We start from the raw sequence: 576,020 nt of genomic DNA, 5'->3' as shown, positions 1-576,020 counted from the left end.
TTTAAGACAATTTCACTTAAAATTAAAGGAATTCAGCTTTCCTGTTATCAACTGGGAAGGAGGTTTGGGAAGGCAAAGACCATGAAGGCTAAGGTTAAATCCTCAGGCCTCTGCCGATATAAGACAATGGCTAGAAAATACATAAAATCTAAATTGTGAGATCTTATAAAACAATTAAATATATGAAATGGATATTGGATAATGGATATAAACACAAGAAGGCTCCAGCCTATGACCACTGTAGTACAATGCTCAGAAATACTGTACTGTATGTGCTTGAATAAGTAGTCTGCCACCTCAGAAAAGCACATACTAACACCTCAGGCTAAGTCGCCTCTGCAGTAATGACATGGATTTTCAGAACCAAGCACTCAAAATGTATTCTTTATTCATCAACAGAGGATATCCTACCCATGTTATTGATAGGGCCCTCACCTGGGCCAAAAACAGCCCCTGGATCATCAACTCAACCAGGAACACCTGGTCTCACAACTGCATTCCTTTGGTGCTTCCACACCACTCTAACACACTTTCTGTCCCCAGGACAATTTATTAACAACTATTCAATTTTTACAGGGCAATTCCTCCATCAGTACCCTTTTTTCTAACCACCCAATCATCTCATACCACTGACCACCCAATCTACAGTACATAAACTTCTGGCTCACAGCTCCCTTGACCGCACTCGGCAATCATCCCCACCAGGCACCTTCCCCTTCAACATCTTCCCTCTGTGCTATTTCGAAGGCTTCACAGACGAAACGTTGTGTTTTCTCTCTTCTCTTTTCAGCATGGAATAAATCTACAGTGGTGTGAAACAGTGTTTGCCCCCTTCCGGATTTCTTTTTTTTGCATGTTTGTCACACGGAAATGATTCAGATCATCAAACAAATTGAAATATTAGACAAAGATAACACAAGTAAACACAAAATGCAGTTTTTAAATGAAGGTTTTTATTATTAAGGGGAAAAAAAATCCAAACCTACATGGCCCTGTGTGAAAAAGTGATTGCCCCCACTGTTAAAACATAAATCAACTGTGGTTTATCACATCTTTGAAAAGCTGAGTTCAATTTCTCTAGCCACACCCAGCCCTGATTACTGCCACACCTGTTCTCAATCAAGTAATCACTTAAATAGGACCTGCCTGACAAAGTGAAGTAGACCAAAAGTCCTCAAAAGCTAGACATCATACTGCGATCCAAAGAAATTCAGGAACAAATGAGAAACAGAGTAATTGAGATTTATCAGTCTGGAAAAGGTTATAAAGCCATTTCTTAAGCTTTGGGACTCCAGTGAACCACAGTGAGAGCCATTAACCACAAATGACGAAAACATGGAACCTTCCCAGTAGTGGCCAGCCGACAAAAATTACCTCAAGAGTGCAGCAACGACTCATCCAAGAGGTCACAAAAAACCCCACAACAACATCCAAAGAACTGCAGGCTTCACTTGCCTCAGTTAAGGTCAGTGCTCATGACTCCACCAAAAGAAAGATACTTTTTTGCTGAGCAAAAAGAACATAAAGGCTCATCTCAGTTTTGCCAGAAAACATCTTGATGATCCCCAAAACTTGGGAAAATACTCTGTGGCTGACAAGACAAAAGTTGAACTTTTTGGAAGGTGTGTGTCCCATTACATCTGGCGTAAAAGTAACACAGCATTTCAGAAAAGGAACATCAAACCAACAGTAAAATATGGTGGTGGTAGTGTGATGGTCTGGGGCTGTTTTGCTTCTTCAGGAGCTGGAAGACTTTCTGTGGTAAATGGAACCATGAATTCTGCTGTCTACCAAAAAATCCTGAAGGAGAATGTCCAGCCATCTGTTCATGACCTCAAGCTGAAGCGCACTTGGGTTCTGCAGCAGGACAATGATATAAAACACACCAGCAAGTCCACCTCTGAATGGCTTAAGAAAAACAAAATGAAGACTTTGGAGTGGCCTAGTCAAAGTCCTGACCTGAAGCTGATTGAGATGTTGTGGCATGACCTTAAAATTGCGGTAAAGGCTCAAAAACCCTCCAATGTGGCTGAATTACAACAATTCTGCAAAGATGAGTGGGCCAAAATTCCGTCACAGCGCTGTAAAAGACTCATTGCCAGTTATCCCAAACGCTTGATTGCAGTTGTTGCTGCTAAGGGTGGCCCAACCAGTTATTAGGTTTAGGGGGCAATCACTTTTTCACACAGGGCCATGTAGGTTTGGATTTTTTTTCCCCTTAATAATAAAACTCTTCATTTAAAAACTGCATTTCGTGTTTATGTGTGTTATCTTTATCTAATATTTCAATTTGTTTGATGATCTGAAACATTTCAGTGTGACAAACATGCAAAAAATAAGAAATCAGGAAGGGGGCAAACACTTTTTCACACCACTGTATTACTTATTCCTTTGCAGACTTTGCTTGCTGACGCAGCTGCCCACCTGCTAACACCTGTGCTTTCTTCCTTTCCATGAAAGCCTTAATTAAGCTTAGAAATACAACTAATAATGAAAGACATGAAATGCATATCATTTAGATCAGAAATAACTTCCACAGTCTTGAAAGATGGCTAGTGAGCTGATATAAAAGAGTTCTTAACATCACAGAATATGCTAATCCTCGCAGAATTGTTGAAAACTATATAATCATATAGAGAAATACAAAATCAACAAGAACAGACAAAACATTTAAGAGATCAAATATGTACAGTATATTGATTGGATGTCTGGTTTAATACAGTATGTGATCAAAAACAAGTATAGAATGTAAATTGTGCATAAATATATACACACATGTACTCTTTTATCTTTCCAAGGATATCCAATCATCTCTCTGTTTTTATTTAGTGTTCTCTGTTTCACTCAACGTGGAATGACAGCAACCCTACAATTAACAGCTGTGGTACTTTAAGATTAAAAAAACATATGCTGTTTAGTTTCTAAAAAAGTAATTTGCATTGTGAGGATTGTCCATTAATGTATATGTAAAGATATTTTCTCAGATATTGTTTCCACATACAGTACATACAATAGGTAAGTATGTCTACACACAAAATCAGCTTCTTTTCAACTTCTAAACCCATCACCACCACAATAAACACCAGGAAAGCCTTTTGTATACCCTAATGCATCACTAATTAACACCTATGTGAGAATGCGTGAACTTCTCTCTGATAATATAACCATTAATTGAACTATTTACAAGTGACAGAGACCTTTGACAGCCTCTTCTGTCAAGTTGGCTGTTATCCCCTCAGAGAACAACCTGCCACAGTAGCTTTTTGATAATTGATGGATGGCTGAATGCTAATCGCAATCCAAGTATAGAACATGAGTGGTTGCATGCAAGCTATTAGAAGTGCTATTGATGATGTTAGTTACTACGTTGAGTAGTGCTGGTAAGGGACCATTTGAAATATATCCCAATTCTTATCTCTCTCAAAAAATTATCCTCTTTAAAATGATGCAATGCCTGCTGTTCAGTGATTAATTTCTACATTTTAGTTTTACATCTATACTACTAGAGTAAACCTGATGAAGGAACAGCCCAATATATTTTAAAATCCCTTCCAACTCCAAAAAAGAAATGTTAGCATCTGTCACCACTCACAAACATGTTTATGGCTTGTCTGAAAGGATAAGAATTGTCATTACTCATTACTGGTTCATTTCAGTAAGTTTTTGAAGAGTTTGTTTTTCGGTCTTTTGCAATTAAACAAAGTTAAAATGTATTAAAACTCCCCTGAATTTTAGTGCAGCCTGCATCCATTTTGCTTAAGTGGATCAGAAATCAATTGCCAGAAATTGCCAATTTTATCAAAAACAGCCTACTGCACAATATTTAAAAAAAAAAATTATGCAGCACAAAACGGATATTAAAATAACTAATTGAGTCACTTATTATTTTACAATATAAAATAGCAACATCCAAATGCAAATAATACCAAGCTTAGACACCTGTACTCTGTTTCCAATAATATTACATTAAACCTCATTTGTACTAAACATCAAAAACATCTTGGTAGAACTTCTCTTTACTCATACCACAAGCTATAATTTCTCCACCCAAAATATCCATCTTGTTTGGAATGACGTGAAATCTAAAGCACACAGTTCAATCATTTAGTTTTCTATTTATTAATGATTTCAAAATAATTAAAAAAATAGTGACAAGAGACACACAAATATCTAAGACATTAGTGCAAATAAATACATTGTAAATATTCATTATGAACCTTTTCTAAGTACACAAAACAATGTAAATGAAGCTTCAAATTGCATAATATTTAATGGAGAATAAAGATGATTTAATCTCTTAGTCCATCATTATAATTTTAAAATTGAAATTGATCCAAAACAATACTAAGTAAAAGGTCATCGATAGTGACATATGGCCTTGACTGCAGGGCAAAGACAGCCTGTGGGCATTTACAGAAGGTGAGCTACTGTATGTATGAAGGTGAGCTACTGTATGTTTTATTACTGTATGTAATAAAATTAAGGAACACTTGTTTTAAACTGTGTTTTAATTTTTATAGACACAAAGCAGGTATGTTTTGTATCCTTTTACATTTTTCTAAGTCACTTTCTTTCCTTAGTCATAGGCAAAAATTACATTTTCAGGACACTTTGATCATTACAACATCAATGAAAAGGTATGAAATCCTCATCAGTCCATATACAGTACTGTATAATTACATATATTATTTAATTAACCTTAATTTTAAACTAGCATAAAAAAGTGAAGCAATGGTGTTAAGGGGAAAGAAACTTTTAGTATTGTAAGTGTTTTACTGCGCAAGTTGACTAGCACTCATTTCTTTGAAAGCTTTTCGCACTTGCAGATGAAACCTGCTCAGCCTATATGTGTGAGTCAAAGGTACACTTGGTTTACTCAGTTTGATAGAGACAAATCATAATGACAACTTTATGAGCTTCCTTTCTGACTGAAACAAGCCAGTTAAAAATGAGCTCTTGTTCTTCCAATATGCAGGTACATATTTACTTTCTGAAATGTTTCAATATTTACTGTGGAGTAAATATTCATATACAAGCATACACAGGGTAAGCAAACAAAGGTGTGTATCATTTCAAATCCTTGAGATCATAATGCTGAAGTAGTTGATCACCATAAACTAAGTATGTTTCAATAAAGCACACTCTGTATAAAACAATTAAACTTATACAAAAATAGCCTACAATAGAAAGATTAATACCATATCAATAGATAACAGAAGTACATAGGCTGGATGACAGTGGAGCAGATGTTACCATGTTGTCTTGTAGGTCTGTAACCCTGGGTTCAATTCCTGGGGTGCTATCTGTGTGGAGTTTATATATCACCATGTTTCCTCCCATGGTCCAAGTTAATTAGCTTCTGGGAAAATAGGTCTTGGTGTCTATTTGTGTCAGTGTGTGCACTGTGATGGACTGGTGTCCCGACCAGGGTGTATTCTTCCATGACCCTTTACTGATAAAGTGGTTTGAAAATGGATATATATGATATACAGTATAGGCTATATAGGTAAAAAAATATATGTATACTTTTCCAGATATACACAGTTTCTATCGTTAATACAAATGTGAGCTTCATAAAAGATCAGCAACAGATCAGTAACAACATTCTTGAGAACAGCTGCCAATATTTCCTGGTCATGCCTTTTTTTAAAATTCTACAATCCAGATTTTTGTTTTTGTAGACAAAAATATTGTTGAATTGAAATGAAACTTAACTACATAATTAAACATTGGCATCTGCGATTTGACAAAATTCAAGATAGATTAATTGAAGACTTACTGTACCTCCATGACAGTCCTCCAGAGATTTCCATTATATTGTAACGCTTACGGCCGACAAGCACTGTGTGTAAGAGCCGGCGTACCAGAGCGGGTGACGTCACCGCCCTTCCCTGTGATAGCAGGACCACAGCTACTGAGAGCTAAAGCTAAAGCTCTCTCTTTAGCTCACGGGGCTAGGTCGCTGCAGAGAGACGCGGAAGTCCCGGGTTCGAGCCCCAGACGGTGCAGGGGCCGACCTAATGCGGCAAGGGCGCCCGCCTGAGCCCCCGTTGCGTTACATTGGTGTCAGAAGCAGGGTGGGATAGCCCTTCGCCGGGGACGGCGATTTAAGCGGGGGAGAGTGTAACGCTTACGGCCGACAAGCACTGTGTGTAAGAGCCGGCGTACCAGAGCGGGTGACGGCACCGCCCTTCCCTGTGATAGCAGGACCACAGCTACTGGGCTGTGGAGAGATCTCTCTTTAGCTCACGAGGCTAGGTCGCTGCAGAGAGACGCGGAAGTCCCGGGTTCGAGCCTTCAGTCGGGATGGGGCCGACCAGATGCGGCAAGGGCGCCCGCCTGAGCCCCAGTTGCGTTACAATATAATAAATACTGGTTTTTCAATGGAGTTTAATTTTTCAAATTTTAATTTTTACAATCTTGTAGCTGTCTTATCTTGCATCTGTATCACCATGTATCAACTGAACTGCAAACAGTTGGGAGAAGTAGACTGGTTCACATGTTAAAGCCTTGAAAGCCTTGTATCATTCCTGGGTTGGCATTTAAAGTTTTTATTTTTGGTTTTGTGAATTTAATTTCTTGATATTTTAGCTCCAAGTCAAGGTCATCTAGACTGGTAAATAAGGCCCTTTGGATTCCATTTCCTTTTTCACTTATTGGTTTTTTATAAAAAATCGTATACTACTATGTGTAGCTTATTGAGACACAACATGTGTCTTTCAGAGATTGAGATCATCTACATTTTGTCTTAATGCAAATTTCAGGAACGAGTTATTGGGAAACAAATTAACTAATTTTTTAATATGAAAATGTAATTCACATACTGTACTTTTCACATATAAAACCATACAGTATCATTCTGTATATACAGCATATTTATAAAGTACGCTCGCACTACAGTTCATTAATGTGCTACTGTTTTGGTATATCTATGGATATGACTTCATGGGATTCACATGTGTAGAACGTAGTACCTTTTGAGAAGTTGTGTACTGCTTGCAAAGTAGCTGCAAACTTAAACTTAAACAGCTAAGTTTGCTTGAAGAATTTAAAATGTTTGCTTGAGTAGAAAGTCGCCTTGCTCTTACTGTAAGCAGATGAGTTTGTGTAAACACACTGCACCCTTTTGACTGAATTTGTACCTTTATCTCCTTTGTCTGACTGGGGGTTGGGAGCTTGGAATATAGCTATTGTCTCCCTTTGTCTTTTTCTCAATAATATTTAGAAATCCTTGATTTTTATCCTTCTATCCTACTTCTTCCTTCATGCTCATACTCTGATTAGATCAGTGATTCCCATCCTCCTCCTGGTTACCAACAGATCTACTGATTTTCATCCCATCCCAATATAATTAGATAATTGAAGCCTTACTCAATCTAAGACATTGTTTTCATTGTTTTAATCTGTATTTTGTTTCTAGTCACAAGTTTAGGGTTATATTTAACTTACAACATACAACAGTTAAAGCTCCAACATGTTTAAGAGTTGGCTCCAAACTAGTCAATGAAGAGTTTGATTGTGTAACTGAGGATTCAGCTGGAACAAAGACCAACAGGTGTGTGGGTCACCAGGATCAGGATTGAGAACTGTTGTGTTAGACCCTCTCTGCTCCAGGCACAAACAGCTAATAGACTATGCCTGTGCTATCTAGACTCACTTCATTAGTTTCTGAGCTCTCCCTCTCTTCCACTCGTGCAGGAAAATAGATTCAGCTGCTAGCTCTTGTCCTTCTGGTTGCTAATATACAACAGATTTTTAATCTACTGCAGTGGCCAAATGCCCATAGAGCAAATCAGACATGCACTTTTCCACCTGTGGAATTTCCTACACACTGAATACCAATTAGTCAATTAAGATAGGTGTGTCTGTTTTTCACCCCAATAAGCCGCTTTAAATAAAACCCATATATTCCCACCAAAAAAGAAAAAATAGAAAAAGAAACATAATAATAAATCCCAAAAGCATTTAAGCTCTCTATTATAAACATTGGAGATATGTTCTGTGTAATGAAATGCACAATGTAACAGGTCATACATTTATACATTTCGTTTAATTTTTCTCATCAATAATCCAGGTCAGGGTCAGGCTTGGAGCCCATCCTGGCAAATGTGCACAAGGCAGGGTACCCTGGACAGGACATCAGTCAATTGCAGAGTAGACACAGATACACAGACAAGCACACTCTAAAAACAGGGCCAATTTTCCCAGAAACCAATTAACCTACCAGCACTTCTTAGAACTGTGGGAAGAAACCGAAGCACCTGGAAATAACACACAAGAGCATATTTGATTATGTACTGTGCATAGCTTTAAACAAAGCCCTGTGAACCCATTGCCGCAGACCTGCAAGGTAGCAATGCTAACCACTGTGCCACCGTGTACTGTAGCTTGTAAACAGAAATTTGAAAGTTTAAATTATTTAAAATGTATTTTTTCATGGCTTTTAATTCATAATTATGATTTTGATCAATATTTTTAAAATGTTGTGTTATTTAAATACTTTACATCATTTCAGGTTGCTGCTCTTACTTGCATTCGGCATGTACTGTATGTATTTCTTTCATAGTTTCCATGGCACATTTCATCCATATACAGTACAGTACCTTTACTCCTGCGACTGATTATGCACTCAAACCTAAAAAGTACTGCAAGTAGAAGTGAAACATTTTGATAATAACCCTGTCATGTGTAACAATATTAAAACATAAAATTGTAAGCAGTTCACAAAGCCTTAATTTTACATGTTGTAACATGATAGTTTATAAAAAATAATTTTAGGAAATTATTTCAAACATGTCCGTAGCCAGTGGTTTTCATTGCTGTCTCAGTTCTTGGAACCTAGGTTTTTTCTCCCATGAAGAGAAATCCAGATTTAGGAATAGAGAAAAATCCGGAGTTTGAAACTTACAATACAAATTATCTGAAGCTCTACAGTATGCCTACAGAGAAAATCTTTAAATTGGTGACCTGAAATTTAGCTGTTGTTTTGGTAGGCATGTTTAATGCATCTGAGACAAAACCTCAGCATATCAGAACTGAGTTGTGCAGTAGCCCACCCACTAACTCTGTACTGAGACGATTATAATAATCCATTTAAGACTATTTAAGTATAACTAATTTGCGAGCAGTCTTTAATTTTATCTTATTATGATTAATTTTGGTAATTTTTGCAAACACCACAGTTCCGTACTTCATACTTTTTAATTGCAAGTATGATTCCCTTTGAATTCCAGCAGACTGTAACAGTGAAAACAAGACAGGGAAACAGAATACCAGCCCATTCTTTTTTATGGTATTTACTGTAATGCCTCCATGAAGGCAACTTATACTGATGTTTGTTGTCAGTATCATAAAAACATCAGCAGAGTAAACTTAATTCACTTAACTCTTAGAGAACAACACATGGTTTTAAAACTGACAGGCTATTTTCAGTAGCCCTTTACCTTAACCCAGTTAGCTGTAATGCTATTTTAACCTCATGATTAATATTAACCCCTGGTAAAGATGGAGGTCTTAAGCTGGAGAAAAATATTTGATTGTAGCCCTGTCTGGTTCCCAGTTACAATCTCTGCTGTTTCTACTGTGTGTGTATAGCTGATATGAGGGACAGCATTGATGACTGAAGAGGCCTGCTGGTTAAAAAGCTGTAGCTGTTAAAAACTGAAAGTCTCTTCAGGAGGGAAAACAGGCATAAACTCTTAAAGCTGGTGGGGCAGGTTTGGTCCTTGGAGACCCTGTACTCTACATTTTTATTACTGTGTAATTACAGTATGTACACATTATTAGATAGTAGATCTAATAACTTAACTTGTATATAAAAATACATGCACTTGATCTATTACTTATTATAATGTACTGTATACTGTATGTATTATCATGTTCTTCAGCCTGTTTACTGCATTGCTAGGTGATTCTTTCACAGGAAGGGTGAAGCAAATCATTTGATGTGTACAGACATTCACCAAATTGACTGATATAAATGTCTTGATTTCCAAAGTTACAACAGGTGTCCCTGTTGTTTGTTTTTTCTTGCAGTTCTATATTAAATATACAAATATGTGCTATAGTGTATATACAGTATGAATATTGATCTTAATAAGACAAATCATATTTCCCAAAGTTTGAAAAAATAACCTAAAAGTTACCCTAAAAGCTCAGAATGTATACATAACTTATACACATTTGAAATTCAGTGCATGAATACAGTATTCATGTATTTGTATAGCTGTGTATTTGTTTTGTGGGTTCTAAACCATGGATCATCAAAACACATCTGTCTCTTTATATTCATTTTTATGCTTCTGACAGAACATCCATGTTGCTCATGTTTCACACTCCTCTTGGTTCAACAGTCTTCCAGTGCAAGATCTGTTGAAGGTATTATTAATAGCACATCTTCAAAATTAAATATGAATTACTCTAATCTTCCAACTGCAGTATCTGGTAAATAAGAAATACAATCAGATTTCTACACTACATGGTGACTCAGCCTGAGTAATCATGAATTATTCATATAGAGAGAGCAAAATTCCAAAGCTAAACCAATTAACAGATGCTGGCCGCATGCCTGCCCACCTGCTGAAGTAAATGATTTGATAAATTAGCCATGATTACAAAATTCATAGTACTCTCACACTCTTTACAGAACTACTGGATAATATATTTCTATTCAAAACAAACTTCAGTATAACCAATTAACATTATTATTTTCTATCCTGAACATTTTAGGATAGGGGCTCTCTAGACAATTCAAGACAACTGAAAAAAATGTTTTCTTTAGAGCAATATTAGTAAGAAATTCAAACAGCCTGTCAGAATACAAAAAAAAAGTTCAAAGACCTTCAGTGCTCCGAAAATGCTTTTATTTTAAGCAATCTTATATAAGATATAACAGTGCCACAGTACTGTGCCTGATTGGACAGGATTGCTGGAGAGACTATGAGCATTAATTACCTCTCCATCCAGGTTGCACTTGGATGAGATTGGGGGTTTATCTGTGGGATCTCATAATGGTTATTTAGGCCCTTGCAATTGCCCCTTTTCACCACTGGACACCATGTTGTTGTGGCTATTGACCTAAAAGACTTCTATTGGGCATTACAGCTGCCCATCATGTAAACATGTAAGCTCCGATCTTTGAAAGTCAGAGAGGCTTATCTCTACTGTGCTTGCAAAAAACATGAACAACTCATAGCTTATGGTGCACAGGGTAAATGTTATCACAGTCTTCAAACCCAATTCATCATCCACATCTACTCTGTCCAGTTCATGCAACAGACATTTACAGCGGTATGTGACATACAATACCATGTCATCCCAATCCTGAAACTCCATGTTCAGCAATTTCACAGGTAAAATAGTTGGATAAGAGAACAGTACCCATCACCCATGATCATAGAAACCATCTGTTTACAGTAGCTATCACAGGCCTCTCACAAGGTTTTGCTTCTGTTTAGATTGGATGCCAGATGTCCAACTGCAATAAAATTCTTAGTCCATCATTAAAATAAAAGGCTTTTTTATTTACAGCACAGGGTTCTCTGATGCCCAGGATATGGCAGTGAGTCCCAAAATAAATACTGAAGCAATAAGCTGTAAATGAATAATAGAAGCAGAATGTCAATAGGGAATCAGCAGTTCTTCCTCTGGAACTCTGTCACAGCAGTGCCATACCTGCAGTTGGTGTCAGTCTTTTATTGCTGAAACCTCTTTCCCTTTTCAACAATACATTTTTAAAGATCCAGTTACCAAAATAGCAAACCCAAAAGTCTCTTGTCTCTTGTTTACAACTAAACATCACAAATACCTTTCATAATTTATTTTGTAAAACCTAATGGGTAAAATGTCTATTATATATTTATTTTATTAAATAGAGTACAGAGTTTACATTGTTGACAACAGCATTCTTGGGAATGTGGTTTAGACCAAGATCTCCATTTGTTCATGAAGTCACTGTCCTTTTACAGTCGGTAAGTGGCTTAGCCACACGGCTGAGTTTATAGAGGTTTTTGTGATTGGGATTTTTGTTTCACAAAACAATTGGACAGTTCTCAAGACATATCAATGTGCCAGGACACACTGGTCAAAAACCACTATCATATGAAGGATTTGCTTTTTTATCCTCATTTGGTGGGAGATAAAACAGGAATTCAATGGAAACCCAAAGACAATAAAAATAAATAGCAAAACATTACTTTATTTTTCTTTTAAGAGTGATTTTTTAAGTCATAGAAAAATGTATTGATGTTAAATATTTAAATATATAATATTTAACATTCCTGTCATTTTTTAAAGCAAAAATGCAGAAATTAGCGATTCTAATAAATGTAATTTTATCTTAAAGGTTATGGCTAAAGGACTCAACTGTGATTAAAGCAAGTGATTTACAATTCATTGTAAATCCAATTAAAATATACTTCTTCCTCTTTAGAGTGCTTTAGTTGTAATTGCTTTTCCATATGAATATGTAAATGTGAGTGTGGCATTTTGTGCTAAGTATGACTGCAATTTTATTTTAACTAATTTAATTTATATAATGTTTCTGTAGATATTGTTTATGATTGAGAATCTGAAATGGAAAATTATAGTTATTTTTCAGCTTTTCTTATTTGTAGAAGCATGTGACTGCATGTAGCAAAAACCCAACAGAAAGTGTAGCAGATTTCTGTTTTACCACTGTACTGTACATTTTATAGATCGAACCTGGGAAAAAAAAAACTTCAGTGTTTTTTGTCAAATACTGAGCGTTGAGATGATATAAGCTGGAATTCTAATTTCTGTAAATCAAATGTCACTTTTTCCTTCATCTCCTATTTGCTATCATTATTAAATCTTCTTAAATGTGCATAACTCACTTAGAACGTGAGAAAAAAAAGTTACGGACAAGAAGAGGCCTTTGCAGGTATAAAGGTAAGGTATTTGGGTGCAGGTTTTGGCTTGTGGATCCTAACACTCACTTCATCTTTTGCTGAAGTTGTATTTGTCACTGCACACCTCTCTGTAAATGCTTTTGTAGCATTTAAATTAATTATCTTCTCTCCAATTCATACAGAATTTGAAAAACCTACTGAAAATACTGGTTGAGATGCATTCTGTGAACATGGATGGTGTCAGATTGGTTGATGATAAAAAAATGGATTTGAATCTGAAGCAAGCCTTTTTTTTCTGGTTTTCAACTGTATTATACAGTTCCTATTTTATTTATTCTTATCTCTTTAGATCTCACAGAATTATTTTATGCTTCACTCTACTCCCACACACATTATCTCACATCTCTGCACAATACGTAGCAGAAATTTGTGCTGGGGATATTAATTGTATGCAAGTAATATCAATATAAATTTGTATATATTCTGTATATAACATGAATACATAATTAAAATACACAGACTGTGTTAGTTACTGCTCTACTACCTTACAGGTCTTGGGGCCAGGGTTTCATTGTCACGCCCGACATCCCTCCCTAGAGGGCGCTCCACTGCTCTCATTATTGTTCGTGTCATTTAGCTCTCCAGGTGTACCCTTTTAGTGTTATTATTTAAAGACCAGCTCCTCCAGTCCTCGGGGCTCATCATTAGGGTAAGATGTCGCGAGGCTCGCTTAGCACCAGGAAACCATACGTCCGTCTCCTGAGGGCATAGGCCTCATCCCCGACACCTCCCGTTTCCTGAGCCCGGGGTCTGGAGGATCTCACCCCATCACCCTTGGACCTCCATGTTTCGTTTGTCCGTGTGCTCCCCCCTCCCGGGGATTTTAACTTTGTCGCGTACCAGGATGGATTTCCAGTTGATGGACTTTCGGACCGTGCTTTGACCTGCCCTTGGACCTGTTTGGATTTGTATGCCGTTTTGTCTTCCCCGTACACTGTCTCTCCGATTGTCACTATTATTTTGTGTACTATTAAACCCCTGTGTGTTCCTTTTTACCACGCCTCCTGTTTTCTCCAGCTCTTACCGCATCGCATAAGGTCTTCTACAAGATCTGACACGGATTCCAGTCCGTGTCCGTTACAGAATGATGAGCCTACGCTAGACCCCGCGAGCGGTAATCTGGAACACCCGGACCCTCATCTGGACCTTTTTCTTTTCAAGATGCCCTTCCTGTTTTCCTGTCAAGATCCATTCCTGTTTCGCTGGACAAGTTATTGTTTGTGGATTTTTTTTTTAAAGGAACTCTTGAATTTTTTTTCCTGGACCGTTTTGTTTCTCCGTTTTTTTTTCTTTCCCCGCTGGAACTATTTTGAGAGTGGACAGCCCTACCGTTTTGTATATAGTATTCTCCGGTTTTATCTTTTGTGTATATAGTGATTCTGAATTTCCTTCTCTGGTTGTATATAGTCTGTGCTTGTGATATTCTTGTTGATAGTATTGCCCTTATTTTTAATTGTGTAGGGCGTCTGGAGCCGCCCTTGAAGGGGGGGGTACTGTCACGCCCGACATCCCTCCCTAGAGGGCACTCCACTGCTCTCATTATTGTTCGTGTCATTTAGCTCTGCAGGTGTACCCTTTTAGTGTTATTATTTAAAGACCAGCTCCTCCAGTCCTCGGGGCTCATCATTAGGGTAAGATGTCGCGAGGCTTGCCTAGCACCAGGAAACCCTACGTCCGTCTCCTGAGGGCATAGGCCTCATCCCCGACACCTCCCGTTTCCTGAGCCTGGGGTCTGGAGGATCTCGCCCCGTCACCCTTGGACCTCCATGTTTCGTTTGTCCGTGTGCTCCCCCCTCCAGGGGATTTTAACTTTGTCGCGTCCCAGGATGGATTTCCAGTTGATGGACTTTCGGACCGTGCTTTGACCTGCCCTTGGACCCGTTTGGATTTGGATGCCGTTTTGTCTTCCCCGTACACTTTCTCACGGACTGTCACTATTATTTTGTGCACTATTAAACCCCTGTGTGTTCCTTTTTACCACGCCTCCTGTTTTCTCCAGCTTTTACCGCATCGCATAGGGTCTTCTACAAGATCTGACACGGATTCCAGTCCGTGTCCGTTACATTCATGACCCATACCAGAAATAAGAGATTTTCTGGAAGTGGATGGGTGAACTTTTCTGGGGTTTTTTTTTCCATTTACAGGCATTGTATTACATATTCTTATTAGGGTCTGTGAGTGAGCAGACAATATGAAGAATTAAAATAATGTCAGCAGCTCCTCATAATTAAAGAGATATTTTGCACTTTACAAACTTTTTTGAATCTCCATTTGTGTACTTTTTTAAAAAAAAAATTGGATTAAAACTTGAACTTGAACTTTATTGCCATATGTAACCGGTACTGGTACAATGGAATTCTTACTCACAGAAAGTCTCTCGATTGTAAAACAAGTGTAAAAAACAAAACAAAGTGCAAACAGTGCATCAAGACAATGTACAAACAAACAATAGACAATGTGCAAGTAAACATGCAGACAGTTTGAATGTAAACAATACAGACGTGTAAACAATGACTGGAGACGTACAATAAATAAATTACAATGAGGTAGATGGTGATGGTGTAGATGTGTTCAATTGTTTACTATGTCATTAGTAAATTCCACCAAATGAAATAGAGTAAATAGTTGAGTGGAATGAATAGAGCTTTCACTGCCCTTTTCCAACAACCTTTCTGTATACAGGTACTTCATCTCAACTTGACATTAGTTACTTTGGTCAAACCCTACTGAAATTAGAAATATATATATAAGAAAAAGTCTGGGAGGAGGTCAGACTCTAATCTCATTGCTGCTTTCCCACGTATACTGGAAATGCCACACCTTTAGAATGGGTTATGCATTATTTTTCTTGCATCTCCTCTTTGCTCTTGTTGGATTTCCCTGGGTCTTTTAGAAGCAAATAGAGTTCCTGTCAGCCTAATCCTCAAAATCAGGCTGCTGTTCCCTAAACCAGGTGAGGTACTCCAAATAAACTTTCAATGTATTTTGTCTAACCCTAGATTATGGGTTGACCTGACTACTGAATTGTATGTAGTTTTCCTTGAAAGAAAAAAAAAAGTGGTGCTTCAAATGTGGTAGCAGAAGTATTTCTCAGTTCATAATATCTCAATAGGAAAGCACATTAAAGTTACATTTGGCAGGAAAAAGATGATCCAATGATTCCTTAATGGGAGAAAACAATTTTTTTCAAAATGCAAAGAAGCCATTTCATAAGTCAGAGGCCTGATAATGTCCCCCATTATATAGGAAAGCTAGGTGTTGAAATCATTCATTGCCCAATCACTCATCATCTGTAACATAGGGAATGTAAAAATGGATCATTCATGAATCCCAGATCTCAAACACAGAATTATTTTCTCAGTTTGGTTATCAAATACCTGAACCTTTATAAATACATTTAAATTTTAATTTTGTGTGTTCAGTTGAGCAAATACATGGTCTTATCTCTAAATGGCTTCTTGTTAACGCTTTTATTTTTTTTCATGTAATTGCTTAAATAATTTAGACAGGTTGACATACTGTACACGTGTATTGTAAATACAACCTTCAGGATAACCAAAATAAGCATGTACAAATGGAACTGCATTAGGTTTTAAAGTAAAATAATACTAATATCATATATGTAGCACCACATCTTCGGTGTAACAGGCAGATCCTGTTTGGCCATGGACCGCTCTTTGTAACAAACATGTTCATCCCCAATATAGCAATAGCCAAGTTCACAGTTTCAATCTGGTCTCTTTTTTTTCAGTCTCAGAGACCACCCATCTACAGATGCAGCCATTCAAAATGCGCGGGCGATAACCCATTGTTTTGCTGTGTGCTTTACGCAGTCTACTGCGAGTTACCGTAAATTCTCCTAGAATACCGCAAGCAAAATAATAGTATCCGGAATTTCCGCAAGGTGGAGCTAATAAAGCTCAACCTCTCATGTTAGAGCTGTCGCCATCAAAGTCTTTAACGAAAATATTACTAATAGTATTAATAATGAATGACCTTGGACAAGCTGTAATCTCAAAATATTGCCCTGGTCCACATTCTTTTTTTCATTGACCGTCTTTGTAAAAGTAATACCACAGCATTTCGCAATCACGCCTTTGTTTCCAATCATGCAAAGAACAGCAATTTTTGAGAATCAATTCACCATGCCTTTCACATGCTCATAAAAGAGATTGATTTAGGAACATAAACATATTACCGTATGCAAACTGTACTGTATACAGTACATATGTATATTTAATGTCTTAACTGTGCCCATTTAAGTATTGAATATTTATATGGAATTTTACCACTGAAAGGAAATCTTAGTATCTGAGCATAAAAAGAATAGCAGCATACTGTAACGCGTGTGAAGGCCATAAACTATATTAATTTTGGAACTTAAACATACAGTATATGGCTGGTCTCGGTACTTTAAAGAAAACATACACACCAGTATTCCATTTCTCCCTAAACATTTTAAGCATCGGAGTCTTTAACTAACGTGATACCGGAGTCAACAAGCATACTTTTTGAATTTGATTAAAAGGGAATATAATATAGAATCATGTATCTAAAGAAATTAATAACGATATAATTATATTCATGTACCACAACACAAGAATAGCACACGCTGTACATTGTCTGTTGATAATGTTTCTCTAGTGCTTTTTCAGCACTCTGCATGTGACCTTGCCGGTGGCGCTGTGGGTTAGGTTCCTGACTCCCATGTCACACGGTCTGTGATTGAATCCCGCTGGAGCCATGAATTTCCTTTAACAAACATTTCTTTGAAAAAATGAAACGTTTCCCTGAGTCAGAGATTAGAGTAATTAAAACCTTAATCGCACCAAACAAATTTATATTTCTAAATATCACAACATGATCGAATTTAAGTCATTTTAATAACAATGAATAGTCACCTTGGTGTTACAATATAAACATTTATATTGATTTAAATTGCGTTTTGATTTAAATCGCAAACGCGGGTTTAAATATATGTGTTTTTTGATTCACGATCAGACAAATGCAACATAAATTGATTTCTTTGTCTTCTAAGTATCTTAATAAACTTTCAGCATAGCTTTCTCCCCATTTAGATTTATTTTTCTTGGGATCTTGGGATCAAACGTGGAAAGATTAGATTGTAATCGTTTTTATTTTTAAAATATATTTTAGAAAAGTGTAATCTATACTTAAAAGCTGTACACCACCTGCTATAAAGATACATATTGTAATACTTTCGAGTTCGGATAGGACAGACACGAGAACTCAGACCTGCGGAGTTAAAGCCTTGATTTTATATATCACCTTTAAAAGTGGCATCTCAAAGCAAAGTAAATACCCAACACTGATTGTACCCATTTGTCATGCTAATAAAGGACCTTGAATTGAATTGAATTGAGGGAGAGAGGGGGGGAGGGTGAGCGAGAGAGCCAGGACAGACAGGCAAATAAGATACACTCCACAGACATTCTCAACAGCGACATATCATAAAACATTTGCACATATAGTTAAGTTATTACTTGGTTTTCAAAGTACAATGAAATACAATATTGTTGTTGTTGCTGTTATTGTTGTTTTTATCCTGTAAAGCATTTTGAGAAGCCACCTTTAAAGGCGATGATATAAATGATATAAAAGCACTGATTCTTATGGAATGTGTTCCGCCGGGGATTCAAAACATTTTTTTTAATCGTGTATTTAAGGAAATAGCTGTATAACCTTGTTCATGCACAAACAGTGGCATGTTACATTATTAATTTGGGTGTCTCCTCTTGCCAGAAAGCTCGAAATTGCATTTTGAGTGTGGTTTTTGACTTTTTTTAAATTGTAACCCATAAATAAAGCTGATACCGTTTAGAGTTTTAATTATTTTAAACTGTATTACAGCAGCACAATGGACAATGCAAGTAAATTGCAAAAATGCACTTGGAATCTGTCCAAGCCCTACTCTGTCAGGCATTTTCTTTTACTTGACGGACACAAAAACTCCCTTGCTTTTAACAGAGCATTTCATAATTTCCAACTATGAAAATTATTTAAACTGCGACACTTATCATTCAACCAGAGCTCGAAATATCACAATGATCCTCTAGAGCACAGCAAAGACTGTATTAAAAGTATACATTAGATATTTTTTTCTTAACCGGGGAAAATCTGATCATGTTTCTCTATAACAATAATAAAAAACATTTTTTTACATATCACCTTTATGTGATATCACCTTAAGGACAGCACATACAAGGGTTAATTGCACAATGGACCACGCAAAGAAATTTAAAATAGTCTTCTTTAGGTGTGAGGGCAGGAGTGGATCGCAGAAGGCATAATCAGCAAATTAGGAAAACAAAGAACAGGACAGGTGAGACGTTTATCCAGAGAGCGAGTGATCAGAAAAAGGAACAGCTGTTACGCCCAGGTTTTACGCTCTCTCTCTGCTGAATGAATAAAAGCATTTTATTAAAAACGCGTTTGCGTTTGTCTGGGTACTTACTTTGTAATCTGTGGTTTACATCTACTGTATTGCTTTGAGATGCCACTTTTAAAGGTGATATGTAAAATAAAGTTTTTTATTATTGTTATAGAGAAACATGATCAGATTTTCCCTGGTTCAGAAAAAAAGACGATTAAAATCTGTAATCTTTCCATTTGTATGTCATCGGAAAATACAAGAAGTTTCTGCTTTGTGTAAGGATGGTATCAAAAAGTAATCTAAGTGGCGAGAAAGGTGTGCTCCTCAAAGCGCTTTACAGGATAAAAACAATAACAACATTAGTGTTAGGCTGGGCAAACGATATTTTTATAGAAATACAAAATGAGATATAATGATGTGTTCCGGCTAAGACATTAACGAGTACAACCCCCCTCTCTGCGGGAGTGCTGGCTGTGACAATTTAAACCAGTTTCACAGGTATTTTCAAAGTAGGAGGGGGCGAGATTTCCAGCGAAAGACACCTCCCCTCTCCAAAACCAAGGAAGTACAGTACTTACTAGTTAAGAAAGCTAGGCTCCTCAATGAAATCGCTTTAGCATGCTAATGCATTGGTGTAACAGTCCGGGAGTGGCAAGCTTCTAATGTCAACTCGACTCGATCGGAAGACAATGAACATATTCTAGCCCTAAATAAATTAATAGCAAACATGGTTTACATAAAATACATTTTTCCAAGAAAGTTTATAATAATACGATCTATAGTTGAAACCTGAGCCTAAATAAAAAGAAAAAGCATTTTCAGAGAGCAATTACGCTGTGTTTAATTGCTTCTTTTAATTGTGGCAAGCTTCTAATGTCAACTCGACTCAATTGGAAGACAATGAACATATTCTAGCCCTAAATGAATTAATAGCAAACATGGTTTACATAAAATACATTTTTCTAAGAAAGTTTATAATAATACGATCTATAGTTGAAATCTGAGCCTAAATAAAAAGAAAAAGCATTTTCAGAGAGCAATTATTTTGTGTTTGTGTAGAAAAAGTGATTAGGTTTATGAGCAATCTAATTACTTATTCGTTACAAACACTATATAAAATAAAGCTTATTATTAATTTGCTGGACAGAGCGGTGAACATTATTATGGATAAGACAAAGATAATGATCCTGATCAGTTTAGAAATCTGTGTACGCTGTAAAGTTTTTACTTCTTAAACTTTTAAAATACACGTTTCAAGTAGAAAGAAATCATCTTCCTGGTACAGTATGTATAGCAAACCAGCACGTCTTTTTTCTCCAATCAGAGGGGTTAGACGCTCGGTTAAAAGCAAAGGAGATTGTCTGTTATAGTGGACAAAAAAACAAGAGTTCGCTGGCATTATACCCTAGAAGACACAGACCGGCGCCAGACCGGGAGAATGCCCGCAGCGTAAAAGAAAATGCCCAATGAACTAGGGATTGCACAGTTTCCAGGTGCTTGTACAATCGATGGAAATGTTCAAATAAATGTGCAAAAGAAATAAACAAAATAATCATTTATTTCTTTATCGTATTGGCTAGCTAATGTCCTCTCTTTGCTAGTTAGTGGCTGTGTTTCTGCATTGGGTAGCAACGGGTGACTGTTCTCAGGCGGAAGATGTAAACAGCTTAATTTTCGTGTTAAATAATTTTTTAAAATTAAAATTCATTCTATACAGCAATCGCATATTTGGGTACCGTTTCATAAAACTTTCATGCTTAAAATGTTTAGGGAGCAATGGAAGACTGGTGTGTATTTTTTCTTTAAACTACCAAGACCAGCCATACACAATACAGTTTACGTACATACAGTAATGTTTATGTTCCTAAATTAATATCGTTTATGACCTTCAGATGAGTTATGCTCCTCTTCTTTTTTTGCTCAGCTACTAAAATTTCCCTTTAGTGGTAAAATTCCATTCCAAACTAAGCGGATTAAAATGTGCACAGTAAAGAAATTAAATGATTAAATCTTTTCACTACCAACCAATGCACCACGAATGCCCCTGTCGGTCATTTTGGCCAGCCAATCACTTACCGCGGTGCCCTACGGTGCCCCGCGGTGGCTTGTGGGTAGTTTACCGTACCGCGGGTTTGTACCGCGCATTTCGAATGGCTGCATCTGTATTTACTGATGGTAAGACAGGGAGTATTTAGAACTCAACCTAAGCCATCTTGTCTTCTCCCTACCTGCTGTTGGAGATGTTACAATGCTAGCTTCTTACTTTCCTGTATGCTAAAGCTTCCAGTTAGCTCTGGCTCAGGCCGACTCTGTCAATGGTAAAACACTTCATCCCCATTGTACATAGCCAACAAACTACTACACAAACCACCTCTCCATTCCCTTTGGCCCTTAATATAACCTGAGCTATATCTTTTCAAGCCTGGCTATTTTTCTGTCCCACAGGCCTGTAATCCAACACAATCCATTATTAGCCCAGATAGTGTGAAAACTTAGTTAACCCAGAGGAGTGTCCAGTTCCAAACAGTGTCTGTTGTGACAGATTTCCCTCATGTGGACTCTCACTCCCTTTGACTGCTAATTATCATTGAGAACACCTGTTCCTCATTCTTCAGATTTTCCCAATTAACTGGTGGCAATCTTGGCTCAAATCACACCACTGGACATGAGTTTTGAGCAAAGACATTCACACAAAATCACCTCTCAGGCATTATAATACTTTTTTCATGGACATGTTATAATTCCCCAGGACTGGTCAAAAAACATCTCGAGTATGTGAAATCCTATGATCAGGACGGTACTACCTGATAACTGAACTGAAGATTCTGCTCACTTGTATATTTGTTCAATATTTAAGAAAGGTAACTTAAAAGTGAGTTATTTTTTACCATAAAAAAACCTCACTGTGTTTTTAAATTATTTAAATTAGAAGAACACCAAACTTTGAAATTATTGCACTATTCTCCATAATTACTTAACTTTAACTCCATTTAAATGTGATAGAATGAAATTTAGAGGTAAGAGCTAAAAGTGTAAGGATGCTTCACTCTTTAATGAAGAATGAGCCAGAACGTTGCTGCTGGGAAGTGAAAATAAAACATGCATAAAGGGAGCAAAAGATATCAATAATGTGTAGGTAGGCAGAGTGGGCAAAACCAGGGTTTGACTTCCTCTTGAAATTCTGATTTAAATTCTGCCATAAAGTGTTCTGATCTTGTTATGATGTAACAGAAATATAGTCTCCAGAGAGTGTTGGTAAACAATACAGCAATATTGGATAAGCAGTATTCCAGTAAGACAGGAACGATGGAAGAACATAAATATCACAAGTAAGGAGGGGCCAATTGATTAAATGTTATTCATCTAAGGGTAATTAGCCATTTCTTTAAAGAAGCTAAAATATAAGCTTTAACAAAATGGTCCATTCTTTGAAGAAAGGGAAGCAGTTGTGTGAGACATCTTCATCCTTTTAAAAAGTGATAGAAGATTTCACATACTGTAGTTCCCAGTTGTGTCCTCTGATTGGTGCTTCATTGTTGATTCTGAAGAAGTCCACACAACCTGATTTTCACACAGGTTCCTCTTCTTCTTAGTGTTCTTTCCCTGCTTCGTAGTTATAAGTCTTTGCCTTTTAGACATTGCTCAGGTGACTGAGTGTGGCAGATTTGCCAGTTTTCTGTTATCTTGCCTGAACCTGCAATCCTCACCCTTAATGTAAGATAGATATCTACTTTATTAATCCTTAAAGGGAAATTGCAGTGCAACAGCAGCCTGGCAGTCAACACAGCACAGTGTAATTGTCACACTGTGGTGGATCAACCTATTGCTGAACATGCTCTTCATCCTCACAAGCATGTCATAGAGGAGATGGGAGGTGTTGTCCATGATGGCCATTAATTTGGACACCATTCTTCTCTCAGCCACTACCTCCAAGGGGTCTAGATCAGAGCCAATGACAGAATTTTGTTGTTTTTTGATAAACTTGTTCAGCCTGTTAGCATCCCCTGCTCTAATCCCAGAGCCCCAGCACACCACCGCATAGAACATGGCACTCGCTACAGCTGACTGATAGAACACATCTTACTACAAACATTGAAGAACCTGAGCCTCCTCAAGAGGTAAAGTCAGCTCTGGCCCTTCATGTAGATGGCCTCAGTGCTCTTGGTTGATTCCAGTCTATCAATGATATGAACGCCCAGGTACTTGTATGAGTCAACTCTCCATGCCACTCCCATGGATGCAGACAGGAGTAAGTTGGACCCTCTTCCTCCTGAAGTATATCACCTACTCCTTCATTTTTGCCATGATCAATTCTAGGTGGTTCTCCCCACACCACTCCACGAAGCTATTAATCAGTCCTTTATACTCTTCCTCCTGCCCACCCTCAATACATCCTACAATTGCAGAGTTGTCTGAGAACGTCTGCAGGTGGCACGAGTTTGAGTTGTACTTAAATCCCAAGTATAGACGGTGAAGAGGAACGGAGAAAGAACTGTCTCATGAGGAGCCCCTGTGTTGCTCACTAGCTGCTCAAACACACAGTTCTGCAGTCTCAACAACTGTGGTTTGCCTGTCATATAGTCGGTGATTCATGAGCTCATGGAAACATCCACTTGCATCTACTCCAGCTTCCTTCCTAACAATAAGGGCTAGGTAGTGTTGAAGGCACTGGAGAAATCAAAAAACGTATTCCTCAAAGTGCTGCCAGCCTTGTCCAGGTGGGTGTAGGCCCTTTGCAGCATGTAGATGATTGCATCTTCTTGTATTGAATTCGTCTTGTATTGAATTGTACTATTTTAACATAACATTGCTTAAACTTAAGTCCATGATTTTAAAGTACACAGTATCCTGATTTTTTGTTTAATTACTTTCTTACATTGTTTAGAAGTAAATGATGCATCAACATAAATGCCCAAGTGTTTTTCATAAGTAACTCTAAAAAAAAGCTATAATAATGTTTCCAATTTTGTGTCCTTTTTTGCTATGTGTACGTAATATTCTGTACATTAAATATCTGCCAGGCATTTGTTGATTTTTCAGCTCCATCTTAATCTTTTGGATTTCATTATCTATTCTCTCTGCTTTATATCCATTAATCAGTTCTCAATGCAAACACACACCTCTTGCCTGCAATTTGAAAAATACTATATACTGTATATACAGTATATTTTATGGAGAACATTATCAAAAGCCTTCAGAAGTTCTAAATATAGCAATATATAATATAGCAATGTAATAGTAGTTATGTGTAAAAAGCAATGCCCATTACTCTTTTTGTTTCTTCAAAGAACCCTAATTATCTAGTAAAACAAGATAAGATCACTTTATTGGCCATAGACAGTCTTTTGTACTAGGAATTTGTCTTTTCACATACCCCAACTTGCTCTTCTTGAGACACACAGACAGGGAGAGAAGCTTGGGGTCAGAGCACAGGGTCAGCCATTTATATGGCACCCCTGGAGCAGTTGAGATTAAGGACCTTGCTCTGGGGCCCAAAAGAGCAGGATTCCTCTGCCAGCCATGGGATACAAACAGGCAACCTCCCAGCCACAGGCGCAGATCCTATGCCACAGAGCCACTGCCCTGCCCCAGACCGATTATTTCTAAATCCATACTATCCCCAAGGATCATATTTCCATTTAGATGTTTTAGTGCTAATTATCATTTTCATAGCCTTACATGTAATAGAAATTAGACTTATTAGTGCATACTTATTTGATTCAGTCTTGTTACCTTTCATTGAATTTTACATTAGCAGATTTTGCAGTTCATAGGTATTACTCATCTTAAATGAGTTTTGGCAGAGGTGTGCAAAAAAGTCTGTGAATACTGTCTAATATGAGATGTACAGTATTGATCTTGTTTCTAGTGTATATAGCTTTTCTGCCTCATTTATGCCAAAAATACTTTTTTAAGTCTCCACTGACATTTCCTTTCTATTTCTTTTCTTTGTCCATTACCCTTTTCCCTAAGTGAGTCATGTTCATTTTAGAAACCTTGTAAAGTGTGTTATTTCTCCTTATATATTATTGTTAGAAATGCAGCTGCATTTCAGTTTTTTTCATTTACTGGGTGCAGGACAGTTGGTATTGGATGTTTTAAAAGTAGACTTCATACACTGATCATAATTTAAAATTAGAATTGTAGCTTTCCCCTCTCTTTATTCACTCCCAACTGAGTGGTGGAATGACAATATCATTGACACACCCTGGGGTGGAGTGTCATAAACAGGAACGCTGATAGGCAGATATAGGTACAACAGACAAAGAAGCTGTAAAGGTAAAGAGAAAGTGTTCTTTTATGTACAGCTCAAAGGAAAATAGTCAAAAACCAAACAAAAACCTAAGCCCCTCTTTAAGCTTCTTGCTAGGCAGGCAGCTAAGCTGCTTATTTTTTCATTGAAACTTTCAAATTTACAGAGTCCATGGCTGTTGAAAAGATGCTTCCTTCCCTCCTTTCTTCTGGTGCAGATTGCATAACAGATTATCTACTTTCTGTCTCTGGACATCATATAAAAGGCCAACACTGGAAGCCTCTGCTGTCAACTATCAACAAGCCAACTGTTAATTTACACAAGTATGTTTTGTGTGTATTAGAAGAAGAACTTGTTGAATACTGTGACATGACTGGAGACAGGGACAGGTAGTAAGTAGGGAGATTCCTCTGATTAAATAATAAAGAGATCTTGTATTTATGGTGTTATTAGAACTTTTGTGCCTCGCCGGTGTTATCCCAAAAGAAATCATTAGATATTAATATCTAATTAGACAATGTATTTCTAATCCAAACAAAATATAGAGGCATATTTCTGGCAAAGGGGAGGCCCTCACAGTAATATTGGTATTACTATCTTATAATAATCAGCATTACTGATTGTTACAGCATTACAGCAAGAAATCAGCATTACTGATGTTATCAGTGATATCAGTCATCATTATGATCAGATGCCATTACACCTTGAAGCTCAAAACATTTCCAATAAGAATCAGTGGAACAGTGTCAGGTTAGGGACCACAAATTAGATAACATGTGTGTTGCACTTGTAGCTAAACAAATAAAGTACAGAAGGTGCCTTAATAAAACCAGATTACATTTCTAAATAATGCAACTAATAGCCTAATAACTTAGAAAGGCAAATTCATATAATTAAGGAATAACGTAATTAGCTTGAGATACATAGATATGGATTTCTAACACGCAGTTCAGACACACATATACATTTTATGCATGTATAACCCATACAAATCCCAAATAGAAATAGATAGTGTCACGTACTTCTTTTAAATCTCCTAATCTCAGCTACTGCTTTTTGGTCTCATCTAAACCAACAAAGTCATTTGCTGCTTCGATGTACATTTTTTTCTACACTGAACATTTAAATTTAACAATCACACCTTAGTCCAATTATTTTGATCAGCATTGTTGTGTGCTTGTACAAATTCAGGTTTAATGTGGGAGCATAACCGGTCATAAAATCAAGTCTAAATCAAGTGCAGCAACATTGTCAAAAGATTTTTAATGTGTGATTCTGCTCTTCACTACATTTTTCAATTTCTGGAAAAAAGAATACACAAGCCACCTATTTTGATGGTGTTTGGTGCCTTGAAAAATGACATTCTGTAAATGTGAGGAATTTTTACATTTCTTAATACATCAATAACGTACTGTATAGTGGGGTGAGATAGTATATCAGAAACTGTTAAAATGTAACCCCTCAACCAGAGAACCTGGCTAAAAAATTATACTCCACTATTAACTTAATTTTGTGCCTCAAACATTTTTTCTGTGATGCTGAATACTATATAACCCATGTTTCTATCAGAGCATGGTGCCAGTTTTTGCAGAATTGTATTAATTGATACACATATGCCTTGCTGCCATTTATTATACCATGAAATTCCAAAATTGCAAATTTGGGTGCAGTTTAAAGCTAAATTGATTTTTAACACTGTCTCTATCAATTCTATCTATAAAATGCAAACAAAGAGTTCATTAAATACAAGTCTACTATATTGGTCCTACTATTACTAAATCACATTTTATTTAGATTACTGAATTAGAACCCAAAATGGCTTTACTAGAACATGCATAACAATTCAATTGAGCCCTTTTTCTGAATCTACTGCACAGTAAATCAACTTTATTAGACAAGAATTCAAGTTGAACCAGCTGCTTACTAGCTTTTAGACTGTGTAGCAATTAACACTTTACAGATATTCCTGCTATTATTTTGGAAAAGGAGCTACTTCCATCAGATCCAATGTAGATTAGCTCCAGATTTCAAATAGCATATTCTTAAGTAAATATGTTTACATCTTATATACAGTATATCTTATTATTAATCATATTGTTTGGACATTCAGATATGATTGGGATAATTGTATGCATTTTCTCTTAACTCTTCATTTACTTAGTCTCCTGCAGAGAATGCTGCACTTATGGCACCTACTGTATGTCACCGTTTGTGGTAAAAAAGGCAGGTTAGATTATGGCTGAGGATGAGTCACCTGACTTTGATGGTTTCTCAACAGCTCCAATGGAGGTATGTATGATCAGCTCTAAACCATACTGTATATACTGTACATGAAGTAAGTTTGAGTTCTTATCTTATTTATATAGTTTTTTTTTACTCTCCAGTCCTTTAGCAACAGTGGTAACAGGCAATGAGTACTCTTCCCATTTTGCAATTTCAAGGATCACACATCAGTAATGCCTACTTTCATTTTTGTTGTTTGCCATACTTTTGAAACCATTAGCAAATCTCAATACTATTCAATGCCCATAATATGTTGTAGATAACGTCTCTTAATCCTTAACATCTTATCTGATACCTATATTAAATATCTGTTGCATTTTCAGGATATAATACTAGTTATATTTACCATGTGGTGGGGAGAGCTGGCATATTTCTGACTGGTACAGGATATATTAACTTTTTTTGGTAACCTCAGGAAATGTTCTAGATGTTGAGCACTGTAAAACAAAGAGATACGCCGAAGTTTTCATTCCTTTAGAAATGGTTTGTTGATTCGCCAGTTGAACCTTTCAAGAAAAAAGATACAGAAATAAAACCATTGTGATTGTCACTGATTGCTGCTGGATAAAAGTTCTAAATTTGAGTGATTCTTTAATGTCCAGCTACTCAACCAAGCAGAAACCCCTGGTTTATGGTTAACAGTGAAGTAAAGTGACCATCCCCACAGCACTTCCTAAGGGCAGAATAAATGCTCAGTCTGCATGTCAAGACAATTCTGCTCACTTTAAAGACATGCAGCTGTGTTAATGCTTATATGCCTTTGTGACTTTGTACAACTTCACTTGTCAATATACTATTCTTTATTTATAGGTTTACTATGATCACACATGATTACTTTAGAAGAGGAATAAATTATCTTTTTTTCTTTAAACCTATCATCACAATTAATGTGTCCCAACACAAAAAATCTGTACAGGCATAAAACCTATAACAAGTAAAAAAACATTGTTATTTAATAAGGAAATCATATTCATGGAAATTGTAAAAAAAAAACTATAATTGTAATTTAGGAAAACTTATGAATACATTGTATTTTCCATATAATATTAATGTTCTTTATTTAATAACATGCATTCTAATAACATAAGCAGTGCTTTGCTGTTTAATATGTGTTCCTACAAAGATTGGAATCTTGGTGTTAGAAGCTAATAATAATACATGTTTTGTGATCATAAGTTTCATTGTACAATGAGTTTGTTAGCAAACGTCCAAGCAGAAATGTACACATTGGTTTAGGAATGTTCCCAAATGGGCTAGAATATCTACTCGTAATTACAGTAGCAGCCCCAGTTTGGAAATGTCGTCCATTCTGGCTACAAGTTATTACCCAATGGTACATCAAAATACTTGCGGCCACAATGGCCCTATGTAAATTTATATGATGGCTGAACTGGATACCTCAAATTGGGCTAACAAACTGGAGAACACAGAAACAGAATAGCCAGGATAAGAATAAGTTCATATTAAAGCTGATTGATCATACAACATCATCAGAAGAAAATATTTAATATTTGACACAAATACCTTAACAAAAGCATTTTGTGAAATTTGAATTGATAAACACTGTTATAATTCCATCACAAACACTACACAATAGGATACAGCACTTTATAACCACACATAATTGTTTGCAACCAATAGTGTAAATTATATTACAGGCACAAGATTGTTTGTAGTGATTCATACAGTTTCATACAGCAGGGACACAGTTTCATCCACAGCTAAGAGCAGAACTTCAGGAGAGAACTTAAGTGTAAATGATGGAAAACAATTCATCCTCTTACACCCTCAAGAAATGTTATTTTCTAAAACAATAAATTATAGTCATTATTTTAGAAATATGAGAATAAGTAATAGGTTTATTCCATGCTGAAAAGAAAACACTTTTCATCTGTGAAGCCTTCGTTTTTCATGCATTGTAGGCTATCATGCCAAATTAAAACCAAGACTCCATTGGTGTTACATGGACAGAAAATGGCTGTAATAAATTTGACATTTTACAGCACATATCACATATTTAATGCTGAGTATTTTCTATTTCTTGCAAATTAAGATACAATACATTATCCCTTTATCCATAGAGTTGACGTCTTACACGTCATTATTCTTTTGTAGTCTTCTTGCTTTGGACTTGGTTCGAGCAACTGCAAAATGATTTTTTAAAAATATTCTCTGGCACATTTTTGAGTAGAAGAACAGAGCTGACAGTTAAATGTTGAAAACATTACTCAAATGTATCACCTACTGTATAGAAAAAAAATAAGACAGAAGAAATGCAAGTGCCATGATGTAGAAAATACAGTATATTCAGTGACTTGGAGAACTATGTTCAGTGATTCAGCCACCGTCAGGGCAAACAGAAATATTCTTTTGATTTTATAAGGAAAAGAAAATCCAATATGTACTACCATAGCTAGGCAGTGCAGTACCAATGACTTTTGTTGCTCCCAGGCAATTGTAATATTGAGATGACAAAAAAAAATCATATCAAGTGGCCATGCTTCCTATATCTTCTGATTTCAGAGGGAATGCATTATATGATATGAATAAATACAGCAGAAAATCATAATTTTACTATCTCTTCAAAAACCTCTCAAATAAGAATTATATAAACTTTTTAAGGGATGCAGAACATTAATTGTACCTTGAATATCTTGTTTCATTAATGTATTAGGCCTGCAGCCAAATCACCCTGCAGCTCTCAACTGGCTACCCACTGAAGCTAAGCATGGTTAAGCCTGGGCAGTACCTGGATGGGAGACCACTTGGGAAGCTATGGTGGCTGCCTGAAGTGGTGTTAGTGTGACCAGCAGGAGGCACCCACCCTGCAGTCTGTGTGGGTCCTAATACCCCAGTATAGTGGCGGGGACACTATGCTGTAGTGGGTGCCGTCTTTCGGATGAAACATTAAACCGCGGTCCTGACACAGAGGTCATTAAAGATACCAGGGCATTTCTCGTTGAGAGTAGGGAGTTATCCCAGTGTCCAGGCCACATTTCCTCTCCCTTTACCATGGCCTCCAAATTCTCCCCATGTATGATTGGCTTGCACTTGCCCTGCGATGGACTGGCGCCCTGTCCAGGTTGTACCCTGCCTTGCGTTCATTGCTTGCCAGGTAGGCTCTGGCTTCCCGCGACATTGTATGGTATAAAGCGGTTTGGTAAATTACATGACATTAATGTATTAGAAGTGTGATGTTTCAGTTATGCAGATATTATATTTAAAATAATATAATCGTGTTGATATACAAAATATCTCTTGCTAATTTCTCTTTAATGGACATTTGCAACCCGATCAGATTGAACTCCTCAGTATCTATAATTATTTATATACTGTACCTTATATGGTTATCAGAACTGACAAGGATTCATCTAAGTTTAATAGTGATTTGTTTCTCAGATGCATACTCATTTTATAGCTATTAAATGGACTACCTTTACTCTGTTATAGTTAGAAGTCCACAAAAAATGCATTCAATGTATGTGCTGTTTGTCTTCTTCTGGTAAATACTGTATATATATATTAATTTCATCACAATGTTTACAAAAAATCAAAAGAAACATTTTCATCTTTCTGTTCTAACAAGTCTCTTTAAATCTGTACTGTATATATACCTGTATTTTCTATTTCCCACCACCAATAAAAATGTTTTTTTTTGTTTTATGGATTTTAAAAACTGTTTGGGAGAAGGTCTTACCCTAATCTTTCCTACTGTTGCCTGCATACACTGTACAAATAAACACATTCAAGCAAGTAAGCAAGAAATATTTAATTTTCACATTTGACATATTGCTTACACCTTTTTGTGCAATTCTTTTTCGTCAACTGTTCTAAGGAAATCAAAATCCAGTCAGGGTCTCATGAAAAGTGATATTGTTTTTGTATCTTGTGTCTGATTTCCCTACATAAAGTGGTAATAGGGACTTTGGCTGATTGTCCAAGGCTGACCACAGTTAAACTGTTTAAACTGTCTGACCAATCATTAAAATGAATGTTTTGTGTGGAAATTTTCAAAATCAAGGTCCAAGCTACAGAGGAGCTGATTCAGAATAAGAAAATAATGTCCTTGCCATTCAAATGTCTGAAGTGAATACTATTGAGAATTTGTAGAAAGACTTCTGTCCATAAGCAATCCTCAAGCAGCCTGAGAAAGCTTGAACAAATGTGTTAAGAAGGATGGGCAAAGTAGAATGGGCAGCTGTTAAAGTATGTATTTTATATTTTTCAGTTTTTTTCTGACATTTACTGTAGCTGATTTTAACCATAGAAGCTTTCAGTTTGAGCAATCAGGTTTTTAATAAAATGTTAAATTGAAAAAAAAACTAGTATGAATCATTTTATGATTTTCCAAAATGGGACATCATAGGAAGGTTCCGTAGGCTTTTTCAGAGCAGATCTTTTCTTATTAATTTGGCTGACAATTATATCCATTGTAATTTATGTTTGTACTTATTTATACAGCCAGACATGTTAATGAAGGTACTGTATCTTAGTGAAGTATCCTGCTTGTGCCATACCCAGGACTTGAACCCACAATCTTCCTGTTTAAAGTACAAAGCCTAAACAGCTCCTTCACACTACAACATAGAAGAAGCTTGACATGATGTCTAAATAATGACTTGTTGAGATTTGTAAAGAAATTCCAGCTAATTTTTCTGAGATAGGATTTCTTAGATTGTAAGGCAAAAAGTAGAATTATCCTGAATGAAGCTTTTCACTACATCCCGTAGTGGAATGTGGGAGTCAACTGAATTATAGTTAAAAATTCAAGGAAGTAATCTAATATAGTGTGAAACAGAAACTGAAATATAGGTGAGTAGTATTAAATGTATAAAATGGTCATACCACCACTGTAGGGATCTAATATTTAAATGGGTCATACAGTATCTCCACATTGTGAAAAAAAATATTTTAATATACATACATAATATACATACTTTTGGAATGAATATCATGCTAGTTTGAAAAAATATATAATCTAGGTATCTATCTGTATATATATATATCATTCCCAGATCAGGCATAACATTTCTTAATTTTGAAGATTCTTGAGACTGAACATTTGATTTTTAAAGTATGTAATTTTAAGGAGTATTCATATCTGTGCCCAGAATAATATCAAAGTCAGAGATATCTTGTATTTTTACTTAATCTAGCCTACTAAATAGTGATGGTGTGAAAGCAACTTACTTTTGATAAGTGGATATGTTGGTTCCTTTTATTGGTTTCTTCTTGGTTTTCACCTGGCCTGGCATACAACAGGATGAATCACCTGGGCCCAATCATCTATAACTAATCAGGTGATTTACTGCTTACGCAAAGTCAGTCAAAGTCATTCAAATGTATCATTCATGATCAATTAATCAAAATGTATACTTTATCTTTCTACAAATATACTGGAAATACATGTCAATCACTTATAACTTATCAGATATGTTTAACATACTGCATATAAGAGTGACAAGTTTAATTAGATGCTCTATATACAGTACCATATACTGTACTTGTATGTTGTTACTCTTTCTGCACACTAAAATAAGGAAAAAAGAACTAACCAAAACAAACTCTGAGCATGATCTGAAATTCCATTGCAGCTTTGATATGTATCAGATAAATTTATCCTATTTTAAAGGTGGAGGGTTTTAAAATGGCCAAAAAAGCAGTAATCCAAAAGAGGTCTTTAGTATTATTATAATGTGGTATTCATTGGTGCCAGGTGGGGCTGAAATCAAGCATGAAATTCAACTATCTTTATTAAAGTGTGCTGCACAAAGGTATCAGTTGTCCAGCTGTCTACACTGTCATCATCTAAATCAAAAGCAGACTAAATGCACTGACACTCACCTCCCTAACTGCTTACACAACAGGGCAGGAGACATGGTACCATCTGTCTCAGGTTCTGCATTGACTCAGTCATATGACACAATAGGACAAGACAGACAACTAGACACCCACAGGGCAAGGGAACTGTGCAGAACATGAAAAGAATTACAGGTACAACTATTTACAAGTCTTTCCCAGTCCAGAGTCCTGTCGTACATGCAACTTAAATTCTCATATAAACCAAAATTACGATAGCCACAGCATACAAGTAACCACTGAAGGCTGAAATGGAATACTATTTTATGGTTAAAAGAGTAGTTTGAATTAGTTCAGAGCGTTTTCTCACTTTGAAAGTTAAATAGAAACTGCAGCAGTTGAGAATGAAAACTTAAATAGTGTGGAAAAATAGGTGTACAATGTTTCTTTTTCACATTTAAATCTTGTCATTATAATCCTTATTGTCAGTATTCATTATGATCTGTATTCTGTACAGTTCCAGTGTTTTTTGACATGCAAGAAATGGAGGAGCAGCTTGCCAAGTAGCTGAATGGAGTTATATACACATGGAATTGAGCAAGTGAAGTAGAAAACCACCAGAAAGCTCGGAAGCTGAGGCACCTGCAGTGACTGCAGCTCTGCGAGCCCACTGCCTTGTGTGATTAAATGCTGTTCCTATTGAGATTTTAAATAAGGGAATTAAACCTGCTTCAACCCTGGCCATGAGCAATTCAAAGTTTATCTCTGCATCATCTCCCATTATTTGGCATCTTACATAGTCTCCAAGGTCGCATACCAAAGCAAGAGCTAAATTATTGCTGAACATCGTTTGATAAAACATCTCATAAAAATGCCAGCATAATAAAATACATCCCTTGTCCATATCATATGAAAAAATTTAACCAATCGTTAGAGGAATGTTTGTCTGCCTGATGTTACAATAATAATGACTACTATCCATCAGCCTCTATGGAAAGATACTACTGAACCTGCATTTAATTAGGTTTATAACAAATGCACTCTCTTTATAATTAAACTCTAAAAGCTGCAGAAAGACAAAGGACTCCATTAGTGGGATTGTTCTCAACCTTACTAAGCAATACAATCATCTTTGAACCCTAAAAAGAACTATTCAATACAAAGTCCCATTAGGGGTTCTGATCAATATCATATTTAAAATCTCCCGAAACAAGATTTTCCAGTGAGTTTACAACCTACAAATGAAACCAATAACATTTGTATGTGCTGTCCAAAGCAAACATTTATTTAAGTGTACATTTTAAAATTAAATTTAGGAAATAAATTGAGTACAGAATAAAACTTAACAGTCCTGGTTACTTTTATTACTACAGAATAATCTTCATACCTGTATACTGTATATTTCTATATTTGCAGTACCTTTGTAATACTACATTCACCAAATCTTAAAGAATAGAGTTGAACCCCTATCCTAAATATGCTGAAGAATCAAGACACTACACATAAATGAAGAGAGAAGAGACAGAGGTGCAATTCAAATAATCAGTTTTTGTTTGTCTTTAAAACAGTTAAGCTTCAATTTCACTGAACCAGGGGAACAAGGGGGGCAGATGGGAAGCCTGCACAACAGTAGAAAAAGGATAATATAATTCTGTCTCATAATAAAATAACCAGTGATGTACCAGAAGGTGAACAAAAAAACTATGTTTCTACTAAGACAGAATTGATAAAGATTACATGTATGTCACGTATCACAATTATCTCTAGGTAAAGTTCAAATATCAGCAATAAATATCAATGTTGAATGAAGAAATAAATACAACGGGTACTTTGACAATAAAACAAATACATTGTACATTGTACAGCCTGTACGTTGAGATTTCTACCTTAAATGTTTTTAAGTTACTTTTTTGATACTATCAGCTTTTTATTCAAGAAAAACAAATCTAAAAAAGGACTCTTGACTTGCTCTTACTCTGACATGCTTTTCATACTGTACATTTGTAGCTATACTGAGCATCAGAGTAACATTATTGTTTTTTTGTGCATTTATGTTTTTTATAAAATTTAAGTATATAGACTTTCTATACTGATTAAATCTTTGTTTAATGGATCATTCATGACTGACCGTGACACAGCTGAGTGACTGTTGCATTAGCACTGAATCGCCACATTAGTGGGAATGTTGATTGACCAGAGATAAATGTCTGAAGTTATTTAATAGGTGATTTAACTCATTAAATGTCATGCCTGGTATAAAAAAATGAGAAAAAAAACACACAAAGAAATCAATATTCCGTTCTTTTCAAGAGAATAATGTCGATCATTGGTCTATTGGAAGAAGGACATCCTCCCTCCAAGTCAGTGTCCATACCAGCCTGGCGAGTTCACAGGCACAATATCTAACCTTGAAAGACATTAAAACAGATATTACAGTCTGTCAATGGCACAATGCCACAGTTTTGGAGATCTAGAGTCATTCACTTTTTAAAATTGATGGGGGGTCCAAGTGTGATAGTCTCACTGGGATTGCTTTTTGCAACAGATCTTACAGTAACTTGTAGTGATAGATGGACTGTGTGACAGTACTTGCCCAGGTCTTGGGAATGCACTTGTTGCCCTTCCTGTGGCAGAAACTCAATCTTATTTAATTTTAGAAGCTAAGCAAGCCTGGGCCTTAATAACTTTTCTTTCAGCCCTTGGTGCTCAGATACTGTAGGTGACCATTAGGAACAAACAGGTTGGTTTTTAAGTGCTGTTGTTGGATTATTCCTTCTAGATCACACCATATGACAGGAGGTGATATAGTTAGTTAAAACTGAGGTAATGATTATAGCCATTAAACATCCCATGGCAATAATTGTATGAATATTTTTTAACCCAGGTTTTTCTTTGCTTTTTATTTCAGCGCATGAAGCAGTTCTTTGCTTTGATGTATAGTGGGGCTATTTTTGCAGTATGTCTGTAGTGAATGAAATGGTGGTCTTCACCTGTAAATTAAGTACATTGGGATCCTTCCAGATTTGAAGAGCTATATACAGTAAATGCAAGCATTTATAACCATAATTACTATTTTATTGTAATAAATTGTTTGAAGGAGATGAGGGCCAAGTGCACTGATGTCAAGGGGAATTACATTGAATAGTTATATGGCTAGAACCATTTTCAACACCCTTTTCTGTAACGTTTTATAACATTTTTCACCAAGAGAGGTCTTAAAATTGTAATAGCTGTAGCTGATTTTGATAGCCTTTAATGCCAAGAAAGGTGAATTATTAGCGCTGAAAATATGAGTGTTTCACAGCTGTTGCTTTAATTGTTTCACAGATGTACAGTAAAATAAGGTTTTCAATTTAAGTCGTATTATAAATTTGTGTGGAAATGTGGGATCATTAACACAAATTTGCTTTGTACTTCACTACCTTTCTTATGTAGTTGAAAAAATATTTTTTCATTGAAATTAAATATTGGCAATGTGAATTGACACAGCTTAATGAAAACTAATAGTACTTATTTTAGTAATGCAATTTGATGATTGGTCAGTATTTGGTCATATTTTTTGCTGGTGTTAATTTACATTAACAGTGTTCAAGTAAAATAAACCATCTGCTTTTTGTAGTTTTATCACTATGTCACGCTTTGTCAGAATGTAAATGAGAAAAAATATTCTGTAATAAAATCCTAAACAGCTTCATAAGCTGAGGAAGAAAAAATGCATAGAACAAAACCAAAACAACCAGCTAACTCAAAATCATGTCACGTTCTCCCTACAGCAAACCCCTTAATTTAAAATGTAACTCACAAATTGTGATTGACACAAGCTTTCTCTTTAGATGTGTCCAATTTTTGTTTTCATGTCATTGATTATGTGTGGTCCTTGTGTGTGAGGAAAACTGACACACAAATTAACACATACAGTAGCATGTATGTTCTGTGCAAAACTGATGTTGAAGTTGAATGATATTGCCTAGATGGCTTCAAATTCAGAATACTGCATTGATTTTCCATTACGGTGACAACCACATGCCTTAAGCGAAAGTAATTAAGAAGGTATTGAATCCACTAATGCTATATTTTACATGATATAATTAAATATAGACCAGCATCTGCAGGTCAAGCATGATTATGTGATCCTCTATTCTTGCAGCCATCTGGTATTAAGAAGTAAATATTAATGTGTCTTCACAGTGATTTTCCCAAGGTTAAGACTTATTTTTTTTTCTGTGTAGGGAGGGACTTTGTTTGTTGGAGTTGTATGCATCAAATCAAAGTTGTATTCAAAATGTTTCTTCATAAATAAAAGGTAAGTAAAGATAGGGTTCTTCTACATTACAAGAAGAATAGTTTTTCTATTTTAGGGATCATGTATATGAAAAAAACAACTGCTGGCCTAAATCATTCTGGAAAAGTCAGTTAATTTTCCTGATTTAATTATTGACTTGTGCAACATTTTTATTTATAGTTATTGAAAGACTACCTTTGATAAGAGATGGATACGGAATGACTTTTCCTTTGCAAAGTAACTACAAGAGTAACCTTTAATGGTAATGTAGTACCTATATTTTAAAAACACAACAGAAGTTTAAGATCCTCAGTCTTTTTTATGTTTATTCTTGCCACCTAATGCAGCAATACAGTTCCTAGCAATTCTAGAATTTTTAAATCCCTATTGCATTTTTCTCTAACCCCTCACGAATTGTAGACAAACCATCTTCTTTAATCAGTCTAATCTGAAATTCCCTGATGCACAGCCAAGCACCTGTAATAGATCTTACAGTTTAACCTTTGAAACTGTTTCTCTCACAGATAACAATAAATCCAGTTTACTTGTACAGTATTTTCTTTCTGAGACGACCTCCACAAATAGAGAAAAAAGAGCTCAATCAATACTCTGCACCATCTGGATCATAACAGGATTAAAATAAAAATAATTATTACTTTTTCAGACATTTTAATACTATAATAATTTAATTATTATAATTACAGAGCATTATGCAAATGTGACAACTCACAATATTGTAACGCAACGGGGGCTCAGGCGGGCGCCCTTGCCGCATCTGGTCGGCCCCATCCCGAGATCTCTCTTTAGCTCACGGGGCTAGGTCGCTGCAAAGAGACGCGGAAGTCCCGGGTTCGAGCCCCGGACGGTGCAGGGGCCGACCTAATGCGGCAAGGGCGCCCGCCTGAGCCTCCGTTGCGTTACATTGGTGTCAGAGCGGGGTGGGATAGCCCTTCGCCGGGGACGGCGATTTAAGCGGGGGAGAGTGTAACGCTTACGGAGGTTCAGGCGGGCGCCCTTGCCGCATTAGGTCGGCCCCTGCACCGTCCGGGGCTCGAACCCGGGACTTCCGCGTCTCTCTGCAGCGACCTAGCCCCGTGAGCTAAAGAGAGATCTCTCTACAGCCCAGTAGCTGTGGTCCTGCTATCACAGGGAAGGGCGGTGACGTCACCCGCTCTGGTACGCCGGCTCTTACACACAGTGCTTGTCGGCCGTAAGCGTTACACTCTCCCCCGCTTAAATCGCCGTCCCCGGCGAAGGGCTATCCCACCCCGCTTCTGACACCAATGTAACGCAACGGGGGCTCAGGCGGGCGCCCTTGCCGCATCTGGTCGGCCCCATCCCGACTGGAGGCTCGAACCCGGGACTTCCGCGTCTCTCTGCAGCGACCTAGCCCCGTGAGCTAAAGAGAGATCTCTCCACAGCCCAGTAGCTGTAGTCCTGCTATCACAGGGAAGGGCAGTGACGTCACCCGCTCTGGTACGCCGGCTCTTACACACAGTGCTTGTCGGCCGTAAGCGTTACAATATATTTGCATTGTATATCAACCAGTAAAATTTTACAACATTATTACTGCTATTTATCTTTGTTTAAAATTAATTCTATTATCAATATTTTGTACTATGCATCGAAAGGTTACAAATCAGAGAAGGCCATGTCTCACATCAGGCTTGTTTGGCTGTTAGTGGGGAATTGATTCCATCAAGACATTTCTTTAAAGAACACAGTATCAGCTTCAACAACACAACAAGGTACAGATGCAGCCATTCAAAATGCGCGGGCGATACCACATTATTTTGCGGTGCCCTGTACACAGTCTACCGTGAGTTACTGCTAAATACCGCTAGTTACCGTAAATTCTCCTATAATACCGCAAGCAAAATAATAGTATCCAGAATATCCACAAGGTGGAGCTAATAAAGCTCAACCTCTCAGGTTTGAGCTGTCGCCATCAAAGTCTTTAATGAAGATATTACTAATAGTATTAATAATGAATGACCTTGGACAAGCTGTAAACTCAAAGTATTGCCCTGGTCCACATTCTTTTTTTCATTGACCGTCTTTGTAAAAGTAACACCACAGCATTTCGCAATCACGCATTTGTTTCCAATCATGCAAAGTACAGTAATTTTTGAGAATCGATTCACCATGCCTTTCACATGCTCATAAAAGAGATTGATTTAGGAACATAAACATATCACCGTATGCAAACTGTACTGTATACAGTATGTATATGTATTATTAAAGTCTTAGCTGTGCCCGTTTAAGTATTGAATATTTATATGGAATTTTACCACTGAAGGGAAATCTTAGTGCCTGAGTATAAAAAGAATAGGAGCATACTCTAACGCCTGTGAAGGCCATAAACTATATTAATTTTGGAACTTAAACATACAGTATATGGCTGGTCTCAGTACTTTAAAGAAAACATACACACCAGTATTCCATTTCTCCCTATGAGAGGTTGAGCTTTATTAGCTCCACCTTGCGGAAATTCCGGATACTATTATTTTGCTTGCAGTATTATAGGAGAATTTACGGTAACTAGCAGTATTTACCGGTAACTCGCAGCACCGCAAAATAATACGGTATCGCCCGCGCATTTTGAATGGCTGCATCTGTACAACTTAAGTGTAAAGACAGTACAGTCTTTCTAGTCTTTCAGTTTGAAGATACTCTCACTTGTTTTCTCAACTATTGACCAGACTTTCTATACAATAAAAGATCATCTGCAGGAAAGTCTTCTCTAAACCAGATGCCAATGAGAAACAGAAACTGTTTCTCTAATCAGACAGTACATCTTAAATATACAAACTCAGCCTTGAAGATACTAAAGGGAAATAAATCTTCCCACAAATATATAGTAATCAACACATAACCCTAAATTTACTTACTTTCTTTTCTGAGTTCAGAGAGATCAATATTGTCTCAGTCCTCAAAGAGGAGGCTGGTGCTTCAAATCTATAAAAATATGGAACTCACTTACTGTACATTGTCTTGCTTCTTCCACTCAATAAGATGCCAGTGCCAGTTATGACCAATTGGTATAAAGCTGGTCTACTTGAGATCAACCTTTCATATCTTTTACAAAGATTTATACCTAATTTTAGCTCCTCCCCGCAGGGTCAGCATGTACACCTTTTTAGGCAATATCAATACCATGATCTCCCTTTGTGAGAGACTTCCCATTGGTGGGTAGTAGTTTAGAGGACATAACCTGACCAGGGGCTCTGCAAAAAACCTGTCTCTCTATATTTAGTGAAGTCACTGAGCAGGTGGCTTCAGTGAGCTATCTATGTGACCTCATCATTTAATGGGCTGTGTTGGCTAAATGGTACAGAATGTCATCATCAAAATGGGTATAAATTATAAACCCCATCGAAAAAAACGATATAACATAGAACAAATATTGTCTTTTCCTTTTATATTTGTTTAAAATCCAGACTACTCCCATCACTTTACGTACTTCAGTTTTCTCTATTATATTTTTATTTAAGTTTCTCTAATAGATGCAGCAATTCTGTATGCATTTTCAACTTTCTATGATTTGTTCTTCTATAGTACATTCGATCTTTTGTTGATCTGTTACCTAAGAACATATGGTCAGTTAGTAATGAGAGGAGGCCAATTAGCCCATATGCGTGATCTGAGGAAGTATCTAGGTTCAACAACATATACTAGGCAGCATGCTCCATTCTGATAACAAGTGAATCCCCTCTATAGTAGTGAATAAAGTGCCACATTTAGAATAATCTGCTGTAATGAATAATCTTCAATGTAATGAAAGTTGATTTTAAACTGCAATTCTTCAATAAATCCAGATATACTTTGAAAATTGTTTGAGGTCATTAAAAAAGATTAAATGTCACAGGTCACCTCATAGACCCCAACATGGCCACTTGATAATTAAAACATTCTAATGAGATAAAATGAGTGCCGTTTATGGCAACAGCTGCTTGTGTAAAGGGCAACAGTTCATCCAGAGAAATGACAAAGAGAGAAGTCAATGATTTTACTGACAAATGTGAAACAATAGCTCGGGAAACCTAATTTAATAATGAGGTAACTGATTATTTTAATTCTCCAGAATGTAATGACAAAAAAAGTGTAGTCGCTACTTTGAAATCATGCTATAATAAAATCTGGAAAACACAAGAATACTCTTGGTTTTTGTTAATAAAATTTATAATAATCATAATAATTATGGATCATAAGGGCCGAATGATCTTCTCTCATTTGTAACATTTCTTAGTATTTGTAATAATTTCTTCATTGTCCATCACAGGTGTGAAAACATTATCAGTTTTATTCCATCATGCCATTTCCGTCAAGAATGACCCACTGAGCAATCAGGAGGATGGACCCTGTGCGGTACCTTAGGTTATCAGGAGACAAACAAGTAGCTTCCAGGGCAAACGAGGGCTAGGCGAGAGACGTGGTCAGTGGCAAGTTCCATGGTTCATATCGTGAAGAGCGACGAGAGGGCATCCGATCCAGGAGAGGTCTAGGCAAGAGATGTGGTCAAAGGCAGGTTCCATGGTTCCTATCATTAAAAGCAAAGAGAAGGTTTAGAGGTAGGAGCTCCAAAGAATGACCAATACCAGGTGAGGAGCAGAGGGTTTTGGAGGGTTTAAATATTGTGAGAGGAGGAAGGTGTGCTGATTGATGGAGTGTTGTGGTTGGATGACTGGCAGGAGCGGTGTCATTTGGCAGAAGTGCTCGGGGCTGGAGTAATTAGCGTTAGTACACTTCTATGTGAGAATCTGGTGGGATGAGGGCGTAACAATTTCAAAACAAGACAGAAGAGATATGATTTCTATAGTCCAGTCTGGACAGCTCTGTGCAAAGTGGAGTGCTTCCTTCTTTTTTCTGTTTTTGCTAACCTCACACTGGTGCCTCTGCCCCTTCAAATGGGGCATCGACTTTTACCGATGTTCGCCGTGGCTCCTCCCACCCCAGCATTGTTATGGAATGTTCTTCATTATTCTTTTCTGAACTGATTCCATTGCAGCAATCTTTTTTGTGAACACATTTACAATATAGCATTATACATTAAGTAGGTCTTTCCTAAGTACTATGCTTTCCTAAATGAGACCCCATCTCTCTTTCTCAGACACCACAGAGAAGCTATTCATGCAGTTCTGATTTAGGGTGTTTTCTCTCAGATAAGGAGCAGATCCCAAGTGGGGATGCACCCAGCCATGCTTGGCTATCATTATCAATGGTTATTTCTGGCGCCTATGTATCTGTGAGATTCTTGAGAACATTTGGATTGCAGTCCTGTCAGAAGTCATTGTGACTCATCTCTCACCTTGACCAACAAATCAGGAACCCGTAGGGCATGGTAACCCCAAGTGGGTCTGAAATGCCCGCTAAACTTTCGACCAATCACCACCTGTCTTGGTTCTGGTTTAAAAGACACTGCACAGCTCTTAAACTTTGCTTCTCTGGCCACTTTTCACACCCTCAGAGACAATCACATGATGGCCGGTGTTGTCTGTATAGGGACTGGTACCTTGTTTCATTAAAGTGTCGGCTCGGGGAATGCCCGTACGTAAATTGCTAGCCAGTCCCAACGTGGACACTTCGATTGATCGACTCCAAACGAGTATATGTTTGGACTGTTGTCGACAACCTGAATAAGTTTTTATTCAGCAACAGTGCTACACCGGAAGCAAACCGAGTTTCTTCCGCCTAAAGAGTGACTTGCTCGGACCCGTGGTCACCCTCTGTGCATAGAGACTTCCTACTAGTCAGCCTGACTACTAGTAGATCCCTGAGAGAGACATTGTCGACACGTTGCCACAGCAGAAATGTCTCTACCTAATTCGTCCACTCCGAGCTGCACCCCGCCTGGTTGGCTAGGAGCCAGAGGGTGCCAGGATGACGTCTATTGAACAGCGATTGGATACAGCCGCTATCTGGTCTTTGGTGCCCGTGACGGGAAATACGAATCCATATCTGAATAAGTAAACCCAATGTTCTACATTGCATCTCAGGAATTCAATTGTTGCCTCAACACAAGTGGATATTAATTCAATTCACATGAGTATTGTATTTACTTTTGAGTAGCTAATGCAGACTGATTTACAATAGTATAGCCGCACGGTATACTGAAGCATATTCTTTTAATCTCTTTGTGTTTTGCATCTCTTCATGAGTACCTTGCACTTTGATAACCCTCACAGTAAGATCTGCCACCTGTATCCAGGCAGATTATTATATATTTTATGTACAATTTATGTATAAATAAATGTATCTCGTTTATTGAATCCGTGTGTGTGTGTAATAAAATTATTATTTTAATAATAGCAAGCTTTTCAAGAAATATTAGGCAACAACATGCATTTTTGTCCTCAGAAATAATTTTACCTATAATTTCCCCAAGCATTCTTTTAAATAGGTAAAGCAGATAGAAATCAATTTTCAATTTGTTGAAGTGGATATGTTTTATCTGATTTTTCCATTTTTATTTTAAAATAAAATTGTTTGCCTGTCATGTGTTTTTCAAAATAATACTTCAAAAAATCAATTAGGACCGCAACTTCAGAAAAGCAAGGATTTTAAAGCCAGTCAGTGCAATTTGAAACAGTCAATTGTTTTTAATAAAGAAGTAAGGTTTAGAATTGATTCATTGGATAGTCTGCCTTTAAAGGTTATTAATTGCTTCATAATAGCAAAGTAACCTCTGTATGATATGAGGTAAAGCAGTAACATGCCTATAGATAATGTTAAACTCACAATAACTTTAACACCACCTCCGATAGGAAAAGCGTGTTTGTGCATTTTCATATGCAAGGAACAAGTGTGCACGCAAAAGTTTGAGTGTCATTACAATAGTTTACAAACACTGGAAAATCACTTTCACAGTAAAGGACTATACTATATAGCATACCCTTATCATTCATATTCTTTTCATATCCTCTCACTGGGGAGCAAAAAGAATGACTTAATGGGTGGTTTCACACTAAACAAACATTTTAAAATAGCATGTAAACTGCAGGGAACTCAAGATCTGATGTCTGATTAAACTTACATTACTTCCCAGTAAAACGGCAAATAAGAGATTTAATTAGTTAACTAATTAATGAATTAAGTAGGATTAGAGACTCGATTTGAGACTTCTATACCAAACATAAAAGATCATTTGAATGAGGCTAAAATTAAAAGAGAATGATGGCTACCACTCTAAAAACTCAACATGAAAAAAAACTGAATACTGTGAATAACACAAGTTCTATCACTAGCTTCTTCTATAAATATAAAAGCCCTGATATCTTACTAAATAGCAAAAATCAGATTAAGTATCACAGTATGATAAAAAATTAATAAACATTATCAAGATAATACTTAGAGTTAAAGTATTTCAAACAGTTCAGCCTTTCAATATTCAACAAGTGACAAGTGACTTTTATTAAAAAAACGTGATAGATCAACGTATTCAGCATAAACAGCAAACTTGTCTACAGTACATAAGCCAGCCTTTGAAGCAAATTCACAACAAATAAAGAAAGTAGCAAGTCTAAAGAATTTTAACAGAATTTTGTTGTACGAAAATGCATAAAAAAATACTAGTCAAAGCTTTTAACTTACAATTTGCAAAGAAAACAAAGAAGTAACTAACTTAATAACCTAATAAAAGTAAATAATTTTAAATGTAACGTCACATTTTAAATTTAATTGTTTAAAGGCATGAATGCTGATTTTATGTGCAAGCCCATCTGCAATAATAAGAACTTTATTTGACATTCAACTTCAGCAAATAGTGCTGGCCCAGCTTTTTAAGATATTCTTTCCAGATAAAAATGTATTTTTAGTATTTGTACTTAAACATTTTCCAGTGTATAACAGCTATCAAATTTAAGTAAAACAACATATGTACACTACGTGTTTACTTAAATACTGTACACTTTTAACAACTGCTACCCTTGGTCAGTAGTTTTCAAACTATGGCTGCCAAAGTAACATCCCAGCAGTAAGCTGAGGAATGTAAAGTATTGGCTCAGACGAACCTAGGCACATGTCAGTAATCTGGACCATTTTCTATTAAGGTCCACCTAGTCAATAGAACAGTTCCTGCATCTGAGCATCCTGTCTCCAAAGAGCATGTAATTAACAAAACTTTACTGCAGCCCATCACAGACTTTAATCCTGGCCACAGTTAGGACTCTTTTTATCAATTGGCTAACCATGCACAAGCAAAGTATGATTGACAAATGACATCCTGTCACAGTGGTAGCTACTGCATGTAGAGAAAATATTGAATGTTTGGAGTTAAGGGAGACTAGAATTATTCTGTTTTCAAGAATTATGTCTCAGGCACTTTTCAACAATCTATCCTGAAAACTGCTGGGTTTTATTTCTCTTTATGTGTAATCTATTCTATGATAATAATTTACCAATATTTTTTAACTGTTCATTCTGAAAGTTTGTAATTTTGTTGTATGAATGTGTAATGGTGCGAGAAACAGTTCCTAAAAAAACAAAATTTGCCCCTACATACGACTAGACCCTAAAAATGAGATTTTCAAAAATTATAATTGGAAACATTGAAACATTTTGGGAGAAAACAATACTCCTTAACAAATTTACTTCAGGTATACCCTTTTTTATAGAAAAACATTATCTCAAACGTTTACAAAACAACTGATAGAAATCACACTATAATTGCAATTCACTTATCACAACTAACAGTTCACCCAATTCTGGGTTTTAACTTTCTGGATTTTAGGGAATTAATGGCAACTGTAAGCACTAATATCCTCTTTCCTCTTCTTCCCCCGACTGACTGACTGTCAATTAGTGGGATTTAAATCCCCCATTCCCCTCAGGTGGAAGATACCACTGTGTTCTATAAAGGGGGCTGCAGATCTACTGAGACAACCCTTTAAATATTCTTGAGACTAATTGGGATATTTAAAAGCACCTTTAAATCATAGTGTGTTGTAATATCTAGCTTTTAACATGTAAACATGACAATAGACCCATCAAACTGTGATGTGATCTTCAGGACACGTTTGCTGCTGGAGGTGTATCCACTGGCATGACCCACTGGGGAGGACTCAGGACATGCTGGAGGGATTATATCTCTCTGCTGGCCTGGGAACTCCTGGGAGTCCCTCAGAAGGAGCTGGAGACTGTTGCGGGGGAAAGGGAAGTCTGGTCTACTCTGCTCAGCCTGTTACCAAGATGTGATGATATTTTCAGGTATGTGTTGTGTCTATGGTTTAAAATTATCAGTTTCTCATGTTTGTATGGCAGAAGTATGATTAGAAAACCTCTCATATGGGTTACTCTTCAATTGGGTTTGTATGACAAATGCACTGTTTGTGACATTATCATTTCACAAACATGAAATGAGGCTGTGCGATGGCTCTGTGGCTAAAGATCTGCACCTGTGGCTTGAAAGTTGCTGGTTTGTATCCCGTGACCGGCAGAGAAATCCTACTTCATAGGGGCCCTGAGCAAGGCCCTTAACCCCAACTGCTCCAGGGGCACGTATGAATGGCTGACCCTGCACTCTGACCCCAAGCTTCTCTCCCTGTCTGTGTGTCTCATGGAGAGCAAGTTGGGGTATTTGAAAAGACAAATTCCTAATACAAGAAATTGTATGTGGCCAATGAAGTGATGATTTGTTCCAATATGGACAACATGTGGGTCTTCACCTGCTTTTTCTAGGAGCTTGTTTTTTTTCTAGAGGATAGTACCCACCTTGGGAAGAGAATCAGTTTTCTTGTTGATGCTCAGTGATTCTGAAGCTACTTTTCTTTCTTGAATTCTTGGTGACACTGGCACTGTGGTATTTTTGGGAACTGATGGCTTGAACTTCCACATCTTGACTATCAGTTTTTAAATCAGCAGCATCCAAACCCTGGAGTACATTTATCACAGAGAAGGGCAAAAGCAATTCCAGTTTTTTTTTAATTACAGATATTTAGAAAATAAACTACAAATATGGGATATTTTAATTTGCTCACATGGCATCAGTATCAACAGATTTCTGGACACAAGGAGACAAGGTGTTGAAAGTGCCGTAACTCCTAAAAGGAATCTACAGTTTTCACAGATGTATCTTAGCTGCAGGAAGTTGTCTAGGATGCTCCATATCCTGCACAAATAAGAAATTGCATGCCATTTATAATTTATATATTATAATTGGGAATCAATGCGAGTGCAATCAACACTTCTCTCTACTAGATTGCTGAGTTTGATTTTTGCATTTAATTTCTAAACTATGCCTCCTAATTTCAATCTAAATCACCATCCAAAGCCCATCATTCAATACAAACTAAAAGTAATTTAGCAACAGAATGGATTCCCAACTGATAAAATCAGATAACTTAATAAACTGGATGTCTTTCTCTAGGAAAGCAAGTACTCATAACTATAAACCCATCCCTACTAACAGTACTGTACATCTTAGCATTTTGGTGATTAAATACAGTACATCATTTCCAAAGCCAGCTTAATTATCAAACAATAAAGAACATCTGTATCAGCTTAGTCCTAATTTGCAAAGTACTTAGCTGGTGATAAGGTAATTTAATGTGCTAGTCTGTTGACAAAATGTGCTATTTAATGTAGAAGTAAAACTAGTTTTACTAGACAGCAAAAAAATCATGAATGCCTGAAAAAACTCAAAAGTGTCCATAAATTATCAAGTTTACCTGTAGTATAAACTAGTAAATTGTTCTGTTTTCTCAAAGACGGTTAAGCAAAGCCTATGCATTGACAGTGTTAATTTGGACAGGAAGTAGTTCATACACTGGTCAAAAATATATTACAAAGGCCAATTCTAGCCTGACCACTCCACTGTAGGTCTCGATGGGAACCCCACAATGGCCTTATCCAATAATTGATATTCTTGGACTGAGAAAACACATCATGCACCAGGTCTGAATATACAGTAATGTAGTATTCATAGTGTACCATTAGGTAGCCATAGTCGGACCAGCAAATTGAGCAGCTTTTCACAGATAGTATGGGCTCCAGCATGTGGAGAACATAACCAAAGCATCACTTCTTTATCCACTCAATGTTTATTCATGGAAAAAATGTTCTTGGAGTTAGGCCATGATTGATCCAAATAGCCAGAAATGCAAATGTATTCCACCTCAACTTCTGATGTGCTAAGTAGTCTCCGAGCTGGAACTGGAGTTCCTGTAATCCTTTTTTCTTACTATTACTATTTACAGATGGCAAATTCTAGATGTACTAGAAAAATAATGGTAATACATGTCATTTGTCCACAAATGGATTAACTAAGATTTTTGTGCAAAATCTAAAACAAAGTTTGGTCCATGAACATGATATTTGATCACTGCCTCATAAGCTTCACCAATGCTGTTCCATGGAGGTATTGTATGATCCCATTTATTGAAGTCAAGATAGGAAGCTACTTAGTTGATTAAAAGTAAATTACTGCAAGAATGAAGGGAACATTATAAAATATGTCTGATATTACACTGGTTTTTGGTGTTGCCATGTTGTTCAGAATCTACTGCATTCTAAGATGAGTTTTGGATGCTTTTGTAGCTCATCCTAATTTGGTTAAAAATCACTCATGAATGAATGACACATGAGTCATTTAAAATAATATAGATACAAGGACCCTCTGTGTCTAGATATTTGATTTCTACTAAAGGTTTAGTAGCATAGTTTGACGCTAAAGCACAGGCGAATTTCCATACAACTAAAACTGCCTGATATTGCTCTTAAACTATTTTTATACTGTATAAATTCAATATGATTTACAATTACTTTCTTTTGAGAATTCGGAGAAAGGACAAATTCTACAATAAAATGTATCTCCAAATATCACCTTGTACTGTTGCAGAATAATACAACATAAAGTTAATAAAATATTAGAAAAAAAAGTGATTGACATATTTTTGTTTTATATCATAGGAGTATCCTTGTGTTTTTCAAACATGAACAGTTCAATTTCAGCAGAATCTTTTATGCACTTTGTGGTTGTGCACAGATATTTACCATATTTCATTTAGGATTTTGTGTTTGGTGTACCTTTTACACAAGTTGGAATAATTTTCAAATGTGAAAATGTGTCTCTGAGGGAGCCACTGCTTAATGACTTGCTTTATTAGGCTGATAATGTCAGTGCTTGAGGGTCTGAAGATGACTGAAAGATAGTGAGTACCATGAGTACCATGCTGTATCAGAAAAAAAAAACAAAGAGATCTTCATACTGCAATCAGTAATGTAAAATGTTTTTTTTCCTGCAAAAAGTACACAAAAATAAGACTGTAAAGGCATCCAGTTGACATGTTAGTAATGCTAACATTTCTTCTAATGTGGTGGTAGACCTTTAAAACCATCTTGTTCTTTCAACACTACATTACGCTACAATGTTTTTTTTGGGGTAAATGTCACAGCACATATCCACTCACCTTGAAAATCAGACCTTGCTATTCAGTGGTTTGGAAGTCTTTTACTCTTATATAACCGACTTGTTTAAGTAATGTAAAGCATGGTTTTGGTTGGACACTGAAAAATAGTCTTCTGAACAACATAAATACTGTAACACTTTTGTGATCCTGAGCTTTTGCAGAAATAATCTTGAATAGAAATGTTTAAGTGGCTTATATTTACTATAGTGATTTTGTTTGCTATAGTTTTGTACCTTTCTTCAGATATACAGTACTTCTGCTAAACTGCAACCTAGTCAACACATCCATTCATATTCACCTCTACTCCGCTAACCTTCCCGAGACCCATGTTTGAAGGTTAGGGATATCAGGTATCATTAATATAGCGTTTTCAATGATGAACTCATATGTGCAAGTTGGAATAATTGGTGTAATAGTATAGTGGTGTAATGGTCAAAAACCGCTGCCACTCATCTACACTTCTGATTTGTTTTTTTTTAAAGCATACTGTAGGTAGACAGTAATTTTTGTCTCATGACAACATGACCCAGTAACATAGCTAGAACTTTTAAAAGAACAACAGAACTATAGTCAGAAACAACTGTCAAATATTAAAATTGAATGTGGGTGGGGTGTTGTTATTTTTATTCTATTTTAAGAAAATAAGAATAGTTGGAAATGAGTGAGGGCCATTCATCCCATTTTGCCTGCTTGATAGGTTAATAGAGTGAATAGTAGTAGTGAATCTACAATTTCTTCATGTTTTGTAAAAGATCTCAGATTTTGGTCTCAACTACCTGGCATGGGAAGCCTGTTCCAGTTACTAGCAACTGTTTGCATTAAGATCATTTGCTATTCTGAGTACACTATATTATGCCTTTTTAGTTTTGTTTAATTGTGGATCCATGTTCTTGTTTCAATACTACTGTATATGTGAAACATAAAATCGATGTTCCCTGTGTTTTAGCTGGAAAATTTTGAAACATTCACGGAATTTATCATTTTCCTTTGAGAGACATAAGAGACAAAAAACATATAAATTATCATTGTTGGTGCTTAGTACATTATTTGCTACCTTAATAAAAGGCATTGGTGGATCTTTAAAAGCTTCACTAAAGTTCATGTTTATTTTGGTTCTCTGCTTTCTTTCTCATTTCTTCTTCTATTAATTGAGATAATTATGTACCGTATGGTTTAAATAGTGCTTTGGTTATTCAAATCAGTCTCTTTCTACAAGCTTCATTGAAGCTTATATGGCGACGAAGAGAGCTTGTTAGACCATTTTCACATGCACTCTACTGAGTACAGGAGTTCTTGGAGGAGATTCCAATGTGCAAATGTAGATTCTGTTTATACCATATCAGCTTTTTTCTATAAGTGCCATATTTGAACTTCATAAATTCAGATGAGGCTTGTAAAACTTTCATTCAGATGTGTCTAAGCTTTCAAAGTATTTATTAAGAATTAAGATTAAGGCCACAGGGTGGCACAATGGATGACACTGCTGCCTTTGCAGCATTCGATTCCTGGGTTCAGTTCCTTGGCTGCTATTTGCATGGATTTTGGATGTTCTCCCCGGTTTTGTATGTTGATTTCCACCCACAGTCCAAAAACATACTGGTAGCTTAATTGGATTCTGGGTGTGAGTGTATACATGTCTGTGTTTTTGTCAGCATAGGCTCCAGTTACTGCTTCCTAAACTGGAAGAAGCAGTTAAAAAATAGGTGGTTTAAAGGCAAGAAGTTATTTATCATATCTGTCTACATAAACAATCTGACATCATGGGTAGGACCATTCATTTTGCACTCAATTTGTTTTGGCTTGATTTAGCACTTTCCTGTTTTGGTGGGATATCTTTGATAAATTTAAAGAAAACTAATCCATCCAATCTAATCCAACTAATCCATTTTTACTGTACCTGTACATGGTTTGTTAAATCTTTTTAACAATAATAGAGTAATGCTCATGTTAATAATAATTGCTTACACTTATATAGCACTTTTCTGGACACTCCACTCAAAGCGCTTTACATATCTATGCTGCACCAATGTGCAGCATCCACCTGAATGATGCGACAGCAGCCATAGTGCGCCAGAATGCTCACAACACATCAGCTATCAGTGGGGAGGAGAGCAGAGTCATGAAGCCAATTCATAGATGGGAATTATTAGGAGGCCATGATTGGTAAGGGCCAATGGGAAATTTTGGCCAGGACGCCGGGGTTATACCCCTTCTCTTTTCGAGGAACGCCCTGGGATTTTTAATGACCACAGAGAGTCAGGACCTCAGTTTCACGTCTCATCCGTAGGACGGCACTTACAGTATATTGTACCTGTCACTATACTGGGGCATTAGGACCCACATGGACCACAGGGTGAGCACCCCCCGCTGGCCACTAACACCTCTTCCAGCAGCGAACTTAGTTTTTCCCAGGAGGTCTCACATCCAGGTACTGACCAGGCTCACACCTGCTTAGCTTCAGTGGGTTGCCAGTTGTGAGTTGCAGGGTGATATGGCTGCTGGCTTTCATTCCTTTTGCATTTTACCACTGAAAGCTCATATGGCTTTGACATTTTTTGTCAGTGTGTTTAATCAATACTTTAAAACTTCTACTCAATTTAATAAAGGAAAGGACCAGGTGCTATGATTACTTTCATACATATATGTCTCAAAAAATGTCTGACAGCTCTTTTGTCTGTAAGAGTGTGAAAAAAAGAAGTTAAAATGTTGCCACAACAGAAGAGACACCAGAAAATATCTAGGATGTCAAATCAAAAGGGCATTGAGAGGGAGTTATTAGTCAAGAAGCTTTCAGTTTCATGGTGAGATAAATCACAAACTGTCTGTACAATGCCCCTAATTATAATACAATACTATGTCACCCTTTTTAACTCTCTGCTACAAAGAAAATTAAAATTCAACACATTATTCATGTATTTCAGCACAAGATAAGGTTTTATTTGTTGATGTGCTAATTCATTCATGTTTATCTGTAGATGGCTCTGTACTTGTGCTTCAATCAAAATTGAAAAACCTTGGGGTTATATTCGATTCTGGCTTAACATTCGACCCACATGTACAGCATATTGTCAAAACATCTTTTTTTCACCTTAGAAATATCGCAAGACTACGCCCTATGCTATCATTAACTGTGGCTGAAAAGCTGATCAACATATTTGTATTCTCTCGAATTGACTACTGCAATGCTCTACTCGCTGGGGTATCTAAATCTACTCTGAACAAACTTCAGCAGCCAGAATCCTGACCAGGTCTAGTGCAAGTGTTCACATTACTCCTATCCTGGAGTCCTTGCACTGGCTTCCGGCCAAATTCCACATAGACTTTAAAATCCTCATGCTCACCTATAAGGCTTTACATGGCTTGGCACCTCAATACCTGTCTGAACTATTATCACCCTACTCCCCACCTCACAACCTCCGCTCTTCAAATTCTGCACTCCTTACTGTCCCCCAAGCCCGTCTACATTGTATGTGCGACAGGGCCTTCTCCTGCTATGCCCCCAAGCTCTGGAACTCTTTGCCTAAGGATATCAGAGAGTCACCTTCTCTAAACTCCTTCAAATCCAGACTCAAAACCTTCTTCTTCAGAAAAGCCTTTACTTAACTGGTTCTATTCTTCACCCCTCTGCTCTTCTTAGTACCACCTTCCACGGTCTCCTCTTTTGTTATTGTTGTAATTGTAATTGTGTCTTATCTTGTGAAATCTTCTTATTTATTGTTGTAGTCTTCTTATTTATTGTTATTGTCATCCTGTAAAGTGCTTTGAGAAGCCACCTTTAAAGGCGCTATATAAAATAAAGTTTATTATTATTATTATTATTATTATTATTATTATTATTTATCAATGACATATCAGTTTGTGAGGTGGAAAGATTATATGATTTAAAAAACGCAGCAACAACTTACGTCAGTGTTTATCATGTATGCTTAATATTTTTCATTATACAATTTAAATGTTCACTATACAGACTTCACAAGACCTATACACACTGATGGACCAAAACAAAAGGAGGTTCAATGGACTTGTAATTTAGAATGTAAATAGATTTCATCAGTGGAAAGATAAACTTTATCTTTGTTTATCCATTAGTAGAGTGGCCATTAGTTCTCTAAAAACATTTCCCAAGAAAAGATGACCTGAGCTGTATGTAGTATTCAACTTAATAGACACCCAAGGTACAAGTAATAGGTTTATTCCATGCTGAAAAAAAGGTGCTGGATGACCTCCAGAATGAAGTTAATGTTGAATGAGGCTTCCCTACAGCATAGTGTAAAGCAATGTTGAGGAAATGGGTCATTCTCTCCTATGTCCTTAATGTACATTATTGTAAAGTATTGTTGAAAATGATATACAATGGGGGCAAATGGTGTTGCAAAATCAAAGGGATTTAAAACTTTTCATAGAATTTACACAATAAGAAATAGGTGATACAAATGTGTCATTTCGTATTAATGAAACAACAGGTTTAAAATATATTGTTGACAAATGATTTATTAACATTGACTTATTTTTGTGAATGTCATTATTTTTGTTTTAACTTTTATTCTACAGTAACAGAGCAAATAAACTTAGCCATCATTGAATGTTATTTAATGTTTCAATGAGCCCTCATGATATACTCTAGATAAGTACAGACAACAGTAGGTTCTCATTCTCTTTCTGTTCCTTATGCCAACAGGTTATCCAAATTCCTGTCTCTTGCTAGGCTTTGGATGGTGCACTAGATGTGATTTTTTCCCTCAATTCTGCCCACTCTCTTCTGGGCCATGTTGGACCCTTTTCCTATCTCAAGGATGCCTGGCCATCTCTGGTGTCTCTCTGGGTGAGATGCTCCTGCCTCTTATTTAGAAGAATTGCAAGATTTTTCTAAGGTGTGATAGAAAGGCAGATAGAGTCTCAGTCTTATTCTGACTGATTGTGTAGCCCAACTCGCAGGCTAAGGTTGTGAAGTCAACTGTTTTGCTGCATGTTGTAGACAAGAGCAAGATCATTTGTAAAATCAAAGCCCTCAAGTATATTTAAAAAAATGAACTTGATTCCTCTTGGCTGGCTCTCAGTGCATCAGTTTTAGCCTAAAAGCTCATTTAACTCTGATCAACACTGCAACAAAAGTTTAAATAAATAACCTGATTATTTTTATGATGCAGAGCTTTCCAATATGCGCAAAGTATCTTTCAGAGACTATTCTTGTGAATGCTCTCTAATGCCTCATAAAATTGACTCACATTACTGCTCTGCACACTGTAACGTTTTGAAGAGCAATATTCTGATTCATGCACCAGTTCCACTTTAAAATCTGTTTTTTTCTTAGCACCTCATCTATGGCTTCTGTGATCACTTGAAATCTTGCACAGAATTTGTATTGGCAGAAATATTATCCCACACCTGTTGTTACAATAACAGTGTTCCTTTGTTTGGTACCTTTATCATAATTATCACACATTTGACTCATTTAGTTAGTTCTTCCAATGTTACAGTAAACAAACATATAAGTATTTATCTGTGTGCTCTAGGCTAGGCAATTATCTACCATGACTACAGTTAAGACATAATTAGGGATTTTTTGCTTTTTTGTCTGTAGGTTTAACTTTTACTTCAACATACAGATAATACAGATTTCCCCATGTGATTACTTCATGTATTAATAATTACCTAGTCTAATGGGTATTCTGTAATACATTGAGTTGTTTCTGGATTTCATTGCATCATCATATAATGGAACAAGTACAGGAAAAGAGAAGAAAACAAACACAAATTTTCTTTTTTTGGCATGGAGTAAACCTTTACTTGTTTCTTTGCAGCCTACACATGTTGACGCAGCTACCCACATATGAACTATCATCATAAACTGTAACTATTACTACATTATACTGTGACAATATTCTGAAATCTAGAAAGAGATAAATAGCAATGTAGACTGAAAGAGCACAACTCCTGAGCAAAAAGAAATCTAGGGCTTCCAGGTATGAAATGGAAATCATTGGTCCCCATAACGAAAAACACTGAGACACTTCTTCTCATTACCTCTTATTCAGCCTTGAAATGTTCCAAGTACTGTCTACAAGACATGATGAAACACATTCCTCAGAAATGATTATATAAAACTTAGAAACAATTAGAAAAAATAAGTCACCAATAAAAAATCACTATTTTATTATGATTTATTGTAAACATCGGCATTCAAAAAATACTTATTTTGTTAAAGTAACTTGTTAAGCATTTACTGTAAATCTTATCAATATTTACCAATATTTCCTGAGGAATAATCAAGTAATTCATCTAGTAAAATACTAAATCATAAAACTTGCAGGGTAGTGTTTTGATTTCTGGAATCTGGTTTTGGAAAGATTTTCAGTCATTCGTTTGGTGCTTCTAAACTTTAGTGGGTGAACCTATAATTTTGCATTTTATTAGCAGAAATACAGAGCTGTAAGTGTCTCAAAAGCCACATGAAATAAAATGGTCAGAATTTCCACATTTAAATATACAGATGCCAATAGAAATCGTTTGTTTTGTAATAATTGAGTTATACAATAAACATTTACTATTTGATTAGTAGTTACTATTGACACTTAGAATGATTCATTAGAATGGCAATGTTAGCATACATTTTGTTTAATTATACTTCTGGTTAAGATTGTCAATGCAGTCAGGACATTTTATGAAAAAAAGTTTCTGTTTCAATAATACTATTAACATTAGGGCAGTGCTTAAATAAGATGTCCATATTAGAGAATGTTTATTACACTATTGATACATACTCATCACTTTGTATTGCAATATCATAAACCATTTAGTAGTCCGACTCCCTTCTTTCTTTCCAGTATCTTGTAAACCTCAAAACCCAACAGAAAGTGAAAAGGTGTTTGAATTAGCACCTACCCTTGTTTCCATTACTAAACCATCTTAGGTGAAAAAGAACCATAGAAACATTTGATCCTCTTTTTATAGTCATTGCAGTAAAGTACTTCATCATCCAGGCATTACAAACAAGGTTATGTTCAACAGCACAGCATTCAATATTTGCTTTTAGGTAGCTTGTTTAAAACATCCTGTATAATTAATGATAAGAGTGCATTCTGGCACTTGTTGACAAGCTGGACTTTTGTTAGCCTTTGAAACTGTGGAATAGTGAGTCCAGATTCCTTTTTCATCAACCAGAATTCTAAGCTATTTATAGTGCCACTTCCCACCTCTGTCCTACAAAACCAAAGGTACTGTGCGAAGCTTTGTTATCAAAGACTTGGCTTTTTGTTACATGACAAACTTTTTGCTACCATATATGACAAACACAGCTGTGTTTTGACAGTTCAGAATATAGATAAACAGTTGTCGAATATCTTTTGGTGATGTTCTATAACGCAACAATATAATTTATGATTTACATGGCATAAAAAATGAATTAGGTTAGACATTTAACATTGGTTTTACTAGTGAAATGTATTGTTTGTAACTAGTGCTAATGTAGTGAAAATATATGTATTTCTTTGTATCACAAAATTTGAATTTTGAGATTAAACTTTAAATGGACTAAATTTTGTTGTGTTTGATATCAGCAATAAATTATTGGTTACTTTGATAGCCTCTGATAAGTCAGAATCCATTCCAGACTTTTAAGAATACCATGTTAGGATGTAAATAAATAATAAATATGTATATAAGAATAGTCAATCTATCAAACCGCCAATGAAAATCATGTTCATATTTCTAGACATGGCAGAATACAGTTGAATATTCACAACTTACCTTGGCAATTCATAACTCTCCAATAGACCCATCAGGGTCAATTTATTGCCAAGGCTACCTTGCCCTTCTAGTCCTTTATTGGATCATATCCAATCCACCATCCTATTATTGGTGTCTATAAAGTAATGATTTGCAAGATTCAAGATAAACATGAGTTAGGATAAAGATATACAGTACTTGTTCTAAGAAATGTTCTGATGTTCTCATAATTTAGAAACATATCCAGTTATGTGTGTCACTATGTACACACAAGACAATTGCTTGAGATTATACAGTAGCTGGTATCACCATTGCTGATAATAGCTTGTTTCTATACAGTTACCTTGAATAAAACCTAACCCGAAATGAATACACTAAGATACAGTTACAGCTTAATGTACAGTAGTATTTAGTTTATACCGCATCTGATGTGTGTCTATAACACTCTGCAGTAAGGACATCTTATAAAATTAGCATTAGTGGCTCCACACATCTTTGCAATACCACAATAAGAAGTACTAACTATACTTAAGGAGGAGATGCTGAATCACAATGTTGTAGAGTTGCACAGTATTTACTGATAGGTTACCTTAGCAGTAGTACTGTAGTTGCTGTCACATGGAAATCATCCATCAAGTAGTTTGAAGAACTTACTATTGAATTATAACACATAATTCACTGTTTATGAGTTGATCTTGGATACTTCCATTAGCTGACAGATATACAGGAGCTTGATGGTGTAAGACTGAACATAGAATACACTAGCAACCTCATGTTACCATATTCCCGGCAGAAATATTCCTACACATCATTTCCTGTTTCTTTCATAGTACTGTTGCAACGTGTTGCAACATGATTAAGCACTAGGTCTTTCAGGTCTTTTTGTATATCCAGTACCTAACAATCTTCAAAAAGTGATTAACGTGAGCCAGTTCAACCAACAATTAGATCAATAAAGCTGAAGCTAATAGTCCATGCTGAATGAAAATGTTCATGTGATGTTGCTCTCCTGGCCAAGATGTACAGTACACCCCTGTCATAATCTCATAAACACACTAATTAATCAATTGTGTATGGTTGCATAAGTAATGATTGAGATATACATATTTATTGTGTTTCTACAGATCGCCAGTCTGAATATATACAAAAATACTGTAAGTGTATACAGTGCTTCAAATTGGCCATATACAGATGCAGCCATTCAAAGTGCGCGGTACAAACACGTACCGGAGGTAATTGGCTACGGCGTCGCGCATCGTGACGCAAGATGACGCGGGGTACCGCGGTACGTGATTGGTTGACCGACAGGGGCACTCGTGGTCCGTTGGTCTGTCGTAGAAAGACTTACAGTACAGTAAACTTCTTTACTGTGCCCGTTGTAGATATTGAATTTTACCACTGAAGGGAAATCTTAGTAGCTGAGCATAAAAAGAATAGGAGCATACTGTAACACGTGTGAAGGCCATAAACGATATTAATTTTGGAACATAAACATACAGTATATAGCTGGTCTTGGTACTTTAAAGAAAAAATGCACACCAGTATTCCATTTCTCCCTAAACATTTTAAGCATCGAAGTCTTTAACTAAAGAGATACCGGAGTCAACAAGCATACTTTTAGAATTTGATTAAAAGGGAATATAATACGGAATCGTGTATCTAAAGAATTTAATAACGATATGATTATATTAGTGTACTGCGACAGGGCTGTGTAGGGCTGTTTCGCCTCACTCTTCATGTGACTTCCTTTGTAGCCTACTGGTCTACGTGCCTGATTACTAACTCACGGGTTGTGTGTTCAAATCCAGCTGGTGCTGGACTTTTCTTTTAACAAACATTTCTTCGAAAAAATAGAATAGCAATATTATGGACAATCAATTGACTTTTATATTTCAAAATATCACAACATGATCGATTCTAAGTCATTTTTGATAACAATGAATAGTCACCTTCTTCCTTTCTGACAACGGTCCCTGCTTCTGCTTCCTGCTTCTATTGTGTGTGTGTGTAATAGAGTACATTTTTATAGAGAAATGGAGGCTGGACAGTATGCGTTACAATATAAACATTTATATTGATTTAAATCGCAAACGCATGTTTAATTATATGTGTTTTTTTAATCATAATCAGGCTAATGCAACATAAATTGATACAGTATCTTTGTCTTCTAAGTATCTTAATAAACTTTCAGCATAGCTTTCTACCCATTTAGATTTATATTTCTTGGGATTTTGGGATCAAACATGGAAGGATTAGATTGTAATCGTTTTTATTTTTCAAATACGTTTTAAAAAGTGTAATCTATACCTGCCCAGACTGTACGCCTTCCTATACCCCGCCTTTCGATCCTGTCCTGCTCATCCCCACGCACCCCAGCTGGGCGCTCTTTGGCCTCTGCCCGGGACGAATGTATATTTTAATATTTACACCCGGTGCGGCACCGAGGGATTTATAACTGCATTTATAACTTAGTTTTTAAAATAAGTCAAGCAATATGAAGCATCTCCTTTTACTTTTAAGTCCCTTAAATACATTGAGCACAGCTTTCTCACCACTTAAGATTACTTTTTGATACCATCCTTACACAAAGCAGAAACTTTCCGATGACATACAGTACAAGTGGAAAGATTTTAATCGTCTTTAATTTTGTTACGTTATACGTTTTAGGAACGTTTCATCTAAACAAACACCACAAAACTATTCTCGATTGTATTTCTGAATGTTATGTTACACCTACAGTAGTTCACTGCTTTAAATACATCAAATTAAGAAAGTTAGGTGTAGCACTTTAGATCTTTTTTTCTGAACCAGGGAAAATCTGATCATGTTTCTCTATAAGAATAATAAAAAACTTTATTTTACATATCACCTTTAAAAGTGGCATCTCAAAGCAATACAGTAGATCGAAAAACAGTTAAAGGGCACCAAAGTAAATACCAGACAAACGCAAACGCGTTTTTAATAAAATGCTTTTATTCATTCAGCAGAGAGTGAGAGAGACATCCAGCAGAGAGAGACACACACCGGTTTCCATTGACAAAATTGTTTTTTTTCAATTCCTCTTGTCTAACAGGAATGTTTTGTTTGTGGACAGACTGTTAGACTAGAGGAAAAGAGCGCCTCCTTCTACGAAGCATTTTGTTGATCCGATCACAAATTATTTTCCAGTCGCACGAAGTAAGGGTTGTAAAGCGCGAAGTAAAGCTTTGATTCTTATGGAATGTGTTCCGCCGGGGATTCAAAAAATTTTTTTTTAATCGCGTATCTAAGGAAAATTGCAGTATAACTTTGTTCATGCACATCATTATACAGTATCTCATTTTGTATTTCTATAAAAAAAATTGTTTGCCCAGCCACTATTGTTGTTATTGTTTTTATCCTGTAAAGTGCTTTGAGGAGCACAGCTTTCTCACCACTTAGATTACTTTTTGACACCATCCTTACACAAAGCAGAAACTGATTGTATTTTCTGATGACATACAAGTGCAAAGATTACAGATTTTAATCATCTTTTTTCTGAACCAGGGAAAATCTGATCATGTTTCTCTATAACAATAATAAAAAACTTTATTTTACATATCACCTTTAAAAGTGGCATCTCAAAACAATACAGTAGATGTAAACCACAGGTTACAAAGTAAATACCCAGACAAACGCAAACGCGTTTTTAATAAAATGCTTTCATTCATTCAACAGAGAGAGAGCGTAAAACCTGGGTGTAACAGCTGTTCCTTTTTCTGATCACTCGCTCTCTGGATAAACGTCTCGCCTATCCAGTTCTTTGTTTTCCTAATTTGCCGATTATGCCTGCTCCGATCCACTCCTGCCCTCACACCTAAAGAAGACTATTTTAAATTTTTTTTGCGCATCCTTAAGGTGATATGACATAAAGGTGATATGTAAAATAATGTTTTTTTTATTGTTGTTATAGAGAAACATGATCAGATTTTCCCCGGTTCAGAAAAAAAGATCTAAAGTTTACTAGTTAAGGAAAATAAATTGGGGAGAAAGCTATGCTGAAAGTTTATTAAGATACTTAGAAGACAAAGATATCAATTTATTTTAGTCAAAATTGTATACATTACCTTTAAAAGTGGAATCTCAAAGCAAAGTAAATACCCAACACTGATTGTACCCATCTGTCATGCTAATAAAACACCTTGAATTGAATTGAATTGAGGGAGAGAGGGGGGGAGGGTGAGATAACCAGGACACAAGGCAAATAAGATACACCCCACAGGCATTCACAACAGCAATATATGAAAAGTTTGCACATATAGTTAAGTTATTACTTGGTTTTCAAAGTGCAATGAAATACAATATTGTTGTTGTTGCTGTTCTTCTTGTTTTTATTCTGTAAAGCGTTTTGAGAAGCCACCTTTAAAGGCGATATATACTGTAAAAGCGCTGATTCTTATGGAATGTGTTCCGCCGGGGATTCAAATTTTTTTTAATTTTTTTTTTAATCGCGTATCTAAGGAAATCTCAGTATAACTTTGTTCATGAACAAACAGTGGCATGTTACATTATGTAGAGAAAACCGGTTCAGGGACGCCAAATATGTAATCATAGTGGCTCTCTGAAGGCACCAGTTCTGTAGGGTTTGGGCATTTACTGAGACAATTATTAATTGTAGCAGTAAATCACAAAGTTGATTCTTTTGGTGGCTTTAGAATCCAACCATGCGACATAACTCAAACAACGCACACACACAGGTACTAATACACGAGGATACATTTATTAATACATAGAATATGCCTTAAACTAACAGATCTTATCGAGAGGGTTATCAGAATACAAAAGATATATATTCAATCAGTTACGAAATGTTACACATCAAGAGGACATACGTTCAGTATATCATTCATTAAGACCATTTTGTAAAGTGAACTTGGTTACAACTTCTACATTAGATAATCAAACAAGTACATAACTCTTAGGAATTAAATTGATATCAACTGGTTGGGATAACAATTGAATTCTCGAGCTGTAATGCATTGAAGTTGAATACTCATCCAATCTCTGGGGATTCAGATCTCCTGCGGGCACAAAGAAACAGTTGCGCTCTCTGGCTCCGTGCCAGGCTGTGCTGTGCGGCTTGCGACGGTGCGCTGCTGATGCTCACTGTTGGCTTTAACTAGCAAAGTTTGTGCACAGGAGAAAAGATGACTGTGGGTCCCAGCAAGTCAGGAAGAGGACCGGTTTGTCCCTGATGAAGAGCTAGTTCTGAATAGTGATTCAGCTGTCCACAGTTCCGACCTGTTCACGAGGCCTGCTGCTGGTTACTCTCTGGCAACCTCCACTCTAGACTCTTAGAACAAAGGAAAGTTCTGGCACTCGGACACACTGGCCGTTCCGTGGTTGTCCGGGCTGAGTCTCAGGATGGTCAGGAGGCGCGCTGCGAGAATGTCCTGCCCTTGGGAGCCTTCTGCTCCTGGGCCGTCCTGCCCTGGAATTCTCCTTTGAATTCCCTTTAGAATTGTTGGATCTGAATCTGAATCTGAATCTCACAGGCTCTCTGTGTTGCCTGTTTTTACCTGGAGGAACTTCAACTCATTGATTGGCTGAAAGTTCCATGGGCATCAGAGTCCCAAGTGGGTTACTCGGCCCTACCAGTCCCTGATTGGTTGATCAAGGTGAGATATGAGTCACTTAGTCCTGACACTTAGGAATGCAATCCAGATGTCCAACTCGCACTCCCTAGACAGATAGGCGCCAATGGATGACCATTGATCATGATAGCCAGGCTTAGCTAAGTGCATCCCCCTTTGGGAGCTGTCCTTGGACCTTAAATCACCTTGCATGAATGGTTTCTCTGTGGCTGCACCACAGAGATGAACAGAGAAATGAGGCCTAATTTGGGAAAGCTCAGAAACACTTAATTCTGCCTTATTATTAAGCCTCGCCGCTACATATCCCCCCTTTTTGAAGGCCACGAGGTCCCGAGGCATTGTTGCCTTCAAAACAAAACATAGTTAAGTGATGTCCCTTGCCATTAGAACATTAACCTTAAATGTCCACATTACTCCTCGAGAATTCATACCGGAACCAGCATTGGGTACAAACAGGATGAATAACATCTGGAGTATGTATAAACATGGTAGGAGACATTATCTAAGTCTAGGAATTACACATCAGGAAGTTCACTGTCAATATCTGATACCTCTGTGGTAGATATTTGGGGAGAAGTCACTTCCTTTCTTTTGACATGCTACCTTTGACTCATTCGTGCTACCCAGAGTACATCTTGATGTGAGAGTACAGCATTCAGAGTACAAGGTGATCAAGGTGAGATATGAGTCACTTAGTCCTGACACTTAGGAATGCAATCCAGATGTCCAACTCGCACTCCCTAGACAGATAGGCGCCAATGGATGACCATTGATCATGATAGCCAGGCTTAGCTAAGTGCATCCCCCTTTGGGAGCTGTCCTTGGACCTTAAATCACCTTGCATGAATGGTTTCTCTGTGGCTTCACCACAGAGATGAACAGAGAAATGAGGCCTAATTTGGGAAAGCTCAGAAACATTTAATTCTGCCTTATTATTAAGCCTCGCCGCTACAATTATTATTAGTTTTTTTGTTAACAAGGCTCGCCAGCTAATGTGAATCGAAACCTGTCTTTCTAGCTTTTAAAGTTGTGCGATGTGTAAGCCACAATTCAAATAGAGAAAAAAGAGCTGACTGACAAGATTTAAGATGTGGCTGTCAATGTTGGATTAAAAAAAAACACATTGCCCGACGTTTGTTGCATTGCTTGAAAAATAACTTTATTTCGAGAGACTAGATAAGTAATTCAAGTGTTTTTTTTAACTTCCTGAAAAATAACTAATAATTTAACTATATGTGCAAACGTTTTATGATATGTTGCTGTTGTGAATGTCTGTGGACATGTGCTGGCTGGACAGGAGGCTCTACTGTACACAGAGAGGGGCGGGAGGAGGGGACAAGCCGAAACATACTCTTAGAGTTTGATTAATAGGGAATATAATACAAAAATATAGTACTAAAAATAAGATACACTCTACAGACATTCACAACGGTGACTGTCAGAAGATAGGACACAGCGGCTCAGGCACCCACTGAATGGAAAAGGGGCACTTTAATGTTCTGTAAGGCTAATACTAAAGCCAATACTAATATTCAATACTTTAATATTCTTTTCTGTATGTTTAACAATAGTGGGTACTGGCCTAATTCGTCCCTGCTCCCGTTGTTAGGTGTTAATGTGTTGTTAAGTGTGAATTTGTACCTGTTTCCCTGAGGTCTGGCTTTTTTTCTGGAAAACCATAACTCTGGTCTTGTCCAGATTGACTGTCGGCGCCCAGGTCTGACAGTGCTGCTCCAGGAGTGCCAGGTTCTGGCGCAGCCTCTGTTCTGTGGGCGACAACGGGACCAGGTCGTCTGCAAAGAGCAGGAACTCGATTTCCATAATTAATGCAGATCAGTAAATCAAGGGACAAAAACAACTATTGCGCCCGGGTCCTCAATGGGCTTTGATGTGCTAATGCATTGGTTTAACAGTCCGGGTGTGGCAAGCCTCTAATGTTTAACCTTTAACTGTTTTTCCATCTACTGTATTGCTTTGAGATGCCACTTTTAAAGGTGATATGTAAAATAAAGTTTTTTATTATTGTTATAGAGAAACATGATCAGATTCTCCCTGGTTCAGAAAAAAAGATCTAAAGTGCTACACCTAACTTTCTTAATTCGATGTATTTAAAGCAGTGAACTACTGTAGGTGTAGCATAATATTCAGAAATACAATCGAGAATAGTTTTGTGGTGTTTGTTTAGATGAAACGTTCCTAAAACGTATAACGTAACAAAATTAAAGACGATTAAAATCTGTAATCTTTCCACTTGTACTGTATGTCATCGGAAAGTTTCTGCTTTGTGTAAGGATGGTATCAAAAAGTAATCTTAAGTGGTGAGAAAGCTGTGCTCAATGTATTTAAGGGACTTAAAAGTAAAAGGAGATGCTTCATATTGCTTGACTAATTTTAAAAACTAAGTTATAAATGCAGTTATAAATCCCTCGGTGCCGCGCCGGGTGTAAATATCAAAATATACATTCGTCCCGGGCAGAGGCCAAAGAGCGCCCAACTGGGGTGCGTGGGGAAGAGCAGGACAGGAATGAAAGGCGGGGTATAGGAACGTACAGTCTGGGCAGGTATAGATTACACTTTTCTAAAACGTATTTGAAAAATAAAAACGATTACAATCTAATCCTTCCATGTTTGATCCCAAAATCCCAAGAAGTATATATCTAAATGGGTAGAAAGCTATGCTGAAAGTTTATTAAGATACTTAGAAGACAAAGATACTGTATCAATTTATGTTGCATTACCCTGATTATGATTAAAAAAACACATATAATTAAACACGCGTTTGCGATTTAAATCAAAACACGATTTAAATCAATATAAATGTTTATATTGTAACGCATACTGTCCAGCCTCCATTTCTCTATAAAAATTTACTCTATTACACACTCTATTACACATTCCGCAAAATACCCCACCCATTTTGAATGGCTGCATCTGTACAACCACATATGACAAAACACACTTCTTGAGACATCAAAATTATAATGGAACATTTTAGAAAATTTAAATTTAAGCAAACCTAGTCTTTTTTGCACCTAGTGCACCTAGAAATTTGCTAAATTATTTATTTATGATACTATTACATAAAAAGCAAAGTATAAAATTTGCATGTAATAGTTTTATGATGCCACATTTCCTTAGTGTACTTCTACTTACAGGTATTTGTTTACACCTTAGTGCAATTGGATCTTTAATGGGATTTCAGATGAGCATGTTGTCATCTAAAGGATAACACTCCCTACAGTATCCTGGTCTCCAATCACCATTCTGTAAAATTGGTGTTGGGCCAATGACAGAGATGAAAGAATGCCACCTTCTGGTTCACCAAAACCACCTACAATACAAACAAGATGTTCCTTGGAGGTCTCCCTTCCAAATATTGACAGTGTGCAGCCTTGCTCACCTGAGATCTGATAAAATTAGGCATTCAAAATAGCAATGCTTATTTTGTAAATCTGGTTTCTGTCTGTGTTTCTTTTCTTAAGGCAGAAATAAAATTCTATTACAGTAATCCAATGAAGTTTTAGCTAATCTGAAAGCTAACAGTGAACCCAGATAGTTCCGTGTTTTCAAGTGTCAAATGTATTCTTAAATATATTTGAGTCAATTAGACTTGATTGATGAGTGCAACGGATTAGGCAATGCAACACTTCATATTGGCTGCCTGTGTATAATTTACCTTGAGTGAATGTAATAATGTTACAAAGATTTTTAATCAATGTGAATAAAGTGGGCTAAATGACAAGTTTGGTTATCACCCACACATGACTGTAATATTAATCATCCACATGTGACTGTAATATTAACATTTAAAAGTAGAAAATACTAGTGGATTCCTTGGGTATATACAATGCCTTTTAAAAGTATTCACCCCTACCAATGATGTTCCCTTTTGTTGAATTACAAATGAGGTCTGGACATGTTTTTAAATCTGACTGCTGATTTTTATGGGTGAAAGAAATTAAATGTCCACAAATTACAAGTTAAAATATTTTGATTGAATATGTTTAGTAAAGTTTTTAAGTATCATTTAAAAATATCTATCCTGTGTTGTTCAAAGATATATGGTTCAATCCCTGGTGGCATCAGATCCCACTGACCTGCATGTCCTGGTTGTGAGTCATGACTAATTCCATATTTGAGGAAAATATTATCTACATATTCAGATTGTTGCACCATGCTGGGAGACACTGTGTCAGATATCTTTTAAATGGGCAGATCTACAGAAGATAGACAGTCACTGTCAAGATAAAGCCATAACTTTTTTGCAGTGCAGAGGAAATACAAAAGAAAAAATCATAGCTTGCTTTGAGCTATATCTAAACTTTAAACTACTTACGAAAAGAATCACAGCAAATTCTGCCTGTTATTGAGTCACACAATCATACATTTACTAGTATAGATGCAGCTGATACATTTTCTGTATGCTGTTTCACCTGTGTACTGCAGACATTTTATGAGCGAAGTGTGGGGTCATTTGTAACAAAAGAAATACTGTACAGAATGTTCTGTCCTTCTAGTTGATTTGGTTGTTATGAGCTAATTGATCCTAAGATCTAATTTACTTGTTTCTAAAAAGAAGCCAGGGTCAGCAGTGACGAAATGGCAGGTTAGCTTGTTCCAGTCTTACATAACCTTTTGTGTAAAAACATTGCTCCTGTTCTCTGTTTTAAATGGCATTTTATGCAACATTTATAGTACAGAAGCTTAATACTAAGCTTAGCACTGCATACAGAATGCACACATATAAGGACATGATTCATTATAATAAATTCATTTGCTTCAGATATTTAACCTGAAAGGCCATCCTCTGCACTCATATTTCTGATACTGTACTGTAATGACTGATGGTTTGATACTGTATGAAGATCTAAAATTCAGTATTATGTTGTTACAGTATATTGATACCAAAAAATATTTTTAAATTTATTTAAAAATAAATTTGAATAATACAACTAGTCCACTTCTCAAAGTACCAATTAAACTTTCATATGCTACAATTATTAAGAAAAACTAACAAAATGCAAAGTCACAAGAAATAGAAAAACCAAAATTCTGTAACAAAATGAGTGATAGAATTGTCATTTATAATATTTAAGATGTTGTTTTGACTTATTATTAAGTTATATTATTACCATTATACGTTATAATTAAGTCTTAATTGTAAGTGACAGTTTTTAACTGATGCTTTCCCTACTTTACACCTTTTTTAGACTAAGGGGATGTTTCGTGTTCTGGTAGGAAGATTATAACAGAGTACCTTTTGTTATGTAAAAGTGTTTTATTTAGGGAGAGTATATGGTTCATTTAGTGCCGGTCTGAACTCCATAAACCCCAGATTCAATGAAGACAAATGGCTCTGTCTAAATGTCACCGTTTGCTGTAGTCCCATATATCATAGTTAATGACAGTACAAAAGGTACAGTAAGTACCCTCTTAAAAGACAACTTGAAGGATGTGGGAAATAATACAGAAGGAGTAAAAAAGTGAGATGTAATTTTATTGTAAGAATTTACGTTTTCCTATTTCCTATGTCAAAATTAATATTCAAAATAAATTACAAAGTTAAAATTTTGAATTTTCAGATGGACACAACCATGTATTTGCAAACATCTTAAACAAATTTCTCTAATTCATTTTAAATTTGTTGGGTTAGACAGCCTGATAATAAAATGTTTATATTCCATGTGAGATTGAACAAATTCTTACTTGAGTTGTAGTGTTGCTACCAAAATTTTGAAATTTCATAAACAATTGTGCCTCAAATCTGAAAGAACGATAAAACATCATGTCCTAGTGCAGTGGTTCTCAGTTTTGGTCCCCTGTGTCTGCTGGTTTTTGTTTTAACTTGGCCCTTAATTACAAGTGCTGATTGGTCCCTGTAACCGATCTGCTTGCTGCTTGCAGGACTGAAAACCACTGCCCTATTGTACAATGAAATATAAAAGAATAAAAGAATATAGAAGACGTACGATGGTGACATTTATGTATCAGCAGCAGAACAGCAGCCCTTGAAACTACTGCCCTGCAAGGTCACACTAGCACAGCTTGGGGCTTAGGGGCAGAATAACGGCAATCAGTGAAAACAGCCACTGGGCAACCCTCCACTTAGAACCCTTATCATTAATAATCATCTAGAGCAGTGGTTCTCAAACTTTTTGGACCAAGTACCACCCCTTATCCAACCAAAGCATCCAAGTACCACCTACAAGTCATCAAGTCATCATCTCATAGGAACCCCAGAAATTCTCAATGACCAACATGAGCGCGCGTGCACACACTCACACATACATATAATAAATATTATAATAATAAACTTTATTTGATATAGCGCCTTTAAAGGTGGCTTCTCAAAGTGTTTTACAAAAAAAAACATTAACAACAACTAATAAAAAAGCACCATTTCAGTGAGAGGGGTGAGTCTTTTTAGTTGAGCAGATGTGAATTAATTTTTCGAGCCTTGATACAATTCACAACAGAGTCTAACAGATATTAAATAGTCAGGCATTTTCTTGACGGCAAAGGTCTCGCGGTGGATGTTGTAATGCGTACATTAATTTCTGGAGCAACCTATCTAATTCGTGCAACTACACCATTATGTCGTCTTGTCATTGCTCTAGCACCGTCTGTACAAACTCAGACGCATTTTATCCAGTCGAGGCCATTCTCTTCGATAAATTCATTCAGAAGCTGAAGTATGTGCTCTCCTGTAGTTCCTGTTGGTAGCGGTTTACAGAACAGAAAGTCTTCATGGGACATGCCCTCAAACTTGTATCTAACGTAAACGAGCAAATTGGCCAAATCGACTACAGACTCATCTAATTGCAGTGAAAAACATCTGCTCATCTTACCGCGCTCTATCAGTGTACTTTTGATATAATCCTTCATTTCAATATTTCTATGAATGTCTGTGTCTTTCAGGGGGAGGGGGGCAGCAGGTCGAGCTGTTTAGCAGCTTTTTCTCTACACATAATGTGTCAGCTCTTTTGCCAACGGTAAATAAGGTTCTTCAAAAATAGTGTAGCTTACCTGCTTTAGCAATCCGCAAGCTTGCATTTTTCCGTGTTTTCGTTTTTTTTTCTGTATTTATTTAAAGTTTTTATTTCATGTGCATGGGAGCTAAACACAGAGACGCTCTGCGTATTTTTCTCAAATTATAACAGTTCTTAAATATTTTTCTGTTATCACGCTTTCGTGTGCTCACAAGATTACCTGCGTTCGTAGCACGTATTTCTATGCATTCCTGTGTTTACAACGTTAGCATTGTTCCAAAATCACGCACATTCTCCTTTCTCCCTATTTGCTGGAGATACAGTAGCTTTTTTAAATACAATTGGTCACTTGCATCCGTAGCACGCATTCCTATAGAGTGGTATAGAATTACAGAGTATCTCTTGTGTCCACTGAAATATTAGCGCGCACTGTATCGTAGTACGTAGGCTGCGTATTTCGACACGTATTAAAATACTGCCGGTACGCGTACCACAATTTGAGAACCACTGATCTAGAGAACAACAGCAGGAGCCAAGTCTTTGCAGGCCAATAAAGTAAGTAAAGGAGCAATCTCACTTCAGACAGAAGCAAGAAGCACTTGAGTCAGGGGCTCTTTGGACAAAGAGCGTCTAGGCTGGTGTGTGATGACAGCACTACAAACTGAGAAGCATTTAAGGATGAATTTTCTGTTGATGCCACAACTGGGGTGACTGCCAAGGGGTTCAGATCAGCAAGAGCCCTACTAGACCCATTACACCCATTTGGATTCTAAAGGGCTGAACAAGCTCATCAGGAGAGCAAGCTCTGTCATTGGGTCTGACCTGGACCCCTTGGAGGTAGTGGCTGAGAGGAGAATGGTGTCCAAACTAGTGGCCATCATGGACAACATCTCCCATCCCCTCTATGACAGGCTTGCAGAAATGAAGAGCACGTTTAGCAATAGACTGATTCATCCACGGTGAGACAGGGAGCGCTACAGGAGGTCATTCTTGCCTTCTGCCATAAGACTGTACAACGCATCCACCTTGCGTCTGGGCAGAGGCAACATTGACAGTGACCTGTTTCTGGACTGAACGCATCTACACATCTACTACTACATCTGTTCTCTTTCTTTTTCTTTTCCCGTCTACAACCATTTTTTGTGCAATATATGCCAGGGACCTGTGCAATACATTTATATCTATATTTATATCTATATCTATATTTACATCTATATTTATATTCATATGTGTGATACGATTTTTCTCTGTACTGTTCTGTTCTAGTTTGTTCTTTGTGTGTCCAGACTGTGAATAACTCTTTTAGTGCACCTCTCACTGTACTGATTGTATTGTATGTATTGTACTATTATTATTATTGTATCATTCATTACACTGTGACTGTGTTGTCTGTGTTAAGCTGCTGTTGCACTGCAATTTCCCTCATGGGATCAATAAAGAATCTATCTATCATCTACACTATGATACAGCAATATGACATGCTTACTTGTCTAAAGCACAAATAAGCATATTAACTGATATTTTATATCTACTGAAATTACAGCTACAATTAAAAAATATTCTTTACTAAATATAGTGTAAATCAAATAACTTTCTCTTTTGAAACATTCTACAGGTGGATTATAACCCGAGACTGCAAAAGAACTTTAGAATTTTACTTTTGACTCATACTGACAAGTACCGTATAACCTCATTGGTACCTTGATCATTCAATTTTTACTTTGACTTCACAAATGTATTAAAAAATATTTGCAATTTTTGATTGGTACATCTAATTTTTCAAGGTACCACAACACTTTTTTAAACATACAGTATTTTTTAGGACCGCTTCATTTGTACTGGAATACAATATTTACATTTTTCATATTTTATACCTGTCATCTTGAAGAGGGAAAGAATGAAAGAAGGAAAAGGTCAATTGTTTAAACTGATGTTTATCATTAAATGCAAAATGAGTGTTTTGGTGCAACAATTTTGTAACAGGTGGTTGTTTCTTGGTAAGAACCTTAAATAGATTCTTACCAAGGACCTTGCTATATGAGGACCTTGAAGGACACTTATCCACTGTCTGCTTCTGAAATAACACACAGGTGAGAGAATGGGTTTATCAAATGGCCAGTGTAATTTATATGTAACATTTAATGTAGTCCATGGGGTTCTGTTTTTCAGTAAGGTGAGGAAGACTGTAGACATTTCATCAGACAGTGAATTTACCATCTTGTAGCCTGATCTTGTCAGATATTGTATAAAATAAATACATTTCAGTATTGAAATAGGATACCTCTATTACAGTGGTTCTTTACCCTGGTCCTGGGGGACCCTGTGTCTTATTACAGTATGTTGTTCCAGTTGAGTTTTTAATCATATAGCAGTTTTGCTTTATGCTTTTACAAAAAGGTAAAAGGGACATGTAGTTAGTATGAACTTACAGTACAGTATATGCCAGCTCAAAGCCACAGCATTCCCCTCAATAAGCTGTGTTACTGAAAGGTAATACATTGAACACCTGCAGAAGTACAAAACACATTCAATGTGAGAATTTGCAACATATCTTGTACTTTCCACCTGTCTGTTCATCATAAACAGATCACACACTAAGAGCTGTGTAGACAGAAATTAAGAAGTAAACTTAAAATTGAAGGAGAAACTGCATCTAGGTCTGCATGCTGACATTCTAGTAATTGAATATAGATATGCAGTAGGTAAACACAAGTTTAAAAAAGCAAGCAGATCATTTCAAGATATGAATTAGGAATGTCAACTTAGGTGGCATAAAAAACAGCGGGCACAAGATGCCTCAGATCCTGGGAAACATTGCTCTTAGGAAAAATCTTCTCTTGTTTCTAACATGCTATCAATGGACCAGTAACTGGTTCTGTGACTGCCCCTTTGTTTTCCTACTATATTCTAAACCCCTATTTAATGGTGTACTTTTGCTGTTTCCTCTCATTGTGTACCTTTTATTCTTACTGTGAAGCACTTTTAAAAGCCACTTTTAAAGATGCTATATAAAATAAAGTTTTTTTATTATATTATTACTTGGTCATGTAAAATCCTCTTGGCACTTTTCAAAGTATGTGGGTGTTAATCTCAGTGCACTGACTATAATTCACTTTGGAGATGCACTGCCTTGCCCTTTAAAAGGTGTCTATTAATTCAACTGATGAAGTACAGTACTTTGTCACTTCTCTATTCTGTTGTACAGTTTGCTATGGTGTATAATAGCTCTCACACATCACCCAGAATGGTGCTGGGCTTTAAAGGTGAATATGATCCTCGTTAATATGAATGAGGTGCTTTGGGATCCTATGGAATGAACTTTTATCATTATAATTATAATTGCTATCATTGTTATTATTAGTAAATCAAAACTTCATAAGGTGATTTACATGGAAACACTCTTTACTCAAAGTAAACTATGCCCTACAGTAGAACTCAAAGAAAGCTGTTTCTGGTTGCTTTTTTTTACCCTGTCTCTACAGTGATGTTTCTAATGATGGTTGTAGCCAACCCTGGAAACCTCAGCCTCCTGGTCTTTAAAATATCACCAATCAATTATTGTACACCAGTTGGTCAGGTAACTGGGGATGGCAGGTCACCCCACAACTTCCTGGAGAATGTACTTCAGACAAGAGTCTACATATTGATTGCATCAGTATTCAAGTCACTACTTGGTAGAAGCTGCTTTTGCAACAATTATGGCTCTGAGGATTTTTGGATATGTGTACACCAACTTTGCACTCCAAGATGACAAAATTTTCCACTCATTGTCCTTTGAAAACTTTTTTTAAACACTGCCAATTAGTTCATTGATGTCAGTTTTGAATTCTTACCACAAATTTTCAAGTTACGACTTGAACTGTACCACACAAATACATTCACCACCTATAAAAGATTCCTGTTATTGTACCCTTTTCCCATACTGTACATGACACCTCAAGTAATAAGCCCTCTTCCTGGCAGAATTTCTGAATAAATGTAGAGGACACTGCATATATACTTGGGATCTCAACACTGATATACATATACAGTGCCTTGCGAAAGTATTCGGCCCCCTTGAACTTTTCAACCTTTTGCCACATTTCAGGCTTCAAACATAAAGATATAAATTTTTTATTTTATGTGAAGAATCACCAACAAGTGGGACACAATTGTGAAGTGGAACGAAATCTATTGGATTTTTGAAACTTTTTTAACTAATAAAAAAATGAAAAGTGGGTCGTGCAAAATTATTCGGCCCCTTTACTTTCAGTGCAGCAAACTCACTCCAGAAGTTCAGCGAGGATCTCTGAATGATCCAATGTTGTCCTAAATGACTGATGGTGATAAATAGAATCCACCTGTGTGTAATCAAGTCTCTGTATAAATGCACCTGCTCTGTGATAGTCTCAAGGTTCTGTTGAAAGCGCAGAGAGCATCATGAAGACCAAGGAACACACCAGGCAGGTCTGTAATACTGTTGTGGAGAAGTTTAAAGCCGGATTTGGATACAAAAAGATTTCCCAAGCTTCAAACATCCCAAGGAGCACTGTGCAAGCGATCATCTTGAAAAGGAAGGAGTATCAGACCACTACAAATCTACCAAGACCTGGCCGTCCCTCTAAACTTTCAGCTCAGACAAGGAGAAGACTGATCAGAGATGCAGCCAAGAGGCCCATGATCACTCTGGATGAACTGCAGAGAACTACAGCTGAGGTGGGAGAGTCTGTCCATAGGACAACAATCAGTCTTACACTGCACAAATCTGGCCTTTATGGAAGAGTGGCAAGAAGAAAGCCATTTCTCAAAGATATCGATAAAAAGTCTTGTCTAAAGTTTGCCACAAGCCACCTGGGAGACACCCCAAACATGTGGAAGAAGGTGCTCTGGTCAGATTAAACCAAAATCGAACTTTTTGGCCACAATGCAAAATGATATGTTTGGCGTAAAAGCAACACAGCTCATCACCCTCAACACACCATCCCCACTGTCAAACATGGTGGTGGCAGCATCATGGTTTGGGCCTGCTTTTCTTCAGCAGGGACAGGGAAGATGGTTAAAATTGAGGGGAAGATGGATGCAGCCAAATACAGGACCATTCTGGATGAAAACCTGTTGGAGTCTGCAAAAGACCTGAAACTGGGACGGAGATTTATCTTCCAACAAGACAATGATCCCAAACATACAGCAAAATCTACAAAGGAATGGTTCACAAATAAACGTATCCAGGTGTTTGAATGGCCAAGTCAAAGTCCAGACCTGAATCCAGTCGAGAATCTGTGGAAAGAGCTGAAAACTGCTGTTCACAAACGCTCTCCATCCAACCTCACTGAGCTCGAGCTGTTTTGCAAGGAAGAATGGGCAAGAATTTCAGTCTCTCGATGTGCAAAACTGATAGAGACATACCCCAAGTGACTTGCAGCTGTAATCGCAGCAAAAGGTGGCTCTACAAAGTATTAACGCAAGGGGGCCGAATAATTTTGCACGCCCCACTTTTCATTTTTTTATTAGTTAAAAAAGTTTCAAAAATCCAATAGATTTCGTTCCACTTTACAATTGTGTCCCACTTGTTGGTGATTCTTCACATAAAATAAAAAATTTATATCTTTATGTTTGAAGCCTGAAATGTGGCAAAAGGTTGAAAAGTTCAAGGGGGCCGAATACTTTCGCAAGGCACTGTATACCGTATGGTATACAGTATATGGGAATGTGAAATTAATAAGTCCTCATTATTTCATAACACTGAATTATTAGTACCACCCAGACTGTAGGGTGAGTGCCCCCTATTGGCCTTACTAACATCTCTTCCAGGAGGTCTCCCATCCGGGTACTGACCAGGCTCACACCTTAACACCAGACTTACGTAGCTTCAGTGGGTTGGCAGTTGTGAGTTGTAGGGTGATATGGCTGCTGGCAAAACACAAAATGTTCCTGGACAGATTCAAACTGGGGACCTTTTGCATGTAAAGCAAATGTAATAACCACTACACTACAGTATTGTGATAAAAATGGCCTCTTTTGTGTGTGTAGCAGCAATGCTTGTTAATAAGGCAGAATTAAGTGTTGCTGTGCTTTCCCAAATGAGGCCCCATCTCTCTCTTCATCTCTGTGGTGCAGCCACAGAGAAGCTATTCATGCAGGCTGATTTAAAGATGTTTTCTTTTGATAAGGGAAAGCTCCCAAATGGGGATGCACTTAGCTAAGCCTGGCTATCATGATCAATGGTCATCCATTGGCGCCTATCTGTCTAAGGAGTGCCAGATGGACATCTGGACTGCATTCCTAGGTGTCAGGAGTAAGTGACTCATATCTCACCTTGATCAACCAATCAGGGACTGGTAGGGCCGAGTAACCCATGTGGGACTCTGATGCCCATAAAACTTTCAGCCAATGAACGAGCTGAAGTTCCTCCAGGTAAAAACAGGCAACACAGAGCTCCAAGACTATTCTGAAAGGGGGAATTCTAGAGATTATTCTTAAGGAGAATTCCAGGGGTGCGAGACAACTCCAGGCCAGGACGGCCCAGGAGCAGAAAGGCTCCCAAGGGCAGGACATTCTTGCAGCGCGCCTCCTGACCATCCTGAGACTCAGACTCGGACAACCACAGAATGGCCAGTGTGTCCGAGTGCCAGAACTTTCCTTTGTTCTAAGAATCTAGAGCGGAGGTTGCCAGAGAGTAACCAGAGGATCCACCCGAGGTAAGCATCAGCAGCAAGCCTCGTGAACAAGTCGGAACTGTGGACAGCTGAATCACTATTCAGAACTAGTGCTTCATCAGGAACGAACCGGTCCTCTTCCTGACCTGCTGGAACCCACAGTCATCTTTTCTCCTGTGCACAAACTCTTTCTAGTTTCAGCCAAAACTAACTAGCTGGTCTTCAGAGAGCATCGCAGAGCATCAGCAGCGCACCGTCGCAAGCCGCACGGCACAGCCTAGCACGGAGCCAAAGAGCCCGCAGGAGATCTGAATCCCCAGAGATTGGATGAGTATTCAACTTCACTGCATTACAGCTTGAGAATTCAATTGTTATCCCAACCACTTGATATCAATTTAATTCCTAAGAGTTATGTACTTGTTTTGAGTATCTTATGTAGAAGTTATAACCAAGTTCATTTACGAAACAGTCTAAATGAATGATATACCGAACGTATGTCCTCTTGATATGTGCAACACTTCGTAACTGACTGAATATATATCTCTTGTAATCTGATAACCCTCACGATAAGATCTGTTAGGTTTACATGCATATTCTATGTATTAATAAATGTATCCTTGTGTATTAGTACCTGTGTGTGTGCATTGTTTGAGTTATATCGCATGGTTGGATTCTAAGGCCATTAAAAGAATCAATTTTGTGATTTACTGCTATAATTAATAATTGTCCCAGTAAATGCCCAAACCCTACAGAACTGGTGCCTTCAGAGAGCACACTACATGTGCAATAATTGTGATACACATGATGTTAGAATAAATACACTATAGAGTTCAAAGAGATAGGAGTAAATGTCCACAAGTCAAGAAAATCCCTGCCACTCCACCAAGCTGGCCAGCATGGTAGAGTGGCAATAAGGATGACAAAAACAGTCACAAAATTTGAGTGATACTGCACATATTTCTCAGAAGGTTTTATTAGCGGATTACTTTTTGGTCCTAATTCAAAGCATTACAAAACTTCCATAAGTCCAACACTGTAAAACAGACACAGAAACGTAGGCTTATAAAAGGATTATTCCTAAAACTACATTCAATGCACTAGCTAAACTTTTTCATGTACTCTCTCCAGATGACCAGACAGATAAACTACCATATTGGCTCCAAAAATCAAACTTTTCAGAAATAAGTAAGTAAAACATATAATACATAACAAATATCACTAAGTAAAACATATTTACCTGTTGAATTTTCAAAAGGAGTATTTGCATGATAGTAGGCTGGGCAAACGATTTTTAATTTTTTTTAAAAAGAAATAAAAAATGAGATATAATGATGTGTTCCTGCTTAACTTAGACATTGCACGACTTTAAAACCTATAAAAATGGGTTACGAGAGTTAAAAACCACTTTTTATGCGCGAAAAATGGGTGATTTTTCTTCCTCGTGATCAGCTCAGAATCTCTGTGTACGCTGTAAGGTTTTTACTTCTTAATTAAACGTTTAAAATACACGAATTTCATAAAGACAACACACGTTTCGAAGAGAAAAAATCCCATTCTTTTCTCTTCCTGTTGTGTGAAACTCATCAGCAGGTCTTTTTTTCCCAATCAGAGGCTCTGAAAATAGCGTACCGCCCACTGCGCTCCGTCAGAGAGGGGCGCGGCACCGAGAGAGGGAGGAGGCGCGGAGCGCAGCAGTACAGAACGAACGTTCTACTGCCTGGAGCGCTTATGGCAGCGATCGCGTCTGCATTTATAACTTAGTTTTTAAAATTAATCAAGCAATATGAAGCATCTCTTTTTACTTTTAAGTCACTTAATTATCATTAAGCACAGCTTTCTCACCACCTAGACTACTTTTTGATACCATCCTTAGACAAAGCAGAAACTTCTTGTTCTGTCTAATGACATTACAAGTGGAAAGATTACAGAATTTAATCGTCTTTAAATTTGTTACCTTATACATTTTAGAAACGTTTCATCCATACAAACACCACAAAACTATTCTCGATTGTATTTCTGAATGGTATGTTACACTTAGTTCAGTTTTAATTACACCTAATTAAGAAAGTTAGGTGTTAGCATAAACTATTAGCAATCAATATTAAATTTAGCACTGTAATAAGTTGTTGCACTTTCCCCCGCATCTTGTAAAAATATATTTTCATTGTTCAAATATACATTAAATCTGACTAATTAAATATAATTCAAAATATTTTGCTAACAATGTTAACTGTTTATAAATAATAAATTGTATTAACTAAAGAGTAGGATGGCACAGTTGTTAGTATGCTTTTTGTTTTGTTTCTTTTTCATAAATACAACAGTAGTACCTGATGTCTCAGTGCCTTTCAAAATTAAATTATGCATGCAAACCTGTGAACTAGAAAGATAACTAAGATATCCATCCATTTATAATGGTGGCAAAGTGGTTAGCATTGCTATCTTGGAGCACTGGGGTCCTAGATTCAATTCCTGCCATCCTGTGTGTGTGGGGTTTGCATGTTCTCTCTGGGTTACATGGTTTTTCTCCATATGTGTGATATGACTCCCTCTCGCACTCCAAAACATACTGGTAAGTTAATTGGTTTATGGGAAAACTGGCCCTGGTGTGTGTGTGTTTGTATCTGTCTGTCCTGTGATGGACTGGCGCTATGTCCAGGGTGTATTCTGCCTTGTGTCCGTTGCTTACTGGGATAGGCTCCTAATAATAATTATAATAATAATTGCTTACATTTATATAGCGCTTTTCTGGACACTCCACTCAAAGCGCTTTACAGGTAATGGGGACTCCCCTCCACCACCACCAATGTGCAGCATCCGCCAGAACGCTCACCACACATCAGCTATCAGTGGGGAGGAGAGCAGAGTAATGTAGCCAATTCATAGAGGGGGATTATTAGGAGGCCATGATGGGGTAAAGGCCAGGGGGGAAATTTGGCCAGGACACCGGGGTTACACCCCTACTCTTTTCGAGAAGCGCCCTGGGATTTTTAATGACCGCAGAGAGTCAGGACCTCGGTTTTACGTCTCATCCGAAGGACGGCGCCTGTTTACAGTATAGTGTCCCCGTCACTATACTGGGGCATTAGGACCCACATGGACCGCAGGGTGAGCGCCCCCTGCTGGCCCCACTAACACCTCTTCCTAATCTTCTAATCCTCTGTACTGGATAGAGATTAGAAATGGATGGAAGTAAAGGCACTGTGTGGATTGAACTATACACAGTGTTAGAAACCCACTATGAAATGGCAGCATCTCACTGAGAATAAAATATTTTATAGTGCTGGCTTAAGTAAACAGCCTTTCCACCTCTCTTGCACATCAGTATCCATACCTAGTTATTTAAACAAATTGCCTCTAATTATAAACATCTTAATATGCTGGCTCTGTGGATCCGCATCAGCGATGTTTGCCCATTCCTTCAATTCATGTGCATCCAACACACAGTTCATGTGTAAATACTGTCCATATAATACTCTGCATTGTGGAATAATAGTTTATTTTAAAGGGAACTAGAGAAACTAAGAACTAGAGAAATCAAGAAAGGCTTTTTTTTCTAGAATTAATAAATGCACATCCTGTTCACTGGGGAAATTAAATCCACACTGAGCAATCTTCAATATGTTCAGAATATGACAGCGAGAATCCTATCAGGGATGCATTACACCTGTTTTCAAGTCCTTGCATTGGTTACCTATCAGGTTTCGAGTCAACTTCAAAATCCTCATCCTCATTCAGTACCTACAGTATATGGCTTATTATCTGTCTACTCCCCACCTTTGTCCGTCTGACTCTGGTCTTCTAGCTGTCCTCAAGAACATCTACATTCTGTGGGTGACAGGGTCTTCTCTAGCTGCACCCCAGAGCTCTCAATTTGTATTCCGAGTGATATCAGTCACGTACCCTGAGTGCATTTAAATCTAACCTCAGAACCTTTCTTTTCAGAAGACTTAGTGTCTGTATCTGCTTCATTTTCTAATTTTGGTAGCACCTCTAACTGCTTTTCTTTCTTATATGTATTTACTTTGTAATCTGTGGTCCTTTTATCTGTTTTTATATCTACTGTATTGCTTTGAGATGCCACTTTTAAAGGTGATATATAAAATAAAGTTTTTTATTATTGTTATAGAGAAACATGATCAGTTTTCCCTGGTCCAGATAAAAAGATCTAAAGCATACTAGTTTGTCACTCTTCTCATTCCCTTTGCTAAATAACTTTTCATACTAATCTGATCAATCTAACTGCCTGTTTTCTGTGCTTTCTCTATCCTGCTAGATTTGCAATTATTCTGAACATTTTCTTCTTGAAATAACTCATTTCTAAATACCTTTTTTCAATGTTATCATCTTGCAGCAAAGCTGCGACAAAATATACACTTAGCACAGTTCATCCTGCTACCAACATTGAATAACAAAATCTTAAGATTTCTATATTTATGTCTTTATTTAGTGGTTTCATTAGTGACAAAGGCTAAACTTTCTTGGAAAAATGTCTTTTATGTGTTGCAGAAAAAACTGACTTGCTTTAACAAAGTATGTTTACAAATCCTTTCACCTGGCAATCTACCTGAATGCCCAACTATCTGAGAAGCCCTCCATGAAACCATGGTTGCTATTAATTCATTTAGGGCTTATTGACAGAATTGCTGTTTTTTATGCATGCTAATTTTCTGATTCCTCACTCTGTTTCATGTTTATAGATAAGACTTTATTGATCGTGAAGGGAAATTGATGTACATGATGAACATGTTTGCATGTTCTTTTGTAACATACACCTTTTTGTGATTTTTTTTGTATATCTAAGCAAGTGTTCCTGCATCCCTCTTCTGCACTTTAGTCATGGCTTTTTTTCTGTTTGCTTATTTCAAAGCAACACCTGCTCCATTTCTAAAACTTTTTACTCATGTGCATTTTTGTATTTTTTACACCTCTAGCACTTTAACATCCTGAATTTTCATTTGCCTTAATTTGTAGAATGAACTTGAGTTTTAGCCTAAAGAAGTTTTCATTATCTTTTGTTTCTTTTCCTACAACTGTTATTATTGATCAGCGAATTATTGTTCTTAACATGACTTCATTCAGCCTTTCCTGAACGTCTATGACAGGCAGAGAGAGTGCTGTTTCTGGTGCGATCTTTTGCAGCTGACATTTCACTGTTTTAAACGAACAAGAAATTAGATTGCTCATAGATCACTTATCCTATATAAACACAGCGTAATTGCCCTCCGAAAATCCTCTTTTTCTTGTTCGTTTTAGAGACCTTGATCGAAACTGATTTTAGATGTCAGAAAGGATTTCTTTTCTCTGTATTTCCTACATTGCTTTGTCGAAATTTTAACTTTATATCTAACTTTATATCTAGGCTCAGATTTCAACTATAAATCGTACAGTAATTAATAGCAGTAAATACTGATGTTTTGCGCCCTCTTATCACAAAAATATATATGTTTTGTAGCTGGGATGAACCTTATTTCGTACGCGTAGCTACTGCGATTCGGACACGGACGGTTAAACATGGCGGCAAATCAGACACCCAGAGAGGGGGGGGGGGGGGGGCGTCTTCTCGCCTCCATAACTAAAATGCCAAATAGGAGTGGCTTAAGCGACATACACAGTCGTGTAACTGACAGTTTGAGGTAGCCTATCGTGTAAATTTCGCTTTGTTGCTGATAGGTTAAGCTTTCGAAACTCTGCCCCAAAGTCATGTGACTGATTTTTCGCCCTGTTTCGTTGGTTAAACGCAATGATCACAAGCACCACCATGGTAACTGGGATGTGTAGTTTTTAATTCCGTTTGAATTATAACTGTACGTACTGTCTTCGTATTTGGCCAGGGCTTTAAAGAGAGGGCGCGCCAAAAATTTTCGGTGCCGTCGTCTCCGCTTTAAAGGTACCCCTGTCGCGGAAGAATTCGATCTCGGGACGTTTGCCCAGCGTAAATGATAGTTGGGAGGAAAATACTGCATGGAGTACTGCTATCTAGCAATTGCAGAATCCCAAGTTCAGTTCTGGGCTCAGCGGCTGCATGGGTTTCCTGTTTGAAAACTAGAATTATACCAATTGAGAAGTCAGTGATACTACCTGGACAGCAAATTATTTTATTTGCAGGACACAACAAAATGTAAATACATAAATCTCTTTAAAGTAATCTAGAGTTCTAATTTATCCCTGCAGCAATATAAAAATGTGCATTTGATATAAGCTGATAATGGAAAAAATAAATGCCCTTATTATCATGCACACAATGTCCACACCCTGTCTGTCAACATTACTAAGGCTTTGCACCTTACAGCACTTTTTATTCTAAAGAATCCCAAAGCACTTTATATATAGGAGGGTAAAGAAAAATTAAAAGCTACTGATAAGTAGGGTCCCCTCAGGCTGGAGTTTGATAATTAGTGGAGTACTATTGTTCTAATAAATCAGTAAATTAATTCATGCATTTATATAACACTTTTTATCCCAAAGGATCCCAAAGCTCTACACATAGGAGGGAACTCAATTAATTTATCAATGAAGCACAAAATCCACCTGGGTGATGCACAGCACCCATAATAGACCAGCAATGCCATTTCCAAAGAAGGTTAGGTAAAGAATAAAAACACTTTACCAATTGAATTACATATGAACTAGAAGTCTAGAGCAGTTTAATCAGGAATCTGGGGTTAATACTTTATATCTTGCGAAAAGACCAATGGGATTTTAAAGTAGTCAGGACATTGGTTTAATATCTCATCCAGAGAAAGACACAGAATTCTTACAAAATACTGTCCCTATTCAATGTGCTGGGCATTGGTTTTTGAAATTATGTTCCATAGGGAAGAATGTCATCTACTGATCCACACAGCACATATAGAAGCAATTTGTTTTTCTTTAGAGGCTTCCCAAACCAGGCTTGATTTTTTATTCTTCACTACTGAAATCTGACAAGATCCACCTAGAAGGTGATAATGTCTTTTTAATAGTTACTGTATTTAGAAAAGTAATTAATTTGTCTTGCATATATTAATTGCATTTGATAAATATGGTGACAATATCAGACATTGCATAACAACACTTACAAATGCCCTAAAGGAAATAATCATACAATATTGTCTTCATCAAAAACAAAAAAGAAGTTAGTCTTGGTTAAAAATATTTTGCAAACTACAGGTCAGTAGTGTCATGGTTATCGTGGGATTTCATAAAATGATTGAGGAATAGATAGTGATTAAACTAATGGAGTTTATTTAATGGAAGTTCGGGATGGATGACAACAACCATGCTCAATCTTTCCCAGCCGTCAGTAAATAGCAATCACTCCCTTCGTCTTCCTCCACCGAACGCTAAAAATACCAAATGCGATATCTCTCTTCCTCATGTGTGACTTTTGCATTTTCGGGTAAGTCTTTTCGCGTTGCACAAGCCTGTGTTTTTTCTCTTGGGTTTCGATTGCCTTAGGACCTGTAACTTTTCTGCTCCAACGAAGAAACCTTCAGCAGCACAGAGGATTCCCCTACACTCCTCGACCAGCCCGTTCCTCCTGCTTTTCGTTCCAGCTCCCCGTCACCTCCATCCCCTGCCTTTCTACCAGCAGCACTCATCTCCAGCCAGCTCCCTCAAGATTCAGCTCCGCGCTGAAGTCCGCATTCTGCATTTATTGACCCCCGCTTCACCACCAATCCAGCTCTCCTGCCTCCGTGGCGAATTCACCGAGCAGCACCTGCCTCATATGTAAACGTTACCACCGCAGTTGTGTATATCCGCTCCTCATTTTCTCCGGTTTCTTCCACGATTACAGACCTGACACCATGATCTGAAGGCTTACGACAGTCCAGCTAAAAGAAACGCTTCCAAATTTTCCGGTGCCCTCTGCAGCCATTCTCCAGCCTATGCTAGAACTTGCTCTGCAGTAGCTACAGAGTGGAGACAGTTAGTCGGTTTCTCATCATTTCCGAGACATTAAACAGCTTCATTAACCCAGTTTTACATGGGTTCCCCAGTGAAAGGGTTAGCAGCCATTATAGCAGCCCACTCTATACCCAGCCTCCTCTATAAACTCTGGTGCTGTCCCCCACAGGCCCTCGCACAGCCTGCATAAATGGCCACGCTCACTGCCACGTTTGCAAATCCCTGGCATTCAATTCAGCCCCAGTTTCCCATTTCTGCTGCTACTGGGGCCACTTCCTCGGCCATGGGTCTGTCCAGCATCCTACCTCTGGCCCAGTCAGCAATCATCTCATGTCCCCATACCTCGCGTTCAATTTAGCCCCGGGCCCGTTACTCCCGTCTCCGCTGCTGCTACAGCCATCTCCTGGACCCCGGGTCTGTCCGGCATCCTGTTTCTAGCCCAGCCAGCAGGTTTCCCATCTCGTGTCCCCATACCCGGCATTTAATTTAGCCCCGGAGTCCGCTGCTACTGCGGCCACCTCCTTGGCGTCGTGTCTATCCAGCGTCCTATCTCTGGCCCAGTCAGCAGTTGTCCCGCATCTCGTGTCCCTGTCCTATTTGTGTTCTGTCCAACCCAACCCTTATGTTTTGTGTCCGCATCTCGTTGTCTTGATCCCCCGATGTTCCGTTTTATAAAAAACAAAACACATTCCAGGCTGCCGTGCAACTGCATTTCTCCCAGGCTCAGACAGAACTGCTCACGGAGTCGGGTCTTTGTCTTGGAAGCGTGCATGTCCAAAATCTGTGTCCCATTTTCCCTATCCCCGGCCTTCAATTTGGCCCCGGATCTAATTGTTTAGTTTTTGCTGCTACTGCGGCCATCTCCTTGGCCCCGGATCTGTCTGGCATCCTACCTCCGGCCCAGTCCGTAACTGTCACAAATCTAGTCTGTTCAGCCCCACCATCACCCGCACCACCTCTTTAATGTCCATACAGATAAATCCCACGTCTCGCGTCTCAGTCTTGACTTGTGTTTTTTCTCTCGCCCTTTCTGCCACTGGTACCACCTCATCAACAGGTAAGTCCTTTGTCCCATGTCCCCATTTCATCCCTGTCCTTTACCCCCCACCCCAACATGTCCAATCTGCTCCTCCTTCGTTTGCTTCCCCATTCCCAGTATCCAGTTCAGGCTCCAAGTTCATTTCTCTTACCAATCTCCCTACGTTTCGTATCCCTGTCTCATCGCATCTTTATCCCTCTTCCCTAACTCAGCCCCAGTCTCATCTCTCCTCTGTTGCTACCAAAGCCACCCCCCTCAATGTCCGCACAGGTAAGTCCCTCATTTCATTCCCCCATCTCATGTGTGTTTTATCCCTGGCATCCAATCTGACTCCAGGCCCATTTCTCTTCCTCTCATCCTTCCCGGCTGCCGCCACCACCTCTTGGCCCTGGGTCCGCCCAGCCTCCTACCTCTGTCTACTCAACAATCGCCCCTCGACACAAGTCCCTATCCCCAACGTCCAATTCAGCACTAAGATAATTTCTCCTACTCCGCACTGTTACTTCTTGGATCCAGTACTGCTCTCACTTCACGTAACATCCACTCACGTAAATTCCATGAGCTACAGTACCACAGCTGAGTCCAGAGTTATCCAAAAAATGCCTAGCTGCCCAGAGTGGGGGGGAACCATTGGGCTGGGACCCCCAGAGGTTTATTTTCTCCCAATGGGAGTTTTTGTTTTCCTCTCCACAGTGCCCACATTGATCTGTCATAAGGCCATCAATGCTCGTCATCCAGTCCCAGAGTCCATAAGAGTCCCAGCAGTTAGCTCCTTACACTTAATTTATTGTCGGATAGCAAAGGTGTCACTTGCCATAAGGTTTACACGCCTCCGCATTTCCTTCGAGCCGGCAATGCCGTCCGTCCAGGAAACCCTCAAAGTTAACGGCTATAAAAAGCCTAGTTACTACTGTCTACCTCCATCTATCCTCCTGATCAATGTGCGCATCAAGTACAGGAGTCTTCAATTTCCATTGCTGCTTTTGGGGGACACAATCACAAACACAGGCCGTACCCATCCAGATAACACCGGCACCACTAACCCAATCCAATAATAGCAGCGATTTCCTTTCCCATCTACCAAGAGCTTACACGGTTTCTCATCATTTAGACACCGTGTTTGTTCGAATTCCCTTCTGTCAACACCTCAACACGTACTCATAATAAGCGACTTGCCTAGGCCAACGGAAGCAGATTTCCTTACAGTAAAGCTATACAGAACGCAGGCAGGCACTCCGACTGCCCTACCACCGCAACATCTTAAGTGTCACAGATCACACCTTCTCTCCTTCTTCAGGCCCTTCCAAATTCTGCATTGGTGGTTTGGGGTCGTACTTGGTTCTTTTTGGGGGTCCTGGCCTCCTCGTCCTATGGCCAGGAGGTCGGCCCTCAGCCAAGCGGGTTAAGCCAAATATTCGCTCCACTACAATTCATTCCGCTTTAATCTTGAACGTTGTCAGTCGTTGTGAAATGGAGTTTATTTAATGAAAATTTGGAAGGGATGACAACAATCACGCTCAATCATTCACAGCTGTCAGTAATTAGCAATCACTCCCTTCGTCCTTCCTCCACCGAACGCTATAAATACCAAATGCGATATCTCTTTTCCTCGTGTGAGACTTTCGCATCCCACCTCCACCCCAACTCCACCTCTGCAGCTACCCCTTGGTTACCTCTCAGGGGGTCCATGCCTTCTCGTCCTATGGCCAGGAAATCGGCCCTCAGCCAAGCGGGTTCAGCCAAATATTTGGTCCACTACACTTCATTACATTTTGATCTTGGGCGTTGTCATTCCTTGTGAATTAATAACAGCTATATTAAACAATAAAATCAAGTATGACGAGTGACTTTCAAATACAGTATGTAGTGTTGCTGACATGTATTGACATCCTATATGTATGGTTATTCAGTCAATTATTAACAGCACTACATATCTTTTAAAGCTGTACATAAAGTATTTGTCAATGACCACAGGGCATATTTTAAACTAGATTTTATTTTCAACAAATATAGATACATTTCTATCTTTTAAAATGCTGTGTTTTTGTATTTTCTCTGTACTTATCAGACTATTTCTTGTTAAGAACAAAATAAACAAATAAAAGAAACCCTTAATACTATTATGTCTGAAAATATGAGTCTCTGTGGTAATGAATATATACTGTATATAGCAGTATACAATGCACATTACACAACTATTATAGTAAGAACAGTAGAAGACGTAAAAAAAAGAGACTATACTTGAGGTTCAAAGTCAAATGGAGGAGAGACATGAGACAACACACAAACTAATGTTGAAAAGGATAAGTCATGTTTCATAAGCAACTCATGATTAGAAGATATAGAGTATTTCTCCATATCATCACGCTCTCTCCAGCAAAAGTCTAAGATTGTTAAAGCTAGGAAGAACAAGGAACACATTTTACATTTCTATTGCTACACTATTGCTGTTGGAAATGAGCAGAAGTCTAGAAGGAATTGTAATAAATCAGGAATTTTCATTAAGAGAATTGAAGAGGAACAAATGTACAAGTGTATGCAGAATGTTCGTTTTATTCACCTGATCACTATATGCAGGGTGGTATGTTGTACACAAACTGGTTTTAAACAGTAATTTACCTGTCAGCATCAGAATATAGCCTCAGATCAAGATATGTAATTAGTAATCAGGAAACAATCATTCCACTGTTACTTTAATCACTTTAATCTCTTCTCATTCCCCAAAAATATGTGATTAGCAAGTAGCACTATAGATAGTTCCATATTTATTTAACCCTTAGATGTTTATAATATGTACAGTGCAATAAAATAGTCTATGTCTATTTCTTTCAAATAAAGATAAATGAAATGATGACATTGGTTCCATCTTGCCAATGTTATTGCTAGTAGTTTAGTGATAAAAAAATACTGTTGTTTACAACTAAATGACTAGGCATTTGGTTTACGGTTTCCCTAAATCCTCTATGTAAAGAGGTGTTGTCCATTCTAAAAGGTCCTAAATGTCATGTCCTCTTGTTCATCCTGGTCCCAACATTATTGCTGATCTTAAAGAAGTTCTCTTAGTTGCATCGTCCAATTTCAGACCTTTTGGTCTATTTCAATGGTCTGAATAATACTTTGCTTTCTAGAGAAAAAAGGTTTGGCTGCTCTCCTTTGTATTATCTCTACATACTGTATATACTTTTTGTAGTGTGGGAATAAAAACAGAGGACAATACTGCATGATATCTAATTAATATATTATATAATGATATTATTAATAATTAGATCAGGTGGGTAGCTGCGTCAGCATGCGTAGGCTGCAAAGGAACAAGTGATAGGTTTATTCCATGCTGAAAAGAGAAAAAAGAAAACAATGTTTTGGCCGTGGAGCCTACTTCAGGTATGAAGGTGTGATTATTAATAATTATATAATGTATCGTTGTACAGTTATAGTTTATGACTATAATTAAACTTCTCTTTATTAAAAGTCTACACTCTTGATTATAGTGTATGCCCAGGCATATTATTTGCCTGTTTACTCTAGAAGATGAAGAAAGTTGAGCTAACTTTGATTTTCATATTTTTCTCATACTGTATATTTCATATATTATATACTGTTGTGGCTCACATATACTGCGTCAGCTCCTGAATTTTCTTTAGGTTTTATTGTATTACAACTGTTGTCTGCAACTCTGTCTACTTTAGTATTATTTACAAAACCTACAATTTTACTCAAGTATATCATATTCTAGATTAGTAATTAACTCCTATAATACTCACTCAAATGTATGAGTTTAGTTAATGACAATAACTATTTATTTGTCTTCAAGAATATGAATATTGTTTAACTATATGAGACTGATTTTAATTGCAAGGATGACCATAATGAATAACCTTAAAAGATTTCATTTTTTTAAATCCGTGAGAGAATGAGCCATTTTTATCAGGACAACTCACATATATTAATACTTTTACTTTAACTTTTGCTTTTTTGTTGTAGTACTGACAAATTACAGTATATACTGATGGAAAAAAGAAACGCAACATTTTCTGGAATGAGAATACTATAGTTAAAGTTTATGTAATTTCACAAAAAGTTGTCAATTTGTTGCAGACGGGAGGGCCAGAGTGTGGAGGAAAAGGTGTTGCATTTCTTTTTTCCATCAGTATATATTGTAAATTTTAAATCTGTATGGTGATATTGGTTTTTACTTTGGTCATTTATATTGGTCATTTTAAAACAATTCAAGCAGTTGAAAACCAGAACCAATAATACATTTAGAACAATATAAGTATATGTGAAGTATATCCAGTATAATCATGGTAAAGTCTAAGTTAAGATTTTAAGAAACATACGACAATATAATTAGTTCAAAAGATTGATTATGGGGGTAAATGAGCTACAGTTGATGCATCTGAAAGAAGGTTGTCACTATGATCTTCCCTCAAGACAGTAAATCTTAATAATAACATTGTAATTGTTGTCACACAAAGGTTAAGTTTGTTTTGGTATATTTATAAGAACCATTGAAGAATGTACATCATATTGTTTATCAATATTTCCCTATTAGTATTAAACTATCGTTGTATAAAAATGGAGCAAGATAAGAATCCAAATGCCCTAATTATACAGACACTCAGGTACATTTGAGTAATTCTTTGGTAGTACCAATTAGGGACAGTTCCAGCCAGCAGCCATTTACATTGTCTAATATTTTATTATGTTTCTTCTAACTTTTTACAAAGTTATTTGATTTGCTACTTCAGTGATAATGCATATCCAGAGTATCAAAGCTGTGAAAGGTGGTAAAACGTTAGCATTACATTAAAGTTTAAGCTATACTGTAAGTATTTTGGTGTTTATTTTCAATTACAATTGTTTTACATTTTCTGTAAGAGTGTCTTGGTTTTCTTTCAAACTATTACATTATCAGTGATATTGTTCAGTAAAACATTTTGTTAGGTATAGTACATTAAAAGAAAGAACATTGAAGAAATTTAAAACATTTGGGATTAAGGGCAACACAGTGGTACAGTGGTTATCATTGCTGTCTTGCAATGCTGGTGTTCTGGGATGTTATCTGAGTGGAGTTTATATATTCTCCCATGTTCCCGTGCTTTAGGTTTGGTCGAAGTCTCTGCTTTCCTCTCACAATCCAAAGACATACAGTGCCTACTGTATGTCTGTGGATTATGTGTGCCCTGCAATGAGCTGGCATCCTTTCTAGAATGCCTTGTGCTAATTGTTTGCCGGGATAGGCTCTGGTGCCCCTGTGACCCTGAATAGGATAAAACAGTTAGAAAATAGATAGATGAATGGGTTGGATAAGTAATAGTATAAGGCAGTTTACAAAAAGATCTATCCCATCATTCTCATTTGCTAGCAACTTAATGATTAGAGAATTCCATCAAGTGTTTTTTTGAGGGGTCCTTTGGGATCAACATATACAATGTCACTAAAGATTTGATTCTGGACTCCTAAACCTAAAACATTCACTGTGGTAACCTTACAACCTTAAGGTTTGGTAACCTTAATACACAGAAAAAAAAGACATAGCGGTATTGTGAAAGTAGCCACCAAAATTATTGGCACACAGCTACAACAGCTCTTAGACATCAACATCAAACAAATAGCACAGAAGGCCAAAATAATTATGAACTGTCATGCCCACCCCTAACAGTCAATTTGAGGTCAATCCTCCTGAGCATCAATTTACCTAGATTCAAAAGCAAAAGAACTGCTTTAAGATATCTTTTAGTCCTGCAGCTATTAACCTGTTTAATTTGGAAAATTACATAATGTACTTTAGATATTTTTTTCTTTCCCATCATACATGTGTCTTTTATTTGTTTGACTATGGTTTCATGTTGAGTACAGAATGTCTTTTACCTGCCTGCAAAGCAAATTTCCCATCTCTGAAAAGAAAGTAAGTAAGCCAGATTTTGACACAGGGGGCCAGAGTGTTTACTTAGACATTTTCTATTCTCAAAGTTTATTATGCCTGATCAAATTGGCTCCAGGGCTGTGAACAATTTACTGCAACTCAAAACACACTTATTGTAAATCAGTGAGGCATGGAATTAGGCTATACAGGGTGAAGAACACAGATAAAATGGAGGACGATCAAAGTGTGCACAAACTTCAGAGAAAATGAAAACTGTAGGTGCAATGATAAATTTAGGTATATTACTTATATTTTAAATAAAATGAAGATGCATAATCTGAGATTATACAGTATTACAAGAAAGAACCATGTACCTCATGATATGCAGTACATTATTTCAGTAACAGGCACATAATATTTTAAATATTCTTATATAAACTCCCTTGAAACATATTATGAAGTGCATGTTGATGCCACTGGATTAATATGTACTGTGTAATTATTGTAAATGTTTCTGTTTACTGAATTGCTGTGTCTGGGTAGCTGTGTTTATTGCTTGAAGTGTAAGCATAGAGCAAACAAAGTTTTTTTTTGGGACTGATACTCTACATCACTGAGTAACTGATCCAAATTGTAAAATGTATGCTAAAAGCAGCATGAATATAAAGCAAGTATGAGTTTAGTCAGCAAAATGTACACACATTGCAAATAATTTAGTGAACAAAGATCGTATTACATTTCAATTTAAGGTTTATGTTTTAGAGCCACACTGCTCTACAATGAACAATTGTAACTGACTTAATTTGAGCATTTTTGTTTAAAATGAATGTTTACTTCCTCATATTGGCTTCCTGTGGATTTCAAAATAAAATAAAAAAGATTGCTGCTCAACTTCAAGTATTTGAACAGTTTGAACATTTGAACAGCTCCTGCCTACATCAATGAATTACCATCTCCCATACTGTACATACTGTTTATTTTGCACTTTTTTATTCTTTCAGTTCCAATAAGAGACAATGAGAGACCCTGATTTCTCTTCTGTTGCTCTAACTGTGGAATTATATCCTAACAAGTCAGTCAGCACTTTAGAAGCCTCTGTTAAAACTCATTGTTATATTCCAGCTTTTATTTCTGTGAAATCAACTGTACAAGTATTAATTTCTGTATTTTTTCACATTTGGTTTATTGTAAAGTTCCTTGAGATGATGTACCGCCAAAATTTGATATATCAAATAAAAATAAAGTCATTACAAGAAGGTAAAATATCAGGAAAGTGCCAAGGCCAAGTTCTTCATTAAATTAAAAGTGCGTTCCCTCAGAATTAAATAATTTTCTATATTTTTCATTATTCTTAATATTTAAAACATAATTTTATTGGAAGATCAATGACACAAACCAGAAAGATTAAGTCTTTCACTTGTTTTTTTATGTTATATACAATACATACTGTATATACAGTAAAAGCTTTTATGTAACTAGTTTGAAATCTCAAGTTATTTAAACACTCAGTTCCCTGGCAGTGGTCCCACTCATACTCAGGATGGAATGAGATGCATAGATACCCAACTCTAGCACACATACAGATGCAGCCATTCAAAACAAGCGGGGTACACTGCGGTATAACGTTGTGGGCGTGTTGCATCAAAACGTGTTATAAAAGTTCATTCTACGTCATACCGCAAATTACCATATGCAAATCAGATTATGTTAATAGTATCCGGAATCACCTTGTAAAACCACCAGGAGGAGCTAATAAAGCTTAACCTCTCCTGTACAGCATTTGAGCTGTCACCAGAGAATGCCGGTTTCGAATCCCGATCACTGCTGAGAGACAATCTTTAATCAATTAAGAATTTAAGTTGCATACTCTTTAGACTATTAAATTTAAACTGTGTATTACAGCATGTTAATCATCATACATTAAAAAGTTAGTATATTTTATGAAAGCAAGATCGCTCAGTTGGGCAAAACTACACAACCTACCTTAATCATAAATATTTTATGCATCAAAGTCTTTACCGAAGATATTACTAATAGTATTAATAATGAATGACCCTGGACAAGCAGTAAACTCAAAGTATTACCCTGGTTCACATTCTTTGTAACCGTCTTTGTAAACTAAAAGAGTTTAATAAAGGTTTATAAAGCTATCACTTCACCAAGTCTTATACTACTGTTTGTGCAACAGTATATGAATATAGTTAGACCGTTATTAATTTATGTAGATACGTGAATGCATATTATATTCCCTATTAATCCAATTCTAAAAGTATGCTTTTGTTTAATCCGATAATGAGCGTATTTGCAGAAAAGGTTAAAAGGATCAATTTTCACAAAGTATATAAACGTACAGTAATATGGTCAGAAGGAGCATGTAAAACATTTTGAAATAACCACATGTCAGACTTTGATGCTTAAAATGTTTAGGGAGAAATGGAATACTGGTGTGCATTTTTTCTTTAAATTACCAATACCAGCAATATACAGTTTACATAATATGTTTATGTTCCTAAATTAATATCGTTTATGACCTTCAGATGCTCCTATTCTTTTTATGCTCAGCTACTAAAATTTCCCTTTAGTGGCAAAATTCCATATAAATATTTAATACTAAGCGGATTAAAATGTGCACAGTAAAGAGATTAAATGATTAAATCTTTTCACTACTGAGCAATGCACTACAAGTGCCCCTGTTGGTCATTTTGGCCAGCCAATCACATACCGTGATATGGCGCGGTGGCACACGCATAGTTGCCCACGGTACAGGGTTGTACTGCGCATTTTGAATGGCTGCATCTGTACTCACATAGTCACTGCCTATTTGATTTGGACATGTTGCCCTACACTTCCTTACCATGGCATTGCAGATGTGCATCATCACTCTGGAACTCTTGGTCACAGTCAGCTGGTGACATGGTCCAGACAGCTCAGACTAGAACGTCAGGAGTGATCTCTTTTCGTGGTTGATCACTCTGCTGCCCAGTGTCTGATTCTTTTTATATAATCATTTGACTTAAGGGATACATTTTTACAATGTGCTTCACTCAAAGAACCGTTTCACAAAACTACTGCTAGACATCTGCTCAGTGGTTTTTGACACTTCAGATAAAATTTCACTGTACAGCACAATTTCACTCAATGGCTCAACATTCTTGACTCTCTTTATCACTGGAGAGTACACTGTGTATTGAACAATATATTTAAATTATTTGTAACTGGTGTTGTGTATTAACAATGAAAGTTAACTATTCATGAATAAAAACCCATCCACCCACTTTCCTACTTCTTATCCAATACAAGATAGTAGGGAGCTGGAGCCTAAACCTGGTAAGCAAATGACACAAAGCGTAACGCTGCATAGAACAGGACCCCATGCAGATGGTATAATCTGGAAGCGAGTGGAGTAGAACAACGGGGAAGAGACGAGGATCAGGGCAGATTGACAAACAGACGACAGTGAACTGGTGCCCAGGGGGCATGACCATGGCAAAGTTCAAAAGTCCAAAAACTAGGAAGTCCAAACTAGATGAAAACAAGACACAGTTAAAAACCGGAACAGGATCCAGTGCAGGGATAGGGAATAAAAGCAGGATCCTGAGCTCCAGACTCAGCAGGGTCAGAACACCGATCGGAGGCCTATGCCCTCAAGCCGAAGACATAGGCGACTTGGTAGTAGGCAGGCCTCCAGGCATCCGTCTTTCAATGCAGAGCTGGGAGTAGTGAGAACGTCTGGCTAAAATAAGGCGGGGCAGGATGGAGGGCAGGTGCATGGAATCAGCCAAAATGTGAAAAGAGCCGGAATGCCTTTAAGAGGAGGGATACTGTCGTGACAGTAGAACATGGAATATACTCTGGGTGTGATGCCAGTCCATCACAGGCACACTCAGACATAGAGACACACACATTCACACCAGGGCCAATTTTCCCAGAAGCCATTTATCCTACTAGTCTTTAACTGTGGGAGGAAACTGTTTTACCTTACTTTTACAGTAATTGCTTACATCTGTAAGCATTGTTCTATTACTCTAAAGCATTTTCTATTTGAATAATATTTCATCCTGCCCCACAAGTATTTTTTGTGACATACCAGGTTGCACAAAAATGAGCTATGATGACATTTATATTTGATTTAGTATTTCAAGTTCCATGGTTTTCTATGTTTAAAGCATCCATTTAATAATGTTTTGGGATGAATACATCAGTGTCAATTCTGAGAAAGATCACTGTGTTTTAGGGGTGTGAAATGTCATTTGTAATAAAGATATTTCAAGGAGGAGCTTGAGAACTTAGTGTAAATAGCCAGGGTCATGGATATTTGCTCAGCAGTTGAGGTGACCATAAAAGGGGGAAAAAAAGCCTGCAAAGTGCAGTGACACAAAGAGGGAAATCCACAATTTGTCAACTGCCACAAAAGGTTTGTTTTATAAATGTACCTGTCAGAATTGGTTAGAGAAACAAGTCTGGTCTTTAGCATTATGTCTTACCCAGCTTACTTGCCCATTATAACTTGCTCCAGGTTTGCTGCAGGTAAAATATATAGCTTGCTTAATATTATGTGACAGGTAATTAAAATGCTGTTAACAAAATGGCTAAAAAAGTAGTAGTTTTCTGTAATATTGTAACATTTTAGTAACACCAATGATTCCAGTGCCAATAACAACACAGTAATAATGATGAAACATTGCACAGTAACTGGGACTGCTCTATCAACAAAGCATTGAGCACAAGAATGACAGAAGAGGTAGGAAACAATAGGTGAATGTAATTTGTGAGCTCACCAAAAAGTTATACCTGTCCAGATTTAGAGCTCATTTATTTAATATACTCATTCTTCAGAATATAGATTACAAAAAGGTTTATGTAAATAAATACATACATGTGATTAAATGAAAATAGGCTTTTTAAATGTTATTTTCCAAAGACACATATCAATTTAACCTGCACATTACAATCTATCACAATAGTGATTTTTATCCTGTGGTTCCTGCCCTGCACGTTCTTATATAGTATCTCCTTTTTTATTTCCTTTTATTTAACGTGTTTTCAGGGACTTTACAGTCACTTCCAAAGGCACAGTAGTATAAAATGTGCCTTTATACCAGAATAACAACAGTGGCAAACAATTACAAACAATAACAAACAATAACCTGTGTAGGGCTGGATTTTAAATGGGTTTTACTCAAACTAAAAGAGGAACAACAGTTGGATGGATAGAACAATTGCAGGTTAAGAAAATTGTTTCTTGAACTTTAATAAATTGTGTATTTTTTTACAGTTGAATTCGAATTTAATTGAATAGAAAGTGTAATCTGAAGTTGACCCCAGCCACAGCTAACTACCAAATACACAGTATATTATTCCAATTTAATTCTAATCAAACTCATTTAATATTTTCAGGTTGCTTTTTAAACAATGATAAAGTTAAAGGGAACAAAACATGCAGAATGCACAGTATTTAAGGTTCACTGATATGACTAAATACAGCAAATGACAGCAGATGACTGTTGTTTGTGCAGCAGACAGCATGGTGTTTCGTTCAGGTACTGTAGTTTAACTGACCGATCTGCATATCAGAGATCACTTGCCTATGGCTTTAAATAGTGTACTAAGCTCTTATTTGCAATTAGCTATTTTCTCAAAGTATTTAAATTATACTGTACCTTGTGTTTATCTCATGTCTTTATCAACATAATACATTTGTACTGTATGCTTTTGTTAAAATCATTATCCGACATCTGTTAAATGCCGATTTTAGATGGGATTTGGAGACAGCACAATCATTTAATTTAAAATGAATCTTTCAATTAGCCATTCTAATTGTGTTTATCTTTTTAATCTAAATTATTAGTTTCATAACACTCTAGGCAGAGAAATGCAAATGTATCTTTATAATACTGTTTATAGTGTGATCTTTTAAATTAGAAACAAAGGAGATGATTGTTAAATCCAACTCTAACATGAATATATGAAATTTACAGGAATCCTAATCCATCAAAGGCTTGTTATTGGCTTTTGGCAGACAGAAAAGTTGTATGTGCTTAATCATTCTGATGTGCTGGATAATAAATAGGCTTAAATGATCAATGTAAGATTAAAAGGCTGGTGTTTTTTTAAATAATTTCCATGTAAAAAAAATGTAATTTCTATGTAATACATTTGATCACTTAATAAAAGGGAAAATCCTCATTATTTAACTGAATCTAAAACCTTTGGAAAATAATTGGAAAATTTGAAAATTCATCAATTTCCCTATGGGAACAATAAAGTATTATCATAATTCCTTTTTAACTTATTTGAAGCATTGATGTTGCCAACACATTACTTTGGCTTGTTTTGTAGCCAGCAACAACTGATAGCAATATTTACTATTAGCTATTGTAAGAAAATAATTGCCAGTTTTCTCTAATTGCTTGCAATGTGTAATATTTTTTTTACAATTTCATTTCTTTCTACCCAATTCTGTTTCTATTCATCATTTTTATTACCAAGGACCATGTAAAGCCACAGCCGAAAATGTTTCTTTTCGTCTGTTTTCAGCATGGAATAAACCTTTACTTGTTCCTTTGCAGCCTATGCATAATGACGCAGTTACCTATTCCAGCTACTTCATCTTTATTAACATCTTTCTTTCATTGCTTTTTGGAGAGCCTGTCCCACAGTGATCTTTGTATGATATGCAGTACCTCACACCTAATTCAAATTGTGGCATGAGGCTGTTTCTACTGTATAGGCATTTCACAGAATGCAAAAAACATTATCATCTATCTATTAAATTGTATAACTAATCTTATTTTTATAATATCATTTAAAATACACAATCACATTTTACCTGTGTCACAACTGTAATCCCTCCCCCTTAAGGGCGCTCCGGCACATTTTAGTTGATTTTGTGCACCTGCTCCCTGTTCCAGTCTCCCTACAAAAGCCCGACACTCACTCTGTTCGAAGCTCTGCATTGGAACACGGACGCCAGGAGGCCTGCCTACCACCGAGTCGCCCTATGTCCGCGGCCTCCTATCAGCATCCTGAACCAGCCGAGTCCGGGACTTGGAGTGCCTGGTCTTGTTCCCCCTTTTTCTCCCTGACCCTTTGTCTTGTCTCTTGGATTGGACCACCCGGCTCTGGACTTTTGCCTGTACTGGATTTCCCTTCGGACTCCCTTTGGATTGTTTGCCTGAACCACGCCCCCCCCCCCCCAGCACCTTCGTCACGCCCCCGTTTGTCTACCAGCCCAGTTCCTCGTCTTTTTCCCGTGTCTGTTCGCGCCCTTCCGGATTGTGCTGTCTGCATAGGGTCCTGAAAGACGCTTCATGACAACCTGAGCCCGTGTTTCAGCAGCCATTTTTCTATTATGACTACAATATCCATAAATGCAAATTAAGGTAATCTTGGACACTTTATTTAGGATAGTCAGTAATTTCTAGCCAGAATGTATTTGGGAAATGGAAATGCAAGTACACTATATGTAGAAAATCTGAATAAACATAAGCAGAAAATGTAAACCCTACACAGAGAGACACCTTGGTTTACTGTGTAATTTAAGTGGTAATATAATTTCTCAACACTCAAACTTACTCACTGTGTTGTAGGTTTCCTGGTGCATTATGGCTGCTTGCTCAACCACTTGGAAGCTGCACTTCATTGATGACTGATCTTTCTGAAAGTCTAAATACACTCTACCAATACACTGTCCATTGAATTAGTTAGTAACTTAGTTTAAGAAAAGGCTGCATGTGATCCTCAGATCAGTTAGCCACTAGCATCCAAAGGAGTTAGGGGAAAGGGGAACGCCCATTTGTGACCTTTCTCATGTTCTCAAAGCCTTGCTTTATTACAATTATCCTTTGTTTCAATACTTTCCTTACTGTGAATGTATATTTAGATGCATTGGAACAGGTATTAGGTTTATACCATGCCAGAAAGAGAAGAAAGAAAATGCAACGTTTTGGCCTTGGAGCCTTCTTCAGCTGTCAGACCTGAAGAAAGGTCGATGGCCGAAACGTTGTTTCTTTCTTCTCTTTTCAGCATGGAATAAACCTATTACTTTTTCCTTTGCAGCCTACGCATGCTGATGCAGCTACCCAGCTGAACTACTGTATTTAGATGTATTCTTTCCCTTTCTAATTTACAGGTACAAATGGACTAAATAGATATTTAAATATATTATTAGCTTCATAGTAGTTTTGATATTCTGCCTGGCTTTATTTTTATATGAAAGCCCAGCACAATTTTTAAATGTTTGAGAATAAAATAAAGTCTCTTGGATATCATGGTTAATAAGACAGTAAATGTCCATTATTTTATAATCATATTGCTTTTTTCAGTTTATATTAGAAATTGGATTAGTAATTAACTACTTGTGAATCTTAAGTCATACTTTTTCAAATTTTGTCAGTTATTTTATTTTTATACCCTTTTATCTTAATGAATGATAGATGAATTGTAGTTAATTTGAAATTTGTTTAATAGCAGTTTTATATGGTTCCATCAGTGCTGAGTATCAGCCATCAGCTGATTTATGATGACTCATTTCCTTTCTCACATCCATATGCATGCATGAAAGTAATTTGAAATTTCAATAATAACCTCTCCTATTAATAATGAAATCTACAGTAGGAGTAGAACTGCTGTAACATGATGCTGTAACATTCCAAAATGGAACTTGTAATTATTGTAAAGAGAACAGATACTGTAGCATGAACGAAGTAATAAAATAGCCATAATGAGGTCACACACACTATTTCCTGGAAGGACACATACTTTCATGGTACTGTGTAAGAGGATTGACAATCGAAGCAGATCACAAAGGTTTCCTGATGCTAAACTGTTTTGCACAGAAAAAAAAGCTTTCAGATTTGGTGGATATTGCTTCAGTTTTACAGTACCTGCAAAATTCCACTCTGACATAATATCCTGAAATTCTACAGAAGAGGACAAGATTTTCCATGTTGGCTGCTTTTAAACTTAAATCATTTAAACCCAGAGAGGGTTTTAAAACACACTTAACAAGTATTATTTAGAAAAATAAATACTTGAATAATATGACTCAGTGCCTTAAGGTATTAATAGTAGATTATCACACCATTTTGTTCAAGGGTTTTTTTGGTAATATTTGTCTCCTGGGATCTATTTCCATGTTCCCCTGATGACATGATGTATCTTTAATAGTTCACTCCTAAAGTTATTTTGTATCCTCATACTGGTCCTGACATTTCATTTTATTCAGTTTGTTTCCTTTTTTTATCTGTCTTGCAATGGACTGGTGTCCCATCTGGAGTGTATCCTGCCTTGCTCCCATTGCTGCCAGGATAGACTCAAGCTCCCCTGCAACCCTGAGTTGGAAGAAAATGGATTAGATAAAATGGTTTGAAAATGGATCAGTGGATGTTTTACTTTTACTCTGTTTGTTATTCATAATCTTTATCTTTTCATGCTTCATTCATCTGTTTGTAGTTTTTATCATTTTTGGTATCTAGGGTCCAGATTTCACATGCATACAGTCTGAACTAAGAATGAGAAACCATGGGAGACATTTATATTAATAACCTAATTTTCCATATAAATATTTGTTTCATGAAACAATTTTAAAATATAAAACTTTTTTTTCCTGTTAGGTACTTTTGGCTATGATTGCTAATTACATCAGTTAAAAGCTTTCCTGGTAAAGTGCATGAACTGATTAATAAAGCAAAAAACAAAATGCAATAGCACAATACCCTAGTATGTAAGCATTTGGTCATTGTTATCTTTGAGTAAGTGTTATTGAACCGTTTCAAGCCATATTTGCATTATGAAATTATTCTTACATTTATTCTTTGTGCTAAAACCATTTATTTATCCCATGAACTTTCATTCACAAGGGTGAATCTTGTGTGGATGTACAGTAACATGCTTTTGTATCTAAAAAATCTAAATACATCTTCAGATAAAAGATTGTTTGCTTAGTACTGTATACTAGCCTTTTAGTACTGCACTAATTAATCTTACCTCTGAACACTGGATTTTCTGTATATCTATTTATGTATATATAATATATAGAATGCAAAATCACATTTAGAATTTCTATCAAAACATCTTAATAATGTGGCATAAATGAATGTAAGCTTCTGGAAAGTCATAGTTTTATGCTGATTTTATAACCCACAATTATATTACATGCTTAGAAATGATTTAGTTGATTGTGCGCTTCATTAATTTCAGACTACTGAGTTTTGCATTTTAAAGAAACAAGTATTAATATGGGACAGTACAGTAGTGTGAAGGTTGAATCCTTGGTTTAATTCTGGCCTGTGGTTGTTTCTATTTGAAGTTTGCATGTCTTCCCCATGGCTGTGTAAGTGCTTCAGTTTCCTCCCACAACCCAAAGACTGTGTAAGTTAACTGGTATCTCTAACTTCTCCCCTGTATATATTTACCCAGCTCTTTAAAGAACAATTAAACTGATCTGAACCACGGAAATGTGATACAAATGTTGTAGAGGGAAAGATTCAGTTAATAAATTTATGAAACTGACATGAACCAACATATTCTACTTGAGATAGAGCCTGTGTTCCTCTGTCTTATGCAGACATAAAAATTTAGACATACATATTTTCGTTGCATATTAAAACAAAAAGCTCAGTCTTACTCATATGCCATATTCCTATTTCTATTTCCGATATTTGGTCATATTATATGAATTAAAGACAGGAAGTGTGAGTAATTAAAAATTACAAAGATGGTACCACATTTGCATAATTATCATAGTCAGGATATACTTGAAAAAAAAATCACTTAATCAAAAAATTATAACCTGGCATCAATAATTAAAAAGTTAAGTTAATTACTCATTATTCCTAATAGCAATCTAGCAGCAATTATATTAATGCTAGTCCCATGAAACAATGAGCAATAATCTAATGAACAGCATGGAATGAACAAATGTAAAAAAGAATTATTAAGATACATCCAGGAGTGAAAATAGTTTGGTTTGATAGTTTATTAAACAAAAATGGTTGCCTAATTCAGATCTGGTTCACTACCTAAAAAAATCTCTTCCTTTACATTGTTCTCTAAATGTTGGATTTGAATTCCTTTTATGAATTATAAAAACGTTTCACAAAACTTAACTCCTGAGTCCATGTCCAACTCATATCTTAAGGGTTGACATTTCTAAGACAAATCACAACATGCGCATGAATCAGATATTTTAACTTAACTAGCTTAATTATTACATACTTTGCATGATTGATAAAATTATCAAACTACACATATGTTCACTACATCCTCCAAAGATTTAAGCCAGAAGGCATGTTCAGTCACTTAACTTAGCAAAAAATGAAATGAGTCACACAATTATTTTCTTAATTTTAATTCAGAGGTGGGGGTTGGGATTCCTACATTCCTAAATTAAGAAAGATGTATTTATTATTTAAGGCTCATCTCTCTAACCCTGGTCTTGGAGATTCTGAATCTAGTTACTGTATATTACTTTTCTAAAGTCTTTCTAAAGCCCATACTTTATCAATAACATAAACTAAGCTGTTTTTTTAGTTAAAAGAAACTTTGAGTCTTTGATCATAACTGATTGCTGATGTTTACTTTAACACATCACATGTTTATTCGATCAAATTTCAGTGGTTATCTTGAACTTCATCATGGATTTCTCCTTATGTATTGGTCCTGGGTGAGTGAGGGGCTCAAAATAGGTCTTGGAATTGTAAAAAATAATTAGATGGAGAAATACCTTAATGAATATATGGTGTTTTTTCTGATCTTAACTCATGCTATTATATTTGTATTATTTAAACGGAAAATGTAAAAGTAGATCATTTCCTTATACAAAAGAGAGACATTCTATATTTTCTAAAATATCATGAATACTGTACAATGATAACGTAAAAACTGATACGCTATAAAGACCACATAATGCTTTTCTATCTATAGCCTAAACAAGTTTCACTAATAAATTACCTCAAACTACTTAATATAACTGCAATGCATAATTGTCTTACACTAGGTTGTGTATATAAGGTTATGCATAATATAGTTTGCCTACTTAGTGGTATACTGTATGTATATGTAAACTCAGTAAATGTATTGTTTATGAATAGAAAAGCAATTAATGGCACTAGCATTGCTTCATGAATGACAAGTTACATAACTTTTGCTACTGTATCTGGTACAGTACAGGTACTTGTTGACTTTGGGATGATTGTACAGTAGCAAAGTAATGTTAGGAAAACAGTTGAATTATGCAACATGTCAGTCTTCACTTTCTCATTGTCCTCTATCACACTGTATTATGCATTGTATTATGTGTTTATGTTCTTCCTTTATCCTGACCTACTTCAAAGACAAAACTAGCATAATTCTGTGGCTGCATTTACAAACTAAATCAGACTACTTTCCTTGATATTTGGTTGCAACATGGACCATCAAGACCACTGGATCCATCCCAGCTTTTACTAAGAACCTGTCTGCTTCCTCAGTGACGTCTGTAACCTGGACACCAGTTAGGCAACACACCATATAATATCCACTGTACCTCTTGCACACAACACTGTCTTTATCTGTATAATTGAATCTCCAACTATAACCTCCTACCTCCTTTTGCTCTGGGGAATGAGCTCTGGAGTGCCCTGGGGTTTGTTCTTTCATTTTATCTCAAAGCTGTCAGTGCCCAAATATCTAATAAGTCTCTAATAAGAAGTTGGAATCTCTTTGGGATGCTGCCCTAAAAAGTGCAGTGTGCATTCAGTTTCTTGCAGGTGTAACCTATGGTTTCCAACTCTCTATTTTGACACATCCAGCACCCCTGTCAGTAACACACAAGAGCTCTAATAGGACATTCTGACAAATTTCTTCCTACACAAAGTTTACTAAATAGATTAAGGTGCTTAAGCAGATGACAGCTATCAAAGAACAACTCTTCCTAGATGTCTACAGTATATCTAGACAACCTATCTTCATGAAAATTCCATTCTGCAGTGGTCTCATACTGCTATTTTGTACTTGTTATTCTTTTTTAACACTGCATGAGTCTTAAACAATGGACAAGAAACAGACTACAGACTATAAACAGTTAATACCAGGCTATTAACACCCAATAAAATACATTTCAATTAAAATGTAGTAGTTTTAAGAACACAGACATCTCTTCAAAATTGGGACAGGAACTGATGAGAATCATTAAGATAATAGCACAAGAATAATTGAGGATTAATGATGATGAATTCTTTATTTTTCCACATAATGTAAGTGAGGCATAATTGTTAAAATCAACTTAATTTTTTTACTAAAAGGTAAATTCCTGCTTTAACAGCTTTTATAAGCACAATGTCCACAAACCACCACTCCTTAATCATAATTATTTTAAAAATCAATTTCTACAGGAAAAACAGAAAACATCATTAAACAATGTAAAACTTTGGCTTTGTCTTCTCTAAATATATTCTTTCCACAGTCTCTTCCAAGACTGCTGCTCTCCTGTCTGTCCTCTTACTGGGGTCCACTGGCACATATTCTCTCCTCAATATGCTCACTCAATCTCCCCCGAGATTGGAGCTCTCGTTCTCTTCCCCTTATCGGAGTTCTAGTACTGTTATGTTCCTTTTTATTTTTCCACAGCCATGTTTTAACACAGTGTGAATCTCCAGTGTGAATGTTATGTCATATAATTTGCCAAACCGCTTTATAATATATATATGACAGTATGGTGTCACGGGAAGCCGGAGCCTACCCAGCAATCAACGAGCGCAAGGCAGGGTACACCCTGGACGGGGTGCCAGCCCATCCCAGGGTTAGTGCAAGCCAATTATTTGAAAGCCAGAAATTTGACTCTGACACCAGGATAAAGCCCTGCTCTTACCAAGAAATGCCTGGGGATCTTTAATGACCACTGAATGTCAGGACCTCAGTTTAACATCTCATCTGAAAGATGTCGCCCACTACGCCACTATACCTGGGCATTAGTAGCCACACAGACCACAGGGTGGGTGCCCCCGCCGCTGGTCCCACAAACACCATGGTCCTACAAACACCACTTCCAGCAGTAACCATAGCTTCCCAGGAGGTTTCCTATCCAGGTACTGACCAGGCTCAACCCTGCTTAGCTTCAGTGGGTTGCCAGTTGAGAGGTGCAGGGTGAATGTGTTGGTGGCATTTTAAAGTGGCTAATCAACAAAAAAAAAATCCACAGCCAAGCCTTATTAATGTTTCAATTATAAAAAGATGTAGAGTATTTTTCTACTTTTTACAACTCAATGTTAGCTTTTCCAAATTCGACTGAAGATGTCTATATCTAAAAGATGACTGCATACAGTGTGTAAAGTATGGATAGTTGGCCTGCTATGCCACCTTGTGACAACTGAGCTGTATTGCACAGGATTATTATTTTTGAAGTGGCACCCTTCTTCACAGTGACTCACAATACTTTCAGTATGCAACAATTAAATTAACTTTCAGTAAAATAAATCTGATTAAAATAAAGTTACAAATAAATGAAACCAATAACAATTTAACTATAGTATTAGCAATCAATTTGCCTTATTGGCAAAAATGTCATATACACTGTACCTGTAGCATACAATTTTGTGTAATGGAAAAATATAACTAGAATGTTAGAAAACTAGTCTGTCAACCTCACTAATTTCTATGGTGATATCACATTTTGGTATCAAAGCAAAATAATTTGTTGTATTGAATATGGATAGTATACCGTGTACTGTAAAGGCTGCAGTTAATCACAAGTTTTAACCAATTTAACTTGTTTGTATATGTAAATTAGAAAACATGAGGTACAGTGTAGAAATATTCTAACCATTGACAACTTGTAGAATTTGAGTAATGCCTTTCTAAATATTTAAGGTTATAAATGGACATGCTTCTCTTTCATTCTTACAAAACTATTCTTTATAAATTTAATTTGACAGCCTATATTATTGCATCCTTTCTATGACAGTGTAGTCAAAACTCCAAGTTAAAGAAATACTGTATAGCATGAATACTGTTGTGATCTTGAATCTGAACTGTATTGGAATCTCAGAAAAAGTTGTTTTATTATCTGAATGGGCTGCTGGGAGAAGGATTTCATATGGCAAGAAACAAAGTTTCCAGTTGTTTGGAAATACTTTCATTTTAGGAGACAATTAAATTAATTGCAGTCTCCCTTAAAATGTTAATAACTAAACCTTTCAGATATTTCTTTATGTGTGTGTAAAGTACAATAAATTAAAGTGTTTATACTGTATTTTTAGACATTGTATTTTAATTCATTAGATGACAAATTGACCTTTTCACATAAAAATAAAATATACATTGTGGTATGTTGAATGCAATACTTTTTTCCAGTCATTTTTGGGTGTTTCACAATTTATATTTTTTTAACCAAAAATAAAAACCTCAAAAATAACTAAATAAAAAAAACATAAAAAGAAGGGTAGTATTTCCATTGCTCAACTTCAAATGTAAATATTTCATACTTTCCTATGAAAGAAGTTATGAATAGAAAATCCAATCAGAAAACAGGATACTGCCAAAACCTCAAAGGTTTTCAAGTTAGGTTCTCCAACACAATGCAGAAGAAGATAAGTATTTTGCCTTTGATGTTTTCCTTAGGGTATAGCCTACCATCCTAGAAAATGTCTCATTTTGTAATTTAAATATCAGCAGCACTTCTTTTTTGGCATTCCATGTTCCTCTCTAGAGAAAGTCTGTCACAAGAAATTAAGATATAATTCAAAAGCTTTCAGATCAAAGCAGAAAAAAATAGTTTTAGAAAATGCTACTGCATGCAGTTCTCTAAGGTACTTCTGAATAGTATAACAATTCAATGTAGTTGTACAATGTACTGTACAGTAAATGTCATTTACAGTATGTGGATCATGGGCATTTATCTTATTGTTTATGTTTACAATTGTAGAACATTTCTGATTTTTGTTTATATAGTGCACAACAATATAACTGGAATCAGTATGTTAGTAGAACAGAATCTCTCATCTTCATAAAACGAAACTAAATCATATTTCTTAATGTTAATTCCCATCCTGTTTTTGTCTCTTGAGTTATCGGTTAAATATAACTAGCACATTTATTACACAGTGTAATAAATTGTAGTCCAGAGGTTAGCCAGCTGACAAGATAGTCGTTCCCAATTGGAATAAAAAAATGCTTCAACAGTTTGTACAATAAATTAATTGGATAGCACAGTTCTATACTCTACTGCTGTATATGCGTTGTTCTCTCATGCACAGCCAGCATCATTCTATTGGCTATCCTTTTTTATATTAACTCTCTCTCAGAAGCCTTTGTATCTAAAAAGAGAATGAAACAATGAGACACAACTGGCAGTTGTGATTAAATTCCATGTCTAGCAAATCTTTGAGAATTGTATCATAGAATAAAGGCACCTAAAAAAATACCACAGTTTCTTGATGCCCTCCTGTGGCTATAATTGGACCTACAGTACACACGAATAGCTCACAAACAAAGTAGGCAGTTACTGTAGGCAAGTTACTTAACTTACCACAGCAAATGAGCTTGACACCCTTGTTTTACAGAAGGAAATAAAAAATGATGTTTTTGAAGAGGTACAGTATAGCAAGTAATGGGATACTAAATAAACCGATGAGACAGACAGACAGAAATGCAAGAGAATGAAAGAAAATATAAAGAAATCCTTTTAAAAAAAACATTTAAGAAGTGTTTCTGAAGAATTTGTACCTCATACATAATGACCTCATTTTGTTTATCTTCAATACACCCTGCATGTTTCCCTCCTTTGGATTACACCCAAGGCAAACCTTGTAAAATCACCCTTTTGTATCAAAGTATTCCTGCTTTTTGCCTTCTTAATTCTGCATATCACTAACATTTTCAGACCATAGACTTCAAACAAAGAGAATGCATTAATATACAGCAGCTACTGATGTTTTGGTTCTAGGGTAACGAAAATGACATGTGATGTATTTCTGTCTTTTAAAGTGATCACTTATATCTTTTTTTTTGTCTCCAGTATGGACTGTTCCATCTTGCGTTCACCTACAGTAAATTAATCCTTTCTATTTCTGCTTTGATTTAATTAAATTAACCCTTAACTACTCCTACAAGTTTTCCATATTAAAAGACCAAGAAAATACAAATAGGTGAAGGCAGTGCTTAAGCGAGGATTGTAAAAGCAATTAGGGTTTTTAATAGTAAAGCTTATTTTTTCCCCCACTTAATCAGAATGTTCGGAAGTAGTTTTCTGGCAGAATAAATCCTATATTGGTCTTACATTCCTTTTCACCATACTACACAATACTACAATGGATATATTTACATATATCTATTAAATTTATCAATACATATTGTTAAACGGGTAATCATATTACTTTCCATTCATTACATACAGCATGTACATGATGAATACCCTCGGCCAAGAAAAGACAAAAGCAACTGTTATAACTAACATTGGACCAACCTTGGGTCCAAGTGTTTCAGCAGATGGTATCTGAAATTATTCATATAGAATGACTTATTTTCTATTAATTATAGGAAATACTGCAGTTCTGAAATACTTCTTCTATGAAAGTGTCAGAGGTTCCAAATAAATATATAACTTTTGGAGACATTTATTACTGAAACATATGCAGTATTAGCTTCAAAACATTTTAAATGTGAATTGTCTATGTGTATGTGCAAAAACTGAATCGATATTTAGAATCTGTTTATCAGAAGTGTCACAACTGAATGCGTCAGTGTCTATGTAGAATTTATCTATTTCATTTACATTGGGCATTCAAGAGGGAATTCATCTACAGTACAACTGTTTCTGTGTTCTATAAACTGCATCATGATGTTACTTTTGTTCCACTGCATTTCATATGGTTACATTAATAAAGAAAATGGGAATACTGGCATGAGTTAAAATGTATCACAGTTACTCATCTAAATATACTAAAAAATAAACTCAGGGTCTTTCACATTATCATTTGATCTATGCCCCATCATATCACAAGCCTTAGGTTTAGCTTTCAAGTGAGAGAGATATTTGCATCTGCTAGCCCCAAGGACAGAATTAAAAGATCAACTCCATAAGTGGGCTTCATGCCAAAAACTGCAGTATTTTCATTGTTGACGGAAAACTTCAATAATGATAATCAGCACTCCGAGAGCACATTCCAGTAAAAGTTTAAATGCAGGATTACAAAGAACAGAGAGTTTGAAGAATTTCTAGCATCTAACACTATGTATACAGTATAAAGAACAAGAAAATATAAGGTGATAAAGTGCCAAAAAGAGTGCTACTAAACTACGAAATAATAGCCTGTAGTGGCATATTACAGGTTAAAAATCTGGACATATTCTTATAAGGTATAGATGGAAAAATAACCTCATACAGCTATTAAAAGGACTGGATTTTTCACGAAAATTATGAGGCACATAATTAGCTGAATAGTCTCTATGTGTGTGCAAAAACAGTGGTTAACGTGACTTAATTTTTTAAAACATCTCAAGGATAAAGTTGTACAAAGACAAGGATCAGGATAAGTGTATAAACGTTTCAAAGACCCTTACTGATTCTTTGAGTATTCAGGCTGTCCCTCAGCTGACGTTTCATGAGCACAACACCTTGTTACAGAGCTACGTGGTTAACATGGGGAAAAAAAGAATGTACTGACAATATCCTGGTCACTCCACAAAGGTACCTTGTAAAACACTCAAAAACAATTTTAAATCTTGTTTGATTTGCAACAGAACACCTAAGTGATACTGCAAACAAGTGGAAACAGGTTTTGTGGTCAGACAAGATGAAATTTTCTTCATGAAAATTGTCATATCTGATGCAAACCCAACATACTGTAGTTTCATGAAAAATAACAAAGAACTAGATGTGTCTGAGGATATTTATTGAGTATCACTGTAGGTTTATTGAGATTTGGTTTAACCTTCTTGGTTGAAGGCCAGTCCGTGGTTGTTTGATGAGGAGGCTAGGACACCATGCACAGTGAAGAGTTATCAAGGAGTATATCCAAAGTAGGAGATGGGGTGGAGGAGCAAGATGAAATGTGAGATAAGAGGGATTTGCATATGATTTATTTAACCTTGAGAAATGTCTAGAATGATTAGGATTTGTAAAAGCCGGGATGAGCATGGAATTGAAGCTATCACACAACTGGTTAAGGTTTCTGTAACACACCAAAATCTTTTTTTTATTTTGAACGCTGAAAAAGTACCTTTGTGTTATTTTAGTTTGCGTTTAATCTTACTACTAAGTAAAATGTTTCAGACTTGTACTGTTTGAACAATATCTATTAAGCAGCTCTTTATACTGTATATCGAACATACTGTTATTCAAATGGGTTTTTATGAAACTGTATCATGGCAAGAAGTTATGTTTTGAAGTTAAAAAAAACAGCTTTTAATATACCCGCTGAATCATTACTAAACTGTTCAAATTTCAAAAGATATCTGTAAAGCCAGGTCAATCTTTCAGTCATCTTTGCTTTGCAGTATATTACATGCATTTCAAAACATCTGACAGATCTGTGATTGGGAAATGCAGATACAGTATTATAATTTCACAATGTATAATAAAATTTAGATTTACAGCACACAAAAGTAGTTTTGATGAGTGACATTTACTTTTCACACAAAGACAGGGAAAGATCTTCAGGAATGTCAACAGCAGAAACCAAACTGATAGATATGGGTAATGATGCCATTCTGTGGGAACACCTACAAAAAGGAAATGTTTGTATTTAACTTATCTTTTCAAACAATGAAGATAAAGTAAGACCAACAGAGTTGAGATAACCATTAGGGAACTGTGATCATAGCATGATATAATTTGATGTGTACTTTGAACCTGTACACTATGAGTCCAGACATTTATAATTTCATGGAAGCAGGCTTTGAAGAAGATAAAGAGGTGAAGAAAAGCAATATGGAATGGAAAGAGCATAAACAAATTCCGCATGAAGCACAGATTTATCACTAGAGTAAATATATCAAAAGCTATAAATAGTATCTCAAATAGTTAAATCAATCAGAAGAGTCTTGAAAGAAAAGCATATAAGTTTAAATTGAGCATTTCCACAGTGGGTTGTGCATACCGTAGTTTTATTCACAAATGCACATTAGTTTCCAAAGAAAAACACATAACAAAGCCTCCTGCCCTCTGCACCTGACTGCCTATAGCCTTGCCTTCAGCTACTCCTGAGAAATGTCCATTTATGCACAGGCGAATGAGACAAACCCTTTTCTGCCTGTGGAATTCCATTTCAGAGGAGTCCAGTCAGTCATTCAAGGCAGATGTGTCCACTTTACTCCCTAGAAAGAGGAAGCTTTAACTGAGCCTCGGTTTGCTCCATCACACCCACCAATACAAAATTTTAACCATTAAGAAATGAACCACAGTCCATATGATCTAGAATGGACCTTAGATATTCCTACCTAAGCCAGTCAAAAGTTAAGTGTCTGATGAAAGAATAACACAGCTGAAAGCAATGTCTATAGCTGGATAATGTCATGTCATTGCCAAACCACTTTATACCATATAGTGTTGAGAGAAGCTGGAGCCTACCTGGCAAGCAATAAGCGCAAGACAGGGTACACCCTGGACGGGGCACCAGTTCATCGTAGAGCAAGTTCCAACCCAATCATACATGGGGTGATATAGCTGCTGGCATGGATAATGTTAAGGTGTAAAATCTATGATGCACAATAAAAAACGGTTACCCCATCCAAATCAGACAATTTCTCAATTCAGAAAAGTCCACACATTTATTTCCTTTAAAGTCAATCTGTCAAATAAGATTCCTGTCAGCATTCATACAGTATCTGCCCCCAGGATCACAGAAAACTCAAAAGTATTATTTTTATCTAGAATATTAGCTTTCAAATATATTCATCACACACTGACCACGATACAGGAATTTGAAAATTCCTTTGAAATAAACAACCTTTAGGTTGTTCTATGCAGGAGTGCAGGCAGTCACCTAGAAATGCTTATGAGCTAGTCTACAAAATCTTTTTTTGTTAAAGAAACAGACTTTACCATGATACAGGTGTTTTTTTTTTCCCCAAACAGCTAGCATGCATAGCAAGCATATTGATCACCTCTACATTACAGCAGAAAAAAGGAATATAAGTAATTGGTACTGTACCCAGTGTCAAAGAGGAATAAATAATGCATTGAATGAACAAAGGATTACACTAGATACCCAAAATAGAAATGAAATTCTTATATACAGTTTATCTTAAACATCTAATAAATAATTATAATAAATAAATAATCAGCATGGAATTAACCTATTACTTGTTCCTTTATAAATAATTATGCACATGTCTCACAAAAATAAGTACATATCTAAGAAGTAGCTAAAGTCCAAGTGGGTTAAGTGCCATTTTAACCGCCATTTTAGCAGCCATATCACCCTGCAACTCACAACTGGCAACCCACTGAAGCTAAGCAGGTGTGAGCCTGGTCAGTACCTGGATGGGAGACCTCCTGGGAAAAACTAAGGTTGCTGCTGGAAGAGGTGTTAGTGGGGCCAGTGGGGGGCGCTCACCCTGCGGTCCATGTGGGTCCTAATGCCCCAGTATAGTGACGGGGACACTATACTGTAAACAGGCGCCGTCCTTCGGATGAGACGTAAAACCGAGGTCCTGACTCTCTGTGGTCATTAAAAATCCCAGGGCGCTTCTCGAAAAGAGTAGGGGTGTAACCCCGGTGTCCTGGCCAAATTTCCCATTGGCCCTTACTAATCATGGCCTCCTAATAATCCCCCTCCATGAATTGGCTACATTACTCTGCTCTCCTCCCCACTGATAGCTGATGTGTGGTGAGCGTTCTGGCGCACTATGGCTGCCGTCGCATCATCCAGGTGGATGCTGCACATTGGTGGTGGTGGAGGGGAGTCCCCATTACCTGTAAAGCGCTTTGAGTGGAGTGTCCAGAAAAGCGCTATATAAGTGTAAGCAATTATTATTATTATTAATTATTATTTTGGATGGAAATTGAATATAAAACTAAAAAATAAACTTCGTAAGGTCTCATCTCTTAAAAACTGCAAGGTTGACATCCCTCCTCTAGAGGGCACTCCTACCTCTTTCTGTTATTGATTTTAGTTTGATTATTTCCTGGTGTTCCTTGTTTATGTTTTGTCTTTGTAAGCCTAGCGTTTCTGTAGTTCCTGGCTCAGCTATAGAAGATGGACGTCTGAAGGCTCGCCTACCACCAGGCTTGAAGGAAGCCTGAGGGTGTACTGTAGACCTTCATACCAGATGTCCTGACCTCTGAGTCTAGTGATTGGAGCCCCCGGTCCCATTATGCTTTAATCTTCGTGTTCCTGGTCTTGGTTCCCCTTCCGAAATTTTAATTGTTGTCTCAGATGGATCTCCCAGCTCATGGATTACAGACTATGCCCTAACTACCCCTTTTGGACTTGCCTGAAATTGGCTGCCTTTGCTTTTCCCCATGCACCGGATCACTACTGTCAATGCTTACTGTCTGTCATCACTGAATAAACCCTGGTGCATCTTTCCCTGAAGTCCATCTCCTGCCTCTTCTGGATTAAACCGTCATGCATAGGGTCTTTACTGAATACTCCACAGGAGTCCAACCCGGCTCCCGTGACATACAGTAGTGGTGTAACAGAAAATCACAAGCCCAAGAAAAACAAACAGTCACAAAAACAGAACATCGCAACAAAGAATAGAACACATACAGTATGTCTGATTGTACCCACAAAACACAACAAGGATATGTTTATACTGTATATAGTATCTACAGTATGTCTAGAATGTGTTTATGGTGTGGCAACATAAATACTTAAATCTTTTTCCATAAGTAACCTTTTCAATTTCAGCGTTTCTCATTTTGTCTCTATAGTTTGTGCTTTTCCTTCCTTGGAGTAATAATTTGCACTTGAGTTTCTTAAGCAACATTTTCTGAAAACCATGTTGAATACTGTGTCTCTTACAATTGTATTTTCTCATACTGTAGATAATCCTCTTTTTCCAATGATCACATCCATATCCTTTTTATAGAAAAAAAAAAGAGTTTGATTCTCAAATTCAAATGAGCTAGATGGGTCCAATGGCTGCATTATTTGCAAACTTTTTACATTCTATTTTACTCATGAAAAAATAACATTTTTTAATGAATATGTCTGAGCTAGCATTCTGCCATTAACATTAGTTTTATAAATAGAAATGAGAAATAAATAATTTCAAGAAAACAAAAGTCAAAATTTTATTTAAAAAAATAACTTAACTATCAAGTTAAAAAATGTCATCAGCAAAGCTACCAGATTTATTGGTAGGATAATTCTTGACTAAAATTTAGGAACAACCCCAACAACCATAAACCTTGGTCTTATGTTTTCTTGATTGAATTATCAGGTTCAAAATCACTTGCGTTTTAAAAGGAAACATTATTCTGATACAAGTGAAACAATTCTATAATTAGGAACAGGTAGCAGGTTTATTCCATGTTGAAAAGAAAATAAATGAAACAACGTTTCAGCTGTGGAGCCTTCTTCAGGCGTGAGAAAGACAGGGTAGACAGCAAAGATTAAATAGCACAGGAGAACAAAAGCTGAAAAAGTGGAGGAGGAGGGAGAGGGGAGAGGCAGAAAGGCCACTTAGGAAGTGTAAAGTGGAGAGGAGTGAACAAAGGTGTGAAGTCAAAACCTGCATGAGAATAGAAAAGATTACATTAAAATATGTCTGTCATTGAGAGAAGGGGTAAGGTGTGAACCTAGTTTTGGGATGAGTTTCGTTTCTGTTATCTTTCTGCCGTGGGAGTTGAGACTCAAAGATGGGTTTCTCAACAAAGGATAATATTATTTTGAATACAGTCTTGAGTGTTTGAAAGATGAGGTCACCAACCACATTAAAGTCTACTGCAAGAACAACTCAGGATGAGCATAACTATTTGGGCACACTTTCAAGATTACATAATGTATAGATTCAGAATTTCAAATATTCATTATTTTCCCTTTGAGTTTCTAAACAGAAAAAAAAATTCTAAAATGAAATTAATTTAAACAAATTCTCAACCTGTCAATTGAAGTTTCAATATTTCAAAGTGTTTTCATCTTCAACATACCTTTGTAGTTTACTAGAAATTCAAATAAGAAGAGGAGTGATTTAATGAAGTCATATGTATTCACATCAAGATAAAGCTAGTCTATGCTGAAACATTTAATGTCTGACAGATGTCCTCTGTCTAAGCATCTCATTGTGTGCTGCTTTAAACAAACTTACACCTGTGTGTGAAAAGGCTGTGGGAGCCTGTACTAAACTCCACTGTTAGAACTGATACATTATTCCTTTAAAAATAGTCAGATTTGATTCTTGAACTAGTTAAACTTTGTGGAAGAGCTTAGGTTTTGTGATAGTTTATTTTTAGACCTTATACAGATGCAGCCATTCAAAATGCGCGGGTGATACCGCATTATTTTGCGGTGCTGTCTAACACGAGTTACCGGTAAATACCGCGAGTTACCGTAAATTCTCCTATAATACCGCAAGCATAATATTAGTATCCGGAATTTCTGCAAGGTGGAGCTAATAAAGCTCAACCTCTCATGTTTGAGCTGTCGCCATCAAAGTCTTTAACGAAGATATTACTAATAGTATTAATAATGAATGGCCTTGGACAAGCTGTAAACTCAAAGTACTGCCCTGGTCCACATTCTTTTTTTCATTGACCGTCTTTGTAAAAGTAACACAACAGCATTTCGCAATCACGCATTTGTTTCCAATTGTGCAAAGTACAGTAATTTTTGAGAATCGATTCACCTGCCTTTCACATGCTCATAAAAGAGATTGATTTAGGAACATAAACATATTACCGTATGCAAACTGTACTGTATACAGTATGTACAGATGCAGCCATTCAAAATGGGTGAGGTATTTCGCGGCATACCCCGGTGTGCATGTCGCGGTATCATGCAGTTCACGTGTGTCACGTGGCTAACTATCCGGCGTCGCCTTGTAAAACTGCCAGGGGGAGCTTAACCTCTCATGTACAGCATTTGAGCCTTTAATTTTGAACTGTGTATTACAGCATGTTAATCATCAGTCATTAAAATGTTGGTATATTTTATGAAAGCAAGATTGCTCAGTTGGACAAAAGTACACAACCTACCTTTATCAGAAATATTTATGCATCAAAGCCTTTATTGAAGATATTACTAATAGTATTAATAATGGATGACTTTGGACAAGCTGTATACTCAAAGTATAATTTCTTTAGCACATTTGTACAAGCACTTGGAATCTGTCCAAGCCATACTTTGTCAGGCATTTTGTTTTACTTCAACGTGCATAAAAACTTCCTTGCTTTTAACAGGGCGTTTCATAATTTCTAACTACGAAAATGATTTAAAATGCGACACCTATCATTCAACTAGAGTTGAATATCACTAAATATCACAAGGATCCTCAAGAGCACAGCAAAGAGTGTATTAAAAGACACTTGTATTTATCAACGCTTTCTTTTCCGTATACCAGATTTTATGGAACCACTTCAGAGGGGTGTCAGCCAGTCAGATTCCAGGAATCGGCACTTTAAAGGAAAAATACACACCGGTATTCCATTTCTCCCTAAACATTGTAAGCTTCGAAGTCTTTAACTAACGTGATACCGGAGTCAACAAGCATACTTTTGGAATTTGATTAAAAGGGAATATAATATGGAATCGCGTATCTCAAGAATTTAATAACAGTATGATTATATCCGTGTACTGCGACAGGGCTGTGTAGGGCTGTTTCGGCTGCCTGTTCATGCGAGCTGTCTCGTAGCCTACTGGTCTAGGTGCGTGACTACCAACTGGCAGGTTGTGTGTTCGAATCCAGCTGGTGCTGGACTTTTCTTTTAACAAACATTTCTTCGAAAAAATAGGTAAGCGATATTATGGACAATCAATTGACTTTAATATTTCAAAATATCGCAATATGATCTATATTTGCGATATTTTGAACATATCTTCCCTTCTGACAGCGGTTCCTGCTTCTAGTGTGTGTGTGTGCAACAAAGTAAATTTTTATAGAGAAATGGAGGCTGGACAGTATGCGTTACAATATAAACATTTATATTGATTTAAATTGTGTTCTGATTTAAATCGCAAACTCGTGTTTAATTATGTGTTTTTTAATCATAATCAGGCTAATGCATTTCTACATTTTCTGTATGAACCAGCTTAGAGGTTCATACAGAAAGACAGCTTGTGTTTAAATTGAGTGTAAGGTAATTTATGCTTCTAAAGTCATGGTCAGCATTTATTATTGTACTGTGCTGTAAACTTTTTCTGTGCCTAGTCACATTATTTTATAGCGTTTTTATTGTGTTATTAAATCCGGTGGCGCTGTGTGTTAGTTTCCTGACTCCCATGTCACATGGTCTGTGATTGAATCCCATAGAACTATGACTTTATTTTTTAACAAACATTTCTTTGAAAAAATGAAACGTTTCCCTTGGTCAGAGATTAAATAAAACCTCACTCGCACCAAACAAATTTATATTTCTAAATATCACAAAATACGTTCATTGTCTTCCAATCGAGTCGAGATGACATTGGAAGCCTGCCACACCCGGACTGTTAAACCAACGCATTAGCACGTCAAAGCCCATTGAGGGTATTGAGCCAGTATTGGCTTTAGTATTCCCCCCCCTCTCCCCTCAATTCAATTCAATTCAAGGTGTTTTATTTGCATGACAGATGGGTACAAGCAGTGTTGGGTATGTATATTGTAATGCTTACGGCAGACAGGCACTGTGTGAGAGCCGGCGCACCAGAGCAGCGCACCGAGGGAGCGTCTGCATTTATAACTTAGTTTTTAAAATTAGTCAAGCAATATGAAGCATCTCCTTTTACTTAGTGCCTGAGCATAAAAAGAATAGGAGCATACTGCAACGCGTGTGAAGTCCATAAACGATATTAATTTTGGAACTTAAACATACAGTATATGGTCTCGGTACTTTAAAGAAAACATACACACCAGTATTCCATTTCTCCCTAAACATTGTAAGCTTCGAAGTCTTTAACTAACGTGATACCGGAGTCAACAAGCATACTTTTAGAATTTGATTAAAAGGGAATATAATATGGAATCGCGTATCTCAAGAAATTAATAACGATATAATTATATTCATGTTGCAAAAGAACTGCAACGGACATAAAAACTCCCTTGCTTTTAACAGAGCGTTCCATAATTTCTAACTACGAAAATGCCAGGTGAAAGGATTTGTAAACATATTTTGTTAAAGCAAGTCAGTTTTTTCCTCAACACATAAAAGACATTTTCCCAAGAAAGTTTAGCCTTTGTCACTAATGAAACCACTAAATAAAGACATAAATATAGAAATCTTAAGATTTGTTTTATTTAATGTTGGTAGCAGGATGAACTGTCAGAGTGTATATTTTGTTGCAGAGTTGCTGCAAGATGTTAACAGTGAAAAAGGTATTTAGAAATGAGTTATTTCAAGATGAAAATTTTCAGAATAATTGCAAATCTAGCAGGATAGAGAAAGCACAGAAAACTGGCAGTTAGATTGATCAGATTAGTATGAAAAGTCATTTAGCAAAGGGAATGAAAGGGAATAAACTGGTATACTTTAGATCTTTTTTTCTGAACCAGGGAAAATCTGATCATGTTTCCCTATAACAATAATAAAAAACATTATTTTACATATCACCTTTATGTGATATCACCTTAAGGACAGCACATACAAGGGTTAATTGCACAATGGACCTCGCAAAGAAATTTAAAATAGTCTTCTTTAGGTGTGAGGGCAGGAGTGGATCGCAGAAGGCATAATCAGCAAATTAGGAAAACAAAGAACAGGACAGGGAGACATTTATCCAGAGAGCGAGTGATCAGAAAAAGGAACAGATGTTACGCCCAGGTTTTACGCTCTCTCTCTACTGAATGAATAAAAGCATTTTATTAAAAACACGTTTGCGTTTGTCTGGGTATTTACTTTGTAATCTGTGGTTTACATCTACTGTATTGCTTTGAGATGCCGCTTTTAAAGGTGATATGTAAAACAAAGTTTTTTATTATTGTTATAGAGAAACATTATCAGATTTTCCCTGGTTCAGAAAAAAGACGATTAAAATCTGTAATCTTTCCACTTGTATGTCATCGGAAAATACAAGAAGCTCCTGCTTTGTGTAAGGTTGGTATCAAAAAGTAATCTAAGTGGTGAGAAAGCTGTGCTCCTCAAAGCGCTTTAGGATAAAAACAATAACAACAATAGTATTAGGCTGGGCAAACTATTTTTTTATAGAAATACAAAATGAGATATAATGATGTGTTCCGGCTAAGACATTAACGAGTACAACCCCCCTCTCTGCAGGAGTGCTGGCTGTGACGGATTAAACCGGTTTCACAGGTATTTTCAAAGTAGAAGGGGGCGAGATATCCAGCGAAAGACACCTCCCCCCTCCAAAACCAAGCAAGTACAGTACTTACTAGTTAAGAAAGCTAGGCTCCTCAATGAAATCGCTTTAACATTGTAATGCGTTGGTGTAACAGTCCGGCCGTGGCAAGCTTCTAATGTCAACTCGACTCGATTGGAAGACAATGAACATATTCTAGCCCTAAATGAATTAATAGCAAACATGGTTTACATAAAATACATTTTTCCAAGAAAGTTTATAATAATACAATCTATAGTTGAAATCTGAGCCTAAATAAAAAGAAAAAGCATTTTCAGAGAGCAATTACGCTGTGTTTATGTAGAAAAAGTGGTTAGGTTTATGAGCAATCTAATAATTTGTTTAAAACGCTATATAAAATAAAGTTTATTATTAATTTGCTGGACAGAGTGATGAACATTATTAAGACAAAGATAACGATCCTGATCAGTTTAGAAATCTGTGTACGCTGTAAGGTTTTTACTTCTTAAACTTTTAAAATACACGTTTCGAATAGAAAGAAATCCTCTTCCTGGTAAAGTATGTATAGCAAACCAGCATGTCTTTTTTCTCCAATCAGAGGGGTGAGACGCTCGGTTAAAAGCAAAGGAGATTGTCTGTTACAGTGGACATAAAAACAAAAGTTCGATGACATTATATCCTAGAAGACACAGACCGGTGCCAGACCGGGAGAATACCCGCAGCGTAAAAGAAAATGCCTGATGAACTAGGGATTGGACAGTTTCCAAGTGCTTGTACAATCGATGGAAATGTTCAAATAAATGTGCAAAAGAAATAAACAAAATAATAATTTATTTCTTTATCATATTGGCTAGCTAATGTCCTCTGTTTGCTAGTTAGTGGCTGTGTTTCTGCGTTGGATAACAACGGGTGACTGTTCTCAGGTGGAAGATGTAAACAGCTTAATTTTCGTGTTAAATAATTTTTTAAAATTAAAATTCATTCTATACAGCAATCGCATGTTTGGGTACCGTTTCATAAAACTTTCATGCTTAAAATGTTTAGGGAGAAATGGAAGACTGGTGTGTATTTTTTTCTTTAAACTACCAAGACCAGCCATACACAGTACAGTTTACGTACATACAGTAATGTTTATGTTCCAAAATTAATATCGTTTATGACCTTCAGATGCGTTGTGCTCCTCTTCTTTTTATGCTCTAAAATTTCCCTTTAGTGGTAAAATTCCATATAAATATTCAAAACTAAGCGTATTAAAATGTGCACAGTAAAGACACTAAATGATTAAATCTTTTCACTACCAACCAATGCACCACGAGTGCCCCTGTTGGTCATTTTGGCCAGCCAATCACTTGGCTTGTGGGTAGATTACCGTACCGCGGGTTTGTACCGTGCATTTTGAATGGCTGCATCTGTATACATGAAAATTCAATCCCTCTACTTCCTGGAGCAGTGATTAAAGTTGTACACCCATAACTAGAAAGCAGTGGGTCAAATCCTAGTTGAGAAATTGATGTAGTACCCTTTAGGATATACACTTTACCTTAATTAAACCAGTAATTACTGTAGTAATCTAGTGAATTGTAAAATACTCAGCTTTATAAATTGGTACATGGTTGCATTATTCATATAAAGAATATTTATATTTATATATATAAACAACTCCAAAATGTGATGCTTTAATGTCCAGGTGATGTGTCTGGCTTAATTTTAAGAACTTAAAATAGAAAGGCACAGGACTTTTCCAAAATAACTAACACAACACACAACAAAAGCCAGAAAGGAACAGATTTATAAATATTCATTTATAGCTGTCTGCATAGTGTTCTTTCGTGTTGGTTCCACAATACTGTCCTTAGAAGATTCAAGAGTACACTACTCTCATAACCCCATAGGCTGAGATTTGCCTTTAAGCTATGTACCACACATAACATTTTGAAATAGATCAAATATTCTTGGAAATCATTTAAAAGCTAAGCCACACTTAAACCTATAAGGGAAAAAGGAAAATCTGATTACCTGCTTACAATGGGCTTTCAGTGTTTTGGAGTGAGAAGTATACATATTACATATTACATATGGTGGATTAACTAAAAATGTTCACGTTAAATATACCCAGTATAGGTTTTAGACTACACAACAGGATTGTGTGCATTTGGTATCCATAAGCAAGCCCCTTTTGACCAGTGGATTGCTTTCCAGCTACATTGAGATACCCGAATATATTCAAAGGTAAAGTTATTTACTTTCCCTTTGTAACGTTGCCATAGCCAAAATGTAAATGTAGTGGCTCTCTGAAGGCACCAGTTCTGTAGGGTTTGGGCATTTACTGGTACAATTATTAATTGTAACAGTAAATCACAAAATTGATTCTTTTGATGGCTTTAGAATCCAACCATGCAACATAACTCAAACAACGCACACACACAGGTACTAATATACGAGGATACATTTATTAATACATAAAATATGCATGTAAACCTAGCAGATCTTATCGAGAGGGTTATCAGAATACAAAAGGTATAACTTCAGTCAGTTACAAAGTGTTACACATCAAGAGGACATACGTTCAGTATATCATTCATTTAGACCGTTTCGTAAATGAACTTGGTTATAACTATAAATTAGATACTCAAAACAAGTACATAACTCTTAGGAATTAAATTGATATCAACTGGTTGGGATAACAATTGAATTCTCGAGCTGTAATGCATTGGTTGAATACTCATCCGATCTCTGGGGATTCAGATCTCCTGCGGGCACAAAGAAACAGTTGCAGGCTGTTGCTGTCCAATCCGCGCTCTCTGGCTCGGTGCCAGGCTGTGCCGTGCGGCTTGCGACGGTGCGCTGCAGATGCTCACTGACCTGCTAGTTAGTGTTGGCTTTAACTAGCAAAGTTTGTGCACAGGAGAAAAGATGACTGTGGGTCCCAGCAAGTCAGGAAGAGGACCGGTTCGTTCCTGATGGAGAGCTAGTTCTGAATAGTGATTCAGCTGTCCACAGTTCTGACCTGTTCACGAGGCTTGCTGCTGGTGCTAACCTTGGGTGGATCCTCTGTTTACTCTCTGGCAACCTCCGCTCTAGACTCTTAGAACAAAGGAAAGTTCTGGCACTCGGACACACTGCTGAGTCTCAGGATGGTCAGGAGGCGCGCTGCGAGAATGTCCTGCCCTTGGGAGCCTTCTGCTCCTGGGCCGTCCTGCCCTGGAATTCTCCTTTGAATTCCCTTTAGAAAAGTCCACAGAATTCTCACAGAATCCCCCTCTGAATCTCACTGAATCTCTCAGGCTCTCTGTGTTGCCTGTTTTTACCTGGAGGAACTTCAGCTCGTTGATTTGCTGAAAGTTCCATGGGCATCACAGTCCCACGTGGGTTACTCGGCCCTACCAGTCCCTGATTGGTTGATCAAGGTGAGATATGTGTCACTTACTCCTGACACTTAGGAATGCAGTCCAGATGTCCATCTGGCACTCCCTAGACAGATAGACAATGGATGACCATTGATCATGATAGCCAGGCTTAGCTAAGTGCATCTCCCTTTGGGAGCTGTCCTAGGAAACCTTAAATCAGCCTGCATGAATAGTTTCTCTGTGGCTGCACCACAGAGATGAACAGAGAGATGAGGCCTAATTTGGGAAAGCTCAGAAACACTTAACTCTGCCTTATTAATAAGCCTCGCCGCTACACCTTCATAAGCAATAATGAAAAATAAGTAAAATGCAAGAAAGTTAATAAAAGTATTACTTTTATATAACACTAAAATTTTTTAGCATTTAGTATTAAAATTAGAAGAAAATTAGAGGACTGGCTTAGTAGTTTTAGTATTTTAGTGTATTCTCCCTCAGCATGAGGACTGTGATTGGGTGAGTCACTGTATGTGGCTCTGAAGGTATCATGTTGACTCCTGATGGGAACACAGCCAGTTAATGTTTTGTGGAAGGGTTTAAGTTATGAGTCTGAGAAGCCCAATCTAGCCATTTCTGTGATTTGTGATTTTCCAAAGGGCAATAACCCAAAGAGATTACAGTAAGTACTGTAGGTCCAGACTCCTTACATTAATTTTTACATTTATAATGACTTAATTAATTTACAGTATATTAGTGCAGCATATAAATGCATTAAAAAGCAAATATTATATTTCTTATTCATAGTACTATGCTAGTAGTATTGTACTAGCATAACATTATGATCAGATTATGAACATAAAAGCACTTACAAATGAAAGTGTTATTTAGCCTTAGTGTTATCTACTGTTGTTTGTTGTCTTATTAGTTCAAGGATCTCAGTCTTTTCAAGAAAAAGCTGAATATCTGACTCTTACATGGCTGGGCAGCTTGCTCCACACTTCCATAACACTCTCTAAATACATGCCCCCTGTTTTCAGTTTTAAATGCACTTGCAAATACAGTCGTTTCCACTGTTGTCTGGTTCATATTACAGATTGTGTTCTGAAGTACTCCCATTTATACTTTTGAGGGTTCTTCAGGGTTGTGGCGATATATATACTGTATATTTTGCACAGTATTCCACACATCTTACTAGTGCATTATACTGTACAATTTCAAAATGCATACTTTTATTAAAATTCTACACTTTAACTATTGTATATATCCAAGGATATAGAATATGAAAATGTAACATCATTTAACTCATATGTAGCCTCTTCAATTGCAAATAAATATTGTATCAGTTTCTCATTTCATCCTGCATATATCACCCTACACTTGTCTGCATTTAGCATTACCTGGCAGTTGTTTTCTCAGTCTTGATTCTTAAAACATTTTATTTGCATGTTCTAGAGAGATGGCTGTTCCTCTGTTCTTTTAGTATCATCTGTAAATGAATCATGGAGTCTCAGCCTCATAACCTGAGGTAAAGGTTTGTTTTCTGAGGTACTCCGTGAGAAAAAAATCAAAGAGTTTACAAAAAGACAGCACAATGATGCAGTGGATAGCTTTAGAGTTTAGAAAATGAATGGATGGATGGGCATTGCAAAACATTTAATATAATCTTTCTTGATCTTAATTTTAGAATAACTAAAATGATTGTTTAACTAAAATTAGATTTTGAAAAAGCTAAATGAAAGAACTAATATATATATATAGTGGAAATGAATGTAAATTACTAAGCTTCTGTAGAGGAAAAAATATTTATGCATACATCAAAAATGATAGTGCCCTCTACTTGCCCTTTAATTTTCTAGTGAAATTATTTCTGTTTGAAAGTAAGCTATGCTTTATCCAGGTGGTGATTAGCTATAGCTACATTTAATTTTAAAGTGATAAAAATAATTAACTGCATAAAACATCTAATACTGAAGCTCCAATTTTTTGGATGTAGTTGACAAACCCAGTCTTTTTATCTAGACACTCTTGTTTTCAGGATGCTCAAAGTCAACTTGCTACATGCTTCTGATTTTGCTTCTGATCTTATTTTCCATAAAATCATGCCAAGACTCCAAAAACTGGTAGCTGAGCTTCAACCTAATTTAAATATATTATAATAATGATGACAGTTAATAGAACTTTCAAAGACTCGATTCATCAGGGGAAGAAAATCAAGCTTGACTAACTATACCAGAATCTATATCATAGATTGATATAAGTTAGGAAGAGCAGTAGTCCTAGCACAGATCCAATTCAACCTCATACTGTAGATGTACAGTATTAAGTAATAAACCCGGTGCTTCATAATGAAGAAATAAAAACAATGAGAAACTTGTAAAGGCAGTTAGAAAAAAAGTAAGAAAAGAATACAATAAGTAGAATGAGAATGAACACAATTCTCAGCTCTGATCCTGCAGGATCTTTGCACTGTGCCTTGCAAAAGTATCCAGACTCTTGACTCTTCACACTTTGTTGCTTTAAGTCCCATAATACTATACATCTGGTTGTTATCTGGAATGATTTCAGAACAGCAATATATTTTCTATAACATGGTGACAATAATGTTACACTATTGCACACAATATCAAAAATTAGGCCTTTCCAGTGCATTATACATTTTAACATAAAATTGAAGTCTCTTGATTTAAATTCTACACTTTGACTAAACACTGTTTGCCTTATCATTTCCTCACATCATCTAGAAGATGTGAAAGATATGCCAGCATAAACACCAGTCTTTCTTAAGTGACCTCTTATAACTCAGTGTTTCATATATTTTTAATTATAGTTAATGTTTTAAGTACCTTCATCAAAAACCCTTCACTTAAATAATATTTTCCAGGTCTTTGCCCAGTTTTGAATATTCTCTATATCTATTTGAATTTGATTTCCTGGTTCTACGGCATTTGGCAATTCTAATAATTATCTCATAATTCTAATATGCATCTAATATATTCTGCAAACGTGACTAATTTACTAATTATACTAGTACAAATCCTGTAGTACTCTATGAATTACCTCATCCCAATTTGAATATTTACCCCTAAGACGTACTCTTTGTTTTATTTTAACTAATTCTCAGTCCAAACATGGATTTTTAATAATACGCCTATAATCTGAGAAATAGGCTTTAATGAAGATTTGCCGACAAGACTTCCAAACAGGTCATCCTCTAGTATTAATTCTAGTATTATTCCCCGTACAATTACATGTAATAGATTACAGATATATGGGTCATTTTGGTCAGTTTTCCTTGTAGTGCATAGGCAATACACTGGCAGCTTTCCAGTCCATTTATCATTGACTTCTAAATGACATCTATTGTTTCATTGAGTATAATTACCGTTGCCCTGGAGATTTAATCTTGAGTGCTTCTAGCTCCCAGATTATCCGTTATTCCTATGACAATACTTTTAATAAAGAAATGCGTTCTTCTACTGCTTGAGTCATGTTGTTGACTTTTTGCTTAGTGAATACCTTCCCTTTCAGTGTCTAGAAGTTTCTCATTACTGTCCCAATATATTTTACTTTATCCTTAAAGCTTATTTTCCTGTTGTAATACTAAAATAACATTTGAGTATCTTTCTAATATTTTATAATTTATCATACTCCTTTTCTTTAACTGGATGCTGTTTTTTAAATAATTTGACAATTCACTTTTTTCTCTTTAAGTTTCCCCAACTGATTTGTGAAACATTTGTTACTGTTCAGCTTTATATTTAGAAAAAAGTTTTCTTGAGATAAATATTTTTTGGGATCAGATACAATATGTTGAAATTATTGACATTCATTTTTCACTGATCTTAAACCTTATTAGAATTACAGTCAGTGATGGGATTTCCAAAGCAATGGCACACAATTGGTTGAGCACCTCCAAGAGTAAGGTTTGATTATTTAGAGTTGACCCTTGTGGCTTTGGTTCTGAAGAGCAAGTATGGAGGTCTACTGGCAGTGATGAGTTAAAATATGAGTGACTTAACTCCATGGTGTATCAACTGATTGAATCATCAAATTTGTCTTTCCCAAAACATTTCCATATGCTTTTCTTAACAGGGAAAAACATTCAAAAATGTTTTTATTTAACATTCCTCATCCTGTCATTGAGCAAGGTTTTAATGCCTCGAGTAGGACTAACCTGTAGTAGACCTTCATCCATGTGACAGAGAGCCTGTTTTTTTCTTTTGATGAAAACGACCAATCAGTCAAGCAAACAGGTTTAGCACAAAAGAAAAGAAACTCCCAAACAACAGTCTTCAAATGCAAACAAAACTGGATTGATTGCCATCAAAATACAGATAACTGAAAAAAAAACTCCTCACAGGTGTAATCTATGCACACCTTCCCTCCAAAGCACCCTCTCACTATTGAGCTCTCCAAATCGCTTTTATAGCCCCTCCTCTCCAAAGGCCCATCCTCTCTTAAAGGGACTCGCTCAGATCTTTTAACAGACATTTAACAGAGATGGGCAATTTGGTAAAAATAAAGTATTTAACCATCCATAAAAACTTATACCTTTTAATAGAGTCTTGCAACAGTTATATGTCCACTTAAACAACAAATAATAATCTTACATCTGTTATTTATAGATGGCTCACCAGTAACCTTTCCCTTTAAGATCATTAATGGGAGCGTTGTGGGATACTACAAACAGAAAACGTGACTGGTGGCCATTTTGACTAACACAATACAATACTCCAATGGGGAAACACTACAGTGCTTTAGGGAAACGGTACAGGGTAAGTATCATTCATACTTCATTTGTATCACATACACACTCATGACCATAGCAAAAGGGTAGAGAGAAATATTGGAGTATTTCATATTCATCAAAAGTAAAAAAACAGCCACTCTGTCACAGTCCATTATTACACAGTATAGTATAAGGAGTTGTTACAGGATTGAGAATTCATAGATATTCAGATAAAAAGGAATAAAGATTCTATACTAAAAAATAACTAATTGTGTGAATTTAGTATGCTAACAAGCAGTCTTTTTACACCTATCCATTTTTCTAACCCCTTTATCCAATATAGGATTGTGAGGGACTGGAGTCTATCCGAACAGGCGCGATGCAGTCCCACACAGACACACACACACGCACATGCATATACCAGGTTCCATTTTCCCAGAAGCCAATTAACTTACCATATACTGTATCTTTGGACTGTAGGAGGAAGCCTAAGCAACTGGAGGAAACCCATGCAAACATAGGGAGAATGTAGGGGAACATAGGGAAACTCCACATAAACAGTACCCAGAATTGAACCCAGGGCGCCAGTGTGTGAGGCAGCTATGCTAACCAGTGTGCCACCATGTTGCCTCCATCTTTTTAAATTTAGCATTAAAAATTTTCCTCTCCCCAACCCTTTTGAAAATCGATAATTCTTATTCAGCTTGGCAAAATGTAGCAACCAACAATCTTCCTCCAGAGATAGAAAGACTGTGCTCCCATCAGGCAATTTGTCTTATATTAATGTTGTGCCAATGAGAGATTCTCATCGATATCAAGCTTGAAGGTGCATGACAAGCAAAAAGTCATTGTATGCAGGAAGCTGAAGATCCTCTAACTGACATAAATGAACCCAACCTTGATCAGAATAGAAACTGTAGCTATTTACATCATGGTGTTAACCCATTAGTGCTTACTTGTGCTAATCGTACTGTATACATACTAACAACAAACAATTTTATTAAATAGTTGTATTTAATTACATTGCTGTGACAAGATGTTGTTATAAGCAAAAAAAAAACAAAAAAATGAGGCCAGATGAAAATAAAGTTTTGAATAGAGATTTAAATGACTGTTGCACACAGTAAATTGCATTGAGCTGATACAATTATTTTGTATAGCATATTTAAAATGGATACAACAAGAAACTTAGATTACTTTTTCAGTTTTAAGAATATTTGCATGCTAGTTAAATGTTCGTTTATACATGTAATTGTTTCTTCATGTTCCATTTTTTAGGGCTAAAACAGCAAGTCGTGGTTACTTTCATATAAATAGCCCAGAGGATGAAAGGGGTGAATTTTATTCCCAACTCTTATTCTCTGGAGTGAATAAATAGAGGTGCAGGAAATGTTCTTAAGTGTTCTAATCTTTCATGTGAATGTATAGTACGAAATTATGGAGATTCATTTTTGCAGAAAGGTTTGTGCTCTGTTTTTCACTAACAATAAACATGATTTTTATCCTCACAATCTGTTTTGCATGTTTATTTATTACAAATTACAATGAATTAGATATCATGTTTAATTAAATTTATTACTTCACAAATGATTGAATCTAAGCAAATGAGCATCTCTATGTTAGGAGCACATCGTTGATGCGATAAAGCTGACTGAACAGATGTGCAATGTTTTATATTGAGACTTTTTTGCGTTCATCCAATTATTGTCGAATACATTGGGGAAGGGGGGCATTCAGGAATGTAAACTGACAAAGTTGTAATGTATTTGTTCTGTTTTTAGTAACCAGTTAATTTAATGTGAGATTGAAACCTCTGAACTGTGAGTTTGATCCCCGCTGCAGGCTGCATCTGGAAAACAATCTCTGTGTTATCTAATCTCATGTTTCTTTCACCTTTGGAAAATAAACTATTAGAATGATATGTTCTCTGTGTGTGGACTGAGCATGTCTTTATCGATAATATTCTGTTTTTGTTCAGTACTTAGAATATCTCGTAATAAGTCCCTTTCAAACTGAATACTGTGACCCCTCCCAACACGGGGGAATACCGGGGATAAGGGAATGTGGTCACCAGACATCCAATATTGCTTAACATTACAAACCCAAGCAGAGATGTGAGAAATACACTAGGTCTGGGGTGCAGATAGGCAGTATGAGTGCAGAGTTAACAATCTTAGGCATTGTGTGCAACATTCTCAATTTGATTCAAGAACATTTTGTATATCCCAAGCATATACAATAATTAATTTATCGCCAGATCAAGCTGTAATCACCTCATGAAACAATGAGCATTCCACACAAAGGTATTCACCGTTGATTCAAAGTGTAAATATGTTTTGAGAAAGAGAAAGAGGAGCAGACATATAGTATCTGCCTATTTTATGTAATGACATTGAGCAGTTTGCAAACAAAGCTGTAATAGCTTTTTATTCACGTCAGTGGATTGTTCCCCAGGCATTGTATGCACAGTGTTAATATATACACCATTGTCTGTAATCCATTTAAAATTGCTTCCTTATATTCCAAGTCTCTTTTTAACCGTCCAAGGCCTGTAAGGGAAATGTCTTTCTCCACTGGGTTTTTTCAGAAGATATGAACCTAGGGCTAGTTTACTAGGACCATTCATTGTCTGTTGTTCCTAGATGTACTCCCTGCTGTTTGGTGACAAAGTATTGTGGGAAGTACAATGAGCTTCCCCCAGGCTCGTCAAGAAAAAGGTCATTTCATCTCTCATTCATATTTCTCCATCAAATAAAAAAATACATTTTCTTCCTGAGAGCCCCTTCTCCTCTGTATGAGTGCATGTGTGCTGTGTCCCAAATCAGTACATTCCACAGGCTTTTTAAACCCATTTCATTTCACACAATGCATTGTAGATATATAATATTTCAATAATAGATGTTTTTTCTGTGTTTAATAGCTGGTATGTCCCCTATACAAATGGCAATGTACAATAGTGTGAAGCTATTACTATCTATCATTTACCTCTGTGTGATAGGCAGCTGCTAATCAATTGCAATACATCTGGTTTGTTTTTGGTTGCAGCTAGTGACAAGTGTGTTCCTTTCTGAATTTCAGAAATTATGTAGTGTTTTACAAAGACAAGCTAATCTACCTTCAAATCATGCCCTCCTGCAGGACCCTCACAGACCTTATTATATATTTTGACTATTAGCTCAGACAAGAGGAGTTAAAGATAAAATACAAATATTTACAAGACTTTTGTATTTTTGTATTTTTTGTATTTTGTACGGATCGTTTAAAACAGAACAAGAAGCGTATCCCTTACAAAGCACAGCATGTAGTTTTTGTTTAATAAAGTTTCTAACCATCAACAATATGACATTGGAAAAGTTGAAAGTCATCGTTTAAAAATAAAATTTTAATATGTGCCCTCAATTTATCTCTTTAAGGAGAAGCTCTACATTTTCCAGTCACTATAAAAGAAAAAAAAATATAGGAAGGCAAGCTTGACAAATAGAGTTGAACAGCATCAGTTTGCTGTAAAATCATGAAAACAGACATGGGTGGCTGATATAAGCAATAAAAAAAATCTTACTGGATACATCATTTGTATCCCAAATTATAGTGCCAGTTTGAAACCTGACTGTAAACCTATAATAAGCAGTTTAGGCCAAACTCCTTTTTAAAATTCTAACAATTTCAACTACATATGTGTAATAATTAATGGAGATAACCATCAATGAAGTGTATGTTTTTTGTCAGTCAAAAACAGCTTTGAGGACTAGCTGGGAAAAGTCAGCAATATTCTGTCTAGAACATAATCAAATACTTCTTCTTTTAAAAGGGTGCCCCTGAAAAAGTAGAGGAAATATGTCCATTAATTCAGATGCCATGGCTCCAAGAAAGAAGATAAAAGATCTGTATCTCTTAATTTCACGTTTAGAAAATACATTGGAAAAAGCATATAAAATCTGTTCAATGATTTTTGACAGTTATCTACACTACATTGTGTGATAGAATGACTATAGCATCTGCAGCAATGATTGTTAACAAAGGGGTATTTTGAGACGAATAGTTTGCATTGAAATTTTAACAAAACATCCCCTTCCTTTGCAAAAATCAATGATTGTCCATAAATTAATGAGCCTAAATCAGTTTTTTACTGTATAATGTGCTTTCTTCCGTTGTTGAACACGGACATCAGAAGCACACATTATACAATCAGACAATGAACAGAAATAGTTCACTGGGTATAGTACAGTCACAACAAAAACTCTGTACATCACAGTCACAAAATAATTTAGAGCTCAACCTAATTTGCAAGTAGGTGAAGTATGAATCCAAGCATGTCAGCCTTTGTGTCAATCTGACCAGGCACAGCAGCTACTGTAAATGTACATTATTTCTCAATAGAAGATACCATATGATCTAATTGCTTGTATAGAATATACTTGAGAATTTGTTTAATTTTATGCTTCTTAAAGTTTGTTTTAAAGATTACATTTGAAAAATAACTACAGGGTAAATCTTTTCTGTCTTTATGACAGTCCTTTTTGAAAGTTTTGTTCTCATTAACTTTGGCAAGCTATTGTTGACATACTGTACTGTACATGTATTTATTACTAGTTAGGATGGGCCTTCAGAACATCACAAGAAGAGGATTTTCTGGAAATGATTTACTTTACATCAAATTCATACTGAAAGTATATCTACTGTAGCCCCAAAAAGTCCACTGATCTTCCCCCCATCCAATTCCACTGATATTATTGCTGTCTAATTTTCTTTTGTTTTCATAGTAATGTGGCAAGAAGGCAGCTAAGACCTTTTTCAGAAGATATAACTTTTCCATATATTTGAGATACTGTTTGCAGCCTGTACCAACTGTGCATGTCAGACCTTCCCCTTTATGAGTGGTACAAATCCTGTTTCACCATGACTCTATAGAATATGAAAGGCAACTCTTGGTCTGCCTTAATAGAAAAGGGTAAATTTACCTTTAAAACATGAATATTAGTTACCTGTAAGAGATCTGTTATTATGAATCAGCTGTGGGTATGTATTTTTGATCTCACAAACCTTTATTCATCTTTTTTAATTAAAAAAATGGTAGTCCGCCCCATTGAGCCTGTCCTTTAGGGTTAACATGTTTTTGTCGATGAAAGGTCTTTGTTTAAATGTGTCCTTTTGTACTTACACAATAGAGTTTATGGATATTTTATAATGTTAATTTGATTTCCTTTCTTATTTACACTATTTCATTTAATAGAAATCTGGCTCTTACTTTTCTATTTTTCACATTTGAATGAATGCATATTTTAATTTAATATTAGTTTGTGAAGAGTTTTGATTGGACTCTCCCTTCCTTCTTCTATGCCTAGTTATATAAATAAACTTGAGTAAATTAAGGTTCAGGTCTTAAACCAGTCTGGGGTTTGTTGTTAGACACCACACGGTAAGTTAAACTGTAAAGAGAGACAGTGTAGTAATTTAGATAAAAGTGCATTACACAGTATGTTTAAGCAGCTGTATGTAGACTGGACAATAAGCTGTTTAAAGCAGCTGTGCTCTTCTTGATTCTGCTGATCCTTATCTGCCAATTTGCTTTTCTTTCATGTGTGGGGTATATCCCAGATGTGTGTATTGAATACTTTGTCACTCTGGCACACATGTAATCAGAATCTCTGTCCTGTAGTCATAAATATACCCAGTTTACAATTAAAAGAAATGAATATACAGTACGCTATATTGGTCACCTGAGAAATTAAGAAGTTACCACATACTTACAGGGAGAGTTTTGGTAAAGTTTCTGAATTTTAATATTTAATTATGGGAAACATGGGAAAGACAGTTGTTGAGACCAGGTAAGCCCCTAAACCCTGTTTCTGAAGTGTTGTGATTACAATCTAAGCAATGCTGGGTTTGGAATATTTAACTTCATCACAATTTATCTTAAGACTAAATAAGATTTTGAATACAAGTTACAACAATGACATTTTGGTAATTGGAAAAATCAATGACAATTTTTTAAATGAAGTGAACAACACTTGAACAACTAAACAACAAGGATTATATCAAACTGTTAATTATATTAACAGTTAAACAACAAGGACTATATCAAAGAAAAACTTAAAGGATATTTACTTCAAACTCATATCAATCTTTTCTCCAAACACAGACAAACAACCTTACCTGCCTCACCCTTTTATTTTTTAGGTCTTTATTAACAGGGCCTGTGCTTAACAAGTTGCCCTTGAATTTCAATTAACTCTGAGATCTACCCCCTTTACCTTCATCAACAGCAAAAATGTGACTAAAGCTTAGAATATTATATAGGGTAAAAAACCTATGTCAGTTATTAGGCCCATAATAAACACCTTCCAGCAATTTTACACCATATTTTGTTAAATCAGCAACTGACCAAAAGGAGCCAAGAAGCTTTTCCTTCTATATTAGTAGACTGGTACTGTGGACTGGAGCAACTGCATCCAATAACATTTCCCCTCTCTGAATAGAAAGCCATTGTCAAAAATTATCAGAGGTACTACTTAAAGAATATTGATGTGCTATGCAGTAGAAAAGATTCCTTGTGACTTTTCAAGTCTCAAACCATTCAGTGGAGAGATAGAGCATAAAAGCTCTGGTTTATGAATGTTGCCCAGATTAACTTTTTTAAATGTATTTTCTTAATCTTTGGTGCCTAATTTTTCATGAGTCAGTACAAATGCAATAGTTTCTTCAAAGAAGAAATATATAAATTATGTCTCTGATAAACTTGTGTTATTGAGTCTAGGATTTATTCAGTTGGTATTCAAAATTATTCAAAGATTTTAGAACAGCAAACCTCCTCAATGTACTTGTTTCATATAAGTATAACTATAAAAAGAAGAAAATCCCTATACTATTTTTTACAGCATCAAGCTGTGTGTGGTCTGATGATTTTACTATGCTAATTAAAATATTTATAATTTGATTGTATTAGCATTATATATAGCAACACTCTCAGTCTCATGCTATTGTAAAGACCTAAAATCATTACCATTAAACACATTTGATCATTTTGAAACTTAATAGGCTTGAACTTCCATGAAAAAAACTGCTAGTAGTTTTCTATTTACAATAATTGTTTCCTCTCATTATTATAGAATTAAAAAGCTAATGGGGTTTAAATAAACCCTGTTAGTGAATAAATTAAAAAACAGCATAGCTCCTATTAGGAGAGCTGAGCCAACAGCATCATTTAAGCAGTCCAGAGGAAAGAGAGAAAGGGGGGTTACTCCTCTCTATTTATTTACTGGCCAGGGAAAAGCCAGACTTGGGCAAGGGAACTTACTTCCAGTTGTCATTCAAGGGAGAGGATGGACATTTAGGAGCATCTCAAATTGCTTTACTGTACATGTACGATGGTACCAACTTCATCAACCATTAAAGTGCAGAACCCATTCAAGTGAAGTGTGGCGTCCCCATTATTCATGACACTTAGTAGAAAAATATTTTTTTTCATCAGTTGAACTATGCAGAGACATTTTTGGGGCCAGCGTTTGTATGTCTATGATGGAATTTAATTAGAATAGAGGGGGCATACCTCTGTTCTTAAGAAAATTGCAATGCAATCTTCTTTCATTACCAAATAGTCATAACCCTGGTTTAACATTCTACCCATAGATTGGCAACTCCTATAGCTTACTGCCTTCCTGTCACCATACTGGACATAAAAGATTAGATATGCCAACAAAGTATATTAACGTTGTTAAATTATATTCTTAGAGACCTTTACATAATGTATGAGAATGATTGAACCACAGGACACAGCTTTGAATAGCCCGCAATCAACTGAAAGTATTGCTTAAGCTAAGCCATTTACCAGTGATAAGAAATGAACAGATGTGTAGCGGCAAGGCTTATTAAAAATATAGGAATTAAGTTTGCTTCTCCCTTGCCAGTCTCTCTGTCTCTTATCTCAATGGTGCTGGATACAAAGAGGCCATTCCATTTGGTTCACATTTAAGGTGTTTTTCTAGCTGATAGAGTGTCCTGATAAGGAACAACTCCCAAGGCTGAGACACATCAGCCACCCTAATAAATGATCATCTCTGGTGCCTTACTGTCTGGGAGATTCCAAGGGAGAGTCTCATCCCAAGTTGTTTACAACCCTAAGGTCAGAGTGCATTGTTACTCATCCTCAGCCAATCAGGAACTGGTAGGGCAGGGTAACCCCACGTGGGTCTTGAATGCCCAGGGAACTTTCAACCAATGAACGACCGTAGTTCATCCAGGTAAAACAGGCAGCACAGGGCTCTTCAGTGCCCCTCCAGGAACTTCTCAGACTTAGCTCTGATAACCACGTAACGGCCAGTGTGTCCGAGTGCCAGGACATTACTTTGAGTCAAATCGGAGGTCGCCAGCATGTAACCAAAGGATCTACCCGAGGTTAGCCCAGCACAAGCCTCATGAACCCACCACAAACGCTCACCTGATCAACAGGTGAACTACGTTCGGAACTGTGGACAGCTGAATATCAGTATTCAGGACTAGCGCTACATCCAGAACGAACCGGTCTTCTTCCTGTCTAAAGAGTGTGACCTGCTTTGACCCGCAGTCACTTTTCTCATGTGCACAAACTCCAGAACTAACTAGCTGGTCTTCAGAGAGCATTGGCAGCGCGTCGCAGAAGAAATCTCTTCCTCCTTCTCCCACAACTCCAGCTGCACTGGCCACTGCCTGGCACTGGGCTAGAGAACGCAGATTGGACACAGCAACAGCCTGCCACTGTTCCTTTGTGTCAGCGGAAAATCTGAATCCCCACAGATTGGATGAGTATTCAACATTCTGCATTATAGCTCGAGAATTCAATTGTTACCTCAATCAAAGTTGATATCAATTTAATTCCTATAAGTGATGAACTTGCTTTTGAGTATCTAGTGTAGAAGTTGTAATCCAAGTTCATTTACAAAACGGTCTAATTGAATGATATACTGAATGTATGTCCTTCTTGGTTTGTAACTCTTCGTGATTGGATATATACCTTTTGTATTCTACTAACCCTCACTGATAAGATCTGTTATGTTTATGCACATTTTATGCATTAATAAATGTATTGTCATGTATTAGTATCCGTGTGTGTGCGTGTTGTGTTATCCCGCAAGGTCGGTTTTCTAATAGCCATCAAAGAATTCTTAATAATTATTGGTGCCTCATGAGAGGTGTAGCGGCAATGCTTGTTAATAAGACAGAATTAAGCGTTGGTATGTCCTAAAGGAGGCCCCATCTCACCCTCCATCTCTGTGGTGCAGCCACAGAGAAAGAATTCATGCAGGCTGATTTAAGATGTTTTCTTTTGATAAAGAACAAGCTCCCAGATGGGGATGCAATTAGCTAAGCCTGGCTATCATGATCAATGGTCATCCATGGTCGCCTATCAGTCTAGGGAGTGCCAAATGGACATCTGGACTGCATTCCTAAGTGTCAAGAGTAAGTGACTTATCTCTCACCTTGACCAACCAATCAGGGACTGGCAGGGCGTGGTAATACCACGTGGGTCTCCAATGCCCGCCAAACTCTCAACCAATCAGCACACATCTGGGTCTTGATCAAAAAGGGAGCACAAGCTCAGATCGGGGCTCTCCTTGGCCATTTTCGCGCATCCTCAGAGACAATCACGTGACAACTGCTGTTGTCTGCAAAGGGACTTGGACTTTGTTCTAAGCGCGAGGCCGAGGATCCCGTACGTACTCAGAATTCTACCAACGTGAATGCTCCGCTTGATCAACGGCAGCCTACAGTTGGACCCTCGTCGACAACCTGAATAGCTTTTTCAGAAGCAGCGCTGGACCGGGAATGAACCAGCTTCTTCCCAGGCAAAAGAGTGACTTGTGAGGACTCGCGGTCACACTCTGTGCCTAGAGACTTTCTACTAGCCAGCCGGACTGCTGGTAGATCCCCTCGGAGCAACGATTGCCCTGCGTGCCGCAGTCAGATTCCTCCGCCCGTCCTACTCCGAGCTGCACCTTGACTGGTTGGCCGGTAGCCAGAGGACGCCGACACAACGAAGAAATGGAAAATTTGTATCTGCTGTATTTTTGGTATTTTAGTATATTTTGTGTGTATTGTACACCACAGAGACTATACATTAGAAATTACAATTTATTTCTGTCACAAACCACACGCAGGCACGCAGACACCGTTGCATTCCGACAAGCACCCAATCACTCATTAATTAACTTCACTTACCTTGCCTATTTAAACTTCCACTCTATAACTTGTCCTCGCTCACTATTGAGGTTTCCTCAGACTGAGCTACGTATCCAGTTAGCAACTTACTCCGACTTCTCGTTTGTTCTTGTGATCCCCTGGAGTTCTGACCCACCACTTCTGATCTCCGACCTCCCTCTAGCCTCACGGTTTGGATAACGTTCACCTTGGAATTCAGTTTTCTCTCTCAGACTCCGCAAAGGGTTTTCCCCCGCCTTTTCCCTCGGAATATGTGACAATAGTGAGCCGAAGAAACGTGGACCCAGCGGACCAATAATTTTTTTTTTTCAACAGACCCAGAACCTGGACCAGCTCACTGCTTCTGTACAACAACTGATTGTTCATACTACTTGGCACCCACCTCAACCTCCAGTCCATGTTCCAGCACCACCTGTCGCCGTACCACCTAGTCCTCTCCCTCTGCCGACACAGGAAAGGTTAGAAGGGAACCCAGCCAAATGCCAGGCCTTTTTGACTCATTGCTGGATGGCTTATCACCTGAATTCTGATTGCTTTCCTGTGGATAGAGAGAAGGTGGCCGGGCTTTAGACTGGGCAACCAATAGCCTGAGACTGGCGATGACATTGTTTTATTCCAAACCGCTCTGCAGTCAGTCTTCAGCTAGATGCACTACCAGCATTTGGCAGTTTCCTGTCTTACTACCCTCCACCAAGGTTCACGTCCTTTGTAAGATTATATCTCCAAATTCTGCACTTTAGCTTCTCAAATGAATTGGAACCAGGAAGCACTCATTCATCAGTTCTGTCGGGGTTTAACTGAGGAGATGAAGGACCATCTAGCCCACTTGGCCCTGGACATCCCTACTCTGGAGGCTTTCATTTTTAGGATCACTGAAATTGATATTCGGCTTTTAAAAATGCAGAGCCTAATGCCTGGTCCTCCCACAACCTCAGCCCACTTTCCTTCAGATCTCACCCCTCTCCAGACTAACTGCGCAAGAGAGGGACCACCGCCACAACGAGGAGCACTGTTCTACTGCGGAGCCCCTGATCACCTCCGATCTTCACGGCCCATCCACCCTCAGCACAGCACCCTGCCTACAACTAAGGTCCATGCAGTTTCATCCCTCTTTTCCAATTCAGGCTCTTTGTCCCTGCAATTCTCTTGGGGAATAAACAGGAATCTCTTTCGGCTTTTACTGATTCCGGTGCTACGGACAATTTCTTACAGTTTGGATTCACCTCTGCCCTGGACATTCCCCTGCTACTGGTCTCTCCTCCCATACGCATCTAGTCTTGACGGCTCCCCCTTGTCCCCTGCACGCGTCCAATGGCAAACTGTACCACTTTCCCTTCGCATCGGAATCACACACCAGGAAGTGATCCAGTTCCTACTCCTTCTCTCCTCATTACATCCTCTCATCCTTGGTTACCCCTGGCTGCAGCTAAACAACCCTCAAATAGCCTGAGAAGATTTCTGTTGCCCTTATCTCATGGAAGACATCCCTTCCTATTTCCTCTCCATACTCTGATCTTCATATTGTGTTCAGTAAACAAAAAACACTTTCTCTCCCTCCCCACCGTCCCTGAGATTGCGCCATTGATCTGGTCCTGGGTACGTTGCCTTCTAGGGGGCATATTTTTTCCCTTTCCTTAGAAGAATCTAAGGCTCTTGAAACTTATTTTCAGGAGTCCCTGGACTCTGGTTTCATTCGTCATTTATCCTTCCCTGCCTGCACCAGTTTTTTTTTCGTTCCCAAGAAAGACAGTTCTCCGTGTATTGATTACCATGGTCTCAATCAAATCACTACTAAGAACCTTTATCCCCTACCTCTCATTCCTGCAGCTGTGGAATCTCTTTACAGTGCCACCATCTTTCAAAGCCTTCGAGATCATATTTCTCATGTACGAGAAGTTCTCTCTCGCCTTATTGACAATAAGCTTTATGCCAAACTTGAAGTGTATTTTTCATGTTTCACAGATTCAGTTCTTGGGCTACATCATTTCCCCAATTGGAGTAGAAATGGATTCCTCAAAGACCGATGCCATTAGAGACTGGCCTGCCCCACAAAAATTGCTCATTCCTATCGATGTTTTATTAGAAATTTTAGTTCCAACGTTGCCCCCTATCACCGCCCTTACCCACAAGGGTCCTCATCAGGGCAAGTGGAATCCTGAGGCACATTTCAACGTCTCAAGCACCTCTTCACCTCAGCCCCCCTCCTCCAACATCCGGACTCTTCTCAACCCTTCATCCTGGAAGTCGATACCTCCGCCCATGGGGTCAAGGCTATCCTGTCCAAAAAGCATGGGGAAAAGGGCGTACTCCAACCGTGTACTGCCTTCTCCAGAAGATTGACTCCTGCACAAATTAATTATGACGTTGGAGATCGAGAACTCTTGGCCATTAAACTCAACCACAGGGAGTGGAGGCAATGGTTGGAAGGAGCCCAACACCCTTTAACTATACTCACTGATCACAGGAACCTCGCCTATATTCAGTCTGCCCGATGATTCTTCATTACCTACAACCCAGAATCGAAAAAATGTTAAAGCTGATGCACTCTCCCGCCTCCACGACCCACCTGACATAGAAAAATCCCCAGAACCAATCATGCCACCTCACCGGATCATTGCTGTTACTCACTTCAGTATCGAACACATCGTCATATGAGCCCTGAAGAACCAATCAGTACCCCCCCCCCCCCCCGATGCCCCTCTGGCAAACTTTTTGTCCCCAATACTGTTCATTCCATGGTCCTCCAGTTCTTACAGGCCTTCCCAGGAATCAGCACAACACTGTTATCATGGTGTTTGTGACAGGTTTTCTAAGGCCGCCCATTTTGTTCCGATGCCCACTGTACCTTCCACCTGGGAGTTGACTGAACTTTTCTTCCGGCATGTTTTCAGACTATATGGCATTCCGAAAAACATTGTGTCAGACAGGGGCCCTCAGTTGATATCTCCTTTTTGGAAAGCTTTCTGCAGGGTTCTAGGAACCTCCATTTCACTCACCTCAGGATTTCATACAGAGGCCAATGGACAGGCTGAGAGGGTGAATCAGGATCTTCTGACCTACCTACGGATAAATGGTCTTCACTTCTCCCCTGGGCGGAATAACTCCCTATACTCATCAGCTGCTGGCATGTCTCCTTTCCTCTGTTCCCTCGGGTATCAGCCCTCCCTCATTCCCAGCACTACCACTGAAGTTGATATCCCTCCTTGTAACAATACATTTTTTCTCTCTGGAAGCTGTGGTGAAAGGCTCGACTTACTCTCAAAGAGGACCTCTTTCTGTTACAAGACGTCTGACAATTGCCACAGGAGACCTTCTTTCAGACTCAGATGGGGACAGTTTGTCTGGTTGTTGACTCAAACCATTCCATTGCAGCAACCTTTCCATAAGCTGGGCCCCCGGTTCATTGGTCCATTCCGGGTTGTCTCCTATCGCCCCGCCCTTCCGTCCACGCTTTATATTCACCCCACTTTTCATGTTTCACTCCTTAAACCCTACCACAGATCTCCACTTTCTAGAGGTCAACCAGTCCTCTTCCTCCACGCATCATCGGAGGATTACCTGCATTCACAGTTAATAAGATCCTGGATTCCTGCTACTTTAGAGGTTCACAGGAATATTTGGTTGACTGGGAGAATTATGGACAAGAGGAGAGGTCTTGCGTTCTCAAGAGACTCATTCAGGACAAGAAGCTCATCGAGACTTTCCACTGCACCTTCTCTGCTCATCAGTCTAAGGCGTTGGGAGCCGCCCGTGAAGGGGTGGTACTGTCACAAACTGCATGCAGGCACGCAGACACCATTGCATTCCCAAGAGCACCCGATCATTCACTAATTAACTTCACTCACCTTGCCTATTTAAACTTCCACTCTGCAACTTGTCCTTGCTCACTATTGAGGTTTCCTCAGCCTGAGCTACTTATCCAGTTAGTGACTTACTCCGACTTCTTGTTCGTTCTAGTGACCCCTGGATTTCTGTCCCACCACTTCTGATCTCCGACCTTGCTCTAGCCTCACGGTTTGGATAACGTTCACCTTGGAATTCAGTTTTCTCTCTCAGACTCCGCAAAGGGTTTTCCCCCGCCTTTTCCCTCGGAATATGTGACAATAGTGAGCCGAAGAAACGTGGACCCAGCGGAGCTTAGTTAGAGCTTATTCTTTCTGTTCCCCCCAAAAAAAACATTAGAGAGTTTTCTTTGTTAGTGTTTACAAATATGGCTGCTTTGGTATTGGTTTTTGTATTACCTTAATACAATACTCTAATAAATTATGCTTTATGCTCAGATTTCCAGCAATATACTGTATATTGATGCACAACAAAAATAAAACTACTTGAGCTGAAAGTTGAACATTTTATGTGCATCATTGTATTTCCCAAGAATTGTTTTTCACATTTTGAAATTAAGTGCTTCGTTTGCACTAAAATAATGTGTTCTTGTCTAATTCAAATGGAAATTTACCGTACTCCAAACCATTTAATCCAAAGCTGGCAAGAGAGCTGAAATCAATTGTTTTAACACACTTTTACATGAGTCAGACATTCATTAAGATCACTCTTTGCATGCACTTGCTGCTTACTGAAAGATGCTTAAATTGTTGATTGTATATTCAGTACTTAAACAGAGTTTCTGAGCAACAAAGAATGTTAATATCAAAATATGATCTTTAAGGCACTGTCTTACTCAAATACTAACCAATTCATTAAGGTAAACTTCAAGACATATTGCACTGGAAAATTAAAGAATGAAAGAACCTACAAACTCAGGGGCTGAATACAGTAAATCTATGGCAGACGTAGTAAATTTGGCCTTTGGATTCCATCCCATTACAGGAATCTGAACCTTCAAATAAGTAAAGTGTTGATCTGATCCTTAATTTTCTGATTAACCCAGGTACTATAGATAATTTAATTAAGTTAATCTTAATAAATAATTATTGTGTAATTAATTAAGGATTAGCAGGAGCATAGGCTTGCATTGGCAGGGTATACAGGTGTCAAGGTGGACCACTGTGGTCTAGAGCATTATGTCTCATCTCAACCCTGGCCGTGCAGACTTATTCTTTGTCTTTTTGGTTCAATATATAGTACAAGATACACAAATTCAGTGATTCATAAATTGCCAAACTATTTGGAAGTTAAACATGCTGCTGTAACAAATGTAAAATGATAATTAAGTATTGTATTAACCACGGGGTTCTACACAGGATGAAGCAGGCTTGTAACTCAGAAGAGGGTTGGCAGACACATTTAATAATAGACGCTAGGGAGAGGTACACACAGACAGGGCCAGGGAATACAGCACAGGACGTACAGTGTAGGTCCAACACCAACGCAGAAACAGAAGGAAAGAGGGTGTTTCCCAGGCCCCTGTTCCAGTATACTGTATACAGTCTGAAGTCCTGCCCCTCATGCGCTGTTCCCAGCCTGCCCTGCATGCACATGGCAAAATGGGAAGGTGCAGCCGCTAAAGCATCCCACGTGGATGCTATAGTATTAACAAATGACTACCACTAAGAAAAGGAGGGTAACACATGCAAAAAGTATTTAAGAATTTGGAGACAACAGATTATAGGAAAGAAGACACATATGCTATGGCTATTCTTGTTACGATCCCTGCCTCCTGGCAACGGAGGAGGCAGAAGTAGGCGTAGCCCCTATCCATCAGTTCACCTATCAGTTTTCCCATTCACCACCACACCCCCGTCTCATCCTACTTAAACACCTGTCCTTCCCTACCTCGTTGCTCAGTATTGGTTTTCCCTTTCGAGCTTCCTGGTTGCGCTACTTCTACTCTGTGTTCATCGTGGCTTTCGATTTGCGGTTTTTCCCTTTGGACTTCGGCTTTTCGGATCTCAGCTTGGATTGGTTACTTTCGCTCTGTTTTGGATCACTGGCTACCCCTGGATTCTCGGATTGCTCTACGGACTACGACTTCGGATCTCGCTTCGGCTTCGGTACTCGTTCCCTTTCGGATATCTGGCTTCCCCTGGACTCTCGGCTCGTTCCTACGAATACGGTTTGCTTTCGGAATACGACTTGGTTTTGTTCGATCCTGCAAGTGGGTTCACTCACTGGTTCGGTCCCTATTACCGAACCCATAACAATTCTATCTAAACAAGAAGTGGGAAGGGAGCTCAAGCAGTAATCTATGACTGATGTGTGCTGATGGACGCATAAATAACTTAAAGAACTTCCTCCTAGTGCTAGTCTTAAATGCCTTTCAATGTCTATATCATAAGAATTAATAAAGCACATTATGCATGCCTTTAATCCCTTGAGTGTTCAGAAATCATTTATATATTTTCAATTTCATTACAGTAACTACTACATTCTACTCTTCACCTAGTTACCTATATAAATTAAAAGTTGTTAAAAGAATACTGTATTAAAACAGGTGCCCAGGATGGATGTTTGATAAAATATCTTGTTTGGACGATGATGTTGTAAGATCCCACCCTTAATTGAGACGGCTCCAGGAATCTGAATGCATTAAAAACCCATAATTGCAACACTGGATGAACCTACAGCTTTTTCACCACAGTCTCCAAACAAGCTTCCCCCTGATTTCTAGCAAAAACCAAACCAACAACTACCCCTCTAATAGGACTCTAGTTACTTTTTCTTTTAAGCTCATTTTTTACCAGTCTTCAAGAGGCTTTATAAGCATTTGCAGCAGTATGATTACTTTTTAAATCAACTGTGGTGTAATTAATTTTTGTTCTTTACGTTCAGGTTGTACTGTAGTGTGTGCTCTCTGAAGGCACCAGTTCTGTAGGGTTTGGGCATTAATGGGACAATTATTAATTGTAGCAGTAAATCACAAAATTGATTCTTTTGATGGCTTTAGAATCCAACCATGCAATATAACTCAAACAACGCACACACACAGGTGCTAGTACATGAGGATACATTTATTAATACATAGAATATGCATGTAAACCTAACAGATCTTATCGAGAGGGTTATCAGAATACAAAAGGTATATATTCAGTCAGTTACGAAGTGTTACACATCAAGAGGACATACGTTCAGTATATCATTCATTTAGACCGTTTCGTAAATGAACTTGGTTATAACTTCTACATTAGATACTCAAAACAAGTACATAACTCTTAGGAATTAAATTGATATCAACTGGTTGGGATAACAATTGAATTCTCGAGCTGTAATGCATTGAAGTTGAATACTCATCCAATCTCTGGGGATTCAGATCTCCTGCGGACTCAAACAAACAGTTGCAGGCTGTTGCTGTCCAATTCACGCTCTCTGGCTCGGTGCCAGGCTGTGCTGTGTTCGGCTTGTGACGGTATGCTGCAGATGCTCACTGACCAGCTAGTTAGTGTTGGCTTTAACTAGTAAAGTTTGTGCACAAAAGAAAAGATGACTGTGGGTCCCAGCAAGTCAGGAAGAGGACCGGTTCATTCCTGATGAAGAGCTAGTTTTTAATAGTGATTCAGCTGTCCACAGTTCTGACCTGTTCATGAGGCCTGCTGCTGGTGCTAACCTTGGGTGGATCCTCTGGTTACTCTCTGGCAACCTCCGCTCTAGACTCTTAGAACAAAGGAAAGTTCTGGCACTCAGACACACTGGCCGTTCCGTGGTTGTCCGGGTTGAGTCTCAGGATGGTCAGGAGGCGAGCTGCGAGAATGTCCTGCCCTTAGGAGCCTTCTGCTCCTGGGCCGCCCTGCCCTGGAATTCTCCTTTTAATTCCCTTTAGAATTGTCCGAAAAAGTCTCTCAGGCCCTCTGTGTTGCCTGTTTTTACCTGGAGGAACTTCAGCTCATTCATTGGCTGAAAGTTTCATGGGCATCAGAGACCCATGTGGGTTACTCGGCCCTACCAGTCCCTGATTGGTTGATCAAGGTGAGATATGAGTCACTTACTCCTGACACTTAGGAATGCAGTCCAGATGTCCATCTGGCACTCCCTAGACAGATAGGCGCCAATGGATGACCATTGATAATGATAGCCAGGCTTAGCTAAGTGCATCCCCATTTGGGAGCTGTCCCTTATCAAAAGAAAACATCTTTAAATCAGCCTGCATGAATAGTTTCTCTGTGGCTGCACCACAGAGATGAAGGGAGAGCTGGGGCCTCATTTGGGAAAGCCCACAACACTTAATTCTGTCTTATTAACAAGCATTGCCGCTACAGTACTGTGTGTACTGCATAAAATAGTTTCAAAAGTGGAACCTGCAATATAAGGAAGATAAAACATTCATATACAGTGCTTTGTAAAAGTATTCACCCTGCAAAAGTAGCACATTTTAAACAAATTACAAGTAGTATTTTTTTTCAAATAAGCTTTTTCTGTTGTTATCTATTGTAATAACAATTATATTGTTGCAGCTTTAGGTGACTGAGAAGTGTCTCTTAGATTTCAGATAAAGTTTGTGACACTTGAAAGGGTAAACACTTCAAACATCAAAGTAGAGATGATGTTTGCTCTTCCCAGTGTCACAAATTATCTAAAATATAAGAGACACTTCGGAGTCACCTAAAACTGTAAAAATATGAGACTTTTCATTAAATGTAACACCATTATATGTGAAGAAAGTTGAATATTGGCAAACACCTTTTGCTGTTAATATTTTTCTCTAGATCTCAGTCAGCTGTGTACTGTATAGTGGAAATTAATTTTCCACTATTCCTGACAAAAGTTCTCCACTTCTGACAAGTGTGTTGGGGATTCAAGTCAGGACTTTCATGGACCACTCAAGGACATCTCTTCTCTTCTTTTCAGATCATGTCAGTGTTGCTTTGACACTTTGACATTTTGGATTTTGATCCAAATGCACAATCCAATTTTTTCAATGCACAATCCAATTAATATCTCAGTCCTAAAAGATTTGTATGTCTCCTGTTACGTTTGCTCATTGACAGCAGCATTCACAGACCAAATGTAATTTACTTATGATTATGATTTCATTAGAATGAAACATTAAATGTATATTCGGATAAATTAAAAGTAACTAACTGATAGGTGACTTGGTGCTGAGCCTGGGAAAAGGACAAATAGTTATTTAGTTATGAATATGATTATCTTCCAAAAACAAAATAAAAAGTCTTTCACTCCTCCTTATAGCAAAAGTATGATCAGAAAATACTGAGGATTCTGCAGCACACACACTCCAGGGAGCTGGAGCCTATATGCAAAACAGAACAGTTATGATGTGAGGGTCCTCTAAGGGAGACTGCATGATGCTCTGTCCATGATGTGACCATATGTGGATCATGCTGAGGTTTGCAGTTGTACCTATGGGTAAACACAACTTACCCACTCACAAATCTGTCCCTGTTAAAGGCTGGATGGAAGCATAGTATGTGATCATAACCTAAGAAACAGGTTGTTCTAATTGTTAATGCTTTGGTAACATTGTAATTTTATAGTCATGCTATTAAATACAGCTAATAAGGTAACAACTAAGATAATAGCTTGTGCATCCAGGATATTAACAGATTCTGTCTGACTCCCTCCTGATTGATGCACTGCAATACTACCTGGTTGGTAAAAGGAATGTGATGCCAAGTCTGTCTGCACTGTCACCATATCAAGATCTGCATCCAGGATGTTGGCTACAGTGGTTGAATCAATCACAATGAGTAGCAGGTGAAATTGGATGTTCCTGTCTCTCCAGTGGAGACCTATTCAGATATGGCCACTATCACAGGTGGCAGTGATTTGAATGGACCCTCTTCCTCACTGATTCCTCTGGGGAGATGAACAAATCATGACTTGCACAGGAACATTCCCTTCCACATAAAAACAGGTCTTGTGAATAGTAAAAACCGGATGCCTCTCTGAGAGTCATAGTATTCAATATGAAGGTTTTAAATTTGTTTTAAATATAAGTTGGCATTGACTACATTGTCTGTAAGATCTTTCTCAGTTCTCAGAAGTTTACTCTCACCATTAGACATCATATTAAATGCATGAAATCTGGGGTCCCAGTCCTATAGCATATGAAAAAGATTGCAAAAGACTGCCAGCAGCATGTGTCTACTTAAGCACTTACAAAGACTGAATAGCAAAAGGGGCTTTGTCCTTTCCTGCATCATCAAGCTAATGGTAGTACACTTAAAATGATGGCCCACCACAAACTGTCTGAACTTAATTTTCCTTCAGTGTATTTGCATCTTTCTGATGGAAAGATGTACTGTAGCACATCAATTTCCAGGCTAATTTGGGTATGTATTTGTGAAGGTGAAGGGGCCTGGAAGGAATGTTAAGTCAATGTGACTGGGGAGTTGGAATGTTGGTACCATGACAGGGAAAGGGAGAGAATTGGTTGAAACTATGGCAAAGAGAAAAGTGGAGATCTTGTGTGTGCAAGAAACCAAGTGGAAAGGAAACAGCTCAAGACACCTAGGAGAGGGATACAAGATTCTATACGCTGGAAAGAGTACAAAAATGAATGGAGTGGGTGTGATAGTGTGCAAAGACCTAGCAGACAAGATAGTGAGGGCGGTTAGACACTCTGACAGGAGTATCAATGTACAGGTGGCTTTTGAGAGCGAGTTCTGGAATATCATCTCTGTATATGCACCACAGGTAGGAAGACCACAGGAGGAAAAGGATAGCTTCTTGGCCGATCTCGAAGAAGTGGTTAGCAGAATCCCAGGAAATGAATTGGTGGTATTTGGAGGAGACTTCAATGCACATTTAGGAGAGAAATGCCCAGATTATCCAGATGAACATGGTCAGAGAGGGCTAGGAGAGAGAAATGAAGAAGGAGTAAGGCTACTACAAACACTCCAAGCTCTTGAATTGTTTGCAGTGAACACAGGGTTCACGAAAAATTATGAGCAAAAGGTGAAATACAGGAGTGGAGGACATGATACCCAAATAGACTACATATTAGTGAGAAGAACTGATAGAGCGAAAGTCCAAGATGCTAAAGTCCTGCCCTATGAGGCTGTTACCAGACAACATAGGCTGCTAGTGATGAACATCACAATATTGAAGGAGCAAAGAATAAAGCAGAGAAAACACCCAGCAAAAACAAAAGTGTGGAAACTGAGAGAAAACAAAGTAGATTTCAACAGGCTGGTGAGAGAAATGAAAAACAACACAGAGGAAACTGAGGAGCCTTCAGTTGAAGAAGAGTGGACTGAGATGAGCCACATCCTAGAAGAGGCTGCGTTTGTGGATAGACAAAAGGAGGCAGACCGAGGGAAAATGAAGAGTGGTGGTAGGATATGGAAGTTCAGGAAACACTGAAGGAAAAGAAAAAAGCATATAAAGCAATGAAAGATGGCACTAGAGAATTACAAGAATATAAGAGACTAAAGAAGGTAGCAGAAAGAAGTGTAGCAAGAGCAAAGGGAAGAGCCTGGAAAGAATGGTATGAGAAACTTGAAACAAAGGAAGGAGAGGACCAAATCTACAAGATTGCTAAACATAGACCGAGACAGAAAAAATATATTATCCGGGTGGCAGTACTCAAGGATGGAGAAGGCAGAGACTTGAATAAAGAAGAACAGATCAAGCAAAGATGGCTGGAGTACTTCAAAAATCTGTTAAATGTAGAAAATGAGAGGGAGAACCTAGTGGAGGCAGAAGTAGTGTGTGGACCAATCCAAGAAATTTCAGTAAAGGAAGTGACAGAAGCTATCAAAGAGATGAAAGTGCGCAAAGCAACTGGACCATCAGGAATAGCAGCAGAACACTTTAAGAACCTCGATGAAGAGGGGATTCAGTGGCTGATGAGATTGCTAAACAATATTGCAAAGGAAGAGAGAATTCCAGAAGAATGGACAAAAAGCAGTATGGTTACCATCTACAAGGACAAAGGAGACCCAATGGAGTGTAAAAACTATAGAGGAATGAAACTTCTGGAACATGGATTGAAAATCCTGGAAAAAATTCTGGACAAGAGACTCAGGAAGATAGTCAGGATCCACAACTCACAATTTGGATTCTCAACTGGGAAAAGCACAACAGATGCCATTTTTGTGATGAGACAGTTACAGGAGAAGACACTAGAGAAAGGGAAAAAGCTGTATGTGGCCTTTCTGGACTTGGAGAAGGCATATGACCATGTGCCCAGGGAGGTGGTGTATTGGTGCTTGGGGAAGAAAGGAGTACTAGAAAGCATGGTGAAGTTAGTTCAAGCAACATATAGAGATGCAACTACGAAAGTGATCACACAATGGGGAGAAACAAAAGAGTTTGAAATCACAGTTGGAGTACACCAAGGATCAGCACTTTCCTTACAAGTCCTTTCATTTTTATAAACATTATTGACACACTGACAGAGAGGTAGAACAGAAGGTAAGAACAGAAGTGCCTTGGGAACTCATCTTTGGTGATGATGTGGCACTGATGGCAGATTCAGAAGTAGAACTACAGGAGAAAGTGTTCAAATGGCAGAGGAGTCTGGAAAAGGGTGGACTGAAAATGAATGCAGAAAAATCTGAAGTAATGGTAATGGAGAGAAGAGGAGATACTATGACCAATGTTGAGGAGACAAATGGAGGAAAACTGAAACAGGTTGATGGCTTTAAATACCTCGGATCAAAACTGGTAAAGGGAGGAGAAACACTGGAGGCAGTAAAACGAAGAGTGAAAGCTGGATGGAACAAGTGGAGAGAAATAACTGGAATAATCTGTGACAGGAAAATTCCTAGAAAGTTAAAGTGCAAAATGTACAAGACTGTGATTAGACCTGTACTACTATATGGAACTGAATGCTTGGCAGTTGGAAAGAGGGAAGAGAACTTGATGAGAAGAACTGAAATGAGGATGTTGAGATGGATTCTGCAGGTTTCAATGAAGGATATGATCAGAAATGAAGAAATCCGTAGATGATGTAGGGTGGTGGATGTAGTTGAGAAGATGCGAGTGGCGAGGTTACGGTCGTATGGACATATCATGAGGAGGGATGTTGAGGAAGTAACAAAGAGGGTAATGGAACTGGAACTTTAGGTGGAAGGTAACAGGGGAAGAGGCAGGCGAAGAGATGGATAGATTGTGTGAGAAAAGATATGGAGGTATGTGAAGTGAGTGAGGAAGATGTGCTTGACATAGACAAGTGGAGAAGAGCAACCAAAGCAGCTAACCCTAGGACAGTCTGGGACTAAGGCTGTGAAAAAGAATAAGAAGATTTGTGAAAATAAGAAATATATTGCTTTTGCCCAAAATGATCTTTGTGTCTTTTCTTCATGCATGCATGCATAGTCAACCAGCACTATGCTACAGTATGTAGTGTTCCATAGTAGTACTATATTAATATCCAACCATGTAGGTAAAACAGTGCTCTCATAACTCTCAGAATTATGCTTTCAAGATTTCATGATAGAGCATGCAATTCAACTACATATTGTCTTAATAAAAAAAAGACAGACCAAGTGCCATTTTCCAAGTCCTTAGGAGTGTCCCAGCAATATTCAGACAAAACAAAGAGACACGGGAAAAATTGCCACAAAGGATAAGTCAGTAACTTCTCAGGTACGATTATACGCACAATATGTGTATTTATACATGCTCCAGTTAATGTCATAAAAGAAGTATGAACACATTATCTCTCAATGTTTTCGATTCACAGGTATACAGTATATGAGGATTGAAAAATTAAGATCTGCTACCACCAATGTAGGGTTGCTGAGAGATATCAGTACTGACTGATATAGGGACAAAAATCCCAAGGAGATACACACAGCATCATGAGGGATCCTATCTGCACACAGTCACAAAAGCACTAATTGTGTTTGGACTGAGTATTTACTACTCCAAATCACAATCACAAGTGCATTCAGCCTCTTGAAATTTCTAGATTCTCTCTATGTTTGACTATTAGATTTATGAACAGTGGAAGATTTCTCTGAATTCAGAGAAAAGCCTCTGATTAGTTATTTAGCGGATCCCACTTCAATAATAAATTGTGAGCGACATTCCTCTGGATGGTGAATATAGAGAGAAAACAAAATCCTCTCCCAGTTACAGGAGTGAAACATGTATTTGGAGGTATCCTAAGTATGAAATTAAATATTTTTATGAGCAACAGAATACACTCAGAGTGATTCTCCAGATGCAGTCCCTGCAGTTTTTTTGAAACATGAATATAATTATATCATTATTAATTTCTTTAGATATGTGATTCCACATTATATTCCCTTTTAATCAAATTCTAAAAGTATGCTTGTTGACTCCGGTATCACGTTAGTTAAAGACTTCAATGCTTAAAATGTTTAGGGAGAAATGGAATACTGGTGTGTATGTTTTCTTTAAAGTACCGAGACCAGCCATGTACTGTATGTTTAAGTTCCAAAATTAATATCGTTTATGGCCTTCACACGCGTTGCAGTATGGTCCTATTCTTTTTATGCTTAGGCACTAAGATTTCCCTTCAGTGGTAAAATTTCATATGAATATTCAATACTTAAACGAGCACAGTTAAGACATTAAATATACAGATACATACTGTATACAGTACAGTTTGCATACGATAATATGTTTATGTTCCTAAATCAATCTCTTTTATGAGCATGTGAAAGGCATGGTGAATCGATTCTCAAAAATTACTGTACTTTGCATGATTGGAAACAAATGCGTGATTGCGAAATGCTGTGGTGTTACTTTTACAAAGACGGTCAATGAAAAAAAGAATCTGGACCAGGGCAATACTTTGAGTTTACACTTACAGCTTGTCCAAGACCATTCATTATTAATACTATTAGTAATATCTTCGTTAAAGACTTTGATGGCGACAGCCCAAACATGAGAGGTTGAGTTTAATTAGCTCCACCTTGTGGAAATTCTGGATACTATTATTTTGCTTGCGGTATTATAGGAGAATTTACGGTAACTAGCGGTATTTACGGTCTAACTTGCGGTAGACTGCGTACAGTGCACCGGAAAATAATGTGGTATCGCCCGCGCATTTTGAATGGCTGCATCTGTACTAAAGAAATAAGTGGACTATGGAAAGAACCTGGAGAAGCCAGAGGAAACCCATGGGAACACAGGAACATAAAAACTCCATGCAGAATGCAGCTCAGGGCACCAACACCACTGTGCCAACCTTTTTGATTTCAATTAATTTAATAAATAAAGAAATTGTAATATATATTTTATTGTCATATCATTTTGCTTTTTAGATATATTATCTAACTGGATTCTGCCTCTTCACCTATCCATCTGTAGCGGCAAGGCTTATTAATAAGAAAGAATTAAGTGTTCTGAGCTTTCCCAAATGAGGCCCCATCTCTGTTCATCTCTGTGGTGCAGCCACAGAGAAACTATTCATGCAGGCTGATTTAAGGTTTCCTTTGATAAGGGACAGCCCCCAAAGGGGGATGCACTTAGCTAAGCCTGGCTATCATGATCAATGGTCATCCATTGGCGCCTATCTGTCTAGGGAGTGCCAGATGGACATCTGGACTGCATTCCTAAGTGTCAGGAGTAAGTGACTCATATCTCACCTTGATCAACCAATCAGGGACTGGTAGGGCCGAGTAACCCACGTGGGACTCTGATGCCCACTTTCAGCCAATCAACGAGCTGAAGTTCCTCCAGGTAAAAACAGGCAACACAGAAAGCCTGTGAGATTCAGTAAGATTCAGTAAGATTCTGGAGAGGATTCTGTGGACTGTTCTAAAGGGAATTCAAAGGAGAATTCCAGGGCAGGATGGCCCAGGAGCAGAAGGCTCCCAAGGGCAGAACATTCTCGCAGCGCGCCTCCTGACCATCCTGAGACTCAGCCCGAACAACCACGGAACGGCCAGTGTGTCCGAGTGCCAGAACTTTCCTTTGTTCTAAGAGTCTAGAGCGGAGGTTGCCAGAGAGTAACCAGAGGATCCACCCAAAGTTAGCACCAGCAGCAGGCTTCGTGAACAGGTCAGAACTGAGGAAGCTGAATCATTATACAGAACTAGCTCTTCATTAGGAATTAACCGGTCCTCTTCCTGACTTGCTGGGACCCACAGTCATCTTTTCTCCTGTGCGCAAACTTTGCTAGTTAAAGCCAACACTAACTAGCCGGTCAGTGAGCATCAGCAGTGCACTGTCGCAAGCCGCACAGCACAGCCTGGCACCGAGCCAGAGAGCGCGGATTGGATAGCAACAGCCTGCAACTGTTTCTTTGTGCCCGCAGGAGATCTGAATCCCCAGAAATTGGATGAGTATTCAACTTAACTGCATTACTGCTCGAGAATTCAACTGTTATCCCAACCAGTTGATATCAATTTAATTCCTAAGAGTTATGTACTTGTTTGAGTATCTAATGTAGAAGTTATAACCAAGTTCATTTATGAAATGGTCTTAATGAATGATATACTGAACGTATGTCCTTTTGATATATGTAACTCTTTGTAACTGACTGAATATATACCTTTTGTATTCTGATAACCCTCTCGATAAGATCTGTTAGGTTTACATGCATATTTTATGTATTAATAAATGTATCCTCGTGTATTAGTACCTGTGTGTGTGCGTTGTTTGAGTTATATCGCATGGTTGGATTCTAAAGCCATCAAAAGAATCAATTTTGTGATTTACTGCTACAATTAATAATTGTCCCAGTAAATGCCCAAACCCTACAGAACTGGTGCCTTCAGAGAGCACACTACACATCTCAATACCTTTTGTGAGCATGAAGCCTAGGGATACATTTCAGAGTGCATCCACTACAAAATCATGATGTCATCCTCACCTTCTAAGAAAGAGAATATGTATTTTCCCATTGTACTCTGCAGGAACATACAGTAGTTGAAAATCTTATGGGTCAAATTGTATCTAAAATTGGTGTTAATAGGTTTTTCCTGCTGTGGTAGCCATTCAAAGTAGACCTTTGAATTTTGCAGAAGTTGTGCTGGATATTTTTATGTAGATCCAAGCCTTTGATCTACTAGATTAGTGATGTGTATTTCCTGAAGGGGGTGAAACTAGCTGTGTGAATGACCAGATCTGGCGCTGCCTGTCCTCATCTCTCCTCTGGACACAAGTGCTTTCAGCTTTAGGGTCAGTTAGTCTAACCCCAGGGTTTCTCACTGCTAAATATATGTGGGGGGGAATGGCATATATGGTGTAGAGGTTTGATGGGTTTACTGAGACAATTATTAATTGTAGCAGTAATCACGAGGTTGTTCGTTGTGGCTTTTAGAAAATCAATCGTCAGAACAACTAACAATACACACACGGGTTCAATACATTTATTAATATAAATTGTGCACCAAACATATACTAGTCTGTCTAGATACGAGCAGCAGACCTTACTGTGAGGGTTATCAATATACCAGGTATATAATCTCGAAGAGAGGCAAACACAAAGAGATACACAACAGAGAATATATGTCAATATATATCGTTCGGTTACCAAATCGCTAATCAGTGTTATTACCCACTGTTACTGTAGCGGCGAGGCTTATTAATAAGGCAGAATTAAGTGTTTCTGAGCCTTCCCAAATGAGGCCCCATTTCTCTGTTCATCTCTGTGGTGCAGCCACAGAGAAACCATTCATGCAAGATGTTTTCTTTTGATAAGGACAGCTCCCAAAGGGGGATGCACTTAGCTAAGCCTGGCTATCATGATCAATGGTCATCCATTGGCGCCTGTCTGTCTAGGGAGTGCCAGTTGGACATCTGGACTGCATTACTAGGTGTCAGGACTAAGTGACTCATATCTCACCTTGATCAACCAATCAGGGACTGGTAGGGCCGAGTAACCCACGTGGGACTCTGATGCCCATGGAACTTTCAGCCAATCAATGTGCTGAAGTTCCTCCAGGTAAAAACAGGCAACACAGAGAGCCTGAGAGATTCAGATTCAGATTCAGATTCAACAAGATTCAGTAAGATTCTAAAGGGAATTCAAAGGAGAATTCCAGGGCAGGATGGCCCAGGAGCAGAAGGCTCCCAAGGGCAGGACATTCTCGCGGCGCGCCTCCTGACCATCCTGAGACTCAGCCTGGACAACCACGGAACGGCCAGTGTGTCCGAGTGCCAGAACTTTCCTTTGTTCTAAGAGTCTAGAGTGGAGGTTGCCAGAGAGTAGCCAGCAGCAGGCCTCGTGAACAGGTCGGAACTGTGGACAGCTGAATCACTATTCAGAACTAGCTCTTCATCAGGAACGAACCGGTCCTCTTCCTGACTTGCTGGGACCCACAGTCATCTTTTCTCCTGTGCACAAACTTTGCTAGTTAAAGCCAACACTAACTAGCCGGTCAGTGAGCATCTGCAGCGCACCGTCGCAAGCCGCACAGCACAGCCTGGCATGGAGTCAGAGAGCGCGGATTGGACAGCAACAGCCTGCAACTGTTTCTTTGAATCCGCAGGAGATCTGAATCCCCAAAGATTGGATGAGTATTCAACTTCAATGCATTACAGCTCGAGAATTCAATTGTTATCCCAACCAGTTGATATCAGTTTAATTCCTAAGAGTTATGTACTTGTTTGAGTATCTAATGTAGAAGTTGTAACCAAGTTCACTTTACGAAACGGTCTTAATGAATGATATACTGAACGTATGTCCTCTTGATATGTGTAACACTTTGTAACTGATTGAATATATACCTTTTGTATTCTGATAACCCTCTCGATAAGATCTGTTAGGTTTACATGCATATTCTATGTATTAATAAATGTATCCTCGTGTATTAGTACCTGTGTGTGTGCGTTGTTTGAGTTATGTCGCATGGTTGGATTCTAAAGCCATCAAAAGAATCAACTTTGTGATTTACTGCTATAATTAATAATTGTCTCAGTAAATGCCCAAACCCTACAGAACTGGTGCCTTCAGAGAGCCACTATGATTACATATTTGGCGTCCCTGAACCGGTTTTCCCTACAGTTACTCTAAACTCGGAAGTAAATACATTACTCATGAATTAAATTGATAACAACTTGTGTTGAGGTACAATTGAATTCTCGAGACGCAATGTAGAACATGGGGTTTACTTATCCACTGTGTATGGATTTTGAATTTCCCGGCACAAACACCAAACCAGCTGACAGGCTCTGTTGCAGCCTCTGTTCCAGCGGTTGTCCAATGGGCATTGTCCCGGTGTCCTCTGGCTACCGGCCAACCAGTCGAGGTGCAGCTCGGAGTAGGACGGACAGAGGAATCTGACTGCGACGTGCAGGGCAGTCGTTGCTCCGAGGGATCTACCAGCAGTCCGGCTGGCTAGTAGAAAGTCTCTATGCACAGAGTGTGACCGCGAGTCCTCACCGGTCACTCTTTTGCCCTGGAAGAAGCTGGTTTGTTCCCGGTCCAGCGCTGCTTCTGAATAAGCTATTCAGGTTGTCGACGAGGGTCCAACTGTAGGCTGCCGTTATTCAAGCGGAGCATTCACGTTGGTAGAATTCTGAGTACGTACGGGATCCTCAGCCTCGCGCTTAGAACAAAGTCCAAGTCCCTTTGCAGAGAACAGCAGTTGTCACGTGATTGTCTCTGAGGATGCGCGAAAATGCCCAGGGAGAGCCCCGATCTGAGCTTGCGCTCCCTTTTTGACCAAGACACAGATGTGTGCTGATTGGTTCAGAGTTTGGCGATATGAGTCACTTACTCTTGACACTTGGGAATGCAGTCCAGATGTCCATTCGGCACTCCCTAGACAGATAGGCGCCAATGGATGACCATTGATCATGATAGCCAGGCTTAGCTAAGTGCATCCCTGTTTGGGAGCTGTCCCTTATCAAAAGAAAACATCTTAAATCAGCCTGCATGAATACTTTCTCTATGGCTGCACCACAGAGATGGAGGGTGAGATGGGGCCTCATTTAGGAAAGCACACCAATGCTTAATTCTGTCTTATTAACAAGAATTGCCGCTACAGTGGTATGGTATATATTTAAATAAATCTGCTGTAAAATGTGTCTAGCAGAACGTTTTTAACATATCACAAACTTCCAGCTTCCGATTAATTCTTGAATTCTTTAAAAAGTCAAAATAAAATTCCCATTCCAGCAACATTGTTTCACAAATGACCACCTTTTAATTAATGTATGATCCTGCCATGAATAACACCTATTGTCAAGGGTTTTGGACTATCAACTGTTTTCCTATTCTTTTTCAGAAAACATGATGTGCTCCTGATTCTCTCTATATATATATCTAATAAGGTTTTCCATGCCTTAATTGTCACCTGAGGAAAAATCACCATATATACCATATGTAAGGAAATATTTCTTAAACCATAAATATATATTTATTATATATTTAAGAAGAAAGAGAACCTTGCATAAAACTATTGCCTGATTTTCTTGTAAATATAATCAGGATATAGTAATTGCTAATAATGTATTGGAGAAGAAAACCAATTAGTATGCTATTATTGAAATAAATGAGCAGATGCACCCGAGGTGCTTACATTTAATTATAATTTGAATAAAAACTTGCTTAATCTTTGCTTAAATCATGTTAATAAAAAGTGTTTATTTACCCTCAAAGGAAATTCTGTATTTCCAATTATGTAAGGACAAAAGCCAAAAACTTCATTTGGGAATAAAGTATAGGAGTTTAGTTTTTTAAATGATTTGAAGACATAAATTTACATCACACCAACAGAAAATACAAAGGAGGGAGGAGGGGCTCTCATGCATCTTTTTAGTACCATTTGTTTCAGGAAATCTTAACTGATAACAGTTTACATTCTTCTAAGAGTGCTATGACTTATTTTAGCTTTAAAAATATATGATGCACATAATGTATATGCTATGCATGTATGTGCATGCATCATAATATAAAACACTAAAAGATAATGCTGTAATGTAAGTGCTTTATTATACAGTTAGACTCTGAGATTAAGAATCTGTAAGAAATCTGTAGACAACTACACACCGGCACACCGCACAGAAGACAAACATGCTCTGCCGGAGCTCAGGCAGCCTCCTAATACTGCTGACACTATCATAATTATTATTTTGGTTAATAATGGTTGTCTGTCTTGCGTGAGTTGTATGGAAAGATTGTGCAGATGGGCCCATAACAAACTCATCCAGTAGGGATAGGGCCTGTTTCTTACAAATGCATACAGTACACATTTTTAAACTTAATATCTTATTCAAAACCTGAATTCTTAAACTGTGGCCTTCATGTAGTATATAAATCCTTGAAATTCACAACCTGACCGAGGGAATGTAGACAAGTATATTTATTTTGAAATGATGTTCATTGTAACAAAACTGATTCTGGTGCTTTGCAAATAGCATACAGTAGATGTATACTCAACCGATGCAATCATCCCATTAGGTTAATTACTAGCTAATGTACAGTATCTTAATTGTCATTCTGCAGATCATTCACTTGTTAATAACAATTTACTTCAGACTTGAGAATTTAGGAGATGTTGATGCATGTATATAAATCCCTTCTTTCACAGCACAAACCTTCCATTTAAACTATAGACTATTAATTTATATATATAAACCTTATGTTTTCCATGTGTCTAATTAACAACCCCCTCCAAAGTCCATTTTGTACTTAATCATGATGAAGAGGTGAACAATGAACAGTTGGAGATTGCTGGCTGAGGCTGTACCATTAGTGGTAAAAGTAATATAACTAAGGTAACACAGGGAACAATAAAAGGCTAGTAGGTTTATCAGGGACTCTGAAAAGTAGCTGTCAGCAGTATAGGTGGAAGAACTGTAGAAGGGACTCTGCATTCCATTGTACATAAAGCAGCTTTGCTTGGTGAGCACATCTAAATGTTTATTTAAAATATTTGTGAAAGGCCATAATACCTACAGATGCAGCCATTCAAAGTGCGCGGTACAGACACGTACCGGAGGTAATTGGCTACGGCGTCGCGCATCGGGACGCAAGATGACGCGAGGTACCGCGGTACATGATTGGTTGACCAACAGGGGCACTCGTGGTCCGTCAGTCTGTCGTAGAAAGACTTACAGTAAACGTCTTTACTGTGCCTGTAGATATTGAATTTTACCACTGAAGGGAAATCTTAGTAGCTGAGCATAAAAAGAATAGGAGCATACTGTAATGCGTGTGAAGGCCATAAACGATATTAATTTTGGAACATAAACATACAGTATATGGCTGGTCTCAGTACTTTAAAGAAAAAATACACACCAGTATTCCATTTCTCCCTAAACATTTTAAGCATCGAAGTCTTTAACTAAAGAGATACCGTAGTCAACAAGCATACTTTTAGAATTTGATTAAAAGGGAATATAATATGGAATCGCGTATCTAACGAAATTAATAACGATATAATTATATTCATGTACCACAACACAAGAATAGTACATGCTGTACATTGTCTGTCGATAATGTTTCTGTAGTGCTTTTTCAGCAGCCTGCATGTGACCTTGCCGGTGGCGCTGTGTGTTAGGTTCCTGACTCCCACCTCACACGATCTGTGATCGAATCCTACTAAAACTATGACTCTTTTTTTAACAAACATTTCTTTGAAAAAATAAAACGTTTCCCTTGGTCAGAGATTAAATAAAACCTCACTCGCACCAAACAAATTTCTAAATTTCTAAATATCACAACATGATCAGATTTAAGTCTTTTTAATAACAATGAATAGTCACCTATGCGTTACAAAATAAACATTTATATTGATTTGAATCGCGTTTTGATTTAAATCGTAAACGCGTGTTTAAATATATGTGTTTAAAGGCGATATATAAAAGCGCTGATTCTTATTGTTCCGCTGGGGATTCAAAAAATTTATTTTTTTAAATCGCGTATCTAAGGAAAATAGCAGTATAACTTTGTTCATGCGCATCATTATACGGTATCTCATTTTGTATTTCTATAAAAAAATCGTTTGCCCAGCCACTATTGTTGTTATTGTTTTTATCCTGTGTAGGAAAACCGGCTCAGGGACGCCAAATATGTAATCATAGTGGCTCTCTGAAGGCACCAGTTCTGTAGGGTTTGGGCATTTACTGAGACAATTATTAATTGTAGCAGTAAATCACAAAGTTGATTCTTTTGATGGCTTTAGAGTCCAACCATGCGACATAACTCAAACAACGCGCACACACAGGTACTAATACACGAGGATACATTTATTAATACATAGAATATGCATGTAAACCTAACAGATCTTATCTAGAGGGTTATCAGAATACAAAAGGTATATATTCAGTCAGTTACAAAGAGTTACATATATCAAGAGGACATACATTCAGTATATCATTCATTAAGACCGTTTCGTAAATGAACTTGGTTATAACTTCTACATTAGATACTCAAAACAAGTACATAACTCTTAGTAATTAAATTGATATCAACTGGTTGGGATAACAATTGAATTCTCGAGCTGTAATGCATTGAAGTTGAATACTCATCCAATTTCTGGGGATTCAGATCTCCTGCGGGCACAAAGAAACAGTTGCAGGCTGTTGCTGTCCAATCCGCGCTCTCTGGCTCGGTGCCAGGCTGTGCTGTGCGGCTTGCGACGGTGCACTGCTGATGCTCACTGTTGGCTTTAACTAGCAAAGTTTGTGCACAGGAGAAAAGATGACTGTGGGTCCCAGCAAGTCAGGAAGAGGACCGGTTCGTTCCTGATGAAGAGCTAGTTCTGAATAGTAATTCAGCCGTCCACAGTTCTGACCTGTTCACGAGGCCTGCTGCTGGTTACTCTCTGGCATTTGTAATCATTTTTATTTTCAAATAAATTTTAGCAAAGTCATGTATTTTTAAAATCTTAAGATTTTTATATTTATGTCTTTATTTAGTGGTTTCATTAGTGACAAAGGCTAGTGACCTTTGTTTCATTAGTGACAAAGGCTAAAAGGGCTTTTATGTAAACCATGTTTGCTATTAATTCATTCAGAGCTAAAGTATGTTCATTGTCTTCAAATGAAAGAAGGGTTCCTTTCCCCGTGGTCGGGTTGAAATTAGAAGCTTGCCATGCCCGGACTGTAACACCAATGTATTAGCATATTAAAGCGATTTCATTGAGGAGCCTCTCCTTTCTTAACTAGTACTGTACTTACTGGGTTTTTGAGAGGGGGGGTGTCTTTCGCTGGAAATCTCGCCTCCTTCTACTTTGAAAATACCTGTGAAACCGGTTTAATTCGTCACAGCCAGCACTCCTGCAGAGAGGGGGGTTGTACTTGCAGTGTATACAGTAGATGTGAAAGCCAGAGCTGACCTCTACGCCGCCCACGTGTTATGCTCTTCCTTAATGTCTAAGCCGGAACACATCATTATATCTCATTTTGTATTTCATTAAAAAAAAATCGTTTGCCCAGCCTAACAGTATTGTTGTTATTGTTTTTAACCTGTAAAGCGCTTTGAGGAGCCACCTTTAAAGGCGCCATATACAATAAAGTTAATTATTATTACTATTGTTAATTTGCTGGACAGAAAGGTGAACATTATTACACAGAAGACAAAGAAATCGATTTACGTTGCATTGTGCATTGTGCTGCTGTAATACAGTTTTAAATAATTAAAAGTCTAAACAGTATCAGCTTTATTTATGGGTTTTAAATAAAGGCGATTTAAACGCGATTTAAATCAATATAAATGTTTATATTGTTACGCCTATTCATTGTTATTAAAATGACTTAAATTCGAACATGTTGTGATATTTAGAAATATAAATTTGTTTGGTGCGAGTGAGGTTTTTTTCCCCCAACAACCTTCCAGAGGAGCTATAAATATTTTAAATAAATACACACAGTATTGCTCATAAGGTCTGCTATTTGAGGTCCAGTTATTTAGATGCATACATCTTATTTTATCTCAGCTTTTCAGCTGAGATACACAGATCATACATAAACAATGCAGTTAAAAAATGTCTCATTAATTATTTAATCATTAGGTATAACAGTTTCCCTTTAGGCCTCTGAAAACACCACCTTCTACCTTGTGAATACCAGTACCTCCTAATTGTCTAAAGGCTTTATTTAAAAAATTAAAAAAAAAAAAACTGATGTGCTGAAACAGTACAATTAAACATGCTCTGCAGAAAAGGGGATGGTTGTTAGGTCAGCTTCAGTTTTACACGTACAGTACACATTTGATTTCATTAAAATTATGAGGTACCCTGTATCTGCAGGACTCAAGAGGCTCTCAGTCATGTCACTTTGCAGTTGATGTCTCCTAGAGGTTCCTAGATTCTTATTGTAAATAAAAGGAACGGCATACAGTGGGACTTTTTCAAAAACGGGGAACAAATTTCAACATCCGACTGCACCGAGCACACAAATATTGGTTCTAGGCTCCTGAATCACCTTTGGTCCCTGGATCATTGCTTTTAACCATTTACACAAGGTTTTTACTGTAAAAGACTTTCACAGTTTTAAAAAAAAACAGACTTTGGCTTTCCTGTTATAAGCTATTCTTTTAGCATATGACAAGCATGCCCTTATTATGGCGATATCCTCCTAAACATTGGAGAAATAACTCTAGAAGTTCAATTAAAACAGAAATGCTTCAAATCACTTGGGATACAACAAAAAAGTGGTGTATTGTAAAGTGTGTTAAAAATGTAGCTAGTTTGTTTTCATACCTTTGATTATAATAAAACCTCACCATTTAACACCAACAGGTGTTTTCTTGAAGTCTGCCAGCTTCAAAGTTTATGGTTTGGCTTTTGTGTATAATGATAGTGAACTGCATTGGAAATGTAGGAAAGTAAGCATTAATAAGCAGGAAAATTAAACCAAGAAACATCTAAAGTACTGGACTATATTGCAGATAAACTACCGATTTACCTTTTAAGCCTGTACAACCTGCTGAACTCCAGCTTTAATTGATTGGACTCAGCAGCCTAAGTTTTAAGGTTATCCTTACAAGTGTGGAAAAGCATGGGCGTAATGTTGCAGACTTCACTGTTGTTTTAGAAGTTGTTTTTTCCAGCTGTACATGAACATTTCTGTCTTGAGTCTTTCTTAACAATATGGTGTAAACAGTGTCTGGTTCCTACTGTGATTATTATTTCATTACTGAAGTAGCCTTTTGATAAATATAAAATAATGTAATTAGGCACAGAACAAGTTTACAGCACAGTACAATAATAAATGCTGACCAGGACTTTAGAAGCATAAATTGCCTTACACTCAATTTAAACACAAGCTGTCTTTAGCCCTCTAAGCTGGTTCATACAGAAATGTAGAGATCCAGGCTCAGAACACACAGCTTCATTAGCGAATACATATGCAGGACAACTGGAGAAGACGTTTTACAGAGGATGGATTTTTAGAAACATCCCATCAGTGACATCACTGAAGTCAACTCCTAGGTACTGTAATTGTCGTGTGGATAGTTTCACAAGAATCAGACAAAGGTATAAGCATCACTTGTTCTAGATAAAACTGCAAAAAAAAAAAAACAACAACCCATAATTGACTTCTTTGCGGCTCTGTTTGCCTAAATATATTTTCATATATTCACAACGTGAAATTAGAAAATAATATTACGTAACCAAACTCCGCAATATGGAAACAGAACCTGTGTAATTGTTGACAGATGATGTACTCGTAACATTTTTACAAGACGAACTACAAACATTTAAAAAATGACTTGTATGTACTTGATATCTCTAATCAATCCACTGCACTGGATTAAAACAAAATGAAAACTAGAACGCCCTGGGCATACCGTTTCACGCTTCTTATCAGTTGCTCAAAAGTAATTTGACCGTGTGAAATGCATAATATAAACCTACAGTAGAAACATATACGTGAGCAGTATTTACGTAGTATCGGTGTTAAGACATACCTCTCAAATACTGTAAATCAAGTTAAAAATATCTCAAGACCGATTCTGGTCATAATGAAACCATGTTTCGTGTATGTTTTCTTTAAAGTACCGAGACCAGCCATATACTGTATGTTTATGTTCCAAAATTAATATCGTTTATGGCTTTCACACGCGTTGCAGTATGCTCCTATTCTTTTTATGCTCAGCTACTAAGATTTCCCTTCAGTGGTAAAATTCCATATGAATATGCAATACTTAAACGGGCACAGTTAAGTCATTAAATATACATATACATACTGTATACAGCACAGTTTGCATACGGTAATATGTTTATGTTCCTAAATCAATCTCTTTTATGAGCATGTGAAAGGCATGGTGAATCGATTCTCAAAAATTACTGTACCTTGCATGATTGGAAAAAAATGCGTGATTGCGAAATGCTGTGGTGTCACTTTTACAAAGACGATCAATGAAAAAAGGAATGTGGACCAGGGCAATATTTTGAGTTTACACTTACAGCTTGTCCAAGGTCATTCATTATTAATACTATTAGTAATATCTTCGTTAAAGACTTTGATGGCGACAGCTCAAACATGAGAGGTTGAGCTTTATTAGCTCCACCTTGCTGAAATTCTAGATACTATTATTTTGCTAGCGGTTTTTACCGGTAACTCGCTGTATTTACCGGTAACTCGCGGTAGACTGAGTACAGCGTACCGGAAAATAATGCGGTATCGCCCGCGCATTTTGAATGGCTGCATCTGTATCTTCTAATAAAGATGGCACTGGGAATATCACTAGATTGATATGACAAAAGTTTTAAAATAGGCGGGTGGACAACTAACAATCTACATTATACTGACAATTTAGTAATAATAGTTTAAGAAGATGATCTGAAAGAACTAGAGAGCAAAGTAAATTTAGTTAGCCAGGAATTCAATCTACAGCTAAGCATAAGCAAGTATTAGAGGCAGCAAAAAACAGAGATATACAGCATCTGACCATAAGGATTACAAATTAATTTTAATTAATAGAGCAAATAGATTACTTTGTATTCCTAGGCTCAATACTGAAATGCATAGAAAAAAAAACAACACTGAATTTGGCATCTAAGGAAACGTTAAGTACTAATATTTAAGTGGTGTTGTTTACTCAATAAGACAACAAAAATCTTAACAATAAATTGAATTTGCTTTTAGTTTTAAGGATTGCCGACATAAATCCCAAATTAAGATCACATACTGTAATTTCTTATTATATTAAGTTATTTGTAAAATAGCAGTAAATTGTAAACAACGTATAAATAGCTGTATCTTAGTTTTAACATCTGTCAAGCCATACTGCTCTGTCATTTTAAAACATTTAGTATAATATACTGTTTTCATTGAATTGAATTCTTAAATTGTGCCCAGTATCTTAAATTGTCACATTTATGATCCTTAGTTAGAAGGAGTAGGAATGTTAAAACATAGATGCTATTTTTTGTGGTTCAGTGTTACTGAGTGTGGACCAGAAGAACTCATCTGAAATCTAGTTGGTGTAGAATTCTGCTGAACTAAAGTGACCTGTCTTTTGGCAGAGATCACTATTATCTTAGGAGTGTGGTTTGGAGCATACAAGTGACAATAATTAAATTACAGATGGGGCAAAGCAGAACTGCACCAGTTATGTACAGGTATACAGCATGACTCATTTTTTAATGGGTCTTCTTTTATTCAATATAACGACACATCAAATCACAAAAACACAATAGGCTGATGCTGAGAACAGTGCAGTGACATGCATAAAATTACACAGAGCTATTACAGGGGAACTATTCACTATAAGAAGGTACTACAACGACAGGAATAAAGCTAGGAAAGGAAAGTGAAAATAGAAAATTCAGAGCTCTGTAAGCCTGCTGTACATTGATTGTTCTCTTTTTTTAGTTATAGTTTAAAACAAATACGTGCTTATCTCATGCACATGTTTATGTTTTAAGTTGCTGTGCAGAACAGGATATCAAATAATGCTAACTACAATTTGAAATATTTTCACATATTATTATTAACTATTTATGTTTAGATGGCTAAGTCTTTGCAGTCTTTGATCACCAGATCACACATCACAATCTTTAAATATTTAGTTTTAAACATTGGTAAAACATTTCAATGCATCTCACCCGATGTTAAAAGTCATATGCCAAGGCTGGCTAAACCCTGGACCTGGAGAGTCACAATCCAACTAGATTTATTGATTATCAATTTCAAAACACAATTTTGACCACTTAAGCAGTTGAAGTGTTCAGTTAAGAAAATCTGAAATGAAAATCCTCAATAGCTCTTAAAATAATTGGCAATTCTTGACATACTTGAAGAGACTATCTCTATGAAGTGATCAAAGCTCTTACTCAACTCATATTCCACATCTTTACAAATTGATGATTTGAGGGTGACCTGAAACACCTGCTGGTCTCTGGATCTCTGACAACCCCTGTCATTTGCAATATAAATCATAGCTGAATTTTGGAATTTTGAATAAGATATTCACGTCATAGTATATGGATAGCATAAAAGTGGAATATTGCACAAAGGTTTTTTTGGGGGTATACTGGTGCTTGCAGCACTGCTACTGTACATATACAATATCAAGAATCAGCTTGTAACACTGATACTGTAAGAAATGGCTGTTAAGAAGGAGCAGCATTCTAAACAGAACTAGAATTTTCCCCCATAAAGTCTTAGTATATTTAATACTGTGTACCATGTGCTTTTCCTGTTAATATCTCAAGAAACAGAAATATAAATACTTTTTTTTCTCTTGGTTATAGAAGGCATTATTAGCAAACGGCAGTCTTCTGAAGAGACTGCACTGCACGGCTCATATGTCTTTCTGACAACAGAGACCTGCCTCCTGAAAGAAACCTCAGCATCCTACTCTATCCTGAAAAGTACAATACTATATTTGCACACTTAAGAATAATTAAAAATGTTTTGATTATGCTATTGTCGACTACGTATTAAGACTTACAGGTGGGTATTCAGATGTGCACTTACAGAATTGTGGAAATCAATGTTTTTTTAAAGGAAAGTTTGTGTTGCTGTTGATAATTATATGTGTTATTATATGGAAATCATAAAGCCTTTTAATGTACAACAAACATTTTTAAATACCCTTGAATGTTGCATTTAAATTCAATTTAATCAATTAAGCATATCAGTTGTCTCACTTTGTATTCTAAAACTAATTTTTCTCAAAATCAAATAGTAATTTACTGTAATTTATTTTTTCATTAAAATAGCAGAGGTTGTTTTCCCAAAGCTACTGTACTTAATATATCACTGATTCTACTGTATCACTTGTTTCTGATTGCTTATTCTTTTCAGTCATTAATTTATTTAATCCCTCTGACATATGTTTTTTTTTCTATAGTAATAGCAAAAGTGGTTTGCTTTATACACTGTAATGTGAAAAACTAATTTGGCACAGCATTCTAGATAAATTATTTATATTTCTGTGCATATTGTCCCTCCATTGAAAATTTCAAATTGAAAAAAAGACTAAATTATATTGATAAGACCATTAAAAAAATGGCCATTAGTAATTAATAATGCTATCATTATTATTTTTAATTGCCTATATTTCCATCATCTTTGAAAAGGTCTGATGGACTGATCACCCTTCAGGTGATCTTCATTAAAGCATTGATTTTCAAACCAAGTTCTTGCATATATTTACTAAACCTATTCCTAAATGCTATAGTTGCTTATTATTTTTTTTTTCCAAGACATACTGTATAATAAGGATATGCATAATAGAGGGACATATCCCATAAAATAACATTATCAAAATCATATATAACTTTACCAGGCATTCATACTGTATATATAACTACAATATTTAAAGAATCATCTGTCTTTAAAAGGAAGGCATTAGATAAGAAGGAACACTCCTGTTTAAGGAGTCAGAAGGAAAGTTTAAACAATGTTAAGAAAATCGATCAAATCCTCATGCACATTTTAAAATAAAAACTCACAAAATCACATCATAAACAAAAATAATAAAATAACACTTTATAAACACATACATAGATATTTTATAGTATACTGTATATCTGAACATAATATGTACAGATCACGCCATTCAAAAGGTGCAAAGTACAATGCATCAAAACACGGTAGGCATGGCGCATCATACCACATCATACCTCATGTTATGATAATAATATCCAGAATCACCTTGTAAAACTGCTAGGTGGATCTAATAAAGCTTAATGTGTCATAGCAGCCATTCAAAATGCACAGTACAAACCGGTACTGCACGCAACTACCCACAAGCCACCGCAGTCTACTGCGGTAAGTGATTAGCTGGCCAAAATGACCGACAGGGGCACTCGTGGTGCATTGGTCGGTAGTGAAAGATTTATTCATTTAATCTCTTTACTGTGCACTTTTTAATCCGCTTAGTATTGAACATTTATATGGAATTTTACCGCTAAAGGGAAATTTTAGTGGTTTAGGTATTAAACGATATTAATTTAGGAACATAAAGATATTACTGTATGTAAACTGTACTGTATATTCAATTCAACTTTATTGTCATTAAACTTACACAGGTGCATAGTATAATGAAAAGTGTTTCTCATTAGTCACTCAGGTGCAGTATATAAATAGGACAGAAGATAAGACAATAGACAGTAACACAATAGCAATAACAGTAATGTAATAACATAACATAAATAACATCTAATCAAGTAATCAAAAATGTGCAAAATTCTGCAAACAGAGAAAATATAACAGGACAAAAACAGTGCAAGGTAATTCTTGGGACAGTGCAAAAATAGTATGGTTAATAAATATTAAATATTATTATGACTGGTACAGTTTTACTGGGCTATCGAGGGGACAGTACAATTTCGGCTTACATGTGTGTGTAGTGGTGAAGGAGTACAGTCATTGTGGGTACAGGAAGACGTTAGGAGAGATCATAATATGGTGGGAGGGAGTGGGGGCATCACCAACTTGACAGCTCTGTGGAAGAAGTTATTTTGGAGTCTAGTTGTGTGTGACTGGAGTGACCGGAACCTTCTGCCAGATGGTAGGGGAACAAACAAGATATGACTGGGGTGAGTGGGGTCAGACATAATTTGGGTGGCTTTTTTCAGATTCCTGGTGTTGTATATTTCCTGGATGGATGGTAAGGCACTGCCGATGATGTGTTGGGCAGTTTTGACCACCCGCTGTAGTGCTTTACGGTCGGATGCGGTGCAGTTGCCGTACCAGGCTGTGATGCAGCTGGTCTGTATGCTCTCCACCGTACATCTGTAGAAGTTGGTGAGGATCTGTGGATGTAGGTGTATTTTCTTCAGCCTTCTCAGGAAGTACAGCCGCTGTTGTGCCTTGTTGATGAGACTGGAGGTGTTCAGTGTCCATGTAAGGTCCTTAGAGATGTGAACACATAGGAATTTGAAGTTATTCATCATCTCCACCGCAGACCCTTCTATGTAGATGGGGGAGTGAACTTTTCCTTGTCTTCTGAAGTCAACAATCAGCTCTTTGGTTTTGCTGATGTTGAGACATAGGTTGTTGGTTTGGCACCAGTCTGCAAGTTGTTTTATCTCCTCCCTGTAGGCAGTCTTATCATTGTCAGTGATCAGGCCCACGATTGTAGTATCGTTAGCATACTTGATGATGGTGTTTGTGCTGAACTTGGCAGTACAGTCGTGAGTGAACAGGGAGTAAAGCAGTGGGATGAGCACACAGCCTTGAGGGGAACCGGTGTTAAGGGTGAGTGTGTTGGAGGTGAGGTTGCCAATCCTGACAGTCTTGGGTCTGCTGGTGAGGAAGTCTAGGAACCAGCTGCAGAGGGTTGTATCTAAACCTAGAGCCCTGAGTTTGGTAGAAAGTTTTATGGGTATGATGGTGTTAAATGCTGAGTTAAAGTCAATGAACAGCATTCTTGTATAGGTGTTCCTTTTATCCAGGTGGGTTAGTGTGGTGTGTAAAGCTATAGAGATTGCATCCTCTGTGGAGCGGTTTGTGCGATAGGCAAACTGGAGAGGATCCAGTGTTTTTGGAATGCTGGCTTTAATGTGCAGAATAGGTAGTTTCACAAAGAACTTCAGTGCAATAGGGCGGTAGTCGTTCAGGCATGTGGAGGCTGATTTTTTCGGTACTGGCATGATGGTGGTCGTCTTGAAGCAGCTAGGTACAGGTTGAAGATGTCGGTAGAGACATCAGCTATCTGCCAGGCACATGTTCTGAGTACCAGGCCAGGGATACCACCAGGTCCAGCAGCTTTATGTGTTTTCACTCTACTTAGTGATTTTCACACATCTACCTTGGATAGTGTGGGGGGTAGGGTGGTAGGGGAGTCAGTGGTCCAGGTGGTTGGTTCAGGGTTTAGTCTTGGTCTTGGTCAGGTAAACGGCTGGTCATGGTAGTTTAAAGAAAAAATACACAACAGTCTTCCATTTCTCCTTAAATATTTTAAGCATCAAAGTTTTATGAAACGGTCCCCAAATATGCGATTGCTGTATAGAATGAATTTTAATTAAAAAAAAATATTTAACATGAAAATTAAGCTGTTTACGTTCCTCCACCAGAGAATATAGTCACTTGTTGCTACGCAACGCAGAAACACAGCCACAGGTAACTAGCAAAGAGAGGACATCTCCAATATGATATGTCCAATATGATAAAGGAATAAATGATTTTTTAATTTCTTTTGCACATTTATTTTAACATTTCCATCGATTGTACAAGCACCTGGAAACTGTCCAATCCCTAGTTCATCTGCATTTTCTTTTATTCTCCCGGTCTGGCGCCGGTCTGTGTGTTCTAGGATATGATGCTGGCGATTTGTGTTAAAATTGGGTTTCCAATGGTGATTGGTGATTGGCTGACACCATCTGACACCCCTCTGATTGGAGAAAAAAAAAACTTGCGGATCTGTTCTACATAGCAGGAAGAAAACAGCATATGCTGCTTCTATTCGAAACGCGTATTTTAAAAGTTTAATTAGGAAGTAAAAACCTTACAGCGTACACAGATTTCCAAACTGATCAGGAGGAAGAAAAATCACCCGTGTTTCGCGCATAAAAACTGGTTATTAACTATCGAAACCTGTTTTATTTATTTTATTTTTATTTAGATTAAGAGTTCCCGTCACCCCCATTTCCATTTAAATCACAAACCAGGTTTAATGAAATATTTTTATTGATTCAAAATCTGGCAATGCAACGTAATTGTTATCTTTGTCTTTTGCATAATAATGTTCACCTCTCTGTCCAGCAAATTAATAATAAACTTTATTTTCATCATCTCCGCTTCAAAGATACCCCCGTCGCGGAAGAATTTGACCCTGGAACGTTTACCCAGCATAATATTGTATTTCATTGCACTTTGACAGATTGTCTTTAAATCAATTGTTGTCAGAATATCCCCACCTCCAAACAAGAACAAAATTGCAACGATTTTATTAACTGTCTGTTTCAGTAACTTAAAGTTATATTTAAAGTAATAATTTAACAATATATGTAAACTTTGTAAGATATGCTTATGTTGTGAATGTCTGTAGATTGTATCTTATTTTTAGTTTTTGTTTTGTTTCACGTTAATTTTATAAGGGAGAGTGTCATAGAGACAACTCCTTTACCCCCCATCTTGATTAAAATACTTGTATTTTTTCACAATCTGGCATTGCCAGACAGAATTTACATTCGCTGCAGCCAAATGGCCTTGCAGATCAGAAAATCAAGGAACAAAACAATTATCACTCCCTGCTCCTTAATGGAATCGCTTTAACATGCTAATGCATTGATGTTACACTCTGTGTCTACAGTACATTGTGAACTAACCTGTTTCACGGGTATTTTCAACCCCCTGCCACTGTTGTTTAATCGGTTGTTATCCTGTAAAGAGCTTTGAGGAGCCACCTTTAAAGGCGCTTTATAAAATAAAGTTTATTATTATTATTATTATTATTATTATTATTATTATTATTATTATTAATAATAATAATAATATTGATCATATTTTTCCTCCTAGAACTTGTAAATTGTTGTTGTTATTGTTGTTGTTATCCTGTAAAGCGCTTTGAGAAGCATACTGTCCAGTTTGTCAGGTGCATTCTCTTGTAAAATAATAAGTAGAGTTTTGGGGTTATTAGTACTCCACTAACAGCAACCAAATGTAAATACATTTTGTCTCCAAATCCACCACCATTTGTATGAATCATAGCCCTGCCAAACGATGCAAATTAGTAGGATTGGGACCCGTTGTGATTCTGGCAGGTGTGGGAATTCTGGGATTAAATTTCTGAATTTAGGGAAGAATGTTTCTCTAATCCCAGAGTATCTGTCACAGTGCAGTAGGAAGTGCACCTCTGTCTCTATTTCTCCCTGCTGGCAGTGGGAACACAGCCTGTCCTCTCTGGGCAGCCAGGTCTGCCTGTGTCGCCCAGTTTCTATGGCCAGGCTGAGCCTGTACTTCGTCAGGATCTGTTTCATCTTGGTCAAATATTCGGCTAGTGTGTATTGTCTGTTTAGGGTTCTGTAGCATTCCAGTTTATGTTGTGTTTGTGTGTGCGTGTCCCAATGTGTGAGATATTGCTGTTTGATCTGTGCTGTGATGTGGTGGAGTCTAAATTGCGGTGCTCTAGCAGTGCTGTCCTGATGCTGGTTAGTGTCGGTGTGGTTTGTGTCAGTGAGCCTCAGGACCAGGTGGCTCAGGGGGCTTTGTTTTGGGCTCAGCTCTTGGCTCAGCAAGGCTTTGTGGTGGTAGGAATTTTGGTCACTGTTTTTTAGGTGTAGCCAATACTTTAATATTCTTTTCTGTATGTTTATCAGTAGTGGGTACTGGCCTAATTCGGCCCTGCACCCGTTGTTAGGTGTTTTTCTCTGCACACGGAGGATGTTTCTACAGATCTCCATGTGCAGAGTTTCTGTGGGGAGTTTGTCCCATTGAGTGTAATCCTGGTCTGTGAGGGGACCCCACACTTTACTGCTGTATAGGGCAATGGGTTGGATTACACTTTCAAATGTTTGGAGCCAGATTTGTGTTGGTGGATTGATGTTGAAGAGCCTCCTTCTTATTGCATAGAAAGCCCTGAGTGCTTTCTCCCTCAGTGCCTTCACTGCCAGATGAAAACTCCCAGAAGAGCTGATGGTGAGACCAAGATATGTGTAGCTGGATGTGTGCTCCAATGTGTTGTTGTTCAGTGTGAATTTGTACCTGTTTCCCTGAGGTCTGGCTTTCTTCTGGAAAACCATAACTCTGGTCTTGTCCAGATTGACTGTCAGTGCTAGGTCTGACAGTACTGCTCCAGCAGTGCCAGGTTCTGCTGCAGCCCCTGTTCTGTGATTGACAGCAGGACCAGGTCATCTGCATAAAGCAGGAATTTGATTACACTCTCTCTGTTTCTCTTTCTCTCTCAGGCCTGCACTCTTGGCGGGCTTGTCTTGTGTCTCTCTCTCGTCTGGGCATAGGAGTGCTGCTGGCGGGTGGTGACGGAGAAGAAAAAAAGCACAGTTTTTAACTCCACAAGTTTGAGTCTCTGTGTTCATCCTCAACGAACCCAAATTCATTACATTGGTGTCAAGCGGGAGGATGGACAGTCAACGGCTGATGATGTCGGACTCAGAGAAGCGCCGGTTCCCCCAGCAGCCGAGTGACCCCCTAAAGCGCCTTTTGGGGGCGAGCAGCAGCTGCCAGGGGCTGGGACGACCCCTCAGCACCGCCAGTGGCCACAGCCCTTATCAGGGCTACCCCATAGTGACCTACTCAGCGGAACGGGGGCCCTTTCCCGGGTTGCCTCAGGCCGTGTGGCAGGAAGGAGACGCCAGACCAGCGGGGTCCAGCCCGCCACCCCTGCTCCAGCCTGCGCCAGTGAGACCGAGCCGTTATAATGGGAAGATCCCATGGCAAATGTTTGAGGCCCAGTTCCAGATTGCGGCTTGGGCAAACGGCTGGTCTCAGGTGGAGATGGTGGGCCACCTCGCTGCCGTCCTGGAGGGGAAGGCCTGGCAGGTGTTGCTGGATGTATCCGGGGACAAGTGGTACAACTATGCAACGTTGGCGTCAGCCCTCTTGAGGCATTTTGGCAGGAGAGGGGGGGCGCCGGGACTGCTGCGGGCAAGGTTGGCCCAACGCTGCTGCCTAGCGGGAGATCCACTGGGTCCAGTTGCCGCAGACGTGGCCTACTTAGCCCTCCAGGGTTACCCTACTCTCCCGGAGGAGGCCCACAGGGAGATAGCGCTCCAGGCGTTCCTCTGGGCCCCGGCGCCAACACGTGATGCTGGCCTTGCCGGTCTTCTTGAAGCAGGCCCTGGCTCTGGCTGAGCAAGCTGATGCTGTATTCGAGGAGACCAGTGGGCACCAATGGAGGGGCGCAGGGAGAATCAGATGGGGAGGAGGAGATGGCCAACGCGGCGCTGCTGGGGGAGCGATGACAGCTGGTCATCTGCCACCGCTGTAGGGAGAGGGGGCATATTGCCCGGGAGTCCCAGGCGCTGGAGTCCCAGGGACTCCAGAGGCCATTGGGAAACGGGAGCGGGGCGGCCTAAAGGAAAGCCAGAAAGAACGTTTCACCCCGCCTGCTGTGGGAAGGGTTGGCCACACCCGCAGCCCCAAAGTTCACAGTGAGCGCCCTGGGGGTCTGGGTGCCTCGGTGCCCGGCAGGACACCAGGCCACAGCAGGGTGATGGTCGAACTGGTGTCGATGAGGGCCTGGCAGGGTCTGCCCTCGATGAGGCAGGGAAGGAATAAGCCCTGGCTGTGGTCAACTCTTCCCACAGCAGGCTGGGTAAAGAGCTCGTTCTGGCTTTCCAGAGCGAGGGTAGCATCTCTCAAGGGTGACCTTCTCCCCTTTAGACCGCCACGCTCCTGTTTCCCGACGGCCTCCGGAGTCCCCGGGGCTAGGGGAACCGCTAGTTGTCTGAGTCCGACATCATCGGCCGTTCACTATCCATCCTCCCGCTTCTGACACCAATGTAATGAATTTGGGTTCGTTGAGGACGAACACAGAGACTCAAACTTGTGTTAAAAACTGCTTTATTTCTTCTCCGTCACCACCCACCAGCAGCACTCCCACAACCAGATGAGAGAGAGACACAAGACAAGCCCGCCAAGAGTGCGGGCCAGAGAGAGAGAGAGAGAGAGAGAGAGAGAGAGAGAGAGAGAGAGAGAGAGAGAGAGACCAAGGGGTGGAACCAGGGAACTATTTACATGGAAAACAGGCGATCTCCCGTTTCACTGTTACCTGGATACCTCTTGGGGGATATCCTCTATATCCTCTTGAGGGGAATATCCTCTTGGGGGATATTCTAACAACAAGTGATTGCTAGATGATCTGTCAAAGTGCAATGAAATACAATATGCTGGACAGTATGCTTCTCAAAGTGCTTTATGGGATAACAACAATAACAACAACAATTTTACAAGTCCTGGGAGGAAGAATATCATCAATATTAATAATAATAAACTTTATTTTACACAGAGAGCAGTGTTTTCTTGAACATGGAGATGCCATACTGAATAATTCCTGCACACAACCTTTGCAGCGGAATTTGCATCGTTTGGCAGGGCTATGATTCATACAAGTGGTGGTGGATTTGGAGACAAAATGTATTTACATTGGGTTGCTGTAAGAAGAGCACTAATAACCCCAAAACTCTACTTATTATTTTACAAGAGAATGCACCTGACAAGCTGGACAGTATGCCTCTCAAAGCACTTTACAGGATAATAACAACAATAACAACAACGATTTACAAGTTCTGGGAGGAAAAATATTATCAATATTATTAATAATAATCATAATAAACTTTATTTTATATAGTGCCTTTAAAGGTGGCTCCTCAAAGTGATTTACAGGATAACAACCGATGAAACAACTGTGGCTGGGGGTTGAAAATAACTGTGAAATCGGTTTGTTCACAAACAATGTACTGTAGACACAGAGACTCAATAGCAGTAGCAATTAGCAATATCAAAATAGCAATATTATGGACACACAATTGATTTAAAAAAAAAAAACGTTTTTTTTGACAGCTGGTTTTTGTTGACAACTTGACACAAGTTTATCAGTGAAAAGACCGCGGGCATTCTTCCTCTCCCCTACATTCTCAGAGTAGAATAGAATTTATTATCAGCACAATTTGTTACAGTGCTAAATTTAATATTACTGATTACTAATAGTTTATGCTAACACCTAGCTTTCTAATGCGAGAAGTACTATCGTAAGTAAGTACTGTACAGTAAGCGTCACAGCCAGCACTCCCGCAAAGAGTGATGAAAACCGCGCAGTGCCAGGTGAATGCACATTATTACATTGGGCTTTTGGGCTTGGGTAGCCCTACAGTTCATCCTGCGGTTCCGATGTGTACTGTACATACAGTACGAAAATGTGTTATTTTGAAATATAAAAAATGTCAATAAACTGTAGGAGAAATAGAGTATTGATGTGTATTTTTTCTTTAAAATACCAGCAACATACAGTTTACATAATATGTTTATGTTCCTAAATTAATATCGTTTATGACCTTCGTTATGCTCCTCTGCGTTTTATGCATAGCTACTAAAATTTCCCTTTAGTGGTAAAATTCCATATAAATATTCAATACTAATTGGATTAAAATGTGCATGGTAAAGAGATTAAATGATTAAATCTTTTCACTAATGACCAATACACCACATTATCTTCCGTGTTGCATTAACATTGGAATGTTTTTTTTACAAGTATCAAAAGAAGCGATACACAACCTGTCTCCTCTATAACTCTTCAGTTTACAGAGAAATTCCGCCAGAGCCTCACAACATGGTCCAATAATACTCTTCTTGTGTCTAATTTGTAAACAGGATTTGAGCTACAGACCGTAACAGATCAAAAAACAGAATCCACCTGCAATTCGGGTGTTAACAAAATGTGTTTACAAAGTGAAATACAATAATACTACCAGCTATATAGATACATAGATTTAGATATTTAGATCCTTAAATTAATATCATTATTAATTTCTTTAGATATGTGATTACATATTTTCGATTATAAAACAGATAATTCCGGTCCTGGAATCTGGCTAGCAGACACCCTTATGAAGCGGTAATATAATCTCTGGTATATGGACGCCACAGAAATTTGACTTTGTATATTAAAAAAGTGATACATTTGAAAGATTAATTCTTAGCGTAGATAAGAAAGATAAAAAGAGTTGTTGTGCTCTTGAGGATCCTTGTGATATTTTGAGCTCTGGTTAAATAAGTGTCGCAGTTTAAATCATTTTCATTGTTAGAAATTATGAAACGCTCTGTTAAAAGCAAGGGAGTTTTTATGTCTGTTATACTAAAAGAAAATGCCCAACGAACTAGAGATTGGACAGTTTTTCAGTGCTTGTACAATCGATGGAAATGTTCAAATAAATGTGCTAAAGAAATAAACAAAAAAAGTAATTTATTCCTTTATCCTGTTGGCTAGCTAATGTCCCGTCCTTATTAGTTAGATCAACGAAATGCTGTGGTGTTACTTTTTGTTGATGAAAAAATAAGACTTTTCATTTAAAATGACGGTTGCAAATAATGTGGAAAAGCATAATGCTTGTCCAAGGTCATTCATTATTAATGCTATTAGTAATATCTTCGGTAAAGACTTTTATGCATAAAATATTTCTGCATAATTACAATATTTATGATAAAGATAGGTTGTGCGCTTTTGCCCAACTGAGCAATCTTGCTTTCATAAAATATACCAACTTTTCAATGACTGATGATTAACATGTTGTAATATATAGTTTAAATTTAAAAGCTCAAATGCTGTACGTGAGAGGTTAAGATTTATTGGCTCCTCCTGGCGGTTTTCCAAGGATATTCTGGAAACTTTCCGATATGATGTCAAATGACACGTGATACTGCGTCATGCCGTGTTAGGATGTGACACGCCCACTGCATGGTGTTAGGAATCCCTGGTGGGAAGATACACGGATCCTGTGCAGACGCAGGCACGGGTGATAGATGAGGCAGGCGAACAAACCAAAACGAGAGGCAAGGTCGTAGTCAAAAGGCGAAAGGCAAGTCGTAATCCAGGAAGTTCTCCGGTATCAGACAGTCCGAGGCGAGAGGCGAGGTGCAAAGTCGAAAAGGCAGAAGGGGAATCCAAAATCCAGAATAAACGTGGTACGGGGAAAACCGCCAGGTAGAGCTCTCAAGGAGTAGACTCAATACCGAGCAGTGGGAAACAGGTGAAGAGGGTATAAATAGCAGTGCGCACCGCACCGTGAGTGTGCGCAGGTGGTTTAACTCGTGCGGCGGCGTTTGTTAATAATCACCCGCTGCTGGGGCTGATTAGCTCGCTTACGATTAGATCTTGACTGCCTGGTGGTCATGACACATGGTACCTCACGCGTTTTGAATGGCTGCATCTGTATATAAGTGTAAGCAATTGTTATTATTAAAGTTATATCACTGGGCAGTGGTGGACGGTTAGTGTAAAGTGCACTATTTTGTGAGCAACCTACTAATCTGCTTACCACCTGTAGAAAACACGTTTTATTTCTACACGGAATGCGTGGTGCGTTTACAAAATTAAAGTGTTTCAAATGTTCAATTAAGAAGTAAAAAAAACTTACAGCTTACACAAAGACTCAGACTCTACGTGCATAAAATGTGTTTTTAACTGTCTTTTCATGTTGATTTAAGTTTCCTTCTTTCAGTTGGATTGCATAATTATTGTTATGATTGTTATTTTAATCTAATCCATCAACTCATTCAACTTGTGATTACTTTGGAAATATTTTGACGTTCCTTTTAATTTGGAGTTTGTAATGTTGGGCACTTTGAGCAAGCTAAGCTTTGATGCAGTACAAATAATTCCCAGAAGCTATACTGTAGTGGCTTTAAAACTATACAACATCACGCTGTTTGCACATCATTGTTCAAGTTTTAAAACTACAGTATGGAAAAACGAGTGTTAAAAAAACTACATTTTATTGCTGGTTGCCTTATATTTATTTTTAAAACTGAAATACAAAAGTAAGAGACAATGAGGTGATCCTGCCTCACTCAAACATCACGTGACTTTAAAAGCCGTATAAAATGGTTTAGATAGCAGAAAGTCACCGTGCTCTTTTTTTCAGCTCTGTATGTCGCTCAAGTCATTTTTGTTTAACACTTTCTTTAGTCATAGAGGTGGGAAGACGCCTCTTCCCTCTCCGTTCCTTCTGCCTGCCTCATCTGTTCCCATTTTTAACCATTCTGTGTCCGAATCGCAGCAGGTTGCAGTATCTGTGTCATTCGATCACAAAGGTATTGACATCGTGTCTCAAAAATAGGTATTTTAATAAGTGAAGCTTATGAAAACCAAAGAAAGAAATGACTCTCAAAAAGATACAATTATATTATTAAATTAATACTGTTAATAATAACCAGACACATTATTTGCATCATCCTTGGTATAGATTCTCTTTGCCTCCTCTCCCCTTTATAATGTCATCTCACTGTGCTTTTCACAAAGATGTCCATGGAAGCCAAATGTTGTACAATGTCTCTTGTTGACTTCACGTTTCTTTTCATCTTCATTATTTGGTGTGAGAGAGTCTTCTTAATTTTGGCCATAGTACGTCTCCTTAGCAAAGCTATAATGCAGTAAGTTGTCTGTCCTGACAAATGGTACAGAAAAACATGTACTATACTGGTGAGCTAATATCTGGGGAACATTTCTTTCCTCGAATCGAACACAATATCAAATACTGAAAATTAACAAAATACGCCAGGAAATGTGATAGGCGCATTAGCAAGTTAAAGCAGGGTATGATTTTCACTCACAGCCTCAGCAGCAGACAGTGAGCACAAAGCAACCCATCAATGCAAATCAACAGGTTCTGTTTTATTGTGGTGTCTTGTGTCAATTTTCAGTATTTTAGTCACAATATGCATTCCCTGAAAGACTATATTCGGAGAATGGCACCGTCGCAAGCCACACAGCACAGCCTGGCATGCAGCCAGAGAGCGCAGATTGGACAGCAACAGCCTGCAACTGTTTCCAGAGAGCCCACAGGAGATGCCCACTGAGCTATGTTATTTGTCCCTGTGTTAATGATTAGTAATATATCCTCTTTCAGGGCCTATAGGTGGTACAGGTGCTGGTGGGCACTGCGCTGCAGTGTTGTGCCAGGGTGCAGCCACACCTGCTCTGCTGGCATCAGTTTTTCCAGCCCATGCAACATAGAGTCACTGAGGACATACACTTTCTTTGGAGCTGATGGGGAAAAAAAGCATTATCACAGCTACATCATAAATTACATCTTAAAAGTATATAAACTATAACTGAACAGAAAACATATTCAATGAATAATAAAAATTATAACTAATGAGTAACTATATACAGTGCTGGAAACCAGCTATCAGGAGGCACGGGGAAGTTACATCAGCAGTTATGTATAGAGGATTAATTTCATATTGCTGGCTCCAGGGATCAGCCTTTTGACCTACCTGGCACATCAGCATCCATAATCTGCATGTTTTCCAATAAATTTACTTCCTAGGTATCTACAAACACAGATATCTTAAGATGCTGGCTCCACGAATCAGCTTTTCACCAGCCTCCCTGGCACATCAGCATCAGCTACAAAATGTTTTCCTAGTCTTCCTCACAATTATCTGCATCTGTCACACAGCGTAACATTAGCAACAGCCTGAAGCTGAAAAGAAGAAAAAACTAAGCAACAATCCTCACATCATTATCAATGTAATCATCTAACAATGGATACTCAATTATGCCACTAACTTCATCAGCACCCTCCTCTACATAATCCACAACAAACAAGTATCCTGTTCTATTTACATGGACTACCCTGCCTGGCCACCAACATTCACTCCCATCTTCACTACTCACAAATATGTGCTCTACTTTCTTGCCTACGAAGTCCTCTGTACTAACAGGAAGCAATTCAAAATAACAATCCATATAATCTTTCCACAAAGCAAACCACTACCGTTTTCTAAATCCATCATTTTTTATTTTAAAAATATACTCCTGGCCATCTAGTCTCATTTAAGCAACTGTGACCTTGTACCACACTGTAGTGAAAACCGGTTCAGGGACGCCAAATATGTAAATTAATAGTGGCTCTCTGAAGGCACCAGTTCTGTAGGGTTTGGGCATTTACTGAGACAATTATTAATTGTAGCAGTAAATCACAAAGTTGATTCTTTTGATGGCTTTAGAATCCAACCATGCGATATAACTCAAACAACGCACACACACAGGTACTAATACACGAGGATACATTTATTAATACATAGAATATGCATGTAAACTTAACAGATCTTATCGAGAGGGTTATCAGAATACAAAAGGTATATTCGGTCAGTTACAAAGAGTTACACATATCAAGAGGACATACGTTCAGTATATCATTCATTGAGACCGTTTCGTAAAGTGAACTTGGTTACAACTTCTACATTAGATACTCAAACAAGTACATAACTCTTAGGAATTAAATTGATATCAACTGGTTGGGATAACAATTGAATTCTCGAGCTGTAATGCATTGAAGTTGAATACTCATCCAATCTCTGGGGATTCAGATCTCCTGCGGGCACAAAGAAACAGTTGCAGGCTGTTGCTGTCCAATCCGCGCTCTCTGGCTCCGTGCCAGGCTGTGCTGTGCGGCTTGTGACGGTGCGCTGCTGATGCTCACTGACCGGCTAGTTGGTGTTGTTTAACTAGCACAGTTTGTGCACAGGAGAAAAGATGACTGTGGGTCCCAGCAAGTCAGGAAGAGGACCAGTTCGTTTATGATGAAGAGCTAGTTCTGAATAGTAATTCAGCTGTCCACAGTTCCGTCCTGTTCATGAGGCCTGCTGCTGGTTACTCTCTGGCAACCTCCACTCTAGACTCTTAGAACAAAGGAAAGTTCTGGCACTCGGACACACTGGCCGTTCTGTGGTTGTCCGGGCTGAGTCTCAGGATGGTCAGGAGGCGCGCTGCGAGAATGTCCTGCCCTTGGGAGCCTTCTGCTCCTGGGCCGTCCTGCCCTGGAATTCTCCTTTGAATTCCCTTTAGAATTGTTGAATCTGAATCTGAATCTTGTCTGAATCTCTCAGGCTCTCTGTGTTGCCTGTTTTTACCTGGAGGAACTTCAGCTCATTGATTGGCTGAAAGTTCCATGGGCATCAGAGTCCCAAGTGGGTTACTCGGCCCTACCAGTCCCTGATTGGTTGATCAAGGCAAGATATGAGTCGCTTACTCCTGACACTTAGTAATGCAGTCCAGATGTCCAACTGGCACTCCCTAGACAGTTAGGCACCAATGGATAACCATTGATCATGATAGCCAGGCTTAGCTAAGTGCATCCTCCTTTGGGAGCTGTCCTTATCAAAAGAAAACATCTTGCATGAATGGTTTCTCTGTGGCTGCACCACAGAGATGAACAGAGAAATGGGGCCTCATTTGGGAAGCTCAGAAACACTTAATTCTGCCTTATTAATAAGCCTCGCCGCTACAACACCTTCCTACCTTTCTCACCAAAAGCCTGTCTAACTCTCTTTCCTAACAAGTGTTCTGGTTTAATTAACATATTAATTCTTAATATTTCCATACCAACCTTTTTTCTACCTAGATCTCTAGCCTTAAAATGCTGCTTAGCAGCCTCCTTTAAAAACTGCCTTTTCTTCAACAATACATTCTGACAGTGCCAAACAATAATCTTTGTCTTCGCTGGGATTTCCTCTGGCCTGCAGACAACACTTTTACAAGTTAACAATCAGCTGTTCTAGACTAAGCCTTTTCCCGTCCTTTGAAAAATTGAAAACACTATTTTCATTTTTCATTCCTATCACAAATCTCCTAAACTTCAACTGTGCTGTAACTGCAGGAAGCTTCTTGTCCTCATCTAAATTCCTCAGTTGCGCATCTATTTCTTCCTTGCTGTTCCAAAGTCCCCCATACTTTCCTATCTCTACCGCTAGTACTTCCTTTGTCCTTATATCTCTTGTTTCCTGTTCTATCTTTTTTTCCTTCTTCTCTCTAAGTGTCTGCAACCTGGGATCTCTTATCCTAGCCATCCTCTCACAAAACACAGCCCTCTGTTTAACTGATTCTCTAGCTTGAGATAAAACTTCTGCCTTCTTTTCAGAATCTAGTTTTTCAAGCCACTGCCAAGACCTGCCTGTTCTCCTTGAACATAATCATACCCTCGACAGCTAATACTGTTGCTCTGGCCTTAACTTTAAGTAAATTATCAAAGATTCCAAAATCCCTCTCACAGCTTACATTCGTCTTGGGTGTTGATTCAAGCTTTTCAAACATCTCCTCGGAAACCTCATCATACCTGCCATATTCTAAATGATCTGCTACCATCCTACAACACACTTTTACAAAACTACCAAGGATCAGTTCCACAGCCTGTCTAGTCACGTCCTCAAATTCAGGCCCAGAATGTACCTCTATGTCGATAAACAAGCGTACCTCACCTCTGACTAATTTACTGATATTAGCCTGCCATTCTTTCAGTTTGCACACTAGTTCCCTGTATCTTGCATTCATCTCTAAAACATGCTCTTTTTTCCCCAGAGCTTTCCAAAAAGATTCTGTCACTAATTTACAAATAATTCCCAGTGCTCTGCATCCTGCAATAAACTGACCTTCACTCAAACACTGCTTCTATTAATTTATTTTCATTACGTATATCATGCATGAATTCCAGCAATTCAGCATGCAAAAAATAAACGCAATGATCACAAACACCACCATGGTAACTGGGATGTGTAGTTTTTAATTCAGTTTGAATGATAACTGTACGTACTGTCTTCATATTTGGTCAGGGGTTTAAAGAGAGGGTGCACCAAAAATTTTTGGTGCCATTGTCTCCGCTTTAAAGGTACCCCCGTCGCGGAAGAATTTGACCTCGGAACGTTTAACCTGCATACTAAGAGTTTTGGCAGGTTAGGGTTAAGGGTCAGATTTTCTCCAAAGAATTCAGACAACCTTCCACTCATTTGAGAGGAAAATATAACTCAGGGTATCAAAATATTTGCTTGAATAGAATGAGCAACCTTGCCAAACCAAAGAAAATGTATAAACTGTGGTACAATTGTATTTTTTGACATGGATTCTGTTATTGAAAATTTAGTGTTGAATGGCGTTCTCAAAGAGCATGGTTTCAGGGTTAAAAAGATTAACAGTCAGGAATACCAAATAAATGTTAGCTGTATCTGTTAAAATTGCTGTGCATCCAATGCCAAATGCAAAAGTTTGAAAGATTTAACCACTTTAAATAAAGATGGATCAAAACGAACACGTGACATTTGCATTTGGAAAGGTCATCGTCAAGCTGCATTTCAGACCTGTGAAAGCGACAAACATCTAAAAGGATGATGGTCATCAAGAGCTACGGGGATCCTTCTTTGTATACGCACTACTACAAACAACAGGCTGGTTATGGATTACCAGGATTTTCAGGGCTACCGGTTCAGTACGGCGCTGGTATCGGGGGTATTTTCAGAGCGCTATTTAGAAAAGCCGTGTCTTTTCTGAAACGCGGGTTTGAAATAGCTAAGCCCCACATGGCATCGGCAGCTAAAAACATCGCCAAAGACGTGGTCGGCAACGTTACAAGCGCGGTAATGTCTAAGGTGGCTGCACATCAGCAGGAAGGTTCGGGTCTAGCATACATCCGCAGGGGTGTCAAGAGAAAAAGACAGACGTCATCATCTCACCGTCGGGGGCTGCCGAAACCTGATAAAAGAACGGCTAAGCGCAGACAGGCAACTCATAGAAGCTTCAGGTCGACCAAGAAGGGCGTGACACACCGCAATCAACAAGACATATTTTAAACATGGCTTTTGTTCACGGCGGGTCTGCAGAATGCGCCAAGTCGGAGCTGGACATATTTCAATTAGCGCCTACCCAAACAAGCATCGAGAAAAGCTTTTACATAGAAGTTCCACCCCTCACGGCCCTAACGGAAAACGCACCTCTGGAGTTCTACGTCGCAGGCAATGGAGAAGATTATTTAGATTTAAACAACACCCTGCTCTATTTGACCTGTAAAATAACGGAAGCAGACGGTCGGGACATTGATGCGGCAGCCATTGTGAGCCTGGTGAATTACCCCATCGCTGCCATCTTCAGCCAGGTTGACATCACCGTAGGAGACTGATTGATCAGCCAGAGCAACAACTGCTATCCTTACAGAGCCTTTATAGAGTCTGTCCTGAACTACAGTGAAGAGACGCTGAAGACGCAGTATTCAACAGGGCTCTTTTACAAAGACACAGCCGGGGACACGGCAATTTTGGATGGTCCCAATCAGGGGTTCTGAAAAAGAGCATCATACACGACGCAAAGCCGAAAACTGGAGCTCCTGGGTCACATTCACGCCGACCTGTTTTTTCAGGACAAACTACTACTGAATGGCGTAGACCTGAAAATAAAACTCACGCGCAACAGAGATGCTTTCTGCTTAATGAACAACGCCGGAGAACACAAACTGAGCGTACTCTCTGCATCTTTGTTTGTGAAAAGAGGCAGAGTGTCACCCGGGGTCAGACTGGGACACGCCGAAGCACTCCTGACGGCCAACGCTAAATACCCCATAGACCGCGTACAAATGAAAGTCTTCAGCCTGCCTGCAGGGAGCCGTGTGTGTAACCAAGAAAACCTCTTTCTCGGACAGTTACCCAAAGTGGTCATTTTGGGGTTTGTGGACAACGCAGCATTGAGTGGCAGTTTTACCCAAAACCCCTTCAATTTTAAACACTACAACGTTAACTTTCTGGCTCTCTACGCGGACGGTGAACAAATGTCCACTAAACCGCTTCAACCAGACTTCCAGAATGGACATTGCGTCCGTGAATATTTTAATCTGGTGGAAACAGCCGGGAAGCGTCTGAAAGACAAACCACTTCTGGTGGACTGCGAGGAGTACGCGCGCGGTAACACATTGTTCGCTTTCAACCTCAGCCCCGACGACGAGTGCACAGGGCATTATTCACTTATCAAAACGGGTAATCTGAGAGTTGAAATATGCTTCGCGCAACCGCTACCCACTACAGTTAACATGGTTGTGTAAGCGCTGTTCAACAACGTGATAGAGCTGGATATGAGACGTCAAGTCATTTACGACTTCAGCTAAAAAGCACGGGAGGCCACACAACCTGCACATAAAGATGAACACCAAACAGCTGGAAGACATTCTAAGCCGAGACCGCTACACCCGAGACAGTTTTCTAGGCATGTTCCCCAGTGATGCTCTACCACGCGAGAGACTGGCGCGGCGCCCGTTGTGTTTAATAGTTAATACTCACCCACACGACTGCCCCGGTGAACACTGGCTAGCTATTTACTTACCTGACGATGAGGGCACAGAATTTTTCGAATCCTACGGATTTTCACCCGAAGCCTTTTCTTTCCCAAGAACATTATTGATTTTTTAAACAGAAATGCTAACTCCATATTTTACAACAACAGACAATTGCAAGATTCTTTTGCAGTGACCTGCGGTCTACATTGCGTCTTTTACCTATACCATAGATGTAAAGGTTTATCTTTTAGAAACATTTTAGAACTTTATTCTACGGATGCAATCCAGAATGACCGCCTGGTGGAAATGTTTCTGAAAAACCGACGTCGTGTGAGACGGAGACCCCTGTACCCTTTCAAGCCCTTTGAAAATACAAATGTTCAATTATGCGGGTGTTTACGACAATTTAAAACATGTCATAAATGTTAATCGACCGATAGCATTACGAGGTAGCGAAATCCAAAGGTTAGATCGACATCCTCTTTAGAAAAAACGTCTAAGAGGCTAGCGGTGTAAACCTGGATCGTTTTTGGAAACACTGCATGTGCACTTGCTAAAGCCTCTCTTAGATTCTCTAAATACCGCTTTTTATCCACCTCACTAGTGCCCACCTTTGATACTAAGTCTGCAATATAACGGACTGAGTCTCCCACATCACCAAGCACCAAGTCTTTAGGCCCGTTATGATTTCTCTCCGCAGGCTTGACACATCTGGTTTTGGTCAGCGTCTTAACAGCCGTCTCCGATGCAGTCACCACCTTAGGGTCCGACGTTTCCGCCACATTTGTTTCGCCACTCGTCGATACAGCTGCTGTGTGAAAAAATAAAATACTTTTTATTACCACGCCAATGCTCAAAATCAGAAAACTACACGGTGATAAAAATAAAATACTTTTCAACACAACAATCAATGAAATCTAAACTGTCAAAATCAGAAAACTACGATAACTATGATAAAAACACCACACATGTGGTGCATCCTTACACACAGGGCTGCGGGTGAATGGAACAAGTTACCCGGACATGTTGTTACACCGGTTTCCTTTATGGCTGTGGTGGCGCTACTGGGTCAAGCGGCGTGGTTAACGGCCTATAGACCCTTGCACAGACCAGTCGCTTTTAACTTTAAAAGCTAAGCAGTTTTAAAATAAGGTTTTTTAACACTCCCAAACAGAAAACTACACGAAGTAGGATCTTTCAGCGAATTAACATCCTAACAAAAGAAGTAACGTTTGCCGTAAGTGGATTATAACACATCTTGACCACGCTTAAATTATGTTAACCTTTGCTTGTTGATTTCAGATGTTTTGAGCTCGTTGACCCAGTTGACGTGTTGGCTCGTCGCAGTTTATTTTTTGAAGGTCCGGGGTCTGCACGGAGTGGGAAAATACCATTAGTGAAAGAACTCAACACTGCAAATTACCAAAAAATAGAAAAACTGTGGGGATTTGTATTATAGACACGTTTAAATGGCCATGCTAAAAGAATGTTTTATATAATACCGACCTCTTCTCTCAGGCGATCTGATAATATGCCCCGCACCTTCTGGTATGACCTCAACATCTCCATGTGTCTCCACAAGGTTTTGCGGTGGGATTGTAAACCCCAAACGAGGTTTTTTAAATGTGTAGCGACTTGTCCCTTCGCCCGCGTCTGCGGAATAGACACATACGAGTTTTGGTGTGGAGTATATACCCCGGCGTCTTTAAGACTCATATGGTCGTAAAGCGTTATTCAAAACATTGTCGCAATTACTCACCAGTGTTGGGGCGCGCGGTAACTGGCCTTTTTACAGCTGTGGTTTTCGGGGCTAATGGAAATGAATGGAAACACACAGTCACGACCACATTATGGAACAACTCCCTGGAAATTCCATTATAATAATTCAATATTGTCTAGTACACAAATATTATATAACATTTTGTAACTATAGCAAACATGAAACATGCACCGTGACGTTGTAATTGTTTCACAAAAAGCCGGATATACATACCGCTGAAATTCGTGGAGTCCTGGTCTTTGTCTATCAAGACGAGCAGTGTTAAGTCTGTAAATAGAATATCTTCAGACTGTTGAAATTGATCGGCGTGATCCATTCTGATGAGTTAGGCGATAACGTGAGACTGTAAGAATTGGAATGCAGCCAAAACTTCGCCTGTTAAACCGCTGGTACTTATACACAAACCAATAAACTCTTCTAAGAAACCCCCCACATAAAACCATTAATCTTCAGTATCGTTGGGGGTGCACATACTGGGCTGTAGAAATTATTTTAAGAAACATTTTAGAAAACGTTTTAGACCGTTATAATGTTAAAATCTATATTATTTTAAGGCATACAACGGTGTCTAAATTTCATAGCTGTTAAACGTGGTGAAAATGTGCCGCGGTGTCTGTGTTTGATTCTCCAACAGACCGCTAAGAATATTATCAAACAAAATGTTTTTTATTAACGCTATAAGAAAATGTATCTGTTCTTTATAGGGACGTGTTCTCAAACCAAGCTGACGTTTTGAGGTTTTATTTTTAAGCTCTGCGATGTTAAGAACATTTTTGCGTGAAATACATGGTGTGCTTGTAAATTAGAAAACTTTACATGAATTTAAAATGTTTGTAAACTTTCCCTGGGGGTTTCTCCCCCCCACTCTGCATTCCAGAGCCTTTAACTAACGCCCACACACCGCCTGTCTCCAACAACATCACAAATTATCTCTACTGGGAAACAATTTTAGAACTTTAGGACCAATCCGTTAAAGTATGAAAAACAACACCCCATCATTTGTTGCCTGTTAATACCTTAAAGACTTTTATGCTTGCGATGTGTGGAAATTTATCTCAAACTTGCGAAAAAGCTGTAGCGAATGTGTTATTAAAAATAAAATGTGTCTTATTACATTATTTTAAAAACTTTAAGACCAACCCCGCGTGTTTAAAATGTATTTTCTGGGGAAACACATCATTTGTGTTTGCATTGTGTGTTAATACTTTAAAACTTATATACTGATACAGATGCAGCCATTCAAAATGCGCGGGCGATACCGCATTATTTTCCGGTACGCTGTACACAGTCTACCGCAAGCTACCGGTAAATACCGCGAGTTACCGGTAAATACCGCTAGTTACCGTAAATTCTCCTATAATACGACAAGCAAAATAATAGTATCCGGAATTTCCGCAAGGTGGAGCTAATAAAGCTCAACCTCTCATGTTTGAGCTGTGGCTATCAGTCTTTAAGGAAGATATTACTAATAGTATTAATAATGAATGACCTTGGACAAGCTGTAAGTGTAAACTCAAAGTATTGCCCTGGTCAACATTATTTTTTTCATTGACCCTCTTTGTAAAAGTAACACCACAGCATTTCACAATCACGCATTTGTTTCCAATCATGCAAAGTACAGTGATTCACCATGCCTTTCACACGCTCATAAAAGAGATTGATTTAGGAACATAAACATATTACCGTATGCAAACTGTACTGTATACAGAATGTATATGTATATTTAATGTCTTAACTGTGCCCATTTAAGTATTGAATATTCGTATCTAATTTTACCACTGAAGGGAAATCTTAGTAGCTGAGCATAAAAAGAATAGGAGCATACTGTAACGCGTGTGAAAGCCATAAACGTCTTAACACCAATACTACAGTGCGGAAATACTGCTCACGTATATGTTTCTAGGTTTATATTATGCATTTCATACGGTCAAATTACTTTTGAGCAACTAATAAGAAGCGCGAAACGGTATGCGTTTTAGTTTCGTTTTGTGCTGGGACCCGTGGATTGATTAGAGATATCAAGTACATGCAAGTCATTTTTTAAATGTTGTAGTTCGTCTTGAAAAAATGTTACGAGAAATCATCTATCAACAATTACACAGGTTCTGTTTCCATATTGCGGATTTTGGTTACTTAATATTATTTTCTAGATTTCACGTTGTGAATATATGATTTGGGCAAACAGAGACGCAAAGAAGTACATTATGGGTTGTTGTTTTGTTTTTTTTGCAGTTTTACAGATGCAGCCATTCAAAGTGAGCGGTACAGACACGTACCGCAGGTATGATGACACGGGGTACCGCGGTGCGTGATTGGTTGACTGACAGGGGCACTCGTGGTCCGTTGGTCTGTCGTAGAAAGACTTACTGTAAACGTCTTTACTGTGCCCGTTGTAGATATTGAATTTTACCACTGAAGGGAAATCTTAGTAGCTGAGCATAAAAAGAATAGGAGCATACTGTAACGCGTGTGAAGGCCATAAACGATATTAATTTTGGAACGTAAACATACAGTATATAGCTGGTCTTGGTACTTTAAAGAAAAAAATACACACCAGTATTCCATTTCTCCCTAAACATTGTAAGCTTCGAAGTCTTTAACTAACGTGATACCGGAGTCAACAAGCATACTTTTAGAATTTGATTAAAAGGGAATATAATATGGAATCGCATATCTAAAGAATTTAATAACAGTATGATTAGATCCGTGTACTGCGGCAGGGCTGTGTAGGGCTGTTTCGCCTGCCTGATCATGCGAGCTCTCTTGTAGCCTACTGGTCTAGGTGCGTGACTACCAACTGGCAGGTTGTGTGTTCGAATCCAGCTGGTGCTGGACTTTTATTTTAACAAACATTTCTTCGAAAAAATAGGTAAGCGATATTATGGACAATCAATTGACTTTTATATTTTAAAATATGGCAACATGATCGATATTTGCGATATTTTGAACATATCTTCCCTTCTGACAGAGGTTCCTGCTTCTATTGTGTGTGTGTGCAACAGTAAATTTTTATAGAGAAATGGAGGCTGGACAGTATGCGTTACAATATAAACATTTATATTGATTTAAATCGTGTTCTGATTTAAATCGCAAACGCGTGTTTAATTATGTGTTTTTTAATCATAATCAGGCTAATGCATTTCTACATTTTCTGTATGAACCAGCTTAGAGGTTCATACAGAAAGACAGCTTGTGTTTAAATTGAGTGTAAGGTAATTTATGCTTCTAAAGTCATGGTCAGTATTATTGTACTGTGCTGTACTGTGTCACATTATTTTATAGCGTTTTTATTGCGTTATTAAATCCGGTGGCACTGTGTTAGTTTCCTGACTCACATTATTTAAACTGCGACACTGATCATTCATCTCTAAATAAACTTTATTTTATATAGCGTTTTAAGCGAATAGGTAATTAGATTGCTCATAAACCTAATCACTTTTTCTACATAAACACAGCGTGATTGCTCTCTGAAAATGCTTTTCCTTTATATTTAAAGTAGGCTCAGATTTCAACTATAGATCGTATTATTATAAACTTTCTTAGAAAAATGTATTTTATGTAAACCATGTTTGCTATTAATTCATTTAGGGCTAAAATACGTTCATTGTCTTCCAATCGAGTCGAGTTGACATTGGAAGCCTGCCACACCCGGACTGTTAAACCAACGCATTAGCACGTCAAAGCCCATTGAGCCAGTATTGGCTTTAGTATCCCCCCCTTCTCCCCTCAATTCAATTCAATTCAAGGTGTTTTATTTGCATGACAGATGGGTACAAGCAGTGTTGGGTATGTATATTGTAACGCTTACGGCAGACAGGCACTGTGTAGGAGCCGACGCACCAGAGCAGCGCCTGCATTTATAACTTAGTTTTTAAAATTAGTCAAGCAATTTTAAAGTAAAGTAAAGTAAAAGGAAGCATCTCCTTTTACTTAGTGCCTGAGCATACTGCAACGCGTGTGAAGCCCATAAACGATATTAATTTTGGAACTTAAACATACAGTATATGGCTGGTCTCGGTACTTTAAAGAAAACATACACACCAGTATTCCATTTCTCCCTAAACATTTTAAGCATCGAAGTCTTTAACTAACGCGATACCGGAGACAACAAGCATACTTTTAGAATTTGATTAAAAGGGAATATAATATGGAATCGCGTATCTCCAGAATTTAAAGACCAGACAATCGCAAACTCGTTTTCAATAAAATTATCTTATTCATTCAGCAGTTTGTGAGAGGGACATCCAGCAGAGAGAGACACACACACCGGTTTTCATTGACAACATTGTTTTTTTTCAATTCCTCTTGTCTAACAGGAATGTTTTGTTTGTGGACAGACTGTTAGACAAGAGGAAAAGACCGCCTCCTCCTACGAAGCATTTCATTGATCCGATCACGAATTCTTTTCCAGTCGTACGCAGCAAGGGTTGAGAATCTCCGATTCACCATCGTACTAATGGTTTCCCGGAGATTGCAAAGCAAGGCACTTTTGCCTCTGGACCCATCGAAATTTACAGACGTGGTCAACCCCCAGTAAATTTCAAAAGTCACAAGATTTCAAAACAAGAGGGTGGCGTAGCGGTCGGCTCTTGCTTTCCCGTCTATGCCGATGCACTGCAAGTACAACCCCCCCTCCATCTCCTTGGTGATGGGTAGCAGTTGGACATCTGGGAGAATTATTCGTCCCACTGGCATCTGTGAATTCCGCTGTGCTTCCTGGGGGAGATAGCCGGCGGGGACAGCATCAACAGATTCCTGCGCGGTGGTGAACTGAGAGGCCGGGATGGAGTGTCCTGAGGCGGTGTGTGCTCTGCAGGCTACGAAGAAATAATGAAAGAAAGAAAAGAAAGAAAATATAATTATCGAACGTGAGACTGTCTTTCTCTGACTTACATTCCTGAATGTCCCCCGCCCCGGTCAACAATCCTAGGAAGAACACGAAACAGCCTGTTAATAAAATTGTTACAATTTTGTTCGGTCAGTTCTTCCTCCCAGAATTTATAGATCCCATTGATCAGTTCCTGCTTTGTGACGGGCTTAGCGGTTTTCCGAATGTAGTCTTTCAACGAATGCCGAACCATTTCTATCGGATTTAGATCTGGGGATTTGGCTGGAGTTTTCACCCAGTTCACTCCTTCTGCTATAAGCCTCGCCCTTGCTGCTGTGTGTTTCGGATCGTTGTCTTGAAAGAGACGGTGCCTTGATCCAAACTGCTCCCTGATATGGGGCAGCATGCTGTGTGACCACGACTTCCTCGAAGAATACACGGTCCATAATTCCTTCGAAAATAAGAAGTGGTCCCGGGCCTCTTCTAGATATACCCCCCCAGACGTGAACCTTCAGTGGATGCTTGGGCTTTGGCTTGTCCACATGTCTCCCCTTTTTGCAAAATGCCATTGTTGAAAACTGTTCCAGAGCCACTGTTGTTTCGTCGGTAAAAAGTACATCCTGAAATGCCTCCCCCTGTTCAATCCATTGGAGCGCTTGCTTGAGTCTTTCCTCTTTGTTTTTTTGGCCTTATCATGGGGCATGTGTTGGTTTTTCTGTATCTCCATCCAAGCCTCCTGCGTACTCTTCTTATCGATGTCGGGCTTATATTCGCACCGAGGTCAGCCCATAGCCGTCTTTGGACTTGCATCGCCGGTAGCTCATCATTTTCATCGGTCAGTTTGTCGATAGCTCGCACAATAGGACTTGAAAAAAAAAAGAGATCAGCAGTTAGTTTTAAAAATAATGTGCGTAGTTGTATTTACATGCAAGAAAGGTATTTTTAGAAATTTATTTACCTTTGAATCGTCCTCGGTTTAGATTCTCTTTGCCTCCTCTCCCCTTTATAATGCCGTCTCACTGTGCTTTCAGAAACGAAGATGTCCATCGAAGCCAACTGCTGTACAATGTCCCGTGTTGACTTCCCATTTCTTTTCATCTTCATTATTTGGTGTGAGAGAGTCTTCGTGATTTTGGTCATTGTCCGTCCCCTTACCAAAGCGATACAGTGGTGCAGCTTGAATTCTGTACCTATATACTGTATGGTATGGTACAGATAAAACTTACACCATACCGATGAGCTAATGCCAGGGAAAGACACTCCTATTTTATTTAAAACACAATACGCCAGGAAATGTGTCTGATGCATTAGCAAGTTAAAACAATTGGGTCGAAAACCTGGGCGTTACACCATTTCCTTTTTCTGATCACTCGCTTTCTGGATACACATCTCACCTGTCCTGTTCTTTGTTTTCCTGGTTTGCTGATTATGTCTGCTGCGGTCCACTCCTACCCTCACACCTAAAGAAAACTATTTTAAATTTCTTGGCGCAGTTCATTAACCCTTGTATGTGCTGTCCGCGCCCAAAATGCAATTTTAAAAAAGTCAAAAACCGTGCTCAAATGCAATTTTCAAAGTGCAATGAAATACAATATTGTTGTTGCTGCTGTTCTGGTTGTTTTTATCCCGTAAAGCGTTTTGAGAAGCCACCTTTAAAGGCGATATATGTTGTAGAACCGCTGATTCTTATGGAATGTGTTCCGCAGGAGATTCAAATTTTTATTTATTTTTTAATCGCGTATCTAAGGAAATCTCAGTATAACTTTGTTCATGAACAAACAGTGGCATGTTACATTGTCATTGTTTTTTTTAACAAGGCTCGCCAGCTAATGTGAATCGAAACCTGTCTTGCTAGCTTTTAAAGTCGTGCATGTGTAAACGACAATTGAAATAGAGAAAAAAAGACCTGACTGACAAGATTTAATTAATGCAGATCAGTAAATCAAGGGACAAAGCAACTAATGCGTCCGGGTCCTCAATGCGCTTTGACGTGCTAATGCGTTGGTTTAACAGTCCGGGTGTGGCAAGCCCCCAATGTCTCCCGACTTCGGCAAAAGGCACCCGCCTTTCATTGGAAGACAATGAACACACTCTAGCCGTACATGTGAATATAGCATAAAAGACACCAAGGGATTGGGTGAGCTCCCATCACAAAAATAAAAAACTGCGAACCTGCACTACAGCGACCATAGTACAGTATGGAGACCAAGGCCTTTTACGGGAAGAGATGTGGTGCTTCTGCCGCCCCAGCTTCCAAAGAGCGAAGGGTAAGCAAATACAGCAGACTTCATCTGAAATACGCGATTACAGCGCATGTTACAAGATATTATTGCCGTTTTGAATTTTAAATTCAATTATTTCAAGTATTTCTTCGTAGCCTGTTCTTCAAGAAAACACCGCACGGGCGAAACGATCGACCACCAGGACAGTAAAAAAGAAAGCGGTAAGATGGAAAAAAAGAAAGGTTTATTTTGACTTCTGTTCCGCGACTGATGAATACTACTGTGTGACTTTATTTCTTACATGAATTATGTTATTTTGCCACAGGCCGTGGGTCTCTGCTCTCGGCCACTGGCCAGGGTGCCAACCTGTAGAAGCAGCACCTGTATGGAGACATTTCGGCAGCAGCGGGAGCAGTACAATGCATTACTGGGGAGGATTGGGAGGCTAGAGACACTCCTGAAAATGCAGAGGAAGGAGACAGTATGTTCCAGCAGTCAAACAGTTCAGCAGCTGTCTCCCGAAAAGTGCCTCTCCCCGCCGCGCAGGTTGCAATGCCTGGCGGAAGCCCTTCCCCCCGCAGAGCACACACCGCCTCAGGACACTCCATCCCGGCCTCTCAGTTCACCACCGCGCAGGAATCTGCGTTGATGCTGTCCCCGCCAGCTATCTCCCCCCAGGAAGCACAGCGGAATTCACAGATGCCAGTGGGACGAATAATTCTCCCAGATGTCCAACTGCTACCCATCACCCAGGAGATGGAGGGGGGGTTGTACTTGCAGTGCATCGGCATAGACGGGAAAGCAAGAGCCGACCGCTACGCCGCCCTCGTGTTTCGAAATCTTGTGACTTTTGAAATTTACTGGGGGTGGACCACGTGTAGCGGCGAGGCTTATTAATAAGAAAGAATTAAGTGTTCTGAGCCTTCCCAAATGAGGCCCCATTTCTCTGTTCATCTCTGTGGTGCAGCCACAGAGAAACCATTCATGCAAGATGTTTTCTTTTGATAAGGACAGCTCCCAAAAGGGGATGCACTTAGCTAAGCCTGGCTATCATGATCAGTGGTCATCCATTGGCGCCTATCTGTCTAGGGAGTGCCAGTTGGACATCTGGACTGCATTACTAAGTGTCTGGACTAAGTGACTCATATCTCACCTTGATCAACCAATCAGGGACTGGTAGGGCCGAGTAACCCACGTGGGACTCTGATGCCCATGGAACTTTCAGCCAATCAATGAGCTGTTCCTCCAGGTAAAAACAGGCAACACAGAGAGCCTGTAAGATTCAGATTCAGATTCAGATTCAGATTCAACAAGATTCAGTAAGATTCTAAAGGGAATTCAAAGGAGAATTCCAGGGCAGGACGGCCCAGGAGCAGAAGGCTCCCAAGGGCAGGACATTCTCGCACCAAACCTTCTGACCATCCTGAGACTCAGCCCGGACAACCACGGAAAGGCCAGTGTGTCCGAGTGCCAGAACTTTCCTTTGTTCTAAGAGTCTAGAGTGGAGGTTGCCAGAGAGTAACCAGCAGCAGGCCTCGTGAACAGGTCGGAACTGTGGACAGCTGAATCACTATTCAGAATTAGCTCTTCATCAGGAACGAATCGGTCCTCTTCCTGACTTGCTGGGACCCACAGTCATCTTTTCTCCTGTGCACAAACTTTGCTAGTTAAAGCCAACAGTGAGTAACAGCAGCGCACCATCGCAAGCCGCACAGCACAGCCTGGCACGTAGCCAGAGAGCGCGGATTGGACAGCAACAGCCTGCAACTGTTTCTTTATGTCCGTAGGAGATCTGAATCCCCAAAGATTGGATGAGTATTCAACTTCAATGCATTACAGCTCGAGAATTCAATTGTTATCCCAACCAGTTGATATCAATTTAATTCCTAAGAGTTATGTACTTGTTTGAGTATCGAATGTAGAAGTTATAACCAAGTTCATTTATGAAACGGTCTTAATGAATGATATACTGAATGTATGTCCTCTTGATATGTGTAACTCTTTGTAACTGACCGAATATACCTTTTGTATTCTGATAACCCTCTCGATAAGATCTGTTAGGTTTACATGCATATTCTATGTATTAATAAATGTATCCTCGTGTATTAGTACCTGTGTGTGCGCTTTGTTTGAGTTATGTCGCATGGTTGGATTCTAAAGCCATCAAAATAATCAACTTTGTGATTTACTGCTACAATTAATAATTGTCTCAGTAAATGCCCAAACCCTACAGAACTGGTGCCTTCAGAGAGCCACTATGATTACATATTTGGCGTCCCTGAACCGGTTTTCCCTACACACGTCTGTAAATTTCGATGGGTCCAGAGGCAAAAGTGCCTTGCCTTGCAATCTCCGGGAAACCATTAGTACGATGGTGAATCGGAGATTCTCAACCCTTGCTGCGTACGACTGGAAAAGAATTCGTGATCGGATCAACGAAATGCTTCGTAGGAGGAGGCGGTCTTTTCCTCTTGTCTAACAGTCTGTCCACAAACAAAACATTCCTGTTAGACAAGAGGAATTGAAAAAAAAACAATGTTGTCAATGAAAACCGGTGTGTGTGTCTCTCCCTGCTGGATGTCCCTCTCACAAACTGCTGAATGAATAAAATAATTTTATTGAAAACGAGTTTGCGATTGTCTGGTCTTTAAATTCTGGAGATACGCGATTCCATATTATATTCCCTTTTAATCAAATTCTAAAAGTATGCTTGTTGACTCCGGTATCGCGTTAGTTAAAGACTTCGATGCTTAAAATGTTTAGGGAGAAATGGAATACTGGTGTGTATGTTTTCTTTAAAGTACCGAGACCAGCCATATACTGTATGTTTAAGTTCCAAAATTAATATTGTTTATGGGCTTCACACGCGTTGCAGTATGCTCAGGCACTAAGTAAAAGGAGATGCTTCGTATTGCTTGACTAATTTTAAAAACTAAGTTATAAATGCAGGCGCTGCTCTGGTGCGTCGGCTCCTACACAGTGCCTGTCTGCCGTAAGCGTTACAATATACATACCCAACACTGCTTGTACCCATCTGTCATGCAAATAAAACACCTTGAATTGAATTGAATTGAGGGGAGAAGGGGGGGATACTAAAGCCAATACTGGCTCAATGGGCTTTGACGTGCTAATGCGTTGGTTTAACAGTCCGGGTGTGGCAGGCTTCCAATGTCAACTCGACTCGATTGGAAGACAATGAACGTATTTTAGCCCTAAATGAATTAATAGCAAACATGGTTTACATAAAATACATTTTTCCAAGAAAGTTTATAATAATACGATCTATAGTTGAAATCTGAGCCTACTTTAAAAATAAAGGAAAAGCATTTTCAGAGAGCAATCACCCTGTGTTTATGTAGAAAAAGCGATTAGGTTTATGAGCAATCTAATTACCTATTCGCTTAAAACGCTATATAAAATAAAGTTTATTTAGAGATGAATGATCAGTGTCGTAGTTTAAATAATGTGAGTCAGGAAACTAACACAGCGCCACCGGATTTAATAACGCAATAAAAACGCTATAAAATAATGTGACACAGTACAGCACAGTACAATAATACTGACCATGACTTTAGAAGCATAAATTACCTTACACTCATTTTAAACACAAGCTGTCTTTCTGTATGAACCTCTAAGCTGGTTCATACAGAAAATGTAGAAATGCATTAGCCTGATTATGATTAAAAACACATAATTAAACACGCGTTTGCGATTTAAATCAGAACACGATTTAAATCAATATAAATGTTTATATTGTAACGCATACTGTCCAGCCTCCATTTCTCTATAAAAATTTACTGTTGCACACACACACACAATAGAAGCAGGAACCGCTGTCAGAAGGGAAGATATGTTCAAAATATCGCAAATATCGATCATGTTGCCATATTTTAAAATATAAAAGTCAATTGATTGTCCATAATATCGCTTACCTATTCTTTCGAAGAAATGTTTGTTAAAATAAAAGTCCAGCACCAGCTGGATTCGAACACACAACCTGCCAGTTGGTAGTCACGCACCTAGACCAGTAGGCTACAAGAGAGCTCGCATGATCAGGCAGGCGAAACAGCCCTACACAGCCCTGCCGCAGTACACGGATATAATCATACCGTTATTAAATTCTTTAGATACGCGATTCCATATTATATTCCCTTTTAATCAAATTCTAAAAGTATGCTTGTTGACTCCGGTATCACGTTACCTAAAGACTTCGAAGCTTACAATGTTTAAGGAGAAATGGAATACCGGTGTGTATTTTTCCTTGTGATATTTTAAGCTCTAGTTGAATGATAGGTGTCGCATTTTAAATCATTTTCGTAGCTAGAAATTATGAAACGCCCTGTTAAAAGCAAGGAAGTTTTTATGCCCGATGAAGTAAAACAAAATGCCTGACAAAGTATGGCTTGGACAGATTCCAAGTGCTTGTACAAATGTGCTAAAGAAATTATACTTTGAGTATACAGCTTGTCCAAAGTCATCCATTATTAATACTATAAGTAATATCTTCAGTAAAGGCTTTGATGCATAAATATTTCTGATAAAGGTAGGTTGTGTACTTTTGTCCAACTGAGTAATCTTGCTTTCATAAAATATACCAACATTTTAATGACTGATGATTAACATGCTGTAATACACAGTTCAAAATTAAAGGCTCAAATGCTGTACATGAGAGGTTAAGCTCCCCCTGGCGGTTTTACAAGGCGACGCCGGATAGTTAGTCACGTGACACACGTGAAACGCGTGATACCGTGTGATACCGCGACACGCCCACCGGGGTATGCCGCGAAATACCTCACCCATTTTGAATGGCTGCATCTGTATCTAGAACAAGCGATGCTTAAACCTTTGTCTGATTCTTGTGAAACTATCCACACGACAGTTACAGTACCTAGGTGTACGCTGGGCAAATGTTCAGAGGTCAAATTCTTCCAGCACGGGGGTACCTTTAAAGCGGAGACGACGGCACCGAAATTTTTTGGCGCGCCTTCTCTTTAAAGCCCTGGCCAAATATGAAGACAGTACGTACAGTTATAATTCAAACGGAATTAAAAACTAAACATCCCAGTTACCATGGTGGGGCTTGTGATCATTGCGTTTAACCAACGAAATAGGGCAAAAAATCAGTCACATGACTTTGGGGCAGAGTTTCAAAAGCTTAACCTATCAGCAACAAAGCGAAATTTCCACGATAGGCTACCTCAAACTGTCAGTTACATCAGTGTTTACTGCTATTAATTACTGTACGATTTATAGTTGAAATCTGAGCCTAGATATAAAGTTAGATATAAAGTTAAAATCTCGACAAAGCAATGTAGGAAATACAGAGAAAAGAAATCCTTTCTGACATCTAAAATCAGTGTCGATCAAGGTCTCTAAAACGAACAAGAAAAAGAGGATTTTCGGAGGGCAATTACGCTGTATTTATATAGGATAAGTAATTTATGAGCAATCTAATTTCTTGTTCGTTTAAAACAGTGAAATGTCAGCTGCAAAAGATCGCACCAGAAACAGCACTCTCTCTGCCTGTCATAGACGTTCAGGAAAGGCTGAATGAAGTCATGTCAAGTACAATAATTCGGTGATCAATAATAACAGTTGTAGGACAAGAAACAAAAGATAGTGAAAACTTAAGATTTATAAGGCTAAAACTCGAATTAATTCTACAAATTAAGGCAAATGAAAATTCAGGACGTTAAAGTGCTAGAGGTGTAAAAAAATACAAAAATGCACATGAGCAAAAAGTTTTAGAAATGGAGCAAACAGAAAAAAAGCCATGCCTATAGTGCAGAAGAGGGATGCAGGAACACTTGCTTAGATATACAAAAAAATCACAAAAAGGTGTATGTTACAAAAGAATATGCAAACATGTTCATCATGTACATGAACATGTACATCAACTTCCCTTCGCGATCAATAAAGTCTTATCTATAAACATGAAACAGAGTGAGGAATCAGAAAATTAGCATGCATAAAAAACAGCAATTCTGTCAATGAGCCCTAAATGAATTAATAGCAACCATGGTTTCATGGAGGGCTTCTCAGATAGTTGGGCATTCAGGTAGATTGCCAGGTGAAAGGCTTTGTAAACATACTTTGTTAAAGCAAGTCAGTTTTTTCCACAACACATAAAATACATTTTTCCAAGAAAGTTTAGCCTTTGTCACTAATGAAACCACTAAATAAAGACATAAATTTAGAAATCATAAGATCTTTTTTAATTCAATGTTGGTAGCAGGATGAACTGTGCTAAGTGTATATTTTGTTGCAGAGTTGCTGCAAGATGTTAACAGTGAAAAAAGGTATTTAGAAATGAGTTATTTCAAGAAGAAAATTTTCAGAATAATTGCAAATCTAGCAGGATAGAGAAAGCACAGAAATCAGGCAGTTAGATTGATCAGATTAGTATGAAAAGTTATTTAGCAAAGGGAATGAGAAGAGTGACAAACTAGTATGCTTTAGATATTTTTATCTGAACCAGGGAAAACTGATCATGTTTCTCTATGACAATAATAAACAACTTTATTTTATATATCACCTTTAAAAGTGGCATCTCAAAGCAATGCAGTAGATATAAAACCACAGATTACAAAGTAAATACATATAAGAAAGACAAGCAGTTAGAGGTGCTACCAAAATTAGAAAATGAAGCAGATACAGACACTAAGTCTTCTGAAAAGAAAGGTTCTGAGGTTAGATTTAAATGCACTCAGGGTACGTGACTGATATCACTGGGAATACAAATTGAGAGCTCTGGGGTGCAGCTAGAGAAGACCCTGTCACCCACAGAATGTAGATGTTCTTGAGGACAGCTAGAAGACCAGAGTCAGATGGGCAAAGGTGGGGAGTAGACAGATAATAAGCCATATACTGTAGGTACTGAATGAGGATGAGGATTTTGAAGTTGACTCGAAACCTGATAGATAGCCAATGCAAGGACTTGAAAACAGGTGTAATGCATCCCTGATAGGATTCTCGCTGTCATATTCTGAACATATTGAAGATTGCTCAGTGTGGATTTAATTTCCCCAGTGAACAGGATGTGCATTTATTAATTCTAGGAAAAAAAAGCCTTTCTTGGTTTCTCTAGGTCTTAGTTTCTCTAGTTCCCTTTAAAATAAACTATTATTCCACAATGCAGAGTATTACATGGCCAGTATTTACACATGATATTTGTGATTTCAAGAAATTAACACAAGCAGCTTTTGGAGATTTAAGTGTTGGCTGAGTTATTGCAGGATAAAAGACTAGAGATGTTGGTAAGAAGAAGATAATTTTGGGATAGCTGAGGAATACACTGATAACAAGAACACTTCCTAATGGGGTTAGGCATACTTTTGATGAAGATGATGAAGTTAACAGACTGTATGTTTACATAGATACTGAAATGAGGATTGTATTTTAGATTTTGTGTAGTTGCTAGCGTTGAACTGTGTGTTGGATGCACATGAATTGAAGGAATGGGCAAACATAGCTGATGCGGATCCACAGAGCCAGCATATTAAGATGTTTATAATTAGAGGCAATTTGTTTAAATAACTAGGTATGAATACTGATGTGCAAGAGAGGTGGAAAGGCGGTTTCCTTAAGTCAGCACTATAAAATATTTTATTCTCAGTGAGATGCTGCCATTTCATAGTGGGTTTCTAACACTGTGTATAGTTCCATCCACACAGTGCCTTTACTTCCATTTCTAATCTCTTTATCCAGTACAGAGGATTTGGAGCCTATCCCAGTAAGCAACGGACATAGCGCCAGTCCATCACAGGACAGACAGACACAAATACACACACACCAGGGCCAGTTTTCCCATAAACCAATTAACTGACCAGTATGTTTTGGAGTGCGAGAGGGAGTCATATCACACATATGGAGAAAAACCATGTAACCCAGAGAGAACATGCAAACCCCACACACACAGGATGGCAGGAATTGAACCTAGGACCCCAGTGCTGCAAGATAGCAATGCTAACCACTTTGCCACCATTATAAATGGATGGATATCTTAGTTATCTTTCTAGTTCACAGGTTTGCATGCATAATTTAATTTTGAAAGCCACTGAGACATCAGGTACTACTGTTGTATTTATGAAAAAGAAACAAAACAAAAAACATACTAACAACTGTGCCATCCTACTCCTTAGTTAATACATTTTATTATTTATAAACAGTTAACATTGTAAGCAAAATATTTTGAATTATATTTAATCCTATTTTTTCTTTAGTTTTGTATTTAACTTATTATATGATAGTCAGATTTAATGTATATTTGAACAATGAAAATATATTTTTACAAGATGCGGGGGAAAGTGCAACAACTTATTACAGTGCTTAATTTAATATTATTGCTAATAGTTTATGTTATGTTATGTTAACACCTAACTTTCTTAATTAGATGTATTTAAAACAGTGAACTAAGTGTAACATACCATTCAGAAATACAATCGAGAATAGTTTTGTGTTGTTTGTATGGATGAAACGTTTCTAAAATGTATAAATGTGATTGAATCCCATGGAACTGACTTTATTTTTTAACAAACATTTCTTTGAAAAAATGAAACATTTCCCTTGGTCAGAGATTAAATAAAACCTTAATCGCACCAAACAAATTTATATTTCTAAATATCACGGGTGTTTAAATATATGTGTTTAAATGCGATATACAGTATAAAAGCACTGATTCTTATGGAGTGTGTTCCGCGGGGGGTTCAAAAAAAATTTTTTTAATCGCGTATCTAAGGAAAATTGCAGTATAACTTTGTTCATGCACAAACAGTGGCATGTTACATTATAATTTGGGTGTCTCCTCTTGCCAGAAAGCTCTAAATTGCAACGTAAATTGCAAAAATGCACTTGGAATCTGTCCAAGCCCTCCTATGAAAATTATTTAAACTGCGACACTGATCATTCATCTCTAAATAAACTTTATTTTATATAGTGTTTTAAGCGAATAGGTAATTAGATTGCTCATAAACCTAATCGTTTTTTCTACATAAACACAGCGTGATTGCTCTCTGAAAATGCTTTTCCTTTATATTTAGGCTCAGATTTCAACTATAGATCGTATTATTATAAACTTTCTAGGAAAAATGTATTTTATGTAAACCATGTTTGCTATTAATTCATTTAGGGCTAAAATACGTTCATTGTCTTCCAATCAGGTCGAGTTGACATTGGAAGCTTGCCACTCCCGGACTGTTAAACCAACGCATTAGCATGTTAAAGCGATTCTATTGAGGGAGGAGCCCAACTACCACTTAACACTGTACTTCCTACTTTGAAAATGCCTGTGAAATCGGTTTAATTCGTCACAGCCAGCACTCCGGCAGAGAGGGGGTTGAGTAAAGTGGAAGCAGGTGAGATTTCCAACGAAAGACACCTCCCCTCAAAAACCCAATAAGCAGTAATGCTTTAAGTTGAAAATCGAGGTAGATTTTGAGGATGATAAAGAGGATAAACTGGGATGGGAGGAGGGATTGGTTTTGCATAAGGGGCGGGATTATGATAATTGGAGGAATTTGCGAGAGTATAATGGTTTGATATATTTGATTTTGTATTGTGGTCGTTATCTATGTTTTTGGTTGGTATTTGTTTATATGGTTGTTTTTGTTGGTTGGTTGTTATTATGGTTATTAATAATACGATCTATAGTTGAAATCTGAGCCTAAATAAAAAGAAAAAGCAAGTGATTAGGCTTATGAGCAATCTAATTGCTTATTCATTTAAAACGCTATATAAAATAAAGTTGATTAATAAATTGCTGGACAGAGCGATGAACATTATTATGCATAAGACAAATATGACGAAATCTGTGTACGCTGTAAGGTTTTTACTTCTTAAACTTTTAAAATACACGTTTCGAACAGAAAGAATTCCTCTTCCTGGTACAGTACTGTATGTATAGCAAACCAGCACGTCTTTTTTCTCCAATCATAGAGGTGTCAGATGGTGTCAGCCAATCACCATTCTGAAGCCCTACCATAATCTCTGGTATGGGGAGACCCTAGAATTCTGTCCCATAGTTTAGATAGATGATAGATATCTTTATTGATCCCGTGAGGGAAATAAAGTAAATCATTTTCATTTTAGGAAATTATTAAACGCTCGGTTAAAAGCAAAGGAGATTGTCTGTTATAGTGGACATAAAAACAAGAGTTCGCTGGCATTATATCCTAGAAGACACAGACCGGCGCCAGACCGGTAAAATGCCTGATGAACTAGGGATTGGACAGTTTCAAAGTGCTTGTACAATCGATGGAAATGTTCAAATAAATATGCAAAAGAAATAAACAAAATAATCATTTATTTCTTTATCATATTGGCTAGCTAATGTCCTCTCTTTGCTAGTTAGTGGCTGTGTTTCGGCGTTGGGTAGCAACGGGTGATTGTTCTCAGGCGGAAGATGTAAACAGCTTAATTTTCATGTTAAATAATTTTTAAAAATTAAAATTCATTCTATACAGCAATCGCATATTTGGGTACCGTTTCTTAAAACTTTCATGCTTAAAATGTTTAGGGAGAAATGGAAGACTGGTGTGTATTTTTTCTTTAAACTATCAAGACCAGCCATACACAGTACAGTTTATGTACATACAGTAATGTTTATGTACCTAAATTAATATCGTTTATGACCTTCAGATGCGTTATGCTCCTCTTCTTTTTATGCTCAGCTACTAAAATTTCCCTTTAGTGGTAAAATTCCATATAAACATTCAAAACTAAGCGGATTAAAATGTGCACAGTAAAGACATTAAATGATTAAATCTTTTCACTACCAACCAATGCACCACGAGTGCCCCTGTCAGTCATTTTGGCCAGCCAATCACTTACCGCGGTGCCCTGCGGGTAGGTTACTGTACCGCGGGTTTTTACCGCGCATTTTGAATGGCTGCATCTGTAAGTGAATATAGACCGTTATAATGTTAAAATCTATATTATTTAAAGACATGTCTAAATTTCATAGCTGTTAAACGCGGTGAAAATGTGCCGCGGTGTGTGTGTTTGATTCTCCAACAGACCGCTAAGAATATTGTCAAACAAAATGTTTTTTATTAACCCTATAAGAAAATGTATCTGTTCTTTATAGGGACGTGTTCACAAACCAAGCTGACGTTTTGAGGTTTTATTTTTTCGCTCTGCGAACATTTTTGCGTGAAATACATTTGGTGTTTGTAAATTAGAAAACTTTACATGAATTTAAAATGTTTGTAAGCTTTCCCTGGGGGTTTCCCCCTCCACTCTGCATTCCAGAGCCTTTAACTTACCCCCACACACCGCCCATCTCCAACAACATCACAAATTATCTCTACTGGGAAACAATTTTAGAACTTTAGGACCAATCCGTTAAAGTATGAAAAACAACACCCCATCATTTGTTGCCTGTTAATACCTTAAAGACTTTTACGCTTGCGCTGTGTGGAAATTTATCTCAATGTGAAGAGGTAGGCGGCTAAAATATTTTTTCTGATCGTGGAATTGTTGTATCGTGCTTAGCGTATGTCATTTTAATACTTGGTCTTCTTTTTAGCAAAACCCGACCCCACCCTCTGCACCCTGTGACAGCGGCGGGGGTGTGAGTTCAGCTGTTGAAGAACTGCCAGGTGCTAGCAATGATACCACGCTACAAATGGTAAATATTAACGAAAAACCTTAGCTCAAAAGTTTGTTAAATGCTCGATATTTTATGTACAAAGCATGTCTAGTTAAGCCTTCCTTTTCTTTTTCCTTTAATAGAATAAAGAGGATGTGGACGGGTCAATCTTCAGCCTACCGGCACAAGTGAATGTCTCGTGTCTATGCTTGTGTGTTCACCCAAATGTTAATAAAGCTGATGCCCATGTCCCTAATGAGCGCGATGTTATGCCCCAGATTGTGAAAGCAGTAGTTTATTGCATCTTCAAACACTGTTTAAAGGGGGTCCTGGTTGATGACTGCCCGGCCTGTTTGATTGACCATCCCGGGCAGCGGGGTCACACATGCCTGTCTGGCGGCTACACAGATGGGTCTGAAGATGTGACGTTTGCCACTTTAGAAATTTATAAGTCTCTCAGTTTAGCCCGAATTTTATTGGCTGTACTGTACACCGCCCGGTGTCTGGGTTCGTACACCATTACAGATGACACTGAGCGGTGCATAAAACAGTTGCTAAAAAATATAATTGAGTACTGCTCCCTATACGAGCATGTACACACCACACTTGAACAGCTGGATGAAAAATTAGTAGACGTGACTTTTGATGAGTTGCAAAAGAAACACTATTCTTATTTTTACAGACGCAAAAAAAAAGATCTATGTAAAATGTGAATACAGATTTCACTCTGTTTTACAGTCCCGGGAGTGCCATCGTCCGAAGAATGAAGAATTTCGAATGTATACGTCTGAATTCTTACTAAGAGTGCTTTACACACTTCTCTTGATATGCAAAACAAAGAGTCGAATGCTAATGTCCTTAAATTTGTTAAAGAGATAGATGTGTATGTCAAGAACTTGAGTGAAATTATTGTGGATCTGATGTTTTCAGATCAGAAAAGGAAGCCTGGGGGGTTCTACAGTGTGTATTCCAAAATACAGCATGTTTTGCACAGAACCTGTGGTAACACCATCCCGCTGATTAAGCAGGCAAATTTTTTTGCCCTGCTAGATTGGATCGCCCAGTGTGGTTCGCATGGCTTTAGACACGGGGAGCGGAAGGGGGTTATGAATGCTTTTTCAGATGCCGCAAAGTTTCTCAGCAATGTTGGGGTGGTGGTTACGTGTACCGAACTAATTTTCCGCACCAACATTTAATTGTTGAATGCAAACAGGAGCCGGTAACGCATCTGTGCTGCATTGTTTCAGTGTTTGAAAACCCCCTGTTGAAATAAAGCGGTTCACATTTCACATACTTGCAAACTGGAGTCTGTAACTTGTGTAAAAAGTGCTGCTGCGCTGTTTCTGTGTTTGAAAACCCCCTGTTGAAATAAAGCGGTTCACATTTCACATGGTGTTTGTCCTGCGAATTCTTTCTGAAGACTTTACGCAGTCAGTGTGTGTGTGTGCTTGCACCCCTGCTGCTTTTGAGACACGGCTTGTGCAGCGTATGAGCAGCCTGGCCGGACAACCACTCGGCCACCCGGCCGCGGCTGGCGCCGCTCACACCCCGGGTTCTCGCGGCCCGCGCCGCCGTAACTACCCGATTTCCTAGGGTTATAATAGAGCGCACTCAACCCCGTGGCAGACATGGTCCCCTTCCAAACCAATACACACTTTCACACACCTAAAGCGAGGGATGCGCCGCCTTGGGGCTTTGGGACCCTGAGGCGCAGGACCGACTGGCCAGGGGGAGGTGGGAGTTCCAACCCACACCATTGGCTCCTGAAGGTGCGGGACATGCACAAATAACAACACGCCATTGGATGGCAAGGGGGCGGGACAACCAAACACCGTGGACGACCATTGGCTGGAAAAGGGGGGCGTCGCTTTATACTACTCGCCTTATTGTGCATGTTTTAGTATTTAATATTTATATGGAATTTTACCACTGAAGGGAAATTTTAGTAGCTGAGCATAAAAAGAATAGGAGCATAACGTGTGTGAAGGCCATAAACAATATTAATTTTGGAACATAAACATACAGTATTATGTAAACTATGGCTGGTCTCGGTACTTTAAAGAAAAAATACACACCAGTATTCCATTTCTCCCTAAATATTTTAAGCACCAAAGTCTTTAACTAACATGTGAAATAACATGTGTAGAAAAAGTGGGTTTTAAGCTTTTCTGCGAATACGCTCGATGCCGGAGTAAACAAGCATACTTTTAGAATTTATTAATAGATTAATAGGGAGATTAATAGGGAATACAATATGGAATCACGTATCTAAAGAAATTAATAATATAATTATATGCATGTACTGCAACACAAACAGTAGTATACGTACACTGTACACCTACTGTACAATGTCTATTGATACTGTATGTGTAGGGCTGTTTCAACACTCATCATGTGACCGTGTGAGTGGTGCGATGGTCTTAGTGCCCAACTTCTAAGCAAGAGGTCGACTGTTCAAATCCAGCAAGCGCCATGAATTTTCTTTTAACAAACATTTCTTTGAAAAAATAAAATAGCAATATTATGGACAATTAATTTACTTTTTATATTTCTAAATATCACAACATGTTTGAATCTAAGTCATTTTTTAACAATAATGAATAGTCACCATCTTTCCTGCAACGGTTCCTGCTTCTGCTTCTGCTTCCTTCTTCTATCGTGTGGGGATTCCTTTAGATCTCCCTTCAGATTTAAAAGGTTATTAATAATATCTTCAGTGTCGCATCTTCCCTGTTTCCCCCCGGGGGTTCCAGTTAGTGGGTGATTACGCATCAGTGAAAAACCAGAGTTTTAAAAAAAGAATTCGCTCACTGATAGTTTTCAGTGAGGTTTCGTGAAAAAGCTACAGGTAAAGTCATCTATACAAAAAAGTTGCATTTAATACCAGACAAACGCAAACACATTTCTAATAAAATGCTTTTATTTATTCCTAATCTGACTCACATAACTCACATTTCCAAATGCCCCCCACCCCGTTCAACAATCCTAGGAAGAACACGAAACAGCCTGTTAATAAAATTGTTGCAATTTTGTTCTGTCAGTTCTTCCTCCATAAACTTGTAGATCGCATTGATAAGTTCTTGCTTTGTGCTGGGTTTAGCAGTTTTCCGAACATAGTCTTTCAGCGAATGCCATGAATTCTGAATACCGAATACAGTACCATCTCTAATGGATTTAAATCTGGGGATTTGGCTGGAGTTTTCACCCAGTTCACTCCTTCTGCTATAAGCCTCACCCTTGCTGCTGTGTATTTCGGATTGTTGTCTTGAAAGAGACGGTGCCTTGATCTTAAGTGTTCCCTGATATATGGGGCGGCATGCTGTTTGACCACGACTTCCTCGAAGAATTCATGATCCATAATTCCTTTGAAAATAAGAAGTGGTCTCTGCTAGATATACCCCCCCAGACATGAACCTTCAGTGGATGTTTGGGCTTTGGCTTGTCCACATATCTCCCCTTTTTACAAAATGACATTGAATGACAGAGAGTGCAGATGGGACAGCAACAAGCCTGCAGCTGTTTCTTTGTGCCTGCAGGAGATCTGAATACCCAGAGAGTATTCAACTTCACTGCATTACAACTTGAGAATTAAATTGTTATCCCAACCAGTTGATATCAATTTAATTCCTAAGAGTTATGTACTTGTTTTGAGTATCTAATGCAGACGTTGTAACCAAGTTCAATTACGAAATGGTCTAAATGAATGATATACTGAACGTATGTCCTCTTGATATGTGTAACATTTCGTAACTGAATGAATATATATCTTTTGTAATCTGATAACCCTCACGATAAGATCTGTTATGTTTAGATGCACATTTTATGTATAAATAAATGTATCCTCATGTATTAGTACCTGTGTGTATGCGTTGTTTGAGTTATATCACATGGTTGGATTCTAAGGCCATTAAAAGATTCATTTTGTGATTTACTGCTACAATTAATAATTGTCCCAGTAAATGTCCAAACCCCTACAGAACTGGTGCCTCGTGAGAGCACACTACAGTATGGTACAGATAAACGTGCACTATACTGATGACCTAATACCTGGGAAAGACACTCCCGTCTGATTTAAAACACAATACACCAGGAAATGTGTCTAACAATGCATTAGCAAGTTAAAACAAATTGCGTTGAAAAGCTGATCGTAACAATTGTTTCCTTTTTCTGATCACTCACTGTTTGGATACTCCTCTCACCTGCTCTGCTCTTTGTTTTCCTATTGGTTGCTGTGTATTCCTGCTGTGATCCACTCCTCCCATCACACCTAAAGAAGACTATTTTACATTTCTTTATGCAGTTCATAGTGCAATTAACCTTTGCTTGTATCTTTGCGGTCTTTTGAAAGTCTATATGTGCTGTCCTTTGAAAGCGAGATGATCTCTGGTTCTTTGACAAAACAAGGCTCGCCAGAGAATGTGAAAAAGACATTTTTTTACCTCAATTGCTGTCTTCCAATCACAAACATGATTTCTCAAAGATGAATCAGTCCTAATAGCAATTATTTACCTGCATAAACTTATAAAGGTTGTATTTTCACACAGTGAGAAGAGGTTTTAGTTGTTTTAGTTTTAGTTGTGCAAGCTTTGGTGAGTGTGTCTTTTTTGATGAGTTTCAAAGGAAAATAGGTTCGTATTTGTCTTCCCTGACGCGAAACACTCACATTCATGTGAAGACAGAGCCATTTCCTCTTGTGAAGATTCCCTGTGTGAACAAAATCTGAACAGTGCTGATTTTAGGCACAGCTAAAAGTAGTTTTTGTTTTCTGAGGCCGTACTAAATGTGTCTGAAAATGCTTCTAAAAACACCAAGGAATAAATTTTATTTAATGCCAATAAGCATTAACTTTCAGAACAAATGCAGATCTAAATACTCACCTATTTCATGTTATACTTCTCAGCCCGTGAGTGCTAGAAATGACTTTTAGCTACAACATTTTGTATATAGTGTAACGCTTATGGCCGACAAGCAGTGTGTGTAAGAGCCGGCGTACCAGAGCGGGTGACGTCACCGCCCTTCCCTGTGATAGCAGGACCACAGCTACTGGGCTGTGGAGAGATCTCTCTTTAGCTCACGGGGCTAGGTCGCTGCCGAGAGACGCAGAAGTCCCGGGTTCGAGCCTCCAGTCGGGATGGGGCCGACCAGATGCGGCAAGGGCGCCCGCCTGAGCCCCCGTTGCGTTACAATAGTTTTGGGTTTCTGGCACATACTAACTTGATTGTGTCTGAACATATCCCAGAGCACCTTAAATTGGGAATCAGTGAAATGGTGATGATGAAAATCTTTCAGGCACAAAAATTGCACATTCTTTAATTCATTTTTTTATGGAGCCACATCTTAAATCTTGTCAGTAGGCTCTTTATTTGATTTGTGATGATTCAAATAACTTGGGATAACAAGTGGTCTCAAAGTCAGTGAGCTCACAGAGCTTCAACAACAGATGACAACTTCCTTAGTCCTTCCTTAGTCTTCCTAAAATTGTTAAGCGGGGTGGGGGCATTCAGGAATGTGAGTTATGTGAGTTAGATTATGAATGAATAAAAGCATATTATTAAAAACACGTTTGCGTTTGCTTGGGTGCTAAAAGGTAAGATGCAAAAGGTCTTAGTCACCATACTATGGTCTCTGTAGTGCAGGCTCACTGATTTTTTTGTGATGGGAACTCAACCCAATCCCTTGGTGTATTTATATTATATTCTCATGTACAGGTAGAATGTGTTCGTTGCCTTCCAATAAAAGACAAGATTCTTTCGCCGGAGTTGGGAGACATTAGAAGCTTGCCACACCCGGACTGTTAACACTAACACAATAAGCAGGTTAAAGCAATTCCATTGAGGAGCTGGGCGCAGTGATAGTTTCGTTCCTTGATATTATGATCTGCAAGGCCCTTTGGCTACAAAACTAAAATCAAAACTAAAAAAAAGATACAGTCTACAGACATTCACAACAGCGACATATCATAAAACATTTACATATATTGTTAAATTATTACTTTCAATAAATACTTTGAGTTACTGAAACAGCCCATTAATAAAATTGTTGCAATTTTGTTCTCGTTTGGGATATTCTGGCAGGGATATTCTGACAACAATTGATTTAAAGGCGATCTGTCAAAGTGCAATGAAATAAAATATTGTTGTTGTTATTGTTTTTTTTTATCCTATAAAGTGCTTTGAAAAGCCACCTTTAAAGGTCCTCTCTCTGACCAAAGCCAGATCACACTCTACATGAAGAGAGCACACCAGTACAGAGACACACTGACACAGCTCAGCCTGCTGTATGACCACAACCAGGCGTACAGATGGGACACAGACAGCCTAGACAGATACCAAACTGCACTGGGCGATGACAATATTCAGACACTGTTGGGCACATTCCTAAACACTCCATGTCAAACCAACAAATTAGGCATAAACTTGGCCACACAAAAAAACGAAATCACCTATTTCACAAACTAACATCAAAATCCACGCTAAAAACAACTAAATCAAAAAAGAACCAAAAAACAAAAGCAAAAGAAAAGTGGTTTGATAATGAGTGCAAAAACATCAGAAATGCACTACGAAAAGTCTCAAATGCAAAACACAGACAACCACACAACACAGATCTGTGCTTTAGGTACTGTGATATGGTAAAGCTTTACAAACACACGCTGAAAAAGAAAAGAAACACATACATAAACAAACAACTTGCAGAAATTGAGGAGTCACTAAATCAGAACTGTTTCTGGGAGAAGTGAAACAATTTAAATAAATCAAAACCAGAAGAATTGGTCATCCAAAACGGAACAATCTTGCAAACATAGATTGGGGGCGGCATGTGTTAAGAAAGTTAGGTGTTAACATAAACTATTAGTGAGTGGCTCTGGTGAAATTTCGCTGTGAACTGAAGAGTTAAAGTGTAAAGTGTTTCCTCTTTTTAACAGGAAGAGAAGTAGTGCTTGAAACACGAGAGTGTGTGTTTTTTTTTAAATCCCTGGCGGAACTGGGCTTCCATAAGAATCAAGTAATAGGTTTATTCCATGCTGAAAAAATGAAGAAAGAAAACACATTCCATAAGAATCAGCGCCTTAATATAGCTCCTTTATATAGCGCCTTTAAAGGTAGCTTCTTAAAGTGCTTTACAGGATAAAAACAACAATAACAACAACAACAACATTGTATTTCATTGCACTTTGACAGATCGTCTTTTAATAAATTGTTGATCTAAAGTTTGACAGTAAATGTTTATATTGTAAATATTGTCGTATTTACAATTTGTTGATAATAAAAATGTTAAGTTCTCTTAAGCTTTCTCAGTCAAGTATGATAGTTTACCCAGGGAGCTGTGTAAGCATGCGTAGGCAGCAAAAGATCAGCTAAACTGGGAACATGCGACACCAAAGATATTATTAATAACCTTTTAAATCTGAAGGGAGATCTAAAGGAATCCCAACACGATAGAAGCAGAAAGCAGAAGCAGAAGCAGGAACCATTGCCAGAGGGAAAGATGGTGACTATTGGTTGTTATTAAAAAATGACTTAGATTCACACATGTTGTGATATTTAGAAATAATTAATTAATTGTCCATAATATTGCTATTTTATTTTTTCAAAGAAATGTTTGTTAAAAGAAAATTTGTGGCGCTAGCTGGATTTGAACAGCCGACCTCTCACTTAGAAGTCGGGCACTCGTCATGTGACCGTGCGAGTGGCGAAACAGCCCTACACATACAGTTTCAATAGACATTGTACAGTAGGTGTACAGTGTACGTATACTACTGTTTGTGTTGCAGTACATGAATATAATTATATCGTTATTAATTTCTTTAGATATGCGATTCCATATTATATTCCCTATTAATCAAATTCTAAAAGTATGCTTGTTTACTCTGGTATCGAGCGTATTCGCAGAAAAGCTTAAAACTACCACTTTTTATACACGTTATTTAACATGTTAGTTAAAGACTTCTGCTTAAAATGTTTAGGGAGAAATGGAAGACTGCTGTGTATTTTTTATTTAAAGTACTGAAGCCAGCCATATACAGTTTACATAATACTGTATGTTTATGTTCCAAAATTAATATCGTTTATGGCCTTCACACGCGTTATGCTTCTATTCTTTTTATGCTACTAAAATTTCCCTTCAGCGGTAAAATTCCGTATAAATATTCAATACTAAAACGGGCACAGTAAAGACATTAAATATACACATACATACTGTATACAGAACAGTTTGCATACAGTCATATGTTTATGTTCCTAAATCAATATCTTTTATGAGCATGTGAAAGGCATGGTGAATCGGAGATTCTCAAAAATTACTGTACTTTGCGTGATTGGAAACAAATGCGTGATTGGATCAACGAAATTCTGTGGTGTTACTTTTACAAAGATGGTCAATGGAAAAATAAAATATTTTCGTTTACAAAGACGGTTACAAAGAATGTTAACCAGGGCAATACTTTGAGCTTACAGCTTGTCCAAGATCATTCATACTATTGGTAATATCTTTGGTAGACTTTATGGCGACAGCTCAAACATGAGAGGTTGAGCTTTATTAGCTCCAACTTGCTGAAATTCCGGATACTATAATTTTACTTGCGGTACCATGCGGTACTATGCTAAAATATATTGTATTAATACAGTAACTTGCATTACACCGCGACAAGCGCACCACATTATAATGCGGTATCGCCAGCTTGTTTTGAATGGCTGCATCTGTATTCTTTCATTGGAAATCTTGTATAGAATGGAGTGCTGAATGAATGTACGTTTAGGCTTAAGTGGCCTAAAAGTCTGAAAACTAATACATTTTGGCTTTAATTGTTAATATCCCTTTGATTTTAAAGCCCATGGCAAGAGTTTGAAAGTTAAATCATGAACTTTCGAACTGTTGCTTGTCGGGCAATTCAGACACCATTTCTTTTTGGAGCAAAGCACTTTACAGATGTAGCCATTCAAAGTGCGCGGTACAGACATGTTTATGACGCAAAATACCGTGGTACGTGATTGGTTGACCGACAGGAGCACTCGTGGTCTGTTGGTCGGTCGTAGAAAGATTTACAGTAAATGTTTTTACTGTGCCCGTTTTAGTATTGAATATTTATATGGAATTTAACCACTAAGGGAAATCTTAGTACCTGAGCATAAAAAGAATAGGAGCATACTGTAACGCGTGTGAAGGCCATAAACGATATTAATTTTGGAACTTAAACATACAGAATATGGCTGGTCTCGGTACTTTAAAGAAAACATACACACCAGTATTCCATTTCTCCCTAAACATTTTATGCATCGAAGTCTTTAACTTTGATTTTTTTCTTCCTGGTTTCCCCTCCTTTGGTCCCCCCTGCTCTCTGTGTCTGAACTTTGGTTCCTAGCTGTTTTTGGTTCCTATATGTTTTTTGTGGTTTGTCTCCCTGGTCTTTCCCAGGTTTTTTGTCTGTTGTGTTTGTGCTTGTGTACTTTTTTGTTTTAAGTCTCCGGACCTCTACTCTACCCCCCCTTCCTCCACCCAATAAAGGTTTATACCCCGGAGGAGGGGGTAGCTCTCAGCCGTGGACTCCCGGAGGTTTCCTTTCAGTTAAATTAGGTTTTTCCTCCCCCGAGTGCTGGGCAGCTCATTTATTTGTATGGGCGTCGGGAGCCGCCCATGAAGGGGGGGGTACTGTCACGCCCTCTGCAGCCAGAGGGCACTCCTTCTCTGTCCTGTCCCTAGTTTCCGGTCTGCTGTCCTTCCTGTCCCTCGCTTTCCCTTGGGCTATATATTTCCAGGTCTTGCACTCTGTCCTCGCTCAGCATTGATGTTCGGATGTCCTGAGACCCGCCTAGCAACAGGGCGCCCCACGTCCGCTCCCTGAGGGCATAGGTTTCTATATGGCATTCCTGAACTCTTTGCACTAATGAGCCCGGGCCTCTTTCCCATCTTGCCGCTACGCATATGGGTCTTTTTCGGCTCTCCTACTCCCCACGATTAGTCCCTTTGGACGTCCGTGGCATAACTAACTTGATACCGGAGTCAACAAGCATACTTTCAGAATTTGAATTAAAGGGAATTAAAGCCAAAATGTATTCGTTTTCAGACTTTTAGGCCACTTAAGCCTAAACGTACATTCATTCAGCACTCCATTCTATACAAGATTTCCAATGAAAGAATACAGATGCAGCCATTCAAAACAAGCTGGCGATACCGCATTATAATGTGGTGCGCTTGTCGCGGTGTAACGCAAGTTACCGTATTAATACGATATATTTTAGCATAGTACCGCATGGTACCGCAAGTAAAATAATAGTATCCGGAATTTCAGCAAGTTGGAGCTAATAAAGCTCAACCTCTCATGTTTGAGCTGTCGCCATAAAGTCTTTACGCGTGTGAAGGCCATAAACGATATTAATTTTGGAACGCCCTCCACCGTTTTTTTCTTCCTGGTTTCCCCTCCTTTGGTCCCCCCTGCTCTCTGTGCTCTCTTGGCTAGCTAATGTCCTCTATTTCCTAGTTAGTGGCTGTGTTTCTGCGTTGGGTAGCAACGGGTGACTGTTCTCAGGTGGAAGATGTAAACACCTTAATTTTCGTGTTAAATATTTTTTTTTAAAATTAAAGTTCATTCTATACAGCAATCGCATATTTGGGTACCGTTTCATAAAACTTTCATGCTTAAAATGTTTAGGGAGAAATGGAAGACTGGTGTGTATTTTTTCTTTAAACTATCAAGACCAGCCATACACAGTACAGTTTACGTACAGATGCAGCCATTCAAAGTGAGCGGTACAAACAGGTACCGCAGGTAAGATGACATGGTAACATGTATTTTAGCTTTAAATCCTTTAACTTCCCAAAGCCTTCCTTGAAAATAGATTTGTGCTTGTTTACCATTTTGTTGTAGTGCAGATGGTGGTACTATATCTTTCCCGTGCAAACCAACGATTGAATTTTATCTTCTCAAGCCAGTCAGATCCTCCCTATTACTGTAATAAGCTCAAATCCTAATTTCAGGCAAAAGGCATTGTTACAATAAACTCACATTAAGATAGCTATTTTACGCTAACAAGCATTGAACCCTAGCATGAGGTGAATGCAACCTATTCTTTTAAAAGGTTTGCAAATGAGAGAGCTTAGTACGTTCCTATTGCTTATACAGATGCAGCCATTCAAAGTGAGCGGTACAGACACGTACCGGAGGTAATTGGCTACGGGGTCGTGCATCGTGACGCGCGATGACGCAAAATACCGCGGTGCGTGATTGGTTGACCGACAGGGGCACTCGTGGTCCGTTGGTCTGTCGTAGAAAGACTTACTGTAAACGTCTTTACTGTGCCCGTTGTAGATATTGAATTTTACCACTGAAGGGAAATCTTAGTAGCTGAGCATAAAAAGAATAGGAGCATACTGTAACGCGTGTGAAGGCCATAAATTATATTAATTTTGGAACATAAACATACAGTATATAGCTGGTCTTGGTACTTTAAAGAAAAAAATACACACCAGTATTCCATTTCTCCCTAAACATTGTAAGCTTCGAAGTCTTTAACTAACGTGATACCGGAGTCAACAAGCATACTTTTAGAATTTGATTAAAAGGGAATATAATATGGAATCGCGTATCTAAAGAATTTAATAACGGTATGATTATATCCATGTACTGCGACAGGGCTGTGTAGGGCTGTTTCGCCTGCTTGTTCATGTGAGCTGTCTTGTAGCCTACTGGTCTAGGTGCGTGACTACCAACTGGCAGGTTGTGTGTTTGAATCCAGCTAGTGCTGGACTTTTCTTTTAACAAACATTTCTTCGAAAAAATAGAATAGCGATATTATGGACAATCAATTGACTTTTATATTTCAAAATATCGCAACATGATCGATATTTGCGATATTTTGAACATATCTTCCCTTCTGACAGCGGTTCCTGCTTCTATTGTGTGTGTGTGTGCAACAGAGTAAAGTTTTATAGAGAAATGGAGGCTGGACAGTATGCGTTACAATATAAACATTTATATTGATTTAAATCGTGTTCTGATTTAAATCACAAACGCATGTTTAATTATGTGTTTTTTAATCATAATCAGGCTAATGCATTTCTACATTTTCTGTATGAACCAGCTTAGAAGTCATACAGAAAGACAGCTTGTGTTTAAATTGAGTGTAAGGTAATTTATGCTTCTAAAGTCATGGTCAGCATTTATTATTGTACTGTGCTGTAAACTTTTTCTGTGCCTAGTCACATTATTTTATAGCGTTTTTATTGCGTCATTAAATCCGGTGGCGCTGTGTGTTAGTTTCCTGACTCCCATGTCACATGGTCTGTGATTGAATCCCATGGAACTATGACTTTATTTTTTAACAAACATTTCTTTGAAAAAATGAAACGTTTCCCTTGGTCAGAGATTAAATAAAACCTCACTCGCACCAAACAAATTTATATTTCTAAATATCACAAAATCTGTTCATTGTCTTCCAATCGAGTCGAGTTGACATTGGAAGCCTGCCACACCCGGACTGTTAAACCAACGCATTAGCACGTCAAAGCCCATTGAGGGTATTGAGCCAGTATTGGCTTTAGTATTCCCTCCCTCTCCCCTCAATTCAATTCAATTCAAGGTGTTTTATTTGCATGACAGATGGGTACAAGCAGTGTTGGGTATGTATATTGTAACGCTTACGGCAGACAGGCACTGTGTAAGAGCCGACGCACCAGAGCAGCACACCGAGGGAGCGTCTGCATTTATAACTTAGTTTTTAAAATTAGTCAAGCAATATGAAGCATCTCCTTTTACTTAGTGCCTGAGCATAAAAAGAATAGGAGCATACTGCAACGCGTGTGAAGTCAATAAACGATATTAATTTTGGAACTTAAACATACAGTATATGGTTGGTCTCGGTACTTTAAAGAAAACATACACACCAGTATTCCATTTCTCCCTAAACATTTTAAGCATCGAAGTCTTTAACTAACGCGATACCGGAGTCAACAAGCATACTTTTAGAATTTGATTAAAAGGGAATATAATATGGAATCGCGTATCTCAAGAAATTAATAACGATATAATTATATTCATGTTGCAAAAGAACTGCAACGGACATAAAAACTCCCTTGCTTTTAACAGAGCGTTCCATAATTTCTAACTACGAAAATGCCAGGTGAAAGGATTTGTAAACATATTTTGTTAAAGCAAGTCAGTTTTTTCCGCAACACATAAAATACATTTTCCCAAGAAAGTTTAGCCTTTGTCACTAATGAAACCACTAAATAAAGACATAAATATAGAAATCTTAAGATTTGTTTTATTTAATGTTGGTAGCAGGATGAACTGTCAGAGTGTATATTTTGTCGCAGGGTTGCTGCAAGATGTTAACAGTGAAAAAGGTATTTAGAAATGAGTTATTTCAAGATGAAAATTTTCAGAATAATTGCAAATCTAGCAGGATAGAGAAAGCACAGAAAACTGGCAGTTAGATTGATCAGATTAGTATGAAAAGTCATTTAGCAAAGGGAATGAAAGGGAATAAACTGGTATACTTTAGATCTTTTTTTCTGAACCAGGGAAAATCTGATCATGTTTCCCCATAACAATAATAAAAAACTTTATTTGATATATCACCATTAAAGGTGGCATCTCAAAGCAATACAGTAGATGTAAAAACAGATAAAAGGACCACAGATTACAAAGTAAATGCATATAAAATGACAAGCAGTTAGAGGTGCTACCAAAATTAGAAAATGAAGCAGATACAGACACTAAGTCTTCTGAAAAGAAAGGTTCTGAGGTTAGATTTAAACTGGCCCTGGTGTGTGTGTGTTTGTGTCTGTCTGTCCTGTGATGGACTGGCGCTACTAGAGGAGAGGATATGATTAATCTAGGCTTATCACAGAAACTGAAACACATCTGGTTGGTGAGTCTACTGTGGGTAAAATGTTACTGGTACCGCATGTTGTAAAGCTCGGTATTTTCTCTCTTGGCCTGACTTTTTTTAATGTCTGAGTGTTAGAATCCATGTTGTTGCTGGTAAGGGAACGGTAGGTGCTGTGATTGACACAGTCAAAGCCTTGTACAGAGATACCATTGTAGCTATTTGACAGTATTTTAGATGCCCTTAGTTAAAAGTATGGGAGGAAGTACTGCCAAGGGGAGGGGGGGGAGCAAGGATTTTTTCTTTGAGTTTGTGAGGTTATTTTTTGTTATATTGTGTTTTAGAAAGCAAGAAAATAAAATTTACTGTATGATAAAAAGAGAAAGAGCTGGAGTAGATCCTCAGATCAGTTTGCTACCAGCAATCAAACAAAAAAAAATGGAAAGAATTGTCTCCTCCTGATTGGAACCTTTCTTACTGTCTTATAATTTATCAATGTACCTTTTAATTTCCACTGAGAGAAGGAAGTCACTTGTCACGCAGCTATTTTATTCTTCATTGCACAATATGCTCTAAGTTAGCAAATGAAACATGAACACTTATTGAAATAAATCAAGAATACGATTAACATGAATGTATAAACATCCAAACTATACTTTATCACGTCATGCCTTGGAGTATAGACCCCCAAAGGAATGCCATAGACTCAAACTGCAAAATAAACACATACAGAAAGAAAGTATTTGTATTGTAATTGCAAATCATGGTACTTTATGAGTGATTGGTATGACTTTCCTCATTACAAATCTCTTATTAGAATTTAAATTTCTCTGTAACTCCAGGTCAGAACAGAGAAAATGTAACTGCCTTAAGGAGTTTACGATTATGAAAAATAGAAGGATAAGCATGATACGTATGTCTTCTGTCATTTTCTAAGTCATGTTACTGAGCACCAAATCTTATTGAGAATATGAATCCATTTAAGGTTTATACCATTAAAGTAACGGTTTATTCCATGCTGAAAATGTTTGTACCAGACTTTTTTGAGGCCTGTTTAATTGTGTCTGAAGTCTGATGTTGTAAATTTTATTGTAAAAAAGATCCATGAAAATGTCACTACTAAAGTTAGCTGGTACTGTTGGTATTGTAAGTGGCAAGTAGAGCTCATATTTTAGATTTTGTGTAGTTGCTAGCGTTGAACTGTGTGTTGGATGCACATGAATTGAAGGAATGGGCAAACATAGCTGATGCGGATCCACAGAGCCAGCATATTAAGATGTTTATAATTAGAGGCAATTTGTTTAAATAACTAGGTATGGATACTGATGTGCAAGAGAGGTGGAAAGGCTGTTTCCTTAAGCCAGCACTATAAAATGTTTCATTCTCAGTGAGATGCTGCCATTTCATAGTGGGTTTCTAAAACTGTGTATAGTTCCATCCACACAGTGCCTTTACTTCCATCCATTTCTAATCTCTTTATCCAGTACAGAGGATTTGGAGCCTATCCCAGTAAGCGACGGACACAAGGCAGAATACACCCTGGACATAGCGCCAGTCCATCACAGGACAGACAGACACAAACACACACACACCAGGGCCAGTTTCCCATAAACCAATTAACTGACCAGTATGTTTTGGAGTGCGAGATGGAGTCATATCACACATATGGAGAAAAACCATGTAACCCAGAGAGAACATGTAAACCCCACATACACAGGGTGGCAGGAATTGAATCTAGGACCCCAGTGCTGCAAGATAGCAATGCTAACCACTTCGCCACCATTATAAATGGATGGATATCTTAGTTATCTTTCTAGTTCACAGGTTTGCATGCATAATTTAATTTTGAAAGCCACTGAGACATCAGGTACTGCTGTTGTATTTATGAAAAAGAAACAAAACAAAAAAACATACTAACAACTGTGCCATCCTACTCCTTAGTTAATACATTTTATTATTCATAAACAGTTAACATTGTTAGCAAAATATTTTGAATTATATTTAACCCTATTTTTTCTTTAGTTTTGTATTTAACTCATTATATGATAGTCAGACTTAATGTATATTTGAACAATGAAAATATATTTTTACAAGATTTTACATTAAGCACTTAAAATTAATATGGTTAATAATAGTAAACTGTAACATGCTGTAACAAGATCGGTTAAACTGCGAAGAAAATGCTTTCAGAGAAAATGTTTCAGGTGTGAAGAACATAGATCTCCAATGCAATTTCAACCAAACCTGTTCCCACACACCCTGCCCCCACTACCATTAGAATATACACAAAGCACTCAAATCTTTCGAGCTAATGATCAGGTGACACGAGAGAGAGCGAGAGAAACACCAAAGGGTGCGGAACCAGGGAACTATTTACATGGAAAATGGGCGATCTCCCCAGACTGTCCGCCCGTTTAACTGTTACCTGGATACCTCTTTATTTAGAACTCACTAACACTGATTTTTAGTTTAGAAGGATTCAAGTAGGATTTTAGATGAAAGGTAGCGACCTTAATCAAGCCCAAATCATAATTGAACCCATTCAGAGCCTACATTACATTTTAGCGTTTCATTCTGAGCAGAAGACCCTCACACCTGAAGAAGGGGGAGGTGTCTTTCACTGGAAATCTCGCCTGCTTCTACTTTACGAGTACAACCCACTCTCTGCTGGAGTGCTGGCTGTGACGAATTAAACCGGTTTCACAGGTTTCAATCACAGACCATGTGACATGGGAGTCAGGAAACGAACACACAGCGCCACTGGATTTGATAACGCTATAAAAACGCTATAAAATAATGTGACTAGGCACAGAACAAGTTTACAGCACAGTACAATAATAAATGCTGACCATGACTTTAGAAGCATAAATTGCCTTACACTCAATTTAAACACAAGCTGTCTTTAGCCCTCTAAGCTGGTTCATACAGAAATGTAGAGATCCAGGCTCAAAACACACAGCTTCATTAGCGAATACATATGCAGGACAACTAGAGAAGACGTTTTACAGAGGATGGATTTTTAGAAACATCCCATCAGTGACATCACTGAAGTCAACTCCTAGGTACTGTAACTGTCGTGTGGATAGTTTCACAAGAATCAGACAAAGGTTTAAGCATCGCTTGTTATAGATAAAACTGCAAAAAAAAACAACAACCCATAATGTACTTCTTTGCGGCTCTGTTTGCCCAAATCATATATTCACAACGTGAAATCTAGAAAATAATATTACGTAACCAAAATCCGCAATATGGAAACAGAACCTGTGTAATTGTTGATAGATGATGTACTCGTAACATTTTTTCAAGACGAACTACAAACATTTAAAAAATGACTTGTATGTACTTGATATCTCTAATCAATCCACGGGTCCCAGCACAAAACGAAACTAAAACGCATACCGTTTCGCGCTTCTTATTAGTTGCTCAAAAGTAATTTGACCGTATGAAATGCATAATATAAACCTAGAAACATATAGGTGAGCAGTACTTAAGCACTGTAGTATCGGTGTTAAGACACACCTCCCAAATACTGTAAATCAAATTAAAAATATCTCAAGACCGATTCTGGTCATAATGAAACCATGTTTCGTGTATGTTTTCTTTAAAGTACCGAGACCAGCCATATACTGTATGTTTATGTTCCAAAATTAAAATCGTTTATGGCCTTCACATGAGTTGCAGTATGCTCCTATTCTTTTTATGCTCAGCTACTAAGATTTCCCTTCAGTGGTAAAATTAGATATGAATATTCAATACTTAAACGGGCACAGTTAAGACATTAAATATACATATACATACTGTATACAGTACAGTTTGCATACGGTAATATGTTTATGTTCCTAAATCAATCTCTTTTATGAGCATGTGAAAGGCATGGTGAATCGATTCTCAAAAGTTACTGTACTTTGCATGATTGGAAACAAATGCGTGATTGCGAAATGCTGTGGTGTTACTTTTACAAAGACGGTCAAATGAAAAAAAGAATGTTGACCAGGGCAATACTTTGAGTTTACACTTACAGCTTGTCCAAGGTCATTCATTATTAATACTATTAGTAATATCTTCGTTAAAGACTGATGGCCACAGCTCAAACATGAGAGGTTGAGCGTTATTAGCTCCACCTTGCGGAAATTCCGGATACTATTATTTTGCTTGTCGTATTATAGGAGAATTTACGGTAACTAGCGGTATTTACCGGTAGCTTGCGGTAGACTGGGTACAGCACACCGGAAAATAATGCAGCATCGCCCGCGCATTTTGAATGGCTGCATCTGTAGGAATATAGTTCTTTCAATGTTTTCTAAACATTTTTTTGAACCTATATTTCTGTATAGAGTGGTTTGCTCCAAAAAGTAATGGTGACTGAATTTGCCGACAAGCAACAGCTCAAAAGTCCCTGGATTAGTTGTTTCAGACTTCTGGGCCACTTAAGCCTAAATGTACATTCATTCAGCACTACGTTTAACACAAAACACACCCGCTGAATGGAAAAGGGGCACTTTAATGTTCTGTATGGCTAATACTAAAGCCAATACTTCAATACTTGTATTGGCCTAATTCGTCCCTGCTCCCGTTGTTAATGTGTTGTTAAGTGTGAATTTGTACCTGTTTCCCTGAGGTCTGGCTTTTTTTCTGGAAAACCATAACTCTGGTCTTGTCCAGATTGACTGTCAGCGCCCAGGTCTGACAGTGCTGCTCCAGCAGAGCCAGGTTCCGGTGCAGACTCTGTTCTGTGGGTGACAGCAGGACCAGGTCGTCTGCAAAGAGCAGGAACTCGATTTCCATAATTAATGCAGATCAGTAAATCAAGGGACAAAATAATTATTGCGCCCGGCTCCTCAATGGGCTTTGACGTGCTAATGCGTTGGTTTAACAGTCCGGGTGTGGCAAGCCTCTAATGTCTCCCGACTTCGCCAAAAGGCACCCGCCTTTCATTGGAAGACAATGAACACACTCTAGCCATACATGTGAATATAGCACAAATACACCAAGGGATTGGGTGAGCTCCCATCACAAAAACTGTGAACCTGCACTACAGCGACAACAGTACAGTATGGAGTATGAACTGCTGTAGGTGTAACAACATTCAGAAATACAATCAAGAATAGTTTTGTGGTGTTTGTATAGATGAAACGTTCCTAAAACGTATAACGTAACAAAATTAAAGACTATTAAAATTTGTAATCTTTCCACTTGTACTGTATGTCATCGGAAAATACAATAAGTTTCTGCTTTGTGTAAGGATGGTATCAAAAAGTAATCTAAGTGGTGAGAAAGCTGTGCTCAATGTATTTAAGGGACTTAAAAGTAAAAGGAGATGCTTCATATTGCTTGACTGCTATACTATACATATTGCTATACTAGTTTGTCACTCTTCTCATCCCCTCTCTGCTAAATGGCTTTTGAATAGAGTCACATGAAGAGAGAGGTGAAACAGCCCTACACAGCACTGTCGCAGTACACGAATATAATTATATCTTATTAATTTCTTTAGATACGTGATTCTTTTAATACGGTCTTTGCTGTGCTCTTGAGGGTCCTTGTGATATTTCGAGCTCTGGTTGAATGATAAGTGTCACAGTTTAAAGTGTCGCAGTTTATTTATGGGTTGCAATTTAGAAAAAGTCAAAAACCGCACTCAAAATGCAGTTTAGAGCTTTCTGGCAAGATGAGATACCCAAATTAATAATGTAACATGCGACTGTTTGTGCATGAACAACGTTATACTGAGATTTCCTTAAATACGCGATTAAAAAAAACATAAACATTTTGAATCCCCGGCGGAACACATTCCATAAGAATCAGCGCTTTTACAGTATATATCGCCTTTAAAGGTGGCTTCTCAAAACGCTTTACAGGATAAAAACAACAAGAACAGCAACAACAACAATATTGTATTTCATTGCACTTTGAAAACCAAGTAATAACTTAACTATATGTGCAAATGTTTTATGATATGTTGCTGTTGTGAATGTCTGTGGAGTGTATCTTATTTGCCTTACGTCCTGGTTATCTCGCTCGCCCTCACCCCCTCTCTCCCTCAATTCAATTCAATTCAAGGTGTTTTATTAGCATGACAGATGGGTACAATCAGTGTTGGGTATTTACTTTGCTTTAAGATTCCACTTTTAAAGGTGATATATACAATTTTAACTAAAATAAATTGATATCTTTGTCTTCTAAGTATCTTAATAAACTTTCAGCATAGCTTTATGCTAAACCCTGTTTAGATTTATTTTTCTTAACTAGTATACTTTGGTTTTTTTTTTCTGAACCGGGGAAAATCTGATCATGTTTCTCTATAACAACAATAAAAAAACATTATTTTACATATCACCTTTATGTGATATCACCTTAAGGACAGCACAAACAAGGGTTAATTGCACAATGGACCGCGCAAAGAAATGTAAAATAGTCTTCTTTAGGTGTGAGGGTAGGAGTGGATCGCAGCAGGCATAATTGGCAAATTAGGAAAACAAAGAACAGGACAGGCGAGACGTTTATCCAGAGAGCGAGTGATCAGAAAAAGGAACAGCTGTTACACCCAGGTTTTACGCTCTCTCTCTGCTGAATGAATGAAAGCATTTTATTAAAAACGCGTTTGCGTTTGTCTCGGTATTTACTTTGTAATCTGTGGTTTACATCTACTGTATTGTTTTGAGATGCCACTTTTAAAGGTGATATGTTGGGGGTTTTTTATTATTGTTATAGAGAAACATGATCAGATTTTCCCTGGTACAGAAAAAAGACGATTAAAATCTGTAATCTTTGCACTTGTATGTCATCGGAAAATACAAGTTTCTGCTTTATGTAAGGATGGTATCAAAAAGTAATCTAAGTGGTGAGAAAGCTGTGCTCCTCAAAGCGCTTTACAGGATAAAAACAATAACAACAATAGTGGCTGGGCAAACAATTTTTTTTATAGAAATACAAAATGAGATTTAATGATGTGCATGAACAAAGTTATACTGCTATTTTCCTTAGATACGCGATTAAAAAAAATATTTTTTTTGAATCCCCGGTGGAACACATTCCACAAGAATCAGCGCTTTTATGCAGTATATCGCCTTTAAACACATATATTTTTCAACACACGTTTACGATTAAAATCAAAACGCGATTCAAATCAATATAAATGTTTATTTTGTAACGCATAGGTAATTATTCATTGTTATTCGATCATGTTGTGATATTTAGAAATATATTTTTTTTTGGTGCGAGTGAGGTTTTATTTAATCTCTGACCAAGTGTCACGCCCTCTGCAGCCAGAGGGCGCTCCTTCTCTGTCCTGTCCCTAGTTTCAGGTCTGCTGTACTTCCTGTCCCTCTCTTTCCCTTGGGCTATATATTTCCGGGTCTTGCTCTCTGTCCTTGCTCAGCATTGACGTTCTGATGTCCTGAGACCCACCTAGCACCAGGGCGCCCCACGTCTGCTCCCTGAGGGCATAGGTTTCTATACGGCATTCCTGAACTCTTTGCACTAATGAACCCGGGCCTTTTCCCGTCTCGCCGCTACGCATATGGGTCTTTTTCCGCTCTTCTGCTCCCCACGGTTAGTCACTTTGGATGTCCGTGACACCAAGGGAAACATTTCATTTTTTCAAAGAAATGTTTCTTTAAAAAAAAGTCATGGTTCCAGTGGGTTTCAATCATAGACCGAGTGACATGGGAGTCAGGAACCTAACCCACAGCGCCACCGGCAAGGTCACATGCAGGATGCTGAAAAAGCACTGCAGAAACATTATCGACAGACAATGTACAGCGTGTACTATTCTTGTGTTGCGGTACATGAAAATAATTATATCGTTATTAATTTCTTTAGATACGCGATTCCATATTATATTCCCTTTTAATCAAATTCTAAAAGTATGCTTGTTGACTCCGGTATCTCTTTAGTTAAAGACTTCGATGCTTAAAATGTTAAGGGAGAAATGGAATACTGGTGTGTATTTTTTCTTTAAAGTACCAAGACCAACCATATACTGTATGTTTATGTTCCAAAATTAATATCGTTTACGGCCTTCACACGCGTTATAGTATGCTCCTATTCTTTTTATGCTCAGCTACTAAGATTTCCCTTCAGTGGTAAAATTCCATATGAATATTCAATACTACAACGGGCACAGTAATGACGTTTACTGTAAATCTTTCTACGACAAACCAACGGACCACGATTGCCCCTGTCGGTCAACCAATCATGTACCGCGGTACCGCACCTCAACTTACGTCACAATGCGCAACCCCGCAGCAAATTACTTCCGGTACGTGTCTGTTCCACGCACTTTGAATGGCTGCATCTGTAAGTATCCTTTCAGCCCTAAAACACAGCCATGCCATCAAAAACTGTCTAGATTGTATGGGAATAAAACCCTAATCCTAACTTTGGGTTTTGCTAGTTAGGGTTAGGGTTCAAATATTTCTCAAAGACCATTTTCTCAATATCCCACTCATTTGACTTGAAAATGTGCTTGTCTGAATCAAAATATTAGTCTGAAAAGACAATACAACTCAGCCAAAACCATAAGAGTGTGTCAGGAATGGTCAGATTAATTTTTGAAAGGTATTCTTTCATTGGAAATTTTGTGTTAAACAGAGTGCTGAATGAATGTACGTTTAGGCTTAAGTGGCCCAGACGTCTGAAACAACTAATACATTTTGGCTTTATTTGTTAATATGCCTTTGATTTTAAAGCCCAGGGCAAGAGTTTGAAAGTTAAATCAGGTACTTTCGAACTGTTGCTTGTCAGGCAATTCAGTCACCATTACTTTTTGGAGCAAAGCACTGTATACAGCCATATAGGTCAGAAACAAATCTTTAGAAAATATTGAAAGAACTATATTCCCAAGTATCCTTTCAGCCCTAAAACACAGCCATGCCATCAAAAACTGTCTAAATTGTATGAGTATAAAACCCTAACCCTAGCTTCAGGATTTGCTAGTTAGGGTTAGGGTTCAAATATTTCTCAAATACCATTTTCTCAATATTCCACTCATTTCCCTGGAAAATGTGCTTGTCTGAAACAAAATATTAGTCTGAAAAGACAGTACATTGCAGCCAAAACCATAAGAGTGTCTCAGGAATGCTCAGTTTAATTTATGAAAGGTATTCTTTCATTGGAAATGTTGTGTTAAACGGAGTGCTGAATGAATGTACGTTTAGGCTTAAGTGGCCTAAAAGTATGAAAGAACGAATACATTTTGATTATATTGTTAATATGCCATTGATTTAAGAGCCCATGGCAAGAGTTTGGAAGTTATATCAGGTACTTTCGAACTGTTGCTTGTCAGGCAATTCAGTCACCATTACTTTTTGGAGCAAACCACTGTATACAGAAATATAGGTCAGAAAAAAATGTTTAGAAAACATTGAAAGAACTATATTCCCAAGTATCCTTTCAGCCCTAAAACACAGCCATGCCATCAAAAACTGTATGCATTGTATGGAAATAAAACCCTAACCCTTGCTTCGAGTTTTGCTAGTTAGGGTTAGGGTTCAAATATTTCTCAAAAACCATTTTCTCAATATCCCACTCATTTCCCTGGAAAATGTGCTTGTCTGAATCAGAATATTAGTCTGAAAAGACAACACAACACTTCCAAAAAACCAAAAGAGTGTGTCATGAATTGTCAGATTAATTTTTGAAAGATATTCTTTCATTGGAAATTTTGTGTTCAACGGAGTGCTGAATGATTATACGTTTAGGCTTAAGTGGCCTAAAAGTCTGAAACAACTAATACATTTTGATTTTATTTGTTAATATGCCATTGATTTAAAAGCCCTGGCAAGAGTTTGGAAGTTAAATCAGGTACTTTCGAATTGTTGCTTGTCAGGCAATTCAGTCACCATTACTTTTTGGAGCAAAGCACTGTATACAGCCAAATAGGTCAGAAAAAAATGTTTAGAAAACATTGAAAGAACTATATTCCCAAGTATCCTTTCAGCCCTAAAACACAGCCATGCCATCAAAAACTGTCTACATTGTATGGGAATAAAACCCTAACCCTAGCTTCACGTTTTGCTAGTTAGGGTTAGGGTTCAAATATTTCTCAAAGACCATTTTCTCAATATTCCACTCATTTGATAGGAAAATGTGCTTGTCTGAATCAAAATATTAGTCTGAAAAGACAATACAACACTACCAAAAGCAAAAGAGTGTGTCAGGAATTATCAGATTAATTTTTGAAAGGTATTATTTCATTGGAAATTTTGTGTTAAGCGGAGTGCTGAATGAATGTATGTTTAGTCTTAAGTGGCCCAGAAGTCTGAAACAACTAATAGTTTTTGGCTTTATTTGTTAATATGCCTTTGATTTTAAAGCCCATGGCAAGAGTTTGAACGTTAAATCAGGTGCTTTCGAATTGTTGCTTGTCGGGCAATTCAGTCACCATTACTTTTTGGAGCAAACCACTGTATACAGAAATATAGGTTAGAAAAAAATGTTTAGTAAACATTGAAAGAACTATATTCCTAAGTATCCTTTCAGCCCTAAAACACAGCCATGCCATCAAAAACTGTCTACTGTGCATTGTATGGGAATAAAACCCTAACCCTAGCTTTGGGTTTTGTTAGTTAGGGTTAGGGTTCAAATATTTCTCAAAGACCATTTTCTCAATATTCCACTCATTTCCCTGGAAAATGTGCTTGTCTGAATCACAATTTTAGTCTGAAAAGACAATACATCACAGCCAAAACCATAAGAGTGTGTCAGGAATGGTCAGATTAATTTCTGAAAGATATTCTTTCATTGGAAATTTTGTGTGAAACGGAGTGCTGAATGAATGTACTTTTAGGCTTAAGTGGCCCAGAGGTCTAAAACAACTAATACATATTGGCTTTATTTGTTAATATGCCTTTGATTTTAAAGCCCTGGCAAGAGTTTGGAAGTTAAATCAGGTGCTTTCGAACTGTTGCTTGTCGGGCAATTCAGTCACCATTACTTTTTGGAGCAAAGCACTGTATACAGAAATATAGGTCAGAAAAAATGTTTAGAAAACATTGAAAGAACTATATTCCTAAGTATCCTTTCAGCCCTAAAACACAGCCATGCCATCAAAACTGTCTACATTGTATGGGAATAAAACCCTAACCCTATCTTCGGGTTTTGCTAGTTAGGGTTAGGGTTCCAATATTTCTCAAAGACCATTTTCTCAATATTCCACTCATTTGACTAGAAAATGTGAATGTCTGAATCAAGATATTAGTCTGAAAAGACAATACAACACTGCCAAAACCAAAAGAGTGTGTCAGGAATGGTCAGATTAATTTTTGAAAGGTAGTTGGAAATTTTGTGTTAAACGGAGTGCTGAATGAATGTACGTTAAGTCTTAAGTGGCCTAAAAGTCCTAAACAAGCAATATACAGATGCAGCCATTCAAAGTGCCAGTAGAAACGCGGACCGTTGGCATTCTGCTATGTCATAACGCGTCATAATGCGTCATACCACGGTACCTGGTTGGTTGGCCAAAATGACCCACAGTGTCACTCGTGTTACATTGGTCGGTCGTGGAAAGATTTAATCATTTACTGTAATGTCTTTACTGTGCATGTTTTAGTACTGAATATTTATATGGAATTTTACCACTGAAGGGAAATTTTAGAAGCTAAAAAGAATAGGAGCATAACACATCTAAAGGTCATAAACGATATTAATATAGGAACATAAACATATGTAAACTATAGATAAATACACACCAGTATTCCATTTCTCCCTAAACATTTTAAGCATCAATGTTTTACATGTGGTGATTTCGGAAAAGTTTTTAGACACTCCTTGGTCCTTCTGACCATGTCACTGCACGTTTGAAAGCATACTTTAAGAATTTGATTATTAGGGAATATAATATGGAAATGCGTATCTAAAGAAATAACAGTATTACTATATTCATGCACTGTTGCACAGACAGTAGTATAAGACTTTCCATTTAAATGTGCTTGTCACATGTCTGCCTCCATGGCATGATTGCTTAATTAACTGACTTGTACACCTGAGGTTAGTTGCTCAAACCCAGCTGTCGCCATCAGTTTTCTTTTACCAAATAATTTCTTTGAAAAACTAAAATAGCTAATATTAATAGCATTATATTGACATTTTTTATATTTCTAAATATCACAACATGTTCGTACTGTATGTTCACAGCGGTAGGGTGCAAATTCACGTGATCCCTATTAGTACAGGGTATAAAGATCCCTTTAGATCTCCCTTCAGATTTAAAAGGTTATTTATAATATCTTCGGTGTTGCATCTTCCCAGCTTAGCTGATCTTTTGCTGCCTACGCATGCTTACATAGCTCCATGGCTAAACTATCATACTTGACTGAGAAAGCTTTAGAGAACTTCACAGGTTTGAAGGCTTTCTGTGTTTCCCTTCCAAAGATATGGACAGAAGAATATTCAAGTGTGGTCAAAAAGCGTGTTTTTATGGTCTAACTCAAATCCTGCTTAATCAAAAATTAGATACAAGAAGAGTATTATTGGACAATGTTGTGATGCTAAAGAAATCAATAATGATATTAATTCAAAGATCTAAATATATTTAACGCTTACGCCTGACATTTGAGGTGCCCACCTGTGCAGTGACCACTTGACAGCCTGCTGGCTGTGCCGAAAAATAAATAAAAACCGGTTTAACAACTCTTAAGCATACTGTGGTTTTTGTTAAGTTTATCAGTGACAAGACAGCGGGCATTCTCAGAGTAGAATACTCGTGCTTTCCAAACAAAGACAGCCCCCCTTCCCTCCACGGAAAGACAGACAAATGTTTTCACTGCCTATTTAGTAGCTATTTAGATGTCACCGTGCAGGCAAGCACCTCCAATGTCAGGCGTAAGCGTAAAATATTTTTAGCTGAAAAACTGTACAACACAAGAAATACTGCCCCCGCTTCCAAAACCCCTTTTTTTTGCTTACAGTAGTACTTCTTGCGTTAAGATAGTTAGGTGTTAGCATAAACTATTAGTAAGAGGCTCTGGTGAAAGCTGCAAGACATTGGGGGGGTTCACTACTTTAAAAAAACAATACTTTTTATGTCAGCAGGCTCAGGTGTTATTTCCTGCCTAACGATGAGTGGCCTGTTGGATAGCAATGGAAATGAGGTTAGAAATGGCTGCCTTTTTAATTCATTGGGTGTTAAACGTTCTGTCAAATCATATAATATTCAGCTGGCATGCTGACACTTTGCCAAAACTTTTCCCTGGGGGATGACACTTGCATTTGAGATAATTGGGAGGTTTTCCAAAAGATGGCAATATGGAATTTCACAGTCTCCTGCTGCTATTTGCATGTCGTGTGAATGGATGAAAGACATTCTCTTTCTCTGTGATGATGAAATATTACACATACAGTATATATAGAATGAAAGGAAGAAATGTGAAAAGGGATATAATTCATAAGACACATAAGCACTACTGATATCCATGTTATTGTAACCAAATGATTCATATGCATAAGCATAGACAAACCCCAGAAAATTGTGAATGGCTTGTATCTAAGGCAACAAGAATATGGTCATTTTGCATTTTCTTTAGTCAGTGTCTATACAAAAGCTTCACAGTAGAGTTTGCTTTAAAAATCATTGCTATTGTGCTTTATCCCACAGTTTTGTTGTATAGTCTATTTAATCAAATAGACTATCAAATACATTTCATTTAGACCATACATTCCATATTAAGCCAATGTGAGCATTGCTATAACAAGCAAATTTGTCAAGAGTGAATTAAATCAGTGAGTTAAATTTTTTGGGGGGATTTAGTATATAGAGTAGTATGTTAAGGGCACTAGAAATGTATGTGAATCTTATATTTTAAGTAACTACTAACTACCAAGTGAGCCAAATAGCCGCCTCTTACTGTATGTACATAGAAATTTAGAATAAAAGATACTGATGAACCACTGCAACGTGAGAATACAGAACAGCGTTCACCTTTCATCTACTTAATTATTCATTTCACAAGACTGAAATTAATTTTGCCAAAGTTGATAACAGACAAATCATCTAGTTTCTTACAAAATTATTCAGAGCTTGTTTTCACATTATGGTACTTTAAAGCTTGCAATCATGGCATTGAAGTAGCAATTAATATTTGTACATACACAACATCCACACATTCAAAGCAAAAAATAAAAAGATAGATGTAAATAGGTAATTAACAGAAAAGAAAAAATGGGAAAGTCAAGATTGCATAAGTATTCCAAGCCTTTTGCTTGTCAACACTAATTTCATTCAGGTGCACAACAATACCAATTAGTTTACTGGCTTCTGTCTGTGTGTAACAATATTGGTTTACATGATTTCAGAATAAATGCACCCATCTCCGTAAGGTCCCTCAGTCAGGCAGTGAATTTCATTGAAAGTTGGAGAAACAGCTTTTGTTTTTGTATTTCATCTGCTAATGAAGCTTGCTTTATGTTTAAAAGTATGGTAATTAAAAAACATTAATACTTTCGTTGGAGTTTAAATAACGTTTCTTTTCTCTTTTGGCTAGACTTGACTATTTAGCCATGAGATATACAATAGATTTTCATTAAACAACCTTATGTTTATTAATCTTCCTTTTTGTGCACAGTGAGAATGATAATGTAATGAGAATTAATTTAATCACAGAGTGCTCATAAATTGTGCTAGGAAGAAAACAGATTGTTGTTCTGAAAGGTCACATATAAACAGGTTTTCGATGGACAGAATGATAGATTAACATACTATAGAGGGAAACAGTATAGGCATCGTTGATATGAGGACTTTTGAAACCAAATTTCCAAAATTTAATATGTGCTTTTCTATATTGGTACAGTAGGACTAATAGGTTCTAGTAAAAACTTACATTATTCAGAATTGGTAATGGTTAGAAATCTCATTTTATGACAAGGGACTCAGGTTGCTATCCTAAACGGAAAGCAACTCAGTTTATACTACAGTATATTTCGCTTTGCTTGGTAAAATTTGCATGGTCACTTGTTCTCAATATTTATAGATATCCATCAATACCACATCAATCGATGCTATTATCAGTTCAGGGAAAGATATTCTGCTTGCAATATGCATTAAGGTGTGGCTTTTAACTGTTACTAAAGGGTGGAAATATCCCATTGTAACAAGAAAAGGAAGTCGATTACATAGGTTTTTATATAATACATGCACTTAATTTACTATCCTCAGATGGCTGTTTATTCTCATTATGAGAGCTTGCTTTGTTGGAATTAGCTTGCTAATTCCAACTGAATATTTTTTTTTCCCCACAAATATAGCAGAGAATTCCATGTAGTACAAATGCAAGCAGTTCTCATGGCCAGATTCAAATTTTTTATCTTAATTTTCATGGGTATGTGGACACCTTTTTAAGGGTATTTTGTGAAATAAAAAAGTAAATTTGTAATCAGTGTTCAATAAATGTAATGTTAAGATTGAGAGTTTTTGTGAAATCCCTCAGGGACAGGACACTGACTTTCAGGGATATTGATTAGGCAGAGCTGCAGCAGGAGATGCTTGTCAGCTCTCCTTAACTCAGCAGGAGAGGATGCTGCACCTCCATCTGTATTATTCTTCATCTTTTTCTACCAATCTCTTCAAGAAAACACTGTCATGTTAAGTGAAAAAAAACAATAACAGAGAGAAATACACTGTCTTGAACCCTAGAAAATGTTTTAATTTTAGTGTTTAGTTTATAAGCTTGTTATTTAAGTTGGTTTTGTTACATTATTCATTTGGGTGTCTCCTCTTGCCAGAAAGCGCTAAAGACACTCTTCCATTTTGAGTGCGGTTTTTGACTTCTTTAAAATTGCAACCCATAAATAAAGCCATATGGATGTTTTTAGGTGTCACATCCACATCTGGCAATTTTTTCATGAATGTTCAAAAACATGACATGAGAAAGGGTTACCTGTAGGTTATCTGATAACTCTTGGGGTGCGACACTGGATGTAAACTGCAGAATGCTGGAAATACACAACTCGGTAGAAATGGCAAGCAGCTTGGGTGTAGGAGCAGAGCATAAGCAGGGTTGATCATCTCCCAGTGGAGGGAAGACTTCCCTGAAGCATTTCTCTTGATCTGTGAATTTCTTTGGGCAAGACCCCACCTCACAGGGGAATCTCAGGTGGTTGTCCCTACCTTAAGCCCTGATGCTTAACATTTCAAGAAGCCACTGTCCTCCAAAGTTCAAAAAGGACATTTAGTGTTTCCTGGAGTTCACTGGTTATTAAAGATTTATTAATAACATCACCACCACTGGGCCCCTGTCATTGAACTCACTACAAAAGGTAACCCAGACACAGATTAGAGGATGGATCAGTACCCTGATGCTTTCCAGACTATTACAGATCAATTCTGCCAAGTCTCAGTGTTGTACTGCCCTGACCTTTCTCACCTCTTGAAGATGATGTATAGCTACAGATGCAGCCATTCAAAACATGTGGGGTACACCACGGTACAACGCAGTGGGCATGTTGCATCAAAACGTGCCATTTGACGTCATACAGGAAAGTTTCCGGAATCACCTTGTAAAACCACCAGGAGGAGCCAATAAAGCTTAACCTCTCATGTACAGTATTTGAGCTTTTAAATTTAAACTGTGTATTACAGCATGTTAATCATCAGTCATTAAAACGTTGGTATATTTTATGAAAGCAAGATTGCTCAGTTGGGCAAAAGTACACAACCTAACTTTATCATAAATATTCAAATTATGCAGAAATATTTTAAGCATCAAAGCGTTTACCGAAGATATCACTAATAGTATTAATAATGAATGACCTTGAACAAGCTGTAAACAAAGTATTACGCTGGTCCACATTCTTTGTAACTGTCATTTTAAACTAAAAGACTAATTTTTCATTGACAAAGTAACACCACAGCATTTCGTTGATCTAACAAGGACAGGACATTAGCTAGCCAATATGATAAAGGAATAAATGACTTTTTATGTTTATTTCTTTAGCACATTTGAACATTTTCATCGATTGTACAGAACAAACACTGAAAAACTGTCCAATCCCTAGTTCGTCGGGCATTTTCTTTTACTACAACAGACATAAAAACTCCCTTGCTTTTAACAGAGCATTTAATAATTTCTAACAACGAAAATGATTTAAACTGCGTCACTTTTATCATTCAACGAGAGCTCAAAATATCACAAGGATCCTCAAGAGAACAACAAAGACAACAGAAAAAGATGAGTATCAGATACTGTCCATGAGAATCCAAGCTTTTTTATCTATGCTAAGAAGTAGTCTTTAAAATTTCTTCATCACACAGTGAAGTCAAAATTCGGGGTGTGCGTATATTAAAAAATTTACGACTTCCTCGAATGCGTGTCAGGTAATCAGATTTCAGGACCGTAGTTATCCGTTTTATAATGGGGAATGTAGTATGGAATCACGTATCTAAAGAAATTAATAATGATATTAATTTAAGGATCTAAATATCTAAAAATATGTATCTATATAGCAGGTAGTATTACTGTATTCCACTTTCTTTGTAAACACGGAAAAACAGATTCACAACGCAACGCTGTCTCACTCTTTTGTGTAAAAAAAATGGTGTGAACACTCTGTTTTTAATAAGCTGCTGAGTTAAGAATAGGAATGTTCCTGCTGTCAGTCTTAACATAAACATATTATGTAAACTGTACTGTATATTGCTGATCTTGGTAGTTTAAAGAAAAAATACACACCAGTATTCCATTTCTCCCTAAACATTTTAACTATCAAAGTGTTTCATGTGGTTATTTTGGAAATGTTTTTACGTGCTCCTAACTGTTAACTATTACTGACCATATTTCCTGCCCTGCCTGCGGGCACTTTTCCTGTCTATGGGGGAGGGTGGACTGTCTTTAAATAGAAGGTTAGCCTATTCTACTTTGAGAATGTAGAGGGGGTGGAAAGTGCCCACGGTCATTTAATTAGTATTACAATTTGCACTGATTCCCTTGTGAAGATATAGACATAAGAGTATTCGTGCGTGGTCAAAAATGGCATTAAGCACTTAAATTAATATGGTCAGTAACAGTAAACAGTAACATGCTGTAAGAAGATTGGCTAAACTGGAAAGAAAACGCTTTCAGAGAAAATGTTTCAGGTGTGAAGAACATAGATCCCCATTGCAATTTCAACCATAGCTGTTCCCACACTCTGCCCCCGCTGCAATTAGAATATACACAAAGCACTGAAATCTTTTGAGCTGATGATCAGGTGTTTCCGTCAACACCTTCCAGCAGCACTCCCGTGCCCAGACAAGAGAGAGACACAAGTCAAGCCCGCCAAGAGTGCGAGCCTGAGAGAGAAAAGAGAGAGAGTAACACCAAGGGGTGAGGAACCAGGGAACTATTTACATGGAAAACGGGCGATCTCCCAAGACTGTACACCTGTTTCACTGTTACTCGGATACCTCTTTATCCAGGTAACAGTTTCACAACTCATCCTCCCCCTTGCCTGTCTGACTTTGTTTTAACCCTTCTGTGCCTGGATTGCAGTGGGTAAGATATTTTTCCAAGAAAAAAAAAATTAAAAAAAGAAATTTCACCAGAGCCTCTTCTCTTCTTGTCTAATTTTTAGTTTAGAAGGATTCAAGGAGGATTTTAGATGAAAGGCAGTGACCTCAATCAAGCCCAAATCATAATTGAACCCATTCAAAGCCTACATTACATTTTAGCGCTTCATTCTGAGCAGAAGACCCTCACGCTTGAAGAAGGCTTGCGTTTTCTCTCTTCTCTTTTAAGCATGTGTACAATGCTGTAATACAGTTTAAAATAATTAAAAGTTTAAACAGTATCAACTAAACTCCATTAATATAAGTATCGAGTGGTATTAAATAAAAACAGCTTTTTAGTATAGTTGACACTTTACTAAAATGTAATTAAAAAATAAAAATGATTACTATCTAATCTTTCCATGTTTGATCCCAACATCCCAAGAAAAATAAATCTAAACGGGGAGAAAGCTATGCTGAAAGTTTATGAAGATACTTAGAAGACAAACATAACGATTTACGTTGCATTTGTCTGATTGTGAATCAAAAAAGACATTTAATTAAACACGCATTTGCGATTTAAATCAAAATGGGGATAACGGGGACTCTCTCTCTCTTATTATCGACACCAGTTCAATTGTGGTTCTTCTTAGATACTGTAGTTGGGCATTCAGGTAGATGCCAGGTGAAATAAAAACAGGTTTCGATAGTTAATTAACACTTTTTATGCACAAAACACAGGTGATTTTTATTCCTCCTGACCAGCTTGGAAATATGTGTATGCTGTAAAGTTTTTACTTCTTAATTAAACATTTAAAACACGTTTCGAATAGAAAAAATCATCTTCTGTTGTCTTCCTGGTATGTAGAACAGATCAGCAGGTATTTTTTCCCCAATCAGAGAGGAGTCAGATGGTATCAGCCAATCACCATTCTGAAGCCGTACCATAATCTCTGGTTTATAGACACCTCAGAATTCTGTTGCATAGTTTAAATCATTTTCATTTTAGGAAATTATGAAATGCTTGGTTAAAAGCAAGGGAGATTGTCTGTTATAGTGGACATAAAAACAAGAGTTTGCTGCAGCGTTATTGGAAACCCAATTTTAACAACAAATCGCCGGCATTATATTCTATTAGACACAGACCGGCGCTAGTGGGAGCATGCATGGAGCATAAAAGAAAATGCCTGACGAACTAGGGATTGGACAGTTTCCAAGTGCTTGTACAATCGATGGAAATGTTCAAATAAATGTGCAAAAGAAATAAACAAAAAAATAATGTATTCCTTTATCATATTGGCTAGCTAATGTCCTCTATTTGCTAGTTACTTGTGGCTGTTTCTGCATTGCGTAGCATTGAGTGACAAGTAGTTCAGGTGGATAGCTGTGTCAGCATGCATAGGCTGCAAAGGAACAAGTAATAGGTTTATTCCATGCTGAAAAAAAGAAAAGAGAAAACGTTTCGGCTGTGGAACCTTCATCAGGTGTGAGAGAGACAAGGCAGTAGGCAAAGGTAAAGTAGCGGGAGAACAAAGGCTGGGAGGGAGGAGGAGTGAGAGGCGGGAGCAGGGGACAGAAAGAGAGGCCAATCAAGAGGTGTGAAGTCAGAATAGGTGCAGAGAGGTGTGAAATGAAACTTCCAATGAATGGAGAAAATTTAAAAGAAGAGTAGTCTGTCATTAAGAGAAGGGGGAATGCGTGATCCTAGCTGCAGGATAAGTTTGGTTTCGGTGGTCTTTCTGATGTATGAGTTCAGAAAACCGTCCTTGAGAACACAGACGGAGAGATTAGAGTGGTCGTGGCTGTCAGAGGTGAAATAAGAAACAATGGGCTTGGAGAGATCTTTAATCTTCACAGCCCTGACATTTTCTCTGAAGCGGTCTCCAAGTCTCCTTCCTGTTTCTCCAATGTAGATGGCTGGGCATTTACTGCAAGAGATACAGTAAATAAGGTTCCTGGAGGTACAAGATGCCCTCTGGGTGATGCGGAACTGTCCTGAGGGGCCTTCAATCAGTGTGGTGTTGGATGTATACTTCAAGGTGAAACAGCTAGCTCTGTTACAAGGGAAAGTGCCTGGTGTGGATTGTTGCTGAGGGCGGTCAAGTTAGCTGTGAACAAGAAGGTTGCGCAGATTAGGTGCTCGGCGATATGAGATGATGGGTGGGTCAGAAAAGAGGGCCTCAATGGAGGGATCATCCTGTAAGATGGAAAAGGTGGGTAGCTGTGTCAGCATGCATAGGCTACAAAGGAACAAGTAATAGGTTTATTCCATGCTGAAAAAAAGAAAAGAGAAAACGTTTCGGCTGTGGAACCTTCATCAGGTGTGAGAGAGACAAGGCAGTAGGCAAAGGTAAAGTAGCGGGAGAACAAAGGCTGGGAGGGAGGAGGAGTGGACCCACATGACCGCTCACCCTGCGGTCCATGTGGGTCCTAATGCCCCAGTATAGTGACGGGGACACTATACTGTAAACAGGCGTCGTCCTTCGGATGAGACGTAAAACCGAGGTCCTGACTCTCTGTGGTCATTAAAAATCCCAGGGCATTTCTCGAAAAGAGTAGGGGTGTAACCCCGGTGTCCTAGCCAAATTTCCGATTGGCCCTTACCAATCATGGCCTCCTAATAATCCCCCTCTATGAATTGGCTTCATCACTCTGCTCTCCTCCCCACTGATTGCTGATGTGTGGTGAGCGTTCTGGCGCACTATGGCTGCCGTCGCATCATCCAGGTGGATGCTGCACATTGTTGGTGGTGGAGGGGAGTCCCCATTACCTGTAAAGTGCTTTGAGTGGAGTGTCCAGAAAAGCGCTATATAAGTGTAAGCAATTATTATTATTATTAAAAGTTGTCGTTAATAGTCCTGGGGATAGGAAGTGTGTTAGGGTGGTAGGGAAGTACCAAAGGAATGCGGTTGTTACGGCGGGAGTTCCTGATTGGGTTGATGGTCCGTGGGGTGTTTTTGGCTCGGGCAAGGGCCCTGTCAATAACACTGCTGGGGTATCCTCTGTTGATGAAAAAGAAGTACATTTTGAGGGCTTGGTTCTTGAAGTCGATGTCATCGCTGCATAATTGTCGTAGCCGAAAGAACTGTGAAAAAGGGGGAGAGTTTTTAGTGTTTGGGGTGAAATGAGCTATACAAGAGATAGCTGTGTAAATCCGTGGGTTTGTAATAAACCGAAGTGGAGAGTCAGGGGTAGTTGATGGAGAAGTTTATGTCTAGAAACGGTCGAGCAGTGGAAGATATGTTAACCATATATTTGAGGGATGGGTGGAAGTTGGTGAAATGGTGCAGGAAGCACTCAAGCTGATCGTTGGAGCATGTGGCGGCACCGACACAGTCATCAATATATCGCTTGTAGAGGTCAGGGACATAGCCAGTGTAGGAAGCGAAGAAGCGTTCTTCTACCCAGCCGACAAAGATATTGGCATAGCTGGGTCCCGTTCTGGTGCCCATGGCAACTCCACTCACCTGTTGGTAAAAAAGATTATTGAAAGAGAATGTGTTCAGTGTGAGGACCAAGTCTGCAAAGCGTACCATGGTGTGGGTGGGTGGATCAAGCACTGTACGTTTGTCCAGAGTGTGCTTGAGGGCTGTAAGGCCGTCTTTATGGGGAATGACGGTGTAAAGAGATGTGATGTCCATGGTAAAAATGTAGCATTCGGTGCCCTGAAATTGGAAATCATTAAAAAGTGTGACAATATTCTCAGGCGGAGGAATGTAAAACAGCTTAATTTTTGTGTTAAATTAATTTTTTTTGTTAAAATTCATTCTATACAGCAATCGCATATTTGGGGACCGTTTCATAAAACATTGATGCTTAAAATGTTTAGGGAGAAATGGAAGACTGGTGTGTATTTTTTCTTTAAACTACAAAGACCAGCCATATACAGTAGTTTACATATAGTAATATGTTTATGTTCCTAAATTAATATCGTTTATGACCTTCAGATGCATTATGCTCCTCCTCTTTTTTATGCTCAGCTACTAAAATTTCCTTTTAGTGGTAAAATTTCATATAAATATTCAATACTAAATGGATTAAAATGTGCACAGTGAAGAGATTAAATGATTAAATCTTTTCACCACCGAGCAATGCACCATGAGTCATTTTGGCCAGCCAATCACATACAGTACCACGGTATGGCGTGGTGGCGCACACGTAGAGCCAATTCTCTCTTTTTAAACCTCATTGATGCATAATCACGCACTAACTGGAACCCAGGGGGGGAGGGGGCTGCTGTGTGTTAAGAAAGTTAGGTGTTAGCATAAACTATTAGTGAGTGGCTCTGGTGAAATTTCACTGTGAACTGAAGAGTTAAAGTGTAAAGTGTTTCCTCTTTTAACGGGAAGAAATGTGGTGCTTGAAACAAGAGTGTGTTTTTTTTTTATCCCTGGCGGAACCGGGCTTCCATAAGAATCAAGAAATAGGTTTATTCCATGCTGAAAAAAAGAAGAAAACACATTCCATAAGAATCAACGCCTTTAAAGGTGGCTTCACAAAGTGCTTTACAGGATAAAAACAACAACATTGTATTTCATTCCACTTTGACAGATCATCTTTAAATCAATTGTTGATACAGCCTCCATTTCTTTATAAAAATTTAAAAAATCATTTGCGCAGCCTAAGAGGGGGGGTCTTCTCTCATTGACAGCTGACACTCCTCCATACACTCAAGAGAAAAATTAATACCGCCAATGTAAACGTTGTATTTACAATTTGTTGATGATAAAAATATTAAGTTCTCTAAAGCTTTCTCAGTCAAGTATGATAGTTTACCCAGGGAGCTGTGTAAGCATGCGTAGGCAGCAAAAGATCAGCTTAACTGGGAACATGCAACCCCAAAGATTTTATTAATAACCTTTTAAATCTGAAGGGAGATCTAAATGGATCCCCGCACACGATAGAAACAGTAAGCAGAAGCAGGAACCATTGTCAGAGGGAAAGACTGTGACTATTTGTTATTAAAAAATGACTTAGATTCGAACATGTTGTGATATTTAGAAATAATTAATTAATTGTCCATAATATTGCTATTTTATTTTTTCAAAGAAATGTTTGTTAAAAGAAAATAAATTTGTGGAGCTAGCTGGATTTGAACAGCCGACCTCTCACTTAGAAGTCAGGCACTCATGTGACCGTGCGAGTGGCGAAACAGCCCTACACATACAGTTTCAATAGACATTGTACAGTATGTGTACAGTGTACAGTATACTACTGTTTGTGTTGCAGTACATGAACATAATTATATCGTTATTAATTTCTTTAGATATATGGAATATAATTCCATATTATATTCCCTATTAATCAAATTCTATAAGTATGCTTGTTTACTCCGGTATTGAGCGTATTCGCAGAAAAGCTTAAAACTACCACTTTTTATACACATTATTTCATGTAAGTTAAAACTTTGATGCTTTGGGGCGGAGCGGTGGCTCTGTGGCTAAGGATCTGCACCTGTGGCTGGAAGGTTGCTGGTTCAAATCCCACAGCTGGCAGAGGAATCCTACTCCATTGGGCTCCTGAGCAAGGCCCTTAACCCCAACTACTCCAGGGGCGCTGTACAATAGCAGACCCTGTGCTCTGACCCCAGGCTCTCTCCCTATCTGTGTGTCTCATGGAGAGCAAGCTGGGGTATGCAAAAAGATAATTCCTAATGCAAGAAATTGTAAAGGGTTAATAAAGTAATATTATTATTAAAATGTTTAGGGAGAAATGGAAGTATGTATTTTTTCTTTTAAGTACCGAGACCAGCCATATACGGTTTACATAATACTGTATGTTTATGTTCCAAAATTAATATCGTTTATGGCCTTCACACGCGTTATGCTCCTAATCTTTTTATGCTACTAAAATTTCCCTTCAGTGGTAAAATTCCATATAAATATTCAGTACTAAAACGTGCAGAGTAAAGACATTAAATATACATATACATACTGTATACAGTACAGTTTGCATACAGTAACATGCTTATGTTCCTAAATCAATCTTTTATGAGCATGTGAAAGGCATGGTGAATCGGAGATTCTCAAAAATTACTGTACTTTGCATGATTGGAAACAAATGTGTGATTAGATCAACAAAACGCTGTGGTGTTACTTTTTGTTAATGAAAAAATAAAGCATTTTCGTTTACAAAGATGGTCAATGAAAAAATAAAATCTTTTCATTTACAAAGATGGTTACAAAGAATGTGGACCAGGGCAATACTTTGAGTTTACAGCTTGTCCAAGGTCATTCGTTATTAATACTATTAGTAATATCTTCGGTAAAGACTTTGATGGCGACAGCTCAAACATGAGCTTTATTAGCTCCACCTTTCGGAAATTCCGGATACTATTATTTTACTTGCAGTTCCATGCGGTATTATGCGAGAAAATACGGTAGTAATAGGGTATTATATGGTAACTTGAGTTATAACATGGTATCGCCAGCTTGTTTTGAATGGCTGCATCTATATGCAAGAAAAAAAAGTGAAGGTAACATTGAAATATAGCTTTTCCTAAAATTCTTTTCTGTCATAAACACAGCCATGCCATCAAACATCCTCTATGTTTTCTAACTTTCTAACCCTAACCCTAGCTAAGAGTTTTGGCAGGTTAGGGTTAAGGGTCAGATTTTCTCCAAAGAATTCATGCAACCTTCCACTCATTTGGAGGAAAATATAACTCAAGATATCAAAATATTAGCTTGAATAGAATGAGCAACCTTGCCAAACCATAGAAAATGTATAAACTATGGTACAATTGTATTTTTGACAAGGATTCTGTTATTGAAAATTTAGTGTTGAATGGTGTTCTCAATGAGCATGGTTTCAGGTTTAAATATGTTAACAGTCAGGAATACCGAATAAATGTTAGCTCTATCTGTTACAATTGCAGTGCATCCAATGCAACAGTTTGAAAGATTTAATCACCTTCTTTCACACTTTTGCTGTTAGGGCAAATTACACAAGGTTCCCATTGATGTCAATGCAGTGTTTAGAGCTGTATATGCAAGAAAAAAAAAGTGAAGGTAACATTGAAATATCACTTTTCCTAAATTTCCTTACTGTCCTAAAACACAGCCATGCCATCAAACATCCTCTATGTTTTCTACAATTTAAACCCTAACCCTAGCTAAGGGTTTTGGCAGGTTAGGATTGAAGAAAGATGTGAAGATGGGTTTTAAATTAAATCCTTTTCTATATGAGGTTTAGACTTCTAAACAACAAGCTGGAGTGTATGGCAGGAAAGAGGGTTAACTGATAAGGATTACAGATGCGAGCTAGGAACCCCCTGGGGACATAATCTTAAACTCACCATTTGGCCAGGGTCTCTTAACTGGCCAAATACCATGACCCCCTCTTTACCATAATACGAGTGACGTCAGAAGCGGAAAGAAAATACTATATAAACTAAAAGTTTGTACCGGCACATTGAGCAATACTTCAGTTTTGTTGTTTCTTGCGGGAAACAAGACTTCGGCTTTATTGTTCCTTGCATGCAATAAACTCTTCTGCTTAACTTCATCTTGGGATCCAGAACCTTATTCTTTCTGTTACAACAATTTTAGCGTAGTCGGCGGAAGCTCCAGAAGGCGCAGAACTTTCCATCGGCAGGAGAGACGGACAGCGTGCACATTACTAAGACGTAAGGACTCCTCTTTTATTTAAAATTCCTGACTCTCTCATCTGATCGATTGGGAAGTCTCTGCTCCCTGCGAGAATCGCCCAAGATGACGGAGTAAACGTGAGTTCCTGAATTCCTCTGGCCCAGGGAAGACACAGGTGTATTTAATGGGTGGTTGGCTGTAAGTCCAGAGTTTCATCTGGCAGGCGGTGATTCGGGGTATTGTGTACAGGCGTTCAAAACTGGTGTTGGGTGTATGCCTTAATTGCACATGGAGTTTTTTAAAGGGTTTGGACCTTTACCGTGAGGCTCAGGACCGGTGTGGAGCTTAATTGTGCCTGGGGTTCTGAAGCTTGAGTGGTGCTTCGAATGCACGTAAAATCCAGGATTGGGTCCTGAGAGTAGCTACGCATTGATCGTGCATGGATTGGCCTGGCATGGATTTTGTTTTACAGGGAACAGGAAAGACGTAGATGATAAATGTATGTTTTTCGTGTTTTCCTCAGTTTAAAGGGAGCAGCAGAGACGTAGATATAGATGTATGTTTCTGGTGTATTTCTTGTTTGTGAACATAAACACACTTCATAATAAAAGAGCAAAGCATTAAGTAGCAGGATTTAAAGGACTCTGAGATCCGAGAATCGCCCTGATTGAGTTCAGTGCGTAAGTGCACCCCAGGGCAAAAGCAGCGATGCTGGCATTCTGGGGATGGTGAATTACTGATCAAGGAAGGGAGTTCTCGAGGTCTCTATCCTTGCCTGTGAACAGTGCCGTGTAAGTCCTCTCTAAAGACTCTGAGAGGCATTTGGAGCTGAAGGTAACAGACGCCCATAGTTGAATGAGTGCAGGAATACACAGAATTTCCAAGCACCCCCCTCTATGAGCTGTTACCTCACACACGACAAAGTAAACTCTCAGAGAAACCGAACATGTGTGCTAACTGGGAATTTGAGAAAGTGGTGGAAGTGTCTGATTATATATCGGAAGAGTGTAAGTTGACGGAAAAAAAGGAAAAATATAGGAAGAAGCTGAGTTTGTCAGAAGGAGTTTAGGGTGAAGATGCCTGTAAAACAGTGTATGTGTATCGGTATAAGCACAAAGGTTTAGCTGCAGCCTGGTGCTCGGCCGACACCTGCGGTGGCAGATTAGTATGAAGGAGAAATCAGAATGGGATAAAAAAGAAAAGGAGTTTAGCAAAAAAAATAGAAGTGTTAAATGAAAATGTATTCACTGCAAAAGAGGAACTAGAGCAGAAGCTAAAAGAGGCAGTGCAGGAGAATCAGAAACTAAAGGAAGAATTAGTTCTTGGTCATGCTGTTAATATGTTACAACCGTCAACTAAATTATATCCTGCTCTCCCACAGGGGAACAGGGACTCCCCTCTTAAAGGGAGGGCGCCAGCAGATCTGTACTCTCACCCGAAGTGGGAAAGGACTTGATGTAGCAGGGGCTGGCACTGCTGATGACAGCGATACTCTAACTCCGGCTTGCACCCCGTCTAGGGGGTCCGCACTCACACCTACCTCCCCCGATTCCCCCATACGATCAAATCCAAAACCAGAAGATATTGACCGGTGGGCTAGAGAAGTACTGCACCCAAAATTAGGAATGCAGCGAACCTGGAGTGCGCTTCAGGAATTAAAAGATACTTATGGTATCACTCCCCTGACTGCCGCTATGATCCTCAGAAGGACAGGGGAAAAGTGTGTCAGAGAACTTAGACAATTGTGTGAGGATTACGGCAGGGGAGGGCGATGGGAATGGGGAGGGCGATGGCTTAAACAAAATTACCCACCAAAGACAGATTGGAAAAAGATATTTGGGTGTCAGCAGAAAGAAAGCAAGGATGTGGCTGACTTCACTGACCGCTTCATCACAGTCCGGCCGGAATCTTTGGGACTTAGTGACAAAGATGATGTGAATAGCAACACCTCTGCTGTAATTAAACAAATTTATTTGAGCGGCCTAAAGCCTGATTAAGCCAAAGCCCTTCAGCTGAAAGAGCCCGAAATAGGGCAAAATACGAGTAAGCAGTTCAGGGAAATAGTTTGAATGGCACGTCAAATTGAAAGGAATATGTACGCTAAATTACAAGCAATACAAACAGGGTGGATACCCCCCCATGCTAAAGGGTGGAGCTAACTCCGACACCCGTTTTAGTCCAAAAGGGGAAATTACTACAGGTCGTGCCATTTTTGTAAAGATTTTGGGCATTTTCAAAAAAATTGCAAAAAGAGATTGGCCATTGAAGGCAGGAATGGAAAATATCATGACCCCCGATTCAATCCCTCAAATCGAGAGGGACAAAGAACCTTGTTTTCGCAATTACAGGATCTAAGTGAAGCAGACAAACAAGCTATCAGGAATCTTTTAAACTAGGACTCCCCCTAGTGGCCTCCCTACGCCTATCTCGGGAGTTGGGTGAAAAGGAACTCAAATTACAATGTACAATTAATGGGACTCAAATGTCACTTTTATGGGACACTGGGGCTCAATTATCTTGTTTTCTGAACAGTCAGCCAAACGGTGTGGTGTCATATTCACAGGGAGGGAGCTGGAGGCCACTGGTATAGGGGGCAATCGAATAACACTCAGAGAAACTAAAAACACTCGAGCTTAGACTAGGAGATGGGGAGGTAACATTTAACTACGTCATGTGGGTAGGACCTAACTCAGATCTTTTGGGGTGGGATGTTCTGCAATACCTACAAGGAATTACATTAACCGTACATGTGGAGAGGTTGGAGGTAAACATCTGGTCCCTCCAAAAAGATTAACTAAAAGGTCATTCAATCTGGACTACGGATAAGGACGAATGCAGGCTTCTGGATATGGAACCCGCCACATTTAGTGGGAATTCCCCGCCATACATAAAACCATATAAAATCAACAGAGGGGTGGAGGAAGGGGTTCGACCAGTAATGCAAAAACTATTGGCTCAAGGCATTGTACGAAAAACACATAGTACAAGCAACAGTCCAATATGGCCCATAAAGAAAGCCAGCGGAGCATGGCGATTCACAGTTGATTACTCAAAAGCTAATCAACACATCGATCGTCTCGCCCCCTTGGTAGCAGATCCCTCAGCTATTTTTCCAACTGCTGACACCTGAGCACCAGGTGTTTTCAGTTATTGACATGGCTAATGGGTTCTGGCCTGTTCCTCTACATCCAGAGGTACAAGATTGGTTCGCTTTTGTTGTAGATGGAGAACAATATACTTCGACCAGGCTACCACAGGGGTTTCATAACAGCCCCACTGTGTATCACATGGCACTTCGTAGGCATCTCCGGGAGTTGCTTCCAGTGTCCTCCGTAGTTATCCAATATGTGGATGATATTTTAATCGTGTCTCCTGACGAGGAAACCCACAAGAATGACTTCCAAATTATTCTCAACCATTTGGTTAAAAAAGGGTACAAGGCTAGTTATAGCAAAGAACAGTTATGCCTATACACCGTAATTTACTTGGGACAGAAGATTAGTCAGGGAAAGAGGGAATTGACAGAAGATAGGGCCCAGGCAATCCGAACACACCCAACACGGTGAGATCATTTCTGGGTCTGTGCAATTTCAATAGAAATTGGGTTGATGCTTTTTCTGAAAGGGCCAAACCACTTACAGACCTATTAACGGGGGGAGGGAGGTCCCTTGATCCTATTGTTTGGAGTCCTGAAGCTGAACACGTGTTTAATGATTTAAAACAAGCTCTGTTACAGGCTCCTGCATTGGGGTTTCCTCTGATGGATCAACCGCTCTACCTCTACGTAAGTGAAAAGAATGGATTTTGGACAGCTGTACTGACACAGGAACATGGGGGTAGGTACCGCCCAGTAGGGAATTACTCTGGATCCTTGGATGAGGTAGCAAGGGGCTGGGGACCATGTCTACGTGCTGTTTAGGCTGTCTGTCTAGTAGTGGAGGCAGTTAATAACAGTGCTAGATCAGCAACTGATTGTTCGATGCCCACATGCAGTACACACACTCACGTCCCTGAATCAGGTCAGTCAGGTTAATGCGATACGATGGAGCAAGTGGCAGGTCTTGATAGAGGCTCCGAATATTGCTATTGAACGTGAAGGAGCTCTAAATCCAGCCACATTGTTACCTGACCCCTCAGAAGCCTATCTGTTAGAAGACAGCTGTGATGTTTGGGCAATGGGAGAAAATGAGGGCATCAAATTAGCCGAGCAACCACTCGGGAATGAAGACCTCATCCTCTTCACTGATGGAACCTCATTCATAAATTCTATGTGGGGAAGGAAAAGCGGGTTGGGCTGTGACTACAGAACGTGACATCCAATGTGGGGGAAGATTTGAGGTACCCACGTCAGCTCAGCGAGCTGAACTGAAAGCTTTGGTGGAAGCCTGTAAATTGGCAAAAGGCAAGACCACCACAATATACACAGACTCATGATATGCGTTTGGTGTATCCATGACTTTGGAAGGTTTTGGAGTAATAGAGATCTTTTTACCTCTGCTGGCACTTCCGGTAAAGAACGCTGATTTGGTGTCTGAGCTGCTTGCGGCTCTCCAACTCCCAAAGCAGGTAGCTGTGGTCAAATGTAAGGGCCACAGCAGAGAGAACACTCCCGAAGCCAGGGGCAATAAACTGGCAAACTGGACAGCACGTCAAGCTGCCCTGGGGAAATGGAGGGAGTGGTCTATAGAAAGACCTCTTCGGATTGTTTCAGTATGCACAGTGAACATACAGGCACTCCATCTGGAACAGCTCAGCAAGCTCCAGGCCCAGGCCCCAAGGACTGAGAAATGGACTTGGATGGAACGCAATGTGGGGCTGCAGAAGGATGGGACCTGAAGGTGCAAACAAACAGGCAGACCTGCCTGTCCCAAGCAGCTAATGCCCTACCTGGCACAACGAATACACTCCTCAGGGCACCCAGGAATTAGCCAAATGACTCGACACTTTGCTCAGAGCTGGGTGGGGACAGGCTTCGCACCTTTTGCGGCTGATGCGGTACAACGCTGTGGAGAGTGCCAAAAAGCCTTTGGAGCGCCGCAGGTTCAGGCTCCTAATCTACGACGTCCTGCACCTGAGGGACCCTTTAAACACTGGCAAATAGACTATTATTCACTGCCACCCTGTAAAGGAAGGACAGGCCTCCTGGTGGTGGTGTACCAGTTTTCTAGATGGGTGGAGGCTGTCCATGTTATACGAGAGACTGCGCAGACATATATCTTGTGACTGAAGTAATTCCCCGATGGGGACTCCCGTGTCACATAGACTCAGACCAGGGCACACATTTTACTGGAAAAGTGAGTCAGTTGGTAGCAGACTTACTGGGGATCAAATGGGACCTGCATTGCCCTCATCACCTGCAGTCCTCCGGCATGGTGGAACGGGTGAACCGAGCTTTGAAAGATAAATTGACAAAGTACCACCTGGGAGGAATGCCCTGGGTGGATGCATTGCCCGCCGTACTGTGTAGCATCCGTGCGGGGACAAATCGAACTACGGGGCTGAGCCCGTTTGAGATGATCACAGGGCGCCCCATGAGACTGAGTGACTCCCCAGGACATGACAGAGTAGACTTGAGTATACTAACTGATACTCTGTTACAGTATTGCAAGTTGCTGACAGAAGCCACCCAAGGTGCCCGCGAGCAGGTCCTGGAGGCGTGGGGACCGCCACATGAAGGAGGACACGACCTTATCCCAGGAGAGTGGGTGTGGATCAGGAAATTTCCCTCACAGGTTCTCCAGCCCAGGTGGGATGGACCCTACCAGATCCTGTTGACGACCGATTCAGCAGTTCGAGTAGAAGGAAAGATCGCTGGATCCACGCTTCACACTGTCGACGAGCCTCATCTCCAGTTGCAGACATAGGATGAAATCATTACTGTTAATGATGTTAATGGTTGCTGTAGGACTATGTTTCACAGGGATTAATGAACATCATTCCCACAAAGGAGACCATGAAGTTAATTCCTTTTTAGGCCTCTCATATCTGACAGCCAAGAAAACCAACCAAAGTGCCTGCTGGGTGTGTGCCGCATTACCCAAATATGTACAGGGAGGACTTCCTATGGGGGCCATTCCTTGGTGTCTCTAGGAGGTCATAGGCATGATCATTTGGAGAGATGATATAGGGGATTTAAATATGACAAACTATGGGGGTTTCCATAACTTAAACCTGCACAACATTGCAATATTTACAGGAGTGAGGCTTAGAGCCCACGAGTTTCACAGGCTCTTGTGCTCCTAAATATAACAGAAGCCATACACAACCATACCTGACTCTAAATAAGGAACATGAGGGGAACATATGTTTTCAGCACTCCAATGGCCTGCACTTGGTGGGATGGAGTTGTTGCAACCTTACCAACGTTGTAGATATATCAACCTCTACCTTTCAAATTCCAGGATGGGATCGGCACACCCCACAGTTCGGTATACAGTGCCTTGCGAAAGTATTCGGCCCCCTTGAACTTTTCAACCTTTTGCCACATTTCAGGCTTCAAACATAAAGATATTAATTTTTTTATTTTATGTGAAGAATCACCAACAAGTGGGACACAATTGTGAAGTGGAACGAAATCTATTGGATTTTTGAAACTTTTTTAACTAATAAAAAAATGAAAAGTGGGGCGTGCAAAATTATTCGGCCCCTTTACTTTCAGTGCAGCAAACTCACTCCAGAAGTTCAGCGAGGATCTCTGAATGATCCAATGTTGTCCTAAATGACTGATGGTGATAAATAGAATCCACCTGTGTGTAATCAAGTCTCTGTATAAATGCACCTGCTCTGTGATAGTCTCAAGGTTCTGTTGAAAGCGCAGAGAGCATCATGAAGACCAAGGAACACACCAGGCAGGTCCGTAATACTGTTGTGGAGAAGTTTAAAGCCGGATTTGGATACAAAAAGATTTCCCAAGCTTCAAACATCCCAAGGAGCACTGTGCAAGCGATCATCTTGAAATGGAAGGAGTATCAGACCACTGCAAATCTACCAAGACCTGGCCGTCCCTCTAAACTTTCAGCTCAGACAAGGAGAAGACTGATCAGAGATGCAGCCAAGAGGCCCATGATCACTCTGGATGAACTGCAGAGAACTACAGCTGAGGTGGGAGAGTCTGTCCATAGGACAACAATCAGTCTTACACTGCACAAATCTGGCCTTTATGGAAGAGTGGCAAGAAGAAAGCCATTTCTCAAAGATATCCATAAAAAGTCTCATCTAAAGTTTGCCACAAGCCACCTGGGAGACACCCCAAACATGTGGAAGAAGGTGCTCTGGTCAGATGAAACCAAAATCGAACTTTTTGGCCACAATGCAAAACGATATGTTTGGCGTAAAAGCAACACAGCTCATCACCCTCAACACACCATCCCCACTGTCAAACATGGTGGTGGCAGCATCATGGTTTGGGCCTGCTTTTCTTCAGCAGGGACAGGGAAGATGGTTAAAATTGAGGGGAAGATGGATGCAGCCAAATACAGGACCATTCTGGATGAAAACCTGTTGGAGTCTGCAAAAGACCTGAAACTGGGACGGAGATTTATCTTCCAACAAGACAATGATCCCAAACATACAGCAAAATCTACAAAGGAATGGTTCACAAATAAACGTATCCAGGTGTTTGAATGGCCAAGTCAAAGTCCAGACCTGAATCCAATCGAGAATCTGTGGAAAGAGCTGAAAACTGCTGTTCACAAACGCTCTCCATCCAACCTCACTGAGCTCGAGCTGTTTTGCAAGGAAGAATGGGCAAGAATTTCAGTCTCTCGATGTGCAAAACTGATAGAGACATACCCCAAGCGACTTGCAGATGTAATCGCAGCAAAAGGTGGCTCTACAAAGTATTAACGCAAGGGGGCCGAATAATTTTGCACGCCCCACTTTTCATTTTTTTTATTAGTTAAAAAAGTTTCAAAAATCCAATAGATTTCGTTCCACTTCACAATTGTGTCCCACTTGTTGGTGATTCTACACATAAAAAAAAAATTATATCTTTATGTTTGAAGCCTGAAATGTGGCAAAAGGTTGAAAAGTTCAAGGGGGCCGAATACTTTCGCAAGGCACTGTAAGCTTCTTATTTTCAGAGGCATGGGGAGTGCCAAATGGAACATACTTCATTTGTGGGAAAACGAGCCTACCCATGGTTGCCAGCCCAGTGGTCATGTTATTTAGGATATGTGGTTCCTCATATCTGTGTTCAATCCCACAGCCCCTTCAGACCTAACCACAGACCACATAGGAAACTGGCTGATTGGGAGTATTATTTAGGTATAATATTTCCACAGGCCGGCATGAAATTTCTAGGTCGAGAATTAATTTTAAATGGCTTCGACTTGAGAGGAATTAGCAAATTCTTCCTCATCTTGTCTGAAGGCTGTTAAGGATGAGATGGTGGCCCTCAGGACAGTGGCCATGCAGAACGGACTAGCCTTAGATTATGTACTGGCTGCCCAAGGAGGAACTTGTGCAGTAATTGGCACTGAATGCTGCACATATATTCCTGATAATTCTGAGCACATCTCAGATCTGGCCCAGCAGATTTACAATGACAGAAATATCAGGACTATTACACTGAAAATTGGGGAACTGGGTCTGGGTTAAAGTCTGTGTTTGGGGCCTGGGGCGGAACTTTATTACAGTATTTATTTGTAGGAATAGTATTGCTCATATGTATGATTGTAACCATCACGTGCACAAAAACATGTATCACATCTTTCTATAACCGTGGAACGCACAATGTCATGGCAATGCATGCATGCCTGTTCACCTAGAAAGGAAAGATCTGCCCTGACATTGTTTGTGTAAAAAATAGGCTGCACTGACGTATGCCATATTTTATAAGGGGGGAATGAAGAAAGATGTGAAGACGGGTTTAAATTAAATCCTTTTCTGTATGAGGTTTAGACTTCTAAACAACAAGCTGGAGATTATGGCAGGAAAGGGGGTTAACTGATAAGGATTCCAGATGCGAGCTAGGAACCCTCTGGAGACGTAATCTTAAACTCACCATTTGGCCAGGGTCTCTTAACTGGCCAAATACCATGACCCCCTCTTTACCATAATACCGGGTGATGTCAGAAGCGGAAAGAAAATACTATATAAACTAAAAGTTTGTACCGGCACATTGAACAATACTTCAGTTTTGTTGTTTCTTGCGGGAAACAAGACTTCGGCTTTATTGTTCCTTGCATGCAATAAACTAATCTGTTTAACTTCATCTCGGGATCTAGAACCTTATTCTTTCTGTTACAACAGGGTTAAGGGTCAGATTTTCTCCAAAGAATTCATGGAACCTTCCACTCATTTGAGAGGAAAATATAACTCGGGGCATCAAAATATTAGCTTGAATAGAATGAGCAACCTTGCCAAACCAAATAAAAGTTCTGAACTATGGTACAATTGTATTTGTTTTATAAGGACTCTGTTATTGAAAATTTAGCATTGAATGGTTTTCATAATGAGCGTGAGTTCTGGCTTAAACACAGATTCAAACGTTCAAAATACACAGAGTACGCTACATCAAAACACGGAAGGCGTGGCGCATCATACCACATGCAAATTTAATTATGATAATATCTGGAAGCACCTTGTAAAACTGCCAGGTGGAGCGAATAGTTAAACATCTCATGTACAGCATTTGAGCTGTCGCCAGAAAACTCCCGGTTTCGAATCCCGGTCTCCGCTGAGGTACAATCGTTTTCCAATTAAGACTTTAAGTTGTATATTCTTTAGACTTTTAATAATTTTAGACTGTTGCAACATTTTAATCATTAAACATTAAAAAGTCTGTACATTGTTTAAAAGCAATATTGCGGAGTTGGACAAAAGTACACAACCTTTATCTAAAATATTTTATGCATCCAAGTCTTTAACTTGGTAACTTACATGGGTTCTGGTTTTATCATGCTTGTTCTAACATTAAGCTTATATTCTGTACTTCATAAAAAGTTATAATGTTTTATCTTTTTCTAAGAATACATAGTAAGGACACCAGTTGCTTTTCTAAAAAGATAAATGTTGTAGTGATTAAACATCACTTGATAGTTCTATGAATATGGAATAGTGTAACTAAGCATTTAAAATATTACAGGTGGACATTTCGGAAACTTTGACATTAGTTTCTTTAAAAAAAAAAATGTATTGTCCTTGTAGTGGTAATGGACAAAGCACTGCACCCAATGGTTCAAAGCGCGATCAGAGTATTACTTTCAGTTTGTTTCTTTTATAGTGAATACATAAAAATAGTCCACTATTTCAGCTTGTTGTTGGCTCTGGCGTGAATTTGTTTATCTGGGTAAATTAAGTGATGGTATTGTGATTAAGGATTTCTTCACGAAATTCTTTAAGTTAAACAAAGGAGGGAAGAAGGGTTATTTTTACAATTGGCACTCCAAGATTCTGACTGATTTAATTCCCCTCATTTCGCTGAAACTGATAAAGAAATCATGCAGTAGTTATATGTATTGGAAGGCGCTCTGTTTTATTAACAGACACTGACTCAAAACTGTGTAGTACAGTGATATAGAAGTGGGTATTGTCATCCCAATTAAACAATGTGCTTATCACACATCCTGCTAAACTAAAAATTTGATGAGAAGAGTATTATTGGACAATATTGTGTGGCTCTGTGGGAATTTCTCTGTAAACTGAAGATTTATACAAGAGAAACATTGTGCATCACCACTTTTTACACTTATAAGAACATTCCAATGTTAATGCAACATGGAAGATATTAATAACCTTTTAAAATCTGAAGCTGTTAACTCTACTTCACACCTGCATGTCAAGATCACTGTTACAAAATTAAAAAACATAAAAACTTTGGATGAGAATGTCATGATTGTTTTGCAAGGATGTGTAATGTGACAATTTGGTACAGTAAGCATCAGGAGAAAAACAGTTTTATTTGTGGCTGCTGCAGTGGCTAGCAGTGGCTGAATAGTTAACACTTCAAAATTGCATTAAGTGAAAAATGTATAAATATGCCAATGTAAATGTAATTTATAATTTGTTGAAAACGGTTACAGTCAAGAGGGAACACTGGCGCGTTTGGCTGCCGCTCCTTTATAGTAAATCTACTATAAAAAAGTAGATGTTCTATCTATGTATTTGTTTTTTTTTCTTCTCAGCAACACTGGTTTCTAATTATTTTTATCTGCTTCACATTATCCACTCCACATTGCAATTTACAAATGTGACTTCCACTTGCATTGTGAAATTGCTCAACTGAAGACTTTCACCACCTGCTACTGCCTTACTCTGGATTTCCTTTCCTTCTTTTTGCACTATCTTGGATTCATCAATCATGTCTCTGAGGTACACCACACTGCAACTTCTTAAACTAAAACAAAACTACTTCTTGGTAAAAAACACATTTGATTAATGCCATATTACTGTGATTTTATGACTGAGTCTCTACATCCATTGCAGCATAGGACGCCGTTTCTTTGATTTGTCTGCCAGCAGAGTCTCTATCCCTGCCTTTCGGCGCACTACTAAGTCCATCCCGTACTGGAGCCGACCTCTTCTCTTACTACGACACCCGGAGCGCACTCCTGCATACCTGAGACGTGTCCGATCAGCGCTACTCAATACCCGCTCCATAAACAAGTCTTTTTTTTTTGTGACATTTTTGTGACATTATCAAAGGAAAACAAACTGGACTTTCTGTGCTTAACCAAAACCTGGCACAGACAAAATGGACTGCTGTTTAACCAATTAGTCCCTCTTGGGTGTGGTTTGTTTGACCTTCTGCTTCTCTCAGGCAGAGGGATCATTGTTATTTACAACCTTTTTTACAATTTACAGATGCAGCCATTCAAAATGAGCGGTAAAAACCCGCGGTACAGTAACCAACCCGTGGGGCACCTTAGGGCACCGCAGGGCAAGTGATTGGCTGGCCAAAATGACCGACAGGGGCACTCGTGGTGCATTGGTTGGTAGTGCAAAGATTTAATCATTTAATGTCTTTACTGTGCACATTTTAATCCGCTTAGTTTTGAATATTTATATGGATTTTACCACTAAAGGGAAATTTTAGTAGCTGAGCATAAAAAGAAGAGGAGCATAACGCATCTGAAGGTCATAAACGATATTAATTTAGGAACATAAACATTACTGTATGTATGTAAACTGTACTGTGTATGGCTGGTCTTGGTAGTTTAAAGAAAAAATACACACCAGTCTTCCATTTCTCCCTAAACATTTTAAGCATGAAAGTTTTATGAAACAGTACCCAAATATGCGATTGCTGTATAGAATGAATTTTAATTAAAAAAAATTATTTAACACGAACATTAAGCTGTTTACATCTTCCGCCTGAGAACAGTCACCCGTTGCTACCCAACGCAGAAACACAGCCACTAACTAGCAAAGAGAGGACATTAGCTACCCAAAATGATAAAGAAATAAATGATTATTTTGTTTGTTTCTTTTGCACATTTATTTGAACATTTCCATCGATTGTACAAGCACTTGGAAACTGTCCAATCCCTAGTTCATCAGGCATTTTACCGGTCTGGCGCCGGTCTGTGTCTTCCAGGATATAATGCCAGCGATCTCTTGTTTTTATGTCCACTATAACAGACAATCTCCTTTGCGTTTAACCGAGCGTTTAATAATTTCCTAAAATGAAAATGATTTACTTTATTTCCCTCACGGGATCAATAAAAGTATCTATCATCTGTCTAAACTATGGGACAGAATTCTGGGGTCTCCCCATACCAGAGATTATGGTAGGGCTTCAGAATGGTGATTGGCTGACACCATCTGACACCCCTCTGATTGGAGAAAAAAGACGTGCTGGTTTGCTATACATACTGTACCAGGAAGAGGATTTCTTTCTATTCAAAACGTGTATTTTAAAAGTTTAAGAAGTAAAAACCTTACAGCGTACACAGATTTCTAAACTGATCAGGATCGTTATCTTTGTCTTATGCATAATAATGTTCACCGCTCTGTCCAGCAAATTAATAATAAACTTTATTTTATATAGCGTTTTAAACGAATAAGTAATTAGATTGCTCATAAACCTAATCGCTTGCTTTTTCTTTTTATTTAGGCTTAGATTTCAACTATAGATCGTATTATTAATAACCATAATAACAACCAACCAACAAAAACAACCATATAAACATAATACCAACCAAAAACATAGATAACAACCACAATACAAAATCAAATATATCAAACCATTATACTCTCGCAAATTCCACCAATTATCATAATCCCACCCCTTATAATCCCACGGTTGTAATCGTTTTTATTTTCAAATAAATTTAAGCAAAGTCATGTATTTTAAAAATCTTAAGATTTTTATATTTATGTCTTTATTTAGTGGTTTCATTAGTGACAAAGGCTTAACTTTCTTGGAAAAATGTCTTTTATGTAAACCATGTTTGCTATTAATTCATTCAGGGCTAAAATATGTTCATTGTCTTCTAATGAAAGAAGGGTTCCTTTCGCCGTAGTCGGGAGCCTAGCCTTTAACTAGTAAGTACTGTACTTACTGGGTTTTTGAGGGGGGGGAGGTGTCTTTCGCTGGAAATCTCGCCTCCTACTTTGAAAATACCCGTGAAACCGGTTCAATTCGTCACAGCCAGCACTCCTGCAGAGAGGGGGGCTGTACTTGCAGTGTATACAGTACACGCGTTATGCTCTTCGTTAATGTCTAAGCCGGAACATATTATATCTCATTTTGTATTTCTTAAAAAAAATTCGTTTTCCCAGCCTAACAGTATTGTTTTTAACCTGTAAAGCGCTTTGAGGAGCCACCTTTGAAGGCGCCATATACAATAAAGTTCATTATTATTACTATTGTAAATTTGCTGGACAGAGAGGTGAACATTATTACACAGAAGACAAAGATAGCGATTTACGTTGCATTGTGTATCGTGCTGCTTTAGTACAGTTTTAAATAATTAAAAGTCTAAACAGTATCAGCTTTATTTATGGGTTTTAAATAAAGGTGATTTAAACGCGATTTAAATCAATATAAATGTTTATATTGTAACGCATAGGTGACTATTCATTGTTATTAAAATGACTTAAATTCGATCATGTTGTGATATTTAGAAATATACATTTGTTTGGTGCGAGTTAAGTTTTATTTAATCTCTGAGCCATACTGATTCTTCTGGAAGACAGTTTCCGCCAGGGAGTAAAGAAAAAAACACACTATGGTATTCTCTCCAATGCAGTGCAGTTAAAAACATACCTCTGATGCTGCTCCTAAATGAATATCGTTTATGACCATCACAAGCTTTATGCTCCTTTTCTTTTTTCCAGTGGATTGAACAGGGAGAGGCATTTCATGATGTACTTTTCACTGATGAAACAACAGTGGCTCTGGAACAGTTTTTTAACCATGTCGTTTTATAAAAAGGGGAGATATGTACACGTTACTGAAGCTAAAAGTTTAGCCTTTGTCACTAATGTAAACACTAAATAAAGACATATAGAAATCCCTACGTTACAGACTATATATGGCTGGTATTGGTAGTTTAAAGAAAAAATACACACCAGTATTCCACTTTCTCCCTAAACATTTTAAGCATCAGAGTCTTACATGTGATTATTTCGGAAACGTTTGTACGTGCTCCTTCTGACCATGTTACTGTTTACTGTTACTGACCATATTAAGTTTAAGTGCCTGTGGGCACTTTTCCTGTCCGTGGGGGGTGGACCGTCTTTCATTAGAAGGTTAGTCTGTTCTACTCTGAGAATGTAGAGGGGGTGGAAAGTGCCCGCGGTCATTTAATTAGTATTAAAATTCGCACTGATTCCCTTGCGAAGATACGGACATAGGAATATTCGTGCGTGGTCAAAAAATGGCATAAAAACGACAAAGTGAAGGCTGTGAAAACATTCACAATGTACTTTATACACAAAGCAAATATACCCCCCCCCCCCCCTCTCAATTCAATTCAAGCTGCTTTATTAGCATGACAGATGGGTACAATCAGTGTTGGGTATTTACTTTGCTTTGAGATGCCACTTTTAAAGGTGATATATAAAATCAAGGCTTTAACTTGCTTTAACTCCGCAAGTCTGAGTTCTTGTGTCTGTCCTATCCGAACCCGAAAGTATTACAATATGTATCTTTATAGTAGGTGGTGTATAGCTTTTTAGTATAGATTACACTTTTCTAAAATGTATTTAAAAAATAAAAACGATTACAATCTAATCTTTCCACGTTTGATCCCAAAATAAATCTAAACGGGGAGAAAGCTATGCTGAAAGTTTATTAAGATACTTAGAAGACAAAGATATCAATTTATGTTGCATTTGTCTGATTGTGAATCAAAAAACACATATATTTAAACCCGCATTTGCGATTTAAATCAAAACGTTATTTAAATCAATATAAATGTTTATATTGTAACGCCTAGGTGACTATTCATTTTTATTAAAATGACTTAAATTCGATCATGTTGTGATATTTAGAAATATAAATTTGTTTGGTGCGAGTGAGGTTTTATTTAATCTCTGACTCAGTGATGGCCTGGCATGGTGAGGTGCGCTGGCAGCTATGTGGTGTTACGCAGTGGTGGCCTGACACGGTGAGGTGCCCTGGCAGCTGTATGATGCAGTGGTGGCCTGGCACAGTGAGGTGCGCTTGCAGCTATGTGACGCAGTGGTGGCCTGGCACGGTGAGGTGCGCTGGCAGCTGTGTGATGCAGTGGTGGTCGGGTATGTAGAGGTGCACTGGCAGCTATGTGTTGTGACGCAGTGGTGGCCTGGCACGGTGAGGTGCGCTGGCAGCTGTGTGATGCAGTGGTGGCCTGGCACAGTGAGGTGTGATGACAGCTGTGTGGTGTTACGCAGTGGTGGCCTGACACGGTGAGGTGCCCTGGCAGCTGTGTGATGCAGTGGTGGCCTGGCACAGTGAGGTGTGATGACAGCTGTGTGGTGTTACGCAGTGGTGGCCTGACACGGTGAGGTGCACTGGCAGCTGTGTGTTGTGACGCAGTGGTGGCCTGGCACGGTGAGGTGCGCTGGCATATAATGAATATATTCATGTGCATCCAACACACAGTTCAACGCTAGCAACTACACAAAATCTAAAATATGAGCTCTACTTGCCACTTACAATACCAACAGTACCAGCTAACTTTAGTAGTGACATTTTCATGGATCTTTTTAACAATAAAATTGACAACATCAGACTTCAGACACAATTGTACCAGACCAAAAAAGTCTGGTACAAACATTTTCAGCATGGTGAAACATGGTGAACATTTCCACCACTGCGTCACACCACCCAGGTGCCAGCGCACCTCACCGTGTCAGGCCACCACTGCATCACACAGCTGCCAGCGCACCTCACCATGCCAGGCCACCACAGCGTCACACCACACAGCTGCCAGTGCACCTCTACATACCCGACCACCACTGCACCACACAGCTGCCAGCGCACCTCACCGTGCCAGGCCACCACTGCGTCACACCACACAGCTGCCAGCGCACCTCACCGTACCAGGCCACCATTGCGTCACACCACACAGCTGCCAGCGCACTTCACCGTGCCAGGCCACCACTGTGTCACACCACACAGCTGCCAGCGCACCTCACCGTACCAGGCCACCATTGCGTCACACCACACAGCTGCCAGCGCACTTCACCGTGCCAGGCCACCACTGCATCACACAGCTGCCAGCGCACCTCACCGTGCCAGGCCACCACTGCGTCACATAGCTGGAAGCGCACCTCACCGTGCCAGGCCACCACTGCATCATACAGCTGCCAGGGCAACTCACCATGTCAGGCCACCACTGCGTCACACATATTTCAGCGCCATATATTTCATGGATATTATGGAATATAATGGATGGATATCTTAGTTATCTTTCTAGTTCACAGGTTTGCATGCATAATTTAATTTTGAAAGCCACTGAGACATCAGGTACTACTGTTGTATTTATGAAAAAGAAACAAAACAAAAAACATACTGACAACTGTGCCATCCTACTCCTTAGTTAATACATTTCATTATTCATGAACAGTTAACATTGTTAGCAAAATATTTTGAATTATATTTAACCCTATTTTTTCTTTAGTTTTGTATTTAACTTATTATATGATAGTCAGACTTAATGTATATTTGAACAATGAAAATATATTTTTACAAGATTTTACATTAAGCACTTAAAATTAATATGGTTAATAATAGTAAACTGTAACATGCTGTAACAAGATTGGTTAAACTGCGAAGAAAATGTTTTCAGAGAAAATGTTTCAGGTGTGAAGAACATAGATCTCCAATGCAATTTCAACCAAACCTGTTCCCACACACCCTGCCCCCACTACCATTAGAATATACACAAACATTTTAGCGTTTCATTCTGAGCAGAAGACCCTCACACCTGAAGAAGGGGGAGGTGTCTTTCGCTGGAAATCTCGCCTGCTTCTACTTTACGAGTACAACCCACTCTCTGCTGGAGTGCTGGCTGTGACGAATTAAACCGGTTTCACAGGTTTCAATCACAGACCATGTGACATGGGAGTCAGGAAACTAACACACAGCGCCACCGGATTTGATAACGCTATAAAAACGCTATAAAATAATGTGACTAGGCACAGAACAAGTTTACAGCACAGTACAATAATAAATGCTGACCATGACTTTAGAAGCATAAATTGCCTTACACTCAATTTAAACACAAGCTGTCTTTAGCCCTCTAAGCTGGTTCATACAGAAATGTAGAGATCCAGGCTCAGAACACACAGCTTCATTAGCGAATACATATGCAGGACAACTAGAGAAGACGTTTTACAGAGGATGGATTTTTAGAAACATCCCATCAGTGACATCACTGAAGTCAACTCCTAGGTACTGTGACTGTCGTGTGGATAGTTTCACAAGAATCAGACAAAGGTTCAAGCATCGCTTGTTATAGATAAAACTGCAACAAAAAAACAACAACCCATAATGTACTTCTTTGCGGCTCTGTTTGCCCAAATCATATATTCACAACGTGAAATCTAGAAAATAATATTACGTAACCAAAATCCGCAATATGGAAACAGAACCTGTGTAATTGTTGATAGATGATGTACTCGTAACATTTTTTCAAGACGAACTACAACATTTAAAAAATGACTTGTATGTACTTGATATCTCTAATCAATCCACGGGATACCGTTTCGCGCTTCTTATTAGTTGCTCAAAAGTAATTTGACCGTATGAAATGCATAATATAAACCTAGAAACATATAGGTGAGCAGTACTTAAGCACTGTAGTATCGGTGTTAAGACATACCTCTCAAATACTGTAAATCAAGTTAAAAATATCTCAAGACCGATTGTGGTCATAATTAAACCATGTTTCGTGTATGTTTTCTTTAAAGTACCAAGACCAGCCATATACTGTATGTTTATGTTCCAAAATTAATATTGTTTATGGCCTTCACACGCATTGCAGTATGCTCCTATTCTTTTTATGCTCATCTACTAAGATTTCCCTTCAGTGGTAAAGTTCCATATGAATATTCAATACTACAACGGGCACAGTAAAGACGTTTACTGTAAATCATTCTACGACAGACCAACGGACCACGAGTGCCCCTGTCGGTCAACCAATCATGTACCGCGGTACCCCGCGTCATCTTGCGTCACGATGCGCGACGCCGTAGCCAATTACCTCCGGTACGTGTCTGTACCGCGCACTTTGAATGGCTGCATCTGTACATGATCAGGCTTGGAAGATTACTTGTCTGAATATAAGGTTACAAGACAGTGTGCTAGATCCACCTACTTCTCTAACATAATTGAAAATTACCATAACAACCCCAGACATCTTTACTCCACCATCAACAGCTTGCTAAAGCCAAACTGCCTCTTCACAACTTTGCAACACATTCTTAGAATTCTTTAGCTCCAAGATTGACAATATCCAGTATCACATTCTCTCCACAACCCATATCATTTCCATACCTCCTCCCTCCTTTTCCAAATTTTCTGGTTCCTTTCTCTCCAGCTTCTCTCTTCTTGACTCAGCATCCATTAATAAACTACTTACACAAATGAAACCCACCACATCTATTTTAAATCCTATTCCCACCACTATTTTAGTTCTGTTTCTCTTCTCTCTGTCCCATTGTCCTCAATATAATAAATGAGCACTGGCATTGTACCGGTAACGGTCCTGAAAACTGCTGTTATTACCCCAGTGTCAAAAAAGCCTAACATGGCTCTCCAACCCACCTCCAACTTACCCTTTCTTGCAAAAATTCTAGAACATGCTGTAACATTTCAGTTACATAACCACCTCATGACAAATAACCTTTTCGAACTCCTCCAATCTGGCTTCTGTCAAATTCTCAGCAAAGAAACTGCCCTGGTCAAAATTACTAACGATCTTCTATTCGCTTTGGTTTTTCTGGTTCTCTTTCTATACTCATCCTTCTTGATCTCAGTGCTGCTTTTGACACTGTTGACCATGACATCTTACTTTCTCATCTTGAGACTGTTTGGAGTTTCTGACACTGCTCTCAAATAGTTTTAGTCTTACCTCACTGATCGCTGTCACTTTGTCTCTCTTAATGGGTATAGGTCTGAAATTGGTCTTAAGTCTGGTGTTCCTCAGGGCTCAATACTGGGCCCCTTGCTTTTCAGCATTTACATGTTTACACTTGGTCAGCTTTTAATATCACATGGCCTCAGCTATCATTTTTACGCTGATGATACTCAAATATACATCCATACCAAACCCGACACTGATGTGGCTGTCTCTGTCCTATCTAATTGCATCTCTGAAATAAAAACTTGGATGACTCAAAATGTCCTTCATCTTCATAACTTGAATATATTTATAATATTCAAACCTTGACTCCTCAAACAACCACTTATATGGGTGGAAAAAAGAAAAAATGCAAAAAAGTGCATTAACAGCATTAACCATTCACCCCCTTTAATTTAGCAAACCTTAATTTAATTAATCTGGCCAAAACTACCATCTCTAGCCACACAATTAGTTTAGGGGACTCCATGTGCAAAAATAATGGTTCACAAGATTTCACAGAAAATGCAGCTGCCTCTGTAAGGTCATTCCATCAGGCTGTGAATTTCAAGCTCAGAGTGGTTCTCTTTCTATACTCAAACTTCTTGATTTGAGTGTTGCTTTTGACACCGTTGACTATGACATCTTACTTTCTTTCTTGAGACTGAAGTTTCTGACACTGCTCTCAAATGGTTCAAGTCTTACCTCACTGATCACTGTCACTTCGTCTCTCTTAATGAGTATAGGTCTGAAATTGGTCGTGTTAAGTCTGGTGTTCCTTAGGGCTCAGTACTGCCCCCCTTGCTCTTCAGCATTTACATGTTTCCACTTGGTCAGCTTTTAAGATCACATGGCCTCAGCTATCATTTTTATGCTGATGATATTCAAATATACATCCATACCAAACCTGACACTGATGTGGCTTTCTCTGTTCTAACTGCATCTCTGACATAATAACTTGGATGACTCAAAATGTCCTTCATCTTCATGACTTCATAAGTCATGCTTATCAGCATTCCCCATCAACTTTGTAAAGCCAATCCTGTAACCCTATTTGTAGATGGTTCTGTGCTTGAACTCCAGTCTAAATTGAAAAACCTTGGAGTGATATTCGATTCTGGCTTAACATTTGACCCACATGTGCTGCATATTGTCAAATAACCTCAGAAATATCGCAAGACTATGCCCTATGTTATCACTAATTGTGACGAAAATCTGATCAACACATTTGTGTTCTCTCAAATTGACTACTGTAATGCTCTACTTGCTGGAGTATTTTAATGTACTTTGAACAAACTGCAGTATCCTGAGCAGGTCAAGTGCAAGTGATCACATTACTCCTAACCTGGAGTCCTGCACTGGCTTAATGTCAAATTCCTTGTGAACTTTAAAATCCTCATGCTCACCTATAAGGCCTGCACGGCTTGGCACCTCAGTACCTGTCTAAACTATTATCGCCCTACTCCCCACCTCGCAACCTTTACTCTTAATTCTGGTCTCCTTACTGTCCCCCAAGCCTGTGTACATTGGATGAGTGACAGGGCCTTCTCCCGTTATACCCCCAAGCTCTGGAACTCTCTGCCCAAGGATATCAGAGAGTCACCTTCTCTAAACTCCTTCAAATACAGACTCAAAACCTTTTTCTTCAGAAAAGCCTTTACTTAACTGGTTCCATTTTTCACCCCTCTGCTTTTCTTAGTACAACCATCCACGGTCTCCTCTGTATACAGTAATTGTGTTTTATCTTGTTTATTCTTTATGTCTTGTCAGTCTCAAAAGTACTTTGAGATGCAACCTTAATCAAAGGCGCTATATAAAAAAGTTTATTAAAGTCCTTTAAAGCTTTCTCATTCGAGCACGAGAATCCACTTAAGGAGCTGTTTAAGCACACGTAGGCAGCAAAAGATCAGCTAAAGAGGGGAGAAAATGTTTAAGATATGAAGAATACAGATCCCCAGTTCAATTGCAGCCTAAAGCTTTCCCCACACACCCTGTCCCCACTGCGACTGGAATATACACAAACAAAGCACTAAAAGCTTTACAGTAGATCAGGTGTTTCGCAGACATATAGATAGTACGTAATTCCTGCCTTATGAACTCACACCTGGGATTTGATAATTCAAAAAGGTTTTTTTTTTAAACTGCACTAGGTACTAGATCTTGTTTATAAAGTTATATCACTGGGCAGTGGTGGACAGTGCGCTATTTTGTCAGCAACCTGCTAATCTGCTTAACACCTGTAGAAAACGATTTTATTTCTGTACGGAATGCCTGTTCTGTTTACAAAATTAAAGTCTAAAGTAAAAAAAACTTACATCTTACACAAAGACTCAGACTGTACATGCATAAAACTGTTTTAACTGATTGATTGAAGTGTCCTTCTTTCAGTTGGATTGCATGATTTCTCTATTATCGAATCCATCAACTCATTCACTTGTGATTTTGAAAATATTTTGACTTGTTCCTTTTAACTCAGAGTTTGTAATGTCAGACACTCTGAACGAGTTAAGCTTTGATGCAGTACAAATAAATGTATTTCCCACAAGCTATACTGTAGCGGCTTTAAAACTATACAACATTGCGCTGTTTTCACGTCTTCGTTAAAGTTTTAAAACTACAGTATGGAAAAACGAGTGTTAAGAAAAAAACAGGACATTGATTGCTAGTTGCCTTTTTTAAATGAAATAAAAAAGATACAATATCGTGTTCCTGCCTAACTCAAAAATTGCACGACTTTAAAAGCTATAAAAAATGGTTCAGATAGCAGAAAGTCACCTTGCTCTTACAAGTGGCTCTGTTAAGCAGATTTTGTGTTAACTTTGTCAGTGGAAATAAATGACTGCAGGCACTTTACCTTCCCCCCTATATTCTCATGTACAAGTAGAATAGGTGAACCTTCCAATGAAAGTTCCATTTGCCCAAAAATAGCAGGAAACAGTCAAAACTTGTCACACCCAGACTGTTAACTCGATCAACATTTAATAGCCTTGCAAATGCGCTTACACTGTAGGATATGCACTCGACGTGCAACAGGTGTCACATTGTACTGTACATGTCAAACTAGTTGTTTTCCGTTGCAGATGCCCTTCCATTGCGATTTATTTTTTTCCATAGCCTCCGCTTTATCATTTATACAGCATGCCTATTCCATAGACATTTTCATTGTCAATAACTATGCAGGGAGATCAGATTCCAAAACACTCCACGGCAGCAGAAGGGAAAAGATTCCAAAACACTCCACGGCAGCAGAAGTGAGCAATTACCTGCACAAAAATGAATGTGTTCCTGAAAGTATATAATGTACAATTATCGCAACATTTGCAAACATTCCCGATACATAACCACGTTATGTATTCTACAATGTTCTATTTTATACCTTGACAGGAGAATATACACTGTATTAATTATTGCCGCTGGGCTTCGAGCTTTGAGTCGCCTACTTACTTTTTCAACTAGCCTGCAGAGAAAGTAATTGCCCTTCCCTCTGCCTGCCTCACCTGTTCCCATTTCTAACCATTCTGTGTCCGAAATGCAGCGGGATGCAGGCTCTGCGTCATTTGTTCTCAAAGTTATTGACATCTGAAACATTGTGTCTCATAAATATTGTAGCGGTGAGGTTTATTAATAAGGCAGAATTAACTGTTTCTGAGCTTTCCCAAATTAGGCCTCATTTCTCTGTTCATCTCTGTGGTGCAGCCACAGAGAAACCATTCATGCAAGATGTTTTCTTTTGATAAGGACAGCTCCCAAAGGGGGATGCACTAAGCTAAGCCTGGCTATCATGATCAATGGTCATCCATTGGCGCCTATCTGTCTAGGGAGTGCCAGTTGGACATCTGGACTGCATTACTAAGTGTCAGGACTAAGTGACTCATATCTCACCTTGATCAACCAATCAGGGACTGGTAGGGCCGACTAACCCACGTGGGACTCTGATGCCCATGGAACTTTCAGCCAATCAATGAGCTGAAGTTCCTCCAGGTAAAAACAGGCAACACAGAGAGCCTGTAAGATTCAGATTCAGGGAGATTCAGATTCAACGAGATTCAGGGAGATTCAGTAAGATTCTGGAGAGGATTCTGTGGACTGTTCTAAAGGGAATTCAAAGGAGAATTCCAGGGCAGGACGGCCCAGGAGCAGAAGGCTCCCAAGGGCTGGACATTCTCGCAGCAAACCTTCTGACCATCCTGAGACTCAGCCCGGACAACCACGGAACGGCCAGTGTGTCCGAGTGCCAGAACTTTCCTTTGTTCTAAGAGTCTAGAGTGGAGGTTGCCAGAGAGTAACCAGTAGCAGGCCTTGTGAACAGGTCGGAACTGTGGACAGCTGAATTACTATTCAGAACTAGCTCTTCATCAGGAACGAACCGGTCCTCTTCCTGACTTGCTGGGACCCACAGTCATCTTTTCTCCTGTGCACAAACTTTGCTAGTTAAAGCCAACACTAACTAGCCGGTCAGTGAGCATCAGCAGCGCACCGTCGCAAGCCGCACAGCACAGCCTGGCACCGAGCCAGAGAGCGCGGATTGGACAGCAACAGCCTGCAACTGTTTCTTTGTGCCCGCAGGAGATCTGAATCCCGAGAGATTGGATGAGTATTCAACTTCAATGCATTACAGCTCGAGAATTCAATTGTTATCCCAACCAGTTGATATCAATTTAATTCCTAAGAGTTATGTACTTGTTGTGAGTATCGAATGTAGAAGTTATAACCAAGTTCATTTATGAAACGGTCTAAATGAATGATATACTGAACGTATGTCCTCTTGATATGTGTAACACTTTGTAACTGACTGAATATATACCTTTTGTATTCTGATAACCCTCTCGATAAGATCTGTTAGTTTTATATGCATATTCTATGTATTAATACATGTATCCTCGTGTATTAGTACCTGAAAAAAATACTCTAAGATACAAGAAGCTTGAAATTAAATTAACTGTTAATAATGACCAGACATTATTATAGTTTCAGTGGTATTTTCAATACCACTTTGTTATTCCCAATTCTCATTACAATATATACGATTTCATTTTAAGGCTTGAGGCTTGTTAAATTGCCCCACTGAATAAAGTGTTTTGAATTAAACTGGTTGAACAGTTGACAGTATTCACGTTTGCCAATTCATGTTTATTTCATTATTAATATTATAACATATTCCATGTTAAGTTATATATGTATAAAACATGTTAATAGTGTACATAATACTTCATAATGTGTGAATGAGTCAAATTAAAAATAAAACATGTTTACAAAGAAAGTGGATTACAGCAATGCTACCAGCTATATAAATACATATTTAGATTCTTAAATTATTTTTATCTTTAGATACACGATTCCCTATTAATCAAATTCTAAAAAGTATGAGTTTTTTTAATGCAATAACGAGCGCAAATATTCATTGGAAAGGTTAAAACATAACAAGCATATAAACTTAAGTCAGAAGGAGCACATAAAAACTAATGTTACAGTATTTAATTCGGTATGTAACTGAATGAAAGACTTTGATGCTTAAAATATTTAGGAAGAAAGTGGAATACTGGTGTGCATTTTTTATTTAAACTACCAACACCAGCCATATACAGTTTATATAAGGAACAAGTAACAGGTTTACTCCATGCTAAAAAGAAGATAATGAATTGACCTTGGATCCTTCATGTTTTCTTTCTTCTCTTTTCAGCATGGAATAAACCTATTACTTGTTCATTTGCGGCCTACACATGCTGACTCAGCTACCCACCTACTATAGTTACTATAGTTTACATAATGTTCATGTTCCTGAATTAATATTGTTTATGACCTTCAGATGTGTCATGCTCCTCTTATGCTCAGCTACTAAAATGTCCCTTTAGTTTTAAAATTCCATATTAATATTCAATATTAAGTGGATTAAAACATGCACATTAAAAAGATTAAATCATTAAATCATTACACTAACAACCAATGCACCACGAGTGCCCCAGTCATTCATTTTGGTCAGCAAATCAAATATTGCGGTACAAAGCGGGTAACTGTAGATAATTTTGTATGGTACGGGGTTGTACCATGCATTTTGAATGGCTGCATCTGTAAATAGAATTTCTCTATTCAGCAATTGTATACCACTGATTAGGGAATTCTAGTCACAATCAATTACTGACTTGACTGTGGTTCAAAACCATGATCACAGAGCTCACCTGTATTTGCTTAATCTAGGGCTTTCATGAGTTAAACCACTTGGAAGGCCTTCCATCTTATTTCCTGCCAGCTTCCACAACATAAGCCACCCTTCAAGGAGTTTTGACATGCATATCACTAAGCTTTGCTTCTCTGCATTGCAGAGGGAAAGTGACAAGATTTTGCAAGAAGCAGGGGCTGGAACATGAGTTCTATTTAATCAAAGCCTTCAGCCTACAAATACTTGCTTAGCGTACGTGTAGGCCAAGAATACCAACACTGACAGACCATTACATATAAAAACACGAAGACTAACAGACAGCAACAGAAAAAATAAGCTTAAACATGAAAAGTTATTAACAATTTAGGTCACAAAATAACCAACATGTCATAGGGAACTGATTTACAAATTCAAGTTTATAGCAGCATGTCAACTCCTGTAATATCAATACACTCCTCTTCACAACCACCAAAACAATCAGACATGCTAATTTACTTACTACTGAAGTTATGGAATATGGAATTCTTTCTCACCTCAGGTGATTCAACATTTTGTTTTGGATGGATTCCTTTTTCCTTATGATCATTACATTTCAATATTTGTAATGCAGGCTCTTTACAGATTGACTTGACTTCTATGGGCATTAAATTAATTTCAAGTCAACTTCCATTTTGTAAGTCACCGATTTCTTTGAATAAATTTTTCAATCAATACACAAACTGTACAGGGATGATAGAAAATCATTTTCATGAATTTCTCTGGCACTCAGTTTGTTTTATTCTGCCATACATTTTACCTTTTGGGGATAATCTTATGACCTTTTCTCTTTCTTAAACTCTTGCATTTGTGTTTGTTATTCTCTGAGTGAATGACCATCGACCTTTCTGCTCCATCCACCACCCGCACACAAAATCTTTTGGAATTGTTTTGGCCCCAGTCTCTAGATCTTAGGGTCTAGACCATTCAACCTTTACTTATCTTTTTAAAAATTGAAAAATGTCTCTGCTCAACCATCTTGCTCGCACTGTGGACTTTTGCTCCCCAGGGTTATGGATTTCTTTGCTCCATCTTGCGTCCTTTGTTTCTGGTGTTGCCATGCCTGTTTGTCTAACTAGACTACCTAACCTGTTGAGTTATGCCTTTGGCATTTGTTTTGCCAGAACTGGAATGAGGTCAATGTCAGGCATACAGCATATCTTTGGGGAACCAATTAGAGATGGATTTTTTTGTTCCGTCTCTTTGGTTTGCATTAATAAAACTGTTGTCCTCTCCTTGGAAATTGTTAAGTTGCTGAGTGTTCTCACTTGGTGACTCTTCTTTAGATGGCATATAATCAGAGCTTCTCATATTCCAGGTAATAAAATTGTTTACTGTACACACTCTTGTACGACTTGTATGACTCTTGGCCCTTTGATGACCTTACCTGGGGGCTAGACATGTTGTTCATTTACCCAGGGTTAAACTGTTACTGTATTTAAGATACAGTGTGTAGCGGCAAGGCTTAATAATAATGCAGAATTAAGTGTTTCTGAGCTTTCCCAAATTAGGCCTCATTTCTCTGTTCATCTCTGTGGTGCAGCCACAGAGAAACCATTCATGCAAGGTGATTTAAGGTCCAAGGACAGCTCCCAAAGGGGGATGCACTTAGCTAAGCCTGGCTATCATGATCAATGGTCATCCATTGGTGCCTATCTGTCTAGGGAGTGCGAGTTGGACATCTGGATTGCATTCCTAAGTGTCAGGACTAAGTGACTCATATCTCACCTTGATCAACCAATCAGGGACTGGTAGGGCCGAGTAACCCACGTGGGACTCTGATGCCCATGGAACTTTCAGCCAATCAATGAGCTGAAGTTCCTCCAGGTAAAAACAGGCAACAGAGAGAGCCTGGGAGATTCAGACAAGATTCAGATTCAGATTCAGATTCAGATTCAACAATTCTAAAGGGAATTCAAAGGAGAATTCCAGGGCAGGACGGCCCAGGAGCAGAAGGCTCCCAAGGGCAGGACATTCTCGCAGCGCGCCTCCTGACCATCCTGAGACTCAGCCCGGACAACCACGGAACGGCCAGTGTGTCCGAGTGCCAGAACTTTCCTTTGTTCTAAGAGTCTAGAGTGGAGGTTGCCAGAGAGTAACCAGCAGCAGGCCTCGTGAACAGGTCGGAACTGTGGACAGCTGAATTACTATTCAGAACTAGCTCTTCATCAGGAACGAACCGGTCCTCTTCCTGACTTGCTGGGACCCACAGTCATCTTTTCTCCTGTGCACAAACTTTGCTGGTTAAAGCCAACAGTGAGCATCAGCAGCACACCGTCGCAAGCCACACAGCACAGCCTGGCACCGAGCCAGAGAGCGCGGATTGGACAGCAACAGCCTGCAACTGTTTCTTTGTGCCCGCAGGAGATCTGAATCCCCAGAAATTGGATGAGTATTCAACTTCAATGCATTACAGCTCGAGAATTCAATTGTTATCCCAACCAGTTGATATCAATTTAATTCCTAAGAGTTATGTACTTGTTTGAGTATCTAATGTAGAAGTTGTAACCAAGTTCACTTTACGAAACGGTCTTAATGAATGATATACTGAACGTATTTCCTCTTGATATGTGTAACACTTTGTAACTGATTGAATATATATCTTTTGTATTCTGATAACCCTCTCGATAAGATCTGTTAGGTTTATATGCATATTCTATGTATTAATAAATGTATCCTCGTGTATTAGTACCTGTGTGTGCGCGTTGTTTGAGTTATATCGCATGGTTGGATTCTAAAGCCACCAAAAGAATCAACTTTGTGATTTACTGCTACAATTAATAATTGTCTCAGTAAATGCCCAAACCCTACAGAACTGGTGCCTTCAGAGAGCCACTATGATTACATATTTGGCGTCCCTGAACCGGTTTTCTCTACAAGTGCATGTCTAAATGAATGTTTGAGTATCTTAAGCCAAAGCACATAGATACCAATGTACTGTATGTTTAAGATCCACAGGCTATCCAGTTTGTTTTCATTTGTTTTCCACTTATTTGGTTGCAAATTACTTCCATTTCAATGTTTATTTGGTTTAAATATTTTGCAAATACATGAGATAGACTTTATCCAAATATGCACACTTGACCAACTGGCATAAAATAAAAACTTTCTACTTCCACAGACTAAAAAAAACTTTTTAAAAATAAACCGTATTTTGGTCTTTCGATAATGTGTCCTTTTTCTTCATTCAGGAACCCTCACGTTTGTTCAGCATTAAAATGTTCAGATTGTCTCCGAGGTTAAATCAAATGAAGGAGAATGCACCGTTTTAACCCAGAGTACTATAACTGTGGCATGTAACATACTTCATCTGTTCCTTTAAAATAAATTTTTTAAGCTATCAATATTTTAAAGCAAGAATTTAAGTTGTTGTAATAGGATTTGGATTACAATTTTTAAATAGTGTTCATACTGTAAGGGCTTCTGTTTTTACATATACACAATCTGCAATCTTCACCATTTCATGGTTGGATTGAGCTTTATTTATATAAGCTGTAGCCAAATAACATACATTTTGGATTGATTTCAGGCAAACTACTTGATTCAATGTACAAGAAGGTTCTTACAATAATTGGAGCTCATAACTTATGTTCAGGAGGAAGACAAACTGCCTTTTTGACTAATTAGCACATCATTACAAACCTATAGTAAATCAAACTTTAAACCACTGGAATTATGTGTTCACCATTTCCTTTCCCTGCAACACACAGATGTACCTAACTGAACACTGGTGGAAGTAGGGGAGGGGGCGGGGCACCACTGATAACCAGATATTACCCCTTCAGATAAGTGGCTTAAAGATAAATGTATTTACTTAAGGTTCCTGTCTGTACCTGCTGATTTGTGTTTGCATTCTGTACATATTGGTAATTTAATTTTCCATTTTTGTTTATTCACTCTTTTCACCAGTTATATAAATTGTCTGAAAATAGTATTTAAAAATATTTAACTTTGTTTTTTATTGCTACATATACGGTATGGTACATGCATTAAGAAATGCTTTTGACTGAATGTTGCAGTATAAAGATAATATTTTACATAATCATACACAAACAACTATGATTATATCAAGGCATTCTGTTTAAGCACACAAAAAAACCCTCCCTTCCTAATTTATCTGAGTTTCCAAAGGTGATAGGTATCATAGCACTCACCAAAAGCCCTCAGTCATTGACATGACAAAATCAGTTTATAGAATTGTGAAAGTATTCATATATTGTATCTAAACCTGTCTACTGTACGTGTAGAGTAACAAATGTATAATAAACTACACAATTATGAATAACATTGTTGGAGAGATAAGAAGTATAGGAAAGCTGATTTATACTCCTAGAGCCACCACTTAGTGCATAGTAAATAAATGCACAGTGCATAGTAAATAAATGCAAAGAGTACAAATAAAAGCGCCAAATGTATTTGACTGCTGTATAATACAACAGTAACAAGAATTCATGCTGTTTTTTTTGTATATTTGTTGTGCTTGAGATAGTTTACATTGTAGATGTCAGCTATTTTTTTCCAGCAAAACGACAATAAGGCATAATGTAAAACAATTGTGGAAATTTTTTACTCCATATAAATGTAACAAACCACAAAACAAGCTGGATAGTCCGTGAATCTCGAGCATATATTGCTATCTACATCCTTTGAAGGTTAAAGATACTCAGAATGGGTGTGATTAAGCTTGATGGCAGACATAAATATTCAATGTTGGATTGAAATGAAAAACATCTAGGAAATGTCAGGAATCTGTGCCCTTCATCATATTTCTATTCTATGTATACATTATTATTTATGATTCCTTATAATCTATTTTTCATGCACAGTCACATCATTTTAATAACAATTGAAATGTGTTTTATTTGCTTTACATGTTTAATTACTTACATTTATTTTCTAATAGTGGGAGTCTATCTTACATTTTATATGATAATTTCAGTAAAATGTCATACTAAGGTCACTAGGAAAGAATGTTATGGGTTTACTGTATGTCACTTTCAAATGATAAAGAACAAAAAGGGAAGGGAAATGGCATTCTGATTTCATTTTACTGATTCCTTGTTTTCTTATGGGCTGTATTGTTCTACTGTATATTAAAGGAATCTCACATTCCTGCAGGCTGTCAGAGAACCAAAAGACTAGATGGGGATGGAATTGTTTTATCTTCTTGGCGCTAGTTTCAAAGTGGGATTAAAACGTCTTTACACGTCATGCTGAGCAGTTAATGGTTCTTGCTCCTAATGGAATATGAAATCTGCTTGTAATACCACTGCCCTTGACAGAGTCAGATAGTCCCTTTAAAGTATTGTTGGTTTCTTAAACCACTTAAATTAATTGCAGTAAACTCAGCTTTCATGTCCTTAAAATATAAAGTCTTCAAATTCTCAATGAAGTTGTTTAGGATGTATTTGAGTATTATGGGTTGATAATGCATAACTATATAACTAGGAACTAATGTGTTCACAAAGTTCATATAGTTGAGTTTGAAGGAGAACATGAAATATTTCATTTGATCACAAAAATAATTGTTTTGTGCTTTGATATTAAAAATTATATTCACGGTGTTCTAGTCTTTCCAAAGGTTCTCAATAGCATTGGCAGGACTTTGACTGTACCCCTCAACGGCATTCACTTTATTCTTGAATGAATAAAGAATGAATGAATTGATCTACAGTGTAGTTTAGAAATGGCCTCTTGATTGGATTCATTGTCCTGATGAAAGGTGAATTCCTGTTCCAGTATTACATCTTAAATTTGTTTTTTTCTCAAGTATGCCAGTATTTTGCTCTGTGTACATTCTTGACAAGGTTGCCAGTCCCTGTTGATGAGAATAATAATAAAAAGCTATCGCAACCATACTTGACAGTAAGGGTGGTATTGACTGACCTATTCTCTCAGTGTTGAGTTTGCATCAGATCACTTTGCATTTAGACAAAAAATCCAATGAACTTACTACAAACCTTTTATCACTTTTGCAGTATCTCATAGGTTCCTTATTGAAAACAGCTTGTAGGGTTTGAGATGTTCTTTATTCAGATCCATTCAAGCTCTATGTGTGATGTGGCTAGCAAATGTTTTACCCCTGGACATTCTCCTGTTGTAGCCACTGAAATCTGCACCTTTTTCAAAGTCACAGGTGGCCTCATGGTAACATCCCTAACCTGCAATCTCCTTGCCATCCCTCAGCTCCTCAGCTTGGAGGGACAGCTTCATGGTCAACTTTTAATGATTGACTTCAAGGGTTAAAGGGTCTTTAAAATGTTTGATTCCCTTCTCCTGATATACACCTTTATCCCTTAATAGTTTTGAAAGATTCTTTGTGGTTGAATCTTTATCTGCTGTTGCTTTCTCACTGCCTGGGTATGTTATTTTCAGGAGATACAGAAGGTCAGGGAGGGGAAGAGGGTTCGCTTTTGTATGTGAAAGATAACATTAAATGCATACTTCAACTTTTATCTGCAGTGGGCATTGCATGCTTTGCTGTATTATAAAATATAATTATAATGTTATCTATATAAATTTCATTTCTGGTTATTGGTGTATACAGATCTCCTTAACACAATAAGAATATTTCTAAAATGATAAAAAAACATGTTATCTTAACCAAGCATAGAATATATCTTTAAGTTCATCTAAGTCTATCTCCAGGTTGTCATTATTCATGCATATACTGTTTATTATAAGTCTTGATATGTTTATGTCTCTGTCCTGTATTTTGTTCATTGCGTCTTGGATGGGACTACTTTTTAGCTAAGTCTGGTGCACCTTAAGAGCCGTGTGGTGTCCCTGTTCAATAAACTAAAAGTAAACTATTAGCAGAACTGGGTGAATTCTAGATTTCACATGCCCAGACAGCTGTAATACAGTATATAATAGATCAGCTCAGGTAAAATATTGAATGGAGAAATCATAGTACAGTTCTTGATACACTTAGAAATATTTATCTTTGTCAAATTAAGGTTTAGAAAACCCCCAAAGAATTTATAAAAATAATAATCAAGAAATAAATATCAAGATTGAAGAGGTTCCAAATAAACAGAAGTAATTATGGGAATGTAAAATGACATTCAAAAGTGAGGAAAATGTTTTCAGTTAATGATTAAAAAGCAATTATCTCAAAATGTTATGGATATTTAGTGTAAATGAAGAGATTTAGGGTCTATAATTGATGTTAAATTAACTTTTGTATTAGCTGTATATGCATAGTGTGTAACATGGACATACAGTTTAACCAATACTAGAATGTTGTGTAAAATGTATTGTAAATGTTTCTAATTCTTATTTTAAATTTTATCTTGATAAAATAATGATTCCAAATCCTGCCCCAGTTTATATAACCAAGGAACCACTTCCCAGCTGCATATTCCACTGCTTAAGATATCAGCTGCTTTAATGCCTTAAGTAAGAAAAAACATTGGAATGAACTTACAAAAACTTGCAAACCTCACTTAAAACAACTTGAAGAAACTCATACTTTAAAGATAGAATAAGAATGTGTATACGCCTATGCTTGACAGTTTTGGTGATCATGGCCTGTACAATAATGGATAGATGCTCATACTGTATAATCAGTATCATTACCAAATCCTTGGTCTTTTCACACAGCTCACTGCTCATTGTATGCCCAATGTGCTGATTACACCCTACAAAGTTTGGGCACGTGAGGTCATAATACTTGGAGACCACTGCTGTGCTGTATTATCAATGTTTGTCCCTAACACTTTGATCACTCTACATGGTGAGACTTAATTACTATGCCTTTATACTGTAGATCAAAATTGATTTTTTTAACAATTCAAGTTTATTTTATTACTTCCTGTGTAAATCAATAAATGTAAACAATTAATGGAAATTGTCACAAAGTGAAAACTTAATTCTTTCTCAAGAAAATAAAATACTATTTAGCAAATTTTGTGAAATTGTATAGCATTTTAATTAGCGTTTACAAAACTATGACTAGTGGCAAGATGTTTTCTAACATTTTTTACTCAAGGAATGGTCATCATGTTTGCCTTTTATTCCAGAGGCCAGTACCAGAGAAATCAAAGAAATAAAAAAGTAATTAACAAAAAGCACTTTTGAGGCTATTATTTTTGTGTCCATATACTGTACATTTTACTAATCAAAGAAATTTAATGTGCATGACTTTAACAAAAGCAAAATTGAGTTTCAATTTGTGTTGAATTATATCTTGTATTTGGTTCAGAAACAGTTATCTTAAAACCAGCCACAGACTAACTGAAATGTATTCACCAGGAACTCATGTGATCAAGGTACTGTACCAGAATCAGACCCACATTTAACAACAATGCCACACTAACGTTTATACTTAATTTAGGTACATATGGCTACAAATCATATGTATGAGTTATACAAGTAAGGGAGAAGCAAAGTGCAGTTTTGGAAAGTATAATAAAAATCAGAAATATGAATCTTACAAATAAGTGAAATTGGATCCAATTGTCATTTTAAATCATTCTCTTTGAATTACAGTAAGTAATTACATGAAAACCAGTGTTGGGAGTGTTGTAGATATCTATAACATTTGTTTTTTATCCTTGGGCAAGGTACAGCCAGAAGTGGTTTAGTATACCAGTTCCCTCCCTTGAATGTCTGCCTGATTTTAGCAAGTATCTGCAGCATAGCACTAAGGCCTTCTGGAAAGAGAGACAAAGGAAGGCCTATAAAGGACTCTGTGAAGCCCACTAAAACCAAAATTATACATATTATTAAAAGCACTGAAGATGTTTCTGTATATCGTAATACCACAACTGCAAATCTGTGCTATACAGATGCAGCCATTCAAAGTGCGCGGTACAGACATGTACCGGAGGTAATTGGCTACGGCGTCATGCATTGTGACGCACGATGACGCGCGGTACCGTGGTACGTGATTGGTTGACCGACAGGGGCACTCGTGGTCCGTTGGTCTGTCATAGAAAGATTTACAGTAAACGTCTTTACTGTGCCCGTTGTAGTACTGAATATTCATATGGAATTTTACCACTGAAAGGAAATCCTAGTAGCTGAGCATAAAAAGAATAGGAGTGTAGGAAAACCGGCTCAGGGACGCCAAATATGTAATCATAGCCAAAATGTAATGTAGTGGCTCTCTGAAGGTACCAGTTCTGTAGGGTTAGGGCATTTACTGAGACAATTATTAATTGTAGCAGTAAATCACAAAGTTGATTCTTTTGATGGCTTTAGAGTCCAACCATGCGACATAACTCAAACAACGCACACACACAGGTACTAATACACGAGGATACATTTATTAATACATAGAATATGCATATAAACCTAACAGATCTTATCGAGAGGGTTATCAGAATACAAAAGGTATATATTCAGTCAGTTACAAAGTGTTACACATCAAGAAGACATACGTTCAGTATATCATTCATTTATACCGTTTCGTAATTGAACTTGGTTACAACTTCTACATTAGATACTCAAAACAAGTACATAACTCTTAGGAATTAAATTGATATCAACTGGTTGGGATAACAATTGAATTCTCGAGCTGTAATGCATTGAAGTTGAATACTCATCCAATCTCTGGGGATTCAGATCTCCTGCGGGCACAAAGAAACAGTTGCAGGCTGTATATTTAATGTCTTAACTGTGCCCGTTTAAGTATTGAATATTCATATCTAATTTTACCACTGAAGGGAAATCTTAACATAAACATACAGTATATGGCTGGTCTCGGTACTTTAAAGAAAAAAATACACACCAGTATTCCATTTCTCCCTAAACATTGTAAGCTTCGAAGTCTTTAACTAACGTGATACCGGAGTCAACAAGCATTCTTTTAGAATTTGATTAAAAGGGAATATAATATGGAATCGCGTATCTCAAGAAATTAATAACGATAAAATTATATTCATGTTGCAAAAGAACTGCAACGGACATAAAAACTCCCTTGCTTTTAACAGAGCGTTCCATAATTTCTAACTACGAAAATGCCAGGTGAAAGGATTTGTAAACATATTTTGTTAAAGCAAGTCAGTTTTCTCCGCAACACATAAAATACATTTTTCCAAGAAAGTTTAGCCTTTGTCACTAATGAAACCACTAAATAAAGACATAAAAATAGAAATCTTAAGATTTGTTGTATTTAATGTTGGTAGCAGGATGAACTGTCAGAGTGTACATTTTGTCGCAAAGTTGCTGCAAGATGTTAACAGTGAAAAAGGTATTTAGAAATGAGTTATTTCAAGATGAAAAAGAAAACATACACGAAACATGGTTTCATTATGACCAGAATCGGTCTTGAGATATTTTTAACTTGATTTACAGTATCTGAGAGGTATGTCTTAACACCGATACTACAGTGCTTAAGTACTGCTCACATATATGTTTCTAGGTTTATATTATGCATTTCATACGGTCAAATTAATTTTTGAGCAACTAATAAGAAGCGCGAAATGGTATGCGTTTTAGTTTCGTTTTGTGCTGGAACCCGTGGATTGATTAGAGATATCAAGTACATACAAGTCATTTTTTAAATGTTGTAGTTCGTCTTGAAAAAATGTTACGAGTACATCATCTATCAACAATTACACAGGTTCTGTTTCCATATTGCGGATTTTGGTTAGGTGTTATCAAATCCAGTGGCGCTGTGTGTTACTTTACTGAGTCCCATGTCACATTGTCTGTGATTGAAATCTGTAAAACCGGTTTAATTCGTCACAGCCAGCACTCTTCAGGTGTGAGGGTCTTCTGCTCAGAATGAAACGCTAAAATGTTTGTGTATATTCTAATGGTAGTGGGGGCAGGGTGTGTGGGAACAGGTTTGGTTGAAATTGCATTGGAGATCTATGTTCTTCACACCTGAAACATTTTCTCTGATAGCATTTTCTTCGCAGTTTAACCGATCTTGTTACAGCATGTTACAGTTTACTATTATTAACCATATTAATTTTAAGTGCTTAATGTAAAATCTTGTAAAAATATATTTTCATTGTTCAAATATACATTAAGTCTGACTATCATATAATAAGTTAAATACAAAACTAAAGAAAAAATAGGGTTAAATATAATTCAAAATATTTTGCTAACAATGTTAACTGTTTATGAATTATAAAATGTATTAACTAAGGAGTAGGATGGCACAGTTGTTAGTATGTTTTTTGTTTTGTTTCTTTTTCATAAATACAACAGTAGTACCTGATGTCTCAGTGGCTTTCAAAATTAAATTATGCATGCAAACCTGTGAACTAGAAAGATAACTAAGATATCCATGCATTATATTCCATAAAATCCATGAAATATATGGCGCTGAAATATGTGTGACGCAGTGGTGGCCTGACACGGTGAGGTGCCCTGGCAGCTGTGTGATGCAGTGGTGGTCGGGTATGTAGAGGTGCACTGGCAGCTGTGTGTTGTGACGCACTGGTGGCCTGGCACGGTGAGGTGCGCTGGCAGCTGTATGGTGTGACGCAGTGGTGGCCTGGTACAGTGAGGTGCGCTGGCAGCTGTGTGGTGTGATGCAGTGGTGGCCTGGCAGGGTGAGGTGCGCTGGCAGCTGTGTGGTGTGATGAGTGGTGGCCTGGTACGGTGAAGTGCGCTGGCAGCTGTGTGGTGTGACGCTGTGGTGGCCTGGCACGGTGAGGTGCGCTGGCAGCTGTGTGGTGTGATGAGTGGTGGCCTGGTACGGTGAGGTGCGCTGGCAGCTGTGTGGTGGGACGCAGTGGTGGCCTGGTACGGTGAAGTGCGCTGGCAGCTGTGTGGTGTGACGCAGTGGTGGCCTAGTACAGTGAGGTGCACTGGCATCTGTGTGGTGTGATGCAGTGGTGGCCTGGCACGGTGAGGTGCGCTGGCAGCTGTGTGGTGTGACGCAGTGGTGGCCTGGTATGGTGAGGTGCGCTGGCAGCTGTGTGGTGTGACGCAGTGGTGGCCTGGCACGGTGAGGTGCGCTGGCACCTGTGTGGTGTGATGAGTGGTGGCCTGGTACGGTGAGGTGCGCTGGCAGCTGTGTGGTGTGACGCTGTGGTGGCCTGGCACGGTTACATGCGCTGGCAGCTGTGTGGTGTGACGCAGTGGTGGCCTGGTACGGTGAGGTGCGCTGGCAGCTGTGTGGTGTGACGCTGTGGTGGCCTGGCACGGTTACATGCGCTGGCAACTGTGTGGTGTGACGCAGTGATGGCCTGGCATGGTGAGGTGCCCTGGCAGCTGTGTGATGCAGTGGTGGTCGGGTATGTAGAGGTGCACTGGCAGCTGTGTGTTGTGACGAAGTGGTGGCCTGGCACGGTGAGGTGCGCTGGCAGCTGTGTGGTGTGACGCAGTGGTGGCCTGGTACGGTGGGGTGCGCTTGCAGCTATGTGACGCAAAGGTGGTCGGGTATGTAGAGGTGCACTGGCAGTTGTGTGTTGTGACGCAGTGGTGGCCTGGCACGGTGAGGTGCGCTGGCAGCTGTGTGGTGCAGTGGTGGCCTGGTACGGTGAGGTGCGCTGGCAGCTGTGTGGTGTGACGCTGTGGTGGCCTGGAACAGTGAGGTGCGCTGGCAGCTGTGTGGTGTGATGAGTGTTGGCCTGGTACGGTGAGGTGCGCTGGCAGCTGTGTGGCGTGACGCTGTGGTGGCCTGGTACGGTGAGGTGCGCTGGCAGCTGTGTGGTGTGACGCTGTGGTTACATGCGCTTGCAGCTGTGTGGTGTGACGCTGTGGTGGCCTAGCACAGTGAGGTGCGCTGGCAGCTGTGTGGTGTGATGAGTGTTGGCCTGGTACGGTGAGGTGCGCTGGCAGCTGTGTGGTGTGACGCTGTGGTGGCCTGGCACGGTTACATGCGCTTGCAGCTGTGTGGTGTGACGCAGTGGTGGCCTGGTACGGTGAGGTGCGCTGGCATCTGTGTGGTGTGAGGCAGTGGTGGCCTGGCACGGTGAGGTGGGCTGGCAGCTGTGTGGTGTGACGCAGTGGTTGCCTGGTACGGTGAGGTGCGCTGGCAGCTGTGTGGTGTGACGCAGTGGTGGCCTAGTACAGTGAGGTGCGCTGGCATCTGTGTGGTGTGACGCAGTGGTGGTCGGTTAAGTAGAGGTGCACTGGCAGCTGTGTGGTGTGACGCAGTGGTGGCCTAGTACAGTGAGGTGCGCTGGCATCTGTGTGGTGTGAGGCAGTGGTGGCCTGGCACGGTGAGGTGGGCTGGCAGCTGTGTGGTGTGACGCAGTGGTTGCCTGGTACGGTGAGGTGCGCTGGCAGCTGTGTGGTGTGACGCAGTGGTGGCCTAGTACAGTGAGGTGCGCTGGCATCTGTGTGGTGTGACGCAGTGGTGGCCTGGCACGGTGAGGTGCGCTGGCAGCTGTGTGGTGTGATGCAGTGGTGGCCTGGTATGGTGAGGTGCGCTGGCAGCTGTGTGGTGTGACGCTGTGGTGGCCTGGCACGGTTACATGCGCTGGCAGCTGTGTGGTGTGATGCAGTGGTGGCCTGGTACGGTGAGATGCGCTGGCAGCTGTGTGGTGTGACGCTGTGGTGGCCTGGCACGGTTACATGCGCTGGCAGCTGTGTGGTGTGACGCAGTGGTGGCCTGGTACGGTGAGGTGCGCTGGCAGCTGTGTGGTGTGACGCTGTGGTGGCCAGGCACAGTTACTTGCGCTGGCAGCTGTGTGGTGTGATGCAGTGGTGGCCTGGTATGGTGAGGTGCGCTGGCAGCTGTGTGGTGTGACGCTGTGGTGGCCTGGCACGGTTACATGCGCTGGCAGCTGTGTGGTGTGACGCAGTGGTGGCCTGGTACGGTGAGGTGCGCTGGCAGCTGTGTGGTGTGATGCTGTGGTGGCCTGGCACGGTTACATGCGCTGGCAGCTGTGTGGTGTGACGCAGTGATGGCCTGGCATGGTGAGGTGCCCTGGCAGCTGTGTGATGCAGTGGTGGTCGGGTATGTAGAGGTGCACTGGCAGCTGTGTGTTGTGACGCAGTGGTGGCCTGTCACGGTGAGGTGCGCTGGCAGCTGTGTGGTGTGACGCAGTGGTGGCCGGGTACGGTGGGGTGCGCTTGCAGCAATGTGACGCAGTGGTGGTCGGGTATGTAGAGGTGCACTGGCAGTTGTGTGTTGTGACGCAGTGGTGGCCTGGCACGGTGAGGTGCGCTGGCAGCTGTGTGGTGCAGTGGTGGCCTGGTACGGTGAGGTGCGCTGGCAGCTGTGTGTGGTGTGACGCTGTGGTGGCCTGGCACGGTGAGGTGCGCTGGCAGCTGTGTGGTGTGATGAGTGTTGGCCTGGTACGGTGAGGTGCGCTGGCAGCTGTGTGGTGTGACGCTGTGGTGGCCTGGCACGGTTACATGCGCTGGCAGCTGTGTGGTGTGAGGCAGTGGTGGCCTGGTACGGTGAGGTGCGCTGGCAGCTGTGTGGTGTGACGCGGTGGTGGCCTGGCACGGTTACATGCGCTGGCAGCTGTGTGGTGTGACGCAGTGATGGCCTGGCACGGTGAGGTGCCCTGGCAGCTAAGTGATACAGTGGTGGTCGGTTAAGTAGAGGTGCACTGACAGCTGTGTGGTGTGACGCAGTGGTGGCCTAGTACAGTGAGGTGCGCTGGCATCTGTGTGGTGTGACGCAGTGGTGGCCTGGCACGGTGAGGTGGGCTGGCAGCTGTGTGGTGTGACACAGTGGTTGCCTGGTACGGTGAGGTGCGCTGGCAGCTGTGTGGTGTGACGCAGTGGTGGCCTAGTACAGTGAGGTGCGCTGGCATCTGTGTGGTGTGACGCAGTGGTGGCCTGGCACGGTGAGGTGCGCTGGCAGCTGTGTGGTGTGATGCAGTGGTGGCCTGGTATGGTGAGGTGCGCTGGCAGCTGTGTGGTGTGACGCTGTGGTGGCCTGGCACGGTTACATGCGCTGGCAGCTGTGTGGTGTGACGCAGTGGTGGCCTGGTACGGTGAGGTGCGCTGGCAGCTGTGTGGTGTGACGCAGTGGTGGCCTGGCACAGTGGGGTGCGCTTGCAGCTATGTGACGCAGTGGTGGTCGGGTATGTAGAGGTGCAGTGGCATCTGTGTGTTGTGACGCAGTGGTGGCCTGGCACGGTGAGGTGCGCTGGCAGCTGTGTTGTGCAGTGGTGGCCTGGCACGGTGAGGTGCGCTGACAGCTATGTGGTGTGACGCTGTGGTGGCCTGGTACGGTTACATGCGCTGGCAGCTGTGTGGTGTGAGGCAGTGATGGCCTGGCATGGTGAGGTGCCCTGGCAGCTGTGTGATGCAGTGGTGGTCGGGTATGTAGAGGTGCACTGGCAGCTGTGTGTTGTGACGCAGTGGTGGCCTGGAACGGTGAGGTGCGCTGGCAGCCTTGTGGTGTGACGCAGTGGTGGCCTAGTACAGTGAGGTGCACTGGCATCTGTGTGGTGTGATGCAGTGGTGGCCTGGCACGGTGAGGTGCGCTGGCAGCTGTGTGGTGTGACGCAGTGGTGGCCTGGTATGGTGAGGTGCGCTGGCAGCTGTGTGGTGTGACGCAGTGGTGGCCTAGTACAGTGAGGTGCACTGGCATCTGTGTGGTGTGACGCAGTGGTGGCCTAGTACAGTGAGATGCGCTGGCAGCTGTGTGGTGTGACGCTGTGGTGGCCTGGCACGGTTACATGCGCTGGCAGCTGTGTGATGCAGTGGTGGTCGGGTATGTAGAGGTGCACTGGCAGCTGTGTGTTGTGACGCAGTGGTGGCCTGGCACGGTGAGGTGCGCTGACAGCTGTGTGATGCAGTGGTGGTCGGGTATGTAGAGGTGCACTGGCAGCTGTGTGTTGTGACGCAGTGGTGGCCTGGCACGGTGAGGTGCACTGGCAGCTGTGTGGTGTGACGCAGTGGTGGCCTGGTACAGTGATTTGCACTGGCAGCTGTGTGGTGTGACGCAGTGGTGGCCTGGCACGGTGAGGTGCGCTGGCAGCTGTGTGGTGTGACGCAGTGGTGGCCTGGTACGGTGAGGTGCGCTGGCAGCTGTGTGGTGTGATGCTGTGGTGGCCTGGCACGGTTACATGCGCTGGCAGCTGTGTGATGCAGTGGTGGTCGAGTATGTAGAGGTGCACTGGCAGCTGTGTGTTGTGACGCAGTGGTGGCCTGGCACGGTGAGGTGTGCTGGCAGCTGTGTGGTGTGACGCAGTGGTGGCCTGGTACAGTGAGGTGCGCTGGCAGCTGTGTGGTGTGACGCAGTGGTGGCCTGGTACGGTGAGGTGCCCTGGCAGCTGTATGATGCAGTGGTGGCCTAGCACGGTGAGGTGCGCTTGCAGCTATGTGACGCAGTGGTGGCCTGGCACGGTGAGGTGCGCTGGCAGCTGTGTGATGCAGTGGTGGTCGGGTATGTAGAGAAGCACTGGCAGCTGTGTGGTGTGACGCAGTGGTGGCCTGGTACAGTGAGGTGCGCTGGCAGCTGTGTGGTGTGACGCAGTGGTGGCCTGGCACGGTGAGGTGCGCTGGCAGCTGTGTGGTGTGACGCAGTGGTGGCCTGGTACGGTGAGGTGCCCTGGCAGCTGTATGATGCAGTGGTGGCCTAGCACGGTGAGGTGCGCTTGCAGCTATGTGACGCAGTGGTGGCCTGGCACGGTGAGGTGCGCTGGCAGCTGTGTGATGCAGGTGGTCGGGTATGTAGAGAAGCACTGGCAGCTGTGTGTTGTGACGCAGTGGTGGCCTGGCACAGTGAGGTGCGCTGGCATATAATGAATATATTCATGTGCATCCAACACAGTTCAACGCTAGCAACTACACAAAATCTAAAATATGAGCTCTACTTGCCGCTTACAATACCAACAGTACCAGCTAACTTTAGTAGTGACATTTTCATGGATCTTTTTAACAATAAAATTTACAACATCAGACTTCAGACACAATTAAACAGGCCTCAAAAAAGTCTGGTACAAACATTTTCAGCATGGTGAAACATGGTGAACATTTCCACCACTGCGTCACACCACACAGCTGCCAGCACACCTCACCATGCCAGGCCACCACAGTGTCACACCACACATCTGCCAGCGCACCTCACCGTACCAGGCCACCACAGCGTCACACCACACAGCTGTTAGCGCACCTTACCGTGCCAGGCCACCACTGCGTCACACCACACAGCTGCCAGCGCACCTCACCGTGCCAGGCCACCACTGCGTCACAACACACAGCTGCCAGTGCACCTCTACATACCGGACCACCACTGCGTCACATAGCTGCAAGCGCACCCCACCGTGCCAGGCCACCACTGCGTCACAACACACAGCTGCCAGCGCACCTCAAAATACCAGGCCACCACTGCGTCACACCACACAGCTGCCAGCGCACTTCACCGTACCAGGCCACCACTGCGTCCCACCACACAGCTGCCAGCGCACCTCACCGTACCAGGCCACCACTCATCACACCACACAGCTGCCAGCGCACCTCACCGTGCCAGGCCACCACAGCGTCACACCACACAGCTGCCAGCGCACCTCACCATACCAGGCCACCACTGCATCACACCACACAGCTGCCAGCGCACCTCACCGTGCCAGGCCACCACTGCGTCACACCACACAGATGCCAGCCCACCTCACTGTACTAGGCCATCACTGCGTCACACCACACAGCTGCCAGCGCACCTCACCGTACCAGGCCACCACTGCGTCACACCACACAGCTGCCAGCGCACCTCACCGTGCCAGGCCACCACTGCGTCACACCACACAGATGCCAGCGCACCTCACTGTACTAGGCCACCACTGCGTCACACCACACAGCTGCCAGCGCACCTCACCGTGCCAGGCCACCACTGCGTCACAACACACAGCTGCCAGTGCACCTCTACATACCCGACCACCACTGCATCACACAGCTGCCAGGGCACCTCACCATGCCAGGCCACCACTGCGTCACACATATTTCAGCGCCATATATTTCATGGATTTTATGGAATATAATGCATGGATATCTTAGTTATCTTTCTAGTTCACAGGTTTGCATGCATAATTTAATTTTGAAAGCCACTGAGACATCAGGTACTACTGTTGTATTTATGAAAAAGAAACAAAACAAAAAACATACTAACAACTGAGCCATCCTACTCCTTAGTTAATACATTTTATAATTCATAAACAGTTAACATTGTTAGCAAAATATTTTGAATTATATTTAACCCTATTTTTTCTTTAGTTTTGTATTTAACTTATTATATGATAGTCAGACTTAATGTATATTTGAACAATGAAAATATATTTTTACAAGATTTTACATTAAGCACTTAAAATTAATATGGTTAATAATAGTAAACTGTAACATGCTGTAACAAGATCGGTTAAACTGCGAAGAAAATGCTATCAGAGAAAATGTTTCAGGTGTGAAGAACATAGATCTCCAATGCAATTTCAACCAAACCTGTTCCCACACACCCTGCCCCCACTACCATTAGAATATACACAAACATTTTAGCGTTTCATTCTGAGCAGAAGACCCTCACACCTGAAGAGTGCTGGCTGTGACGAATTAAACCGGTTTTACAGATTTCAATCACAGACCATGTGACATGGGACTCAGTAAAGTAACACACAGCGCCACTGGATTTGATAACACCTAACCAAAATCCGCAATATGGAAACAGAACCTGTGTAATTGTTGATAGATGATGTACTCGTAACATTTTTTCAAGACGAACTACAACATTTAAAAAATGACTTGTATGTACTTGATATCTCTAATCAATCCACGGGTTCCAGCACAAAACGAAACTAAAACGCATACCATTTCGCGCTTCTTATTAGTTGCTCAAAAGTAATTTGACCGTATGAAATGCATAATATAAACCTAGAAACATATATGTGAGCAGTACTTAAGCACTGTAGTATCGGTGTTAAGACATACCTCTCAGATACTGTAAATCAAGTTAAAAATATCTCAAGACCGATTCTGGTCATAATGAAACCATGTTTCGTGTATGTTTTCTTTTTCATCTTGAAATAACTCATTTCTAAATACCTTTTTCACTGTTAACATCTTGCAGCAACTTTGCGACAAAATATACACTCTGACAGTTCATCCTGCTACCAACATTAAATAAAACAAATCTTAAGATTTCTATATTTATGTCTTTATTTAGTGGTTTCATTAGTGACAAAGGCTAAACTTTCTTGGAAAAATGTATTTTATGTGTTGCGGAAAAAACTGACTTGCTTTAACAAAATATGTTTACAAATCCTTTCACTTGGCATTTTCGTAGTTAGAAATTATGGAACGCTCTGTTAAAAGCAAGGGAGTTTTTATGTCCGTTGCAGTTCTTTTGCAACATGAATATAATTATATCGTTATTAATTTCTTGAGATACGCGATTCCATATTATATTCCCTTTTAATCAAATTCTAAAAGTATGCTTGTTGACTCCGGTATCACGTTAGTTAAAGACTTCGAAGCTTACAATGTTTAGGGAGAAATGGAATACTGGTGTGTATTTTTTTCTTTAAAGTACCAAGACCAGCCATATACTGTATGTTTATGTTAAGATTTCCCTTCAGTGGTAAAATTAGATATGAATATTCAATACTTAAACGGGCACAGTTAAGACATTAAATATACATATACATATTGTATACAGTACAGTTTGCATACGGTAATATGTTTATGTTACGCGATTAAAAAATAAATAAATAAATCTGTCCAAGCCCTACTTTGTCAGGCATTTTCTTTTACTGCAACGGACATAAAAACTCCTTTGCTTTTAACAGAGCGTTTCATAATTTCTAACTACGAAAATTATTTAAACTACGACACTTTTCATTCATTCCATTCCATTCCATTATCAGTCTTCCATTTCTCCCTAAACATTTTAAGCATGAAAGTTTTATGAAACGGTACGAAAATATGCGATTGCTGTATAGTATGAATTATAATTTAAAAAAATTATTTAACATGAAAATTAAGCTGGAAATCTTGTCCCCTTCTACTTTGAAAATACCTGTGAAACCGGTTTAATTCGTCACAGCCAGCACTCCCGCAGAAAGGGGGGTTGTACTCGTTAATGTCTTAGCCGGAACACATCATTATATCTCATTTTGTATTTCTATAAAAAACATCGTTTGCCCAGCCACTATTGTTGTTATTGTTTTTATCCTGTTGTAGCGGCGAGGCTTATTAATAAGAAAGAATTAAGTGTTCTGAGCTTTCCTAAATGGTCCCATCTCTGTTCATCTCTGTGGTGCAGCCACAGAGAAACTATTCATGCAGGCTGATTTAAGGTTTCCTTTGATAAGGGACAGCTCCCAAAGAGGGATGCACCTAGCTAAGCCTGGCTTTCATGATCAATGATAGCGCGGATTGGACAGCAACAGCCTGCAACTGTTTCTTTGTGCCCGCAGGAGATCTGAATCCCCAAAGATTGGATGAGTATTCAACTTCAATGCATTACTGCTCGAGAATTCAATTGTTATCCCAACCAGTTGATATCAATTTAATTTCTAAGAGTTATGTACTTGTTTTGAGTATCTAATATAGACGTTATAGCCAAGTTCATTTACGAAATGGTCTAAATGAATGATATACTGAACGTATGTCCTCTTGATATATGTAACTCTTTGTAACTGACTGAATATATACCTTTTGTTTTCTGATAACCCTCTCGATAAGACCTGGTAGGTTTACATACATATTTTATGTATTAATAAATGTATCCTCGTGTATTAGTACCTGTGTGTGTGCGTTGTTTGAGTTATATTGCATGGTTGGATTCTAAAGCCATCAAATGAATCAATTTTTTGATTTACTGCTACAATTAATAATTGTCCCAGTAAATGCCCAAACCCTACAGAACTGGTGCCTTCAAAGAGCACACTATATTTAATTTGGCGTCCCTGGGTGGGCGTGGCAAGACTGAAATGAGTCAACCAAGCGGAATAATTCAATATAAAATGCTGCGGGTTTCATACACGACAATACAGTGTGCTGAAAGCAGAAAGAAAAAAGTTCCCCTTGCTCTTTGAGCAGTGCTTGATTGTTTTGTGATCTTTTGCGATCTACCGGGTTGATTGCATACTTGATCTTGTGGTTTTCTGTGGTAAAACTGTGATTTCGTACTTAAAAGTAATACTCTTTTAAGTTTAACGATGGTTGCTAAAAGGTCTGAATTCGAGTCGCTATTAAGCACTCTCTCTAGCAGCGACAGGTCTGACCACGATCTCTGCCATATCTCCGTCAGCGGAGAAGCTAGAATAAATCTCCATTCTCTGAGAGAGTTAGCGAAGGACATAGAGAGATTTGACCCCACATTGTCACAGAATAATGTCGAGAGTTATATTAAGGACCTCAGGTATACCCTGCAGTACCTGCCAAACGCCACAGAACAGGAGAAAGTGTTTCTGGTCAGGAAAACTACCAGCAGAGCTGTACATGAGTGGATGGCTAGGCAGATGAAAGAAGTCTGTAATGACTTTGAGGAGCTGTGTCAAGCACTTATCTAAGAATACAGTGCGTTTATTGACCAGACTGCCGCGATAGCCGCCGTCCTTAACATTAAGCACGAGAGAGCAGAGTCCCCTCGCGAATATTACGAGAGACTTAGACGAACTTATTTTGCAGGGCGAAATGATGAGGGTTGCGAAGAGAACACACATTTCAAGGGTTTATTCATTGCGAATCTCCACCCGTCAGTCAGAAAGATGATCTTAATGCATACAGATGCACAGACCATGAAAATGACTGATATTAAGAGATTCGTGCAGAAAGCCTGGGAGTATGATGTCCAAAGTCGCTCTGAGCAAAAAGCTGTTAAAGCGACTGTTTTCGCCGTCAGAGCCAGCAGGGTTAATTCCCCCTGCTCGAAGGAGCACAGGCTCCTGAGCTGGCTAAGCCCCGTTCCAAAGCAGGCACACAGGACTGCACCCAGCGTCCTAAGTGCCATGAGAACACCGGGGGAGGGAAAGGGCTAGAAAAGGCTGAACAAAAGGATTCAGTAGCCGCCCGCCTGGCCAGGCTTGAACAAGTTTTATTAGGACAGGGACAACCGCTCCCCAAGGCTGCCGGAAGCGTGAATGAGCTGATACTCTCCACTGGAGGAGGCGGAGACCCGCCCCCTCTCCCTCCCTCAGTCTATCTGATTGAGCGGAAGGGTTCCTGCCTGGATAAGGTCAGTCACTCCCAAGCGAGTGCTGACTCCACCCCTGAAGTCACAGAGCAGGCAGTAAAACACAGAGGAAAAGCAGGAAGCTTTTACCTCAAGGCTGCCGTGGGAGATGTCTTACACAGTGAGACACTGATTGACACTGAGGTTGAGAGGTGTTTGATGTCACACGGCAAGCTCAAACGGGTAGAAAAAGAAAAGGGCATGCGACTCAGAGAGGAACCTTTGGTGGATCACCAGAAAGGCAAAGTGTGGAAATAGGTCAAGGCTCCTAAGCCTTCTGTACAGAAGGAAAGGGGGGCCAAGAGGCAGACTGTGCTCACACAGTGCCCACCGAACACAGAAGCCTATGTGGAGATTCCTTCTGTTCCCTCTGGACAAGTAATAAAAATATTTTCTTGTTCCCCGGATATACAAGGAAGTCGTGTCCCGGCTGAGGTCACAACAGCCTCCATGCCACAGGAGTGGTGCTCCAAGCAGCCGCCTGATCCACCAGGTAAAGCACACCCCTTTTACGTCCCTAAAGAGGAGCCCCCACCTGGCGATGAAAAGGAGCTTTCCCTGTGCACCCTGGCACCCAAGAGGGGTCAGGAACACCACCCTGCAGTGGTGGAAGGGACCCAGATGGCAGGAGAGTAGGTTGGTGATGTAGCCCTCACCCTTAGCCCTGAGAGGTCCTCTATTAGTGAGGATCTGCTTGAGCAGCTGTCACAGGGCCACCACCAGGTGCCTCGGTGCAACATTCACATTCACTGGACTACTGCGCTGTGGACACACCTGATCCCAGATGCTGATTCCCTCTGCTGTGACCCAGGGAACCTGCAGTTAGGTAACATTATTTCTCACAACTACCAGGTAGTGAGTGAGACTGACCTGCTTGTTCCTGCCTCAACGGCAGGGTTGCCAACACTCCCAGTACCCAGGAAGGGACAGGGAATGAAAGCCGAGCCGGTTTTCTCACAGCCACCAGCTCAGTCTGTCAGTCTGAGTCTGACCAACAGTGGTTCACCCAGACTGGAGCTGGATGGTCAAGTCACCCGCCTGCCAGTGCAGGACATCGCAAAGAGGGGTGTCAGAATCCCCGCCTGCACTGACATGGGCCTGGTGGGTGATAGTAAGTTCAAAGACAGTGAACTAGCTTTCCCACTGCTGGGGCAGCTCCCTGAACCCCTAGCGAGGGAAGGGGGGGGGCGAGCAGGTGTCCTACACCTACCCCCAGCGAACGATTGTAAACATGCCGATAGAGGGATTCCTCAATCACGAAGTGTGCAGGGTGGACCTGAACAGTGAGAATGTGGTAACAATTCTAGATCACTCAGGTGCTCCAGATGACCACTCAGCAGAGGCTCAGGCATGCTCCACCGCTGCACCGCTCCCTGCAGGGTTCCTAGAGCACAGGCATGAACAAATCGAAAAAGCAGATGACCTGGAAAAGGAGGAACAGCATCAGCCGCTGCGTCAGATCTCCCCAGATTTCCAGGATGGTGGTGCCCAAGATGCCTCTTGGCATACTGAGAAAGATACCACGTACACGCTGCGCCAGCTTAGAAAGGCAACAGTCACTCAGAAGGAGATGACTGGGATCAGCCACCCGAAAAGACTTTTGGGAGGACTGATTGCTGCCGCCACTGTTGTACGTTTGCTTTTTCTGGTAGGTTTGTGTGCTACTGGCACTCTCACCCTGACTGCCCCAAGAAGGCAGGTGTCAGAGATGCCAGAGGGTAGTGACAGACTGTATCAACAGCAGCAAAAGTTGGAAAGCTTAGGGAAAACCCTACAGGTAACTTCCTATGCAACAGGGTTAAACCTTATTCCCCAACCAGGGGACATGATTGTTGGTGTTATACAGTGGGTTTATGCTTGTGTGCAACAGGCCAGAATGTTGACACAAGACCTGTTAAGGGAGTTTAGTGCCACTGTAGCCAGTCTAACCATGGCACAATTCCCAACCCACTTGATTCCACTCTTCTCGGTAGAGGAGTATATGAGATTAACCCCATCATTCATAGCTCACCCAGGAGGCAAACCAAGATTGAATTTGGTTCCAAATCTTGAGATGGGTATGGCTACCAAAGCTATCCATTGGCTGTGTCTAACTGATCCACCAATGAAGGGTCTAAAGCTACTAACTAGCAGAGGGAGGTTAATGAACCCCATGAAGAGCAGGTGGGAAGTAAATGGCTGGTCAGCACACCACATTTAACTGTCACCATGACTTGTGACAGGCATGATACAGCTACCACAATGCAGCTACCTAATCAAACAGTTTTCCTGCAAGTTCCCGAGGAGGCCATAGTACAGCTTGGTGACTTAACACTGTACTGTCTAGAACCAGACAACCTAAGATTATACTTGAGGTCATGGATGCCTTCAGGTGCCACACTATTGAATTCGATAAAAAATCCAAGAAACAGTAAGCCCTGAAGAGGTACAGGTAGTTAGTTTGCTTTAATGGAACAAACCTCCAAACCACCCTATCAGATACCCAACACAGGTGTTGTGGTTTATCGGGGGGCTGGGACCAGGAACTGTTGTTATTGTAACACTACTGCCGGGTAGCTGGATCATGACTGGATGTACTCTGAATGCTGTACTCTTACATCAAGATGTACTCCGGGTAGCACGAATGAGTCAAAGGTAGCATGTCAAAAGAAAGGAAGTGACTTCTCCCCAAATATCTACTACAGAGGTATCAGATATTGACAGTGAACTTCCTGATGTGTAATTCCTAGACTTAGATAATGTCTCCTACCGTGTTTATGATGTTATTCATCCTGTTTGTATCCAATGCTGGTTCCGGTATGAATTCTCGAGGAGTAATGTGGACATTTAAGATTAATGTTCTAATGGCAAGGGACATCACTTAACTCTGTTTTGTTTTGAAGGCAACAACGCCTCAGGACCTCTTGCTCTTCAAAAAGGGGGGATATGTAGCGGCGAGGCTTATTAATAAGAAAAAATTAAGTTTTCTGAGCTTTCCCAAATGAGGCCTCATCTCTCTGTTCATCTCTGTGGTGCAGCCACAGAGAAACTATTCATGCAGGCTGATTTAAGGTTTCCTTTGATAAGGGACAGCTCCCAAAGGGGGGTGCACTTAGCTAAGCCTGGCTATCATGATCAATGGTCATTCATTGGCACCTATCTGTCTAGGGAGTGCCAGATGGACATCTGGACTGCATTCCTAAGTGTCAGGAATAAGTGACTCATATCTCACCTTGATCAACCAATCAGGGACTGGTAGGGCCGAGTAACCCACGTGGGACTCTGATGCCCATGGAACTTTCAGCCAATCAACGAGCTGAAGTTCCTCCAGGTAAAAACAGGCAACACAGAGAGCCTGTAGGGAATTGTGGAGAATTCTTTGGACTTTTCTAAAGGGAATTCAAAGGAGAATTCCAGGGCAGGATGGCCCAGGAGCAGAAGGCTCCCAAAGGCAGGACATTCTCGCAGCGCGCCTCCTGACCATCCTGAGACTCAGCCCGGACAACCACGGAACGGCCAGTGTGTCCGAGTGCCAGAACTTTCCTTTGTTCTAAGAGTCTAGAGCGGAGGTTGCCAGAGAGTAACCAGAGGATCCACCCGAGGTTAGCACCAGCAGCAGGCCTCGCGAATAGGTCAGAACTGTGGACAGCTGTATCACTATTCAGAACTAGCTCTTCATCAGGAACGAACTGGTCTTCTTCCTGACTTGCTGGGACCCACAGTCATCTTTTCTCCTGTGCACAAACTTTGCTAGTTAAAGCCAACACTAACTAGCCGGTCAGTGAGCATCAGCAGCGCACCGTCGCAAGCCGCACAGCACAGCCTGGCACTGAGCCAGAGAGCGCGGATTGGACAGCAACAGCCTGCAACTGTTTCTTTGTGCCTGCAGGAGATCTGAATCCCCAAAGATTGGATGAGTATTCAAATTTGTTGGACTATGTGCTGTCCTTAAGGTGATATCACATAAAGGTGATATGTAAAATAATGTTTTTATATTATTGTTATAGAGAAACATGTGATTGTGATATAGATATTACCTTAAGGACAGCACATACAAGGGTTAATTGCACAATGGACCACGCAAAGAAATTTAAAATAGTCTTCTTTAGGTGTGAGGGCAGGAGTGGATCGCAGAAGGCATAATCGGCAAATTAGGAAAACAAAGAACAGGACAGGTGAGACATTTATCCAGAGAGCGAGTGATCAGAAAAAGGAACAGCTGTTACGCACAGGTTTTACGCTCTCTCTCTGCTGAATGAATAAAAGCATTTTATTAAAAATGCGTTTGCGTTTGTCTGGGTATTTACTTTGTAATTTGTGGTTTACATCTACTGTATTGTTTTGAGATGCCACTTTTAAAGGTGATATGTAAAATAAAGTTTTTTATTATTGTTATAGAGAAACATGATCAGATTTTCCCTGGTTCAGAAAAAAGATGATTAAAATCTGTAATCTTTCCACTTGTATGTCATCGGAAAATACAATAAGTTTCTGCTTTTGTGTAAGGATGGTATCAAAAAGTAATCTAAGTGGTGAGAAAGTTGTGCTCCTCAAAGCGCTTTACAGGATAAAAACAATAACAGCAATAGTGGCTGGGCAACTTATTTTTTTATAGAAATACAAAATGAGATATAATGATGTGTTCCGGCTAAGACATTAACGAGTACAACCCCCCTCTCTGCGGGAGTGCTGGCTGTGACGAATTAAACCAGTTTCACAGGTATTTTCAAAGTAGAAGGGGGCGAGATTTCCAGCTTAATTTTTTGTTAAATAATTTTTTTAAATTAAAATTAATTCTATACAGCAATCGCATATTTGGGTACCGTTTCATAAAACTTTCATGCTTAAAATGTTTAGGGAGAAATGGAAGACTGATAATGGAATGGAATGGAATGAATGATAAGTGTCGCAGCTTAAATAATTTTCGTAGTTAGAAATTATGAAACGCTCTGTTTAAAGCAAGAGAGTTTTTATGTCCGTTGCAGTAAAAGAAAATGCCTGACAAAGTAGGGCTTGGACAGATTCCAAGTGCATTTTTGCAATTTACGTTGCATTGTCCAATGTGCTGCTGTAATACAGTTTAAAATAAGTCTGAACTGTATCAGCTTTATTTATGGGTTGCAATTTAGAAAAAGTTAAAAACCGCACTCAAAATGCGATTTAGAGCTTTCTGGCAAGAGGAGACACCCAAATTAATAATGTAACATGCCACTAAGAATCAGTGCTTTTATATATCGCCTTTAAAGGTGGCTTCTCAAAACGCTTTACAGGATAAAAACAACAATAACAGCAACAACAACAATATTGTATTTCATTGCACTTTGAAAACCAAGTAATAACTTAACTATATGTGCAAACGTTTTATTATATGTCTCTGTTGTGAATGTCTGTGGAGTGTATCTTATTTGCCTGTCTGTCCTGGCTCTCTCGCTCGCCCTCCCCCCTCTCTCCCTCAATTCAGTTCAATTCAAGGTGCTTTATTAGCATGACAGTTTGGGGTATTTACTTTGCTTTGAGATGCCACTTTTAAAGGTGATATATAAAATCAAGGCTTTAACTTGCTTTAACTCCACAAGTCTGAGTTCTTGTGTCTGTCCTATCCGAACCGAAAGTATTACAATATGTATCTTTATAGCAGGTGGTGTACAACTTTTTAGCATAGATTACACTTTTACAAAATGTATTTTAAAAATAAAAACGATTACAATCTAATCTTTCCACGTTTGATCCCAAGATCCCAAGAAAAATAAATCTAAACGGGGAGAAAGCTATGCTGAAAGTTTATTAAGATACTTAGAAGACAAAAATATCAATTTATGTTGCATTTGTCTGATTGTGAATCAAAAAACACATATATTTAAACACACGTTTACGATTTAAATCAAAACGTGATTCAAATCAATATGAATGTTTATTTTGTAATGCATAGGTGACTTCATTAAAATGACTTAAAATGACCATTATTAAAATGACTTAAATTCGATCATGTTGTGATATTTAGAAATATAAATTTGTTTGGTGCGAGTGAGGTTTTATTTAATCTCTGACCAAGGGAACCGTTTCATTTTTCAAACAATGTTAGTTAAAAAAAAAGTCATGGTTACAGTGGGATTCGATCACAGACCATGTGACATGGCAGTCAGGAACCTAACCCACAGCGCCACTGGCAAGGTCACATACAGAGTGCTGAAAAAGCACTACAGAAACATTATCAACACACAATGTACAGCGTGTACTATTCTTGTGTTGAGGTACATGAATATAATTATATCGTTATTAATTTCTTTAGATACGCGATTCCATATTATATTCCCTTTTAATCAAATTCTAAAAAGTATGCTTGTTGACTCTAGTATCACGTTAGTTAAAGACTTCAATGCTTAAAATGTTTAGGGAGAAATGTAATACTGGTGTGTATGTTCTCTTTAAAGTACCGAGACCAGCCATATACTGCATATGTTCCAAAATTAATATCGTTTATGGCCTTCACACGCGTTACAGTATGCTCCTATTCTTTTTATGCTCAGGTACTAAGATTTCTCTTCAGTGGTAAAATTCCATATAAATATTAAATACTTAAACGGGCACAGTTAAGACATTAAATATACAGATACATACTGTATACAGTACAGTTTGCATACAGTAATATGTTTATGTTCCTAAATCAATTTCTTTTATGAGCATGTGAAAGGCATGGTGAATCGATTCTCAAAAATTACTGTACTTTGCATGATTGGAAACAAATGCGTGATTGCGAAATGCACTATAAAAATTTACTCTATTACAAATTTACAATTTGTTGATAATAGAAATGTTAGGTTTCTAAAGCTTTGTGATAGTTGACCCACCCAGGCAGCAAAAGATCAGCTGCACTGGTAAGATGCGACACCGAAGATATGATTAATAACCTTTTAAATCTGAAGGGAGATCTGAAGGGATCCCCCCCCACACACACACACAATAGAAGCAGGAAGCAGAAGCAGGGACCGTTGTCAGAAGGGAAGAAGGTGACTATTCATTGTTATAAAAAATGACTTAGATTCGATCATGTTGTGATATTTTGAAATATAAAAGTCAATTGATTGTCCATAATATTGCTATTCTATTTTTTCGAAGAAATGTTTGTTAAAAGAAAAGTCACAGTGCCAGCTGGATTTGAACACACAACCCGTGAGTTGGTAATCAGGCATGTAGACCAGTGGGCTACAAGGGAAGTCACATGAAGAGAGAGGTGAAACAGCCCTACACAGCCCTGTCGTAGTACACGAATATAATCATATCGTTATTAATTTCTTAAGATATGCGATTCCATATTATATTAGCAGAAAAGCTTAAAACTACCACTTTTTCACACACTATTTCACATGTTAGTTAAATACTTCGATGCTTAAAATGTTTAGGGAGAAATGGAATACCAGTGTGTATTTTTCCTTTAAAGTACCGATTCCTGGAATCTGACTGGCTGACACCCTTCTGAAGTGGTTTCATAATATCTGGTATTACGGAAAAAAAAGCGTTGATAAAAAAGCTTGGATTCTCATGTATCTGATACAAGTATCTTTTAATACAGTCTTTGCTGTGCTCTTGAGGATCCTTGTGATATTTTGAGCTCTAGTTGAATGATAAGTGTCGCATTTTAAATAATTTTCGTAGTTAGAAATTATGAAACGCCCTGTTAAAAGCAAGGGAGTTTTTATGTCCGTTAAAGTAAAAGAAAATGCCTGACAAAGTAGGGCTTGGACAGATTCCAAGTGCTTGTACAAATGTGCTAAAGAAATTATACTTTGAGTATACAGCTTGTCCAAAGTCATTCATTATTAATACTATTAGTAACATCTTCGGTAAAGGCTTTGATGCATAAATATTTCTGATAAAGGTAGGTTGTGTACTTTTGTCCAACTGAGCAATCTTGCTTTCATAAAATATACCAACATTTTAATGACTGATGATTAACATGCTGTAATACACAGTTCAAATTTAAAAGCTCAAATGCTGTAAATGAGAGGTGAAGCTCCCCCTGGCGGTTTTACAAGGTGATGCCGGGATACTTTCCGGCATGACGTCAAATGACGCGATTAACCCCGTGATACTGGATGATACCGCGACACGCCCACCGGGGTATGCCGTGAAATACCCCACCCATTTTGAATGGCTGCATCTGTACATTTAATGAAAAGGAGAATCATTCGAGAAAACAGTATTGAACAAAACCATTTAAAAAGCACAGTCCAAGGTTTTAATTTTTACTAACTTTTACCATCAGTATAGAAAAAAATAAAATTCCATACACTAAAAATAATAAAAATATGCATCCTATATCTTACTTACCTGTACACATGTTTAAGTCCTGTCTTAACAATACAGGATAGAACAAAGTGACCTAATCAAAGACATGGAGTGTTTAAGCTTTTGTTAAAGTTATTTTTTTGTCTAAATATTAATTTCCATCTTATTTTTGGGAGCAAGCAAAGGCAGCACTATATTAAAGCACTAGTTAAGCAAGAGTCTTACTGTGGCAGTGCTATAATTAATATAAACTAAATATAATCTTTCAATTTCTGGAACAATCCCATTGAAAGGTATGTCATCCAAACATATCATAAATTATAAATCTACTGTATACTTTGTATATTATAAATAGAAAATGCAATCATTAAAAATGTATAAAGCTTATCTAAAATACATTCTTCTTCTTCTTTTTCACAGCCTTAGTCCCAGACTGTCCTGGGGTCAGCTGCTTTGGTTGCTCTTCTCCACTTGTTTCTGTCAAGCACATCTTCCTCACTCACTTCACATACCTCCATCTTTTCTCACACAATCTATCCATCTCTTTCTAGGCCTGCCTCTTCCCCTGTTACCTTCCACCTCAAATTCCATTACCCTCTTTGTTACTTCCTCAGCGTCCCTCCTCATGATATGTCCATACCACCGTAACCTCGCCTCCCGCATCTTCTCAACCACATCCACCACCCTACATCGTCTACGGATTTCTTCATTTCTGATCTTATCCTTCATTGAAATCTGCAGAATCCATCTCAACATCCTCATTTCAGTTCTCCTCATCAAGTTCTCTTCCCTCTTTCCAACTGCCAAGCATTCAGCTCCATATAGTAGTACAGGTCTAATCACAGTCTTGTACATTTTGCACTTTAACTTTCTAGGAATTTTCCTGTCACAGATTATTCCAGTTATTTCTCTCCATTTGATCCATCCAGCTTTCACTCTTTGTTTTACTGCCTCCAGTGTTTCTCATCCCTTTACCAGTTTTGATCCAAGGTATTTAAAGCCATCAACTTGTTTCAGTTTTCCTCCATTTGTCTCCTCAACATTGGTCATAGTATCTCCTCTTCTCTCCATTACCATTATTTCAGATTTTTCTGCATACATTTTCAGTCCACCCTTTTCCAGACTCCTCTGCCATTTGAACACTTTCTCCTGTAGTTCTACTTCTGAATCTGCCATCAGTGCCACATCATCAGCAAAGATGAGTTCCCAAGGCGCTACTGTTCTTACCTCCTCTGTCAGTGTGTCAATAATGTTTATGAAAAGGAAAGGACTTAGTGCTGATCATTGGTGTACTCCAACTGTGATTTCAAACTCTTTTGTCTCTCCTCGTTGTGTTATCATCTTCGTAGTTGCATTTCTATAGGTTGCTTGAACTAACTTCACCATGCGTTCTGGTACTCCTTTCTTCCTCAAGCACCAATACACCACCTCTCTGGGCACACGGTCATATGCCTTCTCCAAGTCCAGAAAGGCCACATACAGCTTTGTCCCTTTCTCTAGTGTCTTCTCCTGTAACTGTCTCATCACAAAAATGGCATCTGTTGTGCTTTTCCCCGCTGAGAATCCAAATTGTGAGTTGTGGGTCCTGACTATCTTCCTGAGTCTCTTTGTTTTTCCAGGATTTTCAATCCATGTTCCAGACGTTTTATTCCTCTATAGTTTTTACACTCCATTGGGTCTCCTTTCTCCTTGTAGATGGTAACCATACTGCTTTTTGTCCATTCTTCTGGAATTCTCTCTTCCTTTGCAATATTGTTTAGCAATCTCGTCAGCCACTGAATCCCCTCTTCATCAAGGTTCTTAAAGTGTTCTGCTGCTATTCCTGATGGTCCAGTTGCTTTGCCCACTTTCATCTCTTTGATAGCTTCTGTCACTTCCTTTACTGAAATTTCTTGGATTGGTCCACACACTACGTCTGCCACCACTAGGTTCTCCCTCTCATTTTCTACATTTAACAGATTTTTGAAGTACTCCAGCCATCTTTGCTTGATCTGTTCTTCTTTAATCAAGACTCTGCCTTCTCCATCCTTGAGTACTGCCACCCGGATAATATCTTTTTTCTGTCTCGCTCTATGTTTAGCAATCTTGTAGATTTGGTCCTCTCCTTCCTTTGTTTTAAGCTTCCCATACCCTTCTTTCCAGGTTCTTTCCTTTGCTCTTGCTACACTTCTTTTTGCTACCTTCTTTAGTCTCTTATATTTTTCTTATCTAAAATATATTGCCCAATTAAAATGTATAAATATGGATACATACATGTAAATGTCTCTCAGATATGATATAAATATCCTGTGAGACTCCTATGAAATAAAAAATGATAAACTCTGCAGAGAAGATTATGCTGCATGATTAACTGCTATCTACTGTACAGTGGTGCTGCTGAAGGCTATCCTATATACCAAATATATAGTTCATATTTCACCCTTACCCTCAGGTTTGAAAAATGTTATACAATGACTACTCAGTTATTTTATGTAATAGTTCTGACATTACATTTAGACAATAGGGAGCTGCATTAATTTTATTTGCAAAGGCTCCAGCTAAATTTTGTTATTATTCAACACCCACAGCGTCATATTTCATTTTGAGCATGTCTAACTGTGACTTTTGCTAATTTAGCCTTTCTCTGGACGGAATGGCTGTTAGAACTACAGTATATGAAGGCAATGCTATGAAATCATTTGAAAAACTACTGAAAAAGTTCCAGTTTGGGCTTTTGCTCCAGTTTTGAAACTTGCTTATACAAACTTTTAGCTCAGCCAGTGAGCTTCCACAATATATGTATAGACATTATGATTAGACCTGGTGAGGGACAAGAGGCTGCAGCCTACCATGGTATACAATGCTACCACAGCAGTGTGACAAAAAAGCCTCTGCATTAAATTCTGTGTAGGTGGCAGACCTTAAAATTGCCATAAAATCAAGAACAAGGGGTTAAAAGTCAATCTAAAACAATGGTGTGAGAAATTCAAACTGGATTTTAAATTTTACAATTTGTTTTACTGGATCCGATCCAGTCTTCATCTTACTGTTAGTGTGCGCTGCCATTGTTAAGAATCACAGTGTTTCATGAGAAAAACTTTTTTTTAACATAAAACGGTATTCGCACTTTAAATATTGTATCGACAGGAGGTTTCGCTACAGAATGGAGCAAGTGTGAGACTCAGGGAATGGGGTTGAACAACACATTTATTAACTCGAATTGGGAAAGGTACACACACAGGGACAGGGGTTACAGCGCTGCACCTACACTAACACACACACGAAGGGAAGAGACAATCTCAGCCTCCATCCCACTATATACAGTCTGGTAGTCCCCAGGTGCTATTCTCAGCCCGTCTTGCGTGCGTATGGCTAAAGCACCCTGCGTGGCGCTACATTATAAATATATGTTAGGCCCAATGATTTAACTTAAATAATGCATTGCTGCATTTCATCCTGAAAATAATATCTAATCAAGTATAAAACTTAGCATTTTTTTAAATTAAGTGTATTGTAACGGATTGGGGTTCCCTGGGCATATGTCCTCGCAGCTCCCAAACAAATATAAGTAGAGAAAATACAGATAAAAGAAAGAAAATCTAAAAAGAACAAAAACAATTAACTGTCAGCGGTAATGTGGTAAATATGTAACCAAGTTATATTTTTACATATATCAAATGTTTTCCTTGCTTTGGCATTTTTCACGTTCTTTATGGAATTTAAATACAATTTAAACCCCACATCAAAAGTACTAAAAGAGGGAGTATTATTAAAACATTTGACTTATGAATATGAAATTTACCCAAGATGACTAATAAATTCATTACTGTATAAATAAATGTTCTTTTTTTCAAATTTCCTCTTACATATTACAACAAAATATCAGAATCCTTAATATAAAATCTTTCTATATTTCTAAAAGTATTCTATATTTCCAGAGAATTCCCATGACGTGAATTTAATGTGCTCTGTCTGGCGATCTCTGTCGCTAAGGTTGGCGCAAGAGGTAGCCAGTTTAAGAAGCACTTAGTGAATAACGAGTGGGTCGGGGAGCACGTAGATTACGTAGGATTTAACATGCTACTTTAGTTATGATAGGTTTTGGAAAACACTCGTAAATTAATGATAGATCTTAAGATCAGGTTTACGATGTTCTTGCGCTACAATGCTTTCGGGAAACTCACCCCTGTTCTAGTTTGTTCTTTGTGTGTTCTGGACTGTGAGCAACTTTTAGTGCACCCCTCACTGTACTGATTGCATTATATGTATTGTATTATTTTTATTATTGTATGATTCGTTACACTGTGGCTGTGTTGTCTGTGTTAAGCTGCTGTTGCACTGCAATTTCCCTCACGGGATCAATAAAGTATCTATCTATAATAAGGAAATTAAAGTATTTTATATCTTGCACAATAAAATAATGACCTTATGGCTAAATGCCTCAATGAAGTTAATCAACCCTAGTAGTTTGCTCTGTATGAAGACACAGTGATGCTCCACCCCAAGATCAAAAGAAAAATAAAAAAGGGACACATACTGAATATGGAAGGTGATGATCCACAGGAGAAAAATAATCCTTGTTCTTTCCTGTTTTGCTTTCTCATACTTCTGTTTTAGTTTTCTTTAACCTTTTACATTCAACGTGCACTTGTGTCTGCTTGTCACTGCTCAACTTATCAACGTTACCTAATGTTTCAGTAAAAACTGTACAAGGCAAAAATCAATACAATTTTAATGACAAAACTGCTGCTATTCTGCTGTCTCCATTTAACCAATATACACTGATTACTGTACAAGTACACCATAAATTATTAGGCATATGTGAATACACTAATCCAATAACATATCTTTTTGTATGGAACAGGCTATCCTGCCAAGTTCTTGAAGCCACTACCCTGGTTTCCTGGATGAAATCCTTGGATCAATTATGTACTAATTAACAAATCAGCTAGATTGGCCAAATGGCTTCTGCTGATTTGTAACCATTCTTATGCTCTTATCTTGCAAAAGAGTATTTATATTTAGACTCTAGTAGCTTCTAAATTATTCATATCCTCAATTAACTGACAAAAATTGATTTAGAATGAAGAGGTACTGTATAATCTTCTGTACTCTATAAACAAAAATCTAAGGACATCTATAACTACAGTATGTACTTTACATTAACTTTTTTTCTTGCTACATCTTTTGCTTATGATTCTTTTTTTTTCAGCTCAGACTAAAAGTTATACTATTGAATGTGATAACCAATCACAAACAATGATTGTTATTAACCTTTTGGTCATTGAGGATGATGCATGTTTTGTATTATCCCACAAATCTAATTCAGACCAAGCTTGAGCTTCATGAAAGAAGTATTTTTGCTAGGTTTTTCCTTAAAGATCCTGGTAACCTTCCTGTTTAAGATGGATGAAAGGATTGTAAACAAAAGTGCCTTCTGTATACAATTTTCAATGCTTTTCCAGATGTGCCCTTAAGTTTGTTTCACTGAATAAAGTTCACTAAATTACTGTATTAAATGTATTAAAGGCTTTGATGATTTCTAATACTGATATTAGACCCATTCATAGGCTTCTCTTTTCAAAACTATTTTATAGTCTCTCTGCATAGGAATCTCTACATTGGTTGCACATCTCTGGCTCCAGAGCACAAATATCTTTTCTACAATGTGGTGATCAAATTGGTGACAATATTCTAAATGAGTGCATTATATAATTTTAACAATATCCCTTGATTCAAATTCTCAGTTTTCAACTTTACTGTATATTCTAAGATTGTTTCCATGTCTTTTTAATAACTATCCTCTTCTAGGCCATTTCGTTTTCATAGTTTTTTACTACTTGTTTGCACACTCTGCACTTGTCTACGGGCAAACAATGTGTAACAGTCTTGAATTTTATTTAAAACCTTTCTACATTTAATTTGTTGCATCTACAGTGTTTACCTTTCCACTTATTTTAGTATCATCTGCAAATGTGACTAGTTTACTACCTGTGCCAGAAACTGGATCAATATGAATAAGAAAGAGCAAAGATCCTAATACAGATCTCTGTGGTACTCTGCTAAATACAGAAAAAGGAAAACACACTCCCAAAGATTATAGTTAAAAAGACAATTAAAATGCATTATCAACCATGAATTCTATCTATGAACTTTACTAATTACATTAACCCCAATTTGAACATTAAACCCTTGTGGATTTTATTCATTTCTATTTAAAAGTCTTATACAAATAAAAGCACAGAATCTTATGCTGTGTGTGTTTCCATTACTGTGGTTGCTTGATGAAAGTATTACCAATTTATTTAGTCAAGACTGATCTTTTCTCAATCCATTCTAACTATTACTAAGTATTGTAACGCAACGGGGGCTCAGGCGGGCGCCCTTGCCGCATCTGGTCGGCCCAAAGTATAGGTGGCTCGAACCCGGGACTTCCGCGTCTCTCTGCAGCGACCTAGCCCCGTGAGCTAGAGAGAGATCTCTCCACAGCCCAGTAGCTGTGGTCCTGCTATCACAGGGAAGGGCGGTGACGTCACCCGCTCTGGTACGCCGGCTCTTACACCCAGTGCTTGTCGGCCGTAAGCGTTACACTCTCCCCCGCTTAAATCGCCGTCCCCGGCGAAGGGCTATCCCACCCCGCTTCTGACACCAATGTAACGCAACGGGGGCTCAGGCGGGCGCCCTTGCCGCATCTGGTCGGCCCAAAGTATAGGTGGCTCGAACCCGGGACTTCCGCGTCTCTCTGCAGCGACCTAGCCCCGTGAGCTAGAGAGAGATCTCTCCACAGCCCAGTAGCTGTGGTCCTGCTATCACAGGGAAGGGCGGTGACGTCACCCGCTCTGGTACGCCGGCTCTTACACCCAGTGCTTGTCGGCCGTAAGCGTTACACTCTCCCCCGCTTAAATCGCCGTCCCCGGCGAAGGGCTATCCCACCCCGCTTCTGACACCAATGTAACGCAACGGGGGCTCAGGCGGGCGCCCTTGCCGCATCTGGTCGGCCCAAAGTATAGGTGGCTCGAACCCGGGACTTCCGCGTCTCTCTGCAGCGACCTAGCCCCGTGAGCTAGAGAGAGATCTCTCCACAGCCCAGTAGCTGTGGTCCTGCTATCACAGGGAAGGGCGGTGACGTCACCCGCTCTGGTACGCCGGCTCTTACACCCAGTGCTTGTCGGCTGTAAGCGTTACACTCTCCCCCGCTTAAATCGCCATCCCCGGCGAAGGGCTATCCCACCCCGCTTCTGACACCAATGTAACGCAACGGGGGCTCAGGCGGGCGCCCTTGCCGCATCTGGTCGGCCCAAAGTATAGGTGGCTCGAACCCGGGACTTCCGCGTCTCTCTGCAGCGACCTAGCCCCGTGAGCTAGAGAGAGATCTCTCCACAGCCCAGTAGCTGTGGACCTGCTATCACAGGGAAGGGCGGTGACGTCACCCGCTCTGGTACGCCGGCTCTGGTACGTGAGCTAGAGAGAGATCTCTCTCTTTGGCTCACGGGGCTAGGTCGCTGCAGAGAGACGCGGAAGTCCCGGGTTCGAGCCACCTATACTTTGGGCCGACCAGATGCGGCAAGGGCGCCCGCCTGAGCCCCCGTTGCGTTACAGTATATTACCATATTTATGATCCTCTGTCTAAAAATGACTTCTAAAACCTAACAGAAGTCAGACATACAGTATTGGTCTATAAAGTAATTACTTGGTTTCTTGTGGATGGACATATTACAGTATCAAAACTTTCAGTTTCACACAGCCCTGTCTTCAGACTGTTGATAGAGATCCATCAGAGGCTTCTGAATAATACCTCGTTTCATTGAGAAACGTTTGCTCCCTGGGGAACTATTAATCTTGAATGCTTCTAGTGCTTGAAACTCTTCTGCCTCTTTGATGCTAATACTATTGTAGCGTTTGCAGGTTCTTTTCAGAACTAAAGAACAGAGGAGACGCGATTAACCAACGAAGCACTACCTTTATTTGTTAACAACCACACAAAACCAAACACAAGATCTACACACACAAGAGGAGACTGACGGAACTCGTACACATTTTTAGGGTGGTAATTACCTAACAACACACTATACTTTTACAGGACTACACAGGGCACTAGAACTACTAGGACATTATTTACACAGGTAGGGTCAGCCGCTGGTCATCGTGCTGACCCTCAGACTCTCCCCGGCTACCACTTCCGGCATGCCCAGCGGTACTACGAGCGCCTAAGGGCGCTTCCTCCTCACCACCAGGCGAGGGCGTTACACTATTTAATACAGAACTACGTCCTGCCTGAGGCATGTTGTTGACTTCTTAATGAACGTCTAAGTGAAAAACATTTAGAGCATCAGCCATTTCCATTTCATTGTCACAGTTTCTCAGTTTCCCCCAGAAACTGTACATTTTATTTTGTTGTGCTAAATAAATTTTAACCTCCCACTCTTTGCAGTTCTGTTTTTCTTTTTTTATCTACGTTTGCAATTCAATATCATCCTTGTCTGAAAATGGATTCTGTTATTTAATTATTTTCCCTTACATTTTTCGTAATTGATTTATTCTGCAATTTCCCTTACGTGATCAGTAAAGTATCTATCCATTGGACTATTTGGGAAACAGCCTTTTAAGTTTGGATTTACATACACTTAGGTTGAATCTGTTTTCTGCTACAAAATACAGAGTATACTAGTTTTGTTCCTTATTGAAATAAAAATCATTTAAAACAAAAATGGCTAATAACTACAGTGATGTCACATTAGAAATGTGCACAAAGTATTTTTCTTCTACACAGTAAAAAGGTGAAATTGCTGTGCTCGAGACGTGCACGTTGAAGTGCATATTTTATTGCACCTATTAATTATACTGTATTTTTAAATGCATTAGGTGCCTTACCAAACCAATTAAGTTACCACACACTTACAATAAGTGTTACTGTGGTGAAGTTTACGTAGCAGTGCTTCGCTGATTTAGAGACAGCCTCTTCACAGCTTTTGACCTGAGCCTGCCTGCGTCGCTGCTCACATTCATTCTAGTTTTGAAACAGTGAGTGATAAAGTCAGCCTTCGAGCGAGTTGAACAGGGTTTCAAGAAGTAGAAAGAAATGCAAGCCGAAGATGTAAACACTCTCCGTCCTTTCCCCTGTGGTAAAAACCTGCGGTAAATGCTGTATGATATCTAAACTAAGATGTAGAGAATTTTAACACGGTGACTAATTTGAGCTGTGGTACACTAAAGTGGAATTTTGAAATAATTGTGATTGTTACATCTTCGATTTTGAAACATCCTCCAGGTCCCCAGTACTAAAATACAAAAACAATGCTCGATGAATTGCTGTTAATTTTGTTAAACTGAAATGTGTCCTTTCTGAAACTTTACTACCCGAAGACTGAAAATGAATTTATTCTATCTGTGCCTTCTGCTGAATTTCTTGAAATTGGTAAGTACTATATACCATTTATGCATTGCAGACTTTGTGTTATGTGAATAAATTCTGTAACCTGATTGTTGACAGTACAGCTCCTTTTTATTCTGATAACATGTATGTTAACCAATTTTCCTGTGTGTAAAAATGTCAAAAAAAAAAACTGAAAGGGCTGGTTAAACAAATCGTTTTGGGATCAGTCTCGTATCTTGTATTTTTAATTGTGTCTATTATTTTAACTATCAGTATGATTCCATTACAAGGTGTTATCGAAACAGACGTCTGGGAATGTTTTGGGGGAGCGATATAAACATTAAGATTGAGTTTTGTTTTTCTTTTCGTACTATACTGTATGTGAATGTTTATATTTAATCTCTAAATATGTGCTAATTGTTTCTGAAACTGAACCCCAACCAAGTTAATTCCCTTTATTTCTCTTAAAATGCGGTGCGCCAAGACTTAGAATACCAATTCTGCAACCTTCAAATCCTATAGCTTAATATAGCGAAGAGTGACTAAATATGCTAAACATATCTATAAACATATAAAGAAGTACTGACAAGATTGGAACAAATGTTCATTTATTTTTTTCAGTTATTATATATTTATAATTTAAGGACTCTGCTTAGTCTGTTACAGTTTAGACAGTATTATTGTAGGCATTAGCAGTGTAAATTTACATGTTGGTCAAATTATTAAAGACATTTTCAAAATGTATTAAATATCACTTGCATGAATGGAAATTTCAATCTTTATTATTTAATAAGCCTATCAAACAACCACATTGTTGATAATTGATTGAAATTATGGAAACCCTTGGAAAATCTTACTGTGAAGCAATACAATAGCATGACTAGCACAGTATGTTATACTGTATTTTACACATGATTAAAACCAAGAGCAATTATTGGGATCACATTGCTGAGTAATTTCTACAGTAGTTCCCCTTCTAACTTGCAATTTCACATGCTGAAAACATTCATTACGTGAATTCTGGGATGAGCAAAGTTTCATTTCACATTCTCAGGTGGACAAGAACCTGTAATTCCAGAACTAGGGCAAAAATAACAATATACAGTATGAATATGGAACTAATCAAAGACTGCATTTTCTTTTCAAACTATAAATATAAAATTACAGATAAATACTGTAATAAACTCCACTAATCCAAAATAGGTTTAGACTGTGAAACATGAAAATGTTGAAAATTGTAAAGGTCATTATTACTTTTAGATGTTAAATTTAAAATGTGAAGCCAGTGTTCAAATAACAATGTTAAGCAATAATTAAATGAAAATAAATTAAAACAATTAAACAATTATGTTTTACTGAGTTCAGGTAAACTGCGTTTGAATAACCTACAAAGCCCATAAAGTTCTTTTGAATTGTGAATATAGAGTATATGCAGTAGCTCTTGACTATGAAATAAAAACCATTAATCACATTATTTCCACACAAAATGGCAGTACTTTAACAGTTTCTATGGCAGTCATGCAATTTGTCTAATTGTGCCCCATTTTCTCTTACAAATGTTTCTCTCATATGATGGGCTAATTGCAGCCTACCTATGACTTATTTGGTTAGCATATCTGATTGAGTTATGGAAATAAGACAAAATCTTCAGGTTCTCCTTGCTTTTTGGTATAACTGCAATTATAATTAGTAAAAGTAAGATAGTATAAGAATGTAAGACTGAGAAAGGTTACAAAGACAAGAGTAAAGAGGAAACCATTCAGCACTCTAGCACATTGCAAAAAGCAGCTTTATCAACAGTTTGCATTGCACATAGCTGGTTGTGAAAGAACATACAATATAAAATGAATGTGAATAAGATTTCACTGTCCGGCATTACAGTATATTTAGATTTAGAGTTTAGTGGTTGTTGCTCAGCAGCTCTGAAGATTTCAAATACATCTTAAACATTCTTACCATACAGTATTATTGCCTTTTTCTAGTTGTTTTCAATCTAAGCCCTGAACAGGCTGTGTGATCTAAAGGTCAGGTAGTGGTGGTTATAAAAAGGGGAGTTTGCCTTTGCTCTTTTTTCTACAGTATCATTTCTTCCACTGTAGGACAGCTAAACTAGTTTTTTCATATTGTGATGGTGCACTTGACTGAGATATCACAGTACTACTCTACATTCAGTTGTTTATTCCTGGAGAACCAACTGGAGCAGATACAGTTATATGATTTACTTTTGTTTCATGGGCATACAAAATCTCAAGCCCCACACAATAGATTACCTATATAACATTACACCATATTTTAGAAATGGAGTTCTCCCTCTTTCTTTAAAATTTGTTTTAAATCATTTGTTCATTTATTTCAAAGTAATAATTTTGAAATGAACAATTGAAGACTACATGTAACTGCTTCTTAGTTTTTAAGTGCAACCTTAATTTCAGAATCACTGGAGTTTTCATGCAGAAAAAAATGTCAAAAGCAAATTTATGATTCATGACTCCACAAAAGGGTCTTAGAATCCCACAGTTAGTAAAAAGGCTTTAAAGAGAAATACTAAAAGTGATATAAAGACAATCCTCCAAGAGTACAGTAAATTAGGATTTGTTCTTTTCATTGTTCCAGTTAACAGGTAAAGAAAAATACATTCCTTAAAGCATATGTAAATATTTATTTTAAACTCATGTCATTTAAAAGTACCTTTGAAAATGTTCCTATATCGTATACATTATATTGAATTATATTATAAATATTGATTTCTCCATGTAACAGTAGCTCCAGAACTATAGCATATAGAAGCTTTTAGGCTTTTATAGTGGTGAATTATGCAAAGGCACAGAACATAGGATTAAGAATGTCCACAATTAAGCCCCATGCCTAATGCTGCATTACAAATGAACAGTTGAAGCAGAATGTATTAAATGTATTATATATTCTAAGGAAAAAAAAACAGGATATTTAGATACATTTCTAAAGTTAATACTAAAATGTAAGATTTAGCAAAATAAATTAGTATTATAGAATATGCAGATAATATCTTATGTCATGTCTTTTAAACATTTGTGTGCCCTCCTTGGATTGTTATAAGACATGTGTAATTTTTTTTTACCAGCAGAATTGCTGGGGTACCCGTTGTTTCCCCTATCCCTCTGTCAAAATATGCTGACCTCCCACAGAAAGTCATAGATTGCAGTTTGTTGAGATGTGTGACTAGCTAAAATGTTTAAAAATGAAGAAGGGCTCCGTCTCTTTAGGATGGGACACTTTGAAACAAGCCAATGCACAGCTAATCAAGGCCTTTTGGTTGTGCTAGGATAATGGGGATGTCATACTGTCTTACTGTATACCAGAGACCACTTCAGATGCCACCATGGCAGCAGTCACAAAGTACAAAACAGTCTTTTAGTCTGTTATTTGGATAACTGGTAATTGTTTTTGAGTAATTCAAGGAGCAATAGTAAAAGATATTGGGGTGTCAAGAGATTGAAGTTGTGCTACTTTGGCCTGCAGGGAGAAGAAATCAGTATAGGAAAGCATGGGCTATCTGCATAACTTGAAGCTCCACATCAGAAAGGTTAAACACTGAAAGGATGTTGCAAATTCTTTAGGGTGCTGGGGTGAGGGGGGACTGTTTGTAGAAAAGCCAAAACACCAACTATGGATGAGTTGTAGGAGATTGGTCATCTTCTCCTCAAGGAGCCAATAAAATGGATTGTTTTTCCAGATAATTTTCTTTTAAACTATTTACATTTCTGCTTTTTTTAATGACGTATCTGGATTTTCTGTTTGTATTTTTAGTATTTATACTTGTAAGACACAATGTCTACTTCAATGTTTTAATAGTGGCAAACAAAATGAGAATTTAGATCCTTTAAGCAGTATACAAAGTGGTGTTTGGCAGGCACTTCCCACTGATAAATTTAGTCTGGAAACTGTCTTAGCACACAGAAAGGAATGTCACAAGAACCTGAAAATTCACTGAAGCCTTACATTGAAAATGTGGGCAAATGTCTTCTCATAATATTTGTAATTCATTTATAATTCTGAAATATTATTACACATCACAATCATGCATAGTTCAAGATAAGATGAGGGTTCTCTCTCCTTCTGTATATTCTGGACACCAGTGATAGAGCTGGTGCATAATTCAGCTTTACAGCTCTCACATGAACAAGGGCAGCACTAAGACTTTTCATTGTTGGGTCAAATTTTGTATCCTCAGAAAGAATGCACATATTTGAAATGAATATGTTTGTGCTGTTCTTCCAGAATTTTGTCCAGGAGCACAATGACAGGCATCAAAGGTTCTCAGTATATAGAAATAAGTAATTTTAACTCAAAACATATTAGATGCTTATTTACAGCATGCAAATGATTACAAAAGTGGTCCATCCAGACACAACATTTCTGTAGTGTGGTGACCAGAATTGTACACAATATTCTAAATGTCATCTTACAAATGTATTATGCAACTTTAATATTGTATCCTTTAAGTACCCTTTCTACATTTTCAATCACAGTATGCATTCATTCTGTTTGCCCTTTATATATTTATATATCCCTGTTGGCTGGAAGATAAATGGTGTCTACATGGACTCCTAAGTCTTTTTCATAAACAAAAACTCAAGCTCAGTGTTTCCAACTGTATACTTGTAGTTCATGATATTGCAAACTCCAATAATCTATGCTTGTTTACATTATGTTTGATCTGCTCAGTGATTTCCCAGTTCTGAATCTGGAGTTTACTAATCTTTCTAGTTTGGTATCCAAACCAGATCATTGATATACAGTAAATGAGATAGGCATTCTCAAGGCAAGGCTCACTTGTAAAGGGGCGGGGTCTAATGTCATTGTTCTCTACACAGCTTGAACAAAAGTCTCTTTCAAATCCTACTTTTAATTAATGCATTAAAAGAATGTGTTTTATACTGTACTTTTATATAGCTGATGGCTAGGCTTAAATTCTACATAGCCTCGTGCCATACACAACATTGTATAGGAAGAATGTTGCAACAAAGGGACTAAGCCATCCTTCAGCAAAGTTCAGTTAAGATTAACATTACCATAACTATTCTATTAGCATCCACATATGTCAAGTCAGCAAGCAGCAAAAATGAGGTAACAATCCCAAGGGAACACTACATAACAGAGACTGCTTTGGTATGGGGCCATACCTTCAATTTACATCAAATGTGACCATGAACTCCTCATTCATGCTGAGATATGGGCTGGAAAGGTTTCCAGTACTGGTCCTGAAGAGCCCAGTCCAGTTAATCTTATAGTGTAGGTCACCTCATATCACCTGTTATTTAAAAGATTAGGACCATTTGTAACTTACTAAATGATTTCTAATTCACGTTCCTTATAGTCTCTTATGTTACTTAATTGATCTACCTGTATATATGATTGTAGTTAAAAATTGCCAGGTCTTTAGGAATTGACAAATTAATGTTGACATGTAAAACCTGCTGGTCTGGTGCTGTCTACAACCAAAGATGGATCTAAATCTCTAAACAAATCAACTATTTCTGTTTCTAACTTTCTATTTGTAGTGCCTTAAATACCAACACAGTAGAACTGGTACAAAAAATGTGCTCACTTATGAGAAATGCTTCCTATTATACTCATAATCACCTTGTTCTTGGTGGCTTCCCCATGTTATTGAGTGGTGCTGATCTCTCTATACTGCCTTATTAATTGCTTTCTGGCCACAAGGAGTGACTCAAAGAGAACACATTGTAGCTCTAATTGGCATATTAGCTTTCATCAGGTGAAGTGTTATATAATTTTTACAGATGAAAGAGCTTTGTTTCATGACCATTCAGTTGTGCCAATAGTTACCTATTTACTCTGCTGAAAATCTAAAATTACAATCCCAAAATTACACAGTAAAGTGAATTGATCGGAATTCAGTGTTCACAGAAAGGAAGGATATATCATGTTGCTACTAAACTTTTTAAATAATTCTACATAAAAGTTAAATGGCATATTTGTGGAGAAACATAGTTTAAACAGGATTTCAGTTAAATGGTTTGATGAAAATTTAATTGTAGAGTTTCCCCCCCATCTTCATTACAAATCTTAATTAATACTTAAATAACAAGTACATTTACACACATTTCAATAGAAATATCTGTGAGTATTTCATAAACACTTTTCTTTTTAATGTGTAATGGTACTGTTCTCTTATGAGAAGAAAACATTTCACATTCTATAGTTACCCAGGATTGAATCAATATTGAAAGATACCAACAGAGTTTAAATAGAGCTTAATACAGTACATTACATATGTTTTGGAGCAGACCATTTCTTTAGATTGATATTGGTAATCTGATTAACCAAATATGGTAAAATGGATAATATTAACCCAATCAATGCGTGTTATATTGTGGTATCCTTCAGAACTTTGGGCTTCTCTATGTGATTTCAGGAAGAACTGAAAGAGTAGGAATGCAGTTGGGTAGGCTGGTTGTGCTGGGCTGCCCAGGAAGCAGGCATACAGGTCACCACTGGACCTCTGCCGAGATGATTTCAGTTCCATTGCAAGTGAATTTCGAGCTCAAAGCTGATCACTGGATGGCTCTCAGTATCTCCATTTCAGAGTACCAATCTAGCTCTAAATTAGGCCTTCAACGCTATAGGTAATTGATGACTTGATTATAAGGTTGGTTGCCTGATGGGCAGCTGGACTGATAGACATGTGGCCAGATCATATTCTTACAGATTTGGCGAGTTTGCTCATGAGAATGCTGCAGTTACCCTTGGCAACCACAGGTTGTGAGCCAATCCCAGCCTGGGCATGGCAGTGCAATCCTTAAATGATTCAGAAGCACTAGGAAGTGTTTATCCAAGAATGGGCCCCATCTCCTACAGAGATACTGTATGTATTTCATAATGAAGGAAGCAACTGCAGGTAAAAGTGTAATTTTGTGATTTAAAAAAAATGAAATAATGTAAAATTAACAGTTCTTATTGTGTTTTGTGCTGTGTTGTAGCGTTATTCACTTAACAGTCATACCTGCAATATGTTCAAATCTTAAATTGGGTTTAATTTTGGATTAGTTGACATACTGTATAGTAATGTGTGATATGTAAACAGTATGTATTTTGCTTATCCATAAACATGAGCTAACTCTCATACAATTTTTCAGTAGCTTTATTTTGACACAATCGTGATTTTAAACATGTTCTTGGTGTTTTTACATTAAAGTGTAGGTAATGAATGAATACAAATCTAGTTGTTCAGTCCTGTTCATTTGTACTCTAAATCACTAGATTGGACTGATTGCCTACATATTTGCTTTCAGGTTGGTTAATTGAATGTCATTATAGTAAGATGAAGTAAATACTCACTATTTACATCCGTATATTTTACCCCCATTTCCTTGTTGGCTTCTTGAAATTGTAACTCAAAGAAAAGTGTAGCAAAAGACTAAAAGGGAATACAGTTAAAAATATATATGCTAAAAAAATGTTAAAATATTAACAATAAGAATTGTATGAAATACGTTTTTTTTTCCCAAACCAAAGAAAAAGTAATTTAAAAATCTATGAACAACTGTACTGGAATAAAATTATAAGAGGGTTTGGATTAAATCTTATAAGATCATTAAGACATCTGCAGCGCAGGAGTGATTTTTAATTAAAGGTACATGTGCAACAGGCTTGACAGGCATAGAGTCTGCAATAAAGTAAAAGGCACCTGTTTTTAATTATTGAAAGGGTAGAAAATACAGTTGTATTTTTTAATTACATTCAGCTGTGATTTAGTATAATCTAATGCACGCTGTTTAAAACATTTCAATAACACTGGAGCTTTAATTGCTAAGTCTGTATCAAATGTCACTGCTGTGGAAGACCATCTGTCAACAGGAAGAAGCTAAACCTATTGTTATTATACAGCATATAATGAGTATGCCCCTTCTCAGATCATCTGTGTATATGCTTCTTTTATAGTTTTCTTGTTTTAGAAATAAATTACTTTGACATTTTCATGAAAATGAGACAGAGGTACAGTTAGTTCAGAGGCACTTTAACATTCACAGCTTTTTCTTCCATTGCACACTTTGTAGGTAAAAGGTAGGGAAACCCTTTGGAACCAAACATGCAAGAACATTAGAATTGCATGTATTTATGGAACTGGTTAGAAATTGTTGCAATATTATAATGATACTCACTACTGTAAAACACAGGAAATACACAATTTGTATTTCATGTTTACAGAAATTTACAGAGAATAACATGCCTCTTATCATCTTGAGTGGGCACAAGTAAAACCTATAACCTTCTGTTTGACATGAATCCTTACTGGCATGTACAGTATGCTGTTGGGTGAAGGATAAACCAATCAGATGGCCAGGTATTTCAGACAACTTACAGTAAGACAAAGATATATCATGAGGATCTGAGATTCAAGAAAGAAGTGTAATATCAACTGCTTAAAATATGTAAAGATGGTAAAAAGATGGCAGACTTGTACAGATGCAGCCATTCAAAATGCGCGGGCGATACCGCATTATTTTGTGGTGCGCTTTACGCGGTCTACCACGAGTTACCGTAAATTCTCCTATAATACCGCAATTAAAATAATAGTATCTGGAATTTCCGCAAGGTGGAGCTAGTAAAGCTCAACCTCTCATGTTTGAGCTGTCGCCATCAAAGTCTTTAACGAAGATATTACTAATAGTATTAATAATGAATGACCTTGGACAAGCTGTAAACAAAGTATTGCCTTTGTCCACGTTCTTTTTTTCATTGATTGTCTTTGTAAAAGTAACACCACAGCATTTCGCAATCACGCATTTGTTTCCAGTCATGCAAAGTACAGTAATTTTTGAGAATTGATTCACCATGCCTTTCACATGCTCATAAAAGAGATTGATTTAGGAACATAAACATATTACCGTATGCAAACTGTACTGTATACAGTATGTATATGTATATTTAATGTCTTAACTGTGCCCGTTTAAGTATTGAATATTTATATGGAATTTTACCACAGAAGGGAAATCTCAGTAGCTGAGCATAAAAAGAATAGGAGCATACTGCAACGCGTGTGAAGGCCATAAACAATATTAATTTTGGAACTTAAACATACAGTATATGGCTGGTCTCGGTACTTTAAAGAAAACATACACACCAATATTCCATTTCTCCCTAAACATTAAGCATCGAAGTCTTTAACTAACGTGGTACCGGAGTCAACAAGCATACTTTTAGAATTTGATTAAAAGGGAATATAATATGGAATCGCGTATCTAAAGAAATTAATAATTATATAATTATATTCATGTACTGCAACACAAAAATAGTACACGCTGTACATTGTCTGTTGATAATGTTTCTGTAGTGCTTTTTCAGCACTCTGCACGTGACTTTGCCGGTGACGCTGTGGGTTAGGTTCCTGACTCCCATGTCACATGGTCTGTGATCGAATCCCACTGGATTTTTTTTAACAAACATTTCTTTGAAAAAATGAAACGTTTCCTTAGTCAGAGATTAATTAAAACCTCATTCGCACCAAACAAATTTATATTTTTAAATATCACAACATGATCGAATTTAAGTCATTTTAATAACAATGAATAGTCACCTAGGCGTTACAATATTAACATTTATATTGATTTAAATCGCGTTTAAATCGCCTTTATTTAAAACCCATAAATAAAGCTGATACTGTTTAGACTTCTTATTATTTAAAACTGTATTACAGCAGCACAATGCACAATGCAACGTAAATCGCTATCTTTGTCTTCTGTGTAATAATGTTCACCTCTCTGTCCAGCAAATTAACAATAGTAATAATAATGAACTTTATTGTATATGGCGCCTTTAAAGGTGGCTCCTCAAAGCGCTTTACAGCAACAACAACAACAATACTATTAGGCTGGGCAAACAATTTTGTTTTTAAGAAATACAAAATGAGATACAATGATGTGTTCCAGCTTATTCATTAACGAAGAGCATAACACGTGGGCAGCGTAGAGGTTGGCTATGGCTTTCCCATCTACTGTATACACTGCAAGTACAACCCCCTCTCTGCAGGAGTGCTGGCTGTGACGAATTAAACCGGTTTCACAGGTATTTTCAAAGTAGAAGGAGGCGAGATTTCCAGCGAAAGACACCTCCCCCCTCAAAAACCCAGTAAGTACAGTACTTACTAGTTAAAGGCTAGGCTCCTCAATGAAATCGCTTTAACATGCTAATGCGTTGGTGTAACAGTCCGGGCGTGGCAAGCTTCTAATTTCAACCCGACTACGGCGAAAGGAACCCTTCTTTCATTAGAAGACAATGAACATATTTTAGCCCTGAATGAATTAATAGCAAACATGGTTTACATAAAAGACATTTTTCCAAGAAAGTTTAGCCTTTGTCACTAATGAAACCACTAAATAAAGACATAAATATAGAAATCTTAAGATTTTTTAAATACATGACTTTGCTAAAATTTATTTGAAAATAAAAACGATTACAAATGCCAGGGAAGAAAGAGAGGGATGTTTGTTTTGCATAAGGGGCAGGGCTACGGAAATGAGGTCTGTTTGGGAATGTGGAGTTACATGTTCTGGCTGTTTGTGAATTATCGTTGTTGAGTATGGAGTGTTGAGGTAGTGATTTTGTGTAATGCTTTATGTTGAAAATTGAGGTGGATTTTGTTTATGATAAACTGGGATGGGAGGAGGGTTTGGTTTTGCATAAGGGGTGGGATTATGATAATTGGTGGAATTTGCAAGAGTATAATGGTTTTATATATTTGATTTTGTATTGTGGTTGTTATCTATGTTTTTGGTTGGTATTATGTTTATATGGTTGTTTTTGTTGGTTGGTTGTTATTATGGTTATTAATAATACGACCTATAGTTGAAATCTGAGCCTAAATAAAAAGAAAAAGCAAGTGATTAGGTTTATGAGCAATCTAATTACTTATTCGTTTAAAACGCTATATAAAATAAAGTTTATTATTAATTTGCTGGACAGAGCGGTGAACATTATTATGCATAAGACAAAGATAACGATCCTGATCAGTTTAGAAATCTGTGTACGCTGTAAGGTTTTTACTTCTTAAACTTTTAAAATACACGTTTTGAATAGAAAGAAATCCTCTTCCTGGTACAGCAATCAGAGGGGTGTCAGATGGTGTCAGCCAATCACCATTCTGAAGCCCTACCATAATCTCTGGTATGGGGAGACCCCAGAATTCTGTCCCATAGTTTAGACAGATGATAGATACTTTTATTGATCCCGTGAGGGAAATAAAGTAAATCATTTTCATTTTAGGAAATTATTAAACGCTCGGTTAAAAGCAAATGAGATTGTCTGTTATAGTGGACATAAAAACAAGAGTTCGCTGGCATTATATCCTAGAAGACACAGACCGGCGCCGGACCGGTAAAATGCCTGATGAACAAGGGATTGGACAGTTTCCAAGTGCTTGTACAATCGATGGAAATGTTCAAATAAATGTGGAAAAGAAATAAACAAAATAATCATTTATTTCTTTATCATATTGCCTAGCTAATGTCCTCTTTTTGCTAGTTAGTGGCTGTGTTTTGGCGTTGGGTAGCAACGGGTGACTGTTCTCAGGCAGAAGATGTAAACAGCTTAATTTTCGTGTTAAATAATTTTTTTAAATTAAAATTCATTCTATACAGCAATCACATATTTGGGTACCATTTCATAAAACTTTCATGCTTAAAATGTTTAGGGAGAAATGGAAGACTGGTGTGTATTTTTTCTTTGAACTATCAAGACCAGCCATACACAGTACAGTTTATGTACATACAGTAATGTTTATGTTCCTAAATTAATATCGTTTATGACCTTCAGATGCGTTATGCTCCTCTTCTTTTTATGCTCAGCTACTAAAATTTCCCTTTAGTGGTAAAATTCCATATAAATATTCAAAATGAAGCGGATTAAAATGTGCACAGTAAAGACATTAAATGATTAAATCTTTTCACTACCAACCAATGCACCACGAGTGCCCCTGTCGGTCATTTTGGCCAGCCAATCACTTACCGCGGTGCCCTCCGGTGACCTGTGGTGGCTTGTGGGTAGGTTACTGTACCGCAGGTTTTTACCGCGCATTTTGAATGGCTGCATCTGTAGGTAAATGTGAGTACTTTAAAGGACAGAAGGCATGGCTAACAAAGCTATAAACAGAAGTAAAAGAACAAGTAGAAGTTAATTCCACATAGAAAAGTAGAAGAAAAACAGTTTCAGCTGTGGAGTCTTATTCAGGAGTGAAGGAAGGAGGCAGCGAGTAAGAATATGAAGAAAAGGGTTGGGTAAGAAGGACAAAAGAAAGAGCATATGAGAATGATAGTGTGTTCAAAGAAAATTGGGAAAGTGTGAAATGCCAAAATCAATAGCTGGTGGAATGCGTGATGAAGGGACTGTAGATGCAGTTGACCCACCACTAGAAGCAGCCCTAGCTGAGGTTGCAGTTTGTCAGTGTGACTATTTTGAAACAGGTGTCAAATGTCTTTCCAGAATAAATATCCTAGAATCCCTATTAATGTACTGTATACAGATAGTAAGGTCAATGTAATCAAGGCTGAGAGAGACAAAATGGGGAACTTCTGGTCTTCCTGTTTTTCCAGTGTTAATGGCACAGCACTTTCTGCAAGAGGTGCAATGATACATAAGATTGCTAGACAGACATGCACTCTTTTGGTGATCCTGAAGGGACACAGGGGCCAACATGTATACATGAAAGAAGGCTTCAGCTGAGGGGATATCCTGTAAATTGAAAATTTGTAATGACCTTGGTCTTAAGTAAAATGCATTTTCGGGTGCCGGAAATCCTTGTGAAGTGTTGGCTCATGTAAGGGCCCTGCTAATGCAGTGTGAGGGATATCACACTATGATTACTACTGGACCTAAAACAAAGTATTTAGATATCAGGTACTGACATCAACCCAGCAGTTTTCTTAAAAAGCAGTGAAAAATTAGCCTGAGAGCGCAAGTGGAAACTGTGGAAATACAATCAAACCCAGAATTAGAGGCACTTAATTTCACAAAGGGTTCTGGGGTATGGAACAAGCTACCCTACTATATTAAAGCCAATACCCTGACTTTCAAGAAAAGACCAGGTGAGATCCTTGGATCAACTAACTATAGACCACTAAGTAGGGTAGTCTATACTATCAAAAGGACCCTGTTACCTCATTTTGAGATAATTACTAGGGACAGTTTCATTGAGTAAAAAGGTGGTGCAGTTGCTGATGTTGCTCCCAAGGTTGGAGAAGGAAGAGTACAATCAGGATTTATAGTTGAAAATAAAGTCTTTCCTATTTTTGTGTTAAGACACACCCTTGTCAAACTAGGTCTGTGACATCAGGAACACAGTGAAGACAGATTGAAATGTTTGTATGAAGTTCTTAGATACCAGTATGAAGATGGGAAGAATATATTGTTGTATTGTAGAGAGGTTACAGCTCATGATGGTGCTACTGTAGCTTTTAAGGAGATATATTTTTTAAGAAGGTTGTTTGGTTTTCATGCTGCTAGATGGTAAAAGATTCTGCTATATTGTGGTCTAGGAAATCTGTCATAGTTTTATCAATAATTCATCTTGTGTGATAGAAGTATATGCAGGATTTCATTAATGTAATATTTGAGTTGGAAACTTTCAGCTGCCATTAATGTTTTATAAATAGTATTTTGTTGTGGGAAGAGTCACAGATGTTTTTAAAAAAATGTGTTGCCAGTCTGATTACCATTTGAGGTGAGTCAGGTCAAAAAAACAGATAAGAAATAAAAAAGGCTAAGAGCAAAAGTACTCCTGGGGAAATGAAATATGGTGGGATGTTGACCCAGTACAGTGCACTGTGAACAGGTCAAACCCCTATGGGGTTGAATGCTTGAAAAACATGTGAAACTATGAGATTATAAGCACTTTTTGCTTAAAGCTTTCCAATATCATTTTATATTTTCAGAATAAACGATATAAATATTGAGCTTACATTCTGCACCAATTAATTTATTCATGTTAGATGTGATCAATCACATTAAAGTGGTGCATTCATAATTCAAGATGTTTTATGTAATGTAAATGAAATCTTAGTTGTGAAATGAACTGTAACCTAGAACCGCTAGATTGTTTGGTTGCCAATATCAGATTTGGGCAATTTTAAATCCTGCTTGTTTGACATTATCATTAATTCAACATGAAACCAATGCAAACCATATTTCTTCATGATAGAAAGTGATTGGCAAAGTTTCAAAGATTCATTCTTATAGAATAAGTTTGTGATGTCTGAGATGCAAAAAGTATAACAGTGAGAAAAAATTGTTTGAGATCATAAATAAAATTGAGTTCAATTCTTTCATCTTATTTTCCAGGTTGATTCAATTCATCCGGAGTGTGCCTTAATTTCAGAGCTTTTAGAAGCCAAGTCTCTGTGTTTTGAAAAGCTACAAGAGGAGTCATTTAACATTACAGAGAAAAGTGGTAAGTAGATATCCAATCTATTAAAAAAAAAATAGAAATGTAAAACAAAGTGATCTTGTTACTGAAGGTAACAAGATTTTGAGAAACAGGTACCAAATCACAAAGAACTGCTAGCTCATCACAAGCCACCAGCTGCTCCTTGTACGATAATCCACACCTTTTATCAAAGTGCTATTTTTTTCAGTAATGCTTGTGGCAATCAAAATTCTGACTCTTCTGTTTTATTATAAATTGGTCTTTAAGCCCAAAACATAGGATATACACAGTATATGGAAAATGACTGGTTTCACAGTTTCGAGAAACTGAAGCTTAACACAAGTAGTAGCCCCAAATGTATGGCCTTGTCTTTGGTGTTGGGGAATCTCTTCTCTTGAGTTGAGAATCACAAGGCCTAGTTTGTTCATGGCCAAATTGTTTTATGTTCAGCTCTGTCTTTGCAAATCTCATCTCTACTTCAGAGAGAGGTTCACAGTTCTTCTAGCCTTGTGGTGCCTCAAGAAATACAAATGCCCCATCTGGGCATGTTCCAAGCATGCAGACTTGTCAGCACGAAATGAGTACCCACACCCTGATATCAAATAGTTTGACTTACAGATGGATTATAATTTTCTTTGATAAATATACCAGAAATGTCATTACTGCTAATCCAGTGAAGTCTTCAATCTTCACTCACACAGTATTTAAGAATTAGTACTCCTGGGAGCACACACTCATTGAACCTTTGCTATAATTGCTATAATATAATTTGTTTGGATATTTGTCCACTAGCTATATTTAGAGTACATTCATATCCATCTCTCAATAACAATACGTGAACCTCTTCCTCCAAATTATTCTTATCTGGTCTCCAGATCTTCCACAAAATCCTTATGGAAATTTTCTTGTAGCATACATAAATTGGCTTGCGCCTTTAAGGCGTCTAAAAAGGAAACTTCCCCGTTATCTTCATCCTGCCAATTACCATCCAAATTTTAACCTTTTACAACTCCTCCCTCCAAAATGGTTGAAATAAAATAAGGGCTTAGCCCATTAATAATACTGTTTGCCGTCTTGAAAGTCCTTCACTGTTCTGAATTTACTAGCTTTTCCTTTGTCCCTCTCTCTCTACTTATCAGAGCTTTTCAACATACATTAAACTATACCCTGCATTCAGCCCATATGAAATGTGACACTTCTTGGGGTGTGCTGTAATGCGAGGTTTAAAACAAACCATGATCAGACCAATGCTAGCGTTTTAACTGGCCACCTGGAATCTTCTGCTGTTCGTTTTCTGCACACAGCAATTAAGGAGCAATATCAAGTACCTCATCCTGGGAAATTCTGTTTGGCCAGACACACTTTAACCATCTCGTTTATTAGTGAGCTGATATGGTAATTATTGTGACTGCTGGTCTCTCTACAACTCTTGCCAAAGTAATACAGATTTAATTCAGGCAGCCCTGCTTTCTCTCTGTAGCAACTGTCAATAGCCAGTCCCTTCTGGTATTGGTGCTGGAGCCCAGTTCCTCCAAGGTTAAGATTTTTCACTTGCCCAACATCTCCTATATTTGCTACCAAAGGTCTGAGTCCCCTGAGGGTTTCTCTTTCACTTGTTCTTAAATATGGATCCATAATCCCCTCATGCATATTCAGTCTTAGTACAGTCTCTTACCACATGCACATTTTATACTCTCACAGAGATGAAACAATAAGATATTAAATAATTTCACTATGGCTTATCAAATGTTACAGCACAAAGGGATTAAAAAATCGATTTGCTTAATAAATGCCTTAATTTGGTGATTTATTGCCCTTAAAAAAAGTGGCGTTCTGGGGTTTAGCCTTAGCAATGTCCTCAAAAGTGGCAGCATATCAGCCATCCACACATCCATCCTTCCATTAATCCATTCATTAGAGATTGGTGATGAAAAGTAGTTTTAAAATAATGTTCTGGAGAAGGAATTACCTTATTCTCACTAATTTATGCTAACCTGTGTGTAAAGGCCTTCCCTTTTCATGTTTTCCAATTTATTCCTAATCCCACACAAAATAAAGGGGGATTCTTACTCCTGGTTCTTAGAGCTAGTTTTCCGTTCACTTAGCCAGGCAAGCCAATAAAACAAAAAATGCAAATCACACATCTACTTCACCTTATTTACGGTTTGGCCAAATTTCCAAAATAACATTAGACTTACAGTATGTCTTTTTTAAAATATATCACACAGCAAAGAATATAACAAAAACTTAACATGCACATGTTCAAAATGTAAATACTTCAATATACAGAAAATTAAAGTTGATATACTGTATCTGTTAATATAGTTTGTTGTTAAAGTGAAAGTTATAGATTCTGATACAGGTATCTAAAGATTTGTTCCTACTGTGTATCAACAACCTGAAAAAAATGTTTTTTGCTCGGTGTTCAGAACAGTTAAATGATTACAAAATACTTTACATAAATGCAAATAAATGCCTTAGAAATTTCTAGTCCTGGGTTTATTTCTAGCCTGGAGAACCTTCCACGTGGAGCTTGCATTATCTCCCCATGGCCATATGGATTTTGCCAGATACTGATTTCCTCCCACAGTTTAAATGCTTGCAGTCTAAATTACATGTGTGATGTGGCAAATGTGCATCCTGCACTGGATGTGGTATCCATTACTGTATATTATTGGAAAATGTTATAATTAATAATTTGTAAGTGTTGCTATGGTTCTTAAAGCAGAGGTGAAGATAAAGGATGCTCAGGTGAGAGACCGAATTGGATATAGATCCTGTTTAGGTTTATGTAACGTTACAACTGGCACGGCATAGAAGTGCATTATTGAATAAACATTAGTTGTCATTAAGTATGGGTATAGGTACAGTATGGATACAAGTGGGGTTCACTAATCAGAGCGCTTTTAACACAAAATAATTAATGTTTTTAGTTAAGAATGTTGGCATTGTAGTTGAGTCCCTTCACTATTTTAAGTACGGAAAAAGACCTTGGTTTTATGAAAATATATACTGTATATGCAATATTTTGACAATAACAGATTCATCCAAAGGTTGTATGATGTTCATCTATGGTAACTTACCAATAAGAATTCCAAGTGCTAGCCTTATGCATGAAGTACAAGTAGTTTTTAGTTTTAAATGCTTGTTTGACCAGTGTTATTTGATATCTTTAGACTTGTTTTAAATTATTCCTAATAGTGCAGTTTTTTTAATGCTTTATTTTTTATAAAAAAGATTTTCCTATCAAATTATTTAAAGGACGCTAACAATTAACATGTTTATAGACAAAAAGAAAAACTAACAATGCCATATTTTTAGCAATACCTGCAGTACAAATAACTCAGGTACCGAGAAACATTCCTTAAAACCTGCTACTGTAATTGATTTAATCACCTCGTTTTGATAGCATCTCTGATGCAACAGCATTGTGCACCTTATTATTTTTAATTGAAAAATGTTTCACCAATGTATTTTTCTTTCCAATATACTGCGAAGCGGCATTAAGCAATTATAGGATTCAATCAACTGTAGAACTTGGGAGATTAAAACACTAAGTCAAACTAAGCAAGAAGTACGTGTGTGATTAGAAAGTGTAATGTGACATTTGACCCTATTTGTTTTAGAATTTTAGGTGGTTGTCCATCAGAATTAAGCAGCTTTATTTTGCCTAAAAATGGCTGAAGTGTTAGGTATACAGTATCTGTAGGTTCTCCACTGATGTTTGACATGTTTTCAAATATAAATTAAAAAAAAAAGATCCATTTCAATAATTCTCTGCCTGAATATATCCATTTTCCATTTCTTATACTAAGCAGAACATTAGTAAATGTCTTACATAATGGCTTTCACAAACCACATGGCAATAAGTGGACAAGAAAAAACTTCCATTGGGATGGTTATCCTTTATCCCTACAGTGAAAATCTTCAGCGTGTAGCGGCAATGCTTGTTAATAAGACAGAATAAAGTGTTGCTGTGCTTTCCCAAATGAAGACCCACAGCAGCCACAGAGAAGCTATTCATGCAGGCTGATTTAAAGAGTTAAGGGACAGCTCCCAAATGGGGATGCACTTAGCTAAGCCTGGGTACCATGATCAATGGTCATCCATTGGCGCCTATCTGTCTAGGGAGTGCCAAATGGACATCTGGACTGCATTCCTAAGTGTCAGGAGTAAGTGACTCATATCTCACCTTGATCAACCAATCAGGGACTGGTAGGGCCAAGTAACCCACGTAGGTCTCTGATGCCCATGAAACTTTCAGCCAATGAACGAGCTGAAGTTCTTCCCGGTAAAAACAGGCAACACAGAGAGCCTGTAGTGGACTAACCTGCTGGGACCCGCAGTTAACTTTTCTCCTGTGCACAAACTTGGCTAGTTAAAGCCAGCACTAACTAGCCAGTCTTCAGAGAGCAGCACAGAGCATCAATCCCCTCTAGGAGGAAGAATGGATGGATTCTAAAAGTTTGATTCAGGAAGTTCTGAGATCTAGGTTACTTCTCCTTTGGTTCATGGTGTCCATTTAGTTTATTTTTTACTCAGATGGGTGCTCTTTTAAGCGTTGTCATCCAAACCAGATAACCTGGTATCTCTACATCACATTTGGTTCGTTGTTAAATGTGAAGAAAAAGCATGAAGGTCAGCAGCAAAACTATCCTTGAATTTAGGTGGAGCTAGAAAGATTCCAGAGGACATCCATTTCCTAAACTTGTTTCCTAAACAAGCACTGCATTTATGTTTAGTAGAAATTATTAGTGTGGATACCTTTCAACATTTACTATATATATGTTATCTATTCCAATTCAGAAATGTTCCCTTGAAATGTAAATTATACAAGTAATAAAATGCTGAGGGGAAATGTGAAAGCAAGCCCAAGTCCCATGTGACAGTTGTTCTGCTTCATTGATTTGATGCCACATTTGTAAGAGGATTTCTTCCATCAATGTGCAGAAGTGTCAATATAACACTGTTAAGAAACAGCTATGGTCTAGACCAGGATTTGGCAGATGCACAATGAAAGGTTAATAAGTCACAAAGAAACTAAGTTATAAAAAGAAAAAAATATGCTTGTCTGCTCCATCTCTGAATTATGCTTACCAATGAAAACTCTTTAATGTAAAAAAAAACATTTCAATGAGTTTATTTACTATATTACTTTCAGTGGGATCAGCCTATATTTTCCACAAACTCGAAATGGCAAACTCGAAATGCGTATCACCACATTTTCCATACTAACTGGCAAAATCAACTATCCTAAGGATGTTACAAACCTCTTGGAGAGGTGAATACAGATTTGTTCAAATACCATGATTCTCACACTCCCGAGTTGTGAAAGCATTGTTTGCTGTACATAGAATGTCCAATGACATTTTTTAGACAAAACACGCAAACTGCTTTAAGGATGAGGCAGACATGGCTGAATTAACAGACCATAGTGAGTTATGGAAAGCAAAAAAAGTGGTTTTACTTCTGTGTCAAAAAAAGCAGCAGCTATATCACCCAAATTCCATACAGATGGACATAGACCTGGACGTATCTGGAAACTTGTTAAAACTTAATCTAGTTGAAATACAGTACTGGAATACATAGTGAAGAAAAAGACTGAAAAAGATAACTAATCTTCAGGCTGATACTATTGTAGAATTACTGTGTTAGTTTTTACAACATTATGGAATGGTACAATAAAAGGTGCATAACCATCTCCTTATTTCCACTCTTGAAAATTGTAGCTAGATACCGTACATACATTTGATACATGAAATGTAATACTACTTTTGTTCCATTAGTATTGAAGAAAGATATAAGATGTGAAGAAGGGCGTTAACTTGTGACACCAGACATTCCAGGCTTAGAGTTATGGCAGGAAAGGGGGATAACTGATAAGGATTCCAGATGCCCTCCTTCTTAAGGAAGGAAACCTAACACTGACCATTTGGCCAGAGTCTGTGAACTGTCTGAACACCATGACCTCCCTCCATTACCATAATAATGAGCTACGTCAGAAGCAGCAGAAAAGGGCTATATAAACTGGAAGTTTTGTACCGGCACTTTGAACAATACTTCAGTTTTATTGTTCCTTGCATGCAATAAAACTCATCTGTTTAACTTCATCTCAGGATCCAGAACTTATTTGTCTGTTACAACAGTATCTTTCTTGTACATTTTAATAAAAATTGCCCACTTTTTTAGTGGATTAAGAAGGAATAAAGTATTTTTATTATGATATAAAAATTGCAAACACAGCTCTCAATAACAAAAGCAGGAAATATTACAGACCACAAATCAATAAAAAAGGAGAAAACAAATTGTACAATAATCTGCCAACTGAGCCTGAAGGGAAGACATTGTGCAGTGGGGAAAAAAGACAATACCTAATGTTTCTCCAAATTGGATTTATTTTTGAGCAGACAGATTTAAACCATTTAGAAAGATTCATTATCAAATGGCAAGGTGCAAAGAACCTATTGTATATTGCAGATAGATGTATCATCTGTGTTTTCTCTATGACCATAAGAGGCATTAACAAGAGAAGGAATTGGTCTTTACCAATTTTGTCCTCCATTGACAATTTCACACAGAGGCAATAAGATGCACTATTTAAAAGAGTATAATGCTAATGAAAAACATCTACCACCACAAACTAATATAGTATGTAATTTGAGTATAAACAGCTAACATTATTAAAATTAAAAAAATTGGAATGTGCCGTTATAGTTCAGTTAAATATCCATCTCATTACAAATGAGCTCTTCAAACCCCTCTTATCTAGTTCCCGACAACTACGTAGCACAGAAACTGCCCTGTGTCAAGTCACTAATGATCTTCTGATGGCTTCTGATTCTTGTTCTCTTTCTATCCTGATTCTGCTTAACCTCAGTGCTGCTTTCAATACTGATAACCACAATACCATATTTTCTCATCTTGAGACTGTGTTGGGAGTTTCTGACACTGCCCTTAAACTTAAATGGTTCAAGTTTTACTTTACTGATAGCAGTCACTTTGTCTCTTTTAGTTCTGAAATTGGACATTATAACACTGGTGTTCCTCAGGGCTCAATACTGGGCCCCTACTTTTCAGTATTTACAAGTCCATACTTGGTGTGCTATTACGATTGCATGATGTAAATAGTCACTTCTATGCTGACAATACTCAAAACCACGTCCATACTTAACACAACACTGATGTGGCTTTTTTTTACTTACTACATCTTTGACAAAAAAACATGGATGACTAAAATCTAATTTGAAAAACCCGGGGGTGATATTGGATCCGGGCTTGATGTTTGACCCACACGTGCAACATTGTCAATGTATCATTCTTCCACCTCAGAACTATCGCAAGACTCATCCTATGTTGTTTCAGCTAACTTTTGCTGAAAGGCTGGTCAACACTTTTTGTTTTCTCTTGTTTTGATTACTGTAACACCTACTCACTGGGGTATCTAAATCCACGCTGAACAAACTACATTATGTCCAGAATTCTGAGGCCAGAATCTGACCAGGTACAGTGCAAGTGATCACATTACTCCTGTCCTGGAGTCCTTGCTCTGGCTTCCTTTCAGGTTTTGTGTTGACCTTAAAATCCTCATGCTCACCTATAAAGACTCTACATGGCTTGGAGTTTCTGACACTGCTCTTAAACTTCTTAGTACCCATCCGAGTTACTATCATCCTACTGTCCACCTCGTATCCTTCATTTGACTAATTCTGGTCTCCTATCTACCCTGCCCGTCAACACTCTATGGGTGACAGGGACTTCTCCTGCTATGACCCAAAGCTATAACACCTGGGCCGCGAACCAAGGTCTCCAGCGTAACGCAACAGGGAGCCAGCTGCATGAGCTGAAGGAGACCTCCCTCAGCCTAGGCAGCTGAGGTCCCTGCTACGTGCAGGGAGGGCAAAGAAGTCACGGTGTCCGAACTAGCTCCACTACACTATGGTGATCGTTTCCTGCTTAGGCTTACCCGTCATAAACAGGGCTTCTTCAGACTTAGTCTTAGTAAAATAATAAATTAAACATTTTCTACAATTACACATGTACAAGGCATCTCCACCCCAACACTATGGAAATCAGTCACCTTACCTGATCTATTTCAAATCTAGACTTTTTCAGAAGGGCTTTTATGTAACTGGTTTGCCCCTTTCCTTTCCTAAAGTTTTCCAAAACCCCTCCCATCACCATTTTTTTTGGTTCTGTCAAGTGCCTTTAGAAGCCACTTTTAAAGGGTGCTATATAAAAGAGATTTTATGAATCATATTATATAGACTATCATTTTAAAGAATCATAAGCATTAAAACATTACTGACCCTGCCAGGCTCAAAGCCTCTTACACACGACATCAGCAATAGAAAGATGATCATTGATTAACACCGAAGCAAGGAAGTCTGGGATTTCCTATGCCTGTAATGAGTCTTCTGTGGGCGTATTCTGTAAAACTGTGTGCATAGTGAGAGTAGGTGATGTCTGTTTAGAAATGAATCAGCCACCTTCATGTGTCACCATCCCACACCCTTAGCATATCTACACATAGCTTCCATGTACTAGTAAGTGAAAGAAATTGATTCTTTTTTTTATTTCTTTGACTTCCACAAGCCCTATAAATACCCAGGGTAATAAAGTGCAGTCGTTGAACCCATCACATTACCTTTAATTTTATAAATAGTTGTACAATTTTAAAAAATATATGTGCTGTAGTAGTCATTATACAAATGCATTTGGAGTAAAAAAATTGAAAATCTTTTGCAAAATTATTTTTTTAATTTTTTTTTTTACTTCAGGCTGAGGTAGGAGAATGTAGGGCTCTAAGAATCTAGATAAAATGTGCAAAGCCTGGCAGTGTAAACATTTCCAGCTTCAAGGCAGGGGGGAAGCTTGCTAAAATGTAGGGGGACCAGAGTCTGTGATCAAAACAGTCATAACGTTTACCTTAGTTAATTACTGTAAGTTCTGGGTAAGTGATTGTGTTTGATCAATTAACAGTCCAGAAAACAGACCAAAAGATAAGATCAAATCAGGAGAAGGAAGGGGGAGAGAAAAGAAAGAAGGAAGTTGAAGTTTGTGCCAGGTGAGAGTATTACAATTTTGCCAAGAGAGCTTGCTGTTCTATAGCTTTTAGGGAACTTGGAGGTCCTGAGTGAAGAATCCCTTGGTTTAAAATTGCCTCTCCTACTTATTGGGTGCATTTTAGAATTGGTTTCTTTTTATCTTTTGGCACCCAGGTTAGAGAGAGTTAATCATAGGTTACATTCTATTTAGAATGCAACTAATCTCTTCCTTTGCTTTTGTAGACAATATTTAAGAGTCAAATACTTGGTATCTGTTTGAGGTTGTCTGGGTGGAATAGACATAGGTCTCTAGAAGTGATAGAAGTGTATTCTGGAGAAGTCCTTTACGAGTTGGTTATAATAATTTTACTTGACTAAACCCCTCGGTCAATTCCTGATATTTTGATTTTTTTTCCTCCAGAGGATATGAAAATGCACGTATAGTATATAAGGTAACCTACTTCATTAATCTCTGACTTGCAATACCCGTCCGGGTGACACCTAGTGACCATTATGCACCAGTAACACCACTATACAACAGATCAGATAAAATAATGAGAACTTACTATACCAGTTAAACTGAGGAAAAATTAAGGTGGGCTAGATCATATACAGTACACACACAAAGTAGAATTTATGCAGGTCACAGAAATTGACATTCATAAACCTAAGAGAACTGAATCTTTCCCAAAGGTCTCAATTTAATAACCGATTTGGAACAAGAAAAATTGGGAATACATCCTCTCAGAACGCATTAATCTTTCCACCAAATTAAGCTATAATTAAGTGCAAAATTATTGGGAAAAATACAATGTCTAGTAGGAATACTAGGATAAATAAGTTTAATCCTAGATAAAACTATAAATAAAACAGCATGTGAAGCAGATACTAAAATCATCTGGAGAACCACAACAAATTACCACTGAAAAATTGCATTGATGAAACTGCTTGTTTAGGTCATGTTGTGAAAAATAATTAAAGGTTATCAAAAGTATGTATGGGTGAATTTTTTTATATGCATTGTTCCATTTCAAACTACATACTGTATATAGCTACTTTGTAATGTTTATTTAGACAGTACATGGTCAAATGTTTTGTATTGGTTAACCATGATTAACATCAGGCTATGTAATGCCTCTCCAAGGTTTCAATTTCTTTGGTTTTATAGTACATAATTTAGTAGGTTTGATGTTTGCAATGATCAGCTGGCCAAAAAGACCAACAGGTGACACTTGTGATGCATTGATTTTTAGTGAAATGATTGCTTCATCTAATCTCTTCACTGTGAATGTTTAAATCTGCTTAATATTGAATATGAATGTGTAATTTTACAACTAAAGGGAAATTTGGTAGTATAAAAATAACAGGAACATAATGTCTCTGAATGTCATAAATGATATTTACTTAATATGTAATTATACAAACTATACATTGCTGGTAGTGTATTTAAACTACCACACCAATATTCCACTTTCTTCATAAACATTTTATGCATCAAAGTCATTCATTTGCTCACTTACTGAGAGTATTTTGGAAAGTTTTGGAATACATCAGATCCCAGGTGTAAGCGGATTTTCTTTCAGTAAGAACTGAATTTACAGTAGGATTGTAGTCATTAAGTTCTTTCAGGGTCCAGAATACCCTAGGAAAAAAAAAATAGATTACAAGAGAGAAACTTAGTATCTTCATTTAAAAAATACATGTGTTGAGTATAAGAAACTATTTGCTCTCCAAATACTATATTAAGTCCAAGTAAGCCGCAGAATTGAATAACCCTGGGGTATATTTTTTCAAAATCTGGTGTCTTGTTTTACTAAAAGCATAATTACTAAATAAAATCCTTCCGATTTCAGGGTGTCCAACAGACTGGGACGAAATACATTGCTGGCCCAGGGCAGATGTTGGCCATGTTGTCAGAGTGACATGTTCCGAAGTATTTCATCATCTTAAAACTAAACAAGGTAGTAAAACTTACTTTTATTTTTCAGTCATTAGATATTAATGGTTAATTTCATTAATGCTTCATGTGCAGTATATACCGTACTTGCTTAATTTGACATTGAACGCCACTGTAAAATTGGGAGGCAGGTGTGGTGGATAAATTACTCCAGAAGAGTTCAGCTGGATGCAGCCCAATTCCTTTTGACAGTTTTATTTTCTCACACATGCACGGTAATGCTTGGCATAACAAAAGAAGCACCCTGAATACATTTTATACACACAGTATGTCCAGTAGGCAAATGAACATTCAAAGCTGAATAATTAATGTGAAATAAATCTTTTTATTTTGATAATATTAATATATTTATATTAATATATAATATAATATATTATAATACAGTTATTTTGTGAAGGGTATTACAATTTTACAAGTGAAAGAGGAAATAACCAATCTTGGTGTTATCTGATACAAACCAAAAGGCATCACTATGATTTTGAGCACAAAATGACAAAATTAAATTTTGCAGTGTGCTGAATTCAGTTGCCAATCAAAGGAACATACTGTAACTGACGAGGAGGATTTATTCTGTTCTATAAGAGCCCCTGAAAGTCTACTTCCACCACATATTTGGTTAGTACAGTATTTAGTGTTGAAAAATCTCTAATGTAATAAACATAGTTCAGTTTATTCACCCAAGAGATGTACTGTATTAAAAAAAAAAATCAAAGAGTTAAAAAAACGCCTAAAGCCTGGACACTCGTTGGTATTTATTATGCTCTGTGATTCATGAGAGACAAATAATAGCCTCATAGGTCTTACCCTTTTACCAGGCAAAGGTTTTAAAGTCAACTTTCTTTTCGATTTATGTGCTTAAGGGATTCTGTATAACAAACTAAATTGTCAGTATAAAAATCCCTGAATAATACTTTGGCAACATATCTTACAAGCCACCCACAAAACATTCCTGTACTCCATCTTTCTTGAGTGAGTTGGATGTAAAGGTATACAAATGATGACGAGCGCAAACAAAAATATCATTTATACTACACAGGTAGGGTTATTGTAAAACGCTAATGATATTGCAATATTCAGATGGGAATGTGAAACTGTAAACAATGTATAGGAACAACACAGAGCATGGATACTCAACTACAGTTCTGGAAGGCAGCAGTCCAACAGGTTTTAGATACATCAACCAGCATTTTTAGAGTTGTAAAAGTTACAGCTAAATATAAAGGCACCAGTTACTTCAACTGGTTAAGAGCCAAACAGGACATCCAGAATATCCCCAACCCTTCTATCATGGGTGCATTTACATTGTTAAATTGTATTGAAAAAAGCAATTAGATTTGATTAAACAATTATCTTGAAAACGGCACTTCCATAGTTTGTAAGTGTTACAATCAGAACCAAGACTTTATTCCATGGTTTATTCCATGCTAAAAAAACATTCAAGAGGACAGGGATTCAAATACACTCAAATTAGTTTGAGAAAATGGAGTTCCATAGTTTACTGTACACTAAGAATTATGTTTTAAAGATTTCCCTTTTTGTTGCCTAGAGACTAGTTTGGGCTTTGTGTAAGAAAACATGCAGCCAAAGGGGACCTCTCTGCTACACAACATACCTCAAGGCTTACAGACAGACATTGTAAAGCTGTTTTCCCAGTATATTCAGAATAAAGACAAGGCCACAGGCCTTGATGGTGCTGGTTCCCACCAGTTGTGACATGATGCAGACCTTCCTGCTTGCTAGTCACTGTAATGACTAATGCAATTAGATACAGTACATCAGCAAATAACTGCAAGTTGTGCAGCAGACATTGCACTGCAGAAGTGTTCAAATATGATCTGCATACAAGTTCCAGTTATCGATAAAATGGTCTTAAAGTCAGAGCAATATTTCTATTAAAGAGATGTATTTGCAAGACTGCTTGTTTACTATGTAATACAATAGGGCCACTTCAAGTCACCAGGTATTTTGTTGCCTCATTCTGAATCACAGAACATGGCACTGCGTATCCATGGAAATTTAGTCTATTTTGTGATGTAAATTTCAGGTTTTACAAGAATATTTATATGGCAGTTTGAAATGATCTTAATGCTGATGGATTCTAACCCCAAAATATAAAAATAGTGTTGTAGTCCCCATTTGAACCACTCCACTGTGGCTTTGGCTGCATTTTCCAACTGAAAGATGAATCTTCTCCCAAGTCCCTTGTCTCTCACAGACCTTAGGCAAGGAATGGTGACATAGGATATTTAATTGCCAAATAATGAGGATCTCAATTTAACATTTCATCTACAAGATGCATCTCCTACAATACAGTACCATCTATTTACATTCAGTACAAGGACGTACTGTAGGGAATTTTATTACAGAGGTAAGAGTGCCACCTACTGGTCATCTAACATCACTTACAGCAGCAATCTGGATTTTTCCCTGGAGTTCTTTCAACCATGCATTGAACACATCTAATCTTGCTTAGCTTCAGAGATGTGAAAAAAAATCAGGCTAGATAGTGGTTACCTGGGTGTTGGTTTAACAAGATAAGAAATTCTTGCTTAGAATCATGTGAAAATGCCCATTTGTAGTATAGTGCTGTATAGTACTGGCGAAATCAAGTGAATTACCTCGCTCATAGGTACAACTGCAACATTCTACCTTGGATCTTGAAGCATATAAAACCAACATAGAAATAAATATGAAAGTGTGGAAAACACTAATTTTAACTGAAGTCAGTAATTCTTGTAATTAGTCTTTGATAAATCTCATAATATGGAAAACTGAAATGTGTTCAAGTTCATTTTCATATGGTCCAATGAAATACTTATTTACATTGTAACACTTTCAGAGATTGTCAGGTCTTTTTCCTCAAATGCTTCAAAAAACAGTGTCAAAAACCATACTCAAGTTCCCACATTCATGAAAACTACAGTAGTATAAACAAAGTATCTAACAAACACCCAAAACTTCAATAGCACTCACTTTATCTTCTTAACATCCAGAAATAAATCAGCACCAAAAAACAACTAAATTCTCTAGTTTTCCTCAAACAAAAGAGCCTGATTTGTGTTTACCACACCCTTTTAAACCCATCAAACCGGCAGCTAATCTCTCACAGGTGAGAGCATTTAGAGCATTTACAAAAAATGAGCAGGCCATTTCCCCATGGTATCTTGAGATGTGTAGTTTCCATGCTCTCTAAACAGAGGAAACTTCAATTTTTTAAAGAGACAGGGTCAAAGAAGATAAAGGCTTCTCAAAATTCTAGGCTCAAAATACACTCCCTCTGTGACCCTGACCCACATTTTGTCACAATGTGTTTCCTCACATACAGTTACTAATGACAGTTACTAATGAAATAGGAGGATTAAGAGGTAGTGTTCAGAAGTCTTATGGCTATGTGAAAGAAGCTTTTATACTCCTAAATCTTCTGTCAGAAGGAAAAAGAGAGATAAGTGCATGCTCAGGGTAGTTTTGATCCTTAACTATATTATTTTCCATTCTGAGGCAGCGCATAGTGAAGATGGTCTAAATGGAAGGGAGTTCTGTACCAGTGATGGCCTGGGTTGTCTCCAGCACCTTCTGTAGTGTTTGTGATGTTAGCTGCCGTACAGAATTGCTTCTCTCTTCAAATCTACAACCATAACAGGCGTCATTGTTTCGTTGAGACGTAAAACTGAGGTCCTGACTCTCTGTGGTCATTAAAAATCTCAGGGCATTTCTCAAAAAGAGAAGGGGTGTTATGTCCTGGTCAAATTTCCCATTGGCCTTTACCACTCATGGCCTCCTAATAATTTCCATCAATGACTTGGCTTCACTATGGCTGCTGTTGCATTATCCAGACGGGTGCTGCTCATTGGTGGGGAGTCCATATTACCTGTAAAGCACTATGAGTGGAGTGTCCAGAAAAGCGCTATGCAGTATAAGTGTAAGGAATTATTAGTGTTATTAGTGTACCTTTACTTGCAACAAACAAAACAGTGTCAGGCTATTACACAGACTTGAGTAAGCTTTTGTATTATCTCCTATATGTACATACATTACCATGGACAAATGTGAATCATAAACCATAAACTACATAGGGAGTCCCAACTGGGGGGTTGTCTGCATCAGATACACTAGAACCAACTTTGAGTCATCTGATTTCAGGTTTATATATAACGTTATTTATGTTTATAGATTCAGGTTTATAGGTCTTTCAAGTTGCCCATTTTCTTAGCAGCCACAGATGATGATAATACTACTACTACTACTACTACTACTACTACTACTACTAATAATAATAATAATAATGATACTGGGTTATTATACTACACGTTCTTTATATGCTGTATAGAAGTCACATAGTTAGAAGTTGATTGCTTGCCTGAGCAGGACCACCAAAAAGTTGTTATTGAATACATTTGCATACAGTATGTCAGACAGAAATTATGGAGGTTTTGAAAATCTGGAATTTGCAATCACTTTCTTTCTTATATAATATTGAAATTCTAGAATGTAGTCATTCCCAGTACCCTAAGGGGGGAAAAGGAATCATAGAACTAAAAAAACAGGCAAGGAAGCACATTCATTTTCATTATGGAGACATGAACCTGTTTAGATCTGTGGCTACCTTTCTAGAATGTTATTATTGTTTACTATGACAGCTTATAATAAAAAAATTGAACCTCCACACCAATGTATCTGAAGTGTTCTTCCACTGGTACAGTTAGAGGTGGGTTGACCCTCTTCACCATGTAATATAATGACAGTAATACCTATTTGGAATAATTGATTTTGAACTTTGACAGAGCATCACATTAATTAAAAATAGCATATGAGACAGAAATTGAGAGACTTTACCTACATACATAAAGTGATATATCATATTGAGTATTATTTACAATAACAGAGGTAAAAGCATTATATTCTTAAACAATCTTTATTACAGATTTTAAATAGAGGGCAAACAACAAAGTTGGTTAACCTTACAACAGCTCCTAGATATACTGTAACAAATTGGGTAGAACACTCATCACTATAGATGAGGGGTTGATATAAAAATGTAGTCTACCTTAATTAACCCTAATTCCCAGAACATAAAATTAAAAACCAGCCAAACACAGTATTTGATTAAAATCCTTCTCTGCATCTAATGACAGAACAGAACATGGAAGACAGTGTCTGTAATTGCATGTAAAATATGAAAAAGACAGCAAATGTAACCAGAGGTCAGGCATCCTTTAATAAAGACCCTGAGAACATGGTAAACTTTTTTGGTCATACTGTATAAAACTTTGACTTACAGTAAAAGCAGCTTAGCATACCATCTTCCAAATTAGAGATATTCCACACAAAGTGTTGGATCCTTATTTTTTTCAATGGGAAGGAAATTATTAACATCAATATTAAAATCCCTCTGAAAAGTGCCTTTCCAAATGAATGAATTTCCCAAGTCAAACAAAAAAGTTCTTAATTTGGACAAAAAAATAAGATAATCATTGAGAGAATTACCCTTTATCATGTCCTTCCTTTGGCTCAGACAGGGATATTAGGCACCTTCTGTACAACATCCTCTGGAGGAAAATGATTAGGCAAGTGACTTTCCCTGATTGGACTGCATTTCTGTACCGTATACAGTACTTACAATGACAATGTGGAGTCTATCTACACTGGATCTGGCAGTGATGAATCCTTTACTGATGTAATGGTAGAATTATCAGGAAACCATTAACATATTCAGAAATAATAATTGTGCTCACTAGCATTTGAATAAGAGCTATGCATTGTGAATTAGAAGTCTAAGCAGAGATTGTTTTCTTACAAGGATGATGTTCAATGCTATTACCTCAGAAAAGGTGAGTTATTCAGAAAATTCAACTTAGTTTTCAATTCAGTCGTTTTCATAAGATATGATTTAAAAATGTTTCAGGTACAGATAGTAGAATTTTCTCTCATAAAGCCTCTGACTGTGTCCTTTCAGAATATGGAGGCAATTGAATTCTCCCTTTACCATGATCATCCTCCTTTCTTAGATCTGTCTCTTGGACTATTACTCTCTTCCATATATCTTAAACCTAACATACTGTACCAGTTAAAGTGTTGTATTTCCAGACTTATTTAATATTCTGTCTAAATGTAATGATACTGCTGTATCTTGGCAGCCACTTGAAGAAAGTCTAGTACAATGATACAGTATAGACATTTTACTTTACATTTTGTAAGCTTTAGCTTTCATTTATGAGATTCACAAAATTACAGATAGTGTGGCAGGCCCATCTTCTGTTTTCAATAACCATAAACTTCATATGGGCAGTTATCTTTTTTTCCAATGGCATCCCTAATGCCATTTAAAAGGTGTAAAAGAGTTACATAAAATTATATTTGGAAAGATTAAGATTTTTAGGACTGTTGAACTGAATCTGATTCTTCAATAAATTACAACTTTCATCAGATATGATACAGACACTAGATGTACAATTCCTTAAATTGATATTAAAATATTGCAGTCTGCAGTCATGTAGTTTTTCTAAAGTAATTGGAGAGGTTAGGGCAGCACTATGTTTTAATGATATGATGTTCTTTCCAGATAACTTCAGCTGTCAGATTGATAATCTAGGTAAAATGCACTGACAGGTAATAAATAAGAATGCATTACTTTGTTTCTTTTGAGCTGTTCTTTTGAGGTAATTGTTTTCAGGCAATTAAACCTATGCTGATTTCCCAAAGGAGAGTTGGGGAGGGAGGTTGAGTTATATTATAATTTATCAGACGTGCCTCCCTATTATATAAGGCATGTACGATTGAAGACAAGTAAAGACTTTTGATATTTTTCTTACACTTGGTATTTTTTGTTTGAGTAACATGCTTCTTTTAAGGATAGAAAATTCTGAAGAATGCTTCAAAATAAATGGTGTGTGAAAGTGGATGAAATATTTATTTTAATTAAGTGGACAGTATACTTTATTTGGACCCTGGATTTATTTGGCTGCATCATACTCCTTATCTTGTTACTTGTAAGCAAATTCCCCTGATACACACAGAGTATAGTTTTAAATGTGTGTTAAAGTCTATTTTAAGCTCTTTGCATATTCAGTTTGGGTTTGATATCTAAACTGTAATGATTGAAAACTCATCCCATTCTCTAAGTTTTCGAATCCTCTGAAATATAGTAGTTTTATAGTATAGAATTTGTAATTCAAAGATTAAACAGAATGTGCCTCGTATTCAACCAGTTAGCAATATCTCGCTTCACTTATCCACTCTTTAATCTATTACATAATCCAATTCAGTGTTTATGGATTATGATAATAATGGAAGTAAAGTATTTAACATCCAGACACAACACTTATATTTGGATGTATGTTGTTTTTCAACAAAGCCATTAAAGTAGGGGATTGTAGAAGGGTGATGTTGCTACTAATTGCAAGATCATTAGATTAAATAAATGCATTTTAAATATATATCATGCACTCCTTTCCAAAGATGTTCCTATTTGTTTAGTTGCAAATGATATATGCTCATTTTGTAAACATTTTAATCCAGTCTTGTTCAAATTTAACACGTTTATGAGTGAAAGAAGTTAAATATCATTAAAAACTGAAAAAGAAAAATCAAAACCTAAAGAAATATTTATTTTAGTGTTGTAGTATTCGATTGTAAATGTATTCACCCCCAGAGTCAGTACCTCGTGAACGCTTCTTTGGCAACAATTACTGTTGCACATTTTTCAACATATCTCCATCAACTTTGCACAACTGAATGTGAGTGTTTGCATGTCTGTGTCTCTGTGTCCTGCAAAGGCCTGGTGTCCTGTCCAGAGTGTACAGTACCTCATCTTGTGCCTGTTGCTTGCTGGGATAAGCTCTGGATCCAGTGAATTGGAAATAGTAGTTAGAAAATGGCTAGATGGATGGAAAAATACATATAAAACTATAGGAAGGCTTTTATATGCAACATTCACCTAAAATACGGTACAGTTACCCATTAAGCAACTTGAACCCTGGTTACAAGTATCATAACTACAAAGTCTATTAATTAAATCCATCACAGTACTGAAAGCTTATGTGAAACAAAAAAACACAAGATACAGTACTTTACCAGGCCTTCCAGTAATGGAGTTTGAGTCCACAGCAGTAACAGTTCCATGCTTGAATGCTGATGTCTTACTACATTCCACTTAACCATACACATTTTTGTCAATGTTCATTTATGTAGTGTTGCTGATGCACAAATATCCTTTTTCAGGGCACATCTTCAGAAACTGTACGAGTATAGGTTGGACAGAGCCACATCCACTCTATCTAGATGCATGTGACATTGATGAAGACACAGAACCTGAAAATGAGGTTTGTTTTTTCAGATGTTTACAGTTACATGACTTTGGGATTATATATACTGTACATAAGGACTAGTTAAAAGCACAACAGGAGTAAAACTGTAGGTTTATTTCCATATTATTTTTTGCTAAAAAAACATTATATAAGCCATTATATAACAATATTTGAAAAATAAAATTGTTTTTATTGGATTCTTCACAGTTCAATGAGAGATCTCATGATTTTGCAATAAAGTTTTTTTTTAATCAGTACTGAAATATATAATTTTCTTAATAAACATTTTAAAACCCAATAGATTCATTTCTTTAAGTAATATATTTATTTCTATCATTGCCTTAAAATTTCTTAAATAGTGTTTTCCAAAATGATTGAAAGAAAGATTGATATCAGGTTAATATAAGGTTAATGACCTTTGCAATACTCTGGAAACCTACTGTAGGGAATATAGTATAGAAATCTGTTTCTATACTATAGTTTTGGTATAAAAGTATACATCAACTACTTTCCAACCTAGATCTATAATATATGCATAAATATATACTTTACCATTACACCAAACAAGGTCTGTCACCCCTTTATCAGTCAAATTATTACAGTTGGGCAGGGCATAAAATTGGTTTAAAAAATAAATTACACAAAACAATATACTGAATGAATAGATTCTAAACAACCTAATACTTTAACCCATAATTTGGTAACTTTTGATTCAACCTGTTTTCTATTTTTTAGTTCACTAAGTGCTCATGGCGGAATGCCTGGAAAGAAAATCAAATTACTGAAATTTAAAAAAAAAACAATTTTGCATTATGAAAGGAATAACGTGTAAGAAAACGTTTCTGTTAACTAGAATGAACAGACACATGCTTGTAATAAAAATGAAGCAATTTACCTTGTTCTCTATGAGACAGAACAGCAATGACTTCTTGTTATTTCTTTAGGTTTTGATAATATTCTCAAACATGTACTGGCAGAAAAAAAGGCACAGTATGTCCAAAATCCTCTGGAACTATGGACAGTTATGTAATTTCATCTCTAATTTTAGATGTCACTGTAACTACATAGGAATATAAAGCAAACACCTAGGCTTGGGATAGGAGGTTTTTAAATCCCACTTTGATATTAAACATAAAATAAAAACGTTTTTAAGAGCAAGGACGTGTTTTATTGTGGATTAATGGATATAACCAGACCAAAATACGTGATTGTTAGGGTTTTTATATTATTATGGTAATATGAGGAGATTTGTAACACAGTTAAACTTTAACATTTTTTTCCTAGAAAACATACTATTCAACGTTTAGACATGTCTACACCGCAGGGTATTCTACATCAGTGATATCATTAATAACAGCCATTATTGTCTTCACTGCTTTCAGGTAATGAAGAATGTTTTTTTTATTTTCAATAAATTTGTTAATTTATTTACATTTTTACAATTCTTGTATTTCATGAAAATATATAAATTTGAGTATATGTATTTTTTTTTTAGTATTGAGATTATATATTATATTATTTTTTATTTTTGTGCAAAGAAACAGAATATAAAGGGTTTCTCTTTAAGAAAAAAGTTTTAAATCACCAATACATAGGCTCTGACTATTTCTAAAAATATTATTACCTATAATATAACATTATTTTGATTTTTACAAACATACAGTATACAAAAGTATGTAAATCTGGCAAATTTTGATTATGTCATGATACTTTGAATGAGCAAATAATTATTACATACATAAGGGACACTATACAGTAAAACAGGCGCCGTCCTTCAGATGAGATGTAAAACCGAGGTCCTGACTCTCTGTGGTCATTAAAAATCCATAATCCCAGGGCGTTTCTCGAAAAGAGTAGGGGTGTAACCCCTGCGTCCTGACCAAATTTCCCATTGGCCCTTACCAATCTTGGCCTCCTAATAATCCCCACCTATCAATTGGCTTCATTACTCTGCTCTCCTCCCCACTGATAGCTGATGTGTGGTGACCGTTCTGACGCACTATGGCTGCCGTCGCATCATCCAGGTGGATGCTGCACATTGGTGGTGGTGGAGGGGAGTCCCCATTACCTGTAAAGCGCTTTGGGTGGAGTGTTATATAAGTGTAAGCAATTATTATTATAACATACTCCACAAAGCAAAAAACTTTATAGATAATAAACATGAAAGAAAAAAATAATAAAATAATGTATTCACACCCTAATTTGGCAATCTAAATGTATTTTATGTGTGCAAAATAACCTAAGGGAGTCATACAATTGACTAGCCAATGTCTATATGGAAGAATAGTGCGTCACATGATTACGCAATAAAGCACTTAATCTACTGTCATTCATTGAATTAGTAAATTTCAAGCAAAGATTCAAAAATGAATACCAAGGAGCTTTCAAAACAACTCAGAGATAAAGGTGTATAAAGGCACAGATGAAGAGTAGTATATAAAACATTTCAGAATGTTATTTGATCATGGTGAAGTTTAAGTCATCCAGACACTGCCTAGATTACATGGTCCCTCCAAATCCTACCCCAGCTGCTCCAGGGGTAGCATTTATACAACCAGGGGTGTTGTAAAAATGGCTGACCCTGCGCTCTGACCCTAAACTTCTCTCCCTGTCTGTGTGTTTCATGGAGAGAAAGTTTCCAATAGTGAAACACAGATGTGTTGCTTAAGGATTGTTATGCTAATTCAGAAAGAGGAAATGAACTAATTCAAAGGTGCATATCAGTCCATTCTTTAGAATCACACCCAAATATAAATATTTTAGCATTAAACCTGAAAACATTTTTACATAATTCTTTACCAATACATTATTTCAAAGAGGGTTACCCTTATTAATTGCAGAATTGTGTGCTCAGGTATAAATCACATCCAGACTGCTCTTAATGTATCGACAACTATTAAGCAGTTGTTTGTTTCACCTAGTATGTTTTCAGACAAACAATAGGAAGTACAGAACTTAAAATCTATCATCTGAAACTAATGGAGCATTTTACTAATTATACATTGTGTAACAGGCAGGTTAGGGCAGTATTCAATTACTGTATGCTGTTTTGTCAAGTAAGAAGCATAGCAAACATTCAGATCTGAATACTTTTTTTTACTGATATTACACATATTGCAATATACACGTTTTGCAAACATTTCATTACATACTTCTTTTTTCCTCCACAGAAAGTTCCACTGTACCAGAAATTATATTCACATTAACCTGTTTGCATCATTCATTCTCCGAGCTAGCGCTGTGTTTATAAAGGATGGCATACTGTTTGCAGATGAAAACACAGATCATTGTTTCATGTCAACGGTAAGAAAAATTGATCATTTTATTTTTTACATTTTCTGTTATTCAAGCTTGTTCAATATCATTCAATCTAATGGCAGATTTATTGTCAAAATCAGTTCCCTTAGTATTAGATTAAGAGGAAGATGGATATGTTAATCCTAATCGCTCAGAAATTCTCATGAAGGTCTCATGAAGAACTTTGTAGGTTAAAATATCATATCATAGAACTACCAGGTTTTTATTTTAATAGTCTTACAGTATGTCAGTTATATACCAAATGCTATTAGAAACAAACAGAATGAAATTAATGAAGACATTAATTAGCATTACTTAAAAGGGCTAGGGATGGCATGGTGGTGCAGAGGGCTCAGATCATGGGGTGCTACAGTATCTGTGTGGAGTTTGTTATTTCTCTTGTGTCTTTGCCCATGTTTTGCACTCCAGTTTTCTCCCACAATTCAAGGACATACAGATGCAGCCATTCAAAATGGGTGGGATATTTCGTGGTATACGCCGGTGGGCGTGTCACAGTATCACGCCGTATCACGGGGTTAATCGCGTCATTTGACGTCATGCCGGAAAGTATCCGGCATCACCTTGTAAAACCGCCAGGAGGAGCCAATAAAGCTTAACCTCTCATGTACAGCATTTGAGCTTTTAAATTTAAACTGTGTATTACAGAATGTTAATCATCAGTCATTAAAAAGCCTGTATATTTTATGAAAGCAAGATTGCACAGTTGGACAAAAGTACACAACCTACCTTTATCAGAAATATTTATGCATCAAAGCCTTTACCGAAGATATTACTAATAGTATTAATAATGAATGACTTTGGACAAGCTGTAAACTCAAAGTATAATTTCTTTAGCACATTTGTACAAGCACTTGGAATCTGTCCAAGCCCTACTTTGTCAAGCATTTTCTTTTACTGCAACGGACATAAAAACTCCCTTGCTTTTAACAGAGCGTTTCATAATTTCTAACTACGAAAATTATTTAAACTGCGACACTTATCATTCAACCAGAGCACAAAATATCACAAGGATCCTCAAGAACACAGCAAAGACTGTATTAAAAGATACTTGTATGAGACACATGAGACTCCAGGCTTTTTTGCCAACGCTTTCTTTTCCGTATACCAGATATTATGGAACCACTTCAGTAGGGTATCAGCCAGTCAGATTCCAGGAATCGGTACTTAGTTTGAGTTCTTGTGTCTGTCCTATCCGAGCCCGAAAGTATTACAGTATGTATCTTTATAGCAGGTGGTGTACAGCTTTTTGTATAGATTACACTTTTCTTAAACGATTACAATCTAATCTTTCCACGTTTGATCCCAAGATCCCAAGAAAAATAAATCTAAACGGGCAGAAAGCTATGCTGAAAGTTTATTGAGATTCTTAGAAGACAAAGATATCAATTTATGTTGCATTTGTCTGACTGTGAATCAAAAAACACATATATTTAAACCCGCGTTTGCGATTTAAATCAAAACGCAATTTAAATCAATATAAATGTTTATATTGTAACGCATAGGTGACTATTCATTGTTATTAAAATGACTTAAATTCGATCATGTTGTGATATTTAGAAATATAAATTTGTTTGATGCGAGTGAGGTTTTATTTAATCTCTGACCCAGGGAAACATTTTATTTTTTCAAAGAAATGTTTGTTAAAAAAAAAGTCATGATTGCAGGGGGATTCTAACACACAGGGTGTGAGGTGGGAGTCTGGAACCTAACCCACACCGCCACCGGAGAGGTCACATGCAGGGTGCTGAAAATGCACTACAGAAACATTATCAACAGACGATGTACAGCGTGTACTATTCTTGTGTTGCGGTACATGAATATAATTATATCATTATTAATTTCTTTAGATACGCAATTCCATATTATATTCCCTTTTAATCAAATTCTAAAAGTATGCTTGCTGACTATGGTATCACATTACTTAAAGACTTCGAAGCTTAAAATGTTTAGGGAGAAATGGAATACTGGTGTGTATTTTTTATTTAAAGTACCAAGACCAGCCATATACTGTATGTTTATGTTCCAAAATTAATATAGTTTATGGCCTTCACATGCGTTACAGTATGCTCCTATTCTTTTTATGCTCAGGTACTAAGATTTCCCTTCAGTGGTAAAATTCCATATAAATATTCAATGCTAAAACGGGCACAGTAAAGATATTTACTGTAAATCTTTCTACGTCCGACCAACAGACCACGAGTGCCCCTGTCGGTCAACCAATCACGTACCGCAGTACCGCGCGTCACGATGCGCGACGCCGTAGCCAATTACCTCCGGTACGTGTCTGTACCGCGCACTTTGAGTGGCTGCATCTGTACAATACATAGCCTCTGAAATATCATAATCGTACCTAATTGGCTTCTGAGAAAACGTAAGGACAGTGGTTTTTCTATATCAAGATTGTGATAATTATACTGCTATTATTTACAATTAAAAAAATGAATACCTGTATTCATAAAAAAATGAATACCTGAATACCTGTCAGTATCCAGTTAATTAAAAAATGATACAAGTAACCTCACAGTAAACGCTGTGTTTTTTTTCAGATCTCTTGTAAGTCTGCTGTTGGGTTCTTTCAGTTCAGCATACTGGCAAATTTCTTTTGGCTGCTGGTAGAAGGCATGTATCTGCAGACACTTCTTGCTCTCACTTTTGTTTCACAGAAAAAATATTTCTGGTGGTACATATTAATAGGATGGGGTGAGTGCAAAGCTTTTTATTCTCTTTTCTACAGTACATAAAGAAATTAGTTATCTTTTTTTTCAGAAAAGGAAAACATTAACTTAAAACTTAAGGATTGGAATTCATATAGTACTGTATTACAAAATCCTAAACAAGTGTAATTATCATTAAATTCATTGAATAGATATTCAATGAAAATAACTGGTTTAAAAGCTAATCAAACTCTGAGAAAATTTTACATTTAAATTATTGCATTATATGTAATAATTACAGTAAATATAATTACTGTAATACAGACAGTAAACATATTTAGTATTTTTATTAATTAACTGGTTAATTTAGAAGAAGCTTTTTCTAAAATAAAAAAACATAGAAAAAACTGTTGAAAAATGTACTTTTTTGGTGGAATATTTTATTTACATGATTTGTGGTACAGTATATGTACTGTATGTTGCTTAGCGAAGGAAATGTTAAGATGCTTAGAATATTCTACACTGTATACATAGGCAGAGTTATTCCTAAAATATTATGCTAAGAGGTTAATCTGAGTGAAAATTTAATATATGTTGAAATATGTGTTGTGCAAATGTGGAAGTTGTCTGATAACCAATATGGTTTTTAATAAAAGTGTATTTTCTTAAGGTGGGTGCTATGAAGTGTAATTTTAATTGTATCAATCCATGTATTTTAGGCTTTCCAACTACAGTGTTAACTGTATGGGTCCTCACTAGGATATATTACGATAACAGAGGGTAAGTACATTTTTTTCAATCAGATTTAAGTTATGATTTAGTCAAAGTCACAATTCTGAATGCAGAACCTATGGGTTTTGAACTTTGTGAGTACCATTACAACCCTTGGTATTAACACTGACAAACTTAGTAAAGTAGCAAATACCAGAAGAAAAGTATGATGTGCATAAATTCCCAAAAATACATTTCTTGAAAGCGGAGGCTAATTTATTTACTCTTTGTGTAATATGCCAATGTACTACCTATGTCAAACATGCTGTGATACACATTTAAATATCAGCAGATGGCGGCAGCAGATGTCAGAGATATGTCATACCAAAATGGATTAAATGACCTAGAATACTGTATTTTTATGGCTTACTGCTTTCTGTGCAGAAAACATTCACATGAAAACTCTTCACAGTGTCATTCCCCAGTATTTGTAATTTAATTTGAAAACCATTAAAACTATGTCTACTGCTTCTCAATTGCAAAACGTATAGTATTTGAAAAATATATCACTGATATGAAGTAAAAACTTAAACTTCTTCTGGTTAATTTTCTTGTTTTAAATTAACTGGATTGTAACCATGCATTTAAAATGGATGTGCTTCTGCTAGACTGTCATTCTGGAAGTTTTGAATTTCCAGGCAACACAACACACAGCATTATACTAGGTAATCTTCAGCTGAATCACTGTGGTTGTTTTGTACAAGATGTTAGCTGTTGTGTAGCTGTGAAACAAGTATCTATTGCTTTGCTCACACACAGAACTTACAGTAGTTCCGTGTGTACTTGCAAAGGAAAAACCTTGCCTTCTACCCAATCCAGTAGTAACACAATGGAACTGCTTTCATTCAAGAAATGTCTTGCCTCACATACAACACATTGATGTCAATATTTGGGCCTTTCTGCAGTACCAGTGAAGATTTAATTTGCATGGATGTAGTTAAAAAGTTAAGTTTCAGATCAAGAGAAAAATGTATTTGCTTTGTGTGTGCTTATGTCAGACAGCTGAACTTTGTGAATGTAATTCTAAATCTGTGTGTTTCACAAATGAGATACAATAGCTATTCCACTCTGGTGTCTTTGTACTGTAGTTGTGAATGCTTGACTGACTGCAGAATGAAAGTTTGCAGTTCTCTTGAATGGCTAATCTGTAATTTCTCACTCAGAATCAGCCTCTCTCATTGCTAGTGGTTAGTAAATAAGAGAACAACTCTAAATCTGTCTTAACTGAAAGATTCACATTCACTGGAGATTAACAGTATTTTCTCCATTCCTAATGTGAGTCTTTCTATAACATCACATCAATAAACATGTAAAGCTTCAAAAGTGTAGGTAACGATTTGTTAATGTAAGCCCCCTGCTGCTACATTGGTTCATTCACCTTCATGAAACTGCAGCATAAGATCGGGCTATTTTGTTTCTATTTTCTATGTGGCAGCAAAGAGCCTTTTTAAAGTCCTGTCAATCAAAAATTCAAATTATCATTCTTTCATGACAACAAGTAGAATACTTGAACTTGTTGGGCACATCATTGACTCTTTACCACTTAGAGTTACTTTTGTAGTGGCTCCTAAAGAGGTATTTGCTATATAATGTGCTATACTATGCACCGATGTTGCCTGGGGATTCAGTTTTGTGTTGCTTTAAAGGGTGCTAACCCCTGACAATTTACTGGTCATCACAGCTGCTCTATGAGTCTTAAAACGGACTTTTAACCGTTGTGATTTTGTTGTAGAACACATTTCACATGTTGTCAAAAGTGTGTAATTTTACATGTGGTCAAAAGTTTGGGTTATTCTTGCAGTAGTACCATAAGGCACATCGACATTATTAATCTGCTGAGAATTAGCTTTACTAACAATATGTAAAAAATATATAAACCGTTTCTAATTATCATTAAAGTTGAATATCAACTACATCAAATGCTTGGATAAAGCTTGTGTTAAGAAGCATTTTTCAGGTCCTTTGCAGACAGTAGAATCCGGAAGGGAGTGCAATAAACACAGGGAGATGACAGGCAACTGGGCAGGTTAACGAGCAGAGGGGCGTGATGACGGTGCACTGGTGCTCAGGGGGGCGTGGTGAAATTCAAGAGAGATGACGACAAGATTAAGTTAAAAACCTGAACAGTATCCGGTGCAGGGAGAGGGAATAAAAATAGGGGTGATGAGGCAAGGCGCTCTAAACCCCGGACTCAGCTAGGTCAGGATGCCGATAGGAGGCATGGGCGTAGGGCAACTTGGTGGTAGGTGGGCCTCTGGGCATCCGTCTTCCAATGCAAAGCCCAGAACAGAGTGAGCGTCTGGCTTTTAAGTGGGGCTGGATAGAAGGTAGGTGCACAAAATCAAGTAAAATGTGAAAGAGCCAGAGCGCCCTTAAGGGGGAGGATTATAATCGTGACAGCATGCTGCTTGTTTTCAACAGATAAGCAATAGCTGTACAAATCAAAGAGTTTGAGCTTTATTTTGATGTGGCATTATTGAAGAGAACATGTTTGTGCCTTTAAGCAAAGTCTCTTGAAAATATGGTCTTCCATGTTTATACTTTTTATTTCACAGAAACAGTTTCACAAACATGATGTTATAGTTATATTAATAGATTGTGTGTGTTTTGTAGCCTTATTTCTTACTGCTTCCACATGCATGATGTACAGACAGAAAAAGAATTTCAAAACAGTGATCACTTCTTCAAATCTGTCCCTTTGAGCTCCCTTTGCAGCAGCAGTGCCTTTAGAGGTGAAAATAGTTTTGTGGCAGCCTGGGCTCATAATAATTATCATCTTATCATTGTTGCCATGCTTTGGGGTTCCATTTAGAGCCATAAATAACCAACTCATGTAGCTATCCTTTACTATCCACTATGCTTTCACAAATCAACAGTGGGTGACTTGTTGGCTTCTGTACTACTTCCTTGAATCACTAAGCTGGCCTCAGTACTGAAAGCTTTCCAGACTTTAGGCTGGATTTGTACAACATTCTTCCATGCTCCTTGAAGAACCACAATTGCCATGTCTACCTCCTTCTTTTCCAAACTTACAAAGTTTTGCATTAAATCCAATCCTAATCTTTAAACAAGCTTACAGTACCATCTTCCATAATTAGGATTCTGCTTCAAGGTTCTTATTGGTTCTTCACCCTCACTCAAATATGGTTCTCTCAAGCAGTGTCCCCCAAATCTCTCTCTGGTCATTGTAGGAATTTATTTACGTTTTCTTCTGGATTTTAATTTCAATCTTATATGTTAACTAACTGTATTCTCATTCAGATTTTATTTTTATTACTTTCATTATTTGAGCTCAAATATTCTGCATCAGCATCATGGAATCTCTCACATTTCTCTGCTGCAGTTGTCATTCTACTCAGCTAGGTGAGTTACCACCAAAACAACAAGCTCACTATTTGGTTCTCATCTTTTCAAATCCTAAATTGTAGTTTGACGAAACTAGTGGAATGTCATTTTAGTCAAAAGTTTGGTGGAAGTCAAAACCTAATCATGCCTATTTCTTGCCAATATATAAATATTACACTTCTTGCTTTTGTGCTTCTGAAATTAATTTTCACATCCTTCCCCCCACCCTGTCTTCTGCCTTGTAGTATCTCATCCTTCATTAAAAGGGAAGGGGGATCCCAACAGCCCCATCCTTATGAACAAGTTGTCATTCTTCTCAGCCCGTTGTGTTATCACAATAAAACTCACTTTTCAAATCACTCCTCTTCTCCACCTTAATTAGGGTTTGACCAAATTTCTCTATACTGTAAATATATATAGAGGAAGATAATGCTATATAGTGTCAACATTTTTATTCTCAGAACTTTAGTCATATTAGCTTCATGGATTTCTTCCAGTTTTCATCCTGTTTTTTTGCAGTATCAACATAAAGGCAATTGGCGGAGCTTTCAATTTCCCAGATGGTCTCAGTAAAGTAACTAAAGAAATGTTTCTTCCAGTATTTGCTGAAGTTTAGCTTTTGGTTGGTTTTAGCGTATATCAAAGATTTTCCAAATGTTTTTGAGTTACATCCAGTTGAGTAGTATTTGTTTATGAAATTAAATCATTGGTGCTGTACAGATGTAGCCATTCAAAATTCACGAAGTACGCTGCGGTAAAAACGCAGTAGGCATGGTGCGTCATAACGTGTCATACCGCAGTTATGATAATAGTATCTGGAATCACCTTGTAAAACCGCCAGGTGGAGCTAATAAAGCTTAACCTCTCATGTACAGCATTTGAGCTGTTGCCAGAAAATGCAGTTTCAAATTATATCGTTATTCATTTCTTTAGATATGCGATTCCGTATTATATTCCCTATTAATAAAATTCTAAAAAGTATGCTTTTGTTTACTGCGATAACGAGCATATTCACAGAAAATGCTAAAACATTATAACTTTTTACAAAATATATAAACTTGAGATAGTCAGACGGAGCACATAAAAACGTTTCTAAATAAACCACAGTATCTAACCGAATGAAAGACTCTGATGCTTAAAATGTTTAGGAAGAAAGTGGAATACTGGTATGTATTTTTATTTAAACTACCAAAACCAGCCATATACAGTTTACATAATGTTTTATGTTCCTAAATTAATATCGTTTATGACCTTCAAATGCGTTATGCTCCTCTTCTTTTTATGCTTAGCTACTAAAATTTCCCTTTAGTTGTAAAATTCCAAATAAATATTCAATACTAAGCAGATTAAAACATGTCCAGTAAAGAGATTAAATTATTCAATCGTTTCAATAACAACCAATGCATCACGAGTGCCTCTGTCGGTCATTTTGGCCAGCCAAATCACGTACCGTGGCACACTGCGGTGCACTGTGGGTAATTGCGTGCGGTATGGGGTTGTAATGTGCATTTTGAACATCTTTCTTTAAATATTAACATGTATTTTAAATGAAATTAACTGAAATAGTATCAATAATTATTCACCGTAAAGGAGCTTCCAAGGCGGAATTAAGATACAAGACTATTGTTAATCCCGAAGAACTGAAAATTGAAGGAGCCATTGCAAATTGCCCGTGTTTTGCTAACAGCATCATTGTATTTGCTTCAGACCTATAAACCATGAATCTTGCATCAAAGTAGATTTACATATATAGTATATACTGTAGATAAAGAAAGCTAAAGTGATGCTATCCACCTACATGTATTGTAGGTGTGGGAGTTGCCTTTAAGACATTCTTTAAGAAAAAATCGTTATTAGGCACACAGTGTCCCCGAGTGGAAACCAAGACACCAGAAACAACCAAGGAAGAACCCCTGTAAGGAGAAACAAAGACATTTAAGATACACTTACTGATTGCTCATGTACTTATTAAATAAACAAAATATTTTTATAAATTTTACAACAGTTTGTAAATTTACTAAGAAATATTTATTCTATAAGGAATAAACACCAGTTCGCACCAGTTTCTTTAAATTTGTGTATCAGTTTGTTTGACACTTTCTCTTTATAATTATAATTCTGAAGAACAGTAATAGTGACTTTAATAATAGTTTAATAAACTCGTGGAATCCTATGAACATCACACTGAAAGGGTGACATTGCTTCTTTAGCAATGGAAAAACATATTTCCATTTTTTTTAGGTGCTGGGATGATAATGATAATGCGGTTTGGTGGATTATCAAAGGACCAATATTGGTGTCAGTGTTAGTGAGTATATAAAGTATCGGTACTACAAAAAAAAACAGATTTACACATTAAGTATATTTTATATATATGAAAAGTAATGGGCATACAGTAAGACTTGCTGGCTTTTGTGCTAGAAGAAGGAACATAAATGGTTTAGTTTTGCTGTTATTGGATTTGCTTTACAGTATTTGACATACACAGCATTTGACATAATATACTGTTGTAAAGGTACGTGTAAATGTTTATTCTATACAGAATGGAAAAGAAAGTTCCATAGCTAAAACGTTTTGTACATTTTCTTTTCCTTTCAGCATGGAATAAAACTTTACCTGTTCCTTTGCAGCCTAGCATTCTGATGCAGCCACCTACTTAATACTGAAATAATAATAATTATACCTTTGGGCATATTTTAATGTTTGAATAACTGATCATTTAAGGTGCCCCATTTTCAAATATAAAACCTAAAAAAAGCTAATTATAGTTTTCTGTCCAGGATGAACTAAAAATTATAAAAACTATATCAATTTAAGATAGTGTCTTCTGGACAAATTGTGGACTGATTATTTTGCACAGATTTGTATAATAGTTTAATATTATTATTATTAGTATTATTATTATTACTTATAGTTATTTTTCTTAATCTATGTATTTTTATGAAGGTGAACTTTGTCATATTCATCAACGTGATACGGATTCTGGTGCAAAAGATAAAGGTGCCAGCTGTGGGAGGAAATGACACTAGCCATTTTATGTAAGTTATAAAAGATGTTTTAGTTGAATGCATTACACCACATTCAAAAACTGCTCATCCAATTTAGGGTCACAGTGGCACAGAGCCTTTCTGGAAAGCATTAGGCACAAAGTAGGATACACTTTGGATAGGATGTCAGTCTATAGCTAGACACACAAACTTGCAGGAGCAATTTACCAAGAATCCAATTCATCTACAGCATGTCTTTACCATTGCCACTTTTCTGCCCTTAGTTGTATTTGTTTAAAGCTAATGTTGTTGCCTTTGACTATTCAAGTTATGAGTTAACTATGATATTTTAACTAAACAGAGCTGTAAAATAATAACATTTCAGAATAACATTTTTAATTGTGTAATTTTTCATGCATGTTTATTATAGTTTAGTATCCTTCACAGGATCAAACTGATATTACAGTTTCTGAATTCTTTATACATCAGAAACATTAACATAACCTTGCCTTGTTTAACAACAGTTACTGTATCTGAAGCCTCCTGGGCAAAATGGCTTTTGATTTCAAATGAAAAATCTTCCTAAAAATAGTTGAACACTGTTAATTTATCACAATATACATGGATGTGTTAAAAGCCCAATTTAGGTTTTTACTTACTGCAAGTTTTATTTGACAACTAAAGTTAAAGACACGTAAGAATAACAAAATAAGAACCAATTACTTGCAATGGAGGAATAAGTGCTGTTTTACTATGTAACCCAATCTTTGTATTTGTATTTTTAGTACTAGACTAGTAATTTTCTAAATGTTGCTGTGACATTACAAACTAAAATATACAAAGTGACAGAAAGAAACACTGATCCTGATTTGAAAATATAATTGTATTAGTTAAAATCTTGTTTCAGCTTGATTAATTGTTGCAATGGTGATCTGAGATACAATTTTTTTTTTATTGTTTTTCTTGTTATACTTTCAGTTATGATATGTTATGATATGTTATGAGGTGTTTTCTCACATTCAGTTAAAGCACTTGGATCCATATTTCTATACAATGCAATATGACAGGTTTGTTCCAAAAAATAAAGCCTGGCATTTATTTCTGAATATTCAATGTCACTGCATAAGAAGCCTAAATATTATTTTAATACTGTAATTTAAGATAGCACTTTCTTTCCTGAAGCCTACAGTATGTGTGTCTCAAATTAAATATCTTTATACACCTTGGGCTGTGGGTTACACATATACAGTACAGCAGAAAAAAAGAGAATAAAAACTCCAGGGTTGTGGTTAGATTGTGCTTTATTTGGTTTAATGGAGCAATAATGATGCAATGTTGCTTTCATACATCTGGTAATATAATATATATAATATATATACTGCAGTATAACATACAATATGCTTTTGTTAATATGATTCCTGTGTTTGTTAATATTTTATATACTGATGTATATATTTTTTCTCTTTTTAGGAGGCTTGCAAAATCAACCTTATTTCTTATTCCACTGTTTGGAGTTCACTACACAGTCTTTGCATTCTTCCCTGAAAATACCGGAGTATACGCAAGGCTTTACATAGAGCTGGGATTAGGCTCTTTTCAGGTATGTCATTTTCCATTTGTGTTTGGTAACACAAATACTGACACATTACTATGTGTATGACTAAAGTTAGCTGCCTTTTTGTTTGATGTCATCTCTTTCCTTTTAATTGGGGGCATAAAACAAAACCAATGTGTCTTAGCTTTAAAAACTCTGAAAGTCCCCATTGCAATTTACAAGAGTGTAACCAGTTATGTTGGCACAAGACATATTTCCTTTAACTTACAGAAAAATATTACAACTGGATTTCTAACATCTCAGAGGTTCTCCTACAAATTAATAATGAACAGAAATAACTCTTTTTAAATTTAATATCGGAGCATAATTAATATTTTTACAGTCACATTGTTTTGTCCTAATGTTTAATGTAAATGTGTCAATACAAATGTAGAATAGCTACTGTATTACTATTTAGATTAGTCTCCGGGTCTTCAACAGATAAGTCAGTTATTTGCAACAGTAATCATATACAGGTATGCTGTATAAAACCATACTTATTTTCTGTTGCTTTATCATGTATCAGGTGAGTTCTTTTTGTAAGTATATTTACTGTGGCATAGATAATCTAGTTCTGATTTAGAATTGAATATGAACTATATATTAATATTTTGTAATTTGAGTATTATTCTATGTCCTCATTATTTGGCAAAATGATATACAGTATATTAAGTTATATGCAATCTTTTAATATACTTAAAGATCAGTTGAATCAGTTTGAATTCCTCCTTAATCAGCAAGCATAATTGATGTCCTGATGTATTTATGGTTTTGTATATACATTTGTTTTGCGTAAACAGTATACATTGTATCACACAGTGCACATTTACATATATATATATATCCAGATTGGTTACTAAACAGTTGTCCAAGTTGTTGAGCCTCCATGTCTGCAATATAGCTTCTGTTCAAAATACTTCAAGTGGACACCTTTGAAACACATAACTGAGGCATTTGATATCTTCAAGATCTTTGTGTTCTCTTATTACCACCATACGTTTTGGTGCTTGAACAATGTCATAGATTCACTTCCTTTTTAGGGCTTTGTTGTGGCTTTACTCTACTGTTTCCTGAATGGAGAGGTATGTACTAATTGAATATTTTCCATAAATATTATTTTCTATAATTATTCATGTTGAATATTGTTTTTATTTTGATACATTCTTTTAATAAATAATAAACAGAGTTTGCATGTCTAGCAGCAATACAGTCATGACATTTTGAATGCAAGATTCTAAATCAGAAGTTTAAGACTAGAGCACAGAGTTTATTGATTCAACAACTATTCTGAATGGCCAAGAAAATATTAAAGACGTCCTGACTCCTGTGCCTTGCCAGATACCTCAACCACTGTACATCCCTAATAAAATTAAGATTAAGATTAGGAACATTTCAAGAATAATGAATTTGCTCAGAATAACTGTCTAGTTATTTTTAACACAGTACAATATCTCAACATGATGTGACAGACTTGTTTTCCAGGACTAGCAAAGGCTTTAAAATGTTTTTAGGATAAAAATGAAAGTGATAAACATATACAGTATTAATTCAGAGATTTTTTTTTACAACGTACAGCATAGTCTTAACGTTATGCTCTGTTGTAGGTTCAGGCGGAAATGAAGAAGCGACTTGCTAAGTGGCACAACCAAGGTTATTCAACTTTTACACAGAAACGTAAAACTTTGTTCACAGAGAGCAGCACTGTAACTCAGCTCACTGTTTTAGAAAAACCTAGCCCTAAAAGAAAACCTTCTGAGTACCAGAACAGTATTTCTTCTGTTTAATTATTTTGTCTGCTGGTTACTTAAATTTTAATATAATTATTTGCAATTATTATGTACTAGGAAAATGGAGTGTGAAATGGTTTATTTTGGTTATTGTAGCCCATGTTTGTGATATCTATAGTCTTTTCTATTCCAAGTTTAATGTTACTTTATTAATGGATTTCATTGCACATTTATGAGAAGAAGGTTCCTATACACTTCATAGAATAATTATAGTTTTGATTGCCACATAATGAGTATGAAACAAGAGTATGTAGTATGAAGAGTATTTTAGTTTCCTTTAAAAAACAATGTGCTTATTAATATATTACTGTCTGTAAATAAAATATGTGCTTTATTTTCTAATGTTGAAAATCAAACAAGTATCTGGAGCACTAGACTGTAAATTGTATTTTAATGTACGTTTTACTACAAAATTATATTTTAGAAAATGCTGTTCATAATGTATTGACACATCAAAAGATTTAGCAATCTTTAATACAGAGTCCTTAAATTATATACAGTAATAATATTGCTGCATTTCCCAAATATTGCAATATGCAACATTTTGAAAGATTAACTTTGGCAGGGGCAGCATGGTGGCACAATAGAATTGCTGCCTCACAGTGCTGGGAACCTTGGTTTAACTCTGGACCTGGGGTGCTTTCTGTCTGGAGTTTGTATGTTGACCCTGTTTTTGTGCACATTTTCCCTCAAGTGTTCTGGTTGCCTCCCACACTCCAAAGACATGCTAGTATGCTAATGCATTCTGGGAAAATTGGCCTTGGTGTGAGTGTGTGCATGTTAGTCTGCTTGTGCTCTGGGATGGACTGGTGTCCTGCTTGTTCCTGTTGCTTGCCTGAATAGTCTTCAGCTCCCCTGAGACCCTACTGTATCTTGCATAAAATGGATTAATGAAACTTTGGTATTTAAGTTGATTATATTTGACAACATTATTTAAGTTATAGAAAAATGTGAGCTATGTGATTTTGGATTAAGTTATCAAATAGTTTTTTTTTCTTTTTGCAGTTTTGCTCACTGATTTTCCTTATATTTTTGGACAGTGAATGTGGTTGTGTAATGAGGTGTGATCATTTTTATCTGTGTAATAAGTTAAAACTAGGTATAAAGAATATATATATATATCAAAATACTGATAATTGATGCTTTGACATGTAAGCAGGGTGTTGTGGTTCATAGTTCAGCTAGTTTGGAAATTTCTATATACAGTATGTACAGGAGAAAAGTCTGAATCCTCAAAAACCTCTTACCTGAAGAGAGACAGGGCATTATAAAGAGCATGGAGAACTAAACATCTAGAGCATTTCAGCTACCAGAGGTAGTTGTTGCCCACACAACTTGAACAGAAAATAGAGTTAGTTCAGATATTGTGTGGTTATCTCAGAAGGCCTTTAGAAAAGTAATTGAATGCTTTTGTAGATATACTATTTGATAGTAAGTTGAACATTCTTGTACCTTGAAGCAACCCATTGTACAGGATATTGCCCTATGTTTTACATAAGGTAGGTTTATCATAGAATGAAATTATGGAGATGAGCTTCTTATAAGGAAAATATTATATAATAATAATAAACTTGCCATTATTAGGTGGCTTCTCAAAGCGCTTTACAGGATGACAATAACAATAAATAAGAAGACTTCAACAATAATTAAGAAGATTTCACAAGATAGGACACAATTATAATTACAACAATACAACAATAACAATAGAGGAGACCGTGGAAGGTGGTATTAAGAAGAGCAGAGGGGTGAAGAATGGAACCAGTTAAGTAAAGGCTTTTCTGAAGAAGAAGGTTTTGAGTCTAGATTTGAAGGGGTTTAGAGAAGGTATTGATTTCAAATTCTGAAACTGCCTAACAGCAGCAGGTAAACTTAAGAAGCTATAATGCAAATGGAGAGCAAACTACCTCTGAAGAAAACTTAACTAACCACACATAGAATTAGCTACAATGACCAGGTATTCGGGCCATTCACTGTTCATGGGATTTCAGTATCTTCAGTGGGAATGATTGAGATACGTGTTCGGGCATGATAAAATGGTGTCTGACAAAGGTTGACCAGTGTTGAATGTGCAAATTCAATGAGAAATAGTTAACCAGCGTTTGTTAACATGGCAGTTGCATGAATACTGTATTAAAATAAGTAATTATACACCGTAATACTACAGTTTATTTTGAAAAAGGTGCAATAAAAATAATTGTGAAAAACAGCACCACCCCATGGCTATTTTATCGCAACATACCTTTGCATTTTCAAGTTGCAATGAATGAGTTGTTACCAGGTAAAAAGCTAAAAAAAACATGGAGTGGATTTTAACTGTTGGGAGAGCTAAGCAAAACATAAAGCTGCAGAGACAGACAAAGGAAAAAAGACAAAATGTAGTAAATATGACTCCAAGTATTTGAAATATTTTTTCACACGTGAGGGAGGAATGGAACCTTAATCACAGGGTGTTGCATGTGGCAAAGTTTTGGCAAGGGAGAGTCATAAGCTGTTGAACGAGGTACAGTTCTCTGCAAACAAAGCCACTAGAATTTTTTTGAGAGAAAGCTACAGGAGCTATGTGTCACAACCACTAACCGGCCCAGACCAGCTCCTAAGAGGTCTAATCAGTTCCAGCAGCAGGGTTATAATTACAAACGCTGCCGCACGTGTTAATTTCTCATCAGACGCCTTACCGTGCGGCAGGCTGCATTATTTAAGCCTCCCTTACCAGCATATCACTGCTCGGTATTGAGTTCACTTCGTGTTGCTCTACCTAGTGTTACTTTCCCTTTTGCCTTACTGGATTTTCTGACTTCACCTTTTTCCTTCCGACTTCGGTTCTTGTCTCGCCCCTTGGATTGTTCGCTCCAGTGACTATTTTCGGAATTGACCTTGCCGCTCTTGTTTCAACCACGAACCTGTCTCTCGTTCTGGATTGTTCGCCACCAGTGCCTTTACTGGATCTTGACGTACCTTACGCCTTCGGACTACGACTCAGCTCCTGGATTTGCTCTGTCCGCCTACTCACCTCCCAAGGTCTCCTGCATCTGCATCGGATCCTTTTCACCACAACCTAGCTGCGTTACAGAATACCGAGCCTTACAGTATGGATTCCGCGGATGCGCAAGCTCTTCGCTCCCTCCTTCACCAGCACTCCCAAGCTCTATCTCAGTTACAGCAGTCTGTCCAACTTCTTACCAATCACGATGCCTGGCTTTCGTCCCCCCCGGTGCCCCCGGCACCTTCAACAGCTCCTCCTGCAGTTTCTTCCGCACAAGCCGCGGCCCCATCCACCACCCCCACAACCTTACCGTTTGTTCTCCCTGAAAAATATGACGGTAATCCTTCTGGTTGCAGAGGCTTCATTACTCAATGCTTTCTCTCTTTTCATCTGCATCCAGAGCGTTTTCCTACGTCGCGAGAACAGATTGGTTTTGCGATCTCACTGTTGACAGGCAAGGCTTTGGATTGGGCTTCTGTTTTTTTGTCCAGAGCAGATTCGCAACCCATGGATTTTAATAGCTTTGCGGATCGTCTTCAGGCATGTTTTTCGCAGAACAATCTGGACCTGGTTCACCTTCGGCTCTCAGCAATTCAACAGGGTGACAGACCTCTACAGGATTATGTGGAGGAATTTCAGTCTCTTGCCACAGAGTCCGCCTGGAACCCAGAGGTGCTTGTTTGCCTTTTCTGTAAGGGTTTGTCAGAGGAGTTGAAGGAACACTTGGTATTCATGCCAATCCACTCTCATTCCCTGGAAGCGGGAGGTCCTGAAATTGGACACCCGCATCAGAATCCGGAAAGCAGACAGACCCACTGGAAGCAGACATGGCCCCCCCGAGGCATCACTTCCTGCTTTGCCAGCTCTGCCACATGCTCCTCTTTCCCCTCAAGAAAAGGAAAGGCGCCGCCGAGAGGGACGATGTCTGTACTGTGGTTCTCCTAACCATCTGCTCGCTACTTGTCCTTCAAGACCACTGTCTGCACCTCGTGCTCTACCGCAGCCTTCAGCTAAGGTTAGCAGTGCTGTTTTTTCCCCAGCCTCTTCGGGCACTCTGTTTCCGGCGGAATTGTCATGGTCTGATACTCACCTTCCCCTGTCGATTTTTGTTGATTCAGGTGCAGAAGGATCATTCATAGACGCTTCCTTCGTCCACCGTTGGAATATCCCCGTGGTTTCTGTGTCACCCCCCGTCAGCATTCTAGCCCTAGATGGTTCTCCACTCACCCCTGCTCAGGTTTCCCTGCAAACCATCCCACTCTCTCTCAGGGTTGGGGCCACTCATACGGAAGATATTTAATTTCTTCTCCTGGACTCGCCTGCCTACCCGCTGATCCTGGGCCTTCCCTGGCTCAGGAAACACGACCCCCACATCTCCTGGGCCAAGAATGAGATAATTGCCTGGGATGCTCCACCTTCCATTCCACCTCAGTACGTTCACCTGAAACAGGCATTCGATAAACAACAGGATCTCTTGCTCCCCCCTCATCGAACTTGCGACTGTGCCATCGATTTATTGCCAGGATCACTCCCCCCAAGGGTCGCATTTACCCTTTAACCCAAAAGGAGAATCGGGCCTTACAAGACTACATTAAGGAAGCTCTGGACTCAGGTTTTATTCACCCCTCCTCTTCTCCTGCCTGTGCTGGTTTCTTTTTTATTGAAAAGAAGGATGGCTCATTGCTCCCATGCATCGACTGCAGGGGGTTGAACTCCATCACGATTAAACATCGCTACCCTCTGCCTCTAATTCCAGTGGCTTTGGAGTCCTTACGTGGAGCCACCATCTTTTCAAAATTAGATTTACGTGGGGCTTATAACCTTATCAGGATACGGGAGGGGGACGAATGGAAGACGGCCTTTATGACTAGGCATAGGCACTATGAATACCAGGTCATGCCCTTCAGCCTTGTCAATGCTCCGGCTATCTTCCAGTCCTTTATGAATGATATTTTTAGGGACATTATTGGTGGCTTTGTTCTGGTATATCTCGATGACATTTTGATTTTTTCTACCGACCCTCAGGATCATGTCCGCCATGTACAGGAGGTCTTGTAAGGATTGATTGACAATAGGCTCTATGCGAAGCTGGAAAAGTGCGTGCTCCATGTCTCCAAGATCCATTTCCTTGGTTACAGTATCTCCCCTCTGGGTGTGGCAATGGACTCATCTAATGTAGCAGCCATTAACGACTGGCCAGTCCCGCGCAATCTAAAGCAGATCCAGCGTTTTCTGGGTTTTGCTAATTTTTATAGGCGGTTCATTAGGAACTTTAGTTCGGTTGTTGCGCCCATCTCTGCTCTAACTCGCAACCGACCTGGCCGAGGTAAGTGGAACCGGGAGGCAGACAAGGCATTCCTACGCTTAAAGCACCTCTTCAGCACTGCTCCTCTTCTCCGTCACCCGGATCCCTCCCGCCCCTTTGTAGTGGAAGTGGATGCCTCTGCCTATGGGGTTGGTGCAGTCCTCTCCCAGCGTAAGGAAGAAGGACAGGTTCTGCATCCATGTGCCTTCTTCTCCAAGAAGCTCTCTCCTGCCGAAGTGAATTATGACGTGGGTAATCGCGAGCTCCTTGCAATCAAGCTGGCCCTTGAGGAATGGAGGCACTGGCTGGAGGGTGCTCAGCATCCTTTTGTTATAATCACGGACCACAAGAACTTGGCCTACATCCAATCGGCTAAACGCCTCTATTCACGTCAAGCTCACCGGTCTCTGTTCTTCTCGCGCTTCAACTTCGTGATCACCTATACCCCTGGATCTAAGAATGGCAGGGCAGATGCACTTTCCCGACTTCACGACCCCCCGGATCTGGATTATGCACCCGAACCGATAATTTCAACTAACCGTGTCGTGGCAGCAGTTCGATCAAGTCAGGCGGTCCCTGGACAAGACTACCATCCCGCTCCATTGCCCCGTGGACAAATTATTTGTGGTGGATAATTTACGTTCGGCGGTTTTACAGTGGAGTCATGACTCACGGTTCGCAGGCCACCCTGAGGTCAAACGTACTTTGGATCTCCTGAGTAGGGACTTCTGGTGGCCTACCATGAGAGTGGATGTAGCAGACTATATTCGAGCATGTCCTACCTGTGCCAGAACCAGGACCCCGCGTGCCAGGAAGATGGGTCTCTTGTACCCCCTCCCGGTCCCCTACCGCCCTTGGTCTCACATAGCGGTGGATTTCATCACGGATCTCCCCAGTAGTCAAGGCAATACGGTTATCATGGTGGTCTCCGATCGATTTTCCAAATCGGCCCACTTTGTTCCACTCCCAGCCTTACCCACAGCCCAGGAGATGGCAATGCTGTTCGTCCAGCACGTATTTCGCCTACATGGTTTGCCCAGGGATGTGGTGTCAGACAGAGGTCCCCAGTTTGTCTCGGCCTTTTGGAAAGCTTTTTGTCAAGCCCTGGGCACTCATGTGTCCTTAACGTCAGGATATCACCCTGAAGCCAGCGGGCAGGTTGAGAACTAATCAAACGCTCCTTGCTTTTCTTAGAGCCTTCACTTCAACTTCCCAAGATGACTGGTCATCTTTACTTCCCTGGGCAGAGTATGCTCATAACTTCCTTACATCCTCCTCCACAGGCCTCTCTCCCTTCCTTTGCTCCTTAGGTTACCAACCCTCCCTCATCTCTGACGCCCCTTTGGTTACGACAATTCCTTCTCTGAGGCAGTACATCTCGAAGTTAAGGAGGATCTGGAAGGTGGCTAGAACATCTCTTCTCTAGTCAACTCAGCGCCAGGCTGCTTTTGCCAACAGACGTCGTAGACCTGCCCCTTGGTTCAGGAAAGGTCAGTTCGTCTGGCTGGCCACCAAGAATTTACCCTTGCGCCTGTCCTCCAAGCAGCTAGGCCCTAAGTATATAGGTCCTTTCCGGATCCTCTAACGAATTACACCAGTCACCTACCGACTAGCGCTCCCCCCACTTTCAGAATCCATTCCGCCTTCCACGTCTCTTTTAAAACCATTCCACCGTTCACCCCTGGTGGCCCCTCCTGCTCGTCCACCACCTCCTCCTACTATTCAGGGGCATCCGGCCTATACAGTTAACAAGATCCTGGATTCAAGATGGCACTGTAATACCATTCAGTATCTTGTGGATTGAGAAGGGTATGGACCGGAAGACAGATCTTGGGTTCCGGGGGGAGATATTCTCGACCCAGCTCTCATCACTGATTTTCATTGTAATTTTCCCCAGCGACCGTCTCCGGCGTCGGGAACCGCCCGTGGGGGGGGGGGGTACTGTCACGACCACTAACCGGCCCAGTCCAGCTCCTAAGAGATCTAATCAGTTCCAGCAGCAGGGTGATAATTACAAACACCGCCGCACGTGTTAATTTCTCATCAGACGCCTTACCGTGCGGCAGGCTGTATTATTTAAGCCTCCCTTACCCGCATATCACTGCTCGGTATTGAGTTCACTTCGTGTTGCTCTACCTAGTGTTGCTTTCCCTTTTGCCTTACTGGATTTTCTGACTTCACCTTTTTCCTTCCGACTTCGGTTCTTGTCTCGCCCCTTGGATTGTTCGCTCCAGTGACTATTTTCGGAATTGACCTTGCCGCTCTTGTTTCAACCACGAACCTGTCTCTCGTTCTGGATTGTTCGCCACCAGTGCCTTTACTGGATCTTGACCTACCTTACGCCTACGGACTACGACTCAGCTCCTGGATTTGCTCTTTCCCCCTACTCATCTCCCAAGGTCTCCTGCATCTGCATCGGATCCTTTTCACCACAACCTAGCTGCGTTACACTATGAGACCAGAAGTGTACCATACAGAAAGCCATCATGAGAAGGCTTAAATAAGAAGGCAATTATTGTTATCTCACATTGGATTGCCAAAACTGGGAAAGTACACACAGTAAGTCAGACTTTTTTCTTACCATGTGAAAAGAAACTGTTTCAATTATGTTTTGGAAAAGTGTAGCAGACCAACTGGCTTTGATACCATTGTCAAACGAAACTGTGATGAAACACACAAATGAGGTGCTTGAGCAAGTTATTTCCAAAGTTAAATCATGTGTTTATTTTTTCCCTTCAACTGGATGAGACCACTGATCTGGCAAATAACTTTTCAGCTGTGAAATGGTTTGCCCTTTTGCAGACATTTTCAGCCAACTGAATGAACTGAATGCAGCACTTCAAGGAAAAAAACCCACTATGCTTTCACAATCTTTCTGACAAAATTGAGTGGTGGGTCAGAAGACTTGCGTTATGGCAATTGAGTGTTGTCAAAGAAAACCTTGAAGCCTTCCCATTACTGGAGGAGGTTTTTTGCAGGAACGGTGTTTGAAAAGCTGATTTAAAGAAAGTTAGCAGAGCTCATTTGGAAGGACTGAAACGTCAGTCTTGTGAGTATTTGCCCAAAAACATGGTGGTCTCTAATGCAGATAGATGGGTCAGAAATCAATATTCAGAGACAGCTAATTTATCACTAAAATTTATAGAAGAATCTTTGATTTCAGGCATCATTGATTGATTTCACAGGTAACTTCGCTCTGAAGCAGATGTTCACAGAGAGGCCTCTGGCTCAATTTTAGATCTCTGTGCATGATAAATACCAAGGACAGAGCAACATGGCCTTGAAAAAAAAATCTCCCATTCACATCAACCTATCTTTATGAATCAGGCTTTTCAGCTCTAACTTACATGAAGAAGAAATACAGAGCCCCTCTCAGGGTCAAAGATGATTTCTGTCTTTACCTCAGCCCCAGAAATCCCCATCTAGAAGTCCTCTCTGCCTCTATGCAAGTGCAACCATCTCATTGAGTAAGTAGTTTTATCCATTGTTTTATTTTTTATTTGATGTGGTAATATGTTTTTTGGGGGTTGTGCACTTTTTCACTTGTTCAAAGGGGGTGCACTTACAAACATGTTTTAGACGAACAGTCTAGCATAGTGCAGTAAGTTAATACATAGTGTAAGACGCAGTAAGGGAAGAAATGTGCATATCACGATTATTTGTTCTTGGTTTTCTCACATATACCCAATGTAAGAAAGAAAGAGAAAAAAAATAAAATCAACAAAATTTAAACAGATGTAGTAAATCAGAGTCCACGTTTGCTTGATAAAATATACTCCCATCTTAGATTATAACAGTAGCAATGGTAACATGTATTTTAGCTTTAAATCCTTTAACTTCCCAAAGCCTTCCTTGAAAATAGATTTGTGCTTGTTTACCATTTTGTTGTAGTGCAGATGGTGGTACTATATCTTTATCGTGCAAACCAACGATTGAATTTTATCTTCTCAAGCCAGTCAGATCCTCCCTATTACTGTAATAAGCTCAAATCCTAATTTCAGGCAAAAGGCATTGTTACAATAAACTCACTTTAAGATAGCTATTTTACGCTAACAAGCATTGAACCCAAGCATGAGGTGAATGCAACCTATTCTTTTAAAAGGTTTGCAAATGAGAGAGCTTAGTACGTTCCTATTGCTTATACAGATGCAGCCATTCAAAGTGCGCGGTACAGACACGTACCGGAGGTAATTGGCTACGGCGTCGTGCATCGTGACGCGCGATGACGCAAAATACCGCGGTGCGTGATTGGTTGACCGACAGGGGCACTCGTGGTCCGTTGGTCTGTCGTAGAAAGACTTACTGTAAACGTCTTTACTGTGCCCGTTGTAGATATTGAATTTTACCACTGAAGGGAAATCTTAGTAGCTGAGCATAAAAAGAATAGGAGCATACTGTAACGCGTGTGAAGGCCATAAACGATATTAATTTTGGAACATAAACATACAGTATATAGCTGGTCTTGGTACTTTAAAGAAAAAAATACACACCAGTATTCCATTTCTCCCTAAACATTGTAAGCTACGAAGCCTTTAACTAACGTGATACCGGAGTCAACAAGCATACTTTTAGAATTTGATTAAAAGGGAATATAATATGGAATCGCATATCTCAAGAATTTAATAACAGTATGATTATATCCGTGTACTGCGACAGGGCTGTGTAGGGCTGTTTCGCCTGCCTGTTCATGTGAGCTGTCTTGTAGCCTACTGGTCTAGGTGTGTGACTACCAACTGGCAGGTTGTGTGTTCGAATCCAGCTGGTGCTGGACTTTTCTTTTAACAAACATTTCTTCGAAAAAATAGGTAAGCGATATTATGGACAATCAATTGACTTTTATATTTCAAAATATCGCAACATGATTGATATTTGCGATATTTTGAACATATCTTCCCTTCTGACAGCGGTTCCGGCTTCTATTGTGTGTGTGTGTGCAACAGAGTAAATTTTTATAGAGAAATGGAGGCTGGACAGTATGCGTTACAATATAAACATTTATATTGATTTAAATCGTGTTCTGATTTAAATCGCAAACGTGTGTTTAACTATGTGTTTTTTAATCATAATCAGGCTAATGCATTTCTACATTTTCTGTATGAACCAGCTTAGAGGTTCATACAGAAAGACAGCTTGTGTTTAAATTGAGTGTAAGGTAATTTATGCCTCTAAAGTCATGGTAAGTATTTATTATTGTACTGTGCTGTAAACGTTTTCTGTGCCTAGTCACATTATTTTATAGAGTTTTTATTGCGTTATTAAATCCGGTGGCGCTGTGTTAGTTTCCTGACTCACATTATTTAAACTGCGACACTGATCATTCATCTCTAAATAAACTTTATTTTATATAGCGTTTTAAGCGAATAGGTAATTAGAATGCTCATAAACCTAATCGCTTTTTCTACATAAACACAGCGTGATTGCTCTCTGAAAATGCTTTTCCTTTATTTTTAAAGTAGGCTCAGATTTCAACTATAGATCGTATTATTATAAACTTTCTTGGAAAAATGTATTTTATGTAAACCATGTTTGCTATTAATTCATTTAGGGCTAAAATACGTTCATTGTCTTCCAATCGAGTCGAGTTGACATCGGAAGCCTGCCACACCCGGACTGTTAAACCAACGCATTAGCACGTCAAAGCCCATTGAGCCAGTATTGGCTTTAGTATTCCCCCCTTCTCCCCTCAATTCAATTCAATTCAAGGTGTTTTATTTGCATGACAGATGGGTACAAGCAGTGTTGGGTATGTATATTGTAACGCTTACGGCAGACAGGCACTGTGTAAGAGCCGACGCACCAGAGCAGCGCACCGAGGGAGCGTCTGCATTTATAACTTAGTTTTTAAAATTAGTCAAGCAATACGAAGCATCTCCTTTTACTTAGTGCCTGAGCATACTGCAACGCGTGTGAAGTCCATAAACGATATTAATTTTGGAACTTAAACATACAGTATATGGCTGGTCTCGGTACTTTAAAGAAAACATACACACCAGTATTCCATTTCTCCCTAAACATTTTAAGCATCGAAGTCTTTAACTAACGCGATACCGGAGTCAACAAGCATACTTTTAGAATTTGATTAAAAGGGAATATAATATGGAATCGCGTATCTCAAGAATTTAAAGACCAGACAATCGCAAACTCGTTTTCAATAAAATTATTTTATTCATTCAGCAGTTTGTGAGAGGGACATCCAGCAGGGAGAGACACACACACCGGTTTTCATTGACAACATTGTTTTTTTTCAATTCCTCTTGTCTAACAGGAATGTTTTGTTTGTGAACAGACTGTTAGACAAGAGGAAAAGACCGCCTCCTCCTACGAAGCATTTCGTTGATCCGATCACGAATTCTTTTCCAGTCGTACGCAGAAAGGGTTGAGAATCTCCGATTCACCATCGTACTAATGGTTTCCCAGAGATTGCAAGGCAAGGCACTTTTGCCTCTGGACCCATCGAAATTTACAGACGTGGTCCACCCCCAGTAAATTTCAAAAATCACAAGATTTCGAAACACGAGGGCGGCGTAGCGGTCAGCTCTTGCTTTCCCGTCTATGCCGATGCACTGCAAGTACAATCCCCCCTCCATCTCCTGGGTGATGGGTAGCAGTTGGACATCTGGGAGAATTATTCGTCCCACTGGCTTCTGTGAATTCCGCTGTGCTTCCTGGGGGGAGATAGACGACGGGGACAGCATCAACAGATTCCTGTGCGGTGGTGAACTGAGAGGCCGGGATGGAGTGTCCTGAGGCGGTGTGTGCTCTGCGGGGGGCAGAGCTTCCGCCAGGCATTGCAACCTGCGCGGCGGGGAGAGGCACTTTTCGGGAGACAGCTGCTCAACTGTTTGACTGCTGGAACATACTGTCTCCTTCCTCTGCATTTTCAGGAGTGTCTCTAGCCTCCCAATCCTCCCCAGTAATGCATCATACTGCTCCCGCTGCTGCCGAAATGTCTCCATACAGGTGCTGCTTCTACAGGTTGGCACCCTGGCCAGTGGCCGAGAGCAGATACCCACGGCCTGTGGCAAAATAACATAATTCATGTAAGAAATAAAGTCACACAGTAGTATTCATCAGTCGCGGAACAGAAGTCAAAATAAACTTTTCTTTTTTTCCGTCTTACCGCTTTCTTTTTTACTGTCCTGGTGGTAGATCGTTTTGCCGATATAATTTTCAGAGAGCAATTATATCGTTATTTATTTCTTTAGATACGTGATTCCATATTATATTCCCTTTTAATCAAATTCTAAAAGTATGCTTGTTGACTCCGGTATCACGTTAGTTAAAGACTTCGAAGCTTACAATGTTTAGGGAGAAATGGAATACCGGTGTGTATTTTTCCTTGTGATATTTTAAGCTCTAGTTGAATGATAGGTGTCGCATTTTAAATCATTTTTGTAGCTAGAAATTATGAAACGCCGTGTTAAAAGCAAGGAGGTTTTTATGCCCGTTGAAGTAAAACAAAATGCCTGACAAAGTATGGCTTGGACAGATTCCAAGTGCTTGTACAAATGTGCTAAAGAAATTATACTTTGAGTATACAGCTTGTCCAAAGTCATCCATTATTAATACTATTAGTAATATCTTCAGTAAAGGTTTTGATGCATAAATATTTCTGATAAAGGTAGGTTGTCCAACTGAGCAATCTTGCTTTCATACAATATACCAACATTTTAATGACTGATGATTAACATGCTGTAATACACAGTTCAAAATTAAAGGCTCAAATTCTGTACATGAGAGGTTAAGCTCCCCCTGGCAGTTTTACAAGGCGACCCCGGATAGTTAGCCACGTGACACACGTGAACTGCGTGATACCGCGACACGCCCACCGGGGTATGCCGCAAAATACCTCACCCATTTTGAATGGCTGCATCTGTATGCTGATCGGTGGAGATTTGTTAGGTGAGTACTGCTGTGACCCTGCTCTGGAGCTGATCCAACATTGCTGTGGAGTGCAAGTAGATGGGCTGCTGGCTGGAGAGACTGGAGCATATCCAGCGTATCAGACTTTGCTTTCCTGGTCCAGTTGAGTTTTTTGCTACTTCTTCTCCTTTTTATGCTGGCTTCCTTGGGTCTTGACGTACCGTCCTCTTGAGCGTAACTTCCTGGACTTCATGTCCCGGACCTAACTTCCAGTCCTTACAGTGTTCACGGGACTAACTTCCGGTCCTTCTGGGCTTCACTTCCCTGGTCCTAACTTCCAAGGTGTGGTTCTTGGCTTGCCCTATTTATAAGCCTCAGATAAAGACATTCCAGTGTTTTGTCTGTCAGGGTTCTGGTTGGCCAATTCAAATCTGTGACTTGCATATCTCTCTTTCAGGAATTTTTATTGCTTCTGTCATGAGAGACAGGATAAAATGTTCAGAATTTGGGAAGACTCATATAGTAACTTCTTTTGAGTAATACATACAAGTTTGATAGTTATAATACTGAACTACTCATGTTTCGCCCAATCTTTTGACACCAAACATGTATAGCCCACTTCTTTCTGAAATAATTATGATGTCTTACACTGAATTTTAATTTAATATTTTGGATGTACTCTTTTGTAGGGAATAAAGTACAGTATGTAATGTGGTAATACAGCAAGCATTGGGCTGCTATTTTATTGGGTCTAAATTATGATTTGCTACTGTATACAAGCAATGAAAGGGAGATATCTCATGTCTCCACTAGAGGGGTGACTCGATTTTCCTGACTGTGACCCTGGATGGATTAGAATAACCTGTTTTCTAAATTATACATTCTTTCAATAATGCTTGTTACAATTAGAATTCTGATGGATCCATCTTTTTTATTATAAATTGTTCTTTAATTTAAAAGCAAACAAGTGATATCTACAGGCATTTGCTTGGACATCCCTTGTTAATTGAGGTTTAATGCAGTTAGTTGTGTCACATACCATGTAAGTTCTTCATTTAATATCAGTAGAATGGCAACACATGGTGTTCACGGTACATAGTATATATATGGATGATTTTAAGGTATGTTTGCTTAGTTTCTTGATACTGCAGCTTACTTTCTTGCATTCCTTGCTAAGTAGTGGCCCCAAATGTATGGCCTTGTGTTTTTGGTGTTGGCAAATCTCTTTTCTTGACTTGAGAATCACCAGGCCTACTTTGTTCATGGCCAAATGGTTTTCTAGCTGTGTCTGTGCAACTCTTATCTCTCCTTGAGAGAGTGGTTTACAGTTTTTTGTAGCCTTGGTGGATTAAATATTGTAATTTTTATTTTTATGTGATTTCTTGGAGACGGGGTATTTACGCTAAATGTTATTGAAAGAAATACATTTCATTTTCACAGAATGAGTATGTCAAGTATTAAAACAGTGTAATTTAAGACGAACACGATATTTTAGGGCTACAGTACAATATGGGGATAGGGACATTTTCTGTTGTTTGTTCTGAAAACCATAAGATTATTTCATAATTCCTAAGCCCTATTCTATCACCCACATCTAGACTCTAAGCATCTACCTTTTCTTCTAAAAACGTAAGAAATGTATGTTAAAGCATCTAAGTCTACCTAAGAAAAAGAGCAGAGATATTCTTTCCTGTAAGGTTATCAAAAGACGACACACATTTATAGTTAGAGATGAGGCTTATTATAAAGCATTGAAATAAAATGTTGTAACCTCCATGACTCTTTTTCCATGGATCCCATGTTTAGAACTGAAAATAAGAGGCAATTATTCTAAAACATATGCCTAAACAATAGCTGATAAGTTTACTCATTATTCAGGAGTTTGGTCAAATTCCAATAAGAGCCAAAAAGGCTGACAAAAATAAGGGATAGTGTACTGTTGTAGTACAATAACTTGTTTGGCTGAATAAATGACAGTACTGGTCAGAGATCGATTTTGTGACATCCCCCCAAAAGAATCACCAAACCACTGACAAATTTCACACACTGAGCTAGGAGTGAGCGGTTTGGCTGCAATTTCACAGAAAGTGAGCAGGAAATGCACATTGTTTGGGTAGATCTGGATATGCTTTGTTGTGGAGGAAGTCTTGTGGAGAACGAAGTGAATGAAATGCCCAAATGATATAGTAGATAGGACATTGATAGGAGAGAGTGAAGTGGGTAAAATTAGGAGAGAAGGGAAGAATTAACATGATTTGGCTGCAGGTGTTTGAAGGGCTTGAAGGGCTGATGACACCAGAAGAGGTGAAAGACAAGTGCTGATGGCTTGGCAACAGCAGACCCATTTATGTTCGATGGAGCATTTGAGGTTGAAGAGGTAAGAAAGTGATGCCAGTCCTGGATTGTAGGAGACAAATTCGATAAAGGTAAGGTCTCAGCAATACTAAGTGTGAAATACAGTATATCCATCAGTGACAAAATGAAATATAAAGTGCTAGAAAAGATGCATGCACTGCTGTGTTCAGCCAGGGAGCACTTATGCAAAAGGCAGCAGAATTGCAACAATAGAATTTGACCACCTCCCAAAACTGCTGTTAAGTGAACATTATCTATTTATTGCAATCTGTTTCAAAATCAGGTGAAACAATTGTTCTCTTAAGATGTTTCTAACATTAGCTTTAAATAAAATAGGGTCACAAATAACATGACGGTTACTAACTTCAGTCAAGGGTTCACATTTAGTTACATTAAAAATAACAAATTTGACAATTGGAATTCCTGACTTTGCCTAGATATTGTGAGCAGTCAATAAATATAACATGATTCTTATCATCACAGTTCAGAAATGTTGTCACATTTGGATCTTAGGCAGCCATGAAGAGCAGGAACTGCAGCAGTAAGATCTCATTTAGTTTGCTATAAATCTGAATGTCATTAGCATAACAATAAAACCAAAATACACAGGCAATCTAACCAAGAGACAATAAATGTTTGATCAAAGGTACTAGCACAAAACTCTGCGGAACACCCTGAATAACTGACATTCATAGATTTTAAACAGTCAGAGTTTAGGACTTGGCTCCTTTTAGGCAAATAGGAATCAAACAACTTAAGAGAACTATCAGATGATTGTTCATACGATTCAGTAAAATTCTATTATTGACAATATTGGAAGATGTACTTAAATTCAAAGGAGAGAAATATTAAGTAACCCAAAGTAAAAAAAAAAATTAACTTAAGGGGTGTTTCAAAGTTGGATTTAAGTTGGAACTGGAAAGTTTAAAAATATGAATTAGAAGCATGAATTATTGCAATTGAGCTGCAACACCCTGTTCACCCTGTTTATCAGAAAAATCAAATTGGACAAAATGTCTCAATTATAGTGAACCGTATTTTTCATAATGTAAGTATTTAATTCTAAAAAAACATAGTAACTTTTTTGTTTTTGGGTAATAAACAGTTCACAATGTTTATTCCACTGTCAAAAACATTTATTGCAGTTGAAGTCAATATTTCAGTCATATACAAAACCTCTAATATATATATACATCAAACAATTTCACAGCAACATCACAGTGAAAAACAGCAGGCAATTGATTCCAACAACAGAGAAAATATTTTGTTACAATAACTGTACATGGGTTACAGTACATTCAAATTTAAATATTACACAACTACCCTCCACATAACAATTGACCATTTTGATTTACTCTAAGTTAGGGATATTCAAAATGTTGCTTGTTTCAGCCATAACTTTCAAAAATCTGGTTTTATTGAAAAGATATGGGATTTTTTTTCATTGTACATTTTGTAACAAACAGTCCTAATATAGTGAAAGCTGAGCTGTTATATAAATATTGTATTAGCTTTGTGTTTTATGTTTATCAGAAAATTTGTTAGTGGTGTATATAAATATTAGTATTAAAAATCCCAAAATTATAAATATTCCTAAAATCTAAAACAGTACTTTTTGAATCAATCCAATAATACAACTATTCATGTATAAACCAATTTAATATGTTTTAATCTATTTTATACACTCTACCAATGGTTTGTTGATTAATATTGCCAAAATGTGTTTAAACCCTTTTTTAAACCCAGGAAATAGTCTGTTTTTAGACTGTTTAAACCTTTAAAATCAAGGATTTAGCCAAAACAGTTCATAATCGTTTTGGTTTGTTATAAGGATTACTGAATCTGAAGGCATATGGGAATTGTATGTAATAAAAGAAGTTTAGGTCTACGTCATGCAATACATAACTACTGTAGAGCCAATGTGGGCCCCAGAACTCTTTTAGGATTGTTTTTTTTTAATATGCCATCAACTATCTACTTATTTGTAAGAATTCATTTTCCCATTTAACAATTTTTTAATCTAATATAATCATATACTGTGCACCTTTCACCACAATGACTCTCAATGTCTTATTATGTGTTAGTAATTCATAATTGAGAAAAATATCCAGCAGATACTTTTCCCCCACAATTCTCCATTCATTCTACTTTTTTAACAGTTTTAAGACATGGTCGTTCTGTCCGTGTGTTAAGATTCAGAATGATTGCTGGTGTTACTACAGTCACAAAATCTGAATAACTGTACAGCAGAAATATTTAAAAGCATGCACAACATCTAATTATATATTATACATCAAAGGTGGGTTCTTTACTTCTTTCTGCAACATAACTGTTTATCTAAGGCCATACTGGTACATTCAGTAAAATCTCCCTGAATTTAACAGTTTTAAGATGGAAACACTTTCAGCATCTCGGTCCTCTACTTTTGACATCAAATCTAGTAGCTGTTCAGATATGTTACATTTGGGAAGAAATTAAACCACCATAGATGCATGTTTCATTTTCTAAATACGATGACATTTACAGTAGGCTGTACATTTACAACAGTATTACCAGGAAAATATATTTTAAGCACTGATAGATAATTCTATTCACTTGCATCTATCACCACTCCATTTAGAAAATACTGAAATATTATCTTAAATTGAAACTCTGCTTTTCACCAATGTTACCTCTGTACTTGTCACCAGCTACAATGCCTTGCTTTTAACATTTATGCTATTACAATCACTACTTAAAAGTGTTACTTCAGCAATCTGTTAATAGAATAACTGAATATTTTGACATCACTACTGAAAGAAGCCTTCAAACCTCATCCTATCAATGTTTTAAAAAAATGTTTCTATTGAATCTTATAACATAAACTGACAACTGAATGTAGCAAATCAAATATTTCTAAAACTGCATTTCACAAATAGTTGCTAAAGAAAGAAAATGTAAGTACTGCTATCTCTAGTCCACTCAAAACAACAAAAACTAGGATAATCTGTTTCTTGACCATCTTTGGTTCTGGTGTGATTCTGTAGTGTTTTTTTTTCCTCTTTGTGTTAGTATGAGAAAAAGCACAACAAATATGTTGTTTTTCTAGTTCTCAATTTTTATCATACAAATTGGTTGTGCCTTCGTAAATGCATTTTGTGAATTGGAACTTATTCTGTTCTGTATTCAAGATAATTCAAAATTCAGACAAATACGGTAGATTAAGTTTTATTTCTAAGCAACACATTCGCAGAATTGCCTTTTTATCTTAGTATAAGCTTCTTGATGACTGTGCTTAGTTCCTTTAAGCACAATCATTATAAATATAGTGATTATTCCTTCATACAAGCTGAGTGTCAGATGTAAAATACAGTACTCGGAATATTCACTTTTTTGTTTTTCCAATTATGTACTATAGTTTATACAATAATTAATCAGGATAATTTGCTATCTTTTCAAAGCTCTGATCCACATTTAATATATTTAGAAGGAGAAGTTAATACATGCACAAGGGGGTCTCTAAGAAGGTCTCTATTAGCAGAATAAACAAGTGTCAATTAAATGAAGTCAAAATAGACTTTTGATATTAGATATTTTCATCAGATTAGTTTTTTTTGTGCCATTAGGATAATAATTCAATGCAGTTTTATCTTGCAAACTAGTAGTATGAGAAGTAACCAGTAAAGATATGCGTAGCCTTCTATGACACATGGGGGAAACAGCTTTAAATTCCATAGGTGAGTGTTAACTTCAGGTATCAGGGAATGAGTGCAAATACTGTGCAGGGCAACATTAAATGGAGAAATATATACAAGAAACTAAGTGCTGCAAGTCATCTAGTAAATTCAATGGAAGTATCTGTTCCTTAAAAAATTATTCCTAATATTTTTTTTGTGAATCTGTGTGAATACTACTTATAATAAAACCACATTCAGTATTAAAGACTATGTGTAACATAGAATTCACCGCCTGCATTTTATCCATCACAAAATACAACAAAATGAATAAAGAAAATCAAAGTTGCTTTACTTATGCTTTGAAGAAAAAAATATTTTCCACCTTTCCCAACATTTTTAATTCCAGAATTGACAGTGTAAAAGATACAGTTTTAACTGCACGCAGCAAATAGGGTTTTACACTGTTCTTCATTACTAAATGAAATTTCTTTAAAGGTCCTTTAAACTCAACTATGGGTTTCCAAGAGAAAATATAATTTAGCAGAGACTGAATTTTATTTTAATTAAATTATTTCAAATAAAACTAAAGAAACAGGAAGCCATAAAGCAGACTAAGTTATAGGAACATGAAAACAATAAACATGCATTTAATATGATAAATAATATAGTATTTAAGACTACTTCCAAGATTATCATTGATTTAATGTATATACAGGTGTCTTATTCTCAGTATGTATAAAACATCTTTATTGTTGTGATTATTACCATCAGTAATAAAAAGACCACCACTGTTCAAGAGCACCTTGCAAAATGAAATACATTAAATGCTAAAATGAGACCATTTGAAAAACAATAGTATGAATATTGAGATTTTGGTCAAAGATTTCCATCAGTTTCATCTTCAGCAAGGAAGATAAAAAATAATATAAGATCAAAAAAAGGTATTCAGCCATAACCAAAATCAGCTAAAATACTTTAAAGGCCTCTTGGTTTATAGCATTGATTAAGCATAATAAAAGCACTTTTGTAATATAGAAAGATGTTTTTATATGAGATCTTGTTTTCTTCCTGAAATAAAAAATATTTATTTGAAATTCTAATTCAAATAAATGAATACTGTTTATGATTTACTCTAAAAGGCACTTTGGAACTGATATTTCATAAAAGCAAATCTGTAGAGAATAATCGGTAGAAAGAAGATTCTGGATTGACATCAATTGTTAAATTTTTATAGGTTGCAACCTGCAAACCGAAAACAGTGGTATTATACAACATAAGAAATTATCAGATTTGTTTTAAATCTTTGGAGTAGTTTAAACTAAAGCAGTGTTCTGATGGCCTTTGCACAAGTATATTTGAGTACTTAAACAATTGCAATCTATACACTGAATACATAAGGGATTCTGAAAAGCTAAAGTAATACCTGTGAAGCAACTTGCAATTGTGCATATTATTGTGATAAAGCAAAGCAAATGAATACAATTTTCACCTGAAGTAGTGCAATACTATTTTTTAGAAGTAGAGGCTCCTTAAATCAATTCAAGAGACTATTTAATCAGCTATTAAATGCACATTTATGTAGTGATGCCTCTTTAATAATCTAAAAATAATATGAATATATTACATTTTAAAAATGTATTAAAACACATTTTGTTTTAGAACACCAAATAAAGACTCTACAGATTGGACTCCAGTAGCATTTTCAATGTAAAATAGGATTATCACATGAATTTCACAAAATATCACAAAGAAAAAAAACAACAACAAACCTACATTATATACTGTACTGTATATACATGACACTCATGTTTCTTAGTCATGAGGGTAATATTTTTTTAATTTCCTCTGAATAACTCTGTCCGAAACTAGACACAATACCTTCCTAAAACCAGTGTTATCTATGAACTCTGAACAGCACTCCAAATTAGCATTTGATCAAAGATTAGCAGTTCACCTGTTAATTTGCATTTCACTCATAATCCTGGCTGAATTCCTCCAGGTTTATGGCTTTTTTACAGCCAATTAAATCCTCTTGTACTCCTGGAAAGAACTACTCATATTTTGATTTTTTTTTGAGCAACAATATTTCTCTGTGTGTATTTTTTATGTCTAAAATTGTGTCCTTTGTATCCTGTGAAATATTTCATATCTTGATCACAGTGAGTTTATCCGTGCTTTTAATATTCTTTTTGACCTACAGTACAAATCATTCATTGTTTTTTTGTGTCATATCCCAGCTTGTGAAACACATCTAGTATGGCCTTTCTGTTCACAGTAAAGTCTTTAACCATTCACATATTTGCTGAAGGGGTCTGTAAAATAACATTGAATGTAATGGAATGGCTGCCAAGAACTTATAAATGTATTGATGAAGTTAACAGAACCCTGTAATTAGCTAATTATATTGGATGAGTGATTATTTACAGGTGTTTCATTTCAGCTAATCTCCTGTGCTGTGATTCTGTAAATGGAATTTTTGCAGCTGAAAATGGTTTAATAACCAGTTATTTTCAGACTAGAAGTTAATTTACTTATTTTTCTCTAAACGTGTACAACACATTTCTTTCTTGTGCCATTTACTTCCTTACAAATGTTCTAGATGTTTTGATTCTGGCCAAGAAGGGTGAATATAAGCTAGAGTTTTAAACACTTAAAGACACTGTGAATTGCTTTAAAGTAAATGAATGTAATGATCTGCTGTACACAGTTGCATTAAATGAGATGGATCTTTCAGTGGTATGGTATATACAAGAAATATCCATGCTTTCCTTTATTTGTCATTTTCACTCTTGAGGCACCAGGAATGTAGTGCCACCTGCTTGTACTTTTCTCTCAGAACATACTGACAGATGTCATTTAGCACTTCATGTCGCCAGGTTCTCCGCATTTATGCTCGACATCCGAATCTGAGAGCTGCTCTTGCTCAGAATGGACAGTTGCGTCCCCCCGTTCACTCCGCTGCTCGCCAGTGATGGATGACGATGTTTCAAATCCACAGCAAAGTACCGGTTGACTGTCCAGCTCCTCCATTTCCTCTTTATTTCCGACTGCACCTTTAGGGAGAAACTTGAAAAGGTCATTTTTTAATGTACTTAGCTGTAAAGGTGCACGCTGGTTTACAGTTCTCAGTCTTACTTTTCCTACTTAACTTCCTACATATTACTAGAGAAAATAATTTCATATGAACACTATACTGCATTGGACTAATGGATGAAATCAAAGGAACCTGGTGCATATAGGAAATATTTGTAATGTCTGCACAACAGACAGCTGGTAAAAGTGCATCAACCAGAACAACGTAAAAGTCTATAATGACAATAGTATTTTAAAATGTATTTGCACTAATTTAAACGATGTCCTACAATTCAAACATACCACTTTAATCTAAATTAAGAAAATAACATTTGTCTTGTATAAATTAATGAAGTTATTTTTTCAATAATTTATGATGGATTGTTGCTGTATATTACATATGTAATTTAATATTATGAATATAAATTCAGTATTTAAAACATACAACCTAAGATGTTTTATTGGTGGCATCAGTTTGATTTTAGATGTTCTAATGTATTTAAAACTGAAATAAAAATGAATTACCTTCTTTTGGTCTGATGGACTTGCATAAACACTAACACAACTATGCTAACAACAGCATAATATGAAAACTCTGGCTTGCATGCAGCTTATTTAGCTTGATACATTTTGGACTGTAAATTTTAAAGTGCATTTTATGTTTTATGCTTAATGACATAAACTACTTTTCTGTGCAAATGATACAGTATCTAAAAAAAGAATCACAGCATAAAGAGCTGGAATTTACAAGTCAAAAGATTAATGTAGAGATGTTTGAACTTACCTCTCCATTCAAAAAGCAGTATAGAACTGCCACAACAAAACCCTAAAGGGACAAAAAACAAAATGTTATACTGTATATGTAAGTAACTGAATAGCTCAGGATTATGCTGGTAACTTTTCTACTCATATTGGGTTCCACTTATCAATCCATTTAGCTTAGGTGTTAAGTTATTGTGATTGATTTATCTTGACAATGGTGTAATCAACAGCTTTGGCATTCAAAGCTGCATATACTGTACTGTATACTAAGCTTATGCTGGACAAAGATATTAACTGTATATTTTGGGTTAATTTCAGATGGGCTCTTACTTACTGAACTGAACCACTTGTTGTGTTAGTCATGATTGAAAATACATTTTAGAACTCATTGAAGAAACCTTTGAAACCTGAAGGGTTGTAACTTTTCCTTGCATGTATTACCTAGGCAGGATCCAAGCTACATCTTCATGTAGTATCAGGTGGGTTGGTATAGTTCTTTTGAACAATTTTAGCAGACAGGACAATAACTGTATCTCAGAGGAAATTAAATTGTATACATAACATTGAGGAACTCACTACTGCATAGTCGGATTAAAATTGCAATTTAATGTCATGTCTTAACTAACAATTAAATACCAAATGTATTAAATTAAAAATATATTTTAAAGATTTATTCACAATTTAAAATATGACTTGAATAACTGCAAAATATTTGTTTGTTATCTTTAATATTTTAGTACCATCAATAAAAAATACTGCAACAATTTCATTCCCTGAATTTTACTAGCTTATTTGAATTCACTATTAAAATTTGTAGAAGTTAACAAATCAAGTAAAATATCGGAGTTCATATTTATTCTGGTTATCTATGAAAGATAATTTTGAATTGGTTTATTCGATAATTCCTATCAGCTTGTGATAGCAGAAAAAAAAATTATAGGTCTTGTTAAAACCTAAAATTATAGGTTGAATAAAGTTTATAATAAAATGTGTAGCAATATGTATTTTTAACCATGTGAGCCATACAACTACAGATGTTCACATCCAAGCTGTGTGTGTAAGAGTGAGTTCTGATATAACAGATATACTGTACTTGGAAACATTCCCAATTTCTGTTACATTTTTAAAGGATATACAGTAGTTCAAAGTTCTGTGTTGGAAGATTTTATTAAAACAACTTTAAGATACTTTTTTTACCTGAAAAGATCCCAGGCCCAATTCAAACACAAGCCTTTCCCTCTTACTGACATCTTCAGGAGAAAAGGCAAACACAGTGTAGTGAATTCCAAACAAAGGGATCAAAAGCAGAGTTGAACGGGCTAGTCTCCTGTTAGAAAGAAAATATGGTAGGTTATTGTCTTTTAAACATATTTTGTGATTTCAAAACATGTTGTAAAAGTAAATTTTGATAAATAAGCGGAATGTTTTCCATTGGTGAGATCAAGTCCATCACCCATTTTTCCCACTATTCATGAGTGTTAATTTGAGAAGCAGAAGACTTAATAATATTTAGCTTTTTTTCAAGTTTGAAATTTTTGTCTTCAAAGATACTTGTAATACTTGCTTAGAGACATGACCCTGGAAATTACTATCTACTGCCCTAATGTAATTGTTATTAATGACACATTAGTTAAAATAATTTAATTTTAATTTAATTTCAACATCTTGAAATATAAAAGTAAAAATATAGTATTTTATTTTGGGGGGTTAAACTGGAAATAATGTAGTTGTAATACAGTATAAAAATCTTGATTAGAATGTATTTTGAATATTTTGTTGTTTATATTATTAAAGAAAAAGAGAGAAATGAGATTTAGCAGATGAACATTTGTAATTACATTTCTTCTTAATACACATAAAAGCAAAACTAAGAACAAATGTATAGTATCAACAACTTGTGTTTTTCAACTAGGAAGATGATATAGATTTTATGTCTGCCCTTAAATTAGATAGTTTATTTTAGTTACACTTTAAGGTTTGTTTTTTTAGAGACTGGGGGTATATGAAATATACAGTATATTCTCTTTTGTTTTGTATGTTTAACATTGATATTTCCTTTTACAACACTTTGTATTTTTTAAATACATGGTTTATTATATCTACAAAGTTTTATTCAGTCATTTCTAAAATGTGACCTTTTTACTTATTTTCTATATCAATAATTATTGTCTGCTTTTATTGCTTTAAGGCTTCATGGTCAATGGAAGCAAATAAAATCAAACTTATTTTACACAGAAATTCAAATTATATGAACCATTTATCTACATGAAACTCATACTCCTGCAGAAAGAATAAAAAACAGGAACCAAATGATGACAGTAGTAGTAAGCAAGGCAAATGTTTAAATATTTAGTAGCAGGAATACTTAAAAGAGAAATGTATTTAAAAAAATAAAACATTCCGGACTCTTTAAAAATAGGTAAAAAAACAATATGGAAAGTAATTACATGTACTGCCTTGCAAAAGTATTCAGAACCTCCCTATGGTGTGCCACTTTATGAGATTACAAAATGATGCAAATATTTTTTAACTTAATCTTTTATTTAAAACATGAGTGCCAAAACCGAAGACATCTAAGGGTAAGAAATGTTACAGTAAATGCTATAAAAAACTATAGAGAAAAAAAATTAATGTTAATTGCATAAGTATCCATCACTGTGAAATTAATATTCACTGGAAGAAATTATAGCAAGTCTTTTTTTTACCCTACCAACTGTGCACACCAGCTTGATGCAGCTTTTGTCCAGTGGTCTTGGCAAATACAGTATGCTCAAGTTCTCTCAAGTTGCTTGGAGATCATATTTGGGCAGCAGTTTTGAACAGATTCTTAATAGAATTCAAATCAAGACTGGGCCACACAAGTACATCCATCTATCCATTCACCCATTTTCTGACCACTTTATCCAACTCAGGGTCATGGGGGAGCCAGAGCCTATTCCGGCAGGCAACAGACTCAAGGCAGGGTATGCCCGGGGCAGGACACATGTCCATCACAGGGTATATACAGACACGAACACACACTCTAGGACTATTTTTTTCCCCAAAAGCCAATTCACCTATGAATATGTCTTTGGACTGTAGCAGGAAACCAAGACACCGACGAACACACACACGAACACAAAGGGAACAGTTCGATCTCCATACAGATGAGCAATGCTAACTACTGCAGCAACATGCCACCCCCACTCAAGGACATTAACTTTCTTATTCTTAAGCCACTCCAGTGTAGATTTGGCCCTGTAATATGGATCACTGCCCTGGTACGTCTATGCTCCATACAGTCTTCTCAAGCTTCCTAGTCCCTGCTGATGAGAAACAGCACTAGAACAGTTGCATCCTGAATCAGTTTCCTCTTTGTGTGGCTAGTCAGGAGGGACGACCACAGACAAGCTTTGTTTGGGTGATATGATACACCATTTCTTATCCATTATATGGATATGATAATCCATTTCCCAAAGATATACTTCACAATCCATTTTTAAAGTTTTTATGCCTTTCTCCTGATCTGTGGTTTTATACAAGTTTATCTCTGAGTTGTTTTGAATCCTTCTTGGTCTTCATGGTTGAATTATTGCTTGATATCCACTACCTTACTGAATTACTGTACCTTACAGGGAAAGGTGTATTTATTGTCAAATCAGGTAAACTGATTTTTTTGCACACAAGCAGAAGCTTGTTGAGGTAATTTTTTAAAGGTAATTTAGGGTTAGGGGTTTGCCAAACAAAGGATTTGAATACTTACACAATCATGACATTTACATTTTTCTTTCATGTTAAATATGTATTACTTATTTTTTGTTCTCTGAATGAGTGGGGTATGTTTTGTAAAATCTGAAAATTGCAAGGGTCTGAATACTTTTGCAAGGCACTGTATCAATGCATCAAAACACACAAAGGATAAACGTATGATGTCTTAATGCTAATATTTTGTATCAATGTAGATAAAATGTAACTTTAAATTTATAGAAAGGACAATATAATATCTCAGATTTGGAGAGAACTATTAAAAATAACAACAGAGTGACACATTAAACATTGATTTACATGTACTGTATGTACTAAAATTCACGTTTAATGAATACTGACATTCACAATACAATGTGTAGGATTAAAAGTATATCTCACCATATTTAGAAAACTTAAAACTTTTTTATGAGTAACATCCCAAAATGAAGACAAATGTTTTACTAAATATGGTAAGTTCCAGTTATATTTAATTGTACTTATGTATGTACTTATGTGTAAATTCTGATAAAAATTATAACACAAATTTAACACAGATTTTTTTCCCTTAAGCACAACCTTTGCACTTTCTGTTATTGGCAACTCAGGAGTAAACTGTGGGAAATTCCATGCAATAATCCAGATTTAAAAATGATTTAAAAAATTTAAAATGATTTTAAAATTTAAAAAACGTATAAAATAAGAACTCTGCATTCCATTTTTTAAACCAACATCCAAGTAATATTTGTTGTTGATATTTGCAATAGATATTTTCCAGATTTTACACTGGATGGCACTGGCTTTTTGTAGTTTAATCAGTACATACAAAACTGTATGTACAGTCGTTTCCATACAAAACTGAGGTAGGTATGGAAGTTGGTTCATGTGGAAAAGGTGTTGTAGTACAAATCAAAAACCTTTCTGCTCAAAGTCATCAGCAACAGGAAAACAAAGTAAAAGCCCTTTCGAAAAGACAGGTATTTCCTCCATCTTTAGCTGATGAGATGGTAAAGAATTTAAGCTAATCTGTCATATCTCATATTACAAATGTTGTGTTTGGGACAAACATGAGATTACAATCACTTTATTTTTTTTATCAAAATCCTTGCTTGACAAAGTAATTCTTCAAAACGAAAACATCTAGTTGAACATAATAATGTATTAAGGTTCAAATGTACCATATTTTTATCTATACATCACAAGATATACTTTTTGTAATGTGTATCTAATGTGAGGTAAAATGTAATGTACATTGTCCATCCCATGTTTAATGCTCTTATCAAAATACAGTGCCCACAACCATGTAGAGGACATCCTGGATCTGGGTGGAATTAATGCAGAGACTCCAGTAGTTTCTTCTGACCATTGTGTCAAGTCACTGGTCAGCTGTTGTCAAAGTGTAGGAGCAATGTTGCATGTTCTAACACACGTGTACTATTGGCTTTTCCTTGGGAGGGTTTTCCAATGTTTTTACACTTTTACCAGTTATACTAAATGCAGCAGGGCCTGTTCCATCTTGCTAGTGAAGTAAATTAAAGTCCTTGTAGGCTCCACAGCATTCTTGTCTAGGAATCACCTAGACTACATTAATAGCAAGCAAATGTCTCACCTGTCTGTACAGAATCATCTACATCCTCTTTGGGTTAAGCAGTATCAGCAGGGCTTCTCCATGGAGAGCCATAGCTCTATTTAAAAGTGCATATTGCTGTAACTGATTGCTTGAAAGCAAAATAGTTGTCTGGTTCTCTCTTTGAAACAACATCATAATGCCAGCAGCTATATCACCCCGCAACTCACAACTGGCAACCCACTGAAACCAAGCAGGTGTGAGCCAGTACCTGGATGAGAGACCTCCTGGGAAAGCTAAGGTTGCTGCTGGAAGAGGTGTTTGTAGGGTCAGTGGGGACCCTGCAGTCTGTGTGAGTCCTAATGCCCCGGTATAGAGATGGTATAGTACGCTTTAAAACAGCGCTGTCCTTCAGATGAGATGTAGAATCAAAGTCCTGACTCTCTGAGGTAATTAAAAACCTCAGGTCATTTCTCGAAGTGAATATATGTGTATACAACGTGGGCATGGTAGCATGGTAAGGGCAAGATATCTTTCCAGTCTTGTTAGTGGAGGGATTACTCTCAAATGTCAATCTAAATTTTGATAATCTACCGTGGATTTTAGACTTTTCAATCAACAGATCACAAACAGTGAGGGTAAATGGTTTTATATCAGAGTAGCTTTGTTCTTGCACCAGGTCTCTCCAGAGTTGTGTTCTATCCCAACTTTTGTACATTCTTTATATTGACAGCCGTAGAAGCCCTTTTGAGGACAAACACATCATTAAGTTTTCTGGTGACTCTGTAATTCTTAGTCTCCTCAAAGCTGCAGACACTGAGCATGGTACTGTGGTGAATTATTTTGTTAAATGGCATAACAACACTTTCCTTCATGCCAAATACCAAAGATAAAGTCCTTCAATATAGAATGTAACCACCAGTTACAAAACCAAGGCATTGAAGAAGAAGACATTGAAATAATCAACATTTACAAATATCACTGCACTTTTGCTGATTACAAGCTAACCTTTGAAAAAAATATGGAAGCTTAAATGCAAGAAGAGCAACACCGATTATTCTTCTCCAGAAAATTCCACCCAGAAAACTATACCCCACAAATTGTGTGGAAGGCCAATATAATCAGTGACCAGTGATCAATGATAATCAATGTTTAATCAATGATGTCACAACCACTCCTTGAATTTGAGCTAATTCCTATTTAGGTTTAATAGAACTGTAATCTGCTTAATTCAATCTTTTGATTGTTATATAAAACTTTTTTTTCTGCACTCTGATTACTCAAATCCTTTCTTTCTAAATTGTGATGATTTCTTAAAGCTGCTTACTTGTTCAATTTATGCATCTATGTTTCTTATTTGTAAACTGGGTTCATGTTTTGTTAAATGTATTATGTAATGCATTATGTTTATTCCTGCCGGCAAAGCAAATTTCTCCATCTTAAAACATGTTGACCTGACCTGCAAAAAGACAATGTAATGAATTCAATAGGGGTATTAGAGATTAATAGTACTCTTATTTATGCTGCGCTTATGTTGTGCATTAAAGTGTACTAGGTTGCAATTTGTTTATCTATATAAATATAATCTAACCACTGATTACGCAGAATAAAAAAAAGACTGAATATATTTTATACAGTCATTAAGCCTGTTTTTCAATAACACTGACATCCCCGTGGCAGTGTACAAAATAATTCTGAGGTGTTAACTTTAATGAATTGGCCTAGATAGGTCTCTCATTGTGTAGAAAATGGGTCTCTGTGTTGATGATTGCATTTGCAGTTAGAAGTGCAAAAGATTAAATAAACCTTTTATTTACCTTCTATAGTGAGAAAACAGAAGCAATGCTAAATGCACTGTATTGTTTGTGTAGAAAACAGCATACAGAACAAATTACTAGTTGTTTTTTGATAAATAAATGATCATCAGAGTTCTGCACACAAAGTCAAGAAAGAAATCTTGCTAGAAATGTATACACGGTACAGAAAGTGAATTATGCTATCAAAAGAAATAGCATTGGTATGGAACTATTTCAATATATTCTCAGATTTCACATACTGTAGAATGATCATTATGAATCACTGTTGATAACATCTGCTCACAGTAATCAAACAAAGCTCAGCTACAGTATGTATCACAGATAATCTGTACAACAGTCTTTGTTCTATCTTTTTGGCAATTCAAATTGCCATCTGGCTTTAAACATGCATTGGTCACTAAACCATCTATAATTAAATAAAATTACATTTTTTTTGTCATAAACCATAAAACAAGGACTTTTTGTTCTTTAGGTACCACTTGTTACATAATGCATATAAAAATGCAGATATATTCATTGTTAATCCAAGTGTTTGAATCATCTCATATATTATACTGTATACTGAATTTCAATTAAGAAACTATATTGAGTAAATTGAGATGTTTTAAATGATTTAATACTTATGTTGACTTTTTAAGACAAAGATTAAAAAATATTTTCATATCTGTTTAAATTCTTACTGTGTCTGAATTACATCCAAGAAATGTACTAATAATGAAACTGACAACTTGTGCATTTTGAAAACATTTGTTTCTCAAATTTGCCACATCTACCTTGTATATTTACAATCCAAATTTAAAACAACTTTACAAATCAAAGCTGAAATGTTTTTAATAATAAGTATACTGGTAAAAAGTGTAATGGTTGAAGAATCTGATTTCATTCAATGCGGATTTGTTAAATATTGCAATTGTATGCTCTTGGCAGAATACTGTTTTCATAAGTAATTCATAACTAATAATATTATTGTATTTCATAATTGAGTTACAAATGTTGTACACACAGAGCATTATCAATGACTAGATTATCCAGAAATAGAGGCAAAAATACTAAATTAATTAAGAATTAGTATTGAATCTGTGATACAGTAGAATAACTTTGTATTTGGAAGTGACAAACACTGATAAGCTGGATAACCTGCTTTCATTTTCTTATGTTCTCTGTAATTAGTTTCTCTGTAACGTCATTTATCATTAAAGCTCAACTACTATACTTTATATATATAACACAATTATACATTTTTGGAAATTTCTCAGCATTTTTCTCCCAGAGTTATACAGTGTGCAAGGCATTCATTATGTTTTAAAATGGAGATTATTGAAATATGAGTACACAATACTTAGAAAACAGGCATTTATGGGAAATGATTGATTGGGAAAACTAGATGTTCATGCTTCACAAAAACACTAATGTTATGCAAGTATGTCCACTTACAGAGTAATGGTAGATAGTTCTGACATCTTGCAAGAATGATGGTTAGCCCTCTTAGGCTTACAGTAGCATTTCTGAACGCAGCTGCTAAATATGACAAGGTTAACATTCAAGATTAATTTCAGGAAAACACATTTTATTGAAAGCTATCTTACAATTAAAACACTTGCAAAATAAAACATTAAATAAAAGAGGAAACAAAGTGTTAAGCAAAGCAAAATCATAAGGGTAATAATGGGTAAATAAACATTGCCATCTTATATAACAATTATAACCAATTATTTTATACTGCTTGAAGAATTAGGACATTAAAGACATAAAAAGCCACAAAAAGTGTGTATACATAGAGGAAAGTTGATATAAAAGTCAAAATAAAACAGACAGGAACATTTGGGTAAAAAATATATTTAATAGAAGCATGAAGCTTTATAGAATATGCGCATGTTTTTAAAATGATATTATCACACGCAACAATTAGATACCATTACTAATCACAACACCAAGAAAAACAAGTTGTGAGTGGATGTTTTAGCACTACAATATTGAAATGCACGTTGGTATCAAATATGTTTGTTGTGCTGCAAGCTGCAAATGATATTGTGAAGGTCAAATAAGAATTTTAGAGAAATTTTCAAGATGTCAGAATTATTACCTGTGTTTTCATGAAATATATCCCAAAACACTTCAGCCCCATTTACAGCACATGATATTAATACCAATGGTATACTGTTTAAAAGTTTTATTATTTTATTTCCAATCCTCATTAATGTGTTCAAACTTACATAACACAACATGACTCACTCTGACAAACAAAGAAACCAGCAAAACAACAAAAAATATGTCAATTTTACTGGATGAGCAGAATTATATTGCATAACATACAAGCTATATCTAAGTGGTCTATTCACTGCATTTTATTTGAAACATACTGTACTGATGTTCCCCTTTTTAGATATTCTCGATGAAGCCAAGCTAAAATGAGCTGCATTGTAAAATAAAATTGTTTAAAGCAAAAACTGAAAACATGCCTTTTTTATTAATTCTGAATGTTTTGATGTTGTCTTTTTAACAAAGTATTGACTTAAACTGTTATAAAAATGGAGTGCTCCATTTCATTTATAGTGGGATACATGTAACAATAATCCAGGCTATATACTATACTGCACACATGTTAATGTATTCTTATGCATATTACAATGATTTTCTGCCAAGAAACTAAAAAGGGATGTTTCATTTTATGAACTAGCATTTCATACTACTACTGTTATTACATACAGTATACTGGAATAGTGACTTACACGTAAAAGAAATAAAGAAAACCTGAGAACCATTTTTTTTAATGGGTAGCAATAAAATGGTTATTCTAAACAGCACAGAAAATGTTTTGGGCATATCCAGTTGGAATCTAATGTTTTTAAGAGCTCTGTGTAGTACAGGGATTTGGCCATATTTTGTAGACTTTAAAACAATACAATTAAAGTCAATTATACAAAATATCAAAACATTGGAAAGCAAGGATCATTCCCTGAATATTAAAAATGATGTTCGCTTATGCCTCCTATTAAACTTAAATCAATTACTAATGTCGCCAATTTGATCTTGGTGTATACAGATGTGTGCTCTAATTGTTTGGATACAGACCATAGATGCTTGCTTAATCCTGTGTTAATATAGTATCTCAAACAAACATTGCCATTCAGGGCTTGTAAAACAATATGTTTCGTCTGCCTGAACCGAAGAATGGTTCAATCAGGGTGCTGTTCTAAGATAAATTTTTAATTTTGTAATTGCGGTAGAATTGATTTCTCATAGCTGAAGCCATGGCTGATGTTGACAACATCCACATAAGAGTGAAAAAATGAAAAACATAATCACAATATTGCTGTGGTCAAAGACATTATTCCCAAACCTTTCTCTTCTGTAGTACTAGCAGTTTTGAAGTCACTGGCAGGTAAAAAGATCAACATGTGGACACCCTTTTAGACAGGAGATGTTTGAAAAATAATAACATGCTTCCTGAAACTTAAGTGTACATCTTAACTTCACAATGAGATCTAAAATGTATATTAAGGACAAGACATTAAACAAGGAGAATATGGAGTCCATGTGTTTGTTTGTTTTTCTTGTAAATGGGGCTATGGCACTATTAGTTTTATTTTTTTATAGCACCACATATCTGAGTGCTTGCAGCAAGACAATGACTATACAGGATGGATTCTCTTTTTCATTTTGCAGATGAACTAGTTAGTTACAAAGTAGAGGAGTGTTGTTTATCAAAGCACAATCATGACTACCCCTTCACTATGTTACAATCTTTTGTAAATGAGTAATATGGCAAATTATACCTACCTATGATCTATCCCATGTTTCACCCTTCTTTCCAGCAACATACTGATTTTGGAGAAATGATGTACATTAGGTGGATGTATGTTAATGAGTAACATTTTTCAGAGTAGTGGCAGGGCATACGGATAAATTAATAAGATTAGATATATTTTCCATTGAGGTATCAAAGGGAACACTGAAAGAACAAGTAAAGTTCAATCACACCACACTAGACAATAATAACTATTGTAAGTGTTCCATATAATAAGAAATAGATATACTATCTGGGTTATCTAAGAACACCACAAAAACTTATCAGTGCATTTAGTTAAATATTGAAATTATAAATAAACTTAGGAATATAAAGCCATAATCATCAAGGTTGCCCTTATAATTTCTTTGTAATGGTTTTGATATTTTTGTTCAGATGAGACTTCATTGAAAATAAATTGCTTTCAGTAATTGAAATATGTTAGCTCTTCAAGTTCATATAAAATAATGGTCAGAAACTATAACTAGTTATAACTTATTAACTATATCTGAATAGAAAAAATAGACCATAAATGTGATCTAAAAAACTGAAATAGCATGTTTTTACAGTAATTTCTAAATTTTTAGCAAGACTGTGATTACGTAAAAAAAAAATGCTGCACCATGAGGACTGCCTTTGTTACTTCAAGTTCTTATTGTGAAGAACACTTTCTAGAACATGTTCACACAGCTTCTTTAAAGACAATAATCCAGACTTTTTACAATATTTTGGAGCAGACTGTGATATTCTATACAAAATGTCTAAATTGGTAGTTTCAAAATGTAAATAGTGAACAAGTCAAAAAACTTGTTTGGAGGAACGGTTAGATCCTGTCCACCAGATATTGAAGGTCATGCTTAAACAAACAAACATACATCTTTTAAATCCAAGTACCTGGAATACTAGTTTTAAAAATAATAACAACATTTTAGTTAAAACTAAGTCACGTTAGACATTAAAAACACACCATTACCTACTTCATACAAATTATACTACAGGTTGTAACATTTGTAACAGCAGCATGTTAAACCTTTGAAGTTTCTAGGGAAAATAAACTTACAAAATACTCCTTAGTATGATGTCCACGTGTATGAAGTTTTTCTTAAACTATTTTCTTTATTTATCCTGTCATTCCCCTGTCAGTATCCTACTTCAAGTTCCTAAATATTTGTATCAGCTCTTCTGTCGCATTTTAAACTGCAACAAAAACCATCATTTTACATCATTTGGTACACTATATATAAAACACAACATAAAATAATTAACCCCAAACAGCTACAGTACATGATCATCCTATTTGAATGTAATATCTTGATAGGCTGTGAACTCAGAAATAGAAGAGATGCACTCAAAGCCTTGGAGAAAGGAACAGAAAGCACAACCTCTCAGTCCTCAGTAGAGAGATTCATACTGGGATCTAAAAAGAAGGCCACTATCCAAAGAATGCAAATGATGGGCAAGTGTTTAGGGAGATAAGAGTTTACTTGTATAGTCTGAAGCCAAAGCGTTCAAGCTCTTATAGGGTAGCAACAGTTCATTCTTGAATTTGTTAATTTTATTCTGAAATCTCTAGAGATCAATCACAATGAAGATAAACCTGGTGATAATTGTTGATGTTGGGTCTCTATCCAATTAGCATTACTAGATTGCAGCTGTGTCACTACATGAAATAAAGCAACCACGATCAACTCAGACTGGATTGACTGCATAAAATGAGCCACCTGAGTGATCACTTCTAAACAACAACAACTATGACTGCTAACACAACTGAACATAATGGAAAATCTATAAAACCAATCACAATCCAGATGGCTCAGAGCAAACATCCCTACAAATATAATATGACAACTCATAATTATCAAGCTTCACAACTATAAGTTGTATATTAATGTGGGTTAATAATGAATATTAGTAACGAGTGATGTTTTCTGGTGATAATTAGCACTGCTGCTGGTGATAGCAGAACACATTTATGTTACAAAAACATAGTATGGGTCAGACAACTTTAAGTTGAATTGTTTTATTATTAATTACTCATATTATATACACCCTTTCAGTAATTTACACAATGTTTGCAATAATGACCAAGTCGCTGACTATTCAGGGAATATACCAGGAGCATTTAATGAAACGTCACACGAGCAAACCATTCAAGGTCTCTGAATGGTTGAAATGAGTAATATGGCAAAGTTATTGTAAGTTATTTAATTGTCTGTTAGTTGGAAAACATGTTGACTGAAATTTAAAATAAATTAAAAAAAATCGCTGCTCACTTTTTTGTGTAGTCATTTCAGTTGCAATTCAAGACATTATTTACAACTGAATCAATTTCCCAAAAAGCTGAGTATAGCACATGGCACAAAAATGTTAAGTTCTTACACAATTTGAAAGCATTAGAAAATCTTAATTTCTTATAGTAATTAAATATCCCATGGTATTATGCAAGGGTGGCTAAATTGACTGCCTTGCAAAATTGCATTTTATAATTCCTCAACCTGGAGTATTTTAATTTCCCACTCAGATTAATTCGATGAGTACTTCCACTCTATTTGTTTTTTAGGCTTTTACTAGTTAAAATGTCTGCTGTACACTATCCCACGGAATATGACAATCCAGAGATGGATAGAACATAAATCTCTTCAATCTGTAAAGTTAAGAGTAAACACTCAGTAGCATAAAATGTACCCTTTAAAACTACTTTAACTTATTATTATTCTTTCTAAATAAATTTAGCAGGAAAATATAGTGTCTCTAAGATAGGTTGTTGAAACATTCCATAAAATGTACTAATATTATAAGATACTATGTTAGATATACAGATCTCATACTAAAGTCTTATTAAAAACATAATTGAATTATTCATAGATTTAAAGCATTTAATTTTGTTACCTATGTTCAGTCCAGTTCAGTTCAGGTACAAGGTTTTCTGGATTTTGTTTTAACATTGACCTCTTAATTACCAAATTGAATTTGGGCAGTGGAAACACTCATCCTTCATAAAATACCAATGGGTCTTTATTGACCTAGCAGGGTCTTGTGCTGCAACCATAGTAAGGCAATTGCATTTGTTTGCAATTTTCTAGGAGAGAGGGAGGAGTGCCACCTAGTGCTCCATCAACACCATTTGAGCAACAACCTGGTTTTACTTGAAGGTCTCCAATCCTGGTACTGACCAGGGCAAGTATTACTTCTGAAATATGATGAGAATAGACTACAAAGTGTATTATACCAGGTTAGTCTCTCCTGAGCCATAGCCCTGAATTCAGCATAGAAAGGTTAATTCAGGGCTATCTACTCCAAGGCTTTGTGGTCCCACTGCCTGCTGGTTTTTGTTCTGTGTTGACACAAAATATAACTAAAAATGTATCAATTAGTTTTGAATTGTTTCATCTTACCTTTTATAATATTACCTTATAATATTACTAAGCGAAAATGACATCCCAAAAAGAGCACAAAGTTAAAAAGGTCTGCTCAATTACATTATTAGTTTAATCAAGGAAGTGAAAATGAAGACTAGGAGACTCCGATCACAAAAACCAAGATTATGAAGCTAATCTATCATTTTATGCCAAATTAAAATATATAATAAAATTCTATATTAAATAGCTTAACCTATAACACAAAAAAACAAAACAAATAAGACTTAATACAGAATAATGGCATTAATTCCTGTTTTTGATATATTATTTATGATACAAAATGTTAGACCTCATAATGTATGTTTGATCCATACCAGCTCTTTAACAGTGATTTGCTTTATTTTATATACTGTACAGATGTTATGGTATTTAATATGACGTTCCACCATATTATGCAAACTGAAATATGGACAAGGCAACAAAGTGCGAACTGAATGAGAAATGGGCACATACCCAGTGTGAAAGCTTAATTACAACGCAAGCAGGCAATATAAACTTGAAAATGGACTGAAGACAGTCCTGACACATTGTTTTATCTTTTTATTTTGCTGAAACTCCAGTGCTTTGATGAACAACACTCCACTTTAAAATCAAATATTTACAGGCTGCACGCATAATAATAAAGCTGTGAAAACACATGAAACAATTATGCACACTACAGAAAACTATACACATAGGAAAACTGAAATTGCAGTCACTTAAAACATATCTGCATGAATCAAACCATCTCACATTATTACTGAAATTCAACAGAAATTATTCATTTTATAAAATGTTTATATTTAAATTTATGTACTTCTGTAGTATATCTAAATTCTTTGATTTTTTTTATTTAACCTTTTTAATTCCTAATCACAAGGCTTAATTACAGTATTAAAATGTTATTTGTTACATGATAATTTTAAAATATACACAACTAAAAGTAGCAGTAGAATTACAATTCTAGATCTAATAAACCCTAACACATTAAACCTATATCATCTACTAAGTCTAAGGCATTAGGGTACAAATGTTTTCAGGAATTTTCCATTTTCTCTGTATAATTCTTTTTTGCTTTCAGAATAAAGGTAATGTTGTTTTTTTAAGTTTGAATACTTCATTGTAGAAATGTAAATTCAGGTAATAAAAAACACAATTTTTTGCAAGGGGGTGCTACCATTATACCAATACATTTAATTCAAATTTAAAAGTTCATGATTATAAGAAAAATCCTATTCTCACAAGAATATGGCTTATTGTTAAATCATCAGGTGATAAGTTAAAACCTCATCAAATGTACTCATGTTCTGCAGGGGGAAGTATAGTAAAATGTCTCCCTCTATTGGTGAATTCCACGTTATTAAAAACAAAATACAGTAAATTAAGAAAAAAAAAGACCAAGTCCTCATACTTTGGTCCTACGTCAATACACAGCAATCTAAGCAAAATATCTGGATAAAATATATATATATAGCTGTCGTTTATTTGTTTGGGTAAATATGTGTTGTACAATATGTACTGTACAGATGCAGCAAAAATATTTACTCAGAAACCTCATCAAAAAGCATCCATTAGCCATTTTGGGACACCATTACAGACACTCAATGTGTATTTATGATTTACTCTGGTGAGAAAAGTCCCCAAACATGTCTTGTCATGTTCTTTTTTGTGACAGTAATGCATGTAGCTGAACTGCTTCATTTTACCTGGTCAGGTTCTTGATAATTTATTACGTATGTTTTTATAAATCAATGTGGTGTACATTCCCTTGTGTTTTACCTTCAAAATGTCCATATGTTGTACCTGCACACAGAATCTAGACTTATTGTAAACATGCATATACAGTGGAGAGTACTAGACTGCACTTCCAGCAATGTGACATGACAAATAGAATTGAGTTCAAATTACATGAATGGTGAGAAAGGATCAATAAAATAAAATGTGGTGTAAAGCATTAAGATAATTAAACTAATTATTTTATATTTTAAAACTTTTCCCAGATTTAGAGCCACTGCATTCATTCATTCTTTCATTTAACACTTTAGAAAACCTTTATTTTTATCAAATGTAAACTTCAATAAAGTGCCTCAAACTACAACAGGCAATCTATCATGAACCTTGAATTGAAGGAAAGAGAATAATGAGCAACTTTAGGATTAGGGTGATCATAGATATTCCTGAAGGAAAGTTATTTTTTTTTCTTTGTTATAATGTACAGTAGATAAATACAAAATAAATGGCACTTTATTGTGAAAATCTACAAATATGGTTAATGTTGTTTGTACCAAAAATATGTTTATAAAGAAAAAAAAACAATAGCATGCATTAATTAGAAAAGAAAAGTATTAATATTTTTATTCTGCCTGATGTTTTTATTCATAGGGTTTAAGATGCATTATAAAAAGGAAATATAGGAAATATAGTCTTGTATTTTATCTGCTGCATTATTTACTGCATCTACACAATTATTTTTTTAACAAAGCTTTAATTATATAATTATATTTTTAAAAGTAAGTAAAGAATTAATTCATGGACAGGGTGTTTGGATATTTTTGCTATTAAAAATGTAACATGAACAGATGTTTAATTTATCTGTTTTCCTATGCGTATGGTTTTACACTTTTCATAAAACAACAGGGTTTTAAGTTCATACTCACAAGTAAATACTGGACTCATTCCCTCCAATGTCAGGTGACTGCAGTTTTTGCACAAGGATAATTATAATTCCAATGAAGAGGACAAAGTTTATCTAGAAGGAAAAATACCATCTATTTTATGACTTCTGATTCTCATGTTTGACACTAAAAAAAGACTAAACATCCATCTATCCATTTTCTAAGCCACTTCCAAAATTAAGGTCGTGGGGGAGCTGGAGCCTATCCCAGCAAGCAACGGGTGCAAGGCAGGCCAGGGTGGGTTACCACTTCACTGCAGGGTATACACACAGACAGACACACTCTCACACCAGGTACAATTTTCCCAGAAGCAAACTAACCTGCCATGCAGCAAAAATCCACAAGAACACGAGCATACAAAATCCACACAGATAGCACCCTAGGTCCGGAATTGAACCCAGGACCCCCAACATTCCTGCACTATGAGACAGGAATGCTAACCACTGTGCTACCATTTTTCTGTAACCATAATTCTGATGCACAATATCTATACATTTGTTATTCAATAATTAGTGATATTGTACCTTTTAGAATGTAATTAAAGAAAATTACCAACACGAAACTAAATTCATATATTTAGAGATATATTTTAAATATCCTTAGCTTATATATTAACATTATTTGAATAACTTACTAGATAACATACTAATAACTATCCTGTGGTAAGTTACTTACCATAATTGATGCCACAACAGGCCCTTTAATCACCCACCAGAGAGCAGTGTTGTCATTCATATCCCAGCACCTACAGTATAAACATTACAAATGTTATTACAAATAAACATCATCTATAAAAAGTACAAATTTACAGTTTAAAACATCTGTTTCAGATAAAATATTGTTTTGCTATAAATTGTTTCTTATCTTAAGTATTTCTATTCACAGTGCATGAAACAAAAGAACCCATTCAGGCTTTTACAAATAGTTTTAAAAAACTGAATAACAATGGGCACAAATTATTTTCTATGAATTAATGGAAATATGTTTAAGTGCTTATACACAACAGCTGCCTCTTTATCTAATTTTTTTTTTACTTCTGAAATAGAGAATTACTGTATAAGCGATGTCCACAGAAAATACTGCATTAAGGACATATAGTGTTTTTAATTAGGATTTTAATTTTTAAAAATATCAAAGAACAAACTTTTTTTAAATCTCCCAAGTCCTTAAAACTGAACACTTATGTATGTCTAAATGGTGAAATATAAATTAAAAACAAACAAGCAAATATGACATTAACAGAACTTGACAACAGAGAGGGCATTGAAAAAATATAAACCACCAAAAATAGAATAAAGTGTTGTTACTGAAAATTACTTACCCAGTGTCATCAAAATGAAGTCTGAGTACTGCCCATATTGTAACACATACTGTAGGTGTGCCTGGAAATACATTAAAATGCAGAAATGTATCTTCTATTTGCAGATTAATTAAATCTTTTGAATCTTCTATTACATGTATTTCAAATATATACTGTTAATATTAATTGTGTACAATTACATGTATTGAACAGATTAAGAGAAGGGAACGAGCAGTCATATTTTCTTCAACACAAAAAAATCCAGTTTTTGGTTTTAATTAAACCACTGAGAAAAATAAATATATATTATATATATAATGATTCTCATTGTGTATTCCTCAAATTGTTCACCAAATAAACCTACAAAATATTGTTTTTAGCAATCTCCTATAACCTCTGGAAAATGAAAACACAAAAAAATGTTATGAGCTAAAAGTTTCAAAAGAAAGGTTAGCCTACCCCATCCAATGATTGTATACCAATAAAAATATCTTCTCTCAGGAAAGAAGGTCTCCACCAGCAAAGTAAAAAGATAAAGTCCTTCAATAAACAGCCAGAAATAGTTTGACATGACGCAGTAATGGAAGAAAACCATCACAGCTTTACATTCGACCTGGAAAAAATAATAAATTATAAGTCAAATATTGAATGCAAGTATTCAACAAAACCTTTATTGTATTGTATTGAACACTCAAAAAACATGTACATTATTATTTTAAGACAGAAGGGGTTATCTAGGCAAATTACTGTAGCTGTTTTTTTTTTCAGAAAGATTCTGCAACATAATTACTATACACTATACTATACTATACAGCACTTAAAGGTTTGTTCAAACAAAATCATGACAACAAGTATAGAAAATCTAAAGAAACAGTCCATTAAGTTCATGTAGAATTTTCTACAATGATATGGTCATACACTTTTGAGTGTCCATTCAAATGTATTGCATGACTAACTGCATTACTTCCAAGAAAAAAAGAATAGATAATTAACAACTTTACGTGCAAATATTGGTGATGGACAAAATATTGGCAACACAAGTAAATATGAATATGTTTTAACTAATAACTAATAAGGACTCAGGCCACCCTTTATCTTCAGAACATATTTAATCCTTCTTGGATTACTGTTATAAAGGTTTTGAACTATTTCTATTGGTACACTGGACCATTCTTCAAGAAGGAAAGCCTCCAGTTCTTTGACAGATGAAGAAGGTGGAATTCTATTCCAGAACCTCCCATAAAGGTTCAATTCTTCAATGAGGCTCAATGATGTTAAGATGAGTGTTGTGATTGGGAAGGCCATGGAAGGTATTTGATTTAAGTCAAGTAGTTTGACTTAAACATAAGTTTCAATGTACTGTATGCGTAGCTCCATACTGCTGTCATTGTCTGTGATTCAGAACACGGCAACAAAATTTCCAGTGACACGAAACCGGCCCCATTACATTAAACTTGCTTTAAACCAAGCAAATTTTGATACTGTATTAATAGAGAATATTTTCATGAAACCGACACATTCAAGGCAACATGTTTTTTTAAATAATTTATTTTGGTATTGGAAAAAAAAGAACAACCTGCCAACCAACACTGACATTCATTTTCAAATTTTTCAAAAATGTTCTGTCATTGAAATCGATGGTTACTTTATGGCACATCACAACTAAAAGAAAAATTCTAGCAGGACTTATATTTTTGGAGGGCTTCCTGTGCCATGGCCCATGTCGTTGCCTGAACAGCTAATTTAAATGAGTGCAATTGAACTGAATTCAACATATCGACTTAGAGATGGTTTTGTTGACAAATACAACATACTAGTTAATCCAGCATGCAGATCATGTTTGAATATTTCTGCGGAACTATCTCTGTCGGTGAGGTGAGCTTTGACATGCAACCACTTTTCCTCTTTCCTGATGCTGTTTTCCCTCGTTTGCCATCACGATTTTTGAAACTGTTCCCATTGACATAAAACCAACTCTTTGATCATATTTCAAAATCTGTCTCACGTTGCTTTAGAAACTCACATATTAAAATGTTGATTTAAAGTTTTCTTTTATAGTGCAAACATTTTAGTAACCAGTAATAAAATTCACATGAAATGTAGAATCCTTTTACTTTTTGTAAAGGTGATTCCATTACCCTACCCACCCCACCCTCGAGGTCCGTTTAGTTTGAATAGTTCAAGAAAATTACAGAATAAGAGCTCAGAGGTTTGAGAGAAACTGTGAAAGAAAGGAGAACTTTGGAAAAGAAAAATGCTTCTGAATGCCAAGAAACTTCATGTTATGGGGAACTGCTACACTATATACATAACTGCTTTAAACTTAGCTTTTAGCTAAGTAATCAATTGATTTTCTTTAGAAATAATCTCTTCTAATTCTTAAAAGGCTTGTCAATCATTCAAAGTACAATAAATACCATTTTTTACTCCTTAAAACAAAAAAAAACTACTTACATTTCAAAAGTAACCATGTCTTCAGAAATTCTACAGAAAGTATGCATTTTCAGAACAAGGGAACATTACTTAACAAATTACATTCTTGCTTAAATTACACTCTTATTTAAGTTCCCTTTATTACTTACTGTAGAAATTGGACAGTGCTGGGAGTCTTCTTCAGCATAGAGTACAGCATCTTTAATAAATACTGATATGGCACGTAAAATGAAAGACACAAATAGGTTCATGTGAATGAAATTCCTGGTGCAGTGAAGTTTTCTAAAACAAGAAAAAAAAATCTTTACAGTATATTATTTATTTTACTACTGGTTTCAACACAACACCTATTTTCTGCTATATCTGTCTTCAGCTTGCACATTGCTTTTAAGAAATTATTTTTTAAAAAAATTCCACAGGAGAGAAAACCTAAAAAGTGTTTCCATAATAGTTTGAAAAATAATTAAACCACCCTTTTTTTCAGATCTTTTTGTTTAGCAAGAACGTGTTTTATAGCATGAATTTTGCTATAACAAGATTTACAAGATTAATGGAAGTGGTAATCACATCAACCACATACAACATCTGATTTAAACAGTTTTGAACAGGAGTGAACAAAGTTTAGAGGCTTAGATAAACTATATACTTTTACAAGCAGGTAGCTGGATCAGCATGCATAGGCTGCAAAGGAACAAGTAAAGGTTTATTCCATGCTGAAAAGAGAAGAAAGGAAACAACGTTTGGCTGTGGAGCCTTCATCGGGTGTCAGCCGAAGAAGGCTACACAGCCAAAACATTGTGTTTCCTTTCTTCTCTTTTCAGCATGGAAGAGACCTTCACTTTTTCCTTATACACTTTTACTGTGATTATTCAGCAGAAGGTACTGTATGTCAAGGGCCAAGGCAAAAACACAGTACATACCTAAAACGACAAAGTATTACCATTGCAGTAGTAAGAGAGACAAGAGATGTGCTGTATCCCACTGTATACAGGGCTTTGACTGACGCATAGTACATATCCTGAAAAACAAATATAAAAGTATTTTAAATCAATTGACATTTAAATTATTCGATTATCATTAAAAACATACATACACACCATACATAGAAAAATCACAAATAGTTTTGGAATTTTTCTAATTTGATATTTCCTTTTGTGCTCTTCTAATGTATTGTCATTGACAATGTAACTGATATTCTATGCTTTTTATGTCAAGCCATTTATATCCATAAATGCAACTTTCTTTGACCTTCCTGCACAATAATGACCCTTAAAAGAAAATGCCCAGAATAAATATGTTATGGTAGATTATTTTTTTCATGAATCTATCATATCTTTAATAACCATCACAGCAAGGTATCTTCTATTACACAGTAGCTATTCTTTTTCTATTTGGGTTTATTGTTATACTGTGTTTTACCATAGTTCTTGTTCATACACTGCATGAATATGCCAACTATCTTGTTAGGTTATTGTTGAAATTCTAATGAATACAGAAAGGTTAATGTGCTGCAGAGACATAACTAAGTATTGCATATTTTGGCATAAATCGCATGGCTGAGGAAACAGCAGCCTGGCATAGGTACAAGACTGACAGAACCCTCCTCACTTTCCTGAGGAAGAAATCAGGGTGGGATGGAGGGAGAGCTGCAAGAAATATGCACAAAAGGAACACTTATCAGGTAACATACTGTATCTATATGAAATCGAGCAGAAGTGGGTGAGATTAGAATTCAATCTTAATAAAATTCATGAATGTGACATAGAGACAGCAGCATTGGAAATTTATTTTAGTGTAAGTCACATGGCTGAGGGAACAGCAGCTTTGCCATAAGGACACGATTGACAGAACCCCCAGAGACTAATTGGACCTCAAAAAACTAATGCAAAGTTCTCTTATAGCAGATTGTGAGATCTGTATTGTATTTGTAAGGTTTCAGAGGAACGCCAATCTTATAGTTATGTTAGTGATTACTGGTATTCCTTGATGGCTGCAGAAGATGCTAAATAGATTCAGGAGGAGTCTCTGGAAAGTGAAAGCAAACAAAAGGACTGATAAACAGTAATGAAGATGAGGGCTAATAGTGTGTCTAATGGCAATGAATGTGGCACAATAGAAAAATATGAAGAAGGCCAGAAAAAATAATGCTTCTGGAGTCTAGTTGACACGCAATGAATGGTAGACATCATGGAATAATAAGAATATATTTAGATTGTAGTGGTGTTTCCACTTTGGGGTATGTTTAGTAGGAATCCAACTTATGTACGAGAGACAGCAGAGCAAGGAGTTTATGGAAAAATTGGGACTTTATAGGATTACTTTGATGTTAAGGTAGTTTTTTTTTGTTATTGCAAGAAAATCAAGAAAATGATCTAAAGAAGGATATAAATTAGAAGGCTAGACAGAGAAAAGGGGATATGGAGGGATCATTGGAACCCTTGAAAATCATTCAGAGATAAAGTGCTGGGAGGCTATATACTGTAACAGAGTAACAGAGGAATGCAAAGGAAAAAGTTTGGGATTTCACATGGCCAAAGCCAGAACTCATTTGTCTACTGTAAGTAAAAGCCAAAAAGAGAGTAGTTTCAGTAAAGCTGGAGATCCCTGGGATACAGAGGTGACACCATTCACATCCTTCAAGGGCAGGAGCCAAGACCTAATCCTACCCTGAAGCCAGAATCCAAGGAGATGTAACAGAAAAACGTGATGCAAAGAAAAAAAAATCAGACTGAAAGAATGTTGTGCATACCAAAACTCATGATCAAAAAGTGAGAGAGGCTTGTGCTTTTAACAGAAGTGAGCAAAGGAAAATAGAGAGAACCATAATAATCAAATGGAATGTAGCTTGTGGTAAAGAGGCAAAGAATGGCTTATAGTCAAGAACAACGTAAGAGCTGAGATATACAAGAAGTGGAGCCTATGCAGGTTCCAACAGACATTCATATGAGGACAATAAAGTGCAATCCACAGCCAGAGTCTTAAAACAAGAAAAAATCCAGAACCATGAAGGCAATCCAGAAAGACAACAATGAAACACAATCCAAAACCAATTTTGAGAAACAGTGCAGTTCCGGCACTTTGTAATATCCAAAAACTGGTGAGGTGAATCCAGGAACCGACACAAAAGACCAGAAGCATGGGACAACAAACTGGGGGGAAAAAACAAGATGCAGAAAGGAAACAAAGCCCAAGAACTAAAAAAACAAGAAAGGGCTAACCAGGGAAGTAGTCAAGACAAGGAGGAAAATATTTTAAATAGGGGAAAAAGATAGAGAAAGACAGGATCTAGAGCTCAATGTTTTAAAAACAATTCTGAGCACAGCATCCTCAGGAAGCAGGGTTTAAATAGGCCTGAGGAGGGAAGGTGTGAAGAGCTAGGTACACTAGGCAAGCAAGGATTGGCTAAAGAGATCTGCTTGGTTTGTGCCTCTGCCGCACAGCTGCAGCCGCCACTAGACGTTAGGGTGCCCTCTTGTCACAAGATGATGGAACCATAACGAGCAATGTCTAAAAATTCTGAACTAAAGAGAGGATATAATTAATTCAATCCACAGAGGAGTTCTGTCACTATCAAAATGTTGGGCTGCTTCAGCACCTGAAAGTGAGACAGACGGCAAAGTAACATTTACTTTACCGGCACATCATGAAAAGTTGCCCAAAATTCATGTCAACCACTATGATCTTTACAAGTACAAGCCAGCATTTCTACCCAACAGTTTAGTCAAATGAAAGGCATGCTCAGAGCTACATCATGCAGGGAGAAGTAAGAACTGAGAATCAGTCAATTTATGCTAGGAGTGGTGAAATTATGGTGAGCCTAGAGATCAAAGTGGAGGTGATATTTCTTCTCTCCGATCCTGGCAGGAAGGAGGTGAATGTTGGTTGCATTGCTGAGTCTAGACTTGCTTGGAAGATCAGCAAGTGTGAGGAGATAATGGTGAGGGAGCTAAGTGAGAAGCAATGGAGAATGAAAAGGGGTCTGTAGGGAGGCTGACTGTTTTTCCTGGTGTCTGGAGAAGTAGAAGTCAAAGAACAGCTGGATTGAGGTGGAAAGGTAGTGCTGAAAGCTGTGGGAATTGTAGGGTACAAAAGACCTGTTGCTTACATTGTCTTTAGAAAAAAGAGAAGCCATGGAGAATACTGTAGAAAAGGTCAATTTTCAAAATTGTGTGAGAAAAATGCGCAAAAGCGATGTTCAACAAGCTACAGATATACAATATTTAATTATGTGGAGGGAGGGAGAAATTTGAATTTTATCCTTCTTTTATTAAAAAAAATGAATCACATTCAAAACGCGTGGGGTATTTCGCGGTACACCGTGGTGGGTGTGTCGCATGGTGGGCGTGTCGCATTGCGTCATTTGACGTCATGCCGGAAACTATATGGAATCACCTTGTAAAACAGCCAGGAGGAGCCAATAAAGCTTAACCTCTCATGTACAGCATTTGAGCTTTTATATTTAAACTGTGTATTACAGCATGTTAATCATCAGTCATTAAAAAGTTGGTATATTTTATGAAAGCAAGATTGCTCAGCTGGACAAAAGTACACAACCTACCTTTATCAGAAATATTTATGCATCAAAGCCTTTACCGAAGATATTACTAATAGTATTTTAATGAATGACTTTGGACAAGCAGTAAACTCAAACTATTATAATAATAATAATTATAATAATTGCTTACACTTATATAGCGCTTTTCTGGACACTCCACTCAAAGCGCTTTACAGGTAATGGGGTCTCCCCTCCACCACCACCAATGTGCAGCATCCACCTGGATGATGCGACGGCAGCCATAGTGCGCCAGAACGCTCACCACACATCAGCTATTAGTGGGGAGGAGAGCAGAGAGTAATGAAGCCAATTCATAGAGGGGGATTATTAGGAGGCCATGATTGGTTAAGGCCAATGGGAAATTTGGCCAGGACGCCGGGGTTACACCCCTACTCTTTTCGAGAAACGCCCTGGGATTTTTAATGACCACAGAGAGTCAGGACCTCGGTTTTACGTCTCATCCGAAGGACGGCACCTGTTTACAGTATAGTGTCCCCATCACTATACTGGGGCATTAGGACCCACGTGGACCACAGGGTGAGCGCCCCCTGCTGGCCCCACTAACACCTCTTCCAGTTATCCTCTTCCATTATACTGGTCCACATTCTTTCTAACTGTCATTTTAAACGAAAATACTTTTAGTTTTTTCTTTGACAAACACCACAGCATTTTGTTGATCTAACTAACGATTACAGGACATTAGCTAGCCAATACGATAAAGGAATGACTTTTTTTGCTAATTTCTTTAGCACATTTGTACAAGCACTTGGAATCTGTCCAAGCCCTTCTTTGTCAGGCATTATTTTTACTGCAACGGACACAAAAACTCCCTTGCTTTTAACAGAGCGGTTCATAATTTCTAACTACGAAAATTATTTAAACTGCAACACTTATCATTCAACCAGAGCTCAAAATATCACAAGGATCCTCAAGAGCACATCAAAGACTGTATTAAAAGATACTTGTATCAGATACATGAGAATTCAGGCTTTTTTATCTACGCTTTCTTTTCCATATAACAGATATTATGGAACCACTTCAGAAGGGTGTCAGCCAGTCAGATTCCAGAAATCGGTACTTTAAAGAAAAAACACACACCAGTATTCCATTTCTCCCTTAACATTTTAAGCATTGAAGTCTTTAACTAACGTGAAATAGCGTGTAAAAAAGTGGTAGTTTTAAGCTTTTCTGCTAATATAATATGGAATCGCGTATCTAAAGAAATTAATAATGATATGATTATATTTGTGTACTGCGACTGGGCTGTGTAGGGCTGTTTCGCCTCTCTCTTCATATGACTTCCCCAGTAGCCCACTGGTCTACGTGCCTGATTACTAACCTACAGGTTGTCTGTTCAAATCCAGCCGTGCTGTGACTTTTCTTTTAACAAACATTTCTTTGAAAAAATAGAATAGCAATATTATGGACAATTAATAGACCTTTATATTTCTAAATATCACAACATGATCGAATTTAAGTCATTTTTGAAAACAATGAATAGTCACCTTCTTCCCTTCTGACAACGGTCCCTGCTTCTGCTTCTTGCTTCTATTGTGTGTGTGTGGGGGGGGTTTAAAAGGTTATTAATCATATCTTCGGTGTCGCATCTTACCAGTGGAGCTGATCTTTTGCTGCCTGGGTCAACTATCACAAAGCTTTAGAGAACTTAACATTTCTATTATCAACAAATTGTAAATATGACGTTTACATTGGCATTATTAATTTTTCACATGGGTGTATGGAGGATTGTCAGCTGTCACTGACAGTAGAGCCCCCCTCTTAGGCTGCGCACACGATCTTTTAAATTTTTATAGAGAAATGGAGGCTGGACAGTATGCGTTACAATATAAACATTTGTATTGATTTAAATTTAAATCGCAAACGCGTGTTTAATTATATGTGTTTTTTAATAATAATCAGACAAATGCAACATAAATTGGATACCTCCCCAGACTGTACGCCCGCTTCACTGTGGGACAGCCGCTCGCCCCCCCCCCCCCCTCTCTCTCGCTCTCACTTGCCCTAAACAGACAATACACAGGGGGAGGGCAAGCGAGAGAGAGAGTTTTTTGCCCTCTGTCAAAAAACCCAAATCACGAGACTCCCCGAGACTCTGGGGGAATCATTGTGTGGTATAGAGCAGAGTTCAGTCACTGCATACAAGTAGTAAAGAGAGAAGAGTCAACAATTGATTTAAGGATGATCTGTCAAAGTGCAATGAAATACAATATTGTTGTTGTTATTGTTGTTTTTATCCTGTAAAGCGTTTTGAGAAGCCACCTTTAAAGGTGCTATATAAAAGTGCTGATTCTTATGGAATGTGTTTTCTATCTTCTTTTTTTCAGCATGGAATAAACCTAGTACTTGATTCTTATGGATGCCCGGTTCTGACGGGGATTAAAACAATTTTTTGGGGGGGGAATCGCGTATCCAAGGAAATAGCAGTATAACCTTATTCATGCACAAACAGTGGCATGTTACATTATTAATTTGGGGGTCTCCTCTTGCCAAAAAGCTCTAATTTGCATTTTGAGTGCGGTTTTTGACTTTTTTAAAATTGCAATCCATAAATAAAGCTGATACTGTTTAGACTTTTAATTATTTTAAACTGTATTACAGCAGCACAATGCACAATGCAACGTAAATTGCAAAAATGCACTTGGAATCTGTCCAAGCCCTACTTTGTCAGGCATTTTCTTTTAAAGCAACGGAAACAAAAACTCCCTTGCTTTTAACAGAGTGGTTCATAATTTCTAACTACGAAAATTATTTAAACTGTGACACTTATCATTCAACCAGAGCTCAAAATATCACAAGGATCCTCAAGAGCACAGCAAAGACTGTATTAAAAGAATCACGTATCTAAAGAAATTAATAAGATATAATTATATTTGTGTACTGCGACAGGGCTGTGAAGGGCTGTTTCACCTCTCTCTTTATGTGACTCTGAAAAATGGCTTGAAAAGCCATTTAGCAAAGAGGGAATGAGAAGAGTGACAAACTAGTATACTTTAGATCTTTTTTTCTGAACCAGGGAAAATCTGATCATGTTTCTCTATAACAACAATAAAAAACATTATTTTACATATCACCTTTAAAAGTGGCATCTCAAAGCAATACAGTAGATGTAAAAACAGTTAAAAGGACCACAAATTACAAAGTAAATACCCAGACAAACGCAAACGCGTTTTTAATAAAATGCTTTTATTACCCGGGTGTAACAATTGTTTCCTTTTTCTGATCACCTGCTGCGATCCACTCCTGCCCTCACACATATTTTAAATTTCTTTGTGCGGTCCATAGTGCAATTAACCCTTGCTAATACATTTGCGGTCTTTTCAAAGTATGTGCTGTCCTTTGATAAAACAAGGCTCGCCAGATAATGTGAATCGAAACCTGTTTTTCTAGCTTTTAAAGTCGTGCGATGTGTAAGCAGGAACACATCATTATATCTTAATTATGAAAAATACATAATATAGCTCCCAAACAAACACAAACGTGTTTTTAATAAAATGCTTTTATTCACTCATAATCTGACAATTTCAGGAAGACTAAGGAAATTGTCATCTGTTGTTGAAGCTCTGTGAGCTCAGTGACTTTGAGACCACTTGTTATCCCAAGTTGTTTGAATCGCCACAATTCAAATAGAGAAAAAAGAGCTGACTGACAAGATTTAAGATGTGGCTGTCAATGTTGGATTAAAAAAAACACGTTGCCCGACGTTAGTTGCATTGCTTAAAAAATAATTTTATTTTGAGAGACTGGATAAGTAATTCAAGTGTTTTTTTTAACTTCCTGAAAAACAAGTAATAATTAAACAATATGTGCAAAAGTTTTATGATATGTTGCTGTTGTTAATGTCTGTGGAGTGTATCTTATTTGCCTGTCCTGGCTGTGCTCTCTCGCTCGCCCTCCCCCCCCCCCCTCTCTCAATTCAATTCAAGGTGCTTTATTAGCATGACAGATGGGTACAATCTGTGGTCCTTTTAACTGTTTTTACATCTACTGTATTGCTTTGAGATGCCACTTTTAAAGGTGATATGTAAAATCAAGGCTTGAACTTGCTTTAACTCCGCAAGTTTGAGTTCTTGTGTCCGTCCTATCCGAACCCGAAAGTATTACAATATGTATCTTTATAGCAGGTGGTGTACAGCTTTTTTGCATAGATTACACTTTTCTAAAATGTATTTAAAAAATAAAAACGATTACGATCTAATCTTTCCACGTTTGATCCCAAGATCCCAAGAAAAATAAATCTAAATGGAGAGAAAGCTATGCTGAAAGTTTATTAAGATACTTAGAAGACAAAGATATCAATTTATGTTGCATTTGCCTGATTGTGAATCAAAAAACACATATATTTAAAGGTGATATATAAAATCAAGGCTTTAACTTGCTTTAACTTCGCAAGTCTTTAAGTTCTTGTGTCTGTCCTATCCGAACCCGAAAGTATTACAATATGTATCTTTATAGTAGGTGGTGTATAGTTTTTTAGTAAAGATTACACTTTTCTAAAATGTATTTAAAAAATAAAAACAATTACAATCTAATCTTTCCACGTTTGATCCCAAAAGAATACATCTAAACGGGGAGAAAGCTATGCTGAAAGTTTATTAAGATACTTAGAAGACAAAGATATCAATTTATGTTGCATTTGTCTGATTGTGAATCAAAAAACACATATATTTAAACACACGTTTGTGATTTAAATCAATATAAATGTTTATATTGTAACGCATAGGTGACTATTCATTGTTATTAAAATTACTTAAATTCGATCATGTTGTGATATTTAGAAATATAAATTTGTTTGGTGCGAGTGAAGTTTTATTTAATATCTGACCCAGGGAAAAGTTTCATTTTTTCAAAGAAATGTTTGTTAAAAAAAAGTCATGGCTCCGGCTGGATTCCAACACCCAACGTGTGATGTGTGAGTCAGGAACCTAACCCACAGCGCCACTGGCAAGGTCACATGAGGAGTGTTAAAAAAGCCCTACAGAAACATTATCAACAGCCAATGTACAGAGTGTACTATTCTTGTGTTGCGGTAAATGAATATGATTATATCGTTATTAATTTCTTTAGATACGCGATTCCATATTATATTCCCTTTTAATCAAATTCTAAAAGTATGCTTGTTGACTCCGGTATCACGTTAGTTAAAGACTTCGATGCTTAAAATGTTTAGGGAGAAATGGAATACTGGTGTGTATTTTTTCTTTAAAGTACCGAGACCAGCCATATACTGTATGTTTATGTTCCAAAATTAATATCGTCTATGGCCTTCACACACATTACAGTATGCTCCTATTCTTTTTATGCTCAGCTACTAAGACTTCCCTTCAGTGATAAAATTCCATATAAATATTCAATAGTAAAACGGGCACAGAAAAGACATTTAAATCTTTCTACGACCGACCAACACACCACGAGCGCCCCTGTCGTTCAACCAATCACGTACCGCAGTATTTTGCATCACGTTGCACGAGGCCGTAGCAAATTACCCGCGGTACGTGTCTGACCCACGTACTTTGAATGGCTGCATCTGTAGCAAAACATTTTGAAAATGTTATTCTACTTTTAAACCAACTTGATTCAGACTCACCATTTTTATTTATTCAAAGTTATTGTTACAGGACCACTGGTGACTTTTTGTACAGCATGACCATGGTGTTTAGGCAAGTTATGAGTTATTTACTGTAGCTCTTTGAATGCTACTGTCATTGCAGCAGTTTTACAGTCACATTACCGTCACCTCCAACATCCCTCCCTAGAGGGGGCTCCACTACTCCTGTTATTAAGCTCCCCAGGTGTACCTTCTTAGGTGTATTATTTAAAGACTAGCTCCTCCCGTCCTTGGGGCTCATCATTAGGGTAAGGATGTCGCGAGGCCCACCTAGCACCAGGAAACCCTATGTCCGTCTCCTAAGGGCCTCACCCCCGACACCCTTGGACCTCTGTGTTTTGTCTGTTCATGTTTTCCCCCTTCCCAGGGATTTTAACCTTGTCGCGTCCCAGGATGGATTACTCGCCGCTGGACTCCCGGACTGTGACCTGACTTTGGACCGGTTTGGATTTGGATGCCATTCATTGTCTCCCCCGTTCACTGTCTCATGGACTGTCACTATTATTTTGTGCACTGTTAAACCCCTGTGTGTTTCCTTTTACCACGCCTCCTGTTTTCTCCAGCTCTTCCTGCATCGCATAGGTTCTACTACAAGACCTGACACGGATCTCAGTCCGTGGCCGTAACAATTACAAATCAAAGGGGATTCTGTTATACCACAGGCCAATGATTTAGTGACTGATTTCAGAGTGGACTGATAACAACCCAGAGTCAAAACAATGGTATATATTCTGTATATTCAATCTGTTGAATCTTTGAAAAACCTTAATTTGAGCACTTGAAATGCCACAATAGTTTGCTTTTCAGAAAACGTTTCATTCTAACTTTTATGTTGGCTTCTCAAGTATAACATTTTAGAGGCATGTTTTGAAGTAAAGATGAAGTAAGTTAAAGTTCACTACTTTCGAAAGACATTGGGCAACCAGTGTCTTCTCTGCCAGTTATTTCCCTCTTTCTAACATTTCAGAAAGAATTATAAAGGGGACACATTTAAACTCCTTTTCTTCTTTAAAAGAGGAAAACAGCTTAAATTAAAAGGACTAATCCTTCCCCATCTTGGTCTTTATTCCTGCCTTTAATAAACCTAGTTAATAAACCTACAGCTTAATGACTTAAAAGAAATGACAAACGCAAGTCATTTCACACAGCAAATACTCCTCATACAACAAACCTCATCCCAGGACTTTAAACAGAAACTTTAAATCAAACATATTACACATACTGTAATACATATAACATGATGTTCTAGAAGTCCAATGATGATGATCCATCACAAAGATACTTACTGGTTTAGTTGCATTTTCATTAAATTCAATGAGACAGGCATCATAGTAATGTGGGAAAGGCTCAGACCAGCCATCTTCAGTGCAGTTCCTGCTAATTTTTCCCAAATCTGAAAAGAAGACATTTAACACTCATGAATTCATTGAGAAAATATCTAACTCTTAATTGAAATGTAATGGAACATCGTTAACCACATTGCATCAGATGTAACCTAAGGCTAATATGCAGTAGTACTGACAATAAAAGTGGTGGAATGGATTATTAATGATAATAGTAAGAAGAGGATAGTTAATGCATGAGAGTATGTTCTCACAACATTAATTTTGCAGATAATTTGTAAAGTAATTTAAGTTTGAGACAAAGTCATATCACACCATGCGGTGTCCTTTTTGATATCACAAGGCTGTTTTAAATAATTCCCATAAAGCAGATGTTACTTACAATAAGTATTGAGGTGAATTGTGGCTGTTTTGACTGTGATATATCAAATGATTTTAATTATAAAATCACAAATCATAATTTTGGTCAGCTTTTCTATTTTGACTTTTGATGTTTAAAATGTACTTAATATATTAGAACTTAAAATGTTTATAGTTATAATATCTTAAATGATAATAACATTATAATGCAATTTTTCATACACCATTTCTAAAAGCATGTCATCCTAATCATAAAAGTGATGACATATACAATAGAGACATTACTGTACATACTGTATAAACACAATGTGCAGAATTTGCATTTTTTCCACAAAATGCGAAGTGTTTTTTTTTCTTCTTTTTGCAGGCAGGAATGCATGTAACACTGTATATGATAGCAGTTCAATAGCAAATCAAACCTTAGATATATTATCTCCTTTTACATAATATATAGTACAATGTATTCATACATTCTCATTTAATTTTAAAATGTAATGTAAATTCATAAGAGTATAAGAAAGGTTACAAATGAGAGGAGCACATTCAGCCCATCTATTTGGATTGATTACTTGTACCTAACAGATCTGAGAAATTCACCCAGATATTTCTAGTGACTTCCTTCATGGTCTTCTCTATACAAACTTCTTAAAACATGTTTTTCTTTTAGCTTGTCAGAGTACAGCATTAGTTTAAATCCCGGAATGTACAGTATCTTATTCCAGAGCATCAGACAACTTATTTGTAATGTGGTGGTCAAACTGTAATGTGCTTGTATACAGTATTTTAAATTAGGTTTTATTTGTACTTGTGCTTATACCAAATCTGTAACAATTCTGCTACTGTATATATTCTTTTTCTATATTGATAATATTCACTTCAGAGCTTTGTCTATCCTCAGCCTGAGGCATGTTATTGATTTCTTTCTTGGAAAACACATTATTGAAATGTCCATCAAATACATCAGCCATTTCCTTTCAATAAAAACTGTATTATTTTCTTTTGATGTTGTATCACTGAAAACCTTATTATTTTAAACCTCATCATAATATTTATTTCATTATCTTAGTTTTTCTAATAAATTTTAACCTCTTATACAACTCATTAAACACTCTTCCTTTAATTGGATATTGCTCTTCTTTATCATACATTTTTAATTAATGTTACATACATTTTCTGCTTAGTTTACTTATTTAACCATTTGGACAACAGCTTTCTTAATGTTTGATTTACTTCCTTTTAGGGTGAATCTGTATACAATGCATAACATTTTAATTTGAAGCCCTTGTTACACTCTCCATGTACACACAGGGTAAGTGAAAATTAAGTGCTTCACTCTTAAATGTATTCATACATTTGCTGTGCTGTCAAACACTGTTGAGACCCCCAGAAGAATCTCCTATTCTTCTGGGGGTCTCAAACTTTCTACAGGAGCATTGGAGAAGTCTGATTCTCACTTTGTAAGCTTAAAAATGCCTGGCAAGCATAAGACGCTAAGGTTACCCTGGCTTAGCTTCATTAATATCTGTTATGCTGCCTTTGTAGTATTAATTATGTAGTTCAAAATCCCCTTCTTCATACACTAGACATACTTATGCAGAGTTGATTATCCTGTTAATTCTTAAATTTTAATTAAAAGAAGGAATATTTTATATAGGAACAAGTAATAGGTTTATTCCATGCTGAAAAGAGAAGATAGAAAACTCAATATTTCGGCTCACACCCGAAGAAGGCTCTACAGCCGAAATGTTGTGTTTTCTTTCTTCCCTTTTCAGCATGGAATAAACCTATAACTTGTTCCTTTGCAGTCTACGCATGCTGACACAGCTACCCACCTGAATATTTTATATATGTAACTGAAAACATTTATTTCTATTTGATGCCAAATATGTTAATGGAGGAGAAGCATAAAGGTTACAAATGAAAGGAGCCCATTCAGTGCATTTGGTTGGATTGATTGTTTGTACAGATGCAGCCATTCAAAGTGCGCGGTACAGACACCACAGTACAGATACCGCAGGTAAGATGACACGCGATACCGCGGTGCGTGATTGGTTGACCGACAGGGGCACTCGTGGTCCGTTGGTCTGTCGTAGAAAGACTTACTGTAAATGCCTTTACTATGCCCGTTGTAGATATTGAATTTTACCACTGAAGGGAAATTTTAGTAGCTGAGCATAAAAAGAATAGCAGCATACTGAAACGCGTGTGAAGGCCATAAACGATATTAATTTTGGAACGTAAACATACAGTATATGGCTGGTCTTGGTACTTTAAAGAAAAAAATACACACCAGTATTCCATTTCTCCCTAAACATTGTAAGCTTCGAAGTCTTTAACTAACGTGATACCGGAGTCAACAAGCATACTTTTAGAATTTGATTAAAAGGGAATATAATATGGAATCGCGTATCTAAAGAAATTAATAACGGTATGATTATATCCGTGTACTGCGGCAGGACTGTGTAAGGCTGTTTCGCCTGCCTGATCATGCGAGCTGTCTTGTAGCCTACTGGTCTAGGTGCGTGACTACCAACTGGCTGGTTGTGTGTTCGAATCCAGCTGGTGTTGGACTTTTCATTTTTATTTATTTTTTTTTTAATCGCGTAACATAAACATATTACCGTATGCAAACTGTACTGTATACAGTATGTATATGTATATTTGATGTCTTAACTGTGCCCGTTTAATTGAATTAAAAAAAATTATTTAACACGAACATTAAGCTGTTTACATCTTCCGCCTGAGAACAGTCACCCGTTGCTACCCAACGCAGAATGGTGATTGGCTGACACTATCTGACACCCCTCTGATTGGAGAAAAAAGACGTGCTGGCGTGCTATACACACTACCAGGAAGAGGATTTCTTTCTATTCAAAACGTGTATTTTAAAAGTTTAAGAAGTAAAAACCTTACAGCGTACACAGATTTCTAAACTGATCAGGATCGTTATCTTTGTCTTATGCATAATAATGTTCACCGCTCTGTCCAGCAAATTAATAATAAACTTTATTTTATATAGCGTTGTAAACGAATAATTAATTAGATTGCTCATAAACCTAATCACTTGCTTTTTCTTTTTATTTAGGCTCAGATTTCAACTATAGATCGTATTATTAATAACCATAATAACAACCAACCAACGAAAACAACCATATAAACATAATGGTGGTGCTGGACCTTCCAGTTTTATTTATTTATTTTTTAATCGCGTAACATAAACATATTACCGTATGCAAACTGTACTGTATACAATATGTATATGTATATTTAATGTCTTAACTGTGCCCGTTTAAGTATTGAATATTCATATCTAATTTTACCACTGAAGGGAAATCTTAACATAAACATACAGTATATGGCTGGTCTCGGTACTTTAAAGAAAAAAATACACACCGGTATTCCATTTCTCCCTAAACATTGTAAGCTTCGAAGTCTTTAACGTGATACCGGAGTCAACAAGCATACTTTTAGAATTTGATTAAAAGGGAATATAATATGGAATCGCGTATCTCAATAAATTAATAATGATATAATTATATTCATGTTGCAAAAGAACAGCAACGGACATAAAAACTCCCTTGCATGGTTTCATTACGACCAGAATTGGTCTTGAGATATTTTTAACTTGATTTACAGTATTTGAGAGGTATGTCTTAACACCGATACTACAGTGCTTAAGTACTGCTCACGTATATGTTTCTAGGTTTATATTATGCATTTCATACGGTCAAATTACTTTTGAGCAATAAGAAGCGAGAAACGGTATGCGTTTTACTTTCGTTTTGTGCTGGGACCCGTGGATTGATTAGAGATATCAAGTACATACAAGTCATTTTTTAAATGTTGTAGTTCGTCTTGAAAAAATGTACATCATCTATCAACAATTACACAGGTTCTGTTTCCATATTGCGGATTTTGGTTACGTAATATTATTTTCTAGATTTCACGTTGTGAATATGATGGGATGTCTGATGGGATGTTTCTAAAAATCCATCCTCTGTAAAACGTCTTCTCTAGTTGTCCTGCATATGTATTTGCTAATGAAGCTGTGTGTTCTGAGCCTAGATCTCTACATTTCTGTATGAACCAGCTTAGAGGGCTAAAGACAGCTTGTGTTTAAATTGAGTGTAAGGCAATTTATGCTTCTAAAGTCATGGTCAGCATTTATCTTTGTACTGTGTTGTAAACTTGTTCTGTGCCAAGTCACATTATTTTATAGCGTTTTTAAAGCGTTATCAAATACGGTGTTACTGTAGTTTACTGAGTCCCATGTCACATGGTCTGTGATTGAAACCTGTAAAACCGGTTTAATTCGTCACAACCAGCACTCTTCAGGTGTGAGGGTCTTCTGCTCAGAATGAAACGCTAAAATGTTTGTGTATATTCTAATGGTAGTGGGGGCGGGGTGTGTGGAAACGGGTTTGGTTGAAACATTTTCTCTGAAAGCATTTTCTTCTTGTAACCGATCTTGTTACAGCATGTTACAGTTTACTATTATTAACCATATTAATTTTAAGTGCTTAATGTAAAATCTTGTAAAAATATATTTTCATTGTTCAAATATACATTAAGTCTGACTATCATATAATAAGTTAAATACAAAACTAAAGAAAAAATAGGGTTAAATATAATTCAAAATATTTTGCTAACAATGTTAACTGTTTATGAATAATAAAATGTATTAACTAAGGAGTAGGATGGCACAGTTGTTAGTATGTTTTTTGTTTTTTTTTAACCCAATCTCCGGGAAACCATTAGTACGATGGTGAATCGGAGATTCTCAACCCTTGCTGCGTACGACTGGAAAATAATTCGTGATCGGATCAACGAAATGCTTCATAGGAGGAGGCGGTCTTTTCCTCTTGTCTAACAGTCTGTCCACAAACAAAACATTCCTGTTAGACAAGAGGAATTGAAAAAAAAACAATGTTGTCAATGAAAACCGGTGTGTGTGTCTCTCCCTGCTGGATGTCCCTCTCACAAACTGCTGAATGAATAAAATAATTTTATTGAAAACGAGTTTGCGATTGTCTGGTCTTTAAATTCTGGAGATACGCGATTCCATATTATATTCCCTTTTAATCAAATTCTAAAAGTATGCTTGTTGACTCCGGTATCGCGTTAGTTAAAGACTTCGATGCTTAAAATGTTTAGGGAGAAATGGAATACTGGTGTGTATGTTTTCTTTAAAGTACCGAGACCAGCCATATACTGTATGTTTAAGTTCCAAAATTAATATTGTTTATGGGCTTCACACGCGTTGCAGTATGCTCAGGCACTAAGTAAAAGGAGATGCTTCGTATTGCTTGACTAATTTTAAAAACTAAGTTATAAGTATAAAAATTGCAGGCGCTGCTCTGGTGCGTCGGCTCCTACACAGTGCCTGTCTGCCGTAAGCGTTACAATATACATACAGTACCCAACACTGCTTGTACCCATCTGTCATGCAAATAAAACACCTTGAATTGAATTGAATTGAGGGGAGAAGGGGGGGATACTAAAGCCAATACTGGCTCAATGGGCTTTGACGTGCTAATGCGTTGGTTTAACGGTCCGGGTGTGGCAGGCTTCCAATGTCAACTCGCCTCGATTGGAAGACAATGAACGTATTTTAGCCCTAAATGAATTAATAGCAAACATGGTTTACATAAAATACATTTTTCCAAGAAAGTTTATAATAATACGATCTATAGTTGAAATCTGAGCCTACTTTAAAAATAAAGGAAAAGCATTTTCAGAGAGCAATCACGCTGTGTTTATGTAGAAAAAGTGATTAGGTTTATGAGCAATCTAATTACCTATTCGCTTAAAACGCTATATAAAATAAAGTTTATTTAGAGATGAATGATCAGTGTCGCAGTTTAAATAATGTGAGTCAGGAAACTAACACAGCGCCACCGGATTTAATAACGCAATAAAAACGCTATAAAATAATGTGACACAGTACAGCACAGTACAACAATACTGACCATGACTTTAGAAGCATAAATTACCTTACACTCAATTTAAACACAAGCTGTCTTTCTGTATGAACCTCTAAGCTGGTTCATACAGAAAATGTAGAAATGCATTAGCCTGATCATGATTAAAAAACACAAAATTAAACACGCGTTTGCGATTTAAATCAGAACACGATTTAAATCAATATAAATGTTTATATTGTAACGCATACTGTCCAGCCTCCATTTCTCTATAAAAATTTACTGTTGCACACACACACACAATAGAAGCAGGAACCGCTGTCAGAAGGGAAGATATATTCAAAATATCGCAAATATCGATCATGTTGCGATATTTTGAAATATAAAAGTCAATTGATTGTCCATAATATCGCTTACCTATTTTTTCGAAGAAATGTTTGTTAAAATAAAAGTCCAGCACCAGCTGGATTCGAACACACAACCTGCCAGTTGGTAGTCACGCACCTAGACCTGTAGGCTACAAGACAGCTCGCATGAGCAGGTAGGCGAAACAGCCTTACACAGTCCTGCCGCAGTACACAGATATAATCATACCGTTATTAATTTCTTGAGATACGCGATTCCATATTATATTCCCTTTTAATCAAATTCTAAAAGTATGCTTGTTGACTCCGGTATCACGTTAGTTAAAGACTTCGAAGCTTACAATGTTTAGGGAGAAATGGAATACCGGTGTGTATTTTTCCTTGTGATATTTTAAGCTCTAGTTGAATGATAGGTGTCGCATTTTAAATCATTTTCGTAGCTAGAAATTATGAAACGCCCTGTTAAAAGCAAGAAAGTTTTTATGCCTCGTTGAAGTAAAACAAAATGCCTGACAAAGTATGGCTTGGACAGATTCCAAGTGCTTGTACAAATGTGCTAAAGAAATTATACTTTGAGTATACAGCTTGTCCAAAGTCATCCATTATTAATACTATTAGTAATATCTTCAGTAAAGGCTTTGATGCATAAATATTTCTGATAAAGGTAGGTTGTGTACTTTTGTCCAACTGAGCAATCTTGCTTTCATAAAATATACCAACATTTTAATGACTGATGATTAACATGCTGTAATACACAGTTCAAAATTAAAGGCTCAAATGCTGTACATGAGAGGTTAAGCTCCCCCTGGCGGTTTTACAAGGCGACGCCGGATAGTTAGTCACGTGACACACGTGAAACGCGTGATACCGTGTGATACCGCGACACGCCCACCGGGGTATGCCGCGAAATACCTCACCCATTTTGAATGGCTGCATCTGTACCTAACAGATTTGGGAAACTCACCCAGATATTTAATTAAAGAAACCAAGGTATTTGACAGCATGACTGGGTAGCCTTAACTCATGAGTTAGATTACCTTAAAATACATTACTTTTATTTGCTTTGATTAAACAAGTTTATTTTTTTTTTAATTAGCAGAATTTAAAAGCAGCAGCTGAACAATGTAGCCACAATTATCAATTATCATATTCTGCACCAGAGGTCTCACTACCTACAGTAGATTTTTGGTAGTGGAAAGAAAACTGCTTCACAACTGAAATAAGATGAAAATTTACGATGGCCAAATTGTACATGTTTAAGCCCAAATTGTACAAGTGAATGAGTTATGTGGATTCTTTTTAATGCCTTATCTGAAGGATGCTATTTCCTACAGCCCGTGTCCCAGATAACCCCCTGAAATTCTTCCATCTAATGCTCCACACCAATACCACTAGACACAATCCCAATTTCCTTGGTTGTTGCCCATCCTGGTACAAAAGATGATCATTCTTTCTTAGCTTCTGTGTTGGTAGTGCTTTGGCCAATCTAATAGTTAGTCCCTGAATATAATAAAATACTGAAGAGGGAAAATTACAACCAATCGCAGCTTGTAAAGTGATGATTTATCCGTAATCTGTGTGACAATGTTCATAAAAGAATTAATCACTTCTTTAGTTAATTGTTTAATGTTATTCAACCATAGATAAAAATGAGAAAATGCACAGAGTAAAAAAGTAATAATAATCACTGGTACAGTATATTTAGTTACATTCTTATAATATTTTGTTTGTTTTCTTAACTATAAATCTAGGTAAACACACATAAACTTAAACTTAGAACTGCATTTCAATCAATTTTGAACTAAGTTCTTATTTCAGCACATGCACACATTTTAATAGTTTAAAATTACCCACCATCTTCAGAGTTTATGATTTGAAATAATGCTGGGCAGTGGACACTGACCACTTGTCCAACCATAGCAGGCTGCCAGCAGGTAATATTGTCCCACATCCCAGGACATCCTGTAAAGATAAAAAAATAGCAAAGAATAAACATACAGTACATTTTTGTGAAGTATGAGATATGTGCTCTTCAGATTCCAGGAAAGACGAGGGCTGTTTCATGATTGAACTCAAGGGAGCAGAACCACCTCAAAATGTAAAAACACTAAAGAAGCATAAAACAAAAGACACTATAGACTTTTTAAGTTTAGGCTTGACTGCATACTTAAGACAAGATTTCTTGTATCTACTTCAGTTCTTAACTGGGGAAACTGAAACTAGACGTTGTCACCGACTGCTGTATCTCAGTGTTGCCAAAGCAGATGTCACAATGGTCATAATGCAATTATAGTGACAGAATTTAAATTAATTATCTTAATAATTTATAATTGAACTGAACTGAAATATAAATGTGGAACCTCTGATTTAAACTCAGGTACATCTCCCAATTCCATACATGCATAAGAAAGACAAGGAGCAAACTTGCTATGCTAGGGTATATGATGCTAGCTCATTAAATGTGTTCACACGTTACAATGCATACTGTACATTAACATGGACTATCCCTGAACCAGTATATTAATGGTATGAACTTTTACCAGATTGGAGCCGTGTTAGGACAAAAATGCAGTTTATTGCTGACAACTTATTTTACAGATACATAGAGTTTAACATTTAAAACTTAAATAGTTTATCATCATGTGCCTTCTACACATGGCAGAGTCTAGCAGCTGGTTCCAAATACAGTACTTCCTTTTAGGCTTGGGTGGCACAGTGGCTAACATTTCTACCTCACAGTGGTAAGGTCTTGGGTTCAATTCCTGGTGTGCTATCTTTGTGAGGTCTGTATGTTCTCGTTGTGTTTTTATGGGTATCTGCCAGGTGCTCCAGTTTCCTCCCACAGACCATGGAAATTTTCTCCTCTGGCAGGCATGCCAATCATAATTATAGGCAACTATGTTCATCATTTTTATACATAACAAAGCACACTGGGTTGTTGTTTGTTTACTTAATACATGAGCCTCACATGTATGAAACTATAATACTCTTGGTATCTGTTATTTACCAGGTGTTTTCATTTCCTTCAACCACTATCTGTATGTATATACTGTATGTTGTATTCCTATTCTACAACTCTAAAGTTAATATTTAAATAATGTTCAGGGAAAATCTAACTTCTTCAAGATAAAACATGACTCTGAAATAACTGTAACCCTGACGTTGCTATTTTTCTTTTCCATTTTTCATCTATGCCTCATAATAAGAAAGAATTTAACTAACTTTGGGATAACACAAAGCAATTTCACAGGAGACTAAAGCAATTTCCTGTTCTTTAAGGGCTGTTAAGGGAGACCATTTGGCAACAAACAGATAAAATGCAATAGATGGTTTAAGTCCAAAAAACTGAAACTTGTGAGCAATTCATAAAACACAATTTTCTCTAATGCAGATTATTTTTAGTGCAATACATTGACTTGTCACTGTAAAATAATTCATTTTTTTTATACATCCAAACTTCAGGTCAATTACATTAATCAAAATTGGAAAATGTGTCCCGAGGACAAAGATGTTTTTTTCCTTTAAATATGGTTTACCTAGAGTATATTAAATTTAAAAAAAAATACAAATTTTAAATTTTAAAATGTCTTCTTTACTGTCTCATAAACGTCTTTACTACATCACAAACATGGCAGAAACTTAATAAATCACTTCAATAAAAAAGTCTAAATCAATTTCAAATGTGGCACATGAGGTTGTCCAGGTGCTAAAAATGGAATTAAGATGCCAAAGTAACTATTGATCCTTGAACTGTACATCAGCAAGATAACTGTACATCAGATCACATCACACAGAACAGCTTATGTGGCCTCTGTGAAAAAAGGCCATCTAAGACATCATATCATTTATTTTCTTATTATTAGAAAAAAATGTACAATAAATTCATCTGTGATACTCAAATACTCTGAAAATAATAAATAAAAATATTAAAGACCTGGGATATAATTATATTTTTTGTATTTACAATTTAATAGAATTAGCCATTTTGGCATTCTTAATTCAATGATAATAACTAAACAGAATCAATAACATCATCAAAACCTATCTGGACTATACTTCTTTCATATGCAGTATATTACACTGATTAGTGATATAGTGGTAAAATAGCAATATTTAGTGCTGGAGATCAGATTTGGCAATTAAGCATACAAGCACAAAAAAGATACTGGATCTGTATACATCCATTTCATTTAATTTATACTGTACATGGAACAGCATGAAAAATTTTAGAGTGAATGTCTAACAGACGAAATATGCAGCACAGCTATTCAACTTGTTTCATAAAAAGCTGACAGAATGTTAATAAGGAAATCAAGTATAGCCTAACCAAGTGTACACCAACTAAGGTTTTTTAAGAACAATGGCTGTTTTCTTAAACACATGTTTGCGTTACTATTAAAAAAGTATCTCCTTAGCAGAGTGTTACAGATCCAAAATGCTTTGGTTTTGACTGATGGTACAATTGAAAACACTGTTGCCAATGAGAGGACAGTTGGTGTCTTTTTGTCAACACAATTGCTACTTTTCTCAACCCCAAGGTACTATTTAGCTGGAATACCAATGTTGCAAAATGAGCAGTTACAGCTACTGTCATTCTTAGCTTATTCTATTGTGCAGTGGGGAATTAATGGTTCCAGTGAAGGGCTCTTTGTCATTGCTATTCAGATCAAGTAGCATGTGCTCTCCTTTCAAGGACTAGTTCAGTCATTTCAAATAGGATGTCAGCTTTTCTCCTGCCATGAACAGAATAGCAAACAGAAGGTGAGTCACTTCTACAGATTCAGTTCTTACTAAACCCTGCAAAAAGCAGGTACCTTTAATTGGTATTTTATGTATACAGTATTTATGGTTTTTAAGTTACTGTATTTCCTTTATTTATTATTTATTATTCCTTATTTTCTTAGTCCTACATTTCATTTAATACAATATCATGAGAAATCAGTGTAAAGAACAGGGATCAGAACGTTCCACCCCACAGAACAATACTCAGTTGCCTGTGCAACACGGATGTGTCTGTGTTAGTGAAGATAACTATACCCTTCCTATATTAACGCATACCTGTAACACAGGCATACGGATAACAAAATAATACTTGCAAGGCACTGTTTTTGGAAGGTATACCCAGCAGTATACACTGATAAAACTGATAAGGAAAAAAAACCCAAAGATTTGTGAGACTATTTTGTAGGATTATTAGATTGTTGCCACTACAAATAATCTAATCAGAATTAAATGTCAACTGTAAATGGGACAATCCTTGTCTTGATAACTGCATTGGTGAGAAGAAGATTATCCTAAATAAACAGTGCCCAAGTGCACCAAGAGAAACAAGTGGTCTCCATGGCTACAGACATGGTAATGAAAATTGGAAAAGTTGAACGATTTGTACAACAATCCCATGCCAAAGATGGTAGCTATCTAGAGAATGTCTGACATCCATCTTATTACTGTATATCTAATAATCCCCATCTATAAATTGGCTTTATTACTCTGTTCTCCTCCTCACTAATAGCTGGTGTGTGGTGAGCGTTCTGGCGCACTATGGCTGCTGTCACATCATCCAGGTGGATGATGCACATTGGTGGTGGTGGAGGGGAATCCCCATTACCTGTAAAGCGCTTTGAGTGGAGTGTCCAGAAAAGCACTATATAAGTGTAAGAAATTATTATTATTATTCTTATTATATCAGTATGCCCTTTAGGATGTTAGACTACAGAGCAGAAAAATAGGAAAGGCAAAGATGATTAAAAAGTCAATGAGGCTCATACAGGTATAAAATATTTCTGCTATCTAAATCCCCTGTGTAGGAAAACAAACTGAAATGCTCTAATCAATGTAAAAAAAAAAGTCAGAAAACAAATTGTACTTAAAATTGTATTTTTAATATCTAGAGAGCAGCACTGTAATTACATCTTTCCCTTGAGCAAATGAAACTGTCCTTAACAGCAGCTGGGAACCTTGCCAGGCTTCATCTGTAAGCAGAATATGGATCCATGCATAATACACTGGGGTGCAATTTAAATTTGTGACCCCCTGATGTGTCCATCATTTTCAATTATATCTCATAATACCTGTAAGTAATGTTTTAGTGTTGGTCCTGTGATGTCCTCTAGCTATACCGAAAGCTGCACTACTACAAATATAGATAAGGTAAGATGATCACAGCTGCCACGACCAGTGACCAGCACCAGATGTATTTTAATTATTAGATATGCAGTCCCAAATAGCTTGAGGGTATCTTTGAGACTGTCAAAGACTACCAATTATTCTGGCGCAGAGGTTAGTAATTTGAATAAAACATTAGCTAGCCAATTTGGCCTTGTTTTAATGAATGGATAACCTTTTGTCCCTTTTTTGCATTCCTTGCTGATGTCTAAACTTATCCTAGCAATGAAAAGCAAAGCAGCTTTCAGGATTTATGTGATGCTTATCGTATGTCCAAAAATACAGATCTAATTAATGTACTATTATACCAATTCAGGGACAAAATAGTTTAATAGATGATTTTTTATTGTTTTGCATTAGATGTGGTTATTACTGAGATAAATATGTGACATGCACTGTCAGATGTTAATTAAACAGTACCATGTTCTGTTATTCAATAAAATGAATAAAAACCTAATCTCAGTTTTAATCATTAACCTATTATTTGTAGAACAGAACAAACAACAGTTTGTACAACAAATTTAAAAAACAGGCTTTTTGTGGATTTTACATTGATCAGAGATGTTGAAAGATTTATGAAAATCAGAGTTGCATAAGTACTATTGTGGGAACCAGTTTTTTATGTATCCTCCTCTGAAGTGCTTGTCACTAAGTAGACAAGGTTAGCCATGGTTATGTAATAATAATAATTTCTTACTCTTATATAGCGCTTTTCTGGACACTCCACTCAAAGCGCTTTACAGGAAATGGGGACTCCCCTCCACCACCACCAATGTGCAGCATCCACCTGGGTGATGCGACGGCAGCCATAGTGCGCCAGAATGCTCACCACACATCAGCTATCAGTTGAGAGGAGAGTAATGAAGCCAATTCATAGATGGGGATTATTTGGAGGCCATGATTGGTAAGGGCCAATGGGAAATTTGGCCAGGACACCAGGGTTACACCCCTACTCTTTTTGAGAAACGCCCTGGGATTTTTAATGACCACAGAGAGTCAGGACATCGGTTTTACTTCTCATCTGAAGGACGGCGCCTGTTTACAGTATAGTGTATAATATAAAGGATATTAGTCCTTTATATTAATAAAAGATAAAAAAGTTGTGGTACTCCCTGAAGAAAGGAGAGATAAATATATTGACAAAACATTATTTTGGGAAAAAATCTGAGTTTTAAGCTTTCATTAGAGTTTTGTTCACTACTCTACTTTCAAATAAACTAGGTTTAGACTAGGTACCTGGACGGGAGACCTCCTGGGAAAAACTAAGGTTGCTGCTGGAAGAGGTGTTAGTGGGGCCAGCAAGGGGTGCTCACCCTGCGGTCCATGTTGGTCCTAATGCCCCAGTATAGTGATGGGGACACTGTACTGTAAACAGGCGCTGTCCTTCGGATGAGACGTAAAACCGAGGTCCTGACTCTCTGTGGTCATCTCGAAAATAGTAAGGGTGTAACCCCGGCATCTTGGCCAAATTTCCCAATTGCCCTTATCAATCATGGCCTCCTAATAATCATCATCTATGAATTGGCTTCATTACTCTGGTCTCTTCCCCACTGATAGCTGATGTGTGGTGAGCGTTCTGGTGCACTATGACTGCCGTCGCATCATCCAAATAACTTGTTTTGTAATACCTACTTTTAAATTATTTTATGTACTGTTTGTTTTCTCCTTTTAACTTATTATTATTATTATTATTATTATTATTATTATTATTATTATTATTATTATTAGCCTATAAGTCAAAACAGATCTAGTTGGACATTCTTTCCACATTTGCACACTGTCACAGGGAGGGCAGTAGGGGTGCCCAAGTGAGTCCTTTTAAAACTAAATGATGGCTCAGCCACAACTGCACTTAGGTGCAAAGATGATGGTATATTATGACAATGCTCCCCACAGACAATTTATATATAGCAAAACAAAAGAAAAAACAAACAACAAAGTTCAACTAGTACACACACAAAAAAACAAACCCTAAGAAAGCGGTCAGGAATTCTAGCACACTTAGGTCCTATCAGCTCCACACTGTAGCAATAGCAAGACTAAAACCCAGTTAGATCTCTCCCCCCTTCCTAAATAGGTACCATATAGCCCTGCCCCCTTGGACTATACCACTGTTACAAAATTATGGAGCTGCATTTCACCTCAGATAAACTAATTTCCCTAACATGGGAATTCCTTCTTTCTTTTAAAGAATAGTGTAAACAGAATGTACAAAAAAAACACCAACCCTGAATACATTTCACTTATTTTTTACCTCATGTAAAAATGGTACTTCCTTTACAGGATGATGTGCGCATGCACCACTCCACCTTGACATTATAAAGCCAAGCTGAAAACGGGTATTGGGTTTTGTCCCAAGAGGCCACCATACCAGGAAGTCGGACAGCAACACGGAAGAGACAAACAGACAGAGCGCTTTCTCACACAGATAAGTACAAATTAAGAGAAAGAGTTTGTGTTTGTGTCTCTTCAGGTAACAGTAACGGATTTTGAAATAAGAGGTGATAATGTATTGCATGTATGAAAATAGGAAACTGCTAGCCAAGCCCCGAGTGTGCACCCTCATGAGCTAGCTAGCTGAGAGGAAAGTGTATGCGATATCGTGTGTAACTCAAGATGGATAATGAGTGTCTTGTAATGTACTGTCTGCGGACGGTGACAGAGATCCTCATGCAGTGTCTGATAATCAGATTTCCATTAATACATTTTCGAAAAGCTTCATCCTTTGCAGGATCAGAGGGGAGCCAGATCTCATCTTGGCAAACAAAGGGAGCAAGACCCTGGCTGGGATACCAGTCCACAACAGGGCAAATTTAACATGCAAAACGACAAACTCTCACTCACACCAGGGCCAACATTTCCAGAAGCCAATTAAATAATAATACCTGCCAGATAGCGGTTCTGGAGGAGAAGGGAGCATTCTCCTCTTCTTCTGTTATCACTTTTCTCTATTCCTATTTAAACTCTATCCACATTAATGCTCAGGTCTAAAGTTCTGGGTTCTCTCCAACTCCCTCCTCTTTCTTTTTGTGCTGCCTTTGCATTCAATGCTCCCTCTGGGGGGTAAGTAAAGCTCATTTCCCTGACCCCCTGACATCAAGACCCTCCAGAAATAAGGAGAAAAGTTATTCTGAATGAGCATACAGTTATTAGATGATGGATATCATCTGCTGGGAGAAGGTTGTACCCATATAAGGTTTCAGGGGGTATATAATGGTGATCAGCTCAGCTTTGGGTTATTAAGATATATATATATATTTTAATCAATTATTTTATTTCACAAACTAACAAAGCCAGAAACAAAATAATTTCTACACTTATAAAAATGAGTTACTTCAATATCCTATCAATATTTTCATGCAGCTCTCCTATTTACTAAGTGATGGAAAACTAAATTTCTCAAATTTTAATGTGTATTAAAAATATTTCAAGTGTTGCCAAACAATTTTCAAACAACTATCTTGTATAAAATAAGAAATCCTTTCAAGCTTTCATCTTCCAACCAAAATAATCAGCAGGGGATTATTTTAGCTCATATTTCCAAGTTATTTCCACTTGATGGCAGCATCTGTAAAGAAATGTCAGTCCTTGATCTGTTGCTTAAAACATTTTCTGTGCTTTAACATAATCTATTTCATGGCCTTTTTTTTGTTGTGTGCAAATTAGATAACCTATCTTCTGTACTACAGAGAAGAAAAATTAAAAGACAATGTCTTCAACCTACATGTTTAGGCTTCAAGTAGTGAATTAGTTCAGAGGACCTCATTTGCTTATTCTCATTACAGCACCCCACAGATTATGCACATGTAACTACGGTTTATTACTCAATTCCCACTCACTGTTAATTTGAATATTAATGTTAATGTGCATTGCTACAGTATGTTTGGGAAATTCATTATTTATGTGTATTTTACTAAAATAAAATGCAGATCTAATTAATATTTCATCACAAATGATTGCATTTAAATATATATTTTTTTGTTTTTGATCTACCTCACATATCCAAGATCTTTTCTAAAAACACAGCTTTCAGGACTTGCTACAAGACACATTCATGAAAGTAAAGCTGGCTTTCATGTTAGCAGTTGTATTCCACCCACCTACTGTATGTCTCCAGTTACAAAAAAACCCAAACTACTATAATATGAATACAGTGCCTTATAAAAAGATTCAGAGCCTTCCTATGGTGTCACATGTTGTGAAATTACAAAATGATGCATGCACATTTTTAAACTTAATATTTCATTCAAAAACTGATTGCTCAAAACCAAAGAGTAAAAAGGGTAACATAGGTTACACAATAATGTCAGCAAAAACTAAAGTGAAAAGATCAGATTGTATAAGCATTCATGCAGTGTCTGGATAGTAAGATACCATTCCATTTCTTGATGATGGAGTAAACAGCGCTCAGAGAGATATTCACTTTCATAATTTTTCCATAATTCACTTCCATAATTGACCTGAGCTTTTCAATGATTTTTATCCCCAACTTGCTAATAAATAATTGAATAAGGGACATTAAAATGAAATCAGCGTTAAAGCCAGGTCCTGCCACCAGCTATGTGAAGTAACAGTCATATACCTTCTATAATCAGTGGATTTTTCACATCACATGGCATGTTCTTCTTTACAATAGCCCATACAATATTTCACCTATTTACAGATCTGTGAGGATCAGACTTTTGCCTTCTGAAGACAGGGGAACATAGAAATCTACTCAGCATTGAAGGCACAAATACAGCATAAAGAAAAGAGGAAATCTGTGTTTTACCAAAGAAAATATCAACTGCATGTATTAAGTGCTAGTTAAAAGTAAGGTCTGGCTATATTTGACATGTGCTCAAAGAATGTCCACTGTTACAGAATAGGGTACTATGAAGTGAAATGTAAACATATGAATAATCCAAACATGCAACAACATATACTGTATACTATGTACTTTAATGATCAAAATCAATCAAGATAATGATCAATCTTTTGTTGTAGCACGTGTAGTGAGTTGTTATTCAAAAGACGATGCTATTTAACATCTCATGAACTGGGTTAATAAATAGTGTGTCTACTAAAGTGTCTCAGGCTTGTAGGCCATCCAGGTGGATGCTGCAAATTGGTGGTGGTGGAGGGGAGTCCCCATTACCTGTAAAGCGCTTTGAGTGGAGTGTCCAGAAAAGCGCTATATAAGTGTAAGCAATTATTATTATTATTATTATTATTATTATTATTATTATTATTATTATTATTGTAGAGGATAATGCAGTACATTGCGTCACACGCTCTGTGGGGTACTGCACATTTTTTAAATTATTCAGTTGTCGGGCTTTACTACTTTGTAAAACCGCCAGGTGGAGCAGTGAAAGTTTAACATGGTGTATAAAAGCATTTGGGCTGTTGCAAAAAAAAAACCTGGCTTCAAATCCCTGTAAATGCTGAGGGACTATCTTATTCCAATTAAGAATTTAAGTTGTATACTTATTGCACTTTTATTAACTTTAAAATGTATACTATAGTACTTTAAATATTAAATTAATTGAAAAAGAGGGGTGAGGTTTGGCTGCGATGCCAGTCTAGTGGCAGGCATAAGTGGAAAGGACCTAGAAGGATGAGATCCTGGTAATGGAGACTGGTGTTGGGAACGTGTTATGTTGAAGGGAGAGCGTGAGATTGACAAGCGGATTGGGGAAGCGTCAGCTGTTTTGTGGGCACTGTACCGGTCTGTGGTGGTGAACCGGGAGCTGAGTTTGAAGGGAAAGCCCTCGGTTTACCAGTCGAGCTACATCCCCGTCCTCACCTATGGTGATGAGCTGTGTTCTATCAGCTGTGTAATGACTGAAAGAACGAGATCGCAGATACAAGCAGCAGAAATTAGGTTTCTCCGCAGGGCCGTTGGGCTGACCCTCCGTGATAGGGTGAGGAGCTCTGCAATCCGGGAGAGCCTCAGAATGGAGTCACTGCTCCCCCAGATCAAAAGAGGAGCCAGTTGAAGTGGTTTGGCCGTCTCATAAGGATGCCCACCGGTTGACTTCTGCTGGAGCTATTCTGGGCACGTCCCACTGGACGGAGACCCCGTGGCAGACCTAAGACATGCTGGAGGATTTACAGTATATCTCTCTGCTGGCTTGGGAGCGCCTGGGGATCCCCCAGGAGGAGCTGGAATCTGTTGCTGGGGACTGGGAAGTCTGGGCTGATCTACTCGGCCTGCTGCAACCACGACCCTCACTAGGAAAAGTGGAATGAAAAAGGATGGATGGATGAAAAAGAGGGTAGGGCTATTTTACAAAAACAATATTTCTCAGTTCAATATATGAAAAATAGTTTATTATTTTACTGGGATGTTGTGAACCAATGTGCTTCTTTCAGGTTTACATCCGTATTGAGAATACCTATATTGTGCTTATTCAAATTTCAGCAAGTAATCAGGATAGTTTTACTTTTAATTGTGAAAAATATATTTCACACATACAGTGTTGTACTTTGTCAAAAAACAAAACAAAAAGGGGAGATACATAGCCAGATGTATAAAAAGTGATTTATTATTATAGCTTGCTGTAAATGTGATGCATCTCTTTCAGGTTTATATCCACATTAAGAAAATCTATATTTTGTCTTTATGCACATTTTAGCAATGAGTGAACAATTTACAATTTATTAGCTTAAACTTGTTATTAAGAAAAATATTTCACACATACTGTAGAGGCCATATGGTATACGGTATGACAATCACACTGCCCTTCATTGCCGTGTAAGCTACTGTTTTCGGTATATCTGTGTATCTGACTTCATGGGATTCATGTGTGTGGAACATTGAGAGATGTGATCCAGTGGGGGGTCTGTTTTAATATTACTATGAGTCCAAGGTTTTGAAATAATAAAAAAAAACTCTGAGTTTGCATGAGAGAAAAAGGTACCATTTGAGAAGTCGTGTACTTCGTGTACTGCTGTAAGTAATTGATTTTGACAAACTATTAATTTTGCTTGAAAAATTAAAAATCTGTCTGACCGTATTGTAGGTTTCATTTAACCGAGAAGAAAATCACCTTGTTCTTACAAGTGGCTTGTGTTAGCAAAGATTGTGTTAACACACTGCACCCTTTTGAATGGATTTTTATCACCTTTGTCTGTCTGGCGTGGGGGTTGTATCCCTTCTTCATTTTAAGATCTCATACAGTATGTCCCCAGTAAGCCAAGAGACTAAAACATGTTATCAATAACATATCTGTCTTGTGACATTTATTAAACTGCTCCAACATAAGGGTACTCAGAAAATCCTCTAAACTGAATGTCACGATGGACACCACAATTACCCATAACAGAAACTAAAATACCATAGTACTAATGACCACTACAAACTAAAACAACCCCAAGTGCACACGTCAACCAAGGGTAAATATCGTCTCCACAAAATGGATCAAAGATCCTGAACAAGCCCCCATATATGGTACATCCCCACTATAGTTATGGCAAGGTGAAAGTGGGGAGCTAATTTTTTACATTTTTTGTGAAGAATAAGCAAAGAGATTACTTTAAAGGCTATATAAAATGAATTTAAATTGTTAAAAAAACTACTTTTTATATGTGGAAACATTAGTGATTTTTCTTCCTCGTGATTACCTTAGAATATATAAAAAAACATGTTATTGTTTCTTAATTTTTATTTAAAAAATTAAAAGAATCGGCCTATTGTGCCATACAGTATTATGTTAATTTGTTTTACATTTTACATTACGTTATTGAGAGAATTCTTTGATGCATAAAAAATGTAGCATAATGCATGCTGTGGTGATAAAGCTGTTGAGCACAGAACATCTTTCATATGTAGTTTATTCTTATCTGAGTAATCATCAGTTCACCATGAATAATCAATTGATCAAAACAGCATAACAATATTGATCAATATTCATAATCTGTATATGTTATTTTTATGTTATAAGCTATGTTATTGTTCAGTATTTATTACTCTGTAACTTGTATGCATTATAAGACTCATATATAAGGTTTGTTTAACTGGCCAAATATAAGGTACAAAAGAGTAGAACAGCTATCCTGACTACCTACATAAAAACCAGAAGTGAAAGTCTTTTTTGTTGGTTCTGCTTTCTAGCATTGTGAAATGATCAGAACTAAATAATACTTTTCTGGCTGTGTTATGAAGACTGCAAACCCAGAAGACAAACTTAATTTCTCCTTTTTTTAAATTTGTTCAGAGACGTCATTCATCATAGTTGTGAATCAAGAAAGTGATTTGAAAGAGTAACCCTTTGTCTGAGAAGGCATTTGGCATGAACTTTAATATTAAGGGCATTGACAGTTTTTTGTTGATGAGTAATACTAGTGCATACGCAGCTTTTGTTCAGATAAGTCAATTCATGCTTCTTCACTGATCAGTGTCTATGATGAAACTATGCATTATCCTCCAAATAATAATAATAATTGCTGACACTTATATAGCGCTTTTCTGGACACTCCACTCAAAGCGCTTTACAGGTAATGGGGACTCCCCTCAACCACAACCAATGTGCAGCATCCACCTGGATGATGCGATGGCAGCCATAGTGCGCTAGAATGCTCACCACACATCAGCTATCAGTGGGGAGGAGAGCAGAGTAATGTAGCCAATTCATAGATGGGGATTATTAGGAGGCCATGATTGATAAGGGCCAATGGGAAATTTGGCCAAGACGCCGGGGTTACACCCCTACTCTTTTCGAGAAACGCCCTGGGATTTTTAACGAATCAGGACCTATGTTTTACGTCTCATCCGAAGGACAGCGCCTGTTTACGGTATAGTGTCCCCGTCACTATACTGGGGCATTAGGACCCACATGGACCGCAGGGTGAGCGCCCCCTGCTGGCCCCACTAACACCTCTTCCAGCAGCAACCTTAGTTTTTCCCAGGAGGTCTCCCATCCAGGTACTGACCAGGCTCACACCTGCTTAGCTTCAGTGGGTTGCCAGTTGTGAGTTGCAGGGTGATATGGCTGCTGGCCAAAACTGTCAAAAGTGACACTTCCATAATAGGCATTTGGCATGCACACAACCCAATAAGCACGAGTACTGTACTTACTGTACATGACCAACTACCATTTGATGAATTTACCATCTCTGAAGAGGATATGGTAAAAGTCAAGGTTTGTATGCAGTGTGCACTATAGTATATTGAACAAATGATATGGCATGGCATGGCCATGGCACAATTCACAAACCCACTTGATTCCACTCTTCTCAGTAGAGGAGTATCTGACATTAACCCCATCGCTCATAGCTCACCCAGAAGGCGCTCCAAGATTTAATTCGGTTCCAAATTTTGAGATGGGTATGGCTACCAAAGCTATCCATTGGCTGTGTCTAAACGATTCACCAATGAAGGGTGTAAAGCTACTAACGAGCAGAGGGAGGTTAATGAACCGCACGAATAGCAGGTGGGAAGTAAATGGCTGTTAGCACACCACATTTAACTGACACTATGACTTGTGACAGGCATGATACAGCTACCACAATGCAGCTACCTAACCAATCAGTTTTCCTGCAAGTTCCTGAGGAGACTACAGTGCTCTTGAACTTAACACTGTACAGTCTAGAACCAGACAATATAAGACCAAACTTGAGGTCATGGATGCCTTCAGGTGCCACACTATTGAATTCGATAGAAATCCAAGCAACAGTAAGCCCTGAAGAGGTACAGGTAGTTGAGTTTGCTTTAATGGAACAAACCTCCAAACCACCCTAGGAGGTGCCCAACACACGTGTCGTGGTTTATCGGAGGGCTGGGAACAGGAACTGTTGTTATTGTAACACTACTGCTGGGTATCTGGATCATGACTGGATGTACTCCGAATGCTGTACTCTTACATCAAGATGTACTCCAGGTAGCATGTCAAAAGAAAGGAAGTGACTTCTTCCCAAAGATCTGCCTACAAAAGTATCAGATACTGACAGTGAACTTCCTGATGTGTAATGCCTAGAATGAGATGATGTCTCCTACCGTGTTTATACATACTCCAGATGTTATTCATCCTGTTTGTTCCCAATGCTGGTTCCGGTATGAATTCTCGAGGAGTAATGTGGACATTTAAGGTTAATGTTCTAATGACAAGGGACATCACTTAACTCTGTTTTGTTTTGAAGGCAACAACACCTCAGGACCTCGTGACCTTCAAAAAGGGGGGATATGTAGCGGAAATGCTTGTTAATAAGGCAGAATTAAGTGTTGCTGTGTTTTCCCAAATGAGGCTCCATCTCTCTGTTCATCTCTGTGGTGCAGCCACAGAGAAACTATTCATGCAGGCTGATTTAAAGATGTTTTCTTTTGATAAGGGACAGCTCCCAAACGGGGATGCACTTAGCTAAGCCTGGCAATCATGAACAATGGTCATCCATTGGTACCTATCTGTCTAGGGAGTGCCAAATGGACATCTGGACTGCATTCCTAAGTGTCAGGAGTAAGTGACTCATATCTCACCTTGATCAACCAATCAGGGACTGGTAGGGCCGCGTAACCCACGTGGGACTCTGATGCCCATGGAACTTTCAGCCAATGAATGAGCTGAAGTTCCTCCAGGTAAAAACAGGCAGCACAGAGCTCCAAGACTTTTTCTAAGGACTATTCTAAAGGGAATTCAAAGGAGAATTCCAAGGTAGGACAGCCCAGGAGCAGAAAGGCTCCCAAGGGTAGGACATTCTCGCAGCGTGCCTCCAGACCATCCTGAGACCCAGCCCGGACAACCTCGGAACGGCCAGTGTGTCCGAGTACCAGAACTTTCCTCTGTTCTAAGAGTCTAGAGCGGAGGTTGCCAGAGTACAGTAGGTGTACAGTGTACGTATACTACTGTTTGTGTTGCAGTACATACATATAATTATATTATTAATTTCTTTAGATACGTGATTCCATATTGTATTCCCTATTAATCAAATTCTAAAAGTATGCTTGATTACTCCGGCATCGAGCGTACTCGTAGAAAAGCTTAAAACCCACTTTTTCTACACATGTTATTTCACATGTTAGTTAAAGACTTTGGTGCTTAAAATATTTAGGGAGAAATGGAATACTGGTGTGTATTTTTTCTTTAAAGTACCAAGACCAGCCATTGTTTACATAATACTGTATGTTTATGTTCCAAAATTAATATTGTTTATGGCCTTCACGCACGTTATGCTCCTATTCTTTTTATGCTCAGCTACTAAAATTTCCCTTCAGTGGTAAAATTCCATATAAATATTCAATACTAAAACATGCACAATAAGGCAAGTAGTATAAAGCGACACCTTTCGTCAAACTTTTGACAGGTACCACGCCCCCTTTTCCAGCCAATGGTCGTCCGTGGTGTTTGGTTGTCCCGCCCCCTTGCCATCCAATGGCGTGTTATTTGTGCATGTCCCGCCCCTTCAGGAGCCAATGGTGTGGGTCGGAACTCCCGCCTCCCCCGGGCCAGTCGGTCCGGCGCCTCAGGGTCCCAAAGCCCCAAGGCGGCGCATCCCTCGCTTTAGGTGTGTGAAAGTGCGTATTAGTTTGGAAGGGGACCATGTCTGCCGCGGGGTTGAGTGCGCTCTATTATAACCCTAGGAAATCAGGTAGTTACGGCGGCGCGGGGAGTCTGGTGCGGGCCGCGAGATCCCGGGGTATGAGCGGCGCTGGCAACCGACTGTTGCCATCAGCAGCAAGCTTCATGAACAGTCGGAACTGTGGACAGCTGAATCACTATTCAGCAATAGCGCTTCATCAGGAACGAACCGGTCTTCTTCCTGACTTGCTGGGACCCACAGTCATCTTTTCTCCTGTGCACTAACTCTTGCTAGTTTCAGCCAAAACTAACTAGCTGGTTTTCAGAGAGCAGCGCAGAGCATCAGCAGCACACCGTCACAAGCCACACAGCACAGCCTGGCAATGAGCCAGAGAGCCCGCAGGAGATCTGAATCTCCAGAGATTGGATGAGTATTCAACTTCAATGCGTTACAGCTCGAGAATTCAATTGTTATCCCAACCAGTTGATATCAATTTAATTCCTAAGAGTTATGTACTTGTTTTCAATAACTAATGTAGAAGTTATAACCAAGTGCATTTACGAAACGGTCTAAATGAATGATATACTGAACGTATGTCCTCTTGATATACAGATGCAGCCATTCAAAATGCGCGGGCGATACCGCATTATTTTGCGGTGCGCTTTACGCGGTCTACCGCGAGTTACCGTAAATTCTCCTATAATACCGCAATTAAAATAATAGTATCCGGAATTTCCGCAAGGTGGAGCTAATAAAGCTCAGCCTCTCATGTTTGAGCTGTCACCATCAAAGTCTTTAACGAAGATATTACTAATAGTATTAATAATGAATGACCTCGGACAAGCTGTAAACAAAGTATTGCCCTGGTCCACATTCTTTTTTTCATTGACCGTCTTTGTAAAAGTAACACCACAGCATTTCGCAATCACGGATTTGTTTCCAATCATGCAAAGTACAGTAATTTGAGAATCGATTCACCATGCCTTTCACATGCTCATAAAACAGACTGATTTAGGAACATAAACATTACCGTATGTAAACTGTACTGTATACAGTATGTATATGTATATTTAATGTCTTAACTGTGCCCATTTAAGTATTGAATATTTATATGGAATTTTACCACTGAAGGGAAATCTTAGTGCCTGAGCATAAAAAGAATAGGAGCATACTGCAACGTGTGTGAAGGCCATAAGCGATATTAATTTTGGAACTTAAACATACAGTATATGGCTGGTCTCGGTACTTTAAAGAAAACATACACACCAGTGTTCCATTTCTCCCTAAACATTTTAAGCATCGAAGTCTTTAACTAATGTGATCCCGGAGTCAACAAGCATTTTAGAATTTGATTAAAAGGGAATATAATATGGAATCGTGTATCTAAATAAATTAATAATGATATAATTATATTAATGTACCGCAACACAAGAATAGTACACGCTGTACATTGTCTGTTGATAATGTTTCTGTAGTGCTTTTTCAGCACTCTGCACGTGACCTTGCCGGTGGCGCTGTGGGTTAGGTTCCTGACTCCCATATCCCATGGTCTGTGATCAAATCCCACTGGAGCAATACATTTTTTTTTAACAAACATTTCTTTGAAAAAATGAAACGTTTCCAGAGTCAGAGATTAATTAAAACCTTAATCGCACCAAACAAATTTATATTTCTAAATATCACAACATGATCGAATTTAAGTCATTTTAATAACAATGAATAGTCACCTAGGCGTTACAATATAAACATATATTGATTATATTGATTTAAATCACGTTTAAATCGCCTTTATTTAAAACCCATAAAGCTGATACTGTTTAGACTTTTAATTATTTAAAACTATTACAGCAGCACAATGCACAATGCAACGTAAATCGCTATCTTTGTCTTCTGTGTAATAATGTCCACCTCTGTCCAGCAAATTAACAATAGTAATAATAATTAACTTTATTGTATATGGCGCCTTTAAAGGTGGTTCCTCAAAGTGCTTTACAGGTTAAAAACAATAACAATACTGTTAGGCAGGGCAAATGATTTTTTTTAAGAAATACAAAATGAGATATAATGATGTGTTCGGGCTTAAACATTAACGAAGAGCATAACACGTGGGCGGCGTAGAGGACGGCTCTGGCTTTCCCACCTACTGTATTCACTGCAAGTACAACCCCCCTCTCTGCGGGAGTGCTGGCTGTGACGAATTAAACCGGTTTCACAGGTATTTTCAAAGTAGAAGGAGGCGAGATTTCCAGCGAAAGACACCTCCCTCCCCTCAAAAACCCAGTAAGTACAGTACTTACTAGTTAAGAAAGCTAGGCTCCTCAATGAAATCACTTTAACATGCTAATGCGTTGGTGTAACAGTCCGGGCGTGGCAAGCTTCTAATGTCAACCTGACTACGGCAAAAGGAACCCTTCTTTCATTGGAAGACAATGAACATATTTTAGCCCTGAATGAATTAATAGCAAACATGGTTTACATAAAAGGTGGTTTTCCAAGAAAGTTTAGCCATTGTCACTAATGAAACCACTAAATAAAGACATAAATATATAAATCTTAAGATTTTTTAAATACATGACTTTGCTAAAATTTATTTGAAAATAAAAACGATTACAAACGCCAGGGAAGAGAGAGAACAGGGGAGGGATGTTGGTTTTGCATAAGGGGCGGGGCTACGGAAATGAGGTCTGTTTGGGAATGTGGAGTTACATGTTCTGGCTGTTTGTGAATTATCGTTGTTGAGTATGGAGTGTTGAGGTATTGATTTTGTGTAATGCTTTATGTTGAAAATTGAGGTGGATTTTGTTCATGATAAAGAGTATAAACTGGGATGGGAGGAGGGTTTGGGTTTGAATAAGGGGTGGGATTATGATAATTGGTGGAATTTGCGAGAGTATAATGTTTTGATATATTTGATTTTGTATTGTGGTTGTTATCTATGTTTTTGGTTGGTATTATGTTTATATGGTTGTTTTTGTTGGTTGGTTGTTATTATGGTTATTAATAATACAATCTATAGTTGAAATCTGAGCCTAAATAAAAAGAAAAAGCAAGTGATTAGGTTTATGAGCAATCTAATTACTTATTCGTTTAAAACGCTATATAAAATAAAGTTTATTATTAATTTGCTGGACAGAGCGGTGAACATTATTATGCATAAGAAAGATAACGATCCTGATCAGTTTAGATATCTGTGTACGCTGTAAGGTTTTTACTTCTTAAACTTTTAAAATACACGTTTCTAATAGAAAGAAATCCTCTTCCTGGTACAGTACTGTATGTATAGCAAACCAGCACGTCTTTTTTCTCCAATCAGAGTTGTCAGCCAATCACCATTCTGAAGCCCTACCATAATCTCTGGTATGGGGAGACCCCAGAATTCTGTCCCATAGTTTAGACAGATGATACTTTTATTGATCCCATGAGGGAAATAAAGTAAATCATTTTCATTTTAGGAAATTATTAAATGCTCGGTTAAAAGCAAGGAGATTGTCTGTTATACTGGACATAAAAACAATAGTTTGCTGCGGCGTTATTGGAAACCCAAATTTAAAACTAATTGCTGGCATTATATCCTTGAAGACACAGACCGGCGCCAGACCGGGAGAATGCCCGCAGCATAAAAGAAAATGCCTGATGAACTAGGGATTGGACAGTTTCCAAGTGCTTGTACAATCGATGGAAATGTTCAAATAAATGTGCAAAAGAAATAAACAAAATAATCATTTATTTCTTTATCATATTGGCTAGCCAATGTCCTCTCTTCGCTAGTTAGTGGCTGTGTTTCTGCGTTGGGTAGCAACGGGTGACTGTTCTCAGGTGGAAGATGTAAACAGCTTAATTTTCGTGTTAAATAATTTTTTAAAATTAAAATTCATTCTATACAGCAATCACATATTTGGGTACCATTTCATAAAACTTTCATGCTTAAAATGTTTAGGGAGAAATGGAAGACAGGTGTGTATTTTTTCTTTAAACTATCAAGACCAGCCGTACACAGTACAGTTTATGTACATACAGTAATGTTTATGTTCCTAAATTAATATCGTTTATGACCTTCAGATGCGTTATGCTCCTCTTCTTTTTATGCTCAGCTACTAAAATTTCCCTTTAGTGGTAAAATTCCATATAAATATTCAAAACTAAGCGGATTAAAATGTGCACAGTAAAGAGATTAAATGATTCAAATCTTTTCACTACCAACCAATGCAACACGAGTGCCCCTGTCAGTCATTTTGGCCAGCCAATCACTTACCGCGGTGCCCTGCGGTGGCTTGTGGGTAGGTTACTGTACCGCGGGTTTGTACCGTGCATTTTGAATGGCTGCATCTGTATGTAACTCATAACTGACTGAATATATATCTTTTGTATTCTGATAACCCTCACAATAAGATCTGTTAGGTTTACATGCATATTTTATGTATTAATAAATGTATCCTCGTGTATTAGTACCTGTGTGTGTGCGTTGTTTGAGTTATATCGTATGGTTGGATTCTAAAGCCATTAAAAGAATCATTTTGTGATTTACGGCTACAATTAATAATTGTCCCAGTAAATGCCCAAACCCTACGGAACTGGTGCCTCGTGAGAGCACACTACAACAGTATACTGTTTTGCTCTCGCAAGCTGAAACATTAACATTTTGTTTTGTCAAAGAAAGCCCATTACATTTGCATTCCACGTTTCTCCTGATAGTAAACATATTGGGAAGAAAGACCATTGGCAATATGCTTCTAGCAGGTTTTATGTCTTCTGGAACAGATGATAAAGCAATTTCCTTTCAAAGGAAGAGGATCTTAACAGCTTGTGGAGTTTAGCTTTTAAGTATATAATAAACTGATGAAGCCATAGAATTGGAAAGTTTCACGGTTAAATAAGCAAAATACCACCTGTCCTATTGCGGAAGGCATCATATAGAAACATAAACAAGTAAGTTACTGTATAAGCTGTTTGAAATTCTTCACATTTGACTGATAAAATATGTTTTTGTGTCTGTTTCATGTGCATGTAAAAATTATTTACTTAAAGAGGGACTGAAATGAAGGTCATCAAGAGAGGAACACCCTGGAACCACAAATTCACATTTTCTGCAGATCATGGCTAGCACTTCAATATAAATAAAGAGGGTCCACTAGATTTATGACGGCAAAAGGAATGAAAATGAAAAGAAAAAACAGACTGTTATGTTCAATCTCCTACAAATATTGCCAAACCTTCTGGAGTGCCAAAAACACAACATTCTAGGCAGACAAGGAGCTTTGTTTCTTGCTTATTACAGTGCAATTACTTGCCAAAAACATTGAGGGCCAAAAGAGGTGTTTGTCAAAGAAAATTGTTCTCTCATTTATATTGAAAGCATTTTATATTACATAACTCATTTCCTTCCTTTCAACCCAAGAGATTCAAACATTTTACTCTCAGAAACGTCTTGGCACAGCAGGAAACAGTTTTGGTTCTCCTTGAAACCACAATCTGAAGATCTACAGCAGACATGAAATCCTCTGACAGTATCAACCCAATTTATTTAGAATATAACTGTCAACTCAGAAATCTGCTGTCGGTGGAATACACTTTACACATTTGGGATTATTACCTGCTTATACCGGTTTTGGACTATAACCAAGGTTCCACGGAAGGCCTTTCACCTGATATTTGTTCAATGCTGGATTTTGCAAATCAATAACTTATTGTTTTCAGGTACTTAACTATAATCAACATTTTGTAAGATTTATAAGACTTTTTCTAAAGTTAGTCTGTGATAAACAGTTTGAAGGCTGTGGGACGTGTGGCATGTCATTAGAGCATGCGTGATCAGTCATTTCCCAAATTCAATTGCCAAAATTACAAATTGCCTTTAAGTATGTACACTGAAAAAATTAAGGAAATACATTTATCATGTAATTCTATATATTTCTGTAATCCTTTCCACCAGTATGTCACCCTATATTTTTTCTATTAACTCAAAGCTACTTAAGAGAAGCCCTAATCTTGACAATGTAAAAAAAAAGTAAATGACAGCAAAATGTCAGAAAAAATAGAAATATTCTAAATGAGTACAGGATGTTTTTTTAAAGTACTTGATATGGCTTTGTTGAAAAGCTAAAACCTTCACAAACAGCAACAGGAAAATCGACTTTCAATTTAACTTCTTCCATCTTATTGTCTTATTGTCTTAACTTCAAACAAATTGCTGCTGAATGTATAACTACGATGGAATGAAACACCATCACACCCAATGCAGTCTCAATGTTTGTTTATATTTATATTTGTTTGTGTGCACACTATATTGTTATTCACAGCAATGTAAAGAAACTCAATTTATGTGCAATGAATATGAAATATCTCTTTGTGTATTCCCATGCTTCAGACAATACGATACACTAAAACACTGCAAGTTTTCCTATTCACTCTTCTCCTCCCTTATGTTGTCATGATTATCAATTCAATTTGTCCCAGCAACCACCACAAATTGTGTCTATCCATTCATTTTCTAGCTACTTTATCCAATACATGATCGTGGCGGAGCCAGAGCCTATCCTGGCAAGCAACAGGTGTGTAGCGGAAATGCTTGTTAATACGACAGAATTAAGCGTTGGTATGCTGTCCTAAAGGAGGCCCCAGCCACAGCCACAGGTGCAGCCACAGAGAAAGTATTCATACAGGCTGATTTAAGATGTTTTCTTTTGATAAGGAACAAGCTCCCAGACGGGGATGCACTTAGCTAAGCCTGGCTATCATGATCAATGGTCATCCATTGGCACCTATCAGTCTAGGGAGTGCCGAATGGACATCTGGACTGCATTCCTAAGTGTCAAGAGTAAGTGACTGTAGCGGCGAGGCTTATTAATAAGGCAGAATTAAGTGTTTCTGAGCTTTCCCAAATTAGGCCCCATTTCTCTGTTCATCTCTGTGGTGCAGCCACAGAGAAACTATTCATGCAGGCTGATTTAAGGTTCCTTTGATAAGGTTTCCTAGGACAGGTCCCAAAGGGGGATGCACTTAGCTAAGCCTGGCTATCATGATCAATGGTCATCCATTGGTGCCTATGTGTCTAGGGAGTGCCAGTTGGACATCTGGACTGCATTCCTAAGTGTCAGGAGTAAGTGATTCATATCTCACCTTGATCAACCAATCAGGGACTGGTAGGGCCGAGTAACCCACGTGGGACTCTGATGCCCATGGAACTTTCAGCCAATCAACGAGCTGAAGTTCCTCCAGGTAAAAACAGGCAACACAGAGAGCCTGGGAGATTCAGTAAGATTCAGAAGGGATTCAGGAGAGGATTCTTTGGACAATTCTAAAGGGAATTCAAAGGAGAATTCCAGGGCAGGATGGCCCAGGAGCAGAAGGCTCCCAAGGGCAGGACTTTCTCGCAGAGCGCCTCCTGACCATCCTGAGACTCAGCCCTCTCTGAATCCCCAGAGATTGGATGAGTATTCAACTTCAATGCGTTACAGCTCGAGAATTCAATTGTTATCCCAACCAGTTGATATCAATTTAATTCCTAAGGGTTATGTACTTGTTTTGAGTATCTAATGTAGAAGTTATAACCAAGTTCATTTATGAAACGGTCTTAATGAATGATATACTGAACGTATGTCCTCTTGATATGTGTAACACTTTGTAACTGACTGAATATATACCTTTTGTATTCTGATAACCCTCTCGATAAGATCTGTTTACATGCATATTCTATGTATTAATAAATGTATCCTCGTGTATTAGTACCTGTGTGTGTGCGTTGTTTGAGTTATATCGCATGGTTGGATTCTAAAGCCATCAAAAGAATCAACTTTGTGATTTACTGCTACAATTAATAATTGTTCCAGTAAATGCCCAAACCCTACAGAACTGGTGCCTTCAGAGAGCCACTACATTTACATTTTGGCTATGGCAACGTTACATGACTTATATCTCATCTTGACCAACCAATCAGGGACTGGCCGGGCGTGGTAATACCACGTGGGTCTCCAATGCCCGCCAAACTCTCAACCAATCAGCACACATCTGGGTCTTGGTCAAAAAGGGAGCGCAAGCTCAGATCGGGGCTCTCCTTGGCCATTTTCGCGCATCCTCAGAAACAATCACGTGACAACTGCTGTTGTCTGCAAAGGGACTTGGACTTTCTTCTAAGCGCGAGGCCGAGGATCCCGTACGTACTCAGAATTCTACCGACGTGAAAGCTCTGCTTGATCAACGGCAGCCTACAGTTGGACCCTCATCGACAACCTGAATAGCTTATTCAGAAGCAGCGCTGGACCGGGAACGAACCAAATTCTTCCCAGGCAAAAGAGTGACTTGTGAGGACTCGCAGTCACACTCTGTGCATAGAGAATTTCTACTAGCCAGCCGGACTGCTGGTAGATCCCCTCGGAGCAACGACTGCCCTGCGTGCCGCAGTCAGATTCCTCTGCCCGTCCTACTCCGAGCTGCACCTTGACTGGTTGGCCGGTAGCCAGAGGACGCCGGGACAACGCCCATTGGACAACCGCTGGAACAGAGGCTGCAACAGAGCCTGTCAGCTGGTTTGGTGTTCGTGCCGGGAAATTCCAAATCCATACACAGTGGATAAGTAAACCCCATGTTCTACATTGCGTCTCGAGAATTCAATTCTACCTCAACACAAGTTGTTATCAATTTAATTCATGAGTAATGTATTTACTTCCGAGTTTAGAGTAACAGTGGGTAATAACACTGATTAGCGATTTGGTAACCGAACAATATATATTGAGATATATTCTCTGTTGTATATCTCTTTGTGTTTGCATCTCTTCGAGATTATATACTTTGTATATTGATAACCCTCACAGTAAGGTCTGCTGCACTTATCCAGGCAGACTAGTATATGTTTGGTGCACAGTTTATATTAATAAATGTATCCCGTGTATTGAACCCGTGTGTGTGCGTTGTTAGTTGTTCTGACGATTGATTTTCTAAAAGCCCCAACGAACAACCTCGTGATTACTGCTACAATTAATAATTGTCTCAGTAAACCCATCAAACCACTACAGGTGCAAGGCAAGATAGACTCTGGCTGGGATTCCAGTCCTCTGCAGGCCACACACAGACACAAACAGACACACTCACACCAGTTTTTCCAGTTTCCAATTTTTCCAGAACTCAGTTATCCTTATACTGTAGTGTGTCTTTGGACTTTGAGAGGAAACTGGAGGAACAGGAAGAAACACACACAAACATGGAGAGAACACAAGAACTCCAAGAACCCATGACCCCAACGCTGCAAGACAACAATGCTAACCACTGCATCACCATACTGCCAGAAATTGTTGTAAATAGGAAAAAAATTAATATTACTGTTTTTTTTTTCTGTCAAGTTGAATAGTTTTATTTACTCTGAGGCCTTTGCTGGGAAAAGATCGCTCATCCTTTGAAAGAGAAAGGTCTGAGTGTATAGTAACAACAAGGTTAGGATCAGTGGAGGAATGTACAGTAGTAAGGGTGTTGATGTTTTTTTTTTTCTGTAGAAGAGCATTTTATCCTTCTGTGAAGTGAGGAACTGGAAAAGTTTGGAGTTTGGGGGATCTGATGAGGTTAGTTATAAAGGGAAGATGATGTGGAGCTGTTAACCAGAAAAAATCCTTAGCTTCTTTAATAGTGTTATCAGAGAGGGTTAATATGTTGTTTGAGGGAGAAAATGGTAGAAAGCAATTGTTTTCCACTATTACACACTTTGCATTCATTCTTATAACCAAATTATAAGTTTTTATGATTACACATTCTTCCACAGCATCAAGCATTTTTACCTACAGGGCATTTTACCAGAGCAGTTCTAGTGGACTGCAGAATAGCAGTGTCTTACCCATGATTTCATCTCTGCTTTTGAGCTTGCAGCTACAGCATTCATAATGTAAGACAATGTGTTTTTATTGGTGTTGATATGAATGGTGAAATTGGCACAGTTATGAATGTAAGTGTGGTATCTCTTTAGAGAGAGGTTCCTAAGTCCTGTTCACAAATCACAGCTTTTTGAACTTTGTGTACAGCTCATTTAAAATTTAACATTTACAATTTTATCTCAGGTGGCAATGATTATGATTCAGATCACTACACTACAAAGATCACTTCTGATATCCACTTCAGCCATTCTTAGTAATTTTAAAAGTAAAAAATGCATTTTACTTTTCAGCTCTGCAAGACAGCTGGATTTAATAACTCTTTGCTTCCAAAAACTATTTTTTGTAAACTAAGAGAATTTCCAAGAACGATCCTGACATTGTTTGAAAAAGGCACTAAAGCATTTATATAAGGAAACAGTATCGTTTTGGCCTTCTACCAAAACACAATACAGGTTTAGAGAAGGACTGATTTGAAATGTATTGTCAGATGCTAGAGCTTGTACAAAATCCACTTAGTCACAGTTAGTAGATGGAAAATCTGTGCAAAAGTAGGGCAGAGCTCGATGACTTACTGTGACATTAAACAGCATTTTATTATGCACAGGGTTCATCAGTAACATTAGTTGCAGAGCAGTCAACCAAGTGGTTTACTATGACGTGAGTCTACACTGCCTATAAGGTTATGCAGCTCCCCCTCCAAAGACATGGGTAGTTATTCCTCAGTCCCACTATTTTACCAATGTAGTAAAGGCTGTTCCATCTTGTTGTATGTTTTTTTAGATTATAAATAGGTTTAACTGATATGGTCATTTCATTATCATGACAGGAGGCACTTTCAGAATGTTGTTTTCCCCATACGTATATACTGAAAGTGATTCAGATGTTTATTATGGTGTGATGTGGTGTCAGGAAAAAATGCACTCAATAGCTGGCAGTAAGAGTGAGCTTGTCAATGGAAAAGTTTGTTTTATTCCATTTTCTCATGATTGATCTGTCTAACCAAATGATTTTTTTTATTAATGTCATTTTATTGTATAAAACTTTTGTTGTGTCAATGTAGTAAAATCTAAAAGTAATTTTAGTTTCTGACAGTGATGTGGGTTCACTGTGAGGTAGTTAGGACAGGAGTTAAGACTGGTGTAAAGCAGAAGTCACACTAATTTCATTTTGTCATTCAATAATTTTAATCACAAAATTATAATTGTGTTGTTTTTAGCTGCACAACGCTGCAGTTGCACAGTTAATGTGCATATAATATTGCTCAAAATTTACTTGGTACTGGATCTTTTAGAGACCTGTGGGATTGTGCAGTGGCTATCAAAAGTATGCACCCTCCTTGAACTTTACCACACATTATTGTGTTCCAGTATACAGTACAATTCATAATGTATTTATTTAGGCTTTTTTGCCATTGTTTGACAAAAAAAACTCAAATAGCATGTTAAAGTTATAACAAAGTTTTACAAATTCCCACTAAATTAATCATAACTCTAAAACAGAAATTAACTGTATAAGGACTCCTCGCTTTTGCTCTGACAAACTTAAATAGGCTCTGGTGCAACCAATTGCTTTTAGATGTCACATACTGTAACTATTTGAATTGAGTCCATTTGTGCACAGGTAAAGGGTTTCACATTCCTTCGGGCTAGATACAGATATCTCTAGTAGTTGATCAGTACAGCTCCCAACAAAAAACTGCCTCATGAAGACGAAGGAACATTCAACGGTCTTTGGTCTGGGAACGGGTAGAAGAAAATTTTCAAGGCACTGAATATTTCCCAAAGTACAGTAAAGTCCATTATAATGAAATCTATGCAGAACAGGGAATCCTCAAAAACTGAGTATCCGGGCAAAAAAGGGACACTAGTCAGGGAAACTACCAAGAGGCCTATGACAACTCAAAACCAGTTACAGTCTTCCAAGACTGAGATAGGAGAAGCTGTGCATACAAGAGCAATCACCTGAATGCTTCACAAATCTGGGCTTCACTGGAGACTGGCAAAATGAAAACCATTTATAGAAAAAAAGTGACCATGTGGAAGAAAATTCTATGGTCTGATGAAACCAGAATTAAGCCTTTTGGAATCAACGCTAAGTACTATGTTTCGCATAACATCACTTGTGCTATGGGAATGCTTCACTGCATCAGGGCTTGTGAAGATAGAAGGCAAAATTAATGTGCAAACTATGGAGAAATCCTGGAGGAAAACCTGCTGCAGTCTGCAACAGACTGCATTGGTTTAAAAACAAAATTTCTATTTAGTATTCTGGAGTGGCCCAGTTAAAGCCGGGATCTCAAATAAATTGAGAATCTGTTGTAGAAGTTGAAAACTGTTGTTCACCATCTAACTTGCAATTTTGCTAAGAAGAATTGACAACAATAGCAGTGTCCAGATGTGCAAAGCTGGTAGAAACTTTATATTATCTTAAGAAGAACCTGCTGTAAATTCTGCCAAACGTTGACCATACTAATATTAACTTAAGTTGGTGAATACATAAGCAGTTATTTTTAATTCATTTAAAACAATCATTAGATTTTGTTTTCCTTTTAAATCACTGGAGTCGATCTTGTTTCAAAATCTCACACAGATTAAATGGGAAACATGATCCATATCAGTCTGTGTATAAAGAAGGGTGAATCACAGAAGATGCTGTAGTTACCCTCACTCAACTTACTTCAAAACACCTTCTTTGGAAAAACACAAAAATATGCCTGGGTACTTTTCCTTGACTTTTCGTCAGCTTTTGATACAATCCAACCATACATTTTATTATCAAAAATGATTCAATTACAAATCAACCCATATCTGATATTTTGGTACATTTCATTCTTACAAGAAGACTGCAGAAGATTAAAGTTATTAATGTTACTAAAAAGGTGTAGATGACTAGGAATTGCCCCTAAGATGAAGTGTTTAACACCTGGCAGTGCAAACATTTCCAGCTTCAAAGCAAAGGGGATGATTGCCGTGATGTATTAGGGTCCAGATTCTGTGATCAAAGCAATCAAAGTTTTCTTTGGTTTATCTTACTTAATTAAGTTCAGGGTAAATAATTAAGTGTCAACAGTCCAGAAAGACACCACATAAGATTAGATCAAGACAGAAAAAGGAGGAAAAAAGAAAAAGGACAGACCACAAGACAGAGAGTAGACATGTGGAGATGGAACTTGAAGTGTGTGCCAGGTGATAGCTCCTTGCTCGAGCATCCGAAAAGACCTGATTGATGCCAAGTATTTGAATCTTGCTAAAAGAGCTTGCTATTGTGTAGCTTTTAGGGAACTTTGAGTTCCTGAGTGAAGAATTTCTCTGTACAAAACTGCCTTTCCTGTTTAGGGAGTATATTTTAGAATAGGAAGATACACTCCCAATTATTTTGTGGCATCCGGGTTATACCGAATATAGAGAGATTTAATCGTAGGTTGTATTCTATTTAGTTTAGAGCAGTGGTTCTCAAACTGTGGTACGCGTACCGGCAGTGGTACGTGGCGTGCCGCCAGGTGGTACACCAAATGACCCTGGAAGTGTGTTGTGTGCGCTGAAAAAATCGGGACGGGTTTTCATATTTTGTATTTTTATACGTGTCGAATACACAGCCTACTTACTACGAACCAGTGCGCGCTAATACTTCAGTGGACACAAGAGATACTCTGTAATTCTATACCACTCTATAGGAATGCGTGCTATGGACGCAAGTGACTAATTGTATTTAAAAAAAGCTACTGTATCACCAGCAAACAGGGAGAAAGGAGAATGTGCGTGATTTTGGAACAATGCCAACATTGTAAACACAGGAATGCATAGAAATGCGTGCTACGAACGCAGGTAATCTTGGGAGCACAGGAAAGCGTGAAAAAGAACAGAAAAATATTTAAGAACTGTTCTAAGTTAATTTGAGAAAAATACACCGAGAGTCTCTGTGTTTCTCTCACATGTGCATGAAATAAATACTTAAAATAAACACTGAAATAAAAACGGAAACGTGGAAAAATGCAAGCTTGCGGATTGCTAAAGCAGGTAAGCCCCACACTATTATGTGTGGAGAAAAAGCTGCTGAACAGCTCGACCTTCTGCCCCCCTGAAAGACACAGTCATTCATAGAATTATTGAAATGAAGGATTATATCAAAAGTACGCTGACAGAGCGGGTTAAGATGAGCAGATGTTTTTCACTGCAATCAGATGAGTCTGTAGTCGATTTGGCCAATTTGCTCGTTTACGTTAGATACGAGTTTGAGGGTACGTCCCGTGAGGACTTTCTGTTCTGTAAGCCGCTACCAACAGGAACTACAGGAGAGCACGTATTTCAGCTTCTGAATGAATTTATCGAAGAGAATGGCATCGACTGGATAAAATGTGTCGGAGTTTGTACAGACGGTGCTAGAGCAATGACAAGCCGACACAGCGGTGTAGTTGCACGAATTAGAGAGGTTGCTCCAGAAATTAATGGTTTCATTGCAACATCCACCGCGAGACCTTTGCCGTCAAGAAAATGCCTGACGATTTAAAATCTGTTAGACTGTTGTGAATTGTAACAAGGCTCGAAAAATTAATTCACATCTGCTTTGCTCGACTAAACAGGCTCACCCCTCTCACTGAAATGGTGCTTTTTTATTTTTATGTGTTTTTTTTTTTCTGTAAAACACTTTGAGAAGCCACATTTTAATATATCAAACAAAGTTTATTATTATAATATTTATTATATGTATGTGTGAGTGTGTGTGCACATGCGCTCATGTTGGTCATTGAGAATTTCTGGGGTTCCTATGAGATGATGACTTGTAGGTGGTACTTTGATACTTTGGTTGGATTAGGGGTGGTACTTGGTCCAAAAAGTTTGAGAACCACTGGTTTAGAGGACAGCTTATCACTTATTTTGGTGTCTGTACGTATTATTTCAAAGTCAAATACTTGGCAGCATTCTGGAGTTTCCCCTGGTGGTCTAAACGAAGGTCTCCGAAACGCCTTGTCTGTGAACTTGTGATGTACATAGGGAAACCTTTGAGCTGTATGTGATGTACTGTATGTAGTGTTTGTAATATCTCTATTAATAAATATTTGTTTAATCAAGTGTGCCTGAATTAATACTTTTTTCACCAAAGCTGTGCCAGAGAATAAAGCAAGAACGTGCCTCTAATTTTACCAACCGCTCGGGTATGTTCTTGGAGAAATCCTTACAATCTGGGGGTTATTATCATTTATTTTAGTTTTTGACGAAGCCGTTGAGTCAGTTCCTGTTATTCACCATTTTTGTAATCCCCCTATTTTTAACAATAATATACTTTCTTCCAAGGTAATAACCAAATGTGGGGCATCCTAGGGATTTGGAATATCACCACTGCTCTTCTCTCTCCATATGATTCTGTTGCCAACGGTCTAAACCAAGCCTTTCTGATTACACCTTACTTTCTCTGATGAGTGATAATGACGATCCTAGCCTGTATCAGAACAAATAAGATAGTTCAGTTAAATGGTTTGACCAGAATGCCTTGATATTAAATACTTAAAAAACAAAAGAAAACTTCTTTGGTCTTAAATTATCATGCTGCAGACCCTGAGAATCAGGGTCATGGTGAATTGCAAGCCAAGCTCCAGGCACAGTCTCTCAGAGCTTCCTCAGGAACCTTGAATGGAGTGAGGCTGAATAAAGGTGAATTATTGAATATGATCAAGTTAAAAAAGATGATTTTATAGAAGCAGGTGAAATATCATAACAAACAACAGGCACAGAGAGTTGGAAACTGCGGCGAGGTGATACTGACAAGGCAACCAAAGGGGTGGATCTGTCATACTGGAGAGTAAAAATGCTGCAGGCAAAAAAATGCCTGTTCATTCAGAGATTTAGGTTGATAGGCTTGAAAAGAAGTGAGAAAAATCCTATTAACAAAAAGAATTACACCAGAGACAAAAGGTTCTGCTCCTTTGGGGCTCTAGTTGAAATAAACTGAAGACGCAGTACACAGGAAACTGTTGCTTACGCTGTAGCTCACTCAATGTCAGAACAGTGAGATGAACAGAGAGAAAGCCTTAAATCATCTTCTGCAGCAGGTAATTGAATTATTGACCACCTGATTGAAAAAAGGACGACTGCCTGGAAACGCATCCTGACTGTGTTCGCACAAGTTCAGATCTTAATTGATAAAAGATCTTAAAGTGTGAATGTTGCTGGTTGTCAGTGGCAATGACAGGATGCAAGCCGCTCCCAGCCAGGATGTAACATGAACATTATAAATATCCTTCACCAGTATTAATTCATAACAAAATCCATTATGTAGGTTACATCCTATAAATATGTGAGAACACACATAGATGCTAATCTGTCTTGTAAGATATACTAAATTTGTAATTATCTGTGATAAAGAAGAAGAGCAAATTAACTTCTTTTTCGCAGGTTATTGGTTTTTGTTGCCAGAAGTCCATCTATCCATGGTTTTATTTTCAGTTCTGTGGTAAAAGGGTCATATACTATGGAATAACAACTTTACAATAAGTCACAGAAGTGAGAACCCTCAGTTTTCTAACAGGAGGGTTTAACGGAAACCATTTGGTAAAATGGTACAAAGTCTTTCTGTGCAATTAAAAGCCAAGATGTCCAAATTACTGAGAATGTATTGCAACTAGAGAACAACTTTCAAATTGTTTAGATTAAGAATATGTTGAGATTAGATGTTAGTATCTCCTTTAATCCTTCAAGTTCTACACAAAGAATAATAATTGGATCTTTTAAACAGACTTTTTAATCTCTTAATGGAGAAGCACCAAAATGAGGAATACCTTTATCCCACTTTTAATAAAAATGCTCACCAAATGTGTTCACAATAAAGGAGGACTGGTTTATGGCCAATTGCAATTAGTGTGCAAAAAAAGAAGGGGTATTTGCCATTATGAGGTTTTAGGGTGATTTTAGGGAAATTCAAGTTAACAAGTTTTGTTAACCTGTGTGAGTGTAATGTGACCTGTGTATTGTTTAATGACTTTGAATGTGTGATGTCTTTTATGTAATGTTATGTTTATTTTTAATTTAATGCTTATATGTACTGTTTGTACATTTTCTGAGTGTGTAAAACATAACTGATGGGTAGCAAAACATATTTCTGAGAAATGTGTCATGATTCTATATGGTAACACAATAACATAACATTTTCAAAGGGGACTAAATACATTTGATAGCCACTGTAGGTTCCATGTCAGTTCTTAAAGTAATCAAGTAATCCCAATATTTTTTTTTAATCAACTACCAATTTCTTGTTTACTTCCAAATGTGACCCTTATACAGTACTAAAAGCCTGAAACTGTTGTATGTGTACTGTACATGCCTTTTAGGTTAAACGTTTTTTACTTTCATCATTCTTGGTATATCTTTGAATCTGTTTTCAGATTTTTTTATATAGTTCTAGGATTCTGGAACATTCTATACAGACATGTTGTCAAAGATGATTCCCTGATTTCTGTCAGGCTGGGTGACATATTTGCACCAGCTGGCTAATATCAACCAAATGAGCTGAATAAATGTTTTTTTCATGATTTCTGAGTTCATGATTCCCCATCTCATCAAATACAACAGAATCCAAAGATACAAAAAAGCCTCATTATAGATCCCACACAATATTTCACAATGGGTATGAGTTTTTTTTCTCAACGCAAGCTTCATCCTTTTCATAGCATAAGTAATTCTAATGAGCATGTCAAAAAAGTTCATTTATCACGTCGACTACCACACATGGTTCCAATGTAATTTGTCAAATCTGAAAAACCTGAGGTGCTTCTTCTTGTGGTTTGCCTCATAAGAAGCTTCTCTCTTTCAACCTAGTCAGGAATGCCACATTTTTGCAGGTGACATCAAATGATACCTTTTGAAACTTTGTATTTTGAAGTTGACAGTTTGTGTTAGAAGTCTGCAACTACAACCTTTGGATTCATAATTCCTGAACCACATGTCTTATAGTCCATGCATGCAAGATATACAGTACTTGAGTCCTCTTCCTGGCATGGTTTACACTACACTGGAATCATATTTCTTAATAATTAATACTGTAGTGCTAAGTAAGAGATTCATCTTTTTGTGGATTCTTTTTCAGAGATTTTACCAATTTGAAGAGGTCAGTCACCATTTTGCTACATTCTTCAAAGACAATCTGGCCTTAACCATGATCATCTATGCAACTATTGAATATTTTCTATTTTTAATCTCATTTTATATCCCCAAAAAACAATATGTTTTTGGGGGCCTCTCTATACCTCTGGAGGCATCCATTGTACTTCCAAAGAGCAGAATGTATAGTAGATTTGCTGTAGTTTAAAATAACAATTGGAAGTGTGAATAAATATGACATGTCTGTGTTATGAAATTCAATTAATTTTAACAAAACTGTGCAACTACAATTATATGTTTACATATTTTTAAATCAATCAAAATAATATCCCATCCAAAATTTATATTGTACTTTTTGTTCCTATTTCAGCAGGGGTATAAATCTGGGGAGCACTTTATACTGTTCTGTTTGCCTTTTTATTGCTTCCCCACATTGTCTAGAAGACTCAAATGGTATCAACATTAAATTGCAGTCTTTTTCATTGGTAGCTTTTATAAACTTCATGTTTTTTTAATCTTTAGAGCTTGTTTTCAATAATTGCTTGTAGAGAAGTACAGAGTCACATGTTTGCCTTGGATTACTGTAAAAAATACAGTATCTATGTCTTTTTCAAACCTTGTATATCCAGTTATTCTTATATTTATAGTTTGTTTTTTTTCCTATGTACATGTTACACTCCATCCTTTGCATTAAATGTCATGTGTCAGACCTTTGTCCAGTTTTAGAGTCTATTTTCAAATTTCCTTTACAGCTTCTACTGTATTGCTAATGCTCATATTTTGCCATCATCCACAAACCTGACTAGATTACTACCTATACCAGAATTAAAAAAAATAAAATAAAATAGGTAGTTTGGTGATCTATTAATAAAGATCCATTTGGTACTCTGCCAATTAAATCACCCCAATTAGAGACTTTGCCCCTTACCTGTACCCTTTGGGTTTCTCTGTGTTCTATCTATTAATCAATTCTTAATCCAGAGACATGTATTTCCTTGAATGTCTAATAATTTAAGAATTTTCTATGAGAAAGGTTTATTAAAGGTCTTCTGAAAGTCTAAGTATACCACACCTTGCACATCATTGCAGTTGCTTGTTCAAAGAACTCAAAGAAATTAAGCAAGACCTGCTTTTTCTAAATCAATGTTGACAAACCTGCCAATTAAGCAACTGATCAATTCAATTTAATCATTCAGAGTTCAGCCTAAATCAAAATCAGATACTGTGGCTCTTGAGGACCAGGGATGCAGATCCCTGTGTAAAATAATTTGCTCACTGAAGGAGATGTTAAATTGGGCAAGTCCATTTCACTTGATGAATGAAGAAATGTACTTCAAATTATAAACAATGGCACAATACCCAACAAAAACAGAATCCTAGCTAAATCATTAAGGAGTTGGGGATTAGGACTGATTTTCCTTGAAACAATATATTTAGCAGATAAAAAGTCATGTTTATGTTTGATAATAACCTTAATAACCTGCTGTGATTTCTCTATTTCTAAAAAAAGGTAAGGATTTTATTGATTCAATTTTTTTTAAATCAATAAAGATACATTTCTGCTATACACTTTAAAAAATTCAATAAACAGACTTGCTTTGCCTAGTTAAAATGATTTCTATTTTAATAAAATACTTTCCTACTGACAATATACTAGAAGAAGAAAACAAACACACCCTTACACCAGGGCCAATTTACCCAGAAGCCAATTAACTTATCAGTATGTTTTTGAACTAGGGGAGAAAACCAGATCATCCTGAAGAAACCCACACAAACATGGCGGGGAGCATACAAAATTCATGTACCCCCGGAATTGAACTCAGGTCCCCAACACTGTGAGAAAGCAATGTTAACTACTTCATCATTTTGCCACCCTTGCAGGATTGTTATGGCAAATTGAATTAATGTATTGTATAAGTAGAGAAGTAAAAGTCACATGTAAGTCAGCCTGAATAAAGGCATGTGTAAAGAACATAATAATATGCTGTGTTTGGATGCACAGAAAGCATGTAATTGATTTAAATGGGAGTTTTTATAGGTTGTATTAGAGTTTTTGTTTAGCTAGGTTTTATTAATAAGATATATACTGTATCAACCCTTCTGTCTGCTGGCATATCTCATTATGAATTCATTAGTATTCATAGATGCAAAAAAGGCTCTCCAGTCTTCTCCAATTTTGTTTACTCTGTTGCTGCAACACACAAAATCGTAATCAGAATATAATTTCACCACCTACTGAATTGAAGCTATCATAACACAGTGTTTCCCCATATGCACACAAAATTCAGGTTTATTGCCAATGATCTAATCAATTTCAATACATTTCACTGGTCTGTTTACATTTCAATTCAGTAGTCCCAAGCCTATGCCCTAAATTCCGCATTCTCCTACAAACACATTTGAATTGGTACCGATTTAAAAAAGGAGAGACTCTGCAACAGACTCTGTTCCAAACTATTAATGTCAGGGACTCGGTGTCCCTCTTTTTTTAGTATCAATCTCTTTCCTGTCAAAATAATATTCTTCCAGCAGTGCCACAATACTGCTGTCTCTGTTTTTCATTAAAATATAGACTTGATTCTGTTAAGTAACATTTTTTGTAAGTCCATAAATGACCAGAGATGCAATAAACAGTTTTCAACACGCTAAATTGGGGGGGAGGAGGGATCTTTAATTGTATTGTTAGCTTTCTGAAAGTCTGTCTGAATCTACCATCTTTAGTTCTTTTACCCAACAAGCTATAAGATGTTCTGTATGCAGAATTTATTATCAAAAAGTCTTTCATTTTATTGTCCTATAATAGATACAAAATACAGAAGATGAAGAGTGGTGGAAAGCCTATTGCAGGGCACACAAACATACAGGTTTGCAGAGACTTAGAATATACATTAGCAAAAATGAAGCCATTTAATCCACATTAAGTAGGAAGTATGCCAGTTTTAACTAAAGGGCTTGATTTTATTAAGATTGAACCTTTTTTAAATAAACCAGACCCCTTTAAAAAAAACACTTCCTTGTCTCAGTGCAAAATGCATTTCCCAATAGTCCCTCCTTTATTCTCTGGTTTGAGCTTCACTGTTGACTGTGTAGACATTCAAAGAGTTGACTTTGTCATTGTCCTTGAGTTTTTTTTTTAATACAGGAATTAGGACTCCTTGCAGTCTTCACAGTTGAAGACTAAAAGGACTTAGGTTTTTTTAGCTTTTCAGTGTGGAACATTCCTTTAAGCCTGGAATATACCTGGTCATTCATCCATAATTGCAGCACAGTGATATTTTTCATTTAATGTGGTCAACAAAATTAAATATATAATTCTAAGTGAAGAACAAAGAAAAATAAAATAGATAAAATATTATTTATGTGCATGCACAACGATGAAGCATCTTACTCGCAGCTGTTATGAGGTTTTATAAGTTCATTATTCCATTTTACATAACACTACTCATGTACAGTGTCTACTGCATGTTTAGCTATGCTTACAATTTTAACATATTGTCTAGAATACTAATGGTGACAAAATGAAATCTAAGGCTTATACAGTATGTTTATAATTATGGTAAGCCCTTGCTACATTATACATGAATTTACCTTACACAGTTTGGCATATCTGCACAAAATTTTATGTGCACCATATTACCTTGCACGACCCCCAAATTGTGACTATTCACAATGTAGAGAAGCATCCATGAGCTGCAATGCATGCTGGAGAGAGAGTTATTTTCATGAAAAGTGGGGAGATAGAGGATATGCTCTTAGCTGTTTAGTGACTGTATTAAAAGCATTATACTGTATAGACATGAGTGAAGTATTTGTTATAGGAAATAGGTTTCCCTTTTTTTCTCAATGATATATGTACAGTACCTCATTTGAAACCTCATGTTCGGTGCTTTGTTATTACGCTATCTACCCGGAAGAATGAAACCATTAGTGTTACCACTCAGTATTTTCTGGCAATATTAGGTGTGTATTTGTTGACTTTTATAATTTGTTGTTAACGTCATTTAGTGTCAGGACCTAATATTATTTTTACAATTAGAAATCCATTTAGTTTGTCTACAGCCAATATCATTTGTATTCATATCAGTTTCAGTAGGATCTCAGTAAATATTTAAGAAAGCCAAGGCTGAAAACTTTAGCAATGCTTCTTAGCTCTAGATGCAGTGAGTAGTTGAGACTGCAGATAAGAATTGAATGCAGAGCAAGTTCTTGTACAAAGATGAACAGTCCCGAAGGTCACCCTCACAATATTCCTACTGTGGAGTCGGTGGCACCACCTTTTACAGATCTCCTGGAGGGGGAGGCAAAAGATCACATGAGTGGTGCCTTCTTGCAGCAGATGGTACAGTATGTGTGGTATATTGTTATCTAAGATTTTGCTTTGATTTCTGCAAAAAGCATCCCAGTATTTGGACTCAATAGCATGTAATCTATGCATACCTACCATCTTTGGTTTCCAAGTGTCCAGAACTTGGCTTTAAATATATATATACACATTACCTGACATTATAACAACTTTTAGGAAACGGTAGACAAACCTCTTACCAAAAGTAGGGTCACTAATGGTGTTTTCTTGCCTGATTTTTTCCAAGCACTCTTCTTGTTCTCTCTTAATCACACAGTCTGAATGCATAGCAGATACCTGTAAGATACATATAACAATGCTTAGATATGGGACATAATAACTTCACTTCTACTTATTTTAAAAATATTTAGATATTTCATAAAATAATATGAAACATCATAATTTTACAGTTTTTTGCAACGTCGCATGGTTTTGTTTTTTCCACTTGGCTTTCTGAAACACTAACACAATACTGCACATGCATAATATGAATAACACAGTATGTAAAAAAATTATCTATCCTCTGACAAAATAATGCTTCTTACACTTCCTTATGTTAATGGACTTTCATTCTCTAATTAAGACACAAGGTGTCAATACCAATTTTTTTTTAAAAAAAATCTTATTTCTAATTTAAATAAAATTAAACTCAAATGAGTTTTAAATTTCTGGAGGAAATTGAAACAATCTCGATCAATCCAGCTACCTACTGTATATGAACATATCACACTTCTTAACTATGGGCTTGTGTGTTTTATTTTTTGCAGTTAGTATGTTGTCTCACCAGAGACAGATCTTATTGTCCTGTTCTCCGTGGCTCCCCTTTATATTTTGCTTATTTAAAGAAGACCAAAAACTTCAGCATTTCCATCAATTCAGTTAGATGGTGTGGTGTCAGCCCCCAACTGCCTTTTGAATCCCCCATGATTGTCTGAAAAGGACCCCGAAGGAGTAGGGAATCACCTTTTCTCATTTCAGCTCAAAGAGTCTCGCCTTCAATCTCTCTCTCTCCAAGCTCTTTCTGATAATGTAATCCATCCTCAGAACTCCAGTGCAGCTATGTCCCTGGGGTCCTTTAAATTTAAATAAAAGTGCTCTAAATTTCTGTGAACCACAAACCTTCCCAAATGTCTCACCTGGGATTCTATTTGTAACCTCTTCTAAGTATGTATCTTTCATTTTCCTATTTCAGAAATTCAGGACTTTTGATGCCATTCAAGCATCTTTTCAGAAGTCATATTCCATATCTTTTTGTATACTGCATCATGTTCCTGGATCACTTCTCCACAGCATAATGACTCTCATGCATTATATAAAATCTGACTCCACATACAGTCCTTATGAATTTCTCCCTATTGCTGCTACTATTTACAGTATATGCATCTTAGTAACCATCCCTTCCGACCCATTACTTATAGACAAATCAAAAGTAATTTGCCACAATTTCCGACACCACTTCCTCAATGCACTTAGCCATCTTAAGCTCCAATTGTTTTCCTGTCATTTCTTTGATTGTTGAAGTTTCCTTCCCTACTCATCAAAGAATCCCAATCACTGCGTTTTATTCTTTGAGTGCTGGTGCTCTGAAATTCTAAAGATTACATCAAATTAGATGTTCCTAAATAAGTTCAACTTTTTCTGCCATTGAGGATTCTCATACAGTATATTCTCCTTCTTCATCCTTGTATAAACATTAGTCAAGGAGCGTGTTTTGAACTTTTTTCTCTCTCTGGTTGATTTGCAAATACTACTAAAAGTACTTCCAGATCTTTCATTTCTGTTTAGAGAAAGATATTTCATCATTCATACTTTACCTCTGGTTCAATGTTATGGAGTCTATTTTATTTTCTTTTTGGGCATTCCAAAAGTCCCATCTATAGTATGTTATTCTCCTCAGGCAGGTGAGTTACCCCAATGAAACTCTCTATTTGAATTGCTTTTTTCCATCTTAAAAATTATTTAAGATGGAGAAGTACCTGCAGTATAAGGTACTAAGGTATAAGCACCTGCAGCACTGAAGCTAGGTTTAGGAACTCTGGATATATAAATGGATGATGTTGTTACTATTGGATTACTAAATGAATGTTACTATTTGGATAGCTATTTTGAAATACATTGCTGTAATTACCCAGCCCATTTTCCTGATCACACAGTCTAATAATCAGTGTCACACATGAATACTTTATTAGTTCAAGTGTATATTTAAAATTATAGAGATTTCCAGCACCCAATATCAGACCCACAGCAGGACGCTGGCATTCTGATGTGGCAGACATGTCTACTGCTCTAGTGGACTGCTTGGCTCTTGTGCTGGAAGTGACTGAGAGATTATGGGTTAATTCAGGAGGCAGAGCTTCCTCTTTCATGCTTTGACAAAGAACACCCAACCAAAGGTAAGCTGCTCCCTTGAATTTCTGCAACTCCACCCTTGTTACCACCCATAGACATCAGAATAAACCCATAGAAGGCATACTGCTCTGTTACATACAGTACATACCTGTACAGTTTGTGTAGACCACAACTGAAATATATAAAATAATTATTCTCCACACCACTGCCCTTACAGGTATTTTTTGTGTTGTATATATTCTTAAAAATAATTGCTTTAAACACATTTTGTAGATTCTGGGTAAATGGTTCAATGACAGTGTATTTTATGGATGGGGTGACCAGCTTGCCTTGCAGTTTACAAGAGTGCGCTGTGAAATCTCAATAGCAGCCATCTGGTTACTGTTACCCAGGCCTTATCTCTGGCCCTGTCTCTGGCTGTGATTTTGCCTCTGAATGCCAGTGAGTGGAATTATCTGCAGCTAATGAAATTTAAAAAACCAAGCATGTAAGTAAATTTTTCTGTGTTTTCTTCATTTTTTCTTTTCCTGGTCTGCTGCTAAGATGGTCAATTTAAATTGTGTAATAAAAAGTGCATAGTTTCTTTTTTTAACAGATCTACTACAAACACTGAAGGTTGTGGGATAGTACCACAATACAAACTTGCACTACATAATTATTAAAACAGCTTTTATACTGAATGAAAAGCATCAGTTGGACAGAAGATGAAGTGGACTCTTCTTAACTATACTTTTAATTATACTGTAGTTATCTCTCAAATTTAAGTGTAAGAATATAGAAACATGGATTACAATTTCAATGTAAAATACAGCAAAAATCAGTAATCTTTAAAGTTTCATTTTCACTTTGTATTTTTTACAAACTATGAATAGATGATTTAGAAATAGTGTGAGTCTGAAAACACTGAAACAAAACTACCCCAAAATGTTCAACTTGTTCTAACATCTTGTTGTTGGTTTTTTTTTTCCAAAAATGATAGGTCACTTGAGAGTTTGATATATGAATTTATACTGTATGTGGATTAAATGGAGTAAAATACTGTTAAAAGAAAACAAAGATTTGCAAATAATCACAACTTGCAAGAGTATAAGAATGCCATTTCATTTACTGCTTTAAAAATAAACTTTTTTTTTTCAAATAAGTTACACATCTCACTAGTTGTCAGTCTAGTAATGACAGCTCAGGAAGTAGTTATTGTTTGTTCTTAAACCTTTGCAGCTGAATTTTGTATATGCCATAGGCATAATATATAAAATAATACATTTATATTTGACAATCAGATCACAATAAACTTTTGTAATCTTTATAATTTGTGACTAAAAACTTTTATAGAATCAATAATAACATCAAATGCTTAATTAGAATTTCAAATTAGTAGTTACATCACCCACATATGTTTTTGTTAATTATATTGTGGGTGAGAAAGTACAATCAAAACCTCTATCTTTCACAACAAACTTTTGATGTAATGAATACACTATCACTTATCTGAAGTTAACATGCAGAGACTATACAGTTTGAGAAACAACAGAACTCTTGATTGACAATGGAGGTAAGATGTATTTAATGTAACCCTGATTCCCCCACCAAACAACAGTTTGTTTGAAAGGTATTATTTAAACCTGTTTTAGACATAGACATTATCGTCTAAGCCCACTCACACATTAAAATAATTAAGATGGAGTGATCTACTGTATCTCTATCAGAATTAAGCTCCAAAGAACCAAACTGGAAATTTTATATTTATCTTTACTCATGAATATGTCATTTCTTACACACACCAGTGTAGTTTTTGTAGTACAACTGGTATGAAACCCAAAGTGAATATTATTAAAAACATTAACTGCTTAAGGACCTTTTTAAGGACCTAGGGAAAGACTTGAAATGGGACTAATGTCACATAGAACCAAGGAGTTTAACCTGGAATCTTACATTTTATCACGGTCAACTGAAAGTCAGTTAAATACATTGCTGACATTCTAATGGTATCTCAGTCTCCACTCAACCTCATAGATTAGATTTTCTGAATGCAGTTAGATATGCAAACACAACATGTCTGCCTGAAGATTGTTAGTAACTTAGGAATTATCATTAAGAAGGAGAAGTCGAGGGCAGAGTGGCACAGTAACACTAATCACATCTGAAAGCACATTAATAACACACACCCTAATACTGCCTTTATGCAGTTGTGCACTCTCTGTGTGCACATGGATTAGCTGGTGTGCTACATGTTGAAAGGAGGAGAGTACAGTTAAAACTATATTGAAGAAATAATATCCACAATAGTCCAAAAAAGAGAGCAGCATACATAATTTTCCTGAAGAAATTATTGTTGTTTATTAAATAATCAGGGTGGGCACTAACTCAATTTATATATTTATGAAAGAGCTTAGGAAATTAAAAGAAGATTTGAATTATTTTTAAAATAATCGGATTGTAAAATATTGGAAAATAGATTTATCCTACTTTGAGAGAACAAGTATCTATTGCATAGAAATTTGAGTTGAAAAATATATATTTTCTTAATTTACTGTGGTGTTTTTGCCTCTATACAGTACCTAAGGAGCATATTGTAATAATTAAGCCTAGAATGAATGAAATTCAGACAAACATGAAACGGTTTCTGTTCACATCCATGTCTTAATTAAGGACTTAATATACGTGCCTTCATAATATGTTTGCTAAGTATTATAATAAAAATATCAATTTTAATATAAAAATATCAAAACGTACTTTTCAGCCATTGTGTTTTCCAACAAGTAGAATTTGGCTTAATTTTTGGTCAAATATATAAATTGTGGGGTTTTAATGTTGGATCATTCTGAACAATAAATGAATGAAAAAGTATATCCTTTTGTGTGTTATTAGTTTTATATATTATAAATGTTATATAGTACAGATCTCTAAGCATCAATTGTATTAGAAAATTATGCTGAATATGTACTTAAAGTCTTAATGCCTGTGAATTCCTGAGCACTATTACTGTATGTTAAAAGCCTCCCAAAGCTATCTAGAAAACTGGAAAAGCTAATCAGGCTGTATGTAGGCTATGACACTGCTGAAATTCTAAATAAACTGTTTATAGAAGTTAGATTGTGGCGATGTATTATCTCTGATAATTAGCATTCCTGTTGCTAAGCAGCAGGCAGTCAAGCAAAGACAGATGCTGACAGGAAGGCTTAGCAGTTTTAAAAATTAAATGAGCAAAATAATAGCCATAGATCTTTGAAGAGAAAAACTGAGAATTAAGTGTTTTAAAATTTACATAAGCAGTTTGATAGCCTTTTATTTTTATATTACATTTATAAAGTGTTAATATTAAAATACTCTGTTTCTTGTGCAGTAGGGTTTTAAGAAGGCAACCTACTGTATTTGTTCATTATAATGATGCAAATACAAAACAGCATGTCTTACAGAATTAAAGCTTTCTTTTTCATACTTTCCAAGCAATACCACAAACAATTTCATGTTTTCTGACAGTGTTTAAAATCTGAAAGTAAATATGTTGCAATTAACATAATAAGATGTCCAGAAAAGAACAGACACAATGCATCATTTCTGCTTCAGTTAAGATGCGGCCCATCTGGAATGCACAACTCCCACCTGCTGTAAACAGAAACTTAATGATCCATAAACCTAAAACACTCTTCTGTAAAATAAGATGTTAAATCTTCTAACTTCCTCAAGTCTATACATACATGGCTTAACTAAAGTCCTTGTATTTCCTCCACTGAAACATTCTCCACATTTTCTCACATACACAACCAGTTTAAAATACCTGTCCTAATTGACAATTTAACTCTTCTTTAACCACTTTCAGAAAACTGTTTGCAGAATTTGCTTTGAATCAAAAGATTTTGATTATCCTCATATTCATGTTTATATTTTTAATGAAACTGTAAACCCACCTTTGGTTTGTTTTATGATGATACTGCAAGTTGAGACAAAATGGCAGCCCTTGATTTGACTGTATTCCCAAGAGAGCAATGAGAAATGAGCCGCTTACCTAAGTTCACTGACCATTTGCTGGAAGACAGTTGGTCAGATCACAGTTTAAAAAACTGGAAGCAAAAGCTTCCAAGATGGGTTATATTTTTTGTCTGAAGGCTAGAAGCTGCAACTACAAGAAAGGAGAAGGAAATGACAAGCCAAGGAATTCAGGAACCAGGGACCTGCAACTTTTGTAAAAGTTTAGAGAGAGACTAAGTGAAGAATCTCAGAGAGTGACTGGATTATTATGAGAGCTGTTACTGAGACTCGTAGGCATCTTAACTGCCTAGTTGTGATAGAAAAAGACATCCAGTAGCTCAAAAAGAAGCTAGGATTTTGTTTTTGTTGAGGTGATTGTTTAATGTTCCCTACACTTTAAACAAAAGAACACCGATTTGTACGTTATGACCATGTTTGTGTGCCTGTTTACCTGGACCAGCCTATTAAAAAAATTATGTTATAACACACCAACCCATGGCATGTCACGTATGTTGGAGCATATTGGCACAGACTATAGTATTGGAACCACACCCATGGCTTTTTAGTGAATGTGTGAAGGATTTTTTAGAAGAAAATAAATGCATAGAAGAATATATTGGCCTTGGAGTAAGATCCTAGGACTCCCTTATGGCTGAAGGCAGAAGTCAGGAAACATTTTTCCCAAGGCGTAGTAAAAATACTCCTGGACTTCAGTGGTAGATGAAGGTCTTCAGACGGAATTAAAGCAACAGTCTCCTTGCCTGATGACAGCCCTCAATTCCAGACATGGTCCAGGAGATGTATACAAAAGCTTGGGACAAGGAACAGATGCAGATTGACTTTGAGGAGGCCCAAATATGCTTTTCCCTGTATGGAGTATGGCCACAATGCAGATGACAGCCGTTAGAAGCAGTTGTATTAGAAGCAGTTAGAAAAAGGAAGATTGCAAAATGTGAATGTGGCCCTTATGATGATGAATCCTGAGCTCCAGTAAGTTCGTAAAAATGTCAAGAAAAAGAGGAATTATTTAGCCTCCTGTTTATAGAGAGTGAGGAAGAGGAGTAAGAACAGAATGGGGGAAGAGACCAATGTTCCCAGAGCTATTGGAGGGGTCGGTGGATGACAATTACCTACTTTGTACTGAACAAATGCCGGGAGTGGGTGAGAGGCAAACAGATTCCTAGGCCACTGATTGGGCGCCAATCGGACTGAGAGCAAGCAGAAGGATTATTTACAGAAACTGCTTCAGGACTAAAGTAGTATTAAATGGACCAGCGTGCTGAAGGAGAAGAGTGAGGCACTGCAGTCTGAACAGCAGCAGAAAGAAAAACTAGGAACCAAGATGAGTGCCTGTAAAGTACAAAACAGCCAGTTTGTGACTATCTCCATGAAGACATTCCAAACATTCCAAATGAGATGTGACTTTCATCCCAAAGCTCCACACCAGTGTCCAGCACAGAGGCAGAAGGGAAGGACAGGGAGATGCAGGTATAGTGTCTCCGCACTCAGCTTGTGCAGGCCACTGCCGAGATGATGCAGATGGAGAAGAGAACTCTGTATAAAGGGCATGCTTGAGGCCAGCCAATGAAAAGAAATGGACAAGACGTTCCACCTTTTAAATACTGGAGAATGAGATTCTCAAATTGAAATAAGAAATTTAACAACAAAATTTCAAAATCCTAAAAACTTTTAAGTAATCAAAGCACGTTCATCTGCTAAAACAGTAAAAAGAAAAGTTAAATTCTGCCCAGACTGCAAAGAATGTTGATATAGTGACAGAGAGACACTTTCTGACACTTTCCCTTAGATGCTTCAAGAAATGGAGGAAGGATAACCTCAGCTAGACTGCCACAGAATCACTGCAATTTCTGCATAAGGTCCTTCAGAAACGTCTAGAACAAGTGTAGCAGATCTACAGTTGCCAAGATGCAAAGTTCAGAGCTAGCTAGACATGGCCAAGCAAGGAACACGTAAACAGAGCGGGGAGCTGACTTTAATCCAGCACCACCTGAGCAAAACATAGGAACAAATACTGTACATGACAGGGAGATGCAGCTCAGCCAGTTATGATGCCAGCTGAATCAAACTGTAGGAGATCTAAAAGCCCCCCCCCCCCAAGAGCAGGTGGTACAGGAGACTGAAACCTTCAAGTCACTTCTTGCAGGAGCAAGTCCGAAGATTGTATATACTGTAGCTAATAAGAACAACCCCTTTTTTAAGAGGTAGAGTGTTGCTCATTGAACAAAAGGCCCACTACTTGGGTTGCAGAAGATTCCATAGGTGAAGAAGTAGGAGTCCTTGTCACCAGGGCCAAAAGGATACCCCTTTGTCTAATCCTCCAAAAGATGAAAGAGAAGATTAAGATACTCAGGATGACCTTCTGTTATTTATAGTTGACTTGGCACATGATGTGGCAATGACAACGAAATTAAGAAAATCCCTCTCATAAAAAAGGCATGACAAACAGATACCACCAGTCTTTGACTTTCTGCATAACAAAGCAGGAGACGGAAATATACATTAGAGCACAAAAAGGTTACTATTGCAACACATTGACACATCTTCAGTAGATGTTTGACACACCTAGTTTTTCTGAGAATGAAGAAAGCCTGGATATCAGCTTGTACTATTTGGCTGGGTGGCTTGTTCTGGACTCCTACAACCTTTTGCAACCTTTTTAAAGAAGTGCCTCTGATTCAAAATCCTAAATATTGCTCTTAATTTACATTGTCCACTGACTCACATTTTGTTTATTTTTAGGAGAAAGCAAAAATTGTAATACTTGCAGTGGTGGCACATGAAGGAAAGATTAAACTGCTCTCCAGAATTCTACACACTTCTCCAGGGACTACCTTATTTAAAAATAGGTAGTGACTGATTTCTGGTGCCAAGATCATGTCAGTCTTGCAGTCTTTTGATATATTCATAAATACGTCTTCCAAATACAGCTTACTGTATATCACAAGCACACCAAATATCAGAATATCCATGAATTTATGCCAACTAGAGAAATAAATCAACCCTACCCTGCAGGAATGTGTCAATACATTTTAATTAAGTGGTGATATGGTGCTGAAAAGCTATAAAAGACATATCTGGAGCTCACTATATGCACACTGAACTCAGGTTGTGCCAATTTGAGTTTGGCTCATGTCACTAGAATATTCTTCAAAAATAGCAAAAGTGGCACACTTTACAAACTAGGGTACATAGAGTAGGGTAAGATTGTACTTAGTACTGTAGAACTGGGTTCTCACGTTTGCAGCGATCAGTGGCTCCCATGATTTGATATAATTTTATAAAAGAAGACTAAGAAGGCATGAGGCTGAGCAACAAAGCATTGAATTGTGAAGAGAAGGAATTTAGAAATAACAAAAGAATGATATTATAATTCAATGTTAAAAGCTTAAAAGATTTTTACCCCTAAAGCAAATAAATCCAATTCTAGGAATATTTGGCCTTAGTAGTTTATGGAGCAATTAGAAGATACAAATCAGAAGTGTTGCCTATGCAGTGTAAAAAATAAAATTGTCCAACATTCAAGACAGAAAAAAACTGTTTACAGACCTGAAAAAAAATATTAGAATTGTTAAAAGCAAAACATAAAAGAATAACATGGGTAAATTAACTCATGGGAGTATTTAGTTTTAGCTCTGACATTGATTAAAATATTCACTTTAAAAATGTGCAAATACTATTTTTCATTAAAAAGCACATTATTGGAAGGGGTTGGGCAAAGCAATTTCTTGTTAATTAACAAAGGACACTAGTAAGAGATTATTATTAGAGCAACATTTAGAAAATTTCATTCAGTTTTTGTATTCCACAACTAGTTATCACAGTCTTAGAATAAGTCCAAACTTTAAAATCACAAGAATGATTTGAAATCAAAAACTAAGTCTTTTTTATTTGTAATAAAGGAGAAAGAGGACATTTTATACAACTATATACAATTCTAATGGGTACCGCAGATACTGTCAATGCTGTTTTAATCAGTAATGAAATAAAGACGCAGTATCACAACCCAAAGCTAAAATGTTTTTTTTCCACGAAGGCAGGTGGCTGAGGCCTCATTCAAGAAATATGTTTTAGATTTAACTATTAAACTACTATTTGAGATAAATGGACCAAATGGACTTCTGTTTTGCAGACTTTCTTATTTTCAGATACCATTTATAATATTTTGAAAAACACAACACACCAAATTAACCTACTAGAAATGTAATATGCAAATGTATTACAAAAGAACAGAAACACAAAAAATCAAAGTTAAAGTCAAAACATTAAAATTAAAATAAAACTTCTACATTACTGTGATCTTTGAACAACTGCATCCATCTCATACAGTACATCAAGTTTGTCAAATCCTTTGCAAAAAAAACATTTAAACTACTCAAACAGCCTACCAAAATAGATGTTAGGGATCTTGCGCCCTGCTCAGAACACAGTGTTCACTGACAAACTAATCTGAGCATAGAAATGGTATGCCAGTGTTCTGTCAGTAAATTCAGAGATAATAAGAGACACATTCTTGGTCCAAGAATTGCTGATGCAGCTGTGTGAAGCTATTGGCTTTTTGACATTATATGCAGAAACTAGTTACAATATAAAAATGTCTTCCAAACTGTAATGTCCAACAGTGAATCAAATTATAGTGTTCAATGAAAGTGCTGTTATTCTATTTTTGACACAGTGATTTAAATACAGATGCAGCCATTCAAAGTGCGTGGTACAGACACGTACCGCAGGTAATTGGCTGCGGTATCGCATATCATGACGCAAGATGACGCAGTACGTGATTGGTTGACCGACAGGGGCACTCGTGGTCCGTTGGTCTGTCGTAGAAAGACTTACTGTAAACGTCTTTACTGTGCTTGTTGTAGATATTGAATTTTACCACTGAAGGGAAATCTTAGTAGCTGAGCATAAAAAGAATAGGAGCATACTGTAACGCGTGTGAAGGCCATAAACGATATTAATTTTGGAACATAAACATACAGTATATAGCTGGTCTTGGTACTTTAAAGAAAAAAATACACACCAGTATTTCATTTCTCCCTAAACATTTTAAGCTTCGAAGTCTTTAACTAACGTGATACCGGAGTCAACAAGCATACTTTTAGAATTTGATTAAAAGGGAATATAATATGGAATCGCGTATCTAAAGAATTTAATAACGGTATGATTATATTCGTGTACTGCGACAGGGCTGTGTAAGGCTGTTTCGGCTCCCTGTTCATGCGAGTTGTCTTGTAGCCTACTGGTCTAGGTGCATGACTAACAATGCACAGGTTGTGTGTTCGAATCCAGCTGGTGCTGGACTTTTCTTTTAACAAACATTTCTTCAAAAAAATAGAATAGCGATGTTATGGACAATCAATTGACTTTTATATTTCAAAATATCGCAACATGATCGATATTTGCGATATTTTGAACATATCTTCCCTTCTGACAGCGGTTCCTGCTTCTATTGTGTGTGTGTGTGCAACAGAGTAAATTTTTAAAGAGAAATGGAGGCTGGACAGTATGCGTTACAATATAAACATTTATATTGATTTAAATCGTGTTCTGATTTAAATCGCAAACGCGTGTTTAATTATGTGCTTTTTAATCATAATCAGGCTAATGCATTTCTACATTTTCTGTATGAACCAGCTTAGAGGTTCATACAGAAAGACAGCTTGTGTTTAAATTCCCTTACACAAAGCAGAAGGGAAATCTTCTGCCCCTTATGCAAAACCCTTATGCAAAACCAAACCCTCCTCCCATCCCAGTTTACCCTCTTTGTCATCCTCAAAATGTACCTCGATTTTCAACTTAAAGCATTACTGCTTACTGGGTTTTTGAGGGGGAGGTGTGTTTCGCAGGAAATCTCGCCTGCCTCCACTACTCAACCCCCTCTCTCCCAGAGTGCTGGCTGTGACGAATTAAACCGGTTTCAAAGGTATTCAAAGTAGGAAGTACAGTGTTAAGTGGTAGCTGGGCTACTCCCTCAATAGAATCACTTTAACATGCTAATGCGTTGGTTTAACAGTACGCTGGGCAAACGTTCCGAGGTCAAATTCTTCCAGCACGGGGGTACCTTTAAAGCGGAGACGACGGCACCGAAATTTTTTGGCGCGCCTTCTCTTTAAAGCCCTGGCCAAATATGAAGACAGTACGTACAGCTATAATTCAAACGGAATTAAAAACTACACATCCCAGTTACCATGGTGGTGCTTGTGATCATTGCGTTTAACCAACGAAACAGGGCGAAAAATCAGTCACATGACTTTGGGGCAGAGTTTCGAAAGTCCCTTAAATACATTGAGCACAGCTTTCTCACCACTTAAGATTGCTTTTGATACCATCCTTACACAAAGCAGAAGGGAAATCTTAGTGCCTGAGCATAAAAAGAATAGGAGCATACTGCAACGCGTGTGAAGTCCATAAACGATATTAATTTTGGAACTTAAACATACATTACACACCAGTATTCGATTTCTCCCTAAACATTTTAAGCATCAAAGTCTTTAACTAACGTGATACCGGAGTCAACAAGCATACTTTTAGAATTTGATTAAAAGGGAATATAATATGGAATCGCGTATCTCAAGAAATTAATAGCGATATAATTATATTCATGATGCAAAAGAACTGCAACGGACATAAAAACTCCCTTGCTTTTAACAGAGCGTTCCATAATTTCTAACTACGAAAATGATTTAAACTGCGACACTTATCATTCAACCAGAGCTCGAAATATCACAAGGATCCTCTAGAGCACAGCAAAGACTGTATTAAAAGAATCGCGTATCTCAAGAAATTAATAAGATATAATTATATTCGTGTAATTCGTATAATTATATAATCAGTTTCGATCAAGGTCTCTAAAACGAACAAGAAAAAGAGGATTTTCGGAGGGCAATTACGCTGTATTTATATAGAATAAGTGATTTATGAGCAATCTAATTTCTTGTTCGTTTAAAACAGTGAAATGTCAGCTGCAAAAGATCGCACCAGAAACAGCACTCTCTCTGCCTGTCATAGACGTTCAGGAAAGGCTGAATGAAGTCATGTCAAGTACAATAATTCGGTGATCAATAATAACAGTTGTAGGACAAGAAACAAAAGATAGTGAAAACTTAAGATTTTTAAGGCTAAAACTCAAATTCATTCTACAAATTAAGGCAAATGAAAATTCAGGACGTTAAAGTGCTAGAGGTGTAAAAAATACAAAAATGCACATGAGCAAAAAGTTTTAGAAATTGAGCAAACAGAAAAAAAGCCATGCCTATAGTGCAGAAGAGGGATGCAGGAACACTTGCTTAGATATACAAAAAAATCACAAAAAGGTGTATGTTACAAAAGAACATGCAAACATGTACAGCAATTTCCCTTCGCGATCAATAGTCTTATCTATAAACATGAAACAGAGTGAGGAATCAGAAATTAGCATGCATACAAAACAGCAATTCTGTCAGTGAGCCCTAAATGAATTAATAGCCACTATGGTTTCATGGAGGGTTTCTCAGATAGTTGGGCATTCAGGTAAACTGCCAGGTGAAAGGATTTGTAAACATACTTTGTTAAAGCAAGTCAGTTTTTTCCGCAACACATAAAATACATTTTTCCAAGAAAGTTTAGCCTTTGTCACTAATGAAACCACTAAATAAAGACATAAATATAGAAATCATAAGATTTTTTTTATTCAATGTTGGTAGCAGGATGAACTGTGCTAAGTGTATATTTTGTCGCAGAGTTGCTGCAAGATGTTAACAGTGAAAAAAGGTATTTAGAAATGAGTTATTTCAAGAAGAAAATTTTCAGAATAATTGCAAATCTAGCAAGATAGAGAAAGCACAGAAAACAGGCAGTTAGATTGATCAGATTAGTATGAAAAGTTATTTAGCAAAGGGAATGAGAAGAGTGACAAACTAGTATGCTTTAGATCTTTTTATCTGAACCAGGGAAAACTGATCATGTTTCTCTACAACAATAATAAAAAACTTTATTTTATATATCACCTTTAAAAGTGGCATCTCAAAGCAATACAGTAGATATAAAAACAGATAAAAGGACCACAGATTACAAAGTAAATACATATAAGAAAGACAAGCAGTTAGAGGTGCTACCAAAATTAGAAAATGAAGCAGATATAGACACTAAGTCTTCTGAAAAGAAAGGTTCTGAGGTTAGATTTAAATGCACTCAGGGTACGTGACTGATATCACTGGGAATACAAATTGAGAGCTCTGGGGTGCAGCTAGAGAAGACCCTGTCACCCACAGAATGTAGATGTTCTTGAGGACAGCTAGAAGACCAGAGTCAGACGGACAAAGGTGGGGAGTAGACAGATAATAAGCCATATACTGTAGGTACTGAATGAGGATGAGGATTTTGAAGTTGACTCGAAACCTGATAACCAATGCAAGGACTTGAAAACAGGTGAAATGCATCCCTGATAGGATTCTCGCTGTCATATTCTGAACATATTGAAGATTGCTCAGTGTGGATTTAATTTCCCCAGCGAACAGGATGTGCATTTATTAATTCTAGAAAAAAAAGCCTTTCTTGGTTTCTCTAGTTCTTAGTTTCTCTAGTTCCCTTTAAAATAAACTATTATTCCACAATGCAGAGTATTACATGGCCAGTATTTACACATGATATTTGTGATTTCAAGAAATGAACACAAGCAGCTTTTGGAGATTTAAGTGTTGGCTGAGTTATTGCAGGATAAAAGACTAGAGATGTTGGTAAGAAAAAGATAATTTTGGGATAGCTGAGGAATACACTGATAACAAGAACACTTCCTAATGGGGTTAGGCATACTTTTGATGAAGATGATGAAGTTAACAGACTGTATGTTTACATAGATACTGAAATGAGGATTGTATTTTAGATTTTGTGTAGTTGCTAGCGTTGAACTGTGTGTTGGATGCACATGAATTGAAGGAATGGGCAAACATAGCTGATGCGGATCCACAGAGCCAGCATATTAAGATGTGTATAATTAGAGGCAATTTGTTTAAATAACTAGGTATGGATACTGATGTGCAAGAGAGGTGGAAAGGCTGTTTCCTTAAGCCAGCACTATAAAATATTTTATTCTCAGTGAGATGCTGCCATTTCATAGTGGGTTTCTAACACTGTGTATAGTTCCATCCACACAGTGCCTTTACTTCCATCCATTTCTAATCTCTTTATCCAGTACAGAGGATTTGGAGCCTATCCCAGTAAGCGACGGACACAAGGCAGAATACACCCTGGACATAGCGCCAGTCCATCACAGGACAGACAGACACATACACACACACCAGGGTCAGTTTAAATCTAACCTCAGAACCTTTCTTTCGTACACGAATATAATCATACCGTTATTAAATTCTTTAGATACGCGATTCCATATTATATTCCCTTTTAATCAAATTCTAAAAGTATGCTTGTTGACTCCGGTATCACGTTAGTTAAAGACTTCGAAGCTTAAAATGTTTAGGGAGAAATGGAATACTGGTGTGTATGTTTTCTTTAAAGTACAGAGACCAGCCATATACTGTATGTTTAAGTTCCAAAATTAATATCGTTTATGGACTTCACACACGTTGCAGTATGCTCCTATTCTTTTTATGCTCAGGCACTAAGATTTCCCTTCTGCTTTGTGTAAGGATGGTATCAAAAGCAATCTTAAGTGGTGAGAAAGCTGTGCTCAATGTATTTAAGGGACTTAAAAGTAAATAAGCTGGTTCATACAGAAAATGTAGAAATGCATTAGCCTGATTATGATTAAAAAACACATAATTAAACACGCGTTTGTGATTTAAATCAGAACAGGATTTAAATCAATATAAATGTTTATATTGTAACGCATACTGTCCAGCCTCCATTTCTCTATAAAAATTTACTCTGTTGCACACACACACGCAATAGAAGCAGGAACCGCTGTCAGAAGGGAAGATATGTTCAAAATATCGCAAATATCGATCATGTTGCGATATTTTGAAATATAAAAGTCAATTGATTGTCCATAATATTGCTATTCTATTTTTTCGAAGAAATGTTTGTAAAAAGAAAAGTCCAGCACCAGCTGGATTCGAATACACAACCTGTGCGTTGTTAGTCACGCACCTAGACCAGTAGGCTACAAGACAACTTGCATGAACAGGCAGGCGAAACAGCCTTACACAGCCCTGTCGCAGTACACGAATATAATCATACCGTTATTAAATTCTTGAGATACACGATTCCATATTATATTCCCTATTAATCAAATTCTAAAAGTATGCTTGTTGACTCCGGTATCACGTTAGTTAAAGACTTCGAAGCTTAAAATGTTTAGGAAGAAATGGAATACTGGTGTGTATTTTTTTCTTTAAAGTACCAAGACCAGCTATATACTGTATGTTTATGTTCCAAAATTAATATCGTTTATGGCCTTCACACGCGTTGCAGTATGCTCCTATTCTTTTTATGCTCAGCTACTAAGATTTCCCTTCAGTGGTAAAATTAGATATGAATATTCAATACTTAAACGGGCACAGTTAAGACATTAAATATACATATACATACTGTATACAGTACAGTTTGCATACTGTAATATGTTTATGTTCCTAAATCAATCTCTTTTATGAGCATCTGAAAGGCATGGTGAATCACTGTACTTTGCATGATTGGAAACAAATGCGTGATTGCGAAATGCTGTGGTGTTACTTTTACAAAGACGGTCAATGAAAAAACGAATGTTGACCAGGGCAATACTTTGAGTTTACACTTACAGCTTGTCCAAGGTCATTCATTGTTAATACTATTAGTAATATCTTCGTTAAAGACTGATGGCCACAGCTCAAACAAAAGAGGTTGAGCTTTATTAGCTCCACTTTGCGGAAATTCCGGATACTATTATTTTGCTTGTCGTATTATAGGAGAATTTACAGTAACTACCGGTATTTACCGGTAACTCGCGGTATTTACCGGTAGCTTGCGGTAGACTGCGTACAGCGTACCGGAAAATAATGCGGTATCGCCCACGCATTTTGAATGGCTGCATCTGTATGATTTAAATACTTGTAGTTAGGACTACCTGAGCATGTAACTAAATACAATAATTATAATTTAAAGGGAGACTTTTTAAAGGGGGAATTTTTATATTTCTGGGTTAGAAAGAATCTGCATTGACATTTCAAAACACAATGAAAGCAAAATGTGCACAGAAACTTGTAAAACCTCCAATATTCATCACTTGGCTTACGAGTACAGTAGATCTCTTTAATCCAATAGAATTATTATTCTTGACTTCGAGACGGTTTTACTGACAAATACAACCTCCTTGTTAGATCTGCATGCAGATCATGTTGGAACGTTTCTGCAGTGGAATGTCTGCTGCACAACCTGAACTTGTTCGTACATCACATTAGTCATTACGGTGACTAGTGAGCAGGAAGGGGTGCTTCACATCACAATTCCCCCATGGCGAGAACAGTGGTTTATGACAAAATGGAGATCATCCAGTATTTTTACAAAGTTCACAATCTTGTGCTTGATTCAGAATCGTAAAATGCTATCAATTAATTTTGTTACCGAGATATAATAACTGGCATGAAAAATTGGGACAACGGTTCCTCTTTAAATTCAAGGAAACTTTTGTCATCCTATTTCACAGCAGCAGCAGACACAAACAACTGCTTTTCAAAGCTAAGGAAAAGCTGCATAGTGCTGAAAGAGCCTCTGATGAAAACACAAGTATGCATAAATCTGCTCCATAAGAACATGAACAATGAAAACAGTGATTTTTTTTCTCTCTATCAAATAAGAAAAAAATGTCTTTGCATGGTGTTTAAGTTTTGCACTTCAGAAATTTGCCAAATGCTGCTGTATGCCACCATTTTTGGACATAAATTTGGAGATTCAGTGGCTATACATAGCTAGTAGTCAAGTAAATTAATCGATCAGTTTTTACTATATACCCCCAGTCAAAAAAAAGTGAATGACGTAACGATTAGTGCCTTATTTAATTTAGTATTCTAACTGTAAAAAACATGTTTTTAAAATAAAAATGTGATGTAAAAATATAACTATTTTCTATTACAGACGTTAAAAAAAAAACTATACCAGATCAAGCCTAAAATAAATGATCTGCTGTCTGCTTTACTGAATCAGATGCAATGTGGCAGAAATGTGTGACTCTGCCAACTCACAGGTCAGAACAGAGATACTAGAGCCACCGCTGGAGGCTGAACAAGACAACATTGCTAAAGTATACCTAGCAGTATTCATATGATGACGGCCCCTAGCTTGATAGTGGAGTGATTCTACGCAAATGAATACATCATGGAACGGACATCAGGGGTTCAATACCAAGATACGTGATGGCATGCTCTTGATTTTTCAGCAGTGTATAGGGCTGCCTATGGCATAAAGTACTTGGATTGTGTACAAATTAAAGCACAATGAAAACTTCTCACTCCCATGATGATACCCAAGCTAAACGCTCTTTGAGAGCTTCTAGGAGAGAGATGAAGCACCTGTGAAATCTGACCCTTAGAGCATCCATGTATAAGCTCTTGATTCTTTCAATGACAGATGCCTCTTTATAATTAACTTTCATAGAGGCTGAACACCAGTATCATTCCTGTGTTGTTGTTAATATATAACACATTTATCCTATTAATTCTAAAATAAGCCAATCTCTTTCTTCTCAATATTACACATTCTTCCAGTTTTCAACTACTTGCATGGACACTAATTCAGAAAATCAACTGGGAAAGTTAGAAACTGAAGGAAGGCTATGTTCTAATAAGACACAGTTGTGGGAGGTTCTATAACGGCAGACTGGATATTGTCCTGCTAAGAGAACAAACCAGGCTGTCAGTCCTGAGCTACCCTTACTACTGATAGGTAGGTAGACTCATATTTAGTATACTGTACATGTTAAAGAGCAGTAGACACGTCACAGCAGGGCAAGTCAGAAGAACCAGCTGAGCCATAGCATATGCGGTGCCAGCGTGCAGGTGTAACTGCTTACCCCATGCTGAGGCACAGCAGTGAGAATGACTTGCAGCTGGAGGAGTGAACAAAAACTCCTGTATATATGGTAGCAGTGGGTTTGATATGCTGCTGTTGTGTGGTAAAGAATAGGCTGTATGAGCAAGCTGATCTGTCATGCAAGCTGGCGGATGTGTGCTGTGAGCAAGCTAGGTCAATGTTGGTAACAACCACTCATAATAAGAAGTTAAACAATAGTCCAGCAGCTGCGTGTTTGAGAGCTGGAAAAGGAGCAGCACAGCAAAGAAGGCAGGCTGTAGTTCTAAACCCCATGAGGGCTCCGACGAGAGCGACAATTCCAGAGGAATTGAAAGCATATTAAATATTTGCACCACTGTGTGAATAATCCCCATGAGGAGACCGGTGAGAACATCAATCCTGAAGAGGATTGATGATTTAGAAAAATCTGGTACTGTATATTTAAAGAGACCGCAAGTTCTAACGTGAAGCGGGAATAGTAAAGTCTGTGTAAGGGTGAAAGATGAATGAGAATGTAAGTTCAGGGAGGGTCTTTAATAATTAAAGCAGACAGCCTGTTCTGACAAATGAACAGGTACAAGGCTAAGTAGAGAAATGTCCACTGAGTGTGTAAGATCAGAGTTCAGGGTGTAATGCAGAGGCCCTCACTCTACATGTGGAGAACAGAGTGAAGGAAGGGGACCTGTCTAACTTGTGGTCTCTGGTCGAGGTACACGATTAGTAGCCTCAGTGACTGCTATGTCAGCCTGCCAGTAAGGTAAGGAAGGCTGTAGAGTGTGCCTGTCCAAACAAGAAGCAGCGAATCCACTTTTACTCCCAAAAAAGGATGTGCTGGTAGAAGTTACAGCCAAAGGTGCTACAATCACTAAGTTTGAATGTCTGTGAGCTGAGGACTCAGTGACAAGTTGATCTTCAGTGAGATGATCTCGTAGGTGGTTATAGAAAGGACCGAGGAATGAAAGAGAAGCATTATATGAGAATCAGTGCAAGGGCTAATATAACATTTAGAAAGATGTCAGATGTACAGTATGAAACTCTGAGCATTACAGTCAATGAGCCAAGGCTTAGAGTGTTGAGAGAAAATCCTCAAATGCACTAAGCATATAAAATGTTATGCCTCGTGTTGTAGTTACCCCAATAGCATTACTCTCAGTGGAGTGACTGTAAGCATGGAAACTAGTTAAAATTATAGCAAAAAGTTGCTCAAATAGATTGTAAGGGCATCTCAGATGGTAAGGACCCACCTGTTCTGTGCTCAAAACCGATGGCCATACCCCCATGGCATCACAGTATATACTGAGTGTGAATAAAAATAATCTCTGTTCCAAACAGATATGTTTGAAATTCAGTTTTAAGTGGCTTTGTACACTTCTCTCTAAAAATAATTATGTGTACAAGCCTCCAAATTATCTAGAGATTGTAGATATTTTTTTAAAAAGGGAAAACATGCAATGAAAGTAGAAAGAAAACCTGAAACAGTTAATGAGAGAGACCAATTTTTGGTGATCAAATGCACTTAACCCACTGTCTCATTTCATAATTAATCAAGCTTTCCACAAAATTAGCATTTATATTGACCTTTCCGCTGAAGCACCTGGATAAAAACAAGGCCAAATTCAATTGAGGAAAATATCCTTCTACTGGAGATATTAATATTGTTCAACTATTCACTTACAGTTAGTCCCTATTCACACACATCATGATCAATTTGTCAGGCAAGGAAAGTTTTATGTGCTAAGGGAATTACCTATACTGACCCCACCATAATTAGAATGAACAATAATAATATTGTGTATATTTTGTTCACTATAAAAATAACAGATCAAACACATTTTAAAATAAATATTATTCCATTTTGCCATATACACATATCACATGGAAAAATATATTTGAATCATTGGTTTTGCCTTTAATTGGTTAATAGGTTAGTTCTTTCTTGGTTTACAAAATACAGCTTTCTAATTAGCTTCTTTGAGCTATGTTAGTTATATCCACTACTCAAATGTTTTCTATACCTTTAGAAATTGAATTGTATACTGTAACGGAACAGTTCTTTCCGGACCCTATGCAGACAACACAATCTGAAATAGTGAGGAAACACTGGGGAAAAAGTCATGCAGGAATACAAGGATGAAAACAGGGCGTTTTCAAAGTGCGCTGGTGCATGGGGGAGGTGTGGCCGAGGCAAACAATCCAAAAATAATCCAGACGGGGAATCCAAAAACAAGCTAGAGTCCATGGCCAGGCGATCCATCCGAAACAGGAGATTAAAACCAGGAACCGGGTCAGAGCCGGCAGGTGGAACAGGAACAAAAACAGAGACTTAAATACATGACAGAGCCAGACTCATCCAGACCCGGGCTCGCACGATACAGAAATCAGAAACAGAGCCCCGAACTGACTGAGTGTCTGGCTTTTAAGGGGAACGGGAAGTAGGCTGGAACAAGGGGCAGGTGAAAAGAATAAGTTCAAAGTGAAAAGAGCCGGAGCGCCCTTAAGGAGGAGGGACTACAATCGTGACAGTATACATTGTAAATTTAAGACACTTCCTTCAATAAAAATGAACAGTTTCTTCATAACTACTTTTGATATGACTATCTTTATTTTATAAATGTGTAAACCCAGCTCGTTAAACAAAAATTGCATTAATTAGATAAGTAAAGCTGGCACTTTATATTTAATCACCTGCACGTTAATTGAACACACTGACAGTCACAAATTATTCCTAGCCAGTTTTACTGAAATAGTCTGGCTATCTAGACTAATCTAGATAAAATAACAAATAACTAATTTAAAAGAGAACATCATTGCCCCTCCGCCATATAGACTCCATATAGCCAGCAGCTATATCACCCTTCAACTCAAAACTGGCAACAAACTAAAGCTAAGCATGTGTGAACCTGTCCAGTTCCTAGAACGGAGACCTCCTGGAAAAGCTAAGGTTGCTGTTGGAAGAGGTGGTAGGGAACACTTACTTGGTGGTCTGTCTGGGGTTTAAAGCCCCAGAATAACCGCCATCCTTCAGAAGAGATGTAAAACCGAGGTCCTAACTCATTAGGAACTCTCAGGGCATTTCTCGAAAAGAGCAGGGTGTTACTCTAGGCAAATTTTTGTCCGCCTTTTACCAGTCATGGCCTCCTATTAATCCTCATCTATGAATTGGCATGATTACTCTGCTCTCCTCCCCACTGATAGCTAATGTGTGTTGAGCACTTTGGCTGCCAGGTTATCGAGGTGGTGGAGGGGAGTCTCCATTACCTGTGGGTGCTTTGAGTGGAGTGTCCAGAAAAGCACTATACTGGTTGATTGTAAGGATTATTTGTCTGCCACAAATCCATTAGATACTCAAATCTAGGCTTACATGTTGCCAAAGTGTTATGTTTACCCTATCCACACTAAATGTGATCTGTGAGAAAGCGATTTAAAAAAGAAACAATAAACTGATAAAAAAATCAGAACACAGATAAAAGATAATTTCAAGAAAATGGAGATGTGCCTTTTTAAGTGATGTTAAGAAAAGTTTCCTTATTATGCCAATAATAATGTGCTGTAATGAAGGAGTAAAATTTTAGATATTATGAATTTAAACCAATTTTTGCATACTCCAAAATACTCCAGGTATGCCCAGTTGGACGTTTCTGAGACTGCACAGGAAAATGCACTCATGTACTGTATGTTTTCCAACTCAATTAGGAGAATGAGGTGCAAATGTTTATCAGAATTGTGGACTTCATAAGCTGAAAAACAGTGAATTGCCAGAAGTTCAGAGTCATGAAGAAGCAACTTGATACAATTATGTTGAGGTTTGCTACTTACATAATGGGTTTGATTTTAGTAATATTGACAACACTTAAATAACAAACATTGCTATGGGTGTTTGGAGAGTATAAGCATAATTTTGGTCTTATATAAGTTTAGCTTAAAGTCACCAGCAAAGTACAAAAACCACATCAGTAGCATCTTTTTTTTGTCTTCAAGTAAAACCTGAATGTTGCCAGCATAGAGTCACGATCGTTACTCCTCCTCTTAAGGGCGCTCCAGCCCTTCCTCGTTCTGTCCCATTCCCCACACCTGTTCCTTATTCCAGCCCCTCTTTAGTTCCACCTTTAAAGGCAGACGCAGGCATTTGCCCGGGGCTTCTCATTGAATCCCGTTTTGTGAGAGCCCGGGGTTCTACTGCATCTGGCTCCGTTATGGTTTTAGTTTCCTGTTCCTGATTCCCTGCCCTGCCGGTCCCGACCCGGTTCTGGTTTTTAATTACTTTGGATGGATCCCCTGGTCTTGGACTCAACCTTCCATATTGGATTTCCCTTTAGGATTTATGCTTGGATTGTTCGCCCCGGACTCGCTTTCCCTGGACACCTGCTCACCTTGGACACGCCCCCCTGTCTCCTGACCCACTCCTGCATGATATTTTTCCCTATTGTTTCTTTACCTTCCGGATTGTGTCATCCGCACAGGGCCCGGAAATAACTGTTCCTGACACATAGCTACTGAATATTACTGGTGGAGAACAATGTGACCCAGACACATTACTTTAATACTAAATGGCAATAGTCCTAGCATAAAACACCAATAAACAACCCAAAAAAGAGAAAACAGCAGCTACAAATTACAGACACAATTTGTGAATTGGGTCCTGGCAGCCTTATAGTAGCCAAACCAACAATGCTAAGTACCTGTGTAGCGGTGAGGCTTATTAATAAGGCAGAATTAAGTGTTGCTGTGCTTTCCCAGATGAGGCCTCATCTCTCCCTTCATCTCTGTGGTGCAGCCACAGAGAAGCTATTCATGCAGGCTGATTTAAAGATGTTTTCTTTTGATAAGGGACAGCTCCCAAATGAGGATGCACACAGAGGGCCTGGGAGACTTTTTCGGACAATTCTAAGGGGAATTCAAAGGAGAATTCCAGGGCAGGACGGCCCAGGAGCAGAAGGCTCCCAAGGGCAGGACATTCTCGCAGCGCACCTCCTGACCATCCTGAGACTCAGCACGGACCACCACGGAATGGCCAGGGTGTCCGAGTGCCAGAACTTTCTTTTGTTCTAAGAGTCTAGAGCGGAGGTTGCCAGAGAGTAACCAGAGGATCCACACGAGGTTAGCATCAGCAGCAAGCCTCGTGCACAGGTCAGAACTGTGGACAGCTGAATCACTATTCAGAACTAGCGCTTCATCAGGAACGAACCGGTCCTCTTCCTGACTTGCTGAGACCCACAGTCATCTTTTCTCCTGTGCGCAAACTTTGCTAGTTAAAGCCAACACTAACTAGCCGGTCAGTGAACATCAGCAGCGCACCGTTGCAAGCAGCACATCACAGCCTGGCACCGAGCCAGAGAGCGCGGATTGGACAGCAATAGCATGCAACTGTTTCTTTGTGCCCGCAGGAGATCTGAATCCCCAGAGATTGGATGAGTATTCAACTTCACTGCATTACAGCTTGAGAATTCAATTGTTACCCCAACCAGTTGATATCAGTTTAATTCCTAAGAGTAATGTACTTGTTTTGAGTATCTAATGTAGAAGTTATAACCAGGTTCATTTACGAAACGGTCTAAATGAATGATATACTGAACGTATGTCCTCTTGATATATGTAACTCTTCGTAACTGACTGAATATATACCTTTTGTATTCTGATAACCCTCTCGATAAGATCTGTTAGGTTTATATGCATATTCTATGTATTAATAAATGTATCCTCGTGTATTAGTACCTGTGTGTGTGCGTTGTTTGAGTTATATCGCATGGTTGGATTCTAAGGCCATCAAAAGAATCATTTTGTGATTTACTGCTACAATTAATAATTGTCCCAGTAAATGCCCAAACCCTACAGAACTGGTGCCTTCAGAGAGCAGACTACACCTGTGATCTTAGATAATTCTCAATGTGATCCCCCAGGATGCTGTGAGTAACATTATCACATGTTGCACATAAGTCCAGAAGGAGAGGTTTATCAATTAATGTAGAGTAACAACCCATCAGCAAATAATTTAACATCTTAATAAGAACTGTTTGGATACCACCTCTGCCCAAACCCTGACTAAAAGAGCTCATTAAATGCAAGCTTGGATTGTAATTGACGTGCCATTCCAGAACTTCTGCAAGAAAAGGCTAACTGGGAATTGGCATAATACCAGCAGTCATTAATCTTAAAGGAACAACTTACGATTTTGGGGACTGATTGATTACAGTTGGTCAATACCAAATGGACACAAGGCTGAAAAAGCTACCTGAACATGAGCAAAGAACACACGATACATGCTGAAGGTTACATTTTAACTAGCTGTTTAGCAGAGGGAGGAAAAGCTAACTTATTTGCAGGTTAATCAGACTGGAAAAGAAAAATGATCTGAACAGCATAAGGGCATTGCTATTGGTCTTTTGATTTTGTTCATAAACCGGTAGATCAACAGTCATCCTAATGTTTCTCCAGAAATACTTAAAACACCATCCTGCTGCTTTTATAAAGTACATTTAACTTAATACCAGGAAGAAAAAAAACCAAAAGAAATGGGATAGGTTTGCATAGAAGATACAATATTGTTATTAGGGTATCATTGTATTGAGCAACAGAATCCTCAGGTAAAAGAAACTGAAATGCAGAGTCAATATATTCATTGGATTCACCAAATTTATTCTGCAGGTTATATTGCACTTACTATCATCAGACGTTGGAGGAACTTCCACGTCCTGTAGGACACACATATGATTAGAAATGTTCAATTCAAATGCTTGTTAGTTTGAAATGCCCACTACACAAGAAATAACTAAGTATAAGGCCATGCTCATTTAAATTAAGCTTAATGCAAACAATCCGAAGTAGCTAAGAAATTGACTGTGGCTGAAGAGATAGGAGAGTTCACATGCATATTAAAATTGCAAAAAGTACCCAGATTGCAATTTTGTCACATGCATATACTGTAGTATTATTTCCAAAAATCCATCATTGTATCAGTGCAACTTTTTTTTTCCACTGGTCAACAAAATTCACTGGTCACTAATCTAAGCCAGGGTGAAGAGCCCACCATACATTTCCATCAACACCACTTACTGCAATAATCTAACTTGTACTGCTTGATCCAGTTTTGCTTAGCGTATAAAATCAGAAAAAATGATAATACTGCTACAGACATTACAAAGTAGAAATTAAAGATTTACTGTTTTCAGCAATGACATATTTGTTAATATGATGTTTCGTGTTTGTCGTACCACGACAAAGTTTGCTTGCTCTCCATGTTGTTCGGTGCTCCTCTTCTTATTCCGGTGTGCTCCACGTTGATTGGCTGCCAAAATGAGGTGACCTCGCGGTACTTTTGTGGCGCAATAAAAGATTTAGAACCGTGATGAAAAGTCGAGGGAATCGTGTAGTCACCCTCTGCAATTCCTAGTCATATATTTTGTCACCCTCTAGGACAGTAAAGGCAGCGAGATTCAGCAACTGCAGTCGCTAAATTTGAAATATTCTCCAACTAAGAAGTCGTGAGGAGTCAAGTAGTGTGACGCCAACATAACATGGTCTACAAAATCATCAACAACGATGTACCATTTCTAGTAAAATAAAAAATGACAACTGTCATTTTATATATGTCCTTTAGATACATACAGTAGGTTTACAGAAACTTTACAAAACCATGTTACACAAATATCCAGTATAAACAACTCAAAACATCTTTTCTTTTCCATTGCTTAAACAAGGATAACAGTTAATCTTTACTTTCTTTAAATGATCAAAATTCACAACATTTACTATTTACTATTTCTAAAAGTAACCACTATCTGGTTTCGGTATTTATGGAGTATATCATGAAAGTTCAGAGACATTACAACATCCAAGTTCAATCAGTCTCAACTGTTAGTAATTCAAATTCACTCCTGACAATTTTCTCACCTAAAACATTATACATACTATACATTATTCCCATTATTCCCATATGTCTTCTTTCATCCCAAATCCACCTTATTTCAAGGTTGCAGTTATCCCTTGGTCACTCCTCAATCTGCCAGAGGGTACTACCATCCTCATCTTAGGCCAGGAGGTTAGCCCTCAGCCAAATGAGTTAAGCCAAATTTTATTGTGACTAAAACACTACATCAACCATTCGGTATACTTAATTCTTGGGAGTTATTCCTAGTGAACTACTACGAATATCCATTTTTCCTTTTCAATGTTTCCTCACAGAATTTATTTACTAAACCCAACAATCTGTACAATGTTTTGAAAATATGATGATATACTGAGGGGTTCTGTAAATAACAAGCTTCCATTGGTCAGAGACCTACTGGATTCAGAGCTGCTAAGATCAGACAAATGTTTCATTTTTAGAACTAGCATTCCTTAATATTCTCATCTATAAGTCATAATGCATCCTTAAAAAGCATTCCCCAAAATGTTCTTTTTAAAAACTTATACACAACTTATCACAAAATCACAAAACTGTCACAACAAAAATATTTCATTTTCTATTTAAATTTGATGACCAGCATTACATAGGTAAATTAATTTGTCTCAAGAGCCTGAACAATTTTGACTGTTCACTGTTAAATGTGGTTCATGTCTGGCAAGGCTTCTAGAGTACTGTATAGCCGTCATATTCTCATCTCACAAGAAAGCCACTGTAACACAAACAGTATTCATGCAATGGTTTTGAATGTTACCTGCTGGACTGTTATCATATTAGCATGAGTGCTCAGGATTTGATTCATGTACAGTAGTACCGCATATTATAATTTGTTTGCTGTGAACATCATAGGCCATCTCCCAATATGCTGATGGCACAAAGGCATTGTTCTTGTTTAGCAGAGCACATTGGTTCCTTCCTATGCAATGTTTCATTTTCACCAGACTTGACTTTCAATAGGTTAATCTATTCTCCTCATCTCCTGTGCCCAATCATCTCTCGCTAATGAGTTCATTTAGTGCTTTAATAAAACAGATACTCAAGTGCATGACAGTCAGTAATTAATGTAAGATTAATTAAAAAATCGGAAAATACTTAGCATATAAAATCCTTATCATTAAGTATTTTGCCTTTCCATCAAAATAAGAAAAAAGATGGTTGTGTTCAATAACTGAAACTTTCACAAAAAACCTACTGGAACACAATTCACTTTCATCACCTACTGACTGAACCTCATCAACCTGTCGCTGATATTATTAGCAAGAAGGAAGTAAAATGTGATCAAACCCCACACAAGTACAATGATGTGCCTGCGGTACGGGAAACTACCCACAAGCCACCGCAGGGCACCGCGGTAAGTGATTGGCTGGCCAAAATGACCAACAGGGGCACTGGTGGTGCATTGGTTGGTAGTGAAAAGATTTAATCATTTAATCTCTTTACTGTGCACATTTTAATCCACTTAGTATTGAATATTTATATGGAATTTTACCACTAAAGGGAAATTTTAGTAGCTGAGCATAAAAAGAAGAGGAGCATAACGCATCTGAAGGTCATAAACGATATTAATTTAGGAACATAAACATTACTGTATGTAAACTGTACTGTGTATGGCTGCTCTTGGTAGTTTAAAGAAAAAATACACACCAGTCTTCCATTTCTCCCTAAACATTTTAAGCATGAAAATTTTATGAAACGGTACCCAAATATGCGATTGCTGTATAGAATGAATTTTAATTTAAAAAAATTATTTAACATGAAAATTAAGCTGTTGACATCTTCCGCCTGAGAACAGTCACCCGTTGCTACCCAACGCAGAAACACAGCCACTTACTAGCAAAGAGAGGACATTAGCTAGCCAATATGATAAAGAAATAAATGATTATTTTGTTTATTTCTTTTGCACATTTATTTGAACATTTCCATCGATTGTACAAGTACTTGGAAACTGTCCAATCCCTAGTTCATCAGGCATTTTCTTTTATGCTGCGGGCATTCTCCCGGTCTGGCGCCGGTCTGTGTCTTCTAGGATATAATGCCAGCAATTATTTTTAAATTTGGGTTTCCAATAACGCCGCAGCAAACTATTGTTTTTATGTCCACTATAACAGACAATCTCCTTTGCTTTTAACCGAGCGTTTAATAATTTCCTAAAATGAAAATGATTTACTTTATTTCCCTCAAGGGGATCAATAAAAGTATCTATCATCTATCTAAACTATGGGACAGAATTCTGGGGTATCCCTATACCAGAGATTACGGTAGGGCTTCAGAATGGTGATTGGCTGACACCATCTGACACCCCTCTGATTGGAGACAAAAGACATGCTGGTCTGCAATACATACTGTACCAGGAAGAGGATTTCTTTCTATTCGAAACGTGTGTTTAATTAAGAAGTAAAAACCTTACAGCATACACAGATTTCTAAACTGATCAGGAGGAAGAAAAATCACCCGTTTTTCGTGCATAAAAAGTGGTTATTAACTATCGAAACCTGTTTTATTTATTATATTTTTATTTAGATTAAGAGTTCCCGTCACCCCCATTTCCATTCAAATCACAAACCCGTGTTTAATTAAATGTCTTTTAACGTAAATCGTTATCTTTGTTTTATGCATAATAATGTTCACAACTCTGTCCAGCAAATTAATAATAAACTTTATTTTATATAGCGTTTTAAATGAATAAGTAATTAGATTGCTCATAAACCTAATCACTTATTCTACATAAACACAGCGTACTTGCTCTCTGAAAATGCTTTTTCTTTTTATTTAGGCTCAGATTTCAACTATAGATCATACACTAATTCATTGTCACTAATTCATTGCGCTTTGACGGAAACCAAATTATATCGTTATTAATTTCTTTAGATACACGATTCCACATTATATTGCTGCTGGAAGAGGTGTTAGTGGGGCCAGCAGGGGGCCCTCACCCTGCTGTCCATGTGGGTCTTAATGCCCTAGTATGGTGATGGGGACACTATACTGTAAACAGGCGCCATCCTTCGGATGAGACGTAAAACCGAGGTCCTGACTCATTGTGGTCATTAAAAATCACAGGGCGTTTTTAAGAAAAGAGTAGGGGTGTAACCCCGGCATCCTGGCCAAATTTCCCCTTGGCCCTTATCAATCATGGCCTCCTAATAATCCCCATCTATGAATTGGCTTCATTAATCTGCTCTCCTCCCCACTGATAGCTGATGTGTGGTGAGCTTTCTGGCGCACTATGGCTGGCGTCGCATCATCCAGGTTGGATGCTGCAAATTAGTGGTGGAGGGGAGTCCCCATTACCTGTAAAGCGCTTTGAGTGGAGTGTCCAGAAAAGCGCTATATAAGTGTAAGCAATTATTATTATTATTATTATTATTATTATTATTAATTATATTCCCTATTAATCAAATTCTAAAAGTATGCTTGTTGACTCGAGGGTATTCGCAGAAAAGCTTAAAACTACCACTTTTTATACACGTTATTTCACGTTAGTTAAAGACTGTGATGCTTAAAATGTTCAGGGAGAAATGGAATACTGGTGTGTATTTTTTCTTTAAATTACCGAGACCAGCCATATACAGTTTACATACTGTATGTTTATGTTCCAAAACCAATATCGTTTGTTATCCCAAGTCGTTTGAATCGCCACAATTCAAATAGAGAAAAAAGAGCTGACTGACAAGATTTAAGATGTGGCTGTCAATGTTGGATTAAAAAAACACGTTGCCCGACGTTAGTTGCATTGCTTGAAAAATAATTTTATTTCGAGAGAATGGATAAGTAATTCAAGTGTTTTTTTAACTTCCTGAAAAGAAGTAATAATTTAACAATATGTGCAAATGTTTCATGATACAGTGGTGTGAAAAAGTGTTTGCCCCCTTCCTGATTTCTTATTTTTTTGCATGTTTTTCACACTGAAATGTTTCAGATAATCAAACAAATTGAAATATTAGACAAAGATAACACAAATAAACACAAAATGCAGTTTTTAAATGAAGGTTTTTATTATTAAGGGAAAAAAAAATCCAAAAATACATGTGTGAAAAAGTAATTGCCGCCCCCCCTGTTAAAACATAAATCAACTGTGGTTTATCACATCTTTGGAAAGCTGAGTTCAATTTTTCTAGCCACACCCAGGCCTGATTACTGCCACACCTGTTCTCAATCAAGAAATCACTTAAATAGGACCTGCCTGACAAAGTGAAGTAGACCAAAAGATCCTCAAAAGCTAGACATCATGCTGCAATCCAAAGAAATTTAGGAACAAATGAGAAACAGAGTAATTGAGATTTATCAGTCTGGAAAAGGTTATAAAGCCATTTCTAAAGCTTTGGGACTCCAGCGAACCACGGTGAGAGCCATTATCCACAAATGGCGAAAACATGGAACAGTGGTGAACTTTCCCAGGAGTGGCCGGCCAACCAAAATTACCACAAGAGCCCAGCGACGACTCATCCAAGAGGTCAGAAAAAAACCCACAACAACATCCAAAGAACTGCAGGCTTCACTTGCCTCAGTTAAGGTCAGTGTTCATGACTCCACCATAAGAAAGAGACTGGGCAAAAATGGCCTGCGTGGCAGAATTCCAAGATGAAAACCACTGCTGAGCAAAAAGGACATAAAGGCTCATCTCAGTTTTGCCAGAAAACATCTTGATGATCCCCAAGACTTTTGGGAAAATACTCTGTGGACTGACGAGACAAAAGTTGAACTTTTTGGAAGGTGTGTGTCCCATTACATCTGGTGTAAAAGTAATACAGCATTTCAGAAATGGACCATCATACCAACAATAAAATATGGTGGTGGTAGTGTGATGGTCTGGGGCTGTTTTGCTGCTTCAGGACCTGTAAGACTTGCTGTGGTAAATGGAACCATGAATTCTGCTGTCTACCAAAAAATCCTGAAGGAGAATGTCCGGCCATCTGTCCGTGACCTCAAGATGAAGCGCACTTGGGTTCTGCAGCAGGACAATGATCCAAAACACACCAGCAAGTCCACCTCTGAATGGCTTAAAAATAAAATGAAGACTTTGGAGTGGCCTAGTCAAAGTCCTGACCTGAATCCGATTGAGATGTTGTGGCATGACCTTAAAAAAGCGGTTAAGGTTCGAAAACCCTCCAATGTGGCTGAATTACAACAATTCTGCAAAGATGAGTGGGCCAAAATTCCTCCACAGCACTGTAAAAGACTCATTGCCAGTTATCGCAAACACTTGATTGCAGTTGTTGCTGCTAAGGGTGGCCCAAACAGTTATTAGGTTTAGGGGGCAATCACTTTTTCACACAGGGCCATGTAGGTTTGGATTTTTTTTTCCCTTAATAAAAACCTTCATTTAAAAACTGCATTTCGTGTTTACTTCTGTTATCTTTGTCTAATATTTCAATTTGTTTGATGATCTGAAACATTTCAGTGTGACAAACATTCAAAAAAATAAGAAATCAGGAAGGGGGCAAACACTTTTTCACACCACTGTATGTAGTGAATGTCTCTGGAGTGTATGTTATTTGCCTGTCTGTCCTGGCTGTGCTCTCTCTCTCAATTCAATTCAAGGTGCTTTAACTTTAACTTGCTTTAACTCCGCAAGTCTGAGTTCTGAGTTCTGAAGTCTGAGTTCTTGTGTCTGTCCTATCCAAACCCGAAAGTATTACAATATGTATCTTTATAGCAGGTGGTGTACAGCTTTTTAGTATAGATTACACTTTTCTAAAATGTATTTCAAAAATAAAAATGATTACAATCTAATCTTTCCACGGGCTTCTAAATCTAATCTTTCCAGACTTCTAAACTGTGAAAACATGTGTCTGTCTTTCCGTAGGGGGAAGGGAATCTGATCTGCAAGGCCCTTTGGCTACAAAAGTAAAAAGAAGGTGCTCGCTCTCTCTCTCTTTTGATTATTACATCCAATAATCAAAAATGACACAATAAACATAATAACGACCAACCAACAAAAACATAGATAACAACCACAATACAAAATCAAATATATCAAACCATTAAAGCAAAACCGTCCTCCAATTATCAACAAATCTCAATATCTTGTATGAGTTATTCGTAATACAAACCAAAAATAGCCCGCAAACTCTCTCAAATTCCTCAATTTATCATAATCCCGCCCCTTATGCAAAACCAAACCCTCCTCCCATCCCAGTTTATCCTCTTTATCATAAACAAAATCCACCTCAATTTTCAACATAAAGCATTACACAAAATCAATACCTCAACACTCCATACTCAACAACGATAATTCACAAACAGCCAGAACATGTAACTTCACATTCCCAAATAGAGCTCATTTCAATAGCCCCACCCCTTATGCAAAACCCACATCCCTCCCCTGTTCTCTCTCTCTGCTGGCATTTGTAATCGTTATTTTTAAATAAATTTTAGCAAAGTCATGTATTTTAAAAATCTTAAGATTTTTATATTTATGTCTTTATTTAGTGGTTTCATTAGTGACAAAGGCTAAACATTCTTGGAAGAAAGGGCTCCTTTCCCCGTAGTCGGCTTGCCACGCCCAGACTGTTACAACAACGTATTAGCATGTTAAAGCGATTTCATTGAGGAGCCTTGCCTTCTTAACTAGTAAGTACTGTACTTAATGGGTGGTTGTGGAGGGGGGGAGGTGTCTTTCGTTGGAAATCTCACCCCCTTCAACTTTGAAAATACCTGCGAAACCGGTTTAATTCGTCACAGCCAGCACTCCCGCAGAGAGGGGGTTGTACTTGCAGTGTATACAGTAGATGAAAAAGCCAGAGCCGCTACGACGCCCACGTGTTATGCTCTTCGTTAATGTCTAAGCCGGAGCACATCATTATATCTCATTTTGTATTTCTTTAAAAAAAACAATCGTTTGCCCAGCCTAACAGTATTGTTGTTATTGTTTTCATCCTATAAAAGCGCTTTGAGGTGCCACCTTTAAAGGCGCCATACACAATAAAGTTCATTATTATTACTATTGTTAATTTGCTGGACAGAGAGGTGAACACTAGTACGCAGAAGACAAAGATAGCGATTTCTGTTGCATTGTGCATTGTGGCGCTGTAATATAGTTTTAAATAATTAAAAGTCTAAGCAGTATCAGCTTTATTTATGGGTTTTAAATAAAGGCGATTTAAATCAGTATAAATGTTTATATTGTAACGCCTAGGTGACTATTCATTGTTATTAAAATGACTTAAATTTGATCATGTTGTGATATATAGAAATATAAATTTGTTTGGTGCGAGTGAAGTTTTATTTAATCTCTGAGCCAGGGAAACGTTTTATTTTTTCAAAGAAATGTTTGTTAAAAAAAAAGTCATGGCTTCGGCCGGATTTGGCAACACAATTCTTGTGTTGCGGTACATGAGTATAATTATATCGTTATTAATTTCTTTAGATACACGATATTATATTCCCTTTTATTCAAATTCTAAAAGTATGCTTGTTGACTCCGGTATCACGTTAGTTAAAGACTTCGATGCTTAAAATGTTTAGGGAGAAATGGAATACTGGTGTGTATGTTTTCTTTAAAGTACAGAGACCAGCCATATACTGTATGTTTAAGTTCCAAAATTAATATCGTTTATGGCCTTAACATGCGTTACAGTATGCTCCTATTCTTTTATGCTCAGCTACTAAGATTTCCCTTCAGTGGTAGAATTCCATATAAATATTCAATACTTAAACGGGCACAGTAAAGACATTAAATATACATATACATACTGTATACAGTACAGTTTGCATACTGTAATATGTTTATGTTCCTAAATCAATCTCTTTTATGAGCATGTGAAAGGCATGATGAATCGGAGATTCTCAAACATTGCTGTACTTTGCATGATTTGAAACAAATGCGTGATTGCGAAATGCTGTGGTGTTACTTTTACAAAGACGGTCAATGAAAAAAAGAACGTGGACCAGGGCAATACTTTGAGTTTACAGCTTGTCCAAGGTCATTCATTATTAATACTATTAGTAATATCTTCGTTAAAGACTTTGATGGCGACAGCTCAAACATGAGAGGTTGAGCTTTATTAGCCCCACCTTGCAGAAATTCCGGATACTATTATTTTACTTGTGGTACTATAGGATAATTTACGGTAACTCGCGGTAGACTGCGTAAAGCGCACCGCAAAATAATGCGGTATCACCTGCTTGTTTTGAATGGCTGCATCTGTACGTACCAATGACCAAATACTCTTTGTGTAGTTCCATGCTTCAGAGAATACCTTAACTACTGATTTTGCAATTTGCAGTGCCCTTCTTTGTTTTGACGTAATTATGTCAATTTTATTGCAAGTGAAGTTAATTCTAATTATTTTCAAACATTGACAATGTCTAGCACTTTTTAAATAGAAAAAAATATAAATATTAGTATTCTTTTCTGTCAAGGGTAAATTATTTTATTGTAAGTCTTTGCACTCCGCTGATCCCTGCCTCCCTGATAATATGTTTGTTCATTTGACTATATTATTATTTTCTGATGATTTTATCCTAAGAAACTTAATACACCCAAGAATTAAATGTATTTGAAGATGTCTATTGAGTATTGGCACAGTGAATCCTTAATGTATCACAGATTGTGTATGGTTGTCATTTATGGTAATATAGTAAAATTTTATTTTAACTGTAAAAATTGAATGTTTATTAATTCATTAGTGCTCTCCTGCATTAATCATACTGTACAGTAACACATTTTTAAAATTTAAAAATGTCTTACTTTTTTAATTTAACATTTTCTTTTTTAATTACAGTAATTGAGTATTGTATAAATAATTAGAAAATTGATAATTTTATTTTTGATTTTTAAAAATATATATATAAGTCATAGTGGCTTTAAAGAATACTTTATTTTTTTAAAAAAATAATAAAATAAAATAAATAAAAATAATTTATTTTTTAAAGTTATTTAAAGCAAATAAACATGTAAAAACCCAAAAAAGAGGCCAATGGTGATTTTAATGGCTTTCAAGAAATGGCTTACAGCTGTAGCTTCTTTAAGTGCATAATTACCAACGGCAAATATTTACGACAATGTTTTTGATTTATGATATATCGTTTTCACTTAAGGTTCATTTAGTTTCACTTGCTGTGCAAGCAATAAGATCAGTAATTTTAATTATTTGTTCTTTATATATATAGTGTTTCTCTGTAGTGTAATGAAAAATTAAATGCTTGCAGTTTCATTGAAACACTTGTAGAAAATGAAGGACAGAATACTTGCTGTTTTTTCTTTACAATGGTGAGCAAACATTTGTGAACCCTTTGGTGTCATCTACAGTACATTCCTGCATTAATTGCTCCTAAAGTGTGATCTGATTTTCAGATTTTCAAAACAAAGTGATTAAACAAATAACACACAATTTAAACAAGAATGTTAGGTCCTTACGGCAGTGTCCTTGTGCCACAAGGAAAAACTAAAAAAATAATAAAACTCAACATAGGACTTTTTCTTCTAATAAAAACTTTTTATCTCCTAATTAGGACTTCATAAACTCCTATTAAGGACTTCTTTTCTACATAGGACTTTTGATAGGCCTTTTGAATACTGCCTTTTGAAGACTTCATCAAGGACATACAGTACACTATTTGTCCAGTTCATTAAGTAGCATAAACATTTGATGTAATGGTAAGATGTTACTTTCTAAAATTATTTTGAAAAGTATTTGGGAAAGTAACCTCTCGTCTTAACAGGAAACTGCCATATACTGTAGTATAATCCTTTGATGTTGTGGCAAAAGGTTATTTTCCAAATGTATTTTGCATACAAACACAATTGCTACTATGGTTAACAATTTAACAGACATTTTCAATTAAATGTCATGACCTTTAAACATGCATTTTATCATCATAGTTAACTCCAAATGAAAAAAGTGGTTTCTCTTTAAGAGAAATGTAATTGCTGTATTTACTTGGTTGCCTTATTTTCATTTTGCTGTAAGAGGCATCAGAAATACATCAGTAGGGGAGCACATGCTCCAAAGTTCTTGGCAGCTGGCTGCTAAGTTCTGTTCAAGTCGTGCTGTCAAACAGCAACACTCCCACTCCTACATTTTTGGTTTGCCTGCAACAACCTTGGGATCACTTTTTGTGATGTCTTATGTGCTTCTATCCAGATAATCCACTTTGAAAAGCCATCTACTATCTATGCCTTAAGGTTCAGTTTGTCATAGGTGTCCATATGCCACAGATAATTTGCAATACAGGTTCCAAAGTTGCAATACAGGTTCCACTGAATTCGAAATTGTCAGTGTTGATCAACCCCATTCACAGCCAACAACAAGCAGAATTTGTCTATATTTCTAGAGTCACTACAAATCCATTCCATATAATCTGCAGGAAGTTTGCTTTTCCTGCAGCAAGAATAATGATACATCCAACCAGCAAATTCTTTGAAACAAATTTTAGTTAGAAAAATCTCATCGACAAAGTCTGATCCAATCAATTATTTTATAACAAAAACAGTTAATTAATTTTTTTATGAAAACTGCAATTACTTTGGTTCCCATTTCCTTGGATTTGAGTAAACATGTGGCTATTCACCATATAATCACACGTAAGCAGAGTTAATACAGACAATGAAACACACAATAACAACAAATAATATCTTCCCTAGTGGCAACATTATAAAACTAAGCCCTGTTACATTTTCTTTCTTTCAATATTAAAGCATAATCACCAGAAGAACAAGCTATGTGCATCCTCATCCCATTTTCATCCTCCTGTCTTAGTGTGGCTGGAGTTTTCAATGATCAAAAAAGCACCTTGACTTGATATTGAAAGTGACTCATTATACTACTATTTCACAGAGCCAAGAATTTCAAAACTTGTGGCAAATGTGCATTATCTATAAGCTCACATAGATAATGTTTGAGGCAAACTCCTAAATAAACAGATGTTCAAATGTGAATTTGAATCACACCACCTGGAATATGTTTGTTTTTTAAGTAAAAAATATTTTTCATTCATGTAAGATTAAGTTCATTAGTAGCAACTGAAATTTATCTTTTTTAATGTTTAAATAAACTGTTATCCTTTACACCAAGGGGGAGGCTGTGGTGTTGTGTTAACTGAAAAGGGGGCATTGTGCATCAAATATTGAGAACCAATGTCATAGATCTTTTCCATGCAGCTAAGTGAATAGTGAATGCAACAATTCTATGGCTTTATGTATCAGGACATAAAAAATCATCTGGTCCTTACCAGGTCCTAAAATAAGGTAAATCTAACCTCAGGTGACAAACAACACATAATAGATTCCACTATGCCACTATTTATTTAACAAAAAATAAGCCGACATGCAGAAGCCATGTGTGAAAAACTAAGTAAACCCCATGATTCAGTAACTTGTAGAACCACCTTTAGCAGCATTAACCTGAAGTAATCATTTTCTGTATGAGTTTAGCAGCCTCTCACATCGTTTTGGAGGAATTTTGGCCAACTCTTCTTTACAACAGTTAATTTATGTTTGAGGGCATTCGTTTATGCACAGCTCTCTTAAGCTCTCTCTTTCTGTGTCCCGACACAGCATCTCAATCTGGTTGAGGTCTGGACTCAGCCATTCACTTGTAGATTTGCTGGTGTGCTAGGGATCATTATCCTGTTGCATGACCCAATTTCAGTCAAGCTTTAGCTGTCAGACAGATGGCCTCACATTTGTCTCTAGAATACTTTGGTATAAAGAGGAGTTCATGGTCGACTCGATGACTGAAAGGTGCCCTGGTCCTGTGGCTGCAAAGCAAGCCCAAATCACCTCACCACCATGCTAGATGGTATGTATGAGGTGTTTGCAGTGATAAGCCGTGTTTGTTTTTTGCCAAACATGGCTTGGTGCATAATGACGAAACATCTTCACTTTGGTCTCATCTGTTCAAAGGACACTTCAGATGCAACTTTGCAAACCTAAGCTGTGCTGCCATGTTCTTTTTGGAGAGAAGGGGCTTTCTCCTGTCTATCCTTCCATGAAAGCCATATTTGTTCAGTCTTTTTCTGATCGTACTGTCATGAACTTTTAACATTTAACATGTTAACTGAGACATGCAGATCCCTAGATGTAGCTCTTGGGTTCTCTGTGATTTCTCTGAGCATTATACGGTTTGAACTTGGGGTGAAGTTGCTGAGACACCCACTCCTGGGAAGATTAGCAACTGTCTTGAATGTTCTCCATTTGTAAATAATCATTCTCACTGTAGAATGATGGATTTCAAATTGTTTGGAAATGGCCTAATAACCCTTCCCAGATTGATGAGTAGCAACAACTGCTTGTCTGAGTTCATTGCCAATGTCTTTGCTCCTTGCATGGTGTTAGCACACAGCTGAAAACTCCAGACCACCAAACTGCCAAAAGTTCTGCTTTTATAGAGGTGGACACACTTCCTGATGATCAACTAATCAAGTGCATTTGATTAGCAGCACCCGGCTGCTAATTACCTTAATTCCTATGGAAACAGTAAGGGTATACTTAATGTTTCCCACATGGTTTCTGCATTTTGGCTTACTTTTTGTTGAATAAATAATGACATAGTGAAATCTGTTATGTGTTGTCTGTTTTCTGAGGCTAGATTTGTCTAATTATAGAAGTTGGTGAAGACCAAACGATTGTTATTTATGCCCTGATATGTGAAACCATTGAATTGAAAGAGGGTGTACTTTCTTTTCCACATGACTGTTTACTGTATAAAGAACAAATAAATATTACCCAAATGAACCTGAAGTGTTTCAAAAATAAAACCATGTGAAGAAAAAATGCTTAAAAACATTTACACAAAATTACTCAGAAACACACAAAACAGCATATTATCAATCAAAAACATTTTGTCGTAGTAAGTGCAGAATTGTTGTGGTGAAAGTGTGCTTTTGTTACATAATGCAGACTTGTATCTACAAGGTAACTAAGGGAGTTAGATGCAGTTCCATATTATATGGCATTTGTGGTCATTGGTAATTAGGACTCAGAGGAAGATTAGATCAGAATAAAGAGTAATTAGACAAGGATCCAGACTGGGTTCGAAAACAAAGGTTTTGAATTTCTGAAACTGAGAATGAGAACGACTGTCAGCTATACTACTGAGATGGCCTGTGCTAAAAGTAGTGACAATAAGAAATAAAAAGCCATATGGAACCACTGTGTAATTTCTCAATTAGCTTGGAGAACAATCTCTTTTTTATGATGTGGATGATTATAATAATGAAGGACTTTTATTTCTAGTTGTGGCCCCAAAAAAGTCAGCTGCAATGACTGGGTATAATTTAAAGGTAGAAGAAATTCCAACAAGAAAATGGACGAAAACATAGAAGGCCAGTGTGAAATGAACCACTTAACTTAATAAAAGCCTCCAAGGTGAACAGAATGTGCTACATTCATAAAAGTTGGAGTTTGTCTCAAGCTCAAGATGATGATTAGATGAATGTTGCTGTTAGTAGTGATGGAAGGAAGAGACTGATGAGGAAAGATCAAAGGGATGCAAAATCAATGATTGGTCTTGTAGAATGATTCACATGTTGTAGTTATGGAGACCCAGCAAAAAGAAGTTTTTTTCTGCATGATTTAGATGACAAGTACATGTAGGTAGGAAAGTAAAAATGAACATATTTAAGCTTATGAGCATTGTGAGAGTTATGTTCTTTGACTTCTCCAGTGCCTTTAACACCATCCATGTTGGACAATCAGTCTGTATAAACCTATGCACATTTTGCACATATTTTATTGTTTGTACAGTGACTATGATCATCACATTTTGCACACACCTATGTATTTATTTTTTATTTTTTATTGGACTGCTGTAACACATCAATTTCCCTACAGGGTTAATAAAGTCTTATCTATCTATCTTATCATGAAGAATTTTAGGACTGAGAATAATTCCAAGAAATGTGATGACTGCATGTAGACCAGATATTTTATCCACTATAAGCAGGGCTCAATTTTTTTAAACAGGCTTGCATGAGGAAAGCTGGGAAAATTAATTGAAAAAATCTAGACGAAAGAGGAGTATCTAATTATTAGAGAGGATTCAGTAGAGCACTTCAGCTAAGGTGTTGAAAAGGGTTTGGTTGCTCCTAGAGACAAATGTTAAATGAAGTGCAAAGTAAAACTTCTCTAGGAAATTCTGAAGAGATGCCAGAGTTGAGTCAAGAGGCATGATTTTAATAGTGCTTGAGAGGCCAGGTTTAAAAACCCAGGCGCCCAGCTTGATGGGGTAAACAGTGTGATTTGTTATGGAATAGTAAAAGAAGTCCACCTTAGGTCAAGCTGTTAAAGCTAGGAATAGCAGAGGCATGGGGGACTGACCTAATGATTATTAAATCCTTTCTCCCTAAATAATTACAAGTGATGGAATTGATGTGGCTAACATGGCTAACAGGGAAAAAAGAGGGGAATCAAGGGAGATAATTATAAAGTCACTGATAAACTCTATAGATTTTTGTCGAACGTAGCAGATGCAAGATTTTTGCAGATCACAGAAGAGACTTGCAAACTGCCAAAAACTCAAATTAAAAGCAGTCCAGTAGATGATGACTGAAGCTGGGATCAGGATTAGATGGAATGTTGATCTGGGTGGAGAAATGAACCAACAGTCATTTAGGGTACCTGGGGTGAATGGAGCTGAGAATAACAACAGTGGCACATGAAGTGAGCCATGTGATTCTACAATAAAGATATGTATGAAAAAAAATGAAGAAGACCCCACAAAACACATTTTTTTTCAATTTCTTCAAACAAATTAAATACATGATTAATATTACTATTAAGCACCAATGAAACATAAAACCTTTACCAACATGGTCATACTTTATTATTGCTAATTCTTCAAAAGGTATTTTCCATAAAAACATATATGCATAAACAGTGATGTTCAGTGAACATACTGTATATACAGTATATAATCATGGAGTAGGTAACTCTTATGTTATTACAAAACTGCAAGATTTTCTTTTTCAAATGTTTTCGTTAAAAACTCAAAACTTTATTTTCTGTTGAGTTATCTTGCATCTTTTTCCCTTCTGAAAGTTGATTTACTTTCAGATTAAATGTAAACTTTGCCAGTCACAATTTACAAACCAAGTAAATAATGGCATTTGGTTCCATTTGGTATGCATTTTTCACATCTTGAGTTTGTACTTTGCAAGTCTACTAAAGATTAGTCTGAGCCTGTATATTTCTATATGTCAGTACCAGACAATCTATAAGAACAGTATCTGTGCTAAGATAACATAACAGGTTACTTTTTTTAAAAAGAAAAGTTATGCTTAAACATTAATGAAGCCACATGTTATTCATTTAAACTAACCCATATATTTTACAACCATGAACACAAAGAGGTTTTAAAGACCTTCCTCACAATAGTTTAAGGTTTATACATTATACAGTAGAACATACTGCATGCAATACAATGAGAATAAAGGATCTTTTCCAGTGAATAACCAAAAGGTTTAACCTTATTAACCTTATTATTAACCTTATTAAATAATCAGAAAAAGTTTCTTAAAGATATACTTTTGTAAATCATATAGACTAGGATTATATTAAAACTGAGGCTTCGTTGTTCAATTTTTAAGTGCTGAAATGTAATTTCATTTGCCCATGTGTAACATTTAGCCTACATTCATGTTGTATGTACTGTACTAAGGTGCTAAAATCATCTGATCCTCCATTCGATTTGCTTATTACAGAGGTCTCAAAAACAATCGTAAAATTTAGGCTTATCATTTAAATGTTAAGTGTTAGAAAAAAGGAGATTTTTTTTAAAGATAAAACACAAGTTATATTACTATTAAGTGTTCATTTGTTATATACTGTAGTATTCTATAACAGTTTGCCTCATGCCACATAAATGAGGTTATGCTTTTGTGAAAACATTTTACCACCTATAAAAAAATACAATAATTGTGAAATGACACATGGTCTGAAATAAATGGGAAGGGTTAACTGAGTATTTGTGTACCTAAATATGTGCAGAAAACAATTAATTACACTTAGAAACACCTCCCATGCTTTGATACATTGGCATTTAATATATCTATCAATATAGTGGTGCTTCCACTAAAACCAAACAATTGCTGTACTTCAGAAAATATAGTATAATATGCTAAATGTAGCACAGATAAAAAACAGCCCTTTTAAACTTTGCAAATATCTGATACAGGAACTAAATGTCTGTAAACAAATAATGTAAGCTGTAATTTTATTAATATAAATATGTAATAAAACATTCTTGATGTTTTCCTTACCGTAGGAAGGAGCAAGAAGAAAGCAACAAGGAATCCTTTGATGGTATAACACATCTCTTCTTATGATTCAAATTTTTCAGACAAGAAATTTGCTAATACTGGGTTGTTGTAGTCATAAAAGTCTTCAGAATCTTTAAAATTTGTTAAACAACTGTGTTGACTTCTCAAATATCATCTCAGAATCTGAAAGAGAAGATAAAACATCAAAATCATAAGAATGCTGACAATCATATTAAATGTTTCAATCAAATACATATACTGTATAAATGTGCACAGAAACAAGTATTAATTAATTCCACACTGAAAAGCAGAAAGAAAACATTATACACCTATGGGGCCTTCTTCAAATACATGGGTGAATGGCAGAAAGAGAAGGAATAGGAGGCTAAAGATTGATAAATTGGACAAACATCAGGGAAATGGGACAATGGTATGGCAGGTAAGAAGGAGTATCCAAAGAAACTCTGCTAGGGAATTATGAAAGACTGACTTCAGTAAATTAATGGAGGTATTTAGAACAAAAATTATTCACTTAACTGGAGTATATGTGAAATTTTTAAGGATAAATTTGGCCCTTTGTCTTGTTTGGAGACAACTGTTAAGAGTCCATATACTGTACAGTACAGTATATTCATATAAATGGTAAGGCACTTTTAGTAAAAGGTGGAATAAAGGGGATGTATGTATAAACATGATGCCTTTTGGGTGTTCCTGACATGGTCAGAGGGGTCAAGTATCCGTATACTGTAGTTGTGAATATCTCTGTCTTTGTTTCTCCAAAAGGCTAAAAAGTATTGAAGTTCAAATATTCCCTTAAATATGGGTGAATTATGCACATATCACAGGCATAGTGTCAAATGATGCTTTTTGTATTGCACTTTTTGTGGACAACCACTTAGCAGTTCATTTTAGAGGCCTAGTTTATATTGCAAATTACAGGCAGTCCATGTTAATCCAAATACATAAGCCATTTTTAACTAAATACAGTGCATCAATAATTAAATTCATAAATACCTACTAAGTACTAACTACTAATAACTCACTTAATCATACATAAAGGAACTTTCTATTTAAGAAATATTTATCTGTATATATTTGTCATGTAAGACTGTATACTTATGGTTAAAGTTTAAGAAATTTAAGTGCCTTTTTTAGATTTGGTAATGGTTAAATGCAAAGAAAGGTATACAGAGGGGGAAATAAAAAAAAATTGAAACATTGGTACAAGAATTTATATCGGAAAAAAATAAGGCTCACCAAAGCAAATCTGTCAATTATGGGAAAAGCTGAGCGTGCTTTAAGGCAATTCATTTTTTGAATTTGATATAAGCTTCAAAATTTTAAAGGATCAGCGTTCAAGGAACTAATACTTGGTGATAGTTATTCCTTAATGGGTAGTGAAGGATGCTGCGCCAATCAAAGAAATATACAGAAAACTGTTCTAGTTGTGCTTATTAAGCCATCTTCAGGACATGGTGAAGGAGCAAGTGGCAAATCGGTAACTGTCCAACTGTTGATAGTGAGGGGTTGGAAGAAATGTATGTACCTTTGAGTGTACGTGGTGGTAAAAATAAGAGAGTTCAAATAGATTGTGTGCAAAAAATCATTTTTTTTTAAATAAAGTCAAAAAGTTAGTGGAAAGCTCAGGGTATGATATTCTAGAGAAGTGATACTGTATGAAAGGTGGCATACTAAAAGTGACATACAAATAGAGATATAGATTATGACTTCTAAAAACTTGTAGGATTGGTCTAGATGGTCCTGAATTTATGAAAATGTGTGAATTCACAAACTGGTCTGAGTAGAAAGGAATATGCTATAAGAACTGGTTACAGACAGAACACGGGTAAGAATTCTGGAAAGTCCCACAATATTCAGAAGTTTATCTACGGATACACAACTGAGTGCATCAGGACACATTTTGGCTCTAATTGGATCCCCAAAGAAGATGAAGATAGGTTACAGTTCTGAAAAAGCTACAGAGAAATCAAAGAAGATTGATGAGGTAAGGGGACCTCTGGGGCAAAGGGTGACTCCCAGGGTGCAGTTGTGCTGACTCAGATGCAGGCACAGCATTAAAATGATGACATGAGGAAAAAGGAAAGGCAGCATGGCAAATCGTAAAACAGCTTGTTTCCAAGGCATAAGGAGGTTGGCCTGGAGAGCTTTGCTTGGTAAAAGAGTAACTAGGAATACAGTAGAGAACAGACACAGGATCGATATGGACTCAGTAGCTATAAAAGCTGTAATTGTATACGGATAGATGAGTGTCAGCCATAGCACAACTGATCACAGAGAAACCAAGAAAGCAGTTTCCTTGTCACATCAGCTGGAGCTCAGTGGCATACTGAGTCTTAAATACTGAAGTTTATACTTCTTTAAGCAGGGTAATGAAAAAGAAAAGCTACAGAGAATTGCATAGAAGGTCTGCTTATAGTGATACCAAAAATGAAAATGAAACCAGCAGTTTCGTTTTGATTTCAAATCAGCATAATTGTTTTGACATACTGAGTCAGTGGAAGAAAATAACTTTTTTCAAGCAGGCATGTGAAAAATATAACACACTAAGACACATCCATGGAAAGGTCTGTGTCTGGTGACAAAAAATTATAATATGAAAATGAAACATGCTAGCAAGAAAAACAAAACAAAAGCATAGTACTAATCATGTAGGTAAGTTCTGATGTCCTCCCAAACCTTCATTTAAAACTTTATTTGATATAGCAGAATACTATATGATGTGATATTGAAATGTAACATTAAAAAAGCAAAATATATTAAAAAACAATTATAGAATGCCATGAAGAACTGTATTTTCAAATCTTTACCCCAAATATTAAAATAACTGAGCCCACCACAGCTGACCACAGCTGAGCACATAGCTGAGCTTCCCCTGTTGCCACTATCAATGCTTATGTATCACCTATGATTGCAATGTTCAAATTTATACTGCCAGTTTTTGAGCACATGCAAAAGATATTTCCCAGAATGTGTACACAGCCCCTTTTTTTTTACAGTGCATATAAATGTTAATTCGTTACTGATCATACATAGTTTCTTCCATTTCTGAAACAAATCTTGAAGGAAACTTGCTTGTTACCCAACTGCAATATGCGAAAAGATGGGTATTTAAGTATGTACATTATGCATGCAATCAAGCTATCTCATGACTTTGATTTACAGTATGACACTCTCTGTCTTGAATCAGTTCAAATGACCATCATAATTGTGCTAAGAAAAATAGGGACAGCCATGAACCTGCTGCAGTCAGCCTGAGCTTTTGAGTATTCTTGCTCCACACTTTATGAGCTCATTCACAACTATCAACCGACAATGCTCCAGATTATTCTAGATGTTGTTGCCCACATGAGACATCATAGCAGCAAGACTGTACCATTGTACTCTCTAATTGTCTGCCAGACTTGACTCACTTGTCAAATCATTTGTATACATCACAGACCACTGTCTAAAGAATACTCTACAACATCAACATCATCAGGCCCAGTGGCAGTGCCTTAAGACTAAAGTATCCTGACTTTAGCACTCTTTTTACTGGGATAAGCTCTGATTCTGCTGTGACTCTGTATTGGATAAAATGGAAAATAAAATGGAAAATCAATGGGTTCCTGCGAACAACTAGATTACTCTAGTGGGGAATATATTCTGATGCCTCTACCTTGAAATAATGTTTGTGTATATGTTGTATGCAGTAAATACTATGTAGTAATTACAAACTAGTTACTGTTGGAGTGAAACAAACATTCTTTAATGTAGTTCAGGTGGGTAGCTGCGTCAGCATGCGTAGGCTGCAAAGGAACAAGTAATAGGTTTATTCCATGCTGAAAAAAAGAAGAAAGAGAACACAACAGTTCGGCCGTAGATCCTTCTTCAGGTGTCAGGTGTTCTCTTTCTTCTTTATTTCAGCATGGAATAAACCTATTACTTGTTCCTTTGCAGCCTACGCATGCTGACGCAGCTACCCACCTGAACTGACACCTGAAGAAGGCTCCACGGCCGAAACGTTGTGTTCTCTTTCTTCTTTTTTTCAGCATGGAATAAACCTATTACTTATTCTTTAAAGTCGCTCTGGTGGGTAGCTGCGTCAGCATACGTAGGCTGCAAAGGAACAAGTAATAGATTTATTCCACGCTGAAAAGAGAAGAAAGGAGACAGTTTCAGCTGTGGAGAGCAGAGTGTTATGCTTATTGCATCATGTTCATTTGTTCCCACCCTATTAATATGGCCATCAACAACATTTCAAGTATTAAGAAAAATGAAGAGAATATTGTCTGGAATTAAAAGAGCCAAAAAAAAAGTAATCACAAAAAAGTCAAGGACCACAACACCTTTTTTGGTGAGGACTATACAGTATATTTATAAACATGGTTATGTACCAATGTAAAGCTGAGAGTGTAACACTATTTCAAGAACAACATGTAAAACATTTTAAAGCTCCAATCTCAAAGAATATGCAAAAGTAAATTGAAGGAAAAAGAAGGATGATCTACGTACATCTGCTCTCAAGACGGCCATACTAATCCATGGGCTTTAGAAGCTGCAGCCCTGCTCATCAGGTTAGAGGAGGCCCAGAGAAAATAAAGGCATACTATAAGTATACAATTTTTAATTCTTAAAAAATATTAAAATAACTAATAATAATAGTAACAGAGAAAAAACATATGATAGTGCAAAGAGGAAATAAAAAAAATTAAAAAAATAATTTTTGAGGAACTGCTGATAAAAAAATACACTTGTAAAACTATGGGTCAGTCAAACAGACCAGTCCAGTCCAATTAGTGAAACAATGCAAACATGTTTGTTTACAAAAGGACCAACAATATGTCAAACAAAAACTATTTGTTCAGTATCTGAAAAACAGCACAGACATGTTTTTCTAATAGCTTTTCACACATACTCAAAAAATGGGAGGGATGGGAGAACCCATCCCTCATAAGTTTCTTCTTTTTTTCTTAAGAATATGCTTTTTTTTTTCAGCAGGGATTGTTTTTTAGTAGAGTATTTTGTGTTTTGTATTTTCATGTGAGAATGTTTCATAGTTGTGGATCTAATTGTAAAGCTGCTGTAATTTCCACTAATGAGGACGAGAGCAACATTTTTCACAGTAATGTGATTCTTGCCTGGTTTTCTTAGTCATCACTCTGGATTTAACCACCACCAGACAAACTTGGAACTGAAAATGATCATGCCTGTTGGAAAGAGGTCCACAGACTGATTGTTGCTGTTGTTACGTTTCTGGCTCAGTGTGGCTTTCTTTCAGAGGAAACAATGAGACTCTAGTATCCCACAATAATGGTAATTACTGCACCTAGTCACCTTGTAATTATTGAATCAGACTGATCTTTTACATATTTCAGTTGCTAAATTTAAAGTTCTTTTCATTGATTACAATTTCAGACATTCTTTTATCAACTCACATTCATTGAGTGCAACATTTTGTAAGCAAAACCAATGCAAGAGCATTTTCTTATATTTCTCCCAATAAAATGCCATACTGGAAAACAGATTTGCAATTCAGTATTTAACAGTTTTACTGTATTTAACAGGCCTACTGTACCAACAAAGCAAATTGCACAAGTTGATGTTTTGAGAATGCCAGTAAAACGTCAAGGTCACACAAATGTCTCCTATAATGAACTTGAAACATACAGTGAATCTTTTGAATGATTGCCTTGTTCAGCTTATGCTTTCCATTAAGTGGGGGTTACTAACAAATTACAGCTTGGAGACAAAATTCTTTTGCCCTTTTTTCAAGTTCTTATTAATTTCTGCTGAAACTCAATGTTCTTTGACATACACCCTGATACTAACGAATTAAAAGAAAACAGATGCAGCCACTCAGATTGCGCATCAAAACTCCATACTGCGTCAAGATGAGTTTGGCATGCCATGGTACAGTGCCCAGAGAATCTTCAGTAGCCAAAGAAGGTTGATAGGTAGAACTTGTGGTGCATTAGATGTTCATGAAAACATTAGTTTAACTTAATCTGTTGCAGTACTTCTTTAAATCCGGTTAATATGGAACATTAATATAGAATGTAACCCAAGGGAAATATTGAAAGCTGAAAAAAAAAAGTTTCTGAACGTCAATAATTGTAATTATTTATAGATATAAATATATTTTTATAGCTGATACGAGTAGCATATTCCACTTTCTTAATAAACATCTACATGAAATTCTTTAACAAGGTCACTTGTGGTTATTTTGGAAATGTGTTAACATATTTGTTTTTAACTACAATTCGCTGTCTTATCATTGTAATTAATAACCATACACTTTAAGTTCTTGTAGAAAATGGAAAAATTAACTAGTGAGAAACTGATTTCTTCTTCTGCAGTTTTAAAAAATATTGTCACAGCAACAATTATGACAAGTTACTTAAAGCTGTTTTTAAGAGAATGTAATTGTTTGCTTGTGTTTTTAAGGCTTAAATGGCAACTCTTGGGGTTACACTATGAAATTAGAGACTGATTTAATTTTACTGTTCAAACAAAAGCTACCTCATTTTTCACCTCTCGAAGGAGGGAAGAAAGGCAGATGCAAGGGAGATGCAAACAATTTTTGTTGATTTCATAATATCACTAATTTTAAATAATCTTGTTGTTTATTGCCCTTTTAAACAACTGGAGATCAGTGGTCTAATCTGGCCTGTAGAACTGGTTTTAACTCCTGACAGTATTCACACGTTTCCTCACTCATGTTCATTCATGTATTATTAAGATTATTTTAATGCTTACAAATAGATATACATATTGTGATATTATCAAAGATGTCAAAATGCTACATACATAGTATTTATTATATTTCTATAAGAGAATATGTATATTCTCTTGTATAAGAGAGTCTTTGTTAAAAATACAACTGCAAGCAAACATTCTACCACTGAACCAAATCTACTTAATTTTGATGAGTTACTTTTTCCATTTTCTGCAAGAATTTCAATGAAACTACAAGCATATTGTTTCCCATTAGAAAAATAATGACAGCAAAATGTAGTTAAAAACAAGCACGTCAAACTTTTTCCAAAATAACCACAACAGTGGTTAAGTGACTGAGTTAGAGAATTTGAAGCAGATGTTTATGAAGAAGAAGGAATAGGCTAAAACTTACCAGCTACCGTATGTTAAGGCAGGTTAAGGTTACACTACGCCACCTGGGAGTTTTAAAAAGTATTGCAGTTCTGCATTAAATTATTTGAAAAAAATAAATAGGTGTTGGGTATTACCCTAAGGTGTAACGTGGCATGTTCATTGCAGCACGTAACAAAACACCCTGAGCATTCTGAACAGCTGCATCTGTGTATTCAGGAAAATTTATCTAAGTTGTCAATCAAATTTAGAATCTAAATATGTAGTTATGTTCTATTTACTTTTCATGAAAATGGAAAAGCTGGACACATCTTTACTTTGAAACCTCTGGACCACAGGTCTGCAGAGATTTCAAGAAACACTGCACTTCAGGCTGTTGACAAAAACTACTTTAAAGGATTTTGTAGCTAGATTATGATCTTAGTTTGAGAGCTTTGAAACTACAGCTAAAAAACAGATACCTTGACTTTATCATCAACATAAGTTAAAAAAAAACCTAATAAAAAACAATACAATAACCAAGACCAAGAAAAAATCTGCATGGAGTTATTCAGTGTTGTTCAGAGTTTTAAAGCAGGTATAAAGCAAACATAACCAGACTTCTTCATACAAAGAAGTATATGGCAAATTCAGATTTATGAAAATCTTCATCTACTTTCCGCATCAGAAATATGCCACTATGCTGCAAAATTCCAACACAAACATACAGTAGCACTAGCTTACAAGTGAAATTGATGAACTGGTAAAGTTGAGAGTTTACGGAAAATGAGAAAAAACAAATCGGCTAAGGCTTCAAAACTGTTTTATCCTCTTTGACAAAAAACTGAAACTCAATACATCCAACAACAAAGTTTCTGTAACCTGTAAAAGTTCATTTTCAGTAGACTGAAGTCAGTTGTATGACCTGCTTGCAAATGTCACTGATATCTGAGTAGTTTTGAAGCAGTAACCCAAAGGGATACAAAACCAGTCAGTTATCACGCTGAATGTATCTACTCAAAATTTCTGGCTTCTCACAAGTAACCCCTTAGGTTCTTCTGAGTCATCAACAAACATATTGTATTTTCTCATGCAATGCAGTTCATGTTCATATTTTTTTACAAGCACCACTGACACTTGTGGCAGACCTCTCATACTCATCAAACTGCTAAGTGAAGCCACAAAAGATTGCAATAATTCCATTAGCTGAACTGCTGTCTATAGGTCAATGTCACTTTTCTGCAACACAACGCTTGTCATTTTAAATCTTTGCAGTACAATGAAACAAAACTGAGCCATGAAAACAGTGTGAAGGTTTCCCTTTTTATCATGCAGTACTGAAACCTCCTGTCATATTTTGAGCAATTAATTTACATCTTCAGATAAATTCTTTAAAGCCTCTCTGATGGAAGAATAGTTCGGGAAAAGGGCTCATGTTAATCAGCAGCACTGTTCCATTGTGTTACACACAATGTTTTAAGTGTCAAAAGCTACTGGCCTTTTACACTGTGGAAACATATGTTCCACCAACAAGTGGACAACACAAAAACAGTACAAGAACTGTTGATCCCCGTAGAAAATGCTTGCATTTGGACAGCTGTTTTCAATCTTATGACACCCACTTAATTAACTGAATGTGCAGCACAAAGGTCATTATGAATCAGCAAGTTTTGTTTACTCAGATTAGCCTGCAAATCATTGTAGTTTCCAGCCATACTGCTAGCATTGTGATACAACTGACCACAATTTGCTAAATCTAAAAACAAATCACTGATTGTGGCAAGTACACAGGGTAATCTGAATCTAAATGACTATTGTTTCAAAACCTATGAAACACTAAATGTTTTCCTCAGTTTACAGATCTGAAAATAAAGGTAAACTGTTTAACATGTCACCAGTAAGGTGTTGACTCCATAATAAACAATAAGGTTTTGCAATTTGGTTTTATGTTTATCATACATAAATTCATTATATTCTTCCTACTTCATTAAAGAAAAACATACAGTTCTACCCCTACGCTTTTGGCTGATTTAAAATCGTCTGAAAAACAGGTCATTAGTTATATAAGTGATATTATTTTCCAACATATTCCTCTGACCAAGGCAGGGTATTTCTGATTTAGGTTTGGACAAGTAGTAGGCTCCATACAAGCAAACAATTACTAAAATGTTAATTAATCCTAGGTCTAGTATCACTGATAAACAGTGAGGTACTGTTGATCTCTCCGACCTGAAGAGCTGTTTTATCATTCCTATCGTTTTCTATTGTAGCTGGAGGTTCTTGCTCCTCTTGATCACTGTGCCTGACATTCACCTGCTCCAGCAGAAGAGCTATCCATTTCATCACTCTGTTTGCCATCATACCCATTGGCATGTTTTGAGAACTGTTGATTGAAGAGATCTGTTTCAAAAGGGAAGCTTCCTTTCAGATTTCCACTTGGGTACTGTCTCCACCTTTGCTCCACATTTTTGCCTATTAATTTTCAGTGAAAGGTTATACACATGTATTAGTTGCAGCAGCACTATTCAGAACAATAATTTTGTCTGATAATATATGTTAAATGATACATGCAAAATTATCTTGGCTAATCATAAACGTTTAGACTTGAAATGCAAGTTACCATTGTAACATAAAACTTCAAAGTGATGCAATAACTGTTTGCATCAAATGTTTTTGCTATGTATACAGTAGCACAAAATATTAAGATACTGTAGCTACAGTACCATCACTGGGGAAAGCAGTATAATAGCCTTGTATATACTGAAGAATTTCCTAATTTCATAATTAGAAAGGAAATTATCATTCAAATACAGTGCATTGATTCATCCTGCTATGCATGGTTGTTGTGTTAGTTCAGTAAAAACATTTATGATAAATGGCAGGACCCTTATTCTGTTCTGGGAGAGCATGCATAGGCCTATGAGGTAATCTGCCCATAGTGTTAAAGTGAGAAAAAGAAAAAAAGCAGCAGAGGGTCTTACCAAAAAAAAAAGCCAAACATCTACAGAACAGTTAACCCATCAAAGCACTAAAAAGTTCAATATAATATTAATGACAGACTATTTCTCCACCCATCTATCAAGAAATGAAAGAAATGTTGCCAGATATTCCAAATTATTCTACTTTACCATATTGTACCTCTTAAATAGCTTCTGCAAACAGTACACAGTTCCTGCCAAAATGTCTTCATAAGCATATCAGAATATACAGTATAACACAGCCTTAACTCTTTTTGTTTTTTTAGCTATTATACAGTACTGTACTTTAACCACAGTATCTTTTCAACTTGCTTTCCAATTAAAATATCAATTGTTCTTGCATTCAAGTCGTAAAATAACTTAAGATATTTTACACATTACACATAAACATACACTGTATAGGGAGGTCAAAAAGGCAAAAATTCATGTCAAGGTCTTGTTTTGTATTAAGACAGGTTGTAAAGCATTTAATTGCATTAGAATATCTTGAACCCATTGTTAAGCAAATTTTACCTTTGAGAAAAACTGACTGGGAAAAATATTTCTATCCATAAAATGAAGCTTTATTTTACTAAAATACAGATCACATTAAATATTTCTCATCTGCAAAGGGAGTTATGTTTTCATTTTAAATTATAAGTACAGTATAACATGAAAATGAGAGGTTTGAAGAAGCCTAATTAAAATCCAGGTCTCAATATTCTATAAAAAAGGCAAATGTTGCACATTCAGAACTGCTAAAACCATCTTCATTTAATGTATACTCCCACATCATCTATTATGTTTCAGCAATCCAAATGGTGCATAAATATCCACATTCAAATGCTGAAATGAAAAGAGAAAGAACTATTAACAAATAGTGTGGAGTTAAAACTTCAAACATGATTCACCCAGAATCACACTTAATTTATCTTATAATATTAACAATATAAAAATAGAATTAAAACCATCAGCGGCAAACAGCATTAAAAAGTATTTAAAATAAAATAGGAATTCTAGTTAAATCTGTAGAGCAAATAAAGATGTAATGTAACTCTTAAAGATTATAGTGCAAGGTCACAGATACTGTATGCCCCAGCTAGGTAGAAACTTGATCATTATCAATTTTGGTAAAAATGGTCTGAACAACAAAAGTAATGCAGATTAAAGAAAAAAATAATATTTTTTTTTTCCCACTTAAGATGTTATCTATGTAATCTATATGGCAACTTTTATTATTAAAAGTAAACAAGGTAAATGTAGTCATGAGGAAGCAAACTGCAGCACTTGGAGAGAATCCAAGCAAACACAAGAACATATAAACTCCACACAGATAGCCCCCAAGGAATTAAACCCAAAGGACCAGTTGTGTGAAGCAGCAATATTAGCCGCTGCATCACTGTGTATCCCAGCTTTCAAACTGTTTGTTAAAAGACTCTAGGTAAAGAAAACAAAATCCACAGTATGTTGTTATCCCTGTTATTCACCTGAAGAAGGCTCCACGGCCGAAACGTTGTGTTCTCTTTCTTCTTTTTTTTCAGCATGGAATAAACCTATTACTTGTTCCTTACCACTGATATTGCTATTTGATATTTTAGAATTTCTCATTAAATATTTGCAGTGTTATTATACCTTATTCTTGTCTCTTCAGTACACGTTGTGTGTGTTCTAATTAAATATGAAAATACATTAATTGCAACAAGTAAAAAAAATAAAAAAAGAAAATGCAGATTATGTTAAATATTTTATCCATTTTTGAAGCATTCGAGCATTAATGGGATTATTTATTTTAGAGGAGTTTATGTAGAAATAAAGATTTTTAGTGTCAAAACTGTTTCACTTTTTGTTGCATCTTTTTTGTTGCAAATATAATGTTGATTTTTAGGTTAACTCTGCATTACCCAAGAATCGAACGGATTTCTACCGTAACTTTACAAAAATAATTTCTTGGTCTTTGGAAATGTACTTGTATTAACTTAAGCTATTTTTATCACACTACTTGTATGTGCAATGTATGTGAAATACGGTACCTGAAACGGGTATACAGTTTCTACTAAGTATGATTATTTTTTTACAATTGTTGATACTTAAAATATCCCAGATATACTGTATAATAAATTCCTACAGAATTAAATAATTAGATGCCCACACCACCTGCATGTATACATCCAGTACATATGACTCAATGATCTCATATTTTGACCATGCATTATCTCCATCAAACGCAGAAATGTCAGTTCAACGAAACTGTCCTTTGTTAAGCTTTCTATATTAACAGAATATATCTGTTTTCAATGTTATTTTCAAATAAGATGTGTTTTATTTTCCTAGCACATGTGGCACTAACATTTTAAAAGAATAATTACTCTGCACTAGGCTTGAATGCTTGTATGCATGTAATACAAATCAGAATAAAATATGGACCATACTGTATATCTGTGATACAGTCCACTAAAAGACACCACATAAAGAGGTCTTAACAGCTTTCACACACTGAGGGATGATTAGTTTAAAAAGAATGGCGCATGTTATGCTTGTCACTTCCTCTTTGGAATTCTTTATCAAAACATGGCTAAACACATTTGAAATATTAGTATTCAGTGAACCATTAAAGAATGCATTCTTTTTTTTCATAGATCAAAAAAATGTCCCTATAGTTGAGTGTTATTTTCATTTGACCACTGCTGCCAAACATAATTAAAAACATATCACCAGATGCAACAACCCACTCTGCAGAAGACTGAAAACGTGAAACCTTTTTATAAGATTACTATCAATACTTTTATGTACAGTATATTACTTTTAAGATTTCTTTTTGTTTCCATTCTAAGCACAACTATTCTGTCAGTCACAAATATGAAAGAACACATTAAGAGGATAATATATAATAAGGGCACACTATCCTGCTTAACTGCAGTGACTAATAATTCTGGTGCCTCCCTGTGAAAATTCTAATTTGAATTTTTTGCATCAAACTCTTTTTAACATTGCATGACAGAGCTGAACAGTAAGAAGAGCAATGCTTATCTCTGCTATTCATTGTCATAGAGTACGCAATTTCTGAGATACCATTAAATTTGGCAGTTCAGTATATAATAATTTCTATGGATTAGTTAAGGATGTGTTTTAGAGATGCCAAAATATGTTTCTTTTAACCAAAAGGCAAACCAATTAAATACTAAAAGCACGACAAGAAAACCAATTAGTTTCTCATATATTATTTAGCATTTATTTTATGCAACATGACCATTTATCTGCACACTATTAATGGTATTTTCACCTTCCTTATTTACAGCCATAAATTAATGACCAACATCTCAAATTGTATGTATTGCTTTTTAAAAGATATGTTTTTCTAAATCTATTTAGATGAACATAAAGGAACATTCTGGTTTTGTAAGAGTGAATCATTAATTCCCAGTAGCACATTATTTCAAGACAGAAGTCTGTACATCTTTTCTTTCATATACTGTGCAGCTAATGAAAATTAAACTGCACTATTTCTTTATAATTGTTGCTTAAATCCTTCAATACATGTGCATTCTGGTTTGTGAAGGATTTGCTTCTGTTCAGCTGCCAATGACAACAACAATCGCCCTCAGGGCAAGGACAAATCCCTCAGGGATAATCAAAATAAGCAATGTATTAAGGAACTGGTCTGAGGTTTATTGTGAATGTGCAGACTTTGATTAACATTGGTTATTTTACATATTGTTATATGTTGATTCAAATAGCTCACAAGTGGACTGGTGCTCGTTTTAGAGCCTAGTTTTCATTCTCTATTTAGCCCCACTATCATGGTAGAACAGCCCCTGGGACCTTCCAACAGCAAAACAGAAAAATGTTTCATTCACAACCATACAAACATTAAATTAACAGTTCCAAGGCAACACATTTCCCCATAATATGGCTTTTGAATCCAACATTGTAAACATTCATCAATTTTCTAACCGCTGCATTCAATTCAGTGTCACGGGGGAACCGGAGCCTATCTTGTATTATACATTTCAAGTGTATTTTAAATATATTTGTAAAAAGACAACATGCATTGTTTTTTTTTTAATATTAGAACACAAGATTCTCTATGTGCTGCACTAAAGGACCACTATTAATTTAAAAATGAAGCTAAATGTATTTATTACATCTGACAAATATACCAAATTACAACTACTAACATTACGAAATGTTCTGCTGCTTTTTCATTGTTGACAAGACGTCTATATTTATTTAAAGACAAAATAACATTACAATTAATAAATGGTAACAACATACCTCATCCACCTATATTAATTGAAACTACTGCACCTATATAGGAATTTAGACTTTAGCGTTAAGCTGAAAAGTACAAGTATTAAAATCAATAATAAAAATGACTACGCTAAAAAAATAAATATAGCAATGTACTGTAGGATTATGCATAGTACCTAAATAAGGCACTGCAATCGTTAATGCAGGTATAGTGTCTATAAATCATATGGATTGCTGTCTATCTTGAAAATATAGCCGCACTACATTGACCACGGAGTTGCATTTGGGTGTGGTGTGACTGAAAAATAATGTTTTTTATGGTAAAGTTTATAACTAAAACTTTGCATGCTAGAGCAACCTTGACTATTTCAACTGTAATTCTGTTCTATTTTTCAATTCTCAACTAATAAGAATTTCTATACTGTAGGTACCTCTGACTAACCTTATACGGTATTTATTGCAAGTCAAGATTTGTGTTGCATTCACCATTCTTATTAACTTTCGTAAATATTTCAGAATGCAAACGCTAGTCATATGTGATAATTTCATTATTTTTCTTCTAAATGAAAATCACTAGAAGGAAGAATATAAAACTGACTAACTGCGACGCATTTGAAAAATCCCAGCAAAGAACACAAAAGAACATTTTGTTTTTCCACAATGAACCAGAACTCAACTTCTGTGTTGTCAATTGAGTGAATGAGTAATCTTGCAATGCTAACCGTGTTCTATTATGCTGCATTAATAAATACCATGCAGACTCCGGCTCTACTGTTTTTCAAATTCTCCACCAATTGCTTTGAAAAAAAAAAACAAGCGGTATTTCTATATACCCGAAATGACATTAAACAGATACCACATATTACAATACCATAATATGATTTAAAAAAATCACAAGTATTTACATCCATTAACGTTGGAATAATAACGTCTAAAATATTCCTCGTTTAAACGTGCTGCAAAAGATTACTCGTTTTAACGACAGCACGAGCCGTTTCTCCTGTATATTCATCGTTCCCAAATGCATTAAAACAAAGTGCTCATAAATGATATTTTGCTGTATTTTGTCAAGAATAAAACGCTACAATAAATTAAACGCTATAACACGGATTTTATCATGACATTTTCATTCCCTTTACTTTACCAGCTCTGAAACAGCTCCATCGCGTTACTTTCCCCCACTGTTGTCTGAATGCAGAAAACACAAGCCAGAAAACCAAATCCTTCAGCAATACTTACAGATTACAGAGGAAATGGTTGGCTTTTTATCTGCATATTTTTGTTACTTTAAGAAAAAAGGAAGATTTTATCACGTAAAAGGAATAGAAGAATCACAACCTTACCATTGCAGTTGTAATATCTCGTGGAATGACGGTTTCAAAACACCTCCCAGTTTTGAGTTCAATTCATTCACGTACAGCTACTGTAGGTCGTTTCCAAACCGAAAAGCGCCTACAAATGACAATCAGGTAATGCTCAGCGCATTTTTTCCTTTTCTGAATGCGGGGGTGTAGTACCTTTTTAATAGGTTTTTACTTTAGATTGCAATCCTTTACTGAATTAAAACAGCTATCTTTTGCAACGAACAGTTTCTTAGTCTTGATGACAAGATTAAGACGTTGCAGCCTGAAGTACTATTATGGGGAGACACTGGTTCATGAACGGGGTGTTATATCCCGCGAAAGAATTATAATTGGTGTAAATGTTCAGACATCTAACCATGTCCAGCTGCTTTGATAAATAGAGTATATAATTATATATGTGGTCGAGTAAAGTAAGAATACGTTTATTTTCTTCTCAATAAACTGTGCGCCTTCCCAGTCAATGCTCAACATGCTTGCAAGCAGGTACTTCTTGCTGCCCCCCCAAGCAGATGTTCAGAGCCAAGGGCCAACCAATGAAACTGCACTCTTTTATTATACGCAGTGTATCAAGGTTCGGTGAAAATGCAGGGCTTGCGCAAAAGCCCCAATTCGGAAATAATAAATGTTAGAATATTATTTTGTTGCTTATGGTTATCATTAAATATCGACCTTGCTCCATCATAAACAATTCTGTACGTGCAATCGATTTATACAGTACATACAGTACTGAAGCTGTCTGCAAAAAAAGAACTAAGGAAAGACGAATGCAGTAGGTAATGTTCACAATGTCAGATTTTTTTTAAAAGAACACTGTTGAACGTGCATTTCAGCAATTGAATGATTGCTTAGTATATTTTAGTGGAGTTCAAGAATCTTGAATAGCCATATAATCGAATCAGAAGGGGGAAGTGTTATCGAAAACGTACATTCAATTACGCGAAACAAAATACTGAAATAAAGTGCAAATAGAATAATGTACATGACCTGTGGGACTGATATTTACCGATGAAAGAATCCAAATTAAATACAGACATACAGTACCGTAGGAGTATTTGCTGTAAAATGCTTTAAAAGGGTAAATATATACACTATGTTACTACCATGGCATTTTAAGGCTATGAATTGCAATACGTAGAATGTTGATATTTTGATTAGGCCAATAAATTTATTTTTTCCAAATATTTCATTTTATTCCGCTAAGTTTTACCATCATGCAGTTATCTGTTGGTAGGTACTGGCCATGTGATATTAGTTATTGGTGATGTTAGAATTGGAAGTTCAAGCAGAGTGTACTGCTATCGGTGCAGAACGTGTCAACAGTAAAACCTAAGTACTGCATAAGCTTTTGGACAACCTTAAGCACTCAATGTTCTTCTGTTTGTTTGTACGGTGAATGAGGGGTTTTAAAATATTTTGGTTCAGAACCCTGGGCAGGTACCCAGGTTTCTCCAAAAGTAAAGAATTCTGTAACAAAATAAACCTACAGTATACTGTACCTGCAATGTTGTCTCTACGGCAAATAGCAGAAGATACACTTTAAAAAGATGCCGCCTTCTTTTGTGATGAAAGTGCTCCTTTTTATTTAGAAACATGGCTAATTTCGTACCATTGGCAATTAAATGTTTTGCCCATTCTTCATCTAAAAATAAAGATTGGTATCACTAGAATCCATCCATCCATTTTCTAGCCATTGTAATCCAATTCACAGTCATGAGAGTAGGAGCCTGTCCTAGCAAGCAACAAGCATAAGGCAGGATACACCCTAGAGCGGACACCAGGCCATTGCTGAGCAGACAGGCACAAACTCACACACTCACATTTTCCCAGAAGCCAGTTAACCTACCAGAAACAGAAGAATCCGGAGGAAACCCACGCAAATATGAGAAAAGTATTCAGACGCCACACAAAAAGCACCCCAGGTGTGAATTGATCCCAGAGCCCCAGATCTGCAAGCCAGCAATGTTAACCACTGCATCATCATACTGACCTGCTATGATTAGAAATACAGAAAATTATGTTATAAAATACAACATTTAATGACTTTATTATGATATTAGGTTTTACAAATCCATAGAAGTTAGATAAAAGAAGACATGTCAAACACCACTGATGGGACCTTCATCAATAGAACACAAATAATAGTGTAATAACATTTTCTAAAAATATGGAAACATAAGGAAGGTTTCAAACTAGAGAAGGACACTGAACCCATTGTGCTTGTTTGGCTGGTGGTGGTTTATTGATCTGAAGAATTCACCCGGCTATTTCTTGAAGATTTCCCAGGAACTGGCTTCAGCAACATGGCTTTGTAGCATGTGCCGGACACCTAACATCACTTGTGTCAAAGAGTAATTCATTTGGATTGACACTTACAGAATACAGAATGATCTTCAAAGCTTGCAAGTCTCTTGTGAGCTCTTCTGCTCAAAACTAAAGAGACTTAGTCTCTTTTTCCTATCTGTCTGTGGAATAACCTTTAGATCCCTGAACTATTCTGGCAACCATTCTTTGAAATGTGTCTCAGATATTAACAATTTTAAGACCATGAGAAAGGTTGCAAAAATTAGAGAATGTGTTCTTCCCATCTTGCTTGTTTGGTAATTTAGTAGTAAAGTAAATCTATACAGTAATTTCATCATTTCCTGAAGGAGTACACTGAGCCTTAACCACCCTATTGGAAGTCCTACTTTTCCTATTGGAAAGTCCAATTCCTGTTGGAATTTCCTACTTTTTGTACTAAATTGATTTCCTTTTGCTTTTCAGTTTTCATATCTCTGTTCTTGCTTCACCAACAAGGCCTGAGATAGTTCCCTAGATGGATTTCATCTAAATTTCTTAGGATTTTATACAGTATATTTGGATTAAATATTTCTCTTTTTTCTAGACTAAAGATATTGAATTCTGTTAACAGTCCTAAGACCAGGATTCTTTTTGCTTTTAATTTAAATAATCAACAGTATCATCATCTGCAAATCTAACTAGGTAGCTACCTATACAAGCTTTCAAATGAACAAGTAATAGGTTTATTCCATGCTGAAAAGAGAAGAAAGAAAACACAATGTTTTGGCCAAGGAGCCTTCTTCAGGTGTGAGAAAGACTATCAAATGATGTATATCAATGATAAAAAACAATTGGCTTAAAATAGATCCCTGAAAGTCACCGGTGTTTTAAGTTTACAACTAGAAATGGAAATGCAGTGAAAACAATTCAAATGATATTCTAATTGAGGTCTAACTTGTGCATTTTATATCCTTAACACTACTTCCATTAGGTTAAATGATGCACGTTTTACAACATATCCTAGATCTTTTTGGCTTTTATTGATTCCCCAAATTGCCCACAAAAATGACAGTGATGAATCCATATAAATTCCTTTTCAGAGGTTGATTGTTCTCATTTTGTGTTCCCTATCAAATATTTATATTGTACATTTGTACTACCTTGACTTGACTTGAACTTTATTGCCATATGTAACCGGTGCTGGTACAATGGAATTCTTACTTACAGAAAGTCTCTCGATTGTAAAACAAGTGTAAAAAAACAAAACAAAGTGCAAACAGTGCATCAAGACAATTTACAAACAACCAATAGACAATGTGCAAGTAAACATGCAGACAGTTTGAATGTAAACAATACAAACGTGTAAACAATGACTGGAGACGTACAATAAATAAATTACAATGAGGTAGATGGTGATGGTGTAGGTGTGGTCCGAGGGGGATGGCTAAATGTGTTCGCCAGTCTCACTGCTTGTGGATAGAAGCTATTGAAGAATCTAGTGGTAAGTGTCCGTATGCTCTTATATCTCTTGCCTGAGGGCAGTGGGGTGAAGAGCTCATGCCCGGGGTGGTGACTGTCCTCTGTGATGGACAGAATTCTACCACGGCAGCGGTCCTCATAGAGCTGTTTAATCTCGGTGAGACCGCAGCCGATGATCTTCTGGGCCATATTGACCATTCTCTGCAGTGCCTTTCTTTCTCGCGAAGAGGTGTTGCCATACCACACGGTGATCCCGTTGGTGAGGACGCTCTCGATAGTGCAGCGGTAGAAGTTCACCAACACATGTATTGGCATCCCCCATTGCTTGAGGCACCTCAAGAAATAAAGGCGCTGCTGAGCCTTCTTCATGATAGAGTCCGTGTTCACAGTCCAGGTTAGATCTTTAGAGATGTGAATTCCCAAAAACCTAAAGCTGGTGACTGTTTCCACTTCCGTTCCATCAATACTGAGTGGGCTGTGAGTGTGTGGCCTGTGTCTCCGAAAGTCCACTATTAGCTCTTTCGTTTTCTTTATGTTCAAGTCCAGGTTATTGCTATGACACCACCTAAGCAGCTGTACAACTTCATCCCTGTAAGTGGACTCGTCATCATCACTGATCAGTCCTATTATAGTGGTGTCATCGGCAAACTTAATGATGCGGTTGTTGCTGTGTCTTGCTGTGCAGTCGTGAGTAAATAGGGAGTACAACCTTGGACTCAGACAGCAGCCTTGTGGGGTTCCAGTGCTCAGGGTAAGTGGTGTTGATGTTTTATTGCCTATCCGCACCACCTGTGGTCTCTCGATAAGAAAGTCCAGCAGCCAGTTGCAGACAGAGTTGCACAGACCTAATCCCCTGAGCTTTGTCACCAGTTGACTGGCTATGATGGAATTGAATGCTGAACTGTAGTCCACAAACAGCATTCTCACATACGAGTTCCTATGTGTATGTCTTTGCAATTGTCTAAATTTTCTAGGCACCTTCCTTGTGTAATATATTGTAACGCAACGGGGGCTCAGGCGGGCGCCCTTGCCGCATCAGGTCGGCCCCATCCCGACTGGAGGCTCGAACCTGGGACTCCCGCATCTCTCTGTAGCGACCCAGCCCCGTGAGCTAAATAGAGATCTCTCCACAGCCCAGTAGCTGTAGTCCTGATATCACAGGGAAGGGCGGTGACATCACCTGCTCTGGTACGCCGGCTCTTACACAGTGCCTGTCGGCCGTAAGCGTTACAATATATACTGTATATATATGGTACATACAGTATAAATGGACCACATGGTTGCGCAGTGGTAGCATTGCTGCCTCACGGTGCAGGGACTCTGGGTTCAATTCCTGAGTTTGTTCCCCATCTGTGTTTGTGTGGGTTTTCTCCATGTGCTCCAGTTTTCAGTCTAGAGACGAACTGTACTGGCAGGGAAACTTGACTTCTGGGAAAATTGGCACTGGTGTAAGTGTGTATATGTTCATGTTTGTGTCCTCTGTGGTGGACTGGCATCCTGTCCAAAATTATCCTGCCTTATGCCTGTTGCTTGCTGGTATAAGGTTCCAACTTCCTGACAACCATGTATTGGATAAAGTGGTTAAAAATGTAATCTAATGTAATTTTATCATCTACATTTCACATCCCATTTCTGTGTTATCTGAGATCATTATACATTGATGGAGAATGCACAAAATACCAAGATCATTGATTTTGAGTCTTACTTTATTAATTCCTTTCAAAATATTCATTATTCATGATCTGATTAAAATCCCCAAATCTTGTCTGTTAATGGCTAATAGGACATGACTTTATACACTGTTCAACTTATTTTCCAGTCCAGTAACTGTTCAAGTCAAAACATCAAATGTTTTACAGAGAAGTCATATTCTGGTAAGTGTTTGGTGTTTTCTGACACTCAACACGTCTTTCATTTACTTAGAGCATTATAATAAATGGCATTTTCTGTGGATTTCTGTAATGATGATAACTAATCATGGAAACTATCAATGAAAGGGATTAAACACATTGTGCTACTCTATTAGTTTTACTCAGGAATTAGGGAATATACAATATATGACTTCAACCATTTTTACCGCAGGATTTGGCTCAAAGCTAATTTTGCTGACGACGACTCCTCAATGGTAGCAGACAACAACCCAGTCACTGATCCCATTAACAATATCAATCCTAAACAGAGTTCTTGGCCTCCTCTTTCCAGCCATTTTCTACCAGTTGAATACTTTATTAACCTATGTAACATTCAAGTTCCCAAGACCCTTTCCACACCCAGGAAACACAGGTCTAACCTCACCCAGGGAGAAACTCAGGCACTACAGTCTCTCTGCAATAGGAATGATATTGTCATCAAACCAGGAGACAAATGAGGAGCTGTTGTAGTGTGGCAAAAAGACATGTACATTAAGGAAGCCTCCAGACAATTAACCGATTCTTCTGCCTACCATCCTATCCAACAAGATCCTACTACTGACTACCAGAAGGAAGTGGTATCCACCATCTCTCTTCTCATCAGCAGCAAGGAGCTCCCCCAGGAGGCGAACCGTCTCATCGTCAAACATCCCCAGGTATCCTAATTCTATCTCCTTCCCCAAATTCACAAGCCCGACACCCCTGGATGCCCCCTTATCTCAGTATGCAATTGTCCAACTACGATCATCTCTGCTTTTTTCTACAGCCTTATGAGACCTCTGTTTGAAATGCTTCCCTCATATATCAAAGATGCCTACCATGCCCTCCAACTTTTCAATTATTTCCAATTTCCAGATCCAGAATGCTACAATTTTACCATGGATATCACGTCCCTCCACACCATCATTCCTCACAATGATGGTCTTACAGCACTCAAGCACATGCTAGACAAAGGCACAGTGCTTGATCCACCCACACACACTCTAGTGCGACTTGCGGAATTGGTTCTCACACTCAATGCATTCTCATTTAATAACCTTTTTTTATCAGCTGGTTAGTGGAGTCACCATGGGCACCAGGTTGGGACCTACCTGTAGCTATGCCAATATTTTTGTTGGCTGGGTAGAAGAATGCTTCTTTGCTTCCTATACTGGCTTTGTCCCTGACCTCTACAAGCAATACATTGATGACTGCATCGGTACTGCTACATGCTCTAATGACCAGCTAGAGCACTTCTTGCATCAACTCACTAACTCTCACCTGTCCCTCAAATATACAGTTAACATATATTCCACCACTAAATGTATCTGTTAACCATCCACGACACTCATCCTTCGGTCTATTAGAAACCCACAGATTCACACAGCTCCTGTACAGCTCTTTTCTTCCCACTCACACCAAAAACTCTCTCAGTTCAGCATATGTCGACTCTGCAGTGACGACATGGATTTCCAGAACTGAGCACTCAAAATTTATTATTTTTTCCCATCAGCAGAGGATACCCCACCCATGTTATCGATAGGGCCTTCACCCGGACCAAAAACAGTCCTCAGATCAACTCGACCAGGAACTCCCAGTCTCACAACCACATTCCTTTGGTGCTTCCCTACCACACTAACACACTTTCTATCCCCAGGACCATTAATAAGTACTCCATTTTACAGGGCTATCCCTCTATCAGTACCCTTTTTTCTAACCGCTTAATCATCTCATACCACCAACCACCCAATCTACATAAACTTCTGGTTCACAGCTCCCTTGACCGCACTCAGCAATCATCCCCACCAGGCACCTTCCCCTACAACAGAACTCGCTGCATCACCTGCAAAGACATATCTAACAACACGCTCATTCAGAGCTCCTCAGGTCAATTCTAGATCACCCAGGTGACACACTGTACTTCCAGCAACCTCATTTACTGTATCTCCTGCATACATGCCCAGCTATCTACGTTGGGGAAACTGGAAGGAGACTAGGAGACTGCTTCAGTCAACATGTTAAGGTTGTGAAGATTAGAGATTTCTCCAAGCCGATAGTTTCTCATTTCACCTCAGATGACCATGATCACACTGATCTCTGTCTCTCAATGAAGGGTTTCTCAACCCCCCTAGCTGAAAAAAAACAGAAACTAAACTCATCCTGAAACTAAGTTCACACTGTTCCCCTTCTCTCAATGACCGATTTATTTTCATGTTATCTTCTCTCTTCTCATGTAGGTTTTGACTTCACACCTTCCTTCACACCTCTCCACTTTGCACTTCCTGAGTGGCCTCCCTGCCCCTCTCCCAGCTTTGTTCTTCTATGCTATTTAATCTTTGCTGTCTGCCCTGTTTTTCTCACACTTGAAAAAGGCTTCATAGCCAAAATATTGTGTTTTCTCGCTTCTCTTTTCAGCATGGAATAAACCTATTACTTGTTCCTTAGGGAATATGCTGTAGCTACAGCCATGTACAGTGCCTTGCGAAAGTATTCGGCCCCCTTGAACTTTTCAACCTTTTGCCACATTTCAGGCTTCAAACATAAAGATATAAATTTTTTATTTTATGTGAAGAATCACCAACAAGTGGGACACAATTGTGAAGTGGAACGAAATCTATTGGATTTTTGAAACTTTTTTAACTAATAAAAAAATGAAAAGTGGGGCGTGCAAAATTATTCGGCCCCTTTACTTTCAGTGCAGCAAACTCACTCCAGAAGTTCAGCGAGGATCTCTGAATGGTCCAATGTTGTCCTAAATGACTGATGGTGATAAATAGAATCCACCTGTGTGTAATCAAGTCTCTGTATAAATGCACCTGCTCTGTGATAGTCTCAAGGTTCTGTTGAAAGCGCAGAGAGCATCATGAAGACCAAGGAACACACCAGGCAGGTCCGTAATACTGTTGTGGAGAAGTTTAAAGCCGGATTTGGATACAAAAAGATTTCCCAAGCTTCAAACATCCCAAGGAGCACTGTGCAAGCGATCATCTTGAAATGGAAGGAGTATCAGACCACTGCAAATCTACCAAGACCTGGCCGTCCCTCTAAACTTTCAGCTCAGACAAGGAGAAGACTGATCAGAGATGCAGCCAAGAGGCCCATGATCACTCTGGATGAACTGCAGAGAACTACAGCTGAGGTGGGAGAGTCTGTCCATAGGACAACAATCAGTCTTACACTGCACAAATCTGTCCTTTATGGAAGAGTGGCAAGAAGAAAGCCATTTCTCAAAGATATCCATAAAAAGTCTCGTCTAAAATTTGCCACAAGCCACCTGGGAGACACCCCAAACATGTGGAAGAAGGTGCTCTGGTCAGATGAAACCAAAATCGAACTTTTTGGCCACAATGCAAAACGATATGTTTGGCGTAAAAGCAACACAGCTCATCACCCTCAACACACCATCCCCACTGTCAAACATGGTGGTGGCAGCATCATGGTTTGGGCCTGCTTTTCTTCAGCAGGGACAGGGAAGATGGTTAAAATTGAGGGGAAGATGGATGCAGCCAAATACAGGACCATTCTGGATGAAAACCTGTTGGAGTCTGCAAAAGACCTGAAACTGGGACGGAGATTTATCTTCCAACAAGACAATGATCCCAAACATACAGCAAAATCTACAAAGGAATGGTTCACAAATAAACGTATCCAGGTGTTTGAATGGCCAAGTCAAAGTCCAGACCTGAATCCAATCGAGAATCTGTGGAAAGAGCTGAAAACTGCTGTTCACAAACGCTCTCCATCCAACCTCACTGAGCTCGAGCTGTTTTGCAAGGAAGAATGGGCAAGAATTTCAGTCTCTCGATGTGCAAAACTGATAGAGACATACCCCAAGCGACTTGCAGCTGTAATCGCAGCAAAAGGTGGCTCTACAAAGTATTAACGCAAGGGGGCCGAATAATTTTGCACGCCCCACTTTTCATTTTTTTATTAGTTAAAAAAGTTTCAAAAATCCAATAGATTTCGTTCCACTTCACAATTGTGTCCCACTTGTTGGTGATTCCTCACATAAAATAAAAAATTTATATCTTTATGTTTGAAGCCTGAAATGTGGCAAAAGGTTGAAAAGTTCAAGGGGGCCGAATACTTTCGCAAGGCACTGTATGTTCACTTTGTTAAAGCATTTACATGCACCCAAAAACTCTTGTCAGGCACAAAGTTTATACAATACAGGTATGTATAAACACACATGGAAAAAATCTAGATATACAGTGCAATATTAGAAAATACACAAATTACAATTAATGGCAATAAAAAAGAGAGGAAAGTCAGCATCTAATAAAGCAGGGGAGTGTAGAGGAGATGGGAGCAGGAGAGAAGCAGAGTGGGCACTCAGGTGGTGTGAGGTCTTTCTCCAGAAACTGTGTTTCTTTTCTTCTCTTTTCAGCATGGAATAAACCTTTACTTGTTCCTATTTACGGGCTGGTCTGACAATGCCCTGGGCTCTGTCATCTCTCAAGTCTAAAATCCTGTTTTCCTTAGCTTGTATTTAGTTTTGATTCCTAACCTTGCTTGTCTCGACTTCATTTCTGGGTCACTCCTTGGCTTGTTACTTCCTCTGTGTTACTCAGCTTAGACCCTGCTTGTTTATTTACAACAATATATCCTATGTGCTTCCCTACCATGCTTTCCTGAATGTGTTCCTTGCTTCGTCTTGACCACGTCGTCCTGACCTCTGCTCTGAACTGTTTGCCTGCTTCCCTTACCTGCCCAAACCACACTTGTCAATGCGAAAGTTTCACGACACTGTTTTCTGCCTACATTGTCCGTTTCCTTAGCCAGCTGACTCCCTGACTGCACAAGGTTTCACATTCACCTCATAGATCCACTGCTTTGTTCCACCTTAAGCAGTTGATTATTACAAGTATAGGGTATTTAGTAAAGCTGTGATGGTATGGTATCTGCTCTGGTTCTAGGGTGTTCTGATCATGTGTGGTGGACAGGACTTCTAAATATAGAAAAATATTGTGGTTGTAGACTCAAACTGCGATTAACCATGACAAACTAAAGTCAAATCTTAGTTCTACATCTCTATAATGGAAACCTTTGTTGACCAAAGTAGTTTAGTTACCATGACAGAAGCAATTTATTTCTTCTAGAGCTATGCAACTTCCCCTATCATTTTAGAGTCAATCATCTGTGAATGTAATTTCACAAATGTTGTAGTTTATTTTCCAATGACAAGAAATACAGGGGAATAGAATTGTTGACTTTTTTTCCCGTAGTGACACTATAAAAAAAGACAACAAAACTAATGATTTTGAATTGAGGCTTTTATTGTCTGAAATCATTTGAGTTTCATGCGTGATACTCTGTGTATTATTCTAATGATGAAGACAGAAATATAGTTTCTTTCTCAATAAATTAGTACAATATTGACAGACTTATACTCATCAGGTATACCTTTTACATAAGGTATAAATTGAGGGTCATGCCTTCATGTGACTTTGGGGGTAGTACCAAGTACTGCATTTGTAATTTGCAATTGACAGTGAGTGAATTGAATTTAATCTGTGTCCTTGTCACCTCAATATTATGCTTTTTTTCTTCCTCATTCTATTTCCTAAGTTATTTTTTTTATTTACACTTAATTTGAGGGCATGAAAAAATAACTACATATATACCTGATGAGAATGTTTTGTAATTTGTATATTGTTATTCTAATGTGCTGTAGCTTCCCTGTGTTCTGTTTTAACATAATGTTCTGAAATCCTATACATCACGAAACACAAGTTTAGAAATGAAAATAATTTTAAAATAAAAAATAAACTGATTAAAACATGTTGTATTACTTTACATACGACTTTACAAAGCTGATTATGTGAACACAAATTTGGAACATTTTGGAACACAAATGATGACCATGATATTTTATGAAACCTACTGTACTGATATAATACGTTGCACTAAATATTCTAGAATAAAAACCTCTCATCTCCTAAAACCCAGTTTTGAAAACAATCTTAACATTGTTTTCCGATAGAATAATTTAAGGTAGAACAGGAAATTCATTAAACAACACCAAAAAAAAAATACTGTATAAAAATAATGATATGACTGCATAATACTTTAACAACTGACACCTTGTACACCTCTGGTGCCAAATGACAAAACATATATTAAAAATAATGTAATATATAAGATGCCTGTGTCCTTATCAATGGTGCCTGGCCTAGTTGATCAGTTATAGAGGGGAATTGCAATTAATTCATATTCAAGATGGAAGAGCAGAGGACTGAAACGGCAATGTAAGTTATTTTCATTCTAATGTGAACATTTGTATGTTATGTTGAATAAAAAACTATTGAAAGGGTATTCTTTCATCAGAATAATGTCTTGAGTCTTACACAAACTAGGACACTGTAAAGTGGAGTTTAAGTCGTTACAGTTAGTGACCGTCAGCATCTCTGTATCTGCAGCACAGAGATCACTGCATCTTGATGATGATCCTAGCTGCAGGTCATGATCAGTCATCTAAAGGAGGCCCACCAATGAGAAACTTCTGGGTGGAGAAGAACACTGCTTCTGATTGGGTTACAACCGATCAGCAGTCTTGATTACTGGACAATTAAAAGTATTGTAGAGCCAAAATCCTTGCTCATTTTGTCCTGGTCTCTCATTCTAAACCCAGAAAAAGAACTGACCACATGACTGCAACCACCATTTTGAAAGTCAGGAAATTGAAATTTGGTTCAAAATGCCAGGCCAAGAGATCATCTGTAGATAACTTCTCTCTGCACAAGGAAAATGTTGCTACTATCTGAATACACTATATATTCTCCCTTCTAGTTCTCCCTTCTCAGCACATTGGACTGGAATTGAGTCAGAACTTTTACACAAACTGAGTGGGAAGCCAAGCTCAGCAACAATACTAGCAATGAATGTCTCTGCACTATGGGATGAGGCTAGGCCAAGCCCGCAGAAGGGGATTGGACAACTTTCCGACAAATCCACTCAGATTTCTCTAATTTTTTTGTGCAGAACTTTTCAGGTATTTGTACAGTGGCATAATTCATATATACTACTATTCTTGTTGATTTACTATGAACGTTCTGTTAAATAAATAATTTGTATATTATCTATGTTCAAATTTGTTTTGAAAAAGACACTGCTTATTTTTTCTGTCTAATTGATTCCTAATAGTCAGTTTCCTTGTTATGTTCAATTCATACATTGTTTCGAAACAAGAATTTAAGCACAACTCCTGCTTTAATTTCAAACACCTGATTATAATCAAAAGAAATATTAACATCCCTTCCCATTCCCCTGAATTCCAAAAAGGTGTAGTCTTATCAAGTTATTACACAGGGAATACATTTTAAAGGAATATAACAGAACACCAAACAAAAACAGGAACTATAGTATAAGTAAGGATTATTTATAACATTATAACAGTGTGTCCAAAGAACCCCATGCTACACTTTACCCTCCTTTTTGTGGAGCAGGACCATGGTTGTAATGAAATAACTATGTATTATACAATTTAATAAAATTAACTAGGATAAAAAAATGGGCTGCACCTACAGTAGGTCACCATAGAAATCTGAAAAAATAACATTTGTAATGCAGGAAAAAATTGCAGAAGAGTAATTTATACATTTCTACTTTTATAATTTTGATACTACTGTATTCAAAATCAAGTTGTATTTTTTATTCAAGTAAATAATAATAAAATAATAAAAAATAAAAACACATTGTAACATTATTTTGTATAGGCTGAAAAGTTTTCTATTCCTTCAGAAAAATCTTGGAAAATACCTAGAGAAGATCATGACTTTTTTCATGATCATTGCTACAACACAATAGTCAAGAAGTGTTTTCCTTTTGATATCAGTGTTTAACTGATGTCAAAGTGCCACAGAGTCCTAACTGATGCAAAGAACCCAAGCCTCTTACTACACAAATCTCCAGACTGAGGATATACAACACCCATATTTTTCCAAACAACACTCTTGCATGTTGGCTTTTCTTCTGATCTTGATGTCTAGCAGACTCTTCCCCAGAATAGGCTGTAGCTGACCCATCACTTTACATGAGCTGTGTCCAGATGCTGGCACCTGAAAATAATGACTTCATTACAACTTCCTACTATACTGACTTGCAAGTCATACATCAAATGAAAGTGGCACTTGGCACATTATTTAATGATGTTTGGTGTGCCTTTCACTGGCCTGTCTCCTACCTAAAGTATGCTGTACACAATACGTACAACCTAAAAGACTGTGAAAACAGGGAATACATTTAATTTATACATGCCCTTTATTTGCAACAAACTGAGGTCATGGAGAAACTCTTTGCGAGGACAATAAAGTAACAAATAAAGTAGCCTCAGAAATCACAGTAACTTTGGAGTTTAGAGAAGAGAAGCCCCAAGAAGCAGTCTCTGAGATCTCTAAGTTGTAATTGCTGCAATAGATGAAACCCTCGCAGGATTTTAGTTGTGGCTAAAATATTTTTTTTTAAGTTATGTTGCATGTATTATTCATCTTCTCTCTGTGTTGATGTGCCCTACAGTAATTGGTACTGTGACTCAGATATCGGAGACCTGCCTCCTAGACACAGACAAAACCTTGACTTTACCTGAAGTAACCCCAGTGATCATAATGAGGTAGGGTCCTTTTAGTCCTTGAACAACAGTATACAAATGCAGAAAGAAAAATTAAACTGGGTCATCATTAGAGAAATTCCACCTTAGTAGAACATCCCTCTATCAACACAGGAAAAGTCCCCATGGTCCAAGAGGGACAAATCCTTTCAAAAAAGAGTAAAAAAAGAAATTGTAAATGTGAAGCCTACTGATCAAGAGAAAAACATTGAGGAACAATAAGACGTCAGACGTCCTGAAATAAGGCAGTCAGGCCCATTGATGACATTTATGAATGAATATTACATATTCCAATTTTTTACAATTATAATTTGAGCGTTATAATAGTGGTAAGCATTTGTAGTTACAAGGGTGATATCAGAGGCATTTAAGACACCCACATCTTTACGTCAGGTTTTCAGCATCTACAGGAGGACAAATTGGAAGGCATGATAATATGAAAACGTTTAATATGTAAACTACTATTAAAATTAATCTTAACATCTTGGTCATTTCATTTTTGATTGGTTACTTAAACATATGTCCATATCAAAATTGTCCTCAGATAACTTATATAACAAGTAGCTATATCACCCTGCAACAACTGGCAACTTACTGAAGCAAATGTGAGGCTGGCCAGTAACTGGATGGAAGACATCCTGGAAAGCTAAGGTTACTACTGGAAGAGGTGTTAGTGGGGGCAGTAGGAGGCGCTCACCATGTGGTCTCTATGTGTCCTAAGCCCCAGTATGGTGACAGGGGCACTATACTGTAAAAACTGTACCATCCAAAAACCGAAATCCTGACTGTCTCGGTCATTAAAATGAAACGCCCTGGGACAGCAGTATGATTGCCATCGCTTCATCAAGGTGGGTGATAAACATTGGTGGTGGTGGAGGGGAGTCCCAATTACTTGTAAAGCACTTAGAGTGATGTATCTAGGAAATTGCTAGTGTAAGGATTATTATGATAATGAATGTTTTATTTTATTACTATTCTGGATCTATTAAGACTGTTTTAGAAATAAATTAATACTAGCATTTAAGCAATTGTGTCAGAAGATCCTAATGTGCAATACTTTTCTTTACCGATTTATTTGAGGTAGAGTTACTGGTAAAGGATTGATTTATCGATCTGTAAATTCACTCATATTATTGATTTTGAGCAAATACCAGATGAAATAATACTGGCCTTAACAGATTCTACTTCTTTGTTCAGCCGACATGCTAAGTGACCTGTGTCTCTTAAGTAACACTAATGCCACTCTAAACAGATAACAAAAACAGGGGGATCCTGAATCCAGACCACCTACAGTCCACAGATACCCTTATATTGTATGTCCCCTCAAAAATATTCCTACTTTACCAACAGAGGCATAGGCGTTTAGAAACTGGTTTCTGCATAGTAAAAAACTTTCCACTGGACAAGCTACTCTAAAACTAATGCCAAATTGTGAATCTGAGTTGAAAATGTCTTTTCAGCCTCCACAAACCAAATGTTGCTGATGTTTTTGATTTGCAGACAGATGGAACTCAATCACAGTGTTTTACTTCTTGTTCTCTTTGGCAAACCAAAGACACTAACCCAATGTTACCTGGATCTTTTGTGTCAAATTCTACTTTATTTGACATCACTATAAATGATTAATTAATCAAATTAAGTGGTGAGGTACTGTATACAAAAAATCAAAGTTACTCAGAGGTATGTAGGTTTCCCTGTATATAGAATTGGACCAGCAGCACATGTTGGAAACACTGCAAAGGAGAGAAGAGAATGGACGCAACAGAAAGTGCATGTAGAGATTCTGCAAATCCCTAAATCCATGGTGAAGATATGAGAAACTATGATTTCAAGGATATAAGGGAGAAACTATAATCATTTCAATGTAAAACAATAAACTAAGGGCGTTGGACCGAAAGGAGAGAAGAATGCAGGGTAGGGAGATGAAAAGTAAAGTGCTATTATAAGAAATAACAACCAATAATAGTCTTTCTGAACTACTGTATGTAACCAATGATGAGCATTTGCATAGAAAATCATATCGCCAGTGTATCTAAGGAAACAGGATTTCTTTCATGTGATGTGATTAATCTTATGCCCCACACAAAACGTATGTACATATTACAGTCTTTCATGCCCACTTATACAATAACTGATGACCAAGAACTACCTCAGAGCTTTCTTGCATTAATCTTGCAGTAATTTGTCTGCAATTATTTTGCTTCTCTTTTAGTATAAGGGACACTTCTAGGTTCCTGCTTGGTAAGCACTGTCATTGCAGTATCCAGTCATACGCTTTGTTACATGTAGTAACCCAAGTAGTCCTCCTCTTTATAAAAACATTTGTGTTCTTTAAGAAAGCCCTGACTTGAGCTTTTTGCCTTCATTAAGTGACTCTGTACTATAGCTATACAATTCCAGTAAGAAAGATGGTATCAGTTCACCCTTATTTACTTCCTTAGTTGGAACAGAGCTAGATGTTTAATAAGCAAGCAGAATACACTTGTTCTAATATGAAATCTGACATTTAAAAAACCCTTTACCAATTTCTGAGAGTTAAAATACCACTAAAGTATGTATAATCTATATATACTGTATATATATATCAGTATACAGTGCCCAGGTATCTCTTCATCTAAACCTTGAAATTGACCTAATCTAAACCTTGTTCATGCGTGTTCTGGCTCATTTCCCAGAATATGATACTTTACTTTAAAAGAAAGATTTTTTAACACTGTAGAAGAGGGATATGTTTCAGGTGTTATGTTTGTTATGGGTACTGCTTTTCTGTTCTTGATATTTAGCTGTGTTATACTAATTTCCTTAGTAAAAACTACACAAAAGTTTACTTTTGCACAAATAATAAACTGTGTATTTGGATCTTTTAGAAACCATAGTAACTCTAATACTCACTGACCTGAAGTTTACCTGGTCAGTGATGACACACCTGAAGAAGGCTCCACAGGCCAAAACGTTGTGTTTTCTTTCTTCTCTTTTCAGCATGGAATAAACCTATTACATTACTTGTTCCTTTGCGACCTTAAACCCATGTCTAAAAACATCCCCAAATTCAAAATTACTCACCATATCTTTGTTGTAGTTTCTGTTGCACATATTTATCCTTCTCTTTTGGTTGTGTTGCAATTAAAACAATTCTTTGCCCTGTGGTCACCATGTGTCCTATCATATTATTTATTATGGCAGGGTTGTCACACCTAATTCATGGTGACCAAGTGTCTTCTATGTTTTTTGTTCTTATCTGATTGATACTTAACTTATTTTCTTTTCAAAGTATTATTTTTAAATTGTGAGCCAGGTCTACTTAACTGACTGTTTTTAGCCTGGTTTTACATTGCACATTCACAGTGATTCTGTCCATATTTTTAAATTAATGTCTTCATAAGTCATAACAGCTCTGTATCTTCTCAACATGTGACAAGATAAGAAGTCATATGGCATTTCCTTTTAAATGCAATACCAGTTGCAATTATTTTGTTAACTGACCCATTGATAATGAATGCTTCAAATTGTTTGCAGTAGGCAGATTATTCACTTTTCCTATGAAATTAAAGAACTTTCAGTACTTTGCTGCTAAATGTTTGAATTCAAAAACTCAGCAGTTGGAGTTCCTTCCGTAGAACAGGGACTGGCTGTGTTTGATCAGTGGGGCACTGAATGCCATCCACAGACTGCAGTAAATCTGAATCAGCTTAAATTGCATCAGGTCCTGGCATTTGAGCACTGTAGCGGAAAGGAAAATTATACTGAGCTACTTAGTGTAACGATTTGTTCTACATGAAAAAAAAAGTTTACTTCTACCACCTAATTGCTGCAACTAGCAAAAACTGTTCTGATGCTACTAAATGCTCAACTTCTTTGTATTCTTTGAACAAGTGACAACAATATTGGATACACAGAGGGCATATTGTCAGAAGACGTTCCATGAAATTCCTCATAAAAAATTAATTATCGAATTGCAGGGGTAGCATTTGGCTTTGGCTACTGTATAAGCTTCCTGGTTTGTCCTGGGTATTCCTCTGGCCATTTGGAAAAAAAAATCCATGGTCAACAATAAGTATTCATGACCATGGTTGATGATGGCACTCCCTATTTGGTCATGAGCTTTGCTCCCACAGCATTATCCTCTGGCTCATCTATTGCAAATCAGGCATCTGATGATTCTTTAGATCATCTTCTGATAGAACTGGAGATGTGCATGTGCATTGGAACCATCCAAAAATAGCATGAAAAGGAAGACCAAATATTCTAAAGAGTGAAAAGGAGACTTTTAAAAACAAAAGTTTTTGTACATTAAAGCGTTTTGGAATGAGCACCAAATTATCAAGTTACTGTGGTGGTCCATAACAACTGTTAAAAGCAAAATATGTAATTTATTGGAGACAGATGAATACCAGATCTAATCCAAAGATCATAAACAGATTTGAGAAATTTATGGAAACTGAGCACTTTGTTATCTCCAATAACAAATAATTATATACAGTAGAATTGTTTTAAATGGATAATTACTGCCTTAACATTTTTATACAGTAAATATTTGTTCTTGTTTCAGTTTTTTCTTCTTTATGTGTTGTTTTTGCTGCTGAGTTACTGTATATTGAATATGACTTGTTAAATTCTAAACATACTGTACTAATTCATTTAAACAAGAGGTTACGGGATAATGCTGTAGTTTATAACTGTTAGCCATGCCTTAAGATTTCCTGACAGAAAGAAAACTAATGGAAATTAAACTGTCAACATAAAAACAAAGAAACTACTTGATCTGATACTGACCAATGTCAGGCCTTTGCAGAACTGCATACATTGTCATTAAGGAAATTTGGTTTGGCACTTTCATCTTTTCACCTTCAATTTAATATCCAGAAAGATGTTCTGCAGTCCTTATATTTAATACAAAAATTCCAACCACTTTCTGCAATGTGTAAAACGCACAGAGACAGCATACTATTGAGGAGAAAAAAATAAGATTATTTTTACTACAAATCCTTGTTCAAAAGCTTGAACAAACTACAGCTTGTAAAAATGAATTACACATCAAACAATGATATGCAGACCTTTTATACTTCAGGCAAAGAATTTGAATCTATTAATATTTGTAGCTATATGCCTATACACTCTAGACAATTCACTCACTCTTCTTTCTCTAGTCAATTTTTCAGTAGTTCAGTCATACAGTATACTCTAGCTGGGGGTTTCAAGACGGCAATCCTGCATTCTTTCTCTGTAGCCCTCCTACAATTGTTTTGGAATACAATTACTGAATGCTGCAATATGCAACACAGACAGCCAAAAGTCTCCAAAAAAAAGGTTGCAGATAGGACCAAAAACAAGACTTGTCCTAAAGTTCTCTTGGGACCAAAATTCTTCACTGAGCGTTAAAACTAAGAGTTTTGAAATTTTAACCCTAACCCTAGCTGGGGTTTGACCAGCTCTGCAGGCCTCTAGTCATCAGTATTGATAATGTTCCTCAATCCAAAAAGTATCAGTCTAAAACAGGGGTGCCCAACCAGTCTATCGCAGAGTGCTTGCCAGTCGATTGCAAGAATGTTTGGCAAAAATAAATGAGCTATCTGACTACTTGTTCCAATAGCCTAAAAATTCATTCAGATGTGTGCATATAATGTCATCCATTTTATTGCTCTTGTGTGTTTAACCTTTGTTGAATGGGTTGTAAAAGTCTCTTTCTTGAGTGCTGGCTGACACTGGAAAAAAAGGCTCCGTAAATAGTTTTGTGTGTGCTACCCAAGAACGTTCTCTTGGTTATTGCCGCACGAACCCCATATTCGCAACAGTGCATAGTGGAGCGAAACAGACTGACCATGACAAATTCGTCAACAGTTTGATAAGTTTGATTGCCTTTTTGATAGTCGTAGCGTTTGAGTGAAAATGATGAAGCAAAGAGACCGAAAATTACAGCATGATTCTTTTGGTACTTTTGCATTCAAATCACGTGAAAAAGGGACATTTCAGAACTGCACACAAAACGTATGATGTGGACTTTCCCACTAATAGCAAGTTACGGAAAAGAAAGTGGAAAAATTAAAATCTCAACTAGTGGTGGTCGGTTTTCACGAGGCTTAAGACAAGATGGAAAGCGGCAATCATCGCATCATTCTGTGTGAGCCACGTCCTAGCTAAACACAAAAAGTCATTCAGGGATAGAGAAGTAATACAAAAGTGTTTGCTGTGGCTGCTCACTTGCTGTTTGGAGATTTAAAAACCAAACACTTTCGGTGAGGTTTAGACAGCTGTTGCCTGAAATCAAAGAGTTTCTTAAGTCATCTAAATATGGTGAATATGACCAATTAGAGGATGACCAGTGGCTTCTGGATTTTGCATTCCTCACAGACTTGACTGAACTGCTGAATGAGTTGAATGTCAAGCTGCAAGGACAAAATAAAAATATCATTGACATTACTTGTTCACTGTAGCATGAGTCACTTGCTTTTATTTGCTGTCATTTTAGTGATGGTATCGTTATTGTACTGATGTGCCCACGGTCTGTTTTTCTATATCAGAGCTTCAAATTCACACTGATAGATCGCGCTGGACTGGCAAATGAAAAAGTAGGTTGACCACCCCTGGTCAAAAACAACCAAAACCATTGTAAAAGAATCTGAGAGGGCTAAAACATCACCTAAACAGTGTCTATGTTTCAAAACAGTAGTTTCAAAATTAACACTAACCCTACCTTCAGTTTAACCAGTGCAGTCCTGCATTCAGTCTCTGTAACCCCCAAGTCATCAGTTTTGAGAATGTTCCTCAATCCAAAAAGTATGAGTCTAAAAGAACCAAGGCCATTAAAAAGAGCTCATGGAAATTGATTGTACTCAGGAATCCATTAGCCTTAGGCAAACTTTTCAATCAGCTGCAAAAAGGCTGAAATTAAGCTATTGCAATGAGTGGGCATTTTAGGCCAGCATAAGGTTTACGTTACCAGAACCATTCAATGTTGACTCCAGTTTTGCATGTGATTGCACATTAAGTGACAAATGGAAGAGCGTTTATCCAGCAAAACAGGTTTTCTTACAACTTTTGATCCAACTCAGTTTTGGAATACAATTACTGAATCTTGCAATATAGAACAAAAGCAGCAAAAAGTCTCCAAAAAGTAAAGCTGCATATACTGTAGGACCAAAACATCACTTGTCCTCAAGTTCTTTTGGGACCCCAAATTCAGTACTGAGTGTAAAAAATGTCTAAGTACTGTAGATAAGAAATTTTAACCCTAACCCTACCTTCAGTTTAACCAGCGCAATCCTGCATTCTGTCTCTGGCCTCCAGTCATCAGTTTTGAAAATGTTCCTCAATCCACAAGATGAATCTAAAACAACCAAAACCATTAAAACGATCTCTTGGAAATTGAATCTTCAAGCATGCATCTGCCTTAGTCAAATTTTCATTCAGGTGAAAAAATGCTATAAAAATGGTATTGAAATGAATGGGTATTTTAGGCCAGCATAGGGCTTGCATTACCAGAACCATTCAATGCTGACTACAGTTATGCATGTGGTTGCACATTAAATGACAAATGTAAGAGTTTACCCAGCAGAACAAGCTTTTTTACAAGTTTTAATCTGACTCAGTTTTGGAATATACAGTGCCTTGCGAAAGTATTCGGCCCCCTTGAACTTTTCAACCTTTTGCCACATTTCAGGCTTCAAACATAAAGATATAAATTTTTTATTTTATGTGAAGAATCACCAACAAGTGGGACACAATTGTGAAGTGGAACGAAATCTATTGGATTTTTGAAACTTTTTTAACTAATAAAAAAATGAAAAGTGGGGCGTGCAAAATTATTCGGCCCCCTTGCGTTAATACTTTGTAGAGCCACCTTTTGCTGCGATTACAGCTGCAAGTCGCTTGGGGTATGTCTCTATCAGTTTTGCACATGGAGAGACTGAAATTCTTGCCCATTCTTCCTTGCAAAACAGCTCGACCTCAGTGAGGTTGGATGGAGAGCGTTTGTGAACAGCAGTTTTCAGCTCTTTCCACAGATTCTCGATTGGATTCAGGTCTGGACTTTGACTTGGCCATTCAAACACCTGGATACGTTTATTTGTGAACCATTCCTTTGTAGATTTTGCTGTATGTTTGGGATCATTGTCTTGTTGGAAGATAAATCTCCGTCCCAGTTTCCGGTCTTTTGCAGACTCCAACAGGTTTTCATCCAGAATGGTCCTGTATTTGGCTGCATCCATCTTCCCCTCAATTTTAACCATCTTCCCTGTCCCTGCTGAAGAAAAGCAGGCCCAAACCATGATGCTGCCACCACCATGTTTGACAGTGGGGATGGTGTGTTGAGGGTGATGAGCTGTGTTGCTTTTACGCCAAACATATCGTTTTGCATTGTGGCCAAAAAGTTCGATTTTGGTTTCATCTGACCAGAGCACCTTCTTCCACATGTTTGGGGTGTCTCCCACGTGGCTTGTGGAAACTTTAGACGAGACTTTTTATGGATATCTTTGAGAAATGGCTTTCTTCTTGCCACTCTTCCATAAAGGCCAGATTTGTGCAGTGTAAGACTGATTGTTGTCCTATGGACAGACTCTCCCACCTCAGCTGCAGTTCATCCAGAGTGATCATGGGCCTCTTGGCTGCATCTCTGATCAGTCTTCTCCTTGTCTGAGCTGAAAGTTTAGAGGGACGGCCAGGTCTTGGTAGATTTGCAGTGGTCTGATACTCCTTCCATTTCAAGATGATCGCTTGCACAGTGCTCCTTGGGATGTTTGAAGCTTGGGAAATCTTTTTGTATCCAAATCCGGCTTTAAACTTCTCCACAACAGTATTACGGACCTGCCTGGTGTGTTCCTTGGTCTTCATGATGCTCTCTGCGCTTTCAACAGAACCTTGAGACTATCACAGAGCAGGTGCATTTATACAGAGACTTGATAACACACAGGTGGATTCCATTTATCACCATCAGTCATTTAGGACAACATTGGATCATTCAGAGATCCTCGCTGAACTTCTGGAGTGAGTTTGCTGCACTGAAAGTAAAGGGGCCGAATAATTTTGCACGCCCCACTTTTCATTTTTTTATTAGTTAAAAAAGTTTCAAAAATCCAATAGATTTCGTTCCACTTCACAATTGTGTCCCACTTGTTGGTGATTCTTCACATAAAATAAAAAATTTATATCTTTATGTTTGAAGCCTGAAATGTGGCAAAAGGTTGAAAAGTTCAAGGGGGCCGAATACTTTCGCAAGGCACTGTAATTACTGGTAGACTGGTAAGGTCTCCTTTTCATGCCATAAAGGCCCATGGGGGAATGGAGGACAAGGACCATCATGTTTCTGAACAGTCTGGCACTGGAGGTGATTTGGTCAGCTTCAAGCTCTGGCCGGCCTATTACCCCTGGAAGGATGAACCCCCAGTACTCATTTGGAAAGGAGGCTGAGTGGACCTGGAGCTACATCGCTTGCCCCTACCTGGGATTGAACCTGTGACCTTCCCATTAAGAGCTTGACGCCCTTGCTGTATGAGCTACCATGGCTCCATACAATTACTGAACTCTGCAATATACAACACAGGCAGCCAAAAGTCTCCAAAAAATAAAGCTGCGGGTACAGTAGGACCAAAACATCACTTGTCATAATGTTCTCTTGAGACACAAAATTCAGCACTGAGCATAAAAAGAGTCTATGTGTTTTCGAAATTTTAACCCTAACCCTAGCTGGGCTATAACCAGGGCAATCCTGCATTCTGTGTCTAAAGCTCTTCAGTCATCAGTGTTGGAAATGTTCCTCAATTTAAAAAGTATGAGTCTAAAACAACCAACCATTGAAAAAAGCTCTTGGAAATTGATTGTCTTCAAGAATAAGTTTGCCTTAGGCAAATTTTCATTCAGCTTGAAATTAGTGGGTATTTTAGGCCACTGTAGGGTTTGCGTCACCAGAACCATTAAATGTTGACTCCAGTTATACATCTGGTTGCGCATAAAATGACAAAGTTAAGAGTTAACCCTGCATAACATGTTTTTTTTTACAGCTTTTGATTTTACACAGTTTTGGAATACAATTACTGAATACTGCAATATACTGTATGGTATGTGTAGTTGAGTGAGTGGGTCCATGTTTTGTTATACACAGTGCCTTCTATGTGCTCCTTCTCTGCTTATGGGCAGGCACCCCTTATGGTTTTGTGTGCTAGACTCCCTCAAGCTTATTTGCACGAATCGGGTTTCTCTCCATGGTTTTTCCTGAAAGTGGGACTTTTGTTATTTACCTCCACATACATTTTTGAAGAACCAACTTTTTATCCCTAGAATAAATTAAATGGATTATTTTTCAGACTTCCCCCTCACTATGACATGGTATGGTATTTCACTACATTGAAATGACATTAAAATAAAACGGAATGAAATAATAGATGAGAGTGGCAGATCCGAGTTGGTTGGTTTTGCTTTTCTTGAGATAGAAGGTCAGTGTGTTGGAAGATAAGATGGAGATGTTGGATAAGCAGGGTTGAGAAGGAGGATCGAAGGATATGGAATTAGTGGTAATTTCGGAGCACCTTAGGGAGATAAAGAAGGCTAACAAGAATAAAGATTCGAGAGGGCGGTCGACCCAGGGTGAGTGGTAACCTGACGACCAACGTCGTCAGGAACTCGACGATTACATGCACAGCATCCCCGATCTATCTGTCCTTTTCGAGGGCTCCCTGTTCTACGATTACCATAAGCAGTTCTTGGCCGAGGCCGCTGGCCGCCTACTCCAATGGAACCAGCGCACCTACTGGGGAGCCCTCGACATTGAGCTTTACTGCCGCACTTTCACCGGTGTCCAAGCTCTTTCCTTCGACTTCTGTTCCTCTTGGACACATTCATCAAATCTTTGCCCAGATACCGTCCGCAAGCCCAACCCTGACTTCGCCCCTTCTCCCCCACAGCATTTATTCTCCCGCCAGGTCTTCAAACCTTCCCGGTCCAAAGACGCTCGCGGTCGCCCCATCGTGATGATCAGAGGCCAACAAATTTCCAACATCTTCAATTCCTCTACACGTACCTCTCCCCTTCGTCGCTTCCTTCACATTTGCAGATTCTGCGGCGAAGCTCATGCTCGCTCGCTCGCTCGCTCTGCCTGCCCCCGCCGGCCCTTCCATGCTCGCTCCACCTTCAGCATTCCCAAAAGAATACTGGCTTTTCCGTCTACCCCCATCGACATCCCCACTCTTGCTTTCGGCCTGCTCCGTCACCCCGACCCCTCTTCCACCCACATCTTACTCGACGGCCTTTCCTTCGGATTCTCACCAGGCCCGTGCACACTTCCTTCCTTCGTCTTTTGCAAAAATTTGCAATCTGCCACCGCCGATCCCCAGTCCGTTGATTCCTTGCTAGCATCCAAAGTCGAGAATGGTTTCATGATCGGCCCACTTGACTCTTCCCCATTCCCTGCATACCACATCAATCCCATTGGTATAGCGGTCTGTCTGGGCGCCTGGCTCGCTAAGGTCAACATCTCCAGTGCCGTTAAAGTTATGCCTCCTGACTCAGACCTCTGGCACCTCTTCAGAGTTCATTGGCGGAACAAGTTCTTCGCAGTCCGCCTTACCTTCGGACGTAGGAGTAGCCCAAAACATTTTCGGTACTTTAGCAGAGGCTCTCGGCTGGATCCCGTCGAATAACTATAAGTTTCCTTTTCTCGTCCACCTTCTTGACGGTTTCCTTACCATAGACTTTCCTCACACCCCACCTGCAAGAGCCTCCTCCACACATATTTCCGTTTTAGAAAACTAGGGGTACCCCTTGCCATGGACAAAACAACTGGCCCCTCTCATATAATCCAATTCCTCGGGATCACCCTCAATTCCATCAATTTCTCCCCTTCCCTGCCTCGCGACAAAATCGACAGGATCCAGATGTATATCTCTATCTATTCTTCTGCCAAATTTCGCACAAAGAGGGAACTTCTCTCTCCGCCCGGCCACCTCAATTACGCCATGCATATCATTCCTCAAGGACGGTCTACCTTCTCGACCTCACCTCTTCCGTGCCCTCTCTTTACCACCACGTAAGCCCTTCAGCCAACTGTAAATCCGAGCTCAGGCTTTGGAGCTTCTCTTGGCCAACTGGGATGGCATATCTCTCTTCTACGATGACCTCCTCTCTGACACTGAGGATATCCAGCTTTTCACAGACGCAGCCCCCTCAGTCGGTTTCGGAGGCTATTACAAAGGCCAATGGTTTGCGGCCCCTTGGCCTCCTTTCTCTCCAATCCCTCTCGCCAACCAGTCATCAGCCTTGTTAGAAATATTTCCAATTGTCGTTGCTGCTTCTCTTTGGGGCCACAATTGGAAACAAAAACCGTCCTTATCCATTTGGCCATCCATGCAGTAGTTCATATAATCAACAAAGGAAGGTCTTCATCCCAATCCATCATGAAATTCCTCTGCCGCCTTAAATGGATTTCTCTCACATCAATTCATCCGCGCAGCTGCTCACATTCCAGGCCACCTTAATGAGATAGCTGACTCTCTCTCTCTCGCTTTCAATTCAGGAACTCGGCACCAGATGCAAGACCGAACCCCTGCACGGTACCTCCCTATTCGGAACTCACGTTCCTCTGAATCATCCTTTCCATCGCTATCTCCAGCTGGCCCAGCAAACTATCCTCTTAGGGATCGCCCCTCGAACTCTCAATTCTTACTGCACTGCCTGGAAGGGCTTCCAATCCTTCGACCTCTCTGCGAACATAAAATTCCATTCTTTCGTTATTCTCACCGTATCATCCTTCGTTTGCTATCGTAGAAACTCACTCAAGGTACGAGCATCCACCACCAAAGTATACCTGTGCGGCATCCACTCCTTTTCGGCACGATCTGTCCATCCCTTATCTACCCTGAAATTACTCTCCTTAAAGGCTTTCGGTGGCTTGAAAAACCACTTCCGAACCTACGAGTACCACTTACCTCAGACATCCTTGAATCCTGCATCTATGTTGTCAGGTCAGGTTACCACTCACCCTGGGTCGACCGCCCTCTCGAATCTTTATTTTTGTTAGCCTTCTTTATCTCCCTAAGGTGCTCCGAAATTACCACTAATTCCACATCCTTCGATCCTTCTTCTCAACCCTGCTTATCCAACATCTCTATCTTATCTTCCAACACACTGACCTTCTATCTCAAGAAAAGCAAAACCAACCAACTCGGATCTGCCACTCTCATCTATTATTTCAAACTCTGTTCCTACATAAGCCCTTACGAGCCTCTATCCCATTTCGCACATCTTCGCACCTCTGCCGGAGCTTCGCCTACTGTCCCTCTGTTTGCAAACGAGAAGGGCCGTATCATGATACCCTCCTAAACAATTCTCTGGGCACTCCTTTAGATCAGGGGCCGGATCCTCCGGATGCGCTCGCCAAGGCATACCCCAGTATCTCATCAAGCAACTCGGCCGTCGATCCTCCGAGGCTTACCATGCATACATTAAAACTAACCCCGGTATCCTCAAGCAGGCACTTTCTCTCCTCAGCTGAATTGGCCCAATAATCTTTTGTTTTTGTTTTTCTGCACTGGTGACTGGGGGTCCCGCTTGGTTATTTTGGGGGGTCCTATCCTCCCCGTCCAACGGCCAATAAACAATTCTAATTTCTCCCAAGCTTTCGACTGCTGTCATTCCTCGTGAAATGGAGTTTTTAATGAAAGTTCGGGAGGAATGAAGGCAGCCGCGCTCATTCGACACAGCTGCTGCAATTCCCACTAATCCTGACGTAACCAACCGGTCTCCATAAATATCAAACGTCACCCTCTCCTCCTCCTCGTTTGTTTTCTGCATCCCTCCTCCACCCCCTCTCCACCTTTGCAGCTACCCAATTGGTCGCATGGGGGTCCTATCCTCCCCGTCCAACGGCCGGGAGGTTGGCCCTCAGCCAAGTGGGTCACGCCAAATCTCCACATCACAATAAACAATTCTAATTTCTCCCAAGCTTTCGGCTGCTGTCATTCCTCATGAAAACAAATAAACCACAGGAGATGAAATTATTTTAACTGCTTTGCAAATCTGGTATAGGTTTTGAATGGCTCCACATGAATTGCTATTGAACAGAGCACTAAATTACAATTTAAGGAAGTGAAAGGTTAAACTTTTATCTTTATCTTTTAAACAGCTGTGGATTTCTGTAATATTTTATATAAAATGCTAGGCTCTAAAATCAGGGAAAACTGGAACTAGAAAGGAAAAATATCTACATTGATGCAGAACATTTTTTACTTTTAAAGTAAATGTTTATTTTGGATTAAATCAAATTGGTTTTAGTCAATTTATCAAAAGAAAGTCTAGGTAAATCATATTCTTAACTAAGTTGAGATTTTTCCTCTCAGTCTGTGAACTGTATTGGCATATTTGGTTCGATAGTCTGAAAAGAAAACAAAGTACATGTAATTTGAAGAGTAACAAATTCTTTTTTGAGTCAGACTTGGAATCCAACTGAACACTCCATACATATATACTGTATATACTATACAAGTGCAGACTACTTTTTACACATTTCAACAATTTACAAGATGTAAACAGGTCAGCATTAACACCTCTTTTTCATAAGCAAACACTTCTAGCTCAGTGTTTCCCATTTTTCAATGTTTAGTTTGTTTCAAATATATTTTTACCTCTGTATATATTTAATGTGTTTAAACAGAAAATCCAATGGAATATACAGTACGGTGGGTTTTCACCATATACCAGCTCACTGAGCCAAATGTACAATTATGGATTAATTCACTTTGCTTTGTTCCACTGTAAGACTCAAATTATTATATGAAAGTGAACAAAAAGAAAATTTAATAGTGTACAGTGTAACCATGGTTACTAGCAACGTCACTGCTGAATAATAACAGAACTGCATCATATAGAGAGAGAAAAAAACAGTTGTCAATGACTGGAAGAAGGCATGATACACACAACCCTCCATTATTGTTTTTAAGCACAGCATGCACAGCTTTGCAAACATGTTTTACCAGAAGGAATGTATTGTCTATCAAATTTAGGCACTTGATTCAAGATTTTCTTTTCCAAACACTGCCATAATTCATAGATAAGGTTATTAAACCAATGCTAATTGGTTGGTTCTGTATTTACAGTACATGGCTTTCCTGAAACATTTTAACATTTTCATATGCATCTTAGCATGGATTGTATTTCTACTGAAGTACAGTATGCACAATTTATTGTCTTTTTATTTACAGCATCATACCATATTCCAAAGAACACACACATACCTTTTGCATTTCAATCAGAAATGTAGCATCTCTCGTGTGCAGTCACAACAGCTGCATTATTAAACATGCCAGCACTGCAGTCAGTAATAGAGCCACAGGGTTCTTTAATGAAATGCTGCTAACGTGAAACAAGAACCTAAAGGAGAGCGAAAGCTTATAAAACCATGTGCTGAGGAGCTCCCCCGCTTCACAAATAATGATACAGACCCAGCATGGCTATGCAGAGGCAAAACAAATGACTACTGAACAAAAGGACTGGACACAAAAAGAAAAAAGGAATAAAATAAAGAGGATGTACAATCAACACTAAACCCTCAAAATCCAGCTGTTCCAGTATCATCAGGGCAGCTGTGTTTTCAACAAATGTAGCTGTATCTTACAGTTTTTCATCACATACATGCAATCTGTTTGAAAAAAAACATCTATGATGTGCTTTCTATAACTATGTTATTTTCTGCAAGAGCACATTTCTCATGGATTTAACCTTCATTTCCAGTGCTCTGATGAGCTCATCATCAGAATTTCAATTAGATTAAGGCCAGGAAACTGACAAGATTAGGGCATCAGATTTAAGATCTGTTTTTTTCTCTCTCAGTGAAATAGTTGTGTTTTTATCTGGGAGTGTACTTAAGGTCATCATCACGTTGAAAAGCACATTCATCACTGACAGATACTGTACATTCTAAACAGTACAGCATGAATGGACTGAAAATGACTTTAGCTCTGATTAATGCAACAACAAAACAAGCACACATCTGCATATTACCCCCTCCACTGTCATCCTGATTGCCTTACACAACATTTTAAGTCTTGTTTTTCTTGTCATCCTCCGCTTAGAACAGTAAGGGTATATAGATACTATTTATGAAGAGTAACGATTCAGAAATCGTTTCATGTGACTTTAGCAGTTTTCTACACTAATAATTTGATCAATCCCACCCGTCCTTGATATTTAAAATATTTCCCCACTTAGTGATGTTTCTAACGGCATTCAACCTCATGTCTGCATTGGAAAATATAACTATACTTGATAGATATACTGCATTATACAAGTAATAGGGTTATTCCATGCTAAAAAGAGAAGAAAGAAAACAATGTTTTGGTCGTGGAGCCTTCTTCAGATGAATTTGATTAGAAAATCAAAAGCCTTGGGTTTTTTTTATATTCCTTCTATTTTAGCATTTTTCTCTTTTGTCTTAAATAATTCCGTTTTAACAGCTACCATTTCCCTGTATCTGTTATTTGGCTTTTTCACTCTCTCAATTCTTTAACTTTCCTGCAATTTCTCATTGAAAGTCAATGAATGATCTTAAGTTGTTGTTACCTTAATTTTGAACATGTAAAGTAGCCACATTTTATGCTCTTTTATAAAGGCATGGTAACTCACTTACCTAACACTCCTGTGTGGTTTCTACAGTACAAAACAGTTTTGGGATCATCTGGTTGTTTTAGCTAAGGTATCTGGTAAAACTACTACATTGTTATATACTGTATAGATAAAGTCCCTGCCCAATAAGACCTAATCTTAAAAGGAATGGAACAATGGATCCTAACCTGCCTGTACTTGTGCCTTTGATTTTTTGTGAATTTGCGACACACTTGCCTGACATGCAGCTCTACACATGTATTGATCAAGCACCATGCTTTGCTGAGGCTGGTTTATATTAACTGTGAAACTGCTCCAAACCCTGCCACCAAGCTGTATCTGGTGTACAGTATATGACATTCTTCTAATCTTTGACATTATGGTTTTGTTACAGTTTTATTTCTATTGCTCAGGCTTTTTTTTGGAACATATCTACTCTGCAAATGTTTTAAGGCAGTAATGACTCCATATAGAATGACACCTGAAGAAGGCTCCACGGCTGAAACGTTGTGTTCTCTTTCTTCTTTTTTTCAGCATGGAATAAACCTATTACTTGTTCCTTTGCAGCCTACGCATGCTGACGCAGCTACCCACCTGAACTATGACTCCATATAAATGTGTACTTACTATTCTGGAAGTAATGTTACTAATAATTCCTTTGGACTTTAAACCAAGGCCCTGTCTATTACATCATTAAAGATTCCAAGGCACTGTGTTAGTTAGAACAGAGCTGTTGACCCTCATTTTCTGATGAAAATCTTGGGAGTCTACCTTCCTAAGACAGCCTGACATTGTCACGCCCTCTGCAGCCAGAGGGCGCTCCTTCTCTGTCCTGTCCCTAGTTTCTGGTCTGCTGTTCTTCCTGTCCCTCTTCCTTGGGCTATATATTTCCGGGTCTTGCACTCTGTCCTGGCTCAGCATTGACGTTCGGATGTCCTGAGACCCGCCTAGCACCAGGGCGCCCCACGTCCGCTCCCTGAGGGCATAGGTTTCTATACGGCATTCCTGAACTCTTTGCACTAATGAGCCTGGGCCTTTTTCCCGTCTCGCCGCTACGCATATGGGTCTTTTTCTGCTCTCCTGTTCGCCACGGTTAGTCCCTTTGGACGTCCGTGACAGAATGCTGAGCCACCTACTGACCCCGCGAGCGGCGTTTTTTTTTTTTGTCTTGCCGCAGTTTTTTTTTTCTTGTTTTTTTTTTCAGTTCCTCTATTCTAATCACTGGATATCACTCCGATCTTCCGTGCCTGTGAGCGGGTCCTGTACCTGGCTTTCCTCGGGTAGATCACTCCGATATCAGTGATTGAATGTTGAGCTGGCTTGCCTATTCTTATTACTGGATATCACTCCGAGCTTCTGTGTCTGGAGCGGGTTCTCGTGCCTGGCTCTTCCTGGTCTTGCTCTCTCCGATATCAGTGATAGAATGATAAGTTTTCTGCCGTTCCTCCATTCTTTTCCCTGGATATCACTCCGGGCATCTGTGTCTGTGAGCGGACTTTGGTCTGGCTTTCCTCAGGTTGTCCACTCCGATATCAGCGTTAGAATGTGAACGTGCCATTTGCCCAGTCTGCGGTATTTTTCCCCGGGATTTTTGTGTTTTTTTTCCTTGTTTTTTGCCTTTTGTATTGATTTTTTTCTTCCTGGTTTCCCCTCCTTTTTGGTCCCCCCTGCTCTCTGTGTCTCAGAGCTTTGGTTCCTATCTGTCTTGTGTGGTTTGTCTTCCTGGTCTTTCCCAGGTTTTTGTCTGTTGGGTTTGTGCTTGTGTACTTTTTTTGTTTTAAGTCTCCGGAGCTCTTCTCTACCCCCACCTCCTCCACCCAATAAAGGTTTATACCCCGGAGGAAGGGGTAGCTCTCAGCCGTGGATTCCCGGAGGTTTCCTTTCAGTTAAATGAGGTTTTTCCTCCCCCCAGTGCTGTGCAGCTTATTTATTTGTTTGGGCGTACGGAGCCCAAATTATTTCACTAATTATTTTTCATATTGTACTAACCCATATATCCCATTTTCTAACCTCTTTATTCAATTCAGGTTAACAGGGCTTGCAGAATGTATCCTTGCACTCTACGGGCACAAGCTGGAACACACCCTGGACAGGAAGCCACCCTATTGCAGGGCACATGCACACACAAACATGCACACACTCACACCAAGGCCGATTTTTCCAGAACCTATCACTATGTCTTAGGCAAGTGGGAGGAAATCATAGCACCCTGAGAAAACCCACATTAACGTGGGGAGAACGTGCAAACAATTTAAATAACGAATTGCATCTTTATATTGTGTCACCCCAAGGGCAGGTGTCCCATAGTAGCGATCTTTGAATCAGTGAGTCTAAATAAATAAACACAGCCATTAGTTAAAAAGTTCTCTATTTACAGTGCAAAGAAAAAACAAACCAACACACGGAAACAAAAATCTAGTTCACTCCAAGCTCTATATACTGTACAACTGACCAGTTGAAATAATTTAAAACAAACAGGTTGCTGCGTCGGCATACTGTATGTAGGCTGCAAAGGAACAGGTAAAATTAAATCCCATGTTGAAAGGCAAAGAAAAGAGGCACAATGTTAAGGCTCCACAGCTGAACTGTGTCTTTTTCATTTTCTTTCAGCATGGAATAAACCTTTCCTTGTTAATTTAAAACAAGTCTCTATCCTAAACTTCTAAACAATCTCTAAAAAAAACAAACTTACAACACTTCCATGGCTCTTTCTTCCAGTCATTTCACTTTCAATACATTGCGTTTCAGTGGATATGCCCTCCTCCTGGTTAGCAGAGCCAATTGGAGGTTTCTTTTTCCTGGTTTTTAAATGTCAATGAGGAAATTATTTTTACATAGTGGTCAGGTGACAGAGGACAGTAGATCATTCACCATTGCTCTCTGGGTAATGTGTATCAGGCAGGAATATTGTATTTGCCCTCTTCCATATTTGTTTTTACAGTTTCCAGCCCATCAATTCAGTTTAGTTTTGGTTGGAGGAGAGGCACATCCCTTACTGATGAAGCCATAAACCTGAAGGCACCTGAAAGTTTTCAGTGGTCATTGCTTTATTAAAAGCTGAGGTGCTCCACTAATTTTAATTGCACCCGTGGTGGTTCTTATCCAGTTGCACACCATAACTTGGGAACATTTATGTTACGTTTAGCTATGACATAACAGAGGCTTCAACTTACAATAGGGTCTTAGTGCCTAAGAAGCATACATAGTGAATACATTTATCATTTGAACCACTCAGTACCTTACAGAACAAGTTTTGCATACCATTGCTTATTACATGAGAGAGGACTGCAATGTCTCCATAGGGTAACACATACAGTATATACTGTACTGTATCTTGAATTATAATTAATATCTGTATTTGTTGATCTACGTAGGGCATACTGTACTTCTAATGATGTTTAAACGTTTTTTTTTAAGTTTAACTTTTTGAGAGTACCTTAACTCCTCTAAGCTAAATTTCTGAGCTTGAATGTTTCACAACTGAATATTGTCACAATTGCTCTTGTTTAGCAATTAGCAAATATAAGTTACGGTGCGTTGGAAAAGTATTCAGACCCTTGCACACTTTTCACATTTTGTTGCTTTATAGCTTGTAGTCATGATGGCTTGATGTACTGTAGCAATAATTTAGATACACAACATACACCACAAATTCATAGAAAAAAATGTCACAATTGCATAAGTACTCATACCCTTTGCTGTGACAAAGGGACAAACCTTAATTAACATAGATACACAAAATTACCTTGATGATCCAAACGATTAGATGAATAGTCTCTGTCTGTGTGCAATAATAGTAGTTCTTAAATCTTGAGAAAATAAAAACACAGGTTTCTGGGAGCATCCTTCATCAGGTAGTGAATTTTAAGCAGACTCAACTATGAAGAACATGGAGATTTCAAACCCAGACAGGGACACAGTTCTCTGAATATCGATGTACACACAATCTACTCAATTATCAGGAAATGGAGTTTCATTGTACCACCCACACACTGCTTAGATCAAACCCAGGTTAGGTGAGGAGAGAACTACATTGGGATGCCAATGTAAGATGGAAGAAAATTAGTCAGTCTACACTACCCCAGTCACTCCACAAAGTTATTGTGATGAGTGGAAATCATATTCCACATGAAGATTGCAACAAAGTATCTAAGTGATACTTTAAAAATGTCGTAAAAAGTTATTGAGGTCAACTAAATTTAAAATGTTTGGTCTAAGTGTCAAGCGTTATTTTTGGCTCAGACCCAAAACAACACAATTACATTCCAAGTACATTCAAGTACTGTATAACAAAGGCTACAGTATGATGGTGGCATCTTGCTAATGTAGATGCTTCAGCTCTGGAAGAATTGGAGAGCTTGTTAGGACTGACGGAAAAATGGATGGAGTAAAGCACAAATTGAAAAGAGATTTAAATGTCTAAGAGACTTTATGGACCTAAAACTGGGACAAAAATCACTTTTCATTAGGCTAATCATCCAAAGCAGAAGGCTTTACGAATGTCATTGAATTGCCAAGCCAATATCCTGACTTGAATCCTATTGAAATCTGTGAAAAGACTTGAAAACTGTTAAGTGATCCCCAAGCAACTTGAGAAAGCTCGAGCAAATCTGACAAATAGGCAAAAGTGGGATCAAATCAATACACCGAGTTGTTAGAGAATAATAAAAAAGATAGGTGTTTGTAATTGTGTCCAAAGGCACTTCCACCCAATATTGAATTCAGAGGCTTGAATAATTATGCAATAAACATATTTAATGTTTTTGTCCTCATTTATCGTTGACTTCCACCGTAACATATCTTACACTTAGTTTTCAATTAATGCATTCAGGTTTTAACTAAAATATTATTTTTTAAAGATGTGTGTGCAATATTTTGTAATTTTACAAACCAAAACACCAAAGCAAGGCACTGTATATTGTATATTCTAAATCATATACAGTATTATGTTTCTACTACACCTACTGTAGTTTTAGAAATAAGATTGTAATTGAATGGAACTGTATTTTGATTTTCATTAGGGTATATGTTTGACTGTATTCCTGTACATATTCTTCTTATATTTTCTTTGAGTTCTCCATGTTTTATTATTTCTTAAATCTTTCTAAATTTCAAAATGTAAAATTGTCTTTAGTTGTTTTAGTTATATCAGAAGGGTGAAAAATGAATAGAGGAAATAAAGCTACTGTACTCTGACTTAATGTATTCCTTCAGTAAGCCAGTAAAAATAAATTTCGATTCAGTTTCTTGCAAAATGAATGAACCCCATGTACTATATAAGCAGGCAAATTGATTCACATGTCTGTGAAAAAGAAGTCAGGTAAAGGGAAGCAAAAAATTACAATGATTTATCACCATGTGGTGAAGTTCTGATGACAAGATTATAAATCAGTATATGCTGAGTCTTAAATCCCACAGTAAATGCACTCACTGAATATATCAGTGATAGAAAATAATGCCTCAGCAAATCTTCTGTTGTTTCCAGATGTTTATAAACTGTCTCCAAGTCAACTGCAATATGTAAATTATTCTAAGGAATGGCTTTAAGGTAAATAATTCTGGCCTATGTCAGTTGTTAAAAACACTCAAGTTACTGATTGATACTATATTCTTTTCAGGTGGGTAGTTGTGTCAGCATGCGTAGGCTGCAAAGGAACAAGTAATAGATTTATTCCATGCTGAAAAGAGAAGAAAGAAAACGTTTCGGCCGTGGAGCCTTCTTCAGGTCTCACCTAAGTTCATCTCAACAAGGAAAAGGTGCAAGACAGGGAAAACTCTGGATGGGATGCAGGATTGCAGATCATTGCCTTTCCTTAAATGTATATATTACTCTTAATGTACTTTCTAATGGTCTCTCAAGTTCAAAGTTCCCTGCAAACGTGTGGTCCAGGGCACAAATGCGGTCATAAATATAGTCAAAAACTGCAATGTTATGGGAAGAAAAAAATCACATTTGTGGTTATTTGTTTTGACCAAAAGCAGGATCCATGCACCTTATCAATTCTTCTTTCTCTGAAAATAATAATTTTAATTGTCACTCAAATAGTCATTTGTGTTCATAGAATAAATACATAAAGTAACATACAATATATTGAAGTATATATAAAAAAAACTTTCAAGGCTTTAAAACCATTTAAAGGTGTTGCAAAATGTCACATCTGTGTGATTTCAAAACTGAATAAAAGTGTTTTCCTACAAAAACACTATAACAATGCTTGAGTCCTGATAAAGACAGATAAGTAACAAAAGAAGAGACAAGAAGAAATTAACAAGTCTTGAAAAAAAGTCCAACTTTACTGTACTTGCAGCACCTGAAAAAGACATCATAGATTGATAAATTTGCAGGTGTGATAATGCATAAGGTTTGACCATGCTTTTAACCACTGGCGTACCACTTTCTTTACTCCCTTTTGGGATCAGAGTGCCAGTGTGGAATCGATCCATGGAAAGTATGCAAAAGCTGATAGAGAGAACAGAGACCAGCTAGAAACAAGGAGAAAATGATTCTCTTTACTGAGAATGAGTAAGTGCCTAAGCAGGAAGGCTGTGGACAAACTCCACACCATTCACATTAACCTTTAATATAGGGTTCCCAATTAGGGACACCCACACTGCTTAATAAGAAAATGCATTCCCACATTGCTGTCAGAATGGTGGTGAACAGCGGTATCACAGTGAAAAGTGAATTTTCACCGCTGTCACACAGGTTATTGAAATTCCAAGGAATTGACACCAACATGTTTTTCTATCTGTCCTTACAACTGATTTGTAAAATCTCCACCACTTCAGTCTCATGGGAAAAAAAAATCAAATTTTCTACAACCTTGTGCTTTTGACTATGATTCAAAGTACAAGGTTGAAACTATTCAGGAGTGGCTTTGGGATACTGTAAGTAAGTGAATGTCCCTGATTAGCCAATTTAAAGTCCTGGCTTCCTGTGGAAAGATTTGAAAATTGCTGTCTATAAACAATCCCCAAACAACATGAAAATGTTTGAGCAAATCTACCAAGACGAATGGGCAAAATTGTACAGTACACAAAACCAGTATGCAAAGTTGGTAGATACTCAAAAAGACTAGTGGCTGTAATTGCTACAAAACTTGTTACTCCCTAATATTGAATTCTGAATACTCAATAAATATCATTTGTTTTTCGCTTTAGACCTTGCTGAAATTTAGTGTAACTTATGTTACCCTTGGTGTCTGTAGTTTAAAATCCAACATTCGTACTCGGTTCAGGGTCATGGGTTTGCCAACACCAATGCCGTTTATGCACAAATAGTGTTGTAAATATGTTTTTACTAGACTTATCCAGACAGAACTGAAGATGTAAAGCAAAACATGTTGAACATGATAGTCTTTTAATTAGATAGTGATGACGATAGGACTTCACTAGAGATGATCAATTATCCTACTTATGTAAAAGCATATAAAAACTTTAATAAATGAAAAAAAATACATAAAAAAGGTGAATAAATTTAAATTAAAGAACCAGGAAAGATTTCAATATGCAAAATGTATAGTTTAGTGTAATGTTCTTAGATTTTAATGAATTATGATGCATTTGGTAAATAAAGGCACTGCAGTCTTGAGCTAATCATGCCAACATTTTCTTATTTTCTTTTAATACTCTAATAGCTAACTAATGGTGCTGATGCATTTATTTAACCCCAGTTACAATTGTACCCTTTTATACAAATAAGCATTATAGGGGAACAATTGAGTAAAGGACCTTTCTTAGGACAACAATGCTCATCGTAATATTTGTGCCCACTTTTGATTATAACTCCAGAATCTACTATTCTGCACCCATGTCTACCTCATTTATATATTTCTATGTATTTAATTATTTTAGAAAAAACATTAACATTAATAAATTAAAAATGTCTTTTCTTTTCCTGTGTCATTCCTGGAATTGGTCCTAGCTACAATATTATCATTGGCCATTTTTTCTGAGCTTTCGATATATTTTTTCCAGCACAGATTCAGTACTTGCTCCTGCTTTGATGTCATTTAAAAAATTAAATTGATTTGGAATGCACTTCAGTCTTCAGCAAAACCCCTAAAGCTTGCAGGGGTTGGTCTCCAAGTAGCTCTGTCAAGTGGTAACAGAGTAAGTGTTCTTAAGATATTACACCTCTGTTATTTAACTGAGTAATTGAATCACTTAAAGCTTAAATTCAGCAATCTTTTTCGATATCATGGGAAAAGCTCTAAATTTTAAATAGTGCTTTAAACAGATGTTTAATTTAAACAGTTGTTAAATTTAATTGTTTCATTTAATTGCTGTTATTGTGTTTCACTCTTAATTCTGAAGAATCAATCCAAAGGATTGATTATGTCAATGGTTAATGAGAATTTGAATACGGAAATCAAGTCATCTCAGTCTTCTGTGTTCAAGACAAAACAGGTTTATTTTTCAGCATAAGATATTTCTTTGAGTCTAGGAATGTTCAGTATGTAGTATGTACACTACAGTTTACAGAGCTGCAATCTTTCTTGTATCTTGGTGGTCAAATTGTACTCAGAATTCTAAAAGAAGTCTAACGAATTCATTGCACAATTTTTATACGTATTTGCCTTCAATTATCTGAATGTTAAATAATAATGTAGACCATAACAAATGTCGTAGTCAATGTATCTTGTGCTGAAATTCTAAAATTAAGTGTATTAAACATTTGTACCAAAAAAGCCTGTTATTCTGCCTGATTAATTCCTAACATAAGATTCAATGTATTCCCACCCCTGTAGTTAACATTATGTAAATCCTTCTCTAGCATGGTTTACAATTACAAAATGCTTATATTAATGTGTTATGCATTATTGGGAATTCTGAAGCAGGATTTTTGACCGTTCCTCCAAGGAGAGTTTCTCTAGTACTCCAGATACTTAGATTTCTATTCATGAACTTAATTATTGAATTAAATTTAAACCTCAAATGTACAATTACATTGCAGTCAGGACATTGAAATTTGTCAAAAAGACTTTATAGAAAGTCAAGAAATTTAGTTTTTGTGTGCCTTCACCATTTTGTTGACAAGTCCAGCAGTACCATTCTTTAGGTGGTGGTGAAGTAAGAGACAAGATGTAAAAAGGGTTAACTTAAGTCAGTTCTGCCTGAAAATTAGACTTCTAAGCAACAGGGGTTTATGGCAGGAAAGGGGGTTAACTGATAAGGATTCCAGATGCGAGCTAGGAACCCCCTGGGGGCATAATTTTAAACTGACCATTTGGCCAGGGTCTTTTAACTGGCCAAATACCATGACCCCCTCCCCTTACCATAACACCGAATGACATCTGAAGCAGCAAGCAAGGACTATATAACCTAAAATTTTGTACCAGCACAGAGAACAATACTTCGGTTTTGTTGTTTCTTGCGGGAAACAAGACTTCGGCTTTATTGTTCCTTGCATGCAATAAACTCATCTGTTTTACTTCATCCTGGGATCAAGAACCTTATTCTTTCTGTTACAACATTGGAGAATCACTGTGCTAAAAAAAGCCAGAGCATCTTACCTCAGCAAAATCTCAATACTTTCTCTGCAGCAGTCTACATGGCTGGTAGTCATTAGTCCTACACAGCATACATGTAACAGGTGCAGCTCTGATCCCGCCAGAATATTACCATGGCCACTCCTGGGCACCTCTGGCTTCACAAAGCACCACTCCACAGACTGTGAAGAATTGTGCAACACCAGATAAGGCCAGGCCTCCTAACACAAGTAAATTCAACCACAACCACAAGAAAGCGACATTATTTTGTAACTGTACAGTGGGTTCAGACATTTGGTGGATGTGCTTATCTGTGGAGCCAATTGCGCGAAGCTACCATCTGTGGGATTATGACTGGCTGCCTCTAAGACAGAATCCCACCTAAACGGTGGCCAAATGAGCAATTTTTCAAATGAAAACAAGTTTATAAAATAAGTTATTGTATTTTTTGTAAACAATTTAAGAATTTCTCAATTATAAATCCACCTGTGATGAGGTGCATTATCTGGAATTGATTTTGTCACCACAAAAAATCATAAAGTAGGTCTTAAAATGCGAAGTGTATTAAACAGAAATATTTTTGTTTAAAATAATAATAGCCCATATTTTAAAAGCTGATTAATGTGAATGAACAGGTATTCATACAGTACTTAAAATGAAACAGTTGCTGATTTAAACAGCACAACTAAAATAGTTTTGAAGCATAGGCATTTTGTTCTTTACAAGTCAACATTTAGGTACATGGTACTTTAAATTGACAAGCTTGTCTATGTTTGGAGGACAGTTTAGCATTCTATTACAGAACACTGCCAACGCATAGCTCATTGTGAGGGCTGTAGTAAGATAATCATGGCTGCAAGGTATTTATGCAATTGTCAAGTATAAAATATAAATCTAGGATATGAAAACTCAAGAATAATCATTGGTCTCTACAGTGTTTTTCAGATTGTTTATAACTGAAAACCAAAACCTAATTGAATCATACAGTGTACCTTAAGACATTATTAAGGATTAAGAATATAAATATACTGTATATACAGTATTATATTTTGCAATGTAATTGGAATTCTTATTTATTGATGGGATCTTAATGCTAGTATCTACTAATTAGATCCATGCATACAGACAGACATTTATACAGATATTTCCACTAATTCAAATGTGAAACACCCAGATTGAGATTAACAGGGGAGTAAAATTACTTAAAGTGCTGTTCTACATGTCCTTTGAGATGATAGGGAATAAATATAAACTAACAGATATTGGTACACTGCTTAACATGAGTGACAGCATTAGTCAGAGGATTTGCATCTCTGATTACTATCAAGGGAGTATTTGGAGAAGAAAATTTAGCAGTGAATTTTGCATGTACTTCATCAGTTCTATCCTTTAATTATAACTGCTGTGTGAATTTACGTAAAATAAATTCACAATAAATACTATGCAATAAATACTATGTAAAATATAACATTTACTTATGGACACCATTTACTCAACTGTTGATTTATTTGATTGTGTTCTGAAAAAACAGGTTTACATGCATATACTGTACAGTGTTTGTTTGAAAAATATTTTTTATATGGCATGAGTTTTGCCATTTTGCTGTTTTTTTTATAAAACCAAGACAGTAGGAAAGCTAAACCAGAATGAAAAATCCTAATCTGTAACATTTTCTTTTTTTTATTATTAGTTGACATGAGCTTTGATTTCTCTCCCCACCTACTGCTCTTGAAAAATTATAATCTTCCCAATCTCTCCAGCACTAAACAGACTGTAGAAATCTCCTGCAGTTAGGTTGTTTCCATGGCAAATTTTCTTGTATAGCTTAGATTTTATTGGTAGTCATAGAAAATACTTTTCTAAATATGTAACATTTCATCATGCAGAAATGCTGTACAGCATGTGCAAGCACCCTATTAACTTTTTTGTAAATATAATTATAGCAAAGTACATGTAAACCTCATTACTGTTTCTACTACTCTTAATCAGTCTTAAATTACTTGTGCCATGCATGTGCTAGATTTAGAGGATTATAATAAGCAGATGTTGTCTTTTACTGATCTCAAAATCAAAATATATTGATCTTGTAGTTTCATATTGATGAAGACAGACCCAAGATCAACATTTATATAGAGGCTCAATTAATCTTCATATTGATTGAATGCAGAATTCATTGCTTAAATCAACCATTCTTGTTAAGTATTTATAGGTTTAATACAATTTACATTACATCCCACTATGTACTTATTTAGGAGAATATGCTCTAATAATGTTTTGACAATCTAAAGAGACTAAAAACAGCCCTTTAATACATTTACTGTAACAAAATATGGAACTTAATAAAGCATCCATTCCAAAGTCTAAACTTTTAATGTGCATGCAAACTTGCATAGTGTGGGAGAAAGTATAAGTGATAGAGTGATTACTGGCTGTTAGTGCTCCTGCCTTACAGATTAGATCAGCCTCAGCAACAACTGCTGTAGGACGTTTTATAATTTTCACCATTATCATAAAATAACATTTTAATCTTAATTTTGTTATGTGAAGAAGTAATACCATTCAATGAACACTCAATAATTAAATTACATTATATATGTGCCCAATGAGCTAATAGTGTTTCTCAACCACACATTAAGATCGAAAAATAAATAAATGTATTGGATTGATTTATCTTAGTCTGCTTGACATCAAGACTAAAGCAAATCTATTGAAACCCCCTCTCCCCCCATCTAAGTGTAATAATCCAAAGTGCATGTGTAAGAAAGATGATGGAAGGAGAGATGCAAATTGATGAATGCAAAATAAGATATATTCGAAAATTATATTTATGATGGTAAGTGTGCATTTTTTGGAACTGGCTTTCTCCTGAACCTCTGTTTTAAATTGCATTTGAGTAGTGTATATAACCCCAATTAAGATGGAAAATAAAAATTAGATTTATTAGGGAAAGACAGCCCGACAATAAGGCTATCATTGTCGGGATCAGATAAAATAATTAAGTGGGACTCCATAACACTGGAGCAGAGTTCTTAATTGCAGAGTTTAGAATAAACTTGTTTTAGATTGCAAAGGAACATGTAAAGGTTTATTCCATGCTGAAAAGAGAAAAGAAATACAACATTTCGGCTGTGGAAAGAGAGGGAAGTCAGTAGCTGATATTGCATAGGAGAACAAAAGCCAGGAGTGTAGAGGAGGTGGGAGCAGGGGGGAGGCATACAGTAGTAGGCACTTAAGTGGTGCTCATAGAACAACTTATGTGTTTCAACTCTAAATATATTCGATTGAAAAAATGTTTAAGAGTCTACAGTTTATCTTAGTGATACAAGTTACCATACTCAGTTCTTTTTCAGCTTCCAATTCCATGGAGAGCTAAATACTACAAATTGATTGTTATTGGAAGCTTTCCTATGGCATTGTGTTGTGGCACACATACAGTACACGACCTCTTAATCAGATGAAAACACCAATCAACTTATTTTTTTCTTTCTAAGAAGAAGCCTTCTTGTCTTTTCTAATCTTGCATAACACAGCAAATTATTTGAGTGGAAGAACAGAGGCTCTTCATTTTTATTTCAGCAGATCACGCCAGAATGATATCACGCCAGGAGCAGATGTCCGTTTGCTTGTCTTGTATAAAACAGCAGTCATGCAACCAAACTATTTTTTGCTAAACTGTGAATCCAAACTGGTTTGCATACATTCAATACTTATATCAAAATAATCTAGTTATGCATGATAAGAAATCTACCATTGACATTATAGGTATTTAAAAGAAACGTATGTACACCTTCTCTATACAATATTTATAACTTTTTGTTGTATTGACAGTTTGTTAAGAATCACTTTTTGAATGAGGGTTGTTTTATTGCCACCTGCATGAAATCACAATGCAGCATGCAAAAGAAATTTGGTTTAATTCACATAAACTAAAGTAAAAAGATTTTTTGGCTGAAAAAACATAAAAATTAATATTTATGCACTATGAACAATAAAGTGCATTACATTGGCACATTTACTGTATGTAGTAAGCCAACTTTAAAATAAATCCAGAGAACAAAAGGGTGCATTAAAAATCAGAATTCTGGTTTATGTATTCTAAATTCTAATTGAACAAAACATTATGCTGTATTTTCATATTTGCAGTTGACTAAATATCAATTGATCCATTTTTACTTGTATGTTTTGTTTGATAGAATCATCTTTGGTCAAATAATCTAGTTTATCCAAGCTCTCTGCCCACAAAAACACAAATGGTTGACAGTGGGAGAGCTAGAAAGGGACATGATATTGTCTGTTATTTTAAAAGTATGAGAGAACTGGGAGTAGGAGAGTGGGGAAAAAAACTTCTGGCTGACAAATAGTTTTAAAAAAGTTCGGGAGGAGGTTCAATTCTAATATCGCTTTTCTGCTCTCCTGTGCAAAAATGCTCTGTGGAAACACATGGCACTTTTTTTAGCAACCCTCCCTCACCACAACTTCACTGTTGCAATATTTTCTCTCTGGCTCATCCCTTGTATGTGAAGGGGTGTGTACCAGTCCTGATCACTGACCAGCGCTGTCATTTCCTCTGCCAGACAAGTTAATGCCATAGTAGCAAGTATAATTGAACCAAAGTGCTGAAACATGGTAGAGATACTTTGGATTACCCAATAGGAGCACTGTCCCTGGTATCTTGTAATGTTCAGATTTTGGGGGTAGGACAACCCACCATGAATCCTCACGTGCAACACCTTGCGGACTCACAGATGCCACTCAAACCTTTTTGTTAGGCTCAAAGTATCAACTACAGCCATAGTTCACTCAAATGTAGCAATGCAGGAAATGATTGTTTTTTGCTCCAAGGCTCCCTGCACCAACAAATGTGACCAGAGATCTGGGCCTGGAGTAAAGTAGTGGTCAACTTTTACAATGACCGACTAGAGTCCTTGTCACTTGCCAGCTGTACCTGGGAATGATTTGCATTATTAATAATTTCCTTTAGAAAACCAGATGAGTTGAACTAAATGACAGCACTGGCAGGCAACAGACACCCAGCTCTTCAGCCTAGAGCTGTAGGCAGACAGACATGAAAAAATCTTGTCTCTGGACCGCATTACTGTAATTATTGCTTTGGATCATTGTTGCAAGCCATGGAATCAACAGAGCCAAGAGACTGATCCAGGCCATACATGTGTTCTTTCTGGTTACCCAGCATTTGGTCAAAATCAAACAAAATCCAAATCTTAGCCCCTGTCATAGTGACTTCTCCATGGAGCATTATTTATGAAACCCATTTAAAAATAAAAACATAGGTTAGACTCCAGAGGAAAAGGGACTGGAAACTTCATTTTAGTTTTCAATTGTTTATCTTCTTTGTTTTAAGAAATTTATATTTAACCATTGTAATTTAAGTATAACTAAACAGTAACGTTTATTTTATTCATGCTTAATGATTGTCAACTGGTTATTACTTGTTCATTTCTAACAATGCTATAGAGCAAAAAACAAATACACATACCTATTTGTGATCCACTTGGTTTTCCATAAAAAATAGGAGGTGTATGATCAATTTGTATGTAAAATTTTATAGCTTGCTTGTAAAGTCAGCTGGTGTTAGGACTAGATATACAGTATATGTAATATATATTTTACTTTCATTTTAACATTCACACCCACTAACTCATTACAATATCTATATTTCATATAATATGACGATTACATTCATGAAAGTCTGAGTCATCTTGAGAATATTTATTATGGATATTAACTTTATTAGATATTACTTTGTTACTTTTATTATCATAATTATCTTTAACTGTATCTCAGCTAAAGAATGAGAATCACATTGTAGCCAAGGCTCTAGATTTACATCAGTGAAGAAAGTGTAAATGGGTACACTATGGAACACATTCATAGAGCACTGCATTTCTGTGTATGTTTCATTTTTTATAAAAAAGTTCAACAAATCTAGACATTCTATTTAGAGTAGCAGTTATGGCTATAATGCCAATATAAGAAGAACAATAACCAGAAATCCACCTGAGCTTTCCTGAGAGTGCAATATTTGTTCCCAGCCCACAGGTTAAACCCAAGAACATAAAGTACATTAATTAATCAGAATTCCAGAACATCAGAAAGGCCACAAAAGAGAGGCAGCCACTTGGCTCATCAAATTAATAAATTTAGTTACTTGGTTCTATTTCTCTATAGCCCCACAGCTATTACTGTTTATACTGTAAACCAGCACCCCAACTATGATATCCCATTGAAGCTGCCTCTGGAAATGGACAATTTTAATTACCAATGAAACCTAATTTGCATTTCCTTAGAAGATCAGAGACATTTTGGATTATTGAGATAAAATCCATGCAAACACACTGAAAATATTCATCAGTTTTAATAATAATAATATGTTTACAGTATACAGTGTCCCCATCACTAAACTGGGGCATTAGGACCCACATAGACTGCAGGATGAGTACCCCCTGCTGGCCCCACTAACACATCTTCCAGCAGAAACCTTAGTTTTTCCCAGGAGGTCTCCCATCCAGGTACTGACCAGACTCACACCTGCTTAGCTTCAGTGGGTTGCCAGTTTTGAGTTGTAGGGTGATATAGCTGCTATATCTGCTAAGGACAGATTTATTAAACTTGAATCAACCCAAGACCCAAGAGCTGTAAGGCAGCAGTGGGAAGCACCATGACAGTGATGTCCTAACCACAGAATGGGAAAGTCTGCATCTCTTCTCGCTTACTGATGGTTATGAATCCCCCATTAAATGTGGAATGATGAACTCCTGAAGTCCTATCTGCAGGGAACATATTAGAAGGTGGCTGGATATCCTAGTTAAGTAAGTATTATACGGGTCATATTCCAGCGCCTGTTTTTTTAGTTGTTAGTTTGCCATTTTACACCATTTTGTATTGTATTGTATTGAAAGTTGAATGTAAAGCATTCATATTTGTCTTGGTCAGTAGAAAATAGAATGCATTTCAATGATGCAGGAGATGTAGAAAGAAGCTTGTGAAGAGGGATATGAAGACTCTGCTCCAAGATTTAAGATAGGAAGGGATTCTTAGATACTGTTAGAGACAGTGGGGCAAATACTTTCTGAAGCAGTAGTAATGGAAATAGGCATAACCAGAAAAGGTGAAGATGAGCCCTGGAAGAACTCATAGAGAGAACAACTTCTGCTCAGGACAAGCAGGAATTCACACCCTGGAGAGAAATGAACAACCTGGTTCTGAACCAACATTGATGGAACATGAATGATATAGGAAACTTCAGTGTCATTAATAGATTACCAGACAATATGAAGATTGAGAAGGATTACTAGGAACAGGCAGAGGCAAAACAAACAATAAGTGGAGAACTATTTTTAAAAGAGACAGACCTTGCCTTTCAATTCTTCATCTCCAACTTCACATCATTTCTCATTCCTGCCAGTTCTCACAGCAGTTGGTGCTGTAGCCCAACTCCCACTCCACTACAGTGGGTTGCCTTTTTATTTCACCTCAAAAAAGCAGCTCTTTCACCTCTACTTTTCCCACTTTGCGTCTGATGTCCACTCTTCTCTTCCAACCCTTTCGTTGTTGTCACCCCTCCCCATAGCTGAGGAACAACCCTGTCTCCTTTCCACTACTCAGCAATCCCTGCTTCATCCAGACTATCTTTCCTTCTTTCCAGAGGTGACCACATCTTCCGACCCAGCCTATAGCCAGTTTACCAACTGTTCCCCTTTTCTAGCCCTTCCTCCAGCAAGCCGTATAATAGCCCTTTCATCCTTCCATGGATGCTTTCCATCTCCTCCACGGATGCTGAGTGCATTTGTGCATGTATGGGATCTTCTTTCACAGTTCTTGCTGTTCCTGTTGTCTGCTCCTCACCACCTCCACTAGTGTCAAATTGGATGTTGTGTTTGCCTCCTGACTTTCTCCAAAACCCCCACTTCCCAATGGTTTACTACTGACCTTTGGTTAAGTTAAATGTAATGAACTCCTACTTGTACTCAAGAATAATTTCTCTAGCTGCTATTTTGGGAGTAATACCTTCAATATTTCCTCATTCAAGCAAAACAAACAGACCAGACAGGCCAGGGTGCTTACATTCAGTACATCAAACTGACCAACAAATCTTTTTGTCTTATTACTTGACGTAGTCATGGCTGAATGGTTAAGGTGATAGACTAGAAGTCTATTGGAGTCTCCCTGCACAAGTTCAAATCATGCCAAACATAATGGTATGCTTCTTGCCGTTTTGTGGCTGCAAAGAAATCAAAATTGCTGTTTTACTAGCAGTTATATTATCTTACAGCTCACAACTGGCAACCCACTGAAGTTAAGCAGTTATGAGCCTGGCCAGTACCTTAATGAGAGACCTCCTGGGAAAGCTAGGGATGCTGCTGGAAGTGGTGTTAGTAGGACCTGTAAGAAGCATTCACCCTGCAGTCTGTGTGGGTCCTAATGCCCCACTGTAGTATGGGGACATTATATCATAAAAAAGAAATGTCCTTCTGATGAGACATAAAACCTAATGGTCTCTGTGATCATTAAAAATCCCATGGCGTTTCTCAAAAAGAGTAGGGGTGTTACCCTGTTGTCCTGGCCAAATTTCCCTCCTTTGATTTAGATGCTGTGCTGTCCCAGAAGGAGTAACCCAAAGCTTGTGGTGATGAAGTTGGCTTCAGATAGCCTTATTCAATAAACATGGAGCAGTGTAGGAAGAATAATGGTTTGCTGATGCTACTCAGTGAACGCACAGAATCATAGATTGGCATTCCTCAACAGTCTTGCATATCTTGAAGATCTCTGCATTGTGTAACGAACAGTTCTTTCCGGGCCCTATGCGGACGACACGATCCAGAATAGTGAAGACACAAGGGGAAAAATAGTCATGCAGGAAAAGGGTCTGGAGACGGGGGCGTGTCCATACAGTGCAGGTGTCCAGGGGAAGTGAGTCCAGGCGAACAATCCATGTAGGAAATCCAAAAGAGTAATCCGAGACAACGGGTAGAGTCCAAGGCCAGGGGATCCATCCAGGGAGTTAAAACACGAACCGTGTCGGAACCGGCGAGGGGAACCAGGAACTAGGAACTAGGAACTAGGAACAGAAAGTTAAAAGCATAACGGAGCCAGACGCAGCAAGACCCCGCGCTCTCATGATGTGAAAATCAATGAGGAACCAGGAGTGAAGTCCGCGTCTGGCTTTTAAGGGGGAACGGGAATAGGGAACAGGTGCAGACAATGGGAAGGAACGAGGAAGGGCTGGAGCTCCCTTAAGAGGAGGGGTTAGCGATCGTGACACATTGGTGTTATGGGGTACATTTGCTTCCTTTTGGGGTCTTGTAACTTTCATGTTATAATCAAGCTTCAATTTCCTTAACCAGGTACGTTAAGCCACATTTTAAAATGTTGTCCTTTTAATTGACACCCAAAGAAGGCTCCATAGCTGAAAGGTTGTGTTTTCTTTCTTCTGTTTCCAGCATGGAATAAACCAATTACTTGTTCCTTTGCAGCTACCCACCTGAACTACATTGTTATCTAGTCAACTTTACTAAGCTACTGAAAAGATAATTGGTAAGACCTTGATTTGAAATTAATTATCAATTTTGTAACTCAATTAGATTTGAAATTTGAAACTCATGTTGTGTCAACTTCATTAAATCAAGTTCTTTGTGTCAAAATGGAGTCCATTTTAACCATTTCAATGTCATTATTTTAAAGCTGGACACATCTCCAAATGAAAAGTAAGAAATGAACAATCAAAATATGTTCCAGTATGACTAAAATACAGTAGCAGCTCTATGTGTGTTTCAAGTAATACTGTAAGTGTAGATTTGTGACATTTCAAAATGTGTATAAAAAATTGTAAAACATGCCATTTTAAAGCATAAATCATATTTTATGCCATACCATTTCTGACACTCAGACTTTACTCTTTATTACTTTTTTTTAAAGCCCTGCTTATTTTTCCTCTTACTAACAGTGAATGTGTAATCTGTATTGGCTTCTAATTTCAAAATAGTCTTGTGAAAATATTCATATACAGTAACATTTAAATAATTTAAACCTGTTGATTTTTTATTTAAGGGACAACAAAAGTTTTTTCTTCTTCAAAGATTTTACTTTTTATCCAGCAGCTTTTACATACTTACTGTAAGTGACTGGACATTAGCAGTTTAAATTGGAACAAGCTGATCTGCCTGTGTATCCCCTGCTGCTTTGGCTCAATTAGGTTCTCTTCTAGAAGTGATATGTACTAAAAATGTATCTATTGCGTAATTTTTATGGGCAATTGTCATGTGGGAGAGCTGATGATTGTGTTGAGTGGGAGCTCACATATGCTCAGGGCAGAAAACAGGAAGAAAAATTATATTAAATGGATATACCTGCATTTCCTCTCCTGTTGTGTAAAGCACAGGGTTGCCTTCAGCCTTCTGAAAGCCCATGTTGTATTTCAAAAAATGACTTTGTAAAATAAATTCTAAAGATGATATGAATGGGCAGTTAAAAATATATTTATAATGAATACATGCAATACATAAACCACAACATATGGGAGTTAAGTGGATAGAAAACTGTATGGCCTGGAGTAATTTATAGAATTTTTAACCAAAATACTTTTCACCTGGGGGAAGAAAAATAAGAAAATGCTGGACTGGATTAAGATGCTGTTCATCACCTTTATACTGTACACTCTAGCTTTCATTCAACTCATAAGCTTCCATCTCTCCTCTGTCACCTATCCTACACTATAAACATCATTCCTCAAGGGCTTACTCTCATTTCTTATCTCCTCCTCAACTGTTTTGGAGTCTTTGCTCTACCACCTCACTGTAGATGCCAACTGCGGGGCAGAACTTATGTTATGATACACCTATTCCTGGAGCAATTGAATGGCATTCGCTTTCTCTATAATACTGTAACTACAGTACTTTAAGTCTGCCAAAGACAGCCAAATTTTTCACTTGCACTGTTCAACCTAAAGACTTCCGTACTTACTATCCAAATAAATGGTTTACAGCATTTTGTTAATCAAAATAATATAAATTCTTATAAGTCACACAATTGATTAATTCTCTTATTTCCAGATCCAAAAATTTAGAACCTTAGCTCTGGTAGACTCGGCACTAATGTTAATTCCAAACTTTTCAGGAGACTCATTCACATCACCGGTTCTTCACTCTTTCTAGGAAAATTATTCTTCATCCTTGTTTGCATCCTTAACTTTCCACCCAGTGTTTGGACTGGAAATGTTACCAAGGCTTCAACCAGACCTTCACATCCACCACATCCCTTCAGTATACTGGACATATACAGCATTAATTATTTTTTCCCCACTATGATATGACATAGGTCTTGTTAATCAAAATATACTTATCT

At 37.6% G+C, this 576,020-nt stretch overlaps 2 protein-coding genes and 1 long non-coding RNA gene across 13 annotated transcripts; 2 read left to right on the top strand and 1 right to left on the bottom strand.

Moving 5' to 3' along the window:
- The first annotated feature begins 312,898 nt into the window (after positions 1 to 312,898).
- LOC102697166 (pituitary adenylate cyclase-activating polypeptide type I receptor-like) lies at positions 312,899 to 365,680 on the top strand. 2 transcript variants are annotated; one of them, XM_015354123.2, is made up of 13 exons: positions 312,899 to 313,312; positions 327,605 to 327,713; positions 338,587 to 338,694; positions 346,908 to 347,008; positions 348,278 to 348,375; positions 350,164 to 350,296; positions 352,858 to 353,011; positions 353,685 to 353,745; positions 359,323 to 359,389; positions 360,028 to 360,119; positions 361,539 to 361,668; positions 362,703 to 362,744; positions 363,267 to 365,680. In XM_015354123.2, exons 1-13 carry the CDS (start codon positions 313,268 to 313,270, stop codon positions 363,444 to 363,446), a joined length of 1,320 nt encoding a protein of 439 aa, XP_015209609.1. In that variant the 5' UTR covers positions 312,899 to 313,267; the 3' UTR covers positions 363,447 to 365,680. The 2 variants fall into 2 exon arrangements, with proteins under 2 accessions (XP_015209609.1, XP_015209611.1); XM_015354125.2 differs by lacking the exons at positions 359,323 to 359,389; positions 360,028 to 360,119.
- Positions 365,681 to 381,944: 16,264 nt separating this feature from the next.
- LOC102696776 (pituitary adenylate cyclase-activating polypeptide type I receptor) lies at positions 381,945 to 524,815 on the bottom strand. Of its 10 annotated transcripts, XM_069191203.1 has the most exons (16): positions 524,314 to 524,815; positions 518,079 to 518,237; positions 508,680 to 508,862; positions 465,463 to 465,559; positions 427,170 to 427,277; positions 418,613 to 418,719; positions 408,066 to 408,163; positions 407,295 to 407,427; positions 405,172 to 405,325; positions 404,734 to 404,794; positions 404,088 to 404,157; positions 403,395 to 403,486; positions 394,987 to 395,070; positions 387,643 to 387,772; positions 386,468 to 386,509; positions 381,945 to 385,677 (listed from the first exon to the last, which is right to left on the bottom strand). In XM_069191203.1, exons 3-16 carry the CDS (start codon positions 508,731 to 508,733, stop codon positions 385,468 to 385,470), a joined length of 1,440 nt encoding a protein of 479 aa, XP_069047304.1. In that variant the 5' UTR covers positions 508,734 to 508,862; positions 518,079 to 518,237; positions 524,314 to 524,815; the 3' UTR covers positions 381,945 to 385,467. The 10 variants fall into 10 exon arrangements, with proteins under 10 accessions (XP_069047304.1, XP_015209762.2, XP_015209765.2 ...); XM_015354276.2 differs by lacking the exon at positions 518,079 to 518,237; XM_015354279.2 differs by lacking the exon at positions 518,079 to 518,237 and having other exon boundaries at positions 394,987 to 395,067.
- LOC107078225 (uncharacterized) lies at positions 524,370 to 536,981 on the top strand. The gene is made up of 3 exons (XR_001479180.2): positions 524,370 to 524,439; positions 530,553 to 530,659; positions 536,772 to 536,981. It is a non-coding gene; the product is annotated as an uncharacterized lncRNA (long non-coding RNA).
- Positions 536,982 to 576,020: the final 39,039 nt, after the last annotated feature.

Source organism: Lepisosteus oculatus, chromosome 6 (genome assembly GCF_040954835.1).
Source record: "Lepisosteus oculatus isolate fLepOcu1 chromosome 6, fLepOcu1.hap2, whole genome shotgun sequence".
In the NCBI taxonomy this organism is placed as follows: Eukaryota; Metazoa; Chordata; class Actinopteri; order Semionotiformes; family Lepisosteidae; genus Lepisosteus; species Lepisosteus oculatus.
The sequence above is the reverse complement of the archived record's forward strand: the minus strand, read 5'-3'. Positions and strand labels throughout refer to the sequence as shown.

Bases quoted from the DNA above. Each gene is read 5' to 3' on its own strand.
- LOC102697166 (XM_015354123.2), top strand. From the start codon at position 313,268: ATGAATTTATTCTATCTGTGCCTTCTGCTGAATTTCTTGAAATTG. The intron at 350,297-352,857 runs GTAAGAAAAATT...GTTTTTTTTCAG, and splicing joins ATCATTGTTTCATGTCAACG to ATCTCTTGTAAGTCTGCTGT. The intron at 353,012-353,684 runs GTGAGTGCAAAG...CATGTATTTTAG, and splicing joins GTACATATTAATAGGATGGG to GCTTTCCAACTACAGTGTTA.
- LOC102696776 (XM_069191203.1), bottom strand. From the start codon at position 508,733: ATGTGTTATACCATCAAAGGATTCCTTGTTGCTTTCTTCTTGCTCCTT. The intron at 465,560-508,679 runs GTAAGGAAAACA...TGTATCTTACAG, and splicing joins TCTTCTTGCTCCTTCCTACG to GTATCTGCTATGCATTCAGA. The intron at 405,326-407,294 runs GTAAGTAATAAA...TATTTTTTCCAG, and splicing joins AGCACTGTCCAATTTCTACA to GTCGAATGTAAAGCTGTGAT.